This window comes from Curcuma longa, chromosome 3 (genome assembly GCF_044706935.1).
Source record: "Curcuma longa cultivar G26 ecotype Majalengka, Jawa Barat chromosome 3, ITB_CL_G26_1.1, whole genome shotgun sequence".
In the NCBI taxonomy this organism is placed as follows: domain Eukaryota; kingdom Viridiplantae; phylum Streptophyta; class Magnoliopsida; order Zingiberales; family Zingiberaceae; genus Curcuma; species Curcuma longa.
Genome location: NC_133863.1, coordinates 14,985,858 through 15,479,361, shown reverse-complemented (window position 1 = coordinate 15,479,361; position 493,504 = coordinate 14,985,858). Strand labels below are relative to the sequence as shown.

The window sequence follows — 493,504 nt, the reverse complement described above, 5'->3', positions numbered from 1 at the left end:
ATGAGATTCCGCAACGGACAAGATACTCACCTTCATCACGATCTAACAATTAGTATAAAAAAAAAGGTGACCCTTAGGCTGCGTTTGGTTTGAGAGACACGAGAGACAGTGACAGAAATACAAAAATACAGAAGACAGTAAAGACAGTGACAGAATATTAACTGTATCTGTCTCCTGTTTGGTAATACAAAATACAAAAACAGAATCACGGATTTAAAAGACTATTCTCACCTTCGTCTATTCTTCCTCCGCACCGCCAAATTCTTCGGTCCGCACCGAGTCACTCTCAGACGCCCACATCAAACCCTCGGCCGCCGCCGCAGTGGCTGACGAAGGCGGCCGCTGGTTCCCCGTCGGCGAAGGGGCTATCCCGTGCGAGAGCATCAACGAGGAGGCCCAAGACGTCGATGCGGCTGCAGCCTCATGGCTCCTCTCATCCCAAGGGCATTCTAGCTTCAAGAGCTTGATCGGGGCGGCTGAACTCAAATCAACTGATTATTTCTTCTCAGATGTAGATCCATACCTGGATCTGGAGTACGCCACTTCGATGGACGCTCGATTTCACCAGTCGGACAGCATGGTCCCCATCCACAACAAAGCTGCCAGTTTCGATGGCGGAGCTCCGCCTCTTCCGTCGTTCCAGCTCCCTGCGGGTGGCTGTATAGAACTCGATTTTGCTGCATCTAAGGCCTCCTACAGTTCCCACACCTCACGGCGAGTCAGGGGTGCGAACGGCGGCGCGTGAGGAATGAAGATGCAGCGAGGGTTTTATGGGTAAAATGGGAATTTGCTTCTTCTGTCTCCGTGTAATTCGCCCTGTCTCCGATTTTCAAGTGGACAAAAATAATGGGCTGCATGGCAACAGAGACGGAGACACTAATTTGATTTTTGTATCTGTCTCCTATAAACAAACGGGGACAGAGACAAAAAATCTAAACTGTCTCCGTCTCTGTGTCCTGTCCCCCGTTTCCAAACGCAGCCTTAGTACTATCCATCCCTTAAATTCACCGACTCAACACAAGCTTGGACCATCAAATCGTGCCTATGTTGGCCTAGGCTTATTGACCTGTTCTATCAGAAAAAATTATTTTAAAAATTTAAAAGTGAAAAAAAAACTAAAATACTAAATTTTGTTTAAAAACTGTGTATGGATAATTAATATTAAATTTATATTCATAAAATAAAGTCACCAGATTTAATTGGCCCAATGGAAGTGTCGAGCTTAATCCCATGCCGAGCCGAGCATGGCTCATCTAGGCCCTGACCGAATTAAGCCTGTGGGTTTTGATCTATGGGCATGCGATAGGGTGGGTCGAACTCGCTATGGCACCATCCATATGCTTTTGAACAATTAATGCATGACATTTTTCAGATAGTAAGTGGTTTCCGGGGCAATGGTGTAACGGTAAGATATCCGGGTTGTGACTTAGGGATCTGCGGTTCGATCCTCAGTTACGACGTATTTGTAAGAATTTTCTTCCAAATGGGGAATGCAATCAAAGGATGCTAGGCATCTGGATTGGTCGTCGTATGCACTTCCCGATTTACCCTGATGGTCGGTGGAAAATTTCCATGGGAACCGGACCGACCACCCTCAGATATTGAGTCTATGAGACTGATTAAGATTTATTATTATTTTTTCGACAATAAATGCTCGTGGCCGCGAACAAGAATAATTGCAACCGATACCAGGCTGGTAATTGGGCAGTCAATTGCGGGGCCCACCACTTGGATGCTAGACTCTGGTTCCAAGAATTATTCAAATTGGCGAGTGGGATTCCGCCACGCATCCACCCATGAAGGTAACGGAACGGTGAAGCTTGCAGCGGATCCTTGCCTTTCTTTCCGGCGTCGTTGCCTTTTTGTTTTTCCCCCTTTCCCGTGGGCTGGGCGGGGACGGTTCAGCTATAAAAACAGTAGTGAGCGGTTCTGCCATCGAAGAGGATAAACTTTGCCGAGGCAAATGTCGAAAGGGTTGCTCGTTTTTTCTTTTGTTTTTTTTTATCCCAGTCTTTGGACCGATTAATTTTAGGGCGACTGATTTGGTCTGATAGAAATTTCTCATCGATTGGATAAATTGGAAGCTTTCGCAGTTGACGGCCCCTTCAGTAATATTACATTCTTAGATCAATCGAAGAAAAATTCATCCAACAATTCGAGAGGGTCGTTCGATTGTGGTAAAAGATATACTCTCATTCCGGAGGCTCCTTCAGTAATGCCCCAAACTGGAAAGAATATAAATCATGAAGGATTTCATCCTGCCTCATTAGTCCATTATAGAGTGGATAAGACCATCAACACAGCATTTCGCACCCAAGAGAGGAGAGGGTCGCTCGATTGCACGCATCTAAAGGGGAGAAAGAAAGAGACAGAGGTCGGTGGATGCTTGGGCAGCGTCACCGAGGAGGTAGCGGAGTTGGAGAAGTCTTTGAAGGCCGAGGACGACGGCTGGCGGTGGCCTTGCGACCGGACGAGCGGCGGATCTCAGACGATGGAGGAGGAGTACGTGCAGACATACCACAGGCACGAGCCCCGAGATAACCAGTGTAGCTCCACTCTCGTCAAGCACATCAGGGCTCCTGTCCATCTTGTACTTATCCTCTTCTCTTGGTTATCTTCATTTTCTTGTTTTCTTTTTCTTCAAATTTTAAATCTCGATCTTGAGGAATCGAGCTTAACTGATCATATATCCAAGTATCCAACTGAGGGTCAACTGATTTCACGGGATTTTGTTCGGCTTTCAGTTCATTTTTCTTGATCCCATCGTTTCAGTACTTACGAGATGCCTTTTTAGAACATACATTTGACTTTCTAGATTTGAAACAGCTTTCTTATTGCTTCCGAGCTTCTTAGATGGAAGAAAGAGGAATACGAGAAAGTTGATTTCTTGTTGTATGAATCACTTTTTATCTGCAAAATCTACCGAAAGAAGGCGATTTGACTGGATTTTTTTTTGTGTGTTTGATAGGTTTGGTCATTGGTGAGACGATTTGATCAGCCACAGAAGTATAAACCCTTCGTGAGCAGATGTGTGGTGCAGGGTGATTTGGAGATCGGCAGTGTCCGAGAAGTTAATGTGAAATCGGGGCTGCCGGCCACAACCAGCACCGAGAGATTGGAGCTACTAGATGACAATGAACACGTCCTCAGTGTCAAGATTGTGGGAGGAGATCACAGACTAAAGGTTTGTGATCTGTCTTCCCCCATTTTATCCTACTATCTAATTCCAAACCTATTTGCATTTTTTTTTTAACTCTATCAGATTCATTGGATGTTTCTGATATATGAAAACCTATGCCCTCATTCTTCTATCGTGATATTGCCATGAAACTTCTTAATTCAGCAAGAGAGCTTGTCACCATTACAAATCAAGGAATGTTACAGAGAGATCGATGGCAGTGGCTTAGGGTGTCTTAAGTGATTGAAGATCATGATTTTCATTCATGAAAATTTCTTCGCACTAACTTGTTCATTCTCCATTTCTACATTCAGATAGGCAGCTTGGTTCTAAGTTTTGGCAGCAATTAGTAGTCCTTGCAGTTAGAATCAGCCATATGCAGCCTTAATTTCATCAGTCTAATGGCATCTAATTTTGCTATTGGAAGAAGATTTAAAATACATTGTTTGGAAGAAGATGCTTGTGGTACACACTACGGTCCACTAATCTATGATCTACACTCAATTATTAGCTCGAATTTCAGCAGTTTTGTCACTGTGTATCAATGCATGCTTCCATAAAAGCAGTAATATGAGGTACCATATAGCTTAGCAAAGTGTTTCCCTTCGATGAGAAAACATTCACACGCAACTGTTTTTGGAACCTTTTGTTTGAGGTTGACCAATTATTGATCTCAGCCTAACAGATTTTTTGTTGAAATTATCTACTCGACCAGCGATGCAACTCCTTTTCCCTTTCATGTATTCATTTTTATTCCTCTTCTAAATGGGCTACAATTTGTCATGTGTGTTACTTGGCTTGCAGAATTACTGCTCCATTATCACTGTCCACCCCGTGGTGATTGACGGGAGGCCAGGCACTCTGGTCATAGAATCCTTCGTAGTCGATGTGCCTGACGGCAACACCAAGGACGAAACCTGCTACTTCGTGGAGGCATTGATTAACTGCAACCTAAAATCTTTGACCGATGTCTGTGAGCGTTTGGTGGCACAACCCAACGTGTAACACACGGTTGACCAGGTAAATGGGGAACATGAGGTTTACAGGATGAGGTGACAAGATCTGGATAAGTGAATTTTAAGAAATTTTTGGTGTGTAAATAAACAAGAATGCTTCGAGTTTTAATGGTGTTGCAGCTAGAAAACAAAAATGTGGCCGTGTTTGGTGGATAGCATCCTAAGCGGTGGATGGAGCCTTGCACACTTGAGCATTACCGGACAAAATTGTCCCGAGGTTCTTTGGCGCGATTTAATTATCTTTGGGCAGTTTGTGATTGGCTTTATATCAGATCAGCTCCATGCATGGTGTTGTTCCAATCGCAATGCAAATGGCCAGGTTCATTGTAAGAGGAGAGGTGCTACGACTGCTGGATGTGACAGATTCATTGGAAGAAGACCATGTGACTCCACTGATTGGAGAATCTCATCTTGATGATCGATCGAGAATGGTTGGTGGGGCTATCGATTCATGTGTCTTCGACTCTGTTTATTGGGACTGCCGCGATTGGCTGGTTGTCTCCGCTATTTATACTGTATGACCTCACGTAATTAATATTGGTTTTTGGTTTGGGTAGCAGAAAGAATATTTGCTCTTCTTCTCATGGTAAGAAATAATAAGACTAATTGCACTTTTAAAAGTTTTATTATTTATTTTTCATTACCCTTTATAAGAAATTATTAAATTATTCTAGACCGACTACTTCCCTGTAGCCATTGAATCAAGGCTCTTGACTTAGTCAATTAGACCTTCCTTTTGGATGCCCTACTTGGTTTGGGATTCCCACAACAGTTGGAAGTATGATCAATGTGATGCTATCACGTTTTTCTCAGTGGCTATCAAAGGACACGTTTTTCTCAGTGGCTATCAATGGAGGCTTATATGAGTACTTCAGGGGTAGGGGTACGAGGGGCATTAGACAAGGGGATCTCATATACCCATACCTCTTTGGGATATGCCTTGTGGTGCTCTTCAGAGTGCTACAGACTACCTCATCAGCTTCGGAATTCATTATCATGATATGATCCTAGATGTGTTGCACAAGAAATCATGCATCTTACATATGTGGATGACCTATCACTCTTTGCTAGGGGATACACCATCAGTAGGAGCCCTGATCAACTATCTTGAGCGATTTGGGGTGTAGCAAGGCTGCACATCAATCGGATCAAATCCAAAAAATACATGGCTAGGGTGGATGTGGATACCAAAGCAAGTTTATTGGAGAACTATGGCTTTTTGGAGGGCCCTTTTTCTTTTAAGTATCTTGACATTCCATTAGCATATGCTAGTAGATGCCATCACCAGTCGGCCTGCCCACAATGTACGTTATCCTTTGTGGGGAAAATGTAGTTGATAGCATTTGTTTTGCAGGGGGCAAGCATTTTTGGTTGTCCACCCTTCCTTCCACTACCATCAAGGATCATTGATAAGATCTTTGTTGTGTCAAGCTTTTGTGTCGACCTTGAAACACTCTTCAATTCCTTGGATCGACATCTGCCCACTAAGGGAGGAAGGATGCTATGGGCTGGCTTCGCTGAGAGACATCTAGGTATGGAATAAAGCATTATTATCTAGTCACCACTAGAATAACAATGATTAACGATTGAAATTTTGATCGCTAAATGCACTTAGTTATTGATTAGTGCTCGAATATGTAAGTCACCACTATTTTGGTCGTCGACATTATTTAGCGATGGAACCGTCACTAATTACTGACGAAATTTTTTTTTCGTCACTAATTTAGGATAAGTTAGCAATAGAAATTTAATTTTCATCATTAATTTATGATAAATTAGCTACAGAAATTAAATTTTCATCACTAATTTTCATTAAAATTTGAACAAAACCTCTCCTATTTGAGAGGTTTTATCATGTTTACATTCAATGATATACGATACATACACATTCATCAACAATTCAAATCCATTACATAACAAACATTCACATTCATCAAACACATTCACATTCAAATCCACATACATGTACAAGTACATTCATCATACCATGATACATTCATATTTAGTTACACAATTCAAATCCATTACCTAATTCACTCCGCTACACAATTCAAATCCATCGTACATTAACACAAAATTATATTTAAACATTGTACATGGTTCAAAACCAATATAACTCAAATCCATTACATCTCAACTCAAATCTCAAAAACTAATACATCCATCACCATCCAATCCTGTCGTAACTATAAAAAAATAGGTTATTAAAAAAAGCAAAAATATATCAACACATGATTCAAACTACACTATATTTTCTATTTTGAAACAATCCTGCTCATATATTGATCCGGATGGAATGACATGAGCAAAACACGTAGGATAAAGAGAGTCCCTCAGAAGACACGTGGCAAGGACGGAGCATCCAACAAGGAAAACCCAAGTCCCCTAGGAGGAGAGGAAGGTGATTTAAACCCAAATCCTAGGCAGGAGAACCACCCCCCGGCACCACAGCTGGGAAGTCCTACTAACAACCCCAACCTGTTCCCAGGAGAAGAACTACTCGGGGCCCACCTAGCCTAGAGATCGGCACACACTTTAACATCTCAGATGCGCCCCCTCCTACAGCTAGGGATAACGCCCTACGCAGACTATACAACCGACCTCGCTAAGGGATTGTACGTCTGCACTATCAGCACCTGGCAAACTCAAGTAGGCACAACATCCCCTGGCCTACCTGCCTGCCAGGTCAGAACAGCTGCCATTATCCCAGCCAAGCTCCTCCAAACTCCGGTACCCAATATCCTGTAACGCTCGCCGACCTCGCGATTTGGTCTCGAGATCATAAGCCGACCTCGCAGCAGGGTCACCGCACTAGGTGCCTACCCTAGGATAAGGGCCCCACATTGATCCCTACAGTAACAAAACAGGTAACAAGCTCAGGGCGGATCAAGCACCCCCTATCAACGCAGTTGAGAATACCGGGCAGTCACGCATCTCAACCGCACATATTGGTCACTCCTGACACCTAGAGGATACCAACGGATCGATGCAAGGCTCCTTCACCAAACTTTATCCACAAGAGGCGATGGGTACACCAAGTCTCTTTACTTGGCCCCACTCAATCACAACCCTCCAAAAAGATAAGATATATAGGACAAAGCCGTCTGATTTGTAGAATCTGTCACACATCAGACCCAGCAATTCCGCCCGCTCCTCCAATGACAGGCGCATAGATCCGAAGGCATCGCCTCCCCTCACCCTATATAAACCTCTCAGGTACGACATTCAACCCATCTTGAATCCGGAGGGTACACTTGCATTTTCCCTGGATCTGACTTGAGCGTCGGAGTGGCCACGCCGGGATCCCCCGGCGCCCAGCTAATCCGTGCGTTCAGTGCCCCCTTCGCAGGTCCTTTCTCTTCCGCTGTGGAAACCTCGGGTGACGCGGCCTCCCCCTTGTCTGGTGATTCAGCTGTCGTCGGTAAGGAGCCGGAACATTTTGGCGCCGTCTGTGGGAATACTGAGCTGAGAAGGTACGATGGTGAACACCCGACGCACCGCGAGCACTCGTGATCCCGTGGATGAAAGGAATCCCGAGGGAGTGGTGACAATGACAAAGGACCAGTTTGATCATGTCGTGCAACAGGCGATTGACGCCGCCCTCCGTAGTGCGACAATGCATCCTCCGTCAGCACCGGCAGGCATGGCCGCGCCGGGAAGACGGAGACCTTCGCCTATTGGAGAAGAATCCGCACCAGAAAAATCTACTAATAGAAACCCATTGCCTGAGGCGGAAGACTCAAGTGAATCCCATGCGGGTGAGGATACTCGCAGGAGGAAGGTCCCGGTAAGCCGGGCATCCGACCCTCCCAATATCCCATTCGCACGGGCCATCCTCGAGCAGGAAGTGCCTCGACATTTCCGACCTCCTCAGGTCGGAGAATACGACGGATCCACTGACCCGGAAGATCATCTCAATCGATTCGAGAATGCCTGCTTACTGCACCAGTATGCGGATGACATTAAGTGTCGATTGTTTCTCAACACCCTCTCGGGATTAGCTCAGCGTTGGTTCAATAAACTAGCAGGATCCAGTATAAAGTCTTTTCAAGACTTCAGGGAAGCCTTCTTGCACCAGTTCGCTAGCAGTCGGAAGCATCAGAAGACCTCCTTACACCTCTTCACCATGAAGCAAAAACCTAAAGAAACTCTGCGTGCGTACCTCCACCGCTTCAATCAGGAGGCGTGTGAAGTACCGTCCACGCCACCAGACGTCCTGACAAGCGCTTTCACCCAAGGGTTACTGGAAGGGGACTTCTTTCGATCCCTTGTGAAGAAACCACCGGCAAGTTATCAGAAACTGTCGGAGAGGGCAACCAAGTATATACAGTTAGAGGAAACTCAACTGGCTCGCCGGGGCAGCCAGCCCACAGCTCCTCCAGTAGAGAGAAGAGCAGCACCTCCTCCACCCGCGAGAGAGGTGCCAACCCGACCTCTCCAGAACCCCCCAGCACCTCGGAATGAGCGGGTCGTACAGGCAATAGAGAATCTACCACAGTTGCCTGAACCCAGGGTAACAGGTCAACCAGGACAACCTGCGCGGTATTGCGCCTATCACCGATCTACCGGGCACACCGATTCGAAGGTCGAAGAATGGAGATATAAAGTAGAAGATTAGTGCTATTTCACTCAACTCCTTAAACTCTTTGGATCTTTCTCTTAATATCGAGTAGCTTTGTTGCAACCTTAATAGGCAGTTTGTTAGTTTAGTTTTGCCTTGTGTAAGTAACTCTACTGCTTCTATTTGATATGCTTTTGTAGATTGCCTGTGTTTAACTTTAATATCAATATCATAGGAGTCTCTCTTACTTTTTTTTTCCTTTCTATTCTTAAACAAAAAGCAAAAAAATTTTCTTCTCCACCTAGTTGCAGAAGTCTCCATACGCGTTTACTATTAAAGGATCACTATCGACTAAAAATCCCAAGTCGTTTCATCGAATCTAGCCGCTGATACTAGAGGTGGTAAACTAGAACAGGATTTCTTGGAGAAAGCTCTTGCCCTTTTAAGAGCAACAAATTAACAAACAAGCAGAAGATTTTGCTGAAATTTTACATGCAAACATATTTCAGTTAGCGCTCGACAAGGTTGGTCTTTGCGTTAATTTGCTCATTTGGTGTCCATCGCGATCAGTTGATTAGATTTAGAATCCATGTCTCTCTTCCGGCCGCCGGCTCCTCGGACTACTTCCAGCTGGGAGAGCATGCCGTCCATCGCGCTCTGGTTGTCGCAGGCGCCGCCGAGCATGGCGAGTAACAGAGCCGCGTCCTTCTTCCTCATCACCACCTTTACTTTCGTCACTTCCTCCTTCTTCTCCCTGCTACACACCACGTCGTCGGCAAAGCGGACCTTTTTCTTCACCTTGTTTTTGTCCGTCGCGTAATTAGGCGTTTGAGAGGCCTGCGATAGCGACTGTTTCTTCTCCGGCGTTGCATCCACTTTTAGTGGAGATGCAGCAGGTGGAGATGGAGATGGTCTGCTCCTGCTCTTGCACTTGCTCCTGGTGGATGACTCGTGAGTGAAGCAATTCCCCATGAAGCAATTAATGTGGTGAGAAAATGAAAATAGAGTTGCAAAAAGTGGATTGGAATAGGAACGAGGGGATGTGGTGGATGAGAAAGAAGCAGTTTTTGCTGCCCAAGAGAGGCAGGTGACAGAGGAACTCTTGTGCTTGATTTGATCCGTATCTTGATTAGAAAAAGGGACTGTGAAACAAAGTCTAAAGATCTGATAGGGTCCAGTGCGATGTGACGGCCAAACTGTAACTTCACTGCTTGGAGACAACAGAGCGAGCCGGATGGGAGGGAGAGTTGGAGAGGTAAGCAGTGAGCGATGATTCCAAAGCGATGACAATTAATGGGCACACCGAACGTGAGCTCAACTCCGGCGTGGGTGCGCTGCTTCGCACGGACGTGCTCACTGCAACGTACCGCTTAATGGAACAGTGCAATTAAGGTCAGATGGCAACAGAAGTGGTGACGTACTACGTTCCAAAAGTGGAGCGAGGGAGCGAGAGAAATAAAATGTAATTTATATTTTGTATTATATTTTTATTCTACTCCATTAGATTTTTAATTTTATAAGTAAAAGATTTGAGCCCACGTGTATATTTAATCCTGTCACTTTTAGTTTTAATCAGCAATAAATATTGATTTGACAATTAAAAAATATAAATAAATTGAAGATATTAAGGCAGTAGAACTCCAGCACAAACTAAACCCTTCGCCTACCCTATCATAATAAAGAAAAGCTCAATACCGCACGTAATCAGGCCTCATCAAAGGCCAAATTTTTTGCATGCTTCAGCGAAAACTTCTCGGCGAAACCAAAATAAAATTAAAAAAACCGTAAGACGAGGGAAATTTCATGAACACAAGCGAACGTTTCAGGTTCTTCCGTCTTATGCAGACTCAAAAACGTTCAGCCACCGAAAACCAATCTCCATATGCTGAAAAAACTAATAGCAAATCGAAAGATATATTCTCTGCGCTATCACACTTCCTGATATCAAACGGAAGTTTTGCAGAAAGCTTAAAATCATGTCGAGATCGCATAGTACTACATCACTGAAACATTAAAAAAAAAAGAAAGAGGAACCGATACCCGTGAGCTCCGAGGCGGAGGTGGCACGAAGGGGAAGGTTGTGCCGCGGGAGATGAAACCGAGGAAGCTCAGATTCCAATGGTAAGCGGAGAGAGGAAGGAGGGTTTATCAAATAAGTCTGTTTTCTTTTTACATATAGAAAAAAAAAATAGACAAGGAGGGAAATACGCGCTCCCCGGCGATCGAGGCGATCGACACCACGCGACTTGTCACGTGAGTGGTCGTCCAAATAAGCGCGTTTTAAGTGTAATATAGATAGATAATGCCATATGACAATATTTTAATATTATAAGTATTTTTTGGTAAGATAATCTATATTTTCCATAGTACAATTATGTGGATTTAATATATTTAAATAAATAATACAAACCAAATAATTGGTTAGTTTTGATAAATATAAAAAATTTAAAATATTAGTTGTTCTATCAGAAATTATTTATAAATTAAAGAAGAAGATTCATCTTTAGAATTAAATTAATAATAATAATAAATTCGGACTCAATAAAATTTGTTTAATTAAAAAATTTAAAATTAAATAGAGTATTTAACTCTGATTTTGATTGAAGAGAGAAAATTTGAATAGATAATTTGGTAAGATCCCAATGAGTTAATTTAATGAAGTGGGAAAACGTGCACACATGCCGGATAGTTTTATATAATTTATGAGAGATGAAGGGGGCAATGTGGAAAAGGTGTGCGTCACGGATGACGCATTTCGAAAAGGCACCATTAAAGAGCGACTAAACAAAGGATTAAGGATGTTTATTGTTTAGTCCAATAATAAAAAAGAGATTAGTCCAATAAGATTAGATGGCCGACAACACTTGGCTATCAATATAAGAGATCGTCTAATTAAGTATATGTCGCATTTAGGAATTCCTAATCTCTTGGAAGGTCAGTGGCGAAATTAATTAAGTCCCCTATTTTTTTTTATCTTAAGCATAAAATAATTAACTATTGTTATTTATTTTGTGATGTTTGATATGATCGATAAAAATATTTAATTTCAAATTTCTTTCTATTAATCTATTGCAAAGTCAACCGTTAACAATTAAGCGGCGGGAGGAGTCAACGTCCCTAATGTGAACCCAAATGGAGAAATATCTCGACGATGTGGGCCACCGTCACTAGAGCATTAAATTCTGTCTAATTTCGTACGGATGAAAGAAACGCGAAAAGGAAAAGCATTATCTAAAACATATTTATTTATTATTATTATTATTTTTAATCCTCCAATCAAAAATTAAGCGAAGGAAAATTTCGGCTGAAGCCTATTGAATTAAATAATTATATATATATATATATATATATTATTTTTAAAAGGATTAACTTTACTGATTTGAAAGTTATCTCCTCCTTTATTTTTGGTTTTAAGCTATTTTATGTGTGGGCCCCACATGGCGTACTTTTTAACTTCTGTCCCTTACGTGTCTGACGATGCCGACGTGGAGAGGGAGGGAGCGAATGGATTCTCTGTTTGCTGTTCGGAGACGGACAGCTTTATCGTCCAGCTGCTCTCTGAATCCGATAGGCATCTTCCGCTTCCTCGTGTTCCGTTCGCGGTTATAAAAAGTGGAATTCCGGCTCCTTCCTTCCTCCACCGGCTTCACCAGCTCGAGGACCAGACGGATAGCAGCTAGGGTTTTTCTTTGAGATGGAAATGGACGAGGCGAACGACGAGGCGGGGCGGCGGACGGCGTGCGAGTACTGCGGGGAAGCAGAGGCGATGCTCTTCTGCCGCGCGGACTCCGCTCGGCTCTGCGTGGCGTGCGACCGCCACGTGCACGCGGCGAACGCGCTGTCGCAGAAGCACGTCCGCTCCCCTATCTGCGACAACTGTGCGGCGATGCCCGCCGCGTCGCGGTGCGCCGCCGACGCCCTCGCTCTCTGCCCCGACTGCGAATGTGACTTCTACGGTAGCGGCGAAGGAAGCCATCGCCACCCGCGGGTCTCTATCGAGGGATTCTCCGGCTGCCCCACTGCCCTGGAGCTCGCCGGTTACTGGGGCTTGGATCTCGCCGCCAATAAGTCGGGTTATTCTTCATCCCTACCTACAAACCCCATCCCAGACCAGTCGCTCTTCATTTGGTCGCCTCTGGATCCAGTCCTGGGCGCGGATCCGGTATTCAGCGACCTCTACGTGCCCTATGCCCCCAATATGCAGGGGATCGCCAAGCGGCAGAAGAACGCCCAGAGCAAGAAGCAGCTATTCCAACAGCTTTTGGAGATTTCCAGGACGGACCTGGTGGACTCGGCACCGGATGATCTCTGCCCCAGCACACCGCTTCGGACTGCCGGAAGTAGCCAGGAGAATCTCCACGAGCCACAGCCAATGCAGCACACCTCCCTGCTCATGCTGGATCCCACGGGGCCCAAGGGGAGCGATCGGTTTGTCGAGCAGGAATCTCTGCTGTGGGACTGCGGCCTTCCGGATCATCCCGTTCAGGTTTTGTCTCTACAAATGTTTGGTTAGTCCCTTTAATTGAATACCTTCTATTAAAACCATTAATTTCTTGAGATTGTTGGTCTTTTTTTGACCTTTTCCCCTCTAGATAAGAGTTATTAATTTAGATTATACAAACAACGGTTTTATCTATAAAAAATCATTTACAAATTTTGAGAGAGGTTTCGGAAGAAGAATGGAAAGATGGGAATATCGCACCAAAGTTGCTTAACCATTGTGATTCAGGTGTTTGGGTACGCAAAAAGTTCTTATGCCGATGAGACATATTTTGCTGTTTTAGACCCAAAAAGGTATTTCTTATTTTACCGGCAAGAAAAATTCGAATTAGCCTCAAGTTGTCACTCAGATCTGATCATTGAAGACTAACTTTGACAGTATGCGTTTGATACACTTTTAGTAATCTGAAGACAGTACTTCCCAATTTGAAGATCTTCTCTTTTAAAGATTGCTCAATTCTATTTCTTATAATCAAATCTAGCATTGTTCGCAGGATTCATATATTTTTCTCAAGCCATATAAATCTTCTTGGATTTCTCTATGGGCCATTTGCGAATTATTCAATCAGTTTGTTTCATTTCTTCTTTCTTCGTCATGCCCAATAGTTTGTAATGTTTTCAATTTTCATGGCTGTTTCAGTCCCTCTTACAAATTTATGTTCTAAATTTTAGATATGGGATTTCAATCTTGGAAGATTAAGAGACCAGAAGGAATCTGGTGCACTTGAAATTGCATACGGGACCAACAATGAGGGTTTCATGATCAAGAGTGACCGTGATCTTATCAAGGAAAACTCAATCGCAGCTATGAAAATGTTGCATGAAATTGGCGATGCCAGTTGCCCTTCCTCAAATGATGGCACATTCTCATCAAATGCCCACCACATACAGTCTCATAAAGTGAGCAAACTCTATAAATCCAGTAAAATATTGACAATAATTTGTGTTGTTACAGAGATCATCAGGCAACTTTTATTTCATTTCCAGTTTTTTTTCCTTACCTTTGTATTTCTTATCCCGGCAGAACACCAGTGCTGCAGCAGCCAAATGGAAGCACATTTCGAACTTCTCGGAAGTAAAAGGACCAACAAACTCCATGTCGACCTTAACTCAGTCTTTTGTTGATTCGAGACAAATATCTTTCGGAGAAACCTTGGTCAGAAACGATATGGCTAAAGAAACAAACAAGCTGGACAGCCAACTACTGGCTAAAAACAGGGGCAATGCCATGATACGCTACAGAGAAAAGAGAAAAAATCGCAGGTATGAATCTAAAAACTAAAATTCTCACATCAATTATACAATCTGTTGATCAATCTTCCACTAGGCTCTCTTCATAAATATGTTTTGGCTCTGACATGCCTGACTTGGATCATGCACAGATTCGATAAACAGATTCGTTATGTGTCGAGGAAGACAAGGGCTGACAGCAGGAAGCGAGTAAAGGGTCGTTTTGTCAAGTCCACTGAGTAGTAGTTGGACATGGAAATTAAATGGAGAGTTTAATCGATGAGTATTGTTGTTGTTGCTAATCAAACAAAAATTCTTTGACAAAGCTCCAATTGCGGCGGTAATTTTTCTATTTTGACGCAGTAACTGGGCTTGCTTGGTTGCTGAGTGTTTGTGGTTTATCTTATGGCTTGCTTTCACAATGAGTTTGTAGATGGTACGAGCAAACTACTACTACTCAATCGGTTTCAGATGAAAATGTTATTTATCATGGTTTCTTCTCACTATGTGTCGTTCATTCGAGTCGGTTCAAGTCTCTTCCTTCAGCTACATGTATGACAGATGGTGCTTCTCCTGGAGTTTAGCTACTACGTGCCAAGTTCCCAGTTCACGGTTTGGAAAAAAGTTGGGATTGCGCGGTCCCCTACGGCTTCCTCCAGGTCACGTGACATAAGCATCGCAGCGTTCCACGTCGCCACGTGCTCCAGATCCTGCTCCACCGTCAGATCCCGACTCCCCAGCATCACCGCCTTCGTTCTCATCATCGCCGCCGTCGATTTTCCAGTCAATCCTATCGTTTTTAACGAAACAAAATCGTAACGACGAGATTACCGCTAGCGAGGTCGCCGGCCGGCCACTGCCCTCCTCCAGGGCGGTGCGCGACGGGAAGACTCGGGTGACAGCCCCATCGCTTCTGCCTCCGCCGCCGTCAACTTCAGCTTCGTGGGCGCTATGTCGACTGCATTCTCTACCCGACGATCGCCGGAAGGCGACGCAGCGAACCCAGATCGGCGGCCAGGGCCAGATCCACTTCCTTTATTGCGAAGTAGGCTCCCTCGTCGCAGGAGCGAATGTCGCAGGCGGTGCCAGGCGCACTCCTCTGCCGATGCAGGCGCCGTGGATCGCCGTGATCACCGGCTTCTGACACCGTTCAATTGCGGATATTGCGGACTGGAGGGCGAGAATCCGGCGGCGGAGAAGATCGCTGGTGACGGCACGGTCGCTACAGGGAGCGGCCGCGAGGGGGGGGGGGGGGGCGGGGGGGGGGGGGGGGGGGGGGGGGCGAGGGAAGAGAGCTCGATGCCGGTGGAGCAATGGGGGCCCGCGTGTGGCGAGGACGATCCAGCGGGCGGAGGGGAGGTGGTCGAGGCGGGCGAGGGCTCGGGAAGCTCGTTGAAGGAGGCGGGGGTCAAGGCGTTTTGGTGGGTCGGGCGGTTCAGGTAGAGATAGTATACAGGGACCGCAGAGTCCGGCTGATCACCTCCAGGGTCTCGAATCTCCTGCTTGAGCTCCGACGCCGTTTCTGCCGCCTCGATCTAGTCGTCAGCCATGGTTGTTCTTGCAGAGTCGCCGTTCCTTCTCGAGAGTCGAGGGTAAGGGTAAGAAACTCGCTTCCATTTGCTAATCATGTTCTTGATGGCAATTGTGGTACGACCGAACGAGTATGAATTTGCCGTGTTTTGTTTGGAAATAGGTTCATCTGTTCTTCTGCGGAGGAACGACCGAACGAGTATGAATTTGCCACATGACACCAACTTAGGGGTTTGGTGTCTGCCCAAGCAAACCGATATGAACTTGCAACAGAACACAAAGTCCTCAATTTCAGGTAGGATTGAAGTTATCTGAATCGGTTAGCTCTCAGCATCATTAATCAACAAGCTACCTAACATTTTGTTCTTTTATTTTTATTTATTTATTTTACATGGCAAAATCTGAGTATGTTTGTTGTATGTGTTGGCAGATCAGAAATTTAGATTTGATGTTAGGTTTGATCAAGCTTAACCAAAACATTAGATCAAGGCAATATTCAATCTAAAGTCGTCCATACAGTATGAATCCTTTGTGTATAGTGAGGGAGGTGTCAGTGTGTTGATATTAACTCTTAAGCAATTGCATGGAGGGAGAGAGTTCTTGATGGAAACTCAAGAATTGAACCATCCAACACTGGTGTGCCAGGAGGTAAGGCTGGTCAGTCCAATTGGTGGCTGACCACTCTCTTAATACCCTCTAGGTGTGATTGGCTTTGGCCAAGCATGGACAAGAGAGAGATCGAGAGAAAATCTCAATTATCTTTTATTTTTTCAAATCTTTTAGTTTCTTTAAAATCTCATCTAATATTCTCTTTTCAATACAGAATAATCATCTATGTAATAAACTACTTAATTATACGACACTTGTGTACCCCTTAAAATCCTCTAGGTGTGATTGGCCAAACATGGAAAAGAGTGAGAGTGTGAGAGAGAATCTCAATTATCTTATATCTTTCCAAAATTTTCCGTCTCTCTAAAATCTCAGTTAGTTGAGTTATATTCTCTTTTTAATAGATAATAATTGTAATAGAGACTACTTAATTAATCTATGACACCTGTGAACCCCCTTAAAATTCTCAAGGTGTGATTAGTCAAGCATGGAAAAAGAGAGATTGAGAGAAAATCTCAAGTATCTTATATCTTTCCAAATCTTTCCGTTTCTCTAAAATCTCAATTAGATGAGTTATATTCTCCTTCAATAGAGAATAATTGTAATAGACTCTACTTAATTAATCTATGACACCTGGGATCCCCCTTAAAATCCTCTAGGTGTGATTAGCCAAGCATGGAAAGAGAGATTGAGAGAAAACCTCAATTATCTTATATCTTTCCAAATCTTTTCATATCTCTAAAATGTCAATTAGATGAATTATATTCTCTTTTTCAATATAGAATAATCATCTATGTAATAAACTTTACTTAATTAGTCTATGACACTTATGCAATGAGCTCATTGTAGTCCTTTTAAATTGTAACATTTCTACGAATTTAATCTGTCTTGTAGAAACTTAATTGCGCTTCAATTAGGTAACTATTTTCTTTCTAATTGAAAACCCGAATAACACCTAATTGGTTTCCAATTTACTCGTCCAATGTTTAATAACAAATTGTCCCCTTAATTTATTACAACTAAACCTCTTAAATTTAATTGGTCCAATCAATCACTTAATTAGTCTCAATTATTTTCTCCTTTTTGATTGCTACTATGCATAGAGTGTTTGAGATTCATCTCTTGCGTGTGTAATTCTATAGGATATTAGAATTATTAGCAGCATACCATAGATGACCAAACTCTTTGGTCTGCGTGAAGACTCCTCTTCATTGGCTTATGCGTGCGTCATGATTGACCTCTACCTAAGCTTGAAAGATATGACTATCTACAAAGCCTTCAACTGGATGTTTATTGTGGAATTTGATCCTCTTATTATGATGTGGCCTGAAGTAATGTTTGCCCCTTAGGTCCACATTATATTATCATTTGATCTCCTCTTGATCCACTCACTCGAAAGTAAATTGAGACCCATTTAAATCCTACTTTAACCATGCACAAATTTCTTGACTGATCCTCCATTGAATAGGCCTGTGAGATATCTCCTTCTACCTTCTACCTGGAATGAGTGCTCAATTGGCCATACACCCACCTCTATACGATTTTCAATACATCTAACAACGAGTGTATGTGCAATTCTTCAATTAAGGTTCAACTCATAGGTGTCAAAGTATACCAGTCCTTACATGAGATGATTGTGATAGTCTCAAATCAAGGATTATTTGCAACCGCCTGTATGAGATTTCCATAGACAGTAGATAATTACCAAATGAGTTTTTAATAGCGAGCTACATTCAGTGATTTGTACACCAACCACCCCACCAAATATATCTAACAATTACCATGCCCATAGACATGAGAACACTTACTGCTATCCAATAACAGAAACATAATATGTATTTATTTATTCGATGTCCAATTTCAACATTACTAATACCAGAGATATTTAATATGCTACTTATATGAATTAGTATGATCTCACATCTTTTTGGATAGACACACTAGTAGACTAGTATCATTTGGACTTTTTTACAATTACGAATATATAATAAAAGGCTAATTTTATTCATTCATAGTGCAATTACAAAATTGTGTATCCATACAGTATAGTATACAATATGATTGCCCTAGGGCACTCTCACAAAAATATGCTGGCATGAAAACTTTAAAACCAACTCGTGTGTTTTGGGCTTGTACCATTTAATCCTTCCAGGTGAATGCATTATCCTGACTTATTCCCTTTACTTGCTGTTGAAGTACAAATTGGATGTTCAGCTCCTCTGTAGACTTAAGAGGCATGGGCACTGGTTTGAGATCTGAACTGAGGATTGCCTCGACTGCCTCTGGTTCTCAAATTTTCAATAGTTTCTCTATTTAACTTGGTATACTTGTCGCTCCATTCTGGTTTTCAGAAAATTTGGGGGATTCCATTCTGTCCAGTTCTCTGCTGGTTGAACCACCAATATGACTTTGTGGCTTCTTGAAATTTTCATCTATTAAATACATACATCAACTAGTTTAAATGTGCCTAAAGATGAAATGAGATAGAACTATTTTCAAGCAGGTAAGCTGAAACATTCAGGATATTTAGTAATTCCATTAAGGTGAGCTCTGTACTTCAAAAGTTCCCTTTTCTGGGTATATATACTAAAAGTAAGGAATGAATAGATGGTGGTTTTGTAGTGGTTGGACTCAATAAAGTCAAACTGAAGCAATAAACCTTTGTCTGGCCTATTTACATGCACTAGAGGAAGAATAGGCAGGTTATAGTAGTTGCATCTGATTAACTGTGATTCACATTAAACCATACCCATCTTCTCATAATTCTTTAACATTGCACTGCATGCTGTAAACATTATCTAGTTTCTTATCCTAAGCATCCAGTATAAGCTTTTATGAAACATACTGTATTTAATCAAGTGGCAGGTTGCAGCAACCTGCCCATTTACTTGAAAAGCCCTTCTTAGAATTGTAAGTGATACTTAGATGGTAGAAAAGCTTCAATGGTTAGGAAGGTGGCAATTCAATGCCATCTAAACATGGGCCTATTGTCTCTAGAGATCGTCTGCAAGTATGATGATGTTCCCTCTGGATTCCTTTTCCAAATGTAGTTGCATGACAAGGTGCAAAACTCATCTCATGTATAGTTGGAGATAGATGCAGTGGTAGATAGCAGACTAGAACTTTCGGTGATGCATTGAGTTTGTCATGTAGCAAAAGTATTTTTTTTTTCTCATGTTTGTTGGGCAAGATAAAATTAAGATAAGACAACCGTGTCGAGCATTGTTATTGTCCTCAGTAAGAACACTGTTGAAAAGCAATTTGCTAGTTTGTCACATAATTATAGTTATCTGGTATCCAATTAAACACTTTACATTTCTAATAAATGACTCATATTCTTATTGTTACTTGGTATAAACAAGGGTGATTTTATACAACTAATACTAAGACAAGTATAAAGAAGTATAATAAGAACATTTGCCCAATAGGGGAATGAAGGCAGAAATTTGTAAAAATTCAAATCATTTTTCAAACAAGTAGGAGAAAAGATAAAATTTTTAAAAATGAATTGTTACCGTGGACTTGTATGTGTATCCCAAACAATATGCTTTGTCATACACTAACATAAGACGTATCATAACAAACATTGATGCTCATATACAATCAATTTTCCAAATCATATGACGATCTTTCTAGTTTTATTTAGCTGCAGTGAGCGACGACTCTGCCAGCAAATAGATATTAGGACCATACTGTGTTGAGGTAAGGATTAAGAAGAGCACTTTCTGAAGTCTGCATTAATTCATGGAATTAGTATTTTCAGAAGTTGGATGGCTCTAGGTCCTTGAAGGCTTGATTTTAGTGTTTCACCAGTTTATGAAACCTGCATTCACAAGGCATTTAATTAAGGCTAAGATGATACTCTTTGGTCCACCACTTATCTGATTTCTTTAATTAGTATCTTTAGATTAACACTTCTTACTCTCAAAAGAGTCAAGTTACTTGCAACAAGAGAAAATGCAAGTGGACATATCTCCTTTGCCTTGTGCCTCATGCTTACCTTATGTCTCAAGATTAAGGCAGAAAAAAGAAAAATTGTATATGGATATAGGAAAAGGAATAAATGTGTCTAGAGCTTGGTAGGACTCCTTGATTTTTTTATGACCTCAGGATATTAGGCTCTGTTATGTAGACAGAGACTAATACATAAAGTATACTGCCTCTGATAGAAGGGTAACTATATATATTATATAATTCTAAGATATTCGGTTTCTAAAATTCAAATACAGAAAATGTCAAAATTGCAGTATGGCATATATACTGAAAAATGATTATTTTTATATTTTACAAAATTTTGGCATTAGCTTACTTAACCCTTTGTTTCAAAAACTCCCTGGTTTGCATTCTCTATGGATAAACTTGGTCTAGATGATGATTAGCTAAATAATTGCTTGAAATAGCTGTAAACATCTCAAAAATCTATATCTTTTTGTCCTTCAAATAAAAATAACTCCACAGAGTGAAATTACACTATTATGCTTCATCATCTTCGTTTAGAAAAGCAAATGGTTTCCAATGGTGAATACCAACAGTGCACCAATGAGTTGTAAAGTTAATTACTAATACTTAATTAGCGCTTCTACCTTTCACTCATTCATACTTGTTCAGTTTATGTTCTTAAGTTCTGGAAATATAAAAGGACAAAAATCTGTATGGACTTTTCTTACAATTGAAATCAATCCATTAGCATTAAGGTGCTAGAAAGATGGCAACATGTCCACGTGTCAGCTAGTAACAATTATTAGAAGAGTATAATACATATGTCCGCAGATCAGATAGGAAGCTTTCAGATGACAGAGAGGTTCGCCACATTCCTGTCACAAACCTTTTCCTAACAAAGTATATCTCAAACCACATTTAAAGTAATTGCAATTATTGTTATAATACCCTATCAACAAGTTAAATACGAGTAATCTTTTTTGGTTTCTGCACATGATTACACAACTTCTATTGTGTGTTTAGTGATCCAAGAATTCCTAACAGTGATGTATACCTAAAGAAGGAGTTGCTGTCGCTTTGGACTCTCCTATATAATGGACCTCTAGGAATCATGTATCAAACACAGAGGGATCTGGAGAGAGGCACAAAGCCTTCACTCTTGCTCTCCTCCTCAGCTCTTCTTCTTCAATTTAAAACAGAATGGCAGGCCTGCCCTTGAACCATCCGTTGGCTTTTGCCTTTGGCATTCTTGGTATAATACTACACCATTGATTTGTAAATAGATTCTTTTTTTCCTTCATTTTTTCCTCTTAAGTTCTAAGTCTCATGGTAGAAAAACATTACATTGTCACAGAAAAGTTTATTGCCTACTTGATTTGTCTTGTTTTTTAAACTCGTCATCCAGATTCACCTTTGGCATTTGTTGAGCTACTTGTAGAGCCTTTTATGATACTAGGTTGTGATTTGGGTTGTTTGTGCACCCTTCTTGTTCTGTTTATCTATTTCAATTTGAAGTCAAGTAAGATGATCCTTTGACAAAATTTTCTAGTAGTTATCTAGGAGTTACAGGGAGGCACAATCACTAGTTATGAAAAAATTTATTGCAGATTATCTTATCAAATATTGGTTTGTGCAGGTTAATTTTGTGCAAATCAATAGATAGTGGTCATCTTTGTATTCTCATCTGTATTTTATGAGATTTTATTTAAATATGAAAGTTGATTTTCAGTTTAAGCTCTTGCCAAAGGCAAGCAATATAATTAAGGTGCAACTTAACTTTCAATACCAAATACTAAAATTAGCAGTACACAAATATGATAATGTGAACACTGACAAATCTAGTGAGTTAAATGCTTGCAATTAAATTTGTCCTTTATTTATACGGAGCTTATCAGCCTTTAGTTTGATGTCAAATTACTAATGGATATCCACTTTTTTTTTATGATTTGCAGGCAACATAATCTCATTCATGGTTTATCTTGCTCCACTGTGAGTATATACTATTAAATCTTTTTCTATCTCGAGATAATTCCCAACTTATAGTCTTCATAGCATTTTTTAATTTTATTGTGATCAAACTCTTAAATTCTTTGCATTACAGTCCTACATTCTACCGTGTGTATAAAATGAGATCAACAGAGGAGTTTCAGTCAGTTCCATATGTGGTTGCCTTGTTCAGTGCCATGCTGTGGATTTACTATGCTATTGAAAAAACAGACTCAACACTTCTCATCACCATCAACTCATTTGGATGCTTCATTGAGACAATTTACACTTCAATCTACCTCATATATGCTCCCAGGTCCGCAAGGGTATGTGAATATTAGCTCTCACTGTCTTTTTAAGTCCACATAATTATATGCCCACTACCTAAACACATTATTGACAAAGTTATACCTTTGGATTTGTAGGTCTCCACTGTCCGAATCATCTTCCTGTTGAATGTGGTTTCATTCAGCTCAATCATTCTATTAACACAACTTGCTTTTCACAGCCCGGAGCGTGTAAAAGTTATAGGTTGGATCTGTATGGGCTTCTCCATTAGCGTCTTTGCTGCCCCCTTGAGCATCATTGTAATTGAGAAACTAAAACTTTTTGATATAATTTATTCTGTACTGCGGTTAACACAGTATTGATATAATGACTTGATAATTCAGAGGCTTGTCGTGCGGACTAAGAGTGTGGAGTACATGCCGTTCTACCTCTCACTTTTCCTCACAATTAGCGCTGTCGCTTGGTTCGCTTATGGCTTCCTCATTCAGGATCTATACGTCTTGGTAAATAATTCTGCAATCTTTTATTCATTGAGTTTAACTGATCTCATGCCTCACCTACTATGAATTTCTTCCAGCTTCCAAACATCTTTGGGCTCGCATTTGGTGCAACACAGATGGTGTTGTATGTGATCATCTCCTCCAGGAAATTGCCAACTCTGAGCCCACATGTGCCAGAGCATACCATTGCCATGACAGTTGTTCCTGTAGATTCCTCTCCAAAGGTTGAGGCAAATGAACTCGAAGTAATCGAATGTGATTATGAGCACAGTTGCTTGGAAGACAAAGCAAAAGATGATGACACAGGAAAAGTGACAAATGAGGATAAATCTACAGCGATGAATGGAGGGAGCTCAGTTTGAGAATCTGATGTTGTAAGTATTTCAATTAATTCTTTGCTCTTTCTAAGTTTCCCTGTTTGTTGGAGCCTAACTCTATACTTGCATCAGGCATGGAAACAAACAAGAGTTTGGTGTTGATCTATTTGAAACAGCTGTTCTGTGATTTATCATGCCTTTTCCTAATTGTAAAGGCTTGTTGTTAGAGAAATTCAAAAGAAAAAAAATGTAATCATCCTACTCATTTGGTATTTTGGTACAGTAGCAATTTATTATCTGAAAAAAATGGACTGAAATGCCAAGCAGAAATGCTTACAGGGACTGTATTGGTTGTCTTGTATTTTCTGTAGCGTCCCTTAAACTTTGTTGCTTTCTGAGCAACTATAATTTCCAGGAATATAGCTATGTCTATAATCTCTAGGACATTTTTTGTCTCAAAAAAAAAAAAGTTCTTCGAGTACTTGGAGTTTTAATATCTGCAGAGTTTGCCTCTATTTAATCCTAAAGACATTTTAGAATGTTAATATAACTATCTGTATCTAACGTATGATACTTGTTATGCATGTTAACTATTTAAAAATGTCTCAAATACTAAAGTTTAAGATTTATGTAAAAATCATAATAATTAACATATTATTTTCTCTACCTAATACATATGTACGTATTTGTTTTTACTGATTTATACAAGTTCAAATCAAAACCAAACAAATAAGCCAATAAAGCTTTTTTTTTTCAATATTGCTTATCCAGCTGCTTCGTGTGTATGCATACGAGTCTGAACAAAATCTGAAATAACAACCTTCTCCACTGAAAGTCAACTTCTTAGTCAAATGACGAACATGTGCAATGTTTTACATCATTAGTACAGGGGAAGTGTGATTGAAGAAAAAATGTGAATATATAGATCTTGTACTTAAATTCTCTAAATACAAGAGTATTGAAAATGTAAAAACATGGGATGATAATTGTCATCTTACCAATTTTAGAGGCAGCAATTAAGAAACCACCTAAATACAAGTATTGAATGTATATGGGATGATAATTGTCATCTTACCAATTTTAGCTAGATGAAATTAGTCACCACAAACTGAACTGTAAGTTCAGAAATACTTCAGTTGCACACAAAATCTTTTGGATCAGCCAGATAACATCATCCGCAGAAAACTGCAAATAATCAAATAATAATAATAATCAGACCCACCAATTAAACAAACTACAAAACACAGCAGCAGAAATTAAATGATCAAATGCAATTTGAACAAAAGGATGCTGGAAGGTTAAAAATATTGAGTTCATGACAACTTGGTGATAGTTGGTTCGGCGGCTTCAACTTCCACTTCTGTTTTGCTACCATTGATTATCTGAAGAAGCTCCAAGGTTGCTGCGGCATCCAACTCAAAGAATTCCTTGGGAGAATTATCAGCTTCATCACCAACAAGTAAATATGAAGGTACCTGGTGAGAGAACCGAAACATCTCCTCTTTTTGGATTCTCTTACTGCTTTGGAATTCATGTTATGACTGAATGCCGTTCTAAACCCAGAAACTTTCACTAAAGGGATAACAGATACACCATGTTCTCCATTATAATCTTCAAGTACTTCTACCATGTCATACTTGTAGATGATAACATCAGGAGTATGCTCATCCCATTCTGGAGACCAATTTCTGAAAAGAGCCCAGGTTTCACCTTTTCTTGGGATGATTTTTATGACACCACGAGGACCGTTTTCCCACCTAACCTTGTGTGAGAAAACCAGACATGCGAATTCAAAGGGGCAAATTCACTATTGGACTTTGACGTCAGAAAACTTATGAGAATTTTGAAAGGAGCATAGAAACGAGGCATACCATCCTCATCATCATATGTAGCCCATATCTCATCAGCTTGAAAAGATTGTTCTGTACGATCATTATCAAAAACATGAAAATCTGGATCAGGAACGTCCAATGATACTGGTTCATTAGTCTCATTGTCTGTCAGCATCTGATAACTTCTTCTCATTAATATGTTGTTTTTGTCTCACTCTTTGGTTCAACGGGCTGCTCAACAGGTTGTTCTTGACCAGTAATGCTTTCTTTTTTGCCAGCTTCACTCAGTTTTTGTCTCTTTTTAGCATTGTCTTTCACATCAAGTTTCATAGAGGCGACTTACTCGACTCAATCAACATATTTTTGGTACTAAAAAGATAAAACTCTCTGGACCGGTTGCTTTGTTTCCCAGCCATTCTAAACTTCAGTAAGCTACGGGATTTCTGCTTGACTCAGCAGGAATCTGTGGTGTCAGAACCTCTGTATGGTCATTCCCAGGATCATCACCAATACTTCCCCCTTTTTCTGCAGGTATACAATTACTTTGACCTGCTTTAAGTATTCCAGATGCACTAGTATCTCTCTTTAGAGCATTATTATTCCTGCGGCAAGCCTCTTTCTAGCTGCTGCTTGTGCCTCTTCACGTTCTCTACGTACCTTCTTGTAAGTCTGACGGACAACATTTGCAGCATGCGCAGCAGCAGTTGATGAGGCAGCTGCACTTGCGACTCCTGCAGTTCTAGAAAAAGGGCTCCATTGGAAATTTGGGCGATTGAAAGAACCTGGATTTGCTCCATTCTCTGTTGGGTTGCTTTTCCCTTGACCATAGGCATTCTTGCTCGATACATTATGATCGGAGTTTGGTTGACTCTGCTGAGTAATAGGCACTGAGGATACAAATTCACAAGGAGAATTTGTCTCTGTGGCTAGAAAAGGTTCGTGGCAATTATGGCAGAGAAGAGTATGATTAAGGTGCAGCTTGAGATACTCGTACTGCATTTTGCACTTATAACATGATGTCCAGAATGTTTCAACTGTCGATGGCTTATGAGAAGGATTCACAGTCGCAGGAGCTACTTTGGTGCTGCCATTTCTTTTCTTGTTTGTTTGGAAAACTAGCTCCAAAAAACTTTTGGCGCTTCTTTTCTGATCATAAAGTGTTCTTCTGGACTTATCAGATAAGACACTCCATGCCTCTGAAATTAGCTTAAAAGCACCTTCAGCACCAACTGATTTATTCTTGTCGGGATGAAGCAGGAGAGCCAATTTTCTATATTGTTTCTTCACGATTTCTTCATCTGCTGTGAAATTCACACGGAGAATAGCATACCAATCGTTCTCCCCATTAACCTTGTGTTGAGAAGCAATATAAACATCAAGAGTTGCAATCAACTGTTTCAGTCCGTCGAGAGCAGGAAAGAGATTTTGGGCCACCAAGGCAAATTTCTTGGCACCGATGAAATCCTTATAGGCGAACATATTTTCAGCAATCTCTTTTGCTCTGAGGGCTTCATCCTTATTGCACTCCATTCTTTGACCTTCTTCCAGTGATTGCAATGCTGCTACTTGCAGTCTTCCTTCCTGATAGATTTGAGCGGATAAACTCGAATTAAGCTTGATGAACAGTCAGCAGCAAGTCTGAGATTCCAATCAACAGGTCAGAGTAATCATTTTACTCCATCTCAGTAACACTACAGACGTAAAACTCTACAAAATAACTCAGAAAATCCTGACGGGGAAAATACATAACTTTCATCCGAATTGCAAGTAGCACAGAATCAACTATCCCATGAATCAACAGAAAAAAATGGAACAAACACCTGCAAAAATATCATGAAAGATCAATACTTAACCCACGAAATCCAACGCATTGGCATTGTGAGAAAAAAAAAATCTAAAAAGCTCGGCGCAAGCGGACAACAGAAGCGGAAAGGGGAAAAACAACAACAAAAAAAAAACAATGGAAAACAAAATATCCAATGTACGGCGCCGACAGAGAAGAACGACAGACGACTAAATTGAGATTACGGTGGCGCGAAACCACTGGTCAGAAAAAGTCCAATTCTTCCAAAGGAGCCTCGAAACCCTAAACCACACGACCTCCAGCAACCAACCACGACGGGCTCGGAATCCGAAGCACGAGGAGGCGCGAGGAAGACGAAGAAGAGATTACCCATCGAGAGGAATCGAGTCGAAAGCAGGGATTTGAAGCGCCAGCGCCGCTGCTCCCCGAATTTCGTTGAAATGCGAAGAACTAGTATGAAATTTTATTAAATACAAAAAAAAACCAATCAACCAAAAAAAATAAGAGGTTACATTTACACCAACTATCTCCAAATTTTATTTTCTTTTATTTTATTTTCTTTCCACTTATCAAATTTAGCTTTTTATAATTTTTAAAAATACTAAAATAAATACTCATCCTTATTTTTTTTATCTCTTTGAATATGTGGTGATTAATAACATTAAAAAAAAAGCTAACAGATTTTATTTTATTTTTAATTGATTTTTAGAAATGAAAACAAATTTCATAAATGGAGTAGGACCTAATACATGTCAACAATGCATAGCATAGGCCGGTCCAGCCAGAAGAGTCGGTCCGGTCGGAGGAGTATGAACCGACAGGGCGTGGACAGCTGTCAGTTCGAGTCATAAACCGCTCCATCGCCAGTCGCCACGTTATATAGATGCCGTCACGGATGCTGTCTCCCCTTCGAGCCCCTTGTCTGTGGACCTAATGGAGGCCAAGTTCTCCTCCCCGCCTCGGTCGAACGGAGGAACGACGCAGGCGGCCGGCGGAGCCTCGAAGCACCTCGTCGGCCTCCCCTCCCGCGGCTTCTTCTCCTCCCCGGTGCTGTCTTCCAATCCGGTACTCTTCTGCTCTCCACTCCCCTTCATCCGAACCCTATCTTTATTATTTTACGGTTTTCCTCGGCGTGGCGTTTTCTTATCTCTTGGAGTAGTTCACGATAGTTTCCTAATGAATCTAAAACAATTTGCAGGGGACAATGCGCGTATATGTTTGCGAGCGTGAGACGGCGCCGCCAGGTCGGTCTTTTCGCCTCCTTTTACTTTGTTGGCTGCTCTCAAAATTTGTCTTTTTTATGTGAACCACGACTAGATCAGATTAGAATAAAGCAGGACTGTATTCCAAATTCTCAAATTTCATTTCTTGATCACAGTAAAGCCTACATCTAACTAATTTGAACTTGAACTATACTTGATCTGAACTCGGATCTTACTCATGTTGGCCGCTCGGTGCATCTTTAGGTTGCATTGCTGTATGTTATGTGCAGAAACTCCTGATTCCGTTTCATATTCTTAGCACATACTTCATTGGTCTTGGCAATGCTTAGTGTAGTGACATTGATGCTCCAGAGTTGATTTATGTGTTATGTCGATAGATGTATGAATTAATTGCAAATCTAGGGATTATTATTATTTTTTTCACATTTTTCCTGATTTGGCTGAAGAACTTTTATCTCTGTGTATCTTTTCAAGAATATCTGGTGGTTTTTTTTATTAGTCACAGTTTTAAATAGTTATAAGATTAATATTTCCCATACTTTCACTTTTATTATTAGAGGATCAATTAATCAAGACAAACACAACAAACATATTGATTAGAGCTCTCCAAATCAACAAGCAAAAGAGCGAGTTAAAGGATGTAACTGCAAAATCTTCAACGGATGGCTGTAATGGTAAAAGGTATTGTTTTCCATCACATGTTTTACAATGCATTGACCTTACCCCCTTTATTTCTCATTGTATATGCTATGAATCGATTGCTATTATGTTTATATTTGTCGCCTTGCAATTCAAGACAGCATGTTATACTCAGAATAGGAAGACATTTCCATTTTTAAATTTGTCATTTCGAAATTTTCCCAAATTTGTCATTTCGGATATATGTATATATATATCCTGAGTAGGTTAAATTCTTGCTGAAGTTGCTTGCCCAGCATAGTAGATTACCATTTCCTGTTTAGTTTCCATTTGATATTTTACAGCACACAAATTAGTTTTCGATTCAAATTCATGTGCACATCACATCAGCAATGGAAGCTAAGAGTACAAAACAATAAGTGTGAGGCTATTCTGGTATCTGCTGTCTAAAATTTGTACTAGGTTGTGTTGATAGGTTGATAGTAGAAGGCTGCTGGCACTGAAGGTAATTCATAGTCTCCAATTATAAACTTCTATCTTCACTAGTTCGAGAAACTTTGAGGATAAAATTAGGATGTAGGTTGTCCAACTTTGATTTTATTCTATAGATGCAAGAAATAACAATGCATGATCTATTGAGGCATTCAAGAATCACATTTTTCTTTTTTCCTTTATTTTTCCAGATCTGTCCGAACTACAGAGGGAAAGGCTCCACCAAAAAAGATCAAAGGTAATGTTTTTTTTGTCTGTGTGGAGGGAATGATCAACATGTTTGTTGTTGGATATAATGACTAATGAGCCTTTTTGAATTAGTGTGACAAAGATAACCACCATCCTTAGACCTACTACATACTAATATCTGTGGCTGTTTTTTATTTATCTCTCCATTTCCTGATTCAATGATTGTTTTTTAAAAAACCTTGCCAAGGTAAGATTTAATATGTAATAATACCAACTAAGTTCTCAGTTTTGACTTTTTATGAGAGTATGCTGAAAGTTGCATTCTTGCCTTAACCTAAATCTTGTGTTGTCATAGCACATGAGTTGCCCTGCATGCTGTACAACCTTGAATTTCTATAATTAGCCTATATTATTTTGGTAATACAAATAAAATTAATCCCCACAATCACAGGGTGGAAATAAATTAGTAGAAACAGGAGAGTTGATATGTCAATAATGGGATCAATTAATTAATAATTCTACAGCACATTGAAGGAAATTAATCTGAGGAAGATTCTTGTCTTTGAAAAACAAAATATTTATTTTAGGAGATCTGAAATTAAGTAACATCAATATGTTCTATAGAACCAAATGAGTAAAATGAAATATAGATAGTTTTAGATATGCTACAATGTTCCATCTGTATATAATGTGTCATATCTTACTGTTCAGAGGATTGAGTCATTAAGAAACCAGACATGCAAATGTTTAATGTAGCAGAATGGATGTGTGGGGTTCTTGGTGGGGTTTACTGAAACATTAATAAAATAAATATTGAGCTTTAGTTGTCACTCTAACAGATGATAAAATAAGAGTAATATGTTAATATGATATTGACATGTATAGAGACTATGAATAGATTATATAGGTAGATAAGTTAAATTAAGTAAAGTTAAAGGCATGAGAGATAGAGCAAATACAAAGAAAATTCTAATTAACCTAATTAAATATTATTGGAAAAATTAGATTATTGTAGGTGATATATTCGTAATGGATAATACCTATGTAGTTGACCCAAGGAACATAGGATAGACATGACTTGCTGATGATCAACTACATGTTCTGTTGAGCTTTACTGAAGATTGTATTATGCTTCGACCCAGGGAGGCATTTAACCTCCATTGGGAATAAGGAAGCAATCTTGACAAATAAGTAATTTAGAGAAACCAACAATCTAATGAGATACAAATTAAATTTTTTACTATAACCAAGTTGTAATTTTATTTTATAAGCAATCATAATGTGACAGGAGATGAATTTAGAAATAATATAAATTATTTCTCCTCTCTTCTTTCTCTGCTTGTATCTCCTCTCTATTTCTATTTCTCTATCTCCCTATCATGGTTGTCAATATCTACTCATAGCAATATGAATAGCCAGAGTGAGAATCTTTATCAGCAATGGTCAATATGACCTTTTCCGAGAATTCAATCATCTTGTAAAATCGCTTAGAGAAGTTAAAACTAAAGATTTAAATTAATTGCCTAAAAATAAGATAGGCTCGGCCTTAAAATCATGTTTGGTCCAAAAAATTTGTGAGTTTCATCTGGTTTTATAGTTTAACTCAGTCAAGTTTTGAGTTTTAGTACTACCCCAAAATCTCCATCTTTCTCCCTAGGATGGTGTTGCCAACACCAGGGGCAGTAATAAAGAGGGATACTGAAGGAAAGAAGAAAGAAAAGGAGAATGAAAGAAAAGAAAGCAGGGAAAGAGAGGGGAAGAAAATAGGGTGAATGTTTTCTATTAAAAAATGTTAAATAAATTTTTATTATTATTAAATATGCTAACTTGATGCTCTATTCCACAATGTATTTTCTGATGTTAAAAAAATTGACACAGGTATTAATTGAAGGTAGTCCAAACTATTTGGGCCGCCTATATAAATCTTGAACTTCATGCAAGATCTCTATCATATATATTTTATTACATTAACTCGAATGTTCTAGTCTTTCTCCACCCATTAAGCATTCAACTCTAATAGATTCAACTTGTCCAAGTATAATATCTATCAACTCTCTAACTATTGAACATTTTATATCGCACATGTTTGATACATGAATGTAACGCCTATTGAAGACTACATGAAACAATGGCATAGAAAATTTCCACCCAGGTGGCATGAATTGGATTGTTGGCTATCACTTCAATCCTATTCTAGAATCTTTCTATTATTCCATGTGACCCTGTAGATGCCACTGCTAATGTTAGCAGCTATTTTTTAATGCTAAATATTCTATTGAAGAGAAAAAATTTCTATGTGATCTATAAATATGCTGTACCACAACAAAAAGACATTTGATATCACCTCAAATCTGTAACTCCTACTAACAAGTTTACCCAACATTGATAGAAACTTCTCTTGATCCCATGACATGTTGATATAATCTCTGTGAGAGTCAAGACTACGCAACTTAATTCCTTTTTGTCAAAGAAGTTCCAAATGCTTCATAAAAACTGGAAAATAGGATTCTTTGCCCCTTATATGCTAGTAATTTCTATTATATGATTGTCAACTTGTTTCCTTTGCTGGAAACCTTACAAGGTTCGGCAAAAAGTTGCATGATTAACAAGTGAGAGTATTCTATATTGCTAAGAAATTTTCCAATTTTAGGGAGTTCGAGCACTGAATTTTCGGAGCACACTTTTCAGACAATGTCTGTTGAAAGATTGCGTTCGCTCCTGAAGGAAAGAGGACTCTCACCCAAAGGGAGAAAGGCAAGGATTTGTTGTTGTATCCCTAATTCCAAAATCTCTCTTCTTTTCTTCTCACTTCTCTCTGTTTTTGAAATGATCATTTCTTGTTTACCTAGTCAAAGTAAATCTGTTTCGCACACCGATTGCTTTCCTCACGAAACCAAATTTTTATTAAGCTTTGCTAAAAGTGCACTGCTTGTTTCATTATGACAGGATGAATTGATTGCGCGCCTGAAAGATGAATCGTAGTGGATGCCGTGAACGAATTAGTTAAACGAGATTCGGTAAAATGAGTAAAATTTGCATCTCGTTTTCAGCCATGGTGTCTGTTGTAATGCTAGTGTCAATGGACTCGATATCTTACTGTGCTGCTTTGTTCTGTCTGTCCAGAAATGCATGTAGTAAAGAATATCTTTTTTTTTGTTGGGTCTTTTTATCGATGAATTATAACTGCCAGTTTGGGTTCGGACGACTATTTATTTTTCATTTTTGTATGAATCAAATAACTTTGAAATCAATTGAGTTTTACCTTTTCAAGTTTACTCAAATTTATGCTTTTGAAATGGTTCCTCTTCATATTATTATACTCTTACTTTTATTATTATTATTATTATTGTTTGAGTTCATTTGTATATGAGCAAAAGAGAACGTAGGAGAAAGATCTGTATAATTGTATTTGCATATGGAGTTGGAAAAAACTTCCTCAGACATAGAAAAACATTTTTTTAAAAATTGTTTTTAAACAACTAAATATAAACTATTCTTTTTCCTCTCTATTATTATTTAGGTAATATTAATCTGTTATTAGTTACTAAAGAAAAGATAAACTATTTTGGTCAATGAAAAATTTTGAATTAAATATCTAAATTATTAAAATAAAAAAAATTGAATTATAAAAAAAATAGATAAATTAGTCAACAAATAGAGGAAAAGAATGTGCACTTTTCTCCCGGGAATCCCTGAAAGAGCGCAAGGCACGATGCCAGCACCTCGGCGCGAAGGCAAGAATCGGAGGAAGATGGGCGAGGGCGAGCGGAGGGCGGCGGTCCCTTCTCGCTCAAGTTTCTTCATCATCCTCCGATGGCTTCCTCCCATCTCATATCGGCGTATTTAACTTCCGATGGCTCCGCTCCCTTCGACCCAGCTTGCTCGCGCAGGAGTAGCGACGCCACTTTTGACGCCCTGCATTGCGAATCTGAGGCAGTCTCTTAACTTTTGTAGGAAAACTTTTTTCTACTAATTTATTTTGATCTTTGTTAAGTGGCGTTTCTGCCGATGAAGGTTTGCCATTCGTAAGAGTGATATACTTCAAAGTTTGGCTTTTCCCCATAAAAATGGCTGTACCGGAAGTTAACAAGCAGATGCTTAAAGAGATTGAATCAATGGGATTTGCAACTGTCCGTGTTATAAGAGCGCTTCATTTTTCTGGTCAGTACTAAGATGTTTTTTTGTTCTTCAATTTTCATTAATACTTTCAGTACAATATAAACTCTTCTTGGTAATTTCAGGTAATTCAACTACTGAGGCAGCGATAAACTGGCTTCTAGAACATGAAAACGACCCAGATATTGATGAAATTCCTTTGGTATGGGGTATCAGATTTTGATTAACTTTTAATTTACCCTGTAATTGTGCTTTCTTCTTATTTAATGTCTTGAGAATGATGAAATATCTCTATATGCGACAGCTACCATTTCTTCTCTTTGATCCCTCATTATAAAAATTGTCAGATGTAAACAATGCTGCTAAAAAATTAGAGCCTCATTTTGTTTACATCGCTAAGTTATTGTGTCTAAACAACTCTTGTTTGGTCGGAGCTAATAACTGGCACTTGTCTCACCTATTCTATGCATGCACGGTGAATTTTCTTCCTTTTTACACAAGTTTCTTGCAAATTATACTTTATATACCTCTTTGGTGACTTATAGTTGATTCTTTAGAATTTTTTGTAGTCTCACACCCACATTTCAAAAACATTTTTTATTTGTCTGAAAGATGAATGTGCTCCAATAAGTGGTTGTTGCTGCTTTATTTTCAATTAGTGAAAGATTCACAATGTCACATGATGTTGAATATAATGATAATTTACATCTCATGTTTTTCCAAGAAAAATCACTTGCTCTTTGCAACAACCATATTAAGTATTAATTTATTGACACCACTGATTCTCTTTCGACTTCATTTTTGTTCTGGAAGGTCCGTAACTAGCTAATACTGCAGGAAAAGAAAACATTATTTCATTAACGTTCAAAATTAGCTAACATCTTATAGTAATTTTCAGGTCCATGTCAATGTCCAAATTGAAAATGGAACGTCATGGATGACCCCAGATGAAGTGAGAACAAGACTAGAGCAGCTACGGTCTGTAAATGCTATCCCTTTATTTCTTTTCCGCTGAATCATAAAAACCCCCCATCAATTACTATTAGTATCTTTTTCTTATGATATGCTTTTAATCCAGTTCACTTTTTGTTCAGAATACATTTTCTTGTAGGTATTCTAAACTTGTTTTGTAGTTTTTCGCATGTCTTAATAAATTCTAGTGAAGAGAGACAAGACATTCTCTTTTACTTTATGGGAAAAAATCTACAGTAGTTCAAGACAGATCTATTTAGTTTGTCTTACAAAGTAGCAAACTATTTTGTTTAAATAGTATGTTTCGATGGCTATCTATCTCACCGATGCATGCTTCTTAGTTCTTTCAGAGTATTATACTTTTACTGCTAACCTTTTGGTTTGTTCTATGATATTTCTGGTTCAAGAGGTAATCTAGCTGCTGTTTATTCAGTCTTATCTTTGAAAATATCTACTTCTGCCATTTTAAAATGTAGCCAATGATGCCAATGTCATTTCCATAACAAAATCAATGGTCATGAATTATACATTATATCTTTTCTCTAAAATGGAACCCTTATTTTCATAGGGAACTTGCTCGCAAGAATAGAGATGTAGAAGAACAGGGATTGCAAAGAGAAAGAGAGAAGGTATTTGCCATTTTTAATGGCTAACTCATTTGAAATTATGAATGCAAGCTTATACATCATAGATATGTAAATCTATGAATACATGCCTCAATAATTTCAATAAATTTGTACTTCCAACCCCACCACCGGCAATGCATTGCAAACTGGCCTACTTGAGATCACTTATCGGGATTTGTTTGATCTAAGATATTGAATGTAAAGCCAAAATCAAACATTCTTTGATGTCAGCTTCATTTTATTGCAGTGTTCACATTTATGAATCTTATTCCTCCAGGGGCAAGTGCCAGTTCATCAGTCAACTCACCTTTCTGTAACTATTATGTGTAGGAAAGAATACGGGCAGGCAAAGAGCTTCAGGAAGCAATGCGAATTAATGAGGAAAACGAAAGAAAAAGGCCTGTGCCTATTCAAATTGACATTCTATTATCCAATGAAAAATTCTTTTTTCCTTCCTCTATAATTGTCCATTTAATAGGTAGTTCTTTTCTTCCCTTTTCATGCAGAAATTTGCTATTGCGGAAGGTAGAGAAAGAGGAGGAGAAGAGAGCAAGGGAAAGGATCCGGCAAAAATTGGAGGAGGACAAGGTCATACTATTTTTCAGTCATTTCTTCTCAATTTTCATTGAGATTTTTTCTTGGATATCATTAGTAGCTGGCATTAATGTGAAAGTAATCTTTGATCTATCACATTCTATGCTCACACAATATCTACATAACTCAGGCAGAAAGAAGAAGACAGCTGCAATTGCCGCCCCAAGATCCTGCAGTTGTAAAACATGCTCTTTCTGTGCAGGAAAATAAGGTAGATGAAGTTGTCTCAGCTATGTTAGTTTGAAATATGAAAACTGAAATTTTGTGTCGAGCTTTGTATTCTGAGCTATGCAGGGATCCACACATGTGAAGCCTACTGCAAGGGCAGAGCGCATGAGGGATTGCTTACGTTCTCTTAAGAAGAATCACAAGGTTACACATGGATCATATTGTCACCATTTAAACGCTATAGTTTTATGACCTCCATTCATTACACATGGATCATGGATGTGCATTTGATATGGTAGAATGATGGTGTTGGAGTTGAGAAAGCTTTCACCACTCTTGCTATCTACGTACGGAATGTTGTCAAGAATCCAGAGGAGGAGAAGTTCAGGAAAATTCGACTCGGTAACCTCAACTTCCAGGTACAACCAAAAACCCACAACTTCACCGAGTTCCACAGCTAATGCTCTGCTTTCCTGTGATCTTCAACAGGATAGAGTTGGCAGGCTGAAGGGAGGCATGGAGTTTCTCGAGCTATGTGGATTTGAGAAGGTCGAAGGGGACAAGTATCTGTATTTGCCCAGGGACAAGGTCGACTTGACTGTTCTGAATGCTGCTCTATCACAGCTTCACTCAGCCATGGAGAATCCCTTCTTTGGAGTTCTCTAGCTGGAACTCGAAAGATAGTCTTTAACTGGCTATTTGATTCTCTTGAAAAGGACAATGCATTGTACTATTATTACTTTCTGAAGCTCAAGAAGGGGACAGACAATAGTGGCTTCACCACTGACCACCACGAGCGAGCGAGCGAGCTCGTCAAAAGGGTGAAGATCGCAGATGAAGAGTAGTCTCAGGCTTGGGATAAACCAATTAGAATTGAGTCAGTGGATGTCACTCCTTATTGAGATATCTACATTACAAATTAAATGAAGTGTTTGGTTCATCTTGATCTTTGATTCGAGCAGCCTTTAGTTTCGGCATTGTGGTGCTTTTTTTCAGAATCTACTGATAGCAAACACATGGACAACAGTATAATCTTGAGCAATTACATAAATCGACAATATACAGACCATGTTCTGTCAATGTCTGACTTCAATCCATTAGTTCAGTATTCAGAATCTGATTTTGCTTCAGAATTTACTACTTTAGATGCTATTATCTCTCTTGAAGAGTAAAAGATATATAATTAATACATCTGAACTATAATCTATAGATAATCAAAAGTTAATAAGAGTAATAATTAGAAGCTGAAGATGAACCTAGGTAAATAGATGCTAATTAAGATCGTATAAAATTTACAGTTAGGAAAACTAGTCATGTTGAGTTTGTTTCTGATCGAAACTTTTGATGTGTAGTTGGTGGTGAGGCAGCACCAGGAAGCAAGGAGGAGGGTTAATTCTTGGCCCTGAAGAGAGGTTCATCTTAAAAGCTACCAAACCAACATAATGTCTTCCCTCCTCACCAAACTTGGATGAAACCTTTGATGCTTGCCTACAAAGCCACACACATGCATCCAGATATAACACACCCTTCTGGGGCTCATTTGACAGTAACAAGAGAGACTGAGCAATGGATCGCTTCACCATCCTCCGTTTCTCTACTCCCTGTGTCTCTCTGTCGAGCGTGGCAGTCTGCGAAAATCAAAACCAGCCAACGAAGCAGCAAACAGATTGCACAATGCACACCACTGAGAAGGCCAAAAGCGCATTCGGTGCCCTTGCTCTTCCCAAGCTCGGCATCTCTACGGGGTTTCAGAAGATGATGAAGAGCTTGTCGCACTTGGTTTACAAGGAAGAGGAAGCAGATATGGAGATAGGTTTGCCCACAGATGTGCTGCATGTAGCTCATATTGGATGTGATGGGTTCAGCAACACCATGAATGGGTTATGGCTACAGTAAGGTGCAGTTGCCTTCTCTCTGGTTCTTGTTTCAGTTGCAATCTTTGCTGCAAGAACTGACATTGAGAGGGGCATTGAACCTGTATGGCTTTGCTTATATCAGGATTTATTGTAATAAAACCTAATATATGATAAATGCTGTCAGTCACCAATTTATCAGCAAAATAATTAAAGGAAACTTGGCTTTCTTACTGGTCTAATCTTAAGGATTAAGCTGCCTCTGCCACAGAATGCAACAAAACAAAAGTACTTTTGGTGGATAAAAGATTGAAAGCAACTAAAAATCTCACTCTGAACCATGAAGATGTCTTTTTAAAGAGTAGAGAGACTTTAGAACACAAATTAATTAAAAGCCTAGTTTCCAACTTCCAAAGAGTTGGGGGAGATCAAACTGCAGTATGTTCAGTTCAATGCTTTGCATTCCAATCAGTTGGCATTTGGGTGAAATTTGCTGGTTTTCATCAGCATCCACTTGCTCCTATTTAATTTGCTCATTTTAGATTTAGTTAGTCTTTTTTGCATAAAAGATATAAAAATTAATTAATTAATTAATATGAACTTAATTTACTTTCATCAATATGGCTAAATTCAAAATAATGCAAATAAGGGATTAATTATCTTATCAATTTGTTATGATACAAATTTATTTTTCTGGTCCCGAATCTAAGAATTCAAGTAGAAATCCAATCCAATAATTTAATATTGATCACGAGATGTATTTCTTCAAATTAAATGCCACCAATGAATGCCAAGACAAGATTTGTGTGAATTTGTTGGAAATTTAAATGATTTTTATCAACCAAGACAAGAACATAAGGACACACGTTGCCTTTTCACGTGTATGTTCTTGTATAAACTAGCTAATTTAATTTAAAATAAAAAATAATAATAATTAGCATATTTAGATTCAAAAATATAAATAATCTAATAATAATTATATGCAAATGAATGGAGGGATATGAGTTGAAGCTCATGCTCTCCCACCACTTGTCCCTTTTTCCTTCTTACTTAGCCATATTTTCTCTCTTGTGCTTTAAGTTTAATAAATCACCCCCATTAACTACCAACCAACCCTTCCTTATTCCATTCCCAATCGCCAAAATCTTAGTAAGGAACCAGAGACCTTTTTTATTTATCACAATTTCACTTGTGTTCTCCTCCATTCAAAAGACCTCTTCTTCTTCTTCCTCCTCCTCCTCTCTCTCTCTCTCTCCCTCTTTCTTTCATTGTGTTGTTTGTGTTGTTTTGGGAGCTCTCCCGGCCCATAGCTCAATATACCACTCATGGACAACTCCAAGCATGAGGAGGAGGAGGAGGAGCATGAGGAGAAGATGGATCGCAAGTTGAGCCATGCCTCTATTGCCTCCACAGACAATGAGGATGGTGGTGGTGATGACGATGATGATGAAAAGCGAGCCATCGCTCTTGGCCCGCAAATTGCACTCAAGGAGCAACTTGAGATGGATAAGGTGCTCACTTTAAGTCCTTTTTTTCATATACAAAATTTAATGGTAAAGAAAAATGCATGTTCTTTTTTTTCAGGATGATGAGAGTTTGAGGAAATGGAAGGAGCAACTCCTTGGAAGCATTGATATCAATGAAGTTGGAGGTAATTAATTTAGAAAACATATTTTTTTTCATCTTAAATTATCATCTATACACTCGTATCTAATCTAGATTTATATGTTAATTATATACATTGGCAGAGACATTGGATCCGGATGTGAAGTTTCAAGAGCTGACCATAATAATTCCTGATCATTCTGATTTGGTTTTACCTATTCCTTTTGTGCCTGATTCAAAGGGCTTTGCTTTTGCACTCAAGGATGGTTGTAACTACCGCCTCAAATTCTCCTTCACCGTCTCTAATAACATTGTTTCCGGCCTTAGATACACTAACATTGTTTGGAAGAAAGGAGTGAAAGGTTCATCCTATCTTTCCATTCTATTTCATGCATGTTTTCACATATCGAGTTGTAATAGAATTTGTCGTATGATCCGTGCCTCTCCTTGGTGTAGTTACAAAGAACAAAGTTATGTTGGGAACATTCAGCCCTCAAAAGGAGCCTTACACATTCGAATTGGAAGAAGAGTCTACCCCTTCCGGTTTCTTTGCAAGGGGATCCTATTCGGCGAAAACAAAGGTAAAATCTACAACATTTTCTTCTCATTCTTGTGAGAGTTATCATACACTTTTCCCTTCTTTTTTGATCTTTTGTTTCAGTTTGTGGATGATGATGGAAAGTGTTATTTAGACATGGACTACTACTTTGAGATCCGAAAGGACTGGCCTACTGTTTGATCCTCACCATCGTTAGCGTCGTGTTCGTCGACCATAAAAGTGTTTCTTCTGGTTGTGTTGTATGATCTAGGGTTGAGATCTGAACTCTCTTTTAGGAGGCTTGAAAGATTGAATTGGGCTTGAATGTTTTTCTTCTAATACTTGCTGTTGAACTTGTTGTTTTGCTTTGCACTTTGGTGCAAAGTGCTTGATAAGTCACACTCTTTTGAGCATTAGTTGAATGCCCTTTTGTCTCACCTAAATTGAAATGGGTGAGCATGTGCTATTCATTGGGTTTTGTTGGACATGAATTGAGCATGAGCATTACAAGAGAACACCAGAATGATTTCTGTAGTTTGATTCATGCAAAGAAAGGAACACACACACAGAAAGTAAATTGCTGCGCAACAAACAGTACAAACATCTCTTAAGCATTTCTGCAAACAGGTAACTTATTAAAAGTTAATGAGCAGATGCCCACCTAGGCATTTCGTCGAGCAATATACAATCGCATTTAGAAGTCTTCGTCCAGCTTGAACTCGTGGATGGCTCCATTGCCGTTCAAGCTCGACATCACCGAAGCCTTCTGGTACTCGCCCACCCTCTTCTCGAAGAAATTGGTCTTCCCTTGCAGCGAGATGAGCTCCATCCAGTCGAAGGGATTGGCCGTGCTGTACATCTTGCCATGGCCCAGCGCCACAAGCAGGCGGTCTGCCACGAATTCGATATACTGGCTCATGAGGTCGCCGTTCATACCGACCAGAGCCACAGGCAGAGCGCTGCAGACGAAATCACGCTCGATGTCCACGGCGTCGGCGATGATGGCGCGGACTTTGTCCTCGGGGAGTTTGTTGCGGAGGAGGGAGTAGAGGAGGCAGGCGAAATCGCAGTGGAGTCCCTCGTCGCGGGAGATGAGCTCGTTTGAGAAAGTGAGACCGGGCATGAGCCCGCGCTTCTTGAGCCAGAAGATGGCGCAGAAGGAGCCCGAGAAAAAAATGCCCTCGACGCAGGCGAAGGCGACGAGACGCTCGGCGAAGGAGCCGGAGAAGTCGATCCAGCGAAGAGCCCAGTCCGCCTTGCGGGCGACGGCGGGCACGGTGTCGATGGCGTGGAAAAGGCGCGACTTTTCCTCGTCGTCTCTGACGTAGGTGTCGAGGAGGAGGGAATACATCTCGGAGTGGATGTTCTCGATGGCGATCTGGAAGCCGTAGAAGGCGCGGGCCTCGGGAACCTGGACGTCGCGCATGAACCGTCCGGCGAGGTTCTCGAGGACAATGCCATCGGAGGCGGCGAAGAAGGCGAGGACGTGGGAGACGAAGTGGCGCTCATCGGCCGAAAGGCGGTGCTGCCAGTGGGGGAGGTCGGACGAGAGGTCTACCTCCTCCGCCGTCCAGAAGGAGGCCACCGCCTTCTTGTAAAACTCCCAGATAGAGGGATAGGTGATGGGGAACATGCAGAAGCGGTCGGGATTCTCCGCCAGCAACGGCTCGTACTCCGCTTCGATTGCTCCTCCGCCAGGAGAGGCGGCGGCCAAAGTTGCGGTTATCGCCGGCATCGTAGGGAGGCAGAGAAGAAAGACGGCGGTATAGGCGGAGAAGCGAGAGGCAGTGGGGGAAAGAGGCGACGGCGGGGGTTTAAATTTAGGGCAAATTTTAGCCAACGGCGGGAGTACGCGTCGCGGCGAGATTCACGAAACTAATCGATTTATTCTTCGTACTCTCTCGCTCGATTACCTGCACTTGGATTGGCAGTTTTTAGGGGAGCCCACTTTATTAGGGCGTTGGGTAAGGTTGGGTGCGTTTATGTTTAGATTTCGAAAGGGACGTTAACAAAAAAAAGGGGGAAATTTAAACAGCATTTTATTAAAAAATAGCGGTAAAATTAAATAATACCCTTTTTATTATTATTATTATTATTATTATTATCAAAATATTCGTTTTTCAAAATATTTAAAATTATACTCGTAACTATTACAACTTATATAAAAAAAACTAATTCTATACAAAATACTATTTATTATACAACATATTATTTAAACTTCATTAAAAGTTTTAAATTTTTTATCCTCTGACCACTGCAACTTTGACTAAATACAAAAGTCAATCCCACTTTTGACGTGCTTAGATTGTCGTGCTCCTCCATCGAGATTCACGAGTTAAGATTTAAAGTCAACGACAAACCAACTCGAAGACAGAGGATGTGTCTCACACAATGCATGAAGAAGCATTCTTCCTCTCTTGCATGCATCAGAAAACTATGATATTTCGTTGTTATTACTTTATGAGCACAAGATTAGATTATCCTTCTGAACTATGCAGTGTTAAACCTAAATTATGATTTAATTTCATGAAACTTCTGTAAGCAAAAAAGCAATACAAGATCAAAATGTCAACCTCTTTTCTTTTTCAGATTCAAGCAAAATCAAATGTAAGAATCATTCTTAACTTCTGAGACTCTCCTTTATCCTGCTGATTCGTTTACTTGTCTTCTTCCTCTGTGGGTTTGCTAGATATGTCGACTCCATTGATTTGAGGAGTGACCTTTCTTACTGAAGAGAACTTCGACTATACTTTGATTTAAAATGCAATAGAGCCATGATACATGACTTCTCCTTTTGGTTAGGGGAAGAAACTTTGTCAATTCCCTTGTTACTTGCCTGTTTTTGGAAATCCACCTGCAAACGACGACACAGTCTTCGTCCACAAAGTGTTGTACTTCTTCCGGATGAATACACTGGTGCCTTTTGCCTTGCACCAGAACAGCACAAAAACCAGAATGATTTCTTTCTGGAAGCCCTATCTGTAACTGTCGGGTCAAGACTGATCCTAACATCCACATTGCGACTGAGAATGCTTTGAAGAGAAGCTACAATCACTTCCCGGAATTCCTCCGCCCTACGGGCGTGATCAGGATCACGAAAGATTACATCGGCAACAGTCGAGCCTAAACGCATTCACAATTAATTTATCGAGATCAGTAGAGAGCAAATTCTGGAAGTGCAACTAAGGAGTAATCAAACAGTAAACAAAGGATAAGGTTTGAAACACCTGAGTCTTACCTTCATGCACCAGAATAGATGACAACCTTCCCTCTTTCCATAAGAAGCTTTTTATTGATTTTGATCGACAATTTTCAATGGTTTTATGCCATATGGATTTCATTTCTGCTTCGTCATAATGCTTTTCTAAAGTGGATAACTCATTGTTGCAAAAAGTAGAACTTTCTATACTCTCCTTAGGTGATGTGCACAAACAGTTATACTCATCTGCATAGAACAAATAAGTGATTCTTAGCAATGAACAAATTTGTACAGATGTAAAGATTCCAAAGCATGAAAAACGTAATCCGAGTAATTATTTGAGTCATAAAATAAAACATCAATTGTGAAAAAACCAATGCTCTGCTAAAGAAATTGCATCCAAAATGCTACACTACCTGTTGAGCGAGCAACTTCCTGAGATGCCATAGAATCATTCATTCTTGATGGGGAAAATGATTCTCCTGTATTAAACTGAAGAAGAGCTGCAGTGAGCCATGTAGATTTATCCTTCGAAGTTCTGAGTTGCTTTTCAGTTTCAACCAGTATTTTCAATGCGTCGGTCAGTTTCTCCTTACTAGCTCCAGCAACTGCAAAGGTAGCTTTTCAAGGAGAAGATGAACATGTATGTTCACAGACTTCAGATATAAACACATTTAATAGAAATATGGTGTTGTCCATGATGGCAATCTAAATTACTATTTTGTTTACTGCAGTTTGCTATAAGACACCAAATCAATGCAATAACCACATCAGAACCGAAATTTAATCGAGCAGAGATAGTTAGGCATACGCAAGGAAGTAAGAGGGTTTAGGAACTAGAAAGATAAAGTGAACAATTCCTGATACTTTGAACATGAAGTTTTAAAAATAGAAGTGATCATCAATAAGTATGCATTATTGGATATAGAGGAAGCTAGAAAACAGCAACTACGCATGCACTTACTGGATTTGGAACCGACTGATCCACATTCACCAGAAAGAATATCAGTAATAATCTTTGCTAGCTGAGACGTCAGCTTCATCGGACAAATTCCAGTGCGCATAAGCTCCCTTGCCCTTTTAACAGTACTAGAAGTGTCTGAAGATAGTGCTGACTGAAGCAGCTTGAGCAACTCAGCTTCAGAAATGGCTCCCATCTGAACGACAAAGGTGATTAAGTTTATCTTCCTTGTATTGGCATTGGTCACAAGTGCACAAACTTAACCTTAAAATGAGTTGATGACTTACAAGATCAAAAGCAAGAGATGATGTTATCCTTTTACCCAGCAAAGCAAGCTGATCAAGTGTTGCTATTGCATCACGAAGGGAACCACTTGATTCCTTGGCAAGGAAAATAAGCACGTCCTCCTCGACTTCTAATTCTTCTTCCATGCATATTTTTTGCAATCTGCTAACTATATCATGATCCTTCAATTTCAGGAAATGATACCTTTGACACAAAGACAGAGTCACACAGGGCAACTTATCCAGTTCAGAAGTAATCATAATAAAAACAGCATGTTTGGAAAGCTCCTCCATGGTCTTGCAAATGGCTGACCATGTACTCCTTTCAATAAGCTGGCACTCGTCAATGATGAAAATTTTGAAGCGTGTGGAACGTGGAGCAAGAACACTTTCTGAAAGGAACTTCGACCACTCTTGATGATTTGTTTCTGAAGCATTTAGTTCCGCAACATCCCTGTTCCTACCCATGAACACAAGTTTGCAATCCTGGCAAGATCCACAAGGCCGGCGTTCCTCGTGGGAGTGGCAATTCAAAGCCGCTGCAAAGATCCTAGCTGCAGAGGTCTTTCCTGTACCTCTAGGACCTTGGAAAAGATAAATTGGTGCTATTTTTCTTCTCAAAATGGCATCTAATAGAGACTGAGTTACCTCACTTTGTCCTGCTAGCTCATGGAACATTTTAGGCTTATATTTTTCAATTAAGCTCATGGTTTCCTCTTCTGCTGGGGTACTTCCACCAAAAACAGATTCTTTATCAAATTGAGAATTCAACTGAAATTCCCGAACCTCAACATGAGAAGGATGCTTTAGGCCATCGTATTTCGATACTCTAGAACAGTGGCAGCTGTGTACACCCGTAGCATTTTTGAGGAAAGCAAGATCACACTCTTCAGTAGCAGGGTCAACTGGTTTACAAGCTCCAACGCTACATGCGCACTGAGTTTCTGCATTGCACATAAGATCAACATCTTTGCTGCGATATGATCCTCCATATAAAGGTTGCTTTAAGGATGAAGAGCGTATCATTTCAAGTTGTTGGAACTTGTCGTTGTGAAACAAATCTAGCTCTTCTTCCAGGCAATTGGTACAAGAAGGCATCAACTTTGAGTCTAGGGATCTGCGCATATTGCCACTACAGGATCCATGAACACAAGCGTTCTTAACTGATCTCGTTGCAGATGCATCAGGAACCGAAGGATGGAAATACGACAAGCTGTACTTCGCTGGATCCAATTTAGCACCTTGCAACTGATGAATGTCTTCTCTTTGTGCAAGACTCCGCTTACTCCCCCCATTCGTTGATCCAATAATTACGCCATTGCAAGAGCTGGTTTCCAAAACGATATTGTCGACTAAAGCAGCGATCTTGCTTAGTGAACTCGTATCAGGATCTCTCAACGATCGTACTCTCTTGAGAGCCACGAGAGTTCTAGATAAAGGGATATCGACAGAATGTCTTCTCGTCTCGGTCATTCTTTTACAACTTTCGTACCAACCAGAAGCCTTCTTCTTTTCCTACTTGAAGCATTCCAAATTCTACAAATCGAACAGTGTCAGAGAACAGAACGAAAATCAGAGAATATGCTCAAACTAACATTCAGTCAGCGAGCAAGGAATCGGGAAAAAAAACAGAATCCTGATTTTGCATAAAGTACCAAAGAAACATGGGGGAAAAAGTAGAAGAGGATTACTGGAACACACACGCAAGTGAGACATGAACACAAAATTGAAAATTTAGCAACAAGTTTATCCCTCCTGACAATCTCCAAGAAAGATCAATGGCGTCGGCAAGACAACGAGAAGGAGGGCACTTTATCAATTCAGAGCCAAAGAACGATGAAGAAAAAGGAGGTGACGACGCCACCGCTCGGACGGTTCCCAACGCAGAGCAATAAAAATCGCACCTTCATGACCCGCCCGGCATAACCTTAACCCCGGGGGGCTATCGGAGCGATCTAGGACCGGGGTCTGCGCCTATGCCTGGGGAGCCGCGGATGGGGCGCCTCGGGGTAAATAGGCTGGGCGAGGAAGCCATCGACAAGTCGCTGTGTGGCGTGTGATCTAGGGGTGGCGGTGGGGGCGTCACGGAGGTCCGCGAAGTGTGTGATGCTCCACCTCGGGAGTCTCGCCATGGTAAGACCATGGGGACATTTCGGGGATGGGAGAGAGAGAGAGACAAGATTGAACTCATAGAAGGCGGAAAAGGCTGCGAGAGCCTGCGAGGGGTGTCGGAGGCAAGGCGACGAGGAGCGAGGGGTTCAATTTTGTCCTCGTGTGGAGCGGCGATCGTGTCAGGAAGAAGACGACAAAGAGAGAGAGAGAGAGAGAGAGAGAGACGAGAACAGGGAGCGTTACGTAACAGTAAAGGGAAGGATCAATTTGTAATTTAATAAACAAGACACACTTTCACCCATACCCTTATAATTCGCGATATGGTCCAAATTTGACCATTCTAGATTTCCATCCTTTGATCGAATGTATCCTTTACCAAGGGAAATCAAGGGTACAATTTACCGAACTCACTCCTGATCTTTCAAATTTTACAAAATCCATTTTAGTACAAGGGCATGAAACAGAAGTAATGGGGAAGGTTATGTATTTTGGTAAATTAAAAAAGAGTCAGTACGTATTTGATAAGTTGATCAATATAATATAGAAAAAATAAAAATGACGCATTTTATTTTTATTATCCTAATTTTTATCTTTAAAAGTTATATTTTATTTTATTTTATGTTTATTATCAAGTTGAATAGTCTTTATCGATTTTATGAGGTGATAATAAAATTCGAATCAAATATAAAGTATTTATCGAAAATAAATTCTAAATTAATCCAAATATAAAAATTATGCACAACAAATTAACTTAATATATAATATGGTAAAATATAAGAAGATTGAATATTTAAGATCTAATATAAAATGATTATAAAATATTATTTAAGATTTAGTATTACAGGATGAAGAGAATACTTAGTAAAATTTAATGTGTGATATTAAAATAAAAATATTGAATTTCATTTTAAAAAATCATTTTCAGAAAGTTGATGGGAGAAAAAAAATCATTTAAAAATAATTTAAAATTCAAGCGCAATAAATAAAATATATGACAATTTATAATTAAAATTATAATTAAGTTATCTGCACGTGTGATGAAATCATCAAATCATAAATAATATAATTTTAAATTTATTCATTCATATATCAAAATAAATTCCATGTGATATTCTCGATATCAACAATCTTCCTTTAATATGTGAAAATTTATATTTGTTTACTTTAGTATTATATAATTATTTTTTATTAAAATTATTATAACATGAAATTATAAAATTATTATTATTTTATTAACTAATTTTAAATTAGTTTACTTTATTAAACTCGTCTTAACTAGTCAAAAAGTACCAAAATTATCTTTACCAAGGTCATAATAATTATACCATTTTAGTAGTCTAGATTTATAAAACAATTATCCAAATTATAAATGTTCATTAATATATAATGGTGAATTCTATTTAAAATAGTTATGGTGTTAAAAGTATAATAATTAAATTAATCCATAAAAAACAAAATGAATGGAAAACTTTAATATAAAATATAAGTATTTAATCTTTATTTTTCTAAAAGTGCTAATCTATGTATAAAAAATAATGACTATAAAATGAAATAAATGTTTATCATAAAACATTTATTCTATGAAAAAGCCCAGCCCAATATAAATGAAATGAAAGTAAAATAACTTTTATTCCATGAAAAAGCCCAGCCCAATTTGGTGCGTTTCAAGGAGCCCATGTAACCAGCGCCTAGCAAAAGGAGAAAGAAATGAAAATTAATATTTTAAATGATAAAAAGAGGATTAGAAAAGCCAACTTTATCATACTAATAAAAAAATATTTATGAAATAAGAAAAAAAAATCTATTCCCTTTCCCAGTTTGAATGCAGTGGCATCCGTGTAAAATTGGATTTGCTTCATGACTCATCTTTCAATATCATTATGAGAATATTAGTTTAGGACGGTAAACAAGTCGATCCGGTAAACAAGTCGATCCGTGTTTAAGTTGGTTTGATAAGTTAATCACATCAAGTTTAACTTAAAATGAATCAAAATTTTGAAATGACTTGATTTTTTTTTACGAATTTGAGCTTAATTCAATTTTAATTTAAATTTAATTTATTTAGATGTTATCAAGTTCTCAATTTAAAATTATTTAATTATTTAATTTTTTTACATTTTAAATTTATTTGATTAATTATTAAATTTGATAATAGAAATTTATTTATTTATTTTAAATTTTTTTATTTAATATATTGATAAAATTTTATTAACAAACATGATTTATAAATAGTATTCATTTCAGTAAAAGTGAAATTCGTCATCTCAGTGACCTCAAACGATCAATCTCATGACCATTTATGAGGAGGTAAATTAAGAAATTATAATTAATCATTATAAATAAATATTATTCTTATTCATAAATATTAATAAATTAAATTTATTTATTTATTTAATAAATTATTTAAATTTATTTATTTAATTAATTTTATGAGTATTAGATGAATATAAATAAATTATTATGAATATAATGTCAATTTTAGTTTAGTTAGTTTTTTTTTTTGAATTTCCTTAAAAAATTTAAATTTGTCACAGTTGGTCTACACTCTACAGTCATTAACGCTCTTCAACTTACTTAACAGCTTAGTCGATTAGACACCGTTGGTCCTGTCAAGTAAGACAATAATATTAATAATTAAATATGAAGAGAATGAACATTTTAAAAACTAATGGTGAAAATGCCAAAAATGCATCAGCATAATTTTATATTTTTATTATTTTTAAAAATATTTTATCACTTTATCACACTGCATTCAACCTTATTATTATTGATTAAATGATAGCCGACATTTCAAACTTTGCTTAGCAAAATTTGTAAAAGAAATAATAATAAATAAATAAATGGTAATATAATATAATTTATATAATTCCTACGAGCTATTGATTTGTTAGATGATTTGAAACGAATATTATCCCTATTAATTATTATTATTATTAATTATTATTATTTAATAAATTTATGATATTGGCTTCTACTCTCCCTCTATCTCCACTTCTGATCTCCGACGCGACACGGGCAGAGGGAGACACTCCAAAACCCTTCATTTTTTGCCCCAAAAGGGAAAAACACAAAGCTCACATTCTCTCTCTAGGAATGGGGAAGCGCCTTCTGCGTCATTAATGGCATCGGCGGCGTCCTCATCCGCCGCGGGAGTGGTGACGCCGGAGCCACTGCCACTGGAGGTCCCGCCGTGGCTGAAAGCGCTGCCATTGGCGCCGGAGTTCCACCCTACTGAGTTGGAGTTCCTCGACCCTATTGCCTACATCCTCAAGATCGAGAAGGAGGCTTCATCCTACGGCATCTGCAAGATCGTGCCTCCCTTCCCACCCGCCCCTAAGAAGACGGTTGTCGCCAACCTCAATCGCTCCTTCACCGCCCGCAATCCCTTGGGGAACGGCGGTAGGAAGTCCTCCTCTTTCACCACTCGGCAGCAGCAGGTAGGGTTCTGCCCTCGCCGCCCGCGCCCCGTGCAGAAGCCTGTCTGGCAGAGCGGCGAGCGGTACACGCTCCAGCAGTTTGAGGCCAAGGCCCGACAACTCGAGCGCTCCCACCTCCGCCGCGCCGCCGGCCGCAAGGCTGCCTCCCCGGATGCCCTCTCCCCGCTCGAGATTGAGACCCTGTTCTGGCGTGCCTCCGCTGACAAACCCTTTGCGGTGGAGTATGCCAACGACATGCCTGGATCGGGGTTCCCGCCGCTGGCCTCGTCCACCCGGCGCTGGCGCGACGACGCCCCGACTAATATTGGGGAGTCTGCGTGGAACATGCGGGGAGTGTCGCGAGGCAAGGGATCGCTGCTTCGGTTTATGAAGGAGGAGATCCCCGGGGTGACATCCCCCATGGTCTACGTCGCAATGTTGTTCAGTTGGTTTGCCTGGCATGTTGAAGACCACGAGTTGCACAGCTTGAATTACCTGCATACGGGCGCTGGGAAGACGTGGTACGGAGTGCCGAGGGATGCTAGGCTCGCATTCGAGGAGGTTGTTCGTGTGCATGGCTATGGAGGGGAGGTGAATCCTCTTGGTGAGTTTGTCTGCCTTGACATCCATGTTTATCCTGCATTTCTTATGTCTATCTACTAATTGATATTTCATCTTTAGCCTTGTGCGCTTTTCTCAAAGAGCTTCAATCTTCACTAAACATAGGAGAGGCTTTCATGGGAACTTAAAAATTAGGAATGTAGATGACTAGAATGACTATACCTTATCAACCTTATCCTGATACACATAGAAGATACGCATAGAAGAAATTAAACTCGATGAGTCATTGCGCAAAATGGAATTAGCCTGCTCGAAACTTGATTAGCTAGTCATGCGTACATTTGGAAGTCTATATATAAAGCATACCAACCTATGCAGCATGGAAGTATTGGATAGAATATCATATGGTTGTTCTAGCTTTAGAAACTATTTCTTAGAACAATTTTATTTTTTAGTCAATTTTCTCCATTTATTTGATAAATTACTTGCTAATATGCTACTAAGGTGGTGACAGTGACTTTTGCAATCCTGGGTGAGAAGACCACAGTTATGTCCCCTGAAGTACTTGTTGGAGCAGGAATCCCATGTTGCAGGTGATAATTTAGAAGATAGTGAGTTTGGTACATTATTTATCATTTACTAATGCTTTAAAAGTATGTTGACTAAATTAGGTTGGTTCAGAATGCTGGTGATTTTGTTGTCACTTTTCCTGGGGCTTATCATTCAGGGTTCAGTCATGGTAAGCCATTTGTTCTCTCTCATAATGCCTTTTGTAAGCCTTATTATCAGTAATTATTTCTGCTGGATAGATGCTCCATATTGAAAGAACTCAAAAAAAGACTCACGTATTGACTGTATTTTTGATATATGCCTGATATTTCTACAACTATGTGGATGATGATCACTGATATTTGGTGCATCAACATTCAGTTTCACTTATGCTTTGTTTCACAGGCCTAGTCATAGTATCTTCAAAAATGACCTTGTCTTAAAGTAGGAATTTATGATAACAGGAGTGATATTTGTTAATCCTTAACCTTGTCTTAAAGTTCATTTAAGCATATTTTCTTTTGTCTTGCAAATATAGATAGCGCATGTACAGTCTGTGCTTGCACTGGTAAAAGGTATCAGATCTGTTAACCTGATTCAGGAGCTGGGTGCTGATGGGGTGGTGATGTTTCTTATTGGCAACTCTGGCATGGTTTGACCAATCAGAAAAAATGTATCATGTTCTTGTCATATTGCCATTTCTAGTTGTGTCAATAGGCTTCTTTACTTACCAAAAATTTAAGCAAAATGGAAATGTAGGAATAATAATTACACATCTTCTATGATGATTACATGCTGAGTTCAAAGTTTATGCAACTTTCAGATGGAGAGATTCTCAAATCTATTATCATAATTGGACAGTTTATGACAAGTTTCATGTGTATTATATTTTTTGGATTCTAACTTAATTAGCTTTTTTTTACTGACAAACTTCATGTTTTTGAAGGTTCTAATTTTGGTTTTGTTCCCATTCAATATATCGTCATAGTGGTAGTTGGAGAGTTAAACCATGCTGCAAATGCAATTTTGTGAAAAGTTAGCTAGTGCAATTGCTAGTCATGAAGTTCTGTCTTATAGTTTGATTGGACAATTTGGTTAATGATAATCTGTAATATACTTTTGACTGGATAAAAAAACTTAGTTGTACCATCATTGTGGTATTTCCTAATCTTTGACACCTTGATTTTGGGTCTGGTATGCAAATCCTCCAAGATTCTTGACCTCATTTACATTTACAGGTGATTTGTCTTATCATATTGTGGAAATTCTCGCACCAACATAGTGCTATTTGTATTTATTTGAATGATTTTTTTTTTCATTGTAGGATTTAATTGTGGAGAAGCAGCAAATATTGCTACTCCTGAATGGTTGAAGTTTGCTAAAGAAGCTGCAGTGCGAAGGGCTTCAATAAATTACCCTCCTATGGTGTCTCATTATCAATTGCTATACGCACTTGCATTATCATTAAGCAGAAGGTTTGCCTATTACTTGATTGATTATATCATCTTTCTGTTAGTTTCTCTCACTCTCTTATATCATTACTGATCTTTTATAAAAGATTGCTTTGCAAGTAATTGGTAGTTATGGAGGTAAAAAGTAACAAAGGTACTTGAAAGAGATCAATAGTTGGCTGTCACAGAACAAACTTGTTTCTCTAGGAAAGAACTTATTATGATGTGTTCTTTCTGTTTGTTGCTCTCACTTTCTCTTATATCTTTACTGATCTTTTATATAAAATTGCTTTGCAAATAATTGGTAGTTACGGAGGTAAAAAGTAACAAAGGTACTTGAAAGAGATCAATAGTTGGCTGTCACAGAAGTCAGAAGAAATAAAGGGACTTGCAGGAGATCAATACATGTTTGGACTTATTTCTCTAGGAAAGAACTTATTATGATGTGTTTGTCGCTGGCAAAATAGCATTACTTGGAAGCATGTAGTTTTTTTACTCTGTTCATTCAATATGTCTCACATGTAACTCTTCTTCGCCCATTGGCTGTTTATCTACATATTCTGATTTTACAATGAGTTTGATTTATACCCATTTATCCACTTGTATGTTCTCAGTTTATCTTTGCCTTATGCTTCTAGTTACTCATACAGTTCTTTTAGCTTATAGAAATGTTTTTTTTTCCTTAAAAGAAATATATTTAGAATGAACTGGGATGCGATAATGACCTATGTATGTTCTCAGTTGGTGGCTGCCATTTTACAGCGTCTATTTTTCTTCTGTATTTTATGTTTTTAATGAAGGAATATGAGGTCAACTTCTTCTTTGGTAATGAAATACAATATTTGCTGTTTATATTTTACTTTGATAAATGTGAATGTTGTAGACTGTTTTCCTTGTTGTAGGCTGGCAGTTACAGATGCCAATGATTATTTGCACTTCTTGTTGTTGTCTTTGAATTTTATTTTTCTAGCGATTGAATTTATGTTTCAAATGCATAATTCTATGTATAATGGTTGGTTGCTTTTCCTATATAGAATGCCCATAGGTGATGGAAGTGAGCCACGAAGTTCTCGGCTCAAAGATAAGATGAAAGGAGAAGGAGAAGAGGTGGTCAAAACAGCATTTGTTCAAAGTGTGATTCAAAATAATCGCCTCCTTGATATTCTTCTTGATGCTGGAACATCCTGTGTAGTTCTTCCACAGAACACATCTCAAAGTCCTTTCCGTGCAAATTCACTGGTCAGATCTCAAGTCAAGGTAAAACCAAGGTTATCACTAGGTCTTTGCAGTCATCAAGAAGCTGTCGATGCACGACTTGTACCTTCTAGTGATGTTGGTCCTGGCTGGAATTCAAGAACTAGAGATTTCAATGGGTTGTTTTCATCTAGAGGAAATTCATCTGAAAGTGATAAAATGATTTCGTCTAGCACATCTAGTGAACTTGCTAGCCCATGTTCCACCTCCTTACACTCAGAAGGTGAAAAAGAAGGGACAATACAAGCTAATGGCTTACTGGATCAAGGATTGTTGTCGTGTGTCACATGTGGAATTTTGAGCTTTGCTTGTGTGGCTATCATTCAACCAAGAGAGGCAGCATCCAAATATCTAATTTCTGCTGATTGTGATTTTCTTAAGGATCACATTATTGGTTCTGGAGATGTTACTAGCATAAATACAAATACAAATTGGAAGTCAAATGGAAACAATTTGGTTACTGGCATTGGTAAGCTGTTGCTTCAATTTTAAGTCCGCTCAAATTTTCACCAGATTAACTCTTTTGTTCATTTGTAATGAAGGATAAAGGCTTAGTTGTTATTGTGTTACTTAAATTTTCTTAAGTATTAAATGGGATCTTTGTGGAAAGAAAATCTGTTTTCTTCTCTCAGACATTGATAGTATAGAGACACTTTAATTGTTGAGTCTTGTATTCTTAGGACCTTCTATTGTGAATGATACTACAAGATGAACTATTAAAACTTTTGCTACTTGAGATTGTTAAGGACTGCTTGGTAAATTCTTAATCAAACGTATAGTAGTTTTAACATTTGACAGATTTCACCATATTCTGTGCTTCCTGGCTTTCTGCTGCAAATGACAGGCGTTCTCAAGATTTTAATATCTGAAGGCTGTTGCTAAATGCCTAATCATGTAATGCTTATGTGGATGTCCCAATGGAAAACCTGGAAACTCCTTGTTTATTAATAAATTTGCTTTATTTTTTTTTCAAGGTTCAGTTGCTTGATTTTGCTCACTGTTCATGTGAGCTAATGCTTTTTCTTTGTTATGTTAACGTGGTTGAAGGATGTTTACTTGGGAGATAGGTTGTTTGATCAAACAAAACATTTAAGACTTTGGGGAGGTATAACTTCCCTATGGAATATTAAATTGGTCTAAGATTGGATAAATGTTTGGATTCACTTTTTTCACTCAATCTAATCTTTGCCTTTAGTTCAAGTATCTACCCCATTGTTCTTTGTTAATCACTATTTGCTTGTGGTTTATTTGCACTTGATCTACATTGGCTTTTTTCACAATAACTGGGTTGGGTCACCCTAGCAAATTTTCGTTGTACAAAACTTGGATATTGAATTTTTTTTGGTTTTCTTTTGCAATACCAATAAATGCTCCAGTTAGACGACCAATAAATGAAACTATGACAAATAGAAGAGAAAGATCAAAAAAGACTTGGTTAGCAATAATAAAATAAAATAAAATATATTTAAATATAAATGATGATATAATAGGGGATAGAACTCAATGACGTAGAATGATCAATATAGCCGACCCCACCTAGTGGGATAAGGCTTGATTGTTATTGTTTTGCAATACCAAAAGTTTAATGTGTTTTCTCTTATCAAATGAAATATATCATAGTATGTTTTCTGCATCTCACTGGTCGTAAATAGGTTTTTTCACTGGTCTCTTTCTCTATTCTATTAGCTACATGTTCTTCACCTGTTTTGAAAATTAACTCTGGTATTGTGTTAAACTGATTCTACTGTAACCTTTCTGCAGCTCAGGGTTCAGACCAGAGTGTCAGTATGTTTTCTGATGTTACATGTCCAAGAGATACTTCTGCACTTGATCTTTTAGCTTCTGCTTATGCTGATATGTCAGACATTGAAGATGATGTCCAAAATGAAAAACCAATGAGCAGAAAAAATGATATGAAAGATTCAACATTATGTAATGGCAATCATCACTCTGAAAGTGCTGTTGCACTCCAAAATCATTTTTCAAAGGAGGCTTTATGTGAGTTGGATTTGTGCTTGTTAGACAGCCAAATTCCTACATCAGCTCAAAGCCCTCATTCTGCGGGTGTTTCGAAGTACTTAGATGCCAAAACCAATGGTATTGTGGATGGAAAAAGCCATCTAAAATCAGAGATATCCAGTCCAAACCAATCAGAAACAAGGGACATAGTGAATATATCTGATTCAGAGGATAATGGTGCTGTAAGGTTTGAAGGGGAGCCTAGAGATGTAAGTTGCAAGAAACTATATGGTGTTTGTGAGACGATTGTGACTGCTGGAAATTATTACAGCAGATTGACAATGGGAAATCAAACATCTTTTTCATCAAATATCTCTGTCAAACGTGATATTTGTGGCAACCCAGCTATGCCAGGGAAAAAGGCTGGAATACATTCAGAAATCAAAAATTTTGATCCAAAATTGTCAATCTCTACACCATCCGTCATGCAAGGATCTGACAAGGATTCTTCCCGAATGCATGTATTCTGTCTTGAACATGCTGCAGAGGTTGAGAAACGACTGCAACCAGTAGGAGGGGTGCATATGATGCTTCTATGTCATCCAGGTGATGTCTTGAATTATGTGATTGTGCATTCCTGTAGAGCTGCTAAGTTATGGTCTATTCTTTTTGCTCTTATCCTTCTATATCATTTTTTGCATTATTTCTAATCTTTTCCTTTTATCCTTATACCACTCCTTAGCATGTATATCTTTGCACTTGCATCTTCCCCTTAGATATTCTGCTTTCTAGATTATGATATCTATATTTAATATCAGATTTTGGTGAACGATTTGCTTTTCCCTTAATTTACAGAACCATTTCAAAGATTAATGTTTTTGTCTCATGTCTGGTGTGTTGGAGTTATATACTACTTTTGTATATAACAATCTTCCAAGAGTACTGGAGAACTTTAACCAGAAAAGTGAAACACAGATAAATATTTATTTGTGAAAACATAATTGCTGTTTCTATGAAAACTTGAAGCAGAAAAGTGAAAACAGTTTCAAAATCCTCTGTTGGTATTGGAACATGGTTGTGCATGTTAAGGTATAAGTATGCTTCATATTTTATTTCAAACTGAGAAAAACCGAAACATAGGTTGCTGTTTGATTTAAGATATCGACAACTTTCTGAATCCACAAGTGTTAGAAGATGATTGTGTTATTGTGTAAGAAAGTGTGCTGTATTTCCATTTCAAATTGCCAAAACTAAAAACTTAGCTTTTTGGTGTATGATATGGCTCACTGCTCGAACAGTGTTGGGTTTCACTTGAGGTTTCAGTTGAGCATTATGTAGCTTTATTATCTGATACAATTAGCTTTGCTTAGACAGGAACTTAGTCTAGGCTGTAGTTAATAGTTATTAAATCTCATCTTTCTGCTCAACAATTTAGGGCTAACCTTGGAGATATTACAGTGCTTGCATGATTGCTTGTACATGTGACTAATCGAGGAATAGCCTAACTAATGTAAACCACCTCATTATGACGAGGAGCAACAGTGCATTTCTTGATCTGTCTACTGTTCTTGTCAGCAACTAATTAACAGTTGTTCATTAGCACAGCAATAGCTAGAAGCTCTATTCTATTAAACATGTAGGAACTAAATAACTTCATAGTATTTTAATGTAGGAATTAAATAACTTAATTATCATTTTAATGTTTATGCACGAATTCTTGTTACTTATGACCAATTGAGGGATAGAATAACTAATGCATACCACTCCATTATGCCCAGGTGCATCAGTGCATTTTTTATCTTCCTTCTCTCACAGAATGTTGTAGATTTATTTGCCATTGCATTTTTCCCATTTTGTTTAAAGTCTTCTCTGTTTAAAGTCTCCTCTATTCTATTAAACATATAGGAGTTAAATAATTACAGTCATTTTAATGTTTTCTGCTTTAAACATAACACAAATCTTCTTCAAACATAACACAAATCTTGTTCTTTTACTGCTGATTATGCATTGTCTTTATAATGTTTTCTGCTTTATGCATCTTGATGAATTAAACCATCTTCAAAACATAAATCTCGTTATTTCCAAACATAAGTCTTTGCTGGAGTGTTATCTAGTCAGCAGTAATTATGTTAAGAGTGTAATCCATTAAATGTGTTGAAAAATAGACATACTAATTCACTTTCATGAGTTATGTAGATTTGATGATACCTGAGAGTGTGCATACAATTAAAAATTCTGTATACCTGAAATAAATGTTTGCTATCAAGCGTTAAAAGTTGAAACTGCATAAACATATGCAAGATTCTTGTTGTTTATGCGAGATTCTTGTCAACTGTCAAGTGACTCTGGAGTTTCATCGTTGTTTTAGATGCATATATTTTAAGTTCTTTTGTAGACATTGCAAGTGATTTTCCAGTAATGGTACATGCAGTTTATCCCAAAATAGAATTGGAAGCAAAGTCTATGGCCCAAGAATTAGGAATTGGCTATGCTTGGAAGAATGTTAAATTCAGGGAGGCCAATGAAGAAGACCAAATAAAAACAAAAGCAGCCTTAGAGGATGAAGAAGTCATGCCCGTGAATAGCGATTGGACTGTTAAATTGGGAATCAACCTGTATTATACAGCAAGCCTCAGCAAATCACTACTCTACAGCAAGCAAGTTCCATATAATCCAATTATATACAAAGCCTTTGGTTACAATTCTGTACGTAACTCCCCAGTGAAGTCGAAAGCTTCTGGTAGACATCCAAGTAGGCAGAAGAAAATAGTTGTTGCTGGGAGGTGGTGTGGGAAGGTTTGGATGTCAAACCAGGTCCATCCGTTTTTAGCCTACAAAAATGAAGCTCAAGACCAAGAGCAGTATGAAGAGATGTTTTCACTTGACCCTGATCAGAGGACTTTGGTTGACACTGATACTGATCATACCAGCAAAGCATCATCCAAAAGGAAGCAATCTGATGGAAATATGTCTGCACAGAGGTCTGGAAAGAAGAGGAAGAAGCCTATGAGGAAGGCAAAATCTAAGAAACCCAGATGCTCCAGGACAGATCCAAATCCAAAACCCGAAGATGTATCTGAAACTCCAGCATCAATTTCAGGAAGAACCCTAAGAAGCACTCGGGCAAGGCAGAACGAAAGCACTAGCAAGCTTACATTGAGCTCAAAAAATGAATCTGGAGGTCCAAGCACACGCCTTAGGAAACGACCATCCAAGTCTGATGATGTAAAGAATAAATTGACTGTCAAGAAACAATCTGCAAAGTGGAAAACCAATAGATCTCAACCTTTGCATCTTACAACCAAGGATGAGGATGAACAAGACACGAGCGATAAACAATCTGCAAAGAGGAAAACCAAAAAATCTCAACCTGTGAATCTCACAACCAAGGATGAGGATGAACCATACACGTGTGATAAACAATCTGCAAAGAGGAAACCCAAAAAATCTCACCCTGTGAATCTCACAACAAATGATGAGGATGAACCATATACGTGTGATAAACGTCCTGCAAAGAGGAAGCCCAAAAAATCTCAACCTGTGAATCTTACAACCAAGGAAGAGGATGAACAATACACGTGTGATATTGAGGGCTGCTCAATGAGCTTCAGCACAAAGCATGAACTGACATTACACAACCGAGACATTTGCCCTGTGAAAGGTTGTGGGAAGAAGTTTTTCTCTCACAAGTATCTGGTGCAGCACAGGAAGGTACATACTGATGACCGGCCATTGGTCTGCCCATGGAAGGGGTGCAAGATGACATTCAAGTGGCCATGGGCACGAACTGAACATATACGTGTTCATACTGGGGATCGCCCTTATGTCTGTTCTGAACCTGATTGTGGCCAGACATTTCGCTTTGTGTCGGATTTTAGCCGTCACAAGCGTAAAACAGGGCATTCGGTAAAAAGGGGTCGAAGATGACCACAATGCTGACTCCTTTTGAACTGGTCCAGGAAATCTTATTTGATGCAGGCAATTTGGAAGATTGTAAATTAATGTTCTTGATTGAATGTGCCATTGCTGGCTGTGCAGGGTAGGGTAGAAGCCTCACTGCATTTTCCTCCATTAGTGAACACTAATCTCTCTAGGTTCTGCCTATGATCCAATCAAATTGACATTGATTTGTAAGCCGCCTTCTTAATCAATCAGTTGAAGACTGATGTAGATGTGGTCGTCAGAAACTGGCAGACATAGCACCTGCCAAGGAAAACTTGTTTGATTTTGTTGATTGTCCTTTTGTAGCATAAGGGCACATCTTGTCTTCTAATCATTGAATGATGATGAGCTTCGTTACCCTCTTCTCTTTGTTTCCTGTACGAATTGCAGGGTTTCAGAAGCTTATGGCTGCAATCTACTGCATGTTATTAGCCTAATCGGAGAGTAATTTGATAGACAGGTCAGTCTATTACTGCTTCTTATGACTGTTTTATATCATTGCATTCTGCATTCCATGCTAGTGCAGTATAATTTCATCTCGGTTGAAGTTTATTGAGCTTAACATGGTTCATAGTGTTCCTAATTCCTGAAGTAACTCCTAGTCGTGGAAAATTTGATTGATGGTACAACCCTGCTGTGATGACAAACTTTGTTCCTCTTAGCTAACATGTAATTTAAGTTCTGGTTGAATTCTGAATTGGATTTTGAAGTGCTAATGGTTTTGTTTAGTAGGGTAGAAGGAAATGAAATTAGATTGCACATTTTCCGTTTGAGCTTTGAAGGATAGTCATTTATGTAGTAGATTCCATTCTTCTTGATGTATTCAAATGCATAATCCAAAAAATCACTCCATTGCAAAGGCCATTGTTATCCGTATCGCAAACAAACAAAAACTATACATACCTCTGAGATGGCACATTTTCCAGACTTGAAAAATCTATTGCTTGGATAAAGAGAGCAATTTATTTGTCTCAATTTGATTTATGCCTTCCCCGGCCACCACAGTGGAGAATGCTCAACAGCTCGCTGATTTTATCACAAAATAGTGAGTAATTTAGAATTAAATATTGTTTTATTTAATTACCAAATTTTAATATTCTTTTAACGATGAAATATTATTTTCACATGATATTCGATATTCTTTAACGATCAAATATTATATTTTTAATCAAGTTTAATAATATTATGATATTTTCGTAATAGATTTGTTATAATTTAAAAGGTACTGATTTTAGTAATTAAACTTTTGTTTGAGGGGCGAAATATAAATTGGAGCAAGTTATTTAAAGTCTCACCGCATGGCCCTGGTCCTTGACCGGAGTCACGGCGCCCTTCTTCCTCCAGTCCACCGACGACTGCAGGCAGCGCGTTCCCTCCTCGTAATCGAAGCTCCTAGCTTTGCCGCATCCCGTCTCCTCCCTCCCTCCGCGCAGCGCCCGGTGGTGGGCGACCTTGGACCCGGCGTAGGCGGCCCGGAACTCGTGGTTGGTCATGTCGCCGAACATGTTGAGGCGGAGTTTGTACGGCGCCTCCTTCCGCCGGTTGAACTCGTGGATGAACCGCACGTTCTCCTTGAACACATTGAACTGCCTCCGCTTCTCGTCGAGGTCCCGCGCCGCCGCTCGTACAGGTCCCAGAGGCTCTCCTCCGACGCCAAATCCTTCTCCTCGAACGGAATGGCTTCGGTGGTGGCCACTGCGAGAACCAGTATTAGCAGGAGCAATGGCCAGCTTCTTCACCACCACTCTTGCACACCAGGTGTTCGATGGAATGCCGCTGCGGTGTTGGAGTGTTAATTTATAGAGGAGATGCGGAGGAGAGATTGTGATCAGCACTTGAGTGTTGCTTGTGGGTTATTTTTTTTTCGTTTTTGTTTAAAGAATTGATGATTGAATTGCATTGCTTGTAGGAGTTTGCGGGAACAAGACATGCACGCTGATGATGAGGGAGGATAACAAAGCACGCTGTTCTTGTTCTTGCTTGGTGGTAAGAGATACATAAGTCTAAGGTCTTTAATTAAATTCTTCAGATAAATTGTGTATTATGTCTTTTAGAGCAATGTGAAGTCCTACAATGGTTTTTTTTTTTTTTTTTAACTTTTGGAGTCTTATAGAGTTGTCTTTATTAATATCACTGGACGGGCATGGATATCATTCCATAAGACAAGAAGGCTCTCCAAAGGAGGCTATACAACATGGAATCATCTTTTAATTAGAGCATTTATTGCCAAAGTTCACAATGATTCACAAGGAAACTGATAGAAGACATATCTAGGACATGCCCCATTTAAAAACTAAAAAAATAAGAGCAAAAGGGTATCAATTAAACAACACAAGCAAGTAGAAAGAGCCTTCTGTGATACTACATGAAAGCTTGGTCATTTTGATCTTCACACCATTGACTATTAAGCAGAAGTAAATAAATAGAAAAGGGAATATAGAGCTAAGTATGATATCTATCTACTTAATAATGACTTCTTGTCATTTTCTAGGCATTGGTTGAGTGGTCCAATGGATGTCTAAGATTGTAGTCAATTAATGTTATTGTTGAAAAGAATGGAGTAATGATTTATTATACTTCTATCCTTGATTGAAGTCATGCTCGGACAATACATAGACTCATTTATCACACAATGCAATATCTAATTCAAAGATCAATGAAGAGATTGCTGCCATTTGTGAACCAAATATGACTTTCTCTATTTAAGTGTCAAACTTCTCTTGTTGACGAAGACTTACTTGTTTAATGAGCAGTGACTTTTCTTGCTTAACCATAGAGTTGTTACCGAACTGAATGTTCATGAACAAATTTGATATTCCACTAATAAAAATTTATTATATTCATTCAATACATACAAAATTAATTATATGAACAAATTTGAACAACTCATTAAACTAAATGAATAAACTAAACAAATAAACTTGAATACATATATGTTCAACTCGTTAATGTTCATGAATCATGTTCATCAATAAAACTTTTATTAATTATTAATTAAATAAAAAATTTATAAAATAAATAAATAAATTTATATTATCAAATTTAATAACCAACTAAACAAGTTCAAAATATAAAAATTTTAAAAAATCAAACAAATTTAAATTGAGAGTTCGATAACATCTAAACAAACTTCAAGTCAAGTTTGAATCATGCTTATAAAAAAATCAAATCAAACTTGAACAATCATTTCAACGACTTCATTCATTTTAGACTTGACTTAGACTCAGTTATTCTATCAAACAAACTTGCATATCATAAAACATGACTCAGCTTGACTTGTTTATAGTTCTACTTAGCTACATACGACTGGTGATTTAGTTAATCTGACTCTCCAAGCAACTAAAACAACTAAATGTTTCAAATATACTAACATGAATATGACATGTTTACTACAGGGTGAGAGACCACAACCTTCTAATTTGATTTACACATACAATTTAACAATCCAGCATACTAATTAATCTTTCAATTAAAATCCAAAACATATATGTCAATGTGGTAAAAATACCTGCCTTCACTCAAGCAGTGGCTTATCACTCTATCTCTTAGGAATTTAGGATAGGCTACACTACTTATCACAATCCACTTAAACAATCAATAACAACAACAAAAAAAAAAACTAGCACATTTACTAATCCCAAGTTAAAAGTACTGCAACAACAACAACTACTAAAACTTTATTCTACTATATGGGTATACTACTACAGCTTCCCAAGTTAATATGTCGTACATCCCCACAAGATCCAAATTCAACTCATAGCTTAAACTCATCCTTTTCAGTGTATGTGAGACCGAAAAGTAGTTACGCAATTACATAGACAACCATTTCCGACACTTCTTCATGCCTAGGATTAAGTCCGTTTTAATACTAATTGTTTCGATCCAATTAAATAAGAGAACTTAGCTATTAACTTGTTACACCCAATCACTAATTCAAGATGTTCAAGTCCATTAATAGTTCCTTATTCATTTAAACTTATAAAGCTATTTTATTTGCCAAATTAGTAAAATTTATGGGGCATCCAACAGTTATGACTCTAGACGAACACTTATCTGAGAATTTTGTAACTAGAAATGCCCCATGTAAAATATAGAATCATAGATCAGAGTAACTTGTGATGCTATCCAGCTATAAAGAGGTTTTTTGGTTGTTCCAGAATTAAGGTTTAGTTAGCTACTGTAGGGATACAACGGTGGACTAGTACAAAAGTAGAGAAAATGTCTACAAGAGAGTATTTTCCATCATGGTAAACTACATTTTGATACAGAATAAGGAGTTCGAATGTAAGTACAATCACAAAACAAGTACAATTACATTTCAGCAGAGAATTAACTGCCATGTAAGAAGACAGTAGTGGGTCATTAGAAGAAAAGGAATGAAAAAATAGAAGAGGGAAGAAAAGATAAAAACAAGAACAGCAAAACATCTTCGTTTACAAGGAAAATGCATAACACATCACCCACCAACAGGAGGCAAAAAAGAAGGAATCTCTTTATCGTCCAAATATGGTTCTACTCAGATGAAAATTGCAACTGCTAGTTGATAAAACAAACTGGGGAAAACAGAAATTTGTTTGTTCCACACAAGCAAGCATCAACATGGAAGCAATATATGTTATGAATATATCCCAAATATGATAAAAGAAGCCTGAGTTTGCTTGTTCCGAACAAAGGGGCTATATCTCCCTATGGTGTGGCTGGGAGATGTTCAAGAGAAGCAAGGGAGTTAGATATTGTGATTAGCTATTCATTAGAAGGAAAAGTCGGCTGTCTCCTCGCGAGGGGGAAGGGTAATTGATGGTGGCTGTAGGCCCTTCGCGAGGGGCACAGTTAGCAACTTATTACAAGGGGCCAGGAGAACCCCATTAACAACTATTTAACAGTTCTCAATCGGCATTCATTCCAACTGCAAAACATTAAGTTTATGTACTTTAATTCCCAACTAGAAATTCATATTATCCATCAAACTTACATGAACAATATGGTATACTAAACAAACAAATGCTCTATTGACTCTTTCTTGATGATCAGATTGATTATCCTCCTCTCTTTCAGACCTCCTTTCATGCTTCTAATTATGGATAAGGAGATCAGTTTTACTGGAATTGTCTCCTCTCTGTATATTCAAATTCATATGCTCTCAGCCCTCACATATTTCAATTTACTTAATAGCTTCTCTAAGCCAGTAGAATCGTGTAAGATAATTTGCAAATCACTTAACATTGGATCTTCAAAGAACTCAATTTCTTGAGTGGTTTAAAGTTTCAGTTGCAAGTAATATTCCTGTTGAATGTTGCTATTCATTCTTGACAGAAGCTTCCAATGTACGTTAAGATGGAGTTAAAAGTGATGCTTTCTACAAAGATTAAGAATTTACAATCATATGTTTCAGAGTAAAACTACTCTATTGTGGGAAATTTGGCACAATGGTGGATTTAGAGGATACTGCAATAATAGGTCAATAGCAGCATAGAGATGATGATGATGTGATAAGTTCAGGAAGAAAAACATCTGATATTTATTTTAAAATACAATATTTACAGCTGCAAAGTTTCCTACAAGACTAAGAAAAAGGCCATGACAGGTTTGTACAGATTTCTAAGATTTAATTACCTGTCCAGAACAGAAGAAAACTTGATACACAAGGCTGTCTTACATTACTCAACATTTTCAAAACAACTTTCTGGTTAAAATGAAATTTCAATGAACATATATCCAAGGCAATAAAGTTTGTCTATGATTATAACTCCAGAATCCCAAATTAGCTGCCACATCCATAGCAAAAGTATGCATGCATAACAAGGAATCCTACTACATGGCAAAGAAACAGAATCCCAGTTGTATATCAATGATAATCAAACAGTTGTTAACGAATTTTATTGTAAAGAAGCAGATGGAAGAAAAAGAACATGGTAAACTAGAAATTTTCAGCATATCGTTTTTATAATTAGCTCTGGTTCTTCCTTCAGATGGAACAGTGTACTGGATAAATATTGCACAAACGAAACCCCAGGAGCTTTTGATGCATGGATTAGTGAACAAGGAACCACTTCTCATACCCGTCCTATGATGCTGAAGGAATCAACAAATCAACCACATCCAACCAAATCGAAAACGCAGAAGAGAAGAAAAGAACGACCTTCAGCCAGATACGAACCCTAACCCGACCTCCTACGTCTTCCGGCGGAGGAGCTTTCTCCGCTTCCTCAACTTATGCTTGTTCATCTTCTTTTTCCTCTTTTTCTTCACGCTGTCAGCCCACATCGGCGCTGGGTCCCTCACAAGTGCATCGTCGAGTTCGGCGGCGGATCCGCAAGGTAAAGGACCATAGATAGGGCCCGAAAGGAAGCAGTGAGGAAAGGATGGGTAAGCGTGAAGAGGGGCGCAGACGGAGGGCGGCGGCGCCTCGCCGGCGGGGGCGTCAGGGATTGAAGGCGCTTGAGGTGGGATCCTGAAGGGGCTAGGATCGTGGAACAGGTGATTGTCGAAGGAGGCTAGAAGGCGGAGCGGAGGGGGAGGAGTGGTTTTCTTGAGGAGGAGATGGCGCAGTCCAGCCGCCGCCATGGGAGAGGCAGAGGAGAGTGCGAGAGGGATGCGCCGAGAAGGGTTTTGTGAGTCGTGATTGCCGAGTTGGTTAGGTGAACCATGAACGCCAAGCGGACCGGATTGAATTGATTCGGCGAACCCAAACTCGGGTGCAATATGAAACGAGACGGGTTCATATTGGTCAAAATTATTTTAATATTGTTCTATTTTCATTTCTTAATTTTTCATTTTCTGCAAATTTATTTCAGAATTCTTAATTAAACCGGTCCACTGCAAAAAAGAACCCAAACGAACCGTACAATTCGCTACTCGCCTCGGCCCAAGATTCCGGCCGGCTTAGCTCGTTTCGCATCTCGACACGTCGCCCGAATCCGCGGCGACCATTCGATTTGACGACGGCCAGGTCACGCGTGCTTCGTTTACCCGTCTCGTCCATCCCTAGTGGGGCCCGCTCATGTTCGAATCACGAAGTAATGATGTTGATTGGTAGGTATAAGCAGCAAACAATTTGAACTCGGAGCGCAGAGATTCTTCTACTCAAGTCGTCACCTATCTCTATGGGCTCCGTGGAAACGCGGTTTCGCTTCTGGCATTCAATCGATGAGAAGGTACAAATATGAGTGGTCGATAACACGGTATGTGAAAGTTTATTGGAAAGTTATAAAGATAGTCAGTTTCTCTTTTTCCTAGAAATTTCCTGTTGTTATTTTGTTTTTTGTATTTAGTATTGATTTATATTGTCGGCCTATTTTTTACCTCTATTTATCATTGGCCGAGCAGTTAAATCAACCGACCCCGACCAGATCCCAAATCCCTCGCCTTCATTCTTCTTCGTCTTCATCGTTCTGTAACAGAATCGCCGGATCGAGTTGAAGGCGGTGGATTTGGAACACGCCTGGCGGCTCTAGGGTTTCAGATCCGCCTTTTGTTTTCTGTTCCAGGTTGTCTCTTCGCATCCTTCTCGGTTTTCCATTTTACCTCGCCCTTTCTGGATTCTATAAAAAGATTTTATTCCTTCATTTCGTTACGTTCTGATTGAGAGGATAAACACGATTGTGCTGTGGGTTTTTTTTCCCGCAATTGTATGTATGTCTGTACCATGTTTGCGAAGACGTTTGTTGTTAGATATATTTGATGTGATTCTGCGTGGGTGAAAGATGAATAGTGATTCTACGACCAATAGGTTTTGAAAGATCGTTCTTACACTTTGTGCTACTCACGTGCTTTGCTTTTGTGAGACATCAGACAAATTGTATTTAATAGTGTATTTCTATTTCAACTAATAGAGATAGCTTTCTTTGATGACTTCCAAAGCAACCTTGGATGCTGATATGTGCAACGCTATAAACTTGGAAACATTATCTCATTGATTTATTGTTATTGTTCCTAACACCCAGTTTTTTTCATAGGCTGTTGCTCATGGTATGTCAACTGTGATGAGAACACTTTACTAGATTATAATTATGTACCTACCAATTAATGTCAAGCTTATTTCTACTACTAGTATTGTGGTGGCTTTCTGACATTGAAGTTGAAAGACAAAAAACATGGCAAAACTTGGAATTGGTGGCCGCAGGTAATTAAGCTAGCACATTATTTGAGATTTTTCATCATTTGCATGAACGAGTCACAAATATGGCTCACGTAATATCCTATTCTTTGACTGGTAGTACCCTTCCTAGAAAATCAAATGAGAGTATGAGGATTATTATTTCAACTGTCATCGGAGTAGTGTTTGGATACTTGATTGGCATTTCCTTTCCAACAGTTAGCATAACAAAGGTAAAACAAATAGCTTAGTTTGTTATTTTTTATTTTGATATCCTAATATCAGATGAAATATTTTCCTCCTCATATTTGGCAGCTTCACTTTCCTCCTGGCATTATATCTTACATTGAAGATAGGAACTCAGGTGTCACGACCCAAACTTTATTGAACCATGCTTTGACAAAGATGAGAAATAACTCTACATCAAACTCTACTGATGCTTTAAAGGTCCGTTGCTCTTTAGATGGTCTTATACTCTTATTTGCTACCTTTTTAATCTATTGAGTCATTTTCAGTCTTATATATTTTTTGATTCGTTAGATAGTTATGTAATGTCAAGCTAATCTTGTGAGTCCCAGGCAAAAGGGGAAAAGTTAGGTAGCAGAATTGTATGGGCAATTGTCTTTTGTCAATCAATAGATGGAAAACTACAAGTTGAAGGTTTGTAGTTTGTTAAGTCTGTGACATCGATAATGCTGGATTTAGTAACTAAAAAGAAAATCACTTGGATATTAAGAGAACACCAGTTAGAGTGGTGTGACATGGTATTGACAATCAATTCTAGTTCCACAGGAGGTACATGAGAAACTACATTGACAATTAACAGTTATCTAGCCATCTATCCTGAGATTATATACTATGTTTTTTCAGTATGTTATTTAGTGTAGTATATAGTTTTCCATGGCTCTTGCTAAATGCTAATTATCAGTTACCACTCACCAATACTTTATTATTTATATTTGTCACTGACTTGATAACTTTTTGCATATAAAATGCATCCTAACTTTACACTGTAGTTGCATCATCCACTTATAGGTGGCAGAATCTTTTAATGTGAGAAAACTCTCTTTTTTTTTTTTCTGTTTGATTTCCTTAGTTGATGAAACAATGAAAACATATGTTCATGCCAACGCATTTGATATTTGTAACATATTGCATAATTTTCTTTATTTATTCTTATACAGATTTATGTTCCAACAAACCCCAAAGGTGCTGAGAGATTACCACCAGAGATAGTTGTGCCTGAATCAGATTTTTATTTACGCAGATTATGGGGAAACCCAGATGAGGTAGGTAGTTCGTTAATTTATATTTACATAGATGAAGTATATATTTGACAAATTAACAAGAGAACCATTGAGGGCATGCCTGCTGTAGTGTTTATTGTGCCCCTTTTCTTTTCTAACTCTTAATTTGCATTTTTTTTTAAATTCTTAACTAATCTGTGAAATTATTGTGCAAGCTGCATTATTTGTAAAAACATAGGTGAAATTTTTTTTTAATTTTCTCCATAGTTTCTCGATGCATATCTGATAGCCAGTATAGTCACTGGCTAAGAAGCAATTCATCAATGTAATCATGAATCTTTTGCTGGATTTGAATGGCCATTACAATATGCCATCGTTATATTATTGAATTTTTCTCTCTGATGTGTTTTTCATCATATTTTCTTGATATAAATTGGATGCATGAACATCATGAGCTTATCCTGTATTCTCTATCAGCCATCAAGAGTATATTTTATAAAGGTAGACCCAAATAATAGCCCTTGTGCATCTACTGAATTTGCCATGATCAAGTTTTTTTCCTCCAACAAATAGATAAATTTGATAACTTATAGCCAACTACTTTATGATGCTACCTCAAATAGCACGGTCTTATGAAGTTGTAATTGTTTGCATGAAATGAGCAGGATTTGACTATACGGCAGAAGTATCTTGTGACATTCACTGTTGGATATGATCAGAAAAATAATATCAACGCTGCAGTTAAAAAGGTGAAATAGTTATCTATTTAATAATGTTTTTAATCAGAAGACTCTGAATAAGCATTAGTTATTATTTTTCAAACCATGGTAAGATATTAGATGACCTAATCAAATTTTCAGAATAAAAGTACAAGTGGCATGTTTTCCTAGTTTAGCTATGTTCAGTAACGATGCTACTTATATCCAGTATGTATATTAGTCATAACATTGTTTGGTTTCAAAACTATTGTATGCTATGGTCATGACATAATTGCTGCAGATATCATATCAGTGTAATTTGAAGGATAATCTCAGACTACCATGTAGGAATTCATTGTGGATCTTCTTTGTCAATTTACTCACAGAAAATGCACATTTATTTCAAGCATTTGATTCATTTAGATACTGAATGTGTACAAGTAGAACTTTGATCACTTTGGTAGAATGTGCTGCTGTGGGTGGAAACATTGAAGAAAGGTTAATGACAAAGGCCTGACTCTTAATTGCTTGTCAATAACAAACTGCACACGTTTACTTTTAACATTTTCATCTTTGCTAAATTACTTTATGGAGTTTCCTATTTCTGGTTTGACTGGACTTCAGTTGAATATGTTGATCAAGGGAAAAGTGTAAATCAACAGAATTCAATGTTAAAACACTGAAATATGTAAATTATGCTTCAAATAGGGAGGAAGTGTCTTTACAAATAAAACTGAGGAAGCAACATTGATTGAGATGTGAGAAGTTATCAAATCAAGATTCAATGATCTAGTTTAATGCAGCATTTAGATACATATAGATTAGGCATCCTTAAGCTAAATGGCAGTATAGCTATGGGATGATGACTGTTGTAAATAAACTTATAATCAAATGATGCTCAAAGCAGAATGAATGAGCAGACAACTGTTTCCACACTGCCTTTAACTAAGATACTATATGTAGATGACAGGTTTTCAAAGATGATAACAATCACTCTAAGAATAAATCAAAAATGAACACCAGGTTTAGTATGCAGGAATAGCTCTTCTATTCTTGATGAATCCATTGAACGTCATGAAATAGCTATTCCTGCATCTCAAAGAAATATGTATTTCTACTCTATTCATTCCCCAAGAATAACTATTCTATTGCTTCTCAAATTGATTCAGTGAACCAGATGTGTTTAAATGTTTTAAGCATTAGATAATCTATACCTTGATAATATGTCGGTGATTTTTAGTAACCATTCCTGGAGATGTATTAGAGGACTTGTTGCTTGTTTCTTTTCTTGAACCCCTCATTTTTTTACACTTCTGGAGGATCTGTCTGTTGGAATTCACATGGTCCATTTTAATTGCCACTGCTAAGGAGCCACGGTAGCCTGGAAGGTCCCATTTTTCTTAGCATAATTTGCATTTCACCATTGCTTGATTATGTTGGCTGACTTTGATTATGTTGATAAGTTATAGAATCTCATGTATCCAAATGGAATGGTTTTGGCTTTAGATTTTGACTATGTTGGCTAATTCTAACACTGTTGACAAGTTAGGGAACCTCATATATCCAATAATTTCTTATTTCCTTTTGCTTATTGCATTATTTGAGTATGCTTTATTTTTCCTGCAGTTTTCTGAAGATTTTACAATAATGTTATTCCATTATGATGGCCGAACTTCTGAATGGGATGAATTTGAATGGTCAAAACGAGCTATTCATGTAAGTGTCAGGAAACAAACAAAATGGTAAGAGAATAATTCTTTGTTAGTTTTTTATTTTGTTTTTCTTTTCATGACTAGAAATTTGGTGTCTTTATAGCATCTAATCAATTACTTCATAATTTAATCCTGTTATTATATGTTAGGTGGTATGCCAAAAGGTTTTTGCACCCTGATATTGTGGCACGATATGAGTACATATTCATATGGGATGAAGACCTTGGGGTCGAGCATTTTAATGCTGAAGAGTAAGTAAGATTTGTTAACCAAAACGTTCATGAAAGGGTCATTTAATGGTACTATTTTCATTTTAGGTATATTAAATTAGTCAAGAAGCATGGGCTAGAGATTTCACAGCCTGGTTTAGAGCCTAACAATGGTCTAACTTGGCAAATGACAAAGAGAAGAGGTGATCGTGAAGTCCATAAGTAAGCTTTTTGAGTACCATTTAATGCAAAAATAATTGTCAAATTGCTGTCTGCCAGTTCAGAACTTCCTCAATTGTTTTTTATTCTAACCACTAATTAATGGATGACCTACCGGTTTTCTCTATAGAGAAACAGAGGAAAGACCAGGCTGGTGTTCTGACCCTCTCTTGCCCCCATGTGCAGCGTATGCAATACTTTTTTATTGGTTAATGTATTTTGACCATTCTCTCTCAAATTTTATTTTTATTTTTCTGACCAGATTTGTAGAGATAATGGCAACTGTATTTTCTCGGGATGCATGGCGATGTGTCTGGCATATGATTCAGGTAATGTTGATTGTCCTTACTGTTTCGTTACCATTTACTATTTGTCAATCGCCCTTGCAAATTTTCGTGCTCATCCAGACTGTCTCATTGTAGAATGACTTGGTTCATGGATGGGGCCTTGATTTTGCTCTTAGAAAATGTGTAGAGGTAAGATTTACCTTTCAACTTATCACAGATACTAATGCGTAATCTTGTTTTATTTGTTTTTCATTGGATCTCTGCAACGAGACACATTTACAAATGTGTAAAAAAATTAAACAATTAGTTGCACCCAATTATGCGTTCTCTTTTCTGATATTTTTCTTCATTTTTTTTCTTTTTTTGTGATTGTTCTTTGTCCCAGCCGGCTCATGAGAAAATAGGAGTGGTAGATGCTCAATGGATTGTTCATCAGGTGGTTCCTTCACTCGGGAACCAGGTAAGGGGACGCAGCCCTACCTGCTACGCATTGTCAAGGTTACTACTACATTTATGCTGTGTTGCTCATCATCTTGACTTTGTTATTGGTTTTTCAGGGTAAAGCAGAAAACGGCAGAGCACCTTGGGAAGGGGTAAGTAATTTCCACGACATGAGCTGAACAAACATTCAGGGTCATCATCTTAGTGGCGATAATCAATGAAAAATATGACATGAATAACATTTCTTTGGACAGGTGAGAGAGAGGTGTAGAAAAGAATGGGGTTTGTTTCAAACGCGATTGGCAGAGGCTGAGAAGGCATACTACATCTCCAAGGGCATCACTCCCCCAAACTCGACGCTTGTTTAGATTAATGCGTCATGTCAGGTTTTGCATGGTTTTAGTGGATTAGAGTATTTGTTACATCTTCTCATGTAGATAGACGTGCTATTTTATATTGATCATCCATTTTTTTTTGAATTTTATCCTATGTTCCATTGTCGTTTCTAGCTCATATTTCTTTTCTATTTCTGTTGCTTGAGCATCGAATGGTAGGAAAATCAATGATTCTCTTGACGTGGAAGCATCGTGTACTTATGGTTCATTATATTAAAAATAAGATATCAAACTGATAAGGTAAAGATAAATTGGCATGCTCGTGCAAAGTTTTTTTAAGAAAAGCACTAAAGTCCAATCCAACAAGGAACTCCATTAGAGCAATTGAATACTTGAGTATGTTGCAAGCATGCCTGAAAAATTTGTGCAGTTCAATTCTTCCATCAATGTCGCAGAATTCCTTGAGTAACTGCTTACAGAAAGCAACCTCAACATTACTCTGATTTACATTAGCATACAACATTTCTATGACCTCGATCGTTACAGAAACAATGCATTAAGAAGGATACGTTATCAATCTGCTCTAAACCTTAATTTCCTCTTCTACTGCTTCCTCTCTTCTTCTTTTCCTACTTCCATTGCCATCTTTGCAGTCTTCTTCTCATCGCTTCCTCTCTCGTTTGTTCTCACGCTTTATTTTCCGGATTCTTTTCTGCCGATGGTTCCGCCTTTCCATCATCACCAGAAACATTTGAAAAGATGCAATTTTTATCAGTTGCACAGTCTGATAGTACACGCCACTGCTTGAGCCCAATATTTTAGCCTCGCTTTTACTTCATCTGGATCATCTCCTGGCAGTGGAAGTAAGAAATTGAACCAGATGAGGATGAGCGATATATAGATACTAAATTAAATCAGTAAGGTTTCGTTCAGATTTGAGCGAGATCGAAGTTCGTTTCACAGCACAATCAAAATCAAGGGATGTGAAAGGAAAAAAAAAAAATCGAGCTTTTGTTTGGTTCATTTCCGTTAAAAGGGCGCAGAGCTTGTACCTGGGCTAGCAATTTTCCAGTTTGCGACGAGAGGGGACGATGGCGATTCACACAGATCCAATGAATCGCCCGAGGAGGAGCGATCCAGCGACCGATTCTGCTGCTGCTCGTCCAGGAACCTCTGGCTCATGGAGTAGCAAAGCTCCAGAGCTGGGAGCGTGTTGCACAGCTCGGGGATCTCGTCGTAGTTGAATCCGAACCCTAGGTCGAGGCACCCTTTGAGCTCCTCCAGGTCCTCGCCGCTTAAGCTCTTTGTCCTCGTGACACCGTCCGTCCGATCTTCGCGACCGTCGCCGCCGTCCACGTACCCCTCGAGCGTCACTCCTCTGCCGGTCGTCTTCCTCCGCCACGTCTCTTCCTGCTTCAAATCCTTTCCCCAACGGATCTCCCCTGCCTCCTCTTCCTCCGGCACCCCAACCAACGGCTCCTCAGCCTCCTCCTCCCCCTCCTCATTCTTCTCTTTGGAAGTAGGGATCAAGAACTCTCTCTCTTTCGAATAGCTTCCCATCTCCTCTCTCTCTCTCTGGCTTCCCTTCCCTCCTTCCTCTGCTGCTCATCTCCATGAGCTTTTAAATGGCTGCTTCACCTATTATTATGATGATGATCATCAGATGCATCGGATGATGAATGGCCATGAGAAATCATGCATGTGATCACGATGATGATCATGAGAAATCATGCATGTGATAATTTTCAACTATTAACCACCTTCGTACGTTACCCAAACTTTACTGTATTACTTGACGTCCTGTGGGTCCCGCGCAAATCCTCAACTAACATGGAGGAGGGTACGTTGCCACTGTGGCATGGCACGGGAGTTTCGCTGGCTACAGGAAACGACAACCAACCAGGCGAGCCATCTTTATCGTACCTTGCTTATCGACCGGCTCCATGATTGCAGGAAGGGATCAACCGCCACCACGACGCAGGTGAGAAAAACGAGTCTTCTGCCAACGGGTAAAAGGCAGACAAGACCTTTTTTTTTCATTTGGGTTTACTTTTTTGTGACGTGATTTTCTTACCCGCTCGGAGTACCAATTTATTAACTGTCTCGTGATTCAATAGTAGCGGCCAGCGGGCGGATAACCTAGTAGGTATACCGTCCACAAACTTAAAAACTTAACAACTCAAATTAAATTAAAATTTTTATAATTCAAAATTAGTTTTCAATAATTAAGCTCTGAAATAATTATTTAAATTTGGCTTAATTTTTTATAAATAAACTTCAGTCTAGTTTGAGCTTGTTTTGTACTTAATTTTAAGTTATTTGATTATTTGAAGTTTTTAAATTTCTTTACTTTTAATAAGTTTAATATTAAAAACTTGTTTATTTTATTTTGCAACCAAAATGGATTTCGAATGCTTTCTTCGAATTGGAAGACAAAAAAAAAGGCATATATTATGTCACGTTCTTCTTCTTTTTTTTTACCATAGTAAATTTAAATTGTAATATCCTTTTTCTGGAATGTCGAGTTAAAGTCTAAATAGGGAAATATTCTTTTTGTGACTATTTTATTTTATTGTTGAAAAAGGAAAAGGTTTAGGTGGCATTATGCTTGTGATGTGAGGAAATGCACGAGGAACTTTTAGTTAGTATTTTAGCTTGGAACCAAAGGAAATATCTTTTTCATCGATTCGACTCCATCGTCTCAATCGACTAAACTAAGATGACAATGAAAAACTAATGTGATCTCATTTGATCAACAATTTTTTAGAGAATCGAAAGTGTGCGTGAAGCATGATAATGAGTTGATTATATCTTATGAGTCAGAGTCACTCTACATGTAGTAACGTGATTAATGTGCTAATTACTTGTTTACTTGAGTAATTAAGTAGAGGAGCGGTTCATGGTGGATTTGTGAACCGGTTCGATTAGTGGACCGGATTTAACGCAGCGGATGGATGATGATGGCGTGACATGGAGGATGCGGATGGATGAGCATGGGCATGGGGCTCATTCGCGGGGAACATGGTGGCGGGTGATCAGTAACGAGTGGGGACAGGTGGTGGGCACCTACCCACGTGGCGGGTCGTTATCGTTCAATAATTGGAGGAGAGTTACCATTTGCCACCGCCACGTGGCTTTTTTCCCATTTATTTCATGTAATTTATTTGACTATTTGATTTATTTAGTAAATTATTTAATCTTGTAGATGGCGTGACGGTAGGCTACTAATATTTGTCTTCTTATGGTTACATGTCACTCCACAAGTTAATATTTTTGTTTTTCTTGTGGTAAAAATTAAAAATAAAATAGCATTCTATCATTTTTATCAAAAATACCCATATTTTAATGTTATTATACTAACTATAACCATAATTATAATTTAAAATAAAATTATTCTAAGTTCTAAAATTATTTTATATATATATATCAGAATGTTTTATAAATTTTCATTAAAGTTGTTTAATTTAGTTAAAATAATTTCATATTATTGTAATAGCTATGACTATAATTATTGTAATAGTGTTAAAGTAATTTTAATAATTAAGTTAGTAAAATTATTTTGATATAAAGTAAATTTAATACAACTGTATCTTATATAATAGAGCTTAAATAAGTATTTTTGAGATGAAAAAAATATAATGAAATATTTATTTTAAAAACCCTTTGAATAAAAACAAAAAATCAGCTTTTATTTTTATTTTGTTTACCTTTTTTAATTCAAAATTTTAAAAGATATGATTGAACCTCGCATAACTAGCATAACATGGGCCAATTCAAGTTTCATCAAGTTAGGCTAAATAGTCTAACATAATATAAAGTTAAAAGAGAAGTTTTATAATAATTATTATATAAATATATATACATATAGTTTTTTTTTTTGCTCTTGTTCAACAAGCATAATAATTCATATTTATTTGTGTCGACGTTTTGTTATATGTTTTTTTTAACTAGTCATTTTTAAATTGTATACTTAATTAATTAAATAAGAACTTTCATATTGCACTCCCCACACCCTATAACACAGTGCTAAATCGTCAGTCTGTAATTCCAAATATATCATGGGGGCATTTTGTTATTAGTTTTATATTATCAGCGGGCTTAACTAAAATATATCCCATAATTTATTCCATTTCTATAAATTAAATATTAACCTATTATTTTCTAAAAATATATTGCGTGTTAAACAAAATAATATGTCTCAACCCTTAATTTCAACAAGTTTGGTAGGAAGAAAGCCCTTTTTTTCTCCATAAAATTCACTTTATTTATTTTAATTTCTTTAAATAAATTTTGCTGCTGTATATAAATTCTCTTTATTCATGTACGTTAGCCTTGCGATTTTATTTTCCTTGGAAAGAACACAATTTATCTTTACTCAGAAATGGAACAATACAATGCGATAAATATATATATAATTCCTATTAATTTTCTTCTATAATTTATAATAATCTAGTAACTAACATGATCACATGTTAATGGCCTGGGCCTTTGGGACTGGAACCAGAAGGCAACCTCTCCATCCATGTTGCCATGGCAGCCCTCACTTGCTCATACATGCTGCTCGAGGAAGTAATGCTTCTTTGCTCATTCGACCCCTTCTTCATTGGCCTTGCCGCATCGACTCTCTGAATACCCGATGTCGAAAGAAGTAAGATAGCTATAAGAACAAAGACGAGCAAGGAAGTCCCTCGAGTGGCCATGGCCGGCGGAAACAAACTTATCACTGAGGGAATTAAGCTAGCTGGATCTATGGCCAAAGGTTAGCTTAGCATTGGATGGTTTATATAAGAATATAAGATGGGTAGGTGATGCATAACATGATCGATCGAGGAAGTAAGAATTCAAATGAGTTTTGGCGTTGACTCGAACGCACAGTGAGACTAGGGAGGCATAAGACAAATTTGACTTTTGAGTGTATTGATTCATGCAGCATATATTCCAGAGCTGTTCATATTTGACACATTGTACGCTGCAGCCACGAGTGTTTGAACATGAGAAGAAAATTGTGAAGCGAATATTTTATACTAAAGAAATCGGAGCCTTAATTAATTAAGATCAGCTTTTCCAACACCAGAATAATTAATATAAACACACAACATGCATAAAAAAATTTAAAAAATAAAATAAAATAGTAAAGATACTCGACATTGATTGATTGATAATCAAGCAAAGATACTCATGGTACACCAATCGATATATACCTATTGATGTATAGTATTCATTTAAAGCATCAGTATCAGATATGATGAGCAATCAAGCAAAGTTTGTATCTTTCAAGTAGAACTTCTTGCGGCAGGGCCGCCTGAAGCACCTCAACGGATTCATCTTGTGCAACTTCAACCCAGCCTCGAACACCCGGCCGATGATCTCCGCCACGATCGCCTTCCCTACCTTGCTGGCCTCCTTCAGGTTCCGGCGAACTCGGTCCTTGAAGGTCTCCCTCACAGTGAAGTGGTAGCTGCGGAGGAACGTCTGGCGCTGCAGCAGGTCGCTGTGCCGCACAGTCGTCAGAAGCGGTCGTCGGCCAACATAGTCAGTACTGGCCAAATCTGGCGCCGGCCAACTGAAGTCCATAGCAGCTTGCAATTGTGGCGCTAGCTTAACTTCGGCGTGAGCTATAAAATATGGGATGAAGGAGTATATTAATGTCAGTGGTTGAACCTAAAGGGTGGTAGGTGGCAATTGTTAACCAACTCATCTCTTTAATTTTCAGTGTGCTATGTGCACGTAATCGATGGCTATGGCCTATGTGTCCATCTATCTTTGTGTTTTAAGGATTTTAATTGCTTTTATAAATTTGGATTAGTAGCTCATCTCTCATCAATTGTACTTTATGTCAGATAGTTACATATATATATACCTTTTTTTTTGCTATAAGGTACACGTCAAAATTAATAGAGAACTTTAGTTAACTCATCAGACTAATCCAATGGGACAAGTGATTTAAAATTATTACAATCTTAGCAATTCTATTAGAGTCCAATCAAGTGCTGACAATCATACAGTCAATCATGGGTAATGGCTAGGTATGGTGAGGATTGTTAATGATAATAGTTCCAAACTATCATAGTATGTATTCATGAAAGAAGATAATAATATAGTGAGGATTGCCAATAGAAATCACAATGATACATAAAGATTGAGTATTTGTGGGTATTCAACCCATTTAGTGGAGTTTAAATACCTGATTATGCTTAATAATATGGTCGGGAGCATAAATTTACTAATTTAAAATACTGGTTATCTACATATTGTACTGATTTAAAGTGGGGAAATCTCATATCTACACAGATACAAATTCGGATAATACTTAGAAATGTTAAAGTATCAAACTCCCTGTCGTCTCTATGGTTAGTTCACTATAGCGATCGAGTGAGACCTCAGGCCTCTAGGTCAAGGTTTTTCCTGTTGAACTGGATGTCCTTAATTAACTCCATATTGTCCACTCTTTCCTAAGTTAATTAACTAGCTAGTTGAACATGCCGATGCAATCCGATTCTTATAAACATTGTGGTCAATTACTTTGATCGCCAGAATTGAGTAATGTGAAATAGGAAATAATGATTAAAAACTAATCAAGGAAGCTGAAGATCAAAATTTTGCATTTCCAAACTCAAATCACAAGTCCAGTTAAAAGAGGATTATGTAAATACCTAAACCAAATCGAAATCCTCGTTAGTCCCGAAAAGAGTTGCACAGCTAATGCCAGAATGAAGCCGACCAAGAATCAAAAAGATCGGAACTTTAATTATCATCAGATCCGAATCACAGCTCGCCAGGATCATTGAAGATGCATACACACCTTAAAAACTGGATGACACCGAACCAAAATGCACCGCTAAATAACAGAGAATAATAGAACGATCGGCATGTACAAGGAGTAACAAAGATCGCCTTACTTCTAAGAGGAGAAAATGCTAGGAGAAAAGTGAATACCTGCGGGCCATTGATCGGATCGGAGGCGATAAACTCCTCGACATCAGCATCGGACCACTTTGCGCCCCCAAAGTCTTTAAGCTAGTAATCCTAGAAGGCAAAACTGCTCTTCCAGTGCTCTTTCACCTCCTCAAAGTGCCTCCGTAGGAACCCTAACGGCGACGAGTCGGAGTTCTCTGCCATCGCCGCTTTTTCCTCGGTCGCGAATCTCCGGTGGGTTTGCACGCCGTGCGTGAATTCTAGAGGTAAATTAAAAAAAAAATCAATTTCGAGATTTTCAAGGTTAATTTTTAGAATGCCCCCACAAAGTTTAACATATTTCCCACATAATGTCAAAATGGCCTTGATTTTAATTTTGTTTTGTCAAATGCTCATTTCCTATTAACAAATAAGTGATTTTAGTGGTACTTTAGAAGTTTAAATAAATATTTGACAGTAAAAATAAAATATTAGAAGGTATTTTAATATCAAAACTTTAAAAGGGTATTTTGAAAATATGTTAAATGTTAAGGATAATTTGCTAATAAACGTTACCTTAAGCATTGCATCAAGATTCCCGTATATCGTGATGAACGACCGCAGTTTGTATTTCCATTTTTGTCCTTTTTTTCTGCAGCGAAAAGAAAAAGATAACGTAGATGGCTTCCCTTTTGATACCCCTCGGGACCTCCACTTCTTGTCTTCTTCTCTGTGATCGAAGCCTGCCTCCTGCATCGCTCCGGCCCAGCTCGGCGTTTCCATGGAGGGGCATGACGAATTCCGCGACTGGGAGATCCTTCTTGGGTCCGACTATGGCGAGGACTCCAAGCCCTTGCGATCCTCGTCGGAGGACGACGCCGAGGACGGCGTCATCAAATTCGACTACTTTGGGATCGATTCCGGGAAGTGCTACCACAAAGGGGCCGCCTTTGTTGATTCAGATAACCCTAGCTGGATTGACCCTGAATCCGATCCTCGATGCGATGATCATGATCGGACCAAGGGAGAGGTGAGTTTTCCCGGAATCAGGTTGAGCGACGGGTTTGGGTCGGATGAGTCGTCAGAGGAGCAAATATCGCCTTTTTGTAGCGAAAAGTGGGGGGCTGATGCAGAGGAGGATGTGAAGGTTGTGGATGCTGAGGGGATTAAGGAGATTGAAGCGACAATTGTGGTGAACGAGGATCTCGCCCAAGAAGACGCTGATGAAAATGCGAAGATTCATATTTCTTCAGGGGATTTGGAGGGTAAAAATGCGGGCTTGGACAAGGCCTTGGCTCGTGGGGAAGAGAAGAGAGGGACAGTCTGGTGGAAGTTCCCTTTTGAGCTTCTAAAGTTCTGCGCTTTCAATGTAAAGCCAGTTTGGTCGATCTCTATAGCTGCGGCCATATTGGGGGTGATGATGCTTGGGAGAAGGTTGTATAGGATGAAAGAGAAAACTAGAAGCATTCCGCTGAGGATCATCCTAGATGAAAAGGTTGCCTTTTGCTATTTGTTTCCTTGTTCAATTGATCCTTTCGATATTTATTCTTCTTCCCTTGTTAATTGCTTTTGGTTAATTTGACTGATGAATCGAAAGTGGAATACTGTTGATCTTCATCTAGTTTTGGTTAAAAAGGATTTGCACTTGTGTTCACTACCAGAGCCTAGCTTGATGTTTTGATTTTATGTGATCTCCTGATCTTCAGTGATGTTGTAATTGTTATCAACTTTTTGTTTGCTGGACATTTCTCAGACTGAGACTTCTTCTCCCTCTGTGTACAGAAAGCATCCCAGTTCAAGGTTCATGCAGCTCGTTTGAATGAAGCTTTCTCCATCATGAGGCGTGCTCCCATCACAAGGCCTTCACTACACCTTCCGGCGGCTTAACACCGTTGTCTGTGGTCAGCCTGCAGTGAGCTCCAGTGCAATATTAATGTTGTGTATCAGTGTTTTCTTAAATTATACTCATGTGTATATCTGAAGTAGGATATCTATCTTCCAGATATTTTAGAACTGCAACTTTGTTGCACTGCACCGTGTATGTTCATTATTCAGGAAGGATTACGATATACTAAATGCTTGATTGCCTTTGTGATTTTTGATATGGAAACATGATTCCCTTAGGACAGTGAGGCTCGAGCACATGGTATAGAGAATCCTTTGTCCTAGTTATACATACATAGCTAAAACGAAAATATTCTAAAACTCAATTTCAGTTCTTCCTATACAAGAATGGCATTCATAACCAGGTCCTTCCTATAGGATTATACTTGTCAATTTTCATCTGCGGCGATTTTCTGCTTTTTCCATTCGTACGCTGCTTCGAGTAGCTCCATATTAGGCGCTAAAGCTACTTCGTCAGGGAAGATGTAATCAATGTACTCCTCAAACCTGTACCAGAATCATCACCTTTTGTTAGATCAATTTCACACGCCACGATTAAAAAAACAAATGCAAAAGATGAGAAGATGTGCATACGAAGCAGCGGGAGTTCCATCTTCTTCTGATGAAATAGGTCTCTTCCTTTTCACCTTCCTTGGCAGTTTAGTCTGTAGTATGCTAATGTCCCCGAGACTACCAAAACAGCTCTCCAAGTTCAGCCACTCCTCCAAAAGCATTGCTCTTTCCTCCTTTAACTCTGGCACATTCTTTCTGAAGTAGTTAAATGCCCTCTTGAAAACCCCTGTTGGGAATTTGAATTGAACAGTTAGATGTTGCCTCCAATTAAACTATGAACTATGCACGTCCAGACAGGTTATGAGTTTCCAATTCCTAAAGATGAGAAATCACAAACAAGCAAAACTGAACTAAATTTACCTCTGCATCGTTCGATCCTCTCCCTTTGTTGCTCTTCATTATCATCGATCTTCTCCTGAACCTTATTGTCCATAGCTTCGTCTTCTATGCCAGCAGAAGCCTCAAAATTGGCATAACTGATCCAGACCTTCAAGTGCTTGGTCCGATCAAGTAGTCTATCATAGAGCTGTCTCGTTCTCTCAGATTCTCCTGCTACCTCAAAGTCAATATATGCCTGAGAACAAAGGACAAGGAAGTTATAGATAGATACAAGTGTCAACACGTTTAAAGGATACAAAAAAGATGGGAGAAGAACAAGAAGAGTGAGAGAAAACAAGGTGTAATTCAAAGATAATTTACCAAAGATAATTGAACCAAAAATGAAAGTTTTATGTCACGCATTGTGCAAAAATAAAAATGTACGTATTGCAATCTAAAATTAGGTGTATAGTTTGTGTATGATCCATGAAAATTTCTCACATTAATTTTAGAATCTATAGGTCAACATATCAGTCCTATTAGCTTAACAAAAAACTACCAATCTGCATATTATGATTTTCCAGTGCAGAATAGGGAGTGCAGTTGTTGTTTAGTTAACATGGCCATCTGCTACTATAACAATCAAGTAAACAAAAATACCCTTCCTATATCTGATGGAACCTTCACTTTCAATATTCATAATGTGTTTTAGTCCTGATACAACTACGGAAAACAATTGACTCAAGCAAGTGATAATCACTCATTAAACAAGAAAATTTTCACATTGCATACCTTCCAGAGCAACTCTGGCATGTCCAATGCAGGTTGAGCAATTGCAAGCTCAAACAATGCTCGAGCACGCTCTGTTTCATTCAATGTCCTCTCAAACTCAACATATTTACACCATGCGTAGCAGTTCTCAGGGGCCCACTCCAGATACTTCTCATACAGGGTTCTGCAGCGATTTACATTGCCTAGTTGGAGTTCAATTTCGATGTAACTCTTAAATATCTGTAAAATATATAAAAAATACTTAGATAAATGACCACCACAAACATTTCTAAATCTACTATACATTTCCAAGTAACATCGTACCTTAGCCTTTGGTGCCATTCCAATGGCATTTCCCAAGATTTGTCATGCAGCCATTAAGTTCCTTTGTCTTATCTCAAATTGGGCAGCCATGAACCATATCTTTGCAAAAGAAAACTTCTTGTGAGGTATTAACTTCAAACATTCCCTGGGTCAAGACAGAGTGCATGTAAGAAACTGTATAATATATGACATAGAATGCTGTCAAAACACAGTAGTAATGCCATCTATCATAAATATTGCAATAGAAACAAGGAAAAGTAATGATTTAAAAGGAAGTTTTCTTTGTAGAGGTTGATGCTTACCTGTAAACCTCTCTCGTTCTATCCATGTCTTGTGCATCCAGTTCTTCATATAATGCATAATTTATCCTATGATACAATAAAAGTTAAGGATCAAACAACCAAACAATTGCAAACAAAAGTTGTAGATATTTATTAGTATTGAAGAATCACATTGTGCCCAATAATAAGCTAAAATGGCTTACCACAAGTAGATAAATCTTTGCCAATACCGCTTCTCCTCTGCTGGAGGCACATTGGCTATTGCTCTTTCATACACCTCCCTCACCATATATATCCTTGTTTCCACCATTCTCCTCCAGCCTTATGTAATCAAACCAGGAGTCATAATTGAAAGGGTTCTTCCTCACCTCGTCATCATACTTCAATTTCATTTTTCTGACAATAGCATCTTCAATGCTATGCGTCTCCATGTTGCTTCTCAAAAGCAACGTATTCCTTGTATACATCCTCGGCCCTCCCCTTTGGGATGTGGTTTAGGGCGTAACGGTATATGCAACGAGCTCGTTCCGTCTCCTTGCACCAGATCTCAAAGCCTGCAAAGGCAACGAAGAGCTGCTCTGCTTCCTCGTCTTCAGAAAGAAGATCGATGGCGCGCTCATACACCGCACGGGCGCGAGCAATTTCACCGCACTTGGCCTCGAACTTGGCATACTTGATGAAAGAAGAAGGACAAGGGTGGCAGACAACAAACCGTTCGTAGATAGCTCTTGCACGATCTACCTCATTGTAGCGAAGCTCAAACTTCATGTACGAAAGCCAGCCCTGAGTGTCGGGCTGCCAGTCCATCCAGCGTTCAAATATCTGACGAGCGCCTGCAACATTTCCGAGTATCGGGCTGCCAGTCCATCCAGCGTTCAAATATCTGACGAGCGCCTGCAACATTGCCCTGAGAGTCCCATGTGGATGTACTTGTACCAAAGCTGGTCGACGCGGGGAAGGAGGGCGACGGCGCGTTCCCATACGTTACGAGCGTGATTGATATAGCGATGGCGACTCTCGAGCTCGCCGTACCTTACCCAAAGGGTAGGGTTGCGATAGTCGACTTCTAGAACCCGCTCCCAGATGGATCGAGCGCGAGGCAAGTCTCCCTGGGACTCTTCCCAGGCGGCATATGTGACCCAGGTACCTGTGTTCCAGCGAGCGCGCCGGACGATATCTTCGAAATCTTTCCTCTTGCCGAGCCGGTAGTCCGCTAGCTCGTCGGAGTCAGTAATTTTCTGCTTCGGCGGCGGGATCTCAGGCTCCTGCCTCTCGCTGGCCTCGCGCAGTAGCTGCTCGGCGGTGATCTGGATGGCCGCCGGCGTCTTATTCTTCACGCGGGTAGACTGCGGCAGCTTCACCGGAAGGAGGCCTAGGGATCCCGACATCTCTGCGGTACTGCGAAGACTAGGGTTACGCAACCGCATGGGCACGGGGATTAATATATAGTCACGTGACAGATTGATTCATACGTAACAGAAAAGAGAAAAATATAGAGAAAATTCAATTTTTTTACTACTAAGAAGGCAAATCCAAATTTTAATGTTAATAAATCAATTAATTGTATTTCTAATCCTGAATCAATTATTTCATAAAAACAAATTAATTAAATACTCGCGATAAAGTAGTTTTTTCTTGTTAGTGGCAATCTTCATCGAAGTATAGACTAAACACAAACTTCTTTACAAAACCGAAATAAATCTTTATCAAGAAATCTTCATCCAGAGAAGGCAAAGCATTTAGTTACTGCGTTTGATGATCTAGTAACCTGAAATTTAAACAAAAAAACAAAAATAATAATAATAATAACTTAAAGTTCTAATTAGGAACTAATTTAGAATTCACAATTGGGAACAACTTCTTTTCATGCAAGAAAGTGTTAAAGATAAGCCTTACAGACCATAAAAAAAGGAAGAAGAATAAAAAAATCTTAGCTCAATCGAGATGCTTTCCCCAAACTAGAAGTTAAAAGGCAGTAGTGCAGTTTAACATTACTCAATTGATTCAATCAGTATAGTGGACAAGAGCAAATGTCTTGCATGAAACAGCTAAAAGTGAAAGTTTTCATATAAATCAATATTTCCTGAGAATAAACCATTGGTAGACTTGGAGGCTGACTTACATTCTAACAATCTCACTCGGATAAAGTATGCAAACACAGTTTTGTACAGCAAAACCACAGCATCAACTTGGAGGCTTTGTCGGGGATGGAGAAGAAGGCGGTTTCAGTTCAGGATACTGCAACAACAACAACAACAACATATTAACAAATCAGGTAAAAGATAGCTTTAATTGCAAATTGGAAATGAGTAAAAGTGTTTCCTGGAAAGTATGTCTTTTGAAGATGCATATCCAAAAGTTTCCAGAATCTTACATTTGAGTAGGGTGATAGAGGTTTTGGACGATCGATCTTGGTTGCAGATACAATTTCTGTAGCGTTAACAGCAGCATTGTTGGTATTCAAGCCCTCTTGGTTATCCCTAATGGAGGCCTGAATTGAGCCATTCACCTCTGTCTGTGTTCTTGATTCTTTGCGCTTCTTTTTAGGATGAACATGTACAGATGGTGGAAGAAATGTTTCTTGAATTTCCTGCGTAGAATGAAATAGTCAAATTTATTTTAACATGGGTCTCTTAGGGCAACATACTATACTCAAAGAGAACATGATCTCTATTATCAACTAAAAGGAAAATCCATTGATTCTAGCGAAGACAAATATAGTTTCTCAAATATTCTTCGAGAGCTAAAAAGAGGCCAACCTGCCATCCATTCTTTCCTCTGAGTCCACCTCTAATTGCATATGCCTCTTTGAAACCATTCTTGTAAAGTAGCTCCGCCAATTTAAGAGAATCACCATCAAAGCTACCTTACACAAGAAAGTAAGTATTCAACAGAAGGTCGTAATCACATATACACCTTTCTGTAAGAAGCAAAGTGCACACGGCTAACACGAACAATAAGACATGAGAACACAAGGATTTATATGGAAATCATAGGCCAAGGAGAAAACCACATATGAGAAGCAAGACCTTCAGTAATCATGACTTGTTATAGCAATTAGGTCACTCAATGCAATCCAATTGTCTATCTGCATCATGATATGTTAGTGAAAAGCTTCTAATTTGCCACAGACCGTAGAGAGTATGCGACAGTCTCATTGTTCATATATGAGGGCTCCACAGTTGAACTGAACCCGGAAGTTCCAACCTAAGGTTCTTTTATCTTGAGCATTCTATCATCTTACTGTCTACTATGCCTAACCCCAAAGGTCGACAAGCAATCAATTAAATTTGGATGCTTCAACTGTTTCTGAATTCCAATGGTCTCTTTCAGCATTTGAATCATACAAATTTGCTCCATGGATTCTTGTCTCTAAAACTAAAGCTTATACTCAACACTAGATGCACCATTTAAGAACTAGGAGGGAAATGAAGCAATTAAAATATAAAATATAGAGTGCAAACTCACTTGTCAAGAACACAGATGACAGTGTTCTGAGGATCTGCAAAATTTTGAAGAACCTCCTTTACTAAGCCCTCTTCGTTCCCTTCCGAATACTCCACCCAAACCGCACTCTTATTCAAAATCTTCAAATTGGGGGAAGCCATATACTTAACACTCCTCGTCTTCCTAACATCCAGCAGCTGAGCATTGGGCAAGTCCCTTAATTTCCGAAAGGCATCGATTGCGCTAATAAACTTGTATTTCTTCAGATACTGCTGCGTCAGAGGTATCACAACAAGCCAAATGACGGTGACGCCGGACACAAAAAATGGATTCCTGTTGAAGAAATCGTCAATCGACACAAGAATCTGCTCGATGTTAATCTTCTGCGAAACCTGATCCGCTTCAGCTGCGAGGGTAGGAAAGGCGAAAGAAATGGAAGAAATTAATGCAAGAGTGGAAGAAGCAACTTGGAGATCGAGGAAAGATGTCAGCTTGTTGCTCGAACGAGAAGCAGGTGGGGATCTGAACGGAGGCGAAGTCTTCCGCGTTGAAGCGCGGACGGCGAAGAAAGGTCGGATCTTTAGGGCGGACAGCTGCATGGAGAGGCGGTTTGGAGACGAAGGGGGTGGAATCCGAGCGAAGGATTTGAAATTGGAGATCGAGATGTGGAGGGGCAGAGCAATGGCGAGAGGGCGAGGGGGGAAGTGGAGAGGAGCGCTGGGTTTTGGGATGAAGCGGTGGTCCGGAAGAGAAGCCATGGGGGACGGAAGAGGAGAGTGTGCGCGGAGATAAGACATGGATTGTGTTGCAGGGCACGTGGCGCAATTAGATTTCAAAGATTGAAATTAGATCCGACGGCTCCTCCAATGTCGGATTCAGACAGTCAAAGGGGTTGGCTGTAGATTCTGTCCCTCGCAAGCTGCTCCTCCACGCCTCCAGTTTGATCAACAATGGCGCCGAAGTCCACTTCTCAGTCAGGCAAGGCTGCAGTGCAACATGGAGATTGGAAGGTGAGAGCAAAACAAGCCATGCCATCCTACTAAATGTTCTAGATCGTGGCGAATCAAAAGAATTGAGAAGGAATCAAACTGAACCATACTGAAGATTATGAGATAATTTCATGCTCAACACCAAAATAGAAATTCCTTTGGTGTATCCTTTCATTGAAGGGAAACATTTGTCCATTCTATGGCATATTGCTCAAGCTACAATATTACTGTCTACTAAATATGACATTAATCGATAAGCTGAAATAAACTATGTCAATGCTTTGGAGTTCATAAGAAAGACTTGGTCACATGCTGCTTCCACCTGCCAATCTTCTCACTTCCCTGAGAAGTTGAAGCAATCAGATCAGCAGCAAAAAAGCATTCGACATAAAAGTTATTTTTGTTTCCTTTCCTTTATATGAAGCATTGTTTAGATTAAGATGGAGAGTAGGGCAGCAGCCAAAGATCATATCGGGAGGTGAATTTAAAGCATACCTTGCGTCGCCCGACCGCTATCTCATTATCTTCCATTACGACAGCTCTGAAACCTGCAGGGTTCAGCACCTTCTCATAGCTGCAAAACCATAAACTTGTTATAAAAGAAATTATGAAGTGAAACAAGTTATTTACTTAGCTATAAGAAAGAGGGAAACTTAAAGAGTGCTTCAATGTCGAAAAAGATAGTGAAGAAAAGATGCTTACTCATCTACTGTGTTATTATACGGTGGGCCTTCTTTCTGGTCACTGATCTGGATTAAGAATGATAACAGAATGTAACCATGAGTCTGTCACAGATTTAAACAAATCTATATTCAAATGAAAAATTGACGATAGGTGAAAAGATGCAAACTGCAGATTTTAAAATGATAAGAATTTCCAACAATCTATTGAAAAGTCTATGCTTAAACTTTTTTTTATCTTGGGTTCACAAATCATGACGGTGGTCTTAATTTGTTAATTTATTCATTTTTTACCTCTGCAACCATCAATATAAACCATAAGATTTACATCTTTTCTTGCATGACCACTGGAAGCACTGTATGCATTACAACCCTAAAATTTAAAATAAGAATAAATTGTTGGATTTAACAACAATTGAGGGTAATTAGGGAGTAATGGCTAACTTTAAGGTTACATTTAATTCATTTGAGGTGGATTAATTGTGATTGGAGTTGATTATAAATTAGGTTTGATTTTGTTTAGAGTTGACCAAATCATCATTGATGTTAATTAGGGTTTATGGGATTTCAATTTTGGTGTCAATGAGTTCGCTGGGAGCCGATTAGGTTTAAATCGGACACCCATTGCGACGCAAAGCCGTGCAATTATCATACCTAGTTTAGCAGCTTTAACATTACCATAGCACAATCCAGAGAGAAGAAACCTCCATCCTCAAATTTTGCTGCCTTCTAAACTAGTTTTAAGACAATCCATAGAACATATTGAATCATCTAACTGTTCTTTATATATAACATATGCTTGATTTTTCTTTTATTCTGCCAAAAAAATGCAATTATTCTCAGACAATAAGCGCTAGTGTATGGTTCTAGAAAGCAAAGGTTATCATAATCCACAATATTTTTCAAGGATTCCACTAGTTACAAACTAAAAATGGCATACCAGATATATCAGAGTTATAAGCTCCCCGTCAGGTTTTAAAAGCTCTTGAATTCTCTCCGCCCATGCTGACCTCAAGCTTGGGTCAATGGCACAAAAGAATCTGCACGACAGTTGGATGAATAAGCTTAAATTAAGGAAAGAACAGATGACATATAAATGATTATGAAGACCCACGTATAATCAAAGATAAGATCAAACTTCTCCTTTGGCTGCCAAGTAAAGAAATCAGCTTCCACAAAGGTGAACTGATTTGCATTAGGCAAAGAGGAGCACCTCTGAAAAATGAAATTTAAGATCAGAGATATAACAAGGGAAAAAGATGCTGCATTGCAAGGTCATATTTTAGAGAAGCAAACAATGTGAGTCTCTACTTGTGAATTTAATGCTACCTCCTGGGAAGGGTATTTGAGATCAGACAATGAGCTTATGCATAAATCCTCATGGCAAATATTCAACTAGGATGATATCATAAGCTACTAACAGTTTTCCTTTTATGTGTGTATTGCTTCAATATTTTCAGTAACTTCATTCTCTCTTGAAACCAAATGATACCGATAACAAAAAACATGACAAACAAGAACAAGACACGAGTCTCCACTATTGGGAGTCAACTACATGTATCTTATCCCATGCTTGAACTTTAAGTAAAGATATATAACTGCTAAGTATTCATATCATTCAACAATGTTCTCTTTCACCCCTTGCCTTTTCCTATTCCTGTTACATAACACTACTCTGTTTCTGCCAACAATCATCATGGAAATTTTATAGTGAAGTACCAGATCAAGCATTTGAATGATAATTAAACATCTAAGATTATGGCATCGGCTCTGAATCGCCAAGTTAATAAGTGTTTATTCTACTAGTGCTTGTAATACTAATACCTCTTTTGCTTGCTTAATAGCAGTTGAAGATATATCCAAGCCTACAACAAACCGTTCAGCGCTAGCCATAGCAACCACATCATATCCCTGTCATTACACAATTAAACATATGTTTCAATCATTACGCTCATTGAAGCAGCAAAACCAGATTATTTAGCTTTGTAGAACTAGCATACAAAGGATCAGGTTGGAATGCAACGGATAAAGTATATCAGAAATAGACATGTATGCTTTTCGTGATAAATCATGTTGCACTTTATCTTGCATAATAAACATTCGGAAAATATGGGAAATTTAATGAAATTATATGCAAAGTTATATCAATAAGAAAAGGTAGGTAATAATATATCTCAGCATAGGCATTAGGTTATTTTACATATGAAAGAGATTAAAAAAAACTCAATACATGTAAACAACAAACTAAGCCACAATCAATTTGCAACTAAACATCTACATATGTCCATAAACGTCCATCTATGACTGAATGATCATCACACTGAGAAACAAGCTTACACTGCCACATCCAGGAACAAGTACCCTGCCCTTTGGAAGAGATCCACTTTGAACAAGCTGAAGGATTGCCGGTGTTGTTTTTCCTAAATCCCATGGGGTCACTCCCTCTTCCCAGCATTTGTCCCAAGCGTCTGATCAACCAAAACCATTGAAAGCCAAAAACACAACAATTCTGAACCCTAAAAAAGATTATAGAAACACGACGGACATGCATAACACTAGATGCATGCTATGAACCTACAAGAACGTTTTAGAGGAACTAAAAATATAGAAATTACCATCAAGAAAAACCAGAACTCCGTAACTAATTGGACAAACAGTAAGTGCCAGAGGGGCTCTTGCCACAAATTCACTGGCCTACTTATCAAGCCAATTGGCATACAGCTACCAACAAAGTCTATCAAAACCCCTGATTACTAACTTGAAGGCCCAGCCTAATGTAAGATGTACAGTTACAAAAAAAAAACCAAAGAAAGACACCTCTACAATATTCAAAGTAGTTTAAATAAAAAAATGAAAAACAAAACAAAAGGACACGCTTTTTGTGCAGGAAATGTACAGTGGATAACCACGAAACGGGGCTCCTAGGGATCATCCAATGCAGTTAAAATTGAAGAGCAAATGGTGCCCAGCCTCCAGTAGGCAGGGAAAAAGACAGGAAGAGGCTTTTTTTCGCTTCTCGATGCAATTAAAGAGTTTTTACCGAAGCCCTAAATCTCTGACGCCGCCTCATCACGAAAGCACCACAGTTCGCCCACAAGCAAGATCCGCAAGAAAAAAGGCCTACTTTTTAAGGGGAAATTTAGGATAACGAACCTTGTGTGTCGGAATTCATGAGTTCTCGAAGTTTGACGACCCTGGGGTTCGAAGCTGGATCGCGGAATCGCTGCTCGTCTCCCCCGCCGCAGGCCATCCTCGCCGTGAGGCGTTTTGTAGCCGGCAGCAGAGTGGACCGCGGTTTCTCAGGCACAGATCGTGCAAGGCCCTGAGCTAGCAGATATACGCCGATCCGAGAAAGACGAAGCATTCACCTTGAGCTTTCGCACATCGTCACTCCTTCGATCGCCTGCAAATCTTCGTCTCTTTCTATTTATAGCGTGGTTTTGGATATTGATTAATTTATTATCCAAATTGCGCTGGATTAGGGCTGATATTGATTTATTGGATTCAATATCTTGTTTGACAAAGCTAAAGCAAGAACAATATTCAAAGTCGTATAGGTAATAGCATACGAATATTGTTTGAAAAATAAAACTATAAAAAAAAAAGATTGAGAGGTGGAGATATGTTTGAAATTGAAAGGCCCAATCAGAGAAGAGTTAGGAGGGAGAGTAGTTGGACCGTTGGTAGGTATTTACTGAGAATTTTATGACATTTTTTTATTTTATTAATAAGTCAAAATTGAAAGAGAAGTTTTTTTAATAATAAAATAGAAGGCCTTCTTATTGGATGAAATAGAAACACAATTTATCCATATTCAAAAACCAACTTCTAAAATATTCATCCCTATTAAAATTCAAATTTTGATTCTCTTAATTGTTCTTATGAATATTTTATATCACATGCATATGTCAACACCAAAACAAAACTATTTTGTGATTAAATCCAACTAATTTAACAACCTTGAAACTCATTTACAAGCTTGATCAAAGTAAACAAGAATCCAAAGGTTGCACATTCCTAGGGACTGAAAATATAATTTCAGTTTGTTTTCAACAAGCAAGCATTTGATGCAAGATTTTGTTTGATTGGTATATAATTGTTTGCTCTGGCTTTCATCTATATTTCTTGCCCTTGTTGCGTCTAGAAGTAACGGTGGACCATCCGTCCTCGTCAGGAACTCGCTCTAACTTTGGCTTTTCGATGACCATTTCACTCGCATTTGATTCATCAACAATCATTTCCGAAACCTCATCACTATCAGAGTCAACTATCTGCATCAGGAGTTTTTGTTAGTGGCACCAATGAGATGTTGCAGATCAGTGGAAATCAATCTTCTCAATATAAAATCACAGAATGAAACTAACATCTTGTTAGAGATCACACCAAAACAAGACAGACTTAAATACCATGTAGGATAAATCGAAGTCAATCTAATTGAGTGAACAAAGTTTGTTAATCCTATCATTTCAGTCTCATGTTCTGATATGATAGTAGCAGCATGATACCTGAATTTCATCAAAAGAGACAGTTTGGTTCAACTATACATCAACAACAAATAATGTCTAGTAAACATATGTATCATCCGAAGTAGAATAGCATCTTACATACGTAGAGTTACGAAAATCACAGGCAATCAATGGTTCAGAACAATTTCATAACACAAACCAGTAATAGAATCAATTTTGTTTTGAGCCTTTCGGCTTTTCAGGATAGACATTCATAACCTTGAGACAATGTCATCGTGATGTGCAAGTGAACACAGACAATAAGGTAATTTAAAAAGATTAACAAAAATCTTCCAAGGCGAACAACAGACATTTAACTCAGTCGCTAAGCACACTAAACCATACAGTAGTGGAATACCAATGCATTATTGCCAAAAGGCAAAGGCAATTTAATGTACAGGTTGGCACGGTCACACTCAAACATTAGGTTAAACTGTGAGACAGATGGGCAAGGAGGCATCATAGGCTAAGTATTTGGAACTATCTTCCATTGTCTTGTCCTAAAGCCCATGCCATGAACAGAAATGATGGCATATATTTGTTGGAAACAACAATTATTATCTAGCCTGCCTTTTCAAACAAGCATAGCCTAGACTAATACAACATTTAAATAACTAAAAGGGGTTTAAATGAAGTGAGAGTAATAATGAACACAAGAGTCAGAATTCAAAATGATTACCTTTTCACTCTGAGCAACCGAGGTAACTACAGGACCTAACCTCCTCAGCTTTTCGATTGATTCATAATTTCCCTTGAGCAAGTCATCGTGCATAATCATCAATTCTTCAGCAACCTGCACACACGAATTTTGTTGTTGGATGCTCAACGAACTTCAATGTAAAGTATCAACCGGCCATGACCACCTAAACAAATAAGCCTAATATTGAGATAAGATTTTCTAGGTTCATATTCTTTAAAACGCAGATTAGTCTACTTACTATCCTCTGTAAAGCATCCATGATTCATACAAATTTTGGTTCTTTAAAGACAAAGTTTGAATTTGTGAAATTACAGGTGAAGCATTAATGTCTAACTTATTTTCCAAGTAACTGTTCCAAATTCAACAGACCATCGACAAAATTGGATACCTCTTCAATGCTTCCATCCTCAACTTCTGTATTGAATAATTCCTCCATATTCTCTTCAAGCATATTTTCCAAATCATCAATATAAAGTGGACCTAGAAAGAAGGTCAATTTAGCATGCAAAACACAAAAAAGTTAATTTCACTAATCAATTACCAAACTGCAAAAATGCCTATAAGTCTCATCGCTTGTTCCAGAGAAATGAGTGAAGAATAAACCAAAAACGAAATTCTGATACTCAAAGAAATAAACTCTTAATTTTTGAAAGCATGTCAGGAGCGAGAACTTGAAATAGTGAAACAAAGAGCTCTATTTCAAATGTCTGACAGGAGGGAAGAATTTGAATCAACAAAGCACGGATCTGAACAAAAAAATGTATACAAAGGAAAATAAATTGCAGACTGAACATGGAAGGTTCTTTGATTTTGAGGGTGAAAATTAACCTTTCGATTGGGAGAACCATGAAAGTACAGTGGAGACAAGCTCCTCAGACTTGAGCTGGGATTCTTGCCCACCCCATCCATTCTCCACAGCCATCTGTAATGCCATCCAGCGAGAAAACACAAGCGAGATTCCTTCACCAAGAAAGGACAAGGATCGCGGAGAAAGCACCACATGAGTCTCCTCCTCAGGTCGCCCTCCACTCCCAACCGAGTCCATCACAGCGTCTAATTACTCTACCTTCTCGCTGTTCAATTACATATACAAATTAGATTTTTTATATCAAATTGATGGGTATATGCAAGCAATAGGTTTCTGATATCACAACTTGGTATCAAAAGATGGCATAGCTGTTGAAACATTTGACAAAGATACAACATCATTAAAATCAAGTTAAAACATGAGTATGATATTTCTTAAACAGGTGTCAATGAAATGACAAAACTATATTGACTGAAACATTGTGTATCAATCATTTGAAGCAACATGCACTAATACAACTACTACGAAAGCTAACTGAACCCAATCAAACAGTTGAATTTTTGATACATGGACGATAGAAGAGTATCAAGTTTAGAATAGTCAATAAAATTACGTAGACGATAGTAGAGTATCAAGTTTAGAATAGTCAACAAAAACTAATGCAACGGCATCAAGATCTTAGTAAAATAAGCTCTTCGTAAAAAGGAGAAGAAAATGCATATCCATCAACTATATACATAATCAATCAAACACATTAGAAAGGAGCATAGAACTGCACTCAGTGAAAAAAAAGGAAACTCATTTTTGTATAAATTTCAGAACAAAATAGAAGTTTAATATCAATATGGCTCCAGTAAGCAAATTTTATGTTGTATAGAAGTAAATGTGCTTCTTGTAAAAAAACAAATAGAATGATTCAAAAACTAAACACTCTATAAATAATAATCATTGTGCATCTAATAAAAAACATGTAGGCATGCCAGGACAATGGAGAACAATAAAGTTTAAGTACAGAATCCTTCAGGATATCATAAGATGCAATATGGAGGAGACCAAGATCACGCTAACAATAGACAATGTACAAAAAAAAAAATCACAACTTAATACTACCGGATAAACTGTGGCAAAAGTTATGACTTTTCACATTCTTTCAGATACAACATGCACACAGTTATCTATTGCCAAAGCTTAAAACCAAATTAATATCATAAAATCAGAAGAAAAAAATATTCATGTTAACAAGCTGCAGTGGTTTTTGAAGGACGGAATACATAAATATAACGCAATGGCAAAGAGGATATCAAACGATGAGACAAGAAACATACATAGTTGTACCGAAACTGCATGAACCGGATCCGATTCTTGTCGAGATATCGAACAAACGATAACCCTAAAAATCGTAGTTTTACCATTTGGAATCGGCTGGCATCGAGATGAAAACAGGAGAAAGGGTAGACAACTTACGTTACAACAGCGATAACACCGAGCAGAGAACGAGCTGGAGGGAATGCGAGGAGAGTTTGTTGGGTGGTCGGCCGGGAGAAGAGTTCGACGTGCGAACAATGGGGAGATATCGTGAAGGCTGGCTCTCGTTCCTGGAGTAGCGGCGCGTATAGATTTCCCGTTGGCGGCACAGGTGTTAGGGTTTTTATTATAATCTAGTACTAATAATTTGGCAAATTTTCATATGCATCCAGATTGGGGGAAAATGTTAAATGACGCCAATTCTTAAGAAAAAAAAGGCAATATATTAACTTAAATTTAAATTCACTGTAATAAAAAATAGCTTTTTATTTCCTTCATAACAACAAAATCTTACAGTAAATTTTGAAAATTATATGAATCGAATAAATTTTAGGATGATATAACCATATCCAAGATTATTAAAAATTTATAAAAGTTGAAAACAAGACATAAAAAAGAACAAAAAAAAAATCTAAAAGACATAATAAAATAATTTAATAGATTTAAAGTTTGCATAGTAATATAAGGAAGATAAATTGAAACTAAACATGCCGTGGTTTTTATGAAAACTTTAATATTGCACAAGTTACAGCACGGCACCAGTGGTCTAGTGGTAGAATAGTACCCTGCCACGGTACAGACCCGGGTTCGATTCCCGGCTGGTGCATTTTTTTTTATTTTTCTTACTTTAAAATTTTTTCAATAGCACCCTTTTTTAGTAAGGTAAAGACCTATGCTCATGTTGTTTATGAAATCTATTTGCATCAATTCCTTACTGTTTTTAGTACTAGAATCTAAGACAAAGATAACAGTGCTCAAAACATCTACTTAGTCAATCTTGAATAAGTCAACACAAACACAACTTGGCGACGATAATAATTACAGCGAGCGACCGATCGAGAGCTCTCCTCCTTGTCAGATTAAGAGCAAGTGAACTCAGACGACAAAGTTGGGTTCACAGGCACAGGGAATTGAGACTCTGAACTGACAAAAACATGGTGGTGCTTCATGTTTCCAATTTCCTTGCAAACTCTTTCAAGGATCGATAGGAAGTCCCTAACCACCACGAAGATCCTCAGAGGATGTGCTTCTTCCTTCGCCGAGTCGCCATGGAAGTAGTCTGTTGTTTCCTTCACCACTGACATTGCCACACTCTCCTGAGCCTGCACCTTTATGATCCCCTCTTCTGCCCTTCTCATGGACTCATACATTGCCTCATGGAACCTCTCATTGTATTGCTCACGCCCTAATGCTTCGTTCAGCCTCAACACCTCATTGATCTTCCCGAACCCTCCTGCGAGTTTCGACACATAGCTGTTGAGCACATTGGAATCCATTGCCGCAGCAGCCTTCACATTGCAGAGCTCTTGAGCAAGGCCTGCGACGGCCTGAAGACCGAGCTTCCTGCGTTCGAGTGCACTGATAGCCACATTGAAGTCTCCTTCTGATCTGATGATCTCTTCAGTAACAAAGTGCAGGAGTGTGGTCTTGCCATCGTTGCTCTTTATATCGACCAGTTTGAGCAATGTATCAAGCTTGAAGGCTCGCGCGCCGCCTCGATTCGTCCCGATGTTCATCCGGTTCCCGGTCTTTAGTACAGCCTCCAGAAGCTTGAGAAACAGCCGGCTGCTGCGTAGTTCTTCGCAAGCTGTCTGATGATGACAATTCATAGTAGGTACCAAAATCAAAGAACAAGTGAATTCTGAAAGATTTAAGCTGTCAAACTGTCAAGTAGTTAAGAAGAGATCGAGTCTACCTCAAGAGTTACAAAGGATTTGTTGAGAAAATTGACTTCTGAATCGAAATTAGCCATGAATAGCATGGCTTCCACTCTTTTAAATGGAAATGGAATATCCAGCAAAGCCTTGAGAAATTTCTCTTCTGGACTAAGCTTGAATGGGGAAGAATCATCTTTGTATTCCTTCAATTTAGGTTCTTCTTCTTTGTTTGGAGCCAGCTTTAGCAGTATCTCGAGCTGTTCAGCTTCCAATCTCTCTGCATTACCTGCTTTCATCAATGGTGATTAGAAGAGGAAATGAGATGCAGAGAAATTAAATGCCGGTGAGAAATGTCACCTTCCAGCAATGCTTCGCAGACCTCCTCCTTGGTGGAGTTCAATGATCTCAGAAGAATAGCAATGTTCTGAGACCTCTTCGGATCAAGCACCGTGGTCGCTTGTGTTGGCAATGGAAGAACCTGCAGTACCTTGTTGATCTCCTTGGTTGTGTCGCAGACGAACAGAGTCTCCATCGCTTCCTCGTTCACCCTGTTGATTCGTCAGCTGAAAAGGATTCCTTAATGGAAGAAAAATTGAATCTTGGTGAGGAATCTCACCTGAAGGAGCTTGATTTCAGCTGATCCCACACCATTCCCCGGTTTGAGCTCGCAGGAAGCTTGTCCCAATGAAAAGGCTTCAATTTTGGGCGAGTAGCGTCCTCGTTCTTCTCCGTGCCATCTGATATGGTTATTTGATCGTCGGGTTGTGTCGGCGGCGGCCTTAGGACTTGTCTCTCCCAGTATCCAGCCGGCGGCGGTGGTGGTGGCGGCGGCCGGGGAACGCCACTCTGTTGCTGTCTGTGCGCTGCGAGATCAAAAGTCGCCACCTTTGTCTTTGCAGACAGAGTTTCAGGCGGTGGCGGTGGATCTGTAACACGGCAATCTCTGGGCAAGATCCTTTCCGATGTGGACCTTAAGGATCTCCGGCTCGAATGTCCGGGGCTCGATCCGAATCTCGCCGACGAGACCAGGGGCGAAGATAGATAGGGAGGCGTGTCCAGCGTCGAGCTGCGGGATTCGCACCTTTCGGCCACTGCCGCCGGTAACGTCCTCCGGGAGCTCGATATCCGCCCACTCTCCCACCTTCCGGAGCTCCCCTTCCAAGCCGAGGACGGCCTGGGCGAGTAGAATTCCCGCCCTGACGAGTCCTCCATCACCTTCTCCTCCCCGCGCCCACGAGTGTGCCGCGGTAGCCACGGCATTGGCCTGAGCTCCGGCGACCACAGCTTTGATCCAAAGACGGAGGAGACTCGAGGGGAGCTCTTGGGTGCAGCGCCGCCGTCGGAGGCCACGTTATCAAACAACCGTTGGGAGTCGGAGCGGGCACCCTCCTCATCGGAGTAGCAGAGCCCCCGCCGGCGGTAAAGGAAGTACATTATTGCGGCCGCAGCGGCGAGCAGAGCGAGGAAAGCAAGAAAGACGGCGAGGGCGGGCTTGTAGTTGTGGAAGGAGGTCGGCGCGGGGCCAACGAGGGAGGAGACGCTGGCAGGGAAGGTGGGCTGAGAGTCGACGACAGTCGCCAGCGGCGGCGGAGTGGAGGAGTAGGCAGGGAAGAAGAATGGCAGCTCCGGTGCAGTCAACATGGGCGGTGACTCACCGGGCGGAGAAGAGGAAGCGAGAGGAAAGAAAGGTCGATGGAGAGAGCGCCTGCCATGCATTGCGTCCGGAAGAATCCCGAAGAGAAGCAAGCGGAAAGATCTGAAATGGAGGCCATTGGAGAACTCTGAAGGAACAGTGATAAGAATCTTCAGCAATGCAACGCCAATGGACGACAATGGTGGGGTTGCACTGATCCACTCACTCACCTGTTTTACGAGTAAATCCATGCATGGCTTTCAGCAAAAGAAAAGAGTAGATTTCACTCTGACATGTGACATGCTGCATGGAAAAGCTTCGTTAAAGCAAAAGAATAAGCCTCGAGCCTGACACAGTCTCTCTCTCTCACCCTGCGTTTCACCAAACCCCACAGCCAATTATTCCCTTCATCATTTTTCGCAATAATTTCGTTGGCTTTTTGTGGTTTGTGGATTCGAATTCCAAGAGACGTAAAACTGCGAGAGTATCTCTGCATTTTAATTCAGAGGGAGAGGCATGTGGTTTTGTAGTTTACGACAGACTCGATGAACTGAGAGTAAAATAAATTTGATCTAGTTGTAGATCGATCGGATTTGATAAAATATGATCTAAATCAGTAAAAAAAAAAGTTGCATCCAACATTCAAATGCATACAAAAATGCATGTGATGGACATGATCCCCTACGCACTTTTCATCTTTAGGTTGCAGGTTTGTAGTGTAAGGAGCCAATACTTTTTGCAATGTGTATGAGAATGGTAAGAATGTTTATATTAGGGCTTTCAATTGCAAATTAGAAACAGAAACACATTCTTCCTCAAGTAAAACATGATTTGAGGAATAAAATGGCAATGTTTAATCTATGAAGCCTGAACAGGACCTTTAGAAGAGTCTGAGAACGTCTTCTCAAAAGGCACTAGCGTTCTTAAAAGCACTTGTCCTATCTAGGGTCAAATCAAAAGCTTTACATCAAGGAATTGTCTACCTCAGCAACATATATGTGATTCCACATCTTTGTAAAAAAAATAGAACATCATTTGATAAGATTGGAATCCAACTTGTTATACTGACAAACAAAGAGAAATATTCATGAGTCAACAACATACTTGTAATCTAATCATTTGATGCCAACACAGTGATGAAAATCACAAACAGGATAGATAAAAGCAATTGCATAAGATAAAATCTTAATGATAACAAAACCAATTGCATAAGTTAAAATCTTAGCGTATGATAGATTCTGCTGGATCGAAAGAACTAAACTGTTCAACACCAAATATTGTTCCTAGCTTATGCAACCATTAAAAGTCATATCAAAAGTTTGACACTTGATATAATTTTCACTCGTCATCTTCGTCCTCATCATCATCAGCACCAGCAGAAGAATTAAGAGCATTCAGACGTTCTACGAGCTTAGCTTTCCTTTCCTCGTAGGTAAGCTTCCTTAGGTTATACCTGCGGAGAAGAGATGCCAAAAACATGTTATAATCTATTGTCGCAATTGGTAGGATGATGAAAGTATTGCTTCTGAAAGAATCAAAACATTTAATGTGTATATTTATTCCATACCTCTTGTACTCCTTTGGTGGCGGCTTTGTGGATTTCACTGGAGATGGATTGGCACGAATGGCAGCATGGACCTTCTTGTACATCTCCTCTAGGTTATCAGGGTCAATTCCTTTCTTTATGTATTGACTGAAATGTGACTGATACTTTTCAGGCTCATCTTCCATAAGAATCTGAGGGAAAACAAAATTGGGTGTGACAAGCATTTACCAAAATATTTCAACTAAAATAATGTTGAATAGATACGGGAAGGAACACCCAAGATGGATGATCATTGAAATTAAAATGGAATGTGAATGAATGAGAGATGAAAACCAGTGAAACCAACTGACCTTCATGTAAGAGGCAACGTGACCACCATAAATGTATTTCCTATGAACTTCTGCATCAAGCTGTTTCTCATCTTTCTTAAAACCAGCAAACCTTTTATCGCTGTGGGGGATATCAAGTCCACCATCTAATGCACCCTACATTCAAGAAACATTTCATGGGTCCCTCATACAGTAACAATAATATGAAATAGCAGCAAATTGGAGTAATGTACTGAAAATTGACATGAATGGAGAATTAGATAAACAAAACACAAAAGCATCACTTCAAAAGAAGCAACAGCAAAAGCAAATATATGTCCAATTAAGAAACATTCACACTGCAGCATAATAGGGATCAAATGGAAATAGATGTGTTAAGTTTTAACTTACCACTTGTGTCTAGATCTACAACAGGTCAAGGGGAAAAACTAGACCAGGTAACAAAACTTATATAAGATATGGATAAGATGGAAAGCATTTGGAATTCTAAATTCTAATAGGATCAGCAGCTAGCTTAGCTATTTATAGCAATCGAACCTCCTCAACCTCAAATAAATGCTAATTAAAGATGATATAGGAACAGTTGAGATAAACAGTTCAGTGAATGAACAAGCACTGAAATGTAATGACCAGGACAAAAGCTTAAAAATTAAACAATAAAAAAAACAGTATACAAGGCCCAATCTTTACAAACCCTATTAAGACTCCCAATAAAATAAAAACACCTAAAATTTCACAAACATAACAACAGCACAGTGTTTAATCATTTTATTTCAAATGAGCCGATCTCACAGCTTCCTCTCATGAGCCATGAAAAATACATTTTATTTCCCTATTTATTTCCTAACCAATGTTCTGATCAAACATTGTAATACGCATGCAACTAAAGGACAAGAACCAAGAAATTCTCCTAGCATTCATAGGCAGTGTTCATCAAATTGAGATAAACAGCGACTGTGAACTTATACGCTTAAACAATAAAAAATATTCACCGACTTTGTCATGATTTTATCCACTCAACGGTTCACTCTTAACAATAATTGGATAAGAACACAACCACCAATTTCACCTCCATAAATTTCTGTGCATATTAATGTTTGTTGCTGCAAATTCAAACATGAAAGCAAATTCATTAACTCTACTTATATAAGACCATACTGCATATAAATCACATACAAAATGAGCCATGAAGACTATCATTTTTAATGTAGATAAAACTATATTTACAAATTAGCTTCAATTCAATACTACATAAAAATTGGCATGAATTAGTTGGTACTGGGAACTTAAAATTCTTAAAGGTAGAAATTTGTTGTGTACATCACAAAAGCACTTCAAAGGTTGCCACATTCTTCGTTTAGGTATCCAAAACCCTATAAGGAAAATTTTGATACAAGTAGTACAGAACCACACATAATATTGGTTGAGCATTTTTCAACACAATTTATTTTCTGGAATTAAAACATCTAAAACCACTTTTTATTGCACATGTGATCATCTCCAAACTTACTTCAATCGAACATTCAAATATTATTATTTAATGTGATAGCAGTTAGCTCCACAAGAAATTGAGCTGTCAAAGCTAATTCTATTCTAGAAAGAGGAAAGAAGGCTGCATGATAAATGCATGAACTAGACAGGTACCTTGAGAGCACCAAATACTCTATTGCCTGTAGTTGTCCTTACAAGGCCAACATCAAGTAAAGCACGGAAAGGTCTTCGATTGTCAGTGGGTTCAACAGAGAAATCTTCTCCAGTAGCCTGAAGGAGAAATGATATGATGTAAGAAGTATTTGACAGAATAGTTTGATATTGACAAGGAATATAAAAGACACCTCAACATTTCCTTCATATTCAGAATCCAACTCAAGCGTCTTCAAGACACGCCTTGCCAAGAGAAGTCCAGTGCAGTATGCTAATCGCCAACAAATACAGGTTGAGGTAGTGAGGCACAAACATAAACAAGGAAATGGGTGTCTAACCTGCAGCATAGTTTGTAAGACCAACTTCAAGCCCGTATTGTGGGAGTTCATGGGCATACGCAGATGCAAGAACCAAATCACCAACAATGGTTGAAGATATTATTTGTGCAACAATATCCTTGTTAGTCTAGTAGCAAATCGGGTTAAGAACTTCCAGATAATGATATATGGTAAAAAAGGACAATTATTAACATATAATATAAAGATTGCTTTTGAGGATACAAATCGGACAACAAATCTATACTTAGGTGTATTATATTTGTTCTTGTCCTGGTTGATCAATCTGATTCGTGCACGATAATCAGTCTTTCCCTCTGTCCAATCACAAGAAATTATTAACATATACCAACTGCACATTAACAAAGTTAAAGACACAAATGAAAATTTTACCTCTCCTTCTCTTGTACTTGACTTGAAATCGCTTGAAGTAAGCCTTAGTCTTTACAGATTTGACGAAAACCTGAGGTTAACAAATAACAAAATCAGTGAACTCAGTTACACCATGCTTTTACTAAAAAACTAAAGATTCAACTATAGTTCAAGTATAATGTTGAAGGGAAAAGAAAGGACACAAATATATTGTTTTACTTTCATTATATTTCATTTTTCCTGTTTACTTGGACTAAATAAGAAGAAAAAATAATATGACCTGCTTTTTGAGTTCAAAAGATAGCTTACACTTCATTACAATTTGAGAAAATATAAAATAAAGATTACGAGTAAACAAGGGAAATTGATGCTTTTATTTCTTTTCGTTTTCCTCTTACTTAAATCCCAGTAAAAACAACACAAAAGACAGAAAAAAATTGTAGAATACAATAGATCAAGATAAGTCATAGGTGTAAAAGAAGAATATTGAATATCTAACAATTAAAAAAAGTAAACATGGTGATCCACACACGACTTAATTCCGATCATTTGGAATTATATTTCAGTTTCAAGATCTCAGAGCCACAGGTTTAATCGCGCACCTTCAAAACATACGAACAACAACGCCAAAATCCATAAGCCAAACCACACTAACCAAACTAACATATTCAACTTTAAAACAACAAACCACAAAATTACAATGTTGCAGTATTAAACAAGAAACCCAACCATAAGCCATTCAAGGATGCAATACAGCTCAATCAGACAAAAAATTAAACGTAAAGGAGTGAGATCTGGGCAGCCAATATCTAATAACCTAATAACCAGCAGCACCAGTAAACTACCGGAAGCAGTACAACTTGACGCAAAATTTCAGAAATAGCTAAGTAGACCGGATACTTAAATGCATCACAAATCGCGAAAGGTTACATTTTTTTTCATAATCGATCCTAATCAACATGAATCACGTACAACATAACAGAGAAAACCTTACTGCTACGACGACGGTATACAGGCGAATCAAACCGATGAGTTTAACTCATAAAACCAGATAGAAAACAGAGGGTTCAAGGGCATCTCACCATCTCGTTCCTCTCCCCACGCACTGCTCCCTCTGCCGCCGCTGTGGGGTTGAAGGAAGGGAGAAGGGGCTTATTATAACGGAGTGGCTCACTGCTATGAGCAACAAAAACCCTAACGCCATCCATAACGAGATCCAACGGTTGCGATCGCCCTGTCATAGATGGGCTGGATTCGATGGGCTTGCCAACTTAACGGGCCCAATAAGCGTTGCTCAATTATCCCTGTCGATTTATTTTAAAAATATATATATATACAATTATAAAATTCAAGTTTGAGTCCATATTTGATTAAGCCCATTTGTTTATGAATAAGAAATTTTGTGCCGATTACCACTTTAATGTGTTCAGAACGAGTTTGATTACCCATCCTAGTCCTAGAGCTTTCTTTTATAAATGAGTTTGTTCACAAGCCCATGAAAAGCTCGGTCAAAACACATTAAATAAGGAAGAGAGATGAGGACTAAGTTGTAGGAAAATAAGGAAGAGTGAAAACACTAGTTGGTATTTTGATAAACGAACTGGTAATACAACTTAAAAGAAAGTACAGTTCGACCACGGTTTGAAAAGGTAAACTATCAGCCAGTAACCAAAATAGAATAGCCAGTCACCTCGCACCACTATGTACACATCAAGATTTCAATCTCATAATTTTTATAGCGATACTGTTCCAAAAGAACAAAATTTGCAAGGGAAAAAATAAACCGTCTTTAACTATTTTCCCTGTGAGCATTGAAATGCACACACTACTCTGTGGACTGGCCTTCAGCTTTCAAGTCCTGTGTCTTGGACTTTGAAGATGACTGCGGCAAAGATTCAGAAAGGATCATGGGCACCGCTTCGGGTGGTGGTTGGCAGGATCTGGGGAAATAAGCTGCTATGCTTTTCTGCTTCTTAACGTCTGTCGAGAATAACAAGCTGACACTGAGATGTGGTATGGATAAACCAGATACAAGAGTTATGTAGCTTGAGAAAACTTGTACAAAGGTTCCATGTGATATAGTAGAAGTTCAATTGAGACATTTCAGTACCTGGAGAAGATTCAATAGCAGGCATGCCGAGTCTTTCCAGAACATCTTTCTTAACCTGCATTCACATATTAGCAAAGACTGTCACAATAAGATTTCAGCCAAAAAAACAAAAGAAAAGGTATATTTTAGATCAAAGTGATTACTTTAATATGCATGCAGAGGCAGATGTTTACCTGCCAATGGTTGTCGACAAAATTAGATAATTCTCGTACTTTATTTCGTAATTGTGCCTTTGAGATGGATGGAAATTTCTGTTGCAGCACTTCTACCATCTTGTTAATTCCATGTGGGCAAGACTGAACCAACCTAACCTGTAGGATGAAGAAAAAGGAAAATGATGATGAACCAACAAGGACATCAGACTAAAGCAATCTAGCTTTGAATATCCAATAATATACTTACAAATTCTGGCAAGTCAGACTCTGATATCGCTTCTGAAGTCCCTGTTTGAATGGATGTCTCCTGGGAAGACTCGCTAACTTGTTGAACTTCGTTCAAAGTGCTAGGACTTGTAGAGATATCAATGATGGGGCCGCCAGAGAAGGGTTCCAAACAGAGAGCTTGTAAAAAAATCTGCTCAATTTTAGCTGTGCCAGACAGCTCTTCAGTTATTCGTGGTTCAGATTTTTCATGATTTAAATTGGATATCACCAACGGTTGGTTCTTTCGAAGAGCCTTCTCAGTCGAATTAAAAAGAAACTTCTGCTGCCGAAGCATTTTTGCAGCATTATCAGTCTCCAACTTACAAGTTGATGAGCTTTTCACCTCATTATCAGTGCAATCAGTTGGAGCCTCAAGTTGAACACCCTGTGTATAAATATGTTTTAGGTTATAAGAAAAAAACTAAAAACAGAAATTATTCTAGAACAAAAAAATTCCTAACCATGACGAGCCACTTCCATTTTAGACACTGCAGTGACCTAACATATCACAGATCCTGAAAATTCTAGATGTCGAAGATGTAGAAGGCAATTGGCATTGCCACAAAATTATGAAGTAGATAAGGTTGCTCATGCTGCTTACCACTCAAACCTATCCGGAAAAAAAAAGTACGCCAGAGCAAAGATTGCTACTACTATACTAGTGATTCACATGAAAAATCACCAGGAATTCAAGTAAAAAATTTAAAGAAAAAACAGCACCGACAGTTCTTAGATTCAGTGTCACAAGCTGTCATTCTGATTTGTAATGATCACCAAAGTAAAAATTCAGCTAAATCTTGAATCCAAATATTATCAAGAAATACATAAACAATGGAATTATAGAAGACAACTAACAAGCTGCATAGATATTTGAGAGCATCTGAAAAATGGTAAAACTTAAATTTATCCAGTTGTGAAAGTCCATTTTACTTTTGTCCCAGTTACATTTGTAACATTTATGCTGTTGTTCTTGATAAATATACCACATCGCATCACTACTCAACTCATGACTAATATGAGTATATTAGAGGGGTAAAAAAAAATATTACCTATAGACTGATAGTGAAGATGTATTCAAAACGAATAGATAGCTTGACAATGAAGTGGAAAAAAAAGGACAACTTTGCTACTTGCATTGGAAAAAGTATCAGAGAACCATGGATGGCCAAAACGCAAGTAATGGCTTTTCTGGAAGAAAAATCTAATCTTTCCGTTAATCAGAAAATTTGAAAATATATTCTCGAGTAACACAACCGAGATGGGTTTGGAAATGAAGCACACAAGGAACAGAACAAAACAGATATATGTTTTTTCCCAAGTGTTTTAAAGACACACCTCAGTTTCAGAGAGATGACCATCAGGAACAACAAAACTATCTTCGCTTTCACAATCATTCTCATTTTCCAAAGTTTCTCCATCAATAGATTCTGCATCCATCTTGTCACAATCAGAAAGACTTTCACCTGGATCCTCCTGTTCATAAAACATGGTAAGTTGTACTTTTTGACATCTTGCCCAAAGGGACTAATACAAGAAATTAAGTGTCAAGCACCTCTTCCCATTCCTCATCACTATCAACATCATAGTCCAATTCAGGATCCTTCCTGAATGGGTGCCTTCGACCAACAACAAGGCTATAGTAGTAAAGATTAAGTTAAAGACATAATCATCAGAGTTGTAATCAAATTCTTTTAATAAAAAATGCTAGTTTTCTATTAGAAAGCATTAAACTTGCCTTTTTCTGCGTGAAGTACCATAATATGCTGGTCTATTGCTTTTGTCAAACTGCAAAAGCTTTTTCTTCAGCAAATGAGATGATGTTGAGGCAACAACAAGATCATTTTGACCAGACATGCTGTCTGCAAGAGACTCCAGTTCCTCATCAAGCCTATTGCCGCTTGACAGGCTGCAACTTACCTCACAAGAGGATTTTTCTATCTTTGAAACGGCACTTTTTTTAAGAGTGTCACCTAACAAGGATGATTTTTGAAGCTTAATCTCCTTGAACAAGTTAGCTTTTGGATTATGCCTAACACCCCAGTATGAAGATCTATTGCAGTGAGCCAACTTTCGCCAGCCATCAACATGGAACCTGGAAAATTAAAGATCAAATTCTTGTTATTGTGACAAAAGGTTTTGCTAAACTTTTAATTACTTCCAGTGACTGCAACATCTGCAAACTATATACATATACACACACATTTCCATTGGAATTACTTCTGAAATCAATTAAATCACTCTCATTATGTTAACTAAAGTCTTGTCTTACACATTTCATTTTAATCAATTTCAGTATCCTAACTTGACAATATATTAGTTGTCTTTGAACATATCCATACCATCAGATACAGGAATGGTTTTCAAAACGAAATCCATTTTCCCAGATGAAGCATAGAGAAATCTAGGAGTCCATAAGTTAGAAAAATAAGGTGAATATAAAGACAAAGATCCTCTTAAGTACCTGCGAAGATCCTCTATGGTCATGCTATGTTGCTGATACAAAGCAATATCCATTGATGACGTAACAGCATTAACCATTTCTTCATTTGAAGCAATCTCAGTGGATGGTTTAATCATGGGAGATTTCCCATCAGGGTTATCAGAATTCTGGCTACTCTTACTCTTGAGAAACAATTCCATCATAGAAGCTTGCTTCTGCACTGCCCGTTGCTTCTTCAATTCAGCTTCTTCTTTCTCACGGCGTCTTTGTTCCCTAGCAGCCTCTTCTTGTTGCTTCTTATTTTGTTTCTTCAGTTCAATTTGTTCTTTTTCACGACGTTTTCTTTCCCTTTCAGCTTCTTCCTGCATCCTCTTAAGTTCCTTTTCCTGCAATTCAGGAAGGAAAACTCTAATCGTGAGAAAAGATGGAAAATATTTGTAGTAATAACCATTCCACATTTTCAAGAGAATGGAAGGCCAAGTGCCAAATAGAAGATATTACTTAAAGGAAATATATGCATAAAGAGGGAATATATGCTCCCAATTTCTCTTATTATGTGTGGTTTCAACAAAATTTCAATTAATTGACATTGAACCCTATAAATTCTTTTAAAATTAAGTAGCATATGAAACTAACAACAAAATGAAGACATATAACTTTGGCAACCTTGATTATCAATTTTCATTCACGAATGTTGGGATAACAATTTTAGCAGAATTTTAATATATAGGCACAGAATATTTGAAACTACATTCTTCTCGATATCTATTTTAGGTTGTTGGTGCATAATATTAAAAGTTATTAATTATACAAGCAGCAGGAGTTGGCATTCAAAATGAAAATGACATACATTTCGAAGTTTTTCCTTTTGAAGCTCCCGCTCTAGTTTCTTCTTTTCCTTTTCAGCGCTCTGGTTAATCTTCTCCAAAGACTTTATTAATTCCTTTTCTTGTAACCTGGCTTCCTTTTTTGCCCTTTGAATGGCAAAGTATAATTTTAGGTAAGTAATGACAAAAGGTAAGTAATGAACTAATGATTAAAACAAGAAATAGAAGGCCTAAAAAGAATAAGGAAAGAATGATTTCTTACATGTCAACACAATTCTTCTGGGACAATTTATCAACCAACATAAAGATCTCTTGCTTACTCGGTACCTTTCTAAGTTTTATTGACACTTGAATCAGATCAGCCTTATTGCTTTCAGTATGCAGTGAACTTTCTAACACTGATAGTGTCTCTGAAATTATCCAAGGGCAAAGATGTCAGTCTAATGCACCAATACCAGGAAACTGAAAGAACGAGAAAAAAATGAAAAAAAAATTATAAATTGTGTTTCTCACTACAACTGCAGCATTTAAGAAAGTTTACGAGTCTGATCTCATTATAAAATGAGCACATACTAACATTAAATACATGAACTAAAGAAAGTACTCCAGTGCTCCATTCTTTCTTCTGTAGGGAAATAAATAATGCACAAGGATGGTATGGATTTGAGATAGTTAACAGAACAAGTGGAAATTATAGAAAACAAATAAACAAGACATAATTAACACAAAGATAATAGCATAGGCATGTAGCAAAATGAGATTGTGTGCCCCTGATACTGTGTATTCAAAACCAAAACAAACCAGCCAGCCATACAAAGCCTACAAACAAGCAGGACCACAGGTTCAATTACTAGTCCAGGTTTAAAAACACTATTCTAACCTAAGAATTGCAAGTGGCACTAAAAAGTAATAATCTCACCATGAATAATAGAAATTCTCTTATGAATCTTCTTCCGAGCTATGCGTCGAATATGTACAACACTGCGAAGGGATGCAGGCAGTAACTTGGCATCTCTTGTCTGGAAAACCAAGTAAGCAGATAACAAAAGGTCAATTACAAAATCACATTTACAGAAGCAACCAAAGGGGTAAATGAAAAAGTAAAGTATCACCTCCCAGCACCAAAGGCACGAATCTGATTCGTCTTCCAACACATCAGTATCTGGGCTGGAAATGCCATACATTACTCTTTGTCCAATAGAGAGTAGAGTACTGCGAACTGAAGCCAAAGTAACTGCTTCTCTTTCCTTCAACTTCTCATAAATTTCTTCTGCTAATTTAGAAAATGGAAGATTTCTCTCCTCCAGCAAAAAAGCAATCATCGAATTATTTGAAAAAGAGTTGGCATTATCATGTTGTTGCTTAAGACCAGAAAACTCTTTATAATACTCAACGAGTTCATCCAATTCTTGATGGCATTGTGTTATAAGTGATTCCTTATTATGAATCATTTCCCCATCAATCCTTTTCCTTTTCAAATTCTTTTCTACCCCATGCTGTTCATCTTTCACCTTGGCTTGGCATTTCACCTTTTCCCCATCATCTTGATCAAATTCTGAAGACCTGTTTGAGCTCAGTACTAAACCGCAAGGAAGGCCCATGCCATTTGTAGAGTGAATTGCCTTCTCCTCCAAGTGATCTTTTGAGCTCTCCATTTCCGTTGCTTTCGCAAGACTATCATCAAGCACCATCAAATCCTCATAGTTTTCAAGGGCTCTGTTGAAAACTACCTTCTCTTCCTCTTTCCCTGGGCAAATGCCCCTGACAACTTTGGAAAGTTTGCATTCATCCGTTTTGTCAGTGACCGCAGCATCAGGAGAGACCATTGTTACTCTATCGAGTATTTCGAAAAACAGGTATGAAAAATGGGAAGAAACAACTCTAGAAATTCCAATACAACTGAATGGTTTCCTGTAAATAGCATGAGCGTCAAAATGAATCGCATTACAAGGGGAAAAAAGTAGTCACTGCCGAAAAAATAAAAACAAACCTTTTTTTAGTTCTAGATACCCCTAGGCTGTCAATTCCATGTCAAACATCTTCCAAGATCCTAAATTCCTCGACAACAGTATCCTTGAGGATGTGACGAATAGAGACTAATCAAACCCTCTTCCATGAATAATGAGTCTGGAAAGGCAGATGCTATTCTAAATTAACCCCGAAACCCAATAATGGCATGATAAGGACGCACAAGAAAACCCTCATTTCCAGACCTCCTCATCGCGAGAAACCAAGAAACCACACCATACGCAGATCGTAAGATTACCTTTACATCGGCCTCAGTGGAGAAGAACAGCTGCAGAGAAAAGATCGAGAACTCGACTTTTCTTCGCGATTTCTCCTCTTTTCCCCCCGGTCTCGCTCGCTTTGTCGAACCTCGCCGCTTCGTTCGGCGAGGAGCGAAGAGGAGAGCCCGATTATATCGGACGGCGGCGAAGCTCGCGCCGAATGATCTCGTAACGGATGGCTGAGATCGCATGAAGGGGGGTGATGGGAGAACGGAACGTTGGTGGCCGTCGGATCGACATCTGGCAATTGGGTTTCCCGCCAATTGCATTGCGCTTTCCCTCGCAGCGTCGTTTCTTGTCTTACGGAGTCTACCAATTGGGCCGGGTTGGGCTTTAAGGATGAGTTGGACTTGGAATCATTTCACTTGTCTGGCGGCCTTTTTGGTCAACAATAAACACTTTCAAAAATAAATTTTTTATTTTTATTTTCCTGATTTACAATATATGATTCATAAATATTCCTAATACGATTGATGGAATAAAATAAAATAAAACAACTTTTAATTTATTTTATGAAATCAACTCGGCAACGAAGGTGAAAATAATTATTTTAATAAAAAATTATGTTAGACTTTAAATGAGATTATCATTATTATCTACCTATTAATACATGGTGTATGATATTAGAGAGTTGAATAAGGAAGGCATTCAAGAGGGAAACAAGTGAAATTGAACTACACTTTATCTTATTCACACTTATATTTAACAAGTCAATCAAGTTAAATTTCAAATGAATCAAATTGTTGAAAATGATTGCTCAACTTTAACATTTTTTAAAATTTAATTTGGTTTTATTTAGATGCTATTAAGTTCTTTATTCAACTTTATTTTATTATTTAATATTTTTAAACATATTTAATTAGTTAATGAGTTTGATATCATAAGTTTATTCTGTTAAAAAACTTTTTGATTTATTTAAATATTTAATAAAAATCTTGTTCATATACTTCATTCATAAACAATTTTGTCATAATATTTATTCATAAACATTAACCAGCTTAATAAACCTTATATTAATTAAAAAATTAATTATAGTTTGTTAATCGTCGATATGTCCGAGTGGTTAAGGAGACAGACTCGAAATCTGTTGGGCTTTGCCTGCGCAGGTTCGAATCCTGCTGTCGACGGTGTGTTTTTTGGTTCCCAGCACCAATCTAAAAGTCAAAATTGCAACAAGCAGAAAATGACATCTAAGTCCTTTAAACTTCTGATTTTATTTTCATGACATCATAATTTCTTTTATAAAAACTTTGATTATTCTTTACCTCATTAAGTAAAAGTTTTTTATTTCAAACGAAAATACACGTTTTTAGGGTAATTATTAATGAAAAAAATACTCAGATTTAAATTATCGACACCAATTTTGACATAATTTGGAATTTTAGAAACTTGAGACAGGTATTTACTCATTTGCAGGGGCTCATATGGGTATTTGAAAACTTTAGACGGGTTTATGTATTTGTAGGAAGTATATATTATATCTGTAAAATTCTTGAGCAACTGTGCAAAAATTCAGTCTCTTCTTTCGCGCGCGCCCGCCGCTCCGCTCCTCTCCTCGCCTCGCCTCAACTACAGTGTCAAGGGCGGCGCGCGTGTTTCGATAGGGTTCCGCAGGCGTAAGTTTGTCCTCCCGGATGCCCAGTCATGCGAACTTGATTTGTTTTGCTCCTATCGATCTTAGTTCTCAATTCTCCCTTTCTTCTTGTTTAAAATTTGGGTATTCTTACCTTTTGTCTGGCTATTATGAGATATTTCAAAACGGATCGTAGCTTTTGTTTTGATCTAGATAGTTTTCCCCTTTAAAAAGTTTGCCTGTTCTTAGATCTGTTGATTGATCTTTATACTGTTGAGTAATTCAGTCGGTTGACGTATAGTGGCAAGTCAACGCCGGTAAAATTTCCCTCTTTTGAAGTTAGTTGCTTATAGCGATTTCCCCAAATGGTTTGGATCTATATTAGGAATTAGTATTTTGATATGCTTCTTCATAGATGTCTTTGATCTGAGGGTTGGCTAAATATCCCATATTATAATTTAGATTTGACGATGTGTATAGGCTGGATTCAGGATATATGTTTTCCAAATCCGGTAAAGTAGATTTATCTAAGCACGAGCTGGATATTTATGATTCATTTTAGATCTCTTACAGTCTATAGAAGAAGTTCAACTTCAATTTTTAATTTTCTCTGTGCTGTAGAGTTCTGATTTTATTTCCTGCTACATGCTGCTTCTGTTTTATGCATTCAGTTCGGTCTTTTCCTTCTTATCTAATGATTGAACTTTATCTAACGTGAAAATTGTTCTTGCAGGATTGTGCCTTTATATCAAATGTATTTTGACATTAGAAAGGAATACCCTTGGTTTCTTTGGCGTGACTTTTGGTTTATATGCCGTAAGCGGCTGTGGCTGTGGTGTTCTCATCGAATAATATTTTGTCATTGGACTTGATAAATACAGAGGTTTTATCTTGGAACTGGATTTACTAGATGCACAAGGGCCTTGTGAAACATCCAGCTCCAAGATTGCGATAATTACCATTACTATTAAGTTGAGTCATATAAGAGCTGTTAAACTAAATCACTTTTCAGATCTCATTTTAGTAGTATTGTGAATTTTGTCATCATCATGGTCAAGACTAAACTTCCCCCAGGTTTCCGCTTCCATCCAACTGATGTTGAACTTGTTGGGTTCTACTTGAAGAGAAAAATAATGGGAAAGCCTTTCCGTTTTGAAGCTATTAATGAAATTGAATTGTACAAATTTGCCCCTTGGGATCTCCCAGGTGACCTAACGTCTTCTTTCCCTTTTCAATTTCTTCAAATTTTTTTATGCTGGAAACTTCATTGAGTTATGACTTGGGATTGGCATGGTGTACTAAAAATCCTTTTTTGTTGGTCCAAACTGTATATATTTATTCTTCCCTCTTTGTCTTTAGTTTGTCGTTGTTTCTAACCAAGCTATGTAATTTTTTTGTGTAGGCAAATCTCAATTGCATAGCAAAGATCTTGAGTGGTACTTCTTCTGTGCTAGAGATAGAAAATATCCTAATGGCTCTAGAGCAAATCGCACAACTGGAAATGGTTACTGGAAATCTACTGGAAAGGATAAAAATGTTGTTCACAACTCTTCTACCATTGGGATGAGGAAATCTTTAGTTTTTCATGAAGGAAAGCCTCCAAAAGGCAGCAGAACTGACTGGATGATGTATGAGTACAGACTAGAAAGCAAGAAACTGGTTGATGCTGGATTCTTTCAGGTTGCATTTGATTTCACTATTATTTAATCTTTAATGCATTTCTGATATGTTCTCAATTGATAGCATCATATGCATTTTAAATGCTCTGCTGTTTTGCTGTTAATATTGTTTGCTTAGTGTATTGTCTATGGCAAGCTCGTGTCAATTGCCACAGTAAGCATTGTAGCCTGCCATACGATTGTTTTACCATTAGGCAAGACTAGAAACTAAGCCTAAACAACTAATGCTAAAGTTTAAACTTCAAAAGGGTAACTGGTCGAAAATCCTAGAGGAGTTATTGAGACTAGAACTAGCCATTTGTGAAGTTTCATGCGTCCTGGTTGTTGGAATGTGCAGTAGATAAGTGCCAAATGGAGGATTACTGTATGATAATTTTGAACTTCAGTCTTTAGTACACGAGGCAAAAGATGTATTGATGCAATGCAAAAGATGTATTGATACATTTAATTGGAGGTTTATGTTTTAAATGTGTAAGCATTGTTCTATATATAAAAAGTGTGTGTGCATGTGTGTGTGCGCGCACACACACACATATTTCCTCTGTTTATGGGTGCCTGCTCTGTTAAATAGTTTATGTTAATCCATGTTGATATTATTTTCTTAATTTGAGCACTGGTCATAGTTGAGGCATTTGTCTACCATCCTACATTCACCTGCATAGTTAAAGAGCTCCATAGACCTTCATAATACAGGTTGCATGTTTGTTCTGTGCTTGTGATTTTCATTTTCCAAAAGATCAAGAAGCTTAGACTTAGGGTTTCTATCGTTTTCTAGAACTTGGAAACTAAAATTGGTATCACATATAACAGTTCTTTCAGAAATTAGAGTTACTAGGTGTTCACAAAGAATCATGATATGTATGTATGGACCAGTTGAAACATCATAGGATCATATTTAAACTTTGTTAGCCATTTTCTGATCTTGCTTGTGCTATAGGATAAGGATTCTTGTGGTAATCCATTTTTATAGTTGGAAAAATGCAGCCACATACCATTGTGGATCCTAGAAATACTTCAGAAGCATGATGTAGTCATTATGAGCATAATGCTTTGCTATTAATAGGTGTGAAGCTATATAAATTGTGAGAAACATATTATCGTATTGCTTTTTCTCATTGTAATGATATGGGATTGCTCTGAAATATTGTTTTCAGTGTTATCTGATTATCGATATTCCCTATTTTTAATAAATCTCTCTCTTTTTTACATTACAGGATGCATATGTACTCTGCAAAATCTTCCAGAAAAGTGGTTCAGGTCCTAAAATTGGGGAGCAATATGGTGCACCTTTTAATGAAGAGGATTATGATGATGACACAACTACTGAAGATTCTTTTCCTCTTGGTCCAGAATCCTTAGATTGTCAGACTACTTCGTTCAATCCTGTCACTGAGCAAACTATGACCTCTGCGGTCATTGAGACATCTTCCGATCATGATCTTCTTGAATTTGATGGAATACTGCTGGATGAAGTTTTAGAGTTTCTTAATAGCTCTCCACCTAGAGAGAATGCTCATCACGAGGTATCTGCCATCATTCCTATATGTATGTTAAATACAAGTTTAATTAATGTTTGTGATGATCTTTATTAATTCCCTAGCAGGTCCCTGATTCAGCTGTTTCCAATAAAACTGTGGATGAAACTTCTTCCATAGACCCTGAACAAATCTCTACTGAATTAGAAAATATATATTCTCATGAGCTGAATTGTAACAACAAGGCGTCTGGAGACAATCTTGATGATACACTACTAGAACTTGAAAATGCCCAGTATCTGGAGCTCAGTGATTTATGGTTTACCGAGGATAACAATCCTTGTCAATCTACCATGCTGAATGATGCATTAACTTCCATGCATAATGATCTGGTTCCCATGCCTGATTCTTCTCATGCAGGAGCTGAAATTACCAATGGACAACCTACAATTACTGCACAGGTGCATTTCAGTTTGGTTTACTTCTTATCTGTTTTTTTGCACCAAAATTTCTGTTTGATTGTGAATCTGATTATTTTCTGTATTTCGATAGCAACAGACTGAAGATGTTGGAAGATTTGCCTATCACCCAGATGCTCTTGAATCTGAATCTCTTCTTTTTTTTTTTTTTGCCAGTTTCACCAACCCCTTTCTTTGATACCATGTTAGGTAGGCATTTGACGTCAGAAATCTTCATATAATGGCCAACTCACTTGGAAGGCGTAAGAATGACAACTCAAATGCGCTAGTTTCTCCGCAGACAAACGATTAAGATTTTCCAGAACTCATGAAGAATAAACTGCTCAGATACCTCTACCGAAATTGATCTGGGCCTTCTTGATTCCCGTTGCGAGTCCACACTCCACGTGGCACAATTTGGCTCATTGAAATGTGTTCAAGTTTTTCATGCTGGTCGTACGCCTTCTATACATGTGGTGTAGCCAGGTAAGAATTGATTGTGCCCCTTGCTGCCCTATTTAAATATTGTACCACCTACACGCAGCAGGATCACAGCCAAACATAAAAGATCCTTTAAAAGTATTCGATTAAAATTAAATTGAATTGAACTAAATTAATCAAAATCGATTTGATTAATTTAAAAAATTTTAATTCGACATTGATCGGTTAGGTTAGTTTGAAAACCGTCAAAATTTGAGGAAACCGTCAACGAGAACGACCACCAGCCATTTGTTCGCCTTTTTTAAGCCTCACCTGCTCCGACTTCGGCGCGGCTTCTAATGGCGCACAACTCTCGTTCAAATCCCTCTCCACTGCCACCGCAAGCAACAGCCACCCTACCGAAGAAGAAGAAGGAGATAACACCGCACGCGCTCTCCTCCAGGTACTCCGATCGACCATGGCCCCGAGCAAGCTCCGCAAGGCGATTGGAGCCGTCAAGGACAAGACCAGCATCGGCCTCGCCAAGGTCAGCAACAGCACCTCCCTGTCGGACTTGGACGTGGCCATCGTCAAGGCCACTCGCCACGACGAGTTCCCCGCCGACGAGAAGCACATCCGGGAGGTCCTCAGCCTCACGTGCTACTCCCGCGCCCACGTCGGTGCCTGCGTCGCCACACTCTCCCGCCGCCTCGGTAAGACCCGCAGCTGGACGGTGGCCCTCAAGACCCTCTTCCTCATCCACCGCCTCCTCTTGGAGGGCGACTCCGCCTACGAGAAGGAGATATTCCTCACCACTCGCCGCGGCACCCGCATGCTCAACCTCTCCGACTTCCGCGACGCCTCCCGCTCTGACGCCGACGCCTTCGACTTCTCCGCATTCGTCCGCACCTACGCCCTCTACCTCGACGAGCGCCTTGACTACCGCATGCACGGCCGCCGAAAGCGCCGCCCCAGCTCCACCGACCACGATCAGGAAGACGACGCCGACCACTCGGCCACCGCCGCAACTGGAGCCGCCACTGCCACCGCCTCCAGAGTCGCCACCCCGGTCAGAGACATGCCCGCCGATCAAATCTTCGCTCGCACGCGGTACCTGCAGCGGATGCTAGAGCGCTTCCTCGCATGCCGCCCCACCGGCGCCGCCAAGCACAACCGCATCGTCGCCGTGACGCTTTACCCGCTGGTGAAGGAGAGCTTCAAAATATATTACGATCTGGTCGAGTTGATGAACATCTTCGTCGATCGGTTTATGGATCTTGAAGTCCCCGAGTGCGTCAGCGTGCACGAGATCTTCCACCGCCTCTCCAAGCAGTTCGACGAGCTGGACCTGTTCTACGGCTGGGCTCGGACAGCCGGCGTCTGTCGGTCGTCTGAGTACCCCGAGATCGAGCGGATCACGTCTAAGAAGCTCGAGGTCATGGAGGAGTTCATCCGCGACAAGTCCGTCCTCGCCATCGCGAACCGCCAGCGCCAGGAGGCGGCGGCTGCGAATGCCGCCGTGGCCACCACCAAACCACCCGACGAAGAGCCCGAGCCGGAGTATGAGAAGAATGCACTGAAGGCGTTGCCGGCGCCCGGGGCCGAAGACGTTGAAGAGGCGCAGCAAGAGCTTGCCGTGGCAGTGATCGAGGATAACTCTTCGTTGCCAGAGAAGACGACGAAGGAAGCAGAGGAGGAAGACGTTGACTTTTTAAACTTGAAGGGAGACGCGATGACAGGGGAGGACCACGGCGACCAACTTGCTCTCGCTTTGTTCGACGGTCCATTGGCAGACACCGCCGCGCCCAAATGGGAGGCGTTCGAGGCCGAGGATTCCTCAGATTGGGAGACGGCGCTGGTGGCGACGGCGACCAACCTGTCGGAGAAGAGGGCGGTGCTCGGCGGCGGCTTCGACATGCTGCTGCTGGACGGGTTGTACGAGCATGGGCAGGCCATGGCGGCGACGGCGAGGCAGGGTCACGCCGGGAGCTCGAGCAGCGTGGTGATCCCGCCGCCGCAGCCGATGCTGGCATTGCCAGCGCCTCCGGGTGCAGCCGGCGCGGTGGCGTCTGGCAGCGACCCGTTCGTGGCTTCGACGGTGGTGCCGCCGCCGTCGTACGTGCAGATGTCGGACATGGAAAGGAAGCAGCATCTTCTGACGGAGGAGCAGTGGATGTGGGAGCAGTACGCGAAGGAAGGAAGGCAAGGGCAGGCGGCGCTCGACAAGTTGCAGCAGCAGCAGTTCGGCCATGGGGCCTATGCTCACATGCATTGAAATGTATCCAGTTCCCTTACTTCTTCATCGATCGATTGCTTTATATATTCTATTAAATCAAATTTCTAATACAAAATCAAAATGTACCGGTGCAATTGCATTTGACATTCATAGATCTTCACTTACCAAATGAAATGTATTAATCATCAAGACCTTCCTTCCAAATCCACAGTCCTAGTGCAAGGCCTCTTGGACCTTTTAGCATAGCAGGAGCCATGTTTTAGCAGTCATCTAGATCATTATCTTTCTTTATTTAGTTAAACCAAATCTCATCATTTTTATGTATCTGATCTCTCTCTCTATTCCGGTTGATTATCGTAGATGGCTAAGTCATTAATCAACGAACGATCCAATGTGTACGAACTCCGGAAAAGTCTATTAGAGAAAATAAAGAAAATCTGAAATACACTTTAGCAAGAGGTTAGCTAGACTGGTGCTAAAGAATTTTGACAAGTCCCTCCTAAGTTCAAATTAGAATTTCATTAAAAAGGAAAGAGTTATTTTAGAAAAAGAAACAAAAGGAAAAAAGAGAGAAGATCTTTTATGGTGTACCTTTTCTATAATTTATATAGCTGTCGAAAAAATATTTCTATATCTATCATAACAATATCATTATAGGAGCGTAGAGAATATCAGATATGTCATTCGTTGATTGCTTCAATTTTTCTTTGACATTTTATGCATATATGAAGGTATTCAATAGAATCAGATATGACAATCTTATAATTGTTCTTTTATTTTAAGTTGTCATGTGTTAAAGTAAAGATGATGTCTGAGATCGAGATGGTGTTTGAACTAAGATGATCACGTCTGAGATTGAGATGACTTTTGAGATTGAAATGACGTTTGAAATCGAGATGACGTTTGACGATTGAGATAATGACATTTGAGGCCGAGATAATGTTTGAGATCTAGGTAACATTTGTGGCCAAGATAATATCTGATCTCACTCAAGTTTGGCCGGGGTGGAGTCATTCTCTCTTGAGCTATGTTGACTCGCGCTGTCAGGCCCTTGACTTTCGAAATATGACCTATCAAGGAGATTACCACATCACATATCACATACGCATCATATACCATACTGTCTTTATAATTACATAGCTTATTTTGTTTATATGTGTTTTTAATTTTACAATGTTAATCAAGTTTTCATTTAATCATTCTTTTAAGACGCACAATTTAGAATGTGTGGATATAGGCTGCAGGTATTTACATTATTATTAATACTTGATATTTTAGCAAAAAGGACACATTTATATTCATCTTAATTCCTTATATCTATCCTTTCCTTTTAATAAAACCATTATTCCTTATAAATTGCACTGAAATCCTACTGGAAAAATATTCACATAATAATTTTATTTTTGTTAAAAAAATTTAAAATTTATTTTAGAACATATATCATAATTCTCTAAGATGATCCATCAGCGCGTAGTCATTAGTCAACTTTGTACTGCTACTGCGCATGTTAGCGGCGCGCGCGCTACGCCGTATCTCTTATCTTGTTCGCGAAGAAGCGGACCGTGTTTGACTGATTAAGCATTGGAGAATGGAGAAAGAGATTTGTCTTTTACGGACTTTTTTGGTCATTGAATATTTATTTTCCAAAATGCATAGCTTTAAATATTGTACGGTCTCACGGCAAAGATCGCATCGGAGCACCAAACCCTGCGAATCTTCCGAGAGGCTCGCTCTTCTTGCTGATTTGTCTCTCCGCCTGCTGTTTGGCCCTTTCCCATCTTTGCGCAATCGGCCGGTTTCGTTCTGGATAGCTGATTTTCGATCGGTTCTTCGTGTTCATGGGGTCGAGGTGAGTTTCTGTTAAAATCCCGTTTTTTTTCCCCCTCTCTGTTCATATTCTGCAGCATACTTGCAAATGTTTGAAGCCTCCGTCCGTTGCCTTGGGCCTCGCTAATGTTTTCAAATTAGAGGAAAAGAAGGGCTTTTGAGTTCTGGAAGACGATGAGAAGTAGCTTTTAGTAGGAAGTTCGTTTTTGTTTTCATAGTTGAGTTGGAGTCTGGAGCGTTGTTGCGAAGGGTGTCTGATGAATTGGGGTTCGTCTTCATGCTATAAATGGTCATTAAATATGGCTAATGATAATTTAATTTATCGTGCTTTGAAGTTTGAAGGATGAATCATTGTGAGATATTTTGTTTTTATTTGATTGATACCTCTATTGGCTTCTACCTAATTAACGATAAACGACAGAATTTTATTTAGTGCCGGGATTTTAACTAGGGCAAACCCCCGTAGAAGTGGGAAAATCAATACATTTTAAGTTCTTCTGCAGTATGTAATTGTAGACCATCATTTATTCCAACAATATGTTGCAACATTAGAACTGTAGTCAGCAAGTTTGTTCAATAACAGCGGCAGGTAGAGTTGGTCCCAACTAGTGGGTGTTGTTACTTGAACTTATCTCGCCATTGAACTTTAGGCAAGGCTGTCAGCGAGCTTGTTCTAAGTTTAAAATATCAGTTTTAATATTTTTCCCACAGTTTTATGATTTGTAATTTCCTTACTGAAGAACATGATCCATTCCACTCACTTGAAATTCTTAAAGTCTAGGTGTATGCTTTCTTGTTCTTTCTACCACTTGAGTCTCAAGTCATATCTGTACCCGGGCCTTTTGAGATGACTAAATGAGGTTCCTATGTTCATAATGTACAAAAAAGCAGCTAACATCTATATACTTGTACTTCTATGATCAAAGAATTATGTTTCATATGCATGGAAGAGAGAACTAAGATGAAAGTCTTAAGTAGTTCAATTAGTAATGACCTTCCTTATTATATTGCACAAGGTTCTAGGATTAAATCCTGCCTTACTAGTCTTAATTTGTGATTTAGTAATGACCTTCCTTATTATCGCACAAGGCTCTAGAATCAAATCCTGCCTTATTATTCATAATTTGCGAAACTGTAAGGAGATTACTTAGATAGTTAGATGAGCCAAAATTGGTTTTGCTTTCATCTTCAAGAGAAACGTGATGCTTTTCCGTGTTGGTTGAGACTTCAGTCTAAATATGCATTTTCTCTGTTTATTTAGTTGTAATAAATTTCAATGTAATTGACATTTGTTTTATGTAGTTACTTTTTTTTGTAATCTTAATTTTAGCAAGATAATGTTTTCATTGTGTTTCCCATGTGAATTTATCTTTCATAAAATATCTCTAATTTATGATATTTATATTTTTTGCAATTTGAGCTTGGCAAAAACTTGTTCTTTGTTTGGTTGCTAAAATTCTTATCCATTATTAGTTTCAGAGTTCATCCTTTAAAATCTCCTGGTGAACTCAAAGGAAGAACTCATTCAGAGGCTGTAAGTAGCCTAATCCCAAATGATGAAAGAAATACTTTGAGGAGCAATGATCAGAATAGAATGTCAGACACTATCACCGTTCCCATAGGTTCTGGACAAAGAGATACTGTCAGCAGGCAAGCATGATGTCTTTTTGCCCCTATTTTTACTCACCTTTTGTTTGGTAATTTATTTTTCTCCTTGTCTGTCAGCCTGTTAGTGTAAACATCTAACAATTTTAATTTTCTTTCCTGGATTTCATTTTGGTAACAATTATTTTTATAATGATTAATTGATTATCATCAAATTTGATAAGAGAGATCATTCCTGATGTTAGGTTCGGCACCATATTAGAGGAGAAAGGAAGGTAAAGTTTTCCATGATTAGTTAAAAGCAAATAAAGTAGTTAGTTATTGTATCTATCTACAGCAACAAAAAAACATAACAAAGATAAGTGACATCGCTAAGCGTGATGAACCAAGCACTATTACACTAATTACAGTTTGTACATCCATTTAAAATCACTAATTCACCAATGTGAAGCATCTAACTTGTCAAGAATAGACTTTAAGTCAGCGGCAAATTTGTTACTCTCCTTACCGAAAATAAGTGTATCTTCTGGAGGACATAGTACTTGCACTCCTTTGTGAATCAAGTAATACATTGCACCAAAGGTTAGTATCATGAACATTCTCGAGGACATAAAAGTGAAGATTCATAGATGGAATAATTAACAGGCAGATAATCTCATTGTCTATGTCCTTGCTTGCTCACAAATTACAAAACCCATTTTTTCTGAAATTTCTTTTAGGTGTAGGGATATTTTCCTAGCCTTTAAGGAGCTGAAGAATCCAAGTGCACCACTGTTTTATCCTGCAATATTTTCTTCTTTGTTCATTTATCACTGTTTTACACCAGCTATTTAATGTTTCACCACCCTCTTTTTGACTATATTTATTTGTGTTTCTTGCAATTCAATTGTGAACTCCTGCTTTACCGTGTAGATCGGGAGCAAAGTATTTTTACGAGCCTAGCATGGACTTGGAAGATGGTAAAGCCGAAAAGGAGCAGGATAGTGTAAAGATACAGAACCAGGCTCTTGTGTCTGGTCTAGCATACTGCATAACATCAATTAGCATGATTTTAGTTAACAAACTTGTACTTTCAGGCTATGATTTTAATGCTGGAATCTCCTTAATGTTATACCAGGTTTTGTAGCTCAATCTCATTTATCCATATTTTTTATCATGAAATTTATCAGTTGCTTCATTAATATCACATGAAGTGTCACATATTATTAAACTGTTACTCCATATTGCCTTTGGTTGCAGAATCTTGTGTCTGTAACTATTGTCTCCGCTTTGAGTTTGTTCAACATAATATCAACAGAACCACTCACATGGAAATTGGTTAAAGTCTGGTTGCCAGTGAATGTTATATTTATTGGGATGCTTATCACAAGCATGTTCAGGTATGTTACAAGTCTCAAGAGCAGACATTGTTCAGTTTATTCTTCTTGACACAATTACAAATGCAGGTTGTATCTGCTATCATTACATTAGATTGTTTATGCTCAGATGAACTTTCAAATATTAAGTCTATAGGGGATGGGTGACTAAATTTTAAAGTTTCAATAGGAAACTTCTACTGGCATACTGAATTTTGCTCCTCTTATGTTTTCTTTTGGTTTGTAGACAAAGTTTGACTATCTCCTGTATCAATGGAGTTTGATCTTCATATAGGAAAACATTAAATATATTTATCTCATCTTCTTCATCCCTGCAAAACATATATCTAGGTTTGTAGTGTAGGCTAATAGTCCACATCTCATCCACTGCAAGAATGGGATAGGCAGTTTGATTTGATTGGTTATCTTTTCCTTGTTGCATTAACATGGAATTCATTTATATTTTGTCTAATATGTGATCTTCTTAATGCAGTTTAAGATACATGAATGTTGCTATGGTAACGATTCTCAAGAATGTCACCAATGTCATTACTGCCCTTGGAGAAACATACATTTTCATGAAGCATCATGATAAAAAAGTGTGGACTGCCCTCTGCCTAATGGTATGTCATTCTTCAATGTAAAAGGTATTATAATACACATCCATTCGGATATATTTGGACCGTTAATTGCTTATTTACATCTAGATATGATTGATCGGAAATATAGCTTCCTATAATAATGCTTTTTTAGAGAGGAATATGTAAGCATGATCAATTTTGGTTGGGTGCATCTAGAAGCTAATCATTAAGTGCAATAAACAGGCCTGTCTACATGGTCCACCCAGGCCAAGCAGATAGAAACTCAGTTAAACAAAATTGGAATTTACTCCGCTTAAACCATCTATGGTGCTCCTTCTTGGTAGAGTACAGGTGCATAAACAGCACAGTAGCATGCATGAACAATCAAAACTCTGAATCTGGCACAACAAAGCAACTTGTCGATGCAGTGAAAAAATGTTGAATGGCAGGTCGAAGCTGAAGAACTTTTAAACAAACTCCATCCTGCCAATCCAAACAGATTGAGACCTAGAGGAGTAAATCACAACTTTCTCTGAAATTACTTCTCTGAGTCCAAATATACCAGCACTGTATCTGTCACAACATTATAAAGAGTGCTGAATTCCCCATTCTCCACCAAAGAAGAAAGTTTCGGTTCCTTCCTGCAAACTGATTTTGAATAGTTCATAAATACATAATTAACCCATTCTTATGAATTGGCAATTTTGAAATATATGCTCTGCAATTCTCTGTGCAGCAAACACAGCAAGTCCTTTTATCACATAGCCGCTTAATAAATTCCATCTGAGCAAGATTGATAAAACTGGACAGCTTACTAGTTACTACAAAGAAATGATAAAATTGAAATGTGAATAGTAATTTAGTCTTTATTGGGAACTAAATATAGAAATGAATAATGACATGGCAGTAGTTATGCCAAAATCCACGATAAAACAATGTTTCTCTTCATAATTGATCATTTTGTCTCATGGACCATCAGAGCATGTTGTTTATATTTTGTAAAATATCTGTCAACATTTAAGTAGAATAGTTTTTAGCGTTATTTTTTCTGGACCGTTGTGTATATGTCAAAAGCATAAATGGGAGATATAGAAAGAAATAGAAAACTGCTCTGGTGATTCAATTGGCAATTATCCACATACAGTACGGGCATACTGAAAAAAAATTTGCTCAAACTTGATTTTCCATGAAACTGTAGGACAGTCTACTATAACACATTTGATTTCTGATTCAACTTTATCCTTCTGCTGCAGATCGTTTCAGCAATTTCAGGAGGAATGACAGATCTTTCTTTTCATGCAGTGGGCTATTCATGGCAAATTGCAAACTGCTTTCTAACAGCAGCATACTCAGTAAGAAGATTCACATATTTTACTTTGAAAGCCTAAGTTATTTTCTGAAGACGTCTAAGAAATCAAAAAGTTGAAACCAACTACTAATTTCATGCATACACGGACAAAGACGCTTGCTGTTGCTCAGTTATTCAAGTAATTTGTTCAAGAAATTAAAATATTAAATATCAAGAAAATCTGATGTTTAAATTAAAAGAAAACCGATTATCTATTAGTCACCTTAAATCTGGGAGCCAATGACTCTTTGTTTTAACATACTAAAAGAAACGTTAAAATCACATCATAATTAGTCACTTGTCTATTGACAAACCCACAGAATTACAAACAGTTGAACCTTGATCCATTTATTAGCCATAAACCTTTAGTTTCTACAAAAATCATCAGAAATTTATCCACTACAAGACAGTTATTCTCATTACTTCATCATCTGTGATTGTTGATTTATATTCATTTTATAAATATACTATTCTAGGATAACGTGCTTGTGCTTAGCATATTAGTCAAATGGTTATAAACTTATATATCTTCTAGTATTCAGTTTCCATCACAAACTTGTTCTCAGTTAACGCTACGATGGGTTATGGAAAGTGCTAAACAAGTCACCAAGTCTGGAAACTTGAATGAATTTTCAATGGTTCTTCTCAACAACACTCTATCTTTACCACTGGGGATAGTGCTGATGTTTGCTTTTCAAGAAGTGCAGTATCTCTATGAAACGTAAGTGTAAATTATACTTATTTCCTTTTTTTTTTTGTTTTGCTTATATATGCACTTCTAAATATGATTCTCCTACTGTTTTCAAATGATTGTTATCTGCCCCTAGGTTGAAAGGAAGATTCTGTAAGAATGCAGTACAGCTCGCCGTAGATTATAATAGATCAGAGTGTTTCATGTTAAGAAAAATTAATATTTTAGATTTGAAAAAGCTCAGATGGATGTGCAAGGTCACTAGAAAGGATAAAATGAAAAATACTAATAACTTAGAGCTAATTGGTGAGATTTGAATAGGAAGATAAAATAAATTAAGATGACATGGATACGTTCAAAGACAAACAATAGGCTTTATCAATATAGCTATGGTGCTCTAATTTGAGTATCTTACACAGATGTGGACTCAAATGTCAAACAAGGTTTCATAAAAATTTATTTACATGTGATCTACAAGAAGTTGGGTGTACATTCCAAGTGTCGGTGTTGGACACTAGTTGAGAGGGGATATATGAAGAGTCCAATTATGAGAGGTTGAATCAATTGGATTAAAGTAGGAAGGTCAACCCAACTTTAGGTAATGGAATAAAAAAAAATCTAACTATTTGAATATTACTTGTGAGATAGCCTCGTATAGAAGTTCAATGAATTGATAGGATCCTTGTACTCATCCCCAAAAACTCCAGACAAACTCGGCTCGAAATGATAGTGATGATTTTTTTCTCTCCTTACAAAAGAGCTGTTTATTACGTTGTATTCCTAAATGAATTCAGAAGAAGAATGCTCTTTTCACCTGATTAAATATGATTGTAAAATGTCATGAGCAAATTTTCCATTTTTCTTGAAAAAACAATCCTTCAACATCCAATGGCTGCAAGTTAAAAAGTGGAAAGCAAATGTGAAAGAATTTACCTGTTGGCACATTTATGTAGTCTGCAAGTTTCCATGTAGGATAACATTGTAATTTTTTGGACAAAAACTCGGATCCATAAAGAAATATAATAATTAAATAGATAACTTGTCAACCATCATCTTTATGAACTCAGCTGAAATGGTTGAAATTTCTTTGAACTGAATCATGGAAGGTTGCCAACATTAAAGTCAAAAGAGTGATGGAACATTAACTACTGATCTCAGAATCTTTTTTAATATCATTTTAAATCCTTGGAAACATAAATAGGTAGACTGTTTTCTGTTTTATTCGGAATTGTTCATCAAGCCAATTCCATCTTTGTCGTCTTATTGGAATTATGTATCTATCAAGCGATTTGACAGGCCACTTTTGAGGATGCCTATGTTTTGGTTAGTAATCACTTTAAGTGGTATTCTGGGTCTTGCCATCAGCTTCACTTCTTTGTGGTTTCTTCACCAGACAAGTGCAACTACTTACAGGTACATCCTTATTAAAATCAGATGCAAGATTCGAACTGTTTAGTTGATCCCCTCCTAAATTGTGTGCCCTAAACACATCCAATACTCTTGAACAACCAATCATATCAAATTTTCTTTTCATTCTCCAGCCTTGTAGGATCGCTGAATAAGATTCCTCTTTCGATTGCTGGTTTATTTCTTTTCAAGGTTCGAACAAGCATGCAGAATCTCTTGAGTATCCTTTTTGGTTGGTATTCTTACTTATATATTGATTAGGTAACCGTTTTACTCCTTTTTCAGCTTCCTAATAGATGTATGAAAACCAAATATGCAGGTCTCTTGGCAGGAATATTTTTTGCTAAAGCAAAATTACGGTAACATTCTCAATCATATTTACTGAAAGAGCCTCCTGTGGAGTTGCACAGAAACTGGCGTGGATGTTTGATTCCAAAGTTTGAGCAATCAGGATATGCACAGATGATGTCCGGACATTGCACATGTTAGTATCAGCTGCTGATACCAGATAATCCATGGAACCCAACAAAGAAAATCATATGATTAACAGAAAAGAAGATCTGAGCTTCTCAGATTCGGTATAAATTATTTGCGTAGATACAGGTACTCTTATCATCAAATGTTTCTGATAGCCATTTTCTGCTCTTTTATTAGTTCTATTTCAAGTTTAAACTTATTTGAATTGAGTTTATTGAGAAGTCTGTTTCAATCATTGGGCTTTGAAATGGTTGTCCTCATCACTTGTTTTCCAAAAAAGTGCCCTGAATTATATTTGCATTCATCAGTAGAATTAGAGATTGAGTGTAAGCTTTAACTTTGTCAAAACCAACAAATATTATCTACCTTCTGTGATTTAATCTTTACATGTCGCCTATGACAAAAACATTCTGAAATTTACCTAATTTCTCATGCATCATCAATCACCTGAAGGTTGTTTAGGTTCTACTTAATGCGAAAGCATCCTTGCCTAACCTTAGCTCTCAATTTAATGATAGAACTATTGCTCAGGCTAAGGTTTCTTGCACCAAGATGAAGTTGCATTGCTCTTCAACTGCCGGCATGGTGTCGGCGAGACATCATGAGCTTCTCCCATGACAAATTCACAGTGCCATTTCGACTTAGACTCAAACCCACTCAAGCTGACATTTCTGAAACATACCCTCTCATACATTGTCCCAGCGATGCCTTCAAGAACTGGTGCCTTCCCAATCTCCACCCCAATGACATTGTTGATGTAAACACCACTTATTCTAGGAAGAGCCTTGAGGTCATGGCCCTGGTCTGGATGGTCGTCTGCGCCCCTGCTGAACCGTATCGGCACCTTCACCCTCTCCATAACCACATTGCTAACTGTGATGTTGGTTATGTAACCTCCCCTCCCTCGATCTGATTTGATTCTTAGTGCAGCTGAAGAATTCCACACATGAAGGTCCTCCACCGTTATGTTAGCTATGCCGCCGGACATTTCGCTTCCGATACCGACCCCCGAGCAAGTCGGGGTCGTGCCGGACACTCTGCGGATAATGATATTTGAGCTAGGTCGTGCCACGGCCATCCCGTATTGATCCCATCCACTCTTCACAGCCACCAAGTCATCCCCACTCTCAATGTAACAGTCCTCAATGCAAACATGTGAGCTTGAATCTGTACATCTTTCAATATCATCTTCTTTTCTTCATACCATTCAAACTCCACGAGTTAATAGACTAAGAGAGCACGAACCTGGGTCGACGCCATCAGTGTTTGGAGCATTAGTAGGCGCCAATATCGTAACGTTCTTAACCACGACATTGCTGAAGATTGATGAAGAAAAAGTTTATTTATCAGGAAACTGAGAGCAAGTTACTAGAGAGAAAAAGAAAAAGGTCATGAAGAACCACCTGCAATAAACTGGATGAATGGTCCAGAAAGGAGAATTGAGGAAGGTGAGATTGGAGATGAGAATGTTCTGTGAATTCACCAGCTCTACAAGATGACCTCTTGTGTGTTTGAGAGTTTTATTCCACCATAATTCCCACCACATTCTTCCTTGCCCATCAATGCTTCCATTTTGCCCTGCAAACAACATAACATTCCATTTGCCTGATACTAATCGATTAATCTACAACTAATTAGTTTGATAATTATTTATTATATACCTGTGATGACAACATCTGTGAGACCATCTCCGTGAAGGAGGCTGATGTGACGGCCTCCTACTCTCTCTCTCCCTCGCCCATACGAAGGCAATGGCTCTATCAGAGGCCATTCTTCAGGGTCCTGCAATTTTCATTTCAAACAACAAATATCAAATTAAAAGTTGGATACGAATCGCTGGTATGCGTGCGAAGAACACTTTGAATTTTGGTCATCTTCTTCTGCAAGTCAGGGAAGAAGATTACTGATGGCGTTGATTAAGCTTTTAGACATGGCGATTAGAACCTGCCTGTGAGCCCAGAATTACGGCACCCGCCTCCAAGTAAAGCGTGAAGCGGCTGGTGAGGTTGAAGCTGCCGGTGAGCCACCGGCCGGACGGCACGTTCAGCCGCGCGCCGCCTTCCTCGCCCGCGAGGTCCTCGACCGCCCGCCGGAACGCAGCGGTGTTCGACGTGACCCCGTCCCCGACGCCTCCGAACTCCACGATGGACGCCACCGCCTTCCGCTGCCTCCCCGGAGGCTGGTAGAAGCTCGCGCAGCTGCTCGGCGGCCCGCCGGCGTCACGCGGAGGAGGCGGGTGGTCGGAGAGCGCAGCCAACGGCGGCGGCGGAGTCTGCCGCAGCCATGCGAGGGCGACGAGGGAGGTGACGGCGAGGAAGGAAAGGACGGGGCAAGAAGCTCTCGTGGGCGAGAACAGAGGAGGCAGCCATTGTTGTGGCAGCTTGGCGACGTCCATTTCCCATGGCGATCGGAGACTCGCGCCCAACCGATGAAATAAAAATCAATTGGAGGATTGGTAGCTAGAGATCAAAACACGAATGGAGGGATAGTTTCGGAATGAACAATGCAATGGGTTGCAGTCGACGTCGTGATCCATGGAGTTCGCGGAGGGAAGACGACGCGCCAGTCGCGGCGTGCCTTGCAGAGAATTTTCTATCAGGGTAAAATTCTAAAAATGCCCTCACATTTGATTCATTTTAAGAACGCCTTAAAAGTTTTGCTAATATTAAAACAGCCCTTATATGATTTAATATAATAGATCGGTAAGTTAATGTTTTTTCTTTCAAGGCGTTGAAATGTCACAAAAGGAAAAAAAATCTTGGACTTCAATCAAAAACAACGTTTACCTAACAATTTAATCGGTGGAGCCCACAAACTTAATTTGACAAATCAACAAACATCTCATTTACTAGTTGGCTTTTAAAGAATCAAACCTTGAAACTTTGATTTCTAGTAAAGATTAGAGTATTCACATGTGATCTAGAAGAAATCTTTTTTTTTTCATAAAAGAATATTTTTGATAGTCAATTAAGCAATCGATTTTGTTGCATCATGTTTTGGTAGAAAATTGAGCCTAATAAGAAGCATCTACATAATAATTCATAGATGCAATCAATTCAATCTTTGCTTCAAACTTCAAATGTTATCTTTTCTTCTTGTGAGATCAAAGATTAATAAATAAATATTTAAGTCCCTTGGCTTTTAATGAGAAAATGCTTCATTGAATTCATAAAAAAAAGTTTAATCCATTCAATTTAGTCGACTAGATAAATTAGTTAGATTGAGATGACAATATATTAGTCAACATTTTTATAATTTAAAGAATTTTATAGCCATAAAAACCATACTAAATTTATTAATGAATCAAATAATTAATCCACCAAAACATTAAATTTTTTTAAAAAAAATTATTTGGCTACGAATGTAAATATTTGGAAATCCAAGCCCTATTTTGCTACAAGTGAAAGTCAAAAGTCTTCGTCTTCGCCTTCGTCTACAAAGAATTTTCTATTTGTATTCGTCGTTCCCGATTCAATCCCCAAATTTGATCTACTTCGCAATCCGATCGATTCAGCAGCAGCAGCAGAGCAGAAGAAGAAGAATCGGCCATGGATCGAGAGCCGGAGGAGCTTCAGTTCTTGGGCATCGTCGGCATCTATCAGGAGGCCGCCAAGATCCTCGCCGGCTGGCGCCGCCTCTTCGGCCAGATCGCCGGCGCGCTTATCCTCCCCCTCTCCTTCCTCTTCCTTGCGCATATCGCCATCTCCCACCGCCTCTTCCACTCCATCCGCCGAGATGAGAGCGTCCTCGACGACTCCCCCCCGGGCTCCGCCTCCGAGTCCTCCGCCCTCCACCGCCTCGCCTCTGACTGGTCGGCCTTCCTCCTCTTCAAGGGATTCTACCTCGTCGCCCTCCTCGTGTTCGCCCTACTGTCCACCGCCGCCGTTGTCTACTCCGTCGCCTCCATCTACACAGCCCGCCACCGGGAGCTCGCCTCCTTCCGCCAGGTCCTCACCGTTGTGCCCCGCGTCTGGCGCCGCCTTATCTCTACCTTCCTCTGGGCTTTCCTCATCCTCTTCGCCCAGCACACCGTCGCCGTCTTCCTCTTCTTCGCTATCATGCTCGTCACTGGCGACGACTCCGCCGCCGGCCCCGCCCTCGTCATCTTCGTCCTCATCCCGCTCTACGTCGTCACCCTCGTCTACATCAGCGTCGTCTGGCACCTCGCCAGCGTGATCTCCGTCCTCGAGGACTCCCGCGGGCTGGAAGCGATGCGGCGGAGCCGCCTGCTGATCCAAGGCAAGCTGTTAATCTCCTGCATCATACTCGCGAAGCTCAACCTCTGCTTCTGGTTGGTGGAGTGGTGCTTCCGGCTCCTGCTGCAGAACCGTCGCGTCCACACCGCAGGGTTCACCTTGCTGCTGTCGCTACTGCTCCTCCTCCTGCTGGGACTGGTGATCCTCTTCGCGCTGACGGTGCAGACCGTGGTCTACTTCGTCTGCAAGTCGTACCACCATGAGAGCATCGACAAGTCGAGCTTGGCGGGTCATCTGGAGGCGTACCTGGGCGAGTACGAGCCATTGAAATCTCAGGATCTTCAGATGGAGCAAGTGCATGTTTGATTCATAGATAGGTGATGTATGTTGGTTGTTGTGATCATGGAATTCACATAAAAATTTCAGCTTTCTGATTCGATTGAACGCCAGACAAACGAATGATCTATAAAATTCAGAGAATGCTTGTGTTCTTTTTTTTTTGTGTTTTACTGTTTGCGATCACAAACAAATTCCCTTTGTGATCGCCCACCAACGATATCTACCCACAAAATATGTTGGAGTACAGTGAGCATTACATACATCAAACAAAGTCAACGTTATCCTGGCGACAAACAAAGACTATCCAATGTCAAACGATCTCTTGTTACGGCATCAGAATTTGCACAATTTCTAGATGAAACAGAAGCTTCTCCTTCTCCTCATCCAAACAAAGATTTTGCCAATGGCTTCTTCTTCTTCTTCTTCTACCTTCAAACTTTTTATCTCCTGCTGCAAAGATACAACAACTTCTTCCTTGCCTCCACAATCTCATCGAACAAGTCATCCAATTCCCCCACCAGGCTCTCACTTCCACTCCTCAGCATCCCGAACCACCCCTTCAGCTCCTCCACCATCTCCTTCACTCTCCCGCCGCCGGCGGCCGCCTCCGCGTCGCACCTCCAAGCCCCGGCGCTCTCCAGCTCTTCCCTCAGCTCCTCCGTCCTCGCCCTCACCCGCCGGAATTCCCGCATCCGGATCCCCGGCGCGGCTCGTCCCGCTTCGGCTACCATCCTCTGACGCAGCCTCGCAATGCAGAGCGTCGTCTCCGACGTGAAGAACGGAGAGTAGGCCTCGCCGGCAGCCGCCGCCGCCGCCGCCAAATGGGGCCCGCAGCGCACCGACCCCCATAGCAGGATCAGGAGGAGAAGGGAGCTGGCGTTCCTCAGCGCGCAAAGCATGCTTCTGAAGCCATTGAACGCATCGTATCTCGATTCCGCCCATGACGCTTCGTCGAATTTTAAGGATGATAGTTCAATCCTCGTCTCCATCAGCGCTCTGTTCTCCTCCTCCAATCCCGTCGCCTCTCGCCGGCAAATCGAAACCGCTCGCATCACCTTAACCAATCGAAGGGGGCGTAAAAATTAGATTTTAAAACCGGCATAAAACAGAGCATGGCGACTAGACTACGACCTGCCGAGCAAGTTGAGCAGTGGGGCCGCGCCGCCATCTTTCGACCGCCGCGATCATGTCAGTTCCGGCGGCGCAGTAGCTTTCCATCCCCACCACACCGAGCTTGATGACGTGGCAGACGTCCCAAAGGCGGGAGCTTTCATCCATGTACTCGTCCAGCCACCTCTCGCCGACGGGGAGGTGGAGCTTCCTCACCAGACCGGTCAGACGGGAGTGGAGCGCCCGGAGCAGCGCCGCCGCGCGCTGCAGGAATTGCAGCGACATGAAGTCGCTCGACGAAACGTTCGCGTCGCCGAGGAGCTCGTCGACTCCGCGGACCAGGAAAGCGAAGAAATCGGAGGAAGGCTCCATGGTTTGCCGCTCCTCTCTTCTCCCCGTCCTTTTAATCGTCGGATTGTGGCTCTGTCGGAGAAGCCACTCTGAGCTTTTCTTCTCTGCAATAAATTTCAGCAAAAGAAGGCTGCAAAGTGAGGGAGAGGGGCTCCAAGCACCTGATAAGAGCCATGCAAAAGGGACGGAGCTACGGAGAGAAATCATTTTATTGCTAACATCCTTCACGTCCTGAGAAGAGACAAGAGTTGTCTTCAAACCATCGATTGATGGCCATGATTATGAACATTAGCTGTCCATATGAATCACTGCAGTGCAGACGAACTCAGCTGAATCCTTAGTGTGTGCTCGCTGCAGCTCAACAATGATGATGGCTAGTGTTTCTTCGCCAGTTGTATCAAAAGAAAGGAATCGCAGGGGAGAGAGATGATCGTTAAACAGGGTTCCTGCAAAGCTGTGGAAGCGTGTTATGGTTTCATCATTCTTGTTGATGATCCTCTGCGTTGGGATTAAACAGATGGTACAGATCAGTATGGGTTTATTGCAGCGATCAGTCGCTGTTTGAATGATAGAGTAGATCTCCTTGGAACTAAGCTAATTTTCAGTTTATAACTCAAAGATAATAAGATTTTATTAAAAACAAATTCATTTATAGAGACGCACTGTTTTTGATACCAACTGAACTGAGAGATCAGCATGGTGACAGAGCTGGAGGCTGCTGATAAAATGGAAGAATTGAAATTCTGTGACACTAAATAGTAAACTCTAAATATTAAATGCAAATCGACCTTTTATAAGATTTTTTTATGGAGCACTTTCAGTTTTTTTTTTTTTAAAAAAAAGAGATATGGTTTGATCATGTTGATGTGATTTTAATTTCTTTTTCTTTTCCTTCTACTGCACCTAACTCGATGCAGAGGACGAAGGCACAAAGCTGGTAGGTGGGAGAAGATAAATAAGGTATACAAAATACTCTTTGTGATGAACATTTTTGCTGATTCCAGCAGCACAAAGACAATCAATTTAGATTATTATTGTTATTTTTTATTATTATTTTATCAACTGGGGAATGTCAATCTCATAGAGAGGAGTCAACGGAGCTTAGATCACAAGTTTCATGCTGCCTTTTGAAGGTTATGAGGATAGACATTGCATCCAAATCAAAGAATTTTAAGTGAATTTCCTGCAATTGTTTAGGATGAATTATATAAATCTTATCTCTCTCTGTATCATCAATAATTTATAATTATTAAATTATTCTTTTGTTCGATTATCTAAATTACTTCCAAATAAGATCTTACAAATTCTAAAATTTAAGCTTCCAAATCAAAACTTTTCAACTCATGCTTTCTAACTTTAACCCTATCTTAACCATATATAATTTTGGACAGCAACAGCAGATGATTTCTTCTGTAAATAGTTATTCAATACATTTTCTTCCAGAAACAATATATTTGATCCTTATACGTCACAGCGATCATGGATAACTGCTTGAGAATTGAATAAGGTGGAATAACTAACTAGCAAGAACATGTCTGATGGAGTCAATGGGTTTCTGGTTAGAAACAAACACTGCTATAAACACCAACAGCTACCAAACTTGCAAAAACATCTCCATGCAGCATGATTGGTACAATTACAAATTACGATTGATTTAACTAAAGAATCATATTTTTCTAGCTTGGCAACTAATCCTTATCGTCGCCTCTTAGCCAATCATACAGTTTTTAATAAAAAAACAGAAGTTAAACAGGTCGTGTAGCTAATTAAGCTTGCTGCCTTTCTTCCAATGGCAGATATTGGCCATAACTTGTGTGGCAGCTACAAGCCTCGCTCCCACGAAAACCAAGATCGTAACAGAAACAAATTATTCGTAGTCGTTTGTCAGACTGTGGTGCAACTGCCAGTGGCATGGTTCGCTGGTCACAAGAGAGTGCAGAGTGATCTGAACCGCCGTCAAGGGCAGGTGAGTCTTGGGGTTGAGCCCTCGGGCGATGAGCTTGCGCTTTATGTGTGTGTTCCAATAGTTCTTGATCTCGTTGTCGGTCCTCCCAGATAATTGCCCAGCGATGACTGACCATCTGTGAACACAAACCAACTAACTATGATCTCAAACTGAGTGACCCCGAAAGATTGAGGTTTTGAAATTGTAGAACCAAATATTGTTCATACTTGTTGCCGACAATGCTGTGGAGCTTGATGATGAGCTCGTCCTCTTCCTCAGTGAAGTTGCCGTGCTTGAGGTCGGGCCGGAGGTAGTTGATCCACCAGAGCCGGCAACTCTTGCCACACCTTTGGAGCCCTGCAAATTAAGTACTAATCTGATGGAATCAATTATTATACAACACCAGAACTAGGAAGACAAATTCATAGCTGGAAATTCCAGGACCTGCTGCTTTAGGAAGAGATCTCCAGCAGCCTTCGCCATAAGCTCTGATGTAGGAAATCAATAGCTGGTCCTCCTCCTTCGTCCATGCTCCTCGGTTGGTGTGTGCCTTCTCGCAGCAAGGAGACCTGCCCATGGTTAATGTGCACAAAGAGGAGTTGCTGCTTCCTTTATATCGAAGAGAGGATGCTAGCAATCTCTGTTCCCTTTTATTGCCTTCCTATTAACTGGTCAACTACTTGATCAATCTGTTGCAGTGCTTATTGGGGAACAGTATTTTAAAATTAGACTGGACAGGCCGGATCAACTTACAATTAGAGATCAAGTCAATCAATTAATCTAGTGTATAAGTTTAAATTGACTGAAGAATCACAAACTAAGGAGATCACCAATTCATTTGCCAGACAGTTTCAAAAAGAACTGATCACAGGCTGGATCAACTTACAATTAGAGATCAAGTCAATCAATTAATCTAGTGTATAAGTTTAAATTGACTGAAGAAATCACAAACTAAGGAGATCACCAATTCATTTGTCAGACAGTTTCAAAACGAACTGATCGAGATCAGGGACATAAAGGAGAGTTATTTGCCACCAGGTGACCAACCCACCAACTCCATTGAATGTTTCTACTTTGTTTCAAGTAGAAACATGATCCTGTCTGATGCATACAAGTAACGCTAGTGCCCTATTGACCAGGGAAGTTCTGATTCAGTGGAGGTCCTGGAGGAGAAAGGTTTGCTCCTAAAAACTACTTAGCCGGCCATGGTTATTGATGCGGTCTGACTTTGAAGGGTGCTGAATGTGAGTCGAAGTCAGAGTCAGAGAAGAAGGTCAGGTTGACTTCTGAAAGGTATGGCACTTGCATTGACTTGGATGAAAAATTAGCTATGCTTAGAGTACAGTAGTAGGAGTTGGCCATGCATTAATCAGTAAGTATTAAATTTGAGAAATCTGTGAGTTTGAGTGAAAACCACTTGGATGAGAGTAAAGAGAAGCTAAACTACTATGAGCAAGGTCTGGCACTGGTCATATGCATTTAATGAAATTAAGAGTATGCTGATAGATTGGAAGGCCAGTAACATTATGATCATAAAATAAGCTTGCCTCCTAACGAACAGAGAACAGGAGACAGTAAAAGAGCATCTTCAAGGGTGGAAAGAGAGGAATGATTGCCTTCTCATCAAAACTTCAAAGTGCTCCATGATCCCTGCTCCAGAAGCTGATACCTTTTTGATTGAAAAATAAAAAATAAAAAACAAAAAATGGTACATTAATTGGTGAAAGTGCAATAAGAAGTGCTGTCCCTGCTTACTTTACAATAATATCCTCTGTGCAATTTGATTTTCATGTATGCTTGAGTTAGTATTCATACATTTGCATCCATGAACCACACTTGCACACAAGCTCTGAAGCTCATGCCCTCATTCTGATCAATCTTTACTCCGTTGCTAGAATAGTCTTAGACATTAATTTCTTATTCACTCATGTAATTAGTTTTGATTTGAAAAGCCTATTCATGAAATAGTCTGTTTCATGTTCCAATTAAATCACTTGATTACAAAAACTAATTTGTTGGAAGCCTGATGTATCCTCAGGGCTGCACAAGACCTGAGTCATTTTTTTGTTCCCTTTCAAAGTCATTTTTTTGGACTTTAATCCATATTGAATTTGTCACCATTCACAATGTGAGCTACACTTGGTGAATAATTTTTCATCTGAAATCTCTCTAAGACTTTGTTGATATAGGTTTCTTGAGATAGACCTAAGATTCCTTGAAATCTGTCTCTGCGTATCTTAATGTCAATGACATAAGATGCATCACTTTTCATATCAAAATTCTTAGAAAGAATTTGTTTTACCTCATATAGTAAACTCTTACCATTGGTTGCAAGAATAAGGAAATAAATCTTGCTCCCACTGACCTTCTGATATATACATTGATCCATGACATTCTCTAACGCTTTGTTTGGGAGGAGATGAGGGAAGGAGAAGGAAGGGTAAATAAGGGGAAGGAAACTTTGAACCTTGTTTGGAAAGCAATGAGGCCCCAATATTAAAATCTGATTTTAGTAGATCCTCTTAAGTTATTCTCTTGAGGAACTTGTTCAATCAGTTGAACAATTTCTTGTTATTCCTCATTATTAGTTTGATTGACTAGATTTTCATCAATATTTTGTGGAATCTCCTCAATTGGTTGTCTAACACTCATTTACGCTTGAGGGGTGTGAATGACATCCCAATTATAACTTGAACAAGGTGGCTGATTATTAATGTGATTTTTCTGAGAAGCTATGTTTTGAGAACGATCACTCCCACTAGTCAAGATATTCTCAAAAAATTTTATATTTCTTGATTCCACAATTCTAGTGTTGTGAGATGGATAGTCAGATATATATCCTTTGGACTTTTCGGCATCTCCAATGAAATACCCACTTATAATCATTAGATTCAGTTTCTTTATTTGTGGGTTATAAACTCCTATTTCAGACGGACATCCCCAAATTCATATATGTTGCAAATTCAGTTTCCAACCTTTCCACAACTCAAATGGCGTCTTTGAAAGAACTTTGGTTGGAACTTAGTTTGATATATACACTGTCGTTTTATGAGCTTCAATCCTTAAGGATTTAGAAAGTTTGGAGTTGCTATGCATACTCCTAACCATGTCCATTAAAGTTCGATTTCTTCTCTCAACCATACCATTCTGGTCCGGTGAACCAGGCATGGTCTATTGGGCAACAATCTCATTTTCTTGAAGAAACTTTGCAAATAGACCAAGTGCTTGTCCACTCTCAATGTATTTACCATAATATTCTTCACCTTTATTCGTTCTCACCATCTAAATTTTTTTTTCACATTGTTTTTCTACCTCAACCTTAAATATGCACTTAATACTTCACTCTTATTATAAAGTAGGTATACATATATTGTGAGTAATCATCCATGAAAGAGATGAAGTAATTCGGATCATGCATATCCATATCTGGACAATATATATATGAATGTATGATCTTCAATATTTCAGTACTCCTCTTAGCACCCCTTTTGGATTTGTTGATCTGCTTTCTTTCTATGAATTCCATACAAGTCTCAAAATTAGCAAAATCTAAAGTACCAAACACTCCATCATTTATTAATCTTTTAATCTTCTCTATGGAGATATATCCCAATCTCCGATGCCACAAAGTAGGGGAATCCACATTTATAACACATCTTTTAATACCCGCTCAAACACACATAATGGTATTGTTATTATTTTGCAAAGATATTGAATAAAGACCATCAATCACTGCACCATTTCCAACAAGATTGAATTTATAAGATAAACTCATAGAATTACTTAAAAATCCAAAAGAGTATCCAAATGGTACAAGCCTTGAAATATAAATTAAATTTCTTACAAAATTAGGAACATAAAATATTTTTTCCAACTTTAAAATAAAACCACTATCTAAAATTAAAATGCATGTTCCAATTGTTTCCACATGTGAGCACATCTTGTTTCTAGAATAGATGCTCAGCTCACTTCCCACTGGCTTCCTTAGGCTTTGCATATCCTGCAAGTTATTTGTGCCATGGATTGTAGAACTAGAATTAATCCACCAAGTATTATAAATCGTACTAACCATATTAGATTTATAACAGACAAATGAGATAGGAATACCTTCCTTTTTAAGCTAATTCTTAAATTTGTTGCAATCTATCTTCATGTGTCTCTTCTTTTTACAAAAGAAACACTTGGATTCCTTTTTGATGTTAGGTTGGGTGGAATTTTTCCTTTCTCTTTTTTCTTGACTTTGGTTTGTTTTTGTGGCTTCCCTCGATAGTCATAAGAACATTATCACTCATTTCCATCAACAACCTTCCTCTTGTACTCACATATTCATTAATTCATTAATTGATGACTTATCCTTATGTGTATTGTAGGAAATTTTGAAAGGACCATATTGATGAGGAAGAGTGCATAAGATGTAGTACACAAGGAAAGTTTTAGATATTTCCACCTCGAGTGTCTTCAATCGAGCCGCTATATCTCTTATCTTCATGATGTGCTCTCGCACACATTTCACGTTGGTGAGCCTTAATGATGAGAATTTCATTATTAGGGTGTTAGCAACAGCCTTGTCCGAAGTTGCAAATTGTTCATCAATTGCCTTAAGTACTTTACTTTTTCATGCTTCTCAATCGAACCACGAATATTAATAGAGATTTTGGTCTTTATAAACATTACGCACAGACGATTAGATCGCTCTCATTTTTCATAAGGGTTAATCTCATCAAGAATGTTGACATCATCAATAGCAGGTGATTCGTCTTTCCTTATGGCATAGTCAATGTCCAAACACCCTAAATGAAGGATAATTCTTTCCTTTTAGATTTTATAGTTATCACCCTTGAGTTTGGATATCACAATGCATATTACAGAAATTCAAAGATTGTGTTACATAAATTAAATGCATGCTTTTAATTTTTTTTTTGAGGAAAATGTCATCTTCACCAATGTAACATAAAATTTGTCTGTAGGCTAAAGTTTTAATTCAATTAGAATTTACTATAACTTTATAATAAAACTATCAAATTATATTTTCCTTAACTCTTGTGGATAAATTAAGAAAAAATGATTTGATATTTTATTCTAATCAATCATATAAATATAACAAAGATCCCTATGGGGTAAAATTTATTATGTTTATATAATTAATTACAATTTATGTCCATTATGTGATCCTAATACACTTAATGTATAATTTTGCATAATTAAGGGTGTCGTGGCTAAACCTCAATTATTTAAAATTATACGATTCACTGGACAAATTTTTTTTTTTTAACTTTATATAGTAATTATTTAGTGATACCGTCAATACTTTTCAAGAGTGCTCCTAGGAAAGATTATTAGGGCTTGACATCTTTAAAAGCCAACCTCCTTAGATAGAGCAACGTTACCCAACACACTAGTACCTTAGCCAAGGCAAGAGCATTAACAAGACTATAATCATTCAAATAATGAATCTACATAAGCCAAAAATTTTCAACTTAATTTGCATGTTTAATTTATGAGCATAAAATCAAATCATATGTATATCAAGGAAAAATTCATAATTCTGGAAGAGCAATATTTCCAAATAACAAATTTAGAAATTTCAAAAAAAAAATTAATATCAAATTTAGAATTTTTTTAAATACCAAATTTGGAAGTTTCAAAAAAAATCCAAGTACTAAATTTAGAAATTTTAAAATTTTCCAAATACCAAATTTGAAATTTCAAAGAAAATTTTTAAGTACCAAATTTAGAAATTTTAAAAATTTTCAAGCATCTCTTTAAATTGAAAAAATCCTCAGGGCCCATAATGGATTATTTTGACCCAGGGCTATAATGCAAATTTTGAAAATCATATCTATGTAATTTTCTAATTTTCAAAAGATCAACCAAAATTGGACAGAAAACCCTAACTTAGAACCAAATCAGTTGCCATACGAAATCTGAATCCGACAATTATTTTCAAAAATTTACTTGATTCAAAATTATATCAAAGCAAAGGTAAAAGAAGCTATGATATCAACCGTTAGTCTTTTACATTAGGTTTTGTACAAAATAAACATGATTGAATGCCCAAAAAGGATAGATTATTACTTCCAGCCATTGATATTTGAAGAACGCCTTAAACACCACTTTGTAATTTCTTAATGCTTTAGAGTCTTCCAAACACTCCAAACCTCAATTAAGATGGTCTTAAAGTTATATACGTTTAGGGATCCTAAAGGCCACTATATATAGGGGACTCATTATCATCATCAAGTCAATCCTTAAGATTATGACAAATAAATATCATGCACTCATTGATATGAGTATTAAGGTAAGATTTTAATTAATTATGCATTTTTAAATCTTACAATATATGACCACTTAATAAAAAGAAAAGATTATGTATAATTAAAATCTTAACAAATATGTGTTACCTAATAAAGTAAAATTTATAGCCAAAAGAAATTTTTCCAACACATAATGTGAAATAAGATAAGATTTATAAAAAAATAAAATCTTCCAACAATGATATCATCATAATTACCACCACCAAAATAACAACTAATACTAATACTAATACTAATACTAATAATAACAATAATTGTTATTGCCATTTAATCGTCGATTTAATCCGATTTATTGACTTCAGTTTACAGACAGGAGCAAACGAAAAAAAAAAGTTGAACAAGAGAAGGTAAAGAAGCGTAAACCTGGAGTTGCAGCCAACAATGCATCATCCCCAAATCAAATCTTTCGCTGACTTCACAATTGGTAGCCGCATAAGGGGCAGAACCGGAAACTCGGGTCTACGTTGCGGCTGCAGGATCCGCACCGGATAGACTCGAAGAGCCCGCGTCCACCGGCGCCGCGGTCGTCATTGTCGAGGGGGAGAGAGTGGGGCGAGAGGAAGGAGCAGTCGCGGCAGTAGAAGGCGGGAGCCTTCCCGGGCCCGCGCCACGCCTGTTGTTCGACGGCTCCGTCGAAGGAGAAGAACATCCTCCGAGGATTCAACTGCGACCGATCGAAGCTCGGACCAGCGAGTCGTGAGAGAGATCGAGAAGCGTAGTCGAACCTTCTGGAAAGCTTTGTCGTTAGTTGTCATGCGCTCGGTACGGGTAATGGGCCGAGCATGACACAGACCGGCCCATTCAGGCCGGCTATAAATTTAAAAGTTAATTAACTCTTTAATTAATTTTCAAATTGACCATTCTATTTGGTATTTCCAATTTAATTTAACACTTAAATCAGTATAACTGCCTGATAATAGCCTCCAACCTATTTTTGTTCAAATTTTATTAGCAGAAGGAAAATAATTAACTGGAGTAGTTAACCATGCTCAATTTGATTCGGAAACAGAGAGAAATTACTCTGCAAGGAGATGCAAATTACAAAGATGAAGATCCTAACAGAGGAACTTAATTAAACTAGATTACATAGTGATTAATTTCTCCAAAGAAGATTAAATATAGCATTAAAAACTAGTATAATAAGAAGGAGAATTCCATAGAAGGCTCTGCTATAAAGATTTCTATGAAGGATGAATCTTGATCTTGGAGTTCGTGTTTGTTCTGAAATGTTTATATCATATATCATGATTCATCTTTCATACAGATCGGAGCCTTCCATGGAATTCCCGCTCGCTCGCCGGCCGCCGGCGCATGCACTAGCTCCGCCGCGACGACTTGCCGGCGCGGTGGAAGTCGACCAGCACTGTGCTCTTGCACTTGGGGCACTTGGGGTCCTTCTCGGAGAGCATGACGTACATGAGGCAGTGCGGGCAGCCGGCGAGCATCATCGGCGGCGAGGACGCTGCCCCCTCGGGCGACTTGCTGTCGCCTTCCTCCGACGACACGCACGAGCTCGGCGGCGACACCGACGCCTCCTCGTCGTCCTCCGTCCGCGTCGACGGCCCACCTCGGGCTCTGCTCTGCCTCCCTGCCACGTTCACCTTCACCTCCAACCTCGGGTTCTTGCCGCGGTTGTTCCTGCTCATCGTTCGCTGATTAAGGCCTAAACCACCACCAAACACACTCGATTAACAATATAGTTAAGCCAAGGATTAAGGAAATAAAGAGCAATAGATAATTAAACCTTGAACTAACACACTTGCTTCTTCACCTCAACACAGCACAGCACAGCACAACACAACACAAGACAACACAAGAAGTGGCTTGCTGCTTCATTATATAAAGAAGAAGGGAATTAATGGAAGGGGAGATGGGTTTCCATTAATACAACAGCAGATACTTCTTTATTGCCGCTGTTAATTGCCTTCCTTCTCACTCACTCTCTCTTGTTTAGTTATTGCTTTTTTTTTTTCATGAACTTAATAATGACTATGTTCATCTGCTCTTGATGGAGGGAGAAGGGAGAAGGGAGAAGCGAGAGGAGGTGGAGGCGATATGAGCAGTAAACAGAGGAGATGGGGGAATGGAGGGTAAAATGATCGAGAAAACACTGAAGATCGGGGCATTTTTTAAAGGCGGATATACTTTAAGGGGTGAAATGGAAATTTTCTAACATCAGAGAAACTGTCACTACTTTACATAGCACAGTATACAAAAAAATTCCCACAACTGATAAGGTGGTAAATACCTTAAAACTATAATTAAGTGGCAAAGTGAAAATTTCTATAGAAAAAATATATAGTTTACAGTAATTTTTGATATATTTATTGTTATTATTTCAAGTAAATACCGTGGACAGTTAAGCTACCAGTTAATGAATTATCTTACGCACGAGTGTTCTCTGTATATCATTAACGAGGAGGATAAAGAGGCCTGAAAGATATTTCCACATAGAGTTAGAATGATAATAGGGAAGGTCCCACGGGTTACTCCAACGTTCAAATTAAAATTTATTTGAGATTTAAAACTAGAGTAGGAAAAAGAAATAAAAGAGAGAGAGAGCCTCTTCTGAATATATCTTATCTAGGGTTTATATAGTTGTCAGAAGAGCATCTCCACATTAGAGCCAACGAAGGGACCAAATTCAACAAAGGGACCAGATTCGACAGTCGTTAGCTGTCTTTATATCCGTTAAGCGTCACGTGTTTGAAGAAAGATATTTAGGAGACCAGATCTGATAACTATATAACAACTTCTCCACTCATCCAGTATCACGTGTTCTAGAATATTCATAATCATTGTTAGGAGGTCGACGTAAGGTGTGGACTTGATCTGTGGATGATGAAATGAGGTCAATATAGAGTGACCTTCAAGATGGACAATATTGGCGATTAAGATCAAGATAGAAAGGATGTTGGTGACTAAGGCTGAGACAGAGATGTCATGGTTGAATTGTCGAGGTCGAGATGTCATGGTCAAGTCATGTTGAGATGTCAAGGTTGAGATGTCATGGCGGGCTCACAAAGGGCAAAATGTTTTGGTAGAGTCATGCCGAGATGCCAAGGTTGAACTGCCGAGGTTGAGATGTCATGCCTTGCTTGTGCGAGGGCAAGATGTCTTGCCTGAGCAGCCGAGGTTGAGATGTCATGGCTGAGTTGCCGAGCTTGAGATGTAGGCTGAGATGTTATGGATGACTCGTCGAAGTTGAGATGTCTTGATCAAGTCGTGTCGAGATGCAGAGGTCAAGATGTCACGACCTAGATGTCATGCTTGAAGGTCGAGGCCGAGATGTGCCGAGCAAGTTCGACTAGATCCAAATCTCTTTTAGACCGTGTTAGATTCTATTCGAGTCACATCTAACCCGTTTTGATTTTAACTGACAACTCAATATGATTCTTGATCACACATGACATACATGAGCTGTAGGTTCCCGCCACATGATCAAGGATTCGGGTAAAACCAATTTAAGTTTGAATAATAAATGGGCATTTAAAGTTTGCAGTAGTGCCTTTTGTTTTGTTTCAATGACATGCATGTTTTCTTTCAGAATTCGAATCTGATGCATGCTTCAGCTTTTCTTTGAAGGGAGGGAGGGGAGGGGAGGGGAGGGGAGGTTTAATTGTATGCATGGCCTGTGCAGTTCGTAGGGAAATCAAGTAAATGGAATATTTCGTAGTTGAGGGAGTAAATGGGAATAAATGGGCACTGTTTACGTATGTATATTAGTAACTCACCTATTAAATGGCTGCTGCTTTTGAATAAATGGTATTTATTTCCAATTAATGAAAGTTACAGCCAGTCTGGTTCATACATCCAATCTCTATTAATGACATTTATGTAATACACCCAATTCTAAAATAACTAAACTATATATATATGAAGAACAGTAGGTGAATTAATGATTAGGCAAGGTAAGAGTTTAATTTTTCTTAACATTTGGAAAAGGAAAGAGAGATTTTTTAAAGTTAGAGAGATAAATTAAAAGAAAATAGTGACCGTTGACATGTTTACAACTAAATTCTCTAATGTACTAATACAAACAAACTTTATCGAGTGGTAAGTTTTATTTTGCCATAGCCTTTGTTTTCCTATGTTAGATTTAGTGTGCACACTCGACTATGAACGCGCATGACAAGATTTAATTTCCTTGTGCATGTGATCGTGCATGGCTATTTATAGGCTTTAGGTAGGAATAGGATAAGCTTTAGCCGTTGACTTTAATTTGACTATTGCCAGGTCAATGACTTCAGGCCTGATCGGAATGGACATCTTGGTGGTCAAGCTCGACAGTAATGTCATTTAATGTCTTATCTCATCGGCGTCTTGATAAGCAGTTACTATATATATGTGCATATGTGTATAGGTAGGATGCTCCTGTAATGTTGCTAAACAAAGTCTGAATGGCATTTTTAGAATTAGTCTGTTGAAGTTTGAACATATGAATAGATTCAAACTATGCGATCAGAGAAATACAGAAATCCAAGTTGCTTAAACTATTAAACTCGTGCTGCTAAGAAACAGCTGGAAAAGATTAATATATATACAGCATTGAAGGTGGATGGATAACAATGATTCTGACTCGATCACATCTCATTACTGTATTAGTGAGTTAAGTGAGTATTTATAAGCAGTTTGGTGTGTCGTTCATGCAAGTGGACATCAGAAATTATGAAAGCATTGATTGATTCAAAGCTGGCTGGAAGGCTTATGGGCTTTCATTATTTGTTCCCCAGCTTTCACAAGTAGCAGTCGCATGCAGTTCTCTTCGATGGGTAACGTTTCAGTCACCATGAATGAAGAAGTTGAGCTCTCGTGAAGGTTGAAAACCAAACAAATGACACTCGGTCCCTCAATTTGTTTATCTGAAGGAGTGTGCATTGATAAGCCATTTAAGGGGATATGAACCAACTTGGAATACGCTTGACGCCACAAGTATTTAACGTTGCCATTAAATAATAGCTGCATGATTTGAGGTTGTGAGCTGTGATCACTCATGCTTAAATGCTCCTCTCTTTTCTTTCTTCCCCACTTTGGAGAGAATCAACTACCATCGCCGGCTCACTATTGAGCCCGAGTAATGGCAGTCACTGCCACTTGCCTGCTGCCCAATTCTCCGGCGAGCTAGGAGGAATGGCAACGGAGGACATGATGATGCAGTCAGTCTCTTTGACTTGGGATGGTGCATGTCTTAATGAAGAGCTGAGGTACCTGCTGATGAAAGCTGAGTGTTAGGGATGAGTTCGTGGAATTGACATGAATTGAGGGTAAAGGTTCACAGCTGAATTGAGGGTGAGGGTGAGGCTGCAGAAGCAGCAGCTTGGTTTAAGTGCATTCATGCTTGTGTCTGCTGAAAGGGAGAAGAGAGTGTGGCACTGGTGAGCATTAACCATCGGTTTTAATTGGAAGTGAAGGCGAATCTTGAGGACAGTTCGTAAAAAAAAGTTAATCAATGGAAATGTAATCCACAGTGAGAGAAACACGATAGATTATTGAAATAGTTGTTTGTATGATCAGCAAGCCTATGACTGAAAATTAACAAAATCAACCCCGACCATATGCTAATAATTTCAACCAAAGAACACGTTAATTAATTCCTCCTGAATATCAATCAATATATAAACGAAATTCCCATTCATATACAACCCAACTGATGATATAGACAAAAGCTACTTCTCTTTGATTGACACTTTTATTTTACAGTAGGTCGACGAGATAAACTGTACAATTAGCAACTATATGGACCGAGCTCAATATGATTTTCCAGCCTTATTTGTCACGAATAATGTGCATTTAGGATCTCCCGATATACAATGTTAACGAAATCATCATTCTGGCGAAAAGAAAAGATTTTAATTACTATTTACTCGAGATAGGTAGATTATAATCAATAGAAATGAAATCAGATGAAACTTTTTGTTGTGTGACTAAAAACTGGAAGATTTTGCTAAACACAAAAGAAAGATTTTGGCTTATGGAGAAATGTTTTATTTCTGCATTTCCAAATATTGGGCAAGTTGAAAAGGTTCCGATAGACAAAAAAAATATAGCTAGAATAGGGCAAATGACATCCGCTATCCAAAAGGGGAAAACATTTTCTCAAGCAAGAGGGACCAAAGAATAAAATGCAAGTAAATACTGACAAATATAATGGAAGAGATTTACCTGAACAATCTTCAATAGTGCATCACGGACTTTGTCTCTTGTGATAACTGGTTTGAAATTTTGAGTAGCAGCAAGAGATGCAGATGGAGAAGGTGGGGGAAAGGGTTGAAGAAGTGGAGTTCCATATGGTTGCTGCATTGTTACTGGAGGATGGAGGGGAGGAGCAGCAGCTGGAACAGAAGATGGCACTAGAGGCATTAGCAGTGCAGCAGGAGGCGACAAGTATGAAGGTTTAACCAGATTTGTCGCATGGCTGCTACTTCCATTTCCAGATTCAAGATTATCCAAAGTTGACATTAGAGGAGTGGATGAGGTTGAAGGAATGGAAATTGACTGAACAGTTGGCAAAACTGGTGGATTGAAGCTTGATGCCTGAGTAGTTACAGGAACCGGTGCAGAAGCAAGAGTTGGCTGGCCACGGATTGCTGCATTTGTTGCAATTCCAATGTTCACGGCATTCTGAAAATTAATAAATAAATAAGTCCTATGTCAAGAATGGTTGGTTATTCAACAAAATTTTCTGCAGCTTGATGAACATAAATCGTTAAATTTAGAGAAGTAACTAAATGTTAATAGCCCAAGTAGGAATAAGTGTTAATAGCATAAGAAGTAGAAATTAAAAAAAAAGTTTTAATCAATAGGAAATATGATGGAAGGAACTATTTAGTGGAAACATACACTGAAGAAGTTCACAAATGCATCATCAGGAGTTGACATAGCAACTGATGTTGGCTCAAGAGGACCTTCCATGACTGATGTAGGTACAGCTTCAAGCTCCTCAAAGTCACTGTTACAAGAAGAAAAATGTTCATGGAAACTGCCTGCCAAGACGATAATCTCGTCAATTACCATATATGCAATCAATTGGAAAGAAGAGAAGATTATCACCATGATGCAAGCATGTGAAAAGGAGAAGAGACATGAAATTAAGAAAAAGATTTGCATCATTTTACAACAGGGGCACCCAAAGTTGCTGAATATTCAAATGGCGCACTGCACTTCAGTAATTACCAAAAGGGCACAGCTGCTTGAGTGAGTTCCCTGAAATGTCCTTCATCCAACCCGCTTCATCGAATCCATTACCACCCAAATTGTGAAAGTGATGTCAGTCAACCAAAAGTGATGTCAATCGACTGAAAATGGTGTAAATCAACTGAAAATGATGTCAATCAACCGAAAGTGATGTCAATCGACTGAGTGATCAGTCAATAGGAAGTCACTCCAGTTGGGTCAGTGTGATTCCACTCGACTGGTCATAGTTGGCATGAATTCGATCCCTCTAGGAGTGCAAAAATGCCAATTTAAAATGAATCTGAGACCTCTATGCCCGCCATACCCTCTTGGTAAAAGTGTGACCAGTCGACCTTCCAGTCAAATGACATCACTAGTCCTAGTCGACTGAACAATCAGTTGGTGGTTTGGGCTGGAATGACTCTGATAAAGCAAGTTGTAAGAACAATTATTTTGGAAACCAATGAAAGCAAGTGAGCCTTTTAATAAATTTGACAGTAGGGTACGCCAGTTAGGAAATCTAAAAACCTACTCATGAAACATAGGTTGATTTACACTACTGGATCACTGCAACTAAGCATCATAATTGTCAACAATCTACGCCATGAAAAAGTATCAAGTCGATTCATGGTCAATTGCTAAGATTGTCCCAAACAGGAAAGAGCCTGTCGACTGTCAACATGGGATGGATGCATTGCTGAAGAATAATAGTATTGCTCCAATAAAAAGAAGACACAATTACAAAAAACACACTACATTACCAAAAGGTTATGAGAAATACCTTTTGGAAGTTACATTAGGCTTTGAAGGTACTTTAGAATAAGCATTTAGTATCCTGAATTCAGAAATGTATCAGCATCATGTATCATAATAAATGCAATTTAAAGTGCAGCATACATCTAATGTATAATATGCTTCTCACTTTAGTGAAGAGACTCTCAAGGTGTATAAATACACATTACAAAACATACATACATAAGGACATTGAGAAAGAATAGCATATGCAATAGTAATTAATTATGTACAAAAGCAAAAAATGATAAATAATGGACTAGGAATGGCAATTGTTTATACATAATAAAAAATGATCATTTGCATCTCTCTGTTATGTATGAAATAATACAGTGTTTATGTATGAAATAATAAATAGGAAGTGATGGAAACAAAAAATGGAACAACACATATTGGCATCTGCCAATAGCCAACAGAGTAGGAATAATTTGAAATGCATCATAGAAATAGAAGGGTAGAAATATAATTAAGATACATTAGACGATTACTTTTGTCGAGTGTCTAAATATGTTCAAGCTTGTTTATTTTTATTCTTTCATATTCAATGTATATAAATGAGCTCTTATCGAGCTAAATATGAAGCTTGTTTACAAAAATTTAATTCATTTACAATGAGCAATGCAATCCTCGAAACTATCACACATCCAAGGCATAGTTGATGTGCAAATAATGTTTCCACCTCATGTTAAGTTACAGCCTTATTTTCGCCATTAGAAAGGGACTCAAAATTACAGAGAACACAGATGACGCAAAACCAACTTAAAGAATAGGCATCTGAAAAAAATCTCTGCAATTCAACAGCAAGTGCCAAAATGACTTCTCTAAGGATTTCCTTGATTGATCCTTTCTTAATTTTTTTGTTGTCAAAAGGCCAAATCGAACATCCACTAAATTGACAAGGTTGAATCCTTCTTGGGGGAAAAGAATGATTCAAATAAAAAAATCAAATTAAATCAAAATGATTAAAATAAACTAAATTAGTTCAGGCATCTGATATTCAATTTTGTTTTATTTATTTTACTTTTACAATTTTGAGCACACTTGGTTTAATTTGCCAGAGCCTCAATGAGACTGACATATCAAAAAAGTCTATAGAAGAGACCATGTCTCAAAATTTTATTTTATTATTATTTTGCAATGACCTGTTTTAAGTCAATAAAGAAATAATGGAATAAGCAAAAATATTCTTGCAGAAATTATCAAAAGCAAAATGTCACATCAGAAATCACTTTAGCAGCACCTTGAAAAACAAAATCCAAACTAATACCTGCCAAAAAGATTTGCCACTGCTTCACAATCAGGGGAATTATAAAACCATATGCCATTGACTTCTTGAGCTGCATTTCGGTATAAAAGATATGGAACCTGAACTTCGTACTCAAAATCTCCCAAAAGATTCTCAACTAGATTATCTGCTAATCAAAAGAAGCAACATAAGAAATTGAGCCTGCTGACTGAAGTTCATATATCACATGATAAATATTGGCATTATCATGGAAGGATAAATTGACAACATCCAAATAACATATATATTAAATAACATGTAACATGAATGGATTCTATATCTCCAATTGCCAAGTATTGGATCAATTTTCCCCACATTAACCTAACTTAATTTTCCCCAACGCCACTTGGTCAAACTCACTAGGGCACAATTGCACCGACATAAGGAGCATAAAGCTGAAAAAAGATGCATGTGGAATTTGTTAATTGCTACAGGAGCATCTTCTATTGCAAGACAATTAGACAAATACACCCAATCTTCCCATCCCTATATTATTGTATCCTCCTCCTTCCCGGCCTCTTCCAAGGATGAGTTTTCAAAGATTCGACGTCTTTACGGTAGGCAAATCTCTCTTCTCTAAGCCACTCTATCATAAATAATACCTTTCAAACCTTGGTCAGTTTGCCTAGCATGCCTTTTCATATAGGACAACTATAGTAGAATCACTGGACTACCATACACAACCTAGAAAAATATTGACCCAAGTAAAATGCCCATGAAATCCTCCAACTAAAGTTTCCAATTATGTCTAAGGGAAGTAACTTTTAACTACTAATAGTTTACATGACTATAGCCGTTTGAAACACTAAATAATCGATAATAAAAAATGGCAGACAATACTAAAACTTCATTAATTAACTTCATGAATGTTACATTAATAGCATGGACTGATTTTTCACCTGTATTACGTCTGTTCATCACGATGAACTGAAACCTGGGTTGTGCATTCCTGCACATATGCATATACACAATCATTTGGGTTGTACTTAATGATTGTCAATAGCAGAATCAACAAAATTTATAAGTCAACGAAATATCGGTTACAGCAATCATTAAGTCTAAAAATTAAGGTTCTACTCAAAGTTCAGCAGTTGAAGGGGACAACTTAGATCCTATTGATCCACGCAAATTCTCTAGAAGAGACAGTAACGCGAACAAGGAAAATGTTAAATGGAATACACGGGAAGCGAGATTCCGAGTTACCTCTTGACAACGAATAGGGATCCTTCGACGTCTTTACGGTTCTGAAGGAAAACAAAGCAAAAGAAACCTAGATCAAATAAAATTAAACCAACAAAAGGCCATCCAAAATAATCGAACAAAAAAGAATGAAATTTTCCAGCGCAGTCGTACCCACTGGTTAAGCTCGATGTTGAACTCGTAGACGGTGACATGGGCAGCGGTCATGAGGATGTCCTCCACGAAAGAGTCGACCCGCTGGAGTACGGTAAGGTTGTGGACCTTGGTGCTGTTTTGGTCGAGATTTGGCATCAATTTCCCGTTCTGCGTCATCCTCCTAGCACTCGACCAAACCCTAAATCCAGAAGAACCCTAGAAGCAATTCGAGCAAACGTCGGTCAAGAAGACGGAACAAGAAATCTGAACGACGAAGACGGAGTTCGATCTCGGGCGCAGGAATTTGCAGGACAAGGGTAAAAATGACCACAAAAGTTAATTTTCAAGATGACCCCGATATTTATTAGATATTATAAGATACCTCTAAGGTTTAATTAATATTAAATGTACTTCAATTTTCTTTTATTTTGTTATTAAAGTATATTTTATAATAACAACTTTTATCCAAATTGATCAGATCGAGTATATAAATCCTTGTATAGACTTATTTTATATTATTTTATTATTAATTAATTAAGATTTTTTTATCAATTTTTTTTAATATTCTTATTTCAGTCTATTCTACGAGTTTTAAAAAAGATACATCGCACTTCGATTTTTATTAAAGGGCCCTCATAATTTCTACACTATCATCCTCGTCTATTTGAATTCTATCTGAAAAGAAGCTTAATTATTTCATCAAAAAATTTTATTAAAAAAATCATTAGTGATATTGCAAAATTTATATCATTTTATTTATGATCTTCTAAATTTCTTCATATTTTTTTTAATTTTTTTATTTTTTAAAATTTATAATTAATAAAAAATTAAACAATAAAACTCGTGATCTCTATTTCATATTTACTTTTTTTATAGTTATATATTAAATAAATAAATAATATTTTTTAACTAATCTTCTTTTATATTTTTAAGTTTTAAAATTAAAAATAAAAATATGAATATATATAAGAGATTACGATGAGTTTAATAACATAAATTTTTTTAATATCATGAATGTTTTTTTTTATATAATTTTTTTTATGAAATAATTAAGTTAGAAAATGGTATTTTAAAAGTTAGATACGTCTTTTCATCAAAATCAAAATACCATGCGTTCTTTGGAAAATGATTAATGCGCCCTTTAAAGAAAAAATAAAGCTACTTGTGACGGGATTTAATCTTCTATTTTAAAATTAAACGGTCTAGATTTCCATCATAAATTTATGACGAAAATGCACCACCGATTGCTTTTCAAGACTAGTTCAAAACTCACTTGTAATGCATCAAAATTATCACAGCAATTAATACTTTTGTTCATATTAATTTAATTAGTCTTGGTCTTCCCGTTAACTTAAGCAACGGCAGTAGTAATTTACAATTTATTTTAAAAAAAAGGGTTGGTCAAACTATTTTTAGGCACACGTGGACTTTTATTCATATAATCGTCAACAAAATAATTTGAAACCCGCTGGCACTTGATAGAGTTAGGCAAGCGCAGACCTTTTTATTGAATAATATGATTATAATATCTACTTGTAAACTTCCCAAAAATGGCATAATATTTACGTACAATATCTGGTTTAAATCCTATTTTTCTTACGTGGCATTTTTGTGAGCAGCCACACGCGTTGACCGGCCGTGCTCAAGTACACTCGATAAGAGCTGATAGATCCGTTGACTTGGAGTGCTGGTCAAGATTAAACCGCGTTAACATTATATTAAACGACAACGATACTTTATATTAGTTAACTAATTAATTGATTATCGTTAAATTAAGTAACTTAAACGAAGAATGGTAGCTGGACTTGAGCTGTAATGACAACAACCCGCACAGAATCTTTCCACAGTTAGTCAATCTAACAACAAACCGAGGTCAACGCAACACAGTGCTTGTCCATATATAACCTCTTTTCCACAGACACACAAAACGCATAGAATCTGATAGTCCACGCGCTCTAAATTTTTTATTCCAACAAATTAATTTCGTCAAGATTAATTGTTTATTCATCAATTCGTCAATAAGTAAGTAGGAAAAGTAATCGATAGAATTATTGTCAGATTTCTTCGGACCCACTCCAGAAACATGACATGAAGCAATCGGTGGCGTCGACGTCGTTCTCGGCGGCGCCGGCGCGATGTCCTAGGCCGAAACAATGCTGCGAGCCTTCACGGGGGACGCCGTCGGATGAGATAGAGCTGTCGTGAGAGAAGACTGCTGTAGACGCCCTAGGGGCGGTGACGGCCACCGCCACCTCCTCGGCTCCCGGCGCAGCCGCCGGACGGCGATCAAACGCCCTTATGCAGCCCGATTGGGTGTACACCCGGCACACACTGAACTCGCTGCGAAGCTATATGAAACAGAGTAGACAATCGATAACTTAGCTGGGTCGTTGTCAAATTTGATTGCAGATCAAGCTGATGGAATGGAAGATTTATGATTACCCTAGGCGGCACGGCGCCGGCGTTGTCGGACGAAGAAGGTTGTTCGAGGGCTCGGTACTCGTTCATCTTCCACTCGGTCTTAGTGCCGGTGGGCGCCCTGCCCCGGTAGAACACCATGGTCCTCTTTATGCCTAGCGCCCGGTTGGCCGACGAGAACACGAGGCTCGGCGAGCCGGTGGCCTTCCAGTACCCCGACGGCGTCGTGCGGGTGGGCCGCCCGCCCTGCGCCTCCCGCTGATGCCTCGGGCAGAAGAAGATCCACTGGACCCCGTCCCCTCTGCACGCCTCCCCCGCCATCGCTGTACCCAAATTAAAAATAGAATTAACTATGATCAACCCTAGCCAGAAACCATCAGCCAATAGCATTCTCGATCCGCAGGCTGCGGCTGCCTTACCAGGGAGCTGCCAAGGATCGAAGCAGTAGACATCGACGACGGGGATGACCAGCTCCATGTCTCGCCGGCGGTTTTCGAGCTTGTTTTGGAGGAAGAAGCCGATCAGCTCTTCCTCGGTCGGGTAGAAGCGGTAGCCCAGGGGAAGGATAGAGCTCATCCTGGCAATCAGTCAGCTGTTTCAGAGGTGGCCGTAATGTGGGCAGGGCAGGTGTATATAGGAGAGATTTGGACATGGAAAAGGAGCGTCAACGACGTGGAAGTCATGGCCACTGTGCATGGTGGAGCTTGTGGAAATTAACTTGAGGAGATGAAGATGGGTGTGGTGATGGCTAGGAATGGGTCAAGATGACGTTGCAAATCTTGTTTACTCAATTAAATAATAATAATAATATTATTAATATTATTATTATTATTCAATGGATTTTCTAGTTGATCTGCAATTTTTTTAATAGAATCCAAAATAAGATTCAATCGAAGTGCACTGCAACTACTAGTCATCTCAATTCGGCTGCTGTATAATTTGGAAAAGGAATTGAAGGAGAGAGGGAGTGGTGGTCATGGACTCATGGTGCGTTAGCGGTGGTTGTAGACGTCCACGTTCGATGAGATTGGACCTCAGTGCTGGTGTTACGGAAGACAACTTGACTGGAAGAGAGCGTGGACGTGTGCATCGAGTAAAAGGACAAGACAAGACAGAGAAGATAAGAGAACAGACGGGTACCGAGATATGAGAGAGAAACAAAAAAGATGGACTGCGTCAAGATGAAGTGCAGAAGAAACAATAACGCAACAGAGAACAACAAGGCGTTGATCGCTTCCACACGTCCTTCCTTTCTCCTTCAAATTCCCGCTCTCGTCATCAATTGAATGCCACGAGATGCATGGGACATGAACGCGGCAATGCACAGTATGCATTCTACAGCTGTCAGCTGCCGTGCCAGTCAGAGTGAACAAAAGGTAATAATCGAATCGTCGAAATAGATTGAATTTTTTAACGAAATAAATCAAATTTATTTATTTAATTTAACTAAATTCAAATTTATTTATTTAATTGACTTGATATATATTAAATGAATATAAATAAATTATTACTAAGACCAATGTTAAATTTATTAATTCATTTAAAACTTCCTACTCCTACTCCTGTCTGACCAACCCCAGTTCTTCTCTGTAACAGAAGACAAAAAATATGAACTTTTGATTCGTCACCTTCTAATGATCTAATGGTAAACGTATTTAATTAGGATCTCTAATTCTTGGCCTCAGATCGAACCTGCCTTGAAGCCCCCAAATGCAAGATTTAAATACATAATTTTATGTTTCAGAATCTTGATCTATACAAAAAAAAATCACATACTTAGATATTGTTACAAAAGGTACCTTCTTCTTGGCCATATGCATCTAAATGATATGTCTTTGTTTTTTAAGAATTGAAAGGATCTTCCACATGAAAAATAAGGATGGAAGGAACATGAGCAATGCTTCGTTGTTCTTGCCTGTGTGGTATGTTACTGTGGTTCTGAACTTTCACATGATGCGAAACGTGTGGTTCTGAACTTTCACATGATCAATGTTTCATTTCCCTGAATTATTATATTACTTGTGCAACATTATCATATTTCATTTCCCTGAATTTAATCATACTTGCAATAGATGAAAAAGGACACAATGAACAACACATTCACCATCAAACTACAAAGACCCCCTAGCATTAACTAAAATGTTCATTAGGCAGCTAAGTTGTATTCCATTGAGTGTAAAAACATCAGTATGATGTGCTTATTCACTTCATTACATCACAAACCAGTAAATCCAAGTAAGCTCATAAAAGCTTAACAAGAAAACACATCTCTTGATGAAAGGTTTTCATTTGCATCGACTTGAGGAACTATATAAAGGTGTTTCTTCCACCAATGTTTGTCCCCATCGTTATAGGATCGAGAGGCGTCAGGACATGTGTGTTCCTGCAGTGAAAAATATGAACAAGTTATTAGCTTTGAGAAGGGGGAATGAACTGTTCTAGTGAAGCGTCTAGTCCTAACCAAATAAACTGCATTCTGGCTGCAACTTGTAAGCTTCTTCTCATGTTGCAGTAACAGCAAAACGGATCTTCAGTAGCCAGCTTGCATGACGATCCAGAGCACTGGAAACAAAATGCTGGTAACAACTGCATCAGATGTGCAGGGAACATAGAAAATCCGAGGAAGCTAGGAGCTAGAGTCATTGGGTTCAATTCAATTGTCACTCAGCCACCTCCTCGGTTCCATTTGCCTGTGATACTCCTGCCAGCTTGTGTCATTGTGTTATGAAGCTCAGAAATTGTGCTGGCAGGCACAGGCATGCCCTGGCCCCTTAACGGGGCCGGGCCAATCCAAACCTTGAGTCAGGTTGCTGCAGATGAGCCTGCAAGAAAAAAACTAGCAATATTTTATAGAAATTCAGAAATAAATGGAATTTTAAAAAGTAGAATCTACAAAATGCTAACACTTAGCTCCACATAAATACAGCAACTGGTTTCATGTAAATGTCATGCAAGGTAAACGGCAGAAACATTTTGAACCTCAAAGATCTTAAAAGTATGATGAACAATTAACCCATTGTACAAACTACCATTGCACCATCAAATTTTGGCCGTTAAATTAACAAATTCAGCAATCAATTTAAAAGTATACTGATCAAGATATGTTTTTTGTAGCCTTAGATACCATGAAAGATCTGTTATAAGCTAAATAAGTAAAGATGAAAGGAAGAAAAGGGCAAGTCAAAGAGTACCTGTGTGAAAGTTTGAATGGGTCCATTAGGATGAGGGAAAGACATTCCGGGATGTGTAGGCACAGAATATTGAGACGAGTTCATGTAGAGCGGTGCAGTAGAGTGAGCTCGGGCAGGGTTCGAACTGTATGGCGGCATCATGCCTTCAGGAGGACCATACTTTACCACACTAGGGACAGCAGGTGATAATCGGGGTCCAAGTAGATGTGAAGGGATGGGCCCACGTTGATGGTCCAGAGGAGTTTGCACTACGTGACCAGATCCAAGCTGTGGGAATTCTGTATTGTAGTTAACAGCAGGGGAATACAGTGGCTGAATAGTGTAAGGTCCATTGAATCCAAAACCAGGATCAAACCTTTGCATGCACCTGAAAAATGACATATAAGAAGAAGTTCTATGTAACTTCTATTGTAATTTGGAACAAAGTAAAATAAAGAAATTTAATTCAACCAAATTCCTCAATTTTCTTTCAGCAGAAATCAGGTTGAACCACAGACAAATAAAGTCTAAATCACGATCAGCTAGGCCAAAAATCTCTGGTATCAGCTTAAACCTATATTGATAGGATCGCCACATAGAAAATAGAAAAAAAAAAAAAAAAGGGAAATAAGAAGAACAAAGCACAATAGATTTCTTTAATACGTCAGATAATAGTATATACGTGCCTACTAGTTAATAACATACAATGTAATTATCATTTTCAACCAAAGATAAATAATTATGAAAAACTTAAATATCCATAACAAGACCAATTTTCAAAACAATGATTGAAAATTAACAGTGAATCTTAAATAATTATTTTAGATAATCAGTATTAAGTAGAAATATCTATAAAATTTGCAAAAATCATTTTTTAACGCAGTATATAACATATTCACTGTCATATTATTAGTTATCAATTAAATAATATCAGATATTGATATGAGGTTATAGTAATAATAATTTCAGATTACCAATGAATCTTAAATGACATCATGTGATTAAAATAATCTTATGCTGCAATTAATAATACATTTGTTCAGGAACAATTGTGTTTGATATATTAATATTTCATCTATTTTAATAGCTTTACTTTTTATACATTACAAAAAATAAAAATGTAGCTTACATACATGTACATTATATTTGATGACATTAATTAGTAAATAATATTAATAAATTAAGGTTATAAGAAGACCAACTATTCCTCATTCAGTTCTAATTCTTCTCACTGCCACACTTCCTTTCTGATCCTTTGTATATACTAACACATGTACACTAACACCTTTTGCTGGTATGGTGCTTCTTGGTGACGCTCTCTACAGCAAGCAACTGTCTTTCATGCCAGCTTCTAGATCTCCTCTCTTTTATCCCTTTTCAGATACCTTCTAAATATTTTTGATAAAACAATCAGAATCCTCTAATCTCCCATAGATCCACGTTTACTTTGTCACTTGTGAGGTTTATCTTGTTCCATTTTGGCCCAATTCAGTTGATTTTGCACCAATCACTAGTATCCAATTTCTCAAAAAAAAAAAAAAAAAAAAAAAAGAGAGAGTATTTGCCTTGATTAATTTCGAACCAAATGAGCAGATTAAGATCAGAGTTGAAAAACTATGGTGGAAATTAGATAAAAAAAGGCATATCTTTTTTTTTTTCTTAACTTTAGACTAAAATATCTTCACACTCCCTTCTCTCCTAGTAAAAATAGAAATGCATTCTACCAAGAAGCTTCAAGAAGTGAAGCTTTAAATCATGATTAAGCTTACAGGTAAAGTGGTAATCACACTCATGGAGTTGAGTGGCAAAGCCAAGATATACATGATTTTGATGAGAAATCATAGAAATTCACAACTAAGTGGCAAAATTGAATTAATTTTCTTTAATGCAAATATAAAATAATTCTTGCAGCTTTTTTCTTTCCTGTTTTGATGAATTAAGTTGTTAGCAAAAACACTGTTTACTTGAAAAGTATATTTCAATAGAAAAAAGGACCACCTAAGATGTACAGAAAAGGCACAAATGAAGGGTAGGCATGATGCCAAAGATATGGCCATGAAAATACAGTCAAATTTTAAAAAAATATATCAAAAAAGGCATGTTTTTTCTTGCACCAAAGCAACAGGTGATGGTTTTATGATGGCAATGAAAATACATGAATAATTTCCAAAAAGAATATTAATGATGGTAAAATTTACTTAACCAAGGTTACAATTGACACTAACAGCTCAAAGTGCCTTAACCTACACTAGCCTCACCTCATCTAATATTAATTCTATCTCGGTCTACGTACAAAGAGGAGGCACAGTAGGTTCCAATCCATGTCTGTAACATGGATGTGTAAAGCATAAATGTTTAATGTTAATGAGCAGATTGTTTACCAAAAAACAAAATAATTGTACCTGTCATAGCTTCTATCATAGTCAGGATCCTTACTATCCACATCACGATCACGGAATATAGCAACTTTATTGTTCACCTTTGGCCTACTAACAACTGGATCTTTCTCTATCTTAGTTCTGCTTACTCTGCTGCTACTTGAAGCGGAATCACTGGAACTCCTTCCGTGATAATTTCCAGATCCTTCAATCACAAATTTTTTGTCTGGTCTTGCAGATAGAAAGCTGTCTTTAATAGTATCAGGGAACTTTATTTTGTCTTCTTGACCAGAAACTGTACTAATGCTCTCATTGCTATTGAATATCCGGGCACGTGCTCGGTTATACTCTTCTTTTCTTTCTTCAACACTTTTTTGGTAATTAGTTCTAGATGACTGGGTATTTGCATTTCTTATATTTTGTGAATGCTGCTTAGGCCTTTGCTTGATTGCAACTTTAAGCAGGACACCATTATCTTCTTGCGGTAGATTGACAGGAATATCAGCAAGACGAACTGGAGGTAGCCTACAGTTCATAGAAGATTTACAAAGCAAAATTCCAGAACCAGATCCATCTGGCATGCTATTGTCAGGTATGGCAATAGATTGAAGGTAATAATGTTGAGCAACACGGTGTGCTGCTAATCTTAGGTAAGAATTTGGGAGTTCCTGAAATTCCAGTTGATGTTGAGTAGGATCACGGATGAACTTCTCAACATCTTGTTCCATCCTCAAAACTGACAAGATATTGGATTCTAAATTAGATGCATGATAGAATGCAACAAAAAAGAAAATAAACTAAATATACAAAAGTAAGCAACTGAAACACTTCCATTCCATGAAAACAACAGAAACATAACAAATTAATTACTCAGTGCTATCTAATGGTTGATTGAGAGACCACTACTCTACAATTCCAAGTCCAAATACCAAGTCTAAACCTTCCAAGTAATTCACAGCCACCCAACAGCAGAACTAGTCAAACATGAAACAATCTTTTAGAAAGTTAACAACAAAAACTGATCAAATTGTAAGCAAAATATTATAGCCTAAAGATATCTGCTCGAAATCTCAATTCAAGAGCCATTGACACCCGCCAGCATCGAAGAAGATAAAACTTACTCGCCAGTCGCTCCCGGGGCTTCTCCAAAGCCTCTCGAAGGAACTGATCCACCTGGCTCACCGCGTCCACTGGGATGCCTCGAACTTGATCGGAAGAATCAAACGAGGCAAGTGGCGGTGCTGCCTCTTCCTCCACGGAGTCAGGCGGCGGACTCGACGAGGCTGAGCTCTTCTTGGTGGAGAGAAGGAGCCGGCTCATGCTGCCGTCAAGATCCGCCATCTCCCACGAGTCCGGGGCGCTGGGGTCGTCCACGGAGCCCTCCATGGCAAGGCAAAGAGGGCAGAGCCGCTCGCTAGCGCATGCAAAGATGAAGACAAACCCTAATACAAATCGCGGCGAACTCCATGGACGGAGAGGAAGCAGGCCGAGGATCGAAGGCTAGGGTTTGGGATAGGGAAAGGGAGCGCCGAGGAGGAAGAAAGAGAATTAGGGAACGAATCCAAAGGCAGAGGAAAAATATCCATGAAAAACTCATGGCCGGCGACTTTTATAGCGTCGGTACAATTCGGTGGTCAAAGGATGGAAAATAATTCCGAGAGCTCTTTCGCATCAGTACACAATTTCTTTGATTTCACATTTACACCCCGAAGAGTAAATACTCATAATTATATAAATAAAAATTAATTCTAAAATCATATAATTTTATATTTTATATTTTATTATTCATATTGACAAAACAATTTAAACAATATTTTTTTATTCTTGGAAGGTTTCAAAAATTCAATATTCACCCTGTTCGTCCTTGTTTGATGAACTCTTTAACTGTCGCGTTTTGGGACACTGAATCGTTCAACGCGGATAAGATCTGTAATCGAGATCGAATTTTGCCTTCGCCGTTCCTCGCTGTCTCCATTTCGACTTCCCAAAACGAGGTTTGAATCTTCCTGCTATTCTGTCTTGTTAGGGTAAGTAACTTAGCCCCTTTGCCAGCGATCAAAAATGGTGGAATTTTTGTTTCGTAAATGTGCGGGTTGCGGGAAAGCTGCGGTGTTGATGGGACGTGGTTTTAGTAGGGGTTTGCGTACGTCTTCAATTCCATTCCTGCGCATCTGGACGAGCTACGGAGCCGCCGGGGCTCACCAATCGGGGAGAGGAGGTGGAGGATGAGACTCGCGCTGCGCCAATCGCTCGCGTCGTTGCTCCCGACTTGGTGGAGAAGATAGTGCACCACGCCCTTGTTTGGAGCTCGCTCCATGGGCTTGTTGTCGGGGATAGACCCGTCCAGGTCCCGTTTCTGATTACTACTTCAAAATTTCATTGTTTTTTTTTCTTCTGTCTTTCGCATGATAGAATTCATTTTTTTCTGCTACATATTTTCCATTAATTTTGATATCTGGTTATCTAACTATTCTTTAATTTCAAAATGTCAATATTATTTTGTGAACCTATCACCATTCCTGCTCCTTCCTCCTTGTTCAGTTTTGCTCCACTTTGATGCTTTTGTACTTTCTACTGCCAATCAATGATTTGATAACATTTAAAGACATTATTGGATTGATTTACATGCAGAAATCAGGAATCATCCCCGGTGTTGGTCTAGTTCATGCTCCCATTTCTTTATTATCAATGCCATTTCCAAAAAGGTATTGGAGGCAAGCATGCGAGTTAGCTCCCATCTTCAATGAGCTTGTTGACCGTGTGAGCTTGGATGGAAAGTTCTTGCAGGATGCTTTATCCAGGTTTTCCCTCTACTACTCATACACAAGCAGTCAAGCTTTCACCAAAAGTAGCTGATAGCATCTAATATGTTATTGTTACTAGTATTATTTCTTATAACTACATGAGTGGTTCTCTTTATTTTTTTTGGATTGGAAATCAAACAACAATGGCAGGTAGTTTCTCCCTTTGGCCTTTTCCATTCAGGAAATACAATAATCTGTAGTGCACTATAATTGGAGGATGGAATTGCATTATATTTTATTTGGACCATCAAAGAAGGGAATTTGCATGTCTTTACAGATGATTAATTTTAGCATCTAACAAGCTTTCTTAAGAATTTTCTTCACAATTGTATGTTTATCCTAGACACTTACCAACCTTGTCGGCCAAAGTGGTTTACTTGACAAACACTGACTTATTTTGTTACACTTTCTTTTGTTAATGCAGAACCAAGCAGGCAGATGCATTTACAAGTAGACGCCTTGATATTCACTCAGTGATGCTGGAAATAAACAAAACAGAAGTGTGTCTCTGACCTCAACCATTACACTATGTTTTGTCTGGTTGTGCTAACTTTTCTCACTGATTTCAGGATATTCTATTGGGTTCGCACCAGTCAGATTATATGCTTGATGGTGAAACTAATTTTCTTTTGCAAATAGAATTAAACACCATTTCATCTTCCTTTGTTGGTCTTAGTTGTCAAGTCAGTGAGCTTCACAGGTAAAGTAAAGCTAATGCTTCATTTCTATTGAATAACCCTTTACTATATATAATGCATTTTAAATTTATAATTGTCTTTATTTGTGATAACTTTTGGAACCTAAATCACTCTTTGTTTTTTTTTTTGATAAAGTTAGATATTTTATCTTACTATTTCTGGATAAAAGCTTCAGCCCTCCATTGCTGTATCATGAAATTCAACTTTTTATCTTTGCTTTGCTAGATTTGCTAGCATAATATACCCATGCTATCCACTTATCTCATAGAAAATTTGTGAGCTAATATCACCAAAGGCAGTTTGATTAAGGCATTTCAAAGAAACAGTGTTCCACATATATATATTTTGAGCTTTAACAAAAGAATTTGTCAGAAAACAAACAATGTCGCTATGAAATATTTACAGCATGTGGAACAGGTTCTTCAGGATCCCTGCAAGTTATGGGGTTGGCCTCAGTCCAGCTTCTACCAGGAGCTTTTCTCACACCCCTTTTTCTCATCATCTTCCTTATTTGCAAAGCCTCATTCCATCGACCAACCGTTTTGTACACATTGGCGAGAAGAACATAGCTCAGATGCTGCTCCGGCTCCAATTCCATCATCCTCCTTGCCACGCGCTCTGCCACATCAACCCTCGCGTGGGTGGCACAGGCACCTAGAAGCGTCGCCCGCAAGGACAATTCACCTCTGCACTTCGAGCCGTTTATCAACTCTTCAGCTTCTTCGAGTAGCCCAACTCGGCTCAAGAGATCAACCATGCAAGTGTAATGCTCAGTCCCTGGCACAATGTTGTAGTCTCGGCTCATTGATCTGAAGTGCATCCTGCCTTCATCCACCAAACCTGAGTGGCTGCAAGCAAAGAGCAACCCGACAAAACTGATATAATCTGGCCGTATCCCTTGCTTCAACATTTCTTCGAACAGCTCGATGGCCTGACCGCCTCTTCCATTTTGCGCAAAGCCAGAGATCATCGTGTTCCATGTGATCAAGTTTCTGGCAGAGATCTCAGTAAAAAGATGGTAGGCATAGTCCACAAGGCCGCATTTTGCATAAAGATCAATCAATGCGGATTCCACAATGGCATATCTCCAACGGCTGATCCTTAGATACCTGCAGTGAACCTCCTTACCATGTCTCACGGCTGTAAGGCCAGCACAAGCACGAAGTACTGTGCCATAGCTGTACTGCTCGTCGTCTTTCTTATCCATCACCCGGAAGAGACTGAGAACAGCTTCGTAGTTCTTGGCTTCGCAGTAGCCTCCAAGCAAGGCGCACCAGGACACTGCGTTTCTCTTCGGCATTTGATTGAACACCTTGCGTGCGTCCCCAATTAGCCCGCATTTGGCATACATGTCGAGTGTGCTGCTCTCGACCACCACATTGCCCGTGAGACCGCTTGTCAGAATCTTGGCGTGGACTTCCTTGCCCTGTTTCTGTAGACCTAAATTGCCCAACGCCTTCATGATTGTGCCGAAAGTGAACTCATCTGGAAGAACTCTGAGTGAGTTACTCATCATTAAGCGGAAGAATCTCAATGCTTCGGCGAACTCATCATTCCATGTCAACACCGAGACGATCGAGGTCCAACAGACGGAGTCTGGCTCGACCAATTCGTCGAACACTCGTCGTGCGTCTTCGATTGCATAGCTCCTGCCATACATGTAAACAAGAGCGCTCGCGATCACATGGTTCGTCTCGAAACCGCGGGGAAAGACCATGGCGTGGAGGCACCTACCGTGCCTGACGTCGTCAAGGTCGGAACTTGCCTTGACTGCGGCAGAAAGGGTGAAATCGTTAGGCTCGACGCCGCCGAAAGTCGACATTTTGACGAACATCCGAAGGGAATCTAGAGGAAGACCGGCGCGGGAGTAACCGGAGACCATCGAGGTCCAGGAGACAACGTCCTTCACGAGCAAACTGTCGAACACGCGGCGGGTGGCAGAAACGTCGGGGCAGAGCTTGAAGTAGAGGGAGAGGAGGCTGTCGCCGACTAAGCGGTTGGAGTCGAGGCCGGACTTGATGAGATCGGCGTGGAGCTGGAGGCCATGGGAGAGGGAACCGGCGTCTGCGGCGGCCTTAAGGCGGGCGGCGCTGTGGCGGGGCGTGAAGAACTGCCTCATCTACATGACGACACAAATTCGTAATTTTCTAAAAGCCACTTCCATTTTATATAATCATCAAAAGGTACCTATTTTTAAATCACGTTTTAACTTTTTCTGCCGTTGCGTTGCCTGTCTACGAGGGAATCGATCGAGGGGATTCAAATCTGACGAACAGCTTCGAAAACGATGGCATACAGTTCATCGTACCACGCGCTTACAGCTAACATCATTTCATCTGCTGACCTACTCGCCGCAACGTGGAAGCTTGCGAATGGATTATAGTACACAACTGGTGCATATCGCTGAACAGTGGATCCGAAGACCATTCATCTCTCACCATCAAGCCAGTTGGCAAAGCGCGTATCGTATAAAAAGCGTATCATACAATTTATCATTTGCGCCCCTAGATTTACGGATTTATAAACATATGCCAAGTGAATATCAAATTATTATTGTATTTAATTTAATTTAATTTAATTTATTTGTTTATTTGTTAACGCCCTCGTGTTCGTTTTATTACTCGGGTGGGTTTCCGGTGGAGAAACAGAGGAGTTTATGAGGAAGATGGAGGTGAAGTTACCGGATGACTTCCGGTGCCCGATCTCGCTGGAGGTGATGACTGATCCGGTCATTTTAACCTCTGGCCACACTTTCGACCGCGCCTCCATCCAGCGGTGGCTCGACGCCGGTAACCGCACCTGTCCGGTTACCAACCTTCCACTTCCCGCTTCCCCATCCCTTATCCCCAACCACGCTCTCCGCAGCCTCATCTCCTCCTTCCTCCCTCACCGCCTCCCGGCCGCCTTCGCCTCCGGCCACTACCTCGACTCCCTCCTCCTAGCTCGTTTCTCCTTCCCTTCCGACGCCGCCACCCTCGCCGCCGTCCTCCGCCTCGCCCAGGACGGAGGCGGAGCCGGGTTTCGCCGGCTCGTCGCCGACTCCGGCGTTGCCTCTGTCCTCCTCCGCCATGCGACCGCAGCGACCGCCCCGATCTGCAGGACCTCGCGCTCCGCGCGCTGATTCATGTATCCCTGGACGGGGACGACGCCCGCCTCGGACTCCTCGCGGAGGGCGCCCTCGACCCCGTCGTCTCCGCCCTCCGCGCCGGCCCTGCAGCCGCACTCGCCGCCACGCTCCTCACCAGCCTCGCCGTCGTCGACGTCAACAAGGCCACCATCGGCGCCCACCACGCCGCGATCCCCCGCCTGGCGACGCTACTCCGCGGCCACGATAGCCGGCAGCGGAGGGAGGCAGCCACGGCGCTCTTCGAGCTGTGCAAGTTCGCCGGGAACAGACCCCGAGCTGTTCGTGCTGGAACCGTGGCGCCGCTCATCCATTTCGCCAGCGAGGGGTCGGAGAGAGCCGTGCAGGTCCTGGCACTCCTCGCCAAGTGCCGAGAGGGGAAGGACGAGATGAGGAAGACGATTGGATTCGTTAGGGCACTGACCGACGTCGTTAGAACTGGGAGACCCCGCGGCGTGGAGCACGCCCTGTCGGTCCTTAACCTGGTTTGCTCCGATTGCCAAGAAATGGCTTTGGAAGCCATCGAAGAAGGGGTTTCGGGCCTCTGCTCTGTTTTAGCCGGCGACACGAATCCAAAGATTGGGAGAAACGCGACGGAATTGGTTCTGAGACTGGAAATTCTCTCTTCTCCTTGCATGACGCCAAACAGAGGTCGGTAAAGCTGCTTGCTTGATCCCATCATGTCTTTGGATTTCCAGCAACACTTACTATAAAAGGAAGACACATGATGGAGTGAATGGCAGAAAAGGAAGACACACAGATCGTAAATTCCTATGAAGTTCGATCTTTGATTGTTATATCGCCCTGAGAGCTGAATCCTACTTGTAGTAGTTGGTAGAAAACTTAGTCATGAAAGGAAATGAATGTTCTAATATCTAATGCTTAGTATCTTACGTATATGCTAACTTCTTGAGCAAATGTGGAACTTTTTATGTCTTGTGCAGAAATATAAATAAAATTTTTTAAAAAAAATCACAATTGGCAATTGAATACAAACTATAATTGGTGCCTGATGAACATTCTTCAACAACTTGCAAACGAGCAGTCATTGTTATCAAATGTCTAAATACTTGAAATTTAAACGAGCCAAATGCAGCATAAAAGAGAGGAACAGATCAAATGGTTATCTTCCACTATCTAGTCATTTGGGATTCTCTGTGATAGTTATTTTCCACTCAATGATTCATCAATCTTAAGGAACAGGTCAAATGGTTTTATATCTTTCTCACAATTGATGCTGGAAATGTAAAAAAATAGACACAATATACAAGAGAGGAGAACTTGATAGTGCAATCATGCAAGCACTAATGTATATTCAACCTAAAGATAACATTATTAGTTTTTTCAAGGCAAACAACACCATTATAGGACTATTAGCCAAGTAATTTTATCTTCTTGTATGTCATTTTGTAATAGAACATCTAGATACTCTCAACCCAAAATTACTAGGTCCCTAAAAAAATTATTTTTCCTGATTCACTATCTGACTTCTTCTATAGCTATCTTTCTTCAGTTGTTGAGACAGCATAATCTTTATTTACTTGATTCATTTGTTTGAGTTAGCAACAGCAGCATCATAATAGTAGCAAATGATGTATCACCTTAGCTTTGCAATTAAAACACACCAGACTGATTTTGTCTTAATTATATTGAATACTGTAAGAATTTGGCTAAGTGGGCAAAGACAGAAACTTGACTGAACTCCAAGGTATATGTTAGAAGATTAGCAATTTCCAGAGGAATTCCAGGAATGAAACATGCTTATGTGCACTTTTGAGTACCTGATAGGCACCTAAAGGTTGTACACACTTAGGCTTGTAAGTTTCTTCAAGGTACTGTTTTGGATTGATAGGTTCCTCATCCATCCTAAAAGATAGATGCAAATAACAGTTACAATATCCCATTGGTTGCTAAAGTAGATCAAAATAATTTTCTAGTTCAAAAGAATAGTAGTCTATTAGTCTGATGCTTCTAGGTATCAGATGATACAAATCCCACCACTGATTGCAGCATGCTCTATGTGTATATGTTAACACTACTATGTTGATACACGCTCTTCGACCAATTAAATTTAGAAACAAATTCAAGGAAATTATCAGCAATTGAAACACAGTAAATTAGCCACTCACATTGTATCCACTACAAACACAGTAAATTAGCCTTCTGAATGAGTTGGATTTTGAAGAGAAAAAAGGCACAGAGAGATAAGTATTATCTACATGGAAATGAATTATTATTTGTCTGTCATGCATTAGAGTAGATGATCTCATCTTTTTTCTAGAAATTAAACTGATATAAGGGTTAAAATTGACCAAATGGAGTCGGCTTTTAAGGAAGGAGCTTCAAATTTTGCATTCTAAGTTGCAGGATTACTTCAAAAAGGAGAAAACTGATAGATTGGTAAGAGTAATGAAGATTATCAGGTTAATTAATTAGCTGACTGAACTTGAGTGTTTACAATTTAATTACATTTCTGGATACTGCTGTTAAGCCTTATGAAACTGAAAGGAAACCAAGGGTTGAAATTCAGACATCTCGAGAAGCTCTTTCCACACAGATCTAACACAAGAGAATAAATGTGTTATTGATCAGGTAGGTATATTTCTATTTGGTGAGATTAAACAATCATAAAGTGGTTCATATTTCACACAGACTTTCTTGATCTAATTTCTAGTTTAAAATGTTTCAAGAAACTAATATATTACAAAAATACGATGCTAGTTTGCAACATTACAATAGTATTCTTTAAAATGAGGCCAACTGAAACAATCTCAAGATTAGCGAAGGAGAAGAGTGCCATACTGAAAATCCTAAGATATTGAAGGGAAAAGTTCACTCAAAAGCCAACTCGAATTTGCTTTTATAGTTTATTTGCTTAAAAAATTCTTGTACATGAAATTTCATTGCATGAGAAGAGTATACCTAAGCGCATTTTAAGCTTAACTTTGAAGCCAACTCGATCTTTTATTTTGGTCTGTTGGTAAGACCCAAATAAATGAGAAATCTTCAAAAAAAAACACTTTATCTGTACTTTAAAGAGATTGTCGGCGTTAAACTCCTCGTGTATGCTTCCAAACTAGTACATAGTTCTCATGGATAGATATGTTAATATAACATTTACTTCAGAGAACAGAACAGAACAGAAGAACACAGCAGATTGAAGGGGTACTCAACTTAATTGATCTCGCTGGAAGTGAGCGTCTTGCCAAAAGCGGCGCTACTGGGGATCGCCTAAGGAAATTAAACTCTGCTGGAATGTTTACATTTTCTCAATCCTTCAGAATATGAATTCCAACTTCACTCTAAGCAGTAGTTGTTTACTGAGAAACTTTTTGCCACCAGTTCTAAGAACTGATGATACCTGATGCCAACTTTAAGAACAAATAGTAAACATAGTTGCAGAATTGCATTATACTAAAAAGCAAGTAATGATACTGGTTTGAACCAAACGTAAGAGTATCAGACAACTACAAAAGCCAAAGCTTCATCAACTTTGGCCACCAAAGACGCATTCAGACGACTATATAATATAATAAAACTTCATGACAGCAAATGAAGCAGAGCTTCTCACTGACCACCACGGAGGCGAAGGACCAGGTGAAGCGTGGACTCCTTTTGAATGTTGTAGTCTGCCAGGGTGCGGCCGTCTTCCAGCTGCTTCCCAGCGAAGATGAGCCTCTGCTGATCAGGTGGAATCCCCTCTTTATCCTGGATCTTCGCTTTTACATTATCGATTGTGTCGGAGCTCTCTACCTCCAGAGTGATGGTCTTCCCGGTCAGAGTTTTCACAAAAATTTGCATCCCTCCCCTCAGCCTCAGCACCAAGTGAAGGGTGGACTCCTTCTGAATGTTATAGTCTGCCAGGGTGCGACCGTCCTCCAACTGCTTGCCGGCGAAGATGAGCCTTTGCTGATCCGGAGGGATGCCCTCCTTGTCCTGGATCTTGGCCTTCACGTTGTCAATGGTGTCTGAGCTCTCCACCTCGAGAGTGATCGTCTTGCCGGTGAGGGTCTTCACAAAAATCTGCATGCCACCGCGGAGACGGAGCACGAGGTGGAGGGTAGACTCCTTCTGGATGTTGTAATCGGCCAAAGTGCGGCCGTCCTCGAGCTGTTTGCCGGCAAAGATCAACCTTTGCTGATCCGGAGGGATGCCTTCCTTGTCCTGGATCTTGGCCTTGACATTGTCAATAGTGTCAGAGCTCTCCACCTCGAGGGTGATGGTCTTACCGGTCAAGGTTTTGACGAATATTTGCATGCCACCACGAAGACGGAGGACAAGGTGGAGGGTAGATTCCTTCTGAATATTGTAATCAGCCAAGGTGCGGCCGTCCTCGAGTTGCTTGCCGGCAAAGATCAACCTTTGCTGGTCCGGAGGAATGCCTTCCTTGTCCTGGATCTTGGCTTTGACGTTGTCTATGGTATCTGAGGATTCAACCTCCAGAGTGATTGTCTTGCCAGTTAGGGTTTTGACAAAGATCTGCATCTGATTAGGGCAACAAAGAATAATCAGCAGGCATCCAAACGAATTGGAAACTCCTAAATCCAATCCAAGATCGAAAAATAAAACAAATTAATTTATCAAAAAAAGAGAACTCAAATCCTTACAATCAGCAAGATCCTAAAAAATCCAAATTAATAGTTGATCGAAGATACAAATAAACAATCTTAAGAAAAAGAATTCCAACTATCGCAAATCAGGAAAACCATAAAATCTCCAAACCAATATCAAACTCCTTCCCCAAAACGTGATTCAAAATCAAATCGATGAATCCGCAAAAACAAAGAATGAAAAAAGAAACATATCCGAGATTAAAATCTACAAAATCAACTCCTCTGGAAAAAGATATGAAAAAAAGAAAAGAATTAACCAATAAAAAGTGAGCAGGAGCAAAAGCATACCTTGATCGAAGAGGAGAGACGGAAAGGCTTTGGAATAATGAGTACACGGTTCCAAATGCAGAGGCATGGACAGAATTTATACCGGTGGCATGAATATGAACACCACCTGTAAGGTTACCGCCGGCCATATTGGAAATCAGCGCCGCCTAAGAGGACCAAAGATATCCGAGCCGTGTCAAATTAGCTAACCTGCCGCGCCTTTGTCAGGCAGACCACAAAATTATAATAATATCCCAATTTACATGATAATTTTGTGACATAAACGGGTATCAAAACAATAAAAAAATCGTTCGTGACACACGATGACGTCCGTCATGACGACTAACCGTGGACCTATTCGTCCGTTAGGTCGTAGATCGAGTCGTGGTCAGATGGATAATTTTCTAGTGGATGCTTCGCCAAGAAATGAATTTTAATTGGTTTTAAATCTAAGAAAAAATTTTTTTTAAAAAAAAAAGGATTGCATCGCTTGTTTATGTGTTTTTTTTAAAAAAAAAATTCTAAATTGGAGCTTTCGGATAAGAATTTTAGGTGACTTTTTTTATATTGTAATTTTGTAAGATTTAATAAATGTCTTTTCTTAGTCTTAGGGATCAAAATCCCTATTTTTAATTCTTATTCATAAATGAAAATTTTAGAAATATTAAAAGAGGCGACAGTTTCAAAGGCCAAAGTCATCATTCTCCAATCGAATAAAATGCTTGAGAAATCTAATTCAATAAAAATAATACCATAAACACCATCTTTTAAACATTGTGAATAAAAGAAAATCCATGCGTATGAAAAATAAAAATGTAATTTTTATTAATTTGAACGAGGGCTTGAACGGCAAGTGCGGGAGCTTTGGTGAGTGAGGATTTCAACAAGGAGGAGAACATAGTATTTGATTCATAAACAAGACGAATGATATAGAACATAGTATTATAATTGATTAAGAAGCAGTACTATACTTTACTGCATAATTTGCATGACACTGAAGTTTGAACATGAAACCGGCGTCGCCGGATTATTATAGAGATACTTAACGCACGATATCACTAGAACAGAGACATTGATCACAGCCCCAGCCGGAGGTGTGATCGAAGAAGAGTTCACTGGCCACCACGGAGGCGGAGGACCAGGTGAAGGGTCGACTCCTTTTGAATGTTGTAATCCGCCAGGGTGCGCCCGTCCTCCAGCTGCTTCCCTGCAAAGATAAGCCTCTGCTGATCCGGCGGAATCCCCTCCTTGTCCTGGATTTTAGCTTTGACGTTGTCGATTGTGTCCGAGCTCTCGACCTCGAGGGTGATCGTTTTGCCAGTAAGGGTCTTGACGAAGATCTGCATCCCTCCCCGCAGCCTCAGCACCAAGTGAAGGGTGGACTCCTTCTGGATGTTGTAGTCTGCCAGGGTGCGGCCGTCCTCCAACTGCTTGCCGGCGAAGATGAGCCTTTGCTGATCCGGAGGGATGCCCTCCTTGTCCTGGATCTTGGCCTTCACGTTGTCGATGGTGTCGGAGCTCTCCACCTCGAGAGTGATCGTCTTGCCGGTGAGGGTCTTCACAAAAATCTGCATGCCACCGCGGAGGCGGAGCACGAGGTGGAGGGTAGACTCCTTTTGAATGTTGTAATCGGCCAAGGTGCGGCCGTCCTCGAGCTGTTTGCCAGCAAAGATCAACCTTTGCTGATCCGGGGGGATGCCCTCCTTGTCCTGGATCTTGGCCTTGACATTGTCAATAGTGTCGGAGCTCTCCACCTCGAGGGTGATGGTCTTGCCGGTCAAGGTTTTGACGAAGATCTGCATGCCACCACGGAGACGGAGGACAAGGTGGAGGGTGGATTCCTTCTGGATGTTGTAATCCGCCAAGGTGCGGCCATCCTCGAGCTGCTTGCCGGCAAAGATCAACCTTTGCTGGTCCGGAGGAATGCCCTCCTTGTCCTGAATCTTTGCTTTGACGTTGTCGATCGTATCGGAGGATTCGACCTCGAGCGTGATCGTCTTGCCGGTGAGGGTCTTCACGAAGATCTGCATGCCACCACGCAGACGGAGCACAAGGTGGAGGGTCGACTCCTTTTGGATGTTGTAATCCGCGAGGGTGCGGCCGTCCTCGAGTTGCTTACCGGCAAAGATCAGCCTCTGCTGGTCGGGAGGGATCCCTTCCTTGTCCTGGATCTTCGCCTTTACGTTATCGATCGTGTCCGAGGACTCCACCTCGAGGGTGATGGTCTTGCCAGTGAGGGTCTTAACGAAGATCTGCATCTGATCGAAGTAACAAAGAAGAATATACCACGCAATTAATTAAATCTAAAGCTGTAATTTCCAATTTCCAATCTAGATCGAGAAAAACCTAATCTGCATAAATTTTTTTTACAGTAACATCATCAACAACTTTAACCACAAACCATAGAATAAGAACAAAAACGAAAATCGAAACTAGAAAAAGTATTCTCCTAGAACACCCAAAATAAGATTCAATTATGTTCCAGAAACTTTCCCTTATGAAAGATTCAAAACGAAAGATCAAATCGGTGAAACATAAAAATTGGGAAATATACAAAAGTTTAGAATTCCTACCGTATAAACGGCACAAAATATATGAGATCAAAAAAAAATTGATTCAGAAGAATAAAAAGAAGGATAAGAAAAGTACCTTGAACCGGATCAAAAGACTCGCAGTCAACCGATTAAAGGAGAACGAATAGAATTGGCGATTTCTAGGGCTGCCCAAGGATCCAATTTATAGCAACTCGATGGGATACGAACACCGTCGGTGAAGTTACCCTGATCCAATTTTGGTCTTCCCGGCTTTTGCGATCCTTGCCTAACACGTCGACACCGACGTCGTAGGAGACTTATCTCAAAAGCGACCGGCGCGGGGTGTCTTCGTACGCAACTTCGCAACTCCGCATGTACCTTTCACACACGTTGGGCCACGCTTACACAGCCTGTAGATCGAGGGTACACTTTTGGGTTACCAGATTCAATACCCTTTTAAATGGAATGCTTTTTTGATAATTCAAAGGTGCGTTGGTTTGACGGCAACTTTGCCTTTGCTTGTGATAATGCTTTTATCTTGCTTTAGGATCGCATCAAGGATTTGGTATCGCAATCTATTTAAAATTCTAAGATTTTTTTTAAAAATTAATTATCTCATTAACCTTCTACACAAAGATCTACTTTAGATGCTGACTCCGTAAAGAGTTTTATTATTATTATTGTTGTTGTTGTTGTTGTTTTTTCAACAATAAGCTTTGTTAGTGTAAGTATTTGAGGTCACTTAGGCTGCGTTTGGTTTAAGAAATACAGAAATACAGAGACAGAAATACAGAAATACAGAGACAGTAGAGACAGGGACGCATTTACAATGGTCTCTGTATCGTGTTTGATTTTGGTAATACAGAGACAGTGGCTGAGGCACGCAGGGCTCTGTTTTTGGTTGGATTCCGATCGGATTTCCGCCACAATCCGGTCGGAATCCGGCACCGACCGGAGCGCCAGCGAACTGCGTGTCCAACGCGCCCGGCCCGACGGCCAGCGGTGACCGGACGGCGGCGTGACGGTGCCGGAAGCGGAGATGAGTAGAAATTCTGTCTCCGTCTCCATTTCAGTGTCCCCAGTTTGATAGTGGACAGAAATTCTATCTGAGATGGAGACAAAAATCCTATTTCTGTCTCTGTCTCTCAAAATCAAACGGGGGCGGAGACAGAAATCCTATTTCTGTCTCTGTATTTGTGTCCCTGTCTCTGAAACAAAACGCAGCCTTACAAATCTTATTGTGCTAACGAACTCTATGCAATTACAACTGCTTGTTGCGTGGATGGTTATATAGTTGAGCCATGACAAAGAATTGAGAGGAAATTAAGAATGCAGAAAAAATGGAGAATTACTTGTTGATATAGAGAGGAAGGCATTCATGGCTACTTCTGATATCGGGTTGTAATGGTTTAGGGCTTTAGGGTTTGTGGATGCTCATCACACAAACGAAGATATGCAGCTGAAAACATGTTGCTCAAATGATCTCTCAGTCGTCTCCGAGGAAGATTTGTCTGTGAGATAGACTTGCCCAAGTGTTCCTAACTCAACAGTACAATTAATGTTTAATTGAACAAATGATGAACACTTGTGGTTTCTGCAATGGAAAGCTCTACCACCACCTGCTCGACTCCACACCAATTCACCAACTTAATTCCTTCAATGAATCTGCAAATGCTAAGTCTACAACATAAACATCAGTCATACAGATACAGTCATAGTCGATGAAAGCATGAGCATCTTAACCAGGAACCATTTATTGCAATCTGGTTTTTGCTGAAAGCTGAACTGGCACATTGATGAGCTGTGTGATTGATCGATGAACAGGTGTTCTCAAGTATATATAATAATATCTTCAGCAGTGAAATGAAATCTTTCTTCTTCTTTTGTTTTTGTTTTTCTTTTCTTTCTGGCTCAAATATGACCATATAACTTTGAATTCAAAGAGGTTTGTGCTGCATTTGCATGGCCATATTCTTTTAGGCACAAAGCAGTTATATTTTTTACAGCCACTTCAATGTTGCTGAATGCATACTTTTGAATGGAGACTATCAGAACTGGGATTGGAATTCCTTCACTGTGCCACAGAAGCCATGGACTCTGCTATTTGAGCCATGGTTGACTTTCCAGATGACTCTTTGTAATCTACTGCTAGCTTTTAGTCAAATCTGTTGGCTACGTATGTTCATCACTTGAAGGAAAGCCCTTAATTAGGTTGTCTTGTCAAGTTCTTCAGCAATATCAAGGCCTACGAATACAAGGTTTGTAAGAAGTAGAAGACTTCAAGCCTCTTGCAATCTTGAATTGCACCCAAAAAATTAGATTAAACCGTTTATAGAGAACTATCTTTTGTTTTTATTTCAAAGTCTAATTTCTTAAATAAATTGGTCATTGAATGTCTAGCATTGAAACTAGTTTTACAAAAGTATCTTTGAAGGCCATGATCCTTCTATTTTCCCAATGAACTCATTGGAAAATTTATAGTATTTTTAAATGGTAAAAGGTTGTATGACATAAATTTTTTGGTTTGACTCACACAAAGTACAAAATAAATGAGCAAGATAATTAAGAAAAATCATAAGAAACGAAAAGCAAGTAACATCCTTTTGACTTTTGTTCCCAAGTACATAACTATGAACTAGACAAGTCCAAATCCAGATAAAGCCATATACTTAAACATTTTCCAACAACCAAACACACTTTTTGTTCATTGATTACACATAAAATTATCATAAAACTAAAATTTAATATAATAACATCTCGTTAACAAAATACATATAAGAAACATATATGAGTGGCAGAGTATACATGGATGCAGAGGGAGACTTAAATGGCTATGAGCTTGCTTTGATGTCTTCTCCATCAATGCATGCTGTGGCACTCAGAGGCCTTAAATGTTCAGAGCTGTAAAATACACAATACAAATATAATAATGATAAATATAATGGGAATTTGGAATAAAATATTTGGTGAGATTAAGATAGAAAATAGGAGAATAGTTTACCAGGCATCATGAAGTCGTACACTAGTTAAAGCCAACATATTTAAGATGTAATAAAAACACTTCAGGAAGCATTTATTGAATCGCGTTTACCTTTACATTCCAGAAATTGCATCCCATTTATGCAGAAATGGTTGAAACAATATAATTCATTAATGACTGATTCCTCTCAGGAGAAATCTGGGTATTTAACCACAGTCTAATGCCAGGCTTTATAACACTAATCATCTTCTGTAATTCAATCTCTTCAATCTTACACTGCAGGGCATGGCATGCAAAGTTATCATGCAGATAGTATACATATGATGATACTGTATACAAGTGAATCGCTCTAGTAAACAGATTTCTTGCTGGATTAAAGTTTATATTTTTCAGGAAAAAAAACATTATAATCTCTCTCATATTTATCTCCTTCTCCACCATGCAGTTCTCAGCAATTACACCACTCAGCAGCCTCTCCATAAATGCAATTGCACTCTTTCAATGCAGCCAGCAATAACTCTCCTCCTCTCTTCTCCTTCCTTCCTTCCTTCTTCCTTCCTCAAATTCTCACCATTTCTCTTCTCTTTTAACCACGATTTCTTCATGAATTAATCCTCTTCTAACCAAGGTTGGGTCAACTCTGCTATATAGCTGCTGCTGCCTCTTACTCTACAACGAAGTAAACTACACAAGCTTTTCAGTGAAAGAGAAGGAGCAAGAGCGACAGATATGCCGCTGCCTCCACGGCCTCAGTAGTTGGACGATGAACGCCTCCGGCAATACTGCTGGGTTCGGTTCCTCGCCATCTCTCACTCAGGTTAGCATGCATGGGATAATGTTGTTGTGATTACAGTTTGAGTTCACTCAAGCAGATCTAACTTGAGCGATTTATACTTGATGTTTTAGGCAAGTTTGATGGACATGGGGCGAGAGTTTTCGATGCAATATCGCGATGAGCTGATGGAGAACATGATGATAGGCAGGGAGGAAATGGAGAGCAAGTCGTTGCATGATGACGGTGGCGGTGGCGGTTCGGAGGAGGAGGAGCAGGGGCATGGCCTGCAGCAGCAGAGGCCGCGGAAGAAGCACTACCACCGTCACACTCAGCACCAGATACAAGAACTTGAAAAGTAATGTTTTTTAAGGTTTTTTTTTTCTTTTGAATTTGTTGATCTCTCGTTTTGCTATTTGATTCTAGTATTTACAAAAAAAAAATGACAATTAATATTTGAAAATTTTGATGTTAATTTGTGCTGCAGTTTCTTCAAGGAGTGTCCTCATCCTGATGACAAACAGAGAAAGGAGCTCAGTCGGGAGCTGGGGCTGGAGCCACTTCAGATCAAGTTCTGGTTCCAAAACAAGCGCACACAAATGAAGGTGATCTAAACCCTAAATCACAAATCCATTTATCTCTTGATACATGAAGATTAACTAAAGGAAGATACGTAAGTGAACAAGAAATGGATAATTTAAACTCCAAAGTACATGGATCAAGCTTTAGATAGGAGAAGAAATAGTTTGTTCCTAACACACTTTTAGAGTTTTGCATGCAATTCAAGCCAACAAAAATGATGCCCAACCTTCTTTCATTCTTTCTGGTTATATATATGACTCCTAATTTCTTCCCACATACATCGCTTGCTCTACTTCACGATCGTAGAACCAACAAGAAAGGCACGAGAACGCTCACCTGCGATCGGAGAATGACAAGCTTCGGGCTGAGAACTTGAGGTACAAGGAAGCACTCGCCAATGCCTCGTGCCCCAACTGCGGTGGCCCTGCGTCCCTCGGAGAAATGTCATTTGACGAGCACCATCTCAGAATTGAAAATTCTCGACTGCGAGAGGAGGTTTCCTTGCATCCCTGTTCATTCTTCTACATCAACCTTCAATAGCTAAAACTGATACTGATCGCGCAAGTTACTACCGTGTCAGATTGATAGGATATCTGCCATAGCTGCCAAGTATGTGGGCAAGTCTGCAACTTCTCGGCCCATGCTCTCACCTCCACTCTCTGCCCGTTCGTCACTGGACCTTGGCACTGGGATTGACAATTTGTTTGGCGGGGAAGGAGAGCTACTGAAGAGCATCTCCAGCTACATGGATATTGAGAAGCCAATGCTCGTCGAGCTTGCAGTGGCTGCCATGGAGGAGTTGGTGAGGATGGCACAGCTCGGCGAGCCGCTTTGGGCAGTTGGAATCGATGGCTTTACTGAGACTCTCAATGAAGAGGAATACGCAAGGATCTTCCCGAGAGGCATCGGCCCCAAATCTCCAGGAATGAAGTCAGAGGCGACTCGCGCTACCGCTGCTGTGATCATGAATCATGTAAACCTGATCGAGATGCTAATGGATGTGGTGAGAGCTTGTGTTGTCTTTTGATGATTCATTTGCATCGGCACAGATGTGCTTCTCATACTGTCTATTTGTGTTGTTCATGAACAGAATCAATGGTCGAATATATTCTCTGACATTGTATCAAGAGCTATCACATTGGAGGTGCTATCAACTGGAGTAGCAGGCAATTTCGATGGAGCATTACAACTGGTAAGATATTCTTTGACAAACATGGCAATGGATGCTATTTTTAAACTTGCTGTCGAGATAAAGCATGGTAAACTCCTCCATGGATCATGGAACTGTGTTAATTGGCTCAATTGAAGGATCGCAGTATCTTGAAACATAACTTTTTCAGATGTCTGCGGAATTCCAACTGCCATCACCTCTTGTGCCAACCCGGGAGAGCTTGTTCGCGCGCTACTGCAAACGGCACGCCGACGGAACCTGGGCCGTGGTTGATGCCTCTTTGGAGAGCTTACGCCCTGCTTCTGTCTTACGATGCAGGAGAAGGCCCTCTGGCTGCATCATTCAAGAAATGGCGAATGGATACTCAAAGGTAATGATGCCCTCATAATCAGCAAAAGTAGAGTAACTTTCTGTCAAACTAGACCAAATTAAAGGTTTATCATCGTACAGGTTACATGGGTTGAGCATGCTGAAGTCGATGATAGGTCTGTTCATGATATGTATAAGCCCTTAGTCAGCTCAGGCCTAGCCTTCGGTGCTAAGAGGTGGACGGGGACGTTGGATCGACAATGCGAACGACTTGCGAGCGTAATGTCTAGCAATGTACCCTCCAGGGAGATAAATGGTGATGTCTCTTAATTTGATGATTAATTAGCTGCAATGGCTTTGTGTCGTAGATTGACAAATAAGTTTTTGTGGCATTTTAGTGACGACCTCTGCAGAAGGGAGGAAGAGCATGTTAAAACTAGCCGAAAGGATGGCCAAAAGCTTTTGTGGAGGTGTGAGCGCCTCGACTGCTCACCAATGGACTACTCTATCCGGTAGTGGTGCAGAGGATGTGAGGGTCATGACAAGAAAGAGTGTTGATGATCCTGGAAGGCCTCCTGGGATCCTTCTTAACGCTGCTAAATCCTTCTGGCTCCCTGTCATGCCGAAGACAGTCTTCGATTTCCTCCGCGATGAAAGCTCCCGCAATGTGGTACTCAAATTTCCTCTCTTAAGCTCGTGTTCCTCGTTATAAACCAGATGAAACTCATAATACTTTTGATGCATCTACGTGCAGTGGGATATCCTTTCCAATGGTGGTGTTGTTCAGGAAATGGCTCACGTAGTCAATGGCCGAGATCACGGCAACTGTGTCTCTCTTCTCCGCGTCAACGTGAGCTAGCTCGTAAACCGATCGCAGCAATGCTATCCTTTCATCGACTGACTGACTTCTAATCTTGTGATGTCGATCGCAGAGCGTGAATTCAAATCAGAGCAACATGCTGATACTGCAAGAGAGCTGCACTGATGCAGTCGTCTCCTATGTGATCTATGCCCCAGTGGATGTCGTCGCTATGAATGTGGTGTTTAATGGTGGAGATCCTGACTATGTTGCATTGTTGCCCTCTGGCTTTGTCATCCTCCCAGATGGGCCTTCTTCCATACAAGCCACTGCTGCAGCACCACATGAAGCTGGCTCCCTTGTCACTGTCGCATTCGAAATCCTGGTCGATTCGATCCCTACAGCCAAGATATCGCTCGGCTCTGTCGCCACAGTTAATAGCCTCATCGCGTGCACCGTCGAACGAATCAAGGCTGCACTGATCGGTGAAAGTGTACAGTGAGCCAGGAACATGGTTGATCTGGTAAGATCACATCTGTGTTCTTTCTTTTACGTTGTAGTTTACCAGTAAACTTCACGATCGCCTCATGTTTACCCTGCAGCAGAGAAGAGACGAAGGTCCGAGGCAATGTTTCAAGGGAGTCATGTACAAGAGTTCTGAAATCATCAAAATCAAGTCTTGTTTTTCCACTTTGACATCAAACTTAGTTGCTGGCTTATAACACTGGCTGGATTCCTAGGCTATGTGTTTGTTTTGTGTTTGTACTTGAGTGTGTTGAAGAAATGGACCGACCAACACAAATGTGTCTCTTGTCGAGATAAATAACTTGTGATTTTAAGTACCTTATTTTTATTGATTAGTGTATGGACATAATGGGCTGTAGAACTGATTTGACTTTGTTTATTGTCTATTTAATGCGTCATGTTATGAAATTAATTAAGAAGCTTTTCTTAGTGCATTAGATCATTCAAATATGTATTCATGACTAGTATTCAAGTCTCTTGATTTAGAAAATATTTTGGTATCAAAATTTATTTATTTATTTATTTTTAAAATTTCATCTCTATTTATTTAAAAGAAATTTAATTTTTTGTTTTTAAGAAACAAATAATCCTAAACTATTAATCCGTCTATTTATTCCGCTTGGAATTGGTCTATTAGGGTTTTCCGACGCCGCACGGTCTCATCGCCAATTTTTTTTTCTCTCCTTCCTTTCCTTATTCGAGAGCGAGGGGCGGAGCTCTCGCCTCCATTCCGTCTCAGGCGAACTGAATGAGCGGCTGCTCTTCCGCCGGATGGCGTCTGCTGTGGAACGGAGGGAACGTAGGCGACTGGCCTCGTCTGATAGATCTGCTTCTCCTGTTAGAGATCGGCATTCCCCACATCAGAAGGCCTCCTCTAGAAGAGAGGCGTCACCTGCTCACCTGAAGAGCTCGCGCATGTCTAGGTCGCCGTCACCGCGAACCAAGCGCTTACGAAGAGCTCAAGCAGAGAGGGACACCCATAGGGTACCAGATAGAGAGCGTGGGAGAGGTTCTGGCAGGGAAGATAACGACAAGGGGAGGCACAAAGAAAGAGTGGAAGTTGTTTCGTCGGACAGGAAATCGTCGAAGGAGAAGAATGACGCCGGTTTATCAAAATTTTCAAGCCGTGATCCTGCAAATTCCCCAAAAGGACGAAGCCACAGAGAAAGGCACAATTCACGTTCCCCTGCTAGGGCTTCCACAGCTGGAGCCCGTAATGAGGTGTCTGGTGATATCTGCCCCTTATCTATATCTCCTTTAAACTGTTTTATCATTTGATTTTAAGAGTCGACAATTATATGTCTGTAGCTATGAATCTATGCTAGCTTTATACTGAACATCATGCATGATGCTGCAGAGGTTGGTTGGACCAATGCAGTATTTCTGCGTTTATAATTCTTATTAAACACAGTTATAGGTCGAGTCCTCATTAAATCTTATTATAAACTTTATTGTAGTCTCTTGTGATTTATATTTTTTAAGATCTTGAACATGCTGAACCTTATTACTGTTATAGGTTGCTTCAAGCCTTCAATTGTAAAACTTGTTGTGATCTGAATTTTTCTTTTTTTTTTTGAGAGCTTTATTTTATTTGTTTGATGTTTTTGACATTTAGGTTTCATTTTACTATTGCCTTTTCATTTGCTTACCTCTGTTTATGCTTTACCTATATGTATATAACGTGATGTTATTTATCTGCGGCATAGTATACTGTCAGTCTTTATATCATGCTATCTTGTCTATGCTGCTTCATTTATTTATAAATTCTTAACCAGTTTATCCTTTGTTTCAGGTCGAGAGGAAGACTGGGCCTGCTGAATATTCCAGGTTTTTGTGTATTCCATCAAATAAGACACCCTCTATAATTCTGTATCTGTTAACTTATATGATTTCTGTTTGCTAGAGATTTTATCTTGGTCTGTGGATTATAAATTCGAGCAGGCAATGTTTATTACACTGTTTGTGACAAATTGTTCTTTCAATTTACCCTGGAAAAAAAATTTCATGCAGGAACAATGAAAATGATTCTGTTGCAAAGATGAAGGAAGCTGAGAAGGCACTGGAAGCAAAAGAAAAGGTTTGCATTGTCATATATCATCTTGCTCTTCATATATATGCATTATGTATAATATTATGGTGCAGTAGTTTATGATAACCATGTACCTTGATACATGCTAAATAACTTGGAACATGAACTGATGAAAGGCATGCTGCAACATTGAGACTTGTAACATGAAAGTCATTTTTCTTGTAAACTCTCTCTTTGTGCATGGAATATTTGGTTGTTTGTAATCTCATCTGATTTTCACTTATTTTGACCTTTCAGGTTTCTGATAGACTGTTCCTTCTCTCAATATCTTTTAAATGACCTTATGTTAAAGTCTTCCTTATCAATGATTTCACTCCATATTCTTGACTAATAAGAAACCATTTAGCACTTATAACTTCTGGAGTATCTACCCATCATGTCCTTGACCATGATGCAAGTTAGCTAGTCTTATTTTGTACATCCAATACATTCTTCCATGTTGTAGATTTACTTCTCAAGATGTGCTCAAGAGCTTTTGCACAATTTTCACTTTTTTTTGTTCCTGCAGCAAAAACCATCATTTGAGCTGTCTGGGAAGCTTGCTGAGGAAACTAATAAAGTTAGAGGTGATTTCTTAGCAGTTAGAATTCTTCTGAAACAATTGGACTTCTATAAATATATTCATTTTTGGTATTTCCTGGAAACAAAACAATCTGTCATTCACCTTCATTTCTGATGTACATATGCTTACATAGGCTAACTTTCTCTCTGGGATAATTCTCAGTTTTGGCTTGTTTTGCTTATATAGGTGTTACTTTATTATTTAATGAACCTCCCGATGCTCGCAAGCCGGATATCAGATGGCGATTATATGTTTTCAAGGCTGGAGAAATGCTCAATGGTAAGTTTGCACCTCTCATCCAAATGAATCATAGACGTATTAGTAATCATTCATGAATAATGGTGCACTTCTTTGCAATGGAGATCATATTGTCTAGTTTTATTGGTTCAACTTCAGTCTTAAGAACCATTCTTAATACTATGAAGTTTCCAGAAGGCTGGCATGCATCATGATGAGAATTTTTTACTCATATCCTGGTGGTTTATTTGCCTGGAACCGTATTAGGTTCTCAAGAAAGCTATTGATGAAACACAAACCCCTTGGATTTAGTTAGGTTATTTGCTGCTGTCTTAAGAATTTGCATTAGTTATTACATCACGATTCTGGGGTGTTTTTTCACATATTAGGAGGTACCCACATAGTGGTAATTTGGCAGAAATTATCCACAACCATGACGATGATAAATATTAAAGAAGAAAATACTGCATTGCCAAAATATGCATTTTATACTTTTTTTTCAATTAATAGAACAAACTTAAAGTGTAACTAAAATCATCTAATACAATAAAGGGTAGTATTAAACAGAGTATTTCATTTGACAAATGAATCAAATACAACAAGCGGTACAGGAACAAAAGAGTAAACAAGATGAATAGTAAGAAAGCATAAAAAAGGAAAATTTTGCTTTTAGCATGTTGGGGAAAATCTTAAAGCAACTCTCATTACCTGAAACCAACTAGGACTTAAAATTTGCCATAGCTTCCAAAATTGGAGGGCAAGGGAAATACAGAATAAACACAAATTGCTAAAGGGGTAAATAGGAAAGATATGAATAAATTGTAATCTTAATTAAAACTTTTAGTGAGCTATGATTCTCATGTCAATTTTTGGGTTCTACTTGAGCATATAGTCAAATCTCAAATTTTATATCATTATTTGATAATTATACACGTATTCTGATCCATCTATAGTCAATTAATCTTATAAGAAGAAAATCAACTAAGAAGTGAATCAATAAAGCCATATCCTGAAAGTATAAATAGTTTCATTGACACGTGGGCTAAATCCCTCACCAATTCTCACCAATGCTCTCATAAAAGTGTAGCTTAAAATTGTCACTTTTTAGTACTTCGTCATCTATTATGGTCATTTACTCCTTTACATTTAGTCCTTCTAGAACTTTTAAATTCAAGTGTAATTCCAATTTAAGTGTTGACTGTTCCCGATCAACAGAGCCTCTCTATGTTCACCGGCAGACTTGCTACCTTTTCGGTAGAGAAAGGAGGGTAGCAGACATTCCAACTGATCATCCATCTTGTAGCAAGCAACACGCAGTTATTCAGTATAGGTTAGATTGCTAGCCTAATTATTTCCGGATGATGCTTTTAAATCTTTTCTGAATCCATTTAACATTTTTGTTCAGGCTTGTGGAAAAGGAGCAACCAGATGGTTTGATGTCGAAGCAAGTAAGGTAGTATACCAAAAAAATTAGCTTTGTTCAATCTAATTTGTTAAGTAAGATATTTAAGTATAATGATATCATATGTTAATTCTTGACTTTTTTCCGTTTCAGACCTTATTTGATGGATCTAGGGAGCACAAATGGAACTTTTGTCAATGTAAGATTAACTACTTCCCACTATTTTTTATTTGTTTGAAATCTGCATCAAGAGTCCAAATCAAACTATTCCGCAATCATCAGATTCATTTGTTATTTGATTATGTAGGATAACCGCGTTGAGCCACAGCGTTATTATGAACTTTTTGAGAAGGATACAATTAAGTTTGGCAATAGCAGGTATGGTTAATGGTTTTAGATTTATCTTCCAGATGTCATGTTCTATTTGAATCAGAACTTTTATCAATGATTCTACTGGTGATCTTAACATTAGTCTTTGTTATATGTAGTCGGGAATATGTCTTGTTGCATGAGAATTCAACCACATGAGCACCCATGCATTGAAGTACCAACACAGTAGATGATCAGCAAACACATTTTCGATCTCTGGAGCTTCATAACTAATCCATCGAAGTTGTCTACCTTTAGCTGCTGCGTTGACTATCCAAAGCGCTGCACCCACTGCTGTTATTGTTTATAAGTGGCTCAACAACCTTTCATTCACAAAATAATGGTCTGATATTTCCCCATGTTGAGCTGAATGCATGTGATCTTGATGACAGTGGATGGGAAATGGTACTCATTGGTTTCTTATGTAGCCTGTTTCTTGCTACAAACTATATTTAAAGCAAGTCTGCAAATGAGTTTCGTGTGTTAGCGGGTTTGCAGAAGGCCGAATGTATTCAGTACTGGTAAGGGATTGTTAAGTTTCATATTTTGAGAGTTTGCAGAAAGGAATGCACCCAGTTCTAGTATTGTAAAGTTGCTAAAATGTTTAGGCATGGAAGGAACTGGGTCATGAATACTGTTGACTCATTGAGCTGTTTATATTCTTTTCTGCAATTGTGTGGGCATCATGTTTTTTTTATGTTGCTCCTATTGCTTCGGTTTATGATTTTCACTTTCTACATTGCACCAATAGACAATTTTGAGGCTGGAAAGCAATTGTAGTTATCTGGAATACATATGCCTGTAAGCTTTAGATTGACAGAGGCTAACTTTAAATTCTCCAAGTGGTGAATAATCCACCGCTACAGGGATAGGAACAGAGAACTTGATACAAGCTCCTCCAGCACTGGGAAGGCCTTTATCAGCCTTATAGCGAAACTTGCTTACCAATATATTACAGGAAAAAAACAAATTCATAAGACGTACGTAGAAGAACCCAGCTGAGGAAAGGAAGTTCTTCGACAGGAGGGAAGACTTTCATGATGCTACAACTGAATAATTCAATATTATATATTTTTGACAATTTTCTTTCACTAGTTCAACTTGGACCCCAATGATGGCTGATGATTAACTCTTTTAGGTTGGAGTGAGGCTGGAATGCTTGGAGAACACTTTCATTCCTTTTAATATTCTCATTCTCATCATCATCAGGCGACCAACACAGCTCCAATTTTTCAAGGTACGTGTTCTTTGTTGTCTAACATGGTTTCTTTTGCTTCTTTCTCGTCTATGACAGTTTGAAGAGATCTTCCAAGTTGATTAAAGATGCCATAGTTCATTTATCTGCCCCGACTTTTCTTGAACTTTATTAAAGCCCTTCAATTCCTGTAGTGATGTAAAGAGCCCGATTCTATGTTTTGGTAGTAACTACTTGCCTCAGAAGAAAGGATAGGAATCAATCATCAATATAAGCTTGTCGGAGAAGAATGCTTTGAGCTGCCATCATTCTTCTCATCGAATGGAGGATGATGACGAAAAGCGTGTCATATGGCTGGTAAATTTTTATGATTTATTATTATTTTTAAAAATGATAGTAAAAAATTATTTTAAAAAATGTTAATTTGTTCAAAAATAAACAGCATCACCCAACCCGTGGTAGCTCGTGGAGTAAAGGAACAGTAAAGAGCTGGATATGGTACCATCCAGGTCATGTGATCATATCCATATGATATGAACATTTTTGATTCTACACTCCATTTTATTATTTCTCAAATGATGCACTGATCTAAATAAAATAAAATAAAACAAATTTGCTAGCAAAGAATAATTTCATCAAGTAATGTTTATCTTCGAGTACTTAAAAATTGGGGTAAAGTATAAATTATCAAAAATCTGAAACTGGAAATGGAAAAAATAAACTAACAAATTCTGGAGCAAATTGAAAAACCTCTCTATGAAACACGAGTTCAATTCGGCGTCGCTCATTGAATGTTTGACCGCGGGGATGGTGGCGGCGGATGTGTCAAAATTTTGACAGACCAAGTCAATGATTACGTGTCCACGTGTGAATTTAAGTTTCTCATTGTGGAGGCGCAGTCTGTAGACAACCACATGTGGATTCTATGCGGTATTTTTTTTTAACCTGAGCCTAAGCACGACACAATATTAAAAATAAAAACAGGAAATAACATTAATTCTCTTCTCTCATTTTACTTCTACACTATTTTCCTTGTGTTTTCCAAAAATATTCTTCATCCCTCCCTTTTAATTTAAATTTTAAATAATGCTTGTCCGCACAGCCGCATGGGTGGAACCCACCGTATAAAAAATAAAAACTCTTTTCCTCTTTGCCTGCTTCTCTTGCAGTTCCTTTGGCCTCTCTATGCGGGATAAAAGAGGAACCCATCCCCCGGCTTTCACCACCGCCGCCAGATGAGAGAATTTCCAGCCTCCGCCTTGGCGGTGATCGCGACCCTGACGGCTCTCATCGGCCCCGCCCACGCCACAGGCTCCTCTTCCACCCTAGCCATCTCCCACGGTTCCGCCACCGTCTGCGGCGTCGTCGCTGGCACCTCGCACCAAGACATTCAGTGCGCTCGCGCTTCCGCCTCCTCCTTCTCCTCTCCATTCCTCCTCTCCCCCAACGCTTCATTCTCCTCCATCTCTGCCGGCCGGGACTCCATCTGCGGCCTTTGGGCCGGCGGAACCGCCTTCCTTTGCTGGAACGCGACTTCCTCCTCCAGCACCACCTTCCCCGCGAGGCGCGTCTACGAAGGCTCCACCGCCCTCGAAGAACTCGCGGTCGGCGAAGTCCATATCGCCGCTCTCGATCGGAACCGTACCTTCATTGAGTGGTGGCGATCCGATGGCCGATTCCCCTCCAACATCTCCGGATCCTACCATTCTCTCGCCTCCGGTCGTGATTTCTCCTGCGCCCTAATTTCCAACGGCTCCCTGCGCTGCTGGGGGCCGCGCGGGGGTGAAATCGAGGCGGACTTCGCCGATTCCACCATGTCGACCATCGCCGCCGGAGATTCTCACGTCTGCGGCATCGACACCGTAGGCCGCCTTATTTGCGGAGGCAACAACGACGCAGGGCAGTCGACGCCGCCCTCGAGCCCGGCGTTCGAGTTCGGGGGACTAGCGCTGGGTGAGAAACATTCTTGCGCGGTGAGGAATTCCAACGGCACTGTCATCTGCTGGGGCGGCGGCGTCGGTGGTGAATACACACCGGCTAACGCCACCTCCTTCGTGCTAGTTGTTGCCGGCGGTAATCTAAGCTGCGGCCTTGCGACGGCGAACTTTAGCGTGCTCTGTTGGGGCACAAACAGAAGCAGCCTGACGGTAACTTTACCGTTGCCGAGAATTCTTCCTGGAATTTGCACTTCCAATCAAAGCTCCTGCCTTTGCGGGCTCTTCCCGGATTCCGAGACATTGTGTTCTGATTCTAGAGTCATATGCAACCGCTGTGATGGCAGAATCCAGCCATCAACTCCACCTCATCTTTCGTCACCAGACTCACCGCCGTCACTTCTGCCGCTGCCACCACCCACTTCGTCGAAGAGGATGAACAGGAGGTGGCTGGCCTTCGCAATTGTAGGTTCAATCGGGGCATTTTCCGGCATCTGCTCCATTCTCTATTGCATTTGGTTCGGCGTTTGCCGGCAAAAGAAGGTTCACAACTCAGTTCAGCCCACCATTGTGGCACCTAGAACAAGTGCATCCTATGCTCCTCATTCCTCCGCCATTGGCGTCAGAACGAGCCCTTCCACCTCCCCTTCTGGATCACGGTCGCGAACGTTCTGGCGCCAAGGATCGCGTATCATGAGGCGACAAAGGAGCGGCCCCTCCTCGTTCAAGGAACGCCCTGAGGAGTTCAGCTTCTGTGATCTCGCCGTGGCCACGAAAAACTTCTCCTCGGAGGCCAAACTTGGCGCGGGGAGCTTCGGGACAGTGTACAAAGGGAAACTGCCCGACGGCCGTCAGGTGGCAATCAAAAGAAGCGAATCGGGGCCGCGGACAAAGAAGTTCCAGGAGAAAGAAAGCGCTTTCGAGTCGGAGCTCGCGTTCCTCTCTCGGCTTCATCACAAACACTTGGTCGGACTGGTAGGCTACTGCGAGGAGAGGGAAGAGAGGCTCTTAGTCTACGAGTACATGAAGAATGGTGCTCTATATGATCATCTGCACCCAAAGAATGAAGACAGCTCAAGTGTCTTGAACTCATGGAAGATGAGAATCAGAGTGCTGTTGGATGCAGCGAGAGGGATCGAGTACCTTCACAATTACGCCGTGCCTCCCATCATTCACCGCGACATCAAGTCTTCCAACATATTGCTCGATGCAAATTGGCTGGCTCGGGTTTCTGACTTTGGCCTATCGCTGTTGGGACCAGAGTCCGGCGATGTCCATTTCTCGATGAAGGCCGCCGGGACGGTGGGCTATATGGACCCTGAGTACTACGGAATGCACCTTTTAACTGTCAAGAGCGATGTCTACGGTCTAGGAGTGGTGATGCTTGAGGTGCTCACCGGAAAAAGAGCAATCTTTAAGGATGAGGAGAGTGGTAATCCAACGAGCATTGTGGATTATGCAGTGCCATCCATTGTGGCAGGAGAGATCAACAAGGTGCTCGATCTAAGAGTCGGCCAACCAGGACCGAATGAGGTTGAGGCCGTAGAGCTGGTGGCCTACACCGCCGTGCACTGTGTCACTCCGGAGGGCAAAAATCGACCAAGCATGACTGACATCGTTGCCAATCTGGAGAGCGCATTGTCGCTTCTCCTCGACGGAAGCCGTGGAAGCGTTTCCAGTGCATGCATGTCCTGTCCTTCAACAGATTGACCTGAATTTTTCTCGCAAAACAGAAGGTTTCCCTCCCTACAATTCATCCCTGAGACTTGCAGATGTTGGTCGATCCATGAATGTCTCAAACAGATAAATTTTTTTGTATATTACTTTGTTTGTTTAGTCCGATTTACATTGTTTCAAAAATGAAACAGAGATCGTATTCATTAAGATTCTGAAAGAAAGCCTTAATTCTGATTTGTTAAGCACACCGACAATGAACAAATTGCTTGCTGTTTATCTGGTAGGAAAATGGTAGGAGAGGGCAAACGGAATGTTTCCATTTCTAGTTGCTGTTGGCTCTGCAAGATTCTTCAGATACACTAATTCTTAATTGTCATACCAAAACCTTTTCTAGTGTCATTTCTGATCAATCTCGTGCTGTATGTTGAAGCCATCAACCCCTCAGAAACAAAATTGAATCACCATGAAACAGATACAAATTGATATCGTTTCTCTCAAGCCAATTGAAGCTGGTAATGAATGAGACTGATGGTGCCAACGCTAAGCAGGAAATGAGCCAGCCTTTGTTGACTTTGGCCGAGGAGGTGCTTCAGATCAACTTGCCTACTCTCAAGATCTAAAAACGAAAAAAATGAAGACACCATCTACTTGTGTTCTAGTCAATTTTGTGTTTCTTAATTGACATATATATTCTTTTCATAGATTTGAATGCCATTATTTTGCAGAACAAGCTAGAGAAGAAAGAGCACAAGAGAGATGCACAGAATGGGAACTCTAATATCATCTTCAGACTACACCATCATGTTTCCTTTGTCAAGCAGTTCAAAATCATGTCCCACAGGTAGGTGAACCATCCTTTTCTTTTAGCTTGCAGCTTCTATATACTAATATATGTCATGTCCGACCTAATAAATGTGCCTCTTTTGCCATTTTTAACTGCAGTAATATCCACTAAAGCTCAGTTTCTTTGATAGCATAATCTAGTGGATATCATGTTCTTTCCATATTCCAGTAGGTGCCGACCTCAAGCGGCTCAAAAGAGTGTCTACATTACTACATAGCTTTAGGGAGGTATGTTTTATATTGAACTCATGATTGTTATTTGAGTTAATTTGTTATCATAATTAGCATAACAGAGGACCCCTCCAACCCCAACTAGAAGCATAATGAGAGTATTATTAGGCTTGAGGTTTGAGTTTATTCTCTCCTTTAATTTATATCATCGTCGATGAGCATATAACATAAAATACTCTACTCGAAGGTCCATCGATCATTGATCACCATGTGCACTACTCTCCCTCGTCCATAATTTTGTATTTACTTTTTTCGACTTAATTTTAACATAAATTCGTTTGAAATCCTTGTATTTAGTTTGAATGAGAGATTGTTTGGTTAGAAGAAGATATATATTTACATCTCTATATGTTAGATATGCTTGAAGGAGGTTAGTATGTTAGGACTAAACCATTAGATACCCTATGGATCAAAGTGTTTTGTTAGTATCAAGATAGGAGGGGCCATTAATTAATGATCTAGAAAAGTATAAACTATCTTAATGACAATATTACGAAATTGGCATCTCATTTGTTGTTAATTAGCCCGATTAATTATTTTTTTAAGAACTAATGTCATGACTATTGAATAGCTAGTAGCCATAAGAATCTTTAAATATCACAAAATGCTACAATAAGGTATTTTATTTCATGATCAAGGTCATCTTTACATCATGAACATTTTTGATGCAAACTAGATACATTCTCATAAAGATAAATTTATTTTTGGATATTACATCTTTTTCATGAAGTAATTTGGTTATTGTTAAGAACAAGAAATAAATAGTTTTAATTAGACTAACACTCTGTTTGGATGGGGTGAGGGAAGATTCATTAACGGAAGGGGAAGGAAGGGGAAGGGAGGGAAAGGAAGGGGAAGGGAGGTATTTATATTTTTCTTGTTTGGGAGGAAAGAAAGGTTCATTAACGTAACATGTGCTACCTTGTTTGGGAGGAAGGGGAAGAAAATGAAGGTTAAATATATAAAATTATAAAAATATCCTTACTTGTTAAAATAGATCTATAATAATTTAGAAATAATTGTTCGTTAGGTATTTTATTTTATCTAATGCCTTATAACTATTCGTTCAATGAGTTCGTCAATCGAAATTATAAACTAAATATATAAAATTATAAAAATATCTTTATTTTTTAAAATAAATCTATATGTAAAAAAATATATATAGCTCATAAGATTAATAAAAATTAATATTTACAACTTAAATAAATAAAAAATTTAAAAAATAATAAGTAGATATATAAAAAATATGTGAAATACAAAATTTATACATTTTGGTACGATAAAAGATAAATCAATATTTTTATATATATTTTTATAAAAATTTACTTTATATATATATTTTTATAAAAATTTATTGATGTAAAAATTTATGACGAAGGTTAACATCGAGGAGTGCGAGTGACGATTACGTTATGTGACGAAGAGCAACGGTGCAAAAATCTAATAGATAAGTTATTTTAATAATTAATATTTTAATATAAGGGTAAAATTGGAATAAATATATTTTCACATTTCCTTCCCTTCCTTACATCCCAAATCGGAGTGTAAGAAATTGTGTCTATTTATGGCTATGCAAGGGGAAAGCTTACCCTTCCTTCCCCTTCTCTCTCCTTCCCTCACTTCTTTACAAACAAGGTTACAAATTCCCTTCCCCTTATTTACCCTTCCTTCCCCTTCCCTCGCCTCCTCCCAAACAAGCCGTAAGTGGAAAGATAAAGTAGAGTCATCCATGACTTAATTTAAGACGAAGAAGAACTAATCTATATTGCTACAATTTGCTTTCGAAAAAAAAAAATCTCTAGCATGTTTCTTCTTCTTTTTGGATTGAAGAATGATGTTAGTCCTGCAACGTAACCCCCACAGCACATCACAGCACATCACTCGTAAAGATACTTGAACAAGATCACAGAACATAAACCATCCCAACCTCAAGAAGGGATGCAGCAGGGACGCGCAGAGAGACATCCGGTCCTCGGCAATTTCTTTTCAAGAAGTCGTAAGCAACATTGATTGCCAACTTCTTCATGATCGATGACCCTGGCTTTGCTTCAACGTGCGAACGCCCAAGTATAAATGCACACCCAGATTCACGGGCTGCCAGTAGATCCTCCAGCTCTTCTATTGCAGTATTCTCTGACAAAGCCGAGTTACCTCTTTCCTCTAGCAGGAACCTGACCTTCTTTCTTGCACTTGCGTCTGCTGATTCTATCGTGTCTTCCATGCTGGAGAGCTCAGCTGCTGCATTGTTTCGATAGTGCACATGCTCATTGCTTCCGATGACAGTAAGTGATCTATTCTCCAAACTGTTTGCTGACTCGCTTGATGTTTTGAGTAGTATAAACTCTGATAAACTTGCAATGAGCTCAGATTCAAAAGAGTTAATGTCCTGGTGAACGTCACGATATCCATAACGTACAATACATCTGTAAGAACGATGACTAGGCGGTCCAACACGTCCGACGAGGAATCTCTCAGAAGAAGGCACAAATGGGACAGGAACAGATTTGACACAGACAAAGACTAGGATGTGGTGGAATGCTGGGAGATTGGTGACGAAGCGTGAGAAGTTAGCAGGCACACCAGATATGATATCGGTGAAAACAAGGCCGATGCCGGGAACACGAACGATGCCAAGTTTATCTCCGAGGGCGAGGAGCCAGTCTAAGGAGACCTTGTTATATAGGTCATACTCGTATTTCTTGATTCTGGCATAATGCCAAACAAACATAACTGTCATGAGAAAGAGAGCAAGTAGGATGGGAAGCCAGGCACCCTCGAGGAACTTGATGAGCGAGGCAGAGAAATAAAGGATCTCAATGGAGCCAAAGAAGAGTAGAAATGTGAGGGCTACTAATGGAGGCTTCTGCCAGCAAAGGATCATAACTAGGGAAGTGAGGCATGTGGTCACCAGCATAACTGTGATGACTGCCAGTCCTGCAATACCAACAAACAGAAAAATGAGTCACGATCAAAGAGATCTGGCTAGGAAGATGGATCGCAAGGTTCATTTATTGTACAAGTCATGTGCTCGAATAACTACAGTGCAAGTTTCAAAATTATGGATATAAAGTTATACTCAGAATTTCATACCCAGTAAAAATGACTTGTATTTCGCTTTTTAATGCATGATCATATCCTACAACTATACGGTAGAATCTAACAGCAATCAGTGAATATGTTGAGCCAATATATGAGTTGCTCAAGTAGCAATATGATGTGAATAGTCTTCAAATTATTTCTTTTATATACTTCATCATGTTGATTTTTTTCCCCCATTAATCCCTTAGGATCAGTCTTGGTCTTATAAGGAACTAAGGGCTTGATAAGTATCTCTTCAATTATATATCTTAGGATGCAAATGCATTTACAGACTAAATCCAATCCAACATAGGTAAAGAGAAGGAATTGGGGAAACAATGTAATTCAATGAAAATAGACAGAGAAGCTATATCTGCATACCAGAAGCATTTCCCATGCGCTTTATGTCTCTAAATCCAACAGCAACAGCAATACAGAGGATCATAAGCATCCAATTGATCTCAGGTATATAGATTTGCCCATGAATTTTTTCAGATGTGTGAATCACTTTGACTCTTGGAAAGCATCCAAGAGATTGACTCTGATTAATGATTGAAAATGTTCCGCTAATAATTGCTTGGCTCCCGACTACTGAAGCTAGTATTGCTATCACAAGTACAGGCCATCTTATGCATTCTTCAGAAACAATCATAACTAAAATTTAGTCTCTATAAAATAAGAAAAACTCAACAAACTGAATACGAAGTTGCATAATAGCAAGAAATCATCACATGAATTTAGAGTGTGTACCTGGAACTGATGCATAAAATCCAATTGGGTGATTGGTGTAAGGGTTATGATTCATTGACAAGAAAGCAGCTTGGCCCATATATGCCAAAATCAACGAGGGATATACCAGGAAAGTAAAAGCAATCTGCAATAACCATATTAGGCACGAGTTCCATAGTGAAAGATAAAGAAAATTGATATCAAATTGATATTTGCAGAAAAAAGAACCTGAATTGCAGTGTATGAGAAATGGCCAAGATCTGCAAACATTGCCTCTGATCCTGTTATCATGCAATAATACAGCAATAATTTTAGTCGATGTGCTGGTAAATGGTGGAACTTCCATAATGTTTACTGGAAAGTGGAACCATCAAAAAAGCAATCTATGTGATAATACAGACAGGCACCCAGATATGCAAATCCAACTCAACATTGTTTTATCAACATTGGTTCACTCAAGTTGATATCATAGGAAAAGACTAGGCATAAATCAGATGGCTAATTTTTTATTATTAATTTAGTGAAAAATACAATGAATTAAAGAATGAGTGAAAAGAGACACTTAGTTGTACGATGTGCAGTGGAACTTTATTCATGTTTAAAATAAAAAGATACAGCACTTGGTCAGGTTTTATTCAAGATTTACTTACAAGGGAAAATTACAAAGGTTTTTGGGAGTTGATGAGGCATGGTAACCGGGAGAGGCTCAAAAATTGGAAATAAAAGGATCCTCAAGAACGGCAACTGTCACATATTGCAGAAGAGGCTGTGGTCCAACGGGGATGAGAATAATTCTTGAAGCCTTTTTCATATGTGCTACCATGTATTATCTATGACAACATTGGCAAGTATTACAAAATTTGAAGTTATTTGCATTTTCTTTTGTGATAAGAGTGCAAAAGTTTTAGGAATATAAAAAATTAATTAGACTCCATAGATTCCAATGTTAAATTAAATTATTGATGGTAATCCAATATAAATTTCAAAAAGTTAGTAGTTATAAACTATGTCATGATTTTTTGCATGTTGATTGTATACCTTTCTAAAAAGTCAAGAATAAAAAAAAGGTTATAGGTAAATATTTTTCAGAATTCTGTATGTTAGATTTACTTAAATTGATCATAGGTGTTTCTTCTTTTATCTCTTTTTTTTTTTTTTGCATCTTTCCATTTTTTATTTCACTAGATCAACACTTGAATGCTTTCCAAGAATGAACATATTAAAGAATTTTCACACCATTTAAATACAAACTTAACTACTAAACAGCTACCATTTAGAAAAAAAATACCTGTCATGCAAAGCAGAATTCCTCCCAAAGACATCCAGCCACCTTTTTTGGTCTTTTTCAAGAACTTAAACATGTAGTATGGGGAAAGTGCTTGATATACATGTGGGTTCCAGTGAACAATATTGTATATCCCAAGTCCACTTATGCACAATAGCCAGGTTAGAACGATTGGTGCGAAGAGAATTCCAACCCGATGAGTTCCAAAGTGTTGAAGTGCAAACAAACATAAAAATATGAAACATGTTATGGGAACCACAGCATCTGCACATGGAATCAAATTCTGACGTATAATGAACTTGGTGTCTAATTAGAAGATAGAAATTAAAGAACTAGTAATGTACTTGGTGTCTAATTATAAGATAGAAATTAAAGAACTAGTAATGTACTTGGTGTCTAATTATAAGATAGAAATTAAAGAACTAGTCGAGTGAAGTCCTCTTGTTCCAGTTATCTTGGATTATTCCAATTTGTCAACTAATGTCTCTAAAAATGTCATCACTCATGGACCATGGTATAAGAAACAAAAACTTGTCAAAAGTATGGTAGTGCCAGAATTTGTAGGTTTGTAATATTACGGTTTGAATTCAGTTCATTTGGTATGTTAGTCATAGTGCTGAACTCAGATGACTACCTTGCAGAAGCTAAGTTTTAGATAACTGTGATTATCATAAAATTATGGTAGATAACCATGCAAACTCTGTTACACTAAGTGTAATCAGGAATAAGGAAAAAGCACTAGAGAAATAGCTAAGTGAAGAAGTATTTTTTCTATATAATTAAATGGTTTTTCACAATCAGATAGCTGCAGCCTTAAGCATGTGAGTTCTGTCCATGCACTCATATAGCTTGGATTCAGCTACAAGAAAGCAGCACAGGAGGGGAAAAAAAGTCATATATGGGACAATCAGGGTTGTAAGTGGGAGAACAATAAAGGTTCTAATACTAACAAACTTCCTGCATATCACCAATCTGTCAATTGTTTCAACAAAAGGAATATATAAATAGAACCATATGCTAAATCCAGTTATTTGAATAATATTATTGCACACTTTCCCATTAAAACAAAACAGAGATAGAAATGAGCTTATCTAGATCAAGAATATCTAACATGATTTAAATCGTAAACTTACATTCATGATGCTCCTTCGACATTGATAGCTCAAGCCCTGAAACTGCAGAGAAAACTGGAGAAGAAATGATACCCGAATTATTGCACATTTATTGCAATTTGTACAATGGTATCATATCTATATTGCATTCTTTTCTTTTCATTCCTACCGATGAATAAATCAGTAAGATAGGTATCAGTTACTGATTAAGTTCTTGTTTTCTCCATTTGTTGATTAAGTAATTGCATTCCATATACAAAGTATTTATATTGAAGACACATGTATTATCAGTCATTTGGATGATTATTAGTTAATAGACTAGCATGAATTTTGCTACAAATATTAACATTTAGATCAAAAAAGTGAAAAGCATTGGGGATGCTATCCCAAATATCCTAGTGGAGGATTGACATATATTGAGGGGAATGCCCTCTCCTAACAACATATTACTTTATCCCTAAATTACAGCAAGGTATATATCACATAAAATTACCTGATATTGAAGGAGTGAGGATTCCATCTCCAATTACCATACAGGTACCAAGCATAACAACAATCAGCAGGGCAACATGAAGCCTTTTGTTCTTCTCGAGCCAAATTTTGATCCTTGACCTGTTTGCTATTTCTGGAGAGCATTCATACTTGTATGTAGAGAGTTCTTCATCTGCAACCTGTCTATTAGGCAGAAGGCTGACATTGGCATGTCGACAAATCAAAGAATACAAAGCAAATGTACCCCCTGCCAAATGATGAAACAGATAATAGATATCAAGTTCATTAAATAAAAGATCTCTTAAAATTCATATAAACTTACCCTCGCCATTGTCGTCGGCTCTAAGAACTATGAAGACATACTTAAAAAGGGGAACAAGTGTAAGAGTCCAGAATACAAAGGAAAGGACACCAAAAATTTCTTCATTTGTTTCTGAGTGCTTGATATCCTCTGCAAATGTACTTCTGAAGACATATAGGGGAGATATACTCAAGTCTCCATAAACAACACCCAAGCTCTGGTACGCTAAAACCAAGGTGGCCTTCCAAGAATTACCCTGGAAACCAAATAAAGCTTTCAGAAAAAATCAAAGTTCAAAAAAGGACACTGTAGTATTTCCACTAAAATTTGTCATAATCACTTGTAAATTTCAGCCTCATAATGAACTAATGAAAAATGATCACAACTAATGCATCTTTATCATATCTCAAATCTGAACCTTCAGAAATTTTGGAATCCCTCCAGTCCCAGGATCCATTTTTTCAACTCAAAACGGCTTCTTCAGATGCAATATCTTTCATTGCTACTTTCACAGGTTTCTCAGGAGAATACTACTTTCACAAAATCCTCGGCTGGGAAACAAGAAGTTTTCAGAAGATTGTTTTAAGGTTTTGAAAGCAAAGATATCCATCCAAACCGATTGCTAACCCTCTCATATTCCTGAGCTTGAAGAAGCAGTCACCAAGTGAATAATCTTGCTAATTTCCTCCGTCAGGCACTTCAACGCTCCACGTTCTTAATCATAGCACAACAAAAATCCATTCTAATCTGCAATTTAATAAAAAAAGATTTAATGTGGATAGAAATAAAAATCATGAGAAGGATAAATCTATCAACAGAATCCAAAGTATGCTTTTGGCATGCACAACCTAGATTCTACCACCTCCACACCCAAGATTATCAGTAAGCAAGTGGATTTACAGTTAAAAAAGGGAAGTATGGCAAAAAATTAAGGGATAACGAACAAAAGACACTGAAGCCATCCTAATACCACGAAGAATGGCAAAAACTAAAGGGAGCAAAATCACGGGAAGAGGTATTGCATCAAAGTGTTCAATCATCCAGACACTCCAGTCCAGTACGACCACACTTAGAACTGGTGGCATTAATGAGCTAACTTAGAAAACAAAATTTTCATCGCAAACTTACTTATCCCAACAGCAAAAGTTGTTCTAAAATCTACTTATACAAACAGCTTCATCCTTTTCACAGAAGCGTTTCTGTCAAACTCGAACTCGAAGGAATTTAGAAATGTACATTGAGATAACAGAAGGGAAGATGCCTCTTTTACTCCATATTTTACTCGTAATGAATGCGAGAAGGGAAGCACAAACCAGCATGTGGCTGGAGAAGATCGGATTGGACGAGTCGGTGTGGGCCAAACCACGTGGAGCACTGCTGCTGCGTAAGTGCGGTGCGCCAGAGCCGAAAGCGATCTTTACCCGTCACGCGTACCGCTCAGAAAGCGACCAAACCCTAATCCTCGAAACCATCACCTTTTCTCCCCCTTTTCCTTGTGCTTGCCCCTTATTTTTGTCTTCATGTCTACCGCAACGCTTCTTATAACAGCTAGTGCACTCCAAATCTCACAGGTGGAGACTCTACCACTGCAAAGAAGAAAGGAAAGTTTGGACCTTTGAGCTCGATTTGAATCCGATCTTGATAATCAATACACAAACTGACAAGTTCCATATGAAAGCCTCCGCTGTGCTTCCAGTCCTCCCTCGTGTTCTATCGACAGTCTACTACTCTTCTGCTCTAATTTTCCACTCCAAAGGCCGGCATTGCCTCAATGAATGCTACTCTGATGAATCAAGAAGAAGAAATGCCCACCAACCTTCAGAAGGATGGCCATTTCCAACGGTCTCTAACTGAAACTTTCTACCTATCTTGGTGCATTGGCTGCATGACATCCTTCCCATATATTTCTCAGTTTTTTTTTTCATATTTTTTTAGTTTTAGTTTTTATTTTTTTATTTCTATTTTCCGTTAATTGGGCTTTTAGTGATGTGGGTGGGTGGTGATGTCTCTTATGAGAGCCCAACAAGCCCAACAAGCAATAAATGGACACTGGAAGGGAAAACCCAATTCGGCCATTTGCTACATAACCACCGACCTCCGCCGGTTTCAAGAGTTCATGAGCGGTCGGCGTCGGCGACGGCGTGGGGGAGAATAAGATGGTTTCGGGGTCAGGGATCTGCTCTTGGAGGGTGGTGGTGGACGCGCGCCACCACATGCTGGGGCGTCTGGCGTCGATCCTCGCGAAGGAGCTTCTCAACGGGCAGCGTGTCGTCGTGGTCCGCTGCGAGGAGATCTGCCTCTCCGGTGGCCTCGTCCGCCAGAAGATGGTATGTGATTTTAGCAAGAAAAAATGTATTTAGGCATGTCGAAGCTTGGCCCAAGTCCAAAACATGTCGATAAGAAGTTTAGGCAATCTCATGTCAACAGATCAAACCGCTAAAATACAACAAAACAATGTTGAGAGGAAGAAAACAGATACATGTGCTCCAGAATTATGATACATATCACCCAGAAAATTGTATCATAAGTTGCTCAGAAGGAAAAAGGGTTACAACTTGTTGTCCGTCACAAAGAACATATTCATGATGATGTATGACTCGCTTCTGCTTCTGCATTACCATCTCCTTCGTCGTCACGAGCACCTTGCTCCTTGTTTGCGGAGTTCAAATTGCCTTCATCTATCACTTTTCCCTCCGTTTCACCAATAATTTCATGAACAAATGAACTGAGACTCTCTTGGTTACCTTGTTCATTTGCCAAGCTTGCAAGTCCATTTTGCTTCAGATACATCTCCAGAGGGCGTTGTGCATTCTGGAGAAGACTAGTCATGCTAAGTTGGGGACTTGTCGTCTGCAAATCGTCATTACGCCCAGGGTCACTATTCAAGTCTATACCCTCCTTGCTCGAATCAAAATTTTCAATGACAGTCCTGCTACCCACATGGCTAAATTCATTCTCCTGGTGGAGATCAGGATGCTGAGAGCCCTTTGAAGAGCTGCTAGTTCCTTCAGCTTCTTCCTTGTTGCCCCCCAATGCAACCTTCTTATGGGCCTCAGCTTCCTCGCGCTCGGATTGACGTTTCTTCTTCCGCATCATGAGAGTATTAAAGCGACGCTTCACTGTCACACAGACATTACATGTGCATGCAGGGTCATGCTTTGGACCTTTGCCACTGGGAGGCTGGATGCAGACAATGCACGTACAACCTGGACGGTGCCGTGGATGTTTAGTAGTAGTAGAATGTGTAGTCATGCTTTGATTCCCTACGTCGCCAACTGCTGCTGCAGCAGCAGCGAAGGCATCAAGGCTAGACGCGGCTAGCTCTGATGAAGTATGCTTCCAACTTGCATTGGTACTCTGCTGTTGGAAATCTGTATGTATATGATAAAAGTATAAGAGAACAAATTAGAAGGCATAGTACACTAAAGAATGAAATGCATAAACATTCGATAGAGGCATCTATATATGTTGGTTTCCTAAGCGTCTCATTATCTCTGTACATGCAACTTCAAAGAGAAATTTTAAATGCCGGTATTTAGGAACTGGTATTGTATGTAGGGCGCACCAGAACAAAGTGGAATTAGCAAATATAACCATAATCTAGAAAGAACACGCAGAATTGTAAAGCACAAAACATGATATTGTATAACCATAACCAGCCAAGGTAGAAATGTATATCGTAAGCGTTCTACCTTGAAACACATGCATCAGAGATGCAAACTATACTCTCTGAGTATACAAAATTCAAACTTCTTTTGTCATAATATAGTACATGAACATCCAAAAGTATATAAAGTTGGTTGCTTCATCAAACTTATTTGATATAGGTAGATGAACAGTTCATTGAGATACACAAAATCTATTTTAATGTTCATTGTTAGCAAATCAACAGTTCTCTTTCTCCTCTCTCCCCTTATCTCACCCCAATCTCTCCTCTCATTTCTCATTTTCTCCTCTCTGCCTCCTCCCTCTTTTCTCTTCCTCACTCTTTCTGAACTGTAGGAGTAGAAAGCATTAGGAGTTTGCGCAGGCTTTCAAGATCAAATATTGGTGAGAGCTAGAGTGAGAGGGAAAGAGAAGAGGAAAAGAAGGCAGAAAGTAAGAGAGAATGAAATAACTAAATAATAAGAAGTTTTGATTAAATAATTGCTGATGGGGGCATTCCAGGACAAATTGATATATAAATGAGGGATTGTCATGTATGACATTGGACAATAAAAATTTGTGTCATGTACCGAATTGAAAGAGGGCTATAATTGATATATAAATTGGTACTTAACAAACAGATAAACTGCAGAAACATCCATGACAAGTATCAATTGAAAGTTGGTAGTTCAATGAAACAAAAAGTAAACAGCTAGTAACAATTCATTCAGCAACATCATAACATTATTTTATAGTATATTGTATTTTTCTAAAACAATATGCAAACCTTCATACTGCCTGAGAAGAAGCTGCATTTCTTTCTGACTCAGTTCATCAGGTGCAGAGCATGATGACCTGCAAGAGTGTCCTCAGGTAGGAGTCACTAAGTGATAGCGAAATAATGTCAATACCAAGGGACACAACAAAAGTACCAACGAGCATGTATAACATGTTTGAAGCTGCAGATTACAAGAACAAAACTAAACTAACACAAATTTGCCAAGTTGAGAGAGCTAACACATCGACCATTTTAAGCACAACATTATCATGAAATGCTCAATTCCCACTTAATTGTAGTTCCCGTATCATGCAGACATTCCGATATATGATGCCATTGACAAATTGGAGAAGGAAGAGAATGAAGAGAAAAAAATGCAAAAGATAAGAAACTAAACTTTTTGTTCCATCTAAAATAGTACAATTTTGTTGTTATCTTGTGTGAACACAAAATACAGATATATATTTCTCAATTTATCTTGATGTGTGTTGTAGCATGTCAAGAGGTGGCATGATACGATATTCATTGACACGACTGATATAATGACACAAAACACTATGTACACCAGTAGTATCAAGTTTTAGTAATTTATCAGAATGACACATTTTGATCAATGTCGTCTGACATGGTATGAGATGTCAAACCATATGTAATCCACTAATCTGTTTATAAGCCCCCTTATTAACCCACAACTTTTTATGTTGAAGTAAATTAGGATATTATAGTCACCCCTATTAAGGCTTACTATACTTAGATAATTCTTTCCAAACATCTCACGTCTATAATAAGACGCACTCTAATACCAAATTATCATAACCCTCCCAAATGAGAGAATTGACTAACTCTATAATCTCCTACATTAGCCCATAACTACGTCAGAGAAAACTAGGATGTTAGTTATAATAAACATATTCAAATCCTCCATCCAAACCTTTAACTAAGTCTTCTACTTTGAGGATGCTACGATGGATGGCCTAGGGCTACAGTTGAGTAGGATTTTTCAAGTCTAGGAAAAGCAACTTGGTATGTGGATACAGTGTGGTGGACATCGAAGTGGATACAGTGTAGAGGCTCTTAAAATGAGCATGAGAGATTGGCAGGGGATACATTGGGTTGTTTCGAACCACTAAAATAGGAGATTATTTACTTAAGTTTAGTTTTAAGCACTTGTTGCCAAAGCTAGTGTTTTCATTCATCAAGATAAGGACAATCACATGAAATAATCTAGAGAATGACGATAAAATATTTTATGTTGTTGACAACTACCTCATCAAGTCTTGTGTAGAAAAAACAAATATGAATCCAAGTCCAAATAAGATAGTGCATAATAAAAACAATTCCAGTTGAAGAACTGCCTGTTACCTGTTAGGGTCCCACACATTGTCAACACAACTCCATTGCGCGTGAAGAAGAATATCTACAGGTATACGGCGCCATTTGAAGCAATCATCACATTGAACCCATTGATCTTGTTCTCTAAATGACATTTTGAAGAAAAAAATATGCATAAAAATCCATTTGCTCTAATGCTCTGAGTTGAAGGAATGTTGAAATACAATAACAGAATAGTTTATATTTCAATGTGTTAAGAGCTTTCTTTAACATCGTAAGAATAATCAACTTATCTCATTTGTTTTATGATCTAACATCATAAGTTGTTGTAGGTGAAAAAGGTTTTGATGGCTACAAGGCTTACACTAGAATCATAGCAGCCATTGACAAGATAACCAGGTAAATATGATCATTAAATAAAATATGCATGTAAGTGTTGAAAGGATATTTGACAATTATCCACTAATGACACATGCAGATGCATGCAAAAAGATCTTGTGTTTCAAAGTATTGTCAGTTGGTTATAGTTTTTGGGCCTTTTTGAACTAAGTTTACTAGTTTTTTATCTAACAGATGTTAGTACCAACTAGAGGATTATAGTCTCTCTTTCACGACATAACAAGCTTACCCTGAAGATCGAGCTGTAAAAATGCTTTTCTTGCCAAAAATTGGAGGTTCCTACAGCCAAGCAGGAAAAGGGTTAGTGGTAGGAAAATTTTCATTACATAAAAGCAATGTCGTAGAAGCAATATAAGCTTGTACAACTAGGATGGAAAACTATGCCAAAATAAGTAACAATTTCATTACAAACAAGATCTAAAGAATTCTCGAGGCCAATTCAGATATTTGCTTTTGTCCACGAAAGACCAGTACAATACCAAATAGATATAGATGTCAGCATCCTTGTCAATATTGCATGTTATACCTTGCACTAAGTTTGGTGGATTCTTGGTTGGTTTTTATAGATTCATATCATTTAGGCTTCTTCCATAATTTTCCAAAGGATTTCTGTGGGATCTATTTTCTCAAAAAATAAAAAAATCATACAAGCATGTTTGGACCCAATCCAACTCAGCTTATGCAGATTGAGAAGGAAAAGTTTTGATAGTCATTAATGTCAACTGTTGTGGAGACACTGAAAAGAAATTGCAACAGCTAATTAAACTACTGGCAACATAATTTCTGGCGCTAGTTACAGACTATATTTGTAACTTACTAAGGTAAAATAACTCATAATTTTGGGAGAGCAACCACCAGCAAATCACAATTGAATATAACATATAATTTTGGGGGAGCAACCACCAGCAGCAAGTCACAATTGAATATAACCACCAGCAAATCAGTATAATTTTAACAAGCAAAAGAAATAACATATAAAAACTGAAGTGACTTGCAGAACAGAAATCTAGAGAAACAATGTTAAGTATGAGTAGTATCTGTGAAAAATACAGATAACCAAGTTGGCAAACAAGAAGGGCAAAAATAGAGCAGCCTTTTTTTTTGAATTGTCAAGGAGCGCCTTTTTTCCTAAAAGAGTAAAAAAAAACACTGACCCGAAGTGTTCTGCCATAAATTCCCTAAAATCTACCAGAATCCATCAACCACTTACCCAAAAAGAGACTAGACAGAAGGATCAGTCACTCTAATGTCATGCCTAAATGAGTTATAATTTTTTTAAAAAAAATTATAGAAATTCATGAAATTTTTAGAACAAGTAATAAAAAAAAAAAAAAGGGCAGCCCGGTGCACGAAGCTCCCGCCATGCAAGGTCCGGGGAAAGGATCCATTGTACGCAGCCTTACCTTGTCTTTGGCAAGAGGCTGTTTCCAGGATTTGAACCCGTGACCTCTAGGTCACATGGCAGCAACCTTACCGTTGCGCCAAGGCTCCCCTTCTAGAACAAGTAATAAAGAGAAAAAATAAAAAATAAAAAAATATATATGTTTTTTAGAACAAAATTTTTAAAAATTTTTAGAACAAAATTTTAAAGACTTTACATGAGTTATAAATTGAAAAAAAATAAAAAATATATATGTTTAGAAAAGGTAAATTTAAAAAGATATCACAAAATGTAAGTTTTTTTAAAAATAATACAGATCAAAGTGAAACAAAGTCCGTAATTTAGAAGCAAATTAAATTTTTTCAAAAAAAAAAAGAAGTGATGTAAATAAATAGAAGGTGATAATTTTGTTCATGTGGTTTTAACCAAAATGTAGGCCATGTAGCAGTTTCGGTCAAACTACTATGCAACGACATGGTAATTTTGGTTATTTTTAATTCATTTGGTTACTTTAAAAGCACTGGTAGACTCCAACATCTCCTGAAGTGCATCTATCTATTCAGACTTCAATGGCCATCAACATACTTAGGTGCGCATGTTAGACTGTAGAGCACGCATTTGATGGGTTTAAGGGCATTTTGATAGATCACTTCTGGTGGGGTGCCCTTTTGATCTTTTGGGAAAAAAGGGAGTCCCTTTATTTTTTTTCTGTTTTTAAATGCTCCTTTAACTTTTACCCAAACAAGAGAACAAACAGGACTAAATAATCTGTAACTAGCTAATATTATTACATTGTCACTTGAACTCGAAAGTGTACAGGAAACATGGAAGACACTATTCATCAAACATGAATACAAATAAGATTATTTGTACTCAAGAACAAAATTCTATCAGAATTCGAGCATGTTGCATGTCTAGTCCCAATGGAACTTGGTCAACCCAGATCAAGATGAGCTAACTTTTACAATCAACCATGCCAATAATTCTAGAGAAAATGGAAACAGCATATGAAGAACTACTGGCAACATAATTTCTGACATCAGTTGTGGGTTGTGTGTAATCTAGTAAAGGTAAAATTACTCATGATTTTTGGAAAGTGGCAACCACTTGGAAATTCTCGATTGAATATGGCCATAATCAGTAAATTTTGACAAGCAACAAAAGAAATGATATATAAAAACCAAGGATTCATACAGACATCAAAGAAGTGGCATCCAAGTTCAGCACATATATATAGCTACGTGTGAAAGATATATGCATATAAAAAAATTGCTACTCCAAAATATTTAGTGGGGAGTGGAAATATAAAAAAGCAATGATATATATGAGTTGTGTCCATGAAAAATAAAGATACTCAACCAAGTATGCAAAAAAAAAAAAAAAACAGAACTATCTGGACCTAGCAATCATTACATTGTCAACTTGAATCAGAAGTTACAGAAAACATGGGGGCATCTATTTGTGAAGATAACATTCCGAAATGACCATGCAACAATATTAACCAAGCATTTTGACAAATTGGACTTACTTCATATTCTTCAACTTCATGGTCCTCAATTGTGACAATGGTAGGTTTAGCACTTGGAGGTGGGCGAAGCAATTCTTGAGCCTCTTCCCAAGTCATCTTGAGCTCCAGTGCATCTTCAGTATCCATGAGCAACCTCTTAGATTTGGAACCAATGTTTCTGCTACTACTTTGCAAAGGCTGCCAGACCAATCCTTCAAATGGCCTTCCTCCCTTGTGCCAACTAGCTTCAAAATCGGATTGATTCAGATGTTCTGGTTGAGATGCTAAATATGGATCTACAACTCCCTTCATTGTTGGAAGAAGTCCAGAATAGCCATTTGCTATGGACATGTTCTCATCAATTCCAGAGAACAGTGTCTCATTGCCAAAAGTATCATTAGTAATTGCAGAAATCTGACAGTCCTGCTCCAATTAAGGAATAAATCTCGTCAAACTTGAAAAATATTCAATATAGAGCATGTTTATTAACTCTCTAAAGTCCAAGCAAATGAGTACAAGAGAAAACCCGAAACACATAATAGGAGCAATATATGCAAGTTTCTTACCTGTAGTGGAATAGTGTTTGTTGCCTTCCGATAACCCATCACAAGTTTTCCTTGAGGATCTATTCGGCTAAAAGTCACTGCAATACGATATGGAACATGAGACAAATTAATTTGTTGAAATAGCGTTGATTGTCAGATACATTTTCATAACTTAGTGTATGTGCCAGCAAAATTCTAAATTTTGGGTCAACTAAAATGGCTACAAATATCTTGAAAAGAACACCTTTAATGTAGGAGAAATTCCCCCAAAATAATCTCCAAACGTTGTAAGTTTAATCAATTTTCTGTCCTAATATCTGTCAATGTCACTTGCACCCAATTTGTTATCTATACGTCATATATCACATTCTATTTTCACAGTGTTATTTCTTATTTTAGAAAAAGTTAAATTTTGAAGGCCATCTCATGCTTGTTTTTATAAAATGCATGCTTCTTTTTGAGTGTTACCCCATAAGATTTCCTTCAACACCAACACATATTAACAAATAAGCAACAAGACACAAATAAATGTATAAAGAAACAATTTCAGAAATTTTGAAGGGTTGATTCCCATACTTGAACCTTTTTTTTTATTTTTTCTGGATAATCTTTTCCATAGTAACCAAACAATCGGAATGGAATCCGAGTTACCAATAAGCGTGATGCAATCTTGCAATAGAATTTTACACTCAGAATAACAATGCTTAATTAAACATCTCTAGTAATTATTACATACTCATAATTGCAACACATCAAATTCTTTAAATTTAATATAAAATTATGTATCAAAATAGAAAATTGATTCTTTTACTAGTATATCATTTTATATCATGTCAGTCAATGTTTAAAGACTCATCCTGAGACAGGATTTTGGTCCATGGCTGAAATGAAACTATTTCGTATTACATCTACCCATGCTTACAAAAGCATCAATTGCTCAAAAGAGGACGAAGTAGGAGGGACTGAGAATGCATACTTGGAGGAGGCATCATCAGAGTTAGAGAAATGTGAGTCACGACACACTCACACACACCTCAGCATCTCCCTTGCAAGCCAACATTGGAGGAAGAAGCATCGGAGAAGGAAGGGTAAATTAGTATTTCAATATAGAGGAGGGCACTTGCTAGGAGATTTGGAAGAAGATGCTCATGATGTGCTTCGAAGGACATTTGTGATGCAACCAAAACTCTTCTGAAATGCGAACAATTTAGAGCTTCGTTTGCTCATGTACTGACTCTTTAGGGGCTTCTCATGTGTTGGTTGATGAGGAAAATGGAGTGTTTAGTGGTGTCAACCGACATAGCTAGCTCAGTATTCAAAACCATGATGTTAGTGCTAAACATACATAATATCTTAAAAGGATAATTTATATTAACAACGCCACCAAATTTTATTAATCTCTCAACATCATGTATGCATATATCATTTTAATAGATCCTTTTAAAATATCTCATTAGATTTTATTTATATTTAATTTATATGTACATTGAGATTCAATTCATGAGATGCTTTTCTTATGGTTTGTGTAATTTGTTGTTTAGGTTATAAAATAACCGTGTGTATGATATATATATTTTTTAATAAGAATGTTATGAAAATTGAATCGACAATTCCTGCTAATTTGTTTGTTATACTAAATAAGCCAGCAATGCAATATCGTTGGTAATTTCTTAGCAGGATTATTTCATGTACCTAATCTTGAATATATCTACATAGTAATTCAAAATTTGAAATTACCATGAACTAGATCACCTCAGGTATTAGGGCCTGTTTTACTTGACAATGCCTCCTAACAGAAAGAGTATCATCTCGAAGGTCCTCAAATAAATATCATTGTCAAAATTAACTTGAAAACCATTTTATGATTAACTATACCCTTTAGACAGAATAATATCTTGAAGTGTGTGCGAGAAATAACCTGTATCACCAGCTTGCAGCTGAAGAGATTGAATGCAAGGAGTAACGCCCTCTAAAACATACATTCTGCTATTGTTATTTGGCCAAAATCTGAACTGAAAATTCCATTCTTTGCCCTTTGTATCTTGTATCGTCAATGGAACACCTTCTGGTTGAGAAATGGGAGGAAAATATGCCTAGAAAGAAAGAACAAGGAAGCAAATGTCAAAAAGGAAACAAATGAAAACAATATGAGTAAGTAAATATCTAGATAAACTAAGCTAATTGTATCTAGATAAGCATGTGCAAATGTAGAATGCAGAGCATTTCACATCTTATATAGGAAAATCTGTCAAAAGTAAATATATATTAATGCAAATCAAGCAAATCTGAATATTACCTCTGCACAAGCTTTTGGAAGAACTAAGCGCCCAATACGACCTGCATCACTAGCACTTAAAACCTTCTCAAATAGCGGCACTATTGTGGAATTTGAACTTTCACAGATAGAAGATTAAGGAAAAAGAGAGATATATTTGATACACAAGAAATGTGTATTTAAGACAATAACTCGTGAAAGAACATATAAAACTATCATGTACATAAGGATACTCTCCAGATATTTGTTGTAGTTCTTGGTCCGTGATTCTTGGCCAATAACGTGGAAGTAATTGGTTACGGCCCTCAGCAGGTGGCCTTGCAACTCGCATATATGGAAGTGAGTTCTTAGATAAATCTGAAAATGGTTGGTTACCCATCCTAGGACACTTCATAACAAGGGAACGAGACCTTTGCATTTGCTGAAAAGTAGCAAGTGCCCTTCTTTCATCCTTTTCTTCAGATATTGAACATGTCACGGGGAGGGAAAGAAATGGCCTTTCTGCAACTTTACAAACTTCTTTGTTGCTAACTTGGATTGCATTTCCCAAGCTTATGTTAATACATCCTTGGGATAATGATTCACATACAGACTTATCCATCATTAAAGCTTTCTCATCCATTGGAGAGATCTGGGAGGCCAATGGACCTTGGTATCTGTTTGACAAACTTGCAATCACTACATCAGGTGAATGTTGCTCCGCTTTGATTTGCACAAATGATCTGATTCTACATTCATTATGTTCTTGATCCAGTTTATTCAGGGATTTTCCCTTTGATAAAGTCCCACCGTCAATTTTACAATGAGCAGTATTAGCTGACATTTCACAGGCATGAGTTGTTATTGCTGAATCAGTATCTTCCTTCAAAGTCCTATCTGGAAGAGCTAGTACTCTTTGATGGTTTTGAGACACAAAGTTTTGAACTATTCCACTGGACATCTGACAGAAAAATATTCACAATACTCCATAAAATGCTTTCTAAATGAAATAAAATAAAAAATAAAAAATAAAAAAAGAAATCTTATCCTAAATGTGTTGGCATAGAAAAATCATTGTTGAATTTCCATTGAAAGTTTGACTCATGAACAGTAAAGATTCAGATTAAAGTACACAATATGTTAAGAAGGAATTATACATCATTCGTAACATTATTGATATCCTATGATTATGTAAAATAACATACTATTTTATTTAATAGCATAATATATAATGGTGTGAAGGCTTGTTGTTGTTGTTGAATATATAAAGGTGTAAGTTAATGTTGATTCATACCAAAAATAATAATAACGCAAAATTATTGTAATTGAAATAAAATAAACCATAGAAAAATCACATCCTAAATGCTTTGGCATAGAAAAATAATTGTTGAATTCTCCCTAGTCTCACTGACATCAAGATAGTTGGAGATAAAGAGGTAAGGGCAACCATATTTTGTGCAAAGAGGAATGAAGCATGACTTTGACATTACATTACTTCTCAGCCGCTACAAGTTTTGCCTTTATTGTGATTTTGTATATCTATGTGACTTGTTCTTCCCAATCATTATTAAGTGTCAAATTCACCTTGGCTATCATTTGACACTGTATATTTATGTGACTACTAAGGCAAAGTGAATGGAATCTCAAAGTCAACAATAAGATACAAGAAGTGGTATTAGAAGTCAAAGTCTTCTTCATTTCTCCTTTTCATGTAGGAGAGCTTCTATTTTTACTTAGGTTAATGCCATCAAGAATTTGAGTCATAGCAAAGGAGAAGTTGCAAATAATTTTCTTATGTCAAAGGCATTCAAAGATGAAATTTCACATTGGAAATTTCATTTCAATTCTTAATAGAATGAAATCATAATAGTTTGTACATTCTCACCAGTGTTATATACGTTCGATATATTTTGTTATGAATCACCATCAAGTACATTATCTATAATATTATTATCTATTAAATGGAATATTATATTATTTTCCATGTTATAGGATATCGAAACTATTGTAAAAAAAGTAGGATTCTTTCTTGACATATTTTCTAATTTTATATGAAACCTATGATTCATGATTCAATGTTGATTCACGATTCAAAAATTTGTCAAAATTATTCATAATACAAAACTTGGTTTCTTTATGAGATATGAATATGAAAGTGTAGCATAAATCTAAGATCTGAGAATACAACACAAAGCTTCAATAATAGTTATAGTAAATTATGTGATTCAGTGAAAGATATAATCTTACAAGAGGAACTTCTGAGTTCTTTATGCAGCTAATACACTGAACTCCTCCAGTATCGAGTAGATCAAAGAAAGATTTTGAAGCAATGCATCCACAATGTAAGTTCTGCAAATAACATTTATAACAACGTTCAGAATGCAGAAACATTTGACAACCAGAAAATTTGGAAATGTATGTCCAATCTTTTGAGTGCATAATACCTTACCACAGGAACAACATTCCCTCCACCCAGACTCTTTCTGGTGAAAAATGTCACAGAAAGCTAACTGCTCATATGCCATCCTGATTATGGAAGAATGCACAACAGATGAATAATAAGAATCTTATGCTAATAAGGACCTTGGTCAGGAAGTAATAGCAGTGTAGAGATTGCATTAAGCATCGCAATGTAAGTAAAGGCTATCATCTCCATGATATGTTCATCAATATATAACATAAACAACCATATAAAAAAAATTAACAAGCCGTAAATTAATTTTCTTAAGTTGAAACTTGAAGCACAAGCATATGGAAGTTATTCTTGAATCCTGTCAGTTACTTGACACTTTTGTATAAATACCTTCTCTTTTAAAAAAAATAACAAATAGACACACAAAGCACTGATATGGTGCTATAGCATAGCAAACCTTCTCATGTTGCATTCTTGTGCTGAAATAAATATAGATTCTACAAAGAGACAGAAAAGACAATATTTTTATGTAAAGGATAAGATGCATATATCTGACCCCAAGTTACTTGCGATTTAAAGCTTGTTGTTATGACATAACCAAAAAGATCCCCACAAAGATTCAATTAGCTTAGTATATTTATGAATTTATGATTGCCACTATAACATTGTTTCTCAACATGACAAAAAAAAACACTCAAGCCTTGCTGTTTTATTTTTAAGTTCATGAATTTACAAAAAATTCAATACCTCAGTTGACAGATTATTGAACAATTCTAACCTTACATGGTTTAAATGCCAATACATGTCTACATATTGTGATACAGGACTTGAAACAGGGTAATTGATAGTTACTCTAGTCAGCTTTACAAATAAGCTGATACACTATCCCATAAAGCAAAACGTCATAGTTTTTGACTCTTCATAGACAAATAGGAAACAAGCATGCGCACTAAAGATTGACAAGAAAGGCTTATCACTGAAATATCCTTGACAATCTTGGTGGACTTACAATGGACAAAAAGTTAAAAGAAAAGCCTAGGTGATCCATTCACATATATCAATCAAAGTAAAACGGCCAGTCATGCCAATATTAAGCTCCAAACATGCAAGTCTCATATGAAATTATCGATAGCAAATTTTCACAAATAAAAGTAATCAACAATAGTCTAGCAATAAGCAATTTAACACCAAGAGAACATCATTAAAACGGAGTAACAGGAATTAAAAAGGAAAATAATCAAAAATCTAATCACGCACATGGCAATCCAAATGCATCCAGAAATGACAAATGGAAAGTATCAATCTTGATTTCAAATGCTCAGTAAACACAATATGAAACTACCTCCAATGTTCATTCTACAAGCTGAATTTATCCAACTCAGAAACTAAACCCTAACAACAACTGAAAATGGAAAATATACCAAAAAATATCAGGGAAAAAATGCTGAGTATACCCGCACTTGACGCATAGAGAAGCAAATCCCCCTGATCTCAGCCCCCATCCCCTCCTCCACTCTCCCCCAGGCTCCGTCGCCCCACAAGCAGCATTCATGCACCTCCCTGTCTCCATCTCCAACTCGTCCAAATCACCCTCAAATTAAAGGGCAGTTACCAATTCTCCTAACTAAAATCAGACACAAATAAATTAGATAAACAATCAGACTACAAAAAGAAGCTAATAGAACAGTCTCAATGCTTAAAAGTTAAGATACACTAACAAGATTCCTCCTTTCGCTTCTCTTACCGATCACTGCCCCTGGTCTTCACGGAAACCCCATCTTCCCGTCGGTCAGAGCTCAGAAAACAGATGGCGGCGAGAAAGGAGTCAACCAAAATCTGTATTCCCACTTTCAAGTCGAGATACAAAGAAAGATCCCCCTTTGCACTTCTATTCCCGATCACCTCCGTTTCCTCCCAACTCGGCTAGGGAGCTCAGCTATCCTACTGTGGCGGGGGCGGCGATGCTAGTAAGTGCCGAAGAGAAGATAGAGAAAGGAGGAGGAGGGACAGAGAGCGAGAAAGCTCTGCATGGACCAGCGAGCAGCAGCTAGCGACTATGATTGCCTTCTCCGCGAGGGGAAAAAGACCTCCACCTTTGTGCACCCACGCCACGCGAACGGAATCACTCTAACGGTCACAATCGCTCTGATGATACGATCTCAACCGTAAGATTCCCGGTGCGCGTGACCGCCACCGAGGGCGGTGACGGCACTCGAGCGGAAGCACGGGAGGTGGAGATCGGATCGGCGCAATGGATTGGGCGTGTTGACGTGGACACCTACGTGGTGGGGTAATGATGCCGAATGTGCACGAAAACGGGAGGGAATTGGCCAGGAGGCGGCGCTGCGGCAGTTAAGGGGGAGTGACTGGTGGCCGTCGGTGGAGGGGATGAGGAGATCTAGGCCATCGATGAGAAAGGGGTCATGGTCTCGGTGACTGGACTTAGACGCCGGTTGAGGCGGTGGTAGTGGTGGTGGTGGTTGGGAGGTTAATTATGGGGCGGGTTGTCATCTCCTGCTTGTGAAAAGGATGCCATGGATTGTACTCCTCGCCAACCAAATCACTGTTTAATTGTTATAGTCCTCTTCCTCTTCCTCTTCAATCTAAAGAGGTCTCATGGTGCCCCCACGGGCGGGAGCAGCTGGTCAGGGCCTAGATGCTTGCAGTTGAAGGTATGCGGTTCGAGGGCTCATGGCGCACATGAGATAACATCAAAATGTGTCATGTTTCCAATTCCCTCGAGCCACTATGCCCTGGCCAGTCCCGCATTCACCGCCACTATGCCCTGGCCAGTCCCGCATTCACCGTGATTTACTCCCCCTCATACTTGTGGGGCCGGGGTGGGGGGCCGCTAGGTTGGCGGTTCCAACCTTTTGCAGTTAAAGAGGTCTCATGGTTGCCCCCACGGGCGGGAGCAGCTGGTCAGGGCCTAGATGCTTGCAGTTGAAGGTATGCGGTTCGAGGGCTCATGGCGCACATGAGATAACATCAAAATGTGTCATGTTTCCAATTCCCTCGAGCCACTATGCCCTGGCCAGTCCCGCATTCACCGCCACTATGCCCTGGCCAGTCCCGCATTCACCGTGATTTACTCCCCCTCATACTTGTGGGGCCGGGGTGGGGGGGCCGCTAGGTTGGCGGTTCCAACCTTTTGCAGTTAAAGAGGTCTCATGGTTGCCCCCACGGGCGGGAGCAGCTGGTCAGGGCCTAGATGCTTGCAGTTGAAGGTATGCGGTTCGAGGCTCATGGCGCACATGAGATAACATCAAAATGTGTCATGTTTCCAATTCCTCGAGCCACTATGCCCTGGCCAGTCCCGCATTCACCGTGATTTACTCCCCCTCATACTTGTGGGGCCGGGGTGGGGGGGCCGCTAGGTTGGCGGTTCCAACCTTTTGCAGTAAAGAGGTCTCATGGTTTCAACCACTATGCCCTGGCCAGTCCCGCATTCACCGTGATTTACCTCCTCACAGATGGTCGGGGGGCCGATCGTGTGGGGCCGCTAGGTTGGCGGATTCCAACCTTTGCAGCATAAAGAGGTCTCATGGTTGCATTTGCGATAACATCAATCTGTGCCATGTTTCCAAATCCCTCGGCCACCATGCCCTGGTCAGTCCCGCATTCACCGTGATTTACCTCTCCACAGATGGTCGGGGAGCCGATCGTGTGGGGCCGCTAGGTTGACGGATTCCAACCTTTTGCAGCATAAAGAGGTCTCATGGTCATGCATCCAAAAGCCTGGTGAGAGCTCTTCCTCTTCCTCTTCCTCTTTGATCTAAAGAGGTCTCATGGCTCTCCCATGCTATGGACGCAACGCATCACTGTCCATGTTTGAATCAGATCTCGACGTTTGCGCCAACTATTTTTGTTAATAGTTAAGTCATGTCGCAGAGCAGCTGGAGAATTGCATGATGGCCATGTTACGCAAAAGTTGACAGGACTTCACCTACACGATTATCAATCTCCAAAGGATCTTCCAGAGTCGCAAGCTTTTAGAAATAATTTTAAAAGAAAAGATGAAAGCAATCGCATTCATAACTGCTTTTCTTTTATGTGCTGGCCATAAGTACACACAAAAATTTCCACTTTGATTCAATACATCTTGTATGTAATGCATTTATCACACACAAACAAACAATGAAAGAGTTCTACGAGAATCGGTTCGGTATAATTTGAACAAGGAGATGATGAAAGACATATAACAAGATATACAGACGAAGAGTGTGAGGATTCATAGGCTGTCTCAGCGTAGATTTGAGTCTTGGCTCATTGAGTTGACGACTATCTTCTTCTCCAGCTCAGTTCTGTTGGCACCAATTATTTTATCCACTTGTTGCCCATCTCTCAAGAAAATGAAAGTCGGAGTTGCACGGATGTCCCATGATGAGCTTAACTCCTAAAAAAAGTGTTATTGTTATGACATATTCAACTAAAGAATGAGCCAAAGATGCTCAAGAATTTTCAGCTGTGCCGATCCATAGGACATAGCATGCAAATCTGTTACAGGAATAATAACGCACCCTGAAGAGAATGGTTGAGCATACAATGCTTAGATATATCGAACAAGCATTGTGGCCATAAAAAAAGGTCAACAGCCTAAAGTATATATTTTCATGTGTCAAGACTTTCTTTATCAGCCTCAAGCAAATGGAAGGATAACAGATAACACACCATTGATATTGGACTGAGTAAGCTATTGACAGAGTAAAAGTACGAGTATAAGAAAAAGCAGCATGAGAAGAGGGACGTAATGAATCAGAAAGAATATCTTACCGATAACTCATCGACATCTATTGTCAAAAACATCAGAGCAGGATACTTCTCCGACAGCTCTGTATAACCTGGTGCCATCACTCTGCATGGGCCACACCATGTAGCACTAAAATTTGCTACGACCTGCAGGAGGAAAGATAGACTAAAGCTAGGCACACAGTGATATACAACAAAATTGAGTTGTTATAATTATTCTTCTCATCTACATGATACTTCACTGATAATTGTCAAACCTCCTAAAGGTTGTAGTAGTATGTAAAGGCACTTAAAACTAAATAAGCACGTATAAACTCTAGTATAGGCCAGAATGACATGTTAATGGTTTCAATACCATCTACTTCAATAATAGAGGCTTCAGTATACTTGAATTTAGTAATAGTTGATTGACATATAAGAAGATGAAATTTTAGTTTAGTTTACATCACTTAAATCCCCCTACTACAAAAGCCCTCCTTTTGTCAATCTAATTATTAGTTAAGTTGACCTCAAGAAGATGGCATGGTGATGGGAGCATGGAACTAATCAAGATAGTAAGGATCTAAAATCATTCAGATTGGCAACTATCTTACCCTAAAGTATTGACAGATGATAGTCGTGGAACCAAAAAGTGTGTTTCAGTCTCAGGAGTGCACAATGGTAACGTGTTTTTGCATTAATGTTATAGTGAGCATGTTGTTTGTGTGATTCTTGTAACAGAAATATCTTCTCGAGTTACTTACTATCTTTCCATCCTTTTTTGATTCAGAAATCTTTTGGTCCCAGTTGTCTTTGCTTGTTATTACATGCACGTTTCCACCACTGAAGTCTATCTCCTCTTGAAGGTCAGCATCTTTTCCTTCCTAAAGAGAAAGAAAAAGGGAGGTTAGCAGAGGCTTTTACCTGATATCCAATGTTTCTTTTAAGACTAATATTAGCAAACATTTTTGTGAATGCCAGAAGCCAAATAACAGATGTTAAGACCAACAACTTTGGAATGCCACTAGAGAAAGTGAGAGAGACAGAGATGAAATACTTATTTAACTTTCTTTTGTCTAATTTTATGACAACATAGCTATATTCTTCTATAGTCAATACATAGAGAATAAAATTTCGTCCTAGCAATGTCATTGCTGAATCGAAGGGTTTATATTTGCAGCATGACTACTCGGAGAACTGTTACCAATTCAGATGCATGTTAGCTAAGTATAGCAAGGCTCTTTACTACTTTCTAATGTTCTAGAACACATGCAAATGCACCAAACATGCATCAATATGCATAAAATTCAAAGGTTTATGAGTAAGGATAAGCAGCAGCCTACTTTACCAGCGTTCGAATTGTGGACAAACAGCAAAAGCATGCAATTCAAGAAGCAAGCACGGAAGCATCTAAAGTTCCTAAAGAGTACAAAGGGATGTGTTCCAACTTCCAATCCATTATTACTAGTTCTCATGACATGTATGGATAATTTCTCACCTTTCCTAAACAATTTCCCATTAGGGTTAGAAACTGTGACTGGATAACCAGAGGACCAGCTTAATCTGCCGAAACAAAACTGAAGAGAATACGTGTTAGTATAAACTTATGTCCATCACATGACAGGAGCAATGAGATGATGACGATATACATCTGACAAAAAAATAAGCATGCCCAAATTATGTGGAAAAGAAAATTTCTCAATAAGAGAATCCGCAATTGAGACATGCTTTATTATTATAAAACTTAAATCAAGTAAAGTTAAAGGTCAGCAAAGTAGAGGAAAAACTCAATCAACGTGATAAAAATTTAAATGACATGGGTACCACTATAAAATGACTTTACATAGGTTGGATAAGATCCATAATCGATCATAAATAGATGGGTCATGAGGTTTCTTCTCATCATCATTGTTGAAGTTGGAAAGAGTACATCAAAATAATGATGTAAGGCACATTGTGGTCATACTTACATCCTATCTGTTAGCTACCTCCTAATTCACATTTACTATGAAACAATCTTATGTTACTTATCACGACCATACTTGTGTATGACATGGTGATCAGATAACTAAGTTTTCTTAGCATATGCATAATATACTGAATAAATAAGCTGGATTTTTTTCAATTCCCACCACAACCTTTCTTTCTAAATTCAACGGATCCTCATACATCTCCTTGCTAAAATTTAAGCATATCACAGAACACAAATGGTATCTCTTCTACCCCAAGCTAGAAACCCTTTAACAAAGTTTAAACTAACATTCAATAAGATCGGTTTGGCTGACGAGAATTTTTCTGAAATTTTCTCTCTATTAAGGGCTTAGCAGAAGCATCACGTATATGATGAAAAGCACCGTCTGCGAGAAATTTCTATAGAGTTTTAACAGATACAGAACGGCACAGAAAGCCTTTAATTGCCTTTTGTTGGAACCCTAGACCGAAACAAGAAAGCAAAATACCTAAGAAAAGCCCTAAATCTACAAGAGCAATCGACTCAATGGCTGATCTGAACAAAAATGACAAACCTGGAAATTTAAATCAGAAAGAGCGTAAGAAAAAGCCACTACTTGCTGCTCCCGCCACTTCACGACGTTTGGCAGATGGAGAGAAAACGTTCGCCGGAGCCGGTGAGAGATGAAGAATCGTTCGTTTAGTTCGGAGAGGAAGAGGAGATTTTGATTCGCCGTATATCACCCGCTTTGCCACCGCGCTTTGAAACATTCTGGACAAAAAAAGAGTTTTTTTTTTTTTTTTTAATTTTTGCAAACCGAAGACATTTCAAAAAAATTATATTAAAAACTCCATTTCAGCTGTCACAGTTAGTTAATGTTGAATATTTGCAAAATATATTTGATATGAAAAAAATAATCTTTTTAATAAAAAAAATTAGCACTTAAAAATGTTTTAGTCATCATGTTCCAAAAAATGATAAATCCCTAAATCCCTGAAGATGGCCAGTCTGATCCTACAGAAGTTTCCCACCGACCACTAGAGTAAATCAGAAAGTATATACGGCGGTCAATCCAGATGCCCAGCATCCTTTGATTGCGTTCTCCATTTGAAAGAAATTTTTTACAAATATGTCGTAGTTGGGGATCGAACCATGGATCCTTGAATCACAATCTGAATGTCCTACTGTTGCACCATTGCCCTGGGGACTAATCATCATGTTCCAAGAGTTGACATTGGATAGCACGGTTTTCTTATGTGGATAGAGATCGACATAAGTCAGATATTGGATACGATAGAAATCTAAATGTTTGACCATATTTGTAAACATATTATGGCAATGACATTGAAGCTAGCATCTTAATTAATTAGCCTTTTGACCAGGAGGCAAAGACTTTGAATGATCAAAAACTTTATAAAATTACTCAGTCTACAAACTACATCCATGATTATAATAAAGTTTAATTATTCAATTCACAAAATGAGAAATTCTTGTTAATTATTCAATTAACAACTAAAATTCCTTTTTTAGCAGATGCAGTATGTCAACTCATAGTGTTTGATTAAAAATTTGAATTTAGAATGCCAAGTTGTTCTATGGAAGCAAATGAGAAGTTACACCCAGATAATGATAGAGCATCAACATAAGCATAAAGACTCGAATGGTTAATTTGAACTAAAAATACCATTAAATCCCTGTACAATGACATCTAAATCGTGATACATCAACACGCCTGAGTCTTGCAGTGCAAGGATCAAGAAAAAAAAGTCTGAATAATTAAGCAACAAATAGCTGAGATTATTCCACTAATTGTTTGACTGACCGATAAGCATACACTACAACAAAGGAAGTCTTCACCTTGCGACAATGCGATGCATCGAGGATGGAGGATTAGCCTTGATGAGACCCAGATTTTCCTCGACCAGGTGGCTAAGACTTGATTACAACCATCATTTGTTAACAATATAGGAGTTAATTATGCAACTCATTGGCTGGTTATCTCAGTTAAAGAAGCCCCGAGTAGTAGGGTGTGGTAAGCTCAGGTAGAATAAGACAGGAAATATGTGTACTTTTACTCCCGTGGCCGAGCGAGCCAGAGAGAGCTCAAGGCACGAAGCCGGGAAAAATAGTCATGTATGGCAAGAAGTGCCCGTGCAGATTGTCGAGTAGTTAATATCCGGTGCATTTGTTGTAAGGTTTGCTGCCGTAGGTTGTCAGCCTGGAATAATAGTGTATAACGATAAGAAATGAGAAAGGATGGAAGAAACGAACATCGTGAACAAAACGAGCATGAGTTAAGTTTTCCCACTGAAATGTAAGAGTTTAAATAGGTACCTGGCGAAGAAAATTCTCAAGAGTTCCAAGTTTTCCCATTGCCATAGCCATCTGACCCATGTAGTTGGCAACATTCCCTGAAGACCCTGAGGGACCAAGAGACCCAGCCAATGTTTCCGCCAAGGACTGCTGCAGTGCTTCCATCCCTTGAGAGAGAGCATCCTCAGCTTGTTGGGATGATTGCTGGAGGTTACAGATGCCCACAACTTGCTGTTCTGTTAACGGCTCCAGTTGATTTGCAAGTAGCTGTAGCATTGTGGCAAATGAAATCAAACTTAAAGAATGCCCAACGGGAGATATTGCATAAGTTCATTATAACAAATTTGTCCAAGTAAAATATGAAGCACGACGTTAAGTGCAGAACGATATGATGCTTTGCACCTTCAGAAGTTCAGATGAGCGGAATCCCCCTAGCCACATGAAACATCTTTCAGCTGGTGTCTTCCACATGCCTGACAGTATGTGAAAGACATCTGCTTTGGCAGCAACGCCCTTGAGCCTAAATATCTCTTCGTAATGAGCCAAGACACCGTCAACAATAACACGGAGATCATCTTCACTGGCATGAGCATTCACAGCAGTCCTCAGTTCATTGATCTGTCTGTTCTGTTCTTCAAGCCACCGTGCATATTCTGCATCGAAAGCCAAGGCACCTGCACCATGCAAATAAACATGTAAATATGGTTGCATCACAGTAAAACAATTTATAGCTGCATCCAAAAACTTCTATGTGATTATGCAACTTGTATACAAAGAGAAGCACTATGGCATTCTTGGCAATGCTTAGATCTCAAAGAGTCTCAAAAAATTCCTAACGACATGAAAAAATCAACCACATAAAGCTTGGAGAGATAACAAATCAATGAAATTATAAAGGGGAAAGTTGGTCCAAAAATAAAGAACAATAGTTTTCCAAATAGTACCCTGTACAAGACTGGCAAATGTTCACGAATAACTAATTTTAATAAGCCTTTTCTGCACAGATACTACTCTTTAGTTGCCTCAAAAAGAAAAGCTCCATAAGAGTATTAACACAAGAGTCTAGAAAGGAATATGCGAAGGCAACTCGTTAATTTTAAATAAGGTTTTATGTGGCATATCATGAATGAAATTACAATTCAATAGATTAGGTATTCTAGACTTTGAAGGTACTAGCTAGCTCAATTGGTAACATCCCCTTTTTAATGGTTGACAATGTCTTGGAATTAAATCCCTGTCTTCACCTAGAGAATAATACAATGTTCCTGATTGCTGAATTTGTCCCCAGTATGCAATGTAAAAAGGTAATTTTAGACTAGGACTCAGATGAGGGAATCAAACCATAGAAATTACCATTGCCACCAACAGCATGCGATTGATCTCCTGAGCTAGAAATAAAAATTCCCTAAAAGAAGAAACGTTTAGCATTGTTAGATAATCCATAAAGTTTGTGATGGCCTGAATAACGTTGAAAAGCATATGGACAAAGGGACCATACCTGTTGACGAGCTCTTTGAAGCTCCTGCTCAAGTTGAGTAAGTTTCAGTCTGCTACTCTCTAGTTGTTGTACATAAGCCTGGTGGTTTTAAAAAGAAAGCATGTGAATGATGATTAGTTGAAAAATAAAATGGTGTTCCAATTTATTTGCATAAAGAAGAAAATACTGAAATTTTCTGCAAATGAGAAATATCAAAAATCATATCACTTTCCACAATAGGGATAATACCCAAATTCAATAAAACAAAGATAGTTTGATAATTGTATCATTATGAGATGTATAACTAGAAGTTATAATTAGAAATTGGAAGGTTAGATGAAGATTTAACAACCAATTTATCAACCTACTGTTTACAAGTTTTAGAAACAAGGATATCTTAGCAGAAAGGTTCACTAATGATCCAAGTAAATGTTATTTAAGTGATAATTCTATGGAAGTGGAAAACAGCACAAAGCATGCAACCAAATAGAGATAAAGTACCTTTTTCCTCAACCTACTCTTTCTAGCAGCTTCACGATTTTGAGCAAGGCGACGAAGTGTCTGTACAATAAAAATATCCAATACAATACCCAACACATTTGCTTAATAGAAGAAAATATTGAATAGAGACAACAGAAAAAGGTTACCTTTTGGTCTAGTGGTCTGTCCTTTGTCCTGTCGCTAGAATCAGAAGCTGCAACTGTAGCAAGTTGTCCTTGTTCTAACTGCAAAGTACAAAAATCAAGGATTGCTAACCACAAGAGGATATATTCCTCCTTTTTGCAACATGAGATGAAGGGTCATAGATACGTCCAATAAAATTAAAATAAACAAACAAAATAAGAATCACATATCCACTTTATTCAACACATCTGCTAGTCAGTCAAATTCTATGGGAATAGTAACTACGGCTGTGAGCTGAGTGAGTTGAGTATAACATTTCTCTCGTCTTGACCAGCCAAATTTTATTATCTGGTTCAACCTATTGAGCTCAAGCTATATGCAACGATAATGCTCAAGGTTGGTTCTTTCAAATTTAAACAAATCCAAAACAAGCTTGAGCTATGCCTGTTTATGTTGCTTAAAAAGATTGAGCTTGAGCTAGAAAGCTTATCAAAGTTGACCAAGACTAATTTAAGTAGGAATTTAACTGAAGCTCATAACAGTCAAGCTGGAACTACAGCTTACTAGCCACGAATGCTCCAGCCAATCAAACAACGGTGATAAGTTGATGTGTGACTAAATGAGCTTGCTGAGAACCCATAACCGAGTTTATAAATAAGTATTCTTGTGGCTATAAAAGAGCTTCTTCATAATTTCATAACAAACTTTTTCATGTCTGTTCTCAGGATTCTAAATGAAACTTGTTCAGTCCATTCATGCACACAAAACAATGCTCACAAACTTAACAGCCCATGCCAAGCATTGATCAAGCTCAGTTATGTTAAAAATAGACTTGGCACATTAACATATTGAGCTGAGCTAGAAGGCATAATTGATACCAACTCTAAGCCATTCAAGAGTCTTGGCTCATTTTGCAGCTCCATTGCACTTCTGGGTCTGACTCATTTAGTTCAAAACCTTGTCATAACCAGTTACGAACCTACTATAAACTGGTTTACTAGTTTCCGCATGTCTGGTCTTTTCATTGTGTTCTCTGAAAAATAAATAAATAAAAATCTTAATATAACTGAACTCATTCTGTAGTTCTGTCCTTGGATGATTTGACAATATAGCCAAGGGCAACCTAATGCATACCCAGATACTAGAACATGGCTCCAAAACCAGTGTTTAGAAACAATGAATTATCAAATGAAATATATTTGCACATCTTTCTTTCACAGGCATACAATAGGAAGTTCAAATGATATTGACTGATACAATAATCTAGCAGATAATGACAGCATAAATGTGCAGTACTTGCAGCAGAATCAACAATAAGAATACATATGTATGCAATAAAAAGGCAACGAAAATTACCCTCTGATGTTTGTCATCAGTGTCCACATCTGTGGAGGTATCTGTCCTAGGACTACCATCTGCCATTGAGGGCTCTCTGATTCTCAAACTGACCACTTGTAGACGATACCAGACTTTGTCGCACTGTGTTTTCTTGCAGAGGCCTCAAAAGGCAAACTCTAGCAATTGAAGGTTTAATGTCTGGAAGACGCAGGCTGCCTTCAAAAAAACAGCAAAGCATTCGTCTATTAGCAGCAGTTTAGTTGAGTACCACCAATAATCTGCAAAATAAGTCTATCGTACCTTACACAGAACTCCAAACTGGGAAGAGTCAAGAGTGATAACTTGTCTACCTTGTTTTGCAGTAGCTGCTAGATCTGAACAAATAGTAAACAATCTTTAACCCGAACAACCCATGTGGTATAGAAACACGTATCATTATACAATTTAGATATGCCAAATCATCAAAATGATTTTTAGCTTAATGCATTACATAACAAACTTCTTTTTTAACACTTATCTACTTGAACAATGGACAAAGAAAAATATGTTGACACTGCTTAAGTAATGAAGATGCATCCTATCAATCCAGTATTGCTTACCAATAAGGTTGCCCCATGTTAAAAATATAGAATGCCTAAAGTCACTAAGAACTAGTAAAATCTACCTAACCCTAGGAAGCAGGATATTAACAATCAAAATAAATTGATAAGAGGAAAAGATTCGACAGGGATAACTATGCCAAACTAGGTTCAGAATATATTTTAGTAGAAAGTCAATGGACACAGAAGAAATTCACTCTTGCAGAGTTAAGAGGAAGCACTTATATGAAGTTATATAGATTGCTGAAGTGCACCAAAATCAGGAAATGTGTTGCATTTACCTCTGCTATATTGAGGCAAACAGAAAGCACAAGCTACTCGTTGAACAGAAAGGAAAAACCTGGAGAAGGGATTTATATATGCTTCTATGTGTACTTGTACACATATGGTTGTATTTGTATGTTTATCATAATCAAAGGTTACATATCAGCACTGAAAACATCTCTCTAAGTTACAAGCAAACCAGTATGCTACCAGAATTTCGCCAGGGAAATCTCACTAAGCAATAGTAGATACAGGTAACAGAAACTTCTGTTGAGGGAAGATTCTTGAGCCAATAAATTTTACAAAATTATCAGATCGGTGATAGTCAACATCCTACCTACTAAAAATTACATCAATGATTAATTAACGTGATTCCAGGATGATCTGAAATTCACAAGTTCCTTAAACTGGAAATTGTGGTGCCCAACTATTGCTGATTCTATACTACAGGATAATGTTTTCGATGTCAACTGGGATTGAAGAAAGCACTCTAAACCAAAAACGCCAATGCCATTAGCAAAACTGGCGGAACAAGCAAGTGCACTAGCCATTCACTTGCTAGATTAGTTACTTGGAAAACAAGAATATCCAATAACATAATCAGTCATATGTAACAGGTAGAGTAGATTGATCTTCTTATCTGCTTTCTTTAAACAGTCCATTGTAAACATAGCAGTAGGCTTTAATTCACTTTCTCTTCTTTTCCTTTCTTCTTGGACATGCAGCTCTTTTTATGATTCCCATCCAACACTGTATATAGCTCAATACAAAACATTTATTTTACATATAGTAGGATCACTTTCCTCAAACAACGCCATCTTGAAGGTTTTATAGAAACTTTTTCATAGGCGTTCAGTAGATCAAGCCTTTACAAGGAGTGAAACAAAAGCAGATGAATGTGAAAGAAAGCATTCCAAGCAATCTCCTACATATTCACTTGTAGAAAGATGATAAGTGGTGTTCGACATATGGTTGAATGTGGATTGAATTAGCACAAGAGTCATTGCTACAAGTCTTGATTGGTCAAGATCCAAATTGGTGATAAAAATGGATAAAATCAGAAAGTGTGCGCTCAGATTTCCCTGGTCAAACAGAATTAGCATAAATATCAGCTAGAATTGGGAATTTGCAACAAGATTTATAAGAATAACCAAATATATAATCTGAACTTCGACCTTGTCCAACTCCTAAGTAATCTATTGTAAAACTACTGGATATCTGAATTTCTTTCAAACATCCAAACATACGCATAATAATGTTCTGCTCCATCACTTTCAACATTTCCGCCATATTCTATAACTCCTAGTAACGAGATATCCATCAACCACATATGAACAAGTTATTTGCAGAAAGAGGCACTAACTCACATCAGATTCCCGTTATCACTCCGTCTCTCCAGTGTAAAAGGCAGAAATTATTGAAACAGATAATAAAACAGCCACAGCTTCTATTCACAAAAATGATGGAGCTGAACTTCCACAGTTAAATTAGCTACTTGCAACTAGTCTCAACGAAAGTAGAGCAAGAGTAATAATATTAACACTGAAACAAGTACCGAAGAAATCAAAGAAGATCAGAGGTACAGACTATCAACATACTCGTTTTGAAAACGCCGTTGAAGGCGAAACAAAGCTCGGCATGCCGACCTCGATTAGATTACCATTTTGTCCACCGTCGCCGCCGCCGTTACCGATCCCAAAAGAGGAACCTAAAATTCGCCACTTCCCGACCTATCAGGATTCCAGAATCCGGAACCCTTCTCGCACCAACCTCGCAGCGCCAAGGCAACACCTAATCGAAGATGGCAACCCCGAACCCTTTATCCGTACAGTAAATACGAGTGTCCAAAGCCTGCTTCCGAAGCAAGAGATCGAGGCTCCACAAATCCTAGAGAGTACGGGCCAGCAGGGGCGGATTGAACAATAAAGGAGCCACCTTCGGCGGACGAGTGGGCTAAAAATCTGCCTCCAAAACCTAAGATTTTTGTGGGAGAACTCGTCGCGGCAGCGAAGGATCGGCCGCTCTCCCCAACTCCTCCTGCTGCTGCTGCTTTGACTCTTCTCTTGGATCTCTCGGTCGCATATAAATTCTACCTTTTTCAATCTTTTCCTTTTAGGAAAATTTAGAATTTTTTTCTTTTCTCATCGAGGAAAAGATATGAAAAAAAACAAATTAAGAGGATAATTTCTAAATTAAAATGTCCCCTTTTACTTTTTAATATATATCTCAATCTTAAATTAAAATATCTGTTTTTCTCTTTTAAAGTACCATCTACTCAAATCATTTATTAATAAAAAAAATATTTTAACGATAAAATACAAAATAGGAGACATTTTAAATCCAAAAAATGTATATTAAAAATTAATAGGCATCTTGAAAATCATCATATTCAATAAAAATAACATGGCAAAAGTCCTTTGAAAAAACTTTTAATTTTTTATTTCTGTCATAACATGGCAAAAAAAAATTATTTAAATTTCATTATAAATAAATATTTTAAAGGAAATAATTATATATATATATATATGTGTAAATCCGTTAATTACTGAGAAACTATTACTGTCGGGAACAGTGAAGATCCAGCATTAAGATCTAGACTGAGCTGTAGATTTGACCAGCATTATTAAAATTAAAATAATTATTGGTCGTAGATAATAAAATAAAATGATCACTTTCGGTCTCGAATGAAGGCTGTCTCAAGGTCTTAGCAAGTCCCATCGCCAAGTAAATGACCAGTCACCTCATACGTCCACCAGTCGACGGGGCAAGAACTAAGAGGTCCTCTTTTTTAATTGAATTATTAAAAATGTACCCTTTTTATTTATTGTTATAAGGACGTTTCATTTTTTTTATAAAACAATAATTCAATTGACAAAATAGAAATTCAAAATTTAATGCGACAAGACTTAATTCAAAATAATAAAGATTATACTACACACAAGAGACTTATCCAGAACCCAAAGGGTAAATTAGTTTATTCTGACTATAAATGTTTCTTCTTTGATGATTAGCAGGGACACTGAATCGAACATGGAATTTATCCTCACGATTCTACTCGTCTCCTTCCTCTCGATCCCCTTCTCCGATCTCTTATTCTTCCTCACCGAGGTGCTACTTCTCCGGCTCGTCGGGCTGCACGCGTGCCGGCCGCCGGGGTCTCTGTTCTTCGGCGACCACCACAGCACGGCCAAGGCTGCCGGCGACGGAGATCTGCATCCGTGGGATGTCCGTAGCGGAAATTACCTGGAGGTGGCTCGGTATGAATTGGCTTCGCCTGTGGTTTGCGTGTTTTGCTTGTCGGACATCGAGGAGGGGGAGGAGGTGAGGGAGCTGCGGTGCCAGCACCTCTTCCACCGCCGGTGTCTGGACCCCTGGCTCGCTCTCCGTAGAGCCACGTGTCCTCTGTGCAGGGATGCTCTGCAGGAGGAGGAGGAGGAGGAGGAGGAGGAGGAGGAGCTCGAGTATCCGGCCATGCCTTGGCTTGCTTACGCGCCGTCGTGGGCGTGGTGACTTCTACATGGTTCTCTCTCTCTCTCTCTCTCTAATTTTAATAAATGAAGGTGATGCTGTAAATATTGTGTTTGCATCTCTGGATTTTTTTTTTCCTTTTTTATTCTGATATTTTCCTAGTTTATGAAAATCGTAAAATTTCCCAATTAAATTATATTTTGATCAGTTCTAAGAAATACTTTTTTTTCATTCGAATTAGGTTTTTAAATTATTTTTGATCAGTTTTTCAACATCTATTTATAAATAGCATTATTAATTTATTTTTAAAATATAAGAAATTTAATTTTATTAAAAAATTTTAAATTATTCATATAAATTTTAAATAATTTTTTATTTATTTACTTTTCTCATCTTTTCTGTCCCTGCATAATTCACTACTCTTTTATAATTATTTAAATTAATTTTATAGTCTTCTTCGTCAATAAAACTTACTATCTATTTTAGAAAAACCATAATTAAAAAACCTAAGCTATTACTGTTATCTATTTTAATTATTAATAATTTATTTTTTGTTATTCAGTATAATATTTATTTTTTGCTAATTCATATATAAATGAGATTCTACAATTTCTTATATCTATTTTTAATTTGATAAAATATTTACTATTTGAAAATCAATGTGTGTGTTACGACGTCGACGTTGACTTGACTTAATCAAATTGGTTTAGCTTAAAATTAATGTGTGTGTGCTCAAACTTAAATTTGGTCTCTATTTGATTTGAATTAACTCATGTGATCATTGGACAAGATAAACTTGTTGAATTGACTAATTAATTAAGTTGACTGTTTAGGTGTTAATCGACTATTAAACATTATTGAATCAACTAGATTATTCTTCACAGTGTTGTTTAAGGATCAAAGTCATTGACAGATAAGATTGTGATCCTATCCAACTCAATTCATTAAATACATATCCAATTTAGTGATCAGAATGCTGTCAATTAACTAGTTGAAATTACGTTAATCAATTGAATATTACTTACTTATTAATCATAGAGTTATAGTAGTCGACTTTGAGAAGGCAAGGCGATATATATATTGAGCAAGTCGATATGGATATAAATGGTTAAGTTGGGTAGAAGCAGTGGAGAAACCAGTTGGTTACGTTTCTAATTCTAATTAATTAGTTCAATTCCAAGCAAGTAATTGATGTATATATCTTTGGAATTTTCTTTTAAATATTTTTCTTTAGAAATTTTTTTTTTAAAAAAAGCACATTTTGATTGTGCTTTCTAATTAATTTTATAAAACATTTCAATCATGTTAATTAATTAATTAATGGTGTGATTAGGAAAAGTCAGTTGGTATGGTAATGCCTGCTGCATCATGCATGGACCATGCGATAGAAGAAGTTTGCAATCGTCTTTGCCCACTGAGAGAGCTAGCTAGATAGGTTGATGTATATATCACTAGTGCATGGTGGACCTCGGCTGCTCCTCTAGTCCCAACACATTTATATATATATATATTTATTTATTTATTTATTTATTTATTTATTTATATTTATATATATTCTTAGTGGTCTCTCATGAGTTGCTTAAAGTCGTCGAAAATGAGCTGGTTACCTTTAGAATTAAACATGCACGTACGACCAAGTCTACCTAGCTAATTAAATTAATATAAATGACCTAGCTAGCTCCCTGGGAATTAATTAATGATTTCAATCAAGGTTAGCTTTCGATCTCTGGATCAGTTTAATTAAAGGATCGGATCGGAGCTATTGCTGGATTATTGCCTGCAACTTTTTACGGGAGACTTCTTCCACCGTACCAAAGCGTTCACTTTTCAATTCTTCTACGAGTATATATATATATATATAACCACGTACGAACAAACTCAGTATATATCAAGTGTAGCTAGCTAGTTACAATTTTAATTTTTTTCCCCTTGTCTTATGATGATGCATTAATTAATTAAAATGGCAGCTGGATGCCTAGAGGAATTGAGGGCCTTTACAAGAAGAACATTAATTTAATTTATATAAACAATTATATTAGTCAAGCCCAGTACCAGAAATAGTCTTACGTACGTACGATCGAGTCTATCAAGAACAGTATGAAGGAGGTCGACTTCTCTCTATCCTGCTTCATCGAGTGTCGCCATGCATGCCGAACTAACTAGCTAGCTAGACGACCAAGCTAAGGAATTAAGAATATTAATTAATTGTTGTTAATTATCGATCGATGCCGGCCGGGAAAGAGGAAGGAAGGAAGCCGAAAAACCATGCCCAACGTACCTAGCTACGTAGGGCCCGGCCATTTTATTGTAATCCTTAATTCCATGGAAGAAATTAAATGGAGAAGATCGATGATCGAGTCTCAAGGCCTAGCTCGGGCAAATGAAGGTATCATGATATCAATAAAATAAAATAGTAAAGTACTCCGAAATATAAAATAAACAGAAGGATTAATTAAAATTCATTAAATATAAAGCAGCTATGCTTCTAATTCTAAGCTCCAAGTAATTATTCATTTTTCTTTTTTATATTTTATTTTAGAAAAAAACAAACAAACAAACACTTCGATTGTGTGTTCTAATTAATTAATTTTATGAAATATTTCAATCATGTTAATTGTACGATTAAAAAAAGTCACTTCGCATGCTGATGCATGCCCATTATACAAGGACCATGCAAATGCGATAGAAGAAGTTTGCAAGTCGTTGGCCACGGAGAGGTTGATGGTGGTGGACCTGGGTTGCGCCTCCACTCCCAACACATTCAAGTCGTTTGAAAATGAGGTTGCCTTTACGAATACGACGGATCCACGTTCCCGATCAATTCTAAATGATCTCTAATATATCATATCAATGTCACATTATTAAAAATATAAAAACTTATTATTTTTTTCACTATTAAAAAAACTCCTTGTGACTTTTCTTTATCAAATAACACATCTTTATTTATAATTTTTCATTTAATATTTTAATTAATTATGACCTTTAATTTAATTTATTCGTAATTTTCATTTAATATAGTAATTAACTTATGATTTATGAATACATCAATGCAATAATAAGCGGCTCCCATCATAAAATTGTAATACAGGACAGGAAGGAATCCTATCGATACGCCAACAAAAAGCTCTATTATTACAGTTGAACTTTGATATGCAGACACTATAACAACTTTGCCACCAACTAATTTCCTTCAAATATTCCTACGAATACTGAAACAATCAACAAGGGTGCTAATATTTAGTGTGTTCCTGGATTTTAATCAGAAAAGTGAATCAAGATGGCCTATCTATTGGATCAAATCCCATAAAAAAATCACTGCTACTCTACACTTACAGAAATTTTAATTACATGGGTAAACTAACCAAGATGAAAGATCCTAGAGAAATAGTCCAATCTGCAAAATGAATAGATTAGAACCGTTTTATTCTAAATGTGACAACACCTGTTTTACATGGACGATTTCTTTAGGTAAACTCTAAAGGCAATCTGAAGGGAGTATTGGTTTCTTTTCCACTGCCTCATAAAGCAAAACAAAGTTCTCCTGCAGGCCAAGAAGCAGAGATGGTGAGTTATGAAGCATGGTTGAAGTATAAATGGAGGCAATTGGTTCGTTACCGAACCTTCATAATTGTACTCCATGTGTTTGGATCAAAACAAAGGTACGATCCTCTTTCATAAGCATGTGTCTTGACAAGAGGCTCTGAGTTTGCAGCTCTTGTTAACCACAAGTGTTGATCTCTGTGGTAGAACCATCCACGGGCGTACCTGGAAAACTTTTGATGAGACAGTTTGAAGAAACTCTAATTGCAATACCATTTCTAGGTCTTTCATAAAGTTATATGGTACCAAACTGAAACTCACATATTTCCTTTGACAAGGAAGAGAAGAGCAACTATTACTAGACTTGTTTGATATCAAAATGTGGATCAAAATTGTTCTTTTTATTCTGCATAATGGTATAGATAACAAAATAGGACACTTCATTCCATGATTAAATGGTGTCCAAGGTAGTCAACATAGTGAAAATAAAGATAGTGTTTGAATAAATAAATCTGGTTCAATTTTGAAAAATGTCTATACACAAACAGAAGTTCAAGTGAGAAAATCCAGATATAAACCATAAAAAGGAGGGGGGAAAATTGAAACATGCAAATAATGTTGGGGAAGAAATTACAGTTCAGAAGCTGCATAAAGTTGAGCTTCATCCTTTGGCATGCTGCAAGAATCAAAATAGCAGAGAATAACTTGAGAGGCAAAGTATGTGAGCAAAGCACCAAAAATAAAAGGGAAAAATAGAATACCTGTAGAAAACGTAAAACAGGGTTGATAGCTGAAATTTGGAGAAATGTAGTTGCTACAACCACAATAACAAATTTGATAAGTCATATACTCTTGAGTATCCATTCATATCGGCAAATAAAACCAGAAACATAAAAGCTTACGTGTAGAGGTGGTGGTGTTTTGGCATAATAACATGTTGGAATGCAGTACTCAAGCTCCCCCTTGGCAGGTTCATCAGACCATGGAGAACCAAATGTTTTATAAAGACTATCTGTAGAGCTCAAGCTCAGTCCTACTGTTGTTAAATCAATTCCCAATGCAAGAGATGTTAGATCTGGATCATTCGTATTAATAACACTCAATAATCCTAGCATGCCAAATGGACCAGGAGGTAATTGTGACCCCTGAGTGGACTTCACATTTTGATCTCTATATGATTGGCTAACATCAGACATCTGCTGAAGTCGAAGTTGAGAAAGACTTTGTGGTTGTTGATATTGCTGGATCAGTTGCTCATACATACTCATACCAGAAACTGGTGTAGGAGAGTTCAACGGTCTCAACCCAATACTAGGGTCTCCACTGTTTTGAATCTGTATAAAATTGAGGGCAAAACCATTTACTCCATAGCAGTAATAAAGATTAAACTATCTAAAGAAATGCATAAGACAGGGCAAGATACCTGTGAATGATAATTACCATGAGAAGGAAAGAAATCAGAGCCATGCGACCGTAGGTCTTGAGTGTTTCCAGGGGCAAAAGGAAGCTCACCACTATGGGTTGTGGTAGTATGCAGCTGTTGCTGCTGAAGGTTAGATTGGAAAGTTCCTCCTAAGCTAAATCCGCCAGATCGTGTCATCTGGTTGATATCAAACTACCAAATGAATGAAGAAACATGATCAACATAGATAAGCCAGTTGCAAAAGTTCACCACAGTTCAACTCACGGGTAAATGTTGTGACTGCATGGTAGAAATATTTTCATGAAGTTGTTCCTTTTGATGCAAATCCACGGAAAAATCTGAGCTACCACCTAAACAAGAATAAAAATAGTAATGCCATGACATTCTAATGTAACTTGGAAGGAGCAGGAGTCCATACAACCTACAGACACTATAGCTACAATATGATTAGCATCTCTAATGCTAATAACATTCACATGACCTTAGAACGTACACCTAAAATTTGAAAGTTAATGTATAAAAATAATTTCTCCTAGTATTTATCCCATATGACAAAAAATTTGTAACACTTGAACAAACATAACCCAAGTTGGATGAGGTCTCAGTTAAGAGGCATCAGCGCTTGTATAATTTCAATGCTCAAACATGAGTAATATGAAGTGCACCTACAAATTTATGGTAAAGATCAAAGGGAACTCATATGTCATCATATATGCAAATAATATAGGCAGGATGCCCAATAAATTCAGGTTATACAGTAACAAATGTGTTTAGAATTGTTTAGTATAACAAAAACATATGTTATAGCTAACTGATTGAGCTTCATTGAGTGACCGAAAAAAGAGCCATCAACCAATCAAACATCAAAGCATTCTATTTGGTCATTATCTTTAGCAATCAAGGTTAGTGCAACTGTAATCATCATTCAAGTTTGAGTAATATGGGATAAAAGCATCACATCTATCAGGTAAAGGGATAACTATTTTCATGACAAGAAGCCGTAGAAGATAAAAGACAGAAAATCATTTATTTTCGCATATAATGAACATGTTTGAAGGCAATTATGTTAATTGGCATGTGGATAGTAGAGGAAGGACTGAAAGAGGCTTCTGTCCAAAACAATGAAAACAAGTTTGAATGCCCTCGACTAAACTAAAGAAGCTGTAAAAAGAAAACCAACCTTGAAAAAGATCATCTACCAACCCTATGCCTAAACAATTAATATATTATGGATTATTGTGTAGAGATTTTGCTTTTGTGCTACCATATTTTGAAACTACTAGTCTATAAATGACTAACCCAACCAAAGAAATACATAATGGTAAGAAAAAAATGCCAATTTTTTCTTTGAAAAAAAAAACAGACTTATTGAAAGTTGAACAAAGAATAACAAGAAAGAACTTCACTTGTAAAAACATGATAAAGAGGAAGGCCGTAAACATGCATAATGATATAGGATTGCATTGGGATGAACACATCTTCATGATGATGAACAAGAAAGTCCAGAGAAAAAAACAAGAACCTTTATATCCTGGCAAAGCTGGGAAATCTTCATTTTGTATGCTAAATTCATGATTTTGCTGGACAATGGAGCTAACACCAACTCCTTGCTTCCGTGTTGCACCTAAGAATTCATAGATAGGGTGATGTTCCATCTGACAAAAATTGAGAAAAGCAATTAAACAAACAGGTCACATTTATATACCTAATTGTCCTTGTTGGCCTCCAGCTGAGCTTGGCCTTGAAGTTAATTGAGGAAAATCATTCATATCAAAAGGAGAACTATCAGCTGCATTGATGGTATTCAACATTCCCATAGAGCTTAAAGGATTATTCCCACCTTGGCTCCGAGATAGTGATCCTCCTGATGTAGGATAAGAGCTACCAAGCATACCAATCATTTGCGGTGTGGCTAACCATGAAAGTAGAATAATCTCAGTATATTTGATTGCTAGATTACTTCAATAATTATATGATCGACTAAGAAATACACACAAGTCATGCATAGATAAAGAGCACCAGAAAATTTCAGATTCTAAGCCAAAATGCACAAATAAAAGTATAGCTGGCCATCAGTGTAAGTTGAGTAAATTATGTCAACTATCAAATGTAAAACACATAATATAACAATGTAAAAATATCATAGTTATTAGTAACATGTATATCTAAAGTGCCTATCACTTAAAAAACAAAAAGTTTACCACTTGTAAGTTACATTTAACCAAATCAAAAGCTTAGTTTAGTGTTCCACAATCACAATAATTAGCCATCTGTAAAAGAAGAAAAATAATCATAGTAGTCATTTCATTAAGTCCTTAATGGGGAGATAAGTGAATCCAATTAGATTTTTTTTATTTCAACCTGCACGGGTTCGAACTTTGAATGAATTGTAACATTTTTCCCACCAAATAGGCAGCACACTTGGTCTGTATACGTGGCCCACTATTCAGAAAAATCACCTGTAAAATATTAGAGGGCGCTTCTAAATAAGAATACCAATAGCACCCAGGGAGGTACTGACAATCAAATTCTAGGCTCCATAGTAACAACAGATTTTATATAATGAATAGACTTTTCTGCAAAAGGTCTGATTAAAATTACAGAGAAATTTGTCCTTTCAGAAAAAGGAAGTAATTAGACACTTGTGCCAAGATTAAGTTAATATGCAAACAGAAATTGAAGAACTTCAAGGAAAACAAGAAAACTACCCTGTTGAAGCATGCTACTGATTAATCTGTTGGTTCCTTGTACATTGAGGCTCCCTGACCCACTATTAGTAGCTAAGTTTACTCGTGAAGCTAAACCGGGCACAGATAATCCTCCAGAACTGATGCTTCTTCCCATGTTACCACTGCCAACAATGTTACCTACAGAGCTTGTAAGTCTTGGCCCTACATTACCCAATACTGAAGAAACTCCCAAACCAGGAACAGAACTGCGATTCCCAGAAGCTGAACTTGAGGAAATACCAGTTATTGACCCAGTGGCTCCATTAATATTACTACTACTAAAAGCATGGTTTCCAACAACATTAAGACCCCCTCTATTTGTGACACCAGAGCCATGAGGCATCTGCATGAAAAAAAAAATCAGAATCAATACTATATAACACGTTCAAAGGACCACATGATGCAGTGAAGTAATGTGGAAATAAACTGATGCCAGACCTGAGATAATGCAACCAAAAGATTGTTTGATGCGAACCGTCCACTAGGAATGCTTCCTCCTGGTTGCTGAACACCACCGGATGGTACAACACCCATTGCAGCCTCTCTGGATGCAAGTGAACCGGGCACATTTGGCAGGTTGAAGTTTCCATGAATATTATGCAATCCTTGAAGACCACCTATTTTTTTACAAACAGTAATCAAAATTCCACGTACAAGCAAAATTTCACATGAATATGTTAACAAAGTTTATGTAGGAACGTCTAACCAGAAGGATGGAACCCAGGCGCCGCCGCAGACTGGCCAGAAAACAATGTGGTATAGGGTCGGCCTGAGGAATCCGCAAGGTTCGATGCTGAACCATTAAGAGTTGACTGTACCAAGGGACCCAGTAATTTTATCAGCAAAAGAAAGACTAGTAAAAGCACAGGCATGGGTTAGGTGCTAACAAACTTAATATGCTAGCCAACAAGAAAGGAACAACCGTGTGAAGTTAGTATTTACAGAAATTGTATTGAACATCCGCACCAAACAACAAAAACTACTCATCTCTAAATTGAATCTCAGGTAAGAATAAGGGATTATATTATTAATACCAAGAGTAAAATTACATCAGATACAAATCCCATATGTAAAATAACAAATAGGCAATTTGGGATGAATATTGAAGTCTATAACTATTTATTCTACTTCTCTCCATCAAGCTAGAACATAATGGAGCATAGACATTGATGGTGCTTAGTTTATCAAGTTGTATCCAATAAGATTTGATTATCAATTTAGTAACCTCATGATTTCTTAAACCATGCTCAAAGAATTTGTTTGACAGCATAGATAACTTTCTTGAATTGGCAAACTTTAGTTTCTTTAAGAGCAGCATACCCTAGTGATTTCTCCGTATACACCTTAGTACGATGTTTATGAAATCTATCTGGTAATCATGAATAATGCCAAGGAGAATCCAGCGATCATGAAAAATAGCTTAATGCAAAATAAATTAATTCCATCAACGAGAGAAATATCCCAAATAATCCTCACAACATGTCTAGATGAAGCCTTTTGCAACTAAGTGTATTTTCTACCGATCAATGTTGTCAACCACGACTATATTTAACAATAAAAACCATAGTTGTTAAATCATACAATTCAAAATTCTCAGGGGCATTACTCAGTTCACAGGCACAAGATCCAGATCTATTACATGTCAACTGAAAATGAGATGCAATTAAAAAAAATTTATCAAGTAGTATTTCATCAACTTGAAAAGATCAGCAGTTATCTCATAAAATTGATTGGTCTACAAGGAAAACTATGATTTTGTCTCACAAACTTTCCATAGAAAATATAATGGAAAGGAGAGAATTAGAAAAACCTGAACATCAAGCTTACAGGTTATATAGGCCTATGTCATGCGAATGAAACTAGAAAAATACAATTAATACACTGAAAATCAGAAAAGCAAGAGTTACATTTAGAAGCCAAGACATTATAACTTTGCTACGTGCTCAAGAAAGACTCAATTCCAGATGCAGTGATCCTTCATTATGCCAGCCAATAAATAAAAACTCTCAGCACGTCCAATTAGCAGTTCTGACTATACCCTGAGCTCAAAAAATAAAGCGCACTTTAGATATTAAGTTAGAAAATCATATGAAGTGGCAGGAGAAACTGCAACCATAAGATGTAAGTGGTTGCCTACATAGCTCAGTTACCAACTAACCAAAAGTGCTCCAGCTTCCTTTTTTCCCCACAAAGAATAAATGAAGAGAGTCAGGAAGACAAGATGTTATCTGGAAACAATCCCAAAATAAAGCAGGCAGGCATTCGTATTAATTAAAGACGGCAATCTACGGCAAGCCCAAAGACAACTAACAAATAAAGGTTTTATACCATATTCATGCATTTTCACTCTCCGTGAGTCTGACCTATGACACTTATACTGATTTCACCTTTTGCTGTTAACAACGATATACTTATCTCAATGGGTAAAAAGTTGCAGCGGAACTTGCTCGACATACTTACCTCGCAGCAACGACGACAACCACTCCTCGTTCTACGCCTCGCAGATGGAAAATGGAACGGAAATCAAAGTCTATCAAGGATAAATCTCTTAGTCTATTCCTAACGACATGAAGCTTATCCTACAAGTTCCGATCGAAACCCTAATCCGAGATCAGTAGGGCAAATGAAACAATCTACCGAAAACATCACGACGAAAAACGAGAGGAGCGTGGAGAAGGGAAGAAATACCCCCAAGAATTCTTCAAGGAAATGAACGAGCTCTCGACGCCGAAATAACAAGAGCTGAGCTGAGGGTGAGACCTCCAAAATCCGCGACGAGAGGCGGACTGGAATTGGGATCGTTTATAATCAAATACAGCAGAATAATTAAAATAAAAATGCCAGACAGACCGCCTCGTGCTTAGGGATGGCAACGGGTTCGGGGGTTCGCGGGGAAGCCTTCTCCATCCCCGTCCCCGAAACTCAAATCCATATACCATCCCCATCTTCATCCTCGTCGGGTATCATAATTTAAATAACATCTCCGTCCCCGTTGGATTTCAGGTATCCAGCGGGTTTCAGGGTTCCCCACGGATTTCGGAGTGGTTTTCTCCACGAGTATTTCCATTGGTATCCCCATACCCATCCCCATCCCCATCCCCATCCCCATGCATCCCCATCCCCATCTTATTTTTTTTTAAATATTAATTTAAATATATATATATATATATATTATAAAATCTTTACAAAATAACATTATAAAACCAAACATTAAACTCTAAAGCAAAACATTATCTCTAAAATAATATTCCCCGTCGGGTTCGGGGATGGGGACGGGGAATATTTGGAATACCATCCCCGACCCATCTCCGCTTTCCGAGATTCGGGGATTCCCCATCCCCATCCCCGCTTTCTTGGATTCGGGGATTCCCCGGTCAAAATGAGTTCGGGAAATGGATTCTCCATCGGGTCCGGATCTAATTGCCATCCCTACTCGTGCTCGACCACACCGGTTCATCAACTTTAAAACCAAATTGAGCCGGAGGATGTCCGGTTCATGGATATTTATTTACGATGACGACAATAAATTCGAAATGTAATTTTGCTTTATTGTGTCATTAAATTATGTGAGGTGAGTCCGATTTTTCAGAAATAATAAATCTATTCAAATTAATATTTCAAAAATAGCGTATTTTATATTGATAATTAAGAATATTATAATTGGCAATATATCTCACTGAATTCTACAAATCTTATTGCACAAGAAACAAATGCAGCTCTATCTCCTTCATCTCATGGCTTCCATGGTGCCGGCGGCGGCGGAGGATTCGGAAACATGGGCGGAACAGCGGAGAACATGGTGTTCTTGTCCACTCCACTGACTTCCCCAGACAAAGCCGCCAGGGCAGCAACCAAACCGGCATTGCCTGCGAGCGACGGCTCTGTGTAGTTGTAGTTCGTCCGGATATCGCGGAACCCATCGTGTCTGTCAGGGCCTGCGACCATGGCTCCCACGACGGTGTTCGGGTTCGGCTTTCTGGTGTCCCTCCATTTCCAGCCACCTTTGCAACTGTACTTCACCCCATTCTTCGGGATTGAGGCTCCGCGATGATGAACGCGCTTGGGGTATCGCCCTCCGAACCCTACAACGTAACTCATCTTTTGGGGGTTCTTTCCTAGGATATAGTCAATCTGCCATGAAGATCAGAAATCTTAGCTCATGACGAATGAGTTGTGAGCCTGCACGAGGAAATTAATTAAGAACATATACCTGGGTTCGCGCGAAGTCACGGAGAACTCCGGTGGGGAAGAAGTTTGGACCACAATACCATCCCGGAGAATCAGAAGCTTCGAGGTAATCGCTGTAAAGAGCCGCGAGAAAGGCCGCATTGACAACGTACTGTAGGGGCTGAGGTCTTCCATGGTTTAACTGTATCAAGCCTCCTGCGTGTTACCTTTGAATCAGGAATTGTGATGGAAGGAGGAACTTCGAAGTGGAGGAGGGGAGATGGAACATTTCAAACCTTTTGTTCTGTTGAAAGTGTTAAAAACTGGAAGATAAGAACACATGATGATTCCAGTCTGGTTATGGAAAGTCCTCAATATTTCTTCATAAGGGTACCCTGGGCTCAAGAACAGCCTCAATCTACTAAGAAGCACCTGTAAATTAAGAAAATTAAGAACTAGCTATGGAAATCAATAAATTTTACAGATTTGAGTAGAATTGATGAAGCTTACTTGAGCACCGGTCAATTTGTTGTCCCAACTGAGCACGCCATAGTCCGGGCCTCCCCAGAATGCGCCGGCGTGCTTGGCGAGGGTCGGGTGAGTGGCCAGCTGAAGGAAGGAGGAGTTGCCAGTCGCGAGGTACATCCACGAGCCACCCCACACGAACTCATCCCAGTAGCTAGTCGAATTGTAGAACGTTGCTGCGTCGGAGCCGCCGGCGCTGTACCGCCCCCTCTGCTGTCTTGAAAACTCGAAGAGTGTGGAAGCACCGTGGACAAGCTTCTGAGAGTAGGCCTTGTGGTCCTTGAAGACGATGGATGCTGAAGCTAGAGCCGCAGCCATCTCGGCCGCGAGGTCGGAACAGCTGTGGCACTCGAAGACCGGCCGCGGGTAGTCAATATCCTCCGGTCTCATCCAGCAATAGTGGTCGTTTGGAGTTGTGCCACCGGAAGTGTCTCCTTGCCCAACCTACCATAAGCTTGAATTTCTCAGAATTTGCCAAATTTTTGCCTAATCTTGGTTTGGGTGACGAAATGGATAATTTTCTGTCTACCTGGGCGACGATGCGATCGATTGTGTCAGCAGAGGAATTGAAGGTCTTGAGGAGGTAGTCTACGCCCCACTTGATGATCTCCTTGACATGGCCGAGCTCGCCGGCGGCCTCGTACTTGGCACTGTACTCGATCACGCTCCAGCTAAGCATGGTCATGGCGAAGGAGGAAGGGAAGTTGAACTTGATGGCGTCGCCGGCGTCGTAGAATCCTCCGACTAGGCTCCTCCCATGGGATGGATCCGAGATGCCATCCTTCATCCCGGAGTTCCCCCTCCATGACACGTTATTATGCTTCGGAATCGGTCCAGCTGCAAAGAAAATCGTCAAAAATGTCATCAAAATTTCGTCTTTCACTCGGAAAACCCATCAAAATCTGATCTTTGAAGCAGATACTCTGCGGGCATTTGGCGAAAGAGGGATGGGATCGGAGAAATCCTCACATCGCTGCGCGTTGAAGAACATGAGGGCCTTGTGGAGCGCCAAGGTGTAATTGTCCGGCGGCGGATGGGGGCGGTGGTGGCGCGGGACGGTCTTGATGATAAGCGCAATGAGGCCCGCGACGGCGGCGGTGACGACGAGGGCGCCAACGGTCCAGAGGAAGAGCTTGCGGCTGACGATGAGGCAGCCCAAATCGACGTACTTCTTCTTCTTCTTCCCCTGGTCGCCGGGCCCAGCGAGGAGCCAGCTCTGCTGCGTCTCGTCCAGCTGCCGCGACGTCATCGACAGCGCCGCCCTGTCCAGGTCCAGGTTCCGGCTCCGGTCATCATCGGTGGCGGAGTCGGCCTGCGAGATCTCCAGCGGCCCGCCCCACGGATCACGTCCGTACATACTCATCCTTCCTTTCCCCTCAAAAGCAACACGACCGGAGCTGAAGGAAAGATCCTTGTACAGATTTCCGCTTCGTCTCAGAATGGAGTGGGTGGTGGCGAGCAGCTGGTGAGCTTGAGCCCCGCGGTTGGAGTTCTGGAGACGGCGACGCTAGCCAGCAAAACAAGCGATAAGCTTACAAGAAAAGCAAACAAAGCAAGGTGCTTTAATGAAATTTCCAGCTGGAAATGGAACTTCCAGAGGATCTTAACAGGGGTCAACAATGGCGACGACAAATGTTCATGGACTGGACTGGACTGGCTCAGGGATAGCTGGACTGAGTTCGTCGCATCACATGGGGGAGCAGGTAGGCGCTTACTTCATTTCTGTGCCATCCTCCGGCCATTGATTAATCTTCAAGTCAGGGTGTAGTGTATCAACTGCTCAGATTTAGTAAAAGTTGGATAAATTAATGATATCACGCAGTAGGACAGGGAATGCGTTTCTAGATGTGGGATTAATTGAACGCAGTGGTTGAACCACTAATTTTATTTTTGGCCGAGCTCAGATCTATTAAAATATACAGACTTATAAGTCTGATTAATAAATGGTTTATCAGAATAATTATTTTTATTTTGAAACAAAAAAAAATACTTTCACATGCAATGTAATACAAGATACTTAGATCTGTCCTGTACTGTTCTCTGGATTGGAGTGAAACTGACCATGCACATGGAGCCAAGGGCAAATGGTTAGTGGTTGTGGATTAGTTTTGGCTCTTGCTTGGTGTAGTTCTGATGGAACTTGGAAGGAATTTAATGAGAGAGAATAAATCCGAAAGATGCATTAATAAATTGTTTCTGATGTTTTTCTTAACCAACAAGTTTGCAGCGTAAAACTCAAACTGATCGTTAATAGAATTTTCATTTTCTGTAGTAAATTAATACAAACACACAAAAAACCCTTGTCAATCTTTTCTAAACTCCTAGCACAATTAGCGAAAAAGTACAAACCCTCAGTTTTAGCACCCGACAAGAACAAAATCCTCAATTCATTATGCAAGAATACACTGCCAAGAAGAACAAAATCCTCAAAATGAGTCTTTCCAGCAATTTACTGCAGTAATCTATATTAGTTCTAATGCAGAATAGATAAAACACAAGTCAGTGAAGTTAATAGCACACTCAATAACAAAGTAGAGATACTTGTTGATATTACATCTCATCAATTTACAAGCTGGCCCAATGCAGTCTAGTAGTCATTAACATGCACTCAGCAACTTCTACATCAATGCTGGAAGCAATTACAACCAAATTGTGATTCACAATTAACTATCATCATACATTGCTCTGCTTGTAGAGCTTTGTATCCAGGACTTGCTTCCCACACATAGCACAGACTCCTGAAGTGAAAAGGATAGAAGTTGATGAACATTCTCAGTAAATTAAATACGGTAAACAAGTACTCTGTAACTTATTGGAAGAGATTGAAATAGAAAATCTGTCTGCATTCTGCAGAAGAAGCTGAACATGACATATATAGAAACTAAACTAAAAATCAATAGCAGCTATTTAGAATTTTAAAATCAACTACATAATAACCCTATATAATCAAAACTATGTGAATAATTACATGTTCTGGAGTCATAGATAACAAGCTCCATACTTGGAACTGTTTAAGTCGGACAAAGTAAAGGAAACTAAAACACAACACAGCAGCACACTGAATACTTAACCAGAAAAAAATACCTATTGTACTACAAGAATAAAATCACTTGCCTTTAGAGTACGCACAAGTGTGGCAATACTTTGCATCTTGATGTACTTGTTGCTTGCAAATTACACACTTTGTGTTTCCATACGGTGTCCATCTGAAGAGTTAGAAAAGAACAAATATATTAGTCCACAGTGCGAGGTTTACAATCATCAAATGTCGTAAGTCCCAACTAGAAGTGAAATAGTAGGTTGGATTCCATTCTCATTTTTCAAATTTTCAGGATTTTAAAAAATTTCCAATTCAAGGTTATTATGTCTTTTCCACCCTACTCATATTACTAATCAATGGAATCTTATCAACCCAAATCAATAAATCATTACAGTAAAAGAAAATTTGGATTAGCATTCTACATTATGAATAATCTTTTATGTTTCTAATGAATTCTGTACAAGCAAGTTGGCTAACATATGGATTACAAATATATTCTCTTCGTCTTCGTCATGCTTATTTCACAAATAAACCATAGAGGAAGAGCATCATGACTTTTTTTCAAGTTTGCATAATTTTACCTTCTTTTTCAAGATATATTGTTCCAAGTGATTCTAGGTTTGTATTTTAGTTACAATCTGTTTCGAGTAACTAAACCTTCATGCATAATATTGTAGCATTTGTTTACAAATTGCTTCAGCTTGTTGGAAAACTTATGCTTCTGATTCATATTTTTAATATTCTACTAAGATAAATGTGATACAGTACAGACAAACCCTTAAAATTACTATTTTTACAAGATAAATAAAGAATTCAAGAAATGCGTAGAACTCTATTCTCAATAACATTGTGGCTGTAAGGATGTTTAAAAGCAAAGGCTATCGAGGAAATTTGAAGTTATACAACTGAGACATTCCAATTAATGTATTTTGTTGCCTTACAAATAGACAGATGGAACCATCTAATAGTATTACAACTAAAATATTCAAAGAAATGCATCAAGCTAGTGTATCTATCACAGCATCTATTCTTGATAACACTGTGGCAGCAAGGATGGATGTATAACTAAACATTGTGGCAATAGGCAGGCATGTAAGCAACATTACAAGAAAACCATTTAACGACATTTGAAGTTAGATTTATGTTGGAGCCATAAGAATAAAGTTTGAATCATCCCCATGATATGTTAATCTATATTATGTGGATGCTTAAAGGAAATGTTTGTATAAAATTAATAAATAAAAATTGCAAGACAAATCTACTGATTAGCAAACACAAAAATCAAAGAGGAACATTTAAAAGTTACTTTTATCTGCAGGCCCATGTATTTCCTGAAGAAAAAGTGGTTAATCCCATCTCTAAAGTATTGCAAGAAACAATATATCACACAGTATTTAGATGTTCAATTTATCTTCTACCGAGATAACAGATATCCTGAAGTAAAATATGCTCTTTAAGATCAATGTCAAATGAACATCTAAAAAGGAACTGATTTCTGGTTTGATAGAAAGCAGCTAAACCTAGGAAGGTAATCTGGAAAGAAACGTTTTTATTTTCCTTTCTAACTGGCTCTTTAATCTAAGAAGAGTTGTTGGTCAATTCCAGATTAGACTATGAGACATCAATATTTCAACATACTTACCTCTGCGGATGGACAACATAACTGAAACATAAGGAATCAATTGTTTGCACAATCCAAAATCAAAGGAACTGAAGCTTATAGTGGAAATTAGCAAAGACATCTATATCAACCAATTCAATGGGCACAAACCCTAACATCAAAGAATCAAAATGAAATTTTAATCTAAACCTAACGAACAGCAATCAAAAGAGAGGAATTATCAAGATAGTACTGAAAATCAAAGATAAAACCGTAGCAATGGTAGAAAAAGAGTTCCTGCAAAAGAGCACTGCATCCGTGGAGAGGAAAGACCATATTGAAAGACGAACCTATTCTTCTTAGAAAGGAGTTTGTTCTCGTTGATCTTCCTTCCTCCACTCTCGGTGGTGTTGCTTGCTCCCTCCTTCCACTTGTCCGGAACGATCACCTTCCCTAGCTTCTTCTCGCCTACCAACATACGAGAACAGCGAGTTAGAACGAAAGATGCAACTCAAATAAACCTACGAAACAGAAACCAAGATGAAGAACTCGAATTGACAGCGGCGAGCGAGAACGAGAGAGAGAGAGGACATACACTTCTGGCACACCATGACCGCCCTGCGTTCCGATGCGGGAGACGATCAAACGCCCAGAGTCGAGTAAGGCACAAAAGAAATAGAAGGAAGAGGACACGTGCGGACTGGGGAACTCGCGTTTTTCGGCCGAACCGGTCCGGCTGAATAGTCGGCCCATCCACAACCGAAACCCTAGAGGCCCACAAGCGGGGCTAGGTATTGAAGTATTAGCGCAAGACTTTCTCTTCTTTTTTTCCTCAATCATTATTATCTTAAAAATTGATTATTTTTTCTATAAAAAATCGATTAATTCAATTTAATTTTGATTTTAAAATTTTTTATTCAATTAAATTAAACTATTTAAATTTAAAAAATAAATAATTTATAAATTTTAAATAAATAAATTTATAAATCCCTAATTATTTAATAAAATTTCTATGATATTTAAAAAATTCAATTAATTCAATTAATTCGATTAAAAATTGAATTAACCGGTAAAATATCTGTTTTATTTGTTCGATTTTTATTAAAAAATTTTTCGATCAGTTCAATTGTTCGAAAAAAATTTATAAGATTTATTTGATTTTCGATTTATTCGATTTGAATTCGATTCAATTTTAACCACAATACTCAGTCAAAAATCTAATTTATTATTATTATTATAGACTATTATTATTATTATTATTATTATTATTATTATTATTATTATTATTATTATTATTATTATTTATAATCATAAACCAAGGCATAATTGCACGCATCGAATGGAAATATGTAATATAACTTAATGGAAATAAGGAATGTCTTTACCATATTGAGAACCTTAAACTAATTGATAGACAATGAGCATTACAGCAAATGCGTGTATAATAAATTTGATCGAGTTATAGATATCATCATGTCACTTGTCTTGTTTCTTCGACTTAAACAAGAAAAAAAAATAGAGAGCAACCAAACCTTCTCTGATACTTGGTGAGTGATAGAGACTTGATGATCAATGCCCTTAATTGTTAAAACACCAATAATTTAAAAGAATATCGAGTGAGTAACGATCAATAATATTAATGAGGGGAGCTTAATTAACATTCCCCCAAAAGAAAGGCACTAAAATCAAAACTAAAATGGCATTTTTCTCACGTATACACAACCATTATGCCGGGCATTTTATTTTATCTACCTTTGTTTTTAATGGTGAAAGGGTAGAGGAATTGCTCTTGACATGCAGAGACGCCACACCATGATCCTGGAGCAGTCTGGAGGTATGCCCTTTAACTTGCTTTCGTCTTCCAGGATCACTTCATGTAAAAACTTGATTGAATCCTGAAATGAACGACATCATACATAGATATCAGCCAGTAAATTTGTGGAATTTCATGAATCCAAGTTTCATTTTTGCCCAAATCACACACACCCATAAGAACGCACTTCTTCTCACCTTCTCTCTTTTCATACCTAGAATAGCTCCATTATTTCTTGATGAGTGTGGAATTGTTCCAAATCATAAACATAAGACCCAGATTGGTATTTTTGAGAGTGTGGAGAGTTCAAATTTGTTCTTAGTATGTGATTTCAAACTGTATCCTTCCATCAAGGTGTTGTGAGTCAAAACACTTAAGTATTATAGGTATGAGATGGAAAACATGGAACTCGGAGGTTTGGTATTGAAAATTGGCTTTCCTTCATTATTAGCAACACTATAGCTGAGAGATTGATTGGACAAGGCACCCGCTAACGGACAACGATGTTCCTAGTCATGATCAAACATCTCCTAATGTCACACACTGGCTTACTGGGTCAGAGATAAGATGATCATTGATATCGACTGATAATTAAGAAAAGGTTGCTGACTGTTATGATTGACAACTCAAGCGAATAATTTCTGTTTTCAGTACTACAGCAGGACAGCCGTCGAGATTCATTGCTTCCAAGGACGAAAAAATAACTCAGATGTGTTGGAGCATAGAGTTGGCAACCTGAGCTCGTGAATCATAAATTCATTGCTGAGAGATCTATAGAGTAAAAGGTCGGTGTAGACTTACTACTTCACTTCTGGAAAAACAGCCTACAATCTCATGATTTGAATTTCCTTCCCTGTCTATCTAGTAATAGGTTCCCGGTAAAAATTAAAAAGGAGAAAAACTAAAACTAAAATGTTTACTACGTGAAGTTCTCGAACAAAGGATATCTATTAATAACGTGTTGCTAAAACTCTCTAAAAACTCATGTCATTGTTGACTTTGTGCATAGTTTCATGTACTGCATACACAACATAAGTGTGACCTCGCCCATAATTCTAAATAAAATGGCGTGTAGTTTGTTCAATTTTATGGTTTGCTCATAGTTTCTAAAAAGCAAAATTGTAGTTTTTAGATTTTACTCGGAAATTGCTCAAAACTAACCTGCGATGTGTCAGGCAATGAGGTAGGGCGCCCCCATCTCTCTGGATCCCATAAAATTGAACTGTTGAAGGCAAAACTAGAAATGTTTATCTTCGAAGGTTTAGTGCTCACATCTGCACTGGACAGAGACAATCTTTTGTCATTGCTCAAGTCCTTCAAAATCCAACCTTCAATCCTTGATGAATGACAAATAGGGCCATCAACCATCACTTTCTTTCTGTTTTCTGACACCATTCCTACTGGCCAAGTCCCCCAAACCCTGAAATTGTGGTTTAGGAGGCATCAGGAACAAATTAAATAGTACATGAATTAGGGGAAATCATGGGGGGAAAGTTCAAGTTGGCAACTAATTTAACAAATATGAATTATAGAGTGAGTGAACATTTAGAATAAAAAGCTAAAATAAAGCAGTAAATGTTTGGCCAATTTTCACCTTCTAGAACCAAGTCGCCTATAAAATCGAGTAAGTATTTGTAGGATGGATCATCAGTATAACTAGATTACTTATATCTGAATGTAAAGTACCCATATTAATCTTACTCAAATCACGAGATCATTCGTTAGGATTAATAAGATTCACTCCTATATCTTATCTGTGTTTAATCATTCCAAGGTATCTTTTTTACGATGCAAAACACGAAACAGGGAAAAGAGGATAATGTTGAATAATCAATTGGTTACACAGCATGAGGCTTATGAATATCTATATCTTAAGCTATTTTCACTGTCTTTCCTCTGAAGACAACAAAGAAAACTTTTAGGAAGACGAGCCGAAGTTCAGATACTGCGATGAAGAACAAGCAAAATCAGATATGGTGTTTAAGCAATCAAAGTATCCCTTTCTTCTAATTGGAGACAACTTCAAATTAATCATATTGTGGGCATCTGGTACTTGGGCATCTTTCCTTGGATAAAATGCTGACACTAACACAGCATGAAATAGATAAATGAAGACTACAATGATCCTGAAAGGAAGTTTTCTTGAAGACAAAGCAATGAAGCATAGAAGGAATAATTGAGGAAGAACATCGACATTATTTAAATTCCCTTAATTTTCTGCCCTTAAAACTTCATGCTTGAAGTGATTTCATAAGATTGCAACCCGAGGACCAGAAAAGAACGAACTAGAAGAAAGAATTTTGTTGGAATATCGCGATTAATCAAGTGTGAAATGGAAGAGTGACTTCGAAAAGAGAGATTTGAACATCGTTGTGAAGTTTGTACAATTGTTAGCAGTGTAAAATGGTCAAGTGTCGTGGAAAGATGTAGTCTTTATTTCCATAATAAGATGAAAATCGAATAGAAATCTGTACTTATTATTAGTTCTAGATCCCTCTGATATTGTAGACTGTAAAATTGATTATAGTAATATAAACGAGAAAAAAAAAAAGACTAGGGAAGAAGAAGAGGGAAAAGGATCATACTCGATCTCTCTCATTTGATCGAAGAATTGGAGATCATAGACATTGGATGCATCCGCAAAATGAACTATCCCTGTGAGCCGGTGGTACTCAACGTGACTTAGCGCGACGTTGCGCTGGTGGTGGACCTCTGCCTCCGGGTATGTGAAATTCTCCTTGAAGGTCAGGTGCCTGTACATGACCCCGGTGTCCCGAAGCATCGCACCCGTAGAAGGAGCATCAGCGTAAGCTTGGACCACGATCCACAGCAGCGGCGGCGGGACCAAGCGAAGGGTGTGCGTCAATCGCCGCAGGAACGCGCCTTGAAATCGATCGTTGGACTCTGTCGTCGTCACGACGATAATCAGCCTCCGAGACGGCGCCAAAGAATCTCGCTCCCCCGCCCCCTTAGAAGGCGGAGGCGGATCATCGCCGCTGTCGGCGCCTATAGTGTCGGCGGGGATGGATCTCGGGATCTCGGCTATGTTACGATTAGCAGGCGCTTTCGGCTCAACGACACGCTCCACCAGGTCGGAGGGGACAGCGGGGACGATGCTGGTGCCGATGCTCCAACCCGCGGAGCGGTCGGTGGCGCGGCCAGAGAAGATGGCGGTGGTACTGGGCGGCGCGAAGCCAGTGAAGAAGCCCATAACGAAGCAGAGGGAGAAGTGACCGATCGCCTTCTTCCAGAGCGGATTCCTCTTCCTCGTTCGCTCGATCGAGCCCATCTCCAAGAGCACTGGGCGACGTTGAGTCGACAAGCCAAAAGAAATTCATATAATAAAAGGGAAAAAAATATCATAAATAAGAGAAAATCTCAAAACCCCCGTAATCTCCCCTTTTTTTTTTTTTTTTGAAAAATCTAACGGAAAATTAAGATTTTAAACATTTTAAAATCATAAAAATATGATTTATATTAAAATTAGAAATCTAAAAATATCTCATTGTGTAGTAAATCGTTTTGTCATCTTCAATTATAATACCAAGTCCCATGACATTTTTTAATTTTTAAATCATTTTGTGCTCATAACAATTTTAGAATTTATAACATTACTATAGTCAGAAGCTCATATTGTGAACTATATTAAAATTAAAAATATAAAAAACATATATTGTTTTGTGTAGATTAATTATAAATTCTCAAGCGCAAATTGTAACTCAACTTACAATCCCTCAAAATGTAAATGATTAATTTGTAATTTTTTTTAATAATTATTCTAGATCGGATCTGGTCTCAGTTTTTATTTTTATGGATCGGATTTTTTAGCTGTATATATGTTTAAATTTGGATTAAAATCCGACCCGAATTGATTTTAGTGATTAACATCAAATCAAATAATACTCGTGTAACATATACATTGTAGTACATAGATACTAAAAAAGAAGTATATCAAGACTTCAAAAGAAATCTAAATTCAATCCTATCCAATTCGAAAACCCAAAAAAGAAAAAACTTGAAGGATTAAGCAACTTCACTAATGCATAAATACCATCTTAAACACCGTTGGTATAGTGTCATATAAATATAACTGACTGGTATGATAATGATGATCAATGTTTCCAAAGATGAACTGGCCAAGCAGATGATATGATTCTAAAACAAACACTGATCATAATTAAGTAGCATTTCAAACAAGAATATCAGGTTCAAGCTGCATCTCTCAGGTTCAGGTAAGACTTGAGAATTATCTCAGGCAAAACGATTGAAGCTTTTCAATGACAAACTAACTACAAGCTAAAGGGAAAGCGATATCGTTCAATGGCATTGAAGCCGGTAGTGATGGAAACTAGTCATGATCCAACTGTTCCATGGAAGTAGAAATTTCATACAGTATTCCCCAAGTACCATAAACAAAACTAGAGTATCAGAAGTAAATAGAGAGTCTATTCAAGAAATAGATGATATCTTGTCTGGTGAAACTTTGCTCAGCAAGAGCAAAAGTATTTAGTGCCTTGGAAATTAGATAGATGGATTTGTAAGGCATCTTGAGCAATATGGTCACTTGGGGCTCTTTTTCCAAAAGCCACCAATCTTCCTGAGCACATTGCTATTCTTCTTCTTGGGTGATTCTTCTTCCAGCTCGTCAGAAAACGGTGAGCTCATCAATTTCCCAGCGATTGAACCATAGTCTCCATCCAGTGAGCCAGTCCTTTCCATATGACTTCCATTGTTTTCAGAAGCAAGAATGCTTGTGGCGGCTTCAGCTGCCTTCCTCCACTGATCACATTGTATCCTCAGCCTCTTCAACTCAGATTCCATTTCGGAATTCACGGTTTGAGCTGCATTGAGTTGCTCAGAAACTCTTGCAGCTCTCCTATTGTTCTTGTCGGATTCTTCAGTAACACATCCCAGCCTTATGAGCGCATCCTGCTCTGCAGCTTTTGCCAACTCCAGTTCAGCAATAGTTGCTTCATAGTTTTTGCGATTCTCCACCTCTCTGTTTGATAGGTCAGACCTCAGTATCTCATTCTCCTCCAGAATATTCTGCAGCTCAGTCTCTTTGTCAATGAGATTGATCCTCAAATCTGCAATTTCATTAGATGATTTCAGAAATTTCAACTCCAATTCATGCAGCACTTGTGCTTTCTGAGCTTCTCCATTGTTAACAATCATTTCCTTCTGATCTGCTAACTTCTGGTACTCTGCTTCTTTCTCGATCAATTTTGACTTGAGTTCAGTAATCTCTGCTTTTGCTTGTTTCAATGCTTGTTCTAGCTCAGCTTCTTTGAGTTCAAACTCACTCTTGCCTCGCTCTATTACCTCATAAACAGTCTGAATCTGTATTGTGCTCTTTATTTGTTCAGCTTGATACTTGATCTCAATTGATTCAAGGGCAGACCTTAGCTGTTCTACTTCAGATTCTAAACAACTGTCCTTGTATAAAGTCTTCAGAACATTTTGCATTGAATCTTCAACCCTAGATTCTTCTAAATCTTCAACCTTGGACCTAAAGGATTTCTGGAGCTTCAGTCTTTCACAGTGTAGAGTCTCGATGGTGGTCTTAGCCATCTCTAACTGCCCTTGAGTCTCATCGACCAAAGCACGTGCCTCAGCCTCAGACTTTTTACTATCTTTTAGCTGGATCTTCAAATTGTCAACAGTCAAAAGTGTTTCATCCATATCTTGCTTCAAAGCTTGAAGCTCGGAGCATGCCAATTCAGATTGCTTTAACTGGGAAGCCTCAGATTTAAGAACCATTTCAAGCTGCACTTTCAACCTCTGTATTTCATTCATGGCTGAGCCCAAAGCTGTTGAATCAATGGAGTGCTGTTTCTGGATTGCTTCTAACTCTGACTGCCATGCCCGGTCACGCTCCTGTGAAATTTTGCGAAGTTCATGCAGGCGTGCTTCTTCTGCTGCCGAAAACTCAACAAGCTGCCGCTGAGAATTGTCTAGCTTTCCGGCCATTTCCTGAAGTTGTTTCTTGGCCTCTTCCACTTCCTGCTGCGCTTGTTTCTTACATATTTCAGATGAATTGAGTTGCTCCCTTGTCTTCTTCAGATCCAGTTGGATCTGACAAAACTGAGATTCCAACTCAGACAACCTGGTAGGGTGTTTCCTCTGGTACTCGTAGAAGAACCATGTGTTAAAATATGGTACAATTAGAAAACATAATCAGAGTATTTACTGTGGATGGACAATTGAATTTTCACATCCTCATCAAAGCATATCCATCATAATATATGTGCTGATGAATTTGCACTTTAGATAAGTCAGAGATAATGAACTATGCAAATGTAAGATTGACAAAGTTGCACTAGAATGAACTGTTTTATCCTCTCATCTCGAATCAGGAAATCTAAGTACAAATTATTGAACACTACAGTTACATAAGAAAAAAAGAACAAATTTGACAAAAAGCAAATATGTATAATTATGCAGTGTTGAACATCTGCGACACTGTTGATCATGTAATAGAGTAAGCTAAACAAGTCCATGCAATGGCACTTCCTGGAAGGACTTTTAATCACGTTATATTTTAAATAAGTTGTTTTCATGAAAACAATCTTCCTTGGCCTTTTCTTTTTCCTTCTCATTTCCTTTGAGTGTGCATATAAATCCTTATCTATGTTAACATTGTACAATTATTTAATACAACAATTACAATCCTGCAATTTCTATTACTAGAATTTACACAAGCTAAGATCCTAGCTTGCATAATTTATGTCACATGTTTGTGTCATTCACCTAGTGTTTGTGACATTCTTCTAAACATTACATACAAATTGGCCACGACATAATGGTCCTGAATAAATCTTATTATCATATGGAATTTTCTCAGTATTCTCTCAGCACGTGGAAAACTAAGAAACAAGATAGCCCTCCCAATCTATAAGGTTGTACAGAGGTTAAATGTCAAACATTAGATAATATATCTGAAATAATTTGCCTTCATGCCTTAATGAAATCAAGATTCCAACTATAGCTTTACTGTTTCCTCCCCCTCTTGCGCACATATAGGAGAATTATCTTCCACAGATATCTGATCAAGTAAGCATTTGCAATGTTTTAGTACTTTCATTTTCATACATCAAGTTCCCAAAAATGAAGGATAAAGAATGCCAGGTATCTTAATATTATTCTCTACAGGCAGAATGATTATTTAAACTTAAATGAATCTCAATCCCTGAAGGCCAAATAAGTATACTGGACAAACAGTCATAAGTTGAAACACTTCCTATTCAACACCTTGCTAGTAATATGGCATATAAATGAGAGAAAATCAGGGGGAAAGGCATTGATTCTCAGCAAAAAATTAAATACTGGATGAATGAATATATAATCCGAAGGGTATACAAGCATGAGGAAATGATTATGACAAGATTTAACTAGCGAAGTAAAATTGCATTGTGGGCATATGCTGATACCTCAGATACTGGGCTTCTAGGAGATCTACGCACTAGCACTTTAGGACTCCTATCAGTTGGAGTCCTTGTTGATGTTGCTGAAGTAGCGGTAGAAGAAGCAGAATTGCATTCCTTGTCTCCACTCTTGCTTACACGAGTCCTAGGCGTGATTGGAGATGTTTTATGAGGAACTTCTAAAGACCCAGTCCTGCATCAAGTAAAGCATTTGATTTAACATTTTTACGCCTAATTCCATACAGAATGAGGGCGAAAAAACCTCCAACTACCAAGCCTTCATTCATAGTTTGAGGTAAAAGACCTCCAATTATCAAGCCTTTTATTCATTTCATTTACTCATTCTTGTTTCCACCTCCACCTATGACTGGGTTTGTTTTAATAAATGCACATATTAAGCAATTCCTACATAAAATATCACCGCTCAGCATTTGACATAGATTTAGGCATCTATTATCAAAGAGATATCAACCACATATGCATACTTTTGTGGAACGTTTTCATGAGAAAATAACTAAACAAGAATGGAAAAATTCATGCCAAATGTCATTATTACACCCTCTAAACATTGAACATCATGGATGCACACAGAATTTTAAATCCTTGCAAATTTAGTTATGCTTTTTTAAATTAAAATAACAACTTATGTTAGTTAACTTTTTTTTTAGTGAAAAGACCTTCCCCAAGGGCAAAATGGAAGTTACGCTAGCAAGAAAGATACTTTTGATTCCCAAACCATCAAGGAGCAAAGAAGAAGCATTGATTGTAGAAGGAGATTGTAGAGATTTATAGCATACAAGTATTTATTTGACATGAAAAAGCAACTAAATATACACATTTATCCCAGACTATGCCCATATGATACATATACCAGAAGTATCTAGGATTCCATTGCTGAAGTAGTAGCCTGATCTATGCAAGAATAACAGTCACTGTGATCATTTATTGCCAAAAGACTATGTAGAGGAAAATGGACCTGCTTGGTTTGCCTGTCTGCATCTTATGTCCCCTAAACGATCCTTGTCCACAAGCAACCCTGCAGTCATAACAGGACCGATCAAACGAATTTATATCTTGCACATTAGCTTGAACATGAACACAATAAATGCAACAAGTAGTCCCCATGATGATATCCATGCCAACTACAGTAACCACTATTACAACCCAGCAATTTTGGAATCATTAAAAACAAAGGAATACAGTGAGTAATAATTCTTCCCTCCAATGAAATGAAAAGGAGATGGAAAGGAGAGGGAGGCAGATGATGGTGCAATGACCAAAATGACCTTTTCCACAGCGGCGAATCATCAGGCATTTGAGACGTTTATAGACATTAACAATGATATTTTACAGAGGAAGAACCAATGTAGAGTGTTGAAAGGCAAAGATGTGAGATCCCTCGGCAGTTAATGGGAAGTCATCCTCATCGTCGCCAAGAAGCATGTGAAAACCCCAGCATGCTCAAATAAATGAAAGCTAAAGTAATAAATTTCTGAAGTACACAAAAAAATCCTAATTTAAGCAGTTCAATCTTTATTTACTATCAAATGGAGCTAAAAAAAAAGAAGGGGAAACAAATGAAACTTTCTGGATATCTATTTGAAGTGAAATGATGCTTTTGGGAGAAGAAACTAATATCATTAACAGGTACTTTAAGAGGAGAACCAAAATGGGGAAACAATGTGTGGGCATTTAAACGGGGAAAAAAATTTAGAAGTTCGAATGACACAACAAAGTGTGCGCATTTACAACATCGGCAACTCTCAAAGAACCCTAGAAATCTTCGGAAAGCATGAGAAGAAATGAACAGATGGATTTCTCACGGAAGACGAAAAATCAAAACTTTTCCCAAAATTAAACGAAACGGATGTACATAAAAGATGGAGGGGGGCGAAATGAACCTGTTGCTTCAAGTTTTTTTACACGCACATTTCCCTCTCTTCGATAAAAATACTCAAAGAAGGAAAAAAGAGAAACGAACAAACACACAGATTCGATCAACTCACCAACTTCTACCTTCTTCTTCTTCTTCTTCTTCTTCTTCTTCTTCGGCTGTTTGTCGCCCTTACACTCCTCCCTCCGCCGTTCCCCAGGCCTCACCACTCTATCCGCTGCGTTTCCCGGAGCAACCCATGGATCGCCAGATATCACCAGGGATCGAGCGCTCGGATTTGAGTTCGCTGCGCAAACATGGAGATTGAAGCCCAAAGCAGCGAGCACGAGCAGAGCCGGATAAATACAATCTCGGTAGCTAAATTGCCGAGACAGATCCTCTCCCCCACCGCCGGTGCGCAGACCCTTTATTTACCGTACGATTCGCTTTGTCGGGTTCTGAAATGCTGCAGCGTAGAACTCTGACAAATGAATCAGTACACCGCCCCTGCGGTCACCTCCCAGTACCAAACCAATTATTTAAAAAAATTTAAATTTCAAATCAGATTCCTCCAAAATAACAAGTGTTTAAGACGCAGATTAAGCCATTAATTACTAATAAAACATAAATACCATCCTTTTATTTTTATTTTTATTTTATAATAGGTCAGATAAATTCGAAATATATCTTATAAAATCTTTTAATTATTTATTTTAAATATTTGATCAGTGTATCGTAAATGCCCTCCTTCCGTTGCAAAGAAGCAACATCCCACTACTCAATACTTCATGCCCCTCCTTTCCTTTGATATCAATTAAAGACATGGCAACTAATTAAAACTAAAGCTAATCCCATGATGATGGGAAACAAGCTTTCCACTAAAGCTTTGTTAGTGGAATCTCCACTATCTCATCTTTTGAAATGCATATAAGAAAATTTTCAAATCCCTTGGGAAAAAACTTGTTTTGTTTTGTTCTGTTTTATTGTGTTTCCTACCTCATTTTGGGGTTTGGTGAAGTTGATGGAGAAGCATATATAGGTTTGGTAGGAAAGGGAGATAGCTTTTGGGGCATGAGGAAATGTATGTGTGTGCTCTTCTAGTCGCCATTATAATGACTTGAAGGATAAGTTTGTTTATGGCTTCTAGGCATCATTAGATTTTTATTTATTTTTTAGATAAGAAGCACAATATTTATTATGTTTCATGTTAGATCTAGATCCGAATTCGAGTTCAATTTAGCTCACTTATTATAACTAACCATGTGTATCAAATTATACAATCAAAATTAGAATTTGGATAATTAAATTATGTGATTAACAAACAAGTCTGTTTGGAAACTCGGATTTGTGTTAGTTGTCTGGGAATCAAAGTTATTTTTTATAATATTAAATATATTTTCTTCTAAGTTACAAGAATTCTTCAAAAATTAACTTTGGCGTATAGAAATCGACAATTTCTATCCAATTCACGCGAGACAGAGGATGTGGGACGGTACTAGGTAGATTTTATAAAAATATGTAACCATTAGCTGGCAACCAAATCTATCCAGATCGAATCTAACTAAGATTTCCTTGTTATTGGACTTGTTATTTGATCTGGAGGCACCACCCCGCCAGAGCACGCATGCATGCAGCAACTGATCAGACACCTCAACCACTGCTCTGCCTCTGGTTTCGTCGTCACCTTCTTCAATCTCTTCCAACTCTCGCAACTGGTAATTATAGTGGAAGATTAGCCTGCAAGTAGAATCTAACAGTTCTTTGGTAGATAGATCTCAGGATTTAATGGATGATCATTAACAGCAGGCGGAAGTTTGACTAGTTATTAACGCTGAAATATATAATCTCTCCGTTTAATTAGATCCGACGATCGATTGCATTCTCGGGCAGTGAAATGAAGGTAGAAACAAAATGGAAGAATTTGTGTAGAATTCTCTCTTTTGTAATCGTGGCGTAATCAGTTAAGAAGAAGAGAGGAGCTAGGTGCATGGCGGAATTAAAGAGGTTGGTAGGAGGAGAAGGAGGTTCAGGTTCTGCCTGCCTGCCAGGCCTGCCACCTTGCGATCACTGGAAGGGAAGGAGAAGCTCCGACAGAGAGATGAGAAGGTAAAAAATGGCTGCTGTGCCGTACGAGATGCATCGAGCGACCGACAAGTCGGCGTCGGTCGGAGAAGCTCAGCATCGCCATTGTTGCTCGCTGCTTCTCGTGCTTGATGCGGCCGGCGGGGCCCGCGCCTTTGCAGTGGTTTCAGGTGAAGAACCTTTCGCAGCCGTTGGATCAGACGAAAATTAAAAATAATTAATCTCCTCCATTGAATATCCAAGCGAAATGAAGAACACGTGTGCAAATCATTCACACGACAATTGTACACTGTTTTGGGCTAGCCTGGGCTGGGCTGGGCTGGGCTGGCTGCCTGCCTAGCAATTAATGGGCATAAATTAAGCAAACCCAGCCCATCAAAAACAATACCCAAGCCATTAATCCAAAACAAATTAAAACCAAATAATTATTATTAAAAAAAATTGATTAGTCTAGTTTAGGTTTAAAATGTTGAAACCGATATATTTTAATTTTGGTTTACAAGATAAAATAATATTATTTTATGAATACTAATAATAATAATAATATATTTGTTTTTTTAAGATTACTTATAATTATTAGCCATATATTTTGGTCAGAAAGTCCGAAATATTTTTTCAAATGATTATATTTTTTATTAAAAAAAGGAATTGATTTTTTGTTATTGAAAATTATTTGTTTTTTTTTTGTCAAGGAAAAAGGAATTTGTTTTTGACTACTCTAGAAATGGCTCGATTAAACATCCTGCCCTATAAATAGAGGAGCTCACTCTTCCTGGAGTCCTCTCTATCTGTAGCACTCGCTCACAAACTTTCCTTTTCTTTCTTTCCTTCATCCTGCATAACGGGCGAGAGCGAGGTTCGCCAGGAGAACAGATCAGAGAAGAATTGGGTGGGAGAGCGATGGGCGGTTGCTTTCCCTGCACCAGACCCCCAAAGAGCGACGACAAGGACCAGATCCCACCTACGTCAGGTAATCTCGCATCGGGATTTCTTGTCGCAAGGTGACCATTTTTATTTTCCCCCCTTTTGCTTCTCGGTCGCTAGTAGGAGATCGTCATGGTTGATTGTTTCTTTGTGGTTTGGTTTTTGTTTCTGGTTTCTTGCGACAACTGGATTTTGGTCGGACGATTTGAGTTTCCAACGAAAAGGTTTGGATTTTGACTGCCCGATTCGCCGATCTGGGACATTGTGAACTTGGAAAACGAATCGAGGTTAGGTTGCGAGGTGGATTTGGTGGGTGGGTTACTGCTATGGCTTCCATTTGTAACGTATGAAGAGGTAATGGTTACGAGCGAAGGGAAGGAGAGCTATTTGGAAGCTGAAAAAAATTCTGATCGAGTAGTTGGTGTTCGTAATTCCATTGAAATACGGGTGCGGCCTTTATTTTTTTGGTTGCTATTTCAAAGAACGGGTTGGCCCTTTTTTTTCTCTTTGATTTGCAACAAGTTTTTTTTTGTTTTGAAATAAACTGTATCCACATCTGGACTTTACTCAACACTTGTCGACATGGTATCCGGAATATAACATGGTGTTCTATTTGTTTTCCTCAAAATCTGGGAGTCCTTTTGCTCTAGTACTGGTTCCAAGCAATAGATTTCTTGTTAATGGGCAAAATATAAGCTATAGGATGAGAAAATTCCGCCTTCATTACACGGTCGTCATAACATTTTTGTTTGGATTTGTATCAGAAAAGTTGAAATCGAAATCATCTGCGGATTTGAAAAAACAAAGCTCATTGACGGAAAAACAGATCTCCAGCAGTGCTTCTGGAAGGATTGCCGCCCAGACATTTACGTTTCGTGAATTAGCTGCAGCGACTAGGAACTTTAGAGCTGACTGCCTCTTGGGGGAAGGCGGATTTGGTCGAGTTTATAAAGGAAGGTTGGAAAGTAGCAATCAGGTCAGTTTATCTCACCACATCGTTTTGTTATTATTTACTGTTGTCTGTTTATTATCTGCATATTTGATTTTGTTAGCAGTGGTTTCTTTTGATACTCCTTTTCAAGAATTGTAACTTGAAATGTTGTCACAAAAATCTAGTATTTTATGCCTTTTATTAAAATTATTTTGCATTTCACGTTTGGTAGTACTATGTAAAGTTGGTAATGTCAATATTTATTCAACTTCTGTTAGGTTGTTGCTATAAAGCAGCTTGATCGCAATGGCTTACAAGGGAACAGGGAATTTCTCGTTGAAGTTTTGATGTTAAGCCTTCTTCACCACCCTAATCTTGTTAATCTCATTGGGTATTGTGCTGATGGAGATCAAAGGCTTTTGGTTTATGAATATATGGCATTGGGATCCTTGGAAGATCATCTCCATGGTATGTTGCAGCATGATCATAACGTTTCTTATATATATATTTTTATTTGGACTCCTAATTTGTTTGCTCATGTGAATGCAACAGAGCCTTCTCCAGATAAGAAGCGGCTTGATTGGAGCACTAGAATGAAAATAGCTGCTGGTGCAGCAAAAGGATTAGAGTATTTGCATGATACTGCAAGTCCTCCTGTAATTTATCGTGATTTAAAATGCTCCAACATTCTTCTCGATGAGGATTATAATCCCAAGTTATCAGATTTTGGATTGGCAAAGCTCGGTCCTGTTGGCGATAACACTCATGTGTCAACCAGAGTGATGGGCACCTATGGGTATTGTGCCCCGGAATATGCAATGACTGGTCAACTGACACTAAAGTCGGATGTTTATAGCTTTGGAGTTGTTCTTTTGGAGCTCATCACTGGGAGACGGGCTATTGACAATTCCAGAGCTGCAGGAGAGCACAATTTGGTTGCATGGGTAAGCTCATAAGCATGATAATAATCTAATCTCCTATATTTACATCTGGAGTTCTAAAAAATGCATACATCTTACTTAGCTAAGACTAAGTGAAAAAAAAAACACACACATAAAGGCTTCTCTTCCAATTTTTGCTGTTCGATTTATTCGTTTTTAGCATAGTTTTCGTCTTCATATGTTTCATCGCTTAGAATTTACTCGTTGGCTTATCTTACTATTATCCAGATCTGGGCACATTTTCTTTATGCATCCTTATTTATTTAGACTAGTTAGGATATACTAGGACCTTCGTTATCGTCCTGTGTTTTGTTGGTGAATGGATCCAATCCTAATTAGTCAATCTCAGGTGAAGATGCTTGCCATTATGATTATTCCTCACTGCCTATCTGTCATGCCGTAGCTTAAGACCAATATGATCCTGTACAAGTGGTATCATTGTGCTCGTATAGAGTAGATTGTGGCTCGAAACCATTTTGTTATCCTTCAATCTAAGTACATTCTATGGTTGCAGGCACGACCATTGTTCAGAGACAGGAGGAAATTTTCTCAGATGGCTGATCCGATGCTTCTGGGACACTACCCGTCCCGGGGCTTATACCAAGCACTAGCCGTCGCAGCAATGTGTTTGCAAGAACAGCCTAGCATGAGGCCTTTGATAGCTGACGTTGTCACAGCCCTCACCTACCTAGCTTCTCAATCTTACAACCCCCAAAACCAAACTAACCAGACTGCTTCTCAGTTGGCAGCACCAGGTTCGCCTCAGACAGGAGTGGACCTCGAGAGAAGACCACCTAGTGGATCCGAAAGAGATCGATCAAGAGCATCAAAGTGAAATCACTCAATAGAGTTAATAGCTGATCTCTTCGTGATCAATCATCTCCTGAATGTGAGGAAAATTGTACCATGTCTTCATGGTTCAGGTCCCATCATCATTCATTCTTTTGTCTCTCTACGACATCATGTTTTCGGAGTCGGATCTTTGTTTAATTTTTTTTCTTCTCATGGTTGTATATGTGGTTTTTAGCCCTTGTATCTAATTTCACGTGTTAGACATCATATATTATATTGTGATTATTTTTCCTTCCGTGGTTCTGTAGCTCAACCCCAAGCATTGTTCGACTAAACTCCTCATCTTGCTGAAACACTGCATTTCGTCTACTTCCAACTAATGCTAATGCTAATGCTAATGGCAAGTTTCTCATTTGTAATGGCAAAATGCTTACTTGAATCCTCGTTGTTCATTCATATTGGAATTTATTAACATGTAGGGCTTGGTCAACAGAAAGAACGGCAAGAGGATGCATCAGTTGAGCCAGCAAATTGACAACTAGCCGTGTCTTATTATTTCTGCCAGCCTAGCAGTTGCTGCATTGATGGAGGATGACTGTGTCTGATAAAACGTACTACCTCTTTTTTTTTTTTCTGATCGAAGCATGGTCGATAGAAGAAACCCACACAAGCTGCGTGAGAGAGGATGGTGTTATTATTATTATCACACGGAGGTAATTATGAGCCAGCTCTTTGGTCCCAGCTTCTTTACACCTTGGGTTCTCTCGCTTTCTGCAAACATGTAGTAGTTGCCTTTCAGCACTTGAGCCATGGATTCAATTCTACTAACTCTAGCTAGCTTGATGTTGTACAGAGCTACAACTGTGAAAAGAGCTGGCAACATTCATCCAGAGTTGCTCAGTCCAGCTGCCTTTGAGTGGATGGATGTCCTCCCTCATCCAGAGCTGAACAGGAGGATGACGGCATTATTCCATGATTTGATATTTGTGCGCTGTACTTTGAACTAGGGTTTTGAAGATTTTTCAATAAATAAGCTTGTTAGCTTTGTCATCGATGGAATGTGCTTAGGTATATAATCTATGTTTTGGAGGTAACTGGATTTTGGCAATAATTTTCAAAGTTTACCAATTTGGTAAGTTGGCATCTTCAGATCTCATGTGTGGGTGTGTGTTTGTGCGTGAATATTAAACACATCATTTGGATTGTAGTTCAATTAGTCGTAGCACTATTCTATCAAGATAGAAGAAACAATGGCCCACTGGTTGGAGCCTTGTCGATTAACAAAGACATTTTTTTAACAAGAAAAAACAGAAACAAGGAGTCAAGATCTTATCCCTACAAGGGGAGGGATTCTCCTATTTCTTTTGTTTCCATTCTATATTTATCATCAGATCGGTACGATCTCTATTAATTTAGACAAGATTCTTATTTTTAACTCTACTATTTTAATCCAAATTAAAACACTATTTACGGCATGCATTATTAGAGTCAAAAAATTCAAAGATATTGTGTGAAATCCAACACTGATACGTGGCAGGTGATCTCAAAGTTAGAAGCCAATCTATTTGTCGGCAGATGTAGATCCTTAATTGGCAGGTGGCTCTCCTTCCTTCCTTCCTTGTTGAGCTTTGGAGCTTTGCAATGCAACCACCGCCATGGTCTGTTGGTGGCAGGACATCACCTCTCTTAGCTCAGGGTGGAAACCCTACCACCCTGCTACAGTATCAGAGAACAGTACAAGGGACCAAAATGCGAATCTTGTTCATAATGAACCTGACAAGGTCTCAAAAATTGGATGCCATGATCAGACCTGTAAATTAGCTGAATGAGGTTGTGTTAAAATGTTTCAAGGTTCCTAGCCAGTTCAATATAATCAGTTAAACTAGCTAGGAACTAGATGCATTGGTGCCAATCCAATACAGTCAAAACAAGTAGTCCTAAAGTAAACACTGATGTATGTAAGGGTAATGTTGGACTCAACACATCGATGACCCATAAAGTGACTCACTCCAGCACTGATCATCATTAGACAAAGAACGAGGGGCCTCTTCTCACCTAACATTGTTGGACTCTATAATTTCTAGATGCATTTATGTCTGTCACTCACTCACTCACTCACTCACCACTTGAACAAGAAGAAATAAACAAGCAGCCTTCAAATTTAGGAGAGAAAATTGAAAGTGTTTCCTCTCCTCGCTCTTCATTCTAACAAGCTTTGCATGGCTGTCGGTGAAACCTTGTGGACCATGCATGCATCTTCTCTGACCACGTAACTCCGAGGGTTGGAGAACTTATTGTCCTTTTGGGCACAAACACCTGCAATAATTGCTGCTGCAGTGCATGGATCATGCATCATCATGCTGCGCATATATACGTTTTTCAGATAATTTTTTTTTGGGATCTGACAAAAGGCTTTGACGTAAGGTTCCCGATCGAGAATTTTCTCACTGAACAGGTTTTTTTATTTAGTTCGACAATGGATAGTTTATCCCGTGACTCAACGTTTGGGACTGCGTGAGGTTCTAGTCGCCCGATATCTGTCATCCTTTATCTCTGTGGTCTGTAGGTGAAGCATCGGATGAGCTTTTTTTCCTTGTCAACGTTGAGCAAATTCAATCGAAAGCATTAATGCCGGCCGGCCAGTATCCTGAGAAGAAGGATATGATATGAAGCATCACTTGATCGGTCTCAATACGATGAAAACAGTGAATTGAAGCAGATATATATAGGTATAATGCAAAGCATCCTCTGTCTCAAGACAAGAGACTTGAAGACTTAATTGAGGGCTAATTGAGAGATATATTAAAGCCTAGATGAAACAACTAGTCCCCTTAATCGACTCGACTATAATATTGTTGGACCAGCAGATTGGGTCTGAAGTCTACTTACTGATATGCATAACTGACAGTTAAAGTCTCTCTCCATTGGAGTCTTTTAGATGCCTCACTCACCAGCTGCCTGCCCTGCTTCTAGATCTATTGCTGAATATATGGCTCCGATTTCTTCAGTGTTTGCTCGATGGGAGAGTTAGTGATCACTTAATGTATGTTAGAATGTGAAAAAGTAAAATTTTCAAATTTTCAAATTTAAAATCCACATCGACAAATGCCAACTTAAAATGTCAAGATCACTTAAAAATATTTTTTTCCAACGTTTGAATGTGAAAAATATTATTATATTTTATAATCTTAATGGCAAATCGTCTATTACGGTATTTAGCAATCAATTCAGTATGCTTTTGTGATCGTGAATAATAATTTTAATCGATTAATTGTTACAAACGATTATTTAAAATTTTGATTAAAAAGTCTTCTATAATAAAATTTTATTATTTTTAATACAGTATATTGAATTGATATTTAAGGGCATTAATACATTCAAGAGAATACTGTCTGAGCACATAAAATCTGATTTTATATCATTTTAAGCTCTCTAGATCTATCAATTACTTTTGGACAAAATTGATTAATGGACCTTAATTATTTAAAAATTTTAAACATTTATATATTCAAAAAGAAGAGAATCTAAGGATCTCAATTGTGGTGTCGATAATTAAGTATTATCATCATATTATTTATAATAAATTTTAAACATCATCTATCATGTCGGATTGCATTTAAAAATTTGTTGCTCATGATATTGTGTATCACATTTGTTGGGATACAATCAAAGTTTCAAGTTGGAAATATATAGAAAATATCATGAATTTATAAGATGGAAGATATTTCCATTGGAACGAGACTTTTTCGATTGAGCTCAAAAATAAAATCATAAGGGTTTAAGTCCAAAGTGGACAGTATCATATTATGGTGTATTAGTTGATTTTGTTCAAAAGTGATTGATGAATTTAAAAAACTCGAAATGATATAGAACTAGGTTTTATACGCTTGGGGCAGTATTGTATTGAGAATAACAAATTTTTGAATACAAATTTAGCATGAGACTCTTTGATATAATTGTTTTAATTTTTTAAATGACCAAAGTCAATTAGTCACTTTCGTCCAAAAGTGATTTACAAACCTAAACAACTCAAAATGATATGGAATAAAAATTTATGTATTCAGGATAGTACTCTTGAATATACCTCAAATATCAATGTGATACATACTATTGAGAGTAGTAATTTTTGATGAATTAGGTATAAGAAATGATTCAAAATCTCATTATAAATAATATGATGACGTGAATTATAATTGAGATGCTTAGACTTTTCTTTTATAAATTTTTTAATTTTTTAAATGATGATTAATTCAATAACGAATAAACTTAGAGAGTTTAAAATGACATACGATTAGGTCCTATGTACTTAGACAATACTTTTGAATGTATCTTTTCTCTCAAATACTGATTTGATATACTATTCTCAATTTTTTTATATTTTAAATATTTTTTTTAAAAAGAATATTTTTAATCACTATGCACTAATAATCGTTTAAAATTATTATTTATGATTATAAAAGCATATTGAACGAGGAGAGGCAAAATAGATATCGAGTACGGTAATTTTAAAATTTATTTGCATTCGGATATTCCGAAACTTTAGCAGCGGGTTCGGTAAATTGCCGTATTTATTAAGTGGAGTGGGCCCGAATTCGTGGACATAAAAGTGGGTAATAACAGTCCGATTAGATCGCTACATGTAAGAAGAATGTGATTGATGTATAAGTAACGAGCCATTAGTGGGCCCCCTTGACAGCTATATTCCTCTATCAAGCGTCGCATTCTTTCTTAAGAAAATCACGGATTTTTACCCGCACCCAAACCCGTGCACCCAAACCATCGACGATCGGGGTCATCGTCTTGGTTTCGTTAGCTCTTCGCCCATTGGAACTTGGATTCGAAAGCTTCGGTGCCTTCCTCGAACTCTCTCCCAAATCCCTCGAATCCTCTCGTCCCGATCTCCTCCCTCCTCGCCCTTCGCATTCAATGTGGAGAAAGAGGCGGAAATATTGAGCAGAGATTGTGGCATAACGAAGGCGGGGCGAATAGGGAGTGATCTCTTCACTAGCTGAAGCCTTTGCGAGAGCGGGAAGAAGATGCCAGCGGAGGAGGCGCTACCGGGGTCGTCGAAGTGGATGCTGAGCTACAGCCCTTCTCGGACCCCCGCCATGACGAGGCTGTACGGGGTGACCTCACAAAGGTCTCAGAGATCGCAATTGGCGGCCAAGAAGCTACCTGAGCCGCTGCGTAGGGCCGTCGCGGATTGCCTATCGCCCGTCGCTACCCAGCAAGGGAACTCCTCGGCGCAGACTTCCGAGGCCGCGAGGATCCTCCGGGTCAGTCGCCCCCATTTCGAGATCTCTTTGGCATTTTAGGGCAAATTTGTTTTTTTTTTACCTTCTTTCGCTCGATTATAATTAATTAGGGCGCGAACTCTACTTTCGACTTGACACTTTCTTATTTGTTTTCCAACGGTATTAATACTCCGCTCCGTTGAGGATGGTTTGAACTTTTTCTGCCAAAGAAGTGAGGTATTTTGAGTCTTAAAATATCACCTTTAGTTGTAGTTTAACATAGCTTGACGTTTCATTCCGTAGTGAAATCAGCAATAGAAATTATATCCAGGAAATATCGCGCATTACAATATGTTAACAATTGCCTTCTTCGTATACATTTGTTGATGTGCAAGCCCTTGATCTTGTACAAAAAACCAGGGCCGTTGCTAGAATTTATTTCGTCAATGTTATAGTATTATTCCTCTTGAATGAATGTGTGGTTCTATTGATCAGTACCTCAATACTCATTTTGTTTTTTTGTTTCCAACTGTTTAGATATCTGTAGCTTTGTTTTCGTTTTGTCTTGTTTTTGACATTTAGGTTATTGCTTGTTGACAGGACTTCATGGCCAACTCATCGACCACTGACATGGCTTATGTCATGCTTCTAGAACATGCACTAGCAGAAAAAGATCGGAGGTAATACCAGTGTAGATTCTGATATTAGTTTTTTTCATAAATCATATATCCAAAAACCAATTGTTTTATGTTTAAATTCTACTTGACAAATATATTTATTTGCTGGAAAGCTCAATTGGAAAAGAAAAAGACATCAATTTTGCTGCAATGTAAAAAATATTCTACCACTAGTTGATTGTTGGATAATAGAAGCATGGTTTTGTGGTACATATGAGTTAATTTATTGTTTCACTTCATGTACATTTACTTTTTTTTACCTGTTTATTCTCCATGAAATGGCCATGATTTTGGAAACTTAACTTATGCAAAAGAAGAATATTGTCTTGTGTTGGTCTATTTTAAAGTTGATTGGTCTATTTTAAAGTCTGTTGAGAACTTGAATTTGTGAAGTGACTGAAAAAGAAGATGCCATGCCAGGATTTTTATTGGCTACTGATTTACTTTGAATTTAGTGTTTTGTTTTTCATATTATAAAATTATCTGCATTGAGAAACATTTTTGCTATTATTTTAGCTATAGAGGTTGCATTTGCAAACCATTTTATAAACTGTGACTGATTGTATCATAGAAATTGATCCAATTAACGAAAACAAAGCAGCTGAAATTTGTTTTCCTTTCTTTGATATATTATATTGTTACTTCTTTAGAATAATTATCACACGCCTTCCCTGGGAAAGTGGTCAAGCATAAATGAAGAGACAAACCATTGATTTTTTGGAACATTGTACTGGTATAAGACTTAGCGGATCTAGTTTTAAAGATTGTATGCAAGTGATATGCAGTTGAGTATCGTGTAACACATATAGTGCATGCAGACATGTATAGGTGTAATGCAGCCTTTAAAAAACTTCATGAGTTATATTGACTACCATGTGCAACATCAAGTGCCAAAAATTTCAGAAAGTTTGCATCAACTATATAATGGATACATAAATCTAGTTAATCAACCTAAGCAATCATTGTAAGAAAAAGTTTCATCTGTTGCTTACTAATCTACAATCTCACATATTTGTACATAAGGAAACACAAAAGCAAAACATCTAACAATACTTGTGAACTGACCTCCATAATCTATATAAGAAATTATTTATCTAGTGAGCTAAGAAATACCTATAATTTACTTCTTAATGTCAACTTGAACTTGACTTGAATTTTAATAAGCCAGGGATTGATTTTGCTGCATAATCCTTTTCTGGCAATAAGCAGATTTCATGTGTTCCTTCAATCCATGTTTTTGTGGCTGTGAAACCTGCTTAGGCATTTTAAAACACTGGGTTGACCAATACCAATCTTGTGAAAGCTGTGTTTAAAACTGGCACTTCGGTTGAATTTCCCTTTTTAGACTTTTGGATTGTTCAGCATGAGTTCCTCCTGTAGCCTACATGCAATTTAGGCGATGCTCTGACACTTTATTTCCTATTGAATGTTGCTGTGCCTCTTTGAAAGTGATTCAATTCTATATGCATTTTTTATCTTTAATTATGAATCTCTATATATGAATCATACTTTTAAGTTTAACAAGTATCTTATTTTTTCTCTTTTTTGGACCAGTCCAGCAGTACTACCAAGGTGTGTTACTTACCTGAAATTTTATCTACTCAGGTTAGTTTTTTATGTTGCTATTCTGCTAATTGTCATCATTGTTAATGTTACAGCAAAGGAAAACTTTTAGTAAATGCTTTTCATCCTTCACTGTTGTCTCTCTCCTGCAGATATGTACCAAAGCTTTCAATTCTGCGGCAGATTGATCTTTTTTGTGTGAATTCAATTGCTGAATGTGAATCCATAAATAGTCGAAGAGAGCCAGAATTGTCCAAGTCACTGATACACCATACTAAAACATCCTCCAAGGTCTCAAACGTTTATGTTCCTTCACTAGCACCTTCTAACTTTGCTTCTACTTCACTTATTAAGCCCTTGAACTATGTTCGTTCCCTTGTGGCACGGCATACACCAAAATTGTCTTTCCAACCAATTGCACAATCTATGGTCTCACCTGCTTCGAAACAATCACTTCCCAGTTTGTCATCTTTGTTGAGCAGATCTTTTAATTCTCATTTAAGTCCTGATGCTGTTAGCAGTAAGGATTCGATTGAGGTTAAAGAAACTACTGCTTCATCTCCTGGATTTTCAAATCTTCAAGAAGTTAATAGAGAAGGAAATAAGTACGTTTTTTCTGATATATTTAAATGGAGATGGTTTGGGGAGAGAGAATATCAAATGCCATATTTAATGAAAGAAAGGTACTTTACGCATCTCTTCACCTGACATCCTCCATACAAGATTTACACCTGATGGAATATTCATAATATATGCAAATCTAACTAGATATTCTTTACAATCCAGCAATGGTTTTATGAAGCCTCAAGACATTCATATGCATGGTTTCATAGAAGTTGGTGCTGCAGGCCTTTTAATTGGGGGCATGGAAACCCGAGTCAAGGATCATGCTTGGAAGGATTATGTTAATCACAACTTTACAGATGCTGACATGCCACACCCTTCGACAGCTACAATGGCTATCAACTTTATTTCATCAAATAGCCATTTGAAAGCAGTAACAGCCTTCAAACGCATGAAAGCGGGCCCTAATCAAGTTTGGCATGTCTTTTTTCTGCTGCTGTTTCTTAGTATCTTCTTTATTTTCTCAATTTTTTTTTATCATGTTTTTAGATTTGCATCTTTAAGTTTCCTTTATATTCCATTTCAACAACTTTATTGCTCTATGTATTTAGAGATTTGTTGCCATTCTTGAATTTTTTTTTGTCTCTTTAATTTTGAGGAAGCTTCTTTGTCTCTTTAATTTTGACGAAGCTTCATCATTTGATTGCTCATATTGTATATTCTAAATTTGCCTGTTAGAAATTAAGCTTGTGTTTCATACAGAAAATATTCAAAATTTTCTTTCTAAGGAAAGGAAAAACCATAAAACAAAAAGACAGTGAAATATGCATGTCACAATTTTTCCTAAGAAATTGATTTTTTTCCTGGAATGGCTATCAACCACTCTTTAGTAACAAGAAAACTTTTCACCTTCTTTCCTATTTGTCATATTGAGTCATTGGAAAATCCATATCAAACTGTTCATTGTAAGTAGTACTCTTTTTCTTGAAGAAGAAATTTGGAAAATGCATGAACACTACCAAACATGGACAAAATGTTTTATTATATTCTTTTAGATTCTGATTGGTTGTTGTATCTGTTGGTGTAAACAACAAGTTAGTTTGATTGTTTGTAAAAAATCTTCTCAACATGGTCATTGATAGCCAGTTTTTTGCGGAGCTTGTCTTTTCACGTTTTTCTACAATATCTATTTTTTTTATTTGCTAGGTCTGTGGTAGGCAATATGTTTGGTCATATTAGAGTTGTGTTTATGCTTAATTGTTTGCTTTTTCAGGGATAATGTCCCAATGAGCACATTTCAACCACGAGTTCGGCCACTATTTCAGTATAGACATTACAGGTTCAATTAAAGCTCTTTTCATCTTCTAAATTGTCTATTCATTTGTCTGGAAATAATGTTAATGTGTTTAATGTTAAATTTGATTTACGCTCTTGCTTGATATAGACAGTTTTTGAACTATTAATTTTCTTTGCTTAGGTTTGCAAAAGACTCATACTAATCAAATAAATTTCCTGTCCAGTTCATATAAAGGAGAATTTAAATGTGCCTCGATGTTGAAGTGAAATGTATCTTGTTTTTCTTCTACCATAGTTTAAGGACTGACTTAAGGATTATGAGTAGTATGAGATTTTGAGATATTGTGTATACACATGAATCAACTCCTTGATTATAATTGTACTGGACTATGTTGCAGACTTTCTACACTGAATATTTCAAATTATTGGTAATAGAAACTTGCTAATCAAGAACATTTCATCATTGCCCAAAATAAAACTCATGCAAGTGAAAATTAGCATTTATTGTTTGCTGGTTGGTTAAAAGGAACTTTTAATTCACTTGGTTTGGCAATACTTTGCATTTATTGATCTGACTTCTGAGCACAAACAATATCTATGTAGATAGATAACAAGATGTCAAGACAGTTCATCTTACAATTTTATTTAGGTTGGATGCAGTATAGCTTTGTCAAATGTTTAGGTGTAGTTGTGCATGAGTTGTTCGTACATGTAATGTGAAGAACCTACCAACATAGGTAGCTTTATTTGGACAGATGTTGGTGAATTTACTATAAAAATACCATACATAAGCAACAGTATTAAGATTGGTATCAGGCAACAAATATTTGCAAATAATATCTGAATGCAAACTTTAGTTTTTGGAAGTATTGAAGAACTTTGACCCTTTTTCTAATGCTTTTGTTCATTCTCATGTGGGTGAATCTTGCACCCATTATTTGTCTAATTATCATCTTAACACGTGCTAGTGAACAGCAACCTTTAAGGTTAAGTTTTGCTGAGATTCATGAAGTTATAGCTGAAGTTTGCACAGAGTTGACTGCCCCTACCTCAAGTACAAATAATGCAACATCACGATCTAACCATGCTGGACAACCTGCTACTAATGTCGCAATCAGTGTTCTCATCAAGCTTGTCATTGACATGTATGTTTCAATTTCTCTTGCTGTTTTGTATTGGACTTGACAGCTACCTTGACTTGTTTATATTTATGACTCTAGCTCATCATTGTGCTATTGTGACTGAAATTTCCAGCTACTTCCTATTCTCCTAAGTAGTATCCTGAGCGATACTCATGGCAGGTGTAGCAGGCTGGTGTTAATATGAATGCCTTGTGAAGCTGGATGAGAAAATGAATAGAATTGCATTTATTCGGTGTACATTATGCATATCATGCACTGGTTCACCTTTGTGTTTCAATAACTATGCCTTTTTAAGTGATTAGTAAGGATTTTATTTGAAGTTTTGAACACATGGTTGGGCCATGCTGTCAGTATACCGAGAAGCATATGAGCTGTACCATCCAGTATCGTTTGAAAAGGTTGACAAAAATAGATATTGGCAAATGTTGACTGATGCTAATGATCACAATCCCCTGTTCCATTGGTAAATACAAGTTGGCGTTTACTTGTTTGACCAGAACTATTTTCCTTGTTTGATCGTTAATTAATTCTGGATTGAATGCTCTTTTCTTTTTTGTGTACTTCATATAAGCCCCTATGAGATTATTTACATTTTTCGTGCTACATTCTTTTTGCCCTGAAGTATTAGTGATTGAAGATATTATTTTTCATTCTCAACATAAATTTGATTATTTGATGTTGAAAGTTATTATAAATTTAATTAAATTGTAAATTGGTGCTTCAAAGAAGACATTTGATGTTGATTATCCTTATGTTTTCCTCTTAACCTTCTGCTGTGATTTTATGTTTCTCCCTCCTTTCAAGTCAATTTTGGATCACATTTTATGATTGTGTTCTTTTTTAAATTGCATTTTACTTGAATGCATATGCATGAAATTTCAATGGAGAAAGGATTTAATTTGTTACAGCAAGCAGTTAAAATACTTATCTAGCTTGTTATTCTGGCCTAAAGCCTTTCTCCAATGAGGCATGTGTGTTACTTATAAATAGACACCTCATAAATGACTGATGTAGCATAGGCTTGTGCAAAGAGATTAATTGCATCTATGACAATATTGGGGTTGTGCGGTCTGAAATCACTAGTTTGTTTAAGTAATATCTGAGCTAATATTGATATGATTGAATCAAAACAAGTTATAAATATTGTTTTTTTCTTAACCTGTCAGCTGCTGCATATGCGCCTTCATATGCATCTATGTACTACATGGCTTGATTGTATATGCCTTTAAAACTTTGACTAGACAGATCAGTTTACATCTCATAGACAATTAAGTCATGCTTATGATTTGTCGATTAACCATTTAATTCATAGTGGCTTGACTAAAACACCACATAGTGGGAAGCCAATCATGTTCATGGAAGAGTCTGGATGATAAGAACCAAATCTAGATATCCTGATCTCCTGAACCAAAAATCAGATATTCTTGATTTCCACTTTCACAATAGAAATTTGTTGATGTGCCTATTTGTTTTAGAAGATGAGTTATTTCAATTTATTAATATAAATTTTATTATATGTTTATGCTTTCATTGGTTTTTGTTGATGTGTTTGAAAAATTACTATTTTACTACAGAATAAATATAGATAACGGCTAAAAGAACAATTCATTTTGACAATGATAAAAATAAGTAATCTTTTTTTTTTTTTTTTGAATGGCAGTCCCCAAAAAACGTACTTCTATGTCAAAAAATGCATTCATAAAAATATTTGGAAGAAAAAAGGACATTTAGCTGCAGTAAAGGTTTCATAGTCACCAAGTCAATTATATATGCTGGAAAACTATGGAAAGGGTAACCTGTTTCTTTTATTTGGCAGTTTCTCTCTTGATTGAATTATTTGAATATTTTATTCTTTTAACTTTTTTTAAAAGTTAAATATTGTTAGAATCAGGATTCTCAGTATCTTCATCTCTGAATCATTTCTGTTTTTGGTATTAATTTTGTTATTTCTACTAATTGCTTTAAGTCATTAAACTAATTCAATAATCCAAATTTTGAGCTGAAGTTGATTCAATGTTAAGAAATTTACATTCTGTTCTTCTGGCTTCATGTATGATCAAATTTTGTAGGTTCATGGCAGATCCTGGAACTGCTACTCCACTTGCTCTTTATATGCTGGAGGTGCTGCACTTGCTCAGTAATCTAATAGACTAGGAAGTGTTTGTCACCATTTTTGATTTATTTTTGATGATTTTAGGGCATGCTTAGCTCTTCGAGAGTGGCGTCCAGGGCTCGTGCATTTGATTTTATTTTAAACCTTGGTGTTCATGCACAATTGCTGGAGCCTATGCTACTTGAAGATCCTACCTCACCTGAAGCAGTTGAACCTTTGCAAGAACCTTATTCAAATGACAATGAACAGCCTACAACTCCAGAAAAAATGAATAATGAGTCTGACATGCAGCAGAGAATTTTTACAGCTATTGATAACTTCGAGTCCTGGCTTTTAGTTATACTATTTGAAGTTCTTTGTCTTCTTGTACAGGTAATTAAGTATAGCAGTTGCAACTGTCAGTTTGCAATCATTTTAAAATTTATGGGATTGTGTCTTTTCGTCTACATCTTACTTGGATAAAATTGCAACCTTTGCTTGTTTATTGAGGAGAGATACGAGCATCATACACATCAATTAGCTATGATACAGATGACTTATTAGATAGTGCTGGTCTAATATATTCACCCCATTCCATGTATTGTTACCAATAACCAAGTCTTTCTAGTTTTTCTTCTTCACTTGTGGAGGCTGTGAGAATCAATAATTACAACTTAAACGGTCCTCCTTTGTGCTCTTCTGTTACCTCCCTACAGCCTTGCCTCCCTACAGCCAAGCTAAGTTCTCACTTGTCATCCACACTGCTGCTGTGCTCTTCTCTTGCCTCCCTACAACCTTTCTAAATTCTCAATTGTCATTCACACCGTTGCTATCTCACCCTGATTATGTGAAGAAGACAACACCATCACTTTATGCTTCTCCACAATTGTGATGCTTGTTGTAGCTACTATTTTATAAAGCATTTGTATGTGCAGCTCATACGACCACATAAGCGAATGCAGGGATCACATTGCATCTACTACCATAAATCCACCTCCAAATTGATATTGCCATCTTTGCCATTCCGCCTTCAATGTCTCTGCAATTAGCTTGTGGGCTTGTTGCTCTACTTCGATTTTGACATCTCCCTCACCAACCCCTGATGATATCCTAAATTATTAAACACCCACTACGACAATGCTGGTGTTGTTGGGAGTATGATGGTGTTGGCCTTGCTGAGAGCCTGAGACTAAGCTCCCTTTCAACAAAAAGATGAAAAGCTCCAATATATTTGGGGCCTACATGGAGATGGTTGAGCCCAACTTCTTGTGCTACAACTCAATTGATGTTCATCACTATGTTTTCTGAGTCTGCTTAATTTTGGGCAGGAATCCTTCCTAATTAACACTTTAAATCCAATTTGGTAAATTTAACCCAGTATTTACCTGGAAATGTTTGATAGGTCATCAACATCTGTGCTTGTGTTGTGCATTATTCAGTTTTATCGATCTTGCTGGCTGTTGCTTGGATTATGTTACAGATTTTTTTTTTTCTGTTGCTGTTTTCCTGTGTATCATATGACCTCTCTTTGTTTCAGATGGAAGAAAGTGAAGAAATTGTATGGGCATCCGCCCTTAGTTGTTTATTCTATTTTGTGTGTGATAATGGAAAAATAGTAAGGAGCAGACTTGCTGGTCTTGACATAAGGGTGAGAACACTTGAACATCAGGTTTTCTTGATTACAGACATCTCATTAAAGCTATCATTATCATCTTTGGTTTCTTGCTGCAGGTTATTAAGACCCTTCTGGAGATCAGCAATGAATATTCATGGGCAGAGGTAGTTCATTGCAAACTTATCTGCATTTTAAGTAACATGTTCTATCAAACTTCAAATGATTCTCCAAAGGATGCTCTGCATATTCCCAAGTTTCTTGTTGAACAAGTAGATCTTCTTGGGGGAATTGACTTTATTTGTTTAGAGGTGCGCTTTCAGTCCATCATCATTAAGTTAAATATTGTCTGTACTATATGTTTACAGATTACTCGAGAATTTTCTTTGAGTTCAATTCAACTGTGAGTTTGTGGTGTGATTCCACAAACATTCCCTGCCAATGTAGGATGTAGAACTGTTAAAGTTTACTATATAAGCCTTTCTTATTCTTAATATTTCTGCAATAATGCATCTGAAAACTCAAAGTGGAATTGAGTATTCACAAAATCTAGTTTTGTCCGAGTACATGTCTGATCGCCTTTAAGAGTTTTATTTTTTTTTCCTTTTTGATTGTAACTACTCCAATTATTTTGTGATAACTAGTAGTTCTTATTGAATCAATTCTACTGACTTTTAGTATCTTTAGTATCTTGTTGAACTCTGATGGATCTTCTATCACCATTATTTGTTTAGCAGTACATCCAAAATTCCTTATGTAACTCAATCAAGCTGCCTTAACTTTGTTTTATTGCTATACTTGAATGAGTTAGAGTACATTAGACTAATCGATCTTCTCTATGCAGTATTCAAAGGCAAACTCAAAGGAAGAAAAGGATAATCTATTTCTTGTCCTATTTGATTATGTTGTACATCAGATAAATGCAATTTGCTTGAGTAATGGAGCATCTTCATATATGTATGACGACATCCAACCTCTCGTCTCAATGCTTATGCTAGCTAATGCTCCTGAAGCTTTCCATATCGCAGTTAAGCATGGTGTAGATGGTATTGGGGAGATCTTGAAAAGATCCATCTCTGCAGCCTTGTTGCGATCATCAAACTACGAGCGACAGAATATGGTAGGTTCCTTATTGCGATCTTGGTATTTTTTTTTTGTAGAAAATTAGATAGATTACTAACCTATATATTGTGATAAATGGTATTTTTTCCATTTTTTTTCTTCATCTCTTTCTTCCTTTCATCTCTAATTTGCCACTGCATCATATGCCAAAATGCCAACATGGTACCAAACAGTATACTGAAACTCTAGGATCAGTTGAAATTTTGAGCCTTGCATACTATTTTAAGTGCTAATAACACATAATGTTTATGTGCTAATAAGATGAATATATGAAGATAACTTTTAACTTCCTACCACAATTATTTTGGCAAGGTCATTACATCATTGGCAACATCCACAAACCCAACCCACACCCAACTGCCCCAGGACTAGATCAATCCTCAAATAAACCATAATAAATCTGACAAATAATCGAACGTTAATCTACATTCAATGTTGATTTGAAAATCTTGTCTGAAGACAAAAGGTCAAAGGAGTTATCGATCATCACAAGAAACATAACACATGCAAGTAGAACAGGATAGCCAACTATAAAATTCAACTGCAATCATAGACCTTGCAGAAGTCAGATGCAACAAAAGGGTGATGAAAATCCTACAACATAACAAACTAATCCCAATAACATATTAACAACAAATCTCACACTTTGATTTGGATCATAGAGCCCACTGATCATAGTTCAAAATCACTGATCTTAAGCTTCTTTAACAAAAAGGAATCCAAGCCAAATCGATGGCACAACCTTGAGATCAACAAGGGTCATAAATCGAACATTCAATCACAATACTCCCATTATCGAGTTCACAATATCCGATGCCACTCGCTAGCCCATTCAGCCACCACCAATAAGCCCTTAGTCGAACACCTCAACTCAATCGCATTCAACAATATATTAATTTATGACACAATCAAATCATTGATCAATTGTACAGAAAAGGAAAATCTTACCTCAGCTGACCAACATTATTGCTGGTCATGATAGTTGTAAGGAGAAAGCTCAAACCCTAGTTGTCACCGCCATCACAATCTGATCACTGCAAATGGCCTTTAAAAATTGGATCTGCTTGTCCTTCACTGTGCAGTTAAAGACAATGAGGGAAGAGGTGAAATCACAATCACGATCCCCTTCTCACCCGATAAAGCCATAATTGGACAGATGAATCAATTAAATATTAACTAATCCAAGTTAGGTCAGGATTTAATTTCAGAAAAAATTTAGTATTATATTATAATCACTCAAGTGGAATTTTAGAAATTTGGTAGTTTCTCCATTACTGTGTTATTATCACTATATTGGCCACCCTTTTTTGCATCTTAATTTTGCTTTTGGCTTCTGGTTGTGGCTTGATGATTCAAAACAGTTTTAGAACAAATCGGTTGCAATTTTTATCAAGCTGATCAGGCTGTTTTATCTTGTAGGTTTTGGACAAGATAATAAGAAAACTCGATACAACCTTGAGTACCTTCACAAGGTTAGACAGTGAATTTTCATATATGATCCGTCTTACAAAAACATGCAAGTCTTTTATGAGCATAAAAGATGTCCTTTCCAAAACTGATATTGGTGAGAAAGCTAAAGTTTCATGGGCTACATTGCATTCCCTACTTCACTCAGAGAGGTCTGCTTATCGTCATCATGGGTACATTTGGCTTGTTGAATTGCTGCTCATGGAAATCAGTGAGAGTAGAAATGGAAGTATATTGTCAAATGTTAAAAACCTTCAGCAGCAAATTGCTGATGCTTTTAGTCAAGATTCAGCTTATTCAGAAATTCCATTGGCAATTAGTATCTTTTGTGGGCTTTTGAAGTCAAAGTACAATTTTGTCAGATGGGGTTTTCTTTTTGTTCTGGAGAAACTTCTTACACGTTGCAAATTATTACTCAATGAAACTGAGCTCCAAGATACAAGTGCTGAAAGCAGTGTAGGTGATCATACTGAAAATTGTCTAACCAAAGCAAATGCAGTAATAGACATAATGAAAAGTGCCTTGTCACTGGTGGTTCAGATAAATGAGACTGATCACATCAGCATTTTGAAGGTAGACATAAATGTTTTAATAGTTTGTTCATTTGTTCTGTCTATGAGATTGATTTGGTATCTTTGTCTGCCCAGAATTGTTTTATAGTAATTTTTCAGTTTTGCTCTATTGAATCTTATAGAGATTTGTAAGTATAAACGTCTATAATTGAGCAATCTTCACCATTGCAGGAGAAATTTTTCTTTGACATTATTTATGGTAAATTTTCAGCCAGATCAAGCAAGAATGCAGTTCACATGTGGTCTTTGTGTCCAATTTTTTTTTCTTTTTTTCTTAAAGCATTTTCATCTTCTATCTCTATTTTTCCCTGCATGTCGTGACCTAAAACTTATTATGACTTGTGATATCTGCAGATGTGTGATATATTATTTGCTCAATTGTGCCTGAGGCTTCACTCTACCACACGTGTTCCTTTTGTTGATTTCAACGATTTGAATCATCTGTTTGATTGTTCAACTCATATTCGGGAAGGTGACTCAGAAACTCATGGGTCGCTAGAAGGACGAAGGTCTAAACAATCAAGAGATAAGCTTCCACAGACAGCTGACTCTCTGAATGATACTGATCGAGATAGCTTAATCTGTGAGACAACTTCTATGGCAGCATTGCTTCTTCGAGGGCATGCAATTGCTCCTATGCAGCTAGTAGCCCGTGTTCCTGCCTCCTTGTTATTTTGGCCACTGATACAACTCGCTGGGGCTGCAACAGATGATATTGCATTAGGTGTTGCTGTTGGCAGTAAGGGAGGAGGGAATATACCAGGTGCTACATCGGACATACGAGCCACTCTCCTCTTACTTTTAATCGGTAAATGTACTGCTGATCAGGGAGCACTTTTGGAGATTGAAGGAAAAGAATTCTTTAGGTAGCCATCACTTCAAGTTCATTATGGGTGCTACATGGTTATGCTGTTTTTTCTGTTTGATGATACTGGTTCTTTTACAGAGGTCTCATGGATGACATGGATTCAAGAGTAGCATATTATTCTGCTGCTTTTCTTTTGAAGGTATGGCATAAATTTATCATTTACGACCACCACTGATCCGATTTCATGATATTAACAAATTCACAATTGAATCACAGAGAATGATGACAGAAGAACCAGAAACCTATCAGCGCATGCTTCAAAGTCTTATTTTTAAAGCACAACAGGTACACCTTTTGACTTGCTGGTTGCAGGCTTGACATGAATCATCACCATAGACACTAAATATACTTCCTATAGTTTGAGCATATGAACATGTGGACTAATCAAGTATTGTGCTTGTATTTGATAGAGCAACAATGAAAAACTTCTGGAGAACCCATACCTGCAAATGCGCGGTATATTGCAGCTGTCAAATGACCTTGGAAGCCTCTTGTAACATCTAATGGTAAAACATCATCAACTTTAAAATATGATCAAATGGGAATCCGTACCCAGTACATTCTTAGTGTTGCTAGAAGATGCAACAAGCAGACAATCTGGATCAGATTTTCTTCTGCCAAGTAAAGGTGATTGCATATCTTAACGATGGGCGACGAATTTCTTTGCTTCATGCTTATAAATTTTGTCAACGTATGGTGTTGTTGCTCCTCCTTGCCTTATTGTTAATGATTTGTTTGCCTGGCAGGTCTTTGGTCACTAGTTGTATATTAGTACTTCCAGATAAATGGCGATGTGTATAGAAACCTAGTTCATTCCCTAATTGATCTGCCAATTATTTATGTTAACAAGTCGGATAGGAAAAGGCAATCTTCTCAAATTCAGGTGATCGACTGCATCTGAATCCCAGAGTTCATTCTATGCGAATTTTCAGAGAGCATCTCATAATTGGCACGATTGTAGATCATCTCATATTTTCTTGAAGATGGATTTTCGTCATGTGAATTAGTTTCTTTTGTACGCATCTGATTTTGAAATTTTGAAACACCGAGTTATATGCAGTTTTTTTCTAGAGGCATTCTCGGCTATAATAATTAATGTTGTTTTGCGCTTTTCTCCTTTGAAGTTGTCTAATAACTACGTGGTTCCTTTCTTGTATCAATATCAAAACTGGAAAACTGAAGATCATCAGTATCCAAACTGCACTAGTAAACTTCCATCCATGAGTCCAATTTGTAAATCTCATTCCTGTAATGCAATTTTGTTTACTACGTTGATCTTGCTGTCATCAATCAGATTTTATTCTGCTCTAAATGTATTTCTGTTGCTTCGTAGGGTTTTTATGTTGCTATCAGATTTTAACTGCCAACATTCTACAAGTTTTTAATTTGTTTACTGTCGTACTAGAATTTAAATGTGGTGCTTAAGCAATCTTGAGTAGATGTGGTATTAATCCAAATATCCTTGACTTCTTTCTTTATATTTCATTAAATGATGATAAAATGGTGTCAGTGTGTTCATCTATTTACATTTGCCAGATATGCTAAATTATATTGATAGATGTCCCTGCGCTAAATCTGAATTTGTTTATTGGCTGTTTATCTAGAAGGAACAAAAGAGAATTATTATTAGTATTATTATTATTATTTTAGGTCGAGTAATCGAGAAAGCTCTCTAGCTCTCTCTTGCAGTAATGTATTGCTTTGCTTGTCCTGAAGGAACAACATTTTTAAAAAACGAGAATAGATTATGATAATTTTATTTGCCTAGGGTTATATCTTTATGAAATGGGTTTTATAATTTATAATTTATTTTTAAATAGTTCGAGATTATAATGTTACAAAGTGTGAAAAATATAATTAATCTTATATTGAAGGGGGTGAAAGATATGTATTTATGTTAGGGTGGTCGTGTAGTCACTTTTCATTCATCCCTTATTTGTTCCTCATTTTTATAACCTTACACCTCTCTGCATTTCAAATTTAGACCTTTGGATTGTAATTGGGATTGGGCGAGTGAGTAGGTTGCAAATTTAGGTTGTTGCTGTGCTTCTCTTCTCAATTTGGCCGTGAATAAATGGAGTTGCAATGGTTGGTTTTGCGTAGGGTTTAAACGAGGTTATAACTATGAATGGTAGCTCTTCAACGACTATGATCTTGATTTAGTTGATCAAGGGTTCATGGAGAAATTTAATTTTAAAGTTTTAGTAATTTGATATAAGTTTTGAAGAAGATTTCAGACTTTCTCAAGGAATCTATGAAAGATTGCGATCGAGAGTGATATTAGCCTACGAATGTGAAAGTTAAAATCATTATCCTTTTTCATAAAACATCTTGTACCATCTCTAAAGCAATATAATTATATAATTTGTTGTTATAAGATAAAAATAATTGTCACTGAAGCAAAAATTCATATTGGGTACGATTAGTGAAGAAAATTTAAACCTAACCCGTTTAATTATACATTTTTATAATCATTATATATGTTTCATGTAAAATTTTTTTTAATATAATTGAGTTGATTATTATGAAATAGATATTAAAATGGATAAAGTATATTAACTAACACATAAATTTTTATATAATGCCTATATATATATATATATATATATATATAATATAATCGTCTTGTGTGGTCAGTAGGTAGCGCTTGTCGCTAGACCCCGCAGCCGCTCCTCCTCCGCCACCGGTGCTCCTCTCCCCTGATGGACTCGCTCTGCCGGATCTACCACAGCCCTCTTCAACTGGCCACGTTGCGTCCCCGTCCCGCTTCGTTGTCACTCTATTCCGCCTCCTCAAAGCCCTTCCCCATCTCTCCCCCTAAACCCTTCTCCTCCACGTCCTCGCCACACTGCCCCCTTCTCCTTTTCTCCATCCGGGCCTCCGCCTCCCCCCTAGGTCAACCCCTTCTCCCCTTCCTTCCCTGCTCAGATCCATTTCCACCGCTGCCGCCGTCTCCGCCGCCCTCTTTCTCTTCCGCCTCCGAAACCCCGCGTTCGCGGCCGCTTCCATCCCTCCCGCTGCATCCACGGATGTACGGTTCCAGACTCTCTCCTCCTCCAAACGCTCGAAAATCCCATTCGAAGGCGATCGAGAGCGTGCCCTCGAGCAGCACTTGGCCTCCCATCCCGACGACGTCGAGTCCCTTCGCTCCCTCATGGAGATTAAGATCAGTGCGCAGAAACTCGTCGAGGCCGTCGGGATCATCGATCGTATGATCGCCCTCGAGCCCGAGGATGCAGATCTCCAGTTGCTCAAGGCTCACCTCAAGAGCCACAACGGAGAGGCGGGGACTGCGAAGTTGTTGTACGAGGAACTCCTGGAGAAAGACCCCTTTCTCGTAGAAGCCTATCATGGGCTTTTCATGTCGGCTTCGCAGTCCGACGACGACGACGATATCGACGATATTATGAGGAGGATTGAAGGTGCCATGGAGTTGTGCAAGAAACACAACAGAACCGAACAATTGAGGGATTTTAAATTGCTGATTGCGCAGATTAACGTTATAGAAGGGAATTATGAAGATTCGCTTGAGATTTATCAAGAATTGGTAGAAGAGCAGCCGAGTGATTTTCGACCTTACCTGGGTCAGGGGATTGTCTATACTCTGTTGAGGAAGAAGGATGAGGCGGAGAAACACTTCAGGAAGTATCGAAGTCTCCTTCCAAAGGATAATCCTTATGCAAAATTATTTGAAGATAACGTGACTGCGGTGAAGTTTTTTCAGCAAATGGAAGAGAAAAAGGAGAAAACTGCATCGAAGAGTTAAGGTCATTGATGGTAAGAGATGTTCCTTATATTTTCTCTTTTGCGATCCATCTTATTTAGAAACTGTCGAAATAAGTTGCTACAGCAAGCTTTATTGCCAACTTTTGGACAATTTTTTTGGGGCTATACAGTTTGTGATGCAAAATTACTGACTATCATTTGACTTCGTGGACTGGATTATTCTAGATTAAGCTAACATTATACCATTTAAGGTTTTAAAAAATTTTTTTCTATAGCTTGATTAAATTTCTAAGTACCAATTACTTGTTATTAGGAATTGCTTCTTCAAGTGTGGGAGCACAACATTTTTTGTTTATGCTTTTTCTTAAGCATAGTTGAATTAAAACTCCAAGGAACATACGGATCTACATTCCTTAATTTTTTTATATCTCACAGATATTGATTTAGCCTTTCAGCATAGTGAAGTTAACATTATGGTGGATGTTTGAATAAGTTAATTGACATAATGGTCTCCAAATCAATTACTCCATTTTCTAATAATCATTGATTGACCTTTATGTCTAACTCCTTTGCCTAAAAGCAAATTCTTTGAATGAAGATTGATGATATCTTCCATTTAGAAAAAGAGGAATATATCTAATTCAACACAAGTAATCTCGCACAAAGAAAAAAAAATCACATAGTAAAAAACTTTATCAAGCAAACAAAAGATGGATTAACATGGGAGTTAAGGTCCATTTTCAAGACTTCAACACGAACAAAATTATGTGTAAGCTAAAATATTATAGGAAAGTAATAATTTTGTACCTAAAAGGACTCGATCAAACTTGTAATCAATCTCTTACTCTATCATGGCAATCACCAATTAATAAACTAGCAACATTATGTCGTTAGAGGGTCTTCTAAAGTCAAGTCACTTGGGGGGTCTTCTAAGGTCAATTTTTAAAGGGTCTTCTAAGGTGAACGTTTTAAGAGGTTCATTTAAGATTGAGTTTTGTGACTCCATTAAATTTTCTTCATTCTCAGGAGAAGTCACTTAGGGTAGGCATGACTTGGTTTATTGGTTAGGTGAGAAAATTGGAATAAAAACAAAATATTTTGCTTTGAAAATTTCAAACTGAGGATGAATCTAAATAGTTTAGGTCTGGTTCAGTTTGAGAATATGTAAAACAAAAGTATAGAAGATTAAACTAAGGGAAGGGTAGTTGGGGATTACAAATCATAGGCATCTTACATAGGGACAGATCTAGGAATTAGAGTTGGAGGAGATTTGAACTTAATGAGGTGGGCTGGACTTTGGGCGTGAAAGGAGTGAGCTTTAGTGGGCTAAGTAAAAAAGTTACATAGATAATAATAATTTTTTTGGGCTGGGCTAGAGCCCAGGACAGCCCTAAGCAAGATCCTTCTCTGATCTTACATGAGGTCAATGGAAGATATATCTCTGTAATCGAACCCAAATAGTTGGGACAATCTATAAAATTGTTTAATGATGACAGTGAGTAGTACCATTTCATCTCACCTTGTACAAGTATTCCAGTTGGCTAAGCTCTTATGTTTGCTTTTATCTAACTCTTCTTTTCTTGGTTTCTTTGGCTTACCCATACCATGTGACTGGTAGTTGGATACTTTGATTTAGTCTTATTTTGCAATGCAAATGAAAAATCAAATGCTCATCTTGTTCTAGTACATATTTATGGCGTGTGTTTTAGTAATCGCAATAAATGTGTTTTTATTGTTCGTGTAGATTCTGAGGATACCATATGAAGCAAGGTCGGGTATTTGATTTGGTTCTTGCCACAATGTTGTTGCACAATGGGGTTATCAGGCCAGCTACGCCATTAGGTTTGTTTGATTCATTTGGCTTATCGGCAGCAGCACAGGGTAAGGCTGTGTTACCCTTCACTTAACGCCATTACTCCACCACTGATACACTGGAAAATAGAGTGGAAAGAACTTTGTCTAGTTAAATATCAAGCTAACAATATGTAAGCAAGTTGTAAGCTTCAACTGCTTGATCATGGCCATGTGCAGCTTTTCCTGTCAGTCAGCTCTGTTTAATTTAATGTCATCAATAACACCAACATTAACTTTGTTCGTGACGTCTAATTGAAGATTTAATGGCATGTGATGCATCAGAGCTGTCCTGCAGCTAAAGATTTAATTCAATTCTGTGCGACGATCCTTGGTGTCTGTAATCTGGTAGGAATTATTGGATCCTAAACTCTGCACCAATCGTGTTTTGATTCCCTTTTACCTTGTATCTCTATCTTAAGACTATATAACCTATACATTTTTTATAGGAAATCTTGATGCTAATTTTACTTTTTGCTTTTGCATGTAAATGCCCTGATATCATTTGTTGATAATATCATTTGGGCCGCAACTGGGCCATTTGGGAGTCTGATTTGCTGAAGCATTAGTCTGATGCACTGTATAGTGGATTGGGCATGGGCGGCCCATCCCGCTGAACGCAGCAAATTCATATATGTCAAAATTTTCTTCGCTGATTATTGAGATTGATCTTCAGGAAACTAGAAACTAGATTTGGGTTCCTCTTAAAGAGTTAATTATGGTTATTGATAAATTTCCTCTTGCATGAGAAGCTATGTTAATATGCACACCCTTTCTCATGTGCGATGTGTCACTCTCATTACCTAATGTTTTAATGCTTCATAAATTCAATTTCTGTATGTAAAAGATGAGACAAAAGTGACAGGTTTGGGACCGTCCGTGACCCATTGTGAGCGATATGTTTTTGATCACGAGTTCAAATGGGTGAAAACAATCTCTCAGGGTGTCAGACAGATTAAACTAATATATCATCTTTCTTTGGTACAGGATTCAGAAGGGAAGGAAGGAAGAAGGACGTGGGGTAGAATTAAAAACCCAAGCGCAATAATGATGGGCGTGGAGACGAATCTAATGTTGTCGTCGTTGTCTTATGAGGTAAGTCATCTTTTTCTTTCACTTGTTACAAAGAATTGAATAGTTGGCTGTGTGTTACGAGGTAGGCGAGCAAGTCTCCTTGTCTCCTGGCGTCTTGCTCTGTCTTTTCTCGGACCGTGGGACCCTCTCCACATCTGCAGATCATGCCGCATTCTTTCCCTGCATTGCCGTAATGTCGTTTGTCATAGTCAATTCTTTTAATTTTTTGGTTTGTGCGGAGATTATGCCATAATTTTATTGCAAATCAGCTGACAAAATGTCTACAATAGTTTTTTATTTTTTTTTATCGAGGGAATCTTAAAATTGGAGGCAGGATATAATTGTCATCGCAAGATGACAAATAATTATATATTAGAGGTGTGACTTGAATATAGTAGGGAATAGAGTTAATGACGAATAAGATTTGATTGTTATTATTATTGTTGTAATGGTAAGTGTAATTTGTTAAAAAGTCTATAATAGGTGCATGTGAAATATTGGACATTATCTTATTATTGTAGTCATTCCAAAGAATAATCATTCTATAGCTATATTATCTAAAATTCTTGAATGGTCAGGCCTTAAGTGAAGTGTTTACCTATAGATTCTTATTCTCGAGATCAATGTTTTTTCTATATTTGTTCATTTTACACATTTCAAATAGTATAAGGATTAACAGGATACTTGCAATTGTTTAAGGGCAACAGTGGATGATCCATGATATGGAAATCTTTTCCAAAAAAAGATTAAAAAATTCAAATAAAAAAATGACTTGGTGAATAACCCACAAATCATGCATAGAGAGAGTAATCAAAGGTTTAACTTAAAAAAATAACCATGTCATGAATTATATATGTAATTAACTGACATCGTGATTAAAATAAGTTTGCTTGTAACTTGAGTGGGGGACTGGTAACTTGCTTATTCATTAGTTACTGTCTTCTTGACTTTTCTAGCCATTTGCTGCTTTAATTTTCTTTGTGGAACCCAAACTACATATATTAAATCTAGCTTGCCTTTTTTATTTACTTGCACTAATCATACATGTCTCCCCCATCTAATTAACACGCTGGTTAATTATATGTAACTGAACTCAAATCAGTCGGTAATGATGGCTTTTAGATTGAGAGAACACTAAAAACTAAAAAAGAAATAAAAGATGTGATTATTGTAGTCCGAGTTGGGGTTGGTGAAGGTGATGAGTTTGGCAGAAATGCTTAAGTTTGGCAGATTCAAATAGTGTTTGCCGTTTGCACTTAGTAGTTTGTCCATCTTCATGGCATGAATTTTTTAATCGAGTAGTTGCTCACAGACACAACAAACACACTCATTGCATTTAGATTGTTCATCTTTATGGTATAATCACATTCATGTGTCTAGGACATTTATAGGGCTTAATTCATGAAGTTTAGGGAAGAGTTATGATTATGATGGAGACTATCTCCTTCATAGATGTTGAGATAAAAACAAATTGCTTGTGGTCAGAAGCTGTTCAAAGAAGAAAATGATGCATGCATTAACACGATAACTGCAAGAGTTAATTAGTTACTACCATTATATGATTTGATTAAGTTTAATCAACCGGTATAAGAATTTGTTTGGGTAAATAAGTTTTCGATGATATATAATACTTTTATCTAAATATTACTCGGTACAAAAACCTGAAAGATGGGGTCGGAGAGGGGCCCATCTTTTCCTCTAACCACAAGGCGGGTAAATTAATTGTTTTAAAGTGTACGTGTTGGGTACTCTTATTAATGCTTCGTTATCTCTTCTCTTCCGTTCGTAGCGTCGCAGCTCGGTCGGTCATACTCACATATTGCACGCCACTCCGAGCTTGTTAAGCCTCCCCATTTTGCTAATCATTCTCCCTATTATTTCTCTTCTCTCGATTTCTTCCATGTAATCTCGCCTTTCTATGCTCTCGCCGTCGTGATCTCGATACTCGCATCGCTTGCTCCCTCGAGATATCCTTCGAGGCTGGAGAAGTCGGAGTGCTTGGCTCTTGAGGAGCCAGAGGAAAATGCACCGTAGAAGCAAACCGCGCCGCCTGGAGGCACCCCCAGCTGCGGCGGAGTTCGGGCGGCGTCGGGTGTCCGTGAGCTCAGCTCCAAATGAAGGTGCCCTTCTTTTAATTACTCTCTCTTGGAGCTCCAATTTGTCGCCAAAGTTTTAATCTTTCTTTAGGTTTTGGAGTCGCTCTGCATCGGATTCCCTTGAACGCGGAAAGCTAGCATGCTTCTGTTTCGTCTCCTTTCGTAGTTGAGTTTTCCGCTTTTTGGTGTGCCATTTGGGGGGAAACTCAAAAATGGGTTTCCTTTATTTTATCTGTGTGGAAAGATGTGACCTTTTCGATCAGACGCTTGAAGAATCCTATACTTATGCAAGAACTTCTTGTTTCATTCAATTCTTCTTTTTCCCAAGGCCGATCCTTATGTTACTTCCTTCTGCCATGTTATTTCTATGCGTAATTTTTGGAAGAGATTGATTCTTTAGTTCCATTGCCGTTTTCGGTTTGAAGTAGGCCAATACTATATATTCGACTTGCTTTGCTGTTTCTTTTGTCTATAAAAAGCGGTTTTCGGCACGTGGGTTCGGTAAAGGTGATGGTGTATTTACTTTCTCAGCTTTGAAGGTCATTTTCTCAATCCCGTCATCTCACGCCACTATGAACTTTTTTTGATTTTTGATTTTATTTTAATGTTTACGCTCCTTTTGAAGTGCTTTGTTTGTATGTGTCTCTTGCTAGCGCGTTTAGCTGCCTCGACTCTTACAATATTGGATTCCTATAGATCAGAAAGAAAAGAAGAATAGATTACTCAGCTACAATTGTACTGTTACTTGTTCAATGAAAGATGTTAGGATGCATATAATTTAGAATCCTCAAGTGAAATTACTTGTGGAAACACTATTGTCTAGTATTGGGGAAATCATATTATGATAAAACGTACTTTCTGATCATTATTTGAGATGATGCAAACCTGAAAATTATAGTATGGTGGAATTTGAATGTTTTAAATTATTTTTTTATTTCAGATCATTATGGTTTCAGAAAACAATCAAATGCTACTAGCACTGCAATTGATTCTGGTTATATCATGGGGTTTTCAGCAGAAGAAGATACTGTAAGTGAAGATTTCCTCTTGGTTTTGCAATAAATCTCATTGTTAAATTCATTTGACTTTATTAGCAGAGGAAGATTCTTTCAGTGTGGATTTTCTCTTTATATTGTTGTATCACAAAATTGTAATGATCAATTTCATTCAATTTGGCTATGGGAAATTTTATATTTAAACATCTGCCTTGATGGTCTATTATAAAAACAAAACAAAAAAGAGCTAAGAATCAGAGTTTAATTTATTTGTTTACAAGAGATGATGTTCTTATAAGGTTGGCGGCTTAATACTTTTACATTGTCTCTTTTTTGGTGAATGCCTTTTTTTGACTTTGTAAATATTCTTTTCTGTCACTGATTTTCCTGAGCATGTGCTGAAATATTGCTTGCCATTGTTTTCCATATCTTCAATTGAAGTCCTTGAGTACAATTCTGTATTGCTTTGCTGTTTTCAGTTTGCTGCTATGATAAAGAAAAGCCCGTCCAAGAAAACCAGTGTTCTGATAAGAGATCTGATAGAGGAAGAGTTGTCAAAAGGGAAAGTAGTAACTAAGCATTCTTCACCCAGTTTAATTGCGAAGCTGATGGGTCTTGATGCATTCCCCTCTCTTGTCAAACACAAGAAGAATATGGATAGCCCAATTTTTTGGGGAAATTATGTGGAAACTGAGGACCATTCAAAATGGAGAAATAAGGAGAGACAAGAACTCAAACATGTTCTTGAAATAAGCAAACCAACCAAAAGAAAGAAGCATTCAAGTCACTCTGATATGAGGGCAAAACATAGACAAAGAGCATATGAAGATTATGTGAGGAATGAAAGGGGTAAATTTATGGATATAAATGGGCAGTCACCCGTTGAATTGTTTCACAAATCTGAAAAGCTCAATGGTGCATTTGGAATTACAGATTCAAGCAGGGATCTTTTTCTGGAACTTTCCAACCCTTTATTTGCGAAGCATCTTCAAGATCTGAAGCATGCACACTTATCTCATCAAAGTAATATCACAATACTAAAACCATCTAAATGCAGGACTGAGAATGGGAGGAATAAAGTTGGTTATAGGTCATCCAGACCAGAAAAAAGTAATAATAGGTTTGCTTATATGCAGCAGGAAATCACAGGCTCTTGTAAGACACATGAAGCAAGACCTAAAAAATGCCACGTTCAAGAAGACACACGTTCTCTTCCATATAATCCATTGGCACCACAAAGGGGCAGATCCAAACTTGCTGTTCATCCTGCTCATATTGTTATCTTGAAACCAATCCTGGAGAAAGCACAAAAGGTACCAGATGCTGATTTTTTAGACCATGATAACCTCTGGTTTAGTTCCAAAAAAGACCAAAAATTTGCAGCATCTAGAACTCAGGAGTTCTGTGCAAGGAAACATATAGAAAATTTCTCCCATGACAAGGAAGAAACGGGTCACATGGTAAATGATGCAGAAGAAAACTACAGGAGGATCACGAGAAAGATGAGGCACAACAGGAGTAGACTTAGCAAATTGAATTTTAGCACTCCAATTGTTGAGTACACTGGAGACAGGGACTCATTGCCGATGCTAGACATCACAAAGCTTCCTGATTCTACAGACCCTTGTGGGATTTGGAGAACTAGATTAAGCACATCATCTATGCCTTCAACTAAATATTGTGTGAGTATGGAGGCTCCAAACCACCACTATTTGGAGAGAAGGAATGTGACCCATCAATTTCAGAACTTGGGGCTTATTTCTCGATGCTCAAGTACACATGGTGAAGTTCTTGAACTATCTGAGGAAGAGACACCAAGGTTTTCTGCAGATATTTTACATAGTAAAAATATATCATTGGAAACTTTATCTAGAGATGAAATTCTTGGTAGCTGGAGCTTTCAATTGGGTATTAGCAGAGAAGATGCCCCAAGATATGAGAGCTCCAGATTTTCTCCAAGATCCAATTCACTTCCAGCTTCATGTAGTCCGAAATATGAAGATAGAAAAAGCGTTGGTGGTAGCACCACTGGATTGAGAGATGTAGCAGATTTAGAATCCTCTGTGTCTTCAAAATTACCACCAGCTAAACAGTCCAAGCACCAAAACTACAACTATCAACTGGCTGGCTATGTTGCAGAGGAAAATATGGTACCTGAACGGGAGATTCATGTCAACTCAGAAGGACTTAAAAAGAGAACTCATGCAGAAGATCTTGTCACCAAGACTAACTTACATACTGCAACTACTAATCTTGCCACCACCAAGAGATATGAGCTAAATGATAGTAATTTCATTTCTATACCTGGAGATGAGGTATTGCGTTTGATCACTCAAGAGGAGCACGCGATGAAGTCTGCATTTCATGTTCCACCAGACAATGGATATGGTTATGTTAAGGAAATAGTACTTCAGGTGCCCCTCTTCCATTTTAGTTCTTTGGTAAAATTTTCTTTAATAAATATAATTATATCTAAGAAATATTATAATTTTACAGCAATTTAGAGATTCACTCCTTTCATATTATCAAACAGATATGCAGCAGACATGTCTTGGATATTTTATTTAGATGCACAGAAAGTACTATCATGTGTTTATACACTTTCACAGCCATCACTAGACACTTGATAGGGTGTTACAAACTTACATGATCACATAGCTCTCTCTTTTAAGCATTCTTTCTGTTTTTTTTTTCTAATTTTTAAAACATCATTTCATATCTTCAACTACTCCAAGAAAAACTGTTATTGTTTATGGTTTCATGAGTTTTTAAAATCAGATTGATACATTTATGCTATTATAACATGTATGATTATAAATTTTAAAAATGCAAATTCTTCTCTCCAGGAGAAACCAAGTGGTCATCCTCATGGGAAATCACTTCCATCTGACTCAAATGTTGCAAAATCACAACCTCTAAGCTCCAACGACCTTGAACAGCCTAGTCCAGTCTCAGTTCTAGAGACTCCATTGGAAGATGAAACTTATAGCTCAGGTTGCTTTCACAGATTAAGTGCAGATCTTAAAGGCAAGTCAAAATCTGCAACTGATTCTCTTCTCCTAAATTTTATAGTTTGTATATGTTAACTTAGTTTGGCTGAAGTGCAGAACTCCGAATTCAACTTCAACGTCTAAAAATGGACTCAGCCGCTACATGTGCAGAGGAAAGTCAGGTTCTTGTGCTGAGTGATGAAGATTGTGCAGTAGTCGATTGTGAACTTCTATCTCTAGGGGATTTACATGGAGTAAGATTTAAAGATGTTGATGATAGAGACTTCACATACCTAGTTGACATACTTTTGGAGACAGGTATTCAAAGTGTCCATGATGACAAACTCATAAAAGAGTGCTGCTGTCTCGGTTTTGCTTTTGACCAATGTGTTTTCGATAAGCTCGAGAAGAGGTACGATGGAATTTCTTCATGGTCAAGATCAGAACGAAGATTGCTGTTTGATGTTGTAAGTTGTAGTCTAGTGGGTTTAGTTACTTCATACTCAGATGTCCGCTCTGGGATGCCCACATCCAAGCTATGTCTGCCAACATATAACAGTGAAAGTCTTGTTGAAACACTATGGCAAACTGTGGTGAAGCAAAGGAAAGAGCTACAATGCAGTGAGGAAAAGATGATCCTTGAGCCAGGATGGCTTAGCTGGAAAATTGATGTCAATGTCGTCGGGATAGAGATGGAGAGGTTGCTGAATGCTGATCTGTTGGAGGAACTTGTTAGTGAGCTTCTCTTTTGACAGAGTTTGGTGCTGGAGGCTTCATTTTCGTCTGAGCTACCTCGTTCAGTATGTGCAAGTTCTACAAATCAACAACGAGCCATCCTAGTTACCTCTCTAATTTACCAACAAACGCTAAATGTTTAGGAGTAATGTCTACAAAATCTAGTCTGGTCTGTAATTTCGGTCTTATGGCCTCAAAATAGATCTGCTATCTCAACCAGTTTGTGAGTAATAAAATTTAGTCTGTAATTTCGATGAGGCGAAGACTATGCGTTAGTAATATAAATATATATGTAAATTAATCTTTTTTTAAATAATTTTTATTTTTAAGTAGATAATTAGCCAATCAACTTTAACACTAAATTCTTACAGCAAAATAAAAAATTATTTAACACTCAATATTTGACTACAACGTAACATATCTAGCATACATATGCAACATATACAATTAATTAATATATTCTTCTACGTTATTGGTCGTTAAGTTTATAGTTAGCATCAACATCAGTGACGCCCTCAAAACTCCCCTTCGTAGATTAACTTATCGATGACAATTAGAACACATACAATTCAATTAATTGATTCTTATATAGCAATTTTTTTTCCTTTTTGTTTACTTTCTTTATACGTTGAAACTTAAACCTGAGATAGAATGTACTCTACGTTGTTGACCAAACAACAACCCTTATTATTGTTTTTTCTCTCTGTTAGACTTGATTTTGTCTGGAAGAACACCACAAGTTTGGGAGATAGTTTAACTCACGACTCACGTACCTCCAAAGTCCCATGGCCAAGCGTTTGGATCTGTTTGTTCACATTGTATGACCGATGATTTGGAGATTTTAATTATTTGGACATGTTTTATTTGTTGGTGCTCTATAAATGGTGACTTTTAAGTGCTAGAATTGTTACAAGTGCCGAGTCTTCGTTGTTTACTTCTCTAGAAGAGTTCAAAATGCTCTCATATATTATTTCTTTCAAAATATAGCTGTTTTTATGTATCTAGTCCTTATTATTCCATAAATTTGAAATAAAATCAGAATATATAGAGGAAAATCCCATAAATTATTAATTTCAATGGCAAATTAAATGCGAGCATGTAATTTCACTCATTTTAGGGATCAGTTTAACTCGACACGACCTGATTTTTCTACCCCAAATAAGACAAAAAAAAATCCATCTCAATTTTCTTTAAAAAAAATAAATTTGTAGCTAGATGCATAGCTTTTAGTCACAATAATATGCTATATATCATAATAATAAGCTCAAGTGCTCTTATATTACTCTTCTTTTCTCCAATTAACTAAATAATTGACTGAGTAAAAATAAACAAGAAGATAGTTATACCTCCACTAGATAAGGCATGCTTGACTTCACCTACGTTTAGTTAGACTCTGACTGACCTAGAGGAATTGGGATGTTGAAACTACACTAGCTTGACTTATAATTTCTTATTGAACAAAGAATAATAAAATATAATTAAAAAAACAAATTTAAAAATACAGTTACTTCTTTTTACTATATATATAATTTAAATTTTATCCGATTAATACTGGAAGTATAGTTCTTGACACGCGTACCTACCAGGTAACTTCCTTGGGCACTACTTTTCTACTTGCGTTGACTGGTCCGCATTTGCTGCGAAGGATTGCATTGCGTCCCTTCCACAACTCTCCATGCTTTCCCCAGATAACGATCTCCCCAGATTTCAATAATTGTAACGGTCAATCCAGAATCTGCAACCAACCAGGAAAGAAAGAACTAACTAACGAACTCATGCATGTTTCTCGAATCAGAGAGGAGTTTTTTTTTTAATTTGGAAATTTGCGTTCTTGTTGAATTGAAGCAGTCCAAAAATAGAATAGAATAGAATAGCACTTGATCCTGCTGCAGAGTCTATAAATAAATACCATGATGGTCTGCGTACTGAAGCTTAGAAACAAGCATGACGAGGAAAGGGATGAGGAGCTTCTTGCCTTACTCCTCCTCCTTCGGTCGGCTTTACAACCACCATAGCAGCAGCCCGTCGCTGGCAGCGTCTCCTCGGTCTCCGCAGCAGGCTTCCTCGGATGCGCTGATGGCGGAGTACATGGCGGCGGCGGCGGCGGCGGAGGCTATAGTGAACACAGTGGCACCCGGACGCCAAGATTACTTCTTTGTTCCGTGATGATCGCGCGGAGGCACGCGAGTTCCTCGCCGCCGTCCGTAGCGTCCATAGGTACATGCTCGTCTCTGCCGGTGATTCGCAGGCGTCTAAGTCGGCACTGGTAAGAGGACAAACAGTGTTGCAGTGCGCCATGGACCGCCTCGAGAAGGAGTTCTATCAGATCCTTGCAGCCAACCGCGACCGCCTCGATCCAGAGTTCTTCTCCACCCGCTACCTCACCCGATCCAGCGTCTCCGACGACGCCGAAGAGGAGGAGGTCCGCGCCGTCCGAGAGTTCAGTCGCGAGGTCGATGGCGAGACGGCCACCGCCATAGCCGACCTCCGCGCCATTGCCGAGACCATGATCTCCGTCGGGTACGGCAAGGAGTGCGTCCGGGTTTACAAGGTCCTCCGGAAGTCGATCGTCGACGAGGACCTGTACCGCCTTGGATTCGAACGGCTCGCGCCTAATTCTCATGTCCACAAGCTCGATTGGCCGCTGCTCGAGATCAAAATACGATCTTGGCTCGCCGCCTCTCATGCGGCCGTCACCACTCTGTTCGCCGGAGAGAGGATACTCTTGGACCACGTCTTCTCCGGCTTCGACACCATAAGAGAAGCCGTGTTCCTCGACATCGCCGGAGAGGCGGCAAGGGAGTTCTTCCGTTTCCCAGAGCTGGTGACGAAATCCAAACGGTCAATGGAGAAGATTTTCCGGATCCTGGAGCTCTATGAAGTCGTCTCGGAGCTGTTGCCGGAAATTAAGCCGGTGTTCTCGTTCGTGTCCACGGTCACTATCCAGGACCAAGCCCTAGCCTCGCTCGCCAAACTCGCCGAGTTCGTCCGCGATACGCTCGCTGAGTTCGAGGCGGAGGTCCACAAGGAGCATTCCAAGATGATCGCTCCGGGTGGCGGGATTCACCTGCTCACTCGTCGCGTGATGGATTACATCACCAAGCTCGCCGACCACGATTCCACCCTCGCCGAGATCTACGCGGAGTTCCCATTTCAAAAATCTGGTCTCCACCCGAATTTCTTTTTCGATGCCTCGGACTCTGTATCGGCGGCGGCGGCGGAGAAGACAGGGACGTCGTCGCTTGCGTCCTTCTCCTCGTTTTCTTCCTCCTCCTCATCCTCCTCCTCCGACGGTAATCGATCGGGGATCGCCGGTCGGTTGGCGTGGCTGATTCTGGTGCTCCTCTGCAAGCTCGACGGCAAGGCGGCGGCGTACCGGGACGCAGGCCAATCATACCTCTTCCTGGCGAACAACCTCCAGTACATCGTGAACAGGATCCGCCACTGCCGGCTGAGGGGTTTATTAGGCGAGGAGTGGGTGGCGTGGCACGCCGCGAAAGCGAGGCAGCATGCAGCGAATTACGAAAGGGTGTCGTGGGGGAAGGTAGCAGCGGAGGTTCCGGCAGTGGAGGTCGGCGCCGGAGTGGCGCGGGTGCAGATGCGGGCATTCGTGGAGGCGGTGGAGGCGGCGTGCGCCGCGCAGGCCGGGTGGGTGGTGGTGGACGCTGGGATGAGAGAGGAGGTGAGGGAGGCAGTGAGGGGGATGGTGCTCCCGGCGTATAGGGGGTTCTACCAGCGGTGGAGGGCGGCGGTGGACGAGGGCGAAGCAGCGAAGTTGTCGCCCGAGATTGTGCGCCAGCGGCTCGCGGGACTCTTCTCCGGTTCCGACGAAGCTGGTTCCGGTTCGTTCTCGAGTTATCAGCACGGTTCGGAGTCCCTTTCCTCCCGGTCCGAAGCTTCATCCAGGTCCCTATAAGATCTAGGCCGTTGCTGGTAACAAGTGTGAGAACTCAACGACTGATTCTTTTTCCCTAGAATCAATGTATTATTTGTCTTTTGCTTGGTTTATGAAGTCGCTAATAAATTGTAATGGAATTTACATAAAATAATTAAATTAGATTGCATTCTAAAAATAATTTTACAAATGCTAATAAACTCCCTAAAAATTTAAAGTTAGATGATATATATATACTATATAAATAAGTTAATTCATCGACATGTCCAAATATTATCTCCGTTAATTATATTTTAAATTTATCTGATTATTTAAAATTATTGAACAATAATATCAACTTATTTATAAAGCGTTGTTATTATATTGATAGTATAGGTACACCTACTCTACCAATGCAAGACTCTGCTGTAAATCCCCTCTTTGTTCTAAGATCGGCAGAAAGCATTTTAATAGAATCTGCTTTTGTTTGATTATGAACACAGTTGAAATCACAATAAAGTATAGTTGACATTCGAGTAATTCAAGTAGGTTTTGTATGAAGGATATACAAAAGAATATACAACCAACAAATATACATACATTCTGTTTAGATGCTCGGTGAACAACTCATGTTACGACTAACAAGCTTCATCTATCACTCCCAATTGCAGTGTGCATTTATTTATCTGATTTTGACGCCAGCATATTAGGTTTTGATTCCTGTTCTACTAGTTCATCGAACTCCCAGCCATCAATCTCTTCAGCCGTGTATTCCCTGCTCACTTGTCCAAATTCCATTTCCAGTTTTGCAATTTCTGATTCTGGATCAAATGGCTCATCATTCATCCTAGGAGATGACATATTCGTCCTAGGAGATGGTGTAGATGAGCCCATAGCTTTATATTTTGGTGAACTGATAATCTTTGCGGCCGCGGCAGCTGCTGAAGGACTCTCTGCTGTTCTATCTTCAGAGTGCATTGCCATTTCATCAGGAACTTCAATCTCTAGATATGGTCGTTCAATAGACTCGAAGTCTGCTCGCATTTTATCAATCAATTTGAATAGTTCATCAACTTCAGGATCATCTTTCCTGAGAAGATGTTAACATGTTAAATTTTAGTTACCAAAAAAGTTAAGATGATTGCAAACGTTTATACGTAGTACTAAAATAATACATAGATGCAGTACCTGAGACCATTTTCTCTTTCAGCATAATAGAGCTTCTTCATGTGATCGACCACACTAAAGGCAGTCACGATCTGAAAAGAGATGGTAACATTATGATATAATAAAATTATAGATGTCCTCATAAAAGTGTCAAGATGCTTTGGTAAATTATGATATACAATGACCATTATCACAAAACTTTTCAGTGCTTATGCTGCAAACTAATCTCGTGGTTGAAATTTTGGTTCAGTCCCTATACCTAATATTTGTTGTTCCTTGTAACTAAAGGCCTTTTTTTTATCTATTGTCTTCAGAGATTTCCACAACCTAACAAAGGCCGATAGAAATTGATGATGAATGTGCTTTCTCATGTCTCCGATCCTAATACAAATAGGAACAGTTGTATAGGCAAGATCCAATCAATGGACTGTTCAAAAATTGTTGAAAAATTGAAATGTGATTGGAAATTGAAAAAAAAAAACAAGATGAGTATTTACCGAATAAGTGAAATCAGATCACAAGAAATCAGTAGATTTTGAAAAAGTTGGTTGATTTCTCACTGACATTATCTCAATTGAACAGGGACAGGAAAGGAACCTGGAGAAACAAGGAGTTTACTTGTTGATGGAGATAGACAGACCCACTATGAGGTTCTTTGTTCTGCTCCTAGCCCTAGCCACTAGATTGCATGAGAAGTAGAGGATTTATTGTTATTATTATTTTTTATCAACTCAGATCTCACCAATCCTACTGATACAAAATGTCCAATATCTTCACTTTTGGAATGTCCATACCATTAAAGAAATCGATATTGACAGTCATAGTATGATCTCACTTATTCTCAGAGCATAAATACAGCGCCGTAAATTTCAACTCCAACGCTCAAGAGCATTCTTGTCCTGATGAATTCAGATTTCAGGAGAAGGCGGTAGGCATGCAAAAATGACCTAAACTTGCATACTGGACACTAGATAAGGGATAACAATCAGGAGCTTCCAAATTCCATCAGATATCATCATTTGAGAAGTTTAGATCCAAAACTGTGCTTCATTATGTTTCCGGCAAAAGCATCAGACAATTTTTTAACTTCGAAAGATGAAAAATAAATAAGTTTAAATTCAGGACTGTCTATAATACTCCAATAAAGGGAAACAATGCTGTAACTACCACTAGGCACTGGATAGCATCCAATGAAAAATATACAAGTCCATACAAATATCAAAAGTTAGACATAACAAGTGCATGTCAAGTATGTTCGATATTAAATTAATAGAAAATACCTGTTAGCCTAGCATACCTTTGTTTCAGTTGCTAAGTATTCCTCTTCAAGAAATTTCCTGGGATTTGACTCTTTAAATATCTTCTCATCTGAACTTTGCACCATTTCTGACCTGCAAAACATAGATAATTATGATTCAACCAATGAGAAAATATCCATCTTCATTAAATGTTAGACACATGACTACCCTACCTCTCATTCAATTGCTTCAAGTTGTCCACAAATGTGCCAATACGAGAAATGCAAGGTTTCAGTTCATCCTACACAGAATAAAACCAGATGAAAACCACAGCAAAACAGATGAGAAAAGCTTAAAAACTGCAAATTAAATAATTGAAGATACAGTAACAAAACCATTATAGAAGTTGACAGTTATTAATAAGCACAAGGCAATACCTTACATGAAGAGAGATGATGCTTAATTAACTTCAGAAACCAAGTCCCACATTTCTCTAGCTCATCACTAGGGAAGAAGAAAGCATGGAAAATTGAAAATCCAAATCGGAAATTTTCTGAGTGCTTATCCTTATCAAGAGGCACAAAAGCATACCTGATCTGCTTCTCTTTTAGCTCTGTGTATGAAGATTGAAGCTTCCATGTATCTTCCAAGAAATTAATCCAAACATGGACAATATCAGCTTCTACTTTACATGAAGCAACAGATTTTGCAAGCTCATCTTCCTGCAATTTAAAGACACCTAGAGTTTGGTAATTATATATTAAAGTGGGATCTTCAAACCTATGTTGATAAGTAAACGTCAACACGGATTGGACTTTCGAGCACCTTAGCTTTCAGGTTAAGAACAATCTGGTTGTTTGCTTCATCAAACTGGTCTCTCTCTTCTCTGGTTTTCTTAAACCTTGCAGTCACAGCTGCCAGAGATGTATTAACCTGTAACATTTCCAATTCATGATAATTAGTAGCAAAGATAATTGTGTGGAAATGTTAGTCAGAATTTGCTTGATCTGACACAAAAAAAATATTGTGAAACATTCAAACTTAAAACAATATGTTTAAATTTTGACAGAATAAAAGAAGTAATGAACTAACACAAACAGTGACCATACTTATTTGTGATCTAATTTGAGATCACACAATTCATAGTGCCTGAATTCTAGCAACTGTTTGATTGTATCAAATGGCAAAAAGTAATTTCAAACACAGTAACTCGAGCATTGAGCAACTTGAGTGTGAATGAATTTGAGATAAAATGAACATTGAATGGTCCAGCAAAAAAGAAACTAAAGAATAGAAGCACGAGAAAAAAAAAGTGTGACCTAACATGAGACATGAGAATTACCTTCTTTAGTTCAACCTCCAGCTGGTTTCTTTGCTTCTCCAGTTCCTCGATCTCAGAGAGCAATTCCTGATTTGAATTGGGAACCCGGAACTCAAAAATGATATTCACAACTAGGTATGAAGTGACCAAAATGGGATTATATTAGTTTTTTTCATAAAACTTTTAGTTGGGAATAGCATGGCCTTTTGTTGTTATTGCTAGATAACTTTTATTGTTTCCAGTACTACAGACATACAGAATGCCCTAATATTGCATCAGATATTATGTCAGATAAGCTGGAATAATCACAAGAAGCAAGATCCAAATGCTGGCATACTAAAGCATACCATCTATTCCAATAAATAAAAATAATAACCAGTATATGTTGGGAAAACTACTCTGGCCTTGTGGTTGGGCTCAACCTTATTGTTTTTGATATATTGGCAATATGCTTTAAGTTAGATATGTTTTGTGTTTTCGAGTTAGTATCATATTCATTTTATTTCCACTGCGCATATAGTATTGACACAATCAACCAAATACACATGCATGCGTACTCACGCTACTACGCAAGGAATTAAATTTGAGTTAGCCATCTATTCGACGAGATGATATTGTATTGGTAGATGAGACACGTGAGGGAGTAAATGCTAAATTAGAATCTTGACGAGAAACACTAGAAGAGAAAGGTTTTAGGCTTAGTAGAGTAAAGACAGAATATATGGAATTTAAGTTTAGCAATATTGAACGAAATGAGACAAGTATTAAAATAGGAGATGATGAGTTGTCTGGAACTGAGAGTTTTAAATATTTAGGATCATTTTTGCAAGCCGATGGAGGGATTGAGAGAGATGTCTTACATAGAATACAAACAGGATGGTTGAAGTGGAGGAGAGCATCAGGTGTTTTATGTGATCGTAAAGTGCCTCTAAAACTTAAAGGAAAGTTCTATAAAACGGCAGTTAGACCTGCCATGTTATATGGCGCGGAATGTTGAGCTATGACTCGAGCACATGAGCAAAAGATGAGAGTTGCGGAGATGAGGATGTTAAGATGGATGTGTGGACATACGAAGATGGACAGAATAAGAAATGAGAGCATTAGAGAGAAAGTTGGAGTTGCATCTATTGAGGAAAAACTCCGTGAGACACGTTTAAGGTGGTACGGACATGTACTTAGACGACCGATAAATGCTCCAGTTAGGCGGTGTGAAACTATGACAAATACGCATATCAAACGAGGGCGAGGTAGACCAAAAAAGACTTGGTTAGCAACAATAAAACAAGATAAAATGTATTTAAATATAAATGATGATATAACAGGAGATAGAGCTCAAAGGCGTAAAAGGATCCATATAGCCGACCCCACTTAGTGGGATAAGGCTTGGTTGTTGTTGTTGTTGTTGTTGTTGTTGTTGTTGTTAGTCATCTATTCGACGCTCTACCTGAACCATAGTAGATCCTATAGCATAGACTGCAGATGATAGGGGCATGGTCATTGATGATGCTTTCTCAAACCAATCCTCACACATATGGCTATGCATGACAGTATAAGAAGCACAAAACTCTAAAATTATATACAGAGGACAGTATGAAGTAATTGATGCATTGGCACGATGCAATTTAGAAATTTTGACCAGGATAGGAGTTAGGTTACAGAAATAAACAATGTTAACAACATTCAATGGTTTGGTCGCAAGAACAAGTTTTTTTATTAGCTTATTTTCATGATTTACCATGCAGGTAATTTTAGCAAAGTCCAAATGGGCACATGTACATGTTAGAACTTCACATTAGACCAAATGGAAAAACTTGATGCTGCATTAGAAAACATGCTACATTTTAGTGCAGCACAAAAACCATATAGGAAAAGACGTTAGGCCAGCATAATGTATGGTTGTCTCGACAATTATCTAAAACTAAACATGTAACACCTTTCCATTAGGAAGCCCTATAGGCAAAAGTTAATTTCTTGTTCCACTAAAAAATGAAGCATATAACTACACTATCAAACATATTTCCAACAGGGATATAATTACAGCCTAAATGCTGTGAATTTTTTCATGATAATTACCATGATTACTAATACACATGGGACTTATCAAATGTATACCTTCTCAACTTCACTGACTTCATTGGCTTTAGCTACACGAAAGTTAAGGGCCTCTTCTTTTTGGTGCCTGCTTCAAGATGAAAAAATATTAATTAATGAATCATACTCATCTATAAGTCCATCAGTCCATGGCAAATCAAGATGTTTGAATTTGAAGAATAGGATATAAATTGTCTTAGTATTTGGCATTGTGTAAAACAGTGCTTGACAAATTTCATTACGGATAACTCTTCTGCATTCTAGAAAATTGTAGGTTTGAGCTCCTCAAAGAGTATTCAGATTATCCAAGAAAAAACTTCTATATGAACTAGCTATCAAACTAAAGCCATCATTCAATAAAAGAATATTTTTCCATTATGAGACATTTATTTTACAGCATTCAAATCTCTGTTATTCTGTGGAGTTCTCTTAGCTGTTTGCATGTAATAATCTCTTCCAAGAGAGCCTAATGCCTATAATCTAATTATATTGTTACCAATCTACCTAGAGAACTGCAGATAGAAGGAACTTTTGCTGACCTATTGTCTATTGAAGTTATACGCCTTTTAGGATCATGAATAAAAGATGGAAGATTAAGAATTAACTTCCTTGCATCTATCAACTTCAATTAACCAACCTAGAGAAAAATAAGCAAGTGGTATATAGGACCTGTGATCTAGGATGCGCTTTTGTGCCTTAGCAGTAGAGTTGGCAAGAGAATCTGCAAGAACCTTCAACTTATCCACCTACAGGTTGCACCAGATCACGATCAAAGCATTTTTTTTCATATTTGTGAGAAAACAAAATGTCATGTGTGCCATTTAAAATATGGCTTAACCGGTATAAGCAACATAGTAAAAAAATCAGCCGTACCCCATACATAAAAGCTACTCAACATATTAAGGTGATTAGTGTGTTCTATAGATTGGCCATCACGTGTAGTACATAACATGGTAAAATTAGAATGAATTCATAGCATGTTTAAGGTGAAGTGCAGCATAATAAAAACAAAGACATTCTAGTTGATCACTTCTGTTTACTTAATACAATATCATTGACTACTTAGATAGTTGGTAAAAAGGATAAGTTCAAATGATCTCTTAGATCAGATAATTATATGGATCAAAGCAACAATGCAGCAGTCACCAGGAAAAATAAACAACACATTATACTTGGAGATATTATAGGCATTGTGCAGTGTATCATGAAAAATTTTCTATAATTTTTACTGAGAAGCAGCTGAATGACTGCATAATGGATCTTCAACAAGTAAGCATCATCAATAGGGTTTGACTTAAGCATAATAAAAGATCAACCCATCATCAACCTAATATTTGAAGTCAGGAGCATTCTTATCAACAACAAATCTCCAGGTATGCTTCTTCAGAAACCATTAAGCATGTTGGTTGCAAGATAGCACTAAGGAGACCATACCAGGTAATTGAAGATGCATATTCTTTTAATCCAACAGGGTTAATAACAGCATCTACAGCATTTACAACTAAATTTCCTGTGCTGCAAACACAAACTAAACAATTTTGTCCACATAACCAATCACAAGTCTTCAATAAAAAAAATACGCTCATTTACTGGGAGAACTATGGCAAATTCAAAAACACTATAGCTAGACAAAAAATTTTGAATAAACAACAATCTGATGAAAAAAACAATAATTGAATTGAGTTAATAACATTGGGGCATACACAAACGCAAGCAAGAATGACAATGCCAGATTTGGAAGGAAATTATCTGGGATTAAACAAATAGCACATGCATTCTTACAGACAAAAGAATGAGCAATGTATTCATGCTAATAAGGTAGGATGTCTATAAGAAAACTTAAACAGACAAATATGCAAAGTAGTATAGTCAGAGAGCAATTTTATCAGGGTTTAAGATTATTTTCCAGCCAACTTTTGTAAGAGTAAATTCTTTAGTTAAGGTAAAATAGGATCTAATACTGACAGTGACACAATTGTATACCAAATGAGTCACACCCAATCGCTCAAAAAAATTTGAAGAATAAAGATGCATCAAACTTCACATTTGAATTAACATGAACCAAATCAAAGATAAGCATACCTTTTGAGAATGGATCTCCAGTGACTCGCCACTTTTTATGGTTTTCTTCTTCAAGAGCAGAGATTCCAATCTAGAGCAGAGGCGAACTTCTGTCAGTGCTTCTTTCAGAGCCTACATAATAGAATTAGAAACTTTAAAACTATAACTGAACAACAAGATAAGAAACAACTTTTAACAAAAGGAGACCCCTTGTTATGCCAAGATTGTCACAACCACTATGAACATGCCAAGGAAGTAATCTCATTTTAAAATAAAAAGAAAAAAAATATTATCAACCAAATACAGAAATCAGAGACATTTTCAACCTAAAAAACATTATCAAAGTTTATTTAGATTTTAGAGGTTCCTAGAAAACATGACAGATGTGGATCAAATAGATGATCTTAAGAAAAAGATGGCTCAAATCTCCGTTTTCCAAAGGTAAGTGATCAAGGCAGGATGTCGATCCCAAGTCAACACCACCAAAATTAGCTGAACTAGCTAGCACGTTCATTGACTCAAAGTTAAAAGAAACTAGTAAAAACCACCAAAGAACATACAGTGCCAAAAAACAGTATTGTGGTCGACTAGTAGTAGTTCTTAAGAAAACTAAAGACAAGTTGAAGAGGTTAGGCTGTTAAGATGCACAGAAATTAGATAAATAAGGCGCTTGAAATATGATGACCAATATATGCATGCATATACATATCAAAAATCATTCCGGATGACAAATACTATACTCAAAAAAGCTGTCAATCGGCTACCTCCACAGAAGCACAAGTGGTCTTTTCGGACATTGTAGCAAGACCTGCACCTGAGGAATCCTCCTTCAATGCTTCCCACCCATCAACCTTTTTGCTAAGATTTGAGGTTTCATATTCTATCCTGAAAAGAATAATAAAACATTCTACCTATTATTAAGACTGTCTTGCAATCAAAATCAATGAAATAAGCATGAAACATAAGTAGGGATAGAATGGTAATCCTGACTTGACTTTGCCTAATCCACTAAGTAAAGCTTCCAACCTGAGTCTCAGAGGTGGTTGAATAATTGGTGATTGAACTTTTTAAAAAAAACCTATTTCATGTCTTCATTTGGCATTAACATGCGTTTTTTCATTCAAAATCAGCCCATTTGACTCCCACAATTGCATATTGAAACTGCTAGAAACAACATTATAAAGCCATTGCAAATCTATAGTAACAACGGATAGAAAATTTCTAGATGATAACTGAAATATCTATCCAAAAAGGATCATATTGTGATATTCTCCATAACTTGTTCAAATTTGTATATATATATATATATAAAGATCTCGTGTTGTGCCTAAGGACCAATCTCCTGAGTCCTGACAGAACAAGATGTGTTGATGTCATGCCAATGGTGTCAAGCCCTTTGTTGATCCATGTGTTGAGATCTATAGCAGGAGGAAGAGAAGAACGGATCCTCAGTCGAGCCATATCAGCAAGAGGGACAAAAAAAGAAAGAAGAACCTGGATGTTCAGATTAGAGAAAAGGTGTCACACAAAGAAGACAGCTCTTTTTATGGTCTTCTAGAGAAAGAGGATGGCTCGCACAGAGAACAAGAGGGGGGGTGGACCTGGCTCGCACAGAAAAGGTGTTTCACATGCAAATCGATCAACAAAATAGCATGCTGACCGACATGGCATGAGATTTTGACTCATGCCATATATACCTGAACAAGTCATCTTAATAGGAACACAGGTCTTGAGTAAACTATCATTGTTCCTTGGACAATCAAATCACTTCAATTTTTTCTGTTTGCTTAGCTATATGCAACTTAATTCATTGAAAAGTTCAAGAATTTAAAACTTCCTCTCTGATACTAGATAATTACAAGGCAACGCATCGCATGCTAACAAAAACAGTTAAGTGAATGACCTTGTCATATCAGCATTTAACTTCAGTCCTGAAATTGCACCTTGTGCAAACTGGAGTAATTCTTCACGTTTCACCTGAAATACCAGACCAGAAGCAATTTCCCATCATTCATATGAAGCATCACATTATAGGTTATCCAGGAATAATATTGCACCAAAAGTAAATTGTCATGGAAAAATAATCTCAATAACACACTACATACTATAGTTTCACACAACAGTCTTTGTACTTTAGAAATCAATCAACATGCAAAAAATGTGTCTTCAAATACAAATTCACTTCGCATGCAACCCAAGGCAAGCAATATGTAACAAGGTAGCCTAAATACGAATTTTAATTGTAAGCATCCCTGTACTGGGTAGCCTAAATGCAATACAAATTCTAACAGTAAAACCGAGACAAACAAAATGAGTTAGAGTCAGTTGTGAGACTCATCTAACACATTGGATGAGTGTCTTAATAGATTTAACTATCATGGCATATTAAGAGGAGAGAAATTACAAAATGGTCATGAGTGATTCATGATCCATGTGCAAGTTTAATGTTTTCCCTCTCCCTCCCCTTCCCCCCCCCTCCCCCTCCCCCCTCCTCCTATCTTGTGACCCAAGCAAACCTAGCCTCACTGTTGGTGCACATAGTAGTATACCAAGCCTGTTCTGCATCCATGAGAAAAGAATTGGTACAAATAGCAAGATCAACCTTATGCTGGAAATTACTTTCATACATCCTTATATTACTTTCATGCATCATTCATGCAAAATGAAAATTAACAATTATAGTATTATTTGATCACAATAATAACAAGATCCTAATCACATTGAAAGAGTGCCAAACAAAACATCATAAAGTGCACTGGCTTACAGTGGATTGAAGAATAATAATACCCCATATAAGGTATGAGCCAAAGCATAAATCCAAAGCAACATGTCTATTTTTTCAAAAATGACAAGCAAAATGAAAATTGACAACTCGTGAGTTATCAAAAACTTTCAGAAAACATTTTCTTTGTTGACACTCACCCCTATCAACCATCCCAAATCCAAGAGGCGATTGAACTATGCACAAGCTATATCAACAACATAATCAATATCCTTTTGCATTATTGATGTTATGAGGGTTGTGTTAATGCAATCGACCTCTAGGATTTTGATGTTTGTTTGACAATATGTTTAATGGAGTCTAGTCAAGGTTGATCTAGTCAAGTGAGAAGTCTAGTTAGATCAAGATTGATTGGATGGCTAGCAAGGGTAAAGTCCAATCAAGGTTAAGGTTAACCGGATGACTGATAAAGGGCAAAATCCAAACAGGTCAAGGGTGACCGAATGTTTAACAAAAGAAAAAATCCCAAGAGAGTGAACTTTAGATAGTGAGAAGTCTTTGAGGAGTGAACTCAAAGCAAGAAAAAATCCTAAGGGAGTGAACCTTAGATAATGAGAAGTCTTGAAGGAGTGAACTCTAAACAAGAGGAAAATCCTAAGAGAGTGAACCTTTGAGGAGTGAACTTCAAGCAAGTGTGACCGAAATAAGGTTTTTGATTGACCGCGCGTAGTTGACTAAACCAACGGATTTTGATCAACCAAAATACAATGTTGCTAACACTGTTTTACATCACTATTATTGTTATTATAGTAATTCGGTGTTACAAGAAAATTTTAGTGGATTGGGTCGATTAGACACTAAGCAGAGAAAGCCCAAACAAATCAACTAGATTGAATGTTTGGCAAGTAAGTAAAGTAAGTCTTAACCAGGCCTTTCGTTCTAGAAGACAGTGAGGACGTATCCCAGTTGGAACAATCTTAGACGTTGATCTGACCGAAGAAACCAACGGAGATTTCTAAGTCGAGATCAAACGGTTGGATAACTGTCAAATGATATTATATTATTTGTGAGCTAACTCGATTTTATAGGAATTCGAACCACTAAATAGATTCCAAGCGAGCAGATTGTTTCCAGACGCCCAAATAGCAGTTTTGGTAAGTCAAAACTGACAAGGCCGCGCTGGAGGCACCCGGAAGAAAACCCAAGCGATCGGATGTCCAGGCATGCGTAAGTGAATACAAACAACGGAAAGGACCAATTTTCCAAATCATGAAGCAGAATTTTCAAATTGACACGCTGAGGCGGAGTCGCTCGGAAGGCTGCCCAGGCAATTGAAGTAGACCTATAAAAAAAGACACGAGTTTCAAGGTTCACAATCCATCTCAAACTTTCAACTCCTTGATCTCTATGCTAATTTCGTCATCAAAGCAAGTCATACAAGTCTCTGACAATCTACGTCAAAGTCGCATCTTTCATTGTCGATAATCTTTCATTTGTAGCATTCTTTTATTAGGAGAATTGTATTGTTGTTACAATCTCCTACTTCTTGTAATCATACCCTCCTTTCCGAAAGTTCTTCGGAAGAAGAATGTTAGTGACTTGCCCAACGAGGTAGTCCGGTATCGGATTACGGGCCTTGGAGTAGCAATCCAACGAGGGTTGTGAACCAAGTAAATATCTTGTGTCTATTTTTAATTTCTGTTGCGTTCTTTGTTTTCGAAAGTTCTTAAAAGAAAAGTTATTAAAATACGAGATTCACCCTCCCCCCTCCTCTCTCGTCTTTCTCGATCCAAGCAGGTTGCTCCACCAACTCCAAGCAAGTACAGGAGGAAAAAACCTACGCAATATCTGCAGCAAAACAGAGTTCAAGAAAAAAAAGGCAGTCGCTTCAACCACACAAATACCTCAGGTTCAACAACAGTCAGGGCCTGCCTATGACAACCACACAAGTAACTCAGGTATACAGCACCCCAGATGGTAACTGAGCTGGAAGTTGACTCGTGTTTGCCCCAACCATGATCAGTCAAAGTTAGCAATGGACATCAGGCTCTTTGTCAACTCAGAAGAAAGGTTTTTTTGCATAATCTCACATACCTAACTCAACCACCAGATATAACAGCGAAATGTGGGAGTGAAGGAGCAGCGGAAAGGGGAAAAGTATGATTAAGTATAATAAGCTTGGAAGCCATAAAAGAAGGTATAAGATAACAACCCAACTCTAGTACTGAGGACTTCATCCCCCTTTACTTAAAATGGGATTAAACGAGGCACCGGTCAATAACTAGTCCATGGCTTTCTGCTTTTCCATGCATTCATTGCAAGCTATAGAAGGCGACAGAGAGGATACTCCTTCCATCAATAAGGAGCTAGAGGCAAACAACACACGAGATTTGGCTTGGCCAAAAATTTCACACCATAATTTGTACATTAGTAGAGTATTTTTAATTCAAATGTTCATTCAATCACTAGCAATAAATCAGACAGCATGATCATACAACCTTGATATCTATATAAGATACAAAGAAATATACCAATACTTCCTCCTGATAATTTGAAAATGCTTTTGCAAGATCCTGTATACTGCTTATAATAGCATTGTGAACTTCCTTTTCACCAGTCAAACAGTGTCTACAATAGACAAAATATATACATCAAAAATAATAAACATACAACTCCAAGAAGTTTTACATTCATTTGGTTTAAGTATTAGGTTAGTATTAGAGAGACTAACTTTAGATCAAATACAGAAATGCTTGTAGGTTGTTGTCATTCATATTACAGGAAAATTTAATGAATTATTAGCATAATTTGTATGAATAGCAATCTTAGAGTAGATAAGTTAACCAAGAATAAGATTAACAATGAGGTTCTGACTAAAATAGGAAATACAGTATTAAATGCATCACTTCTGGCAAAACTATATAAGAAATTCCTTCCTAGTTTTGGTCCTTCCTTGTTTTGGTCATAACAATAAGTTAACCTTCATATGTTCTATTATATTGGACTAATACCAGAAATTCCTTCGTGGTTTTGGTCCTTTCATCTGTATTTGCTTTTTATCAGATCTTGTCAAAAACTATATGTACTATATTATTATGTGAGATACTTCCCCTGTTTCCTTCAATTAGTTAAGAAGTTGAAATGTAAAAGCTAATCATTTTGCTCATAATATTTGTGCAGACTAATATGATTGCCTGGAGTGTGAATCACATACACTCCTTCCAGAGGTAAGACTATATGATTTCTACTCTCACAACTCCACTTCAGAAACCATGATTATCATTTGACAGATTGCATGACCACCATTTACATATATTTATTATCAGTTTGACATCTATTTAGTCAGCTGTTTGGTTAATATTTACAGGACAGATATAAAAATATAATTGGACGCTAAATAACAATCTTAACTTACCCTACATAAGATTATATTAAACAGGATGAAGAAATGAACATAAAATCCCCTTAACTGTAAATAACGAGCTCAATTGCCACCTATTTTGGATGTGCTAAATGCATTTTTATCCCACCATTAAGTTATAAGGTCATTTAAATCGCTTTTAATTAGATGAAACCAACTAAAATAGTGTCTAAAGGATCTTAGTAAAAATGGGAGTATCAGAATTCTAGCCATTCAGCATTATGTAATCGATCATTCATAAGATAGACCTGGATATAAACTCTAAAGGTATATATAAAAGCTAAACCAAATAGATGAAGCCAATTAATGTCGAGTCTAAAGAATCTTAGTAAAAATATATTATGGGCGAATTAGAATCCTAGCCATTCAGCATTATGTGGCCAATCATCCATAAAATAGACCTGGATATAAACTCCAAAAGAATGTAGAAAAGCTAAACCAAATAGGAAGCAGCAACAACAAGAACCCATGAATCCTAGCAGAGACTAAAGGAATATCACAGACACCTGAAATATTTCCAAGAGCAGAGTAACTTCATTATCATTTGGAGCCTCCAGAATCTGAGTCAAAAAAGAATTAATCTGTGGTTACACTTCATCATCACAACATAGAAAAATAATGCAACATTAACAAAATGTGTTGGAATTACAACAATTCTCATCTTCTGGGTCAAGAAATACATCCAAGGTTTGACAAAACATACACAGGTGTTGTGCGATCAACACATTACTTATATGGCTCATATGTGATCCACATTAATAATATTTCAAAATTATCCTACGGTAAAGTCATGTGTATAATTAGATAATTAATTCTACATCTACAATATAGTAAAATATTTAATCCAAATAATAACTGAAGAAATTCTTATACCACATAGTAATTTAATCAGACCAGCCTATATAAACAAAATTTTGACATCTATACAGAACATAAAAAATTTATTCCTATAATTAAATTGCTGCGTTGATTAATTTGATATCAATCAAATGATATGTAACAATAAAATGTCTAACAGTTAAATCATCAAATTATAGGTCATCTTTGCCAAAAGATTAACATGTATTATTAGGGCTTAAGGTTAATTGATCAAACCATGGTTCCAGATAGCTAGAAACTGATTGGAGCTACAGATTGGAATGGTTCCATAAACTACCAACCTGTGCTGGAGAGTTAGATTCAATTATTCAGGAAGGAAGGAGAAGTGGAGAAAGGGCTAGAAGAAAAGGAGGATGTATCAGTTGTTGTCTTCACCTTGGCAACTAGGTCACCAAAGCAGATGTTCTTTGTCCTTCCAGGCCACCACAAACACCTTGTTACACTTTCCTCCTTGTCGAAATTGCTATCGAACAACCACTGATGACATTAAAGGTGTATCTGAAAACTAGCATGGTAGTGTCCCACTCTACCAATATTTCACATCTCAATATGGGAGTGGAACGAGACATCTTTCCCTATCCGAGAAAGCCAAACTATGGGTAAATCCATCTTTTTTATTTGATTGTATTTTGGCATATTCAACTTGATTTGGACTCCTTTATGGAATCAACTGCATATGCAGACTGCAAAACTCAGGGAATATATTGGTCAGATATGGTGCAGTATTGCATGCAGGATATACAAGCAAACACGATGTGTTTTTCTTTTAAAAAACAGTATCAGCTATAACAACAAAAAAATTTAAATAAACTATCCAAATACAATAATCATACTTTGGCACTGGGTTACCAGTTAATCATAGTATAGATGGAGCAAGATGTCTAACCATGGATAATATAATCCCTTCAAGAGCATGGCTGTACAGAAATACATCACGAAAGTTCAAGGGTCCACCTCCTTCAAAATCAAAATATAGAATCTGCATAAAATATCAATTAGCATAAACATGATGTTCACAATTGATAATGAATAACCCAAGTAGTGCACATTTATTGGTAGTAACATGTTTAGCTTTGATGGCTTCCCCATAAGAAAATGTGCAATGTTGATATTGAATATCTTAAATTAGAATAAATAAATAATCAGTAGTAGAACATAGTATGTTTTTGCATTTCCCACAAAATTCATCAGGGGAATATAAATTCCAGTGAAAGGATAATGTATTTTCCAGGATGAAGTATTCCTAATTTTGAGTATTAACTCTCCATTAAAAAGTTGCATGATAGAGAATGAGTTAAACCATTAACTGGCTTTATGTTTACTATGTGTTTAAGTTTCTAATAAAGTCCTTCCCTTTACTCTTTTGGCTAGGATGTGGAAAAGACGCAAACAATGGCTTCAAGCACTGGATTATGAAAAGTGACATACATGAGTAAAATAGTTCTCCGATCAATGTCATGCTTATCAATTTAACAAGAATCTCTTCAGATGTGTAATAAAGATAAGACTGCACTTATGCATCAAGGCAGAAAATTCCTTTCCAAACATCCTATACAGTTAATTAGTTTAACCAATAGTAAGATCAACAATATAAAAGCTCAACAGTATTTAGTGATGTGGATTCTGGCTGTCAAAGTAACATATATACTAACCGAAGAAACATTTCCAGAAGATGAGTTGCTTTCATCGGATAAGGGTGTGTGCTCCAAAGATTTTTGATTGGTTGAACTTCCATATACCCTTTCAATTTCTCGTAAAGCAAACAACCATCTTTGCAATAGCTGGATTCTCTCTATTCCTCTGCAGGATACAGCAGCTTCTTCCAATCTTTTAATAGTTTGCTCGAAACTTTTATAACTTCGCATTCCCTACACAGGGAAGTTACAGGCACTTAAACATGCACCTATTCATAGTTAAGAAGTCTTCATGCAAATAGATCAACAAGTGAAAACTTCATTGTGCCACTTTATGGAGATCAACTATGTTCAAACAGGTGTCCCATCCCAGCTGTGTCGCTTATAATAATTTATGAATTGAAAAAAATATTATCTCCAAAAAAAATTCATATTCCAAGGAGGGAGGGACTAGCAATTGACAATTTGGGATAGAGAAATAGAAGTAAGCAAATGTGAGTAGTTGACATTATTCCTTGTTCCAAAACCAGTAGTGAAAAGCATTTTAGTTAAAGTAAAGAGAGAGTGTTATGGATGCAGTCGCAGCTGCTTCAGATGCTGAGAACAAACATTACAAAGAGGACGAGAAAAGGGACCAGTACACCATATTGACTATATAAATAAATAAACAATCGAGAACAAGTTATTTATTTTCGTAATGTAACTATACAAAAATATAAATTGGAGATGCAAGGAGTCAAGTTTCAGGCATTGCAGTGTTACACCTAGTATGTGAGGCTAGGGATTCCCTTCGCTGCTCTATCTTTATCACTCTTTCTCTCAGTGCTGCCACCCCCTTCTTCCCTCTAGTTTCTTTTGCCATTTACAACACAGGGAAGATAAAGAACAAGAGGTATGGAAGAGACATCTCCTCTCAATCACCCGAGTCCGAGAGCATACATCAATGGACTCGTATCCAAAATGTCAACAATGGAATTGAGACAATGAAGTGAATATGGAAAAAAAATACAAAACTTAATTACCTACATGAACCACACAAGGAAACAAAACATTTATATGCCAATCTATATCTTTAAACAGTTGACGAAAAAAAGTTAAGATATGAATTCGAAGTAACTTCTCAGTTTCTTAGGTCGTAAGCATGAATCCACGATTACGATTTAAATCTGAACGGTGGAACAAAATATTGCAAGCCAAAGGAGTCTAACGCGGTTATAGAGTAGAAAACAATACCATTCGATCTTGAATTATCTTCGCCCCACCAGCCACAGCCTGGCCAGCATGGTGTACGACGGTATCGGCATAATTCTTGACAGTGCGCGTGATGTTGTTTTTGCCGCTAACTTCGACGGCCTTGTTGACGGCCGATCTCAGCCACGACATCGAGTACGAGTAGGCGACCGAGGAGAAAGGATTGTTCGAGGATGAGAAGAGAGAAAGCAAGAGAGAGAGAGAGATGTGGAGGAGGAGAAGGAATAGGGTTTGACGACGATCTCTCTATCTGTCGTTGGAGCGAGCTGGAGAAGCGGAGAAGGGTCAAAGGGCAGCGCGTGTGAAACAAAAGCACCCCACAGTGGGCCTGTTGAATCCGGCCCAAGTGGTTTAAGTTTAATTATTTTTTAAATACCTCGTGAGGCCGATGATAATGGTCTAGTGAGCCAACTCTGGCTAATCTGCTTCTTGTTACAGATCTTACCATTCGAATCACCGTCAAGTCGTCAACACTGCTTGCACTGTCTTCCTTCCCCTGTTGCAGGGAAGGTCCTCTCTTTGACCTTTCCAAGGCAACGCAGGGCCCTCTCCATTGAACGGTCTCCATTCTCCATTGATAATGTTTGCTTCATTTATGGATAGAAGAGTTGTTTAACCTCAAATATGCCTTGCATATATACATATACATGTATATTTGTCATCATCTAATTTTAGCATTTAATATTCATTTGCTGTCATTCAGTTCTGCCCTCATTTCACTCGTCTTATTCAGAAATAAAAATATCACGCTTTCTTTCTTAATCAATCACAATTTGGACTCTGAAATCAATCTAAATTATGCATTTGTCGCTATCGCATCATATGAAATCACAGTTTTGCACTCTTTGTATTGTGATCTGAATACAGAGGGATTAAACAAGACTTACAATATATAAAAATATTAATCGATAATTATGTCTACCTCCTTTTGTTCCTGCTCCCGATCAGGAGACTTATGTAGAAGAGGAACCTGAACAAGAAGCCCCAGGCGACGGTGACCCAGAAGCAGTCCCACTTGCTGAGCTGCGTGATGCTCTGCTGCTGCAGGATCCCGGTGCCGGTGGTGATGCAGGTGCTTGCGGTTATGGGCACCCCTAGCGACTGACCCATCGCCCGGAGCACGGCGACCTTCGCTGCCTCCGGCAGAGCTGCCAGCGGCGTGCTGTCGAACATCTGCACCCCCCGCACGAAGCACTTGTGCGGGTCGTCGAACTCGTTCTGCATCACAGCCTCGTACGGGTACTTCACCAGCGACATGTAGTGGAACCACAGCCAGTAGTCGTGGATCCTGTCTCGGTTGATGAAGAAGCCGCTGAAGAGTAGGAAGTAGGCGAGGAGGGCGACGACGACGGTGTACCCCAGCAGTATGTGCGTCACCACGCCGGACAAGAAGGTCACGAACCCGCTTCCAGCCCAGAAGGCAGCCAACACGATGAGGATGAAGAAGATGAAGCCCTGTATCCCTCCGGCGAGCCCCACGGCAAAGTAGGTAGTCAGCGCAAAGGCGATCGAGAGAAGCACCAGCGGCGGGAAGCTGACGATGGCGTTGGAGAGGACGTAGGAGGAGCGGCGGTAGGCGTTGTAGGCCGTCTCCCGCATGAAGATGTTGCGTTCTTGGAGGAAGACCGGCAGCGCGTCGGCGCAGGTGTAGAACATGGTGGACATGGCGATGGCGAAGAAGCCGAGCCGCTCCTGCACGCCCTTGGGGGAGTTGTCCAACCGCCAGAAGATGGTAGCGAGGATGAAGCCAGTGAGAAGCACCGCCGCCAGCCTGATCGCGAACAGCTCCGGCATTCGCTTGGTGTTCGTCCATGATCGCTTGGTCAACACGCCCATCTCGATCCAGAACGGGTTAGCGTGCTTTTGCACAGACGAGGAGGAGGAGGAGGTCGCCCCCTCGGTCGCACCGGAGACGAGCTTCCCGCGCGATATGCTGACGCTGATGGCGTCTTTAAGTGACAGAGCAGGCTTGGCGGCGACGGATTGTGCGGGGCGGGATTGTCGAGAGTTGTTGAATTGGACGAGGGCAGTGGCGCCGGCGGGGGTGCCCTCGAGTTCTCGGATAAGGTCGAGGGCGAACTCGGTGGGATTCTCGCCGTCGGGGATGGAGTGGCCGAAGTCGGCGAAGAAGGAGTGGAGGCCGTCAGGGGGCCCGCTGTAGACGGTCTGACCGCGGGAGAGGAAGAGCAGGCGGTCGAGGAGGCGGAGAATACGGTAGCTAGGTTGGTGCACCGACATTATGACGATGCTGCCGCTGTGGGCGATGCGCTGGAGCACCTTCACCACCATGAACGCGCTGGTGGAGTCAAGCCCCGACGTGGGTTCGTCGAGGAACAGGACGATAGGATCATGGATGATGTCCATGCCAATCGACACGCGGCGCCGCTCGCCGCCGGAGACCCCGCGGTGGATCTCGTCACCGATGATGGTCTTGGCGGCGGCGCGGAGGCCGAGCTGGTCGATAAGCGCCTGCACTCTGCTTTTCTTCTTGGATGCCGAGAGGGAGCGGGGGAGGCGGAACTCGGCGGAGAACATCAACGTCTCCTCCACGGTGAGCATCGGGTAGAGGAGGTCGTCCTGCATCACGTAGGCGGAGATGACCTTCAACAGCCGCCCCTCGAGCTTCTCTCCGTTGAGGGTGATGGAGCCCTGCAGGCTCTCGCGCGCGATGCGGTTCGCCAGCGCGTCGATCAGCGTCGACTTCCCGGACCCGCTCGCCCCCAGCACCGCGAAAATCTCACCTTCCCGCGCCTCACCGGAGATCGAGTTCAGCAGAGTCTTCGTCCGTCCCAGCGCCGCTTCCGTCTCCGGCGGGTCCGACGCGAGCCGATTCTTTCGGAAAAGACTCATCCTCTGCTGCCGCTTGACGCTGTACGTCAGGTCGGTAAAAGTCAGCACGAACGGCGGCGGCGGGCGGGAGTCCAAGTGGTACTGCTCGAACGCGTCCACCTCGAGAACATGGTTCATCAAGGAATCATTTCCGCCGACGCCTTCCTCCTCGCCTCCGCCGTTATGGGCGTCGCCGACGCGCTTGAACAGCTGGCCGAGGGTAATCGATCCGCCGGTGCCTTGACCTGGAGGAATGGCGCCTGCGGGGGAACTGCGGTGCATGCGAAGGCCGTCGCGGGCAATGCCCTCCGCTTCCTCCATCGCCGAAGCGCGCCGGTCTAAGACGGATATCTTATCCACGAAGCGCGTCATCGGTGAACAAACAGTACGTACGCAAAGCTACCTTAATTAACTTCCTCTGCTCTCTCAAAGCAAGAGACGGAAACTCAAACGACAAAGCAATCTACTATCACACAATCCACGAGATATCGATCGATCGAATCTTATAGGAAGACGAAGAAGTTGCTCTGCAAGTTTTAATGGGCCGGGGCATGAAACATCATCACGCAATTTATAGACGACAGTTGCCAATCTCGATGAATCTTTTCCACACATGACGTTGATGTTGAAGCGATGGTCAAAGTGGATTGGATTTTTACAACATCTTGTTATTTTCTTCTTGGATTAGCGAGGAAACAAGGCGAGAAGGAGAATTTATTTTCTCAAAAAGAGGATGGAGTAGTTTAGCTACATTTTACCATCAACAGCAACGAAGAAGGAGACATGCAGTCCATAGAATACATGCATGGTGCAATTGATGAGATCAAGTGGGTGGAAGTTGAGACCGAGTGCACTATGGGATGGTAGTTAGGATTTAGATGAGCCAGAGCCACCAAACAAAGAGGAGAAGAAAAAGTGTAGGAGATGACTTATCAAAGCCTGCGCCTATTGGGAGAAATCTAGCTATATCTTCCTAATTAAACTTCCAATTAGCTAGCTTTCAGGAAGAGACGATTTATCTTTGCTCCAATTGCATGGGCTTCCAATTAGCCCAAGCAATTTTATATTCAACTGGGGATTAATTGGTTAAGGTTGGACTTGGATTTGGACTTAGACTTGGGCTGGTTTAATTAGTAGCGTTTACAATTCATAATAATGTTTTTAATTTGTTGCCAATGCCTAAGCCGATTATGATTAAGGAGAAAGATTAATAGTTTAAGTTAGTATATGTCTAAATATTTTTTTAGTTAGTATCAGGTATCTAATTCTTCGATCGACTACTCCTAAGGATGATCAATTTTCCATTAATCATCAAAATAAATCCGGAGTGCTTGTAACTAGTGACTCAATAATCAAATATTTTAAATTTGTCGTCCTACTAAAAAAAATATTCTGTAATAAATATAATTGAGAGTAGAATCATGGATACTTAAGAAACTACTTGCGCACTCTGCTGTTAAACTGTAGCTCAGAATTGAACGTGTAACACAACAAGCGTATTTAAATGGATCATAAAAATATCAAATGAGACATTTATTTGATAAATGAATCACATTTATAATCAAATTTATTTAGTTAAATATATATGGTATGAAATAATTAAGTCACCCTTTTATCACTTGAGAATTATTGCAGGTCCAATATATCCCTTTCAACGTAACTCCTTTTCATCCTGAGAGTTATCTTATCGCACGAGATATGAAAAGGAATCGATGCCTTCGACGAGAAGGCACAACATCCCCATCACCCATTAATCAAGACAAATATTTTCCTTCAGGATAAAATAGCAAAATCAAATATAGATCTAGATTCTCGTTTTGACTCCATCTCCTCCAACCTTATCTCGTCGCAAAACAAGTCACGGTCAACGCTCCTTGTCATTATTTCTGCTTCAGTTTTGTTCGATCTGGAACTCAAATAAATTTGTTAAAAAAAATCGTATTAATTGATAAAGTTATAATTGCCAAGAAAAAAACAAGTCAACGTTGGCCTGCATCACATGAGGATAGGACAGATCGCTCATCAAAAGTCCAACCTATTGATTGTCGAAGTCTCGTCGACCGTCGCCTTGTCCACGTAGTGTGAACACATCTAAAGGTCCGACCCTCGTGGCACCCCGGAGATCCTCGCTAGATCTTCTCGTATATACGTCGATTACTTTAAATTATTCTGATACTAGTTTTTGGTCCTCAAATTCTATTTCTACTACGTGTTTGTTAAGTTCTGGATATGGATCTTTTAATTGCCGACGCTACAGTCATGACAGATCTTGCGGTGTGATTGGTTCTCTGTTAATTAATTTAATGAAGGTCACTCGCTTAGATTTTGGGCAAAGATTTAGTATCAGCTGAGACACGTGAAATTAATAATGGCTTTGCTCTTCATTAATATTTTACAAATTTAGTAATATAATAGAGGCGAGAGGAGTTGAACTTTCAAATAAAAATATTTAATCCAAATGAGGTTACACGTTGTTAATCCTATGGAGACACGTATTAATTCTTACATTTTCAAATAGTTTGATTATTTTAAAATGATATTTTGAAAAAAAAATAAAAGAAAAGAAAAACACTTTGAAATTAGTGAATATTATTTAACTCAAAGACGGGTTTGTAGTCAACTAAGAACTGTAAATAAAATGAAAAGTACGAGGAAAAAGGGGCGTTTTTTTATCCTACACTACAAATCTGTGATGCTGAACAAGTTGCAAGTCACGGCTACTAATTGAGCCTCACCAGCCTTCTGACTGAGTGCCCAACGATTACGGCGGATCGGATAAAGGAGCCACATTTCTCTTCTTCCTCCCCTCGCCCGTCAACTCAAACTCGCTCCTTGTCCCCCGGCGAGTCCCCGTTCGGAGCTCAGAAACTCGACCTCCCCTTCCATGGAGCTGCATCGCTTCTGAGCTCGATCGGAGACGTTCGATTCTCTTTATTCGTTTCTCCGCTCTTGCCAAAACCCGGGTTCCTTTGGGTTGAGAAGGTTCTTCCTTCTGTCGTGAAGGTCATCGATGGGAAATTGCTTGGGCACCACGGTCAAGGTGGAGAGCCCCTCCCTCGCCGCCTTCTCTTCGGGTATGAAGCTTCACCCTTTTTGCTGATTTTAGCTATTCAAGAAGCTTTGGTGGGATCTCTGTTCTTAAGTTTCAATCAGTGTATTCTTCTGGGGTACTTGTTCTTCATGATTTTTTCAGTAGCTTAATTAATCGAAAATTGATGTTTTTAAACGATCTGAGTCATATTCGGAGTGGTTAGGGATTGCCGACGATATTTTGAGTAGATTAGGGAAGTGTCAATAGTTTTCTTAATCCCTTACCGGAGCTGTTTGCTTCTCTCTCACTGGTTCTCCGCTTTGAATGATTTATCATTCAATCGATGTCAATTTTTAGTTGAAATGAAGATTTTGACGAGAGTTGTTACTTGATCAATCCGATGCCCAATTTTAGATCATACGTCTTCCACAGCCAATCTAACTCAGGAAGCATTGTATATATCTGGATTCATAGGTGGAGAATCTCAATATAGCACCAGTAAGGCAAACGTGTCGAGCGTTTCTAGCAGCAAGGTGTCTGCGTCATCTTTGCCTTCCACTCCGCGGAGTGAGGACGATATCTTGTCATCTTCGAACCTGAAGAGCTTCGCCTTCAACGACCTGAGAACTGCCACCAGGAACTTCCGGCCGGACAGCATGCTGGGAGAGGGAGGTTTCGGTTCGGTCTTCAAGGGTTGGATTGATGAAGTCACATTTGCAGCAGCCAAGCCCGGGACTGGACTAGTCATTGCTGTAAAGAAACTCAAACAGGAAGGGTTTCAGGGCCACAGGGAATGGTTGGTGAGTAGCTATTCTTTCAGCCTTGAATTCTTTTATCTCTGCCAATTTAGGTGTAGATTGATATTCAACTAAGGGGGACCTTGAATCTTGTAGGCGGAGGTTAATTACTTGGGCCATTTGTCTCACCCTAACCTCGTAAAGCTCCTCGGATACTGCCTGGAGGATGAACAAAGGCTTCTCGCATATGAGTTCATGCCTCGAGGCAGCTTAGAGAATCATCTGTTCAGGAGTAAGTTCTTTGTGATCGATGTCATCTACGTTCATTGCAATTCTAGCCTTATTCTTCATGCATGGTGAAATCTATTGTGGTTCAGGGAGTCCACAGTATCAACCACTTTCGTGGAATATCCGCATGATGGTTGCCCTTGGAGCTGCAAAAGGACTTGCTTTTCTTCATAGTGACAAGGGCAAGGCAAAGATCATCTACCGCGATTTCAAAACCTCCAATGTGCTCCTTGATTCAGTATGTGGTTCATCTCTCATCCACGCAATGCAATATATATATTCACTCAATTTGAATGCTAATTGTTCTTCCTTTTGCAGAACTACAATGCGAAGCTTTCTGATTTTGGATTGGCAAAAGATGGCCCGACTGGGGACAAAAGCCATGTCTCTACAAGGATCATGGGTACATATGGATATGCTGCTCCAGAGTATCTCGCGACTGGTAATTTGCTTCATTTGTGTTGATATTGGTGTAGTGTTTCTGGCCATGTTCTAGTACAATTTTACTTATCATCTAGCATGTTAAACTTTCTTCAATCTATCCACAATTGTTTCAATCACTATAAATTTCAGACATATCAGTAATGCAAAGTATGTCTATATATCAACACATTTGTTGTCATATTTGTGCCAGTTAAATTCTGACCTCATTGTGTTCTTGATGATACAATAACTTGAAACATGAACTGGATAGCTGACTCGCCCGACTCTTAACAGGTCATTTGACATCTAGGAGTGATGTTTATAGCTTTGGAGTTGTTCTTCTTGAATTGTTGACCGGCCGACGGGCCATTGACAAGAACCAACCGTCTGGACAACACTATTTGGTGGAGTGGGCAAAACCTTATCTCATGAGCAAGAGCAAGCGAAGTACTATGAACATCATGGATCCCAGATTGGAAGGGCAGTACTCGGCGGTTGGAGCCCAGAAGACAACTGCTCTTGCGCTACAATGTCTATCCATGGAAGCAAAGGACAGGCCAACCATGGATCAAGTAGTGACTGCTTTAGAACAGCTTCAAGATGCTAAAGACAGGTAGAAGTTCTAAGAACAGACGTAAATGAAGCAGACAAAGAGCAAGCACCAATTCATCGATGCTGCTTCACAGGAAGTGAGAAGAAGTTGAAACTTAATAGAGAGGATAATTGAAAAGGTTGATTGTTCAAGGCCCTTAGCATTGGATCTTAGCTGGTAACTGATCAACTGTCTTATATTTAGTTATCAGTCTGAATTATCTGTTGTTGTAAATATCTTCAGTGCTGCTCATCTAGTTGTTCTGAATGATTTCATCCCTAATGATTTCCACAGGGTTGACTTTGAGTTGTCAACCCTTACGTATACTGAGCAGCAGCAGTAGTTTCCACATTGATACTTTTATATCTGTCAAGGAAGACCATATCTTTCAACTACGAGCAAGATCATGATCTCCAACCCTTTCAAGGGTTAGACTCTCCCCCTGGATAGATTTCTAGTTTATCAAGGATTAAGTTCTCCAATAACGTCTCGCCTTCCCGAGTTAGGTTGTCATGTAGGTCTCTATTGAGATAAAAACACTTGATAAGAGCAATTCAACCTTTTTAAGTTCCACATCCCATTTTTGAGACTGAGTATGTTTTGCAAGATCATGAAATCCACATAAAATTAGACTTTGATCACAAAGTTTGATTGCGATCTTAGCCAAACATCTCCATCCAATCCACTCTAAAAGGTCCAGAAACCACCATGCAATCAGTCATCTAACTAAATCATTGCTAATTAAAGCAAAACAAAATTGAATACAAAATGATTATCATTGAATTATCAACTTTTGATTCCTGTAGTTTGATGTTCAAGAATCAAAACATAGGAATAGAGTTCAAAAAGAAAATGAGAGGCAATCGTTCTCATTTTCAGAAGTGAATAATTACAAGGCGTCGATGTAGATTCTGTCGGCTCGTTATATCAATATGAAAGCTGACATAAAACCAATTATTATTACTCATGACGACATCCAAAAATTACATGAACTAGCAAAGGTTCATAGATTAAAAAGCCCTTCGCTCAAGTATTTTCCTTTTTTTTTGGAAAAAAATGTTAGTTTTTGCAGCATCAACATTATAGAATCAACTAAGCAACAACAGCGGTCTCAATTGCAATCTTGGTCGAGGGTTTATTATCCTCTGATTTCTCAGCTGCCTCCCAGAGCTCAGGCAATGCTTCCCTCATGTTGTGGAGGCTTTCCAAAGCATGGTCAGCGCCGTTGACTCTTTCACTAGTACCAACCTGAATCCACAAATGAGCAATTTATATGATGCACAATCTGAAACTTTCTAAGATTTTTAAGTTTTAGGCACCAAGAGATTTACCAAAACAGTATGCAATCCAATCTCTTTTCCCGACTGAATGTTTCGAACACTGTCGTCAAAAAAAATCTAGAACACATTTTGATTTGAAAACGTCAACTAGCATTCTGAATCCTGGAAAGGGTGACGGGCAAATTTCATAGTAAATGCAACTTACAGTTCTTTGGGGATCAATGTTTGCAATCCTCAAAGCATGTTCCATGGCTTCAATGGATGGTTTACACAATATTGGTGTCTTTGGTAGATCAACATTCGAATCAGGTTTCGATAAGTAGCCAATTATGTCAAAGATGTTGGCTGAATTATCTTCTCTAGATGAAGAGGATGGTGGGTTGAGTGTCTCAAAGCAAATAACAGTATCAAAACAATCTTCCAGACCCAGCTTCTCGAGCACTTTAGCAGCATGAGCTTGATCAGCATTAGTGAATATCTATTCATTCAGGTCGATCCATGAGCTTGTTAGTGAAGTGAAAAAAACAAAGTTGAATCAGAGAGTTTCAACCGTCATGCCCAAGAAACTCACAACTTTTCGAATTGGAAGGCTGAGCAGTAGTTGACTTATAACAGGATCTGGCTTTAATGTTTCATATGGTAATCTTCCATGGACAAAGCTATTAAATCACAGGAAATCAGTAAACTCTTTGATTCACTAAAACCATAGAATGAAACATGTGAATCAAAGATAAAAAAAAATGATAGAGTCAAACCTATGGAAATCATCATAATCGAAGTTATAACCAATGGCCTGAGAAACAAGTAGAAAGCTTCTCATTACTGCAAGCGCACACCTTTATCGAACATGAGCAAGACATGAATATAACACAATTTAATTACCTTTAAACCAGCCATTGTTGTTCCATAGTGCTTATACAGAAAAATACACAACTCTAGTAGATTGCTTTCTTCAACCCCTAATTTTTCAAGCATATATTCTGAAAAATGACAAAATATACGTCTCAATTCTTAGGGAAAAGTTGATATGGAAACAAAATAGAGACCAGAAGATAGAAAAAAGGCAATATGATGATATACCTAAAATATTCTTGCGGCACTCGGCGGCGATTCCGGAACTCAATGGATAGAGGGTGTCATCAAGATCTGAATTTTAAAAAAAACGAAATAAAAAAACAAGCAATAGTGAATTAAGAAGGGATTCTTATGCTATAACTTCAAACCTATCACCAGATAGTCAAATGTGAAAACGTACCGATCAAAAGGCAATCATATCCAGTATTAGCTTTCGTGCACATCTCTTCTGATTCCATATCTATAGCTCACAGCTTCAGAATCATAAACCTAACGTTAGAAAAAAGCAATCTCTCCCAAAAAATCAAATTTCAATCGGAGGACCAGGAATGAAAACTTCTGGCGATCGAATTAGGGCGGAAGAAGCGATGCGAAGCTTAGCAAACAAGATAGGAAGAAAAGGCCAGTACCTTGGTCCTCCACGGAGCAGCGCGATTGGCAAAGAAGGGCGAAAAGGAAGGAGAATGCTAGGAGGCGCACCGGTTTATATAGGCGAGGCGTCGCCCCCACGACCGCCATTAACAAACGAACAACACCCTACGTTTGAATTAGTAATAGTACCTATTTCCTTAGGAATATACTAATAATAAATGGATAATCCGCATAATCAGCAAAATTATTTTATTATTATATTTTTCAAAAATATGCTGTGATTCAATAATGACCTACTACTATATTACAAAAATAAAAATTCTCCAACTGAAATTAGTGAAAAATGATAATAAAATATTTCAGCTTACATTATAATATATAATATACATTATTACATCCTAATCTCATATGTAATATATCATATGAATTAAAAGCTTTCTGCAAATTAGTTGTCCTATATTCTTGTCCACTAAAAAATCAAGCATTAAAATATTGACAAACTAGAGCTTGCCACGTGTATTTGTGGTATTTTTATATGTTATATATAAAATATTAGCATTTAATATTAGTAATTATCTTTAATAAATTAATATGTTAGATATTAACATTAATGTCAATGTGTGTAGAAATGAAAGGATCATCCCTTTCAGTTTCTACTCGTTAAATCATAAATGCCTTTTATTTATGTGTCTTAAACTAGTTTAGTTCGAAACAAGTATAAAAAGAATTTCGACAATTATTATAGAAAAAATAATTGAAACAAAGACCAAAAATTAAATAAAAATTTAGCTCAATGAAAATTTCTACGTTTGATTACAACAATAAAATTGTAATAATAATTTTTAAAATATTATCATTTTGCAGTACTTTTATAGTTGTATATATTTCTGTTTCCAATTATATTAATTATTTAAAGAATAGATATTTCTAATGGGAAGACAAATCCAACAGGCCAATTAATTGAATGAGTCGAGCAATCGAAAAGTTACACATAATGCATGAAATTGAACTTACAAAATTATTGGAAATTTATAGAAGAAAAAATTATTGATTACAGGATTGCCACTTCAGACACAAATAATGAAGAATAATGTTGCAGAATCATTAATGCGAATCATGAGAAAAAATCATCTAAAACATGTAAAAATATCCTCCCACAAATTCATTAAAATATGAAGAAAAAAAAACACAGGGAGCAATTAGTAAATTTATCAATGAATATCGTATAAAATTTCAATTTTTTTAATGTTTTAAAACTTATTTTCAAAATTTGATTTGCAAATGGAGAATTTTTAGACATAAAAATTTTTTATCTAAAAACTGTAGTAATATCAACAAATTCAAAGTTTATAATTAAATGTTGTGATCTCTATATCCAACAATTACAAATAAATAAAGTAACAAAGACAAAGTTACAAACAAGAACATGTGATGAAGTTTACGAAGGGAAAAGAAACAATCCTTTTACAATCATTCATAGGCAGATTTGAAGAAATTCATTTTAATTTAAATCTACTCAAATCTAATAGATTTAAAAGGACCCATTTTTCACAAGCTTAGAAATGACTTTTGGACTGAGCCATGTGATGAGCAAATGTTTCTATATATGACATACAATTGAGTCAATCAAGCTCAAAGTCAACTTCATTAAAAAGAAGAAAACAAGAAATCCAAGGCATTAAGAGGAAATTCCAAGTCTCAAAATCGATCACACTTGAAGAACACCCACTTAACTTTAAGCTCAGTAGACAAATGCTATGTGCATAATTGATGGATGATATCAAGGCTCACTAGTCTTCATCTTCTTCAACCTTCTGGCCGAAGCCTCTTGGCCCAGACCTTGCCTTCACCTTTACCTTCTTACCTCCCTTCTTCTTCTCCTCCTCCTCTTCCTTCTCAAACTTGTCCCTTTCTCTCTTCTGCAGGAAATCTTGCACCGCCAGGTAGATCACCTGCTCCGATTTCAAAACCGACGACGATTTACATCTCAAAAGCAAATCTTTACTCACTTCACGAAATCAAAATTTCTCCTTTAGGAAATCAACAGGAACACCAACAAAAAAGAGGAGGAAAAAAACTGTCTTAGAAAGGAGAGATCGGATTTTTACCCCAATGGTGAGAATGGAGAGAACGACGAAGGCGACGAAGAGGAGAATGGAGATGATGGTAGATGCAGCGCTGTCCTCGGCGGCGGCAGGAATCATCTGCTGAGCCTTCTCGATTGCTGCGTCCGCAGCGGGCGGCGGAACTTCTTCTGCGACGGCTGAAATCCGGCCAAATCGAGAGCTTTGGAGCCAATCGCCGCCCCCAGGTCTTCTCCTCCTCGGAGATAGAGGAGGAGAGGAGAGTGGAGGGCTTCTCCTTCCATTGAGGTAGAGATTGTGGGTGGTGAAGAATTTGGGAGCGGTGACGAGGAGGAACGGAGATGCGACTGGTACGGTTGCCATCCTTTCATCTGCTCATCCCCTTGGACAAGGTAGCAACGATATCTCTAATTCTAAGCCAAGAGCCATTGGATTGTCTATTGACGGCCACGATCTGAACTTTAGACTGTACCTCCAAAATTAGATATCTTCATCTATCATTGCGATTGTGCCCTCGCACAAAAATTCTCCTTTAAGATTCGACGAGTTTCTTCAAATTCTCAATATACCAACAGTCATCAACTCTGAAAAACTAGCAGCGATTAATTCTAATTAATTAATCTTTTATAAATTAATATAATTGCAAATTATTCTGCTTGTTGTCATTGTAATTTTTTTGAGAGAGGGAATATATATATATATATATATATTATTGTCCTTTAATTTTTTTTAATTATTTTGTCTTTGAATTTATTTTTCCAACTGAACAAGAACAAGTTAAGGGATAGATGAAAACAAGAGTCACTTCATCAATTCATTTTCTAAATTTAACCACTACAGATAAAATTAGGCTAGATTTTATTTATTAGCATGAAAAATATGATGTTGAAATGACACAAATATGCACAAATAATATTGTCAACGGTTAAAGTAAATTGTCAAATGCAAAGGAAGAGTAAGACAACTGATCAAGAAAAACACAAGTAAATTGTCATAAAAAAAAGCAAAATTAACTGTAGCTTATACACTGTAGTTCATCAATCAGGAACTGTTAATTCACAAATGGACACCTTTTCGAAAAAGAAACAACGCTCTCTATTCAAAAACAAGCTCCAAGAGATTGATGCGGCCTATTACATCTTTCACAAGAAAAAGAAAACATTATGCAAAGAAATTTTGCAAGGTGAGAGCACTTACATTGGCACATCTCCTAACATGACACCTAACTCAATTGATACGAAGAGAAAGTAAAACCTGCAGTACCTCCCGGGATACATTTCAGCTCGAGCTTCTGATAAGGGCTGCAATTTACCAAACCAAAGATCATTAAAACCTGACAAGATTTTTTGATGAATGATCAAAGAAATGCACGAAAAAAAATGGAGGATCCCAGAAACCTGCTATTTGGGTCATAATAGAAACCATTAATAGAACCGTCACTACACGAAAAGCAAACATAGTAGAAGCCTGCGATGGTCAGCCCACAGTCTATTCCAACATTCACAAAGTACTGCTCTTTCCATCTCTGGAAGATGGAAAAATGATTCACAAAATATTACATACATAAACTATATGATTATAACAACTGCGCTAAGATGGTTATTGAGTTACCATAAATATGTAAGGGTAATTACTCAGGTCCAAATTTTTGCCTCCATCAGCCTCAACCTGATTCTGGGGAGGAAAAAAAGGGGTTCAGAAAACAAGTCGCAGAGATGCAGATGCTATCAATAGATATTCACCAATAGGGGAGCAAAAGATTGAAATTTCAGCCAATGTCTAATATCATCCTCTGGCCTGTCAAAACAGTGAAGGAATCTATGTTAAAGGAAAACAAGAATAGCTTGTCATCATTTTGCACTTTGCAGAATAGGCATAGAAGTAATAAAAACTGCAAAGCCATACGTTGCTTCCCACTTTCCGGTGAAAAAGGTGTAATTCCTTCCATCAACAAGTTCTCCCTCCCAAAAAGTAACTACCTGAGAACCAAGGAACAGGAAAAAAAAAAGAATTTAATTGATGAAGAATGCAGAACCCAGATAAAATGGTTACTTCCTATGGCTTTTGAGATGATAAATATAATGTTAAAAGCACTATAAATGAATATATAAATACAGAAAGGATGAAGTTGGAAAATCTTACAGGGGTATCTGCTAAGGGGACGTTTAGTGCTTCCATTGTGCCACATAAATAACCATGATCGTTATCAATTCCTTGGATTCTCACATTAACCTTCCATGCTTCATCTTTTTGCAAGCTTGAAACGTTTTGAGTACCAGAAAAAGCCTGAAAAGGAAAGGTAGCTATCACAAATTTGTGGTGGCCATTTCTAGGATATAAAATGAGGACATGCGATAGAAGAATGAATGAAGAATGTTTGATATGGGAATATCAAAGGACCTTAAAATTCATACAAGCCAAAAATTATTGCATAAACCAAGATGGTTAGTCCTAACAAAAGCTCTTTGTTTCAGAAATGCACGCAAGAATAGAAATACTAACAGTTTAATAAGGCATCATAAGGATATCAGAAGGTTTAAAGATATTAAATACTCACCCTCCCAGCACTCAAAAGACTACAAGAAGGAGGTGGAGGATGTCCAGAACTTGAATCTTGTCCTGCAGATATTTTCACTCTTCAGTAATATAGAAGATGAACTTCAAAGATTGCTATGGGAATAAAAATTCACAGAAAGTGATCAAATAACATCTAGGTTACAAAACTATATCAAGCATCAAATAGACAGAATGTGAGAAAATGATGCTACAAAGTGCATGCCATAGATGAGCAGTCACCCGAAGTGGATCAATTAAGCTGCAAACCTGCATGATCGCCATACAAAACGAAAGACCAAAGACATTTTCACAACAAAGAAAAAAAATGTTTTTCATGTCCAGAAAATTGAGATTGTGAAGTTAAAAAAAAAAAAGAGCAATGTTTCATACATAGCAATGATTCAAATATTTCATGATCCATGCAGAAGTTCCGCAGCTAAATTAGTTGCTAATGCGGCAAACAATACCAAAAGTAACATTCAAAATTCATACAACTTTCTTCCCCGCAGATGTGTCCAACGGACCAACTAAATACCAACTCTCCAAGTAGAGAGAGAATGGATGCCGAAGATGAAAAATACTATTTTAACCACAAAAAAAATAAAAAAAGATACTGAACCCGCAAGCGGACATCTCATCATTCATCTGTAAGATCAATGGATAACGGAACTTGGAAACCGAAATCGAAGGAAAAAATAGAAAAAAAATCTTCTCCTAAAATGGAAAACCGATCGCCAAAAGAAATTAACCTAACAAAGCAAACGAACTTGCCCAAACCTAGGCTGCGACTGTGCAGAAAACCCTAGGAAGCCCCATTTCAGAAGCATTTTAGGTAGAAAGAGCCGAGATCGAAAGCCTCACCCAAGTCTTGAGAAGGCGTCGAGCTCTCCACTCTAACCGGCATCTTCCGCAATCAAATGTGATCACAAACTGGAGATCGAGAGCACGTCAAAGATACTGGTAACGGAGTGGGTGGGTCGACTTCTGACTCGCTGGGACGAACTGCTGAGGCCGGGGCTACCTAATGAGCCGGACTGTGCCAGGCCCGAGCCCATCAAGGGTCCACGGGTCCCAGACCAAACATGGGCTCGGCCCGGAAATCAATTTTTTTAAACAAAAATGATTAAAATTATTAGGAGGCTGATAACGGCTCCTTCTTCCTCCATCGTTTTCTGCGAAGCAAAACCTAAAAAGCCGCACAGAAAAGAAGGAGAGAGAGAGAGAGAGAGTCTTCATGGGCCTCGTACGGTCTCCCACGCCATTAATGACCCTCCTCCTGTCTCCTAACCTTTCCCTCTGCCACACTGCGCGCACACTCACCCGGTCTTAACTCCCTATAATCCTAGCCTCAGATCTACGTCAACGTCCTGCCATTGTTGGAGATCGAAATGCCTGACCTCGAAGGAAACATGCCTCCGCACCTCCGGATCTTTGCGATGCTGCTGTCTCCTCCAGCTTCCTTCTTCCTGCTCGCCGTCTTTCTCCTCCTCGCCGCCTCCTTGTCCTGTGGGAACTGTGAGGAGGCCGGGCTCGGTTTCCGCTTCTCTTTCGACGGATCGGTGAAAGATGGGAGCTTTGGGGCGGACTTTGATCTCTACGGCGACGCGGTGGTGAGTGGTTCGGCGGTCAGGATCACGCGTCCGGGAAATGCGAGCTCGGGGCGGATGGCGTACCGGAAACCGATCAGATTCTTCGGCGCCAAACTAGGGTTTTCCTCTTCCTTCTCTTTTTCTATCTCTCCCAGTGGCGGCGGCGGCGGCTTCGCTTTCTTCTTGTCCCCAACTGGTGCTCCTCTTGAAAGGGGGAACGACGGTCGTGCTGAATCCTCGACCAGTCTCATGGCAGTGAGCTTCGCGACGGCAAAAACTGGTAATCTAAGTGGAAGCCTCATCGAGATCAGTGTCTCCGGCGAGGTTTTGGCTAAAAGCAGCAGTCTTTCCGCCAATGGCTCGGTGTCCTACCTTAACAGAGAAACTTTGGGGAGACAAGGATTCAGGTTGGCGGAGTTGCATTCTTGGATTGATTTCGACGGAGACTCAAAGAGAATTCAGGTGAAACTTTGGCGAGACAAGGATTCGACGCCGATGAACTCACCGACTTCTTACGCCGTCGATTTGTCCAACGTATTGCGGCGAGAGGCAGTTTTGGTGTCTTTAACCTCTTGGAGTCGCAATTCCACGCAGGGCAGCAGCATCTACTCCTGGAATTTCACGGCGAGGCATGGAGCTCCATATCTGATGCATTCAGAGCCCCTGGATCCCAATTCATTCCTAGTACGGCCAACTCAGAGTCCTCTGGTGCATCCAAGAAGAGCTTATCCCTGGGGAGTCTTAATCGCCATGGTGTTCGCTGCTGCATGCGGAGCCATGTTGGCCTTCTTCTTCATGTTCGTGTGGGCGGAGCTCGGTTGGCGGTGGCCGGTGGCTCCTGTAGAATTTTCGGTAGGCGTCGACTGTGGAACGGCCGAAGCATCCGGAGAGAAGGGTCTCAAGAGTGGTAATAAGGAATAGAAGCTTTGAAGATGAAACATGCCGCCACTATTGTTGTGCATTCACGAGCCGCTGTTCAACTTTGTGGTTCCATGCTCGATGGAAGCTGTAGCTTTCGAAGCGGACTTGCTCCAATGCTATGATGTGCATCGAGAGATGGAGCTACTGCACCTGCCATCCCTGTAATAGAAGTCAAATCTGTGCCGTGCAATATTTTTGAGAATGAATTGGTTTTGCTGTATATTTCATTGGCCATTTTCTATAATTTGTCTAATTGATGTTCTCTGTGTTCTTCAGTTATTGGTAATAAATGCTCTTGCTGATCCTTTTTCTGAATGCTTCACATTCGACAGAGAGACAATTCATAGGTAGAGTACTAATGAACGTTTTTTTAGTATTCATAGATATATATAGATCTGCTTAATACATTCAAATCTATTCTAGTCTCATTCACCATTTCATCAAAATTTGTAGTATATCCATTTGCTCTCGGGGCATAATTGAATTAGTTACGACGGAACAGAATTGCTGATGTGAACAAGGACCGAATTTCAATAAAGCCAAAGCAATATCCTCTTCTATCGTGGTTACAGTTTTACCTCCTCATAGATGATCGTGGGATCGATTATATGAAACCGCTGGATGCCAAATTTCATCATTTACTGAAGCAGTATATCCATTGGATAATATCCTAAACTGACTAAATAATTAAGTCGGATAGTTATGGGTACATGATCTTGTTGTCACTCTTACTCACCACCACCATTAACATCTTCCTCCTTGCCTAAACTAAACGAAGCAATGACCAAATTAATCAAACAAACACTTGCGCTAACAAAGAGAAGTAGCGTTAGGTGTGCATGCATGTCAGCATCCCATGGACTCCCATCCACTTGTGCTTGATATTTTTGCTTCTTCCTTCCTTCTTTCTGTTCCACCTCGCATTTCCAAAATAATCCCATTTTTCTTCTTATTCTTCTTCTAGTTCTAGGAGCCATTTCGAACATAACTTTTAGATGGAAAGCGATGGAATTAGAGATAAGGAGTAAGAGATGGAGAGGATTCCACAAAGAAGAAAAAACAAAGGAATGAGATAACGAGGCTTGGTAGATCCAATTCAAGGCCACTTCTTCAAGTTCAATCTCTAATATCTAGTATCTACTCTACCATTTATCTTGACCTAAAACTAACAATTTTCAAAAAACCTTACAAATTTGTAAGATTTTTAAAATCTATATCGAAGAGAGATAGTGCTTGTTGAGGAAGAGAAAGTTGTCAAAGGAGGCAATGGCGTTGTCAAGGATGCTTTGGGTTTGCTACCTTTTAACATGTGCATTGTACCATAACAAAGAGGGAATATTGAGAATAGATTCCAAGTCTCGAGTTACATTTTGACAATTATAAAAAGGTTAAAAGAATTTTTGTTAAAAAACACAACCATAAGGAGTTTTTTTTTAAAAAATATAATTAATTGAATTTGTTTTTCTACTCATTTATTTAGAAAAATGCTAGAGCATACTAAAAAAATGAAGATGTAGACAAAAAAGCTTTTGATGATGTTAAATATATAATATCGATGATGCTAAGTATATCCATACAGACTGTAGAGATAAACTTGTACGCCGAGGACAAATTTTTATAAAAATATATCCATAATATGACACTTGAAATTGTATTTTTTTTGCAAAATTATAAGAATGAGGAATGTTCTAGATTTTTTTTCTATTTAATTTAGTTTGAATGAACGGACAAATTAAATATATAGAATTAATCAATTGGACTATGAGTTAATGTTAAGTGATTTGGACTACTAAAAAGCATATCACGAAATTAACGGGTAGATGGCGATTAAATTACATATGCTTTAAACAGCTAGTCAACCCGAACAAGGCACGTGGACACGGTTCACGTTCTCACAGTGGCTATCCACCGCCACCCACGCCATGTGAACCGAACCGGGCCAGGTAGCGTAATGGCTAAACGAACCAACCAATTAAATTACTGGATATTTCCCTCCATTTATTAATTTCTTACGCGCTTCGATATTTATTTTTCCAAGTCGTAATTTCATCAAACGTTCTGTCGGCGTGTATATAAAAGAGAGTGTGTGCTTAAAGGTAGGCTCAGAGAGGAGAGTGGAAAACCACACCTGAGCCTTTTCGCTCCTGCATCTTCTTCCCCTCCGACAAACGTCGCCGGAGCTGCAACCTGTTTCCTTGCAGTTTTATTTTAGTATCGTTCTTGATGAATGCTTTCCGTGGGCGAGCAGGGTGAGAGGAGGTCTACGTTTTCGGTCACGTAAAGGTAAGGTTTTACTTCATTTAAAGCAGAGAGGCGGAGGAGACGTTGAGCGGAGATGGGAGTTCAGGTCGCTGGGACGTGGTCCGCCTCCACGACGCCGTCGCAGGCCGCCGTCTTCGCTGCCGTTGTCTCCACCGTCGGGGCCGGCAAGCGGAAGGGCGTCGTGGGCTGCACGTTCCTTGGGGCTGGCGAATCGGCCAGGCTGCTGCGGACTCGGTCGATGGAGGTCGGGGGAGGCAGAGGAAGGCAGCCCCTTGGACATGGCTTTTTGCGCCGCCGCGCTTTCGGCGCCAGGACTGCGTGCTTCCCTTCTGGTGGCGGCGATGATGGTCGGGTGCAGGAGGATAATGTGGAGGAGTTTGTTCAGAGGTTGGAGGAAACGATTCTCGAGCTTCAGCAGCAACAAGGAAATGGAGGAGACGCATCCCTGTTCTCTGCTTCCTTTTGCCTCAACACGAGCTCATCGCCGTCGTTGAGCAAGCAAGAGCCTTCAACGGAGCCACCGTGGGTGCCGGTGAGGCCGGAGCCGCCGGACTGGCCCGGCCAGATCGTGCCGGCGAGCGTAGAGAAGAACGCGAACAGCGTGGAGCTACCCCTGTCGCTGCGGATCATAAAGCGGAAGAAGAGGTGGGAGGACGGCGGGTGGCTCCGGGAAGCGGGGGAGTCGGCCTACTGTTCCGTGAAGCGGGCCTTCTCCTCCATGGTCTTCATGATCCGCGAGCTCCAGAGCTACACGCTCCAAATGCGGGAGGAGCTCTTCCGCGAGGACTTCCAGGGGATCGTCGCGCGAGTTCACCAGGAGATGAATTCCTCCTTCGTCTGGCTCTTCCAGCAGATCTTCTCCTGCACGCCCACCCTCATGGTCTCCGTGATGCTCCTCCTTGCCAACTTCACCGTCTACTCCATGGGTCACCTCGATGCCCACGCCATGGCGGCTCCCAATCCGCAGACCCAATTGGAGAAAGTGGTGGTGGAGCACCGTCGCCGTATCCATCGCGATCAATCGTCAATCAAGACCACTTCGATTGGCAGGACCGCCTCCGTGGGCGGGAACGGCGGAGGCGGAGGTAGAAAGGCGGGGCCTGTGGCGGGGGCCACCGGGGACGGGCGATCGGATGAGGGATCCGTCGCATACAATACCGTTTTTCCAGACAGGATCTCAACAGCTCCGGGGACCGTAACCACCGAGGAGGGAGCGATGGCGGTGGAGCATGAGGAAGCTAGGGTTTGGAAAGGGATACTGGAGGAGGTATCGAAGATGCAAGGAAGCACAAGGGACGATGCCCTGATGGACGAGGAGACGCTCCGGCGGCTCGTCTCGCCCGTGGCAGTAGACCTCGAGGCCGATGACTACGCCGACTACTTGCGCACAGAGTTGACGTACCAGAACGCGCTGTCACAGGACCCGGAGAACGCCCTTCTGCTCGCAAACTTCGCCCAATTTCTCTACCTCGTCCTCCGCGACCATAGCAGGTACTTCTTCTCCCGGAAATTTATTTGTAGAAATGCCTCAGCCGAAATTAGTGAAGATTGATTTCCGGCGACAGGGCGGAGTACTACTTCAAAAAGGCGGTGGGGACGAAGCCGGTTGACGCGGAGGCGTTGAGTCGGTACGCGAGCTTCCTGTGGGTGGCAAGGAAGGACCTAGCGTCGGCGGAGGAGAGATTCCTAGAAGCCGTCGCGGCGGATCCCGGCAACGCCGCCTACGCAGCTGCCTACGCCCATTTCTTGTGGAACACCGGCGGCGACGATACCTGCTATCCGCTGGAAGCCGACGAGGCCGGCGCCTGATAGCTGCAAAACGATAAAATTAGTGGGCAAAATTTCATTTCACCCGAAGCTTTATCTTTATTTCCCAAAATACCCTCTGGAGCTGGAAAATGATATAATTAAACCTTTGATAGATTTCCAGATATATGTTGGGCTGAAATGAATTTTGCTTCGAAAATACACGTTTACTATAATGAATACGCTGAAGTATACAAAACACAAATGATGAGGAAAGATTGAATGGCCATGGATTTGTGGAGTAATTTACGACATCTTGTAATATCTTTTTTTGTGTTTTTGCAAATTGAATATATGTTTGTAGTTTAATCTTCAATTGGATGATAAATTGCATCAACTTGTAGATATTTGTTTAGTTTAACAAAGTATATGACCTTAAATTTCAATTAAATCAACACTAAAATGGTGTAGAAAATTTGATAGTCTTTAGTTTAAATGCTAAACTAAAGATTGAAATGTTGCAACACATGATTGAAACATTATGGATAAATGAGATGCCTAAGATTCATCAATGAATAGATGGTGAAGCATCTCCATCCTCGAGAAAGTCGATACGTACTGTGACGACGAAAACCATCCAACAATTAACACTTTAACAAGCAACCGTCGTCAGTGGCACGCAAAAATTCCACGACAAGGTAGCACCTCCCTGATGCAGGGACCTACAATTTCACTGAAAGGCCAAGCACACCGAGGAGTCGGACGAAGATGACATTAATTGCCCATTGTGTGGGATTAGAATCCACGACTCCATCTGCTTGCATCTGTAAGGAAGATGCCAATAACAAGAGGGGAAAAGGAATAAGCACCATACTATTGACTCCATTATCTAGCTAGCTAGCTAGCTATTTCACTGTGACAAGCAAGCAAACAAGCAAGCAAGCAACAAATAAAAGATGGATATATATATGTAGCAATTTAGTGGCGAGCATGATGGTAAAAGACAAGGTCAAGAATGTTGAATGTAAAAGTTAGGCTGTCTCCTCAGTCGCCTCTTATCTTAACAATGAACAACTCACCATGTTTGCTTAACGTGATGTTTAACATGCAGGTCGCTATCTGTCTTTTTGAGAAAGTCACCATGTCAGTGTTCTATAACAGGGTTTTTAAAAACAATTAATAATTGTAATGGAGATATACACACTGGAGGAAGAATGCTGCACGTTGTTTGGACTGAGTACAAGGAGTGAGATTGGATGACCAAATTAAAATGATCACTTTTAATTCAGTTGCAAATTCAAAACATATAATAAGTTTTCTTCTGTTCTGGGCATGCAATATATATGCTTCTGTCTCCTTGCAAATAAAGTGACTGATATCAGATTTGTGCACTCCGATAAACTTGTTCTTGAGCACAGACTCTTCTTTACAGTGAAGATTACAGAAGAGTAGAGCATTTGGAAACCATTAACCATTGGTGGGGCAAAGATAAACTTACTACATGATTCTGGATCACTAGCAATAGCAATTTGTGTTTACTGAATATAATGCTAATGGGGTGGGTGGATCGGGCTTTTGTAGACCAAACCGACTAGCTAACTAGGACTAGGAGGCTAACTAGCTTGCTAGCTAGACGAAACAAACGGGCTAAGCTGACGTAAATATTAAGTTGGGTTAGACATGGTGGATCAAGAATGACTTTAAAATCTTGTAACAATTTTGACATTTTGTCTCAATGGTCGAATTGGCAGTGAGAATAACGCAATTGAAGTGACAGAGTTTGATTGATTGCCTATGATGAAAGTAAAATGAAAGCTGTGTATTACAAAGTTCTAAATGGGAAATAGTTCATCTTGCTGGCTGGGCATAGTTTCCCAATCCAAAACAAACCATTAAAAAGGGTAAACCCTTAACATTCAATGTTCAATTTTGTTTTTAGTAGACTTGCAAAATGATTCAGTCACGGACTACCACTAGAGTGCGGAAAAAAAGATATATCATCGTTGGAATTAAATGCATCCTCTCTTGTTAGACAGTTTTGACCGATGTTGAAGAGAAACTTGATGACAGTTTTGGAGAGAGGCGTCTACTTTTTTGCTGAAGACTGACTAGAGTAAAGTCGGACGTAATTTTGAACCCTTGGATCCCCGTTCAGCAGCAGCACCACGGTCGGCGACCTTTTGAATCTGATCAGAGAACTCATTTGCCTGTGAGAAAACTCAAAAGCTAAGTTGAAATAGAAATAAGAACTGCAAGCTTCTCCACAGGAAACCAAACTATCCATACAGTTTCAACAGCTACATTGAAAACACTAAAGCTTAAATGACAATCTATGCAGTAAAAAATAATGTTTATCTAGATTTTGAATGCCAAATCTCATTATGCTTATGACGGGGAAAAGAATCGAGACTATTTGTCTCTTTAACTTAAAACCATACCGTGGTAAAAGGATGGCCATTTGTAGAATAGTTATTTTATTGCCTATGAATTTCTTTGGAGCAAATATACTCATGTTTGGTTGCGAAATTGAACACAGCGCAAGTCATTTCAAATTTATAAGAAATAGTAATTCTTTGCTAAATGACTAATCCCTTTCTGTTTCATCCTAATTTATTCCATCCTTCAAACAATATATTCAATTATTCCGATCAGAATAACTATACATGCTGTAAAGTCCAAACCAGCTAATCCATCTAGACATGTCATAGGTCCAAACAAGCCAATTGGGGTGGTGAGTCCAAATGGGCTGCATAGCATGGTTAGGCGAGCGGGATTTCAACTGTTCTACAAGAATAAGATGTCCTCCATCCTAAATTGGAATTCTTACAATAACAACATCACCTCTGGGATTATTAACAACTTGGTTGGTGAGAAAGTCACATAAAAAAAGTTGTTCCAAGAATAATGACAAAAAAAAAGGAGATATAAGGAACATCAGAACACAACCTATGAAGTACTTAAAAGAAATAAAATTATAAGGAAAATGTATTCCACCCTTACCTTTTCATCTATCCACATTAGAGTGCTCAGCTGATTGTCAAGTATTCGCACAACAACATCAAGTGGATTCATGGTATCAATCATATCCAGGCCACCACCCTAAACGAGTATATATAGAATGAGCATTCACAGTTGTGAGATTTCGCTGAGACACAAACACTTGCAGGATTATACCTGAGAAGCGTTCACTGTTTGAATTATTGATTTCACTTGTTCAGTCATATTTTGCATTTCTCTTTCAATAAACTCTGCTTGTTCATACCTGACATTAACAGATGATTCAGCATGCAGCTAATGATAGGTATGCTTCTCAAACCCATCAATTTGTAACATCTTCTAAGGAAAATCTAGGAGAAAAATAAAATTTAAACAAGAAAATAATGCTAATACTGGTAACTACAAGTATCACTTTGTATACTAATGCCATTTTGAGTGGGGGCTTGTTATTAGCTAAATTGTGGCTGCTTTGAGACCAATTCATAAATCTTATAAAAGGTGCCTCTACTTGTCTGTCAGAATGCCAAAGCTATTCTTGAAATGAGTATCAAAGATCAAAGTACTTTTTTCCCACTTCAACTACAACAATAATATTAGCATCAACAAGCTGCGTTACTTTCAACTATTTAGCTAGGCTACATGGGCTTGTCCCCTCTATTGAATTCTGTGCAATATATCTCTCCATTGCCTCCCACCTATGCAAAATAATTAACTAATTGTCATACTCGTGTGAGACTAAAGATCAATCTTTGATTTTTGATGCTGATATAAACTGTGAGAGATATAAACCTCCAGAATCTTCTTTCTATTCCGCCAGTTTGACATCAAGATGATTTCAAAATGTTGAACAGATGAAAAGAAGACAGGTGAGGAGATGAACAGTCTATGGAAATACAAGAGGAAGAATGTTTGCACATTTGAAGAAATAAAGTAAACACCAGATATGTCAATATAAGCATTGATATTATCGAAATATCAACGGCAAAGAAAAGTTCCTGTAGCCATCTCAAAGGACAGTAAAAGGAATAAAAATGGACAGTATGGTTTATCTAACATTGATTGTTAATGAATTCTCGTCAACATTGAGTGTCACATCTCAAATCAATAATAGAGTGAGTTGAAGTCATGGAAATAATATCTCTTGCATGCCAATGGTAAGACCATGTACATTGACCCTACCAAGGGGCTTCCTGTAATGATAGGAGGTCTGTGCACTAGGTCTATCTTTTCAAATCCATATCAAAACAACAGTAAGTTATAGCATAGGTTTAAGCTTCAGATGAAAATCTTTACCAGTTGATTGTCAGTGACTCACAGCAGTTCTTGCTTCTAAGGGAGGAAAGCAAATTAAGTATTGCTAGCACCAACATGTTGAGTAGTATCATGGAATATACATGTGCCAGGCGAGCATAAGGATTAGAGTGATTCTGCCCCTCAAGGCAAACACTATTTTGCTATACATTTGAATTGGCTATGTTTCGGATTTGTTTTCAGTCAATGTTATCATTTTATTAGGCAATAGTGTAGCTTACATCCCCTAGTTTTTATTCAGCTACACTTATTAGGCAATAGTGTAGCTTACAACTCCTAGTTTTTATTCAGCTACACTTCTCTCAAAGAAACAAGTGCAAGAATCTATCAATAAGACCATTTGATAATCTCACATATTTTGATGCAGGATTTATCAAGGGGCACATATGCAGATTGTGTTGCTCCAGGGTTTTTGTACCAAAGAAAAAAATTACAGATTGCCATAAAATTGGTTCAACAATTCCGGAAAACAATTTTTTAATCAGATAATAAAATTTATTTTGAAAAATATCAAAAAAATAAATATGCCAATCATGACTAAATGTACTGTACAAGGACAGCATCATTCACATTATAATTCTAGGATTTCCAATAGAATCTTTTTTCTCTACTAGTATAAACACAACCCATCCTAATGAATGAATCAAGATTCATTTGAATTAATCAGCTCTAATTATTTCAAGCAAATTCCAAAGATTGTGGATGACCAACTGCAACCCATCCTAATGAAAGAATCAAGATTCATTTGAATTAATCAGCTCTAATTATTTCAAGCAAATTCCAAAGATTGTGGATGACCAACTGCAACATTAGTTTGTTCTTGTACTATGAGCAACTGCTATCCCCAATTTAAACTTTAGCAGGAATTTAAATAAGAGCATAAAGTACTTAGCAACCACAATCATGTTACGACCTACCCTACTCAATGTACATTTGTATTGGATTAGCAATTCAAACTAGAACAATTTTATTTCATTATTTATTGTAGAAATACACTACAACTCAATATTATGAAACCACAATAACGTCAAAGGGTCAAGGAAGGAAATAAAAAGTAATTCTAAAACTTCAATATGAAATTAATCACTCAACTAACATTGAATCTCTCACTGAAGTAGCTTCATCTTCTAAAAGCAATGACCGTTCGTCTTTGTATATGCGCTCAGCTTCTGCTTCCATGCTCTCCAGAGCTTTGTCAACCTTGAGGCTCAAAAAAAAAAAAAAAACAGAAAAATAGAAGACGAGAAATATGATGGAACATCCAAAAGCTTCCTAAAATCATCTAAATTAGGAATTTAGTTGAGATTATTGCAAAAGCATTTATGGTTCAAGGGCCAGAATATGGTTTGTGATTGGCAAGAAAGTTAAGAAGATCTCTTACTCAAATTTATGCAGGATATGTTTATGTGCTATTGGTGAATGTGCAGCCAATTTTATGGTTGGAACATTAGGCAACCTTTCATGTCAACACTTTGGGGAATGTATCAGATTAGAGCGAGTTCAAAAAAGTCTAATGTTCAACCGACCAACAAACGCTATTTGAGCAACTAAGGTACCAGGATTGAGTATCGTCTGGGTTCATTAACATTATACACAATCTAGAATTAATCTATTGAGAATGTCTTTATGCAGTATATATTTAAGATGAAAAAACAAATCATTGTACAACAAACCAGTTTAGCTATCGTATAAAATCCTTACCATTTTGGCCAAGAACCAAGTCTCACAAGGACAGATTTTTAAATGCTAATATTACAAGGCTAAGATGAACCAGCAAAGGCACAACTACAGCTATGGTTCCCCAAAAATTAAATATATATGAGCCAAGTGAATCAAGAAACATAAGAGCACGCCCACAAATGGCATTTGAAAGATAAGGAAAAAGTAATTCTATTAGTAAAATCTGAGAGTCAGTTGCAACAAACCTCCTGCTGATGTGTTTCAATTAATTCAAGCTGTCGTTGTAAGCTAGTTTGATACTCAACAACTTTTGCCACCTCAGCCTAGAAATTTACAGACAAAATCATGCAAGTAGATGTGATTAAGTCATTCAGCATTATATATAAGTAGAGAATGAGGTGTTGTATCAATAGCATGAGCTGGCAGTCTACTAATAATTATGGAACACTGTAGACTAATGAAAATACAGAGTAAAGCTTCTCACAGAAATGTGTGTGCTTTACAATAACTTCAAGTTCCTTGCGACCAAAACATGATTATGATCCAGTTTGCAAAAATATGGCACGATTAACAAAATACTAACCCTTTAAGATCTATCAGGAAGATATTTGCATTTCATTATAGAAATAGACCAATTACAAGTTAAAAATTTTACATTAAAAACAATATACGGCATATCTTAACTAAGGTTGGTTAAACTAGATCAAAAATGAAAAACAATAGCCACTAAAATTGGGTATATAAAATCCTCATTTCAAATTAGATGGTGTTGCATTGTGCAGATTGTTCCTATGCTAAACTATATGGACCAAAGCTTCAAGAATTGCACAAAATCCAATAGAAAGAAAGACATGGAGTCCACTTATTGATTGGCGAAGAATTCAAGGATTTATATGATGATCCTGCAGGATTTTTTTAAAATATAGAAACCATCTTATCGCAAACCAGCTTGTTCACTGTCTACCTCAAGTCTAATAAGAATATCACGGTTTTGCAGAATCCTCCTATCCCATTCAGCTATTGCTGTAGCCTGCTTTTGGAATTTTGCAGTGCGCTCTTGTAGCTCAGCATTCCAATCCTTAATAATCTGGTTAAACATAAAGTCAAGTACTTGAGTAGAAAGAAAAGGATGGCACGCATATAGCTGCTTCATTAGTATATTTTGTTATATAAAGTAAATATTTTGCCATAAATATATTTTTCCAATATTTATTAAAAAATGGACCACATATGCACTATATAATGGGTCAACCAGATATTGTCTTCATAAACTTTTTAGATCCTCAGTGAAATAACAAAGACCAATATGACTTCAAGTACATTAAAGTATTTCAATCTTGAAGAGATTTCTCAAACAGTATATCACTAATACTTGTCATTTGACAGAAACTAGTATAAAAGCATACTTCCTCAACAGTTTTTCCAGCAATCTCTGATGGCAACTTGGGTGCTTGAGCAGCTGAAGTGGTTGTAGAAAGTCTGTAACCCATAAACCAAAAGGAGAAAAACAACATGTCTCTCAGATAGTAGATATGTGTAATAATCACTCCTTTAGTGGGAAGAAAACAAAACAAAAATAAAAGGTTGGTCAAAAAAGTGCACAAACCCGCCACTAGCAGCTTGAACAGCCGGCGTTAAAGCTTGACTTGTAACAGAACTACTAGAAAAACTTGAAGATGCCGAAATGGAGGAACCTAAGGAAGACAAAAGTTGAGAATGCACTTAGAAATTATACTTTAATCTGTAAAAAAGGAATGCTGCACAATGCAATGCAATGCAGAGAATGTGGTTAATGCACGCAACAACATATCAAGAAACATAATATTGTAATATCAAGCATATTAACCAAATATAGTAAGACAGTTGAGATAAAAGAATTAAGCAACAAATTGAATCCTTCTCTCAACCCGCCCATTAATATCTTCTACCTTTCATTGTGGCCCCTAAGCCTCTTTTATCTTGTTATTTGGGGCATGAACTCTCACATAATGCATTCATTTTTACCTCCCATTATTAATATACTTTTCCACTACAAAGAAATTTATTGTAAGAAGTTTGAGATAAAAAGTTAAATGACAAATTGAATCCTTCACTAAACCATGCCAACTAATATCTTCTACATTTTCTTGTGGACCCTAAGCCTCTACTATCCTGTTATTTGGAGCATGAACGCACACATAATACATTAAGTTTTGCCTCCCATTATTAAGTACTTTGCTCCACAAAGAAATTGTATTCGATAAAATATTTTAGTTTCACAAAGAATATGGTGGGCAGATTATGTTTGGTCGAAAACTGGATAAGTCCATTTCAACACTTACATAAGTATCATTAGTCCATATGATCCAAGCAACAAAGTTAGTGGATTAGCTTGTCATGACCCTGCTCGATGAGAGAATTTGCCCCACAAGACAGGAGGCATGCAACATGTTCTAAAATGCACCCATTTTTTCTGAGATTTCTAAGTTTATCATATATGAATATACCTAACAAAGCGGCTGCTGGTGCAGGTTGAAGTGGAGTGGATGTTATTGTTGATGCCGTCGTGGAGAGAGCCAGAGCCGTGGGTGTTGATATACCAAAGCTTGGGAAAGCAAGAGTCGGTGTGCTACTTGATGTGGTTTTCGAAGCAGAGGCTGTGGCGGCAGATGCAGCTGCTGCTGGAGACGATGAAGGAATTGGAAGTGACAGAGGAGATGCAGCAGACGAAGGGGCTGCTGGAGCAAACAACGAGGAAGACGTAGCTATAGGTGTCACGGCAGGCGGAGAAGTACTGCTTGCAGTTGTGACGGTTGGTGCCACGCTTGATACGTGCAGTGCGGGAGAAGACCCAAATCCAAATGACGGAGTCGAAGGCTTTGCAGCAGTAGGAGCGGAGAAGATAGATGCACCGGCGGGAACTGATGTAGCAGCATTGGTAAACCCAAAGGAAGGTTGGGACGCAGCAGATGTCGGAGTCGCAAAAGAAAATCCAGTTGCCAAGGTGGATGAGGTGGTCGCGGCAGCAACTGGTGCGGACGAAGTAGTACTACCAGATGACACGGCAGCGAACGAACTCGGAACAAAGGAACTGCCACTTCCAAAAGAGAAAGGAGAGGTCGAAATGCTGGTGATGGCAGGAGAGGTAGTAGCGGTAGAAGAAGAAGCAGAAGATGAGAATAGAGGGGACGCAGAGGAGGACGCAGAAAACGGGGATATGAAGGATTGAGCTGGAGCAGACGGAGCCGGCACAGAAAAGGCGGGGGGCGATGAGGACGTAGCAAATGAAGGCACGGAAGGTGCGGCACTGGCTGGCGAAGCAAACAGTGTCGGAGCCGAGGACAAGGACAGCGCCGGCGCCGGAGTGGATGCAGATGTACCAAACAGCGGAGAGGCAACAGTGGAAGACGAACCGAAGCCGAAGTTGGGAGTCGAAGCACCCAATCCAAAACCAAAACTAGGGCTTGAGGAAGCGGAAGGTGCGGCGGATGCTGAGGAGGCTGAGGGAAAGGAGACAGAGATGGGTTTGGGAGCAGACACCGCCGGCGAGGAAAAGAGACTGAGGGTAGTAGCGGCGGAGGATGGAGCCGATGGCGGGAAAAGACTGGAGGTAGTAGCAGCGGAAGATGGACCCGATGGGGGGAAAAGACTGAAGGTAGTAGCGGCGGAAGATGGAGCCGACGGCGAGAAAAGACTGGAGGTAGTAAAGGCGGAGGACGCGGCCGATGAGGAGCCAAAGGTTGAGACGCCGAAGAGAGATGGGGAGGAAGCGGCGGAGGAAGAAGCGCCCAGGGAGAAACCAGTGGCGGAAGATGAGGCGGTGGGAGCGAAGGAGAAGGGGGAGGTGGAGGCGGCGGAGGAGAAGGAGAACGGGGAGGAAGCGGAAGACATTGAGGGTTGGGATGGAAAGGAGAAGGACGACGACGAAGAAGACGACGAGGAAGAGGAGGAAGAGTTGAAGTTGAACGCCATGGTTTCGGCTCTCCCGATCTCCCGCTCGACACCGGCGGAGGAGATTTCTAGGGGTTTGGTTCATCCAAGTGTTAAAGTCATAGTGAGAAAGCTCGTACTAGTGGGCTTGCCTGTTGTCCGGCCCACTTAGATAATAGCAGAATAATTGTTTATTTTGGTATCAAAGTAAAAAAAACAAAAAAAATACTTAAAGAGTATTTTAATAATTTATGAAATTTTAATGGCACTTTACCATAATATTCAAGTAAAGGATATTATGAAAAATCTTCTTTTATTATTATTATTGACTATTTTAGTAGCAAAATAGTCAATTTCTATCGTTTAAAATGGGCGGCCCATGATCGGTCTGAACCACGGGCCGTCAAGATAGCCATCGGCCCGAGACAGGCCCAGTAAGCGGCCCGTTTGAGTGGATAAGTGGATAGCCGGATAGGCAGATAATATCCCGTTGTTCGCTACTCTCTGGACTCGGCTGAACAAAATGCCTATCGCCTGTGCGGCAACTCCTTCCCTCTCCTCCTTCTTCGCTTCCCCGCTCTCCGCCTCCAGATCTCACCCCTCTCCCAATCTCTCCCTCACCAAGCACCTCCGCCTCGCCGTCCGCTGCGACGTCACCGCCCTCCCCGTGCTCTCCTTCTCCGGCGACAAGGTCAGCGAGGTCCCCCTCTCCCTCAAGTCCGCCCCCGCCGAAACCTCCCGAGCCATCGTCCACCGCGGTCTCGTCACTGAGCAGCAGAACCAGCGCCGAGGCACCGCTTCCACACTCACGCGCGGCGAGGTCAGCGGCGGCGGGAAGAAGCCTTACCCGCAGAAGAAGACCGGCCGTGCCCGCCGCGGGTCCCAGCGTACCCCGCTTCGCCCCGGAGGCGGCGTCGTGTTCGGCCCCAAGCCCCGCGACTGGAGCGTCAAAATCAACCGGAAGGAGAAACGCCTCGCGCTGTCGACCGCTCTCGCCAGCGCGGCCGCGGCCTCTGATGCCCTCGTGGTGGAGGACTTCGAGCAGGAATTTGAGACGGGTCCAAAAACTAAGGATTTCGTGGCGGCCTTGCGGAGGTGGGGGCTCGACCCCAAGAGGAAAGCCATGTTCCTGATGACGGAAGTGTCGGATAATGTCCTGCTCTCCTGCAGGAACCTAGGGACCATCAAACTGCTGACTCCCAGAACGCTGAACCTATTCGATATTCTTGACTCGGAGAAATTGGTTCTCACAAAATCAGCTGTGGAGTATCTCAACTCGACTTATGGGGAAAATACCCAAGAGGAGGACGAAGGAGAGGAGGAAGAAGAGGAGGATGTTCAAGGTTAGTTTCTTAAGATGGTTTATTTCTGTTCCTGCGAAATCATTTAATTGCCTGTTGATAGCCAGTGTTAGTTGCTTGTTTATAGCTTGCACATCAAAATTTATTGGCTGCGTTGTTAGGATAAGGAAGTAAATAGTAGGTATTCTTATTCGTTGTGGAAATAGCTTGCAACAAAAATGGTTGTCATAATTGTATTTTCACTCTCAAAAAGTCCTTACCTTTTGGTAGGAATTGACATTAAAGATGAACAGTATAATACTTTTTCTATGGTGAAACATTTGATAGTATTTCAAAGGATATGCCTGGTTATAATTCTATATTTCATCCAATTGTCAATTAATATCTTAGAATAAAATGAAAGGTTTTTCCATGCACTGACAGGAGGCTAATATAAGTGAATGAAAACTGGGACACTTTACAATAGGTTAAACGTCTTTCTACATATTATGATGCAAATTATTAAGTGGACGTTATTCATAAAATTTTAAAACTAATAGAATACCTGAGGAGAGACAGTGGGAATCAACCAAAAGTGAAATCCTAACTTGATAAGACTCTTACTGCATCTCCTAATATAGCACAGTTTCATTTCTCAATACTTTTCCAAGGACTTCTCAGGGGAACTCAACTTCATCTTAGTCGTGCCTGATAAGTCTTGTACTATTTTAATAAATTTTTCTTTGATTATCAAAATAAATAACAAATGAAAAATTGGAAACATACTTGAGATTTGTTATTGAAGTTAGGGAGTTCCATGCCTATAGTTTAACCTGGGTGAGTGTGATGTTCTATGATGTACTTCTATTGAGGGGCATTGCCCCAAGCAACTAGTGTTTCTAGGATGGAATGAACTTCATCTTGCTTCAACGTAGTATAATGATAGGCATGAGAGGTCATGCTAAAGCCATACAGCTCCATGCCCATAGCCGATAGGACCGCATAGACAAGCTCACAATGGTCCATGGTGTTCTTTGCACTTGTCCATGTGGGGCTATGGGTGCGGACTCACTAGCTTCTGCACATTCCTTTTGAAATATTGTTCTACACTTGATCATAGGCAAATGGAAGTATCTGCAACCTGGGATGGTGATTTCTCTCCTTTTCCTTTAAGGGGTATATAATTGTCTGCAGCCTTCTCACTAGAATCTTCAACATGTTCTCGCTGCAAACATAGTTATCTTTGTCCAACACTCATAATATAGTGCGACGGCTTGGAACTAAGGTCTCAGTAATGCCTTCATCTTCTAAATTGGCCTCATGTATAATATTTATTCTTCACCTTATGCTGTTTCCATAATTACTTTGCATGTGAAGTTACATGAATTTCAGTGAAACAGCATACTGTTGAAGACTTGTCAAAAACATACACACACATGGAATGTTAGCGTGGTGATATAACTTGAATTTGGTGGAGGGTAGAAGTTTCTTGAGAAGATTCAAAAGTGATCCATGATTCATGTTCTAGCAGATACTGCACTGCATATTAGTTTTAAAAATCTAAGCTGCAAACCTATTTTACCAATTTATATTTTTAAGGCGGCAAGAGATGGCACCAGCCGATGCCTAGTGAAGGCATTTTCTTCCACTGAGCTTCACAAATTTAACAAAGAAAAAAATTATTACTTTTTTGAATCAATAACCTAAACATAGTAAAACAATAATGCACTTCCAACATATCAAGCCATCATATGCCCCATTGGATTTGGCCGGCCACTATGGCCTACAAACAACAAAAATTTCTGCTGTCCTAGTTATGCAGCTGCAGGTGCATAGGTCCCAAATTTGACGTCTGCGAAATGACTAGGCATTTTGAAGTTTATGTAGATGGCAACACACATGAATAATCGGATGATGGATCATCTGGAGAGGTCAATGTTAAGATGCTTTGATTCCTGAGACCCAAAAATTTGAAAATAAGTAAAGCAAAGAAACATTTTGAAACAATGATCAGATCTAATGTATTAGGCTCTGCTTATGAGAGAACAAGTATACTACCAGTATTCCATTATTTCTTGAATGTTGTTGAGCTTTTATATTGCATCTGTCTTCTTTCAAATCCCATTTTGTAAAGTCGGAGAGAATTATCAGGATAGGAATAAGAGGGAGTTTGTTTATCAAATCCAGGAATTTTGAGAAAGCCATACAACAAATATGGCTTCCATAAATAATATATGACGGCTAACTAACATCTTTTTTTTTTTTTTTTGGTGTTTTTCAGGAGATAACTAAAATGATATTGATTAACTTTGGTATCATGAACCGCAGTAAGGATCCTTACATTCTCATTTGGAACTTAAATTTTGCCTCACGTCAAATTTATGTTGATGAAGCAGATCCAATGATTTCTTGAGTTCATTTTGTCAGATGTATCTGATGATACAGTTAATCTCTAGATTGCAGCCTCATATTCTTATGGAGGTTTAACTGATACTTTTGAACTGTAAAGTTTGATTGAATTTCCTGCCCAACCAAATGTTGTTATTTTTGCTTCATGTATGGAAGTCGATAGAAATCCAGAATCGGTCCTTTACTTTTTCAATATTGTAAATTTGTTGGTCTGATTTGCCTTTAGAATGTAAAAGATATGATTTGTCTGCTTAACTTCATTTTTAAGGATCCGCATTTTGTTTGTGCTCTTATGTGCACATGGGATTTGTACGTATCTCACCGTTCCATGGACAACCTACTAATACTAATAAACATTCAACCACTCAAGTTGTATGAAGATTAAAAGAATGTGGATCTAGATTATTATGATTCAAGGAAGATCTTCTAAAACTTAGGTAAAGACAATAAACGAGATGTATTCAACACACGAATCATCATATAATATCAAACTAGAATCATAAGTGCTGGAAATTAGAACCACCAAGAACAATAATTTGATGGATTCATGGAATCCTAAAAGAAAACATGTTTCAACAGACAGTTCCATGTCAACCTTAGTTGCTGTGATATGATTGACACACCCAACATAAGAATATTATATTAGAAGTCATCATTAGGTCATGTTAGAAGAAGTCATAATTAGATTATGAACGGTTAAACGAATTACTTAAGATTGCTCGGTGTCTATTCAAAGAGAGATAATCCTTGTCACAATTAAATTCCCGTCATAAATTTATGTAAATTATGTAAATGTTATTTTTTTAAATTAATTAAAAAATTATATTTATTTTTTATATATTAAATCCATATTAATATTATTGATCGCATTTAATCATTCTAAAAATATATTCAATTAAAGGTAATATAATAAATATTAAACGATTATATTTTATTAGTATTTTAATCACATAACTTTAAAATCCTAATTATTGAGAATTTGTTAAAATCAATTGAATTCCCGTCACAAAAAATTTTAAATGTAAATAAAATAAATCGAACTAATAAAATATTAATTAATTTAATTTGTGATCGAATTAATTAATTTTTTAAAATATTATAAAAAATTAATTAATTATTTACTTATTCATAAATTATTTATTTAAAATTTATAAATTATATTTTTATTTTTATTAATTTAATTTACTCAAATAAGTAATTTTAAAATCAAAATCGAAATCAATGGATATAATTTTTAAAATTTTAAATTAAAATTTTAAAATAATCAAATTAAATTTTTAAATTTTCGATTTATTATTTTTTTTAATTTCTCGTACTTATGGATTTGACAATTAAAATAAAATTCAAAGAAATTCACAACGGAATGATTACTTTCCGTCCAATGAAAAAACGTTTTGTCGGCTTCCTATTGGTTCCTTTGTCCATCTGACTAGTCTTATTATTATTATCCAATAAAAGAAGTGGACGACAACACTTAAATTAGGGCTCGGCGGCGATCTCGGAAAAAGGGGTTCGGTGAGAGTCTGGCGTCGGAATCCGCTTCTTCCGCGTAGCTTCGCACGTTTACGCGGCGGATCTGGTCGAAAGGCTGGTTGGCGTGGAGGTGGGTTTTGGTGTGGTCTTCAACCGTTCTGGTTGGAAGAAGGATGGAGCGGAGGAACTGCCGGATGAGGCTTGAGGTTCCAGACTCCGCGTTGGAGCTGGTGCTGGGTTACTTGGACGACCCACGCGACAGGGAGGCCGTCTCGTTGGTCTGCAGGCGGTGGTACCACATCGACACCCGGTCGCGGAAGAAGGTGACGATTGCCATCTGTTACTCCACCAACCCCGATCGGCTCCGCCGTAGGTTCCCCAACCTGGAGTCGCTAAAGCTCAAAGGCAAGCCCCGCGCTGCCATGTTCAACCTCATCCCAGAAGAGTGGGGCGGCTACGCTGGTCCGTGGGTTCGTGGCCTCGCCGAGTCCCTTAGTTGCCTCAAGTCCGTCCACTTTCGCCGTATGATCATCGAGGACGAGGACATTGCTGTGCTTGTTAGGGCTAGAGGCGACAAGCTCAAGTCGATTAAGATTGACAAGTGCTCAGGGTTCTCAACAAATGGCCTCATGACCATTGCCCGTTCTTGCAAGTAACCATTTACTTCACTTGAATGAACTGTTCTTGATTGCTTCTTTTAACCATTGGTCTTTTTTGGCGCATCTTTTCTTGCCATATAATTTCTTGGCTATCACTGAGAGTTAAAGGTATGTTATTTTGTAAAATAAATATAACCAAGGACAAATTTAACCTTTTTTGTTGTTTATTCTAAAAACTTGAACGTATGAAAACTTCTTGACTAAAGCAATTTAGTGTAAGGATCCAATAATGCCTCCTGTACTCTTCGTTCCTATACTTGCTGCAGTTTTTTGTGAAAAAGGCCCTCCAAATGGTTTAGTGAAGATGTCAACCTTTTGTTCATTGGTCCTGTAATACTCAACATGAACAACACCTTCATTCAAAAGCTCCCTTAAGAAATGGTATCAAATTCAGATATATTTGTTTATCCATGAAGAACTAAATCCTTCTTAAAATTGTTGAAATGTTGTCATAGAATAGGATTGTTGAACCTTCTTGATGCTTGAGATTCTCTAAAATATCATGCAACTAAAGTAAATGATATCTTGCAAAAAGAAGGGAAAAAATACGGGGCTATTTCTGAAGCTCCCGCCATACGGGGTAAAGGGTCTATTGTACATAGGCTATTTCCTAGACTCGAACCCGTGACCTCTAGGTTACATGGTAGCAATTTTACATTTGCGCTAAGGCTTCCTTTCATACTATACAGTAGCAACTTTACCATTGTGCCAAAGCTTCCCTTCATGCTATTGCTCCACTTCCAAGATCAAAAACACAATTAACACTTTGCTAAGTCTCTCAATAAAAACAACAATATTAACTGAGACATTATCTAATAGAAAGCATCATAGTCAAGAGTTCCTTTCACATATTTAAGAATTCATTTTTGTTGCTGCCCAATGGTCAGAGAATGGTTTTTTCCATAACCATGCTTGCTAAACTTACAACATACTTAATATCTATTAAGTATGATAAGCTTCCATCCAAACTTTGAAACATGATTGAGTTAATCAACTTCCCTTCACCATGTTTGTTTCAATTTCAATTCTGTAATAAGCATTCTCCATTCTATATGTTTTTTTTTAAATCTCTTTCGCATAACTCTTTTGAGTGATGAAAATTCCATACTTGGATCTAAGAACTTTAATTCCAAGGACATGGTGTAATTCAACCAAATCAATCAGCTCAAATTGAGAGCTTGAAATCATTTAGTACCTTCAAATCATTACTAGAAAAATAAGATCAACACAAAGACTTACAAAAGGTGACAAGGTGAAGATGATTCAAGATTGAAAATAAATTGAAAAATATTAATTGAAAATAAATTTCAGATCGGTACATTCATATTGAAAGGTAACAAGTGAGGAATATTCAAGATTGGCATTCACATAATAAATTAAAGATTTAATTTTGTTGTGTGGTAATTGGCATTTTTTTTTATTTTAGTAATATAGAGGAATAATTATAATCCCAATTAAAATTTGTAGATTTTTATTTAAAATATTTATCTTCACATTTGTTGTAGAATTGAGTCTATAAAAAAAAAATTAAAACTCCTTTATTTTAATCATCTTTGCATTAATATAATTTTCAATGTAATTTCCCTGTGTGAGCTTTTCTCACCTATTGGTGAAATTATTTTTTTCACTTTATCAATTTCGTACCAAGATCTTGAGTGGTTCAATTTTGATAACGTCTATTCCCTTTAATGCATGTTCTTTGTGGAAGTTAAGAGGATTTGATTCAAAGTCACACATTTTGGCTTGCTTTAAAATCAATGGCATAGTTGTGTATGTTTTTGTTATTGTTCTTCAGTCATATTGGGAACTACAAATGGGTTGGAATCATGGTGTACAAATGTTTGGTACTCAAATGAGTGGACTATTGAGGCATAGTTACGTGCATTGTAAAGTTCAGTGTAATTATTTAGCCACTATGTACAAGCAACAATCAAACAAACAAAATATATGCAAAATAATTTGATTAATAATCTGGTGAAACTTAGGAATCCAAGGCTTCTTTTACTATGCAAATACAACTTTCATTAATCTGCTCCCTCCTATAATGATTTTCCTATAAGTTTATCTGTTTCAGCCTATCCATGAATACTGGTTCTCACTTGTAACATGCAGAAACATAACAACATTATTCTTGGAAGAAAGCTCAATTGCTGACGATAATAATAATGACAATAGATGGATTCGAGTTCTTGCTCTTAACAACTCTGTGTTGGAGGCTTTGAACTTTTACATGACAGATCTCAGAGTTACACCGCAGGACCTTGAGCTACTTGCCAGGAATTGCAAATCATTAGCTTCCTTGAAAATCAGTGAGTGTGATATCTCTTGTCTAATCCATTTTTTCCAAGAAGCAACATCACTGGAAGAATTTGGCGGGGGATCATTTAATGATCAGGTTGGAGAGACCAACAAGTACGAAACAGTTAAATTTCCTCCAAAGCTGTGTTGCGTTGGCCTTATCTATATGGGTACAAATGAAATGCACTTATTATTTCCATTTGCTGCTTCACTCAAGAAGCTGGACTTGCAGTATACATTTCTCCACACTGAGGATCACTGTCAGCTGATCCAACGCTGTCCAAATTTAGAGGTTCTAGAGGTAAAGGCTGTCTATCTATAATCTTTCATTGTGATTCACCCATGCACTTGTCCGTTATCCAAGAATCTAATTTACAATCTTAACTGATATCAGGTTAGGGATGTGATTGGAGACAGAGGGTTAGAAGTCGTGGCCCGGACATGTAAGAAACTGAAAAGGTTCAGAATTGAGCGAGGTGATGATGAACAAGGCCTGGAGGATGAGCAGGGTCGAGTCACACAAGTTGGTCTATCCATGCTAGCTCAAGGATGTCCTGAGCTAGAGTACTTGGCGGTATATGTCTCTGATATCACGAATGCAGCCCTTGAAGCTCTTGGCACTTTCAGCAAAAACCTCTGCGATTTCCGGCTTGTTCTGCTTGACAGAGAAGAGAAAATAACAGATCTACCCCTTGATAATGGCGTCCGTTCTCTGCTTAGAGGTTGCACAAAGCTCCGGAGGTTTGCCCTCTACCTCAGACCCGGCGGACTATCAGATTTAGGTCTTGCTTATATTGGAGAGTACAGCAGCAACGTCCGGTGGATACTGATGGGCAGTGTTGGTGATTCTGACGTTGGATTGCTGAGGTTTTCGAGAGGATGCCCGCACTTGCAAAAGCTTGAGCTAAGGAGTTGTTGTTTCAGCGAGCATGCTTTGGCCATTGCAGCTCAGCAACTGCCTTCTTTGAGGTACTTGTGGGTGCAAGGCTATGGGGCATCTCAGAATGGCGCTAGTTTTTTGGCAATGACACGTCGGTACTGGAATATAGAATTCATTCCTCCAAGCAAGGATACCGCTTCCAATGAAGCGGGAGACAGGCGTGGAGAAGCGCAGATACTTGCCTACTACTCCCTTGTCGGTCGGAGAACTGATTGCCCGGAATCTGTGATCCCACTACTCCCGGCATGACTTGATTGTACGTACTTAGCCTTTTATTTATTTATTTATCTTCTGTTCAGTTCTCTCATTTCCCCCCTCTTTCCCCTTGATCTTTGTATTGGTCACGAGGGAAATGCATGCATCTCGTCTCAGCATAACAGCAGTTTGAGTAGTTAATCTGATGCTCTATTTTCTTTGGCCATCACCTTTGTTTGATCCGAAGAATTAAATGCAGCAATTGCATCCACATTTACACTCGTAAGTTCCATAACCAAGGACGAGTACGGTTTGATCGTCGGCATATCAATGGTTAAGTTTCCTTGAAGGAGAGGGAAGGATCACAGGCAGAAGCATAGTCATCGTGGGCGCCTCGTTCTCGCGGTCACTGCGGCTGGCGTAGTCGGTTGCTGCCCTTGGCATCTTCGCAGGGGCAGGGGCGGTGGTGCGCACGTGGTGCCGTATACAGGCGCAAGCAATTACTTTCCATGCCATATGAAAGCACCGGGTGGAATGCACTGTGGAGGACGTCTAGAGACGATGGATATGAAGGAGCAGCGTGGCAACATATGATGGATGCTGGATAAATACTATTTTTTATGATTGAGTTGTAGATGTGTATATGTTTCCATATATGCATTCAATTTCAAGGACACGTATTCAGTTCTTAAGGACTTAAATAGTGCATATGAATCTTGTAAGTCTTCTTAACTTGATAATATTAAGTTGAATCATAGAGATTGAATGTCTTTGCTCGATCAAACGGATGGAGTGAGCTAGCACAAGTGCATGACGTGTGAATTGAGGTGTGATCATGGAGCTTCCTCTATGACCTTGATATTACCATAAAAACGCTACTGCCTTATTTTCGCTCTAGCTGAGTAGTTCACAGCTGCGCAAGTCCGGATGAAAAGTTTGAAGTGAACGCTCGTTTGCTCCAGACTTCTCGGGCATTAAAAGAGTGACACATCGACCAACTGTTGAATCAGCCTAGTGGCCGGCTGGTCTGTCTATCGGAGCAATTGGTTAAAAATGCCATTTGGGGACGAGTTTAAAATGCTTGTCACCTACAAAAATTACTCTATCGAAAACATTAAAATGCTTCTCAACTACAAAGTAATTCTGTTTTATTAGTGTGTCAAGGATACATTTTAGGCGACCTTGCGACCTCACAAAGATAAAAGCAGGAGGCGAAGGTTTACAGACTAGACCTGAAAAAAGTTCACAAGACTATGAAATACTTCAACAACCAAGTCCCATGCTACCTGTTAAACTAAACAGCCAGAACAAAAGAGGAAAAGAACAGACTCCTGGGTCATTTGTACTGTCACGAACTAGATACATGAAACAGCAGCAACTCTCAGACAGATCTGTTACAATAAGAGTACAAAACATTACAATATGAGATATTAACTAAAGCAGCATGGAGTACTAAACCTCAAGATATCTTCAAAAAAAATCCCATTATTATATTATAATGGTAATAAAGGTTCAAACTCAGACCTTATCTAACTTCTCATGCATGATTTTGCATTTGATACAAAGAGACAACCTCCAAGTGACAGATTCACAGAAAATTTTTGGCTTCCATGGCTTAGATTACCTTCCTCCTTGTATGCAGTGGTTGATTTGCTTTTGCCTTCAATCTAAAATTAGCCACATCACGCTCTAAATTGACTAAAAGGAAAATAGAAGGTTCCCTAAATAATATGAAGGGACCTTCTGTACCCTCTAATTGGTATGAAGAGAAAGACAATATTCCTTCACCAAGTGAAAGTTTGTGCTTGAACATTAGAAGGAAGCTAGGAAGAGAAAACCTCTCTCAAGCGACCCACACCATACACAAACCATATTTCTAAAGCCTTGATAAAGGTTGGCACGAGCCAACTTGAGCCATATCCACAGCTAAGTGCCCTTGATCTCTCACAGAGTACAGCACAAGTAATTTCATTAGGGTTCAACCATTCACACAAAAATGTGCTACCATAACAAGTATGAATAGTAGACACCACACAGCATAAACTGATAAGAGATATACTCCCAAGCAATAATAGAATTATAGGAGTAGTTCTCTATTGTAGGCATGGATTAAGGCGGTTAGAGAAGCCAAAGCTGCACTCACTACTCCCAGCCTGGGTTTAGCTATCGACTAATTCTTTCTTGAGAGAAATTACCAAGCCCAAATACTCAAATGAGAAAAGAAAACTCAACTTTTTTCAAAGAGAGCCTTGGCGCAATGGTAAAGTTGCTACCGTGTGATTTTAAGATCATGGGTTTAAGTCACAAAAACAGTCTCTTGAAATGTAAGATAAGGCTACATATAATAGACCCTTCCTTGAGAGCCCATATTATTAGGAGTTTCGTGCACCGGACTGCCCTTATATATATATATATATATATATATACATATATATATAGTAACTCCTAATCAAAAAGAAAGGCTGGTAATTAAGCATCTTGCAAAATCCTGAGTAACTTTCACAAGTAGAAATCATTTTCAACATGAAAAAAAAAACAAAAGGACAGAGAACAACATGGGCAATGTTTTAAGAAGGCAAAACTAAAGGGAGGGGCAGCACTTTCTTCTGTAGTCTGAAACAATATAGTTAACAATATAACGACAAGCTCAGTCCAGATGTAGTGGTAAAATCTTAAGCATAGCAGACGCAAAAGAATAAAATCACATCAAAATATAAATTAATTTTTGATTCAGATCAGTTGCACATGATAAATAGTAATGAGCTAAAATGATGGTCAATATTTTGCAAGTATCAAATAGAAGGAAATGGATGAAGGAAAAGCCCATAGTTCAAAGTACCTTGTTTAATATTGATCGAAAGCATACTCATTGAGTGGGTACTTTAATAGTACAGAGAACCTGATAAAGGAGTTAAACAAAAATCCAATTTAATAGTGGATTTTTGAATGCAAGAGATTCAAGACAACGCCAATTCACTTGAAGAATACCTTGCCACCATTCACCTCGATTAGCAGCATCAGGGTCATTTGGATTCTCCCCGTTGCCATCTTTATACTGAAACCATTAAAAGGCAAAGTTTCACGTCGTCATAACATTGTTCTCCCTAATTTTTGCAATTTAGTGCATCACTTACAGTTTTTGGTGATCCAGAAACTTGAGTGGATGCTGAACTGTCATAGAAATCACGACCACCGTAGTGCACAGAAGAGCTAAAATAGGCAGATTCTTCGTATGGGTTAGGAGCTACATGTTTTCCATCTTTGTTCCGCATCATTTGTTTCTTAGCTGGATTGCTCTGAGATTTACCACCTGCAGAAGGATAATTTGATAAGTGGTCTTTCAACCTAAATTCTAATCCGTCAGAACCAAACAAATCCTCATGAAACCTTGTTCATGGAATTAAAACTTCAGCATCGCTTAAATGATAGGAAGATGATAGTGTGATCTCAAAGATTTTACTTGAATAGTTCCAAGATACAAAGTTCAATTAAACTGATCGAAAGCCCTAATTGAAATGAAGGACAATAACAAGCTTATTCATTCAACGACCTGGAGCTACGCCCTGAACGTTCCCAACTTGCCCGTCCATCTTTTGCTTACTCAACGTCCAATATAAGTCGCTCTGTGAAGAATCTTTACCCACCACCTACAACGCCATTTCGGAAGTCATAAGAAAAAAAAACATTTTGAAGATTCAATTACAGAGAAAAGGGAATCAAAATGACGAGAAAGCGACACAACCATCGACTGATCGGCGTGCAAGAATCCAATTTCAAAACCCTAAATTTAATCCCAAATTCCACGCTCCCCCAACCAACCCATCAATCAATCCACGAAATCAAAAAAGAAAAAACCTTGACGTACCGCGGAAGGAGGGGGGAGACGGTGCTAAAGTAGCCAGGCGACGAGGGGGATGAAACATCCTTACCGATGGGAAACAGCTCGTCGGCGACCGACGAAGAAGACGGCTTCTTTCCTCCACCTTCCATCTGATCTTGACCCTAATATTGTCGCTACGATGCGCGTGTCCTCCGGATGGATCGAGCAGAGGTATATATAGACAGGGGAGGAACACGTGAAGAGAGGCGATAAGGTTTTAAAGCGAGGAGGGGGAAGAAATGGAATGGCGGCTGCCCTGCCAGGCGCTGTGTCGGCCTCGATGCCTCCCATGTGGCCGCATAATACCCTCCTCGCTCGTTCAATCAATCAATCAATCACTCCATTCTTGGATTTTTGCCATGGATCCGCGAGGAAATCTTTGAGATCTCTTTCCATGCCCATCTATCTATGACTAATCTCATCAGTGTCTTTGCATAAAAAATGTTTTGAAATTAAATTACATGCAAATGAAAAAAAAAAAAAGAACAGCAACTGCTTTGGCTAAGTTTTTAGAACCCTAATGGTGCCAATGAATGGATTTGGCCCAATTAGGAGGTTATTTATTATTGAATTTTAGTTTTACAGATTAACATGATTTCAAATCTAAATTTAATAAAGTTTTGAATTGTTTTGATTATTTAAATTTTATGACATCTATGTATTTGCAAAATCGTAAATTATTATATTATAATTTGCATAATCAATTTTTAAAAATATTTTATAGTATAGCATTACAAAATGATTTATGTTCAATTTGATAATAAAAAAAGATAATGCATTTCAATAATAAAAATCTTTATTATCCAAGTTTCATTGTTGGTAAGATAATTTAAATTTGAAAATTTTGAATGAATGCATTTTACATTTACTTTATTTAATCATTTAATTTAATAAAAAAAATCACATGTAAACTTGAAAAATAAAAATAAAAATCATGGACCAGTATTGCTATTGGTTAATATAAGGGACCCGAAGTTTTACTCCCTTTCAATCTCGAAGATGTCAACGGGCAAATGCAAATGCGGATGCGAAGAATGCGAACATACTCGAAGGAAATTTATTGAATTTCGGCGCTGCAGCAGAGGCGACGACGAGCGCGAGGGTTTAAGGTTTCGAATCGTTTCCAGGCGAGGCTGTCGATGCACGCCGGAGCTCCTCCGGCTTCGCTCTAGGGTTTCAAGGCGCGCACGCGAAGTGGGGGGAGATGCATACGGAGGCGCGGGTGGGGGTTGTGGTGGAGGACAGCAGACAGAGAGCTCTTTCGTCCGGCCACGAAGGAGGCGGCGTTGGTGATGGGAAGGGGACGTACTCCACGCGGCATAAGAGCCAAACGCCGAAGCAGCAGTTGCAGCACCAGCCGCAGATCGGAACGGTGGAGCACCTTATAGCTGGTGGCGTCGCTGGTGCTGTCAGTAAGACGTGTACGGCTCCTCTCGCTCGCCTTACTATTCTTTTCCAGGTATTCTTATTCCTCGCTTCCTCTAGCCTTTGAAAGAAGTAATTCTCCATTCTTTTTTACGTTTTCATGGTCTATTGATCCTTGGAAATTTCTTCTAATGGAACCCACTTGTTGCTCCTCAATTTTTAATAACGAAGATGTAGTAGGATGTAGTTATTCTCTTTACTCTAGTCAGTTTGTTGCTTCAATAGTTGCAACTTGCAACGACTTGGCATTAATTCCTTTCTGATCTAGGATTCCAAGAAGCTTTATAGAATATATTATAAGCATAAGCTGGGTTTTGGGGGCGACAATGGAATATGGCGTTTCAGTTTTTCCACCTATAATAGATTGATTAGCATAAATAATCATTGTCTCTGAGAACTCATAACATTGAAATTGCATTTTGTTGCAGCTACATACTTGTCAGCATAAAGAATTGCAAAAAGATAGTTAATGCAGAGCTTCATCGAAGTTTTATCAGAAGCATTATTAACAGAAGTACCACTTGGGAAGCTTAAAAACACAACTTGGTATCCTCAAAAGGAATTTGGCAGGCGCATCTGTTTTGTTGCTTATACTGTTTTGGAGATTTTAGCCATTTGATGATTTTCTCCCTTTATCATGTATTGCTGAATTTGGTTGGAGCTATTGAGTAATTGATCTATGATACCGACTAGATTTTTAAAATAATGTATTCTTAAATTTATTTGCATTTGTTTAGATAATTATCTAACTTACAAAGTCAATGTGTGTACTCCAATCTTTAATTTGGAGTGCAAACATGATATCACTTCATTTTCTTTTTTATATGTCATGGTTTTCATTGTGGGTTGCCACATTTAGGTCCAAGGAATGCACTCTGATGTAGCCACTCTGAAGAATGCAAGCATATGGAGGGAGGCTTCTCGAATTGGTTCTGAAGAAGGTCTTAGAGCATTTTGGAAAGGGAATTTGGTGACAATTGCTCACCGTTTACCATATTCTTCTATAAGTTTTTATACTTATGTGCGATACAAGAGTGTAAGTTGGAAATTTCAATAGATAGTATGCCAATTTTCTATAGGACCATTGTATTTTTGTTTTCTAAATTAATTATTTTTGCAGTTGTTGCAAATGATTCCTGGGGTTAGATAAGCATAGAGATAATGTTGCTGCAGATGTTTGTGTAAGATTGTTTGCTGGTGGTTTGGCTGGAATAACAGCTGCATCATCTACATATCCATTGGATCTTGTGAGGACACGTCTTGCAGCTCAGGTAATAGCATGCTTTATTTATATAATAACAAGCGGTATTCTATCTTTTACTCTTTATGGGTAACAAAATCTTATTGTAAGCTCTTAATTTTGACATATCCAAAATTTCAAAGCATATAGATGGTGTGAAAATGGAATGAATTATAATAATCTGTTGATTTCACTGTAATTCATTTATGAAGTGAAACTTTCATTTATATTCATTTTGGGATTTGTGTTGTTTGTAGATTTAATTGTATTATATTTAAAATTTACAATATTTTTCATTTATGGTTCTTGCTGTTAATTTTAGCTGTATAATTATGGCTGATGATAGTTTGATTAGGTAATTGCAGGATTAGTTGATTCATAACATTTTATATCTCCTAATCATTTGCAGACACGTACTATGTATTACAGGGGCATTTCACATGCTCTGTATACCATCTGCAGAGATGAGGGTATGCGAGGCTTTTACAAGGGACTTGGAGCAACATTATTGTTTATTTTCTTATCAACCTTCATACTATTATTAAAATTTAGTTATGTTCTGGATTCCTAATGACCATTGTTGGATTGCAGGGTGTTGGACCTAGCATAGCAATTAGCTTTTCAGTTTATGAAACTTTGAGATCCTGCTGGCAAGTTGAAAGGTTAGTCTTTTTTTAATTTGTACTGGTGGTTTCTTTCTATATAAAATATGTTTTTTATTTATAATATTTATGTATGTATCAGGCCACGTGATTCTCCTGTATTGGTTAGCTTGGCTTGTGGAAGTCTTTCTGGTATAGCATCATCTACAGGTATGTTACTAACAAACATATTAATATGCTACACAAATAGAGGTTAATCTGTTTAACATAAAATTGTTATTGTAGAAAACACAATTCATCTTCCTAATCTGTCAATTTTAGAATTGCTGTAAACTAGATGAGTTGCTAGTTTCTAAGAAGTGCCATACATATAGAATTATTAGTTTCAAGGAAGTGAATTATTAGTCTCAAGGAAGTCACAGAAAGAATGTGCAGGGAGAAAATATGTATATACTTAAGAATTCTAGCTTGGTTATTCTTTATGGATCACTCTGATATAACATGTTGTTTGGGATGTCTGTCATATTTCCTCTTAGTTATCTTAGGGCTTTATTTTGATCAGCATAATTAGGAGAAAAATGTTGCCTTCAAGTTGGTGCAACATTGGCAGACAATGTGGAAGTGGGTGATCAAGTTAATTGACACAATACCGTCTTCATTCCTCAAATGAGATGAAGCTGACTCTGATACCTCTTCATGCAGTACAACTGTGTTCCTCAATTGACAATTTTTCAGTGCAATAGAAGGAGAGGAAGAAGAGGAAGGAACAAGAGAATTTTATTTAATGATTCAAAACTTTTAGTGACCAATAGTTTCAATTATCTTATATATTTGCTTTTACCACATAGGCAATAAACCTACTCTAATTGAAAAGGTTAACTAGATAAGGTAGCAGTAGGTCTGTTCACAAACCAAGAAAAGGTTCAAGCTTTGAACTGGTTTGTTTATTTTTCACCAGTGAATCTTAATATGAAATCTGCTCAGCTTCAAAATAAGCAGTATTTTGAGGGAAAACAGCCACTGTAATAATTCTTGAAGGGGCTATGATTGATGGAGTCACAGAAGTGGTTAGTACATGAATATTTAGTAGAGATAGCTCATGTAAAGAAATTAGATTCATAAGTGAACCAGCTGATATTTGTTTGTGAAAGTTTTGAGCAGAATATCCAATATTCGATGCTTGTGTTGACAGCTTGCCATTTCAATCATCCATTTTTTGTTGTGAAATTGGAAAAATATGTTCTACCTATAGTTACGGAACCTCGAGATAGGATCTCATCGTTCCCACAACATGTGGAATTGGGGTATGTATGTGTTTCAAGTAAAAATTAATAATTATTATGTTTTTAGATTGTATGTTAATTTATTGTTTTTTTTTTTACTAATTCTGGCAGACCTGATAAATATTGCACTGAGTCTCAGGAGACCGGACTAATATAGTATCTATAAAGAATCCATATATTGTTTAATTCATTCAATACATATATGTTACAATCAATGATACTAAAACTTTGGAGGTCCTTCCTCCCTCATGAGCTTGCTGATCAAGGCATACTGCTGTGAGATTGCTGGGACCTACAGTCTCTGCTCGTCTTGCATCATTGATTCAATGAGTTGATGACTAAGAATCAATTATTTTGTCACGCCCTTACTAGTAACACTGAGCTGTTGTAACTGAACATTGCAACTTGACTTGAATATGTGTTAATTTCATGATTGTTTTGGCTGATGATTTTTTGCAGTTTAAAGCATTGTTTATGCATCGCACTTAGTACATTATTTAGGAAGGAGAATGCATGAACCTTTGTGCCTCATGTCATGTGACTGTATTCTTTGGACAGAATGAGAATTCAGGTTGTTAACCACACTTGTTGTTTCTCTGCAGTAACATTCCCGCTGGATCTTGTGAGACGGAGATTGCAGTTGGAAGGGGCTGGTGGAAGGGCACATGTTTATACTTGTGGCCTGATTGGGACATTCAAGCATATAGTTCGGATCGAAGGAATTCAAGGTTTATATCGAGGTATCCTGCCTGAGTACTTCAAAGTTGTACCCAGTGTAGGCATTGTTTTCATGACCTATGAAGCTCTGAAAATGATCTTGTCAAGCAGATCAACAGATGAATAATGCACCGAACATTGCCATATGCCTGTGGCACTGATGCTACTGACTCATTTTTTCAGTTCCATAGGTACAAGATAAAATAGTTTTCATCACAAAGGCATCGCATGATGGTGAATTTTGCTGTTGCCGCCATGAAGGTTTTTGATGTACAGATTTTTTTTTTTTTGTTCTAGTGCAAGTACAAGTCATGCTACTGATTACAGTTTCATGAGTTTTCATAAGCTTTGGTACCTTGCAGAACGGCTCATAAAGAAATGAGAGATGGAGTTCTCCCTCTTTATTTGTTGATATGTACAATTATGATTCATCAATTGGACTGCGTAATTAGGCAATGTTCTCCGTCCTTTTTAATTTTTTTGTATATGTGGCATTTGGAAATATTTGATTTCTAACCGAAAGATGATTCTGCTGCAGTTGAGGGTCAAGTGATAGAATTTCATGTGTTTTCCTCAATACAGCTAGAGATGGAGCTCAAGACCTATATTTGGGCTCCCTATATCGTCAGATAGTGGGATCTGGTGTAGTATCCTTTTGCTTTAGCTTCTGGAGGCCTTGTGATCAGTAACTGATTTGTTTCAACAGTGAAGTTAGATAACTAACAATTTGTTCATTGTAACTGGTCGGCCACATGGCAACACTCTTCCAATGTGGATTCAATTTGCTTATTCATGATTTTAATGAGTGAATAATTGTGCACCTATATCATTTATGCTACCCTCATTCTTCGTTGTCAGTTGATTAATCTCACTCAGCACATCACCCACTAGATGCGATGAACTTGTTACCAGAACATGAGAAATAATTTCCAAGAGAAGATCCTCCATTCTTTCTAGAGGTGTACATATTTTGCATATATTAGTCGAATAGCATTTTTCAACACCTGCAATAAATTGGCTTATGTAAGGTCACACCCTTAACATTGGGAAGTAGTAACAAGTGTTGGACTGGGTCACCAAGTATTTTTAATATGAAATATCTTTATGTACAATTCATAATTAACATTGCAAGAGTCTCTGGGTGCCTAACCCTCAGTTAGTAACTAATTTCACTGTATCTGCAGCACATCTGAATTCAAGAAAGAACTATGATTAAGTGTTTATATATTAACTCAACCAAAAGCTTTAAGACGAAAGCAATTTGATTAACTTAACTATTCGAGAAGGTGACGTTCGAACCGTGCTACCTACAAGTTAAACCAAAAGAATGCCTTGTTGTGGTAGTGGATGGCTGCTAGCTTAGCTGTGTCGCACGGAAGTATGAAAATAACGTGCCACCTAATTAAACATTATCAATAAATTTCAAGAAATTTTCATTTTTGTGCTCAAATTAAGCTTCATAGTTTTGGAATTATTATTTTACCTCTTATAATTTTTATTTATTAATTATTGAAATGCCCCCAACTGTTAGTTAATTTTACTGCCCAAAATTGCGTTTTTAAAGTAAAAATATATATATATATATTTTTTTAATTTTTCAAAATATTTGGTTGAGGCATTAAATGGTGGCGAAAAAGTAAGAGTAGGTAGAGTTTGACGCATCTGGTGGAAACGTGTCCCCCCCATTGTGGTTGAGGCACGATGCCTGTTAATTAAAGTGTAGTTGATAGGTAGTGCCCCAAAAAACGTCTCAATTATTAATTCCTATTCTATTCTGCATTATCTACAAAAGTTATAAGATGCAAGAAAAGCTGATCTACTAATAAAAATTTAATTAAGTACTAATCAGATCAATTAGGAAGACCATTGTTCTCATAGAATAGAGTGGATGTTCTCAAAAGTAAAGTTATTAGCCAAAAGTGCTTGATCACTAAAAAGATTTTAAATTAATATCACATGGTATGGACTCACATTACTTCCAATCCATTTAGAAAATATGCATCAATAAAATTAAATACGCCTACGCCTTTCTTTTGATAAATTGCCAATAGTATTATTAAGAGGAGATGTATGTTTAACTTTATCAATAAAAACACAACTCTTAGGATGAAAATATAACATGGATAAGGAAATTGCCAAATGCCCATTCTCCATATATAATAATCATATGGCATAGTAGCCATTCACACTGCGTCCTCCATCGATCGCAATGACTTGTCCGGTGACGTACGACGCCGCCGGCAAGCAAAGGAACGCCACCACCGGAGCCACGTCCTCTGGCACCCCCAGCCGCCCCAGTGGCACGTGTAATGCCTCCTTTTCCACGAACTCTTTGTTGTCGAATGCCTGTCGCCCCAAACTCATCAAACCAAACAATTCTACGCTAGCTAGACTAAAACTAATTAAATTCGTATCTTAAATTTCACACTAAGGCTAGCTTACTGGCTTCATCAGCGGTGTGTCCACGGCGCCGGGGGCGACGCTGTTCGCGCGAATGTTGTCCTTCGCCCACTCGCAAGCTAAGCTCCTCGCAAGCTGATTCAGCCCACCTAAAAATATCGCCCGCCCCAGGTCAGTTAGAATTTCTATTCGATGATCTATCGATGATTCAATTCTTTTTCTAGATCTGGCAATGTCTAAATAAAAAATTTTCCTTTTTTTAGTTCATTTCTGTTGAAGTTTTGTTTTTTTCTGTAAAACCTTTGGTGATGCCGTAGATGGAGAGGTACTCGAGAGCGATGGAGCCGGATATGGATGAGTTGAAGACGATGCTGCCTCTCCCGGAAGCCTTCAGCAGAGGGTGAGCCAACTGGCAGACGTGGAAAGCTGCTTCGACGTTGGTCGTCATGATGTACTTGAAGTCGTCCGCCGTGCACAGCGTCACCGGCTTCGGGTACCCTGTTCCCGCATTGTTCACCTGCGAATCAACCGGAGCGCGATGAAGAACCATGCATCGACAGAAGAAGAAGAGTTCATTATTGAGGAGAAGTGATATACGAGTATGTTAAGCTTTCCGTCGAAGACGGCCTTGACATCCTGCAGCAGCCTCTCCCGGTCGGACGGCGAGGACACGTCGCAGACGGTGCCGGTGACCTTGAAGCCCTTCTTCTCCCAGTCCTGCAGGCACTTGTTGAGCTCCGCTTCGTTTCTGGAGCAGGTGTGGACTGCGGCACCCAGTAAGGCCAGCTCTTCGACGATGGAGAATCTACGAACAGAATAGTTAAAAGATGCATGACGAAGTGCGAATCGAGAATAAATTGGTTGCAAAAGACGCAAATTTAGAAAGGAAATTACCCGATTCCTTTGGTGCCGCCGGTGACAAGAGCAGTGGATCCGGCGAGAGACCATCTGTTTGATAAATTGCCGTTGTGGGAAGCCGCCATGATTCTGGATCTGTGGGAGCTCAACCCTAAGGACTCTGTTTACTTGCTGGCTAGCTAGAGATGATGGCTGAGTGACGAAGATGGAGATGGATTTAGTAGTTTAATAGAGGCTGGAGGAAGAGAAGTCAGAGCGTATTGATGGTGGGAGGCGAGGGAGTTGTTGGAGGATTGGGAAAGGTGACATCTTTTTCTTTTGCTTAATTTTCATATGAGGGCTGTCTGTCTGGGAGATGCGCCAGCTCCATTATTGCAGTCTCTGGACCATTTCTTTTTCAACTGTGGGTGGTTGGAGTGCTAAAGAAAACATTATAGAAAGATATGAAATGACAGCTATCAAGATTTAATTTGGAGGTAATTTAATATTACATTTATACTAATAAATAATTGAGATGACTATTCTATGAGATAATATGAACACCTACCCGAGATTTATAAAATATTTTATTTATATAAAGATTATATATATATATATATATATATATATATATATATTTGAGGAAGGCAAGGCACAAATTGAATGAAGGGCGGAGGATGAGTTTGGTAACGAGCTGGAAGAAGATGAAAAGATAAGTGGGAGACGAGGCCGAACAAGATAAGTGGGAGAAGCGAGCAAATCAAATTAATTGAATAAATTAGTAGAGATTTATTTGCTAAAACGAACAGAACAAATTAGTAGAATATATGGTTCGAAAAGAAGAAAAGGAATAATAATAATTATTATTATAATAAAATGAGTCATTATATTTTAAATGCAATGAAAATTCTAAGCATAATCATCTAGCTAGTTTACTCGTGTATATATATATATATATATATATATATATATGATTGCATTCGTAAAAGGAAATGATCGATTATATATATATCATCTAGCTAGTTCATTTTATATATCCATCCAAGTTGCCGTACGTTCATGATATAAATAATTAAATTGTCCAAACAACGGTCATATTGCTTCGCTAAGGACGTTGAAATTTATACTCTAAATTGGTTGAATACTTAAGTAGTACGTAGTTCATGATATAAATAAATTAAATTGTCCAAATAACGGTCATATTGCTTCGCCAAGGACGTTGAAATTTATACTCTTAATTGGTTGAATACTTAAGTACTTTAGATATCGACTCAGAGTTTCTAGATTTTACTTACTTATTATTAATTGATAGATGAGTCGAATTACCTCGACTAGAATAGTCAATAATCCTAACATGCATAACTACTTTCATTAATTCACATTAAGCTGGCATTTGGTTTTAATTTCTGTAGGCTCATGAAATATAATGGGTATATATATATAATGTATTATTATGTTTGTATATCACTTCTCGCAGGAGAGGAGATGATGAAGATGGGCATATATCACTTCTCGTTGTCACTTCACTTGACCATTAATTTGTGTGTGCATTTTGAATTTGCAAATTAATTTCCTGTGATACAATTGCCTTTTTTTTATTTATTGTGGATATTATGGTAATCCTCCTACTAATAAGATCCAGTACAGTAAAGTAATATATATATATATATATATATAATCATTCATTTCCGTTGTAGGTTGATACAAACCCCATCATATCGATCGGTCATTGAATGCATTCTTGTTTGTATTCGCTTATTTCTGGCATGCAGTCGGCGGCTTCGAGCTTGTAGTCAGTCAGTCAGTCAGTCGGTCGGTCAGTTGGTCACTTATTTCTGCTTGCTTTGACAATTGACATCCGCCTACCTCATTCACACTGAAATATTTACAGCCTGCCATGACATGACAATATATATATATATATATATATATATATATATATATATATATAATATAAAAAATTGGTACAAGGAGAAGGCGGCCGGACACTATTTTATTTTAAAGATGTAATTAATTAATAATTATTGCTAATTATACTCTTGTGGTTTCTTAATTTGCTATTTTATATATTCATTTATTTGAAGTCCTAATTAAGTGCAGTGCCTTCAAACAATTTTGTTCAAAAATGTTATATAATTTGACGACAATGATAAATCGACTACCTAATTAATCTAATCATTAATTCGATTGAAGTAGACTAATTAAAATCTATCGACCACTAATTACATAAAGGGGCATTATAGGAAATATTCACACCATTTAATAAAATTTAAATTATGATAAATTGGCAATAATGTAATTATTACTTTCACATTAATGCTATCTCATACCCTTAATTTGTTATATATATTCTTTCGACTCTTTTTGTTGTTCTCTAGCTAGATTATTTTCCTAAGTTGTTATTCCTCACTACCTTGTGGTCATAACATTAACAGGGAACATATACTGGAACATGCATGATGACCCGTGGAGAGTTAATAAAGAACTTATTGGAGGCTCCGTTTGTTACGTTGAAGCACTTGTGCCACGTCCGAGAACATATACTGGAATAGTATGCTCGATTCGAAAATTGTTACATTGATTAACATACTTGTTGAAGTTTTTATGTTTTTTTTTCTTGGCATATATAATTTGCTTTGTTTTCTTTTTGTTTTATATCTAGCTATCAAAATCATGAGGTTAGCACTTCTCTTACACTGGCCACTGGAATGAATACAAGCGTACAAGAAAAACAAAACGATCGAGCTTTTAAGATCATCTACTATACCTATATATAACCTCCTCCTATTCACGTTCCTTGGAGTCCGCTTCAGAAAGAAAGAAGGGAGATTTGACACTGCTCTCACATCGGCTCGGCTCGGCTCTAACATATGCGAGTACTATAGAGGCAAATTAAGAAGAATGGCAAAGATGGAGATTGAAAAACACAAGTGTACGTAGCTTAATGACGAATTATATGCACGACACATTTTAAAGTCGAAACTTTTTTTAAGATTCGTTTCTTTTATATATTGTTCATGTTTGAAGAAAGTCTAATAATATTTTCATTTAATTTATATTGGAAGAGTAAGAATATGAGACCAAGTTGCTCTTTATTATAAAAGCAACATATATATATTTACTCATTTACTTTACTAACAAAACTTTGTTCATTCCCCTTAAATTTACCATCGTATCAAATTGGATTGCTGCAGTGCAATCATGATTGATATTTATGATTCAATTATTCCATTTACGAAAGCTTCTTTAATTGCTCAGCTAAAACTTTATAAGACACATACAATAAATTTATATTTATTAGTTTATAAGATACAAAAGCGTCTTTAATTGCCCGATTTTTATTTGGATTATTACCACAACAATATTTTTATAACCAAATTGACATCGAGCCCATATTATTATGGGTTAAAGCATTTCATGTCAATTTATCAACTTGAGTCGTCATTCCCCAATGATAAATAATATGATGTTATGAAGCAACCAAACTATTAAAAAGAGAGCGAGAGAAAGTACAAATAATTTTCTTCCATGAAAATTTATGTGTTTGTTTCTTTTGTTAAATTGACAACATTTTCTTATCTTTAACTTGTAAGTTATATCACCAAAATTTATAAAGAAAAGAAAAGCTATTCACAAATCTGAAGAGTACTTCATATTCATTAGGATAAGCTACAACCTCCAACATGTTTTCACTTGTTCTTGAACTAAACTTGCAAGATTAAGTGTGAATATGCAGATACAATGCAGAAGAAGAAAAAAAACTTTCATATTTAGATCACCAAGATGGATAATCACTTCAAGAAGATATGTATCCGTGTAATAAAGTCTGGTAAATATTATTGCTACTGTTGAACTTAATGTAGAATTTTAATGCACAAATCCAAAGAATGGTAACCTCTTTATCAGAATGAGTATTTCCATATCCATCACGACCAGAATCAAAAGACTAATTGTCAATTTCGACTGTTCTTCACAAGCATCTTAAAATTCCGAAAGAACAATTGAGTAGTCTAAATCTTATCATTTAAAAGACAACATGCATGCAGAATTCAAGAATGACAAAGCATAATATCATAATCATCACAAATAGTTTAACAATATCAAATTACAAGATCATATGCCAATTTAGAGATAGCTTTTGAAGTTTTAGCACAATATAACATCTCAAACATATAATTTGAAGTTTAAGAGTTAAAACATTACAAAAGCAAACCATATTACTGTTTTTATAGCATAAGAAAACCCTACTGACCGAATTATTTGTCCATCGTGCTTGTGCTTGTGCTTGGCACTCTTATCTGCGCTTGATTTCCTCCCCTTTCGACCATGCACATTTCAGAACCATGGCTCTCTGCCTTCTATGTCAATCATGGTGCCTACGAGACTTCTTCCGGGATTTGGCTTTGTCACTATCGCCATCATCAGAATCACTCGCAGAGTCATTCCTTCGATGATGTCTCCGTTTGTGATGGTGTCGGTGTCGCCTATCAAATTCATCTTCAGAGTCATCATCGTAGTCATCAGATTCATCCCTCTTCCGGTAGCTCTTCCTCCTCTTTTTATCCCTCCTACTCCTCCTGCTGTGCCTGCGCCCATGTTTGTCCTCTTCCACATCGTCTTCCGAGCCCTTACGTCTCCTCCTCTTCTGTCTCTTCTCATCCTCTTCATCATTGTCAGATTCATCACTATCATCCGACCTCTTCCTCCTGCTCCGCTGCCTATGTCGATGGCTCACCTTCTCCCCTTTAGAATCATTCGCTCTCTTGTGGTCGGCGCTCTTCTTCTTTGATTTTTTACCGAATCTTGCGGCGATGATCTTCTCAATCTCTGGATCCACATCAGAGTCCGAGCTGTCACTCTCCTCTTCCTCCTCTTCATCGTCCTCCTCGCTGCTTTCCGGCTTGAGTCCGTTTGACTTCTTGATCTGCTCGAAGGCAGCGGTGGCAGCAGCCTGGAGGGCGGCGTCGTCCTTCTCCTTGTCGGGATCCTTGGCACTGAGGAAGTTGCGACACTGGAAGGTGAGATGGCCGACGCGGCCGCACTTCTTGCAGGCGCCACGGGCCTCGTTGGAGCCGGAACCGGTGACGCGTGCGAGGGCGAGGAGACCTTGGAAACTAGCGTAGGCGTTTTCCGAGGATGCCGCGGCGCCATCCTCTCCGGGGAGGGCGGATCCTTTGTCGGAGTCCTTGTTGGTGGGGGCGTAGGGATCGTAGCCGATGGCACTCTGCCAGATGCCGTGGGTCTGCAGGGCTGCGCTACTATGCACCCGGTTGTTCGCCGGCATGCGAACGCGGCCCGCCGTCGCCGGCATCTTGCTCGATCGAAGCTAGGGTTTCTTCAGACGTAAGGAAGAGGATTGGGGATCTGCGACGACGAACGAACGTTTCGTGAAAGACGTCTGGATGTTTCTCAATGCACTAATAAATAGAATAAAAAAACAAGCGGTTTTAGGATCGGATATTCGGATCTATTAATGCCCGAACATAAATTCAATCCGGATCCGAAAGGACCACGGCAAAGTCCAAGTCGCCAAATAAGAAATCCAAGTCAACATTTAAAAATAAATTTCGTCATATTGTTTAAAATATAAAACCAATCATATGATCTTATGAAATCAAAAAAGAGTTTGATAAAGTTTTCCAATTAATTAGAAACATAGAGTTTGATAAACCATTTGTTAGTTGAGAAATCTAAAAATTGTAATAGATTTGAAAAACATTTGATATAAAACATATACATGTTATAGTAGATGTATTGATTAACTCATATCTTAAATGCATTGTTTGAATAATCAAATAAAATAGGTAAAGCTTGTTTTTCCAAGAGTTTCACACGGTTCTGAAATTTACTAATTTAGTTTTAACCAATGCATATCTAGCTTATTTCTTATACTCTTACTCCGCAAAGTTCAACAAATATTTCCATTTTATAATTTATCAATAGATTTCTTATAACTATAAAATCCATGATAAGTTTATAAGGCTTTAAAATTCGCAATAGATGTAAAAATAAATGCAAAATATGTATAGATTTAGCAGCAAAACTGGATTCTAAGCCCTTTACTACATTAATTAAGCCCTTGCATCGTGATTCTCAGCAGTTCCCCGGTCTGGTTTGTTGATCTTAATTGTTCGATCCTGCAGCAAATCAATAAATGCATAAGAATATTGCGCAAAATTTAGCACAATCACATTTCTTTCTACCTCAGCTTCGCTGTCCGTTTTAGAAAGTCTTTGCTTAATGTCTTTTGCTATTGAAAAGAAGACCTGTTCCACATTCAAATTTGTCTTGGCACTGTATGCAGCACAAACACCAGTGGTTAGAAAGTAGAAGCAGCAATCAAATTCAAAAGAGGCATTTACTCTACTTACAGTTTCGAAGAACTTGATTCCATATTCATCAGCAAGTGCTTGTCCCTTGGCAGCAGGCACAGCCTGTGAGTGAAATCACAAATGTAAAGCCTTCAAAGAGGGGAAGCGCCCAAATCACTATCATAGTTGGAGGGATATAGAAGACATAATTAGTACCTAAAATGGACCTAGCGAACATACCTGTTTGCTTTCATCCATATCAGCCTTGTTACCAACAATAATTTTGTTCACATTGTCAGAAGCGTGATGTTCAATGTTACGGATCCAATTCCTAATGTCTGTTGAGATAAGCAGGCAATCAGGCAGAAAGAGGAAGAAAACAATCTAAACAATTAATTATAGAACAAAATGTAGATATGATTACTGTTATAAGATGACTCATCAGTGACATCATAAACAAGCAAAATGGCCATGGCACCAAAAATTATATATATCATGTTAATCCAAAAAAGCTTTTGGAAAAAAAAAATCAAGAATGCAAAAGTTACTCCCTCGAAGTACTTGCTTCAAGAAAAAACACAATGTAAACCTACCAGTTGTTATAGTTCGGAAATGCTCTTGATCAGCTGTGTGCCAAATTTGCAGTTTAATTCGTTTCCCATCCAATTCTACAGTTCTTATTTTAAAATCAATACTGTACAAAAGACAGCAGATCATTTTTAGTCAGAAATAAAAAAGTAGCACCGTAGAAAGTAAGCAAGTTAGCTAAAAGAAAAGAAAAGCCTGTAAGAGCTTGAAACATAACCTACCCTATTGTGGTAATGAAACTTGTTGTGAAAGAGCCATCAGAGAAATAAAAACTTCATGACAAGGAGATTCATAAAGATCAAATTTCTTTTATGTGTAAATTAATAAGGTGCAATTATTTTTGGTATATACAGTTCTATATGCACGCCTCATTTCATTACGTAACAGAAATAATTGGATATAAGTAGACAAAGACAACAAAATTTTATGCGGAAGCAACATGTCAAATACATGCACACTCTCATGTCAATTACCTCAGAACAATGATGTATGTGGTGGAGATGGATTAATTGACTATACGTACACAAAGACAACAATGCTCTCTCTATACAGCAGTAATATCTGATGTGCAATCATACTTGAAGTTGACTACAAGGATACATTTTTACGAAGCCAAGCCTCATCCTGAATTATTTCTTCACAAAAAAAGAACTGTAGGATACTCCTGGTACGATCCCAATAAAAAAAAGGAACATTTATGGCAACAGACTCCATCCAAGTTACGGCTTATAATACATAAACAAATACTCGAAAAAGAGAAAAACAAACCAAGAGCCTACCACTTGGAATAGTAACTTACTTCATACCTACAAGATAATAGGCATGGTCAATCCTGGTTCTTCTACATAAACATGAAAGAAATCAGGTACCCATTTCAAAATGCCACACAAAATAGAAGCATAAGGAACAAATTTGGTAAAGAATATGATAGAGAATTTAGCCCTTTTGACAAACTTTATATCCGTGAACCACTTGGAGCAATTCATGGAATTTTGTAAACCTCAACATTTGTTTTCCCTAAATCCAGTAGATATAATCATGATATACATCTAAGGATTCACTGCTCTGATCCTGCATGATGTGAATAGAATAAGCATAATTGCAAGAGAGATTCAAACTAAGCAAAATTATCCACTTTACAATGAGAATACTCTCTAAAATAGGGAAGGCATGCTAACCAAAAAGAGGGAAGCCTAACTTGTTCATCTTGTGACCGACCAAGATTCTGTTGATGTTATTTAAAAGCCAGTTGATCTTCCTGGATATGAAATTGTGGTACATGAAATACTCACAATAGTCTTCTCTCTAAAGACTTCAGAATCTCTCAAATATATAGGATCACAGGAAATGATCATTTTGAGAACAGAGATTTTGTGCTATGTATGTATTTTTCAAACATGAAATAAATACACTTTCACCAGAACATATGAACCTGATAAAGTACAATAACCTTACTTAAAAAATAATTAACAATCACTATAGGGTTGACATAATTCGTGTATATAAAAGGTTTAGATAGGCTTGTTTAGAGAGCAATGGAAGGATAAAATCAAAATACTAAATTGATATAACCTTGCATAGAGCCCAATGAAGGGACAAGATTCATGTCTTCATTCTCAAATGTACCACTTATTGGATGAAGTCTCATTATAAAACAAAAGTCGGGGGCAATTGAAATTGATAAGAAGCATGCACAAAGCAACAAGAAACATCAAGTAACAAAAAATTGAGAACCCAAGTTCTTAGGACATGCATACAAGGAAAGATTGGAGGAAATAAAATAGTAAAGATATATAAATTTAGGCACACTTTGTCAAGAAAAGAGCTTTCATATTCTTCTTTTGTTTTCTCTCTCCAATAAAATAACTCAACTTTCATAACTAAGGACATGTCATGTGGAACTACATTCAACATTCTTTTTGCAGGGGTAATTATGTAGAGTTATTCCTATTTACTCATCCAGCTTTGCATATATTCTAACACTCAAAACCATAAACTATTGCAAAATCCAGATTAGCAATTGGATTCAACAAAAACCATAATGGTTCTGTAAATGGCCCACCATAAAGTATGCATGACATTCTGTATCTGATAACTAACGCCCAGCTAGAAGCACAAAATCGTAGTTTACTCGTTATACAGTAGATGAGAAATAGGCAACTCCAAAGTTTTCTAAACAATTAGAACACTAGAAACGCCAGTCCGAATCTTTGCGATGTTAAGAAAAAAAGTTAATCCACCGTAACTGAACTGAAGTACGAACTGTCAGACTTTGATCGCGTCACACAATAACCAAGGGAAGCTATGATAATTAAGAGATCCAATAAAACGCAGTTCCAATATTGCATTTGTGGAAGCATAACAGTTTATCTGGTACAGCGGCCCTAATAAATCATCAAAATCCAAGCTTCACGTAGATCATTTAATCCAGACCCAAAATCACGTCCATATCGTGCAAAAATCAAAATTAGGAGAAAAAAAAAAAAGAAAAGTCAGACCTTTCAGTGACAAAACGAATAAACAAAAACACATGAAAACTTCACCAAACCCGTGGTGAAAAAAACAACGGAATGACCTTACCGCTGTCTCCGATCAGCAAAAGTTTGATTAAGTAGACGTAATCGGCTCGTGCCCTAGCAGGTGGAACATCCATCGCTATAACCACCGATGGAGGGATCAGCAATCTCCTCTATTAAGCCACCTCCACTGCAGATCCCTCCCCTCCCTCCCAAGGAAGCAGATCAAAAACCATTAGACCATAAATCGAAGAAACCAAATAGGGGAAAACGAATGGCCAGCAAATGCTTACGAAACTAATCAATCCGCCAATAGGAGGAAGAAGACGTTTATCTCAAGAGCTGGAGATATGAACAGAAGGAGGCCGACAGCGGTGTCGCTCTTCTGGCCGTGGGAACGACCGTCGAAGTAGGAGGCGAGCGAAGATGAGCGAGAGACCACCACCGAAGCTCTTTATTAACGTTGAGAAACTTCAATTGCTCTATAAAGTTTGAAAAACATAAACAAATAGCACCTTTTTTACACTAACAATGGAACAGCGGAGGATTCATTCGTTAAAAAGTTTAAAAATTAAATTTATCTTGTAGTGAGCAACGGGAGGTATCGCCCTGTTAGTTTTAACAATATATATTTTGTAAAATACTTCAAAATGTCGTCGACATCACCTTGGAAACACACACAAATGTATAAGATGGAACATGCACTTTTGATATAAAGACGACAGTAACAAATCTCCAAGCAATGCTCAAAAGTGAAGGTTCTGTGTTCTAACATTACACGATCAAAGTAGAGATGAATGACAAAAAGATGTCCTCCAAAATAATGGAAACAGTCCCAAGGCTTAGCATCCTGCTGACTCTTACTAGAATCCCTTCTTTTTGCAGTTCTCTCTCCATTCCTTCAAAAACCAGAACCAGATTTAGCACAACATACCAGCTCGCAGGTTTTAGTGACTTGCACAGTTGCATTATGAGAAATGTATATACTATATGAAAATGCAGTATAAAAATACAGTATGATACACTACATTATATAGATGTGGGGTCCAAGTCTATAATGTATTATGCTGCGTTTTCATATATAGTGTATCATTTCTCTTCTTTGAAACCACCAGAGTCCATAGTATTTCTTTCATGAAAAAGAAAATCATTCTAAAAGTTGTAGATCTTTTTACTAAAAGTTGTAAATAATACTCAGAACTATACTCTCAACCTACGCATATGAAAGCCTGCTTGGCAATTAGTTATTAAAAGGGCACTGCTATTCAGTTCTGAGAAGAGAGCATTTAAGTGTTTAATGTTGCAAGTAAAACATATGATACCGCCGCTGCATGTAGATGCAGCAAAAAGTGACAATAACGTGATAAATAACATCGACTCATGTAAGTTCACATTAATTACCATCTTGATGCAGCTTAAATCACACAGAAAAATAAAAATAATCATTGAAAGTTTTAATTTTTATGCACTGTATGATCCATTTTGGTTAAGTCATACCAAATTTAAGTAATTTCAATCATTATGTTGGGAATAGTTTATTTAAAAATTGAGTCGAGTTCGGTTACGTTAGTTTTACCCTATTTTAGAAGAACTGGTCATGGTTGCGCCCTTTTAAAAGATTCCAAACCGTAGTGTCATTTGGACATATACATGAAGCTCAAATTCTTCATCCGTGCAAAGTATGTTGCTGCACTGAATTATTAATATATGTCATGCAAATTCTGTAACAAAAAGCAGGTTGAATGAAGCATACTATAGCACAAATGCTGTTATACATCAGAAAGATAAAGGTGCGAGTATATTATCTTGCCAGATCATGATCAACTAAATGTAGTGATCTTCAACCATTCTTCAGGTAAGGTGTCCATGGATAATGTGGGAAATCGATGCCAAGGAAAAGATTACTTTAATGCTGGCTAATCATCATCTTTCTTAGGCTTCCTGTAGGATTCTTCAACTTGCTTTGCGACAAACATATATGTATTTATGAGTTTCTTTATGTTTGGGACATTGTAATTCTGGGCAATGTACACTCCGCAACCAGTCCCCATTAGAAAGAAGAAACTGCTTCTGATTATCCCCATGTTACCTGTGATGCATAATCCAAAACAAGAAATAAAAGATTAGGAGTGTTTTTAAGATCAAAGTGAGACTAGCACTATGCCTACTGATCTAGATCAGATGGTACCACACACACTTACACTATGGACTACAAGACATGCATAGCGACACGATCGAGACAAATGAGACCTAATAAATATGACAGATTTGAGATAAACATCCATTTTGCGATAAAATTCTGATTGCACTCCAAGACAGTGGATATTTTAGAATGCATCATCAACCACAAACTTTTTCTGTCATTGAGCAAGTTGGTGGTGTAGTTGAGGTGATGATTTTTGAAACAAAAACAATCTTTCCCTACTTAGCTTCTGCACAACATCTCCCATAATATGAGTTGGCGATGAACACTGAGACAAACCTTTTTTAATTTTAGCTCATTATGGACTCATGTCAAAAACATTTTTAAAAAGTATCAAATATTATTGATATTTAACATCAATTTCTAATTATTGATCAAACCATCAGAAATTGTTGAGATCAAAAGGTAATGCAAAAACAGTACTCTCTGGTTGTTGAACTAGGCGTTGATTTATTGGTAAATGATTCATATCTGAGTGACTTAAAAATTCTTCTTAACAAAATTCAGGATTAGGCACCAGAGAAGAGGATCTTGACAGCAGGCATACATTTAATTTCAGCAATAGAAAGGCCAAGCAACTGCCTACATACAAGCCCTCTGCTAGTTGATTCAACACAAAGGACTAGATGATCTGGGTTGGTCCTAATAATCTGTAAGAGTCGAGATAGCCACTAAATCCTAAAAATTTGTTAGGTTGCATTTTATTTCAACCAAAAAGTTCCACCTTCATACTTTTATAACAATATGCCCAAAGCCCACAGCCTAAAAGAACCAACAGTTAGCAAGAACATCAAAGACTTGACATTCAACCAATTGCTGACTTCTTTTCCCCGTCAGGGAAAACCTATAGCTTGCAATTTAATGACTGCATAAAGGTCACAATTAGATAAATGCTTTCACTTCATTTCCTTGTCCTTACGAGGACATGGCCCTCCGAAGAACAAAGAACCCTAACCGGTACTTTTGGTACCAGAACAACCATACCAAGCTCCCTTCCCACCCTTTTTGCCGGAATCTTCCCGATACAAAAAAAACAAATCTTCTATTGAAATAATCATCGAATTGTAAATCAGAGAGTGGTGATCGAATTGAAACCTGCTTTGGACCGAGAAATCGATCGACGACGTTTCAGTAAATCGTCTGGGCGATCGACTGTGCAGAGCAGCAAAGTATCGAATGCAAACAAGAAAAGTGAAGCAGAGAGAAAACGGTGGTACCAACTGTCGTCTTCGTCTTCGTCGCCGATTTGTTTGCAAAAGTCAGTGAAAACGAGAAAGCGTAACTACACATTCGTAGTTCTTAACCATCCAAATGGGTCGGATCTAGACCAGACATCGTGTCCACGATCCGGATCCGCCTCACAAAACCAGATAGAATTGTTAAAAACATTCCCAATATGCATTTACAAGCATGGGGTTTAGCACAATGACAATATTTGCATGGCCTGTGACATCTGAATTCTGAAAGGCATTTGAAGTGAATTTTTATTTATCATTTCAAACTATCAAAATAATTATTGAAAACACAGGAAATGATTCTACTTTCAGTTTTAAAAAAAACAACAAAAAAGAATGAAAAATACATATATAATTGAGACCCGATCGAATGTTCTTCCTTTAAATGGATTTGTGTTTAATATCACCAAACAAATTAGGGTCAGTTTGGTAGTAGACAACGTCTCCCTCGTCGCTAACAAAGTGATCCACTCTGAAGCTTCTCAGTAGAATGCCGACGAGGTGCAGCGGAAGAGGGTCCGACTTGTCAGGTTCTCGGTAGTACTTCCCAAGCACAGGCTTTGCTGCCTTTGTCTGAAACAATATGGTCCGCAGCAAAGTTATTTGTGTGTTTAGTTCATGGGAATAATTATCGCATTTTTGATAAATTTTGACGAATTAATAAGTCTTGCATTCGATTGCAAAATAAGCGTACATCAGAGAAGAATTAACAAGCCCAAGAGAGGAGAACTTACTGCTTCGATAAGATGGTAATGCGGGATCTGGGGAAAGAGATGGTGTATGACATGAGTTCCAATGTTATGGTGGATATTGTTGATCCATCCGTAGTCCCTGTCAATGGTTGTTAATCCTCCTCGCAGGTAGCTCCATTCCTACAAGATGGAAGAAGGTGACTTTTCATCCATGTAAACTAGCTAGGCCTTGGGGATCAACTAGAGCTTTACATCAGATATTTCAGAAATATCTTCTATAGCAATCAACCTAGCTACTGCAATCCCACTGGGTAAAGAAATGGTGCACGAATTACCTTGCCTCGGTACCAGGGGAGCTTCTGGCTTATGGCTATGACCATGATGTTGCAAATAAGTGACCAAATCTAGCCACATAACAAAAACCTGATCAAAAGAAATGCAGGTTAATATACTTACGCAATCTTAAATCAGATTTCTAGGCAATTTCTGTTGATAATTTTTGTAAGTCCGTGAATGCACCCACCAGATATGGTAGGCCATATAATTTGAACATCGGGAGGGGGCCATATAACCAGGATAGACACACACAAGCAAGGCAACCATGGCAGACCAGCACATGGTTGATACCACTACGTCTTGTTCATCTTAATTTAGGATCAAACAAGCTACTGCTAGGTAGGAAATGGGAGCCTTCCTTTCCAGGGCTCCTCCACATCTTTTGGATTATAAGAACAAAGCGGAAAAGTAAAGTTGAGACTCTGGAAAGAGACAGTTAAAGAAATTTAACAGACTCACAAGGTATACGGGGAAAGCAAACAAGGGGAATGGTACAGTAAACCGCAACTTTCTGCTCGTTGAATTCAGTTCCTTGTAGATCTTCTCAGGTAACTGCAACAAAGAAAGACTTCTGAAATATTGTTTATTGAGAACATATAAGAAGGGAAAGAACTTGCGCTCACATCTTTTTCTGAGATTAATAATTACTCCATTTTAATTTTTCAAAATAATTAATTTTTCTACCATCACTAACTTCTTCCCTTGGGTTTTCTGTTCCAGGAAACAGGCAAATCATAGTTCATTTGAATGAAAGGAAATAATCCTTCACCTAGAAACCAATCATTCACATGCATTAGGGTTCTGCTATGTCATTGTATCAAGGCAACACTATGCACGCGCCTCTTTAGAACATGAATGCGTTTCTTTTGTTGATTGTACCACTCACCGTTAAGTTGTCCTGGGAAATACCATATCTTCTGTGCTAGGACTGATGAGTGGGCAAGATTTTAGTATCACAATGGAAGCTGAACATTTTGAACCATAATCAAGTCGTGGCATACTTAACTGGGGTAAAGCAGGCGATTGTGCGCTGGCTATATATAGTATCCTCGATTGGTTTTATTTCTGCTTCTTTCCCACCATATTATGGTGCAAACGAAGCACTCAAAAGATGAGGACATCACATGGAAAGAACTAACAAAAACACATTAATCCACGACGTCTAGCCAAGAGAATTTGTTCCTTAAGTCAGTAGCAACGGTGCTTTTTGATTGTTTATTGTTGTTTACTAAACAAACCAAGAAACTGGATAACAGTTTGACAGTCTTCCCAATCGTAGGCAGCAAAAATATAAAAGTTAAAAGGAAAAAAAAATCCCTCTTTCTTCACTGAGGCTAAGAAATGTGATATTATGGACCATGAACCACAAGATTGCGAACAGAAGTAGAATCAAAATATATGGAACTTTACGGGAATTAAGAATAAAAACTAACAGGATAAAGTACACCATGAAAAACAAAAAATTTACACTGCTCAAAGCGAGAGACAACTACTGACCGGGTGCCAAGATTCATCCTTGTCCGCGTTCCCATGGTTCTGGTGGTGAATCTTGTGGCTAATCCTCCTGGTTTATAAAGGGGGAAAAAATTAAAATTTACGCATCGTTATAACAAAAGATTCCGTCCTTAGATTATTTAAAAAGAGATAAATCACTTAAAGTCAGTTTTGTAATTGACCATCAAATATCTAGGGGATGAAAGGGATTTTTTTCCGACATGCGTCCGTCTATAATTGATTGATCTCTTATTTATAATTTGTCACCTTCTACCCGTGGGGGCTACACATCAGATTCATAGAAATATTTAGAGGTCAATTTGTCGGAACCAGAACAGTTACCATCCATGGTATGGCACTAGAATGCTGGAGTGAAGCAGATGCCCCATCATGTTGTTGAGCCAGGTGATGTCGGAGAAGCTTCCATGGCCACTGCCGCCGCAATCCGCGTCGATTAATTAGGTCTAAGTCGAAATGTAGAATAGGGAAATCGCAAGGGCACTTACCAGTCGTGGCCGAGAACGAAGAGAGCCCAGAACATGATGCCCTGGGCGAACCAATACAAAGGCCAAAAGGCCCAGCTATCCAGATAGACGGCGCAGACGGCAAGAGCGCCTATGACGGCGGCGTCACGGAGGACGTAGCTCATCGACCGCCACGAGTCCTTCACCCAGCAGTGGCCAGGAATGACGGCTCGGACCTCGCCGATCCGGAACGGCGGAGGCTTCCCTGGATCAGAGTCGCCGAGCGCCGTGACCTCTTCCGCTTCCCACTTCTCCGGCACGCTGCTCATCAGCTCGTCGGCCCAGGGCCAGATGCAGAGGGGGAGAGAGGCAATGGGGTGGGTAGGGAAGAAGGAGTTCAAGAGCCGGGTCGATGCCACGGCAATGACGAGAAGACGATGAGTGAGTTAAGCAACGGCCGTTGGGCGAAGGTATTTATAGGGTCCGCGCTCGTACAAATCCCTGTCGGGGTCCATGGTCTCCTCTCCCCGCGTCCAGGGACACGGAGCAAAGAAGTAGCTGGTTTCCCTGGTATTTTCCTGAACGCAGTCTCGGAACGCGCAGCTGAATGAGTGTTTCACAAAATCCCTCCTTTTTTTTATTGCACGGAACAAATAAAACATATAAAATTTTCGCACGAAATAAATTCTATACAAATTCATTATCGAGCCATGTGACCGTGGGAGTTCTTCACAAAAGACCGACAGAGTTGTTCGCAAAATCTATCTTTGTTTTTTTTTCTTTCACGTGACAAACAAAAAATAGAAGTTTCTCATAAAAAAAAAAAATTCATTATTGAGTCATGTGACTGAGCCTTCTCTTCTTCAAATAAACAATAGAAACTTCTCGTGTGAAATAAAGTTCATATAAATTCATTATCAAGCTAGTGCCGAGGGAGTTCTTCACAAAATTCCTCTTTTTTTTTCTTGGGAACATATAAAAAATAGAAACTTCTCGTAGGAAATAAAGTGTGTACAAATCCACTATGGAGCCATGTGACCGAGAGAGTTCTTCACAAAATCCCTCTTCGTTTTTAAACAAAAATATGAAATTTCTCATGCGAAATGAATGTTGTACAAATTCATTATCGAGCTATGTGACCAAGGGAGTTCTTCAATAAATGCGACTTCTTTTTTCTTTCACGGAACAAACAAAATATAGAAGTTTCTCACGTGAAATAAAGTCTGTACAAATTCGTCATCAAGCCATATGAAATAGAAAGTTTTTCACAAAATTGTTAATTTTTTTTCTCTCATCACACGTGCCAATCAAAAATAAAAGGTTTTTGGCCCAAATCAAATTTACATTTTCAGTCTTGCATAGATAAGTAATTCTTTCACAAAATTCCTCATTATTTTTTCTCCCATTGCACGTGAAAAAAAAAATCACCCAAGCGAAATCTGTGTATTCAGTCTTTGAACCCCACAGATGACTGCGTTCTCCACAAAATTTCTTAAACAATTTTGTTAAAATATTTAACAATTTTTATTATAGTTTAAAAAGTATAGAAAATACAGTAGCATAATTTTTTTATTATGTTAAATCGATAGTAAAATAAATAATATCATGAATTCAATTGTCTATTATTTATTATTTTAAATTTATGATGAGGCAAATCTTATGATGTCATACTTAATCTCTTTGTGATACTGATGTAGAACAATTTAGTATATTGTGTAAGCAATTGTTTAATTTCAATCACAAGATGTCTAAATTCAGTCGATAATTGGTTGGTGTCAGTCGCCTATAATACACTTGGCTAATAGTCTTCGCCACAAGACTAATATAATTTAGTGGGTTTTATTCTTCCTCTTTTATAACATACAATAATTAAACAGAGTAATTAATCATTAAACATACATTAATTAATCATTAACCTTTTTCCTGGCCTAACAAACAGCCCCTGGCTGCCAGTTTGCACCACCTACAATTTCTATTTGGCAGTCGCAGGACAAACTCCTCCTCCCACTAGTAATCAAAATGCTCTGCTCCATTTCCCGTTCCACTTCCACCGCCGACGCAAATTCCAATTCCACCTCCGATTGGCTCCAACGCCTCCACAGCTCTCGTGGCCTCTCCGTCCCCCTCCACTACCGCCTCGACCACTTCCTCTCCTCCGATTCCAACCCCGATCCCCCTACCAACACCAACCCTAATCTTAACCTTCCTGCAATCCTGCTCCCGGAGGCCCTCGACCCGCCTCCCGCCGTCAGTCCTCTCCCCCGCAAGAAGCACCCGCTTCCCTCTCTCGGAGCCGGACTCGATGAGAGCCAGAAAATCTTCGATCTCGTCGGTGGCGTCCTCGCCGAGCTCTTCGTCATGGAAGGGCCGGCCGCGACCAAAGCCAAGAAGATCTCCCGGAAGCAGTCCCACCCTAGGGTTTGTATTCCCTCCGTTTCCGCTAGCATCGACGGCTGCCATGATCCCCTCGCGACCTCCCCTCCCTCCAGCGCGGACAACAGCGTGGCGGAGGCCAAGAAGAACCGGACGAAAATGCGCAGAAAGCGGGGCACCGCTAGGGGTTCGACGGACTTGGACTTGTCGGCGTGCTCGAGGACCGATGTGACTGTCATTGATACTAGTCATCCGGGTTGGAAGTCGGAGAAGGTCATCTTTAGGAACGGAATTATGTGGAAGGTCCGGGATAAGAAAGTTTGGAATTTGAACAGGAAGAAGAGAAGGTTGGGTCTTGTAGGGCGATCAGGCAACGAGAAAGAGAAAGAGCAACCTCCTGCTGGACCAAAAATTCCAATGCCAGCCGAGCTTACGGTGTCACTCCAAGTAAGATAACCTAAATTTCTTTTTTTATTCCCATTTCTTCTTCTAGATGGGTCAAAAATTTTTGATTAAGGTGTTCGTTGTGGTTTAATTCCTCCAGCAGTAGTAGCTATCTCAATGGTCCAAATGTATGTGTCCAAGTCGTTCCTGGTAGCACCTCTAAGATTATAGATATTGGGACACATAGTCTTGGGATGAATAGTAGGTATGAGTGGATTACAATTCGTCAGTTTGAATTTCAGTACTAGGCTAACTAAATTTCTGGTTATGAAGAGTCAATGCAGCCATGATTCAAGACAAGCAAAATGTCGCATTCTTAGCTATTATTGTATTCTTTGGTGCAGTACAATGTCCCATAATGATCTCCTCATACATTAATTGCTTCCAGAAATCTGTAATGTAATGATACAAGAACATTTGTTGTGGAATACCATGTTCAATGCTATTTTTTAGGACATTTGTACTTTATACATTAGTCTCTCATATCCTTACCTTTTTTATGACAAAATCATTCAGCAGCCCTTTACCTTTCTTGTGTATTAAAACAACTGCTAGTGTTTATCTCAACTATGTGGTGTTAAAGGTGCTATTAATCCTTATTGATAGAGAACCTAAATATTTGTTTGTATGTCAGTTCAGCATATATTTAAAAATCTAGATATATCCTTTTTGAGTGAATCTCCACCCACTATGTTTCCTATACACATAGTAGTCTGCACCAAATCTGACCAAATATTTCAGTTATTGTAACCGTTAGAATCTTGTGATTGTGGTGTGCCTTTCTCTTATCATCAAGTGCAAAACAACTTGCTTCTGTCGTACCATATCTGTGTATCTGTGTTAGTATAATAGGTTTGTTAAAAATTCATTCCCTATTTTTTTTTTTCATGTGATGTATCTAGACCATTAAAAGTGTGTTCCATCACTCCCTGCAACAGCTAGCATTCTTATAGATCCAACTACTGACAATTTCATATTGGTGGTAAGACTAAACCCAGCCATCTCTTTTTGATGCATGGATCTGCAACCAAACTAGATTAACCATAAGCACCTGAAGGGGGAAATTTTTTTCTTATCTATGTTGACAACACCAGACAGTAAAAAAAATCATCTTAGTACCATGAGACGTGGCTATATACACTATCCAGCATTCTCCATGTGAACTGTAAATTAGGAACTTGGTATCTTAAGTATTTTATTTTGGCATAAAGTTCTTTTCCTTGCATGGACTTGGCATGCTTTCTTGCGCTCTTTTCATCTATTTCCTATATGCTTCTTCTTAACTGATTGTTAGTTTGGGTAGCATACCTTTTAATTTGCATTTGTGCTTGGTGGAGGGTTTAAGAAGCCAGAAGCCAATGTAAAAGTCAAACAAGTTAGTATATTATTTTATCTTTCTGTGAGTATTTTAAATATGCTGATCATAAATTCACCTCTGATTCATTATTACAAGTACATATGCAAACCCTGACCAGTCAAATGTATGGCTTGCTTGTCTGCCAGCCTTAAAAATGGATAAGCGTAGTTAAGATCAACAGAAGGTCCAACTAGTTACTATACATTCTAAATCATGCTCATATGTAGGATCAAGAATATAAGCCTGTTTGGGCAGGCGACTTGAGATAATGTATCATTTCTAAGAAGATGGAAGAGGGAAGTTTTGGGCGATTTCTGCTTCCATGGTACTTCAGCTAGGATACCACTGTAAATGCAATTGAAGAATCTGCTATAGTTATCTTTTGTAACAACTTTCTATTATCATCACCATCATTAGGCTATGAATTTCCCAACTATTTGGGGTCGACTTGATGGATCTTATCCCTTCATTAAATTTTATATAAGGCTATAACACCATTAATAATTGAATAACGAGCTAGCCATATCCTAATGTGGTTAAGACTCTTGTTTATAGAGTTTACATGATGCTGATGGTGTCTGTCAAGGTTATGCAACAATCAACTTTTTATGTTTGGACTTTGGACTTACATTGGAGGTTTTATGACGGAACATGATCATCAAAGTTTTTTCACGAGGGCTTGGGTTTTGTATTGACGGGTTTATGAGGTTTATGCCTTCCCTACTGGAAACTTCCTACAAGGATGGTATCCTTATAAATGTATATTATTAAATCATCAAAGTCATTGCTTTTAGGGGAGAAAAGAGCTAATGTGTTATATGGAATGCATATATGACTGGCTGAGCATGTGCAAGTTTATTAAAACATATAGGATTGGATATCACATTGATGATGACTAGCATTAGTTAGTGAAAGAGACTACGGAGTACTACAATATCTCTTCAGGATCCCGAATCCTATAAATTTGGTCTAACTTCTGCACAAGACTTTTTCATAAAATTTGATCCATAGGACATAGGGGCCAACTCCTTATGACGTCTTTTTCAATTAGAATCAATTACATTTATGATGACTGACTTGGTAATTCAAAGATGCTACTTCTCTTTCTTCCAGAAGATAAACAATAAATATTTTTGTTATTATGTAAAATCCATCATAAGCGTTGGGCAATGCTACTCTATGCATACAGTCTATCTTTTGGTGACAACGAATGTTGATTACATTTGCAGGGCAAAGCATGTCAGGGTGATGTCTAGTTGGCTATCTACTGCTAATTGCAAATGCACAATGAATGGTTTCGTTCTTTCGCTGTTGCTGATAGTATTTTGCCCATTCCATGTTTTAGTCGACAAAAGTTGTAAACTGAGATAATATATGGCTTTGTCTGGTCAAATTTCCCTATCTAAAGCCATGTTCAATGATTGCATATTATATTTTAGCTTCTGCAGTTCTGCTTCCTGTTACATTCTCTTCTGCTTACTTTTATGTCTCAAATCCAGGATCAAATTCCAGTAGAGTCCGATTCTATTGAAATTTGGTATATAATTGGCCACACTTTAGTAACTGATTGGAATTTAAGTTTGGGCTAGATCCAAGGACTAACAAAGGGGTTCTCTTTAAAAATATATGGAAGATTCCTTCACAAGATTTGATTTGTTTTTGTTGTAAGTTACATCAGATGTGAGCCTAAGGCTACAGTCTACACTAAAAGTTGGCCTTCACTTTAATTATTTTACATCTCAGTGCTCCATCAATAAATGGTGGCATAGACTTGTCTCTGGATGTCATTGGATAAAGTTTCAAATGTATGTTATTTGGGGGTTGTAGATCCTAGTGAAAAGTAGTTTTGTTGGAGATTAATTTCTGTAATTAATTAGATGAACAGAATATATATATTATTTGTTAATGGAAAGTCATTAGATAGGAAGAAGCTTTAACTTTAAGATTGTGCTTCGTTCAAGTTATCAGTTAATTACTTAATTAATCAAAGTTAGGAGGAATAAAATAAATTATAATATTATTTAATTTAATCTTACTTAATATAATAAAAATTTATTTATTTAAAAATTTTAGTGTAAAATTTAATTTAATATTTTCTGTATTATGTGATTCTTAGATATTTTTACAATTAAATAAATTTGATATTTATTTATTTTTTAAATTAAATTAAATTAAATTAAATTAATAATATTAATGATAATAATAAGTTGATAATATATATAATAAATAAATATAATTTATTTACAATTTTAAAATTTTAAAATAATTTTATATATTTTTTAATAGGATAATTCAATTAGGATTTGAAAAAATATATTAAATTATATTTAAGTTAGGAGTTAGATTGAATCAATTAATTAAAATTTTAATTAAAAAATTAAAGTTCACTCAGCACATGTCTTTTCTCTTTCATTCGTGCTTTGTCGTTGCTCACCTTGTTGTCGTTGCTCGCCTCGTTGCTATTAACTTAGCCGTCACTGTTTACTTCGTCGTCATTGCTCACTCGCACGATCGTGGATGTCGCCTCCCTTGCAAGCTGTCGACATTGTCTCCACTATTATTGTTTGTCGATGTGTACATTGTCTTTCATGGTTTCGATGTAGGATGATGTTCGAAGGTGATTGTCGATGTCGCCTCCTCCGCAAGCCGCCGATGTTGTCTCCACTGTTGCTACTTGTGGATGATAACATTGTCCTTTATGATTTTGCCATAGGATGTTGTTCGGAGGAGAATCATGTACCCTATGCTTAGCCACCATGTCGTCGTGGGTGTAGTCAAAAAGCCTCAGTTTCTTGTGGTTGGCTTGGTGATTGTGCTCTGTGGGAAAAAAGTCAGAGGATAATTTTGAAGAAAAGATTGCGTTACTGTAGAATCATAAAAAATCTCACGCTTCTTAGGTAATCTAATTCCGGATTATATCTCCATTTGCTTTGTTGATGTGGCAAGTATATTCCATTATTACCTGAGAATCATTGAATACTTAAATTAAACAACAACCTAGATAGATAACCATGAGTTATCAATCATATCCTCACCCTTAGATTTATGTGACTTGAAAGTCACCAGCCTAATTCAGCTCGTCATGATTTACTAGTTTGGCCAAATTCTTAATCTACACATAATCTACACTCATGCAACTATGATGAATCCTTGAATCCTCTATTGACATAGTTTGGAAAAGAAAGTCCTTTTTTGTCAATCAACATCACCATTATAATCTTTAATGGAAGGAATGCATAGGGTTTCCCTCTAACGTAATTTCATTTACAAATAACAATCATATTTACATAGTTATTCTTTATTATAATATGATTGTTATAGAACACTATTATTAACACCAACCTCCTTAAATAGCTCATACTAACATGGTTCTAAGTCATATGTTTTATGATCTTCTATTTATCTATTCAATAATAGCACAATTCATTCTTTGCTCTATTCATTCATGGGGAAAATATAAGAGGCAAAGTTAAATCTCAATAAAGATAAATATTTAGAAGGTCGATCTTGTATAAATTATATTTTAAATTTATTCATAGGTGAATCGGTTCTATACTTGTAAAATTCACAATAACAGTATTGTGTGACAGAGGAAGGGGACACTGCCTTCTTTGTTTTCCGGGTTGACCTTAGCCATCCTTTAATCTGAGATCGAAAGTCAAACCAATTACTCAAGTACATTATAATTATATTGATTTATTTTAATATAAGATTTAACAAATAACCATTTTGTTTTGTTTTGCCGGAAGAAGTAGAATCGAAGAAGCGTTGTGGAAACATATTTTGCCGAATAAAAGTCCACATGGTTCACCACCCGCACGTGTTTCTCTCATGCTCATCTAGTGAAAACTTAACTGGTCACGGTCACCCCCATTTCTGCCCTAAGCCGCCGCACAAATCAACAAACTCGTTTACCGGAGTGGACGCACCGTCGCTCTGATAGGGGTTTTCCGATACGAGGAAACCTTCCCAACCAACCATTGCTACTTTCCATTTCATTTTCCCGGTATCAATCCATCTCCTGCTTATTCCCCGATCCATTTTACCTCTTCTGTTTTGGTGTTTAGGATTTCAGGTTTCATTTTACCTCTTCTGTTTTGGTGTTTAGGATTTAAGGTTTTAGCGAGATGTCGGATGACGAAGCGAGGGAGGAGAAGGAGTTGGATCTCACTTTCCCAGACGTTGTTACCAAGTACAAGACCGCGGCAGAGATTGTCAACAGTAATGTTCTCCAACTTTTCTTTGCCTTTTCTTCGTTTAGTGAAGACGTTACTTGTTAGAGATTCAATGTATTGTCATGTTCAGAGGCCCTTCAACTGGTGGCATCACAGTGCAAGCCCAAAGCTAAGGTTGTCGATCTATGCGAGAAAGGCGACTCCTTCATCAGAGAGTATGTATGCTTTCCGGTTTAGTGCTGTGTTTTTCACTTAGTTAATGCGATAAAAATAAAAAGTAAAGTATTGAGTTGTTGATGCCTATAGGCAAACTGGTAACGTGTACAAGAATGTGAAGAGAAAGATTGAAAGGGGCGTAGCTTTTCCAACATGCATTTCTATCAATAACACTGTGTGCCATTTCTCACCCCTTGGCAATGACGAGACTGTACTGGAAGAGAATGACATCGTTAAAATGTATATGTTGATAATCTAGATTGTTTTGTGACTGTACGATTTAGTTCTTCTGATGTTTTTTGGTAATTTGTTCTTTGTGTTGCAGTGACATGGGGTGTCATATTGATGGGTTTATTGCTGTGGTGGCAAACACTCATGTTATACAGGATGGACCAGTGACTGGTAGAGCAGCAGATGTGATTGCTGCTGCCCATACTGCAGCAGAAGTTGCCTTGCGCCTTGTGAGGCCAGGAAAAAAGGTGCCTTTATATTTGAGAAAGATGAACTTGTTAATAATCTTTCCTAACTATGTTGAGGGATTTTGAATTTAGTTTCTAATATATGCATTGCGAAGACCTTACAAGACTGCTCATTGTTCTAAGTCAACACTTCAAGCTACGTTGATGTTAATTCCAACTTCAATATTACCATCATCTGGTGCGTATTTGACCAACTCAGTGTTGTGTCTTGCTCGTGGTGACTGACGTTCAACCAATTTGCAATTTATGAAAATTAACTTACAAGCAATCAGTGTGTTAACTCTTGAAGGCAGTCAGAATAGCACGCTAATCATAGTTTTTTTTGTTTGGAGAATGTGATAAATTCCCTGTCTCGTGGATGAATGTCATACAACATCTACTTTAAGATCTTTATCATTTTGATGATTCTTCTTCAATTTTCTTTTATGATTTATTTATCTAAATTTTTATATGCTAATCAAAGAATTCAATGGATAAAAGGTCCATTTAGTGAACATTGACTTTTAAGTGATTCATCTGAAATAATTAGCATGATCAATTTTCATGTCAACATTTACCTCGTTTCTGTGCCATTATGTTTGATACTCAGAAGCTACATATTGATTGCTGGGATTTATCCTGGTTTAATCTTAGTTTCAGAATCGGAAAATTGATTGCTACTGAAATCACCTAAGAAATGTTTCTTTCAGTTTGAACTGGCTGTAACTCGATTTGAACAAGACCTCTTAATACAACTAAATAACTAACTAAATAACTAAAATCAATCATTAATATTGTTCTTTTGAAGACTGAATTAAACTATAGATATAATGTGGTAATTTTCAAACTGAACAACGCAAAATGTTTTGTTGAAAGTGTACAGAACATGTTTTATTTTTATGTGTTTTCTGTTTGAATTGATAATAGACACATGTACTTGTTGGGAATTCCTGAAGGACATGATGGCTTAGAGTTTAATACTTGATGGAATGACCTCTTGGATCTAACCCAGTGTCTTTCATAATTTCAGTATTGGTTTTTTTTTTGTTTGTTTCATGCTCACTGTGAATTTTATTTAAATCTAGATATGGTAGAACAGTTATGATTCATTTTGCCTGACTAGTAGACACTAATTTCATCAATCATGGCAGTACTACAGTATCATTTCTCGAGCAAGAGATTCTAGTTGTTTGAATTTTGGATTGAATCTAGAATCTAACAGTCATTTGTATATAAATGTGAGAAAGTGATGGAAAAGTTCTTTTATTTTGTAATTTATGGTACAATCTTGTACATTTAGATAGTAATTATTATTTTTTTCTCCTTTACAATACAGTATGTACAACCAGAATGTGCAGATCTACTACTCTACGGTTTGTTGATTTGATTATTTACTCTAACCAAAGGACACTCAATTTTGTATTAGCTGGTGCTTTTTATATGCGTCTGATTTATTCCAATTTCAGTTCCTTAATCATGCCTCTTTTTTCTTATAGAATAAGGATGTCACAGAAGCTATTCAGAAGGTAGCTGCTGCTTATGATTGCAAAATTGTGGAAGGAGTGCTTAGTCATCAGTTGAAGCAGTTTGTGATTGATGGAAACAAAGTAATTTTAAGTGTTGGAAATCCAGAAACACGTGTTGATGAAGTGGAATTTGAAGAAAACGAAGTATATGCAATTGATATTGTGACAAGTACAGGTGAAGGAAAGGTGAGTATGATGCTTGTGGAGGTTTTCTGCGATCAAGATCACCTGTCACATTGCTGTACTAAATTAATCATGTAATTTCTTAAATCTTCATGTTTACTATTTGCTAAATCATAGCTTTGATATTCGTTTTGTAGCCAAAACTGTTGGATGAGAAGCAAACTACTATTTATAAAAGAGCTGTCGATAAGAGCTATCAGTTGAAAATGAAGTCTTCAAGGTTCATTTTCAGTGAAATAAGCCAAAAGTTTCCAATCATGCCATTTACTGCAAGGTTTGTTCTGCTAAGCTTTCAGCATATAGACTTGTGTGGCCTTTTTATTCATTATTTTTCTTGTTTTGCTTCAACCATGTGCTTCTTGTTTGTCGTCATCAGGGTTTTGGAAGAGAAAAGATCTCGGCTTGGACTTGTTGAATGCGTGAGTCATGATCTTTTACAGCCATACCCTGTGTTGCATGAAAAACCTGGTATGCCTTTTGACTCAGATGATTAATTGTCATTAGCTGAACCATTGCTTCATTATAAATACTCTTCAAGAAGCAATTGATGCCATTTATCGTAAACCAAGACTTGCATTTTAGATATGCATTTCCACACAGAGTATCAACTAACTCGATACCTGATGGTTTATATTTTCAGGGGAACTTGTTGCACACATCAAATTTACAGTTTTATTGATGCCAAATGGATCAGACAAGATTACCTCTCATCCACTTCAGCAGCTGCAGCCGACCAAGTCAATTGATGACCCTGAAATTAAGGCATGGCTGGCCTTGGGAACAAAAACAAAGAAAAAAGGTGGAGGAAAGAAGAAAAAAGGTCTGTACCTATTTTCTTATGTCAACTACTGAAAATCAATTTGGTAATATCTGCCTGATGAAATGCCCAAGTAGTTTAGAATTTCAAACATGGTATATATCTGCAGAAATAGGTGGTAAAATGTTTAATTTACCTTTAGAATTTCAAACTTGGTATATATCTGCTGAAATAGGTGGTAAAATGTTTAATATACCTTCTTTATGGATCCTAGATATTTGGTAGATTACTGTAACAAAACTATTTTTTAATACTAGGTTTCTATTTGGTTATTTTTGCTACTTGTAGGAAAGAAAGGCGATGCACAAGATGAAGCTGAACCAATGGATACTACAAATAGCACTAGTGCTTAGTGGATAAGAAGCCAATTATTATTTTTTTGTTATTTGAACTTGGCTTCTTCCAGCATCTCCCAACTTTTCGAGAATTTACTTCAAAATCATATGGAAACTCAAACAGGCTACTTTGTCGGTGATGAAAAGATTTTGGCATTTATGAAATTCAAATGTTTTCAATTAAAAGGTTGCGCTTATCTTCAACCTTTATCTTTATATTCATGTCTGCTTAGTTTGCTGCAAGTTGTGCTGAATAGTGATCATGTTCCAGAACTTAGGCCCAGTTTACTTGGAGGTGTGGAAAGAGAAACCACGGAAAGATTTCCCTTGCATGCATGCATCCCTCGTTTACCTCTCGAAGTTTTTAGGAAGGAAAGGAAATTTCATCCGTCAGCGGATCAATTTTTCTCCAAAATCTGTCACCCCGAAATCGGACGGAACGCGACAGACGGACGAAAAAAATAAAAATAAAAATTCTCTCCGCTCGCGAAACCCACCCGATTCTTCTCCTTCTCCCCCGATTCTTCTCCTACTCCCGTCGGCGCACGTCTCCTCTGCCGCTGAGGAAGACGGCAAAGGAAATCGGAAGTGAAGGGAGGAGAAGGGCCGAGATCGACTAGATAGAGGGGTTGATGGCCGAAGGGAGGAGGAGATCGACGAAGCGGCTGCAAGGAACGGGAGGCGGAGTCGAGCATCTTGATCTTTCGGAGAATCAATTCTCCGACAGCATTCCACAACGGTACGGGCGATTCGCCGAGCTGTCGGAACTCAATCTCAGCGGGAATCGACTCTCCGGCCCTGCCCCGGGGTCTATTGTGGAGTTGAAAAGGTTGGTCACGCTCGACCTCAGCAAGAACCACCTTTCCGGCGAGATTCCAAGTGGGACCGCTGATCTACCGGTCCTCAGCGCGTTGGACCTGTCGGTGAACGATTTCTCCGGTGAAATCCCGCCGGGATTAGGCAAGAGTGGTTTGCTAGTGTCAGTCAACGTCTCCTACAATAGCTTCCACAGAGCCGGTCCTGAGTGTACAAGGGCCCTGGGCGAAATTAAAATTTTTGGGCCCTAATATAAAATTGCACTGTTAAAAAATCTTTTATTTGTACAAAAAAAAACACTTACTCAATGGCAACAAGTAAACAAAAGTTCATACTTGAACTTTTCTGCTAATTTAAACTAGCAGAAATATGTCTTGCCTCCTCAATGAGCATCCTTATGTCTTCCAAGCTTTGGGGGGGCTTCGTCAGGCTCACAATGGTAAAACCTCATCTGGACCTCTTCGGTCATCGCTGGAGGCAACAGCCTTAGAAACCAAGGATGCTTCTTTATTTCAGCAATTGTTATTCTCTGTAAATATATACCTTTTGATGAGTAACTAAAGAACTGAAATTGAAGTAGTTTGCTTTTGAGACTTTCAGAACTACTACCTTTGACGGATCGACAACAAAAATCCTGGATAATAAATCCTTGCAACTCTTCGTGACAAGCTCAGGAATCGGATAATTAGCTGAAACTATGTTCTGCAATTAATAAAATTAAACATCAGAATATCCATGGTATAAAAACTTACACATTGATGAACATTGGTTTTCGTTTGTATACTCATTATTACAACAATTATCAATATCTTTAACTTTGTCAATTTTAGTTTCATCTAAATCATTAAAATCTTTATTCTCTTTATTTTCATTTTCTACCAATTTCTTATTTTCATCACTTTCGTTTCTTACAAATTCTTCGTTTTCATCATTCTTGTTTTCCATAAAATCTTTATTGACATTTGATTCATTCGTTAAAATCTGAACTAAATTTTCCGTTGAGTCATGTGATTCTTTACTAAAATATTTATTTAATGAACCTCTTAAGCTTTGGGTTATCTCTTCCTCTTTTTTCTTTTTTTGTCTTTTTTGATAACCAGATAATTGTTTCATGATGATGAATAATTTTGAACAATAAACACTAAGCAATAAGCAATAAGTAAAGAACAATAAAACCTAATATGACGACGCAGTCCCACGAGTGGCTGAGGCTTGGGGATCTTCACTGCTTCACAAAGGTATCTCTTCAGTCAAAATTTATGGACGGTCTTTGAACTGTCAGAAGAAACAAAATCCCCAATTAAAACATTTTAAACAATCATTGCATAATAAAATGATTTCAAATATAATTTTAAGTTCGGCAAAAAAATAAATGTATCTGTACACTTTCAGGCTAGCATCTTTAAACATTCATCAGTGAAGCTAAGAATTCAGAATCTAAAATCATCATACCAATGACACATAATGCAATTTTTTCTAATCCCTTGATAAACTTTCTGAGACTCTATTTGAAACCCTAAATTACCTACAATTTAGGAATTACATAGGAAGATCACTAAGACATTAAATGTAAAATGTAATTGATTAATTATCACAAACTATAAAAGTACTATAGAAGAAATCGGCGCCATAGATACCTATGCTGTGCAGTGGCCAGTGTGCTGTGTAAAACCAGAAGCAGCCGTCCCACACTCCCACTGACCCACTCCCACTGATCGAGCGAGCGCCGGCAACCAGAACGTCCCACTGACCAGACCCACTCCCACCGACCGACCGAGCGCCGGCCGTCGGCTTCGTGCAAAAGGAGAACCGGCCGCCCCACTCCCACGGTCCCACCGAGCGAGATCGTGCAAAAGGAGAACCGTTCCACTCCCACCGACCGTCGGTGAGGATCAGAGGATGCAGCGAGCGATGGCTTCGAGGAGCGAGGGCTTCGAGCGAGGCAAGGAGCGAGGCAGCGAGCAGCGAGCGAGGAGAGGATGAGCGACGACTTCGAGCGAGCCCGGAGCCGCGAGGCGAGGAGCGGCAGCGAGCGAGGTGCGAGGAGAGGATGCGCGACGGCTTCGAGCGAGCCCGGAGCCGCGAGGCGAGGAGCGGCAGCGAGCGAGGTGCGAGCGAGCCCGGAGTCGAGGCGAGGAGGCGAGGAGCGGCAGCGGCGAGGTGCGAGGAGAGGATGCGAGCGAAGGAGCGAGAGAACAGAACGGGCGGCGGCTTCTTCGACGCTTCGTGACTCCCAACGTAACCCAACCCTAAGACTAATTCTTAATATAAAATTAATAATTAATGGTTTGAAATTGGGCCCCTAGGATTGTTGGGCCCTGGGCGGTCGCCCCGTTTGCCCCGGCCCAGGGCCGGCTCTGCTTCCAAGGCAGCGTCCCGCAAACCGCAGCGTTTCGCGAGCGGAGAAATCGACGTGTCTGGGAGACTACGGCATTGCAATGTGGTGGGTTTGATCGCAGCGTGCAGGTCAGATACGACGTGGGTATTCTTGTACGAGCCATTGACAGGCGTTACATGTTTGGGCGACGCGAAGACAGCTTTGAGCTGGGAGAAGCGTCGGAGAGTTGCCGTTCGCCGTCGCCGAGGGCCTCTGCTACGTTCACCACCGCGGTCGGAGCGGAATGCTGACCGCGACGGACGTCGTTTTGGACAGCAACGGAGAGCCTCGCCTTGTACTCAACGTATACCAATCTCCGTCCTGGTAAATTACCGAATAATCACAAGATATCTTGTCCATGGCTGCTCTGTTTCTAATGCGAGGTGCAATGGCAGGGGGATTCAAGGAGAGAGAGACGGCATGCTCCTCGTGGAGCTATTGACAGGAAGGCGCGACGACGGCGACGAGCAAGGAGTGCTGCAGTGGGCTCGCTACTGCTACCGTGAACGCCACTTGGACGAGTGGGCTGACCCTGCAATGAGAGGGCAGGTGGAGTGTCACCGGGACGAGATGATCGGAGTCATGGACTTGGCCGTCCGGTGCATTGCTACGGAGGCGGCGGAGAGGCGAAGCACTATCTGCGGAACTATCGAGTCCTCCGTTTACTATGCGTGGTGCAGAGATTTCCTTTCTCTTCTCTAGGGATTTATTTTCCCTAGGGATTCTTTTCTTTTCTTCATCCATTGCATGAAGTAAACATAGCATTAACGTTGTCAATGGATATTGAAACTTTATCAATGCTATGCTATTTTATACAGTATTTTAAAACTGCACTGGCTGAACTTGTTCAATTGGGTTAAATTTGAAAGACGTGTTATGTTGGAACATTAAAAAAACATTCTGATTGGATCAGACTCTTAAGGGGTTTAGGGTTTAACTCGAAATTAATTGTGTGCTAACCAGTCCAACTGCTTGGTCTAAGTTTAAGACCACTGTTTCATTCTTCCAGTTATTTTGAGATTTGAGACCCTGCTTTGATTTGTTCTTTTTTCTTGTTGATCATTATTTTTGAATTGTGTTCAATCGATCTCTCTATTGATGTTGAATGCACCAATTATAAGATAGGTATGTTAGCAACGAACGGCTGAATGAATACGTGTACAAACATTGGCAATAAACAAATTCTTTCCTAGTAGCTTTTACATAAATTCCTACTGCCGAGTATTAGAATATTCTGTTAGACCGTCATCATGATCCTGAACTCTTCAAAGCTGAGCACTCCATCTCCATCGAGATCAAACCTGCAGATCATGTTGTGGCACTCGTCAACGTCCCTGCACTCTCCCAGCCGACTTAGCATCCGCTGGAGACTCACCGGTGTGATGCACCCCTGACCTTCCTGCTCGTACATTGTGAATGCGGCCCTCAAATCTCCATCCCTCACCTCCCCTGGCGCTGCCTCCGCCAGCTTTGCAAACCCTTCAAAGTCAAGGAATTCATCATCGCCAATGAATGTCTTGGCATCCTCAAGGGAGAGCTCCAGGCCAGCGTTGGCCACACAGAGTGCCAATTCGGCCGCAGAGATCTTTCCATCGCCGTCTTCATCCATGGAGAGGAAAATTGCATGCAGATCCATGGAATGCCCTTACTGATATCTGTTAGTTGCGATATATATATCTTATAACTTTGTAGAACTGATTGGATTGGATTGGATTCACTGGAACGCAAATTTATATAGAGAGATGGAGCTATACGAGAAAGGACGGAGATTTTTTGAAGAAATTTCTAGGAGGAAGCTTGGATAGTTGATACGAAGGTGGAGATCGAGAAAGAATCAAGGGAGGGAAAACGTGCTGTGTATGGCGGTTAATACAAGTTATAAAACTAGTCTAGTACCAACGTCAACTGCGTACAGAAGCGGCAATGGAGAAGGTGTGGGGAAGACGGCAAAGACGCAAGGGCAGGCAGAATCTTTCTTATGTTGACCGCGTCTCATGATTTTATGTAAAAAGCGTTGGCTAAAATGTTAATTTACTCGAGTTGTAAATAACTGCCATGATGACAGAAAATACAAAAATGCCAAAAATAGGGAATATTTCAAACTACTCTCAGCTTTAACTTGTTTTTACAATTTTTAATCTCTAAAGTTCTGCAATTGTAAAAGTATTCTTATATATATCTTTTTTATTTTATTTCAAAGTTTCTCATAAATTCAAAACTTTAAAATTTATTTTAAAGACATTAAAATCTGGATTACGCCATTGTGGCTGTAGTTTAGTGGTTAGAATTTCACGTTGTGGCCGTGGAGACCTGGGCTCGAATCCCAGCAGCCACATTTCCTTTCTTTTTGTTTCGATTTTAATTTAAAGAGTTGCTTAAGCAGTTTTTTGAATCCCTACCCCCGATCATCTAAATCACACATAAAATGCTCTAAACATTATTCTAAAAGAATTAAAATCTAGGTAACAAGTGTCAGCGTGGCTGTAGTTTAGTGGTTAGAATTCCACGTTGTGGCCGTGGAGACCTGGGCTCGAATCCCAGCAGCCACATTTCCTCTCCTTTTTGTTATCGATTTTAATTTAAAGAGTTGCTTAAGCAGTTTTTGAATCCCCAACCCCAATCATCTAAAATGCTCGAAATTAATGGAGAATAACTAAAAGTAGTTAAATCTCGGCTTACAGTTTAGGTCTCAAGTGGGGACCACAGCCAACAAAATTCTTTTTAAATTACTTATTTACCCATTTTAAATGAAAACCTGGTCGTCTCATTTATTTCTTAGTAACATATGGAACATCAAACCATTTATAAATAAGTCAATTTAAATGGATATTTAGAAACATCAAACCAACTGACGGTGTGCAACAATTTGGAAATTTGGCACCAGATATTTTAAGTGACTTGTAACCAAGTCAGTCACGTAAGACATCCTCTGTATAGGACAAGTAATAACTGTTCGATTTAAACCCAACTGAACTGAAGGATTTTGACTTTGATTTATGAAGAAATTTGATTCTACTCTGAAGTTCAACTGCAACACCAGAAACCCCAATAAAGTCTATTGAACACACACTAGAATAACTCTTTGTTATTACCATAAGATACATGCAACCGTCCGACGCAACGTCAGAAAACAAGGCCTCCCATTAACAACGATGCCACTGGGACAGTTAAATTGTCATCCAATTCTGTACTAATGGGTAGTGATTCCACAACTGAGGCAGCCAAAGACACGATGAAGAAACGTATGATCATTCCCCAGTTCTCTTCGATGAATCCAAAGGTGTGGAAGTAATGCATGTACCTAGTTTGATGATAAACAAAAGTTTAGATTATGAACCACCTCAGTTTACATATCAGGAATGCAGGTTAACATACCAGACCGATGATAAAAACCCTGCCAAGACCATCGCAATGCTACCTGCGAAGGATTTATTAGGGTTGTAAGGAAGTTTTGTCCTACCGAGTTGTCGCCCTATGATATCAGCCACACCTGAGGACAATAAAACGTTTGGGGATGCTGTCTTTAGCTGAAGATGAAATGTTACAGCAGCATTAAGTTAGCATACCATCTCCTGCACACAAGTTGCAAATTGCAGCTATTGCAATAGGAGATGTTCGCCAAAAGATCGCGGTGGAACAAGTGATAGTGCACGCGTAGAACAACGGTCCTTTCAAAAGTTCCCTGAAACAAATTGAAAATTTTGAGGAGAATGGAAAGGAAAAAGAGAAATTGACGATAAGAAGTGAACAAATTTTAAGCATGAAGAATTATCAACAATTTTCAGTCGTAAGCAATGTTGTCTTAGATGTCACCTGTAGTCTCCGTGTCTGCTCATTGACTTGACTGTGGCATCATTTTTCAATAATCCAAGTCCAAGGAGAAGCATCCTAAAGATGTTAATTCCTGGTGCTAAAGCCGCAAGAAATGGCGCCCAACTTCCTGAGCTATAGTGAGAAGCAGCAAGTGAATCAAATGGGTAAATGCTATATCAGAATGTAATGTTCAAACTCTACTCACCTAAACAAAGGCCAGAAGAGCATGAAAACCAATCCTACTGATATATGGACAAGCTTCCTGCTTAGTTTCTAAAACAAACAAACAAGTAAAAAATCATTGATATCCATTTAGAGGTGAGCATAACACATATATATGCTAAAGCATGTTGTTTTGCCAGAAAAAGGCTCAGTAGGATTGAAATTCTTATGAGAAGATAGAATGAGACTCCAGCAGCACTGTAGAACACCAAAATAATCTCCAAAAGCACATGTTCTGCTATTGATAGATAAAATTTCAGGACTAAAACAACAAAATCTTTATACATCCACCTATATGCTTATATCTCCAGAAGCATGAAGAAAGACTTGTACAAGTGGAAAAGAAATCCAAGGCAGGGGCTTCGAAACCTAGATTATTCTGCAGGACCTGATTTGAAGATCTAGAGTACTAAAACTAATTACATAAAAACAGAAATTGTACGAGGTTCTAGGGGTGAACAACATATCGGTTAAACCGAAATAACCGACCGAACCGATCGAATTCATAAATTCAGTTGGTTAATTTGGAATTTTGTTTTTTTATAAAAAAAATCTTGGTTATTTCAATTTATTCGGTTCAATCTCGATTTTAAAATTCAAAAAATCAGTTAAACTGAACCGATATCAATCACCTTCTTGTACTTGAATCAGTATTTAAAAGAAAATTCGCTAAAACTTGATTCGATTCTTGATTGGTGATTGGTGACTCGAATGTTCAACAGCAGTTGACTAATAAGAAAAGTTCAATTTTGATTTGTTCGGTTGGTTTGGCTTTGAACCGATTGCTCAACTCTATGAGGCTCAAACTAATAAAGCAGCAGAAGAAATGATACAAATTGTGGTACGAGGAAACTCAGTAAATATCCAACTACAAACCCTAAACCCTAAACCCATATAAGTGAGCTTGGTTTAAATGCTCACAGAGATAAACAGAGAATTTCAGAAAAATTTACGCTATGAGATCACCACAGAAGTTCTGCGGATGAGGATCATTTTCTATTACAAAAGCTACCATCTATACGTATTGATAGGGCTGGATAAATGTAAGTTGAGAATCTATGGATTTATGAACAGTGAAATTGATGAGAGGTTGTTTAGGATCTATAGTCATTTCGAGCTTCCTCTACTTTGAGTTATCTCTTGGACTCCAGGAACCATCAAGATCTCAGCAAAAGAGACATTCTAAATTACATACGAATTATTGTAAAATTGGCCGCCCAATACTACAAAGAAGCAACACTGAAACCTAAGAAAAGTAATAACCCTTGGCCGTGACCTGGAATCCCCATTTTAAATTAGGGATTAGGGATAGATAATTCTACCAGCTCCGAGCATCAGCATGAAAGGTCGCATCAAAATTCCATAGCCAAAAAATTGCAAGAGTCACCTAGAAGGGAGCTAACCTGATCAAAGACGCCTCTTTTAGCCAGTTCCCCCCAGAACCGGAGGAGCCCGAGCGCAACAGAACTCGTCACGGCGGAAGCTACCAAGTCGCGCAGCATCGAGCTATCGAGCGACACGGGAGCTGCCATAGTCGCCGTGATGCGGCGGAGGGGGAAGCTGGAGGAGGAGAGGAGTCCGGGAGGCAGAAAAGCCTGGGAAGGGCCAGGATATGAGGAGGAGAAGAATGATAAGGCGCGGCGACAGTCCAAGTGAACTGCTGACCTCGGAGGAGCAGGTGCCGGAAGGATCGCGGTGACTTGGGCGACCATCCTTCGCGGGGACTAGACTTCAGCAGATATAGACCAACGGATGGATATTAGATGATGTTATAACGGAATCGGTTCTTTGTAACGGTTATAATGTATGCGGGACCATCTCATTGAAATTATGAAATAGAGTTTTTTTACTCGAAAGTAATTGAAAAAGAATATCGTCAATATGATATTAAAATTTATTTTAAAATGTTTTTCTATTCGATAAATAACTAAAGAAAAATTTATAGAGACATAAAGATACTAAGTAAATAACAAAAAGATATAAATATGGAAGAAGAAAAATCTATAAATACATGCATCAAATGAGAGAAGATTATTAAGAATTAAGTGACAAGATGTTTAACTTAGGATTTGTGAGAAAACGTATATTTTGATGGGCTACAGAGCTAGGTAATTTTTGAGTAGGGAGGTAGATTTGATTGGCTAGGTTGGTTAGGGTACAGAATTTTTAAAGATGTATGATGATAAATTTTAGTTGATTTATAAGATATTTAGGTATTTTCACATATGGTATGGTTGTAGATGTTGTGCAAAAAAAAAAAAAATCTGCTGTAAATAAATGAAATCTATAGATACCTTTAGGATTTTTGCCAAATATATTTGAAGAAATAGACTACCCTACCCTGACCTTTTATTCTCCTTTTCTCTTTTTTTTTTTTCATCCATCTTCCTTTTTCTCCACACCAAACAGTAAAGAGATCATAGCTTGAAATTTAAGAAAGTGACAGGACAATAGTTTGTATTCCCAATATTTGTTTGTAGTCCCAAATCCTATAAATATAATTTATAACTGAATCATCCTATCGCCATTCATTTGTCTGATATAGTTTAAAAATTAAAATAATCAATGAAGTTCACAATACTTTACAATAAGTAAATTGATCTTCTCAAACCCCTTTGTAGATCATAATTCAGTGCACTTTAAAGTCATAGATTCACCCCATCCACAATATGCAATGAAAAATAATCTCTATACAATAACATAACACACACAAAAATAAAAGTTGGAATCTTTTAGGTGTCCAAGTAGAGTTCGAGTTCAGATTATACTTAATTATTGAGTTTGAATTGGATTCCAATAAACTTGGTTCCATGTAAAAAAAAAAAAAAAGAGTAGCCAAAGAATGAAATTAGGGTAAGAGAACCATGGCATGACAGCAGTCGGGGCTGTTGATAATTGATCCAAAATTAATTGTGGAATTAATGGGTTGATGACGTGACAATTAGTGGTAGTATTGGTGAGAGAAAAAGTGTCTAGATTCAATGTATCTTTATTAATTGAGTTAGTGGGGTATATTTATGAAGTTAATAAGTTTAATATGTTATGTAAGTAGCTTATAAATATGTTAGGTATTATAAATGAATTAATTAGGGAGAAAAAATATTATTATATAATCTGTCTATTTTCTACCTCTTATTATCTTCCTCCTTGTGTACCAGACCGTTCTCGTTGCATTCGCTGCAGGTCCTGAAGGCATAACCGCCCTTGTCGGCGCAGTAGCGCTTGTGGCTACCGCTGCAGGCGGCGCAGACGACGAAGCGGAGGCCATCGCAGGCGTCTCAGGGGAAGGGAGGGGGAGGGGGAGGTGGGATTGGCGACAGTGCCTTCGATGAGGATCTTGAGTTCGCCGGATTCGTGGAGGCGGCGGATCTCGTCGGCGCCACCGAGGCAGCGGCCTGCGTGGAAGATCTGGGGGAGGGCGACCTGGAGGCTGCCGAGGGCGGCCTGGAGCTCGGGGAGGAAGCGGGCATCCATGGATACGTCGCGCTCGTCGAAGGCGACGCGGAGGATGGAACGGACTGCACGACAATCTTCGAAGGTGCGGCGGATGACGTCGTCAAAGGCGACGTGGTGACTGCGGAGGATGGAACGGACCGCACAACAATCTTCGAAGGTGCGGCTGATGACGCGGAGGGATGTGAAGTAGAGGACGACGGCGGCGGCGCAGCGAGGCGGAGGGGGGCAGAGGGATGGGTGGGCGAGGGTGAGGAGGGCGCCGTGAAAGGGTGGAGGGCAGGTGAAGCTGGCTGGTTGTCGTGGAGGAGAGACTGGAGGTCCTTGAGGGTGGGCGAGGATGAGTACGAAAGGGTGCAACAGGTGACGCCGCCTCCGGCGGCGGAGGACGAGCGCGTGGTCTTTACCCACGGCGGCCACACGAGGAAGGGAGATCTGGTTGCGACTTGGGAAATGTTGAGGCGCGTGAGGAGGAAACCTTTTGAGACAGTAAAGCAGGAAATAGGTAGAGTTTGCATCTGTCGGGCTTCTTGATTTTAAAGGGTATTTAAAAAATCTATTATAATATAAAATTCAACATGACATACTGGGTTTCACATTCATGGCCCATATTCATACAGTTGAGTGTGTCATGTAAAATTTCATACTACATTTTTCTAACGTATCATTTTTCATAATCTATTAAAGCTTGGATTACATTTTCAAACTTCCTAACTAAATTTACTTCAAGTATTTGCATCCCACTTATTTGTATGTACTTATATATTTCAAAACTAATATGGCAAAAATTAAAAGAATGCCTATTATTTTTTTATTGTAAAAAACATCTCATTTCAAAAATATATATATCAAAAAATATACAATCGCTGAAAAAGGAATTTGAGGTGCCTTGATCTTAATCAATTGATGGATGGAGTTGGGCTTTAAGTTTGTTCCTATATTAACAAGTTGACTTTTATTACCGTTTGAATTTTTGTTGTCAGTTCCACTAAACTATAGACTAATAGTCTGGTAAATTTTAGTCATAGTCACAAAGTTATAACTAACTATACATGAAAAAAGAGTTAACAGATGTAAGATCGTAATACAAGCTATGGACATTATGTTAGATTTTTAAAAATAAAAATATATATAAGGATGTATTGGATTGAGAAAACATTTTAGTATCATAGATTTAAGTAGGTATTAATATATGAACCTTAGTGTTTTTTTTTTCTATTTGGACTTGAGATTGATTTGACAACGTTGTTGACGATCCAAAATATGCCACCAATTTTTTCTCGGGGTTCTTTTCTACACGACCAACAATATTTCCAATTCATGGAAACATATAATTAATACATTACGTAATGTAAGAGAACTAGTTTTCCAATTCATGGAAACTAAAGTTAAGTATAATTTTGTTTTCACTGATTCGATACTTCTATTGAAATTAATTTATTTTTAATGATTTTCGACATTAGTTTTTTTTCTGTTGTTTTAGATGGATAAGTGTTTCTTGGGTTTGAATCTGATTCGAACTGATTTTTCTTTTTACTAGTCAATAATTGATGGAGCTTTGGAATGGGCATCATATGGAAGGAGTGTCTCTTTTCTATCGTCCTTAGTATTTCTCTTTTCTACCGTCCAATCCAATCAAGATTTAATCTCAACCATCGTTTATCGCTATCCTATGAAAATCGACGACTCTGGTCCTCTCCTTGCTGCTAACTCAGCCGCACCAATCAAATTCCTCTCGCAAGAGTGACTCAGGGATAAAATCTTGATTTCTCCAGTTGTCTATCTTAAGATATCAAAGTTTTTATCGACATGAGTACAAGCAATGAATTAATAATAATTGAGGACTTCAAGCATCCTAGCGATTAGTGTTTGGAGAAGGGTTGCTGAATAAAACAAAATTACACTGTATCCAGTTGCATCCAGTATTCCCTTGGTTTTCCTGGGAAGACGAATGACATGAATATAGCACACAGACTAAATATGGCCTCGAGCACAAAGCCAAATCCCACAAGGAAACATGTAAACATAACCTGACTGGATTCGGTTGACTTATGAGCAGGATGACACAAAGAAACCTTTCTGGCTGCTCCGTGATATGAAGTCGGAGGTGGAGGAAAACTCGCGCGGTTTTCTACTTTTAAAAAAACACACGTTAACTATGGTATGAACCAGGAGAAAATACAGGTTCAGAGGTTGTACAATAAAAGAAGAACAAGCACCATTAACAACTGATCAGATAAAGAGATATTCCAAGTTTCGTCATCTTGCCCATGAAGCAAAACTAGTGGAGAACACATGTACTCAAGGGAGAATGTAGCAAAGGAATTACCGGCTGGCTGAAAAAGTGCTTCTGCCGAGGCATACTTTAGTTCTCCATTGCACCATTCCTGCATCACAGAAAAAAGCAACTTCAAGAAAAAGCTCTTTAACCAACTTTGGTTATATTATTTCATGCATGTTTAGTCTCAGCTCAATAAGCAACAATTAATAATGAAAAGTTGAACATCTTGTTGCTAGTACAAAATATCACCTCGAGTGTTTTACCGATTGTAACTAGAATGCCACCTGCTGGCAACATGAAAATAGCATAGCCTTCTGGGTGACAGATGCAAAATTCATGGTCATCCCCACAAATGTGGAGACTCAAAGAATCACAATTGTGTGAACTGGTGTTAGTCGACTCCTTTGTGTTACTGCTGCCGTATGGGGATTTTTTGCTTGCTCAGACAGAGGATTGATTGAGCTTTCCTGATTCTTTTGGAGGGTGCTCGACTTGTAACACGCTCAGAAAGAATGATGGCAATGCACTCTGCAACAGTGAACAGCCTTGTGGCAGCAGACTTCATTTCTCCAAAAAGAATATCTCAGCATGTCATTGAAAAATTCGAACCAAAACAAGAAGAATTAGATTTCGGGAGTTTCTTTTGGCAGTAATAAGTTTTTCCTTACCATCCATGGTTGAATTTCCGTTCCAAGGGAAATTTAATCTTTAAACTTCCGTGTGACAAATCTTACATGCAAAATTAACTGGCTCCCAGAATTCAAGCAAAGAATAAAGATCATGTTCTATATGGCTTCTTGCAAAAAGAAAATCAAAACGACGAAGGATTAAGTTCTACATAACTTCTTACGGATTAAGTTCTAAATGATCATAACTTACTTTGCCTTTGGCAAGAGGCTGTTTCTACATAACTTCTTACGAACTCAAAAATAAATTAAAAATATATATATCTGAGGAGAAAATCAATAGAATCCGAGTACATGTGAATCGCATTTTTTTATCCTTGAACTGCAGCCTGGTTATTCAATTTTTATCTAACTGTGTGCATGTGTGTAATTATATATATGTGTGCCTATAGATACATGAAGGGTCAAGTTCTACATAACTTCTTACAAAGTCACAAGTCAACAGAAAAAAGAATATCAGGAAAATGGCTATAAAAATCCAAGAGGAAAATTAAATTTACATCTCATACTTTGACTATTTTAGAAATGTCTCTTGTAATTTCCCTTTTATTAGTTTTTCCACCTACTTGAAGGAACTTCAATCAAATAAAATCGCTACCATTTTAGATTTAAAATATACAGGGATAATTCAACATTAGAGATCCATCGAAGCTCCCAAAAAAAGAGAAGTCAGAATAGAACTTATTTAAAAATCCATCTATCTAAAGAAGCTGCAGTTGGAATTTTTAATGCTGTAAGCCCAAAAGGTTTGATCTCTCAATGTATAGGAAAACCCAATCACAGATTGTTGCTTAATTGCTTGACGTGAGTGCTCTCCAGCCAATGTCATAGCGGAAGAATCCTTCAGGCCAATCAACTGCTTCCACAGCATCATAAACTCTTTCTCTAGCTTCTTCTATATCTTTGCCCCTGGCGGTAACCCCAAGGGCACGACCACCAACAGCAATGAAATTGCCATCTGGGTCTACATCAGTGCCTGCATGAAAGATCTTAACTGCAGGTGAAAGCATTTCTGCCTCTTCAAGGTTTCTTATCTTGGTTCCCTTCTTGTAGGATCCAGGATAACCTTTGCTAGCCATTACGACTACCATTGCTGATCCAGGTGACCACTTTAATGAAACACAACCCAACTCTCCTCTGCAAGCTGCAAGCAAAACTTGTGCCAGATCAGACTCCAAACGCATCATTAGAACCTGTTTATCAAAATAAAAAATAAAAAAAATTGAAGTCACATGTGGCCAACTTGTTAGCTCATGAACCAAAATATAGCCAACGAAATATCATAGGAATTGAACCTTATAAAATGCATGTGATAAACTATCAGTTATGTTTAGTTGGCAGAACATTGTCTTTAAAAAATAAATAGAGTTCAGCACCTTAGCAATGATCGTTCTAATATAATATGGATAGGTAGATATGAATTGAAATTTATATGACAAAAATGTTTTCCTAAATATTTTGCTTCAACTATCAGTTATGTTTAGTTGCCAGAACATTGTTTCAGCCATCTCGAATCTTTAAAAAATAAATAGAGCTCAGCACCTTAGCAATGATTTCTCTTTCTAATAATATGGATAGGTAGACATGAATTGACGTTTATAAGACAAGAATGTTTTCCTAAATATTTTGCTTCAAATACAACAATACTAACCTGACATTCTGGATCCCCAAAACGCACATTGTACTCGATGAGTTTAGGCATTCCTGTTTTTTTCTCAATCATGAGTCCAGCATAAAGTACCCCAATAAATTTGTGGCCCTCAGCTTCCATTCCCTTCACTGTTGGAAGGATTATTGAATCCATAACAACAGACTGGAGCTCTTTTGTGAGTATTGGTGCAGGGGAGTATGCACCCATTCCACCTGTATTTGGTCCAGTATCACCATCTCCAACCCTTTTGTGATCCTGGGCAGATTCAAGAGGTATAGCAGTCTCACCATCTACAAGCGCAAAGAAAGAAGCTTCCTCTCCTTCAAGAAATTCTTCTATGATAACTTGTGAACCAGCAGAACCAAATGCACCATCAACAAGTATAGAATCGATGGCTTCATATGCCTCCTCTAAACTCATGGCCACAATCACTCCCTTCCCAGCAGCCAACCCATCTGCCTTCACAACAATAGGTGCGCCTTGCTCCTTTACATATTGTTTTGCAAAGGAAGGATTGATAAAAGTTTGATACTGTATGGATGAGCAAACATGTTAATTAAAAAATCAGCAGGTAGAAAGATCTAAATTGGCAGAGAAACTAATTCTCATCAACGATGAGAGAAATTCCTTGCTTTTATTTCAACAGGAAAAAATTGCTTGATCTTCTTTTAGGACGAAATTAGAGACACAGAGATAACAGTTAAAAATTTTAAAATCAGCTCTATGTACGTAAAAATTCTGTCCCTACCCTCAATGCACACTTTTTTTTAAGAAAAAAGAAATTTAGCACATGTCATACAGAGATGTATTTATATAATTAAAAAAAATGAACATAGGGAACAGAAAATGAGATATTTCAAAAATAACAAATTAGGATTTTCATAAGCATATGAGAATAAATGGTTAATAAACCTTTGCCGTAGGAATGTCATATTTATCACATAACTTCTTCATGAAATCTTTCGATCCTTCTAGTGCTGCAGCTTTTGCTGATGGGCCAAAAGTAGGGATCCCAGCCTTGACAAGATCATCAGAGAGACCAGCCACTAGAGGAGCTTCAGGACCAACAACCACCAATCCAACACCCCACATTTGGCAAAAGGAGATCACAGCTTTGCTATCAAGAATGTTTAGGTCTGGTATGCAGGTGGCATTCCCAGACTGAGAAATTCCAGCATTACCTGGGGCACAGAAAACTACATCACAGGATGGAGATCGCTGCAAGGCATAGCAAAGTGCATGTTCCCTTCCACCACCACCAACGACCAGAACCACCACTCTTTCCTCTAACCAAGAAATATAAATTTAAGTAAGATTCAATCTTCTGAAATATAAAGCAAGATAAATGCTATGAGTACAAATAAAATAACATGAATGAGAAAATGGTTCAACATAAATTCAAAATAACCAGCAACAAGTCAAATCACATGCATAACTGACTTATGTTAACCAGAAAACTGGAAAAATATTGATAATTTCGAAATAAATAGTCGGACATTATTGACTGTGATAACTTGTGCATGTATATATATGGGGTAACTATTCACTATTCTACATCTTTCACTGAAATGATAGCAAGTGGAGGTGGCTCTTTGCTATATCTTCCTTAATGATTTGCTCATTTTAGTCCCAGACAGAGATAGCTCATCGCTGAAATTCCTTGATTACTTAGTAATAACTGCAAGAATTATGTCTACAAGATTTGTGGTATAAATGGCATCAAATGGGAATACTTGTCGTACTGGCACTAGAACTACATGGTCGGAAGCACTAAATCTGGTTATAAATGTGATTTTGAAATTGTTTCACTCGATTGATTAACTAAGCAATACTATAACGTGTTGGCGTTAAGTAACTTACAGATAATGAGATCAAAACCAAAGTCACATAAGATATTCCAGAGAAGCAAGTTTGACTGGTACAGTAACTAGTTCAACCAGAAGGGAAAATTTTGCTATTAGGACGGACCAGTTCACTACGCAAAAAATTTTCCTTAAAACTCAAATACATGGTCAATGTAACAAATTAACCTCGTTTCAGAAAAAACATAAGCATGGGCAAAAAAAATTGCAGTTTTTCACCGAAACAATTCGACTTCCGTTGCCACCGCGCACAGGATATATCATCAGATTCATCAGAAACTGAAGCCCTAACGACGAATTTCCACCGAGACAACGATGGCGACCCTCGAGCACAACCGGTGGTGGAGGCAAATATGGCACCCCAAGCCGGATAACTCCAAAAGCATAGCGAATAAGTTGAACCACGGCAAAAAAGATGCCGAACAGGTTCTCGGTTCAGAAACCTCAACGAGCTCCCAATATTACAAGCAGTGGAAGCCATAGATTGCTCAATAAAAGAAGATAGAGACGCCCAAACCCTAACGCTATGTTTGGATCGGGGTGGTAACGGAAGGGGGAGGGAAAAGGGATGGGAGGGAAAAGCGAGGGGATTTATGTTTTTTTTTAAGAAGGTTTATTAATATAACATGTATTATTTTATTTTTAAAAAATAAAAATTAATATTTTAAAATAGGGATAAAATTGAAATAAAATATTTTAAATTCTTTTTTCTCCTTCTTTACATTTTAAATCGAATTCCAAATCGGACCGAACGAAATTATAACGATTTATAAGCATGCAAGGATAAAATTTATCCTTCTCTCCCCTTTTCCCTCTTAAATTCGCTCTATTTCAAACAAGAGTTAATTTTTTTTATTTATTTATATTTTTTCCTTCTCTTCTTTCACTCCTCTCAAACAGAGCGTAAGTATTTCTGCTAATTGATGTCAAATTTATTTCTTTATTTAAATGTCAAAAGGTCAAAAAAAAAAACTTTGAAAGTTACTATTGTTTATTAAAAAATATAATTCTTGAAAGTATAAGTTTTGTTTGAGAAGAGTTTAAATTTAGCTAGAAGAGATTTGATATATATGATAGGAGTTTAATTAATTAAGTTATTTATTAAATTTATAATTTGATTATTAGACATCTTAGGTAAGCATGCTTTAGGTAATTCTTTTTATGACAAGACGCGGACGCCAAAGAATTTACTTTTTTTCAAAAAAGCATTTTGTTTATTAATTTATTCCTACTAAAGCACGTCTAGTTTTGCTAGTTTTTAAAATACAAATTGATTTACAAATTTTAAATTAACACCCATTGATTTAAAGCTATCAACCTTTTCCAAAATTTGATCATTGCAATATGGCTCCAAGCATGATTTGCAAATTAAACTATACCTACTTTAAAAATCTAATCTCAGATTAATATTATTCATGTATTTGAGATAATCATATATCAATTTACTTTTGGTCCAAAAATCAACATATGCAATGAAATTAAAAAAAAACGAATTAACCTGACTTATCCCCACTTTGCTTACTCAACAAATTCGAGAAACACGAGTTCTTTAGTAAATTTGAGACTCACCCTGTTACTCATGCCTTGATTTTCTTTAAACTGTGAATTAGAGTTATTCTCTACTAAATTCTAAGTTTATTAGGAAGAATATCATATGTATTATAGGACATAGTCTCCTCGACTCCCTTACTGATTTGATTATCCCGATTTCAGAGGACACAATCTCCTCGACTCCCTCACTGACTCAGTCGCCCAAACTCTAGAGAACACAACATCCTCAATCACCCCGACTCTAAAAAACACAGTCTCCTTAATTCTTTCATCGACTCATCCACTCTGATTCCAAAAGATGCAAATTTCACGATTCCTTCACAACCTAGTCACCTTACAGGGGCCTACATTACTGCGAATATTCTTGAGTATAACACTACAAACGAGCGTAAGAATAATAATATGAGTGTCTGACTTGGTCTCCTAGATGCTCTCCTATATACATGTGATATGCAATGAATGAAGAAGCAGGTAGTGACTATCAGATCTGATTTCTCAAGATTGTGGGGAGATACTCTTTCTAAACGAATATATAAACCTAGAAGAAAGAACGCAGAAGGAGAGAGGTGATTCTGTTTTCCTTCTTCTTCCTCCATTATTCTGTTGTTTTCACTTTTCCTAAGCCATAATTTAAGCGTCGGAGTGGTCACATCGAACTCCATCACCCTCATTTTAACTCTTATTGGAGTATTATATGTATCTTTGCGTCTTCCATCTTTCTAGGACCTTCAACATTGTCATCTCCATTGTTCTATCTTATTGATTCATTAGACTGTGATTTTAGTCAAGAACAAAATTGACACCATCTATGAAAAATAATTCTTTCACCTAAATTGAGACGCTAAGATGGTGGAATAGGAAAAAACTATCGGAGGTCCTGGCATTGCAGGAAACGTAGCTCGTGGTGAAGTTATTACCATGTCACAAGAAGATTTCCTAGCATCGATGTGCAAAGCAGTGCAACAACTTTTGTAGAGACTCCCTCCTATAAACCTAGCCTTGGAAGTATCTAATGCCTTGGTTGAGGTGCCCCTTCTCCTTAATCGAATGCCCGTTGATTCAATTGGACCTCTCCCCGTTGTCTTCACTAAACAACGAAGTAAAGTTATAGCCCCGCCTGAGAAGCATTTTGAGAAATTCATGATCGAAGAAACTCCACCACTAAACAAAGGCAAAGACAAAGAACCAATACCCGATAAAGCCACACCTTTCTCCACTCAAATCTTGAATGATGAACTACCTAAAAATTTTCGAGTACCGTATAATGGATCAACTGATCTTGAAGCTCATTTGGGCTTAGGGTGTCAAAAATGGACCCAACCCAATTCGGAAAAAAATCAAGTTAGGGTTGAGGGTTTTCGGGTTTAGGTTAGGTTCAGAGTTTTGGATTGGATTAAATTCGGATCGGATTCTATTAGATTTGGATCGAGTTCGTGTTGACCCGGATTAATCTAGATTTAGGGTTTACAAAAAAATTTTGAGGGTTAAATCAAATTATATTTTTAAAATTAAGATGTTTTATATAATATTAGTATGACAATGATAAAATATTGAAATAAAAATGAAGAATTATTAAAAAAATAGTTAATTTTTTTTTTGCATTATTCAAGGTTTTCGGGTTGGTCAGGTTATACGGGTTCGGATTTAAGATTTCGAGTTGAATTCGAGTTTGGGTTGGGTTCGAGTTGAAATTTTTTAATAATATTTTATTTTAACCTGATTCAAACCCACCTAACTAACCCGAATTGATGCCCCTATTTGGGCCGGTTCGAGAAGAATGCGATGTTGCATCATTATACAGATCATGTCGAATATAGGATTTTCTTAACAACTCTATCCGGCTCTACTCATCGGTGGTTCGATCGATTGTCATTTTCGTCAATCCACACCTTCACTGATGTCCATGGATGTGTCTTCGGGCATCTCCGATGTACTCATTAATGCTTTCTCTTAATGACTGCAAAATAGAGATCTCTTTCGACCTTTGGTGATGGATCTCCTGACGACTTTTGATTTCCTTTTTCTGAATCATGCTCAGAAGTAAATTAACGTGGAAGAAACTCAAGTTGCAAGAAATAAAGAAGTTTTAGCGTCAGTAGTTGTGCTTGTTCGACCTAAACAAAAGGGTCCCCCTCCGCCTATTCGACACAAAGAAGTAGTCCATCACCAATATGCTTCGGTCCCAGTTGGGATATGGACAGTGCAAACTGTGAAGCCAACCCTAATTCTTGACTTGACATTGCACAGGCCGAATGGAGGGGAGCGATATTGTATCTTCCATCGCTCTCGTTATATTTTACTCATGAATGCTGACAGTATGCATATGAGATCCGTCGGGGTAGAAATGCGGAACCCTGAGTCAACACTCGAAAAGAGTCGCCACGCCAATCAGTCCATCAGCAAAGAGATACGTCTCCCTAAAGAAGATTTCGATCCCGAGAGCTAACCTGGCATCACCCTACTACTAGCATCGATAATATCAAAGGAGACCCTCCATGTCGAGGAGATATTAATATGATAACAGAAGATTCAACTGATGAAAATTCGCATCGAGCTCGCAAGACTCACACTCGAAGCCTCGAAAGTTATGCAATCAGCGTCAAATCTAGGATAGAGTCCTAAAGAAAAGCAAGGACGGAATTAGCCCAAGTACAAAGTAGGGTCTTGCGTGGTCGAGATAGAGGATAGAGCAACGCCTTAGCCATGAAGGGTTCACGGGATAAGAGTAGCTACTGCAAATGCAAAACAGCGTGTACAGTTTGCCCAGGGAAAACAGAATATAGCTGCTGGTGTTGAATGGTACTGTCCCGGGGCGAGACAGTTTGAATTCAAGCAAGAAATCCCTCTCCCTCCTGGGCGGTCTGCCAATGGTTATGTTGGCTGGCGTTTCGACTTTTCTTCTCTCTTGGAGATCCAGGCCTTGTCTTCTAGCCGGGCTCAGGAGGAGGACTCTCGGGATTTTGCGGCTCGTTTTAATGGAATGAGTATCTGTGCCTCTGTTAGCTCCTTGATTTGATACTAGCACTTGAGAGCAAAAGGTAGCCTCTTCTTTTGATGATGATCTGAGGCACCCTTCAAGGTAGCAATGACGCAGGGTGTCTTCCCCAGCACTAATAGAACATCAGCAAATGGCAACACTGCCGTGTCCCGGCCCAAAATGAGCTTGAAGTCGTCCATCGGTACAGCTGTTAGGTTGGTCTTCGTCTCCAACGGGTCAACCTTGATGGGCACGGACTTCGCAACTCCAGCTATCGGTTGGGCAGCAGAATTGATAGCTTTGACTCGACCCAAGGAGATTTCTCAAGCGGGAGAGCCAACCGCTCTGCCTCTGAGCAAGCAAGATAGTTGTGGCCCGTGTGGATCATTGCGCCCTAAAATAAATAAAATCAATGATCAAAAAGTCGATGTGTTCGAGGGAATTTACTTTTATATTAGGCCCGAAACTGCTCTTCGTGGCTATATCTGTTTTCAATCTCTTGAGTTAGATCCTCCAAAAACTGTTAATTGTCTACATTCATCATCAAGCGAGATCAAAGACAAAAGAAAAACAAAAAAGAGTTCTTTATAAGTTGAAGGATAGGAGCCTGAAGGTACTACGCCTTCAACACGGAGACCATGGTTTCTATGTTTTCTTTCGTGTGGGGTTTTGATAGAAGGCTCGCTCCTGAGATCGCTGGTTCTTTAACTTGTTGTTGTATTGCCCTCTTGAATCAGTTGAAGAAAGTGGGACGAGACGCACGCCGAAAGGCCCATTAGGATGATGCCAAATAAAGGGATTGAACCGAGTGACAACGACGTCTCGAGCGATAGCTAAGTGTACTTTCACTACATTTATCAGTACAGTTACGGGACTCAGAGCTAGTAGTAAGGGAGTTAGGCTAAGCAAATCAGGGCATACTAGCAGGCTTGGCTTACTTGTTTGCTTGCTCATCGTTCTTCTATCTTGCCTTTGATTCTTTTCTTTCCTGATTGCGGGGCTGGGCTAGCAGGTTAGGAAGTCAAATCACAGGTTAATAAGAAGATAAAGTCATATAGAGAAGACGAATCGGAAGAATCTGATGAAGCTTCAAGTCCTTCTTCCATTAGTGATGAGTCAAGGATTGAAGAAAGTCCGTCTTTCCTTGTTCCAGAATCGGCACCCATAGAAGAAATCTCCTTGAGAACTTCTATCAGCTTTGGTTAGTTATTAAGAATAAATATTGCTTTAAAACTCGTGTAATAAAATGAGCATTTAAGAAAGCGTGAGACAGACTAACAATTCTGTGATGGGAAGATTTTGAAGTTGTATTTTTAAGAATTGTCTATTAGGAGATTGCAAAAAGCTAATAGGCAGAACAATCTTTCTTTCTTCTCATATCATCTCATTTTTATGAGATAGCTAGATTAATCTTGCCCTTTAAGTAACTAGAAAATAACTCGCTTCTTGTCATCCTCCTGATGCATGCTATCCATAATTGTCTCATAAAATGCATCCAATTCAGGTGATATCAGTAATTTCAACACCATCGCATCTGCATCTGCATCTGTCTTGTCATATGCGATCGCTTCGGAGGTTGAAGAATGTATGATCCCCCCATACAAATTCGCTTTTAGGAGAAGCATAAAGGTCACCATGTTGCTGGTGCTGGACAATATTATTGGTGTTGGGGGAGATACCAAAAAGAGGTAGCGAGTTATTGTTGGGAAATACCGAATCCAACACAAAGGGCAAGCTGATCACTGAAGTGCTACAACAGGTGTGCGACATCGCATAAACTACTCGATACTTTGGGGGATACACATTATTATCTTCTTGTTGCACCGTCTTCCTTGCTCGGCAACCTTGTTCTTTGCTATATGTGCACCTGAAGTAGCTCCTGCACATATAGCCACAGGTTCAGAAGTACACTACTGAAACTAAATTATTGTGTGTGTGTGTGTGTATGTCGATATGAACCTTTGATGTTTGGAGCCTTGGATGGGTTTCTGTCCATATTTCCTCCATTGATGTCCATCTTCATAGGGGACTGATGTAACTATCGAACAAGAATCCTCCTCCTTCCTGCGCGAATCGATTAAACCCTGATTTGGGTGGCTAACTAATAAAATACTAATAATAACAAGTATGCAAATAATGCAAGGAAAGACAAAGATCGCTGATTTGATAATACATACATATGAACAACTGAGATATGAGATGAGAATTAAAAAAAGGATTCCTATATTTTGGCTTCTATATGTATTGAGAAACTAAGACTAGATTTTAATTTCATCTAATAGATTGAATGCTTCTATTGTAATACCTATATGGCTATATCTTATTATGATCATGATTCCCAAATAAGTAGATAGCTATTTTTAGGAACACCAACCCTACTTACCTTCTCTTGGTATCTTTAGGGGGCCAGCTTTTATAGCCACCCTCCAGCTTCAGCTGCTTCTTCCTACTCTTCTCGTCGGAGCTCCGACTCTGATCGTTGTTATCGGCGTCGGTGTCGAACGGGGACGCCGGAGAGCTGCAAGCACTGAGCCTGTCGAGGGCGGAGGCATAGCATCTGATCATCTCGCTCATGTGGGCTCTGGCAAACTCCGACCAGCCGCCGGCGTCTGGAAGCAACGGCAGCAGCACGGCCTGAAGCTGTCCCGTCAGCTCCTGAGCTCGACTGATGTCTTGGATCACCGTCCAGTGCTCATCGCCACTGCCCATCTCACTCCTCTTCCAACTCATGTCTTGAGTGGAATTTGAGATCTGGAACAACTGGAATTTGAGATCCTCCAAGGTCTCAGAATGTTTGTTTATATAGCGATGGTTGGTTTCGTAGTTTTGAATTCAATTGGATATTTATATTATTAAATTAATTAATTAAAATAATATTTTGACCGAAAATAAATAATTAAATTGGATAAACAGCGCGTATGGAAAGTTCAATAACGCGGTTGCAAGAGCCTGGCGTACGATGCAACAGCAAGTATTTTTTAATTAAATATTCATGGATCAATTTCATATATTATGGATTAATTTTTTAATAAAAAAATGTTTTTAGAATGTTAGGTATGGAAGGATATGTATTTGTGTTTCTTGATTTATTCATGAAAAAATTTTATGAAACCGAGATTAAAAAAAACACGGTTGCCGGATGACCGACAGGTAGGGTGATGACCGTGTTGTCGTGGGATGGTTTCATTTTGCCCCTCAGAATATTTTTTTATTTATCAGAATTTTCCATTCAAAATTATCAATTTCATTGTGCAACCAATCTTACTTTGATTAATTTGGTATCATATGAACAATGCATCGTACTTTGACATATTTGTTAAAATCATGTGGTCCTTGCCGCTAATACTTATATAAAATGAAAATAAGAAATTAAATACTTTTATATTATAGAAGTAGCATGATTACACTATAATTAGTCATGGTGGATTATTTGACTTATTTGTTAATTCTAGTTTAATTGGGTTCAAGGTCAGACGCACGCGCGAACACACCAGAAGCTTCGCTGAATTCTAATCTTTGATCAGGATTAGTCAACCTCGAATCTAATAATCAAACCTTAACTTTATTTGATTGCCTACGCCTGAACTAATATATTTTTATCTTTAATTTCCTAAATAAAAAGAAAGAAATCCTAGTGATCACGACAAGACGTACATAAATTCTCCTTATGATCAATAAGAGATATTAATAAGCAATACTAATGCATTAATTAGTCTAATCAACAGGCAAGTGGGTGGCAATAAATATGTGTTTCTTTATATATATATATATATTAGTCAAAAGCCGCGTGAGCTAAATCCTATAAACAAATAAACAAATTGATTACATTTATTATTGCTACTTGTACCATATATGTGCCCATGAGCTTGTTTTCTACAAGAATAACTCGCCATTAAGAATTAACATAGATATTTATAGTGCAGTCTTTGGGTAATTAAACAGACGCGTAAAAGAAGTCGAAAGCAATAGTTGTCATATCAGTTTTCGTAGAGCTCTTAAACGGGCTAATTCATGATGGGTGGATCAATTCATGATGGATCCATCGTATAGTGGAGTGGGATAGACTGACCCATTAATTTGGCGGATTGAAAAATCTTCAATCCAATCTAACTAAAGGCAGACTGCAGGTTAGGCGAGCCAACCCATGGACTTGTTAAAACATAAAAAATATTGAAAATATAAAAAATTTAAATTTAAATTGATTAAGTTGAAATTTTTAAGTTTGAATTATAATTTTTAAACTTGAATTGAATTGTAATTTAAATGAATCAAAACCACTAATGTAATTTTAAATTTTAAAATAAATAAATAAACTTTCTTAACCCGCAGACTAACTTATACGGGTCACAGGACTAGGCGGGCCAATCCATTTGAATCTATCTTAAAATGGATTGATAAAATTTCAATCCAACTCGACTAAATTATTTGACGAGGCAGGCTAATCCAAATTGATGGCTATAATTTTCAGCTATAAATGGGAATTCAAATTCATTATATTATTAGTATTAAAAGCAATTTAGTTTTCTTATTTTTGCTATCTTGTGATGCAAGCTATAAAATAATTAAATTAGATTGAAAGACTGGCCTTATACGACCCATTTGGTGGTGCGTACAGATTAGAGGTGGACAAGTTTGAACTAGCATTTTAAAAAAAATGATAAATCCTAGTCAGTCTCATGAACTCAATCTCTGAGGATGGTCAACCCGGTCCCATGAAAGTTTCCCACCGACCACGAGGGTAAATCGGGAAGCGCATATGGCGGCCAATCCAGATGCCCAATATCCTTTGATTGTGTTCGTAGTTGGGGATCGAACCGTGGGTCCCTGTTGAACTAGCATTTTTAAAACTTAGATTTGATTTGTTGGTTAATCAATGATTGTTAAATCCATCTAAGTCAAATAGCAAATGATTGCCATGCATCGAGAGGAAAACAGTGGAAATGAGAATGAAAATGTTATTAATAGTTATTACCTCTCATAAAAATTTATTGGTCTACTTACCCTTGTGATATAAGACTAATTAATTAATTAAACATATTTTGTAATTTATTTTTTTAGATCAAAATTTAAAGTTCTGTCTTCAAACCATTAATATAATAATGTCCTGAAGAAATTATATGTATTAGAAGATCACAAAACAAGGTAAGTTTCCCCATTTAAGAAGAGGCATAAAACGAAAATAGTTTTAGGGTTCAACGATGTAAGCATTGACGAAAAAAGAAAAGAAGTATCAAGTGTCTTATTTTAGTTTACCATTGATCTGGTCTGAGGATGAGTTAATTCCTATCGGATCATCTTCTGTTGACTTGGATTGCGCCAATTGCTATTGGATCTACCTCTTCAACTAGGTCAGCCTTTAGTGGATCTGGCTTGCACTTGACGGATGGAGGTTGAGTAGACAACAGAACCTCGATGCATGTTAACATAGTTCCTCTTATGCTTAAGTCAAAGTTGGAAAAAAAGAACGGAAAATGAAAATGAAAAATAATAGAAAATAATAGTGTGGAAGTCAATTTTGCATACCTTATCGATCGAAATTGTCACGTCCTGCACGAACTAGGCTTGCTGCTATTGGATTTTTCGGGCCGTAAAAATCGCTTTTTGCGTTGCAGAAACCCCGTAAACCCAAGTCACCGGATCCGTGCGAAAACATAAAATTTCACATACATATTTTTTTCTACTCTAGATCTACTTTAGATCTACATGTTTAGAGTGTTACCCTTGATGCGTATCCCTTCGCTTATTCCGCTTGTCCAAAAGATGCCGGATCTCCTAGAGTGTCAAGCATATACTCCTCTATGTGTATCCACACGGACAAATCGAGGGAGACCAAAACCTTAGAGTGTGCTAGCACTCTCTTGGAGTTTCGGCCAAGACAAGAGGAGAAGGGAGAAGAGAGGAGCAAGAGCAAGGAGGAAGAAGCAATGAAGTTGAATGAATGAAAATCAATCTCATTCACCACACAAAAGTGGCCGGCCACATAAATGGGGAGGGGGGTTACAACTCCTCCCTTAATGCCATGAGTTACAACCATTTGGTAACTCCCATGAGGTGGCATCCTTGATGATGTGGAGCATCATCATTGACCATCACTTATGCCACCTCACCTTGAAGTCATTTGGTCAAGTCAAACATTGACCATGAGGTGGCATGAGTCAAGTCAACCTTGACTATGACATGGCATAAAGTCAAGTCAAACTTGACCATGAAGTCAAGTCAAACTTGACCATTAAGTTTTCCTTCTCAAGTCAAGTCAAACTTGACTTCTAATCTCCCAAAGTTGATCAAATCAACTCAATTAGTCTAGTATGGATTACACTTAACCCAACTTGATTCATCACATGAATCTAATCCTCTTGGTTCATCATATGAACCTAATCTCCATCTAATTGTTCTTTGTGTGTGACCCTATAGGTTCTTGTAACGTTGTCAATGCTTCTAAATCGATTTAGAAATATAAACAATGAGCGGTATCTAGCAACGCATCATTGCTATCCAAGTTACAAGAATATTGAGATCCAACATCACCATTGTGACTACCATTTGTGACTTTCACAATATGTGACCATGTCCTTCTATCCTTGATATCATGATTGATCAAATCGAGGCATAGACCGTGTCATCCTCTAATCAATCTATGTCTTGAACTCCAAGTAGACTCACTCCAATCAAATGAGCTCAACATCTCATGTTGACTTATTTCGGCATGACCATGCACTTTGGTGGTTTCACTCTATCAAGAACTATGATATTACTCCCGCTATATAGGAGGGATAGATTCCATCTACATCACTCACATCCCTCCACATAATTTGTTACATACCCGGTAATCGCCTTTATAGTCCACCCATTTACGGGTGACGTTTGACGAAGTCAAAGTATGCAACTTCTTATATTGGGAACCATGGTGACTTCAGGTCCAAGGACTAATAGTCATACTAATAGCCACATGAGAAAGTATATGACACTCATATAACGATCCATGATACTTTCTCATGGCGGGTCATTCATTATACATTCTCCAATGCATACCCATGTGTCAACTTGATATCTCATATCCATGACTTGTGAGATTAAGTCATCGTGTTGACCTACATGCTAGTCTCGTCGCATTAGCATTGCCCCTGAATGTTAATACTTGACTAGGAATCATTAAGAGTAGTGTTCTCTATATCATCTCACCATCGATTCAACCAATCGATTGATATAGATATGAACCATCTACTCAAGGACGTTATTATACTTAGTTATTTGACACAAATACAAGTAAGTATAATAATCATAAAGAAATACCTTTATAAATATATGAAAATATGATACAATGAGTCCATACATCAATCATCATATGATTGGCTCTAGGGCTCTCACTAACAGCCGCAACGCTAGCTTCGCTCGCCGCGCGTGAACTGTAACAAATGTCAGAGCAAAATACAGAGTAAAAATAAATAATCTAACTATATGCATACCTCTGGAATAACTCCCTTAGTGTTATGTACATATCTCAACAATTAACCTGGAGTCAAAGAAAAGGGAGAGTGAGCCCAAAGTGCACAGTGGAGATACGAAAGACGTGCATGAAAATATTAATAAAAAGATCAACAACATCATGTATCTTTTATAATTTCTATGTCATTCGTTTTTTCTTTCTTTTTAATTAATATCATCCATTCCCATTATTATCTTATTTTATTAGATCACTCAATATGATTTCTTGAATGAGTAAACGACATACAATCTACTCATCTAGAATGTGTCGTTTAGGAAAAAGGTGAACAACTTGCCTTCCACCTAATACAAACACATCACATATTTACAATTATTCCTTAACATTCATCTTGTATTGTCTTCTGAATTATATTCATCAGTTATCCTTAATTTCTCATTTTTCAACATTACACACCTTATAGTCTCATTTTATCCGTCACTCAACATTGTTTATTGAGTGGGTGAACCACATATAACATCCTTAACAATGATGTGTCGTATAAGTAATGATGAATGACCTGCATTCCACCTAATATAAACACATCATGTATAAATGAAAATCTCAAGGTGAGCGACCTACAACTCATTCGAGAAGGATGCATCATATATAAGAGTAAACGACCTATAATCCACTCGATACGAAATACATCATGTGTATATATATATATATATATATATATATATATATATATATATATATGATGAACGACCTGCAATCCATCCGAAAAGTGTATCACATAAAAATAGGATGAACGACCTACAATCCATCCGAAAAGTGTATCACATAAAAATAGGATGAACGACCTGCAATCCATCCCGTGAGATGCCTCACATAGGAATAGGGTGAACGACTTGCAATCCACCCTGTGAGAAAAATTTCATCTCAATTTGTTCGAAGTTTAGGCACACGCAGAAAGATTCGAAGGCTCTTTCGAATTGCGGAGCAAAGAGTTCTACATTTATAGAGTTATTTCCCTGATTACTCTGATATAATTAATCTCAAATCTTCTATAACAGATAGAATTGAGATCCATGACACGAGAAGTATATTCATTTCTTAATTTACTTAGTTTGAGAAGTCATATATCTTCTTACGTGCATCGAGCCGAAACTTTCTCTTGTATTATTCGATTTTTTATAATAATATTATTTTTATTATTTATTCACTTTAAATTCTCATGAGATTTGAATTCTCTTTTAGGAAATTATCTTAAATTTTTGATATCTCTCAATTTCCAAATCTAAATGGCATTGGTCTATTTTGATAGGGTGCAAAATTTGATAAACAACACATATAAAAGGGCAATCAAGTACAAAGATATGATCAAGCAAATCGAAATATATACAAACATGTACTTTATTTTTCTTTTACCATATAGAATATAAATCTTAAATAATTCACTATCAATATTTTCTATCTCATACCTAATTTAACATTGATGAGGTTATTCTTGTTTTCTAACCTATCGATGTAGACCTATGATAGTAATTACCTACTAAAATGAAATCTTAATACAAACAACAATAAGCATCATACACGACATATAATAGATTCATGATATACAAAGATGAAGAAAAATCCAAGTTATGAAATTCTTGATGGTTGTGAATTGTCGAACCAAAAGAAAAATAACAAAAAGATCAAGCAGAAAGAGATCCAGATTATTATCTCTTAAAGCGTAGGTTTAATCATGCACGAAAAAATTCGAAAAGAGTCAAGCAAGAAAACTCCACCTCAATGGAAGGGTTTTTCGTCGAGGGGCGTCGGCGATGTGACGATGGTAGTGTGACAACGATGACGCTAGCTACAAGGGCGTCCAACGACCACGATAATGTGCGATGGCGACGACAATGACGACAAGGAATAAGGACGGCGGTGGCGGCGGGGGGAGGAGTTTGAGGGTGCATTAGGGTTTTGGGGCTAGAGAGGTTTTAAAGACCCTTTATTTGCATTTTCGTATAAAGGTCCAACAAGTTTTTAAAATCTTTAACTAAGGCCTTTTGAATTATTTCATGATATAACAGAAATGGTTAACTCATATATATAAAAGGAGAAGAAAAGATGTTTCCCCTATATAGCAGCGACATCCCTTCTTTATTCAAAGTCTTTATTTCAAGCGGCTACTTAATTCCAAGAGGCTGCATAACTCCAATGTCTATAACCAATGCCCTCTTCTCTGTGCTTGTAATCAATGCTTTTTCCTGTATTTGTAACTGACACATTTTTTCATTTGCCAATCATTATTGTCGGACCTCTTGACCTTGTTAGGACCTTGTGACCTAGAAGGGAGGGTTAAATAGCTCAACTCACTCAGATTGGATCTATGTCGATGAAAGCTTCTTGCTACCCAACCACTCAACGAGCACAATGCTAACTCAAACGATTTACTTGGTATCCACCTCCCTGAGACGACTAATCTAAGGATCCATACTCAGCTCACCACTTCCACTATATCTTCTCATTCTCGGACAAATCTCGAAGGTGGAGAAACCCTTTTACAGCAGGATTATAGTTGTATAATAACAAGCAAAAATCACAAAGAAGAAGAAGAGAGGTTTTACAATGATCTTGATAAATTTGCTTCTCTTCTAGGAATTGCTCCAAGTTGTGTAGTTGAACACCAGATGGTTTCTTCAGCATTGTAGCAAGAGAACTTGGAGCAAAATAACATGAACTGTGTCCATCAACGATTAACTTTCACCATTTAAACAGATTCAGCTCCTCTTAATCAGTCGACTAATTTTCTCATATCAGTCGACTGATATGGTTAGCAACAAATAACGACGCTGAACCTTCTGAAATCGTGTCTGATTTTAACAAATTTCAAATGTCAGTCGACTATTATGGATAATCGAGTCACCAGTTGAATCGATTCTTTTCTGTTTGCTTCTGAAACAGAATTAGTTGACTGATGTGAAGAATCAGTCGAGTCGATTCTATTCTGTTTACTTCTGATACAAAATCAATAGACTGATTTAAGGAATCAGTCGAGTCGATTCATAATCAGTCGACTGATGTGAACAATCAATCGAGTCGATTCTATTCTGTTTGCTTCTGAAACAATGTCAGTTGATTGATGTGAAGAATCAGTCGAGTCGATTCTATTCTGTTTGCTTCCGAAACAGAATTAGTCGACTGATGTGAACAATCAGTCGAGTTGATTATAAAATTCATTTGACTGAGATGAATATCAGTCGATTGAAATTTTAAATCTGGCTCAAAAAAATTTAGTATCAATTGACTGATATTTCCTTCATTCGATTGACACCAATATTAGTCGACTGTATATTACAATCAGTCGACTGATAGAGGTTTTATTGCATCCACCTAACTTACCTTTCGCGCATCTAATCCGTGATGCGATTATTATTTCCTCTCTTGCCAAGAGTTTGGTCGTCGACCTTCTTAAATTTCATTTACCTTACATCCAATCTTCTGACTTATAAGGACTTTTTCTTGTCAAGAGTTTGCTTTTTGACTTTTTTGGATTTCCTTTTGCCTCACATTCGGTCTTTTTACCTATAAGGACTTCCTTGCACATTTGATGTACAAATGAGATTTCTTTTATTGTGCTCTAAACTTTACTGATGTCAATCATCAAAATTATAACTCATTGACATCATTGCATCAATAGACCTGACGCCTGTTCCGCAACTAACGCACCTCCTACTTTAATTTACATTAATTCAACTGAGTTGATCTCTTAGGTGAGGTCCTATCCTGACTCTTCCCCAATCTTGTTGAACTTGACAAAGTTAATCTACTAGGTAAATTAAATCTTCTATTGACTTTGTCCCAATTATGTTGAACTCGACAAAGGTATTTTAAGTACTGTCGAGCTCCAGCACTGTTGAGTTCTCGATAAATACTATTGGGCTCTTCCGATGTCGACATGACTCAACCCGACTTAACCCAAGTGTAGTTGGGACTCTAAGTGACTCAGATCTATGTTAATCGAGTCAAAGGTATGTCTCGTAAAATCTATGTTGACTAAGTCAAGGATGCACTATGTGAAATCTATACTAAACGAGTTAAAATCGTGCCACACAAGACTCTTATTCACCTCCACATCAACCATCAACAATGATTAGTTATCTTTTTATCACTCTAATTTTAGGTTCAGACAAAACACGCACGCAAAGACAATTAAGGAAGCTTTTAGTTCAGAGTTAGTTACCTTAACATGATCAACATACAAGCTTATATAGGCTTACGAAAGAAAGGAGGGCTAAATGTCGAATTAAAAACTCTAGCAGTCAATTCTTAAAAAAAAAAAAAAATACTAGCAAACAATAAAATGAATTAAAAATGACTAGAAGAGTAGACTCAGTCTTCGAATTGGAGTCAACACGCGAAAAGCATGACACTATATTCCAACCACTTGAAATGTAATTATTTTTTTAATAGGGGAGCGTATCCTTCATCTCCATGTAACTATTATGTGAGGAGATAAATCAAAAAATTATAATTGATTACGATGGAGAAAAATATTGTCTCGATTTTATTGAGATTCGAACTCTTATCCTCTTCTATAATTTTGCTCCGTCGTAATCAACTTAGTCATGATATGAAAGTTAATCTCGATTGTTAGTAATTGAGTACTCAAAGCTTCGTTCAAAATGGATAAAAAATAGGTACAAATGATCTCAAGGACACAATGCAATGATTAAGTCCGCTAACTACAGACTCAACTGTGGCGAATTAAAATTTAATACATGGGTTATAAAAAAATTGTTAAAAAATTAATATTGAATTATTTTCCGTGCGAGTATTTTTTCTACCCGTAATATTTCGATGATAAAAAGTACAAATATATTTTTAGCATATACAAAAAACATAATTCCCGGCACCCCAAAACAACTAAACAAGAGAGAATGACGTAAGCTTCTGACATTAGATGACGTAGAGGATATGACGTCAATGTACTAAAGCCGACATGATATGTCTGTGTAGAGGGGGCCAGCCTCGGGGACTGGCATTTGGTCGGCAATTAAGTGGCGTTGCCTGGAAGACGCTGCAAAGAAACAAGTGCCGTGGAAGGATCCCCTGAATCGGTCGTCTGGTCAGTCCATAGGACCCGGGTTGGATCCAACGGGCAGTAACTCGTATTTGACCACTCCGTCTAATTATTTGTCCGACGGCTGGGTGTCTAAATTTGACCAGCAATCGAAGAATTATATGGCCATTCTAGATTTCAGAGAACTAAAGATATTTAGTCATTTTTCCTTTTAATAAATAAATTGATGACTTTCCCATGATATGTCAATCCAAAAGATAATCGAAACCCTTCTTCCTTAGAATCTTTCTTTTATAGCGCACCTTCTCCCTTCCTCATAATCCTTCACACGGTATCCAAAACTCTACTTATATTTTCTGATCACTTTGTCTATATTTGTCACCCAAAGCTTTGTTTTACCACTCTCTCATTCATATAAATTTGTTCTCTCTCAATCAGAGTGCCGACACCATATATTGACACAATTGGAATAACTCAAAATAAGATATCAAATCTTAGATAAAAATACTGAGACAAATATACAAATAAGTGGTAAGCCATCAACCTCTCCATCAGAATCAGTTTCTTCCTCGCATCTTGATCTTGGCTGTTCAGCATGCTCCTCCGGCATTGTTGCTTCAAAAGCAGCAGGCCTGCACCGGTGACAAATACAAGATCGCATCATATACACTAGCTAGCAAACAATCTTTAATCAATATACTCAAACCTCCTAATCATGTTCTTTTTTGTGTAGGCCAATAATAGGAAGTCTACACCTTGTTCTTGCTGCTGTTAGTAACATTTTGAGTAAATTTCAAGAATAGCAAATACTTTTGGGATTTCAGATGTAGCACAAAAATCCCAATTCCAATTCCCTTGGAATATAAATAGAAGTTCTTGATAAAATTTCATGCATAAGTATTAACTGTGATACAGCTTCCTCCTTGGATGTCTTACTGCAGCTGAATCTTGTAGCTCAATTTGCAAAACTAATTATAAGTGAAGTGGAAATCAGTTTCATGCTTGGAACATTTTTGAATCATTCAGAAAAATAATGAAAGACACTATCCGAAATCAGATTGAGCTAACTCACTGAATTTCTGAACTCACCAATCTGAAGATTTTCAAAGTGCTCGAACTTGATCATGGAAGAGCACCTGGGAGACGATACATGCAATCTTGCTACCTGATTCAAGAGCTTTCTCAAGTCCACCTTCATCCACGACCACAAAGTTTCCTGAACAATTGAGGCAATCAAATTTCAGTTGGATCGCTAGTTTCTTTACAAAAGGAAGTCTCAGTTGAAAATACGGGAAACTTGTGGAAGAAAATAACATAATAATACATTCATAAGTTAAAAATACTTTTGTAAAATTAAAATGACTAACAGAGACCATGGTACATGTTCCTGTGAACTACATACCTCTTTTAATCCAAAAGCTCTTGTGAAATTTGGCTGGGACTACAGTTAGAGACTTAACAGCTTTACCATCCATGACCTAGTAAAAAGGAAATATAAAATATGTTGTGGGATATGAAGTGGCATTCAGTTGATGATGTAGGGTAACAGAAGTTCAGATTCAATTCAAGTTAACAAAACCGAGTTGTAACCCCGACAATCTTGGGGCAAATAATCAATTACGATAAGCTTGATTCACAACAGGAGACTTCACGAAGCACAAAACATGTTATGTCAGTTTACTTCAGTTTGTAAATATTAGGAAATAAGTTTCTCTTCTTGTTCAAGTCAACAAAATGCAAATTAACAGAAGTAACCTCAAAGACACTAGCTTGGTTTCAAATGTAACACATGTAATGTAGGTAACTTATTATGGACATAACTAGTATTATACTACCTAGTTGCAACAATCTGAGGCTAATGATAATCATGGCAAGCTTAATTCACAACAGGAGACTTCATGAAGCGTCATATTCCATGCCAGTGTCCTCAGTGAAACCCATTCATTCTAGCTTGCGTATTCCCTCCTAGCATGGGTAGTCTATTAGGAAAGAAAAAAAATCTCATCTCACTAACAAAGTTCAAAGTAATGAAAGTATAACCTCGCACGTACTTGGGATAGAACATCAAACCAAGCCAATCCTTTGAGCTACTACTTCGAATCTCTGCACGTTAAAAGCAAAGGGTGTATTCTTTCTTGTCTTTTAAAACATCATTGACAAGTGATGCAACACTAGTTGATTTATAAAAAAAAAAATGATGACCACCCATTTAGTCGCAATGACTCAATCCCTGACGATGACCGGCTCGGTCCCACGGAAGTTTCCCACCGGCCACCAGGGTAAATCGGGAAATGCACGCAGCGGCCAACCCAAATGTCCAACATCCTTTGATTACGATCTCCATTTGGAGGAAAATTCCTGCAAATACACCGTAGCTGAGGATCGTACCACAGGTGCCTGGGTGACAACCTGGATGTCCTACCGCGGCACCATAGCCCGGGAACAATAGTTGATTTATAAAATAATCATATTGCAAACACATTGTACTCATCATTAAGCAGTGTTCATCCCAACTAAGTTACATGAGTCTTACCCCTACGATCGAGGTTGCAATATGACTAGCAACATTCAAATAATTAAAATCATTTTATACCATTAACTAATGTTTTATTTGGTTAACCATCCAGAAAACTTTCCTTTGTTTGTCAAAAGTAAAGATGATCCTGAAGGAAGACATTTATTTATAAGTGTGATAAATCATTCAAAGAGGAAAAAATTCTCAAGTCTAACTAAAACGGAGGCCATTTATGAGGATGAAATTACATCTTCAATAGAGACCACCAGAGCACATCATATGTTGGATTATTGTGAAAACTGCTGTCGCAGAATTCTTCGCACAACCTTGTTCGAAGCAGTTCACGGCAGAGAAGCCATCGGCACAATGAATGAAACCTTTTACGGGAGCAACAAGCAAGAAGGCATCACAATAGTCTTGTGGTATCTTTAGGAATGTGATAGAAGATGAACAAACAGGTACCTTAAATAAAGGATTCAGTTTCTTTTGCAGAGCAGTTGAAAGTCAGCTTCAAGCTCTTGGGGCATAATTGAGATAGTTACGACAGAGCAGACTTGTAAAAGAGGATAAGAGTTCGAATCTTGACGAAGTCGAGACAATACTCTTCTCCGTTATGGCCAACTGCAGTTTTTCGATTTACCTATAGTTGTGGGGCAACCGTATGAAATCGAACAAATTCCACCTTTTATAAAACAAGAAGGCCAGCTTCAACTTGCCCAGATCTTCTTCCAACTGATATTGATATTTAAAGATAACAGCCACGAATAATTGCTCAGGCCCACCAGAAGACCGTGGAACACCGATTGCAGCAGTTTGGAGGATGGTGTCGTTGACACTGTTACATATACCTGTTCAATCTCGACAGAACTCACCTGACTAAATAACTGATTTGTTAATTGATTAGAACATATTTGCTGAGAAGGATGAAATTATTTTGCTCTCAATCCTAGTTGCTTCACAAAGATTATAAAGTGTTTCTAATGGACCCACTGTTTTAATGATCATAATGGATTCTTTGTTAGGAGCTCCAAATTATTCATTTATGGCACCATGTAGAGTCCATATATATTTCCACAACGGTATGATATTGTTCATTTTGAACTTATGTTCTCATGATTTTTATTTTTGGACTTGATCCAAAAAGTCTTATACTAATATTCCATCTTATAATATCAACATCTTTTCAATTCATCCATTTAAAATCTGCTAGCACAAAATAAATAAATAAAGTGAAGCCAATATAACCTGTACAAATTTTACAAATCCAGATCGAAGAGGAATGCCATGGTATAAAGTCGCAATTCTATAAGTGAGCATGCATCACAAGCAGCCTTTGGAGGTGTTGCATGTGCCCATGCAATTGCCTTTGGCTCCTCTATGCTCAAGGAGTTATAGCAAACAATACTCAAAGCTCCACATTACATAAAGCACACATGTTAATTGCTCAAGAAATAAACAAATCAAGCCCAAAACCTAAAAACATGCAAGTATGTACTATTGTTTGCTCCAAAAAAAAAATACAACATACATGCATGAAAGAATTATTTAGTATGTTGCTTAGCTTGAAGTCTATTCCAAATTATTTAATGTCTGAATAAATTTAAACTTGGCTGGCTGCATATATAAAAAATTTTATCCTTACTTTCAAGTTGATTGAATAGATGTCTAAAATATTTTTGAGATGACAAGATTAATGAAATATAAATAGTTAATACTAAACATATATAGTTCTCATGGACAACATACACACTAAATATACATTTAACACTAAATATTATGGAGGATAAAATAACATAGTAAAAAATATTAAGCATCTTAAAGGTGACAACAAATTCTTGGACGGAGGAGGTCATCGAGGTGGTTGCGGAGGAGGTCATGATGGAGGCTTTCTCGCTGGTTGTGGAGATAACAAATATAACCGAAGGAAGTGAAAACATAAAATTTGAATTTATTTTTTTTTATTGTAGTTGAGGTTTGAATTTTCAAATGGATTTTATAATGTCTCAATATTGAAGTCTAATTTGGGATCGCTCCTCTAATATGTAGCATAATTGTTTGATGTATTATTTTATGTAAAATTTTTTTATGAAATAGAAAAATAATTTAATTTATATCATATTTTTAAAAAAAATTAAGGATTTATATATTAATTTTAATATAAAGTTATGTTTATAAAATATAATAGATTATATCAAATATCATAGAAATAAATTTTGATTACAAATATTTATTTAAGGAACTTGATGGATCACACACACTTGTATTGGGAATTATTAAAATAAGATTTAGTGGTGCATTTTGAAAATATTACTGATTGAAAATAATTTTAACATATTTTATTTTATTATTAAAATGCCGTATTCAAGATAATACTTTTTAATTTTTTTTTTGAAAAATAGAAAGACAATTTGAATTAAGAAAATATATTTAATAGTATAAAATAATGTAATACTTTGATTCAGACAACTAAAATATTATGCTTCTTGTAAACAGACTTGTTTGTTAATCACATAATTTAATTATCCAAATTCTAATTTTGATTGTATAATTTGATACACATGGTTAGTTATAATAACTCGATTCGGATCTAGATCTAACATGAAACATAATAAATATTGTGCTTCTTATCTAAAAAATAAATAAAAATCTAATGATGCCTAGAAGCCATAAACAAACTTATCCTTCAAGTCATTATAATGGCGACTAGAAGAGCACACACATACATTTCCTCATGCCCCAAAAGCTATTTCCCTTTCCTACTAAACCTATATATGCTTCTCCATCAACTTCACCAAACCCCAAAATGAGGTAGGAAACACAATAAAACAGAACAAAACAAAACAAGTTTTTTTCCCAAGGGATTTGAAAATCTTCTTATATGCATTTCAAAAGATGAGATAGTGGAGATTCCACTAACAAAGCTTTAGTGGAAAGCTTGTTTCCCATCATCATGGGATTAACTTTAGTCTTAATTAGTTGCCATGTCTTTAATTGATATCAAAGGAAAGGAGGGGCATGAAGTATGAGTAGTGGGATGTTGCTTCTTTGCAACGAAAGGAGGGCATTTACGATACACTGATCAAATATTTAAAATAAATAATTAAAATATTTTATAAGATATATTTCGAATTTATCTGACCTGTTATAAAATAAAAATAAAAAAAAAGGATGGCATTTATGTTTTATTAGTAATTAATGCCTTAATCCGCGTCTTAAACACTTGTTATATTGGAGGAATCTGATTTGAAATTTAAAATTTTTTAAATAATTGGTTTGGAACTGGGAGGTGACCGTAGGGGCGGTGTACTGATTCACTTGTCAGACTTCTACGCTGCAGCATTGCAGAACCCGATAAAGCGAATCGTACGGTAAGTAAGGGGTCTGCGCACCGGCAGTGATGGAGAGGATCTGTCTCGGCAATTTAGCCACCGAGATTGTATTTATCCGGCTCTGCTCGTGCTCGCTTTGGGCTTCAATCTCCATGTTTGCGCAGCGAACTCAAATCCGAGCGCTCGATCCCCTGGTGATATCTGGCGATCCATGGGTTGCTCCGGGAAACGCAGCGGACAGTGAGTGGTGAGGCCTGGGGAACGACCGAGGGAGGCGTGTAAGGGCGACAAACAGGCGAAGAAGAAGAAGAAGAAGAAGAAGGTAGAAGACTTGGTGAGTTGATCGAATCTGTGTTTGTTCGTTTCTTTTTTTTTGAGTCCCTTCTTTGAGTATTTTTATCGAAGAGAGGGAAATGCGCGTGTAAAAAACTTGAAGCAACAGGTTCATTTTGCCCCCTCCATCTTTTATGTACATCCGTTTCGTTTAATTTTGGGAAAAGTTTTGATTTTTCGTCGTCCGTGAGAAATCCATCTGTTCGTTTCTTCTCATGCTTTCCGAAGATTTCTGATAAAAAAAATAAGGGTTCTTTGACGAGTTGTCGTATGTTGTAAATGCGCACACTTTGTTGTGTCATCCGAACTTCTAAACTTTTTTCCCGTTTAAATGCCCACACATTGTTTCCCCATTTTGATTCTCCTCTTAAAGCACCTGTTAATGATATTAGTTTCTTCTCCCAAAAGCATCATTTCACTTCAAATAGATCGCAGGAAAGTTTCATTTGTTTCCCCTTCTTTTTTTTAGCTCCATTTGATAGTAAATAAAGATTGAGCTGCTTAAATTACGATTTTTTGTGTACTTCAGAAATTTATTACTTTAGCTTTCATTTATTTGAGCATGCTGGGGTTTTCACATGCTTCTTGGCGACGATGAGGATGACTTCCCATTAATTGCCGAGGGATCTCACATCTTTGCCTTTCAACACTCTACATATGTTCTTCCTCTGTAAAATATCACTGTTAATGTCTTTAAACGTCTCAAATGCCTGATGATTCTCCGCTGTGAAAAAGGCCATTTTGGTCATTGCACCATCATCTGTCTCCCTCTCCTTTCCATCTCCTTTTCATTTCATTGGAGGGAAGAATTATTTACTCACTGTAGTCCTTTGTTTTTAATGATTCCAAAATTGCTGGGTCGTAATAGTGGTTACTGTAGTTGGCATGGATATCATCATGGGGACTACTTTATTGTGTTCATGTTCAAGCTAATGTGCAAGATATAAATTCGTTTGATCTGTCCTTTTATGACTGCAGGGTTGCTTGTGGACAAGGATCGTTTAGGGGACATAAGATGCAGACAGGCAAACCAAGCAGGTCCATTTTCCTCTACATAGTCTTTTGGCAATAAATGATCACAGTGACTGTTGTTCTTGCATAGATCAGGCTACTACTTCAGCAATGGAATCCTAGATACTTCTGGTATATGTATTATATGGGCATAGCCGGGGATAAATGTGTATATTTAGTTGCTTTTTCATGTCAAATAAATACTTGTATGCTATAAAGTTCTACAATCTCCTTCTACAATCAATGCTTCTTCTTTGGTCCTTGATGGGTTGGGAATCAAAAGTATCTTTCTTGCTAGTTTAACTTCCATTTTACCCTTGGGGAAGGTCTTTTCACTAAAAAACAAGTTAACTAACATAAGTTGTTATTTTAATTTAAAAAAGCATAACTAAATTTGCAAGAATTTAAAATTCTGTGTGATGCTCAATGTTTTGAGGGTGTAATAATGGGATTTGGCATCAATTTTTCCAAGCTTATTTAGTTATTTTCTCATGAAAACGTTCCACAAAAGTATGCATATTGGGTTGATATCTCTTTGATAATAGATGCCTAAATCCATGTCAAATGCTGAGCGGTGATATTTTATGTAGGAATTGTTTAATATGTGCATTTATTAAAACAAACCCAGTCATAGGTGGAGGTGGAAACAAGAATGAGTAAATGAAATGAATAAAACGCTTGATAATTGGAGGTCTTTTACCTCAAACTATGAATGAAGGCTTGATAGTTGGAGGTTTTTTCGCCCTCATTCTGTATGGAATTAGGCATAAAAATATTAAATCAAATGCTTTACTTGATGCAGGACTGGGTCTTTAGAAGTTCCTCATAAAACATCTCCAATCACGCCTAGGACTCGTGTAAGCAAGAGTGGAGACAAGGAGTGCAATTCTGCTTCTTCTACTGCTACTTCAGCAACATCAACAAGGACTCCAACTGATAGGAGTCCTAAAGTGCTAGTGCGTAGATCTCCTAGAAGCCCAGTATCTGAGGTATCAGCATATACCCACAATGCAATTATACTTCGCTAGTTAAATCTTGTCATAATCATTTCCTCATGCTTGTCTACCCTTCGGATTATATATTCATTCATCCAGTATCTAATTTTTTGCTGAGAATCAATGCCTTTCCCCCCTGATTTTCTCCCATTTATATGCCATATTACTAGCAAGGTATTGAATAGGAAGTGTTTCAACTTATGACTGTTTGTCCAGTATACTTATTTGGGAAGAAACAGTAAAGCTATAGTTGGAATCTTGATTTCATTAAGGCATGAAGGCAAATTATTTCAGATATATTATCTAATGTTTGACATTTAGCCTCTGTACAACCTTATAGATTGGGAGGGCTATCTTGTTTCTTAGTTTTCCATGTGCTGAGAGAATACTGAGAAAATTCCGTATGATAATAAGATTTATTCAGGACCGTTATGTTGTGGCCAATTTGTATGTAATGTTTAGAAGAATGTCACAAACACTAGGTGAAATGACACAAACATGTGACATAAATTATGCAAGCTAGGATCTTGGCTTGTGTGCTACTCAGATGTTCCTATTGAGATCCGCTCCTGGATGTGTCACCACCTTTTCAGCACCAAGATCGGATTAAGATCGCGCAGAAAGAAAATCTTGAAACTGAAGAAGCTTGCAAACACAACAATCATGAGAAGGAAGGTCAGGGGTTGTCTTGGCTTGACCACTTCGATACTTAAGTTAGACAGCGAAGAGGAAGTAGAGAAAATAGCAGAACGGTTGAGGGAAAATGAGATCGCACATACCTTCCCCTCTGAAGAATGACTGGCCTTATATATATATGTAAGGGACAACGTGTCACATCGTAAGCAAGGTGGATGTCCCATCATAGGTAAGGACCTTGTCAGGAGGCATGAGATATTCAGAGCATATGTCCCATCGTTGATTTGCAGCCGAAGGGTTATTTCACGTACGTTTGTCAGAGTATTACCATGATTGGTCGCAAGGGTGTCAGGGGGACATTCATAATCGTATGATGGGAGGAGTGGTCTTTTAGGGCAATGAGAGTTGAAGAGTGTCAGGACTGGTCAGAGCAAAGTCGAATATACGAGAATTCGGCATAGCTTATGACTAGATTAGGTTGACTCGACTCGGGTGGGAGAGCCCGCTTCAAGGATTCGGACCAGCTTTCAGAGTTATCATTCCTGTGGGGCCGACTCGGTTTTGGGAGTCTATTTCCTTACGGATTCGACTCTGAGTATTCGGAGGGATTAGACTTGAATCGGGAGTCGGTTTGAAGGAGAGTTCAGCTTAGTCTAAGACTCCCCCGCTCCCCGATTGACTTGGTTTTGGGAATTCATGGGGACGCGACGTTTTAGGGTTTTAGGGTTTTGGGGTTGGGGGGGCTTGGGGGTTTAGGATTTTTAGGGGTTTAGGGTTTAGGGTTTTAGGGGTTTTAGGGGTTAGGTTTAGTGTTTTAGGGGTTTAGGGGGTTGGGGGTTGGGGGTTGGGGGTTGGGATTTAGGGTTTAGGGTTTCGGGTTAGGTTTTAGGGTTTAGGGTTTAGGGGTTTCGGGTTTAGGGTTTTAGGGTTTTAGGTTTAGGGGTTTAGGGGTTTAGGGGTTTGGGGTTAGGGGTTTAGGGTTAGGGGTTTGGAGGGTTTGGGGGGTTTGGAGGGTTTGGAGGGTTTGGAGGGTTGGGGGTTGGGGGTTGGGGGTTGGGGGTAGGGTTAGGGGGTAGGGGTTAGGGGGTTGGGGGTTGGTTGTTTAGGGTTTAGGGTTTAGGGTTTAGGGTTGGGGGTTTAGGGGGTTGGGGGTTTGGGGGTTTAGGGTTTAGGGTTTTAGGGTTTTAGGGTTTTAGGGTTTTAGGGTTTTAGGGTTTTAGGGTTTTAGGGTTTAGGGTTTAGGGTTTAGGGTTTAGGGTTTAGGGTTTAGGGTTTAGGGTTTAGGGTTTAGGGTTTAGGGTTTAGGGTTTAGGGTTTTGGGTTTTGGGTTTTAGGGTTTTGGGTTTTGGGTTTAGGTTAGGGTTTAGGGGTTTTAGGGGTTTAGGGGGTTAGGGGTTTTAGGGGGTTAGGGGTTAGGGGTTAGGGTTAGGGTTAGGGTTTAGGGTTTAGGGTTTAGGGTTTAGGGTTTTTTTTTTTAATTAAAAGATGATCTTATTACCGCAAATAAAAAAGTTGTGTAAGAAGGGGGGCCAAACCGTACCTTCTAACACAACTTATTACACCTTATTCCATGTGGAAAAAGAAAAAACTTTACAATGCAACCCATCTATAATGACTATACATGAAGTTATCCTGTTAATCTATCAACTCCATATCTCTTGAAAATCATTCTCCACCAGCATCAACAAGCCAATTCCATCCACAGCACCTTCACTACATTCCACCCATTACCTCTTTCAAATAGCCATATTCCAACCATCCCCCTTTAACCAGCAATGTGACTTCTAACTTCCAATCCTTCAAAAAAAAACGTTGAATTGAGCTGCAGCTTCTTTTCCATCTCTATTGCAACATAAAAAATTGGCAAGGAATTCTCCATCAAATGACAAAGCAACAACTGTGTTCCATTTTCAGATTTAACTCCAAGAAAACCACTTCCCCACACTATAGTTCTTATAAAACCGGAGCCAACAAATAGTAAGCAATGCAAGAGTGTAAAAACCATGCAGTCCATCCCAAAGAAGCCCTACAACAGACTTTCAAGACAATTACTCCACTTCCATTAAAAAAGCCATTAAAATTCCCAAGCCACATCTCATTGCAATCCATATCAAAAATCCAGTAATTGTATCTGAGCACACCATACCACCAAGTAGCAGGAATATCCACATACCATACTGCAGAATTTGAAAACAAAAGAAAACCAGATTTGCTGAAATTCCAGAAAACCTTCAAAAAAACACTGAAAATGCTTCCATCACCTGGTCATTTCCAACATGAATTCCTGAACCATTATCAAACGAAACACCCACACAAATCAGCATTTCCACCACAAGAACATAACCATTCAGCAACATCACATCCATCACCCACCACTAATCAGCATTCCACCACTTAAATAAACACCAATCACCCTTCCACCGAACTCCCCTTTTTACAGTCTCACCGTCAGTCCAGCAGCACAAGACCAGTAACCAGCATACCGTCGTTCCATATCTACATCCCAGAATTCCAAAAAAGTCAAGCACAAAACACACTTGCCATAGCCACATAAAACAGGTCCACGGCACCACACTAGAAATTGCTGTGCCAGCAACCAACCAACAAAGATGCACCAGCACCCACCACCTTCCCGAGCTCCCATCTCCTCGCTCTTCTTCTCCCACTGCATATAGAAATTTCAGCAAACATAAGCAATGCCCAGAGAACCCCAATGAAAACTTCAAACAAGGTATAATAGACTGTATATCAAAGCAAGTAGCCCAATGAGAAGCCATGTATCCAAAATCGCATAAGGCATTAAACCTGCTGTATAGTAAACCAGTAACATGCCAAAAAAACAGTATCTCAGAGACATATCCAGCTGAAAAATAAAAAATCAGTGCCGCTGGAAACCACCACGGCGTGCCACAGTTTGAATCCACGAAAATACCGTTATAACTCATGTAGAGATATAACAAAACCTCAATATAACAAATAAAATCAAAATAAAATAAAATCATCCTATCTTTTCTAGCAACCATTGTCGAATCACAGAAGACAAGCTCTACAAGAGCGGAGGCAAAGCTAGTGTTGCTATTGAAGATGATGTTATTCCTACTTCTTAGAGAACCATAAAATACTCATAAACTTCCACACAATTGCAATTTTCATTCATCTATTCCTTGTTGATCTTAGAAATACCTTCATGGTCCCAGGATCCATGTGCATGGATCTGTGTTAATTTAATGAAATATGAAATATTGTAGTTGAATCCTATTGCTATATAAACACAGAATTACAATAATGACAATATAGCAAGGTACTACAGTCTATCACAAGCAAGGACCTTTAGTTCCAGCAGAATCCCAAGTACTAATATAACAACTAGCTACAGTGCATCATCTTGCCACCAATGTTGTAAAGAAGCAATTTTTCTAACAAAGTTTGCACTAAAGTTTGGGAACTCATAAATAAAAAAAAACAGTGATTTACAAGAGCTGTTATAGCAAATCCTTCTTTATTCAATACGAATTAAGCTCATGAAACTTGCTCCTGCCAGAACAGAAAATTAGATAGTGGTGAATGATTCAAACATAGGCTACAGCCAGAACTACAGCCAGAACATCAAACGACCATTCCATTTAATCGAATCAAGAGAAAGGAAGACCTTTCGGTCGTGGAAGATCGCGAAAGTATTCATACCCGTTGACTGATCGCTGCATCGCACTGCCCCAGTTCCGAACGCTAGACGTGATGGAGGAGAAGAAGCCTCCACCAGTCGGCTTCTCATCGTTAGAGCCCATCAACACTTCGATCCCACAGACCTCCCCCAACGGGATGTGAAACGGATCACGAATGGACAGTCAACGCGACGGCGAACGGAGAGGCTATAGCATTAGGGCAGAATTTACAATAGAATTTTCAAACCGTACTCCTGCAAACTTACCCTCAAAGTACCTGCGAATCTATTGCGCGAATTCCGGTGGGCCCGAGGTGGGACACACTAGAGTCCGTATTCACCTTTACAGGCTATTGCGAGAACAAATTGTTTTTGTTAGCAAAAGCTGAGAAGAAAGCAAATGATACTAATATTTTAAAGTTTAATTTTTAAATATATATAAATTATAATTTAAATTTATTTAATAGACTAATCAAAATATTATATTGACATTATGTAGCAATAATAATGCAACATTGGTCACATCTTGATTATAACGGAACAGAATTGCTGAATAAATGGATAAAAATCGAATCTTGATAAAATTGAAATAATATCTTCTTTTGTCATGGTTAACTACAACATCTTGATTTACCTCCTCGATGATCATGAGACCGATCATATGAGATCACTAGAATCATTTCATTTTTACTATAGAAGATAATACAACATCGAACAATACAAGTTCTATTTGAAAGCCAGTTTTCTTACAATAGCTTCGAGTACCACTCTATATACATATAGAAAGACCATTAATCCTTTAGCATTTACAAAACAATTTTGCAGAAATTAACATCCAAATACATCAATTCGTTGAGGGAAAAAAATTAAAAAGATTATGCTGGAGGAAGACATACGGATAAATTCAATAACTTCTTCCTCCATTTGTGCTTTCTCATTCCTTCAAACTTCAAGAAAATCAGAAAAATTCTAATCTGAGAATCTAAGATACACCAGCATTACAGTCGAATAAAGAGGTTTCATTTGTTTACATCAGTGATCATATACACTCAAACACTAGGTTGACATACTGCAAATTGAGTTCGAACTAGTCAGATTTTTGAAAAATTTAGGACATGCTATGTTAGTCCAGCTCCAGTAGCACCCGGACAGGCTCTATGCTCGGTGTATAACTGCAAAAGGATAACAAGCTAGACCATGTCCGTTGCGTCCTCGCCAGTCATATGCCATGCTGAATTCACTTTGTGCTTGCATACAGGGCATGTACCTTGTTGGCGCAACCACGGGTCGATGCAATTTGCATGAAACTGCAAGAGGAAGTTCGATAATTTAGCATGCGGAGGAAAAGACTATATAGTCCGCGAGCAATTTCAACAGCTAAATTGATCAGGAGAGGAATTTCATAGTAGTATTACAAAGAGAAGAACATGCATCTAAAAGATCAATTTATCACTAACAGCTACGTTGTTCTATGATGACCTAAAAAACCCCTTGATTTTGTCGGATAAACGGAGTTGAGATAGTAGGGTTTTGTCAGGGATGCTATGGCAATATGGTTAGAAGCGCAAAATTCTTATGCTTAACCTGCCTCACATGCTGTTACCCACCTTGTAACATCGATGACACAGCTTGAAATGTATGCTAGCTAGCTGCCTACCGATGTCTATGCCGGTGAGTCAAATTGTCATTTGGATCCTTTGAACTTTGGCATCAACATGGCAGTTTGATGAAACAAGGAATACGGAAGAACGGACCTTAAGGTGTCCTCTAGAGTATAACCTCAACAACAATACCAACTCCGATGGAGAACAGAAACATCTCAAGATTTGAGCATTTGATGCATGTCAAAGCTCAAAGAATCACAGGAGAAACATCAGAAATTCCAAAGTTTTAAAACATGCACACAACCTGTGAGGTTGAGGACAAGCATCATTTTCCTATACGATAAAAATGCAATCGAATCTGAGGTGAAACAGAAACTGTAACCTGATGCAAGCACGGTAAGCTTCGTACTGTTTCTCCCACATTGACTTGCTCCAAGCAAACACTGCATGTCAGCTCATCTTCTTGAGAATTAAAATTTCCATTTGATTTCCCACTTTCCGACCTTTTCTGCTATCAATTGCAAAGTTTATGATTAGAAAAAATCTGAGCAAGAATAGTCCAACTAAATAGAAGAGTCCTATAGTTCAAAGGTACCAGAGACGTCTGTATTAGAAGAAAAAAAAACTATCCCTATTCGTCATCTTATGCAAATATTGGATTACAAGCAAGCAATAAGTTCAGAGAAAAGTAAGTGAAAGGTGGGATCTTTAGAAACGTTAGTCTTGTATCTATTGTACATTTGTCATCAATAACCATTTTGCTTTTCGATCTAATTAACTAACATTTGTTTACTTGTGTCGAAAGAAAAGAACAAAATGGAAAGGAAGGAGTGAATTCATAGATGGGACAGAAAGGAAATATGATAAAACCTTGATTAAAGTGTGGAGTTCTCTTCTACACATTTCACCGCAAGTAATCAAGGGATTTCTTTTTCTATCCTCCAAAATTGGACTGCTTTCGGCAGCAACCAACAAAATACCCCAAATAAACAAGGCCTAAATTCTTGGATTACAAATTTAATAAATTTCTCAAAAAGAAATAGACCTTATGCGAGCAAGCTTGCAGATATGAGAAGCCAAGTGGAATTTAGTAGTCAAATGAATTCACAATGGTAATTTGGAGACATGGAATAAATGAACCGTCGGAGAATTTAGTTCCCTATGGCTGTGGCAAATCTCTCAATTGATAAGTTAATAGCTACTCCAACAACTAAAGGATTTTTTTTTCTTTGACAAACTGCAGAATCCACTAAAGAAACAGCAGATTTTAGTTACAAATTTATATGTATTCCTTTGCCAAAATGATAGTTCAAAAAAATTTCAAGCTTCACTTGTTCAGCAAAGTATTCATCTTCCTTCTCTACTTGTTAATTAATGCTCGAGAATGCAGGTTCATTAATTTAAAGAGGATAAAAAAATAAATTTATTTGTCAATCTCTTACAGTGCAGGAGCCTATGTTCCAATAATTGGTACCAGATATAAATCCTGTATCAGAATTTTTGTGATTAAGTGTCTGTTTTAATCAATTCGAAATATAATATCCACATGAAAGCAGCAGGAGATGAGATACAATCAAAAGTTTTCAGCATGTTAGGAACAGATTTGTAAGATAGCAACACATCACAATTTAATGACAATTCAAACCTGAACCTTGAGAAGCAAAAAAGACAAACCTGAAAGCTGAAGAGACGGATGGAGTTGAACCTCCATCATGAAGTATTTCAGAAACTACATATTTGTTTTGTAATATCAACCTCACAATGCATCTAAACTTTTACATTGTTATGAATGAATTATTCTGTCTACTTTTTGGTGTTTCTTCACATGAATTAGCGTACAACAAGCCCCTCAAATATAGTCGACAAGTTAATGCAAGGATTAGAAATGAGGCGTCGAGTTGATGCAAAAATGACATTACCACATAAATCTACCTCATTTTAAATTTATCCTCCATTGGCATGTCATACCATGTAGGATGCCCACTGGATAAGTTATCAAGTTATACCGTGTATGTTGTCAGCATTATCAAAACTTAGAGCCAGGTGAATTTGGCCATGACTAAAATAAAGCATAGTTGGTATACACAATTCAAGAAAATTTTAGTTTCTAGTAGATTGGAATAATGCCTAATTTCATGCTAGATATTAATCCTAAATTTAACAAGTGAACACAATCAACGTTTCATATTGCATGTTGTAATATGTTTTGAAAAACTAGCTTGGCATGATTTAACACAGAAGAAGTGAATAGAAGTAATATACTGAAATTTTGGTAAAGGAAGGAAGAGAGAACCATAAAGCATTCTGAACATAAATGATTAATATAATGTCAAGGATTACCTCACTTGTAGTCATGGAAGAAGATGATGCCTGTTGGAACGATGATCCATTGCTGTCAGGAAGAGTAAAAGGTGTTGATTGATTTAACAGATAACTATGGGACATGTAAAGACACCTAAAGAAACAAAATAAAATAAACTTGCCTTTTCCATCCAGAGTTAGATCCTTCAACAGACAAGACCTTGTATTTGTGTGCAGGAAGAGAATTGATCTCTTCCTCAGTCATTGAAGGAACATCTGGAGGATTATCCGAATCCAATGCTCTTAAGGCATCATAATCTGAAAGATAGTGGAGACATATGTTTACGATAGCAAATTTTTCAATAGAAAACAAGACATGCAAGAATGAATAAGGCAGAAATTAGAACAAAGAAAAGCAAATAGTCTGGATAGAGCAAATTCTTGAAGCTTTAACAACATGAAAATAAGCAATCATGATAAGGAAATAACATTATCCAGAAACCTGTACCTAAATCATCAAATTCTCGGTCAAGAAGGGCAAGTTGGAGTCTGAGGCTCTGTAACCTCCCTCTCGTAGCAAGGGCAATGGATGGTGGAACGTGCAATCGCAGCTCTGTGTGCCCAAGCAAGCCACTAGCAGCAGCAGCGTGAGCATGGGCTTCGGCCTGAAGCTGCTGGCACGTTGCATACATCCTAAGGCTTGTGACCATCAGAAACACCACCAAGAGAAGCCAAATCTAACCCAGAGAAAATAGATTTAAGATAATACCAACACAAATCACCGCAATCATGCAGAACACCAGATAGAAAAGTACCAGAAAGTTGGGTGACATCTGATGTGAATTTAGTATCATGAAGAGCACAAGGACTGGAATATGAAAACATGCGCAACAAATTAGAAGGATATGTTCAAGTGAAACTGGAAATTTTAGTATAGACAAGTTCCACCAGAAACTCAAGGCATACCCGTCAAGAGAAAAGCCATGGAATTGTTATTAACAGGTCGAACACCCGCCTGCATACGCTATCACCAAATCAACAAAAAAAAAGGCATCCGTCAAAGCATTATTGATTAGCAAACATGGGAGCTCGAAACTGCAAACAGGTAAGTCAAAGTGGAATACTGTTAATCTCCTATCTTGAATAAATCTTGGCAATCCACTTTCGAAGCCCATCCTGCTTCCCCGTAGCACATAACTCATGATTATGGATGTTAATGACCTAAAAAGATGATATCTTATTCTTAAAATATGACTCCCTCGTCCCAGCTATAAACCACAAGCCTGCGTGAATTAGAAAGTAGCTTCAAAGTCAGATAAAAAGGGCTAAGAAGAATCATGTTGAAATTCACAGAAGCAAAATGGCTTTGCCGAGGAAAAATACGATTTTTAACAGACATATAAAGATTTTAAACCAAAATCGGTTCTGCCAAAACATATAATGTTTTTAACAAACTATTGATCAGTATGAATCGAAGGTTTCCATAATAGAATTCAGATCGATTGATTCCCCAACCTATTCTGCAGAAACCCTAGAACCATTGGAATTTTTCAAAAAGTTTTCTTTTGTATTTCTAAAGGAACGTAGACTTACCTCGATTACGATGGACCAAAATTTCTATCTAGTTGACACAATCTGATCTTTATTTCTGGTAACGATTTGGCTTGCCGGGGAGAGAGGGAGGGGAACCGAGAGGCGGAGGGTCGCGAGGGGCGGAGGGTCGCGGACTGTTCTCGTTCGTTCTGACGATGAATTATGAGAAAAAGCCCTTCTAATGTTTAGAAACGTCTGAAGGGGACAACTCATCCATAAAATCTCACCCACAAAAATTGAAGGGTTAATAATAAATTTTATCATAAACTTCGTACTGATTTGCACATTATAAGACCTTCACTCTCGCCTTCGTCTGCTTACCTTCCTTTCCTCTTCCTTCTTCTCAAACTTCTCCCTTTCTCTCTTCTGCAGGAAATCTTACACCGCCAGGTAGATCACCTGCCCCGATTTCAAAACCAAATCTTTCCTCACTTCGCGCAATCAAAATCTCTCCTTTATGGTGCCCTTAGAAACTGTTTTTGGCGGCGGGAGAATGGAGAGGGCGACAAAAGCGACAATGAGGAGAACGAGATGAAGGCGGAGGAAGCGTTGTCCTTGGAGGCGGCGGCGGGAATTATCTTCTGGCTTCTCCGCATCCGCGACGGCGACGAGGATGATTTTTGTCTTTTTGAGCCAATCGCTGCCTCTAGGTCTTCTTCTCCTCAGCGCGTGAAGAGCAGAGGAGAGTGGAAGGCTTCCATTGTGGGAAAAGAGGAATTTGGGAGCAGATGCGAGGAGGAGGGACGGCGACGCATTAGCACCGTTGCCATCATCTCATCTGCTCGCGCCTGGTCGACGAGGCGACGGTATCTCTAATCTCAAGCTAACAGCCATTGGATTCTCACGTTAACCTTCCATGCTTCATCTTCTTGCAAGCTTCAAACCGTTTTGAGTGCCAGAGAAGGCCTGAAAGAAATCTAGTTACGATACACTTAGCTTCCTGCAGCCATTTGTGGAGCACTGTGAATGAGGAAGAACTACGTCTGATACATGAAATATATCTCTAAAGTTCATATTCATTTCATAAAAAACGATCAAAACAAGATGGGTAATCCTAACGATAGAGAATGGAACTCCTCTTTGATACACAAAAGGTGAAATCCATCATTTTAGCAGCTCCATACGACTATATGTGAGGAGGTAAATTGAGAAATTATAATTAATCACGACGCAGGAGGTTATTATCTGGCTTCGTCAAGATTCGAACTTTTGTCCTCTTCTACAACTCTACAACTCTACGTCGTAACCTACTCAGCTATGTCCTAAGAGCTAAGAAAGTCAAAACTCAATCTAGGGAGAAGTAATACATCAAATGGAATAAGTGTGAGTGACCTCCCAATTGATTCCAAATTCGATTGACTTCTTGATTTTCTCAACAAAGGTTAATGCCTTAGCTGTCTAACATCGTCAAATTGACACTCCTGTCCAGTTGACTCGACTCCGCCGACATGATGCTCTTCTCTTAGCTTGTTTAATAACAACCTGAATGATTGGAATGACACATACCTGGAATGACACATGGAATGACATAGTACGTGGAACAACAAATAACATAATACATGATTCATGTAGCATGGTTTCTTATAATACAACACATGGATGATGAGACCCCCTCTATAACAATGGAATACTTTTTATACCACGAATGTGATATCTCACTCCTATTCATTATATACAGAGTTTGCTTTCATAGGCTAAGGTACACATGTACATACACTATTCTCTACATATATTTACTATCATCTTCTATTCTGCTTCCTCACCACCAGCAGGTGATGTGACTTGAACGTCAAAGTAGTTGAGTTAGAATACTCTCAACTTCTATTTTAATCCTCATTTTGTTTAGAGTTTTATAGGATCTCCGGTCTGTACAGTTATCCATGGATTTTAGGAGACTCTTCTGCCAAAGGTGGAATCCGCCACCTTAGCGGCTCCACACGGTCGGCCCCACGATCATTTATGAGGAGGTAAATCGATAAATTGTAATTGATCACGACGTAGGAAATTTTAGGAGACTCTGTCATATAGCAATAGTTGTCTGATGATGATTCATTTTAAGGCAATTGTAGATAGAAATAATTATCCTTAAATAAAAAAATAAAAGGGTAACTTTGTTTCTCCAAGAACACCTTTTCTTTTTAATCAAGTAATATCTCTCTCGATGATTGACACGAATTCGTGATAGAAGTTTTCACAACTGCTGACAAAATCAGAGTTTTAATTAAGACAGATCATGACCAGGAAGGAACCGATTTTAGGTCTTTTATCATTAGTCAATTTTTTTAATATAAAAATATTATATATATATATATATATATTAACAAGTTAAATTGAAAAAAAATACTTTAAATTTATTATTGGAATAAAATTATTTTTAAAATAAAAATATCACATAGTCCTATTTTATTTTATTTTTCAAAATCTAGTTTTAACCAAAATGATAATTGAAAACCAATTCCCTTTTGATTTTTCACGAGGAGCATGTTTGCCGCCCACTCTTTGACTTGACAGCCATATTCAAAAGGGTTTTAATAAAATTTATTATTTCAATAAAAAATAAAAAAGATAAAATTTGTCACCCTAACAGTCCTATACAATCGATTTTATAATCATATATGATGAGAAGGTAAATCAAAAAATTATAATTAATTACAACAGAAAAGGACATTACCTCGACTTCGTCGAAATTTGATCTTTATCCACTTCAATAACTTTGCTATGTCGTAATCAACTCAACTATCCCTGAGGGTTAATAAAAATTATCACAATTCTATAAAAGTAAAAAATTAAAATGATTTATTTTTATCATAAAAGAGACATCATTTTTTAATTTTTAATCAAAAAAAAAAGTTCACTATCAACGATATATAATTATTTAATTATCCTTCACGCTGTTCTCATATTATGTATGAACAAGATCAATCTCCGTTGTTGTAGATTACATATTATTCTTAACATAGCTATTACAATAAGATAAGATATCCAAATATAAATAAAAATTTATATTATAATAACTATTAAATAGACACTATTATAATATCATAATAATTATAATTTTATAATTATTATAGTATAAATATTATTAAACAAATAAAATTCATTTGACATGGTACTTAATACATGTGGTAGAAATACTGAGATAACTTTAGCATTTTACACGAGGAGCGAATGAAATGGGATACTCTTTTAATTAAAAGTAAAAAAATATCTGATTCAAAAATAAAGTTAAAATAAAATAAAATATTAATTTGTATAAAAAAATATAAATCAAATGGATCGACAGCCAATCGACTGTCCATCACGCGCGATTGCACAAATTTGACCGTCCAAAAGTAGAAATGCACAGTGTCGCTCCCTCGACCCCCGCCGCTTCCGATCTGTCGCCGTGCCGTCCGGCCACCGCCGACAACCGGACCGGGCCCGATCGACGCGCCACTCGCTCGCGCGTCGACAGGTGCCAGATTCCAACCGGATTGTGGTCGGAATCCGACCCCAATTCGGTCGGAATCCGACGCGGCTACTGCTCGTCGCGATTCTGACGAATTGCGGTCGATTTCCGGCCAAATCGCGGCAGGAGACCGACCGAGGAAGGACCGCCAGCGGCCGGTGGTCCTTCCTCGGCCGGTCTCTGACCGCGATTTGGTCGGAAACCGATCGTAATTCGCTCGCAAGTGGCTCGGCACCGCAATCGGAGGTTTCCGATCAAATTCGTCGGATTCCGACCACTATCCGGTCGAAATCCGGCACCGGCCGATGCGCCGATGAGTCACGCGTCGATCGCGTCCGGCGGTGGCCGGATGCGACGGCAACGGGCGGGGTTGCAGGTGTCGCGCAGGGATCGAGCCTGGTCCGGTCTCCCACGCCAAATATATATATAAAATTCCAAACGGCTCCTTCTTCCTCCTCCGCCTTTTTCTTTACTCCCTCCAATAATGCCAATATCATTCACACCAAAGCAAAAGCTAAAAAGCAGCAGCAGCAGAGAGAGAGAGAGAGTGTGTGTGTCAGATTCATCTCGGGCCTCGTCCGGTCTCCCACGCCATTAATGCCCCTCTCCCCTCACCTTTCCTTCTACCACACTCAACAAACCGTCGCCCTCTCAACTCCCTCACCTCAGATTTGCACCAATCCTGGTCCTTCTGCCATCGATGCAAAAAGGCAAGAGCTTTGAAGGAAATCTGCCGCCGCGCCTCCGGATCTTCACGATGTTGCTGTCTACCGCCGCTTCCACCTTCGCCCTCGCCGCTTTTCTTCTCCTCGCCGCGTCCTTCTCCTGTGGGAACAGCGAAGAGGACGGAAGGGGCGGCGTCGGTTTCCGTTTCTCTTTCGATGGGTCGGTAAAAGATCGGAGCTTTGGGGCGGAGTTCGATCTCCAAGGCGATGCGAGGGTGAGTGGCTCGTCGGTCAGGATCACACGTCCGGCAAATGCGAGCTCGGGGCTGATGGCCTACCGGGAGCCGATCCGATTCTTCGGCACTAAATCCGGGTTTTCCTCTTCCTTATCTTTCTCCATCCCTCCCGGCGGCGGCTTGGCTTTCTTCTTGTCCCCAAGTAGGGTTTCTCTTGAAGGGGGCAACGCCGATCGTGCTGAATCCTCGACCAGTCTCATCGCAGTGAGCTTTGCGACGGCAAAACCTGGTAACCTAACTGGAAGCCTCATCGAGATCAGCATCAGCGGGGAGCTTTTGGCCAAAAGCGGCAATCTTTCCGGCAATGGTTCGGTGCTGTATCTGAACAGCGGAGAGAAGTTGCATTCTTGGATTGATTTCGAAGGGGAATCAAAGAGAATACAAGTGAAGCTCTGGCGGGGCAACTCAACGATCTCGCACGCCGTCGATTTGCCGAATTTCCCCTGGCGAGAGTCAGTTTTGGTGTCTTTAACAGCTTGGAGTCGCAATTCCACTCAGGGAAGCAGCATCTACTCCTGGAATTTCACGGCGAAGCATGGAGCTCCGTATCTGATGCATTCCGAGCCCCTGGATCCCAATTCCTTCCTAGCGCGGCCAACCGAGATCCCGTCAGTTCATCCAAGAAGAAGAGCTCATCCTTGGGCGGTGTTCATCGCCATGGCGTTCGCTGCTGCTTCCGGCGCAATGGTGGCCTTCTTCGTCATGCTGGTGTGGGCGGAGCTCGACTCTCAGTGCCCGGTGGCTCCCGAAGAATTCCCTGCGACGATTGAAAAATCTGGAGAGAAGAACCTGAAAACTAGTAAAAAATAGCAACTTGGAAGCAGCGGCATGCCGCCATTGCTGTACATTTGTGTGCGTTCTGTTCTACTTCTCGCGATTCCATGCCCATTTACTCGATGGAAGCTGTAGCTTTTGTAGCAAACTTGCTTAAACGCTATGATTTCCATCAGGAGATGGAGCTGCTGCATCTGCTCTCTTGTTCATATCCCTGTAATACATGTCAAACTGTGTTGTGCAATATTTTCTCTTCTTCTGATTGCTCCCAAAACTTGGGAAAATTGGACAAGAGTGAGCAATTTCTTCACTGACAAAATCCACTTTTGAATTTCAAATTTACGCTCTGTTTACTTGGAAGGACTGACTGAAAAAAAAATTAAGGAATGAAAATTTTTTCGCTGTTTATTGCCCGAGGAAGGATTGATTACTCATCTCCTTTCCGTTTATTACTTATTACTCATCTCCATCAGGAGATGGAGCTGCTGCATCTGCTCTCTTGTTCATATCCCCAGTAGCTCTGGGGAGGATGTCGCCAACAAAGCGCTCATTACGTGCATGTGCAAATGGCGATAGGTGTAAGCACCTATTCGTCCCTGAGAACAGAGTACATGGTCTTTTTATGTTAATTTTATTAATACAACATCATTAATAAGGAAAGAAAATTCATCAAAACTTTTTGATATGGAATTATTCCTCATCCACTTCCTTATTTCCATAAACATTAATTAATAATTAATATTATTCTAGACTTGACTTTAAACAATTAATTTTTCATTCATTTTTAATCGATTTTGAGCAAATTAATAATTTAAATCTATCTACGTAAAAATCGATTTTGAGCAAATTCATTCATTCTTAATAGATTTCAATTTTAAAATCAATTATGATTTTCATCAATTGATGGTATTCTATTTTTTTTACAAAATTATATTGATCCTTTAAAATCTCAATATCCAACACAAACTAATTAGAAAAAACTACATTTTAAAAGCCATGCAGGGTCCCCTTCTGCTAGATATTTTTTTCATCTCTTTCCACAATTCCACCCTCAGGTTTCTCTCTCTTCCCTGCGAGGGATTTCAAGACGACTTTTGGAGGGAAAAAGATGGAATTGGAGATAAGGAGTAAGAGATGGAGAAGAACAAGAAGAAAAAGAATGAGATAAGGAGGTTTGAAGTTTGAACGATGCAAACCAAGGCCACTTCTTCGGTTCCATGGCCTGATCTCTACGATGTGACTTCACCTAATTAAACCACGTCAGAATATTAAAAATATGTCCCTAAGATTTGCACGTTTTTAAAGAAGTGCCTTGAAATTTTTATAATTATCAAAATGCACCTCAAAATTTCAAATTTATCCTTATAATACCTGACCTAAATGCATAAATGTATCGTCATGAATTAATCTATTTATAAAGGTGTCAAGGATGCCTTACTTCACTATGTTTAGCTTCTCTATTAGAATCTAACAAAGAAAGAATATTTTGAAGATAACAAATCCAACAGCTTGAATGACATACTAAAAATTTAAAAGGTATTTTAAAATTTAGGGGTTATTCTAATAAGTATCTCTTTAATTAATCATATTATTTTCTCCTAAGAAAAAAACGCCTACAAATATCCTTTAAATAATGTAGAAGTGGACAAAATGGTATTGACGACTAAGTATATCCATAAAAATTGTAGAGATAGATTTGTATGACAAATTTCAATATAATTATGACACGTGAAATGGTGTACATATTGTTGCTTTGACAAAATAACAATGAGTAAAATTTTAATAACAAAATATCTTCCATAAGAATATTATAAGGTTATTAATCAACAAACCAGTTAATAACTAAACCAACTGATTATGTATAACTAAACCAGTTAATCCGATCTGGATGTATTTTTTTCCTCCATTTATTAAATAATTTTTTAAACCCTTCGATTTTTCTCGGTGCCTATATTTATTCTTCTTCGAGTATTTTTCTCAGTCGTGCTTTGATAAAACACCTTGCGTTGTGTCTGGTGTGTTCCTATTCTTCTTTATCACTCAGACACTATTTTTCTCTTTCAAATGAAGATCGCAATCAAAGGATGCTGGACATCTAGTGCTTTGATGAAACAAAAATTTTTGTAGGATTGCGTGGTGTGTGCCTATAAGATCAGTGCGTGCTTAAAGATAGGCTCGGCAGAGAAGAGGAGAAAGCCGCACCTGAGCCTGGAGCTTCACGACGCCGCCTTCTTCTTCTTTAGTGGACGTCGCCGGAGCTCGGAGCCGGAACCTGTTGCTTTGCATTTTTAGTATTGTTCTGGATGCATGGGTTTCGTGAGCTGGTAGAGTGAGAGGAGGTTTACCTTTTTGGTGACGAAAAGGTAGAGTTTGATTTCGTTTGGGAGCTCTGTGGGAGATGGGAGTTCACGTCGCCGCCTTCGCTGCTGTTGTGACTACTGTCAGGCCCGGCAAGCTGAAGGGCGTGGCAGGTTACTGTGGCCGCGGCCGTGCCCTGGTTTCGACCTTCCTCGGCGTCTGCGAGTCGGGCAGACTGCTGCGGGCGAAGGAGGTGGGAAGAGGAGGCGGAGGAAGGAGAAGTCTTGACCGTGACCATGCCTTGCGCCACCGCGCCTTCAGCGCCAGGACGAAGCACTTCCCTGCTGAGGGCCGCGATGATGGTTGGGAGGAGGAGAAGGAGGAGGAGTTTGTTCAGAGGCTGGAGGAATTGGCCCTCGAGCTTCAGCAGCAACAAGGAAATAGCGGAGCAGAGTCTGAGTCCTCTGCTTTGTCATCCCCTGCTTCCTTTTGCTTCGATGCGAGCCCGGCGGTTTCCCATCTGTCGTCGTCGTTGAGGAAGCAAGAGTCTTCAACGGAGCCACCGTGGGTGCCGGTGAGGCCGGAACCGCCGAACTGGCCCGACCAGATTGTGCCGGCGAGCGTGGAGAAGAACGCGAACAGCGTGGAGATACCCTTGTCGCTGCGGATCATAAAGCGGAAGAAGAGGTGGGAGGACGGGTGGTGGCTCCGGGAGGCGGGCGAGTCGGCCTACTGCTCCGTGAAGCGGGCCTTCTCCTCCATGGTCTTCATGATCCGGGAGCTCCAGAGCTACACGTTCCAGATGCGGGAGGAGCTCCTCCGCGAGGACCTCCAGGGGATCCTCGCGCGGGTGCAGCAGGAGATGAACTCCTCCTTCGTCTGGCTCTTCCAGCAGATTTTCTCCTGCACGCCCACTCTCATGGTATCCGTCATGCTTCTGCTTGCCAACTTCACTGTCTACTCCATGGGCCACCTCGACGCCTCCGCTATGGCGGCGCCCAATCCACCGACCCAATTGGAGACAGTGGCAGTGGAACACCGTCGCCAGATCCATGGCGACCATTCTTCTATTAGAACCACTTCGATCGGCAGGACCGCCTCCGTGGGAGGCAACGGCGGAGGTGGAAAGACGAGGCCGGTGGTCGGGGCCACCGGCGACGGCCGGTCGGGTGAGGAATCCGTCGCCTACAATACCATTTTCCCCGATGCGATCTCAACGGCTCCGGGGACGGTAACCACCGAGGAAGGAGCGATGGCGGCGGAGCAGGAGGAAGCTAGGGTTTGGAAAGGAATACTGGACGAGGTATCAGGGATTCAAAAAAGTACGAGGGGCGATGCCCTAATGGACGAGGAAACTCTCCGTCAGCTCGTCTCGCCCGTGACGGTGGATCTGGAGGCCGACGACTACGTCGACTACTTGCGAACGGAGATCACGTACCAAAAGGCGCTGTCGCAGGATCCGGAGAACGCCCTTCTGCTCGCAAACTTCGCCCAATTCCTCTACCTCGTCCTCCAGGACCACGACAGGTACTTCTTCTCCCCGCAAGCTATTTGTGGAAATGCGCAACCAAAATCGATCCCTTTGCCAAAGATTTTTTCCCCCGGGGACAGGGCGGAGTTCTATTTCAAGAAGGCGGTGGCATCGAAGCCGGCGGACGGGGAGGCGTGGAGTCGGTACGCGAGCTTTCTGTGGGTGGCGAGGAAGGACCTGGCGGCGGCAGAGGAGACATTTCTGGAAGCCATCGCGGCGGATCCTGGAAGCGCCGCCTACGCCGCCAGCTACGCCCATTTCGTATGGAGTACCGGTGGCGGCGACACCTGCCATCCGCTGGACGACAAAAATAGTAGCGAAAATTTCGCTTGACTCCCAAGTTTTATCTTTTGTTTTTTCACATACACCCTGAAATTTTAAGATATTAAAAGTCTTACATTTTAGGCGAGCAGTGCACCTGCAGATTGCCTTGAAATTTTAAGATATTAAAAAGTCTTACATTTCGCTTGACTCAATCTCTTTATAAATATTTAAATTTTTAAAAAATTTTAAGTATATTTTTAATAATTCAATATTTTTATTAGATATTAAATTTAAAAGATTATTGTATTTTGAGGGTAATTTGATTATAAAATTTATTAGTAAATTTTGAATAGTGAGGGTAAATAAAATCTTAAAGGAAAGTATTCGATATGTATCAACTCTAAACATTTCGATACGCCATAAATCTAGTCCTCTTTCATAGTTTTTGTAAGATTCGACCTCTAACTGTTACATCATAAATGTCATGCTATCATCGTCTGTGCTACGCCCTGGAAGCAATATTAAAGTCTTACATTTTAAGAAAAAAATAGATTCGTCACCTCAACAGCCTTTAGAGCTAGCCTTACAGATATAAAGGGAGGTATATTCAGTTATACAATAACACAGACAAGAGGCACATGATGTGTCCTTGCAAATTTTCGACCTTTGATTGTTACATCAGAAATATCATGCACCAATCTTGGGAGCTAAAGTCTTATATTTTAGGTGGAATCTGCCACCCCAATAGCTCACACATGGTCGACCTCACGACCATATGTGAGAAGGTAAATCGAGAAGCTACAGTTGATGACGACGGATGAAGATATTGCCTCGGCTTCCCTGAGATTCGACTCTGTCCACTTTAACAATTCTGTTCCGTTATAACCAACTCAACTATGCCCTGGGAGCTAAAGTCTTATATTTTAGGGATTGAGTGGATGGTGGACAAAAACTTTGGAGAATATTTTTGCCAATTGATGTATTTAAACTTTCGGATGACAAATTGCATCAACTTATAACTTATAGACACTTGTTTAGTTTTGTTGGAATTATGTTGATTTTTTTTATATAACGTAGCTTCTTGAAGTTACATTCTTTGAAATTACAACTTTTGAAAAAAGTATTTTCTTGAAATACATATTTTGAAATTACAACTTATTGAAAACTCAAGTTGACTTTTTCAAAGTAAGTTGACTAATGCGTTTATATTTTTATTAATGTATTAAATAGAGACTCTAGATTATTTTTTTAAAGTTATATAAAGAGGAACGACTCTAAGCATTTATATCAAATCAAGTCTTTAAAATATTTTTTAGTAAAATTTCTCTTTTATTTATTTTTGAGACAATTACTTTCTTTTTGTTATCTTCTTTTACATTTTTTTGATGATCTTGAATCATCAAAATATTCTTTATATATTGGTGTCAATAGAAATTTAGTTCAAAATATGCTTTCAAATAATACACCTAAAAAGAAGGGCTATCAAATGAAATAAGAAAGATAAAGGTAAATTTTAATTTAATTTCATAAGCCTTCATGGATTCTTTTTCCCTCTATTTATAGCCTCAAGTTTTCTTTTTCTTTTATTTTTTTTTGGGTTGCATTAGGCCATTGGACTCAATCATCTCCAACTACATCGATTTCTAATTATGATGCATTATTAATTAATTTTTTTCATAAAAAAATTTTTTATTTTTACAATGATATAATATTATCAATTCTAGATTTAAACCTTCATAATTTTATTTTTAATTGTACTTAAAAAATTCGTATATATATCTTCTAAAACGGTATGATGATATTGTCCATCAGCTCTTCATTGACAAACTTGGAATTTACAATTCTAGGTAATATCGGTTCAGGATTGTCAGAATAATTTTATTATCTGAAATTGATTGAAATAATACACAGGTTATAGCCATATATATAGGCAATATTTCTTAGACCGGGTCACATAGACCGGGTAATATAATACTGGGTCACATAGACCGGGTAATATATATATTAATAATATATATTAATATTCTAACACCCCCCCTCAAACTCAAGGTGGTAAAGTAGAGATCAACTTGAGTTTGCTCAATAACACATAGAAGCGACCCGGCAAGAGAGACTTGGTGAAGATATCTGCAATCTGATGTTCGGTAGACACGGACTGTAATTGCACAGTGCCAGCACCAACATGCTGCCGTACAAAATGGCAATCAATCTCGATGTGCTTAGTGCGCTCATGAAATACATCATTTCGAGAAATTTGAATGGCACTCTGACTATCACAATGAAGATCGGTGGCTGGCGGTTGAGGAATGCCAAGATCAGAGAGAAGTCGTCGAATCCAAAGAAGCTCGGAAGTAGAATCAGCAAGTGCACGATACTCTGACTCAGCGCTAGAACGAGAAACGACAGTCTGTTTCTTGCTTCGCCAGGAAACAAGGGAATCACCCAAGAAAAAACAATAACCAGTGATGGAGCGTCGGTCAGTGGGATCGCCTGCCCAATCAGCATCAGAGTAACCAGTGAGCACCAATGATGAATCAGCAGAGAAGTGAAGACCATGTAGAAGAGTGCCCTTAACATAGCGAAGAATACGTAATACAGCAGAATGATGAGCTGTACAGGGACTAGTCATGAACTGACTAACGATGTGAACTGCATGAGCTATGTCAGGACGAGTGACTGTCAGATATATCAGGGAGCCCACTAACTGGCGATAGAGTGTGGGGTCCTCAAGAGGGGCGCCATCGAGAGGAGTGAGACGACAGTTTGCCTCAAGTGGAGTTGATGCAGTCTTGCTGTCAGTCAGGCCAGCACGGGAGATGAGGTCAGAAGCATATTTTGCCTGGGATAAATAGATACCATCTGCCGTGTCGGAAATCTCAAGACCTAGAAAGTAACGCAGCTTACCAAGACTCTTCATATCAAAATGCTGATGAAGATAGGTCTGCAAATCAGATATTCCAGAGGCATCGTCTCCAGTGATCACCATATCATCAACATATAACAATAGAATAATAATCCCGGATGAGGAGCGACGAATGAATAAAGCAGAGTCATAGGGAGAGGCGGTAAACCCATACTGGATAAGTGCTGAGCTGAACTTGGCGAACCAAGCTCGTGGTGCCTGCTTCAGACCATAAAGAGCACGACGTAACTTACATACCTTCCCCGAAATGTCTGAACCTGGCGGCGGACTCATATAAACCTCCTCAGAAAGATCTCCATGAAGAAAAGCATTCTTCACATCCAACTGGTGAAGAGACCATCGACGAGCAGCAGCAATAGCCAAAAGACAACGTAGAGAAGTCAAACGGGCAACAGGAGCAAATGTCTCTTCATAGTCAATGCCGTACTCCTGTAAGAAACCTCTGGCCACAAGACGAGCTTTGTAGCGCTCAACAGATCCATCAGAATTTGTTTTGATCTTGTACACCCATCTGCAATTAATAGGTTTCTTGCCAGGTGGTAGATCAACGATATCCCAAGTCCCAGTCTTCTCAAGAGCCTGCAGTTCCTCAGACATAGCCTCACGCCACATTGGATCACAGTTTGCCTCACGAAAAGTCCTAGGCTCATGGTTAGATAGAATGGCAGAGAAACAATGGTAATCAAGGAGATGAGAAGGAGGACGACTTACACGGGTTGAACGTCGACCAGTGGCAGCAGGAACTTGAGATGCTTGTTCAGGAGACGCAGATGAGTCAGCTTGAGGTGACGGGGAAGCATCGACAGTGTCAACAGGAATCTGTGTGAGCTCGGGACCTGCAGAAGAAGGAGATGGATCCAAAACAAAGAAAGGGGAATCAGTTGTTGACGGGGAAGCATCAGCAGTGTCAACATGAATCTGTGTGAGCTCGGGATCTGCAGAAGAAGGAGATGGATCCAAAACAAAGAAGGGAGAATCAGTATGAAAAGGAATGCTAAACTTGGACTCAGAAGAGAACATCTTATGTTCCCAAAAGGTGACATGACGAGAAATACGAATTCGATTTGACACAGGATCCCAACAACGATAGCCTTTATGTTCTACCCCATATCCCAACAAACAACACAGACGATTCTGAGGCTCCAATTTGTTTCGTTCATGTGGGGGAAGGTGGACGAAACTGACACAGCCAAATGGACGAAGAATGGAGTAATCTGGTGGCTGACCAAAGAGTTTCTCGTAAGGAATGGCATCCTGAAGTACAGAAGAAGGCATCCGGTTGATTGTATAGACAGCAGTAAGGGCAGCTTCTCCCCAAAACCGATCAGGACACGAAGCAGAAAGGAGCATGGCACGAACAGTATCTAGAATGTGCCTATGTTTACGTTCAGCCCTACCATTTTGTTGTGAAGTGTAAGGACATGAACGTTGAACAACAGTGCCCTGGGCAGAAAGAAAATTGAGAAAGGTAGAATCATTATATTCCAAAGCATTGTCAGTGCGGAGTGTTTTAATAGGACATGAGAATTGTGTTTGAATCATTTTTGCAAAAGTGGAGTAAGTTGAGGCAAGTTCAGAACGATTTTTCAAGAAATAAATCCAAGTGAATCGAGAATAATCATCAACAAAGATTACAAAATATCGATAACCTTTGAATGTTTCAATGGGAGAGGGCCCCCAAATATCTGAGTGAACTAGGGAAAAAGGTTTATCAGCAATAGAATGATTATTTGAGAAAGAGAGTGCTGGTTGTTTGCCAAGCTTGCAATGCACACAATCAAAAGATTCAAATTTAATAGAACCAAAAAAACCTTTAGTAGCAAGAGATCGGAGGTTATGTGATGAAGCATGTCCAAGTCTGAGATGCCACTGATAGATGGAAGAAGGAGAAACGACAGCAGAGATAGAAGGAAAGGGTTGAAGGGAACAAAGCTCAAACAGGCGACCCTTCTTGCGCCCCGTCCCAAGAATCTGGCCCGTCTGCGAATCCTGAACCTGTACACCAGAAGACGTGAAAATAACAGTAAGTCCCTGCTCAACCAACTGACCAATAGAAACAAGGTTTAATGTTAAATGGGGAATGTAGTAGACATCTTGGAGAGATGGTGAAGTGGCATGACCAGTATGTGTGATTTGCATGGGGGCACCATTTGCAGTGTGAATGGGAGGCGAGGTGGCGAGAGGTTTTAGAGAATGTAGCAGATTAATGTTAGAGGTCATATGGTTGCAACAAGCAGAATCTAAGAACCATTGTCGGTTACCTGATGTGGTGGCTAATGAAGAATTGGTAGATAAAACCTGAGTGAGCAGTTTATGGATATCCATAAGAGTAGGAGTAGTGGGCTGAGGCGGCTGCAAAACCTTTGTGACGGCGGCTATGGTGGAGGAAGATCCAGCTGTAGAAGATCTGCGACTCAGTTTTGGGCAGTTCTGACGGACATGACCCTTTTTGTGGCAATAACGACACTCGATGTTCGGGCAATGAGTGTAAGCATGATCAGCATTCGGACAACGACGACATCTAGCAGACTTGTCCGATCGAGCATCCTTGCAAGCATTAACACGATCCATATTGAGAGACATAAAGTAGATTTGGAGCCCCTGACAGCAAGTGGAAGAATGCCCGAACAGAGATGAAATATTGCGGTGAGTTGACGGCAGTATCTTCTCTGCACGAACAAGGCACGAACAGGACACGGCAAATGCGATCAGGGAGCGGCCCGCTCCACAAAAATCCCACACGGCTGCTGCCGAAATCAGAGATACTGCTGCCAAAGATGCAAGGTTAAGAGCTCCTGCAAGATCTCCACTCCGGAGAAGCCCAAGCCCAAGGCGAAGCCTCACAAATGATGATGCAGCTTCAAAAGGCTCAAATATCAAAGCAATCTACAAACTCTTCATATCTTTTCAAATGATGATGCAGCAAAGGCTCAAATATCAAAGCAATCTACAAACTCTTCGTATCTTTTCATGGGAAGCACGTACAGAAGGAAGACCAAGAAGTCTGCTGGCGTGGGCGTCAAACCGAAGCCCAAGGTAGCTGCGAAGCCAAAGCCCAAGATGGCGCCGAAGGGGGCGGGGAAAGCTGTAAAGAAGGATGCCCCGGCGAAGAAGGCGGAAGAAAAGAGGAAGTCTCAGGCGAAGCCTAAGCCAAAGACGGTGGCTGCGTCTGCGAAGGTTGCCAAGTCCACGAGAAAGGATACCCCGCGTAAGAGAGTTGCAGCTCCGCAGAACCCTTCCACGGCGAAGAAGCCGAACAGAGATGGTGGCGGCGGCACCAGAGAGAAGAAACCGGGGCACTTGAGGCAGCAGGGGCGACAACGGGCGGCGTCGGCGGTTGCTCCTCGCAGCGACGGCGTCGTGCGGCAGAGATCGGCTAGGGGTTTCTCCTCTTTGGTATCAGCGGCGGCGGCTGAGAACTTCTGCCTCAGCGGCGGCGGCCAGGGAAAACAAGGGCGTGATCGGGAGGAAGAAAGGAACGCGCGCGATCGGGAGGAAGAAAGAAACGCGTGACTTTCCTATGCGGCGGCGGCACCGAGAGAAACAGGGTTTTCCTACGCGGCGGCGTTTCGGAAAAACCTAGGCTCTGATACCATGTCAGAATAATTTTATTATCTGAAATTGATTGAAATAATACACAGGTTATAGCCATATATATAGGCAATATTTCTTAGACCGGGTCACATAGACTGGGTAATATAATACTGGGTCACATAGACCGGGTAATATATATATTAATAATATATATTAATATTCTAACACTTACTCTGATTCCACTGTTAAATCTAATGGAATCCACATGTATCTTTAAAATAGTATGATATTGTCCACTTTAAATCTAAAAAATTTAAAATAAATATAGATATATCTTATCATTTCAAAAATTTTTAAATGTATTTGTTATGTGAATATCCTAACCTTTCTATCCAACACTAAGCATTGCCGTTGGCCTCTGCTGTCATGACCCGGGATGTCGTCCGAAAAATTTCGACAGCATCTCCCTAGTAACCATGATAATTTTCCTGGATACAAACAAAAATACACGACCACATGCGGCCGGCATAAGGACTACACGTCCTTTAAACACAAACATACACACCACATGTAAGGTACAAGGGCCTACACAGCCAAAACTAACAACCTAACACGTGCATGCTATAATGCTCATCACAAGAAAACCAAAATCGTATATATGGAAATCCACCTGAAAGGTAAAAAAATCCACGTGGCAGAAAAATATGACAACTACTCAAGCATCAACATCAGTGTATATAATCCATTTTATCCTATCAAAACCTCTTCTAGCACCAACCAAATAAAGTTGGTTCAGTTTGGTTCAATCTTGGTTCGTTTGATTCACTAACCAAACGATCTTCGATTTGACCTAACCCAGGTTTGTTTGATTCATCTTAGCAAGACGAATCTTCTCATCCCCTTTATTTTATCATAATCTTAACCTAATTCTAGATCCAACCTAGTTAACCTAAATGGGCTTGACTAATTTAGATTTCAACCCACTTAACTCGAACTAATTAGGATTTAGTCTTTAATTGGTTAGTTCAAACCCTACAATTTCTAAGATATCACATTCTCCCCCACTAATAAAAATTTGATCCCTAAATTTCCTATCTATCTACTATAGTGCCAAAATACTATGCTTCCAACGATCAATCTCTCGTTCTGTTGTGTCTCCGTTCTGGTCGCATCATCCCGTGTCCAAACTCTGTACTTGTCGGCTGGGTATCTGAAGGGTGTACGGTTTGCCTTTGCTCTGGCTGTAGCATCAACGTGTCCGAATTTCGTGCTGAACCGGCTGGGTAGCTGAAGGAATACGGTCTACGTCCACTCTAGCTGAAGTTGACTCTGAAACACTGATAACGACAGATGAACCGACTGATGTATTGGGATCATAATAACATCATCTAGTAACACGACTACTACTCCCAATTTATATGAACTGATTAAGGTATACAAGTGAGTCATACTTACAATGCTTAGAGAATTCTTGCCGCTGTCTGTCCATCTCACTATTTGGGTCAATTAACCAAAATCTGATAAAACCGATACAACAACAAATTTAAAGTAAACCACAACAAATTCAAAAATAAACTAAATCTAAATCATAGAACTAATACGATGGAAAAATCCTAAACCTAAATGCTTAACTTAGTATAAGTCCTAAAACCTAATTGCTTACCTAATGTGCTATGATACCAAATAATTGGTATCATATAAACCTACAGATGAAATAATAAAACCCAAAGACTACAAATACGCAATAAATCCAATGATAAATCCAAACTAAAGTCCTAAAGTCATGAATGCAACGAAAAGATAAAAGAAATGCACCTAGGCTCGGACCCGTGGGTTATGGGTCCACCACGCTTTCGCTACGCTACTCTGATACCGCAATTGGTATCAGATAGGCTCAAAATGAAACAACAAATTCGACAGAAATCTAACCTGCTTTGATACCACTAAATTGTCATGACTCGGGAGGCCGTCCGAAAACTTTAGGCAGCATCTCCCCAGTAACTATGATAATTTTCCTGGATACAAACAAAAATACACGACCACATGCGGCCGGCATAAGGACTACACGTCCTTTAAACACAAACATACACACCACATGTAACATACAAGGGCCTACACAGCCAAAACTAACAACCTAACATGTGCATGCTATAAATGCTCATCACAAAAAATCAAAATCGTATATATATAAATCCACCTGAAAGGTAAAAAATCCAAGTAGTGGAAAAACACGACAACTACTCAAGCATCAACATTAGTGTATAGAATCCATTTTATCCTATCAAAACCTCTTCTAGCACCAACCAAATCAAGTTGGTTCAGCTTGATTCAATCTTGGTTCGTTTGGTTCACTAATCAAACGATCTTCAATTTGACCTAACCCAGGTTTATTTGATTCGTCTTAGCTAGACGAATCTTCTCATCCCCTTTATTTTATCATAATCTTAATCTAATTCTAGATCCGACTTAGTTAATCTAAATGGACTTAGTTAATTTAGATTTCAATTCACTTAACTCGAACTAATTAGGACTTAATTTTTAATGGGTGAGTTCAAACCCTATAATTTCTATAATTTCTAGGATATTACATCTGCAATAGAATTTGGACGATCCTTCAATTTTCTGAAGCTGGGAAACGAATTGGCCATACAATTTTTGTGGAGAAAGCAGCTGCATCAATCTGTAGCAGAGAAGAAATTTTCCAGGCCCAATCCAATCTGGACCTCATAATCGCTATCCTGCCGGTCTCCTCGCCGCCTTTAATTCGCGTTGCACCACCGGGGAGAGAGCTAATTGAGGCGGTGGCCACGGTGAGCAAAGGCCTAAGCCGCGACAGGCGCCTTACTGCCAATGGCCTCGGCCGCTCTTCTCAACTCCGCTTTCCTCCCCAGGACCTCTGAGTGGCTCGCCGCCCGGAGATCCTCCAACTTGCAGCCGCCGGCCGCCGTCAGCTTCGTTGTCCGCGCAAGTGCCTACTCCGATGAGCTCGTCAAGACTGCAGTACTCCATACGAGCCTCAGTTGAATTGTTGCTTCCTCAACTTTTCGCATTGATTCTGATTAACCGGCGGAATTCTTTTGCGCGCAGCGAAGCATCGCCTCGCCGGGGAGGGGGATTCTGGCCATGGACGAGTCCAACGCCACCTGCGGGAAGAGACTGGCATCCATCGGGCTGGAGAACACTGAGGCCAACCGCCAAGCCTATAGAACCCTCCTCGTCTCGGCCCCTGGCTTGGGCCAGTACATTTCCGGCGCCATCCTCTTCGAGGAAACCCTCTACCAGTCCACCGTCGACGGCAAGAAAATGGTCGACGTCCTCATCGGACAGAACATAGTGCCCGGGATCAAGGTCGACAAGGTAACAAATACCGATCGAGCCATCATCACACACTAACGCTGGCCGATTTTCACAACGTTCGCTTCATTCTGCTGTTCGATCAGGGCCTCGTTCCGCTCGTCGGGTCCAACGACGAGTCGTGGTGCCAAGGACTGGACGGCCTCGCGTCCCGAACTGCAGCTTACTATCAACAAGGCGCGCGGTTTGCAAAATGGTACGAGATTACCGTCGCCGGCCGCCATTTTTACGCCTCTGTTTTTACGTTTACGAACGTTTTGTTTCTTCGCTTCTACAGGCGCTCGGTGGTGAGCATTCCGAACGGCCCTTCTGCTCTCGCAGTGAAGGAGGCTGCGTGGGGCTTGGCTCGATACGCTGCCATTGCTCAAGTGCTATAACTTAAACATCCCCTTCGCTGTATTCGCTAAACATTCACTTGACGATTTTAGAGTGAATTAGTGAAATCTGATCGCAGGACAATGGCCTGGTTCCGATCGTGGAGCCTGAGATCCTGCTCGACGGAGAGCATGGAATCGACAGGACCTTCGCAGTGGCACAGAAAGTGTGGGCCGAGGTGTTCTTCTACATGGCTGAGAACAACGTGCTGTTCGAGGGCATCCTACTCAAGCCGAGCATGGTCACTCCCGGCGCCGAGTGCAAAGACAGAGCCACGCCACAGCAGGTTGCTGAATTCACCCTGAAGCTTCTGCAAAGGAGAATCCCACCTGCCGTCCCCGGCATCATGGTACCTTCTTTGCACAACTTGCAAATTAACAATGGACATGAATGATGTCTCAAGGGATTTTTGGTGTCGCAGTTCCTCTCCGGCGGGCAGTCTGAAGTTGAGGCAACCTTGAACTTGAATGCCATGAACCAGGGACCTAATCCATGGCGCGTTTCCTTCTCCTACGCCAGGGCACTGCAGAACACTTGCCTGAAGACATGGGGAGGAAGGCCGGAGAATGTGAAGGCAGCTCAGGAGGCACTTCTTACCAGGGCCAAGGCCAATTCCCTCGCACAACTCGGCAAGTACACAGGAGAGGGGGAGTCTGCAGAGGCTAAAGAGGGCATGTATGTCAAGAACTACAGCTACTAGGTCGATAGCTTCTCTGGATTTGGGTTGCTGCATTCTCCATTAGATGAATGTTACCCTGTCTTGGATTGATAAACTTTGTCAAGAGCATAGTTGATTTGGTACTGAATAATAGGAGTTTAGATATCTATATAGATACTCGTAAGAACCCTAAACGTTGCAGTTCGTGCATGAACTCCCAGTATGTTCCTGAAATCTCTTCCATTAGCTTATATATAAAGTTATATGAATCGACTAAACTCGGTAAGCATGTGTTCCACCAATGGAGTCAGCTAACAGTTAATGATCATTGAGAGATTGTAGTTTAATCTTTAGCAGAATGGAATTGCAGAAATAGGATTGAAAACACAACAGCATCTCTTCATTGGTCACAACAAAATATTAGCAAGAGACGATTAACATAGCAAAATCTAGAGCAGGGATGACACAGTGCTGAAGGGCCAAGCTTCTCGTCTTCAGAAATCAACCTTCTGCGTCGTGAATGATAACAAGGTTAAGAGAGAAAGAGAGAGAGAGAGGATTGACGAACAGAGATATGGAGATACCGTTGTAGCACTGAGAAGCAGTGACTGGCACGTCGTGGTTGGCAAGCGGGATGGACATGGATAGCTGTGTCTTCAAGCCCACGTCCATGCTTATCCAAGAGCCATCGACTTTGGGAGGCTTCTCATCGAGAAAACAGTGGAACGGCCTTGGTTGCTCCTCGTCCTTCTCCAACCCGCCATTAGCAGCCATCTCCATCTTGAGGTCAGCGCCCAAGAGGCAGTGCTGCTCATCCTCCTCGTCCTTAGACGCGCGCATCCTGAAGTGGGAATCAATGCTCTGCATGCTGCTGTAAGTATGTTTCGAGTTCATCTCCATGGGCCCGAAGCTGCAGCGAAGCTCCCTGCCGGTTCTGCAGCCTTCCGGGAGGAAAGGGAACTCATGCGCGCCCTCCTTGAAGCCAAGGATATTCCTGCTCCCCAAACAGTTTATCGTCAATCGAGAGAAAGGCGCATGCAGAAAGTATAACAGTAGCTTACCTATGCTTATCGAGCGAGTGAGGGAGAGATTGCAAGCAGAAGTTTGATGAATCTTCGCAGTGCGAGTAGCCCGAACCCATGGCGGAAGGCCTTACGTAGGAGGAACAGGGGAAGAGGAGATGGTGATCAGTGCGCGGCGAGGAGAAGGCGAGAGGAGGAGGAGGGTGGAAATTTGGCGAGCTGTGGGAGACGGCCGGCCTGCCGGTGGCCAAAGACAATTCCACAGGCTTTCTTGAACGGCCTTTCCCCCTGTGGATGTGCCTCTCGCAGTACTTGGAGTCAGGAAACGCCTCCTTGGAGCACCTCCACTTCTTCCCGTCCGTTCTCCTGCACCTCCCGGGCTCTGGATCCGCCTCCTTCCTCCCGTCGCCCATCTGATAAGCCCCCCACCCAACTGAGTAACAACAAAAGCAGCAGGTGTTCAAAGCCAAACATCGTCCAAACCAAAAGACAGGAAGGCCTACTTGCGGGAGGATGCGGCAGGAAGCGGGGAGGCCGCGGCTCCGCGAAGAGACTCCTCCTGACGCAGTAGACGAGATCAGGAGGAACAGGAACAGCCGACGCCATATACTTGAAGATGAGCGCTTGGAGCTCCAACTCTTGCCATTGCGACAGCGTGAAAGGATGCCTACAGCTCCCTCCTCCCGTCATCATCATCCTCTCGGCCGCTGGCTCGCGCAGAGGACCAGCAAACCACAGGCGAAGAAGGCCAAAAATAAGACAGAAAGCTACAGGGGAAGCAGGAGCAGGGCAGCATCACTGGTTTTAACTTCTGCAGGAGCAATAAATCAACTTTTGTCCTGTTATACGACTGCAGTGCGAGGAAGGTCGATGAAGGAGAAGCGTGGCTCATTTTACTTGCGTAGGAAGTGTCATTCAGTCAAGGGGCAGAGGGGAATCATGAGACTGCTGGCTGGGGCATAGAGTTGAGACTAGAGCTCATAGATCACGGACATAGAACTATTGTTTACTGGTGTTCGTGGAGCTTTAACTGTATTCTCTTCACAAAGCACTCGGTTTAAAATTGAGGGTGTCAGGTGCCTGCTGCTGCTGCCATCTGGTGCCAGTGCTCCCTTCTTATTGCGACTGACAGCAGATAGAGCAACAGGCGTGAGAGCGCAGGTCTTCACCGACGCTGCCCTCTGCTTCTGGCTTCTGGCTTCTGGCTTCTGGCCCTCTGCTGCTCCTGTTGTTGCTCTCTGACTCGCTTCCAACTTTGCAGAAACCCATAAGCAAAAGTGGTGGCTGCTTGAGGCTTAAAAAATGGGGGAGACCGGAAGGGAGTGGCGACCTAACGTGTATAATTTAGAGAGCATGTGACTGCCTGACCAGCCACTGAGTGGACTGGTTGGAGGAAAACCAAACTTAAGAGTGTAGTATATCATTAATTTTAAAAGTAGATAATCTTTTTTTCTTCATCTAAATAATTTAGAGTAAAAATTAAAAGGATATTTTATTTTAATTTTTTTATCAAAAGAATATTCTATCTTCTTGTATAATTATTCTGTCCTTAATCTATTATTCGATCAATTTTAAGAAGTTTACAAACTGATTCATGTTGAAAATCCTAAATCAATTGGGTGGACGGAGACATATTATTAATTTTAAAGTAGATAATCTTTTTTTCTCATCTAAATAATTTAGAGATTTTAAGATCGATTGGACGGATTTACAAACTGAGAAAAAATCTAATATATTTGATATTTTTGTGCTTCTCGAAAAATAAAAGGATACATTTCTAACTCTACTCCCTTGAGAAGAGTTGTATTTCACCGTTCTATTATAGTGTGTGGATTTATCATGTATATGATAAATTTTTTATTATTTATCTTTTAATTTTCATCCTCATATTATTTAGGGTTTAAATTTTAGTGTCAATTTAGTTCCCATTCGTGTGCTGAAATATCTTTCTCCTTTGTAGTAGACATACAACTTTTATTGTTGTAGCAGTTACGATTTCGTAACAACTATGATTTCGTAGCAGCTATAGTAGCTACTACAACATTCTAATCTTAACTAATTATAGCAGCAATAGCTAATATCTTTATTTTTATATTATTTCTTTTTTGTATTCACTTTAATTATATTGTTAGTATTGAGGAATGGTAAATGACTTCTTCATCCATTGCAAAGCATCAATCAAAGACATCATTATGAGTCAGAAGCACAAAATGTACAAGAGGTTGCATTGTATTTCAATACACCATAAGCTGACATTAATATTATAGTAGAGGAAGAAGATATTCATTAGCTATATGAGGACGCATATGATTTAGAAGCATATAAAGATTATTTTAACTTTGCATCCCTAGTAGAAGTCCAATTTCTATTTGAGTAGCAAGAAAATGATTACTCAAACATTTATTTCTATGCATCTAATGTTAAGAATGAAAACTTTAGTATGCATGAATCAAACCAAATTGAGATGACAATCCAATCTAATGTAGGCCAGGCCACTATCTCAATGAATTTAGCTAACGAAGATGAGGAGAGCAATGGGAAATCATCAAAAGTTGGTCAAGTGTTCTTTGATGGAAAAAGGTTTAGAAACCTTTTAGAGAATTATTGCTAGAGATATATAAAGGCTTTGAGATCAAACACATGAAGACAAAAGTTATAAAATGAAGTCTATTTGTAAAGTTTGGCCTTATATATGCTTGGAGAATTATTGCTAGAGGGCTTGAAAATTTTCGGATGACTGTGTTTGACAAATTGCCCACATGCTCATTATCTATCAGGAAAGGTAGATACCATAAAACTACACTAGTTCTTGGGTTGCTAGTGAAATTCAAGAACAAGTCATAACTAGTGAGAAATACACTCTAAAAATGATTATAATGACATTAAAAAAAAATTAGAATGACAATATATATCAGAAAGCATTGAAATCTAAAATGTGCATGAAAATTTTACTAAATCATATTGACCTTTAATCACTAATGTGCACACATGATGATCATTTTCAACATGTCTTCTGGTCTATTGGAGTTGTATGCTTGCATTTATTGAATTCCTACATCCAGTTATTGATATTGATACTTATCACCTTACAGGAAAGTATCTTGGAGTTCTTATGATGGTAATTGATATGGACGAGTCCAATGAATTATTCCTAATTACTTTTGCAGTTGTAGAAATTGAAAGCAAGCTTGCTTGGAAATGATTCTTGTCCGAACTTCAAAATGAGATCATAGAGGATAAATGCATATCAATTATAAGTGATCGAAATCCTGACATACTACATGGTGTTAAGGATGTATTTCCAAAATCACACAACGGTTACTGTCTTGTGTGCCTGTCCAAGAACTTAGTATCAGATTGTAAAGATAGACTACAAAGTTGCTATAAGTTGCACCACGACTATGGAATTATAATGAGTGCATGGATAAGATGAGGATGTACCAAAATGAGAGCTATGAGTGGGTTGCCAAAGTGGAGAAGGATAAATGAGAAATGAGCTAATGTCGTTTTCCTAGATGTAGGTACCACATGCTATCTACTAATGGTTTAAAGTGCATGAACATTGTCCTAAAGCCCGCATGTGAATTACCAATATGTGGCATGATAGAAATACACCAAGAGAAAGTTATCTGGATGGTTTCATTTACGTAAGTAGTTTGGTGAAAAATTATTAACCAAGATGACTTTTTATGTCGAAGATCTACTAAAAAAGTACAACAATTGGGACATGCGTTACAGTATTCACCCTTGTTCCAATATAGAATTTCAATTAAGCGCCAGTATTGGTATTTATGTTGTTAATTTGTTTGGAAAACATTGTACTTGTCGTAAGTTCAACGTTCATGATTTCCCATGTTCTCATGCAATGTGTGCAATTGGACATGCTCATCTAGATCCTACTACAGAAACGCACACAATAATGTTATCCATGGAACTAGAAGTAAGGAGTATTGGATACGTCGACCCATTGATCCTCATCTGCTCCCTCCCAGGTATCATGTACAACTAGGAAGATGACGAAAGACACGATTGAAAGTAGATACAGTGGAAAAATATTGAAAAGGTATATAAGGTATTCATTACTAGGTCATAATCGTCGATCTCGTAGAAATTGTAAATTCACATTGTAGCATCTATGAAAACATAGCTGCTATAATGTGAATCAACATATCAAGATTTCACATTGTAGCAGCTATGATTTCGTAGCTATTAATTACAACGTCAAATTTGTGTTATAGTAGCTATGGAACCTTACTGCTACAATGTGAATTAACAAATTAAGTCCGCGTTATAGCAGCTACGATTTCGTAATTGCTACAATATCAAATCTGTGTTGTAACAGTTACAGAACAATAGCTTCTACAACGTGAGTTAACAAATCTGTCACTCTTACATGTTCACACATCTAAACCTGCAATACAATAAAAATAGTTATAAATTTTGAATGACTGATAAACATCAATGAAGTTATATAACAACTTATAGTAAGGAGTTGTGCAAATCCTTTCAGCATGGGAGTTTGATTCCTCTCAAGACCCTCTACCTTGGGCCTTAGTGAGAGCATCATGCCAATGACTTTTATCTGTGGGGTCATATAGTCATATACATCCTTATACCAACTATATCTACATAAATTTTCAAAGTCATCTACACAATCAATTAGTAATTGTACTGGTAGTCTAGATTTGCTGCTAGCTAGTAGTAGAAAATAACATGCAAATAAAAAAAATAAAAGATCAGATTAAGGAATTAGTGGGGTGGAGCCGACATCCAAATGCAAAGAAACTTCATCTCCATGGTCTAGAAGTCCTAGAATTAGTGCAATATTTTTTCTTGTTAATCTAATTTTCTGATTTTGAAAGATGAAACACTGACCTTGATAGTTTCAATTGTCAAACATATTTTGTACAAAGCGTTTAATGTTTGCATTATCTAATATGTCTAGAGCCCAAGCAAATAAGCTTCTACTTATCAACTCCATTTGTCGGCCATTTGGTTGTATTGATGATATGAAAGACTTAAACTAATGGACGTTACTTTTCCATTGTATTTTGTTACGATATGCATGAGAAATAGAGCTTTTGCGGAAGGTTGAAGCATTAAACATCATTTAATTCTGTAAAACAAATACTTGATATTTTATTAATATATTATAATGTTAGTTTTAAACAATAAAATGATATATCAGTTAGTTCTAATAAGGATACAATGTTATAGCAACTATAAAATTGTAACTGCTACAATGTACTTAGTCCAGAACATTGTAGCAACTACGATTTAGTAGCTACTACAACGTGCTTAAACCTACAATGCTCTGGTCTAAGGACGTTGTAGTAGCTACCAAATCGTAGCTAGTACAACATGCTTAGGCTAAAATATTGTAACAATTATGATTTTGTAGTTATAATAACGTGCTTAGACCTACAGTGCTCGGGTCTAAACACATTATAGAAACTATGATTTTGTAGTTGCTACAACGTGCATAGACTAAAACGTTATAGTAGCTACAAAATCATATCTGCTACGACATGCGTAAATTAGAATGTTATAAAAATTATAAAATCATAGCTGTTACGACGTGCTTAAACCAAAAAGTTGTAGGTCTAAGCACATTATTGCAACTACAAATGGTAGTTGCTATAACAATGACAATTGGATGTCTACTATAGAGGAGAAAGATGTTCAGGCACTTAAATGGAAATTGAACTGATATTAAAATCTAAACCCTAAAGACATAAGGAGAATATTCCAAAATCCTAAATTGAAATACATACAATAGAGTACTCACTTTAGGAAGCGGCAGGCAAGCTAGAGTTGATTAACGAAGACAGTAAAGGGCGAATGACTCAGCTCGAAGGAGTAGGGTTCGAAATGTGCCTTTTATTTTTTTAGAAGCACAAAATATCAAATGTATTAGATTTTTTTCCCGCCCGCCCAAGCAATCCTAAAACTCTAAATCCCCGTCTACCCGCCCAACCGATTTAGGGTTTTTAAAGTGAACAGATCTACAAACTCCCTAAACTTGACCAAATAGTAAATTGAGAATAGAAGGGTAATTGTACAACGGAATAGGACCTCTTTTGATAAAAAATCAAAATAGACGTTCTTTGATGATTCGGTAGAAAAGGAGCATCCTTTTAATTATTGTCCAATAATTTATATGTAAAATTTAAAATATTTATCCCTATGAAAATTAAAATTCTGATTTTCTCATTTATACCTTGACAAAAAATACAGTATAGTAGTATATTGTTGCTTAGCTGATGCTTTTCTTTTGAATTTAATCTTACACAGTTCAACTCTTGTTCAATGAATCTGAACGTCTTCCTATTTTATTTTTCTTGTGAATACTAATTGCCTCGAAATCAAGCATCACCTCGGTCGTGCTAGAGTTGCAAATAAATTTAACATTTATAATTAAAATTTTAATATTTAATTTATTTATATTCGTCTAATATATATATAATTAATTAAATAAATAATCTTGAACAACTTCATAAATTTAATGATAAATTTGAATATATATATGTTTAACTTATTAATATTTATGAATAGAGACCCCGAGACATAGTTGAATTGGTTACGGTAGAGTATAATTGCTGAAGTGGACAAGAATCGAATATCTGTGAAGCCGAGATAATATACTCCTCCATCGTGGCCCCAACTACAGCTTCTCAATTTACCTCCTCATAGATAGTCGTGAGACCGACCGTATGGAACAACTACAATTAGTCACGACAGAGGAGGACATTGCCTCGGAAGCCGAGATTCGACCATTATCCACTTCAACAAATCTGTCTTGTCATAATCAACTTAACTATGCTCCAGGAGCATGAATAACATACTATGCTCCAGAGCATGAATAACATTCATGAACAATAATTTTATAAATCCTATCCATTAAAAAAACTCTTATCGATATGATATATAAATAAATAAAATTTAAAATAAATAAATAAATTTATATTATTAAACTTAATAATCAATCAAATAAACTTAAAATTATAAAAATTTTAAATAATCAAATAATTTTGAATTGATAATTCAATAACATTTAAACGAATCAAGTTTGAGATTGTAAAAAAAAAAAATCAAGTCAAATTTAAAATAATTATATTAATAATTTAATTTATTTTAACTTCGATTTACTCAACTTCAGCAATTCAGAGTGGAATCCGTCATTCTAACGGTTCCATATGGTTGAATCTATGATCATATATGAGGAAGCAGGGGCGGATGTATTAAGGGGCCCGGGGGGGCCATGGCCTCCCAGCCCAAGTTGAACCTTTAATGTGTTTAGATTAAACCCTTAGGGTTACTGGTTAATAGGTTTTAGGGTTAATGGGTTATTGATCTATTGGATCCTAAACCAACCCGATAAGCCGATAAGGAAACCTAGAAATCGCGAGTCTGCCTTCGTTGGGTCCCGATCGCACCTCCGTCTTCTTCGTGTCTTCGTCGGGCGCGGCGGCAACAACTTCAGCTTGGATTGCCGACGATCTGCAAGGTGGCTGAGGACGCCGGTGAGTGAAGGGTGGATTGGACAGTGCCGGTAACAGGGTCAATCGGCGGCGGCAGTGGCGTGAAGGGCAGACCGGAAGAGTCGAAGAGAAGAAGTAAATCGGATGAGTTTCAGCCGAATATGTAAGTTTGTACTTAGGTCTTTGATATGTATCTTTGGGCAATTCTTTTGTTCAAATGAGTATATCGTTTTCATTATATGGCCCCCCCCCCAAATATGAAATCCTGGATCCGCCTCACACAGGAAGTAAATTAAAAAGTAACGATGAACCACGACGGACAAATTACTCAACTCATTTACAGCCTGATGCTCGTTTCTTCATGAGTTTCCTCTTGCAAAGTAGAACAAAAGACGAAACTAAAGAGCCAAACATCTGTCTCCTCCCACACATGCATGGTTAATTATTCAGCACTGTTATTTGGCACAGAAGAAATCCCAGGATTTGTCTTAGATTTATGCTATTTATGGAAGCCATTAAATTACCCAATGTGAAGGTCTCTACGTTGCCAGATCTGGGCGGAGGTAAAGGAAGGTAGCAGGCGATGCCCAGAGAGCTAGACCTTTGGCTGTCGGCGACAGTAATAATACTGCTGCATGCTCTCTGCTCGAGATCGTAAACAATTAGATATTGTCGTCTGTCGAGCACATGCATGCACAGGACAGAGGAGCTTGGTCCATAAATGCAATCGATCGACTTCAGAATTCCAAGTACACAGTGGCGTTCATGCAAGCCACAGACCCTTCCTTTCCATCCTCTGACCTCAGCTCTGAATATATTCAGAGAGACTGAGAGGGCATCAAAGCCATTTTAAAGAGCAGTTTCTGCTGCAAATGCCAACTGATCATGATAAACTTTGTGATTCTTCTCTTCTCTTCTCTTCTCTGACGAATACGTTAAAACTATTCAGAAAAGATATTCATTTTGCATGAGAATGAAGAAATCAAGGAATCGATCTAAGTGACACAGCAAAAAATCTCATTACTGCCGCAGTGCACATTAATGTTCATGCAAAGTGCTGTTTGCTTGTTCATGCGAGAGGTCAGAAATCACTGCAACAGGGCCTTACTCATGGAGTATTTAGATTATTAATTATACTCATTCAAATAAAAGAAGGGGAAAAAAATGCAGAGCAGTGCCTCTTGACTTTGTTGATTGTTGAGGATAATAAATTTGCTTTTGTAGTATTAAGTCCACGTGGATGGGTGGATTTAAATCTTTTATGGGCTTATAACATAATTAATTATCATTAAAAAAATTAAATCTCAATTAAATAATCTAATTCTTGTGACATTAAAAGATTCAGACATTGAATGTAAAGTTCAATGTGTAGATTAATGTTAATAGTTGTTAACGGATTATGAATTTTATCATGAATAATCTCTATAAGATGGGCCAAGTATAAAAGGAAAAGGTCAAATTTTATTTGGGCATCTTGATGAATGCTTGATCTTTCTTCTTCTTTCTCTCTTTTCCATTGAGAAGGAGTGGTTGTCCATTCCTATAGAAGGTCATTTATCCGGGCTTTAGTCTGGGAGGCCCAACGACGTTAAAGGAGGAGGAAGAACTGTACATGAGAGAGAGGAAGGGAAGGTAGATGGAAAAGAGAAAATTTTTAATAGTTCAAGGGTTTTTTTTCAATCAGCCCAAGGGCTGATTAAGTTTTGACTCCTCCACTAATCCAATAACTATGTCACCTTCAAGCCCAAGGTCACTTCCTCTTAATATTTACAATATTTACAAGCTTAAGTATCCTTATCCTAAAGTTATTATCTAAGAGAAGTTTTTCTAGGGTTTCAAACAAAGTATCCATCAATCAAAAATTTATGTTTCAACCTAACATAGTCTAAGTTATCTGCCAAGTGTACTAAATTCAAATTTAAATAAAAGCTCAGTAAAAATATATATAAGGTTTGTTTTAGAATAACATGGTTTAAAATAATATTTCCTTAAGTTACATGGTTCCTAATGGATACAATAGAAATCTACCTCGTACTATAGAGCGATGTGGCGGTAGAAATCTATTTCACACCACAGAGCGATGATGTGGCGGCAGAAATATACCTTGCACCATAAAGCGATGACATCGAAATTTTCTTGTCGTGATGTAGTCTACGCTACGAAGCATAATATGCGTCAAAGAGCTCGTCGAAAGTTACCCTGATAAGGTTGAATGATGCCCCAAAATAGTATAATACAAGAATAATTAAGTGATAAAAAATAAAGTAATGCATTAATAGTATTTATCAAATAAGATTTTTGGATTAGATTGAAAATTATAACATTATTCTAAAGATTAGTTATCAACAATCCAATCCAAGGTCAATTGTTCATTTTTCTCTGAGACTCAAGGTACTTATTTTTTATAATTGATGTGATAAAAATCTATCATATCATACATTGTTATTGACGATGTTTTCTTCTTGTTATGACATAGTCATTTTGTGAGAATAACATGTGTCGGAGGGCTCATCAAGAGTTGTTCTGACGAGATTCCGCGTAAGTAAGATTTTGAAAGTCAGAAAATATAGAATAGAAGATATGATTGTATGAAAATACGTACCTCCTCTTGAATTATGACTTTTCTTTTATAGTTGCTACTAATTAAGTAATAACACCCTTTATGATATTAATATTCTCCTTTTGTAATGATCGACCACCATTATTACCTTCCCATTCAACAATGGTCATCTGAAATCTCAACCTATATTGACCATTATCAATTGCTTTTATTACCTCCTAAACTAAATCAAACCTACGCTTCCCTTTCTAAATACCATTCGACTCTGTGTTCGTCTCTCAAATACTCTCTAGGTTTAAATATGTTTCCCGAGCATCTCATGAATCTGAACATATTTCCTAAGCACCACATGGTTTTGTGTCTGACTCCTTATCACTTTCAAATTCTAAATCCGACTCTCGAGCACCTTCGAATTGAATTTAAATTCGATTTTAAACACCCTCTAACTCCGAAACCGATTGCTAATTATGTTAAGTTTCTTGGGCTTAGCTTCTTCTTAAACTCACATACTGGGCTCAATCTCCTCTTTCTTTATGGGCCTAATCCGGCTAACCCATCTTTAATAATCATAGATAATTATAGAGTATCAATAACCATTTTCAAATAAGTTAATGATGTACTTCTCACAAGAAATAATCTACATGAAATATAATCTCTTAAATAGTTTCTTCTTAACCACTTCTATATCAAAGATTTTGAATACTTTAAAATACTTTTATTTTTGTTGCTATTGTTGCTATTAAATTTATCTTTTAACTTCCTATTCCATGTCATTGTAGAGCTTAATGTACACATGCACATGCACGAGTAGATTTATATTAATTAGATCACTCCTCAATTCCTTATTATAAGTATGATAAGATTTACTTTGTGTTAAGGAGTGCATTAGCTAGTGTAAGTGAAACAAAAGAAAACAAAACAAAAATGAAATGAAAATATGGATATATATCTGAGTGTTTGACCTTGAGAAAGTCCTTCAAACTAATTCAAATGGCAGCGATTCAACGGTAAGTAACCGCCACGGCAACCGTTCGTCCTTCCCGCCACTTGGAGGCATGCATAATTCTCTTTATTTCCGGTTCCTTCTCTCCGTCGACTCCCTTCCTTTTAATCTCCCTCGAGCGCCGGCGCAAACCTTGCAGTGGCTTCTCCTTCGTCTCTTCCTACCGCCAACCGCTCGCCCTGTTCGCGCGCCAGGGCGAGCACCCCCAGCGCTGTCGCCGTACGTGACGCTTAAGTATGGACGGCCGGTTCCTTGGCACCTTCAACCCCGGCGACGACAACGGCGACGTCGTCCACAACTATCTCAACCTCCCAGACTCTGATTGGTCCTCTCCGCCCCCCGCGCCGCAGGTGCCTCCGCTGACGCCTCTGCCGCAGTCCCCCGTCGTCGATGACTTCGACATGGCCATCTTAGACAGCATAGACACCAACCTGTTCTGGGAAATCGACGCTGGAGCCGCCCTGACTCTGCCGGCGCTTGGGGCGCCGGAGCCACAAGCAGTCGACGAAGGGCCGCCTCCCAAAGAAGAGCGCGGGAAGGCGGAGCAAATGGCTTTGGTGCCTTTCTGGCTTCCGGTGCAGGACTTGGATTGCAGCGGCTGCCTTGTCTTGAGAGAACTGATTCACAGCGACGGTCTTATTCATGTCATTTTATCTCCATCTTAATCGGAAACCGAGCAACCACTGACTGAATCGATCGCAACTCTTCTCGCGCAGGAGGAAAAACCACGAAGCTTTCGCTGCACGGAGGACCTGGCTTCTTCTACCACGCAGTTCTTCATGTTTACCACGACGGCGGCGGCGGATACAGCCTGCTCATGCAGCCATCTTCTTACCTAGAGTAACGAGATTCTTCTGCAACTCCTTTTAATTTCAACTTCTCCCATCTCTTTCCTTCTCTTTTACAATTCCAAACACGCGAAGAAAAACTTATAATTGTATTTGATCGATTGATTGGATTACTTGATGGAGAACAGCTTGAGTACCCAATCACTGGAATGGGTGAAGCAGTTCTTAATTAACTATGACATAGAACGATTGCGTGAAAGCTGTGTGATGCTGCAGGACTCGCTCTCAGCGTTCTGCGACGCCCTGTGTGTGAGACTGAGCGACGCGGGGAGCGCCGGCGACCTGAGCCGACCGCCGTGCACGGCGGACGTCCAGCGTGAGTTAGTTTTGGCATCGCTGCAAAGTCTTTCCTTCTCTGTAGTTTAGTTTAGTTTCATCACTCGGTTCTGCGTTCGGAAACAGAGGCTGCGCTGAGAACGCCGCCACCGAAGCCTCCGCATGAACTGGGCACGGGCGGCTCCGCCACGAGAAGGCCCGACCTGGACATCGCCACACAGGTAGGCGCACGCATGCAGTTCGATTGGTTCGTAGCAGCTTCGATTTTGAGTTTGTATTGCTGTGTGATCCGATAGAGGGAGAGGACGAGGAGGCTGGATTTGAAGGAGGTGGCCAACTACGTCCACCTTCCGATAACAGAGGCGGCCAAGGAGCTTCGGATTTGCCCTACGGCCCTCAAGAAAGTCTGCCGGCGGCACGGCTTGCCTCGCTGGCCTTTCCGCAAGGTCTCATTATGCTCTCTCTCTCTCTCTCTCTCTCTCTCTCTCTCTCTCTCTTAGCAACTCTGTCTACGATAGACATGGAATTTGCACAGAGTTTGATTGAGGAAGAAGATCTGTATGACCAGTTTGATGGCGATGGTGTTCAGGTGAGGAGCCTGGAAAGGGAGATCTTGAATTTGCAGAAAGAGCTGCGGCCTGGAACTGCAGCAGAAGCGGAGAACATTCGAGCCAAGATCGATCGGCTTGTGGATGAGAAAGCTAGAATTTGTCGTCGAGATTGTTCATAGAACTGTTGGTTGGTGCAGATGTTTGTTTACTGTAATGTATTTTTTGGGGTTGTATAGTCCTTTGAAATTGTCTAAAATGTATACAAGAAGAAGAGTTGATACTTAAAACACTTTTTTTTAAAAAAAAATTTAATAATAATAAACTATGATATCCTTATATATAATACATACATTGTGTTAGGTAATTTTTATTTTTAGTTTAAAATAAAAATTCAATCCTATTGTGTTAGGTAAAAAATTTTTATATTTCTTATATATGATACAAACTTATTAGAATAACATGATTGATTTATGCATGAGAACTCATGCAACCTTGATTTTTTTTTTTCTTATTTATATTCTAACTTCACTTATTTCTTCATGCCTCAATTAATATTAGTGAATTATTTAAAAAATATATAGATGTAATAACTTTTTTGATAAAGTAGATTTTTTTTATAAAAAAATATCATGTTAATGTTCTTGATATGTTGTTTGTATAACCATGATTCAGATTCTAAATTATAGATATGTTAATTTTGTGAAATAAAAAATAAAAAATAAAAATATTTTGAATGAAATATATATAATTTATTGAAAAAAGAAATATATATATATATATGCATTGGCTAGCCTTGGCATGGCCTTCAATAACATCATTTCATGGGAGTTAAAGCCTATTGTCTTAAGTTTGTAGATCTTTAAGGTGTTACTACTTATCTAAGTCAATCAAGTAGAGACTCTAAGCATAAAAGAAGCTCATAGGCTTCAATCTCAATAAACTAACTTGTATCTATGGGAAAAATACATTTCATGACAACATGTAAAATAACAAACAATAACCTTATGATCCATGATTTGTGTGTCGATCGAAAAATAAACGACTAACTAGCTAGGATAAGATAGTGCAACCATCCATACATTAGTGAATTTCTATTTGAAAGCTTCTGGTGCAGCCAGACTCATGAGCACATTGCATTAACTTACCCATGTTATCTACTTTGCAGTAGTTAGCATTACATTCTTTGATCTCGGAAACATACCGATCCAAGGAATGGATTGCTCGCCAATATTTAATGACAAGAATTACAAGTATGATGTTTGTCTCAGTTAAACTCCATCCCTCAGGCTTATTTCATGCAAACAAATGTGTCGATATTGAGTTTTTGGAAAGCTGATAATCATAGCCACAACTTCCACATCTTCTGGACATGCTAAAAAAACCTAGCTAAACCGACTGGATAAACAGCACAATCAGATGGCTCATGGCTGTTGGTCGCATTAGAATACAGAATTGCTGCAGCATCTTTGGTGTTTGGTTTGCATGCTAGACTGGAGCTGGTCTATAGCATTTAAGATCACCCTGCTGCCTCATCTGCAAGGACATGCACAACATGTTATGAAGCAGCAAGTGCATATAATGTAATGTAATGGTCTTTGCTAAAAGTCGATAATCACACTAGCTGTGAAGTAGCAAATTTGAATTTTATCAACTTCTGGTGCAGGTAGATTTATGAGCACAGGGAGATTTCACTGCTTGGGAAGATCTAACTAGGCAACTTACCCTTGTCTTCACCTACTTTGCAGCTGATGTTGCATTCTTTTTTCTCTGGAACATACTGATCTAAGAACAACTGGATCGCTCTCCAATATCGATCACCGCCAGAGTACCATGTATCCATGTGCATGCCATTGGGAAAATCTACAAATCTGCAATCCCGGTTATTTTCTATAGCTTTAGAGCGCAGCATCTGCATGTGTGAAGGGGGGACTAACTCATCTCGCAAACCAGATAGAAACAGAATAGGCTGTTCAATCTGCATCACAAAATAGCACTGTAATGAACTTCATCCATAGGTACTAACTTAACAAACATACAGATTAGAAATATCAAACTATAATTTGAAAAAAGTTTATATATCATGGCATGCCAATGCAGGGATAGTATCCTTGAAGACTTCTAAATAGTCCCACAGCATGGCGATGATGAAATTTTAAACATCAAAAATAAACATTTTCTAGAGTGATGGTAATCAATGTGGAGACTTTTAGATCAGTATGGTTAATGTGGCCGAGGTTTCTAATATGATTTAGACGTGTTATAGAACTGTGGTTGACAATAATTATTTGACTGGACTTTAGGCCTTTCGATGGATATCATGGTTTTGACTATGAACTTTTTGTTGACGGCCAGAATTATAGCAAACACAGGAGATTGTTCAGAGGGTACTACTTTTCCTAAAACACAAATCCATGGAACCGGACCTTTGAAAAACATATAGAGATGACACCCCGTGGAGCTGCTGCATGGTGCATAATGCAAATATTATATGTCGGCTTGTATGCAGCTACATTATGTGATTATATATATAATAACTAGTATTCATAAATATATGATTTAAGATTATTGAGAACTTAACATAGATTATAAATAAAAATAATTTACCCCTATCATGAATAACAAAAAGAAAATGGGCATAGAAACGATATTCTTACAGTTGACAACAGATTTGTACTGTATATGCAAACAAACTTGTACCTATACATGTTCCAGTTCAATATGTGATCACATTTATTTCATCACATATCCATAAATACATTTTGGCTAACCACTAAAAGTTGTACTTAAACTGGCACATTGGAAATTTGATAAGGTATAGGTACAAAATATGGAAACATTTTATTTCTCTGACTTTGTCATCACTCCTCTTTACTGACTGCTAATGCTCCAGTACATCTCTTCCCCTCCCTCTCTTACGTTGTTCTCTTATGTGTTTTATCTCCTCACAGTGACCAGTAGAAATCCAAGGATGAGTCATCCAAAGAGAACCTTCCTGTCTTGCCCAATATCATTGATTGGTGCATCTCCTCTTCTCCTCCCTCTCTTTTTAGTATTTTTTTGTGGTCACCAGACGTAATAGAAGGATGAGTGGGAAGAGAATCTTTCTAACATTGTCAGATCTATCATAGAGGCGGGCACAGACCCAATCTTGGTTAGCACCACCAAAATCAAGTCAGCATAAGCAGCATAGTGGCATTTACTTATGATGACACAGTATCAATATTAGTCCATGACTGGAATGATATGATTCTATCTTGTCAACCAATACCATGGTCCTACTTAAGGAACCTCTTTCAATGAAATAATCCATAACCAAAACGATACCAACCCTACTATTAATTTGCAACATTAGTGTATCTACAATAAATAGAGACAAAATCCAATTTCTAAAAATTCTCAAAAGAGTAGTAATCCATAATGAATATTGGCTAAAGTTAATCACACGAGGGTGACACCAGTAATAACAAGCTTTCAACTTTTATCAAGAAGAAGAAGCCATCTCTAGCTAGAATCACCAAATAATCAATCTGACTACTAGACATATATATGGTAACAATTTCCAAGGTCTTAGTATACCAAGTTGACTGCAGGCACCTTTCATACCATAAAACACTTCAACCACATACAGGGGCAAAAAACCAATCTTGCGCACAGATAAGCTTCCTCTTCTGCAGCATGGGTAACAACGGTGCAAAGCATGGAATAGATTTTGTGCTCACAAAAATGGGAATATAAAAACTGCACTGGAAGCCTTATGCACTAAGAATCCATAATGCTGAACTCATCCTATTGAAGCAAGAAATGAACCTGAAGCCTGGACAAAATGAATCTTCAGCCAGACACTAAGTTTGTATTTCATGGAGATCCGTTTGCTTCTAATTTGGTTTTTTCCATCAAGCCTGAACCTTGCACTCTTTAGACTTGGCAATGTCATCAATTTGTTTTTCAAGATGTTCTGATTTATATATTAATTAGTTGAAATTATAACTACTAGTGAGAGTAATCTTACTAATGGCGGGAGCTTCGTGCACCGGGCTGCCCTTATAACTACTAGTGAGAGTAATCTTACTAATATTTAATTAGATAGGAATACCAAAATAGGTAAGCAAATATTTATTGGAATTATGGTATGCTTATTATTATTATTATTATTATTATTAGGGGTGTCAAAAATGAATCCGATCTGAGTTGATCCGAAGAATATCGAATTAGGATGGGGGGTTTTAGGATTCGAATCGAATTGGGTTGGATCCGAAATTGATCCTGAAAAAATTTTCAAATTCAGGTTGGGTTCGGGTTGACCCGAATTAGGGTTTTAGGGTATAATTTAGACAATTAAACTCTTAAATTTAAATATTAAACCCCGTGAAATATATTATTATATAATTGAGATAAGGTTTGTTATTATGTGGTTAAATTAAAATATTATTATTATGTATTTTAAATTTTTATTTAATTATTTATTAAAGAATACAAGAATCAGATCGGGTTGGTCGATTATTCGGATCGATTGGGTTATCTGGGTTCAGATTTAATGGTGCTAAGCAATCATCTAGGAGAAACTTTAAGACATTTAAGAGCCACATTATACAATTTAGCAATTAACGTTGAACTGTCAGCCCTAGGATCCAACACCTTAAAACTTGAGAATGGATGAAATCCATTGAAATAACTGAAGATAGATTCTATTGGTTCAAAGTAACTGTTGCTAATTTTCATGCCAGTTCCTTTTATTAGGAAGTAAACGGTTAATATACTACAATAATATATGATTAATGTAGGTTGATTAAGGTTAGTAGTGTTTTAGGGTTTAGAGTGTTGGAAATGTGCCTCAAGCATAGTATCAATAGAAGGCAATGTGCATGATTCCTAAAATTAAATGGTGAAAGTTAAAGGATAAAAAATAAAACATATTTAAGGAAAGGGTACAAGAACAAATATTAGGAGAAATACACAATGACTCGAATATGATATGGGATAAGATGACATTAGAGAAAATAATAACCAAGAGTGTACTCGTTGAGTCAAAGGATCATGCACTACCAAATAACGAATCTTAATTGTGGAATGAGAAAATACAAAAATGAAGAAAAAATGAACAATTTATAAGGTATTATACAATTGTAAGAACGAGAAAAATACAATAATCAAGAAATAAACCAAGAAAGTAGTGAATGAAGTAAAAAAAATGAAATCTATGACACTTATATCGAAAAATGGATACAAAAGAAGAGGAAAAAGATATTTATAAAATAACTAAAGCAAGAAAGCGGAAGATAAGAAATCTTATCCAAATAAGATATATAAAGATGAATGCAATAGGATATTACTGAATGATGAGGAAATAAAAAGGCGATGGAAAAGATATTTTCATCAACCTTTTAATGAAAGGTTAAGTAAATAACCTAACTTAGGTAATTTAAATAGGTCAAATGAGTATAGAAATTTAAATTTTTATCATATTGAAACTTCAAAAGTAGAACATACTTTAAATAGGATGCAAAATGAAAAAGTAGTTGAATATGATAATATTCCGATAGAGGTATAGAAGTGTCTAAGAAAATAAGATATTAAAAGGTATACAAAGTTATTCAATTTAATATTGAAAATATACAAAAATCTAATCAGTAAAGGGTAAGTACTCTAATTCCCTTATATAAGAACAAAAGAAATATACAAAATTGTGTAAACTATACGAGTATTACACTAATGAGTCATATCATGAAACTTTGAGAAAGAGTAGTAGAAAAAAGACTAAGGAAATATACCACAGTGATCGAAAATTAATTTGAATTTATGCCTGAAAGATAGACAACAAAAACTATACATCTTCTCAGATAACTAATTAAAAAATATCGGAAACGAAAGCGAGACTTACACATGATATTCGTTGACCTAAAAAAAACTTCTGATAAAGTCTTAAAGAAAATTATATGGAGAATTCTAGAAAACAGAGGTGATAGCATAGCGTATATTAAACTAATTAAGGATATAATGATAAGAGTAAATACTTCAAGTGGATTAACTGAAGTGTTTCCCATGAGAATACAGTTGCATCAAGGATTAACTCTAAGTCCCTCTTTTTTTACACTAATCATGAATGAACTCATTAGATACATCCAAGATACAAAACCGTGGTGTTTGTTATTTGTAGATGATATTATTTTGATAGATGAGACTCATGAAGGAGTAAATATTAAATTTGAATCATGACGAAAAACACTAAAAGTGAAAGGTTTTAAGTTTAGTAGAGCAAAGATAGAATATATGAAATTTAAATTTAACAATATTAGACATAATAAGATAATTATTAAGATAAGAAATGACGAATTGTCTGTAATTGAGAACTTTAAATATTTATGATCATTTTTATAAGAGGATAAAGGGATTGAGAGAAATGTCTTACACAGAACACAAACAAGATAATTGAAATAAAGGAGAGCATTAGGTGTTCCTTGTAATCATAAAATAATTCTTAAAACTAAAAGAAAAGTTTTACAAAACGACGGTTATACCTGTTATGTTATATGAAATTGAATGTTAGACTATGACTTGAGCACATAAACATCAGATGAGAATTGTAGAGATAAGAATGTTAAGGTGCATGTGTGGACATACAAGAATGGGCAAGATAAGAAATGAAAATATTAGAGAGAAAATCGAGATTGCGCTTATTGAGGGAAACTCCAGAAAACACGTTTAAGATGATATGAACATGTATGTAGATGACCAATAAATGCTTTAGTTAGGCGATGTGAAACTATGATAAATGTGCTCATCAAACGAAGAAGAGAAAAACCAAAGAAGGTTTGGTTAACAACAATAAAACAAAATAAATTTATTTAAATATTGTTAGAATATTTAGGGTTAAAAATATTTTATAGAATAGCATCCGGCTCCACTCGCGACGATCTTCTCCGCGACCGCCACGCCTCCGAGTCGCCACGCCTCCAAGTCGCAGCGCCACAAAGGCTTCTCCGCGAGGCGCAGGTCTTCTTCGTCTCACTCAGGAGGAACCCTCGGCTACGGTTTGCGACGATCTTCTCCCTAAACCCAGGTTCGCGTTTGGTGCTGCTCTCCGAAACC

At 38.5% G+C, this 493,504-nt stretch overlaps 72 protein-coding genes, 2 long non-coding RNA genes, 5 other non-coding genes and 16 pseudogenes across 102 annotated transcripts in view; 42 read left to right on the top strand and 53 right to left on the bottom strand.

The window, feature by feature from the left end:
• Positions 1–2,109: 2,109 nt before the first annotated feature.
• LOC141822978 (abscisic acid receptor PYL8-like) lies at positions 2,110–4,754 on the top strand (the record flags this gene model as incomplete). The annotated part of the gene is given in 3 exon segments (XM_074710266.1): positions 2,110–2,590; positions 2,969–3,184; positions 3,983–4,754. Coding segments are annotated over 3 exon segments (792 nt in total). The 3' UTR covers positions 4,184–4,754.
• A 2,918-nt stretch (positions 4,755–7,672) lies between these two features.
• On the top strand, positions 7,673–8,812 carry LOC141823765 (uncharacterized). The gene has a single exon (XM_074711007.1). It carries the CDS (start codon positions 7,673–7,675, stop codon positions 8,810–8,812), a length of 1,140 nt encoding a protein of 379 aa, XP_074567108.1.
• Positions 8,813–12,410: 3,598 nt separating this feature from the next.
• On the top strand, positions 12,411–14,888 carry LOC141822977 (zinc finger protein CONSTANS-LIKE 14-like). The gene is made up of 4 exons (XM_074710265.1): positions 12,411–13,241; positions 13,928–14,155; positions 14,280–14,518; positions 14,638–14,888. Exons 1-4 carry the CDS (start codon positions 12,450–12,452, stop codon positions 14,726–14,728), a joined length of 1,350 nt encoding a protein of 449 aa, XP_074566366.1. The 5' UTR covers positions 12,411–12,449; the 3' UTR covers positions 14,729–14,888.
• A 1,119-nt stretch (positions 14,889–16,007) lies between these two features.
• LOC141823763 (bidirectional sugar transporter N3-like) lies at positions 16,008–23,841 on the top strand. Its single transcript, XM_074711006.1, is given in 9 exon segments — positions 16,008–16,083; positions 16,179–16,310; positions 22,516–22,552; positions 22,665–22,875; positions 22,975–23,136; positions 23,221–23,340; positions 23,415–23,684; positions 23,686–23,711; positions 23,787–23,841. Coding segments are annotated over 8 exon segments (975 nt in total). The 5' UTR covers positions 16,008–16,083; positions 16,179–16,216.
• A 916-nt stretch (positions 23,842–24,757) lies between these two features.
• On the bottom strand, positions 24,758–27,308 carry LOC141824672 (uncharacterized; annotated as a pseudogene).
• Positions 27,309–28,207: 899 nt separating this feature from the next.
• LOC141824865 (protein LOWER TEMPERATURE 1) lies at positions 28,208–32,988 on the top strand. The gene is made up of 6 exons (XM_074712197.1): positions 28,208–28,355; positions 28,489–28,534; positions 29,071–29,194; positions 29,836–29,882; positions 32,484–32,587; positions 32,780–32,988. Exons 1-6 carry the CDS (start codon positions 28,224–28,226, stop codon positions 32,813–32,815), a joined length of 489 nt encoding a protein of 162 aa, XP_074568298.1. The 5' UTR covers positions 28,208–28,223; the 3' UTR covers positions 32,816–32,988.
• A 912-nt stretch (positions 32,989–33,900) lies between these two features.
• LOC141825148 (uncharacterized) lies at positions 33,901–37,151 on the top strand. Its single transcript, XM_074712536.1, has 10 exons — positions 33,901–33,994; positions 34,075–34,151; positions 34,848–34,927; positions 35,490–35,550; positions 35,878–35,945; positions 36,054–36,135; positions 36,272–36,352; positions 36,436–36,513; positions 36,609–36,728; positions 36,799–37,151. The coding sequence occupies exons 1-10, from the start codon at positions 33,901–33,903 to the stop codon at positions 36,973–36,975; spliced, it is 918 nt and encodes a 305-aa protein (XP_074568637.1). The 3' UTR covers positions 36,976–37,151.
• Positions 37,152–37,875: 724 nt separating this feature from the next.
• On the top strand, positions 37,876–38,205 carry LOC141823762 (CRIB domain-containing protein RIC4-like). Its single transcript, XM_074711005.1, has one exon. The coding sequence runs from the start codon at positions 37,876–37,878 to the stop codon at positions 38,203–38,205; it is 330 nt and encodes a 109-aa protein (XP_074567106.1).
• Positions 38,206–39,487: 1,282 nt separating this feature from the next.
• On the top strand, positions 39,488–40,506 carry LOC141825171 (rho GDP-dissociation inhibitor 1-like). The gene is made up of 5 exons (XM_074712556.1): positions 39,488–39,673; positions 39,747–39,813; positions 39,911–40,129; positions 40,224–40,348; positions 40,429–40,506. The coding sequence occupies exons 1-5, from the start codon at positions 39,488–39,490 to the stop codon at positions 40,504–40,506; spliced, it is 675 nt and encodes a 224-aa protein (XP_074568657.1).
• A 364-nt stretch (positions 40,507–40,870) lies between these two features.
• Positions 40,871–42,079, bottom strand: LOC141824733 (ribonucleoside-diphosphate reductase small chain-like). The gene has a single exon (XM_074712061.1). It carries the CDS (start codon positions 42,038–42,040, stop codon positions 41,000–41,002), a length of 1,041 nt encoding a protein of 346 aa, XP_074568162.1. The 5' UTR covers positions 42,041–42,079; the 3' UTR covers positions 40,871–40,999.
• Positions 42,080–42,887: 808 nt separating this feature from the next.
• LOC141825642 (protein STICHEL-like 2) lies at positions 42,888–46,222 on the bottom strand. The gene is made up of 5 exons (XM_074713026.1): positions 44,753–46,222; positions 44,469–44,661; positions 43,921–44,112; positions 43,544–43,750; positions 42,888–43,428 (listed from the first exon to the last, which is right to left on the bottom strand). Exons 1-5 carry the CDS (start codon positions 46,220–46,222, stop codon positions 43,031–43,033), a joined length of 2,460 nt encoding a protein of 819 aa, XP_074569127.1. The 3' UTR covers positions 42,888–43,030.
• Positions 46,223–49,980: 3,758 nt separating this feature from the next.
• Positions 49,981–60,430, top strand: LOC141824732 (lysine-specific demethylase JMJ705-like). Its single transcript, XM_074712060.1, has 7 exons — positions 49,981–50,889; positions 51,343–51,431; positions 51,510–51,577; positions 52,712–52,862; positions 53,873–54,561; positions 55,854–56,657; positions 58,483–60,430. Exons 1-7 carry the CDS (start codon positions 49,981–49,983, stop codon positions 59,976–59,978), a joined length of 4,206 nt encoding a protein of 1,401 aa, XP_074568161.1. The 3' UTR covers positions 59,979–60,430.
• Positions 60,431–65,809: 5,379 nt separating this feature from the next.
• Positions 65,810–66,583, bottom strand: LOC141825338 (uncharacterized). Its single transcript, XR_012601501.1, has 2 exons — positions 66,133–66,583; positions 65,810–66,065 (listed from the first exon to the last, which is right to left on the bottom strand). It is a non-coding gene; the product is annotated as an uncharacterized LOC141825338 (long non-coding RNA).
• A 738-nt stretch (positions 66,584–67,321) lies between these two features.
• LOC141823924 (uncharacterized) lies at positions 67,322–73,383 on the top strand. 5 transcript variants are annotated; one of them, XM_074711132.1, is made up of 16 exons: positions 67,322–67,480; positions 67,949–67,961; positions 68,044–68,115; positions 68,222–68,321; positions 68,404–68,535; positions 69,273–69,377; positions 70,001–70,084; positions 71,660–71,775; positions 71,895–71,996; positions 72,063–72,176; positions 72,304–72,360; positions 72,436–72,502; positions 72,596–72,649; positions 72,846–72,920; positions 73,018–73,053; positions 73,156–73,383. In XM_074711132.1, the coding sequence occupies exons 3-16, from the start codon at positions 68,087–68,089 to the stop codon at positions 73,267–73,269; spliced, it is 1,185 nt and encodes a 394-aa protein (XP_074567233.1). In that variant the 5' UTR covers positions 67,322–67,480; positions 67,949–67,961; positions 68,044–68,086; the 3' UTR covers positions 73,270–73,383. The 5 variants fall into 5 exon arrangements, with proteins under 5 accessions (XP_074567233.1, XP_074567230.1, XP_074567232.1 ...); XM_074711129.1 differs by having other exon boundaries at positions 68,210–68,321; XM_074711131.1 differs by lacking the exon at positions 67,949–67,961.
• Positions 73,384–73,654: 271 nt separating this feature from the next.
• LOC141824635 (uncharacterized) lies at positions 73,655–74,807 on the bottom strand. Its single transcript, XM_074711958.1, has 2 exons — positions 74,289–74,807; positions 73,655–74,087 (listed from the first exon to the last, which is right to left on the bottom strand). The coding sequence occupies exons 1-2, from the start codon at positions 74,794–74,796 to the stop codon at positions 74,008–74,010; spliced, it is 588 nt and encodes a 195-aa protein (XP_074568059.1). The 5' UTR covers positions 74,797–74,807; the 3' UTR covers positions 73,655–74,007.
• Positions 74,808–80,820: 6,013 nt separating this feature from the next.
• Positions 80,821–82,229, top strand: LOC141825531 (uncharacterized; annotated as a pseudogene).
• A 45-nt stretch (positions 82,230–82,274) lies between these two features.
• Positions 82,275–85,669, bottom strand: LOC141823761 (uncharacterized; annotated as a pseudogene).
• A 584-nt stretch (positions 85,670–86,253) lies between these two features.
• LOC141825159 (rhodanese-like domain-containing protein 4A, chloroplastic) lies at positions 86,254–88,521 on the bottom strand. Its single transcript, XM_074712544.1, has 4 exons — positions 87,750–88,521; positions 87,041–87,143; positions 86,656–86,871; positions 86,254–86,519 (listed from the first exon to the last, which is right to left on the bottom strand). Exons 1-4 carry the CDS (start codon positions 88,484–88,486, stop codon positions 86,466–86,468), a joined length of 1,110 nt encoding a protein of 369 aa, XP_074568645.1. The 5' UTR covers positions 88,487–88,521; the 3' UTR covers positions 86,254–86,465.
• A 336-nt stretch (positions 88,522–88,857) lies between these two features.
• Positions 88,858–92,868, bottom strand: LOC141824906 (putative thiol methyltransferase 2). The gene is made up of 8 exons (XM_074712250.1): positions 92,551–92,868; positions 91,735–91,865; positions 91,222–91,308; positions 90,512–90,612; positions 90,338–90,437; positions 89,420–89,466; positions 89,213–89,291; positions 88,858–89,059 (listed from the first exon to the last, which is right to left on the bottom strand). The coding sequence occupies exons 1-8, from the start codon at positions 92,759–92,761 to the stop codon at positions 89,006–89,008; spliced, it is 810 nt and encodes a 269-aa protein (XP_074568351.1). The 5' UTR covers positions 92,762–92,868; the 3' UTR covers positions 88,858–89,005.
• A 433-nt stretch (positions 92,869–93,301) lies between these two features.
• LOC141825384 (uncharacterized) lies at positions 93,302–97,015 on the bottom strand. 2 transcript variants are annotated; one of them, XM_074712767.1, is made up of 5 exons: positions 96,875–97,015; positions 95,431–95,675; positions 94,991–95,082; positions 94,582–94,695; positions 93,302–93,668 (listed from the first exon to the last, which is right to left on the bottom strand). In XM_074712767.1, exons 2-5 carry the CDS (start codon positions 95,645–95,647, stop codon positions 93,510–93,512), a joined length of 582 nt encoding a protein of 193 aa, XP_074568868.1. In that variant the 5' UTR covers positions 95,648–95,675; positions 96,875–97,015; the 3' UTR covers positions 93,302–93,509. The 2 variants fall into 2 exon arrangements, with proteins under 2 accessions (XP_074568868.1, XP_074568869.1); XM_074712768.1 differs by lacking the exon at positions 96,875–97,015 and adding an exon at positions 96,736–96,800.
• A 455-nt stretch (positions 97,016–97,470) lies between these two features.
• TRNAG-GCC (transfer RNA glycine (anticodon GCC)) lies at positions 97,471–97,541 on the top strand. Its single transcript has one exon. It is a non-coding gene; the product is annotated as a tRNA-Gly (tRNA).
• Positions 97,542–97,794: 253 nt separating this feature from the next.
• Positions 97,795–100,476, bottom strand: LOC141823760 (formin-like protein 1; annotated as a pseudogene).
• Positions 100,477–101,410: 934 nt separating this feature from the next.
• LOC141823125 (large ribosomal subunit protein uL18) lies at positions 101,411–105,602 on the bottom strand. Its single transcript, XM_074710394.1, has 9 exons — positions 105,534–105,602; positions 104,473–104,542; positions 104,305–104,396; positions 104,083–104,209; positions 103,936–104,015; positions 103,745–103,861; positions 102,122–102,256; positions 101,793–101,962; positions 101,411–101,678 (listed from the first exon to the last, which is right to left on the bottom strand). The coding sequence occupies exons 1-9, from the start codon at positions 105,534–105,536 to the stop codon at positions 101,564–101,566; spliced, it is 909 nt and encodes a 302-aa protein (XP_074566495.1). The 5' UTR covers positions 105,537–105,602; the 3' UTR covers positions 101,411–101,563.
• Positions 105,603–106,091: 489 nt separating this feature from the next.
• Positions 106,092–112,621, bottom strand: LOC141823124 (chromatin assembly factor 1 subunit FSM). The gene is made up of 14 exons (XM_074710393.1): positions 112,517–112,621; positions 112,241–112,377; positions 111,363–112,161; positions 111,170–111,269; positions 110,513–110,660; positions 110,274–110,397; positions 109,445–109,809; positions 108,719–109,075; positions 108,536–108,617; positions 108,319–108,456; positions 106,964–107,368; positions 106,735–106,872; positions 106,562–106,616; positions 106,092–106,431 (listed from the first exon to the last, which is right to left on the bottom strand). The coding sequence occupies exons 3-14, from the start codon at positions 112,074–112,076 to the stop codon at positions 106,277–106,279; spliced, it is 2,781 nt and encodes a 926-aa protein (XP_074566494.1). The 5' UTR covers positions 112,077–112,161; positions 112,241–112,377; positions 112,517–112,621; the 3' UTR covers positions 106,092–106,276.
• Positions 112,622–113,583: 962 nt separating this feature from the next.
• On the top strand, positions 113,584–113,665 carry TRNAS-CGA (transfer RNA serine (anticodon CGA)). The gene has a single exon. It is a non-coding gene; the product is annotated as a tRNA-Ser (tRNA).
• Positions 113,666–114,611: 946 nt separating this feature from the next.
• Positions 114,612–117,999, top strand: LOC141824488 (uncharacterized). Of its 2 annotated transcripts, none has more exons than XM_074711788.1 (5): positions 114,612–115,317; positions 115,514–115,791; positions 117,005–117,313; positions 117,394–117,726; positions 117,818–117,999. In XM_074711788.1, exons 1-5 carry the CDS (start codon positions 115,161–115,163, stop codon positions 117,920–117,922), a joined length of 1,182 nt encoding a protein of 393 aa, XP_074567889.1. In that variant the 5' UTR covers positions 114,612–115,160; the 3' UTR covers positions 117,923–117,999. The 2 variants fall into 2 exon arrangements, with proteins under 2 accessions (XP_074567889.1, XP_074567890.1); XM_074711789.1 differs by having other exon boundaries at positions 114,613–115,317; positions 117,824–117,999.
• Positions 118,000–118,621: 622 nt separating this feature from the next.
• LOC141822706 (putative clathrin assembly protein At1g03050) lies at positions 118,622–120,418 on the top strand. The gene has a single exon (XM_074710041.1). The coding sequence runs from the start codon at positions 118,622–118,624 to the stop codon at positions 120,416–120,418; it is 1,797 nt and encodes a 598-aa protein (XP_074566142.1).
• Positions 120,419–122,071: 1,653 nt separating this feature from the next.
• Positions 122,072–129,929, top strand: LOC141823438 (GDP-mannose transporter GONST1-like). Its single transcript, XM_074710721.1, has 10 exons — positions 122,072–122,228; positions 123,680–123,856; positions 124,724–124,928; positions 125,051–125,190; positions 125,660–125,789; positions 127,001–127,099; positions 127,662–127,816; positions 129,083–129,199; positions 129,328–129,425; positions 129,513–129,929. The coding sequence occupies exons 1-10, from the start codon at positions 122,218–122,220 to the stop codon at positions 129,554–129,556; spliced, it is 1,176 nt and encodes a 391-aa protein (XP_074566822.1). The 5' UTR covers positions 122,072–122,217; the 3' UTR covers positions 129,557–129,929.
• Positions 129,930–130,011: 82 nt separating this feature from the next.
• LOC141823437 (putative polygalacturonase) lies at positions 130,012–132,253 on the bottom strand. The gene is made up of 5 exons (XM_074710720.1): positions 131,619–132,253; positions 131,332–131,452; positions 131,074–131,248; positions 130,916–130,986; positions 130,012–130,837 (listed from the first exon to the last, which is right to left on the bottom strand). The coding sequence occupies exons 1-5, from the start codon at positions 132,063–132,065 to the stop codon at positions 130,203–130,205; spliced, it is 1,449 nt and encodes a 482-aa protein (XP_074566821.1). The 5' UTR covers positions 132,066–132,253; the 3' UTR covers positions 130,012–130,202.
• An 894-nt stretch (positions 132,254–133,147) lies between these two features.
• Positions 133,148–134,362, top strand: LOC141823440 (uncharacterized). The gene has a single exon (XM_074710722.1). The coding sequence runs from the start codon at positions 133,219–133,221 to the stop codon at positions 134,230–134,232; it is 1,014 nt and encodes a 337-aa protein (XP_074566823.1). The 5' UTR covers positions 133,148–133,218; the 3' UTR covers positions 134,233–134,362.
• Positions 134,363–134,578: 216 nt separating this feature from the next.
• Positions 134,579–135,841, bottom strand: LOC141823439 (uncharacterized; annotated as a pseudogene).
• Positions 135,842–137,207: 1,366 nt separating this feature from the next.
• LOC141823441 (myb-related protein 308-like) lies at positions 137,208–139,278 on the bottom strand (annotated as a pseudogene).
• Positions 139,279–145,241: 5,963 nt separating this feature from the next.
• On the bottom strand, positions 145,242–145,690 carry LOC141822866 (uncharacterized). The gene is made up of 2 exons (XM_074710173.1): positions 145,670–145,690; positions 145,242–145,588 (listed from the first exon to the last, which is right to left on the bottom strand). Exon 2 carries the CDS (start codon positions 145,569–145,571, stop codon positions 145,242–145,244), a length of 330 nt encoding a protein of 109 aa, XP_074566274.1. The 5' UTR covers positions 145,572–145,588; positions 145,670–145,690.
• A 3,800-nt stretch (positions 145,691–149,490) lies between these two features.
• LOC141824020 (mRNA-decapping enzyme-like protein) lies at positions 149,491–154,778 on the bottom strand. 2 transcript variants are annotated; one of them, XM_074711242.1, is made up of 8 exons: positions 154,529–154,778; positions 154,379–154,419; positions 154,075–154,124; positions 153,158–153,302; positions 151,880–151,933; positions 150,766–150,874; positions 150,088–150,546; positions 149,491–149,755 (listed from the first exon to the last, which is right to left on the bottom strand). In XM_074711242.1, the coding sequence occupies exons 1-8, from the start codon at positions 154,685–154,687 to the stop codon at positions 149,699–149,701; spliced, it is 1,074 nt and encodes a 357-aa protein (XP_074567343.1). In that variant the 5' UTR covers positions 154,688–154,778; the 3' UTR covers positions 149,491–149,698. The 2 variants fall into 2 exon arrangements, with proteins under 2 accessions (XP_074567343.1, XP_074567342.1); XM_074711241.1 differs by lacking the exon at positions 149,491–149,755 and having other exon boundaries at positions 149,940–150,546.
• A 1,770-nt stretch (positions 154,779–156,548) lies between these two features.
• On the bottom strand, positions 156,549–157,504 carry LOC141825466 (NAC domain-containing protein 90-like). The gene is made up of 3 exons (XM_074712852.1): positions 157,348–157,504; positions 156,953–157,251; positions 156,549–156,858 (listed from the first exon to the last, which is right to left on the bottom strand). The coding sequence occupies exons 1-3, from the start codon at positions 157,502–157,504 to the stop codon at positions 156,565–156,567; spliced, it is 750 nt and encodes a 249-aa protein (XP_074568953.1). The 3' UTR covers positions 156,549–156,564.
• Positions 157,505–159,058: 1,554 nt separating this feature from the next.
• Positions 159,059–164,034, bottom strand: LOC141825039 (uncharacterized). The gene is made up of 5 exons (XM_074712408.1): positions 163,598–164,034; positions 162,501–163,212; positions 160,120–160,486; positions 159,390–159,750; positions 159,059–159,311 (listed from the first exon to the last, which is right to left on the bottom strand). Exons 1-4 carry the CDS (start codon positions 163,860–163,862, stop codon positions 159,700–159,702), a joined length of 1,395 nt encoding a protein of 464 aa, XP_074568509.1. The 5' UTR covers positions 163,863–164,034; the 3' UTR covers positions 159,059–159,311; positions 159,390–159,699.
• Positions 164,035–166,278: 2,244 nt separating this feature from the next.
• On the bottom strand, positions 166,279–168,099 carry LOC141824981 (pentatricopeptide repeat-containing protein At1g03540). The gene has a single exon (XM_074712335.1). The coding sequence runs from the start codon at positions 168,095–168,097 to the stop codon at positions 166,367–166,369; it is 1,731 nt and encodes a 576-aa protein (XP_074568436.1). The 5' UTR covers positions 168,098–168,099; the 3' UTR covers positions 166,279–166,366.
• A 540-nt stretch (positions 168,100–168,639) lies between these two features.
• Positions 168,640–169,903, top strand: LOC141825098 (U-box domain-containing protein 8-like; annotated as a pseudogene).
• Positions 169,904–172,484: 2,581 nt separating this feature from the next.
• Positions 172,485–176,687, bottom strand: LOC141824438 (polyubiquitin). Of its 2 annotated transcripts, XM_074711728.1 has the most exons (4): positions 176,632–176,687; positions 175,106–176,240; positions 174,105–174,109; positions 172,485–173,587 (listed from the first exon to the last, which is right to left on the bottom strand). In XM_074711728.1, the coding sequence occupies exons 2-4, from the start codon at positions 176,238–176,240 to the stop codon at positions 172,670–172,672; spliced, it is 2,058 nt and encodes a 685-aa protein (XP_074567829.1). In that variant the 5' UTR covers positions 176,632–176,687; the 3' UTR covers positions 172,485–172,669. The 2 variants fall into 2 exon arrangements, with proteins under 2 accessions (XP_074567829.1, XP_074567828.1); XM_074711727.1 differs by lacking the exons at positions 174,105–174,109; positions 175,106–176,240; positions 176,632–176,687 and adding an exon at positions 174,004–174,077.
• Positions 176,688–180,259: 3,572 nt separating this feature from the next.
• LOC141824435 (homeobox-leucine zipper protein ROC2-like) lies at positions 180,260–183,631 on the top strand. The gene is made up of 11 exons (XM_074711721.1): positions 180,260–180,313; positions 180,403–180,626; positions 180,756–180,873; positions 181,157–181,345; positions 181,431–181,853; positions 181,941–182,042; positions 182,191–182,391; positions 182,472–182,646; positions 182,729–183,000; positions 183,085–183,180; positions 183,263–183,631. The coding sequence occupies exons 1-11, from the start codon at positions 180,260–180,262 to the stop codon at positions 183,629–183,631; spliced, it is 2,223 nt and encodes a 740-aa protein (XP_074567822.1).
• A 678-nt stretch (positions 183,632–184,309) lies between these two features.
• On the top strand, positions 184,310–189,010 carry LOC141824436 (FHA domain-containing protein DDL). The gene is made up of 10 exons (XM_074711722.1): positions 184,310–184,875; positions 185,447–185,481; positions 185,665–185,731; positions 186,252–186,309; positions 186,492–186,584; positions 187,758–187,872; positions 187,948–187,995; positions 188,098–188,143; positions 188,252–188,322; positions 188,433–189,010. The coding sequence occupies exons 1-10, from the start codon at positions 184,426–184,428 to the stop codon at positions 188,470–188,472; spliced, it is 1,023 nt and encodes a 340-aa protein (XP_074567823.1). The 5' UTR covers positions 184,310–184,425; the 3' UTR covers positions 188,473–189,010.
• Positions 189,011–190,743: 1,733 nt separating this feature from the next.
• On the top strand, positions 190,744–193,335 carry LOC141824722 (putative serine/threonine-protein kinase-like protein CCR3). The gene has a single exon (XM_074712050.1). The coding sequence runs from the start codon at positions 190,744–190,746 to the stop codon at positions 193,150–193,152; it is 2,409 nt and encodes an 802-aa protein (XP_074568151.1). The 3' UTR covers positions 193,153–193,335.
• A 2,597-nt stretch (positions 193,336–195,932) lies between these two features.
• On the bottom strand, positions 195,933–202,461 carry LOC141825060 (putative potassium transporter 8). Of its 3 annotated transcripts, none has more exons than XM_074712435.1 (11): positions 202,427–202,461; positions 201,818–201,937; positions 201,609–201,741; positions 201,212–201,446; positions 200,891–201,136; positions 200,419–200,472; positions 199,289–199,549; positions 198,229–198,281; positions 198,022–198,145; positions 197,653–197,907; positions 195,933–197,127 (listed from the first exon to the last, which is right to left on the bottom strand). In XM_074712435.1, the coding sequence occupies exons 3-11, from the start codon at positions 201,645–201,647 to the stop codon at positions 196,097–196,099; spliced, it is 2,298 nt and encodes a 765-aa protein (XP_074568536.1). In that variant the 5' UTR covers positions 201,648–201,741; positions 201,818–201,937; positions 202,427–202,461; the 3' UTR covers positions 195,933–196,096. The 3 variants fall into 3 exon arrangements, with proteins under 3 accessions (XP_074568536.1, XP_074568534.1, XP_074568535.1); XM_074712433.1 differs by lacking the exon at positions 202,427–202,461 and adding an exon at positions 202,319–202,386; XM_074712434.1 differs by lacking the exon at positions 202,427–202,461 and adding an exon at positions 202,319–202,386 and having other exon boundaries at positions 201,609–201,937.
• Positions 202,462–203,633: 1,172 nt separating this feature from the next.
• Positions 203,634–217,465, bottom strand: LOC141825057 (B3 domain-containing protein Os07g0679700-like). Of its 3 annotated transcripts, none has more exons than XM_074712431.1 (13): positions 217,163–217,465; positions 216,899–217,068; positions 215,476–215,557; positions 215,279–215,380; positions 213,286–213,992; positions 213,074–213,170; positions 212,696–212,870; positions 210,799–210,875; positions 210,254–210,655; positions 207,574–207,623; positions 206,976–207,089; positions 205,623–205,690; positions 203,634–204,561 (listed from the first exon to the last, which is right to left on the bottom strand). In XM_074712431.1, the coding sequence occupies exons 2-13, from the start codon at positions 217,012–217,014 to the stop codon at positions 203,771–203,773; spliced, it is 2,781 nt and encodes a 926-aa protein (XP_074568532.1). In that variant the 5' UTR covers positions 217,015–217,068; positions 217,163–217,465; the 3' UTR covers positions 203,634–203,770. The 3 variants fall into 3 exon arrangements, with proteins under 3 accessions (XP_074568532.1, XP_074568531.1, XP_074568533.1); XM_074712430.1 differs by having other exon boundaries at positions 217,189–217,465; XM_074712432.1 differs by having other exon boundaries at positions 216,899–217,064; positions 217,189–217,465.
• Positions 217,466–219,646: 2,181 nt separating this feature from the next.
• LOC141825061 (thioredoxin H4-1-like) lies at positions 219,647–222,757 on the bottom strand. Its single transcript, XM_074712436.1, has 5 exons — positions 222,698–222,757; positions 221,671–221,749; positions 220,937–221,056; positions 220,218–220,340; positions 219,647–219,840 (listed from the first exon to the last, which is right to left on the bottom strand). The coding sequence occupies exons 2-5, from the start codon at positions 221,689–221,691 to the stop codon at positions 219,688–219,690; spliced, it is 417 nt and encodes a 138-aa protein (XP_074568537.1). The 5' UTR covers positions 221,692–221,749; positions 222,698–222,757; the 3' UTR covers positions 219,647–219,687.
• Positions 222,758–223,787: 1,030 nt separating this feature from the next.
• On the bottom strand, positions 223,788–230,827 carry LOC141822874 (transcription factor TGA2.2-like). 2 transcript variants are annotated; one of them, XM_074710181.1, is made up of 10 exons: positions 230,337–230,827; positions 228,176–228,249; positions 227,894–228,091; positions 226,561–226,638; positions 226,415–226,474; positions 225,935–226,012; positions 225,790–225,841; positions 224,839–225,110; positions 224,458–224,703; positions 223,788–224,341 (listed from the first exon to the last, which is right to left on the bottom strand). In XM_074710181.1, the coding sequence occupies exons 3-10, from the start codon at positions 227,957–227,959 to the stop codon at positions 224,195–224,197; spliced, it is 999 nt and encodes a 332-aa protein (XP_074566282.1). In that variant the 5' UTR covers positions 227,960–228,091; positions 228,176–228,249; positions 230,337–230,827; the 3' UTR covers positions 223,788–224,194. The 2 variants fall into 2 exon arrangements, with proteins under 2 accessions (XP_074566282.1, XP_074566281.1); XM_074710180.1 differs by having other exon boundaries at positions 227,894–228,087.
• Positions 230,828–231,707: 880 nt separating this feature from the next.
• LOC141825750 (uncharacterized) lies at positions 231,708–232,399 on the top strand. Its single transcript, XM_074713138.1, has one exon. It carries the CDS (start codon positions 231,742–231,744, stop codon positions 232,246–232,248), a length of 507 nt encoding a protein of 168 aa, XP_074569239.1. The 5' UTR covers positions 231,708–231,741; the 3' UTR covers positions 232,249–232,399.
• A 3,075-nt stretch (positions 232,400–235,474) lies between these two features.
• LOC141824243 (putative NOT transcription complex subunit VIP2) lies at positions 235,475–242,687 on the bottom strand. 2 transcript variants are annotated; one of them, XM_074711491.1, is made up of 14 exons: positions 242,587–242,687; positions 241,806–241,937; positions 240,605–240,710; positions 240,337–240,515; positions 239,878–240,241; positions 238,875–239,081; positions 238,692–238,793; positions 237,434–237,519; positions 237,170–237,361; positions 236,649–237,080; positions 236,508–236,560; positions 236,381–236,422; positions 235,827–235,971; positions 235,475–235,747 (listed from the first exon to the last, which is right to left on the bottom strand). In XM_074711491.1, exons 2-14 carry the CDS (start codon positions 241,821–241,823, stop codon positions 235,682–235,684), a joined length of 1,992 nt encoding a protein of 663 aa, XP_074567592.1. In that variant the 5' UTR covers positions 241,824–241,937; positions 242,587–242,687; the 3' UTR covers positions 235,475–235,681. The 2 variants fall into 2 exon arrangements, with proteins under 2 accessions (XP_074567592.1, XP_074567593.1); XM_074711492.1 differs by having other exon boundaries at positions 237,170–237,346.
• On the top strand, positions 240,605–240,682 carry LOC141825777 (small nucleolar RNA snoR35). Its single transcript, XR_012601532.1, has one exon. It is a non-coding gene; the product is annotated as a small nucleolar RNA snoR35 (small nucleolar RNA).
• An 826-nt stretch (positions 242,688–243,513) lies between the features above and the next one.
• Positions 243,514–246,201, bottom strand: LOC141823525 (endoglucanase 9-like). Its single transcript, XM_074710823.1, has 6 exons — positions 245,560–246,201; positions 245,120–245,427; positions 244,576–245,034; positions 244,362–244,497; positions 244,109–244,281; positions 243,514–244,029 (listed from the first exon to the last, which is right to left on the bottom strand). The coding sequence occupies exons 1-6, from the start codon at positions 245,951–245,953 to the stop codon at positions 243,631–243,633; spliced, it is 1,869 nt and encodes a 622-aa protein (XP_074566924.1). The 5' UTR covers positions 245,954–246,201; the 3' UTR covers positions 243,514–243,630.
• An 892-nt stretch (positions 246,202–247,093) lies between these two features.
• Positions 247,094–249,895, bottom strand: LOC141825555 (uncharacterized). The gene is made up of 4 exons (XM_074712936.1): positions 249,826–249,895; positions 249,581–249,698; positions 247,705–247,796; positions 247,094–247,328 (listed from the first exon to the last, which is right to left on the bottom strand). The coding sequence occupies exons 1-4, from the start codon at positions 249,839–249,841 to the stop codon at positions 247,264–247,266; spliced, it is 291 nt and encodes a 96-aa protein (XP_074569037.1). The 5' UTR covers positions 249,842–249,895; the 3' UTR covers positions 247,094–247,263.
• Positions 249,896–250,783: 888 nt separating this feature from the next.
• LOC141824616 (beta-1,4-xylosyltransferase IRX9-like) lies at positions 250,784–254,352 on the bottom strand. Its single transcript, XM_074711935.1, has 3 exons — positions 253,629–254,352; positions 252,205–252,463; positions 250,784–251,125 (listed from the first exon to the last, which is right to left on the bottom strand). Exons 1-3 carry the CDS (start codon positions 254,330–254,332, stop codon positions 250,991–250,993), a joined length of 1,098 nt encoding a protein of 365 aa, XP_074568036.1. The 5' UTR covers positions 254,333–254,352; the 3' UTR covers positions 250,784–250,990.
• An 863-nt stretch (positions 254,353–255,215) lies between these two features.
• LOC141824772 (interactor of constitutive active ROPs 3) lies at positions 255,216–260,644 on the bottom strand. The gene is made up of 4 exons (XM_074712110.1): positions 260,474–260,644; positions 259,444–259,503; positions 258,474–258,660; positions 255,216–257,166 (listed from the first exon to the last, which is right to left on the bottom strand). Exons 2-4 carry the CDS (start codon positions 259,464–259,466, stop codon positions 255,604–255,606), a joined length of 1,773 nt encoding a protein of 590 aa, XP_074568211.1. The 5' UTR covers positions 259,467–259,503; positions 260,474–260,644; the 3' UTR covers positions 255,216–255,603.
• Positions 260,645–263,224: 2,580 nt separating this feature from the next.
• Positions 263,225–267,146, top strand: LOC141823184 (putative serine/threonine-protein kinase PBL7). Of its 3 annotated transcripts, XR_012601387.1 has the most exons (6): positions 263,225–263,392; positions 264,111–264,322; positions 264,556–265,221; positions 265,733–266,107; positions 266,490–266,723; positions 266,864–267,146. XR_012601387.1 is itself a non-coding variant. In XM_074710447.1 (5 exons), the coding sequence occupies exons 1-5, from the start codon at positions 263,323–263,325 to the stop codon at positions 266,051–266,053; spliced, it is 1,185 nt and encodes a 394-aa protein (XP_074566548.1). In that variant the 5' UTR covers positions 263,225–263,322; the 3' UTR covers positions 266,054–266,305. The 3 variants fall into 3 exon arrangements, 2 of the variants coding, with proteins under 2 accessions (XP_074566548.1, XP_074566547.1); XM_074710447.1 differs by lacking the exons at positions 266,490–266,723; positions 266,864–267,146 and having other exon boundaries at positions 264,556–264,745; positions 264,830–265,221; positions 265,733–266,305; XM_074710446.1 differs by lacking the exons at positions 266,490–266,723; positions 266,864–267,146 and having other exon boundaries at positions 265,733–266,305.
• Positions 267,147–270,799: 3,653 nt separating this feature from the next.
• LOC141824545 (uncharacterized) lies at positions 270,800–285,488 on the top strand. 2 transcript variants are annotated; one of them, XM_074711855.1, is made up of 18 exons: positions 270,800–271,286; positions 271,845–271,924; positions 273,476–273,526; positions 273,637–274,167; positions 274,271–274,525; positions 275,322–275,387; positions 276,313–276,489; positions 278,556–278,607; positions 278,684–278,971; positions 280,116–280,226; positions 280,310–280,501; positions 281,035–281,310; positions 282,732–283,352; positions 283,706–284,217; positions 284,298–284,358; positions 284,436–284,504; positions 284,630–284,846; positions 284,966–285,488. In XM_074711855.1, exons 1-17 carry the CDS (start codon positions 271,047–271,049, stop codon positions 284,714–284,716), a joined length of 3,669 nt encoding a protein of 1,222 aa, XP_074567956.1. In that variant the 5' UTR covers positions 270,800–271,046; the 3' UTR covers positions 284,717–284,846; positions 284,966–285,488. The 2 variants fall into 2 exon arrangements, with proteins under 2 accessions (XP_074567956.1, XP_074567957.1); XM_074711856.1 differs by having other exon boundaries at positions 271,209–271,286; positions 273,476–273,493; positions 274,006–274,167.
• Positions 285,489–286,894: 1,406 nt separating this feature from the next.
• LOC141825520 (protein SLOW GREEN 1, chloroplastic-like) lies at positions 286,895–290,111 on the top strand (annotated as a pseudogene).
• Positions 290,112–294,448: 4,337 nt separating this feature from the next.
• Positions 294,449–297,850, top strand: LOC141825519 (uncharacterized). The gene is made up of 3 exons (XM_074712900.1): positions 294,449–296,375; positions 296,808–296,988; positions 297,069–297,850. Exons 1-3 carry the CDS (start codon positions 294,450–294,452, stop codon positions 297,701–297,703), a joined length of 2,742 nt encoding a protein of 913 aa, XP_074569001.1. The 5' UTR covers position 294,449; the 3' UTR covers positions 297,704–297,850.
• Positions 297,851–299,630: 1,780 nt separating this feature from the next.
• LOC141822683 (exocyst complex component EXO70H1-like) lies at positions 299,631–301,602 on the top strand (annotated as a pseudogene).
• A 483-nt stretch (positions 301,603–302,085) lies between these two features.
• LOC141824810 (uncharacterized) lies at positions 302,086–319,609 on the bottom strand. Its single transcript, XM_074712144.1, has 18 exons — positions 319,328–319,609; positions 318,113–318,328; positions 317,347–317,439; positions 316,092–316,141; positions 314,692–314,791; positions 311,342–311,415; positions 310,203–310,323; positions 309,460–309,570; positions 308,047–308,123; positions 307,399–307,465; positions 305,308–305,373; positions 304,791–304,898; positions 304,557–304,687; positions 304,403–304,469; positions 304,199–304,266; positions 304,025–304,118; positions 302,749–302,819; positions 302,086–302,650 (listed from the first exon to the last, which is right to left on the bottom strand). Exons 1-18 carry the CDS (start codon positions 319,475–319,477, stop codon positions 302,239–302,241), a joined length of 2,076 nt encoding a protein of 691 aa, XP_074568245.1. The 5' UTR covers positions 319,478–319,609; the 3' UTR covers positions 302,086–302,238.
• Positions 319,610–320,131: 522 nt separating this feature from the next.
• Positions 320,132–322,694, bottom strand: LOC141823402 (ABC transporter G family member 5-like). Its single transcript, XM_074710684.1, has one exon. It carries the CDS (start codon positions 322,544–322,546, stop codon positions 320,264–320,266), a length of 2,283 nt encoding a protein of 760 aa, XP_074566785.1. The 5' UTR covers positions 322,547–322,694; the 3' UTR covers positions 320,132–320,263.
• Positions 322,695–324,898: 2,204 nt separating this feature from the next.
• LOC141823404 (receptor-like cytoplasmic kinase 176) lies at positions 324,899–327,479 on the top strand. The gene is made up of 6 exons (XM_074710685.1): positions 324,899–325,248; positions 325,680–326,005; positions 326,099–326,234; positions 326,320–326,468; positions 326,549–326,672; positions 326,948–327,479. The coding sequence occupies exons 1-6, from the start codon at positions 325,185–325,187 to the stop codon at positions 327,268–327,270; spliced, it is 1,122 nt and encodes a 373-aa protein (XP_074566786.1). The 5' UTR covers positions 324,899–325,184; the 3' UTR covers positions 327,271–327,479.
• A 741-nt stretch (positions 327,480–328,220) lies between these two features.
• On the bottom strand, positions 328,221–329,865 carry LOC141823405 (uncharacterized protein C24B11.05-like; annotated as a pseudogene).
• Positions 329,866–331,456: 1,591 nt separating this feature from the next.
• Positions 331,457–332,460, bottom strand: LOC141825312 (uncharacterized). The gene is made up of 2 exons (XM_074712702.1): positions 332,080–332,460; positions 331,457–331,923 (listed from the first exon to the last, which is right to left on the bottom strand). The coding sequence occupies exons 1-2, from the start codon at positions 332,416–332,418 to the stop codon at positions 331,762–331,764; spliced, it is 501 nt and encodes a 166-aa protein (XP_074568803.1). The 5' UTR covers positions 332,419–332,460; the 3' UTR covers positions 331,457–331,761.
• Positions 332,461–333,080: 620 nt separating this feature from the next.
• LOC141825070 (uncharacterized) lies at positions 333,081–335,587 on the bottom strand. The gene is made up of 8 exons (XM_074712447.1): positions 335,473–335,587; positions 334,613–334,674; positions 334,198–334,341; positions 333,961–334,034; positions 333,798–333,852; positions 333,667–333,729; positions 333,453–333,580; positions 333,081–333,356 (listed from the first exon to the last, which is right to left on the bottom strand). The coding sequence occupies exons 1-8, from the start codon at positions 335,513–335,515 to the stop codon at positions 333,278–333,280; spliced, it is 648 nt and encodes a 215-aa protein (XP_074568548.1). The 5' UTR covers positions 335,516–335,587; the 3' UTR covers positions 333,081–333,277.
• A 433-nt stretch (positions 335,588–336,020) lies between these two features.
• Positions 336,021–337,121, top strand: LOC141822791 (uncharacterized). Its single transcript, XM_074710118.1, has one exon. The coding sequence runs from the start codon at positions 336,021–336,023 to the stop codon at positions 337,119–337,121; it is 1,101 nt and encodes a 366-aa protein (XP_074566219.1).
• A 2,122-nt stretch (positions 337,122–339,243) lies between these two features.
• LOC141824198 (uncharacterized) lies at positions 339,244–341,505 on the top strand. Its single transcript, XM_074711440.1, has 2 exons — positions 339,244–340,874; positions 340,949–341,505. Exons 1-2 carry the CDS (start codon positions 339,457–339,459, stop codon positions 341,190–341,192), a joined length of 1,662 nt encoding a protein of 553 aa, XP_074567541.1. The 5' UTR covers positions 339,244–339,456; the 3' UTR covers positions 341,193–341,505.
• A 1,422-nt stretch (positions 341,506–342,927) lies between these two features.
• Positions 342,928–351,092, bottom strand: LOC141822757 (uncharacterized). Its single transcript, XM_074710088.1, has 9 exons — positions 349,604–351,092; positions 348,724–348,811; positions 348,524–348,596; positions 348,082–348,204; positions 347,363–347,440; positions 346,534–346,637; positions 344,304–344,391; positions 344,130–344,228; positions 342,928–343,336 (listed from the first exon to the last, which is right to left on the bottom strand). Exons 1-9 carry the CDS (start codon positions 351,066–351,068, stop codon positions 343,238–343,240), a joined length of 2,217 nt encoding a protein of 738 aa, XP_074566189.1. The 5' UTR covers positions 351,069–351,092; the 3' UTR covers positions 342,928–343,237.
• Positions 351,093–351,527: 435 nt separating this feature from the next.
• LOC141822761 (large ribosomal subunit protein uL4c) lies at positions 351,528–354,908 on the top strand. Its single transcript, XM_074710092.1, has 2 exons — positions 351,528–352,369; positions 354,588–354,908. Exons 1-2 carry the CDS (start codon positions 351,550–351,552, stop codon positions 354,596–354,598), a joined length of 831 nt encoding a protein of 276 aa, XP_074566193.1. The 5' UTR covers positions 351,528–351,549; the 3' UTR covers positions 354,599–354,908.
• Positions 354,909–356,110: 1,202 nt separating this feature from the next.
• On the top strand, positions 356,111–360,800 carry LOC141822758 (coronatine-insensitive protein homolog 1b-like). 3 transcript variants are annotated; one of them, XM_074710091.1, is made up of 4 exons: positions 356,111–356,840; positions 358,960–359,446; positions 359,540–360,341; positions 360,528–360,800. In XM_074710091.1, the coding sequence occupies exons 1-3, from the start codon at positions 356,362–356,364 to the stop codon at positions 360,332–360,334; spliced, it is 1,761 nt and encodes a 586-aa protein (XP_074566192.1). In that variant the 5' UTR covers positions 356,111–356,361; the 3' UTR covers positions 360,335–360,341; positions 360,528–360,800. The 3 variants fall into 3 exon arrangements, with proteins under 3 accessions (XP_074566192.1, XP_074566190.1, XP_074566191.1); XM_074710089.1 differs by having other exon boundaries at positions 356,157–356,840; positions 360,540–360,800; XM_074710090.1 differs by lacking the exon at positions 360,528–360,800 and having other exon boundaries at positions 356,157–356,840; positions 359,540–360,504.
• Positions 360,801–361,400: 600 nt separating this feature from the next.
• Positions 361,401–364,482, bottom strand: LOC141824583 (uncharacterized; annotated as a pseudogene).
• An 882-nt stretch (positions 364,483–365,364) lies between these two features.
• On the top strand, positions 365,365–369,835 carry LOC141824851 (uncharacterized; annotated as a pseudogene).
• A 1,643-nt stretch (positions 369,836–371,478) lies between these two features.
• On the bottom strand, positions 371,479–372,969 carry LOC141823530 (noroxomaritidine/norcraugsodine reductase-like). The gene is made up of 5 exons (XM_074710830.1): positions 372,722–372,969; positions 372,425–372,632; positions 372,128–372,344; positions 371,870–371,976; positions 371,479–371,773 (listed from the first exon to the last, which is right to left on the bottom strand). The coding sequence occupies exons 1-5, from the start codon at positions 372,808–372,810 to the stop codon at positions 371,591–371,593; spliced, it is 804 nt and encodes a 267-aa protein (XP_074566931.1). The 5' UTR covers positions 372,811–372,969; the 3' UTR covers positions 371,479–371,590.
• A 3,751-nt stretch (positions 372,970–376,720) lies between these two features.
• Positions 376,721–378,043, bottom strand: LOC141822718 (CAX-interacting protein 4). Its single transcript, XM_074710053.1, has one exon. The coding sequence runs from the start codon at positions 377,973–377,975 to the stop codon at positions 377,028–377,030; it is 948 nt and encodes a 315-aa protein (XP_074566154.1). The 5' UTR covers positions 377,976–378,043; the 3' UTR covers positions 376,721–377,027.
• A 692-nt stretch (positions 378,044–378,735) lies between these two features.
• LOC141823759 (ras-related protein RABE1a-like) lies at positions 378,736–380,367 on the bottom strand. The gene is made up of 8 exons (XM_074711004.1): positions 380,363–380,367; positions 379,785–379,835; positions 379,559–379,669; positions 379,400–379,455; positions 379,216–379,313; positions 379,027–379,098; positions 378,868–378,951; positions 378,736–378,801 (listed from the first exon to the last, which is right to left on the bottom strand). Exons 1-8 carry the CDS (start codon positions 380,365–380,367, stop codon positions 378,736–378,738), a joined length of 543 nt encoding a protein of 180 aa, XP_074567105.1.
• A 2,400-nt stretch (positions 380,368–382,767) lies between these two features.
• LOC141825438 (uncharacterized) lies at positions 382,768–385,530 on the bottom strand. The gene is made up of 3 exons (XM_074712821.1): positions 385,378–385,530; positions 383,656–384,168; positions 382,768–382,978 (listed from the first exon to the last, which is right to left on the bottom strand). Exon 2 carries the CDS (start codon positions 384,161–384,163, stop codon positions 383,996–383,998), a length of 168 nt encoding a protein of 55 aa, XP_074568922.1. The 5' UTR covers positions 384,164–384,168; positions 385,378–385,530; the 3' UTR covers positions 382,768–382,978; positions 383,656–383,995.
• A 366-nt stretch (positions 385,531–385,896) lies between these two features.
• LOC141823548 (omega-3 fatty acid desaturase, chloroplastic-like) lies at positions 385,897–388,921 on the bottom strand (annotated as a pseudogene).
• A 1,571-nt stretch (positions 388,922–390,492) lies between these two features.
• On the top strand, positions 390,493–394,140 carry LOC141825339 (uncharacterized). Its single transcript, XM_074712723.1, has 2 exons — positions 390,493–391,323; positions 393,907–394,140. The coding sequence occupies exons 1-2, from the start codon at positions 390,523–390,525 to the stop codon at positions 393,931–393,933; spliced, it is 828 nt and encodes a 275-aa protein (XP_074568824.1). The 5' UTR covers positions 390,493–390,522; the 3' UTR covers positions 393,934–394,140.
• A 2,418-nt stretch (positions 394,141–396,558) lies between these two features.
• Positions 396,559–400,584, top strand: LOC141824221 (ERBB-3 BINDING PROTEIN 1-like). Its single transcript, XM_074711463.1, has 10 exons — positions 396,559–396,683; positions 396,786–396,898; positions 396,983–397,067; positions 397,159–397,308; positions 397,394–397,547; positions 399,023–399,238; positions 399,373–399,509; positions 399,612–399,703; positions 399,876–400,055; positions 400,341–400,584. Exons 2-10 carry the CDS (start codon positions 396,805–396,807, stop codon positions 400,403–400,405), a joined length of 1,173 nt encoding a protein of 390 aa, XP_074567564.1. The 5' UTR covers positions 396,559–396,683; positions 396,786–396,804; the 3' UTR covers positions 400,406–400,584.
• Positions 400,585–401,401: 817 nt separating this feature from the next.
• LOC141825439 (uncharacterized) lies at positions 401,402–403,429 on the bottom strand. Its single transcript, XR_012601511.1, has 4 exons — positions 402,841–403,429; positions 402,380–402,478; positions 401,813–401,905; positions 401,402–401,732 (listed from the first exon to the last, which is right to left on the bottom strand). It is a non-coding gene; the product is annotated as an uncharacterized LOC141825439 (long non-coding RNA).
• A 1,265-nt stretch (positions 403,430–404,694) lies between these two features.
• On the bottom strand, positions 404,695–405,269 carry LOC141825565 (putative calcium-binding protein CML19). Its single transcript, XM_074712945.1, has one exon. It carries the CDS (start codon positions 405,214–405,216, stop codon positions 404,818–404,820), a length of 399 nt encoding a protein of 132 aa, XP_074569046.1. The 5' UTR covers positions 405,217–405,269; the 3' UTR covers positions 404,695–404,817.
• Positions 405,270–405,843: 574 nt separating this feature from the next.
• On the top strand, positions 405,844–405,915 carry TRNAH-GUG (transfer RNA histidin (anticodon GUG)). Its single transcript has one exon. It is a non-coding gene; the product is annotated as a tRNA-His (tRNA).
• Positions 405,916–406,057: 142 nt separating this feature from the next.
• On the top strand, positions 406,058–406,129 carry TRNAH-GUG (transfer RNA histidin (anticodon GUG)). Its single transcript has one exon. It is a non-coding gene; the product is annotated as a tRNA-His (tRNA).
• Positions 406,130–406,598: 469 nt separating this feature from the next.
• LOC141824186 (putative phytol kinase 2, chloroplastic) lies at positions 406,599–409,347 on the bottom strand. The gene is made up of 6 exons (XM_074711429.1): positions 409,019–409,347; positions 407,599–407,666; positions 407,394–407,525; positions 407,147–407,262; positions 406,956–407,070; positions 406,599–406,881 (listed from the first exon to the last, which is right to left on the bottom strand). Exons 1-6 carry the CDS (start codon positions 409,325–409,327, stop codon positions 406,704–406,706), a joined length of 918 nt encoding a protein of 305 aa, XP_074567530.1. The 5' UTR covers positions 409,328–409,347; the 3' UTR covers positions 406,599–406,703.
• Positions 409,348–410,740: 1,393 nt separating this feature from the next.
• LOC141823758 (uncharacterized protein At5g39865-like) lies at positions 410,741–411,671 on the bottom strand (annotated as a pseudogene).
• A 1,553-nt stretch (positions 411,672–413,224) lies between these two features.
• LOC141823757 (uncharacterized) lies at positions 413,225–413,914 on the bottom strand (annotated as a pseudogene).
• A 722-nt stretch (positions 413,915–414,636) lies between these two features.
• On the bottom strand, positions 414,637–418,076 carry LOC141825385 (phosphoribosylamine--glycine ligase-like). Its single transcript, XM_074712769.1, is given in 5 exon segments — positions 414,637–414,841; positions 414,844–415,228; positions 415,687–416,217; positions 416,599–416,972; positions 417,768–418,076. Coding segments are annotated over 5 exon segments (1,581 nt in total). The 5' UTR covers positions 418,030–418,076; the 3' UTR covers positions 414,637–414,812.
• Positions 418,077–423,374: 5,298 nt separating this feature from the next.
• LOC141825745 (transcription factor WRKY45-1-like) lies at positions 423,375–424,819 on the bottom strand (annotated as a pseudogene).
• A 10,247-nt stretch (positions 424,820–435,066) lies between these two features.
• Positions 435,067–436,054, bottom strand: LOC141823756 (uncharacterized). The gene is made up of 4 exons (XM_074711002.1): positions 435,982–436,054; positions 435,716–435,795; positions 435,286–435,347; positions 435,067–435,211 (listed from the first exon to the last, which is right to left on the bottom strand). The coding sequence occupies exons 1-4, from the start codon at positions 436,052–436,054 to the stop codon at positions 435,067–435,069; spliced, it is 360 nt and encodes a 119-aa protein (XP_074567103.1).
• Positions 436,055–448,007: 11,953 nt separating this feature from the next.
• Positions 448,008–452,698, bottom strand: LOC141824022 (E3 ubiquitin-protein ligase SDIR1). 3 transcript variants are annotated; one of them, XM_074711244.1, is made up of 9 exons: positions 452,558–452,698; positions 452,089–452,247; positions 451,931–451,988; positions 451,780–451,832; positions 451,473–451,701; positions 451,147–451,282; positions 451,004–451,055; positions 449,046–449,174; positions 448,008–448,366 (listed from the first exon to the last, which is right to left on the bottom strand). In XM_074711244.1, the coding sequence occupies exons 2-9, from the start codon at positions 452,164–452,166 to the stop codon at positions 448,250–448,252; spliced, it is 852 nt and encodes a 283-aa protein (XP_074567345.1). In that variant the 5' UTR covers positions 452,167–452,247; positions 452,558–452,698; the 3' UTR covers positions 448,008–448,249. The 3 variants fall into 3 exon arrangements, with proteins under 3 accessions (XP_074567345.1, XP_074567346.1, XP_074567347.1); XM_074711245.1 differs by having other exon boundaries at positions 449,046–449,171; XM_074711246.1 differs by having other exon boundaries at positions 451,931–451,979.
• A 3,851-nt stretch (positions 452,699–456,549) lies between these two features.
• On the top strand, positions 456,550–458,000 carry LOC141824711 (uncharacterized). The gene has a single exon (XM_074712039.1). It carries the CDS (start codon positions 456,706–456,708, stop codon positions 457,774–457,776), a length of 1,071 nt encoding a protein of 356 aa, XP_074568140.1. The 5' UTR covers positions 456,550–456,705; the 3' UTR covers positions 457,777–458,000.
• Positions 458,001–459,886: 1,886 nt separating this feature from the next.
• On the top strand, positions 459,887–462,011 carry LOC141824710 (uncharacterized). The gene is made up of 2 exons (XM_074712038.1): positions 459,887–461,565; positions 461,650–462,011. The coding sequence occupies exons 1-2, from the start codon at positions 460,139–460,141 to the stop codon at positions 461,900–461,902; spliced, it is 1,680 nt and encodes a 559-aa protein (XP_074568139.1). The 5' UTR covers positions 459,887–460,138; the 3' UTR covers positions 461,903–462,011.
• A 9,004-nt stretch (positions 462,012–471,015) lies between these two features.
• On the top strand, positions 471,016–472,911 carry LOC141823173 (fructose-bisphosphate aldolase, chloroplastic-like). Of its 2 annotated transcripts, XM_074710433.1 has the most exons (7): positions 471,016–471,290; positions 471,378–471,647; positions 471,731–471,840; positions 471,922–472,012; positions 472,099–472,368; positions 472,441–472,511; positions 472,544–472,911. In XM_074710433.1, exons 1-7 carry the CDS (start codon positions 471,141–471,143, stop codon positions 472,683–472,685), a joined length of 1,104 nt encoding a protein of 367 aa, XP_074566534.1. In that variant the 5' UTR covers positions 471,016–471,140; the 3' UTR covers positions 472,686–472,911. The 2 variants fall into 2 exon arrangements, with proteins under 2 accessions (XP_074566534.1, XP_074566533.1); XM_074710432.1 differs by having other exon boundaries at positions 471,032–471,290; positions 472,441–472,911.
• A 178-nt stretch (positions 472,912–473,089) lies between these two features.
• On the bottom strand, positions 473,090–474,524 carry LOC141823175 (growth-regulating factor 1-like). 2 transcript variants are annotated; one of them, XM_074710434.1, is made up of 4 exons: positions 474,203–474,524; positions 473,739–474,132; positions 473,262–473,671; positions 473,090–473,186 (listed from the first exon to the last, which is right to left on the bottom strand). In XM_074710434.1, exons 1-4 carry the CDS (start codon positions 474,393–474,395, stop codon positions 473,179–473,181), a joined length of 1,005 nt encoding a protein of 334 aa, XP_074566535.1. In that variant the 5' UTR covers positions 474,396–474,524; the 3' UTR covers positions 473,090–473,178. The 2 variants fall into 2 exon arrangements, with proteins under 2 accessions (XP_074566535.1, XP_074566536.1); XM_074710435.1 differs by having other exon boundaries at positions 473,090–473,183.
• An 11,184-nt stretch (positions 474,525–485,708) lies between these two features.
• On the top strand, positions 485,709–486,597 carry LOC141823755 (protein RKD2-like). The gene is made up of 4 exons (XM_074711001.1): positions 485,709–485,907; positions 485,994–486,088; positions 486,164–486,313; positions 486,457–486,597. Exons 1-4 carry the CDS (start codon positions 485,709–485,711, stop codon positions 486,595–486,597), a joined length of 585 nt encoding a protein of 194 aa, XP_074567102.1.
• An 805-nt stretch (positions 486,598–487,402) lies between these two features.
• The window catches only part of LOC141824684 (alpha/beta hydrolase domain-containing protein WAV2-like), an 18,278-nt gene continuing 12,176 nt past the window's right edge, over positions 487,403–493,504 (bottom strand). The window contains exons 8-9 of the mRNA XM_074712014.1: positions 488,141–488,393; positions 487,403–487,951 (exon numbers count right to left, since the gene is read on the bottom strand). Of these exons, the coding sequence (XP_074568115.1) occupies positions 487,935–487,951; positions 488,141–488,393 (270 nt within the window). The 3' untranslated portion in view covers positions 487,403–487,934. The remainder of the gene's footprint in view (positions 487,952–488,140; positions 488,394–493,504) is intronic.

Bases quoted from the DNA above. Each gene is read 5' to 3' on its own strand.
- LOC141823756 (XM_074711002.1), bottom strand. From the start codon at position 436,054: ATGGATGGTAAAGCTGTTAAGTCTCTAACTGTAGTCCCAGCCAAATTT. The intron at 435,796-435,981 runs GTATGTAGTTCA...TCAATTGTTCAG, and splicing joins GAGCTTTTGGATTAAAAGAG to GAAACTTTGTGGTCGTGGAT. The intron at 435,348-435,715 runs GTGCTCTTCCAT...TGTTACTAACAG, and splicing joins TTGCATGTATCGTCTCCCAG to CAGCAAGAACAAGGTGTAGA.
- LOC141825159 (XM_074712544.1), bottom strand. From the start codon at position 88,486: ATGGCTTCTCTTCCGGACCACCGCTTCATCCCAAAACCCAGCGCTCCT. The intron at 87,144-87,749 runs GTGAGTTTGCAC...TGTGTAAGGTAG, and splicing joins GTCATCTGTGTTCTTGACAA to CTTTGATGGTGATTCTCTTA. The intron at 86,872-87,040 runs GTTGGCCTCTTT...CATTCTACGCAG, and splicing joins GAGGAAAGAATGGATGGCAG to GAAATTCAAGAAACATTTCT.
- LOC141825060 (XM_074712435.1), bottom strand. From the start codon at position 201,647: ATGGATCCTGGGACTGGAGGGATTCCAAAATTTCTGAAG. The intron at 201,137-201,211 runs GTAAGTTTATAT...ATCATTTGGCAG, and splicing joins AGCCGACGACAATGGCGAGG to GGGGTACATTTGCTTTGTAT. The intron at 199,550-200,418 runs GTAAGTTTACGA...TTCCATGTGCAG, and splicing joins GTCGAAGGAGCATCATGAAT to ATGCTGTGGTTCCCATAACA.
- LOC141824435 (XM_074711721.1), top strand. From the start codon at position 180,260: ATGAACGCCTCCGGCAATACTGCTGGGTTCGGTTCCTCGCCATCTCTC. The intron at 180,627-180,755 runs GTAATGTTTTTT...TTTGTGCTGCAG, and splicing joins CAGATACAAGAACTTGAAAA to TTTCTTCAAGGAGTGTCCTC. The intron at 181,346-181,430 runs GTTTCCTTGCAT...CTACCGTGTCAG, and splicing joins ATTCTCGACTGCGAGAGGAG to ATTGATAGGATATCTGCCAT.
- LOC141824906 (XM_074712250.1), bottom strand. From the start codon at position 92,761: ATGCTTCGTCTTTCTCGGATCGGCGTATATCTGCTAGCTCAGGGCCTT. The intron at 91,866-92,550 runs GTTCGTTATCCT...TTGGTTGATCAG, and splicing joins CATGAATTCCGACACACAAG to ACGCTTGGGACAAATGCTGG. The intron at 89,467-90,337 runs GTATGCCATTTT...TTCTTAATCCAG, and splicing joins TTATAACTCTGATATATCTG to ATCAGTGACCAGAAAGAAGG.
- LOC141824020 (XM_074711241.1), bottom strand. From the start codon at position 154,687: ATGACGCAGAACGGGAAATTGATGCCAAATCTCGACCAAAACAGCACC. The intron at 153,303-154,074 runs GTGAAAAATCAG...TTTGATTAGCAG, and splicing joins GATGAACAGACGTAATACAG to ATAATCTAGTTGAGAATCTT. The intron at 150,875-151,879 runs GTATTTCTCATA...TTCTTGTAACAG, and splicing joins CCTAATGTAACTTCCAAAAG to TGACTTTGAGGAGCTTGAAG.
- LOC141825466 (XM_074712852.1), bottom strand. From the start codon at position 157,504: ATGAGCTCTATCCTTCCCCTGGGCTACCGCTTCTACCCGACCGAGGAA. The intron at 157,252-157,347 runs GTAAGGCAGCCG...ATTTGGGTACAG, and splicing joins CGATCCTTGGCAGCTCCCTG to CGATGGCGGGGGAGGCGTGC. The intron at 156,859-156,952 runs GTAATCATAAAT...TGTTTCATATAG, and splicing joins CCGGCGCCGTGCCGCCTAGG to CTTCGCAGCGAGTTCAGTGT.
- LOC141825555 (XM_074712936.1), bottom strand. The intron at 247,797-249,580 runs GTTCGTCTTTCA...CTAACTCTTCAG, and splicing joins CTCCTTTCTAAGAAGAATAG to ATGGACACCGTATGGAAACA. The intron at 247,329-247,704 runs GCAAGTGATTTT...TTTTCACTTCAG, and splicing joins CACTTGTGCGTACTCTAAAG to GAGTCTGTGCTATGTGTGGG.
- LOC141822718 (XM_074710053.1), bottom strand. From the start codon at position 377,975: ATGCCGGCGACGGCGGGCCGCGTTCGCATGCCGGCGAACAACCGGGTG.
- LOC141825057 (XM_074712431.1), bottom strand. From the start codon at position 217,014: ATGGAGACAGGGAGGTGCATGAATGCTGCTTGTGGGGCGACGGAGCCT. The intron at 210,656-210,798 runs GTAAGAAACTTG...TAATTGGAGCAG, and splicing joins CAAACACTATTCCACTACAG to GACTGTCAGATTTCTGCAAT. The intron at 207,624-210,253 runs GTAAGTCCAATT...GCTTGGCTGTAG, and splicing joins ATGAAGTTGAAGAATATGAA to GAACCTCCAATTTTTGGCAA.
- LOC141824545 (XM_074711855.1), top strand. From the start codon at position 271,047: ATGCCAGCGGAGGAGGCGCTACCGGGGTCGTCGAAGTGGATGCTGAGC. The intron at 271,287-271,844 runs GTCAGTCGCCCC...GCTTGTTGACAG, and splicing joins AGGCCGCGAGGATCCTCCGG to GACTTCATGGCCAACTCATC. The intron at 273,527-273,636 runs GTTAGTTTTTTA...TCTCTCCTGCAG, and splicing joins CTGAAATTTTATCTACTCAG to ATATGTACCAAAGCTTTCAA.
- LOC141823762 (XM_074711005.1), top strand. From the start codon at position 37,876: ATGGATCGCTTCACCATCCTCCGTTTCTCTACTCCCTGTGTCTCTCTG.
- LOC141825339 (XM_074712723.1), top strand. From the start codon at position 390,523: ATGCTCTGCTCCATTTCCCGTTCCACTTCCACCGCCGACGCAAATTCC. The intron at 391,324-393,906 runs GTAAGATAACCT...TTACATTTGCAG, and splicing joins AGCTTACGGTGTCACTCCAA to GGCAAAGCATGTCAGGGTGA.
- LOC141825171 (XM_074712556.1), top strand. From the start codon at position 39,488: ATGGACAACTCCAAGCATGAGGAGGAGGAGGAGGAGCATGAGGAGAAG. The intron at 39,674-39,746 runs GTGCTCACTTTA...CTTTTTTTTCAG, and splicing joins AGCAACTTGAGATGGATAAG to GATGATGAGAGTTTGAGGAA. The intron at 39,814-39,910 runs GTAATTAATTTA...ATACATTGGCAG, and splicing joins TGATATCAATGAAGTTGGAG to AGACATTGGATCCGGATGTG.
- LOC141824436 (XM_074711722.1), top strand. From the start codon at position 184,426: ATGGCGTCTGCTGTGGAACGGAGGGAACGTAGGCGACTGGCCTCGTCT. The intron at 186,585-187,757 runs GTAAGTTTGCAC...CCCGATCAACAG, and splicing joins GGCTGGAGAAATGCTCAATG to AGCCTCTCTATGTTCACCGG. The intron at 187,873-187,947 runs GTTAGATTGCTA...ATTTTTGTTCAG, and splicing joins CACGCAGTTATTCAGTATAG to GCTTGTGGAAAAGGAGCAAC.
- LOC141823173 (XM_074710432.1), top strand. From the start codon at position 471,141: ATGGCCTCGGCCGCTCTTCTCAACTCCGCTTTCCTCCCCAGGACCTCT. The intron at 471,841-471,921 runs GTACGAGATTAC...TCGCTTCTACAG, and splicing joins GGCGCGCGGTTTGCAAAATG to GCGCTCGGTGGTGAGCATTC. The intron at 472,369-472,440 runs GTACCTTCTTTG...TTGGTGTCGCAG, and splicing joins CTGCCGTCCCCGGCATCATG to TTCCTCTCCGGCGGGCAGTC.
- LOC141824865 (XM_074712197.1), top strand. From the start codon at position 28,224: ATGGAGGCCAAGTTCTCCTCCCCGCCTCGGTCGAACGGAGGAACGACG. The intron at 28,356-28,488 runs GTACTCTTCTGC...AACAATTTGCAG, and splicing joins CGGTGCTGTCTTCCAATCCG to GGGACAATGCGCGTATATGT. The intron at 28,535-29,070 runs GTCGGTCTTTTC...TTTTATTATTAG, and splicing joins GCGTGAGACGGCGCCGCCAG to AGGATCAATTAATCAAGACA.
- LOC141823530 (XM_074710830.1), bottom strand. From the start codon at position 372,810: ATGGCGGCTTCCCACAACGGCAATTTATCAAACAGATGGTCTCTCGCC. The intron at 371,977-372,127 runs GTTTTACAGAAA...CGATATTTTTAG, and splicing joins CATCTACGGCATCACCAAAG to GTGGGCTGAATCAGCTTGCG. The intron at 371,774-371,869 runs GTAAGCTAGCCT...TTGGGGCGACAG, and splicing joins ACACACCGCTGATGAAGCCA to GCATTCGACAACAAAGAGTT.
- LOC141823765 (XM_074711007.1), top strand. From the start codon at position 7,673: ATGGTGAACACCCGACGCACCGCGAGCACTCGTGATCCCGTGGATGAA.
- LOC141824772 (XM_074712110.1), bottom strand. From the start codon at position 259,466: ATGCAGACAGGCAAACCAAGCAG. The intron at 258,661-259,443 runs GTCCATTTTCCT...TACTTGATGCAG, and splicing joins CAGACAGGCAAACCAAGCAG to GACTGGGTCTTTAGAAGTTC. The intron at 257,167-258,473 runs GTATCAGCATAT...TACGAGTACCAG, and splicing joins CTAGAAGCCCAGTATCTGAG to AGGAAACACCCTACCAGGTT.
- LOC141824732 (XM_074712060.1), top strand. From the start codon at position 49,981: ATGGCATCGGCGGCGTCCTCATCCGCCGCGGGAGTGGTGACGCCGGAG. The intron at 51,578-52,711 runs GTAAGCCATTTG...TTTTCATTGTAG, and splicing joins TCATTCAGGGTTCAGTCATG to GATTTAATTGTGGAGAAGCA. The intron at 54,562-55,853 runs GTAAGCTGTTGC...ACCTTTCTGCAG, and splicing joins CAATTTGGTTACTGGCATTG to CTCAGGGTTCAGACCAGAGT.
- LOC141825438 (XM_074712821.1), bottom strand. From the start codon at position 384,163: ATGGGGATAATCAGAAGCAGTTTCTTCTTTCTAATGGGGACTGGTTGC.
- LOC141822874 (XM_074710181.1), bottom strand. From the start codon at position 227,959: ATGGCAGATGGTAGTCCTAGGACAGATACCTCCACAGATGTGGACACT. The intron at 226,475-226,560 runs GTAACCTTTTTC...TTTATTGTACAG, and splicing joins ACAGACCACTAGACCAAAAG to ACACTTCGTCGCCTTGCTCA. The intron at 226,013-226,414 runs GTACTTTATCTC...TAAAACCACCAG, and splicing joins AGAGTAGGTTGAGGAAAAAG to GCTTATGTACAACAACTAGA.
- LOC141823924 (XM_074711128.1), top strand. From the start codon at position 68,087: ATGGCAAAACTTGGAATTGGTGGCCGCAG. The intron at 70,085-71,659 runs GTGAAATAGTTA...TTTTTCCTGCAG, and splicing joins TCAACGCTGCAGTTAAAAAG to TTTTCTGAAGATTTTACAAT. The intron at 72,650-72,845 runs GTAAGATTTACC...TCTTTGTCCCAG, and splicing joins CTCTTAGAAAATGTGTAGAG to CCGGCTCATGAGAAAATAGG.
- LOC141824488 (XM_074711788.1), top strand. From the start codon at position 115,161: ATGGTCAAGACTAAACTTCCCCCAGGTTTCCGCTTCCATCCAACTGAT. The intron at 115,792-117,004 runs GTTGCATTTGAT...TTTACATTACAG, and splicing joins TTGATGCTGGATTCTTTCAG to GATGCATATGTACTCTGCAA. The intron at 117,314-117,393 runs GTATCTGCCATC...ATTCCCTAGCAG, and splicing joins GAGAGAATGCTCATCACGAG to GTCCCTGATTCAGCTGTTTC.
- LOC141823124 (XM_074710393.1), bottom strand. From the start codon at position 112,076: ATGGTCTCTCCTGATGCTGCGGTCACTGACAAAACGGATGAATGCAAA. The intron at 108,457-108,535 runs GTGCTTGACACT...TTTTATGAACAG, and splicing joins GTGATGAGGAATGGGAAGAG to GAGGATCCAGGTGAAAGTCT. The intron at 106,873-106,963 runs GTAAGTATATTA...TTCATCCTACAG, and splicing joins AGTCTGACTTGCCAGAATTT to GTTAGGTTGGTTCAGTCTTG.
- LOC141825750 (XM_074713138.1), top strand. From the start codon at position 231,742: ATGATTAGCAGGGACACTGAATCGAACATGGAATTTATCCTCACGATT.
- LOC141824022 (XM_074711244.1), bottom strand. From the start codon at position 452,166: ATGAGTTATGTGCTACGGGGAAGCAGGATGGGCTTCGAAAGTGGATTG. The intron at 451,989-452,088 runs GTATTCCACTTT...ATTTGGTGATAG, and splicing joins TTCAAGATAGGAGATTAACA to CGTATGCAGGCGGGTGTTCG. The intron at 451,056-451,146 runs GCAAGTTTATTT...TCTTCCTGACAG, and splicing joins TCTAACTCTGGATGGAAAAG to CAATGGATCATCGTTCCAAC.
- LOC141822758 (XM_074710091.1), top strand. From the start codon at position 356,362: ATGGAGCGGAGGAACTGCCGGATGAGGCTTGAGGTTCCAGACTCCGCG. The intron at 356,841-358,959 runs GTAACCATTTAC...TGTAACATGCAG, and splicing joins ACCATTGCCCGTTCTTGCAA to AAACATAACAACATTATTCT. The intron at 359,447-359,539 runs GTAAAGGCTGTC...AACTGATATCAG, and splicing joins CAAATTTAGAGGTTCTAGAG to GTTAGGGATGTGATTGGAGA.
- LOC141825039 (XM_074712408.1), bottom strand. From the start codon at position 163,862: ATGGAGGGCTCCGTGGACGACCCCAGCGCCCCGGACTCGTGGGAGATG. The intron at 163,213-163,597 runs GTAAGTTTTATC...ATATCTTGTCAG, and splicing joins GCCCCGGGAGCGACTGGCGA to TTTTGAGGATGGAACAAGAT. The intron at 160,487-162,500 runs GTACAATTATTT...GTCATTTTTCAG, and splicing joins TATGATAGAAGCTATGACAG to GTGCATGCAAAGGTTTGATC.
- LOC141824616 (XM_074711935.1), bottom strand. From the start codon at position 254,332: ATGGGCTCGATCGAGCGAACGAGGAAGAGGAATCCGCTCTGGAAGAAG. The intron at 252,464-253,628 runs GTATGATCCTTT...CCACAATTTCAG, and splicing joins GATCAAATGAGAGAGATCGA to GGTTTGGGGGACTTGGCCAG. The intron at 251,126-252,204 runs GTTAGTTTTGAG...CGTTCATTTCAG, and splicing joins CATTGCCTGACACATCGCAG to GATTCAATCAAGTTTTTACA.
- LOC141824198 (XM_074711440.1), top strand. From the start codon at position 339,457: ATGGGAGTTCAGGTCGCTGGGACGTGGTCCGCCTCCACGACGCCGTCG. The intron at 340,875-340,948 runs GTACTTCTTCTC...TTCCGGCGACAG, and splicing joins GTCCTCCGCGACCATAGCAG to GGCGGAGTACTACTTCAAAA.
- LOC141823440 (XM_074710722.1), top strand. From the start codon at position 133,219: ATGGATCGAGAGCCGGAGGAGCTTCAGTTCTTGGGCATCGTCGGCATC.
- LOC141825519 (XM_074712900.1), top strand. From the start codon at position 294,450: ATGATAAAGAAAAGCCCGTCCAAGAAAACCAGTGTTCTGATAAGAGAT. The intron at 296,376-296,807 runs GTGCCCCTCTTC...TCTTCTCTCCAG, and splicing joins TTAAGGAAATAGTACTTCAG to GAGAAACCAAGTGGTCATCC. The intron at 296,989-297,068 runs GCAAGTCAAAAT...GCTGAAGTGCAG, and splicing joins ATTAAGTGCAGATCTTAAAG to AACTCCGAATTCAACTTCAA.
- LOC141824733 (XM_074712061.1), bottom strand. From the start codon at position 42,040: ATGCCGGCGATAACCGCAACTTTGGCCGCCGCCTCTCCTGGCGGAGGA.
- LOC141823759 (XM_074711004.1), bottom strand. The intron at 379,670-379,784 runs GTAGGTTATGTT...TCTTTTGTACAG, and splicing joins AGTTTCATTACCACAATAGG to TATTGATTTTAAAATAAGAA. The intron at 379,314-379,399 runs GTAATCATATCT...TTATCTCAACAG, and splicing joins TGATGAGTCATCTTATAACA to ACATTAGGAATTGGATCCGT.
- LOC141824243 (XM_074711491.1), bottom strand. The intron at 237,362-237,433 runs GTGAGTTGAACT...TTCATTTGGTAG, and splicing joins TGCAGTCACAACATTTACCC to TTTGATATCAACCAGATGAC. The intron at 235,748-235,826 runs GTTCGGTAACGA...CTTGGCCTGCAG, and splicing joins CATGGAGTACAATTATGAAG to GAGAACTTTGTTTTGCTTTA.
- LOC141824981 (XM_074712335.1), bottom strand. From the start codon at position 168,097: ATGAGGCAGTTCTTCACGCCCCGCCACAGCGCCGCCCGCCTTAAGGCC.
- LOC141823438 (XM_074710721.1), top strand. The intron at 127,817-129,082 runs GTAAGTGTAAAT...GCGATTTGACAG, and splicing joins GTGCAGTATCTCTATGAAAC to GCCACTTTTGAGGATGCCTA. The intron at 129,426-129,512 runs GTTGGTATTCTT...CCAAATATGCAG, and splicing joins TCTCTTGAGTATCCTTTTTG to GTCTCTTGGCAGGAATATTT.
- LOC141825642 (XM_074713026.1), bottom strand. From the start codon at position 46,222: ATGACCGAGACGAGAAGACATTCTGTCGATATCCCTTTATCTAGAACT. The intron at 43,751-43,920 runs GTAGTGTAGCAT...TGTTCTATGCAG, and splicing joins GGAAGTTGCTCGCTCAACAG to ATGAGTATAACTGTTTGTGC. The intron at 43,429-43,543 runs GTAAGACTCAGG...GAATGCGTTTAG, and splicing joins ATCTATTCTGGTGCATGAAG to GCTCGACTGTTGCCGATGTA.
- LOC141825565 (XM_074712945.1), bottom strand. From the start codon at position 405,216: ATGGATCTGCATGCAATTTTCCTCTCCATGGATGAAGACGGCGATGGA.
- LOC141825070 (XM_074712447.1), bottom strand. From the start codon at position 335,515: ATGCCGGTTAGAGTGGAGAGCTCGACGCCTTCTCAAGACTTGG. The intron at 333,853-333,960 runs GTATGGCTTTGC...CTGTTTTGACAG, and splicing joins ACCGGAAAGTGGGAAGCAAC to GCCAGAGGATGATATTAGAC. The intron at 333,581-333,666 runs GTAACTCAATAA...TCCATCTTCCAG, and splicing joins ATTACCCTTACATATTTATG to AGATGGAAAGAGCAGTACTT.
- LOC141824635 (XM_074711958.1), bottom strand. From the start codon at position 74,796: ATGGGAAGCTATTCGAAAGAGAGAGAGTTCTTGATCCCTACTTCCAAA. The intron at 74,088-74,288 runs GTACAAGCTCTG...TTCCACTGCCAG, and splicing joins CTGGAAAATTGCTAGCCCAG to GAGATGATCCAGATGAAGTA.
- LOC141824710 (XM_074712038.1), top strand. From the start codon at position 460,139: ATGGGAGTTCACGTCGCCGCCTTCGCTGCTGTTGTGACTACTGTCAGG. The intron at 461,566-461,649 runs GTACTTCTTCTC...CCCCGGGGACAG, and splicing joins GTCCTCCAGGACCACGACAG to GGCGGAGTTCTATTTCAAGA.
- LOC141822791 (XM_074710118.1), top strand. From the start codon at position 336,021: ATGCCTCCGCACCTCCGGATCTTTGCGATGCTGCTGTCTCCTCCAGCT.
- LOC141823125 (XM_074710394.1), bottom strand. The intron at 104,210-104,304 runs GTATCCTCAAAA...ATTTGCTACTAG, and splicing joins ATAGATTTGTTGTCCGATTT to ACTAACAAGGATATTGTTGC. The intron at 101,679-101,792 runs GTATGGAATAAA...TCTTCTCCGCAG, and splicing joins CCACCAAAGGAGTACAAGAG to GTATAACCTAAGGAAGCTTA.
- LOC141823402 (XM_074710684.1), bottom strand. From the start codon at position 322,546: ATGACGCGCTTCGTGGATAAGATATCCGTCTTAGACCGGCGCGCTTCG.
- LOC141824186 (XM_074711429.1), bottom strand. From the start codon at position 409,327: ATGGTCGCCCAAGTCACCGCGATCCTTCCGGCACCTGCTCCTCCGAGG. The intron at 407,526-407,598 runs GTGAGTAGAGTT...TTCTCACTATAG, and splicing joins CTCTTCTGGCCTTTGTTTAG to CTCAGGAAGTTGGGCGCCAT. The intron at 407,071-407,146 runs GTATGCTAACTT...TATTGTCCTCAG, and splicing joins CAACTTGTGTGCAGGAGATG to GTGTGGCTGATATCATAGGG.
- LOC141823404 (XM_074710685.1), top strand. From the start codon at position 325,185: ATGGGAAATTGCTTGGGCACCACGGTCAAGGTGGAGAGCCCCTCCCTC. The intron at 326,006-326,098 runs GTGAGTAGCTAT...TGAATCTTGTAG, and splicing joins AGGGCCACAGGGAATGGTTG to GCGGAGGTTAATTACTTGGG. The intron at 326,673-326,947 runs GTAATTTGCTTC...GACTCTTAACAG, and splicing joins TCCAGAGTATCTCGCGACTG to GTCATTTGACATCTAGGAGT.
- LOC141822977 (XM_074710265.1), top strand. From the start codon at position 12,450: ATGGAAATGGACGAGGCGAACGACGAGGCGGGGCGGCGGACGGCGTGC. The intron at 13,242-13,927 runs GTTTTGTCTCTA...TCTAAATTTTAG, and splicing joins TTCCGGATCATCCCGTTCAG to ATATGGGATTTCAATCTTGG. The intron at 14,519-14,637 runs GTATGAATCTAA...GATCATGCACAG, and splicing joins GAAAAGAGAAAAAATCGCAG to ATTCGATAAACAGATTCGTT.
- LOC141825061 (XM_074712436.1), bottom strand. From the start codon at position 221,691: ATGGGAAATTGTTTAGGAAAG. The intron at 221,057-221,670 runs GTGAGAAATTAT...CTTTCTCTTTAG, and splicing joins TGGGAAATTGTTTAGGAAAG to GAAGGAAAAGATGCTGACCT. The intron at 220,341-220,936 runs GTAAGTAACTCG...TTCCTCCTGCAG, and splicing joins CAAAAAAGGATGGAAAGATA to GTCGTAGCAAATTTTAGTGC.
- LOC141823437 (XM_074710720.1), bottom strand. From the start codon at position 132,065: ATGGACGTCGCCAAGCTGCCACAACAATGGCTGCCTCCTCTGTTCTCG. The intron at 131,249-131,331 runs GTATATAATAAA...TGTTGTTTGCAG, and splicing joins CACAGATGTTGTCATCACAG to GGCAAAATGGAAGCATTGAT. The intron at 130,838-130,915 runs GTTCGTGCTCTC...AAAGATGTACAG, and splicing joins CACTGATGGCGTCGACCCAG to ATTCAAGCTCACATGTTTGC.
- LOC141824722 (XM_074712050.1), top strand. From the start codon at position 190,744: ATGAGAGAATTTCCAGCCTCCGCCTTGGCGGTGATCGCGACCCTGACG.
- LOC141824438 (XM_074711728.1), bottom strand. From the start codon at position 176,240: ATGCAGATCTTCGTTAAGACCCTCACTGGCAAGACCATCACCCTCGAG.
- LOC141823175 (XM_074710434.1), bottom strand. From the start codon at position 474,395: ATGATGATGACGGGAGGAGGGAGCTGTAGGCATCCTTTCACGCTGTCG. The intron at 474,133-474,202 runs GTAGGCCTTCCT...GTTGTTACTCAG, and splicing joins CCTGCCGCATCCTCCCGCAA to TTGGGTGGGGGGCTTATCAG. The intron at 473,672-473,738 runs GTAAGCTACTGT...TTTGGGGAGCAG, and splicing joins CACTCGCTCGATAAGCATAG to GAATATCCTTGGCTTCAAGG.
- LOC141824711 (XM_074712039.1), top strand. From the start codon at position 456,706: ATGCAAAAAGGCAAGAGCTTTGAAGGAAATCTGCCGCCGCGCCTCCGG.
- LOC141823525 (XM_074710823.1), bottom strand. From the start codon at position 245,953: ATGAGTATGTACGGACGTGATCCGTGGGGCGGGCCGCTGGAGATCTCG. The intron at 245,428-245,559 runs GTGAGGATTTCT...TTTTCTTTGCAG, and splicing joins GTTCTTCAACGCGCAGCGAT to CTGGACCGATTCCGAAGCAT. The intron at 244,498-244,575 runs GTAAGCTTCATC...CTTAATTTACAG, and splicing joins ACAAATTGACCGGTGCTCAA to GTGCTTCTTAGTAGATTGAG.
- LOC141825148 (XM_074712536.1), top strand. From the start codon at position 33,901: ATGGCTGTACCGGAAGTTAACAAGCAGATGCTTAAAGAGATTGAATCA. The intron at 35,551-35,877 runs GTATTTGCCATT...TATTATGTGTAG, and splicing joins TGCAAAGAGAAAGAGAGAAG to GAAAGAATACGGGCAGGCAA. The intron at 36,136-36,271 runs GTCATACTATTT...TACATAACTCAG, and splicing joins AAAAATTGGAGGAGGACAAG to GCAGAAAGAAGAAGACAGCT.
- LOC141825384 (XM_074712767.1), bottom strand. From the start codon at position 95,647: ATGGACTCGGTTGGGAGTGGAGGGCGACCTGAGGAGGAGACTCATGTG. The intron at 94,696-94,990 runs GTATCCAATTTT...TCGTGTGTGCAG, and splicing joins AGGATGGAAGCATTGAAGAG to GTTGCTGAAGAATTGATGAT. The intron at 93,669-94,581 runs GTAATCATTTTG...CTCCTGATGCAG, and splicing joins CGGTTGCTCAGAGTGAAAAG to ATAGTTGACTCTGATAGTGA.
- LOC141822757 (XM_074710088.1), bottom strand. From the start codon at position 351,068: ATGGCGTTCAACTTCAACTCTTCCTCCTCTTCCTCGTCGTCTTCTTCG. The intron at 347,441-348,081 runs GTAGACAGTGAA...GTAAATTTCTAG, and splicing joins ATATTCTTATTAGACTTGAG to GCTGAGGTGGCAAAAGTTGT. The intron at 344,392-346,533 runs GTTAGTTGAGTG...TGTTAATGTCAG, and splicing joins ACTTCAGTGAGAGATTCAAT to GTATGAACAAGCAGAGTTTA.
- LOC141824810 (XM_074712144.1), bottom strand. From the start codon at position 319,477: ATGTCGTGGCTGAGATCGGCCGTCAACAAGGCCGTCGAAGTTAGCGGC. The intron at 316,142-317,346 runs GTTAGACATCTT...TTTTTGACTCAG, and splicing joins AAGGGATTATATTATCCATG to ATTCTGGAGGCTCCAAATGA. The intron at 310,324-311,341 runs GTCATTCACTTA...TATTCTTTTCAG, and splicing joins TTAAATGCTGATATGACAAG to GATAGAATATGAAACCTCAA.
- LOC141825312 (XM_074712702.1), bottom strand. From the start codon at position 332,418: ATGGCAACCGTACCAGTCGCATCTCCGTTCCTCCTCGTCACCGCTCCC. The intron at 331,924-332,079 runs GTAAAAATCCGA...AAATCGGAGCAG, and splicing joins TCTCCATTCTCACCATTGGG to GTGATCTACCTGGCGGTGCA.
- LOC141824221 (XM_074711463.1), top strand. From the start codon at position 396,805: ATGTCGGATGACGAAGCGAGGGAGGAGAAGGAGTTGGATCTCACTTTC. The intron at 396,899-396,982 runs GTAATGTTCTCC...TGTCATGTTCAG, and splicing joins CGCGGCAGAGATTGTCAACA to AGGCCCTTCAACTGGTGGCA. The intron at 399,239-399,372 runs GTGAGTATGATG...TTCGTTTTGTAG, and splicing joins CAAGTACAGGTGAAGGAAAG to CCAAAACTGTTGGATGAGAA.
- LOC141823184 (XM_074710446.1), top strand. From the start codon at position 263,323: ATGGGCGGTTGCTTTCCCTGCACCAGACCCCCAAAGAGCGACGACAAG. The intron at 263,393-264,110 runs GTAATCTCGCAT...GATTTGTATCAG, and splicing joins CCAGATCCCACCTACGTCAG to AAAAGTTGAAATCGAAATCA. The intron at 264,323-264,555 runs GTCAGTTTATCT...AACTTCTGTTAG, and splicing joins GGTTGGAAAGTAGCAATCAG to GTTGTTGCTATAAAGCAGCT.
- LOC141822706 (XM_074710041.1), top strand. From the start codon at position 118,622: ATGGCCCCGAGCAAGCTCCGCAAGGCGATTGGAGCCGTCAAGGACAAG.
- LOC141822761 (XM_074710092.1), top strand. From the start codon at position 351,550: ATGCCTATCGCCTGTGCGGCAACTCCTTCCCTCTCCTCCTTCTTCGCT.
- LOC141822866 (XM_074710173.1), bottom strand. From the start codon at position 145,571: ATGAGCAGGAACAACCGCGGCAAGAACCCGAGGTTGGAGGTGAAGGTG.
- LOC141823755 (XM_074711001.1), top strand. From the start codon at position 485,709: ATGGAGAACAGCTTGAGTACCCAATCACTGGAATGGGTGAAGCAGTTC. The intron at 486,089-486,163 runs GTAGGCGCACGC...GTGATCCGATAG, and splicing joins ACCTGGACATCGCCACACAG to AGGGAGAGGACGAGGAGGCT. The intron at 486,314-486,456 runs GTCTCATTATGC...GATGGTGTTCAG, and splicing joins CTCGCTGGCCTTTCCGCAAG to GTGAGGAGCCTGGAAAGGGA.